Genomic DNA, 576716 nt, shown 5'->3' on the forward strand with positions numbered 1-576716 from the left:
CAGGGCCAGGAGAGCCTTGGGGTTCAGTGGCTTTAGGGCCCTGCGGGAGGCCACGTTTGTTCCGGGCATCACAGCACCTTTCACCTGAGGGACTGAGAATAAAAGGTGGCACTCGAACTGCATAAGCTTCTTCAAAGTAGGAAGTGTCTGGTTTTTGGTTTTGCTTTTTTTAAATCCTCCCCAGAAGACATGTTTATTGATTTTAGAGAAGGAGGAAGAGGGAGAGAGAGAAACATTGATCAGTTGTCTCCTCTTTGCGCCTTGACTGGGGATCAAGCCTGCAGCCTTCTGGTGTACTGGCAATGCTCCAAACACCTGAGCCACCTGGCCAGAGCTTGCTTTTGTATTGAAGTGTCTGCACCACAGTGCTCAGAGCTGTTCCTCCCACACAGTGGTATCCAATACATCTGATGAATGCATGAATGGGTCAATAAATGAGTGAACAAATGAATGAATGAGTGAGTGGAGAAGGCTGGGCAGCTGCCTAACGATATAAATTAGACCCCTCCTCCCATTCCCACCCAGGCCCCAAACATCTCCTCTCTGTGCCCCAAGTTCTACCATGAGATGATTTCTTTGCAGCAGTCTTCAGAGAATAGATTTTCAAAAACGAGCCTCCCTGGGAGGGCTACGCATTTCCTTTAACAGCTATTGCAAATAAGGCTTAGATTTTAGGAAAGAGTTTTCCTCCAGTTTGCCATAGTCAATAATATTCTAGGTAAATGAGCTTTGTGACCTGAGTTCTCTGTTCTTTTGAATATTCATAAATCATGTCCCCATCAAGGGTGCTGTCTCCTAGGAGCAAGGAGACATTGCCTGCAAAAGCTCAAGAAATAGAGAGCAGAGAGGTCAATGGATTCTTCCCCAAAAAGGTCATTGGGGGTGACGTCATTTCACCTGGCAAGGAGGGAATGAGAAAGAGTGTGGCTCCCACAACTTGGAGACTTCTGTTGGAAGGGCAAGTGAAAAGCAGAATCAGGCAGGGCAGAGAGTACACCTGAACAGAAAGGTAGCTCAACCCCGGCCAGGTAGCTCAGTTGGTTAGAGCATCAGTCTTATATATCCTGGGGTCACAGGTCCAATTCCCAGTCAGGGCACATGCAAGAATCAACCAATGAATGCATAAATTAGTGGAACAATAAACTGATGTTTTTTCCTCTCCTTCTTCCTCTCTCTCTTTCTAAAATTAATAAATAAATTTTTTAAAAAAAGACGGTTCCGTAAATTTTTGCTCCAGGTCCTGTCTTCACAGAGAAATCTTTTCTCATTTAGCTCTTCAGTTGACAACTGAGAGGAAGAAGAGAAGAGTCCAACACTTCTCATGACCTTCAGTTCCCTTCCCAGTCCAAATGTCATTACCTCTCACCTGGATTCCTGCAGCAGCCTTCTTCCGAACTAGCCTCTCTTCTTCTACCTGTGGCCTCCTACTGTTCTGTATCCACGAAGCTTAAGTCAGATCAGGTCACTTCTCTGCTGAAAACCCTCCACAGGCCTTCCAGCTCTGCACAAAATCTAAATGCAAATCTGTAAGGTCCTATGAGAACTGCCATTCCCTGCCACCTTCCTGATTTTATCTCTTGATACTTTTCCCTGTGCTCCCTCTACCTCAACCGCTCTGACGTCCTAGCTGTTTTCTTAAAAAAGACTTCTGCCTCAGGGCCTTTGCTGCCCTCGCTAATCCCTCTGCCTCCACCCTACCCTGCCCCCACTCACATCTGGCTGCCTGTCTCACTCCCTCACTTCCTTCAGGTCTCTGCTTCATTGTCACCTTGGCCAATAGTCACACCCTCCTCTGTCCCCACCCCCAAAACCCTCCTGCCCCCACTCTACATTCTAACCCTGCCTTTTTCTTCACAGCATCTCTCACCACATGGTATTCTACACCCTTGTTTCTTTCCTTCCCGACTAGAATAACAGCTCCATGCGAACAAGCATGCTTGTTTAGGTTCATTCAAGTTCCTGGAATGCTGCCTGGCGCCTGATTTATTTTTGACAAAGTGAATATTGAATGAATCTTAATAACAATGGTATAATTTATTTTGATTTTTTTTTACAGTTCTATTACCATTCTTCCAATACACTATCCCTCTCTATTATTATTAATTTTTTTTACAGGGCTTTTCATTTCAAAGGAAAATCCAAACCCGGAATGACTAGGCAATGGTAAATAGATTCTGAAGTGTAATAAAACACGTAATGATTTTTTCATTTGCTCCACAAACAAGGCTAGGTAATAGCTGGGATCTGATTCTGCCTCATGCCCCTGAGTTTCCTGCTTTATTTCAAGTAGGGTGAAATATCTTAAATGTGTGTGTACGAGAGAACACTTGGTAGTGTTCTTTCAGGTTGAGCCCCTGGACTTTGGGGCAGCTTACAAAGACCTAAAGGTTAAATGCTAGGGTTTCAAACATTCAGGGATTTGAAAAATGATTTTCCTTGACTTAAAAAAAATACTTGAAACTCTATAATTTCATGTAAAACTCAACATTTTCCAGGTTAGCTTACTTTGGCTTACTTAAAAAAACAACAACAGTGTAACTTCAATAACAAAGCCACAATTTCCTTATACAGTATGTGATTTAATGTAATGAATGACATCTGTCACGCTACATGGCCAAGAAAGAAGGAGGGCTTTTCACGAGCAGCATGAAGGCTCATGGTCCAGCCTCTGAAATGACCCTTCACCTCCTCAGTCAAGCTCCGTGTGAATACTTCTCAAACTTGACTGTGCAGAAGAATCACCTGGGGAAACTGGTTAAAAGTGTAAACGCCTGGGCCCCACCTGCAAGGATCCTGATTCACTGCAGTTGGGAAGGGTCCAAGAGCTGCCCTGGCAGGGCAGCGCCCTGGGACTGTTCCCGTGATGCAGCCACCTGGAGAAACACTGGGAGAGCAAAAGCCACCTGCAGGCAAGAACCACACCCACCCTGAACCACAAACACCACCTTGAGGCGGCTCTGCACCGGGAGATGGCTCCTGAAGGACTTGGGTTTTGAGGCAGTTCTTTCTCCTGGAATGTTCACTAAGAAAGGAATCTCCCCAGGAAGGAGGACAGATGAGGAGAAGCAGACACCCAAAGATACTGCACTCTGGTAGAGACTGACTTGGAAGCACCCGACATTTCACAAGTTTTCCTTTTTTGATTATCAGCTTTGAAGATAATTCTTTTTTATCTTGTTGAGATAAGTTTTATTTTATTTTTTAAATTAATTAATTTATTTTTAGAGAGAGGGGAAGGGAGGGAGAAAGAGAGAAAGAGAAACATCAATGTGTGGTTGCCTCTCACATGGCCCCACTGGTGACCAGGCTCAAAACCCAGGCATGTGCCCTGACTGGGAATCAAACTGGCAACCCTTTGGTTCACAGCCCGTGCTCAATCCAGTGAGCTATGCCAGCCAGAGTTCAAGATAAGTTTTAGAATCATAGATTCATGATGACACCTCCTCTTCAAGTCTGAGACCCTCTGGGACTGCCCCATCAATTAAAATGGCCCCTCTGGATCCACTGTGGGTTCTTTCTGCTCTTTTCTGATATCACAATAGTCAGTAGGAAAATGAGCACTGCCCCACCGTCAGAGAGGTCCAGTGGCTGATTTGACCAGATCTGGGGGATCCCTGGATGCTAACCCATATACCCTGAGACCTGTTATAGTCTGTGAGTTGTGATGGGTTGGTATAATGTTTACTTTGGCTTCCTCGCCCTGCCCCCATTCTCCATGTTCACTGTTTCAAAAATGCATAAATCATGCATACACACTGTGGATGAAAAACATCCTCTGTAATAAATTTGACAAGTTCAAGTGACAGAAAGTAACCTCACAAGGTGATCTGATCATAAATTCCTAACTGGGCAAGTCATGGAGGGGAGTCGTGGCCCAGGCCTATACCTTTTTTAGTAAAAAGGTTTATCTCTCTTTGCCTTAAGCAACCTTTGTCCATTGTCTTGTGCTAGGTTTACATACCTTTAAAATGCCAAAGTAACTTTTTTCAGGTCCCTTAGAGGTATAACCACCCTCAAGGGAACACATAATCTTGTTAACTGTCCTGCAATCTAATTGCAGAGATTTCCCTGCCCTGCTTTCTTCCTCCTTCTCCAGATCTTCCTTACATTCTTTTCTCAATTCCAAATGTACAAAAGGAACTGTGAAACTGTCATTCTCAGGAGCATTTGAGATCTTGCTTCCTGGCCAGTCATCAGTGTGGCTCAAATAAACTCTCATAAAAATGCTCTACAGGCTTGGACATTCTTATGTCAACAATACTCATTGTTAAAAAACAAACAAACAGACCAAACAGAAGTATGCCAGTCAAGGAGAAAATCTCCTTCAATCCCTTCTCAACACTAGTTTCACACCCAAAGTAGCTATGGTTGCCAGGTTGGTGTGTATCATTCCAGACCATGGTCTGCATTTACAAAAATAAAAGGCAAGATCCAAGATGGTGACAGAGTTGGTGGGAGTTACTCTCACCTCCTCCCAGGACCAAACTGGACTTACAACTGAAATGTAAAACAACCAACCTGAATAACCAACTGATGAGTAGCTGGACAGGAGTCTTATAAACAAGGATTTACAGGAAAAGCCCCATGGAGACAGAGCAACAACCAAAAAAAGTCCATTAGGGCCAAGAGGAAGGACAGCTCAGTTTAGGCTCACAGACGCGGGGAGCAGCTCTTCACGCATCCCAAGCACAGACCTCCCGCCCAGTCCTTTCCATCAGAACAGCCAATGTGCACTGAGTTTCTGAATATACTAGCCACTTGACTGGCCCCCTTAGAGGTCATCCATGACCTCTAAGTTGTGCACCCACACTAATAGGAGGTGTTATTTCATCTCGTTAATCCCCTTATGGTAACATTGAGGCTGGGTGACTTTGAGTGGCCTGCCGAAAGTCATGGAAGTCAGAAATGGCAAAACCAGGACTGAAGCAGAAGGCTATTCAATAATAAAACCACCGTTCATTGCTGATCCCTTTGACAAGTTACCTGACTGCTCAGCCTCAGTGCCCCATTCATAAAATAGGAACAGTAATAGTTCTTATCTCACAGGGAGGATGGAGTGAAGACATGTCAGACCTATGCTGCCCACGCTGACAGCCGCTATCCACATGTCCACTTGGAAGGTGGCTGTCCGAATGGAGAAATGCTCTCAGTTAAAATACACTCCAGGTTTCATAGACTTCATATGAAAAAAAGATCATGAACTATCTCCTTAACTTTTGATGGTGATTACACATTGGGATGATAACATTCAGTTAAAAAAACATGCTATTAAAGTGACTCTTACCTGTTTGTTTTTACTTTAAAAAATTATTTTAGATGGAGGAAGGGAGAGAAGAAGAAGGAGAGAGAGAGAGAGAGATTTGTTCCTCCACTTATCTATGCATTCATTGGTGGATTCTTGCATGTGCCCCAACTAGGCATTGAACCCACAACCTTGGCTTTTCAGGACAACACTCTAACCAACTGAGCTTACCTGGACGAGGCAGTTTTTACTTTCTTAATATGCCTGCTAGAAATTTTATCACATATGTGGTTTGCATAATATTTCTTTTGGGCAGTTCTGAGTTAGACCCTTATTTAAATGCTTTCTGTGTGACCATGAAGAAGATGCCATTATTATTACCAAGACAGCTCAGCTTAGCATGTTCCATATCAGGACTTTGCAATTCTACCATTTCTTTTACTTCTTGGGTTGGCTGCTTCTTCTATATGCCTGTTACAGGGTGCAGCCAAGAAGGGGGACCCCAAATAGGCATTTGAAATGGGGTCCAGAACTCAAGGTGTCCAGGAGATTTTAAGGTGTCTTTACCCCTTCTCCCACAGGTGTGAGTTGGGGGAAGGGGCACACAGAGCAAGAACATGCAGGGCAGCTTTGCAGCTAATCCATGCCGTGGTCATTTAACATACCTATAGCCTTTGGCTGGTCACTTAGATATGCTAAATAGCTATGGCCATGCTCAAGGCCAGGGGGATAGAAAGGGATCTCCCCCCAAGATGTAACTGGGGGACAGGTCCCCTGAGTTACAGTGCCTCCGTGGGAGCTGGGAGAAGATTGGCTCCATGACATGGGGTGACACCTGCCCAGACTCATGATGGCAGTCCAGTAAAGCTGGAAGGGTATGAGTTCTGGGATGTGAAGCTGAGTGTAGGAGGAGAGCCATGCGCAGCCCTGAGAAGGAGAGCCATGCGCAGCCCAGAGAGAGAGAGAACCATGAGGCTGTGGAAGTGCAGAGAGGATCACAGCCCTGAGAGAGAGAACCACACAGCTTTAGCAGAGTGAAGACTCCCGCAGCCCTGAGAGAGGGAGAACCATGCAGCCTGGACAGAGTGGGGATTCCCGTGGCCCTGGGAGAGAGGACCACGTGCCTTTGCCAGAGTGGGGACCCCCGCAGCTTTAGAAGGTGGAACCACCACCTGGTTTTAGCAGAGATCCCGGCGACTCAGCTGAGGGTGCCAGGAACCCAGGGAGGTCTCCCAGTCGAGATGGAGTTCTAACTGGGAAGAACCAGAGGACTGCCTGAGCCATGGACTTCTATTTCCTTTCCTGAGATAAGGTACTCTGGACTGGGCAAAGGGGGAAGGAAGGAAGGACCGTGTCTGTTTGTGGGTGTTTTAGGGACTTTAGGATTTTTGATAAAGACATTAGGTCACTACTTGAAGTTTGTATAGCATTAAATAAACATTTCCTTTCCTTTTCACAAATCCCTGGCATTGAGAGACGTCTTTCCTAGGGCGGCGGACATAACGGACCCCGGGCCTTCTTTCAATAATAATATATCGTCCCAGGCCCCCCTTGTTTGTTCTGTAACATGCCCTCATTTAATCCTCACAATAGCCATTCTGCAATTTAATGATTTTTTAAAGAATTTATTTATTTTTAGTGAGAAGGGAAGAGAGGGAGAAAGAGAGAGAGAGAGAGAAACATTGATGTGCAAAAGAAATATCCATCAGTTGCCTCTTGCATGCCTCCCAGCTGGGTACCTGGCCCATAACCCAGGCATCTGCCCTGACCTGGAATTGAACTGGCTACCTTTCAGTTTGTGGGGTGATAGGCAACCCACTAAGCCATAAGTCAGGGCTTATGAGGGTTAAAAAAACAACAATAAAACCATTTTCCCTGTATTTGTTGATTTGCTTCCTTCCAGTCAGTCTCCCTGAGATTAGTGGTGAAAACATTCTCTGAAAAGGGCTGCTGGTGCAGAATTCTACAAAGACAATGAGGAAAGGGAAGCTGGGACGACAGCGCTAGGCTTGGGAGGCGGGAGTGTCCAGGGCGGGAAAGGACTGCTGGAGGGCAGGAAGAGAAGAAAGGAAAGTGTTTAGTTGCTGGAGCCTGGGGACAAGGTAAAGGAGAAATGGTCTCTTCCCAAGAGGAAGGCCTGGGTACCCTTCAGCTAAAGGTGATTCTGCAGAGGGTTGGTCTTGGAACCGCCCTGGTGGCCTGCTGCCCTACACAGACCCGGCTCCTTCCAGCAAATCCAGGTGAGGCCCCGTGAAAACCAGACGAAGCCACCTCTTGCTCACTTGAGACTCACAACAAATGTCAGGTAATGACCCGTGGGTTCAGGAGAAGGGCTAAAGTAGATTTTAATGTGAAGTAGAGATTCTGGGTCTTCTCACCATCAGTAATGTACAGAACACTCTGAGCAACCTACTTCGTGAACCTTACAGAACTTTTTTTTATGTGATAATAAGGGCTGCTGCTCCTGTTTATACGTTCAAGAGAGCGATTCTAACTCCCCATCACGAGGAGAACAAAGCGGACTCTTCTGGAATGAATCATGCCTCGCAGAGAGGAATCACATGCTTTCCTCGGGAAGTTTGCAGCCTCACACTCGGTCTCAGAGGGACAAAGGATAATGATTTCATGTTGTTCGGCTCCGTACTCCCTAGCGGTTCCGAAGCATGGGTTTTCCTTTGAAAGGAAAGACGCCTCGTCCTTTCTAAAGGATATCACACAGCTCTCTGTGGCACAGTTCAGCCCTGGCATGCTCCACAAAGACATTTGTGTGTCCTTTGGGGCTTTGTGCCAGGCATGCAGACTGCCCAAACTCTCTGCCCATCTGCCACACGCAGGGCAAAGCCCCAGCTTCTGCCAGGCCAGGGCAATAGGAACGTGGGTCGGGAACAAAGACAGCCATTGCTCCTGTCCCAAGCAGCGGGCACACTGCCTAGGTATGAGCCTCAGGCCACCACACGCTCTCTGGCTGCCCGGCTCCAGGACTCCGAGAATTTATGTGCAGGGAAGCGGGGTTAGAAAGGCCATTACCAGCAGCTTTGTTAGACACACAAAAGACAATGTGTGGTCTGATAGGTGTGTGACATGGGCTGATGAGGAATGTCTCCTTTGTTGGGAACGTCTCTTTGTTGGGAAGGTGGTGGTGAGTTTTGTGGGCTGGACGGTGGGGCCTCTCTAACAGCACCCGAGAAAGCTACCTCGTGTCCCCCACCTAGCTAGCCCAAAGCACAGGGCCCCCCAGGGGGTCCCTGCGTTGATGAAGCAATGCATCTCAGAAGTTATGAGAACTGGCTCTGGATGACCTCCCAGTCCCAATCTCGGCTCCGTTATTGCCTCCCTGCACACCATCTGGCAAGTCGCTTGACGTTTCTTTCAGCTACGTCCCCCCCAGGAGCCTAACCTGAGACAGGGAATCGGGATGGTTAGCTGTCTGGGCAGCGCAGAGATGGGTCAGGGAAAGGGGAGGGAAGGTTGCTCTGGGAGTCCGTCTGGGCTGCTATGACCCAGCACCACTTACTGGGTGGCGTGAACAGAGACTCATTTCTCACAGTTCTGGAGGCTGAGAAGCCCATGACCCAGTAGCCCATGGAGTCAGTGTCTGGTGAGAGCCTGCTCCTGGCCCTCAGTTGGTCGGCGGTCTTCTCCCTGGGTCCTCACACAGCCCGAGGGCTGAGGGGGGTCTCTGCGGTCTCTCTCTCTCTCTCTCTCTCTCTCTCTCCTTAATTGAGATATAATCAACATATAACATATATTGTGAAATGACTACCACAATAAGTTTAGTTAACATCCACCACCACACATAGTAACAATTTTCAGTAATAATTCCTTATTCAGAGTAATAATGTTTTTCTTTGTGATGAGAACTTTTAAGATCCACTCCATCAGCACCTCTCAACTACACAGGCAATGCCATTAACTACAGTATATGACATGCTGTACAGTATATTCCCGTGACTTATTTATCTTATAACTGGAAGTTTGTATCTAGGGTCTCTCTCTCTTGTTTAAATGTCCTATACCATTTTATTTATTGATTTTAGACACAGAGAAAGAAACATTGACTTGTTGTTCCACTTCTCCATGCATTCATTGGTTAACTCTTGTATGTACCCGGACCAGGGATCGAACCTGTAATGCTGGTGTATCAGGAGGATGCTCCAACCAGCTGAGCTACCCAGCCATCACTCTAGGGTCTTTTTTATAAGGGCACTAATCCCACTCAATGAGGGCTCTACCCTCATGACCCAGTCACCTCCAAATGTCCCACCACCAAATATCATCGCATTGGGCATGAGGTTTCAACACATAAATACTGGGGGCGGGGGGCGGGGGCAGAGACAGTCAGTCTATGGCAGCAGTCAGTAAGGGAGCACTGTTAAGCCACCTACCACAGTGAGCCACTGAAGCTTCCACCTGCAGGGAAACCCCAGAACACACAGCTCGCAATTATCCCAGCCAAGAGGTGAGGGAGCTGGGGTGTTTGTACCCCACACATGTCAGGCACATGTTAAGGGCCTCCTAGAGGACAGTTAACTCCCAGGCACTTCTGGCCAGTCACATTCACTGGAAAAGTGGGTTTTCACAGCCCTGGGGCAGCTCTGACAAAGCTGCAGGGCTAGCTACTGGGAGCCAGGCTGCAGGGTGGGGGTGGGGACAGCTATACGGGAAGGGGATGTGGGAGCAACAGTAGCATCTGCTACACCCTCCAAGCCTCATGTTCTGTTTTGAAAAATGAGAGCCATCATAGCTTTTATCCATTTCTGAAGACTTCATTTATTTATTTTTAGAGAGAGGGGAAGAGAGGGAGAAAGAAGGGGAGAGAAACATCGGTGGTTGCCTCTTGTCCACACTCCCAACTGGAATAGAACCCACGACCCTGACTGGGAATCAAACCAGCGACCTTTGCTTTCTGGGAGGACACCCAACCAACTGAGCCACGCTGCTCAGGGTCATAGCTTTTATCTTGTAGGACGGAGGAAATAAAATGTTAGGTCCTTAGCATAACAAGCAGCCTGTAGAAGTGCTTGTTAAATGTTGGTCATTTCTCCTGGGATCACAAAGCTTAGTGGTTTTTGCCCAGGATTTTGTTTGCAGTTCCATCATTTCTCTGATTTCCTCGAAACTCCTGAGCCTTTGTGCCTCAGCGTGACTGGACCGGTCTAAAGAGAGGGACTGGTGCCTCGTGTTTTTAGTCCTCCAAATTTGGAAGGTACCACTATCACCTTGCTGAGTTGAGAGGCAGCAAGTCAAATGATGCAGGGTAGCCACCAGCAAGTGGTGGCCTCTGCCTGGCACCCTTAACGCCCGCCCCGTGGTTGGTCTGGGGGAGGGAGCAGCTAATGGGCCAGTGGCCGCAGCTCCTTATGTATACACTGGAAAAATCACAGGGTAGAAAAGACTTGGTCACTGGCTGGGCCTCGGAGAACCCTGTGACCAGGGGACAGATGGAAAGTTGGGTAGAGGTGGGCTTTACTTTTGCTGAGGGTATTGCCAGTTTCTTCACAGCACAGTTACAAAGCCATGGCTTAAATATCAAGTGTGTGTGTGTGTTACATATATATTTATAGATAAATATATTTCACCATATGAAAGGGAACACAAAATGCCCTAAGTCTTTCATACATCCAATTATTTATATATAACTATTCCTCAGTGAGAATTATGAGTAATAGATCTTCGCTGTGCTGTATCCTGCCTTCTCTACGGTGAGCATGCATGACTTAAGTAGTACAAAATAATAGCTGTTTTTCAGACTACATCACAGCCGACAGATTGCCAAATGTAACCAGACCTAAGAGAAGATAAGTGGAGAGCAAACAAGCATTTAAGAAAAAAAATTAACAAGCAATGACCTAAAACACCCATTGACCACGGTGCTTGGACTGTTCACTGATGTTTTTGTTAGGGACACGGCTGCCCTGATGCAGGTCCTTTCTAGGAAAAGGCGCTGGAAACGTGACCGGACCAACGCATTTATTCCAAGCTGCTGCGAAATGGTTAGGAACCGATCCTACATTCTGTTAGGTTAAAAAAACTTCTTTTGCAGCAAAATTGGTCATTTTAATAGCAAAATCAATCTGAAATCATGCAAATCAAACAAATAGTAGAATGAGCACTATCTTTTCAAATATCTGAGCCACATAAACATTGTGCTTTAATTTTACATTTTATTTTTATCATTTTTCTGGCACTCAAAATTCATAAAGTGACACAGTAGGATGGATACTTGGGAGAGGCACAAGAAATAGATTTCAGTCAGCAGACTTTTCTACCTCCTTTTGATAACTCACACTGGGGACAACAAGATTAATCACACAGGGAAAAGGAGTGAGTGAGACCCAGCACATCTGCAGACACGGACCAGAGGTTTAAGCATGCCTCCAGGTTGGATAGTTACTTACCATTATTCTCTTGGTTTCTTTTCAGCTGAGTTTTAGTCCAACAGTTCAAAGAATCCGTCCATTAGAAATATTAAGCTCAAAGAAAAAGCAATTACTGTTTTTAAAGCATAAAATATTGGAACAGTTTTTACAACTAAAATCTGTGCCTTAACCTGTATATTATTTCAGTGCTTTGTTTGACCTAGTTGAATATTTCAGACTCACTAGTTCTGCTGTTTGTAAGAGAGTTTAATAAGGGCCTGGTTTTCATGGCCAAAATGGTTATATTCTGTCCTGCTTCTCTTGTGTTCAACTTACAAAACTGAAAAAGAAGTGACTAGTACTTAATAAAAAAAACTCAGTAGTCCTGAATTTGGGGACTTTGGAAACTGTCACCCCAACAAAGCAATGAGTGCTGGGAGGGCAAGGGCTATTGTAAGCTTTTTTTTTTTTTTTAATTTTGAGAGCACATTTGTTGAAGCTGGCTGAGGCTAGAAGAAGCAATAGGAGAGAGCCTAGTTTGGGCTGCTTTGGCTCACTGAGAAGTCAGAGAAAAGGAAGCCTGGAAACACCTTCAGGGGGTGAGCCCGGGACGAGCTGCTGCTGCCCTTTGCTCCCCTCGTTGCAAGTCTCGTGGGGATCATCAGAGCTTAGGAGATGCACGTCAAAGAGGGAAGAAAGGGGTGGACCTGACCCTGAGAGGGAAAGCTCCTTGAACTTCATGTATATAGAGCTTTATAGCCTCCCTGGACTAAGTAGAAATTGAATGAATGAGTGGCAAACGTAGGAGGTGGCACCAAGAAATAACTTTATAAATTAGTTTTGTTAGATCTTAAAAACACCATACTCGCCCTGGCTGGTGTGGCTCAGTGGATTGCGTGCCGGCCTGCAAGCCAGGGGGTTGCTGGTTTGATTCCCAGTTGGGTCGCATGCCTGGGTTGTGGGCTGGGTCCTTGGCGATGCGCATGAGGTGGGGTAGCCACACATTGATGTTTATTTCCCTCTCTTTCTCTCTCCCTTCCCCTCTAAAAATAAAGAAATAAAATCTTAAAAAAAGAAACCAAAACCAAAACAAACAGAACCCCACCATACTCCATTATTAAATACAAAGAGAAAAATGGAAGCTGTGCAGTGGAGAAACGTAGCAGACAGTGCCTGAACCAAGTGGTCAACTCGGACGTCATCCGTAACAGGACGCCTCGGTGCCATGTGTGGAGAAGGACAGCAGCACTTCTGGGATCGTCCCGCCGAAGGTGCACACCCGAACTGGGTCGTGAGGACAGAATTAGACAGCCCCAGACGGCGAGACAGCCTACTGAACAATGGGCCTATACCCTCCAAAAATGGCAGTGTCAGGAAAGATTTAAAAAAAAGAAAGAAAAAACAATTTTAAAGACGGATACAGGATTCCAGATTAAAGGAGAGGAAACAGACATGATAATGAAGGGCATTGCATAATTCTGGATCCTGAATTGGGAGGAAAATCCCTATGAATGGCATCGGCGGAAATTAGCAACATTTGAATGTGGACTACAGCTCGGATAATACGTTACATTAATGTTAAAGTTCCTGAATTCAATGATTATACTGGAGTCATAAGGGCATACATGTTCTTAGGGAATATATGCTAAAATATTTGGTTGGCATACATGGTTCAGAAAAAGAAAAAAAATATTTGTGTATACATAGAGTCTCCTAAGTCTTAGTGCAGCTTTTAGAAATGAAGGTATAATTCACACAACACAATGAATCATTTAAAAGTGTACAATTCAGTGGCATTCACTACATTCACAATGTTGTGCGACCACCTCCTCTGTCCAGTTCCAAAACATTTGCATTCTCCGAAAAGAAAAGCTCATATGCACGAAGCAATCGCTTCCCGTTTCCATTCTTCCCCAAGGCTGTGGCAACCACCAATTTACTTTACTAATCTATGGATTTACCTACTCTGGGTATTTCATGTAAATGGAATCCTATCACAGGTGGCCTTTATGTCTGCTTTCTTTTACTTAACACAGTATTTTTGAGCTTCATCCCCATTGCAGCCACTATTAGGACTTCGTTTCTTTCCACGGCTGAATAATACTGCATTGTATGTACACACTGCATTTTGTTCATCCTTCATTCATTCGTGGGTGTTTGAGTTGTTTCCAAAAGATGTGCTTTCAATTCTTTGGGGTATATACCCAGGAGTGGAACTGCCAGATCGTATGGTAAATTTATGTTTCACCTTTTAAGAAAACGCCAAATTGTTTTTCAAAGTGGCTGCATCATTTTCCTATTTCTACTGTTACCACAACTCTTTTCAAAGTTTGAAATTCTTTCAAAGCGAACAGTTAAACAATTGGTGTGTGCACCCAGACAGACGGGAAAGGAAGCTAAGGTCACAGCAGCGGGGAAGACCAGCCTGTGAACTGAGGTGGCTGGGGTGACAGGCAGGCACGGCTTCAGGGGAGATTCCAGAGTGGAAATTTCTGCGAGGGATGACACAATTTGAAAGTGCTACGCAAGCACTTCCATGACCAGAAACCCAGCCCCAAGCAGGTGGAGAGAACCGTGGGGCAACCAGACTTTCTTTTCTCCTTATGGGGGGTGCCCGTACCCGCTCTGTGGGTGCACAGTCTCTGTGTTGACTGAATGTGGGTGCACAAGCGAGCATGTGCTGGGAATGTGCCTTTTATAAAGGGGTGCCCACGGGAAACTGCAGCTTCCCTTACAGAAATCAGCCCGACGGCCATGTTGCTGGGACCTCCTATGGAAAAAGGGGGTGGTGTCCACCTCTTGAGGTTGTTCTGCTGGTTAGAGAGCACAAGTGTGAACAGCCTTGCAGTGATTGTGAAGCACCAATAGACCTTGAGGGTTATAGCCAAGGCCTTTAAATTTGGTTCGCACCATGCTTGTTAGTTCTCCTGCTGCTCAGAGTTGGCTCTCAGAAAGCCACACGGGGGTCCCCTGGGAACCTGTGGAAAAATGCAGACACTCAGGCCCACCCAGCTGGCTGAACCGGAATCTCAACAAGATCCCTAGGTATTTGGTATGACCATTACAGTTTAATATTTCTAAACTCTTCTAAATTTAATAGCCATCTGCGACTGCTTATTAAAGAATTTGGGTTCCCTCACAGTCGAGATGAATTCATCCTAGGGTGAGGTCCTGGAAAGTAAATTTTTAACAAGACTTCTTGAGCCTTCTGGTCAAACAATTTTGGTAAGCAATACTTTAAATGCATAGTTTTTTCTTAAATTTTATTTTATTATTTTTTTAGAGGGGGGAAGGGAGGGAGAAAGAGGGAAGATCTGGTTAGATAATTTTGGTAAGTGATACTTTAAATGCATAGTCGTTTTTGTTTTTTTTTTTTAAGAGTGTGGGGAAGGGAAGAAAAAAGAGAGGGAGAGAAACATCGATGGGTTGCCAACCAGCAACTCAGCCATGAGCCCTGACCAGGGCTCGAACCTGTGACCTTTGCTTTGTGGGAAGACACCTAACCAACTGAGCCACACCATTCAGGGCTACATGCATAATTTTAAAGACAAAGGTGGAAATAGACCTCTTGGAGACAGAGATTGTCAACACCTTTCAGGATGGGTAGGTATTAGCTCAAGGACTTTTGAAACTGCCTTGAGGTTTCAGGTTGGTCTGCTAGCCTCAAGGCCTGGGAGTTTCTCCCATGTCACGCAAAGCTCTGCTGAGCTTTTGTTCCCTGCTGAACACAATGTTCTACTTTAATCCTAACACTAATCCTGTTTCTTGGGAGAGGAAACTGAAGCTCAGAGAGGTCAAGTAGTGGCCCCGGGTCCCTCAGCCAGTAAGCAGTGTCAGGACCAGGGTTCAGAATGACTTCTTTCTGCCTGCCATGATGCCGAGCAACCTGGACCTGTCACACATACCTGAGCTGATGCGGCAGCGTGGGCCTGCGAGACCTTTCCACTGGCTCCATCCACCCTTTGTCTCCTCTTCTGCCTCTGCCACTGGGGATGTGGAAGCAGAGAGCGTTCCCATTCTTCTGGGCTGAACGGCTTGGTCTGGCTCCCAGCCCTGGTTTATCCCACTTCTCTGAGCCTCAGTCTTCTTAGCTGTAAAATGGGATGACTTAGGGTAGGATCAAAGAAAAGGATTTTCTGTGAATTAAAGAAAAAGAAAAACTGAGCCCTTGCTGGTGTGGCTCAGTGGACAGAGTGCTGACCCGTGAACCAAAAGGTCACTGGTCCGATTCCCAGTCAGAGCACCTTCCTGGGTTGTGGCCCAGGTCCCTGGTTGGGGGCGAGTGAGAGGCAAGCACACATTGATGTTTCTCTCCCTCTCTTTCTCCCTCCCTTCCCCTTCCTCTAAAACTAAATAAATAAAATCGTTCAAAAAAACAAACTCTGAGGACTGAGTATATTATGTGCCACTTCCTGGCACATAATACATGCTCCCTTAAAGGTCATTCTTTACTATTTCATCGTAGCTGCAGCAGTAAACAAAATTTAGAGATGAAAACTGAGGAGATGCTAGCCTGTGGTATGTGCCCCCTCGTTCAGAGGAGGCATAATGCCTTTGACATGTCTCTTGGAGTCCGGCAACTTTGGTTTGCAACATACATGAGTTTCCCGTGGCTTCTGTTGCACATTGCCACACACTCAGAGGCTTGAAACAACAGAAGTCTATTCACTCACAGTTCTAGAGGCCAGAAAGCCAAAATCAAAGGGAGTGTTGGCAGGTCTGCACTCTCTCCAGGGGATGGAGGGGAGCATCCTTCTGGGCCTCCTCCTTGGTTTGGGGCAGTGTAATTCCAATTCCTGCCTCTCCTCTCGCACGCCTCTCTCCCTGTATTTCTTTGTATCTTTTCCTTTTCTGTCTCTCATGAGGATATTTGTCATTGGATTTAGGGTTCACCCAGATAATCCAGGAGGATGTCAGATGAGATCCTTCACATGATCGCATCTGCAGAGACCCTCTCCCCGAGGAAGGTTGCATTCACCAGTTCCCGGGTTCGGATGTGGGTGTGTCTTTTTTTGGAGCCGCAGTTCAGCCCACCCCACAAGGCATGGAGTGTGTCTCACTTCTCCCACCCCAGGAGAAAGGCGGTTTGTGGTCAGCAGACATGTAGACAGGAAATGGAACTGGAGAACAGGTCAGCTGCACTGTTCTCCCCCGAGCTGTCTCTGTACACCGTTTCCCCTTTCTCCCAACATCGTGACCCCCAGGTTGGGATCCCACTGCTATGGCTTAGGTCCTTCTGGGTTTCCCAATTCAATTCCCAAGTAGTGGAAGGTTGCTGGCAAACCTGGGGACAGTTTGATCCTGTCAAGTGTCTTTCCCCGGCCCAGTCACTTGGGGTCTCGAGGAGGTAGGTGGCGGGGGATGTGGTCAGCAGGGCCACATGATTCAGAACATTAGAGTCATGTGGCTCTGCTTCTTCAGGCCTCTCTAGAGGGGGCTGGTGGGGCAACAGTCTCACTCAGAAAGAGTATATGTGAGCAGATATGTCTTGCACAGGCCCTTGGAGGAGAATGTGCTGCAATCCTGGGTCCACATCATACCTGAGACTGTGTTCCATTTATCCAGGAGCCACATTCCTTTTTATTAGGCAGTCACACTTGGGGAAACACATCATATCAGTCCTGGGGTCACCTTATAAGGGAGGCTCTGTTTGGCAATGATCCAATCATAGTAGCAATCCCATTTGTTGCATACCACATTCATTTCTCTTTGAATCTGCGTAACAATGCTGCAAAGGAATCTTTGGCTGTGCCCCATCCCATGGGGGAGGGAATCAAGGCTCATAGCAGCTACAGGACTGGCCCAAGGTCATCTGGCTCCTAAGAACAGAACCTGAAAGAGTCCACAGCTTTCTCCCCTGCCATTTCTCTGTCATGGCTGTTCTCATTAACATCACATATTAATCACTCTCTGGAGATCCAGTTGGGATTAACGTAAAGCCAGGGGCACCACATTAGCACAGAGAGGCCCGAATGTTGTGGAACTCTGACTTGGAATGGCGATGCGCAGGTGGATGGAGAGAGGGGTTTGTGGGAATCACTGCTGGGGAATGTTGCCCACTCCAGCAAAAGCATCAAAAATCTCATATTCTTACACATGCTTTTCTCTCCTCTGGCATTCACCCTGAGGGATTGTTGCCTATAAAATAGGTGAGAAAAATTAATTAAAATTATTTATCTCCCTGAATCAGGGGTGAACTGCCCGAGGGGGGTGCCCTGCAGAGACTATAAAGGACCCCCATGGGGCTATGAGATCTCTGTAATTATTCAGAGATGTAACTACATAGCTTCTGACCCCGGGGATGGGGAGCAGTTTTCTGCGTCAGGGGAGCAGGGAACTAGCAACCTCCCCTTCCCCAGCAGATGCAAAAGTGGCTTCGCTGGCTACCGGGAACTGGGGCTGAAAGAGCCCCTTTGAGGTTTGATGCAGGAGCCTGCTTTGCATTTCTTCCCACTTTCCAGGCATGCTCAACACCCCGATGCACGGTTACCGGGGGTGGGGGGAGTGGGGGGGGACCCGCAGGAACCAGCCGCTCCGGGAGCCTTCTTTTCCCAATCCGCCAGACACCCTCTGGATTTTCAGGCAAAAAATTAATTTTGAAAATAACAAGGTAATCTTTAAATATATTGTCTTTCTAGCTGGCAGTCCGGGCTTCATAGAGACACAGCCAGGCCTCTAAATCATCACCGTTTTGGGGGCTGCAGCTTTTTTCCTGTTCGTTTTGCTTTGCAAGCTTCAGCTGCACCTTCGCCCAAGGGGATGTGAACTCCACCCCCCAACTCAGGGCGTCACTAGGGCCTCCAGGCCTGCTGGGCTCTGTTGGCTGGGTGTGCTAAAAATAACTGGAGAGGTAAAAAAAAAAAAATGTTGAAGCCGGTTTAGGGGCTCTTGTGGAAAATGAAACACAGAAGCTGGGCCCTGGGTGGTTCTATTTAAAGATGATCATCATCTCATCCCTTCCTGTGGATTTCCATGTGAAAACTTTTTATTCCCCAAGCCAGCTGAGGGAAGGAGGGCCAGGCTGCATCAGGACTTGCTGCTCCCACAGCCCTCTGCAGAGCGGCAGCTGTCCCGAGAGAAGGGAGCACGCCCTGTCTGACCAGCACCTCAGTGCTTCAGTTCCACAATCGTCCCTTTGAATGAAGGAAAGTGAAAATAAAGTTTTCAAGGCCAATTTCACAATTTTATCTTCTGTGAAAAGCAAAATCAACAAGGTTATAAAAACTTACAAGCAGTTAAAACACTTTCATGTCATCTTCCCCTGAGAGAGGGAGTTGGGGGCAGGGGTAGGGAGGAGAAGGAAAAAGTGTGTGTGTGTGTGTGTGTGTGTGTGTGTGTGAGAGAGAGAGAGAGAGAGAGAGAGAGAGAGAGAGAGAAAGAGAGGGAGAGAGAAAGAGAGAGGAAATCACATTGCTTTGTTCAAAGCAATGGCCAACACGAGCCTTTTTTTTTCTTTCTTTTCCTTTAAAAAAACCACACATCTGGTCTCAATCTTTATACACCAGTGGACAAAAGCAATTAGACAGCCCTGCTCTCTGTGTCATAATAATGAAAATCATATATTTTCCATGGCTGTCTCATTTGGTTACCCAGCTCTGCTGAAGGCTTAAATGCAATTTAAAAGGCAGGTCTTTGCTTGACAGTACTGTTAGTGGCCTGAGGGATCAGTGTTCAGTGCTCTCCAGGACTGGGAGAAGAGCGAGAGTGGGGGGTAGCACAGGTGTGCCCCCCACAACCCGGAGTTTCATCTGTGCCCTGGGGGATGAGCATGCGTGAGTAGAATTGATTCCTGTCTGGAAAGATCTCTGGGGAAACCTGGTAGAGGAGCTTTTAGATCAGGGGAAACTTGAACTTTCCCTCTTCAGTGGTCAGGACTCCTTTGGTTGCAAGGGACAGAACTCAACACAACCCAGGCTAAGCAAAAAAGTGAATTCGTTCAGGTCACTGGTTAGTGTAAGGGGTGAATCTGATCAGACAGCTGATTTCAAGGTTTCAAACAATGCCATCTTCTTTTCCTCTTCTTCTTCCTCTCCCAGGATGAGCGGCTCCAGGGCAAAGGTCGCCTAGGGACCAATAGTTCCAGTGATAATTCTGGAGTGAATGCTCATTGAGTCAGGTGCCCATCCTTTTTTTAAAGAATTAAAGAATTAATTAATTAATTAATTAATTAATTTTCAGAGAGCGGGAAAGGGAGAGAGAAAGAGAGATAAAAAGAGGGGGAGAGAGGGAATCAATTGGTTGCCTCTTGCACAGCCCCTAACTGAGGACCCGGCCCACAACCCAGGCATGTGCCCTGACAGGGAGTCAAACCAGCAACCTTTTGCTTTGCAGGCTGTTGCTCAACCCATTGAGCCACAACACCAGGGATGGGTGCCCGTCCTTAAACCAATTACCAGTTGAGTCCCTGGTCCATTGCTGGAGATGGGAGTGGGGCCAGCTCCATGACACCATAGGACTGAGATTGGGTTGGGGTTGGTTCCCCCAAACAAAATTGTGTTTTGGCTTCAGAAGACACAGGAATGGGTGCAGGATGCCGTACGTAGCTAGCCCATGTGGAACCTTGTGAGTTAGAAGACACAGGCACTCCCTCCAGGCTGAAGCAGCCTTGTACTCTCACCATTTGGTGTGTGCATGGGGGGTGGCACCCACCTTCCTCTGGGCAGGAGCAGCCCCACACCCAGGACACATGGTTGAGTGGGCAAAGCTAAAGCTGGATATTAACCCACTCGCCTCTTCAGCGGACACTCTTGTGCAGCGTGACACCTGAACAGCTGTGAGTGGTCGGTCGCACCGGTGGGCAGGCAAAGGCAGCAGATGTCCCCCACACCCACCCCACACCATCTTAAAAGAGACCCCTCATCTCAAGTGTTCTTGTCTGACATGTTTAAGCTATGATCTCTGCAAACGAGCAGATACATTAGCCTTTTCAGAACTTAGTGTTTGTTCATGCTCGGGTGTGTGATGTTAGCCCATAGAGGGAGTGCTGGAGTGGAAGTTCCAGACCTGGTTTGATTGGCGGCTCCGTCCCTTGCCATCTGGACATACTTGCTCTAATTCTGACATTTCTTTGGGTCTCAACTTCCTCATGTGTAAGACAAGTTCCCTTCTCTCCAACCAAAGGTCTTGATCGGGAAGAGAAGTCTAATGCGTGGGTCTGTCTTTGCAAGTGTCAATATATATGATTCTCCCTTCTGCCCCCTCTGCCCCTGTCTAACTCCCGAGATAATGAGAAATCAGTGGTTTTACTGCCTTAGTCAGATCCAATGCCTCCAGGGTAATTTCCCTCCCCTGGGGCACTGCTGGACACACAACCTCCACCTTACCGTCCCCCCAACCCCATTTCATGCCTGTTAGGCAAATTAGCACCCACTTACCAACCTGGGCTCCTGCAGAAGGAGGGGAGAGTGCTGGGAATTCAGTGTCCCTGTAGTGTGAAACTGAAAATGAAAAGCAGGGCAATGGGATTCCTGTCCAAAGGAGTCATGTACTCCAGCTTCAGCAGAGGAAGGACCACTGTACAGGGGTATCTGCAGGGGAAGAAGGGTTTACCTCGAACTGTAAGCCCTCCTTTTCATGCTGCCCCAGATAGCCCTGGGGTTCTGAGACCAGACTGCATTGTCGCTGGCTTCTTACTCGTCCTACAGGTGGGCATTTAACAGGCCTGTTTGCATTTTCCAACAGCAAATGCTAGGGCCCAGCCCCGAGGCTCACACATATCTCGACTCCTCTGTTATCTAACAGAAGCCAAACTTCCTCTTAGGCGCTTGTGCCTGGTCCCACCCACGAAGGCCTGGGAAAGCTAGAGCAGAGTGACCAAGGTTAGCCCCTGCCAGAGCTTCTAGGGGAGGGCTAGGGGACCGAGTGAAATGTCCTTTGGGGTGAATTGGTCTGGTTCTATTCTACCACTCATCACCAAATTGGTTTTCCAAGACCTATAGTTCAGGGTCATTGGTCTGAGTAGGGTTAGGCGATGCCTACGGGTGCCACAGAGTGCCAGTAGTGAAGTATCCTGGGGTCCAGCAACATATCACACACACAAAGAGTGAGTTCTAGGCATGTCTCCAGTATCATCTCATGTCTTCTGAGTTGAGCGCACACGTGGGGGAGTGTTCTAATGGTGATGCCTGCAATCAGACCAGTCTAGCAATTAGGAGCTCGAATTACTGGACTCAGATCTTCACTCCTGAAGTGCCTGAGGAAAGTTCAGTGACTTACGTAACTTCCTGGAGCCTCAGTTTGCTTCTCTGGAAAATGCAAGACAACAGTGGCTTCCACCTTTACCAGTTTGGGACAGTTTGCTGCAATAATCCATGTTAAGCTCTTATAGCGCCCGGTCAGACATAGAATAAAATTCAGGATGTGTTGGCAAAGGCTACTATTGTCCGCCAGCTCCTTCGACTACAGGAACAAGCGTTTGTGAAGCCAGTTGGGCTGGAGAATTTCTTCTTGTGATAAATGAAGAACGTGAGTTTAGAAAGTATTGTAACATAGAAGCATGGGCAGGGGAAGTATGGGGGAGAAGAAGGGATGCTGGGACTGGGAGAGGGGTGACACATGCAAGGGGCATCTCAGGGGACAGAGGCTCGCTCCTGCCACGGCAGCTCAGGGTTCCTGCTGACTGTGCATCATGACCTACTGATACCGGACACGCGACAAGGCCATTTAGAGGGGACCCACTTACAGAAGGGACTGGAACTTTACAATGACTAGAAAAGAAAATGTTTGATTGGCATTTTACCTTGAAAAAGACTCCAAAATTATGAAAATAACTTCAATCCTTAACACATGTGTTAATCCTTTTTTATTTTTAATCCCCACCTGAGGATATGTTTATTGATTTTAGAGAGAGAGAAAGGGAATGAGAGAGAAACATTGATTGGTTGCCTCCCACATGTGCCCTGACCAGGGACCAAACCTACAACCTAGGTATGCATCCTGACTAGGAATCGAACCTGCAACCTGTTGCTGTATGGGAAGACTCTCCAACCAACTAAGCCACCCAACCAGGGTCATGTGCTAATTCTTTTTTAAAAAATTTTATTTATTTATTTATTTATTTTAAAAGATTTTATTTACTTTATTTTTTAGAGGGGGGAAGGGAGAGGGAAAGAGAGGGAGAGAAACATCATTGTGTGATTGCCTCTTACACGCCCCCAACTGGAGACCCTGCTGGCAACCCAGGCATGTGCCCTAGACTGGGAATCAAACTGGCAACCCTTTGATTTGCAGGCTGGCATGCAACCAACCACTGAACCACACCAGCCAGGGCTATTTATTTTTGGAGAGGAAGGGAGGGGGAGGAAGAAAGGGAGAGAACATCAATGTGTGGTTGCCTTTCTTGTGCCCCTTACTGGAGACCTGGCCTGCAACTCAGGCATGTGCCCTGACTGAGAATCAAACCGGTGACCCTTTGGTTGGCAGGCCAGCGCTGGATCCACTGAGCCACACCAGCCAGGGCCATGTGCTAATTCTGAGGAAAAAAAAAAATCGAAACTTTTTTTCTGAAATCGCATGTTACTCCTTCATTTTGACTTTCATATCACATCCTTAAAAAGGGTTGTTTTTAAAAATTCCACAAAAATGTGTGATGGCCTTACTGATTTTTTAAGGCCCTTCCCGAATCCTCATCCTTGACGTCATCGCAGCCCCCTTGCCCGTTTTCTCTCTGGTAGTTGTTCTGCGTCCTCACTCAAGGCTCTGAGCAGACCTGCTAAGTGACTTTCACGGACTTCGTGAAACCCTGCGACTTTGCAAGATTTGCAATTTTACTTTATGAACCGATTTCCATTGAATTTGAATTGTAATTTTGGGTGTTGCTACAAACCACAAAAGTGTCCATGTAATGGGTGAAAATGGCTGCCAGTGTGAAACAGAGAGAAACTGTATGTGAGTGTAGACTGTGTTATGGTCCATGAGCCCATAGTTTCATATTCTGACAACTTTTGCTTCATAAGCAAATCATAACGGTATGCACTTAGGTAACAAAAGCTCAGATAACAACTCTCTCCTGCAGAGGAATGAAGCACATGGTTTTGATAAGCACAGGGTTCCATGGCCAGAAAGTGGCTGAACCCCTCTTTATATAGGCAAATGTCATTGGAGGAGAGAAGGCAAGAAATGATAGCAACAGATTATATTTAACACATTGGATAAAATAGGAAACCGCCAGTCCATTCTGATATAAATAAGTAAGTGACTCAGTTGAAAGGCTGATGAGGAATGAAATATTTACATGGTTTCAATGGTTTCCACAAAACAGTTATGAAAGGGAACAGAGTCACTGCTGAAGAGGAACCTAGGAGACACTACGCTGCTCAAAGGATCCAAGCGAGTTATCCCCGGGACTGGGGCGAGCTGAAGCCGTGCACCACACAACAGGATGCGACGAGAACACAGCATCACTTCCGCAGTATTCCCGACAAAGATGCACTACTCCTCCCTGAATCTAATCAAGAGGAAACATTAGGTCTAGCCCAAACCGAGGGGCAATTGTACACTGAGGAGAGGATGAGGAGTTGCTCCAGACTGAAGATGCCCACAGAGACATGATGCCTGGTGCGTGTGAGATTCTGAACTGGGTCCTACCACTTATGAAATAGTGTTATGGGGGCCAGTTGGCAAAATCTGGATGGAGCTTGAGGATCGGATGGCAGCAATGCATCAATGTAAGCTTTTAAAAGGGTCGTACTGTGTACATAGGAGGATGTCCTCCCTTGGCTGTGGGAAATGCATACTAAAGTGCTCAGGACATCAGGGCTACAGTTTACTCTCAAGTGGCCCAGGAGCAAAAGTGCTGTTTGTACGGAATGTGAAAGTTTTCTGTAAGTTTGAGAAAAAAACCCTTTTTTTTAAGAGCATAGAAGGAGGTCATTTTCACTGAGCAGCTGGCAGATTCACCCAGGACACTGGGGTGGAGTTGAGGGCATGCCAGGGAGCAGAACACGCTGATCTGGGTTTTGGGAAGACACGCGCCAGGTGAGTGTGTGTGTGTGGGGGGGCACTAGGGAGGAAGGTGGAGGAAGGGCTGCAGAGCCTGGAGGCAGATGACGAGGGCTTGAGTCCTGACAGTGACAACATGCAAAGCAGGAGACAGATGTGAGACCTGTTGAGGAGGGAAGGAGATGATGACAAAGGTTTCAGGCCTCACAGAGAGGGTGGTGTGGCATCAGCAATGAGCTGGGGCCCGGGGGGGAGTGGCTTGGGCAGGGAGATGCTGGGTGCGGTTTGGGCATGTTGAATATGACAGAAGTCTGGCCATGACATTGGGGCCCCTACTCATCACCAAGGTATCCATCAAGCAACGTGGTCGTCTTCCCAGAGTGGAGTTGAGATCCGGGTGTAACATTTACACTGAGACACCGGGAAGAAATGAAATACGCTCTGGAACCAGGAAGAAAGATCACAGCAGGCAACACAAATTTGGGGCTTATTTGGTTGGAAGCCAAGAGAACAACTGAGATGAGTGGGGGAGAGCGTGGGGCAGGGGCCGGAGGCTTTGGAGAAGGCTGCGGGGGAGGAGCCTGTGAAGGAGGCAGAGAAAGTGTGACTGGGGAGGTAGGACGGACACCGGTCTTTCTGACTACTTAGTCACGTGGACATGGACCCCAATGTTTCTTCTGCCCTACTGAGAAAAAATCCACCAGATCACATGGGCTTCCTACTTACTTTCTGACATTCTAACTTCTGCTGTTATTATTTTTTTCTTATATATAAACTAACCCCTGCCCTGGCTGGTGTGGCTCAGTGGACTGAGCGCCATCCTGTGAACCAAAAGGCCACTGATTTAATTCCCAGTCAGGGCGCGTGCCTGGGTTGCGGGCCAGGTGCCCAGTAGGGAGCATGTGAGAGGCAACCAGTCCACATTTCTCTCACACATCAATGCTTCTCTCTCTTTCTCACCTCAGCTCCCTGCAATCTATCAAAACCGTGCTTCTCAGACTACAACGTGCACACATGTGACCTGAAGATCTGGTTGATGTGCAGGTTCTGCTACACCATGGGTGAATTTTGAGGACATTGTGCTTAGTGAAATCGGCCAATCACATAAGCACAAATGTATACGAGGGACCCAGAGTATTCAAATTTGGAGAGTCAGAAATAGAATGCGGGTTGCCAGGGGTTGAGGAGAAAGGGGATGGGAGTTATTGTCTAGTGGGTACAGAGTTTCAGTTTTGTAAGATGAAGAGTTCTGTGGTGATGGTGCACAACCAGTAAAAGTAACCCATGTCACTGATTCAGAGGTTCAGGAGTGGGGGCTGAGATTCTGCAGGTCCGTAAAACTCCCAGGTGAAGCTGATGCAATTTGGATCACACTTAGAGTTTCAAGCTACTACTAAGCACAGCCAGCTTCCTTTAGTTCCTTTGTAACAAGCCCAGCACCTGCTTTGCATTAAAGCTGTGGTAACTATTCAAATGAAATGGAAATGGAATTGGACTCTAAACCCTTTGAGAACTCCGACCTCCTCATTCGGCTCTCAGAGAAGCTGCCAAGAAAGCCTCCGTCACAAAAGATGCAATCACAGCAAAATACTTCTATAGTCAGAATTATTTTCTGGTCCTCTGAGGCTGGCCTCACACTAGAAAAGTATCTCCAGCCTGATAGCTCATCTGGTCAGTTACTATGGGGCTCTTAAACCAGGTTTCGCTTGCAGCTTTTTGGGGGTTAGCCCTCTGTGATGGTCCCTGCTGATCTCCAGTTCCTAGTACAGTAATGGATGCACAGTAGGTGCTCAATTAATACTTGTTGAATGAAAATAACTAACACATAGACCTACCTGGCTGGCGTGGATTAGTGGATTGAGCATCCACTTGCCAGCCAAAAGGTCGCTAGTTCAATCTCCAGGCAGGGCATGTGCCTGGGTTGCCGGCCAGGTCCCCCGTTGGGGGCGCTTGAGAGGCAAGTGATTGTTTCTCTCACACATCAATGCTTCTCTCCTTCTCTCTCCCTTCCCTTCTTTCTAAAAATAAATAAATAAAATCTAAAAAAAAGAGAAAATAGCTAACACATACACAGTGCTAATAAAGCGATGTTTTGAGAATTTTATATGTGTTTGTTTTATATTTTCCAAAAAAGGCCATAAAGTACCTCCCTCCTACATGGTCTTCTAATGTGACTTTGATAGTCCTCCCATCGAGGAGTGGAGTGATGTCCCCTGCGCTGACCTGGGTGGACTCAGTATGGATCCAATGGGCACCTGCAGAGAACAGTAAGGGACTATCACACCAGTTTGTGTAAGCTTTATGATTGGAGGAAAGATCTCTCTAGAAGTGGAGTGTACCTGCTTCCTGTATCAGTCAGTGATTGCTACAAAACGGCTCTATGACAAACCCCACCGAGTGGATGTGCAGTACCGCATTCCCCTGGCTCTGTGGGCTCACTGGGGGTTGGCTGAACCAGCCTGTGCTCTGCTGGGGTGGTTTGGTTTGGTGGCACGGGTCTCATCCTTCCCCAGAACCAGTGGGCCAGCCTTAGTATATTCTCACAGCTCTGGCAAAGCCTCAGGCTATGGAGCCAAATCACACAAATGCTTTTCAATCCTCCCCTAGTATCGCAACTGCTTATATCCCAGTGATCAAAATAAACCTCACGGCTGAACCCGGAGTCAGAGGCTGGGGAAGAGAGTGAATATTTTTCACAATAGTTATACCCTTTTTAAAACGTTAACATCAACGCTGGCCAGTGTGGCTCAGTTGGTTGGAGTGTCATCCAGTAACCAAAAGGTTGTGGGTTTGATTCTTGGTCAGGGCCCATACCTAGGTTGCAGGCTCACTTCTCAGTCCCGAGAGTATGGGGCCTGGGTGAGTACAGCAGGCTACCAGTTGATATTTCTCTCTCTGTCTCTCTCTCATCACTGTTTTTCTCTCCCCTTCCTCTCTCTCTACAAAAAAATGTCCTCAGGCAAAGATTTAAAAAAAGTTAACAATACGTCTAGAGGTATTTAGAGATCTTACATATTTGTGGTAACCATCTCCTCATTCTGTTCAATACCCTGCACACACTCTTCAAAGGCTCCGTGGTACCATACCATGTAAACCTGCCATCGCTCCCCAGTGGCTGGACATTAAGGTTGCTTCCTATCATTGCCTCTATAATTAATATATTACGATAGACATCTCTGCACACAAGCCTTGGTGGACATTTCCTACTTATTTCCTTAGGATAAGTTTCTAGAAGTGGAATTTCTGATCAAAGGTACTCAAAATTTTAAGGCTGTGGGCAGGGCGTTAATGGCAGAGGAGGTTGGTTGAACTCCCTCCTGGCAAGATCACACACGGACTGGTCTGTAGAAGCAGGAACTCCTATGCTGAGTAAACTCTCATTGCAAAACATCAAAGTGGCTTTTAGCCTCCAGGGAGCTAGAGTAGCCTAAGCCTCTTGTGCTCAGGATGGATCACCCAGGAAAATGGAAACTGTGTTTTCCTGGGGAGAGAAATGCCACGCGGAGGCCTGTAGCCAGGCTCCACACACATGTACCTTGGAGGAGACTATGCAGGAGCATGGAAGCATGCAGCATGCTCTCTGCTCTGCAGAGCTACTTATTTTTTGTAACAGAATTTGATGACTAACCCACACTTGGGAGTAAGCTATATGGCATTTATTTTTAAAAATTAAATTGAAGTTCTGGGTCTTCACTGTCAAGGCTGGTGAGAAGTCCAAATCAGTCAGTTTGAGAGATCTCACCACACACACACTGTCCGCAGCCAAGACCACCGTGTCCATGGTGCTCAGGCTGCGCACTGAGCAACTGCAGGGGGAGTTATACCACAGCCCAGCAGACGAATAGTTCCTTCTGGAGATGCCCTAATGCAGTGCAGTGCCCTCCGCCCCACCCCACTTAGGTTGTACAAGAACTGTGGGGCTTATGCCAGGCAGGAAACTGGAGGTGTGCTGGGTCTTCGGTTCACGGGGTCCCTGATGCTCTTGCTCCTTGCCCATGCCCATTGAAGGCGGGTACCTCTGTGGGCAGTGGTGAGGGCAGCCTCAGTTCCTCTGGGCCCAGCTCAGCCGTGGGGATTTTCCCTGATTCTCTCAAGGTGAAAACACTCAGAGCCTCATCCTCACGGGCATCCGTTCACCCAGTCATCTCCATCCCTGGTCCCGCTCCCTCAGGAAGGCATGTGAGGACAGGCCCATGTTCTAAGGACCTATGGAGGTCGCTCTCTTTAACTCTTAAAGCTCATGGCCACCATCTCCTGTCCCTCAAGTGCTTCAGGTTAACCCCCTTGGTGAATCTAAGGAGGCAACTAAGGAGGGTTGAGAACTCAACCCCCTCATATGCTTAGATGCTTCCAAGAACAGGCAGGTCCGTAAATGAGTGATGCAAGTGGTGTAAGACCTTGGTGAGACTGGGAAGCACATGACATGTTGAAAAGGGACAGTGTGACTCAGAAAATAGAGGCCCAGAGATGCCAGTCTTTGAGTTTTTCGAGAGAATCCAGAAAGTTAGATTTTTCATGGGAAATCTCCCACTTTTTAAACATCACAACTAACATTTAGAATTTATATAAAATACTTCCAGGTCCAATAAAATATATCCTCAGCTACCAGGTTATTGTGGCCTGTGTCTCAGAAAACAAAGGGGGAGGCCATCCCACCAGGCAGCTTCCCTTTTTTCCCCCACAGAAAACACACAAAAAGGCTGTTAACTCTCTCTGGGGTGAAAGGAAGTCAGACTTCCAGGACACAAAGGCCACCTTCTCTCCGGGGAGGGAGACAGGAGGGGGTGGGGGAAATGCTTTTCATTCTTTCTGGAGGAGCCAAGGAGAAACAACTCCTTTCTCAGCCGATGTGGTTAATAGAGTGCATTACAGTCTGGATCATTTGCATGGCTATTAGCTGGAGAGTCAGACATAAATAACTACGTGTAATAATTACAGGGTAGCGTTCAGCAGACCCAGAGCACGAGCCAGCCAGTCTAGGGCACAGAGCACACAGACACCCTGAAGTGGGGATGCCAGCTGTGCCGGAGGGTCCTGGAGGCAGCTGGGTGGGAGGCTGGGGCCAGAATGAGCACGGCGGGAGTGGACCTCAGTGTCAGGTGGAGACCCATTTGGTTCTCATTCTTTAGGGGTGAAGGGCCAGCCGAGGCCTTGTCTATCAGGGGTGTGGCATGGCCGAGGCTACAGTTCTGAGAGTCCTCATGCGGACCAGCGCTTGTGTCAGGGTGGCTTCGGAGGGAGAGAAGGGATGGAAGTGGGAAGACCGGTTCAGAAGCTGTGGAAGCTGTCCAGGTATGAGCTCAGGCCTGACGTGGGTGTGGGTGGGGAGAAAGGAAGGGGCAGTCACAGGCACTGTTACAAAAGAAGGATTGGCAGGAAGTGAGACACCAGGGAGGGGAAGCAATCGAGATCAAAATCTGGGCGGCTTTGGGCTCCCTTCCTCCCCCAACTCCCTCAGGAGGGTGAAGGGGAGAAAGTGGCCATTCCAGACGGAGAGGTTTCTGAAGTTTAATGCTCACTGGCAGCAAAACACACAGAGTGGAACTAGCCGTCCCCCTCCCAAACTGACTGCATCGTAGACCGTGCGGTCCTGACGTGTACAGTTGTTCACATTTGAATATCTTCTGAATCAGGGCACATCCACCAACTCGCGGTGCGCTGGAGTTTCAATGGTGGGTCTTTTGTTCCCACAAAATCCAGATATTGGGGCCCTAACCCCAAGCACCTGAGAATGTGTCTGTCCTTGGGGACAGGGTCTTTAACGAGGTAATTAAGTTAAAGGAGGTCTTCAGGGTGGGCTTCATTCAGTATGATTAGTGCCCTTATTAGAAGAGGCGATTAGGACACAGACACCCAGGGAGGGAAGAGCTTATGATAGAGACACAGGGAGCACACACAACCATCCCCAAGCCAAGGAGAGGGGCCTCCAGAAGAAACCAATGCAGCTGGCACCTTGATCTTGAATGTCTAGCCTCAGGACCGTAAGACAACAAATCTTTGTTGTTTAAACCACTCAGGCTGTGGTATTTCTCGATGGCAGGCCTAGTAAATGGTGGGGCTTTTTCCTTTCTTAATGGTATGTGATATGGTGATGTATCTAAAAATTGATACAATCTAAGCATCGGAGAGTCTAGGGATTAAAGTACTTCATCCTTTTCCTTGTTGTGACTTATTGTCCTTGTTCCCATAAACTCTGCTCTGATTAAGGTACCTATATCATTTATCACCTACACTGGGATAATTTTAAGAGTGAAAAGGGAAGAGTTGCTATTAATAATTACCCAGCGACAGCAGGGGGCAGGTGGCACTGTCCTGGCTGTGTGGACGTCCTGTGACCCTCTCTGACCCACTTGAGAATGTTCAGAGACCAGCACGCCCCTCATCTCATCTCATCAGAGGTCACCTCATGCCCAGGTTTCTCTCTGAGTGCCATGCCCGGGCCACCATCTGCCCTAATGACAGCACAAAGGATATCACCCCCCAGAAACAGAGAGGCCAGGAGTTCTTTGGTGACAAACATAGGTTTGGATGCAGAATGGGCCTTATCTAAACACCAGAAAAAATATCTTGGCATAATTGGACAAACTCCCTGAAGGCTGTGATGTCTCAAGTGCTCCTTCCCCAAGTAATCTGCCACAATGTGGGGAATTCCCACGGGGCTTCCTCTTTTGAGTTAATGCATCAGGAAGTCTTATAAAAATGTGAAATCAAGAAATTACCCATGAAAAGTGACAATACGTCAAGCTATTACACCTTAACTTGCATGGGCTAATCAGGGAAAACCAGTGACTGAGCACTAACCATGTGTTTTCTACAGTGAGTACCTTGTCTCACTTAATTCTCCCAGCAAACCCAGGAGGGTAAATGTTACCATTGTGTTTTTCACAGGAGGAAACTAGGACTCAGAGAGATTAAGTGACCTGTTGCAAGACCGCGCAGCTACTGAAAGGTGCAGCTAGGATTCTCCTGCTGGTTTGCTGACGCTGAAGCTGAGTCTTTTCTGTCCTGCTGTCCCATGTCCTTCCATTCTTTCTGTTCCTTCCTTTCTTCCTTAGCTAATTTCTGTATGTTTACCCAGCTTGCAAACATTTGCTGTATTTATCAGGTTTAGTGCTTCATAATAAATAAGGGGTGGGAGAAAAAGTATCGAACCAAATGGAATGAGCTGAAAATGAGACAGGAAGGAACACATTTCCTGGTTCTTCCTAACGCTGGCCCTGTGCTTGTAGGGTTGCATTTCCCAGAACCTAGTTCCAATGATATTATTTGGGACTCAACTGAAGAAGACAGGCAAACACTCCCCACATTCTCCTTTCCTTTCAGAAGGCAATTATCTTTTTTATTTTAAAGATTTTATTTATTTTTATATTTAGAGAGGGGGAAGGGAGGGAGAAAGAGAGGGAGAGAAACATCAATGCGTGGTTGCCTCTCAAGCGCCCCCTACTGGGCCCCTGGGCTGCAACCCAGGCACGTGCCCTGAATGGCAATCAAACCTGTGACCCTTTCGTTTGCAGGCCTGCACTCAATCCACTGAGCCACACCATCCAGGGCCAGAAGGCAATTATCTTATAGTGGATGGTTTAAATGTTATCAGGGTTATAGGAAACTCAGAAAAAGAGTACCAATCCATCACTTTAATACGACTTCAGCTTATAAAACTGGACAGAATTACTTACTTTTTCCCTATACCTACGTTCTCATGAAGCAATGCTTTTATTCTATTTCAGAGTTACAGATGCTGATAATAAAATGCTAAGGTGGAAATCAAAATAGATATTTGGAAATGCAACATAAGGGTTTTTCTACAGCGAGGGAAATCTCCCACGTTAACTCTGGAGCAGAACTGTCAAATGCCTCTCATATCATATGTGTTACATAGTACTGCACTTGCGAACTCACTCAGGCTTAAGAACACCCCAACTTTCGTCACTGGCAGAAATCTACACTTAATGTTCTCTCTCTTGCTCCTTGAGCTCATTGCAAAAAACAGTTCCACTTGCTCATTCTTCAGTGACTATATTGAAAGAAATAAGGTCATGCTTCCAGATGAAAACAATATAGGCATTGTGGTTGTTTAAATATATATATTAAAATATATTAATATATATATATCAATGATAGTTACCAACAAAGACAAATTATGCTATTTTTGAATTGCCTTTTCCTTCTGGAATTTATCTGGAACCCAGAGTCCTGTTACTTGGAGGCAACTGGGTGGAAACATTGGTAGCTCCACATCGACTTTCAGGCCCCTGGAATCCTAAGGTAAAACCGATGGTGTGATGGGCGCTCTCGAAATGCTCCCCAATGCTGCTGGAGAGGAAGGAAGGAAGGAAAGCGGGAAGCAAGGAAGGGAAATATTTCCTGGAGGAACCTAATTTTCATTTGTATTGGCTAATAAAACCTGAAGAAGTAAAACCCAAGCCAAATTTGGTTGAAAGTCCAGGCAAATGCGAGTCACCAGGGCTTGATCTCCAGCTCATGGGGTGTGCATGCCTCACTCCTACATCCCCTCATTTCTTCCTTACCATGGGCTCCTCACTGCGCATTAGCACCTAAGCAACTGGCAGGTCCTGAGAAGGGAAACTCACCTTGGGAATTTATCTTTTTTGGTGTTGCAGCAGCTCTTGAAGCTCCCAGTGACGGAGGAGGCTAAGATGAATGGCTAGAGTTTGTTATTTGGATTACCTCAGGTGTCCACATACACATTTTTGTTTAGCTGGGTGTCTATTGAGAGGTGGATCTTACGAAGATAGGTTCCCTATTTTAAGTGACTTGAGAATCGGGACCTGGGTAAAAGGTAAGAGAAGGCTGCGCAGGAGTGGCCGAGACAGAAAAGGACGGATGTCAGGAACTTCACTCAACCCCCACTACAGGAGATGGGCCAGTTTGACAATTCATGGCAGATTTGCACCAAAGCTATCAAATTTTACCCCATTTTTCTTCACGTCTTGTTTTGTTAACGATTGGTGGACCTCACAAGAGGTGGGTGGTGAGGATAATGACCTAGGCAAAATCTTAAATTTAAGACCTTTGGGCTTTAAAGCATTCTTTCCAAAGCACACAGCAGTCTACCAAAATATTTCTGTGGCGTACAGGGTTGCCCCACTAACTGGAAGGAAAGTATTCCCGTGAAATCTTCTGTAAGTTGAAATGGCGTAAAGGAAAGAAGCAATTACCATTTAAATTAATGGAAACATTTTTTTACGTGTTCACAGACCCAGAAAATAACCTATGAAATTATACCAACATGTTTAATTACGTCCAGTTTTACGCTAAGCACAACACCCTCATGAGTTCTCTTAGAATTTCTCATAGCTTACAACACGTCCTGCCAGGGGATGCACAAAGTAAATGGAGATAAAGCACAGCCACTCACTCTAGACACAGTTCAAAGCCAGGGCAGCTTAGTGCTGAGAAGCGCTGCGAGTGGTTCCTGGGGAAGGAGCCTGGTGGGGAGGCCCCTCTCCCAGCCTCAGGTGCCCGCCGCCTCTCTCACTGCAAACAAGGAGCCCTGTTTTCCCTCTTCACCTTTTCCCATCAAAGTGAAAGTCTTCTTCCGATTTCACGAGGTTAGCGAACACAGATACAAATGTAGATCTTTCACGAAAGGGAAGTGTTAACGTGACCTTCAGGAGAGCGGAGGATCCCTGTACTGGATTTTGGTGAAACTATAGTTTGAATTCTGAGGTGCAAGTTTCCATTTTTGTGAAGAGGTGAGCTTGGCCTCTGTTTCATGCTGACATTTTATCAGGGTGTCTGTGCATAACTTTTATTACCTTTGCAAGGTAAGAGGGGGGGACCATGCATTCAAAGACGGGACGAATTAAACCTTTCTTCTCACCCTCAGTTTGGTGCCACAGAAAACTTGAAAAAAAGAAAACTAGGAATCTGGCTAAGTAGAAAAAGGCAGAAACCTTTCCTATTTGCGTGTCTTTCTTTACCTTCAATTACACTCACATCCGAACAGCTGGACCCAGGCTCAGGGACGCAGCCCTCCCCTTCTGGTTCCTCATGGTCGTGGCAGATGGTCTTTGGAATGAAGTCCTTGGCCTCAGGCTGCCCTGCCTTTATCGTAAGCCCCGGTTTACATTCATACTGACCATTTGAGAGGCAGGCTACTGGCTTCTAGAGAAGGAAGCACTTGACTTCTCAGAGGGCAAAGGCTCTTACCAGTTTGGGAAGATCGGTGAGGAGGCGGTGGGGGCCGGTGGTGAGAAGCGAGTGGGGAAGGGGACTCTGGACCAGGGGGCCCTTGCTGTGGGGGCTAGGCCACCTCCCCCTCGTCTCCAGCATGAGTTGTAGACAGAAATCTCAGCCCCTCACTTTGATAAAACACAAACACCACTTACTTTTAAAAACAATTCACTAATATCTTATTTTAACTTTTCATCCTTCCTAGACTGGTGGGAGCACAATCTTAATCGAGTTTTCGCCTTTCCTGGTGCAGCTTATGGAGGGTCGAGGCACTGAGGGGCTTCACTGGGCCCTGGCTCACTACTTGGGCCACTGAACACCAGACTGTCCCACTGGGTCCTGGGCCCGGTGGAGGCCTCACGCTGCTAGTTCTGCGCCTTGTCGTGGGGTAGACATTTCTGAGACACCAGGGCTGTTCAGCCTGGATGCACCAGAGCCGGTTCTTCTGTGGGGTCTTGCAAACTAAGAGGGTGTCAAGTGGGAACAGAGCCTGGGTGCCCCTAGCCCTCAGGTTTCACAAACCTCTCCAGCCCTGGAATAAATCTTCCCGCAAACATCTCTCTCTGTTTTGCTTAGGCAAACAGTAGTCTGTTCCTGGAGCTCCAGCAGGGAAGATGCCTTTGTTCCTGCCCTGCCCAGGCACATCCCTTCCCTGGGGGCGATGAGCTAACAAGCCTGGATTGGTGGTGAGGGGTGGGATGCAGAAAAGCAGGGACTGAGGGTTGGGGGTGCGGGTAAAGATTGTTATCTCAGCACTATTAACCCACCCTGATAGCACAGGAATCCACTTGGCTGATTCCTCTTTTCTCCAAGGGCAGGGCACCAGGGTCTTTATCTTGGTAACTATCCTTAGTGAATCCCACGGCAAAATAAACCAGAACGATTAGGGTCTGGCTCCTAGTAAAGGAAACCCTGCACTCCAAAGGGCTCATAACTTTACCCCATTGCCTTAGGGAAGATGGGGGGAGGTCCCTCAGCTCTGGGGAGTTGCTAAGCCAACTGCCACTCTCGCAGGCGCAAGCTGAAAGGTACGGATGGAGCCTGCGGGTGCAGAGTACCCCCCGCCCGCGTCCCCCACTCGCTGCGAGGCTACAAGGAAGCGGTGGGGGTGGGGCCGCAAGCATCAGGGATCTGCATTTAATAAGCGCTCCCTACCAATTTTTTATGACCTTGGTGACAGGTTTATTACACCGAGGATAGGAAATTTCAGTTGGGACAAGGAGATCTCCGGAGGAAAGGACCCACAGTTGTCCACTGAATGCGGAGTGCGAGAATGAATTAAAATGTGCTTAAATTCCATTCCCTAAAGCCGCTGTCAGCAGCAGCTGCTGGCAAGCACTCACTTGTGTTCGTTAGGGATTTTGTTAAACACCATCACAGAAGCTCTGTCCGTTTACTGCAGTGTAAACGACAGCAAGACAAAATAAACAAGAAGTTTTAAACTGAAGGAATGGCTATAACTCAGATAAATGTTTCAGATTTTGGCTGGGAAAGACAGCCCAGCGATACTCGTTTTGGATTAATTTTTTAAAAGGGAAAACAAATTAGTGACAGTCAGTATCATTTGCTAGACAAGATCTCTGAAAACGTGGGAGAAAAATGATCAAGGGTGGTTATTAGTAATTCAGGGGAAGTCTTTTATCTAAAAGTTGGCTACTTTGGCACAAGGAGCAAGTATTTGCCTTTTTATGTTGGCTTTAAAAGTATTGATATATTTGAATAAAAATGAGGCTGACAATTAATCAGTGCTAACACCCAAGGTTTGCTTGAAGCTGGAATTAACTGAAGTCGCTGAACTACGATGCAGAATCCAACCAGAGCCTTACCAGCACTTCTAGGGGGGTTAGAGGCTGCGGTATCCGTAGGTCTTCCTGGCACTGGGTTTCTTAGCCTCTGAGCCAGCTGAGGGGTTGGCACTGCTCAGTTACCCCACTGTTGGATTTTACATATTGGGTTTCTGACTCATTTAAGGAGAGCAAATTTCCTGACTGAGACTGTCTCCCTGAATTCACCTGAAATACCCCTTCAAAGTTTGCTTCCAGAGTACCAATGTGGGCCAGGCACATTTTTATATAAAGAGCCTTTTCTCCTGGACCCACCAAGGGAAGGGTGGTCACCAGGGATGTGAGGAAGAGACAGCTAGAGGGCTCTTGTATCTTCCAGCTGGAAGGGTCCTTAGCCTTCATCTGACCCAGTCACCTCAGTTTACATATCAGGGTGAGCTGCATGCAGGGGCCCATTACCGCTGGCCAGGCTTCAGATCCACCTCTCCTGACTTAAATCCAAGGCCCTGTCTATTCCATCGTGGTTTCCTAAACCAAGGCCCTCCCAAGGTCTGTTCTGCATGCTATTAACAGATGCCTCCCACCCCTCAAAAACTTTCTGTGGTTAAAGGCTGCTGGAAACAAATTTAAACAGGCTGCCTTTTTTTTTTAAAAATCTCCTACAAGTGTTCTCAGAACCTTTAAAATACTAGTCTGCATTGAAAATTGCTGAGGAAAAATGACAACCTCCAACATGTTAGAACATTTTATGATTTTATACACATAGCATGTGTTTTCCCTTTAACTGGTTTATAGAAGAGCTGGTAAGAACCAGCTCATCATGGTAAATGCAATTTGTTTCACAAGCTGAGGGGATCTTTCTGTCGGTCCCAGGGATACAATTTCCCTGAAATACTTGCAAATAGCTGGTGGTGCGGGAAATCAGAGGGAAGGGGGCCTTTTCTTTCAGGTAATCTTGCACTGTTGCTTGCTCTTTTCAGCAGATTTCGGACTGGAAAAGCTGGATTGTGAATGAATCAGGGCTAGGGTAGGTGAGTGAGGCGCTAGGCACACAATTTAAGGAGGCACTCACTTTCTGAGTTGTGAAGTGCTGACCCTGCACTTACCTGAATCTAAGAGCAAGTGCTTCCTTAAGTCATGCACCCAAGGCTCTGCCCACACCCTAGTCTTAGGCCGTGTGGTACTTGTGGTGGGGCACTGAGTGTGGTCACTAGAAAAATGAGTTCACTGGACTAGGTAGCTCAGGATGTGTTGGGTCAATCACATTCTGTTGAACACAGAAAAATGAGGCTGTTAGGCCAATGCTGTGGTGCTGTTATTTTAAGAAGTGTCCTGCTTGTGGCTCAGAGAACCCATCAGCGGAGAGGGGCTGGGAGAGTAAGTACCTGAGGCGTCAGGGAAGGGGCGGGGCTGAAAGGAAAGAAGGACTGCACAGGTGGGAGAGAGCGTGGACGAAGACAGGCTTCCTCACGCACAGAAATTGCTCACAGAAGAGACACGGGGTCTTATAAGGCTACTTCTATGGGTTCAATAGGGGCAGACTCCACTGCCTGAATGACTCACAAGTGGGCACTGTGTATAGATTTTATTAGATAACCTCCGAGGTTTATTTCTGCAAACTAGGATTTAGCACTTTGCATTTGCAAAGCAATTAATAGTGTGTGTGTTAGTTAATATCCCATTTTGGGTTTCCAGAGCAATATTTTGTTACTTAAAAATTAATAGCAATATCACAAAGGGCTTATAAACAGAGATATATTGCCCCAATAGGCAATTCTGTACAAAGCTGAGTTTTTATTTGCCATTCCTTTAATTACTTGGATATTATTTTATATGTTTTCATTATTTTAAAGTGCCTTGGGAGTGGGAAATATGTCTTACAGATAATGTATTCTGTTTTAGCTAGAACAGCCTATCCATAAGTAGCTGTAGATTAATGCATTTATCACTTAAAATTTCTTTTTAATGTTCTGTAAGCAAGTGGAATTGATGTCTCAGAGAAGACAGATGCCTCCCATACCATGGAAGTCCTCCCCAGCATGTATCTCTTTATCGGATTACGAACATTCCTGGAAAGGAGAAGAATGAAGCTAGCAATCCTAGAGCGAACGGCAGCAGGGCAGACATTAGTTACGAGACAGCGCTGAGAAAATAATGCACATCCTTTGGATCTGGGGTATCTCTTAAATTCAACGGGGTCTTACAATTCCATGTGCACAGATTCTTCTTCATTTCTTCCCCGGGCGGGTTGGTGTCACCGTCCTGCGGAGGTGGCAGTGTTTCAGGGGGCGATGACAATCGGAGCCGTGTGGTTTTCCCCCAGCAGGCACACTCCGGAGATAGAAGTGACTCACGGTCATGATCCCTGGATGAGGGTTTTTAAAAATAACCTATAGCCTCTATTTTTAGCCGACCTGCCAAGCTGCAGTGCTGCGGGCTCCCTCTTTCACAGAAAGTAATTAACATCCTCTAATCCCCAGGGAGACGCTACCACTGAAGATCCCGATAGGGAAACAAACAGGCGTTCTCTTAAAGGGTGGGCACACTCCCGAAACAAAGGCAGCTACGATCAGGCTCTCCACGAGGCAGCTAACTCCAAAAGGATCAAATCACTTGAGAAAAGCAACCAGCTTAAAAGTTCTAAAAGTTATAAATAAAGGGGGCCTGAAGCAAAAAATACAACAACAAAAGACCCCCCCAGAAAAGAGAAAAAGAAAACGGTTTTAAAAGCAGCTGGGGCCTTTCTTTTCAAATAACTTTCCCCAGTGACTTGAGTTCATTTGTTATTCAATTCAACTTTCCAGTCAATGCTAACGGTTTGAAACATTTTGGCAGGTTTGGGTGGAATAATTTGTGCTGTACTAGAAAGACCAGAGGGCAAATGGATTTGACAAATCCATTGTCAGTTAAGTAAGGTTTTATGAAATTAGGGAAACTGTGGTTTGAGAAGAGAGGATACAGACCAGTGGGAGTGTGTCATTCAGGATGTCCCTTCAATGGACTAAGACTGTTGGTCCAGTTTACAGACACCCACGTGTGTGTCCCTGCCCAGACCCCAGTTTCACCCGTCCACACAAACAGAGCATGGTGTCATGACTGTGGTGGACCTGTCTCTGCATTTACCAATTTTCAGTGAAGTTCAAGTTCCTTAAGATGTTACAGGGGCTGCCCTGACAGGTACGGCTTGGTTGGCTGAGAGTCATCCTGCAAAGTGAAAGGTGGCCAGTGGGTGGGATTCCCACTCAGGGTACATGCCTGGTAGGTACCCACCTTGCTGGGGTGCTTGAGAGACGAGACGCAGCCAATAGATGTTTCTCTCACACTTCAATGTTTCTCTCCTCTTTCTCCCTCCCTTCCCCTCTCTCTAAACATTAACAAATAAAATCTTTTCCAGAAAGATGGTACAGACGCTGCATTTGGAAATGTTTGTTGGTTTAAAACTTTCTTTGAAGATGACCTTAAGCAAGGTTACTATTTGTTGCACAAGTTATGTGTTTTATAAATGGGAATCCTTGTTTTTCTTAACATGATACCTCTTTTTTTTTTCATTAGTTTCTGATTGCTACACTAGCCTGCTGCTTTTCTTAAATCGATCAATTTTTATTGTTTGGTAGAGAGCAGTCTTGGGCAATCCTTTCCAACAGGGTCTGTGAATGGTACATTTTCTGAGTTCTTGCTTGTCTGAAATGCCCGTATTTGTTTTCCTTGAGAACATCTTCACTTCAAATCCATGTTTAGCTCTTCCCATCAGAAGTTTAAAGATCTAGCTTCGCTCTCTTCTCCCATCAAATGTTATTGATGAGAAATACGAGGTCAGTGTGTTCTGGCTCCCCAACCCCACTGGCACCCATGTATAATTTGCTTTTCTCTTGGGAGGATTTAGGACTTTCTTTTTGTCCTTGGTCTTCCAAAATTCCACTGCGATGTCACCACTACACATGCAGCATTTTTTGTATTTTCTGCTTGAGTTTTGGGGGCACTTTTGTTCTGAGGACTCTTGTATTTCACTAACTGTAGAAAGTCTTTTTCTATGATCTTTTAGAGTATTTTCTCCCATTTATCCCCTTTGTCCTCTCACTCAGAAAATGTTACTGAGTGGATGTGAAAACTTATGAAATTATTTTACATGTTTCATAGTTTTTATGTCTTTTTGGGAGCTTCCTCAGTTTAATCTTCTAGCTCACTAATTTGCTCTCCAGCTGTTCCCACTCTGTTATTTTACCCATCTACTTTTTTGTTAATTGCTGTGATCAAAAACAAATTTCAAGACCTCCATTTGATTCTGCAGGTGCAATACCTGCTTCTGTGTTAATGGCTATACTGGTAAACTTCCTCTACAGTCCTCTTCTCTCTTTTTCAATGAACTCTGCTTTCTCAGATATTTGTTCTTTCATTTGTTAAATGTTGTCATGGTGGTTGCTACTGTTGTGAGCCCGAGGCAGGAGCTGGCAGAGCTCCGTCCACATGCCCTCACATCCCTTTACTTCGTCCATCTCAATGGGCTCCCAGGGCATTTACTCCCCACAGCCAGCATCTGCGTCTCCGCCTGAGACCAGGCCTCAGCTCCCCGGAATGCCCTTTGCACACCAAGACCCAGCAGTGCCTGGCAGTTAATGTCCCTGGGTACTGATGGGTGCCAGGAATTCAGTGACAGGTCCCTCACCCTTTGATAGGGACACCTCTGAGGTGTGACCTGTACTGTCTCCAAAGCTCCCCACGATAGGCCAGAGTTACCCTCTGAAGGCCTCTGTTTGTTATTATACTCTTGGTTGATGGTCCCCTCCCTTCCCCATCCCACTTCCCTACTCTCTTAACCATACTTCCTTGGAATATTCTCTAATAAATCAACTTCCCACAAATCTTTATGTCAGAGGCTGTTTATAAGAACCGACACTGTGCTGCTCTCCAAGCCCAGGCCCCTCAGGTCCTTGGTGAATGCTGTATTTGTTTGTCACAGCCTGGATCCCGGGAGTAGGGAAGGGCGAATGGGGTGCTTGTACACATGTACAAATGGATATATAACATAAGACATAGAAATTCATTCACAATCCAGCTTTCCAGTCCTGGGTTCACTGAAAATAGCAAGCAACAGGCAGAGAAGGGAACTGACGTGAAAGATTACCAACCTGAAAGTAGGTGCAAGGCCCTCTTTTCCTCAATTGCCTATACCACTAGCTATTCGCAAGTATTTCATGAGAATTGTATTTCTGGAACCAACAGAACAAACACCTCAGGCTGTGAACAAATGCCGTATTTTGCCGTGTATAATGCGCATGTTTTTGCTTACATTTTTGAGAGAAAAATAAGGATGTGTATTATACATGAGTATAATGATTACATACCATGGGTATAATAATGGGTATGATAATCCCGTGTATAATGCGCATAAAACATGGGTGTGCATGATACACGGCAAAATACGGTAGTATTTGTATTTAACATGATCTTTTCAGTCTTCTCTCGAGATTTGAAGCAGGACCCTGAACTGTACTCAACTTGCCTTCTTGGCCCAATCTCCATAAACATCTATTCAGCCTTTGATTTTTGTTTTTGTTTGCTTTTTAAATCAAAAGCCAAAGCTACAAAAGCAGAGTGATGCAGAAAGTATTCGTGCCTGATGAGGCAATTTTCTGTCCTTTGGAGCAGAGCAACAAATTCAGCTGCAAACCTTGGGCTGCAAAACGTCAGCCTGGAAGGCAGTCAAGTCATTCTGTTACTGAGTCTCACTGTGTGTGTGTCTGGCGCGGGACACACAATGGAGAGCAAAGCTGCCCCCACTCACCGCTACTCCCAGGGAAGGATGGCTTGCTTTTGGCCTGCGCGTGTTCTTATACACGTGTGCACACAGGGGCAAACACGGCCTGCACTCCCTACCACTGTCCCCTTTCCTATCCCTTCTCTGGATAGGAGAAGGGATAAGGAAAACAGTTTGGCCACTTGTATCAAAAGCTCTAATGTATGTATGCCCTTTGAAACAGGAACCTCTTGCTTTAGGAAATTTATCTTAGGGGATTATCTAAAAGAAGAAAAAGAGAAATATGTACATGTAAAAATGTTTATGCTCATAAACATGAAATGTATTGAGCAACCTAGAGGTGTAACAGGGAGAAGGATAAATATTGGATGAGCAATAATGCAGAAATTGAAAATTATAATGGTCAAGATGGACTCGCCTGCTCAGACTCACTCCCTCTGAGCTCCAGCACCTGGGTAGCAGCCGGAAAGGCCCCAGTGGCATACTGGGAGAGGCTGAAGTGTCTGGCATCGGGGTGAGCAGAGGCCATTGTCCCTTTTCTGAACCCTCACCCCACAGAGCCACAGAACCAGCAAGCTGGTGCCATATCTGAGACTCCATCAACCTGGCTAACACTGTTTGCCCTGCCCTGGAGATCCCCAGAGACTCTTACCTACCCAACTTACAGGCCCACCCAAGTTGCTTTTCCAACCTGCTTTTCCATGGTCTTGGATATGCTTCACAACTTCCTAAATGCTATCAAATAAGCAACAGCTTAAGTGAGCCCAATGCCTAGCACTAGCAGCAACCAGCCAAGATTCACAGCTTGACTTTGCCTGGGAATCTCCAGGCCCAGCACAGGTAGCAGCCATCTCAGATTGCTTTATAACTCAGGCAGGGGAGCCCTGGGAAAAACACAGGTGGGGACTGACCATGCCTTGGACCACCTGGGAAATCCCAGAGCCTTCGCACCCAGTGGGCAGCTACAGGCCACATCAGAGCACTAACGCCCTGCCTTGGTATAGCAGATCCTCCATGGTGGGCAAGGGTGGCAGTCAGTGGTCACAGCCAGTCCTTGCAGCTGACTGGCCTGGGTAAATCCCTCCCATTGACCTGCCAACAGTAATCAAAGCTCAACTACAAGAGGAGGGTGTACTCAGTCCACTCAAAGGGTGCACCACAAGGACCCAGCTTAGGTGATAGGGGAGGCTGTGCCACTGGACCCTATAGGACACCTAATACATTGGGCCATGCTACCAAGACACAGAGCCAAAGCAACTCTACCTAACACATAGAAACAAACATGGGGAGGCTGCCAAAATGAGGAGACAAAGAAACATGCCCAGATTAAAGAACAGATCAAAACTCCATAAAAACAACTAAACAAAATGGAGATAAGCAATCTATCAGATGCAGAGTTCAAAACACTGGTTATAAGGGTGCTCAAGGAACTGAGTAAGGACCTAAATGGCATAAAAAAGATCCAGTTAGAGATGAAGGATACACTAACTGAAATAAAGAACAATTTATAGGGAAACAACAGTAGAGTGGATGAAGCCTAGAATCAAATCAACGATTTGGAATGTAAGGAACCAAACAACAACCAATCAGAACAAGAAGAAGAAAGAACCCCCAAAAATGAGGATAGAAAAGCAGATTCTGGAACAACTTCAAGCAGTCCAACATTCACATAAGGGGTACCACAAGGAGAAGAGAAAGAGCAAAAAATTGGAAATATAGTTGAAAAAATAATGAAAGAGAATTTCCCTAATTTGGTGAAGGAAATGGACATGCAAGTACAGGAAGCACAGAGTCCTAAACAGATGGATGCAAAGAGGCCCACGCCAAGACACACTGAAATTAAAATGCCAAAGGTTAAAGACATAGAGAAATCTTAAAAAGCATCAAGAGAAAAGAAGTTACTGTATTTTGCCATGTATAATCACTCCCATGCATAATGTACAGTACACCCACTTTTTGGCCCAAACTTTCAGGAAAAAAATCTTTTGTTTTAATTTTTTAATTCAATTTTTTATTTATTCATATTTAGAAACAAAACCAATTAACTTATTTTGCATATGGATATTGTTATTGCTTTCTAGAGTTACACTTTTAATACATAAGCATACATAAAGGAATTAAAAATATTTATATAGCTATTGAATTAGTACCACCCATATAATGCATATCCTTATTTTTCCCTCAAATATTTGGGCAAAAAAGTGTGCAGTATATACAGCAAAATACAGTAGTTACCTACTGAGGAGTACCCATAAGACTATCAGCTGATTTCTCAAAAGAAACTTTGCAGGCTAGAAGGGACTGACAAGAAATATTCAAAGTCATAAAAAGCAGGGACCTACAGCCAAGATTACTGTACCCAGAAAAGCTATCATTTAAAATTGAAGGGCAGATAAAGAGCTTCCCAGATGGGAAAAAACTAAAGGAGTTCATCATCACCAAACTATTTTTAAATGAAATGTTAAAGGGACTTATTTAAGAAAAAGAAGATCAAAACTGTGAACAATAAAATGGCAATAAATACATATATATCAACAACTGAATCTAAAAAACAAACTAAGCAAACAAGAAGAACAGAAACAGAATTATGGATACAGAGTGCTTTTTGATGGATGCTGGATGGGAGGTTTGTGGGGGGGGGATGGGTAAAGAGGTGAGAGGATTAAGAAGTACAAATAGATGTCACAAGCCCTGGCTGGCATAGCTCAGTGGTTTGAGTGCGGGCTGCGAACCAAAGTGTAGCAGGTTTGATTCCCAGGCAGGCCACATACCTGGGTTGCAGGCCACAGCCCCCAGCAACCGCGCATTGATGTTTCTCTCTTTCTCTCTTTCTCCCCCACTTCCCTCTCTAAAAATAAATAAATAAAACCTTAAAAAATAGATGTCACAGAATAGCCATGGGGGTGTAAAGTACAGTATAGGAAATGGAGCAAAGAGCTTATACACGTGACCAATGGACATGAACAATGGTGTGGGGATTGTCTGAGGGAGTGGGGGTGCTGGGTGGAGAGGGGCAAAGGGTGATAAATTGAGATAACTGTAATTGGATAATCGATAAAATATAATTTAAAAAAGACTATAATTTTTTTACTAGTTTATAACATTATATATTTCTTTTTCTTTTTTTTAATCATTGTTCAAGTACAGTTTTCTCCCTTTTACTCCCAATAAGACTTTATAATTTAAAAAAGATTTCATGGTTATCACAAAAATGCTTATCGTGTTAAGTGAAAAGAGTTGACTACTGAATTGTATATACAGTTGATTGTGATCAATTATGTAAAATACATGTACCTGTCGGTCATGATTGAGGGGAATGCATTCTGACTAAAAATAAAAGTGGTGTTAATATCATAAGGTTACAGGTGATATTTCTCTCTTCTGTTCTGAAATGCTCTTTAGTTGTTTTCCTATCTAGATGGTTTAAAAGTTTGGCTATAAGAAGTGTTACCAAATGATTCTTAGAGTCACGAACCTGGAATGCTGTTCTTCTGCGTCTAGGTCATTATATGGAGACTCCTTCTTGACATTCGGGTCCTGGGTCCAAATCCCACTTCCCCAGGGCGGCTACCTAATTGCCCCCACTCTCGATTCCCAGTCATCCTCCCCACATTCTGCTTTCCTTTTCTTCAAGGCTGAAGAATTCTGTCTAGAATTCTATCTTATCTTATTCACGCATTTGTTTACTTGGTTACCATTTGTCTCATTTCAGTAGACTGTAAACCTGGGTGGCCTGTTTGGCCAGTGTCTTTAGTGCCAAACCCTGCAGGCTATTCATCCACTCATTCACCCCATTGTCTCCATAACCCTTCGCATTGTGTGCTAGAATCCCTTGCGTGACCTGACCCTGGCTTCCCACTCCCTTCACTTCCTGGCACTTGTGGCCTCAGGTTTTAAGCTCTTAGTGATGCGGATTGCTGCAGTTTCCCTCCATCCTCCATGCTGTGCCCAGAGCCACATTTTCTCCCCCCTCACCTTGCTGGCGCCTCTGCCCAGGGCGCTCCTTCCATCTCACGTCACCTGGCCAACTCCCCTCACCCACAGTTCAGCTCAGCTGTCTTCTCCTCCCCAGCTGCCCAGCTGGGGCCAGGTGTGCCCTGAGGCCCAGGATGTCTGGCACTTGCCTCCAGCACCACACTGGACAAAGCAGATGTCTGGTGCTTGCCTCCATCACCACACTGGACAAAACACTTTGTGTTGTGTCCCTGTGTGGTGTCAGGGCCTCAGGCTGGGAGACCCCCAAGAGTAAGGGCAGTCTTATTCATCCTTACAATGACCTGCTTCCCAGCCTGTCTCTGGCATACAGCAGGTGCTCAAAAGATGTCAAACTGAAGTGAATTGCATTATAGGGGGCGGGGGTGTCTAAGGTGCTGGACGGGGTGGAATATTAACAAGAGTAACTAGAAATAAATAGATTACATGAGGATAACTACTGCCAATCCCCCCTGGAGCAGCGATCACCAACTGACTAATCTCTAAACATTAAGCAATTTTGCCTAAAAATTTATATGTCTGCCTTTTCCTGAAAAATGAATAGCTCTGGCAACAGGACAACAACTAATTGGAACTAAACAAAAGTGCTTTCCTGGTGACGTGGACATATACAACTGAGTCTTCACAGCCCCCACCCCTCCCCATACGGGGCCCTTTATGAGGTCTGCAGTTACGGCCTTAAGAAAAATTTAGAAATAATACAACAATATATCATTTCAATGTCGTTTACGAACATTCTCTATCAGGCCCTGTCGGGAATTATTTAATTCTCTTGGTTAGGACAATAGTGTAGCCACCAGCCACCTGTGACTCTGTGTAACTCAAACTTTAATTATAATTAAACAAAATGGAAAATTCAGTTTCTCAGCCATAGTAACCAGATTTCAAATGCTCATTAGCCACAGGTGGCTAGTGGCTACTGGATTGGACAGCACAGATGCAGAATATTCCATCGCTGTAGGAAGTTCTATTGGAGAAGGCCAGTCTGAGATGTCTTTAGTTTTCCACTGGCTGTTGATTAGAGTGAATCTGTGAAGTCACGTGCTCCCTTCAAGATGTTGTGCAAACAGATTTCTGTCTTCGGGGAAAGATAACCCCGAAGGTCACAGTTTTATTGCCCTGGGGGACATTACCCATTTTATTTGCCTCTAACTGAGCAACATTATTTCAGCCTGCCTTCCCTGCCAGACTAGATAGACCTCTGTGTCTCGAGTTTTCCTTGGAATTAACCTCACTGTCCTGCTGGTTCCCTGGTTTGTGAGTGGAGTGGGTTGAACCCCAAAAGGTATGCCAGGTCCCAGTCCTTGGGACTGTGAATGTCTCCTCATTGGGAAAGGGGTCTTGGCAGGTGTAATTAAACTAAGAATCGTGAGAAGAGATCACCCCCAACGAGTCCTGTGGGAATGAAGTCCCGCAACTGGTGTTTTCTAGGAGACAGAGAAGACACAGAGGGGGAGGGGATATGACAATGGTGGCAGACACATGTGTCTACAAGCCAAGGAGGCCAGGAAAAGCTGACATGCAGTGGACGCTGGGAGGCAAGGAAGGATTCTCCCTTAGAGCCTTTGGAGGGAGTGCAGCCCTGCTGACCCCATGATCTTGGGCTCTTGGTGCCCCAAAGCGCAAGAGAATGAATTTCTATTGGTTTAAGCCATCTGGTCTGTGGGCATCTGTTCCAGGAGCCCCAGGAAACAAATACCATCAGCTAAACAAACATTTCACATTTGCTCATTTTATACTTCTCTGCCAGTCATGTTTTTGACTTAAAAAATTTTTGCTATGAGATTTGCCATCTATGTTTCAGTTCATGCTAGTCTTCCCTCTCATAGCCTTACACTCCTTTTTTCTTTTTCAGACTTTCCGGGCCGTGACCATGGCTGAGGCTCAGACGTAGTCCTTGACCTCACGCCCCAGCCCTGGCGGAAGAAACATTCCAGGCGTGTACGAAGCACCAAGGGGAGGGTGAGTGCGGTGCCTGAGAGCACAGATCCTGGAACCAGCCTCCTGGGTCACATCCTGGCTTGGCCATAACACGTGCCACTTTGGGCAATTCACTTGTCCTCTCTCATCCTTGGTTGTCTCATCTGTGAAATGGGATAGTAACGTTAACTACCCCACAGGGCTTTTTTTCTCCATATGATGTATATAAGGATGTGCACTGAGGGCTGAAGGAGTTCACTGGTGCCCTAGCCAGTGAATTAACATTTAAAAATTTATTTTATAATTCTCCTGTAAAAGCATGACTATAATGCAGTGTATTTTTACGTGTTCAAAGTGTTCACTTCTATGTCTACACGCTCTGTCCCAGGTTGGGCTCCTTGGGAAGTGGACTCTGAGACAGAGTTTTGCAGCAGGGTGCTTATCAGGGAGCACCCTTGGGACCAAACACATGGCAGGAGCAAAGGGCAGTGAGGGGGGGCCCTGAGAGGCGGCCTAGGCCTTTCAGCACTGTCCTGAGGAGAGCTGCTGTGGCCAGGCCCCTATACCCTGCCTCCCTCTGTCACTGGGTGTGGGGACTACCCTGGGTGACGTGACTGTGCAGCTGAGACAGTCTCTGGAGGGGCTGCTGGCTGACGCCCCTCTCCAAGATGCCTTCACTCTTCAACAGCCAGGGACTCTTGAAAAAGGACAGTCTCTGCCCCAGGGCGGGCTGACTGTGGCATCGCCCTTGCTCTCCCTGGCTGTAAGTGACATCTCAGTATTCCCTTCTCCCGGCCACCCCTGACCCTCCCCCCCCCCCCCCCCACAGCATCCTCCAGCCTCTCCCTCTCCATTTTCCATTTCCAGGTTGCCCTCGGTGCTGACTGGTATAAACTGGGGCGGAGCTGGGGGAAAGGAGAGGCCCTACCGGAGCCCAGACCCAGAGCTGCATTCCCTGGGACAGCCTGAGCTCGCTCCCTCCCCCTTCAGCGGGGCGTGTGCCCCCGTGCAGCAGCCTGGGTCAGCCCCAGACATCCCAGGCTCTGCTCTGCGGGAGGAGGGCTGCCTTTCCAGTAACCCAAGGAACGACTCTTTAAAAGCCTAAATTCCAAAGGGATTATTCCTGTCAAGGGAAAGGAATAAAAGGAATCCACTTTTGTAAACACGAAACAAAGATCAGAATAGGGTTTAAAGGTAATGCTTAACTAAGCCCCAGAAAGGCCTGGAAGATTGAACGTGTTCTGGGGTGGGTTTCGTTTGTGATCTGAAGGCGAGAGAAATGGTTGAGTGAGTGGCTTAAAGGTAAGGTTTCAGCGGGTTGGAGAGGGCAGCGGTTGGAGTTGGAACAAGTCAAGCAACCTGGCTGGCTTTGTCTAGAGGAGCAGAGGGCTGAGAAGGGATCTGTGCATTTCTTTTCGTGACAGCACACCCATGCTGTCCCCTGGGTGCAAGGATGCAGCCAGAGTGAGGCTGGTATTGCCAAGGTCAGGGCTGAGGTGGCCCCTTCTTTGGCATCGATAGAGGCTGGGTTCTATTCCTCATCCTGCCGTATAGTAAGTAGCCTGTGTGACCCCAGAGGAGTCACCAAACCTGGGCCTTGGTTTTCTCATCTGTACAACGGGGACAATATCCAGTGTATAAATGATGGTCTCATTTGCAAGTATAGAAACCGAGTCTGCCTAAATGAAACAAGGAGGGAAGGCATTAGAAATCATGATATCCCAGAGGTGGGGGAAATGGGCGGGAAGCTACGATGCTCAGAAGACCAGGTGGTGCTACAGGCAGAGGCCACACAGGGAGAGTATCTTTTTTTTTTTTTTTTTTTAAGATTTTATTTATTTATTTTTAGAGAGGGAAGGGAGGGAGAAAGAGAGAGAGAGAAACATCAATGTGCAGTTGCTGGGGGCCATGGCCTGCAACCCAGGCATGTGCCCTGACTGGGAATCGAACCTGCGATGCTTTGGTTCACAGCCCACGCTCAATCCACTGAGCTACACCAGCCAGGGTGGAGAGTATCTTTTGCATGTTGCAGGTCCCCAGGCTGGATCCTTATATTGCTCACCCAGGCCAAGGCCAGTCACCCGCCTCCTCGGGGCTGCAGCTTCATTAAGAAGAAGCTTCTGATTTCCTGTCCAACCTCCTCCCACGACCACACAGGAAGACGGACAGACCCAGGTGCTAGTAAGAGCAGGGCTGATGCTGGACAGTAAAAGACAGGATCACAGGTAAAAATCCCCCACAAATGGCCAGCACGCCTACTCTTCTCTGGCTGTTATGAGACCTGGTCTGGGGTGTGCTTAGCGTAGAGTTTGGCAATAGTGAACGCTCGATAAATAGAAGTTGCTATTCATGGATTAATAAATTGGGATGTATTCATGCAATGAAATTCAGCATGTAAAAGGAATCAACTATTTGGGGGGTGGAGTGGTGGGGGGAAAATGGAGACAACTGTACTTGAATAACAATAAAAAATAAAGTTACATAGAAAATAAATAACTAAATAACTAGATTTTTTGAAAAAAGTAATCAACTACTAATAAGACAACAGGAATGGCCCTGGCTGGTGTGGGTCAGTGGATTGAGTACTGGCTTGTGAACCGAAGAGTTGCTGGTTCGATTCCCAGTCAGGGCATGTGCCTGGGTTGCGGGCCAGGTCCCCAGTTGGGGGCGCTTGAGAGGCAACCACACATTGATGTTTTTCTCCTTTTCTTTCTCCCTCCATTCCCCTCTCTAAAAATAAAAATAAATAAAATCTAATTAAAAAAAAAAACAGGAATGATTCTCCAGACATCAGGTTGAACAAAAGAAACCAGAACCAAAACAGTACATACACACGGTATGACGTGACTTACGTGATGTTCTAGAGGTTCTAGAGAAGTCCTAGAAGTTCTAGAAAAATATCTGAGCTGTAGAACAAAGAACATTGATTGCCTCTGGAGCAGGGACACGGGGTTCAGGATCATCATCAGGAAAGTAACATGAGGGAACTTTCTGGGGTGATTGAAGTATCCCGTATCTCGATTAAGGAGATAGTTATTCAAATGTAGGCATTTGTTAAAACTCATCAAAATATACATTTGAAAGCTATACATTTTAGTATGTGTAAACTATAACTCAGTTAAATATTTTAAAATAGTGATATAGTTCTTATCATTACCCAATGCACAACACCCTCCCAGTCAAATGTCTTTGCCACCAATATCGTTACAATAAAAACATATCTGTAAAACAAATGATTTCACACTCCATCTAATACCCACATGTTTCTTTCTCTTTAAAAAAGATTTTATATCTTTTTAGAGAGAGGAGAAGGGAGGGAGAAGGAGAGGGAGAGAAACATCAGTGTGTGGTTGCCTCTTATAGCTCCCCAACCAGGGTCCTAGCCTGCAACCCAGACATGTGCCCTAACTGGGAATCGAACCACCACCCTTGAGGTTCACAGGCCAGCACTCAATCCACTGAGCCACACCAGCCAGGGCTGATACCCACAAGTGTCAAACATCATTTGAAATATCAATGAAGCATTAGAAAATTTTAAGGAGTTTGTCTTCATGGGTTAGGCTACATTAGCAGGATGATGTCTTCCCTGACCCTTGAAACTGGGAACAAGCATGGGGAACAGCAAGTTGACCTGGCTGTGACAGCCACATGTCTGAAGAGAGGGCTGGTCTCCTAGAACAGGAAGTAGACCGGGTTGTGTTTTGCTGAACTTCCGTAATCAGCACAGCAGGGAGCATGCCAGTCTGCTATGGACTGGGGGAAAAGCAGCTGCAGAAGCTCTGCTCTACCCTGCCTCCCCAGCTGTTCACAAGCCATCAGGGAAGGGCATGCCACCACCTGGCCCCCACCTGGGTTATGGCTGCACCACTGTGGCCACACAGACCATGCTCAGAGAATCTCTGTGCTTTTGTATTGATTTTAGGCCTGGGGACTCTAGACAAATAAATTCACTTGCCGGGACTAGGCGACTCTAGCCCTTCGGACTGTTCCCTGGCCCAGGAAGTCTACACGGAGCAGGAATTCCAGAGGAAGCAGCTATTCTCCTGACAGCCTAGAACCACTTCAGCCCAGACGCTGTTCGAAGGCCGGTCACGACCCTCAGGTCTTGCCTAATGCAGAGATGGCTAGTTGCCACCGGCAATATTTCTTTTCTATTTACTCCTTACTTCCCCTTTATTTGCCCCTGTTTTTTTACTCTCCTGAAAATTGAACAAACCTGAATAAACATTAGTTACATTATCCCATAGGCTGCACTTATAGATTTGTGAGATCTATTTTTATTCCACTGTACGAACTGGACAATATCCGCTCTGTACGTACAACGTGACTGTCAGGCAGGTCCCAGAGATCAGGTAGTCCAGCTCCGCCTGTACAGGGGAGCGTGTCTCCTGACCAACCTCTTCCTGGTTCCTCTTATGTCAAGAAAATAAAATATTTTTTAATTTTCTTTTTCGATTTTACTTTATATTCAATATATATTTTTTACATTGTATACCTTAAATGTACATAATATTTATTTGTCAATTACATCACACTTTATATTATTTTGTATTGGTTTCAGGTGTGCAGCATAGTGGTTAGACAATCATGTACTTGACAAAGGGTTTCCCCCTGATATTTCCAGTCCCCACCTGGCACCATACATAGTTATTACAATATTATTGACTGTCTTTCCTATGTTGTACTTTATGTCCCTGTGACTGCTTTGTAGCTGCCAGTTTGTGCTTCTGCATTCCTTCACCTTGTTCACCCAGTCTTCCAACCCCCCTCCCCTCTGAACTTGCCCCTAATTTTAGCTGGACACCTTGTGAGCAAGAATGAAAATATGATTTCCCTGCCACCCTTGCTGCTAGATGTCACTTGCTTCCTGCCAGTGAGCCAAAATCTGTGGGGCTTCCAGGAAGGGGGGCTGTCTAAAGGGAGCTGACTCAGCAGGGTGGAGCCTCTTTGGGTCTTCTTTGCTGGCTTGCAAGTTCAGCAGCCCATCTCTGGCCATGAGGCAACCTTGACGTATGGACCCCAGAAATATCAGTGGAGTCTAGAGCCCAGCTCTGTTGCTGGACTTTCTTTATAGAAGGAAGGACTAGGCTTCTATCACATTTAAGCCATTCCTACCTTTGATGTTTCTGTTTCACGCACCTCATCCTCATCTTAATGGATACATAAATCCAAGTTACCCTTTTCTCCTTTTACTGACAACAATCTGTGAAGCAGCACATCTGCCCTTCACCCTGGAAGTCGGTGAGGAAAGCAAGCTGATTGGACAGCCATCTGATGATACATCCTCTCAGGCACATTTGCGCTTATAAGAGGACACCAGGAAAAACAATGCTTCACTCACAAGAAGCATTATGGCACGAAGATGAAAAAAGAAATTGGAATCGTGTAACTTTTCTGTGTAGATCTAGATACATGTAGGGATTCTGTGAAATGCATGGAGTAATCCTCCGGCCTTTGGCAGCCACATGTAGGCACTTGGCCACAGTTATGAGAGGAGACATAAAAGCCATCTAGTTACTTTTAAGACCCGGGCAAACATGTGTTTGGAAAGGCTATAAATAATGGCTGGGTGGAAAGACACGTTATGCTAGTTGATTTTCCATAGGCTTTGGAAAGCATTTGCGAAGGGAAAGTATATTCTCTAACTATAAGCAGGCTTACAAAATAACTCTTTCTCATATCAAACTTAAAAAGAACAAACAAACACGTTAGTCTTCTCCAGAATAATTGCATATAAGTGTGAACTGTTCTCTTAAAGCAATCGAATATTTTACAGAATTGGTACAACATTACTTTGGAAAGTTCTAAGACTTACAAATGTTTAGACAAATTCATTCATTGAGAAGTAGCAGACTACTACCAAAAAAGCCATCATTCCTTCAAATATTGTAATTAGTATGTAACGTGAGCCTAGGGACTGATTTACAAAACTTTTCTGTTCTCCACGAACCATGAGTTTATTTCAAACAGGTCTCCGTAGTAAACTAACATTTCCCAGAAAGACACACACATGTGTACACACAGTCACTCACTCTTTCTTTTACAGAGTCAGTCTATAGCTGGGTTAAAAAGGCTTTAGAGTATTCTAGACTATTCTAACTTAAACAATTAATTATCAGGAAGTACTGTGTAATTCACTGTACTTCTCACCCCCTCTCAGTCAGACAACAGAAATTTTATCACAGCTCTTTATATGTGTATGCAAACATACATGCCCATGCCCTTGCCCTTTGCCCCACTTATCTCTACAAAGCTATCCTTTCACATTTGCTTTATTTTTGAAATCAAGTTATAAAATCAAGTTTCTCAGTGGTTGACATGCAGAAACTAGTTTTGAATACCTTGACAAAAGCAGACGAACACATTAGCCACGGGAAAATAGTGCGGCAGACTTCTCCAGCATCTCGCTCTCTGAGGCCTCACTGAGCCCTTCCTTCCAAGTGGACTCCTTCTCTCTGAAGAATGAGTTATGAGAAAGGGACACAGGAGGGAACTGACGGAATGCTGGGTAGAACTACTTGCAGCAACATTAGATTATTTTTACTCAACTCTCCAAATCCATTTACTAGACATTTTTTGGTCGATATGGTTTTCTCTTGGACATGAGATTTCTTCTAATCCATCTCCATTAGGAAAGGAGTGTTGTAACAAGTTAAATAACCCAAAGAAGTGTGATATGTTCAGTGAGAGTTGCATAAGAGAACACTGGAAATGTGATTACATCTGTGATGTCTTTTTTTTTCCCATTCGTTCCATGAGCTGGCATATTTAGTGCCCAGCTAAAAACACAAGGCAAATATGATATAAGCCTTCAATTGCTTAATCAATAAACAAGCCCAGAGCCTGAACATAAACTTCATTCCTTTTACTATAATTATAGTTGAACAGGCTTGGCTGGATTTCAGTCATCCATCACCAGCAATGTGTGCTCGCCATTGGGAGGGGTTCATAGACGTACCATCCTCTTGCCAGTCCAGGCCCATCTGCTGGTACTTCCCCTCCACCGACTGTTCAGCGTGGTGGGTCCAAGACCTCAGGTTGCCATGGCTGCCATACTGGACTGGCAAGCCTGGTGGAGTGAGTGGAGGAGCCCTCAGTAGTGATTGTAAGGTGTTCCCCACCTGGGCCCTGGCCCATTTTAGTTTTTTTTTAAAAATTATTCATTGTTTTTGTTTGGTTGCATTGTTATTTTGCAGAAATACATGCAATGTATGAATATACTCTTACTGTAAAAATTCAAAGCATCCGAACTCAACAGTACCATGAATTAACAGTATATAATTGATATCTATAGATGACTCATCCATCAACAGCAGAATGCACATCCTTCTCAACCTCAGGTGGGACCTACCCCCAAATAGACCACACTCTGGGCTGTAAGACACACCTCAACAAATTAAAAAAATGGAAATCATACAATATATGATTTCAGACCACAGTGGAACTAAACTAGGAATCAATAACAGCAAGATAGCTGGAAAATCCCCAAATACTTTGAGATTAAACAACACGTGAGCTAAAGAAGAAAACTCAAAAGAAATTTAAAAATATTTTGAACTAAATGAAATTGATAACTCAGCTTATCAAAATTTGTGGGATCCAGCAAAGCAATGCTTGGAGGGAAATTTATAGCATTGAATGTGTATATTAGAATAGAAGAGAGATCTAAAATTAATTATCTAAGCTTCTATGTTAGGAAACTAGAAAAAAAGCAAATGAAATCAGAAGTAAGCAGAGGAAAAGAAATAATAAAAGTTAGAGCAGAAATAAATTAACTTAAACCCAGGAAATCAATAGAGAAAACCAATAAAGCCAAAAACTGGTTCTTTGAAAAGATTACTTAAATCGATAAGCTTCTAGTTGGACTAATAAGAAAAAAAAAGAGAGATGCAACCCAAATTACTAATCTCAGAAATGAAAGAAGGGACATCCCTACAGATCTCATGGATATTACAAGGAAATCAAAGAAGAGTGTGATAAGCTCTATGCCCACAAATTTAATAACACATATGAAATGGATCAATTCCTTGAGAGACACAATCTACCAAAACTCACACAGGAAGAAATAAACATTCTAAAGGGGCCTATACTTGTTAAAAAATTGAATCAACAATTAATCACATTCCAAAACTGAAAGCATTAGGCCCAGATAAGTTCACTGGTAAATTCTACTCAACATTTAGAGAAGAAATTACACCATTCTCTACAATCTCTTCCAGAAGGTAGAAGCAATGTTAATACTTCCAAACTCATTCTAGGATGCTAATGTTACCATGAAGGCAAAACCAGAAAAAAAAAACATTATAAGAAAACTATAGACCAATTAATTATCTTTCATGAACACGGATGTAAAAATCCTCAACAAAATGTTAGCATAGTAGTCATGGCCGGTGTGGTCAGTTGGTTGGGCATTGTCCCATGTACACTGAGAGACCTCAGATTTGGTTCCTGGTCGGTGCACATACCTGGTGTGGGTTCAGTCCCGGGTCAGGGTGGTCGGGGTGCATATAAGAAGCAACTGATCAATGTTTCTCTCTCACATCAATGTTTCTCTCCCTCTCTCTCTCCCTATCCTATCTCCTACAGGAGTCTCCTCTCTCTAAAATCAATAAGCATGTTCTTGGGTGCAGATAAAAAAATTAGCAAGTCATATCCAACCATGTAGAACAAGCATTATACACCATGATCAGGTGGGATTTGTCTCAGGTAAGCAAGTCTGTTTCAACATTAGAAAATCAATTAGTGTAATTCATCACATCAACAGGCTGAGGAGGAAAAACCTCATGATCATATCAACCAATACAGGAAAAGCATTTGGCAAAATCCAATACTCATTCATGATAAAAAATCTCAGCCAACTAGAAATAGAGGGGAACTTCCTCAAATTGATAAAGAATATCTACAAAACCTACAGCCAACACCATACTTAATGGTGAGAAACCAGAAGCTTTCCCGTTGAAATCAAGCACAAAGCAACAGTATTTCCTCTCATCACTCCTTGTCAATATTGTGCTCTGAAAATGTGTTCCATATAGTTGATTTTTCCTCCTCCTCTTCTGTAGAAGTAAAGGATGCTGCTGTTTGAAGTCTTGGGTCTGTCTTTAACAACAGGTAACCTAAAAATGGAATTGATGTGAATTTTATCACATGCACATTCTCATTCCCCATTGCCTTCCTATATTTCAAGTTCGAACCCATTTCTGATCACATGGTCTTTGTTCTTAGCAACTGCCCAGGCCTCTCCTTTCAGCCTTATTACCTGGCTTCTTCTCAAAGGCTGGGATAGACCTCTTCCTCCTCTCCCTTCCCCAAGCCACCACCTGTACCGCAGCATCAGGGTACCCAAGGTACCTGGAGTCCGCTGGGTCCTTCAAGCCTTGGTTCAACTCCGTTTGCCCACACACCATCAAGCTTCTAAAAATGGAGTGGCCGTTCCTGCAGTCTCCAGCAGCCAAGGATGTTTTCCTAACTGTAGAAAATCACCTCTGACTTGTCACTGTGGCAGATTGTACACACACACATAAGCTCTTCTCTCTCCTCACATCCTGCTAAGGGACAGTACGTTAAAACCAATGATACAAACCCACACAGATAAAGAGAACAAGAGAGGAGTCGGCAGCACATGGGCAACCTCAACAGAACTTTAGAAAAGTGAAAGCAGATGGAAAGATAACTGACTTTGCAGAACAAAGAAACTGAAACCTACTTCCTACGATTTGGGGGCATTTTTGCTTGGCAGAACTCTAGAAAGTCTCAGATTGTGGAGGAACAAGAACCTCTAAATACTGGGGTGTAGGGTGGGGCTAAACCCAGGACTGATTGGGCAGTTCAATTGATGAGCAGTTAGACATCCAGATTTCCTCTTCCAGCTCCACCAGCCTGCTCACCTTCCTGAATTGGTTGTCTAATGCTGCAGTGTTCAATTAACCCGTGACTTAGTGACCTAAAACAAAAGTAAACGTTCATTGCCTCCTAGTCTTTGTAGGTCAAGCCTTCTGGAATGGGGTAGCTGGCTGGTTCTGGCTTGGTGCTGCAGTCACGCGGGTGCAGCCCAGCAGCTGGCTGGAGCTGCCGCCCTCTGAAGGCTGGAGCGTCCACTTCTGAAATGGCTCACTCCCATGCCGGGCAAGTTGGTGCTGGCTGGCAAGAGGCCCCAGTTCTTCTCACGAGGACTTGCCTGTAGTGCTGCTTGAGGGTTTTCACAACATGGCAGCTGGCTTCACCCACAGCCAGTGGTCCTGGAAGCTTCAATGTCTTCTGTAATCTGGCCTTGGAAGTCCCATTCCATCATTTCCCTAGCGTTATATTGATGACACGGGCTGCCCAGTCAGTATAGGAAGGAACTCCACAGGAGGTGCGAATACCAGGAGGTAAGAATGACTGGTGCCACCTTGAAGGCTGCCTACTAAACTTCCCTCATCTCTCTCTCTTTTTTTAAAACCTCACCTGAGGATATGTTTTTATTTAAATTGATTTAGAGAGAGAGGAAGGGGGAGAAGAATGGGGTAGAGAGAGAGAGAGAGAGACATTGATTGGTTCTTTCCTGTACATTCTCCAACAGGGGATCAAACCCACAACCTAGGTATGTGTCCTGACTGGGGATTGAACCTGCAAACTTTTGGTGCACAGGACGATGCTCCAACCAATTGAGCTACCCAGCCAGGGCACCCCCATCTCTTAATGTGTTACTCTTCAGCATGAACAAAGAGACAAAGATCACCAGGAAAGCACTAACATAAAACAGAGACCAAAACAGAGAGAAACAAAGGAATTCGGAAAAAACAGAATAGACAAGAAGCAGGAAGAAACTTAAAAAAAAAAAAAAAAAGGAAACTAAGTCTTCATAGAGCAAAGCTAGGATATCACATTTATAAAACAAGACCAGGATGTAACAATGATAACAAAAATTGCAAAACCTATGCAACGTCTCCCCACCGCAGAACACTGACGGAGCCCACACGATGTGATAGGCCTTGTTCTAAACAGGACTGTCCATGCATTAACTCATTTAATCTTCAAAGCAACCCTGCCAGAAGGTAGGTTCTGTTACCACATTTATTTCATAGAAACGTTAAGTAACGTTCCCAGCCACGTCTGGTTAAGTAGAAAAGTCTACAGTTGAACCAAAAGCCGGAATGCTTAGAAAAGAAGGCTTCGGTCCCTCTAAGCAATCCCTTTCTAGAGGAGGGAAGAACACTGACTTCCGAGGCAGGCTGAGCTGAGGAAGCTCCGTGGGGCCTTTGCAGCAGATGCAGCCCGCACCTTGGCCTGAGCCGGTCTGTAGTGCCTGCTGTCACAGGGAGGTGACACAGGGCTCAGAGGCAGAGACAACCCCCATGGAACGGGGCACAGTGCCTTGCCCACTGTGCGTCCACGTCCCCTGGTTCCTCAGTGCAGCCTGTTGCCTGCAGTCTTTATGGAAACTCTAGAGCAGGTCAGAAGTTTAGGGATCTGGGGCTGGACACTGGATGCCATGGCCTCTCCAAATTAAATCTGTCCTTGACCTTAATGGTTGCTACCGTTTAGTGATTACTCAATCAAATCACTCTGAGCTTTGCCACAGCCTCATCTTATCGATTAGGAAACAGCAGTTCAGAGAGACTTTTCCAAGGTCTCATAGCTGGTAGGGAGCGAATGCTGACCCTAGGCTTACCTGGCTTTCGACTGTGCCTTTTCTCAGCGTAAGAGATTGTTCTAATTCCTCACCCCTCCTTCCAACCACACCCTTTCCAGTTCCATGACCTGACATTGCATTTGACCGTGGCTGCTTTGGCTCATGGGATGTTAGTGTGTGGGATATGGCCAAAGGCTTCCAGGATGTGTGTGTGCTGGGTCTTTCTCTCCACACCTTTGCCTTCGCCATGGCAAGGGCCTGCCTCGGTCAGCGTCCAGGTGTCCAGAAGAGGACACGTGGAGCAAGGACTCCCTGGTCCAGTCAGCCTGGATCAGCTGACTCCTAGCAAATTCACAAGAATACAAGATTATTTTAAGCCACTGACTTTTGAGGTTTTGATTACGCAGCATTTTTGTGGCATGAGCTAACCGATCTACTAGCACGCCATAAAAGCACCTGCCATTGAGACAAATAAATAAATGACTAATGGTTGGGAGTAATAAAAACAAGTCTGCTGGCTAGGGTTAGCAAATAAAAGTAGAAGATGCAGATAAATTTACATTTCAGGTAAACATCAGATAATTTTTTTCAGTATAAATATGTCCCATGTGAAACTTGGGAAATATGTATACTAAACATTCATTGGTTATTTAAATTACCCATTTAACTGGGCATCCGTATTATATGTGGCAACCCTATTCTGGCAGATTCACGAGAGTCACACTATGCAGAAAGACCTTGCTTGTAAAAGCGGGCCTGAACCAGAGAGAAACAGAGATGAAAACAAGAAGTCACTTCCTCCACCCTCCTTCAGGCAATAAGTGCACTTACAGGGCAAGCATTTAAGTCTCTGAAGTGGTCTGTCTTAGAGGGACTGAGTCAGAGAAAAAGCTGCCTGCAAAGCTAAGGAAGGGCAGGCTTGCCCGTGGTTGGGGAAAGTCTCTTTTGACTTTACTTTTCAAATACTCTAAAATCCAGGAGGCCCTGGCTTTCTGGGCTGCAGCAGCCTGTGGTACCACAGAGAGCATCTCTCCTAACCATCTGAAACCTGCATCGCTTTTGCTGGATCCAGGCAGCATTTTCTGGGTTACTGCACCATCTGTCTCTGAGGAAAGAAAAGTGGCAAAGGAAAGGTGCCATGGGGGCGGGGAGAGAGGGCCTGCAGCCCAGCCCAGGAAGGGACTGACCAAGGGCGGTTTGTCAAGAGGTCAAGCCACCTAGCAAGCAACTGGTGAAGCCAGAAGGCTGGACAAAATCCCAGAGAAGAAATGGAACACTGCAGAGGTGAGCGCGCAGAATAGCCAAGACCAGGGACCTCGGTCCACCTTCCTTCCACCTTCGTCTCTCTCTGTAGCAGGTTCAACCCAGCCACTGTTTTTGGCTCTGCACAGTCTCACTGAGTATTTTCGTGAATAATCGTCAACTCAATCCAGGAAGAAATTCCGTGCTGTCAGCCAGCAGCACAGATTGTTGTAGGAAAAATGACACAACTCCATCCTTTGGGCAAACTTGCAAATTATTACAAATTTCCCCCATCTCTTTTCCGCTCACACAGCTGGCTGGAGAAGGGTGTCAGTTTTTCCATGGAGACAGACTTTTCCTCCGTGTGATTTTTCACGATCAAACAAATCCCTCTGGCTCTTTGTTTACTTTCGTTGCTGGTTCTCTTTCTCGTGACAGTGAGAGAGAACCTGTGAGACCCTCTCAGGACGCAGGCACCCAGCTCTCCCATGCGTGGCCTGGCGCGAAGAAGAACTCCCGGAAGAAACATCGGCCAGCTGAAATTCTGCACCTCCAGATAAACGCCACCATGAAAACCAAATGTGCATAATGCAGTCATCAGTGCGGAACAGTTCTGATGTAAAACCACAGACTGCTCATCTGGAGACTAAAGTTGACCTAACCAGCAATAACCCTGCCCCTCACTGCTGACAGCGCCAGTGCCCAGCTTTCTCCAGACCCAGAGTCCTGCTCCTACGGTTCTTGTAGATTGCACAGACTCAGTACAGGGATGAATTCTCGAGCCCCTATAGCATCACACGGTGCTAGGCTCTAGGGCAATACAATAATTAGTAGTACACAGGGCCCAGCTTCAGGAAGTGTGCCGTTTCAAAAGAAAGGAGACCTACAAATTGCTGTAAGGGGAGAAGAGATGCAAACAGGACCTGCCGGGTCACAGGGACTCCCAGAGAAGAGCTGTGGAGGGATGCCCCTCAGCAGGAGAGGCCTCGTGGAGGGGGTCTCGTGGAGGAGGCAGTGTGTGCGCTGGGTCCTACCGGGCCTCAGGAATGGCCTTGGGGAGGTCAGGGAAGTCTAGGCACCAGGATGAGCGCAGGCGTAGAGAAAGGGACCCCGAACACACAGGGTTACTGGGGAGAGGAGAGAGAAGTCAGGTTCTGGCACTAGACAAGGGGTCGGAGCGTCAGAAGCACGTCCTCAGAGGAGGACCCAGACTTCCCCAGCTGGACCCGAGAGGCTGGTGGGGTCTCAAACCCCCAGTACACTGTCTAATGCCCACCCCAGCCCCTCGTATTTAGAGGGCTAGACTCTAGAATAGTTTACCCCGCTAGCTTAAAGGGTGAATGTTAAGTATACCAAAGTTAAGCCATAATCATGGTTCCTTAGGCTGTTTCTTTAGAAGACGTCAAGCAGTTCTGAACTCCAGCTGTCTCTGTTGATAAAGAGAAAGTAAATTCTCCCTGTTGCAAAAACTTTTGGAGCAGCAGGAAACCAACCTGTCAAGTGAAATGGATTTATTCACTCAACTGGAGTGACCCGACCCATCGAACGCGTCCCCTGAGAGGGAGCGGTTTGTTCCATTCAGCTCATAGGATCAGGCCGATTACCACACAGTAACGTAACATCTTCATGAGGAAGTCAGGGCAGAGAGAACCATTCCCGCTTAATAAACGGAGAAAATGAAGTACAAATTTCACAGTCACCCAAGAGAGACACTCACTTCTAGTCTATTAATGTGTTCACCAGATCACCCTAATGTAGGATCGTTCCAAGATAATTTCCTTAGCTATGGGGTGAGTCAGGCTTCCTCTGTATTATCTCTCTGTATGTATGTTCCTTACCCAGAAAGCCAAATACTAGGGCTTCCTAATTATCACGGGGAAAGTGAAATCTAGTCTTATAATCCCACTCCGCCCCGCCACATTCCTAAAATATCAGGTTGCCTCTATTTTCTTCCCTTCATGACAGCTCCTTCCAACCTCTCTTGCTCTTGTTTAGAATAATTCGCTGCAAGTCCTTTCTGTGTCTGCGGTTTGCAGGCCGAGGGAGAGCTCAGAACCCTGACAAGCTAAGTTTGATTCTGTGCCACGCTCGCTCCAGGCAGTCAGTCCACGAGAAAATGACATGTGCAATCATGTCAGCTTCCAAAACTTCCACCTGGCCTTGATCACCCGGGGTCTCCAGACACTTGTGTGTGTTGATCTTGGGATGCTAAACAGCTGCTGGCCTCTGAGGCATCTCGGTCACTATGGAGACAGGAACATAAACATCAGGGAGGATGTCAGGAAACAGGTGGCAGGTCTTCAGAGGCAAACCTGGGCAGCACCGCCTTGCTGTTGTTGGCATGTGTTGCAAATGATGAAAGCAGGAGTCCCAGGCCTCTCTTTCATCGAGTGGGATGATGGTAGCTTCACAGTGATGCTCCCCTGCTCTGCCTCCTTTTCAACCATTTGCTTAGTTATCCATTCACTTACTCCACAAATAGGGACCGAGGGGCTGCTATGGCAAGGCCCTGGGTGGGCACCGGGGATGGAGGTTGAAGAGGCTCATACAGCTTCCCAGTACACGGTGAACAAGGACACAAATAAGTCCAATAAGTTCAAATGGTGATAAATGCAACACAGGAAATAACACGGGGTGATATGGTGCTAGGGGACTGGAGGCAGGTTGAGGGCACAGGGAAAAAGCTGGGAAGCTTGATATAAGAAAGGAAAGAGCCCTAGCTTGTGTGGCTCAGTCGGTTGGAGCGTAGTCCATAGACCGAAAGGTTGCGGGTTTGATTCTCAGTCATGGCACGTATGGAGGCAACTGGTCCATGTTTCTCTCCTCCTCTCTCTCTGTCTCTGTCTCTTTCTGTAAAAGCAATTAAAAAAAAAATCTAAGCGAAATAAGCCAGGCGGTGAAAGACAAATACCACATGATCTCACCTTTAACAGGAACCTAAACAACAAAACAAACAAACAAGCAAAATATAGCCAAAGACACTGAAATAGAGAACAGGCTGACAGTGACCAGAAGGGAGAGGGGAGGTAATTTCAGGGGAGAATGGGAAGGGTTTACAGGAACAAATATAAAGGACACATGGACAAAAACTAGGAGGGGTGGAAACAGGAGGGAGGTGGGGGGGGGGATGGGTGCGTGAGCTGGGATGGGAGTAAAGGACAGAAAACTGTACTTGAACAATGATTAAAATAAAATTTTAAAAAATCCTCAGGTGAGGATAAAAAATATAAATAAGTAAAATAAAGAAGGAAGGAAGGAAGGACTTCCGGGCACCAGGATGAATGGATGAAGGAATGGGGTGAGAAGGGACGTAAAGTCAGGGAGGCCACAGTTAAGGAGCTGGGATTCTCTGATGATGTCACTCCAGCACACTCGCATTTATGATGGCCCAGGTGCTCTTTTAGGGGCTTGCTACACATTAACTCATTTTATCCTCACAGCAAAGGTGGGTCCACATCACTACCCTCCCTCACTGCAGATGAAGCAGCAGAGGCATGAGGAAGCACGAGAGCTCACCCATGTTCGCAGCCATTGGTGGCAGAAGGTCAGGCTCCAAGCCCAGGTGGTCTGGCTCCAGAGCCGGCCCTTTACCCACTTCCACACACTGCCTGGGGTTTTAAGCCAGGGGGCACCAGGATCTGACTTATCGTGGGGCCACACTTTGCCAGTGGCTTCCCTGTGTGATCCCGCACTCCAGACCTATCAGATCCCAGCGCATCGCGGACTGTGTTCAAGTCACATATTAGCAGTGGGCTGTGCCGCTGTAATATTTTTATAATGGGCTTTTCAAATGGAAGAAACCAGGGAGGTAAAAATATTATGGCATATTGCCTCTTTAACTTCCACTTTGCTTCTTTATAACCATGTTCACTATGTCATTCGTGCCCCTTGATGAATATAGAAAACAGCATAACCATCCAGCTGCAAAGGCTGCTCTCTCAGCAACCCAATGGACTTCATCGGGTATGGTTAACAATGGCTCTCCTTCCCTCCGCCACTTCGGCTAAAATGTTTGCACAGCACTACGTGGGGAAATGGAGAGCTACAGCAGTAAGAAGCGAACCGGGATAATTTGTGCGTTGGCATTTCCACAATAGCATGTCAAATATTTCATACCCCAGTGGTATCGAGCCTTTCTACACGTGCTGCTACTTTCTTTGAAAACGTGCTTTATGTTCATTTTATTGTTAGTCTTCAGCTGTACGTATATGTTATGTGCACTCTTTTTGCATGTTTCTCAAACAACACTTTATAGTCTGTAATAACAGTATGTCTTGAGTATTGACAGTGATACCGTGCCAGGGGTACCAGCAGGGAGAGGCTGCTGACAGTGTGCGGTGCCTAAAGATCCCCGGCCCACATTTCACGGAATGTCCATCCTTCCCAGAATTTCTTGCAATGATCACTTTTACAAAGGGAGTTGGTCGTGTTTGTGGAATATAATGATCAATCAATGTGGACTCATCTCTCTCATTATTCTCACCGTTCTTCATACAGAAGCTTTCCAGGTGGTAGGTAAGAATACTAAGATCCCAAACTGAACTAGGACTCATCACATTTTAAGAGTGCTTACAAGTTACATATTGTAAAATGAGTTAAAAAGTAATCTATATGCATTAGTTGAATTTTAGGGCTTTTGGGTTCTTACAAAATAGCTTTTAAATTAAATCACAATGGATATTTTAGATAGAAAAGTATCAAATGAAATTTTAAAGGCAGGAGAGGTCCTGGCTGGCGTGACTCAGTTGGTTGAACTGTTGTCCCGTAACCAAAAGGTAATTGGTTTGATTCCTGATCATTGCACATACTCGGTTTGCAGGCTCCGTCCCCTAATGGGGCAAAGGAGGCAGTGATGTTGCTGGTTTTTTTTTCTCTCTCTCTCTTAAAATATACCTTAAAAAAAAAAAGGCAGGACAGACCTGTAGCTACCTCTGCTTTTGCATTTCAAAAGAAATCTCAAAAGCCAAAGGGTCCCAGCCCCTGGGGTGTATAGAAACCTGGTGAAGACCTAGCATGGTCCATGTAGACATTTGCTCTCCAGGTTCAACTGTAGTCTGCAGGAGCTGTGATGGAGGTTCATGAAACTCCTGGAGCGGGAGAGTCTGGGAACCTGAAGTGACTTGTTTTCAGAAATGCTAACAACATTGGGGGGTTGCAGAATGTGAGTACAGACATCACATTTGATACCAAACAAGAAAAACTTGTGTCAGAGAGAAGAGCAAATCACCTTCAGCATCCCAGAGTAAGCAATGGGTAAAAATGTCACAGCCACCTGCCACCTGACAATTGGATCCTTGGTACCCAGGTCATGGGAATGGGGAACAGTGACAATTGGTTTAATTAGTTGAGAATCGGTCTCCCAAAGATGTGTCCATGTGCGAATCCTCAGAACCTGTGACTATTACCTTATAGGGAAGAAAGTGAATATTATGTTATATGGCAAGAGATGTGCTTAAATTAAGGGTCTTGAGAGGTGCAATTTACCCTGGGTTATCCAGTGGGGTCTAAATGCAATCACATGCGTCTTTATAACAGAAAGGCAAGAGGAGTTTTGACTCAGACCCACACGGAGAAGTGAAGTGATACGAAGACAGGAACAGAGATCGGAGGGAGGCAGCCACAAGCCAGGGAATGCCTGCGGCCAGTAGACAAGGCACGGAAGGTCCCTGGAGCCTCTGTGGGGAGTGGGGTCCTTTGGCACCTCAATTTCAGGCTTCTGGCCTCTGGAGGTCTGAGAAAGTGAATTTCTGTGGTTTGAAGCCATCGAGTTTGTGGTCATCTGTTACAATAGCTGTGGGAAACTAATATAACAGGTCATACCTGTGGGGAGAGATAAGGAGGAAGGAAAATGATTTTTTGACTGCATATTCAAGGGGGCTGGCACCTTCCGGTGCAGTGCTGTGCAGCACTCTGGGAGCTGGTACGGCATCCTGCGGCCGGCAGCCTTCTAAGGTAACCTTGCCAGACCTCCGTCACCTGGTGTTTCTCCTCTAGTTAAATTAGTTTACAAGGCCCAGGGGCTCTGCAGAGGTAATTAAGGTTATTAATCAGTAGATTTTAAGATAGAGAGATTATCCCCATGGCCCTAACCTAATCACACAAACCTTTTAAACGCAGAGAGTATTCTCCAGCTGGTCATAGAAGAGAAGTTCAGTGAGAGCACTCTTGCGGGTGGATGGAAGCAAACATCTATTCTGGGAACTGTGCATGAAGAGGGGACCTTAGTCCGATAGCTGTAAAGAAATGGATTCTGCCAACAACCAGTGAGCTCCCAAGAGGACTGTGAGGCCTGGATGAGAACCACAGCCTCAGCCAATACCTTGATTTTACACTGTGATGCCCTGAGCAAGAACCCAGCTACCTGATGCACAACTTCTGACCTATAGATCTGTGAGCTAATCAGTGGATGTTGTTTTAAGCTGCTAAATGTGTGGTAATTCATTAGGCAGCAACAGATAAGTAATAAACATCCACAGTTACTGAACTGGCCTGGAATGGGCAGGGACACTGCAGGTATGACAGAGTTCTCTTCAGTGTCATGCATCTACTCAGTCCCCACGTCCCTCCACCACCCAACCACACACACACACACACACACACACACAGGCACATACACCACTGTGTGCCTGGTTTTAAAGCATCTGCCAAAGCCAAGGACACACTTCTATGATCTGATCTGTCCAAGTTCATCCTGAAGAAATCAGGGTTTTAGTCTAGCAGAAGTTCCTGTAGGCAGGCATTAAATCATGTGATACAGATAATAACCTTGTCCATTTCCAGATGGGTCCATATCATTGTGTAACACACACACACACACACACACACACACAATGGTACAGCTAAATGTTAAGATGCACTTTGACCATTTCCAAGAGAAAAAGCACTGCAGACTCCCACTGCTCTAAGGGAATAACTCAGAGGACACCCCCCCCCCCTTCTCCACTTGTGCCGGCCCCACTAGTTTCCTCCAAGTCTCTGGAGTGTGCTGAGCTCTCTCTGCTCTGGGACATTTTCACATGCTTTCCCTCTGCCTGAAACGTTCTTTTTTGTACTCTTCAAGTGGCTGACTCCTCATCTTTAAGATTTCAACTTAAATATACTTGCCCCAAAGACTCTGTTCCCTGATCACCTAATCTGAAATTTGTCTCCATCATTTGTCTCTCCAAGTGCCCGTTCTCTTCCGTCATGGTTACTTTATCACATTTTGTAATAATATATTGGTTCCTTTGCCTACTTGCTTGACCACTAGAGCACAGCTTTATATATGATTCAATACCTTCTTGGTTGCAAGCAACAGAAATTCTCTCCAGCTTGTTTAAACTACAAAAGAGGGGGTGCTTGTATGATTCACAATAAATAAATAAATAAATAGTTGCACACCAGGGTTTCAGCCAGGGCACAAATGATGAAGACTGTGAGACTTTTCAGTCCTTCTCTCATCGTCCCAGCTGCTTCAAAAGTTCGGGTGCCTCCACTCACAGTTCAGATCGATGCTGGCAAACTTTGGCAGCATCCCCGGGACACCTCCCCTGCAGAGGGCTGGGGCTATGGGGTTTGGCTGCCTCCACCCAGATTTCAAAGGGATGCCCAGGCACAGAGCTGGAGAGGGGCCCTGGGCCAAGCCATCAGGGAAGGGCCTCCTCAGGCCTGGGGGCCCACCACCTGCCTGGGATAGGAAGGTGTGGAGGCAGGACCTGCACCCCAGTGGGTCCAGAAGGCAGGATTTCTGCCCCAGGGGCCTGGAAGCCGGAGCATCAAGTCAGAGAGCACTACTCTTGAGCCCTCAGGCGTACTGCTATTTGCCCCATTGGATTTGAACTTGTTGGGGACTCTCACGCCTTTCTCCTTTACCCCGCCTCCCTTCTGCTTCTGGAAAGGGAGTGTGTGAACTATGCCTGCCCCACCACCATTGCATTTTGGAAGCACATATCTTGTTTGATTTCACAGGTTCACACCTGGAGAGGAACTTAACCTCAGGATAAGGTGTACCTTAAGACTCGCCATATCTAATTTAGATGATATTTAAATGAGACTTCAGTCTTTTGCATTGATGCTGGAACAGTTAAGACTTTTAGGGCTGTTGGAATGGAATGAAAGTATTTCACAGGCCCAGAGAACATGAATTTGGGTGTCTGGGGCAGAATGCTCTGGAGTATTTCTGAATACACTCTGTAGTATTTGGTTAGATACTAAGACATTAAGTGGACAAAGATACTACATGAACCAGATACCACAGGTGAACCCAGCCTGCTGTGTTCCACAGAGCTGGGGGGGGGAGGGGTTCAAATGTACCCTGGACAAGACAATCTGAGCAGAAAATGTAGTGAGAAAAACTAGGTCTCCCGAGAGAATCTTGAGTTTGCATGCAGCCTCACCACTGTGACTTTGGCCACATCAGCCTATCTGAGCCTCGATTTCTTCATCTATAAAAGGGGTACAATTATTTTAGTGAGGACATTGCTTTAAAGGGCTGATAAAGCCTTTCACGGGTTCCTTTGCACCCTATCACCTTGTTTTCTGCATGCCACCTATCCCGTCAGAAATTATTTTATATATATACATCTATTTATACATTTGTTTGTCTGTCTCCCCATCAAAATGGAAGTTCTAGGAGGGCAGGTACTTACCTGACTTGTTCAAGGCGATGGTTTCAGTGCCTGGCACATCCTAGCTGCTTCATAAATACTTGTTGAAAAAATATAAGCACACATGAATGACTAAATTGGACCCAAGAGGCAAAAAGAAGCGTTCAACATGTTCTGGGGTCTTGACAGTGGATGGAAATGACGTAAAAGCTCCATCAAACAGACCCTGTCCTAAAGCCATTTTTCCTGAGTTTGTATTATTCTGTTTCTTTTTCCTTTTGTCACCCAGTGACCTCGGTCACTCTCGTTTAAACATCCCAGTCGTGCTTCAGCAGGACCACAGGGTGATAAGGGAAAGGTTGGGGACCCGGAGAAGATGCCAGGACACTGGGGACAACAGCTGACAAGTCAGGAATCCTGACGGACACGCCCCTTCTGTCCAGAACCCACCTGGGAGCCACAGTCTCCCATTGAACCCCTCCTTTCATGTGTGAAGATTAAATGACAAAGTGTATATAAAGCACCTGACATATAGTATGTCCTACATCACTGTTCTAGAAATTAGGGTAGAACCCCATAATCTGTGCCCAAGATATGTTTTTCTTTCAGAAATTACTAAACACTCACGGATAACCTGTTCTTTCTCAGAATTGCTACCCACTTTGGCCACTGGCATTGCCTCTTTTTCAAGGGAAAAAAAAGGTCCCTTCTCTCTCAACAGCAGGGGAACTCAGCTCAAGCAGAAGAAATGTGAATTGCTCAGGGAGCAGCCAATCTGCGTGTAATCTGGTGGTTCTCCTGTAAGGAAGTTAAACAAACAATGGAGAGCCTGACCCCTGATCCTGAAGTTTTTCCACCTGCTTTGTAATTAAACACCGGTTTACAGCCTCAGGGAAAGGACCGGGGAGCTGCTCCTCCAGGCGGTAAGAATTCCAAGCAAACTTCCTTTGTGGGCCTGGCAAGAAGATGTCCCTGAAAAGTCAAGACACACCCGGCCCCCCTTGCTCCAGGGGGCTCTAGGGAGACCCAGCCTGACTAGCCCCGCAGGCCCCGGAGGCTGCTGCAGAGTCCCCTGGGGACCCGGAGCGCCAAGTCTCCTGAGCAAACAGGACTTAGATCGCGCGAGGTCCCCTTTCAGCCAGGGGTTTTAAAAGGTAAAAACATCTTGAGTTTTTACCTCTTAAAATACTTTAGCCTGTTTTATCTTGAGAAAGAAACTCCTGTGGGACCCATTGGAGAGTCTCAAATTTCATGAGTTTTGAAACCCAAGGAGGTGGGGGAGGGGCTGGTGAGGTTCAGCCGGTTTCACTGGCCAAACCTCAGGCTGAGACTATGGGAAGCTACTTAGCCCCTCTGTCACTGGGAGCAATACTACCACACATCATCTGCTGAATAATGGGGATTCAGTGACTTAGTGCCGGGCACACGGTTTCTTCCTTTTTTTAAAAAAGATTTTATTTATTTATTTTTAGAGAAGGGAAGGGAGGAAGAAAGAGAGGGAGAGAAATATCAGTGTGCGGTTGCCCCTCTTGCGCCCCCTACTGGGGACCTGGCCTGCAACCCAGGCACGTGCCCTGACTGGGAATCGAACTGCTGACCCTTTGGTTCACAGGCAGGCACTCAATCCACTCAGCCACACCAGCCAGGGCTTTTCATTTTTTAAAATTTTTTAAGATTTTATTTTTTAAAGATTTTATTTTTGCCGTATTGTTCAATAAGTTTTTCTTTTTCCCTTTTCCCTTGCTTTGTTTTGCTAAATGCTGTCTTCATTGGTTGAGTAGGAAATACATGAACATGATTTCTAAAACTCAAGCTCACACATGGAGTACAGTGGGAGCTCTCCTTCTATTCCTAACCCTACTGCCTTTTGGACTGTTACCGTTTTCTTGTGTGTTCCTCCAGATGGGCAAGAGAGGCACATTTGTATTCATACACGTGACCTTTTAAGAAGACAAACGGTGGCGCACCATGCACTACTATGCCTTCTGGAAAAGTATGTAACAACTTTACTAAGAAATAGTTCGCATACCATCCAATTCGCGCACCCGAAGTGGGCCGTGCTTTTTATTCTCATGTATCTCAGGTCCCTGCCCGGCGTCACGCCAGCCATCCAGTTCTTCTCTACGGCTGCATCTCGTTCCACAGCAGGCCCTACCGGAGCTTCTTTATTGGGTTCTGTATTGCGGGACCTTTCTATTGCTCCCCGTACTTCAATGATAATGAATAGCCTTGGGCACAGGTCCTTACATATTGCTCTGAAGTTTCTCCTTCTGTCCCTGTCCCTTGCCTGGGAGTAGGAGCTGCCCCTGGGTCCTTGTCAATAACAACAGGTACACGATGCTCACAAAGTACACCTCCACCTTATTCTGATGCTGTCTTTGGCTAATGGCTTTCACATAGACTGGGTAACATACATTATCATGATTAATTATGGCTACAACTATCATTAACGAGACTGAGCATATGACAGGGGCTTGGCAGGAAAGCACCAGGGAAGAATTGGGGGATATTTTATGGTTTAATTCTGACAGAACGCTAGTTACTGATCGCCCAGGCTGGGTTTGGCAAGAGAGAATCATGGAGACATCATGCGGGTCGTAAAGCCAATTTCTCTCCACTTCCCTCCCTGCCTGCACTTAGAAATGAATTTACACGGGCTCGCATAGAGCTCATTCTTAGTTACTGGAACAGCGCTCAACAACCCGAGGCTAAAGTCAAGACTCCTGGGAACTTGTCTGACAAGAGACCAGAGGCATTCTTCAGCTCGTCTCGTAATAATAGCAGGAAATACTGACAAGGGCTTTTACCGTGCACCAGGCACAGGAAGCATTTTACATGTATTAACTCGGCTGCTCCTTATGACAACCCTAGACGCTGTTGTTATTACGCCACCACCCCATTTCACACAGGAGGAAACTGAGGCACACAGGGCCCTGGATCTTGCTGAAGGGCCTCCAGCTAGTGAATACTGCGGCAGAGGCCGCAGGAGCGGATTTGTTTTGTGCCCAAGCAACATTGAGTGAGAGAATCCAGGCCCCAGCACAACTCTGGGCACACAGAAGGACGTGGTACATTCTCACTGTTATTCTTATATTATTGCACATACTCGCATTCTCCCACTTCTTGCTCAGTTCTTCTGTCTAAGATGTCTTCTCTTGAGTCTTGAAGGCTTTGGGGAATCTCTTCAGAGTCATAACCTACCTGGGGAAAAGGGAAGCTTCTTTTGTAGTTCAGTGAAAGGCAACTGAACTTTCAGCTCTGGGACCTGTTGGCTATGAGGCTGGTCTTGGGCGATTCTCCTCATCTTCACTCAGCCTCGGTTTTCTCACCTGAGGGGGCTGTTGGCGCCTCGCTGAGCTGCTGTGAACACTAAAGAAAGAACTTGAAGTGCTCAGCACAGGGCCTGCAGCAGGGAGGCTGGGGAGGGCTGTGGTTAACACAAAAACCGTGGGGTCTGAATGCTTGGTTTCAAAACCTGCCTCTAAATGTGTCTCTAAGCCTCAGTGCCTCATCTTTAAAATGGAGCTTTTGAGGGGACCCACAGGATGGCGTTATTACCACAGTTAAATGAGATATACTTGCAAATCCCTGACAGGGAGTATTGGATAAGGGTTAGGTACAGCTATCTTTATTGTCTGGGTCTTGTTGTTTTTAATCCCACCCCAGGATATGTTTACTGATTTTAGAGAGAGAGGAAGGGAATGAGAGAGAAAGAGAAACATTGATGTCACAGAGAAACATCGATCAGTTGTTTTCTATATGCACCCTGACTGGGATCAAACCCACAACCTTTTGGTGTTACAGGATGATCTAACCAGCTGAGCCAGCCAGCCAGGACTGGATCACATTTTTAATGGTTGTGTTGGTCAAAATTCTCCAGAGAAGCACTTTATTGCCCTTTGTATTCGTGTGCTAGGGCTGCTGTAACAGAATACCACCGACCGGGTGACTTAAATACCTAATCTATTTCTCACAGCCTGGAGGCTGGAAGTGCAAGATGAAGGTGTCGGCAGGATTGGTTTCTTCCGAGGCCTCGCTCCTGGGCTTGCAGATGGTGGCCTTTTCCTCGAGTGGCCTTTCCTCTGTGTGCACAAACCCCTGGTGTCTCTGTGTGTGTCTAGATCTCTTCTTCTTATAAGGACACCAGTCATGTTCCACTAGGACCCAACCCAATGTCCTCACTTTAACTGATCACGCCTTTAAAGGGCCTGTCTGCAAATACAGTCACATCCTGAGGTGCCGGGGATTCGGGTTCCCACATGTGCACTCGTGGGGACTCGATTCCGCCCGTGCAATGGTGTAACGCCAGCTTGAACAATGAAAGGTTTTGAAGATTAAAGAAACAAGGCACATGGCAGGTTTGTGATAATGTCTGTCCATAGCAGGCGTCAATAAATGTGTCCTTTCCCGCATCTCGAAACCCTTTGGAGATGTAACAAGGCATGATGAGCTTCATCCTCAGCTGGAGGGACCACTAGGAGGGAGTTTGGAGGACTGACTTGCACCATGGACAGCTAAAGAGAGGAAGGAGAAATCTGACTTCTAAGGGCTCGCTAAGTACAACCTTGAATGTGCACCTGAATCCCCTGAAGGGCTCGTGAATACCCCAATTGCTGAGTCACTAGGTCTTTGACCCCAGGACGGGCATTTCCAAAAGGCTCCCAGGAGGGGCTGCTGGCCCAGGGACCATACTTTGAGAACCACAGGCCTAGTGTATTCTTGGCTCATCACAGGCTAGGAATTAATATGAATGGGGAGGGGGAAAGGAAGGACTCCAGGAAATAATGGCTTCGACAGGGGTGCTGGGCTGTGTTTCTGGAGTGTCCAGCATAATGCCCCCGTTTGCTTTTGCCTTATGTTTCCGCTGTCCCCCAAGACAGGGGCGAGAAAGATTTTCCAAGCAATTTTCAGGGAGTTAACCCTGCTCCACTCCTGCGCCCCGCCTGTGCTCCCTCCCTCTCCTCCTCCATCTGGTCGGAGCTGGCTGAAGCCTCATCGTCAGTGGGCTGTGCTCCCCAGGCTGTGACAGCGCTGAACGGGATGGTGGGTTCTCGGGGAGTGAGCTGGCCCCTTCACAAAGCAACAGCTCCTGCGGGAGGGAACAAAGCAGGAGCCGCTAGAAATGTCAGCTTTTCCACAGAGTCAAGTGGATGATGGGAGAAGGGAAGGATTTTTCCCTTCTCATTTAAGTCGTTTTCATGTGTCTAGAGATGTTTTATGGAAACAGAAATTGTACCTGATAAAGTGCCAGCATTAATCCATTTGATGTGTTTAAGGGGAGCATTTCACAGCAACATATCATGTTAATGTAATGCTGATGGATAAGAAACGGCAGAGGATGATTTCAAAAGATCTTTTTTCCACCCGATGGAAAAAAAAAAAGAGTGACTTTCCTTTTTATTTTTTCCCTGTGAGTAAGTGTGTCTTTAATCCTAATAGTATTTGCTGAAATAGAGTTTTGGCTGAAATCCAAAGGGAGTTTTCAGAGTGGGGACAATTTCATTTCACATCTGCTATACTGGCTGAGCCATCAGACAAGCATTTCAGTTCAATAAGCACTTATTGAGCTCCTACTGTGTGCTAAGTACTCTATTGCCATCGAAGGAGCTCACAGGTGAGACAGGAGCCCAACAGATGACAATGAGGCGTAACAGCTGGGCAGATTCCCGTTTACTCTCCAATCATGAGTTGTTTTAGGGAATAAATTGTCACCGGGCACCCTGTTGTACACTGTGCTCTGCAATAAGGAAGCAGACCTCTACTCAACTCGTACTAAAATCCTGACCAATTTTGTGTTTTTAAAGGCATGCCTGTGTCCAGCAAGTCCCCAGACATCGTCTTCACCCAAGGAAGCACAGCATTAGAGTACCTTTTCAAATGTACATTTTTGCACATGTTGTATGCACGTTAAAGTTTTAAGAAGCTTCTGGTTTTGAATATATGGGTGTGTGTTTCATTCACGTTTAAGGAAAGTAGCAGGTAGTTTATTACTAGTGACAGTTAAAACGTGGTCGTTGTCAAATGATTGCCTTTGTGTTTTATGTGTTTGAAGGGGTTCACTTGCCTTGCACTGTGCTCACTGGGAAGTGCCCCCGGCCCTGGGAACCCTCATCCTTCATGGGCCTTTTTGGCTGAAAGACAGGCCAAGGGCAACTGACTTAGAAAGGACAAGGGTGTGTTCCAGGTGGAGGTTGTCAAAGCTGGACTTGTGGTCAAGTGCACAAGCAGGGCCAGGACTCCAATTCACTCACGTCAGACCAAGGAACATTGAAAGGCAGCCAGCGGAAGGGACAGGGAGGGAGCATATATGGGACAGAAAAGGGAGAGTGGACAGGAGGAGGGCAGAGAGGAAGGTCACAGTGGAAACAGTGTTCGATCATCTTCCTTTGGGATTCAACTCCAAACTGGCCAGAAGGCTGCCTTCTCAGGTTGGGGTTCAATAGTCCTGCCATCACAGTGGGGTACATGCATTTTCATTTCTAGTGAAAAGTATTTTTAATCTTTTTTAAAGATTTTATTTATTTATTTATTTAGAGAGGGAAGGGAGGGAGAAAGAGAGAGAGAGAAACATCAATGTGCGGTTGCTGGGGGCCATGGCCTGCAACCCAGGCATGTACCCTGACTGGGAATCGAACCTGCGACACTTTGGTTCACAGCCCGCGCTCAATCCACTGAGCTATGCCGGTCAGGGCCTAGTATTTTCAATCTTTACTTGATGAAGCTGACTCATTATTTTTCATTAGAACGGAGGCCGTCTGAGAGTTACCAGACAGAAAGGATGTGCTTGGTTAAGAAAGTTTGTTGGATCACCCTTTCATTTTCTAGTGACTCTTCAAGAATACCTGGAGCCTAGACCCGAGCCACTGTCTGCAGTAGGATGCTTTGCAAAGAGAGAATTGCCATCCTGAAGACAGAATGAAAAGACCCTATAAAGCATTGACCCTCCACCCTAAGGTATCTATAGGGTGCGCAGCTCACTGCTCTTTCCACCTTTTCCTTTAGTAATCCCCCACTACCCAGTTTCCTTCCTTCCTTCCTCCCTTCCTTCCTTCCCAAGCAGTTTGTGAGTAGTTCCAGTACCAGGTGCCGTGGGTGCAATGAGACAGGTGAGTGGAAGACACAGACCTGCCACCGAGGGTGTTGTGCTCACTGCAACCCTGTGGTGGGCGTGGTGGTGTGCGGCCAGCTGCCTGAGTCCTGCAGGAGGAGCTGGCCTTCCAGGAGAGGGAGGAGCGGGGGTGTAGGCCGGGGCGCTGGGCTCAGGCTGGGACTGCGGGAAGGCTGTGGCTGAGATGCGGCAGGTATTGTAACAGGGGTGGAGGGCTGCAGAGGACAGAGACGGGCCCCGCCGCCCTCGAGGAAACAGTGGGAAGGTAGGAGGGTGGAAGCTCCGGTATAATTTGATTTTTCATTTTAAAAGGAGCCTCTTGGTTATTGCCTTTCGGAGATCAGATGGGAGGGAGATCATCCCCAAGGACGAAGGCCAGGAGAGGTTGTTAGAGATTTGTTAGAGATTTAATGTGCTACCAATCTCAGGAAAGTTTTATTTGTAAAAGGACCCCAAGGAGAGAGTGATGCTCAACAGAAGAGATGAATCATTAAGGGCGGAATCTTCTGAGACTGGAGAGAGATGATAGCGAGGCTGGCGGGACCCCAGAAACAGCAGTGAGGAAAGTGGGGTGGGGAGGACTTGGCTTAGGAGGCAGAGGCTCAGGGGTGGGTAGAGAAGGGTGAAGGGAGACCCTGGGGGCGTCCAGAGCCGAGGTGCACAACCGCAGTGGCACTTGGGACTTACTGGGGCATGCTCCTGAGGCCAAGGTCTCCGCCTACACCGACGGAATAAATCTTTCTAGGCCGGGGGTCCAGGCATCCGCATTTGTCAAGTGTCCACAAGGATCCTGATGTGCAGCTGAGGGTGAGAAGCACTGCCCTAAGATGCTGACCCTCAGAGTGTGGTCTGTGGGCCAGCAGCATTGGTACCACCTGGGTGCCTGTGAGGAATGCAGGTTCTCAGGCTCACCCAGACCTGCTGAGCCAGAGCCTGCGTTTTACCAGACTCCTTTCATGACTTTTTGCTAGCATGTTGACTGCACATTGGAATCACTGGGGAGCTTTCAAAACAAACCAACCAACCCCACCTGGGTACCTGGGTCCCACCTCCAGGAATTCTGATGCAATGGCTTTGGGGTGTGGCCTAGGTAACTAGACTTTTTAACTCCCCAGGTGACTCTCAGGGGTAGCCTCGGTGCAGAAGTGGTTGAAAGTCCAGACATTCCTCAGTCTTTTCATGGCCCTGCAGCCTCGAAAAGGCGAGGATGGCCTAGGCCTACACAAACCTGGATTCTTACAACTCAGTGTGCAGCTAATTTGGAAAAGTGAAGGGTCTAAAATACTTGAATGAAAACCTGTGTCCTCTTGAGCAAATCATTCCTGGAACTGAGATTCCCGAGGAGGCAAAGCAGCCAGGGCAATCCCTTTGAAATTTGCTCCAGTAGCCATCCACCTGTCTAACCCCATCTAAGGCTCTCAGCCACATGTGCCTCAGTGGCCACATCTGTGCAATGGGCACAGCAACGCTTGGTGGAGAGGATCAACAAAGCAGGCTGTGGTGCAGGCAGCCTCGAACGTGGGTCCCAGGGGTCTTGCTCCTGCTGTTCAGGCCCTTGTTTCCTCCCCTTCCTGTTGGCTGGACCTGGTGAGGGGTTTCTGACAAACAGAACCCTGGCAAGGCTGATGGGATGTCACTTCTGAGATCAGGTTACAAAACGACTGTCACCCCTCCTCCTTGCCCGACCCCTGCCCCCACCCTTTTTCTGGGAGCCCTTGTTGTGAGGCAAACAAACTTCGGGTTGTGGGCAGTCCTGTGGAGAGGCCCTCGGAGCGAGGAGCTGAGCTGCCGTCTTTGGCCAACAGCAAGACCCTGAGTCATGCGAGGAGTCTGGACGTGGATCCTCCCCTCTGAAGCCTGGAGATGATGGACTGCAGCCTCATGGGAGAGCCTGAGTCCTGTGTGTGACCCGAACTCAAAAGCCACCCAGCATTCCTCCCCTGGGGTTCTACTGCAGGGCACAGCCACGGGGAGGGGACAACAGACACCACTTCTCAGTGGGAGAAGTTCAGTCATACTTGTCTGTGTATAAATATATATATATATATATCCCTGCATGGCTCATAAACCCCCACAAGGAGCTCCTCAGATTAAAATCTGGGGGTATGTGTGTGAGATGAAACAGCCCTGTGTTGTGTTTAGTTAGCCATCTTTGCAAAATACAATCAGTTGCAAAGTCACTAGTGATAATGGTATCACTAGCACCATTAGTGAAAACAGTGCCTCCTCTTTGTGAGCCTGGGGAGGAGTGAGGACCAGCACACCAGGTGTAGGGCTTTGGAGCAGGCCCAATCTGGGATGGAATCTCAGGACCACCTCTTAGACTCGTTCAACCTTAGAAACAGGATTGAATCTTTTCAGAGTCTGTTTCCTCATTTGTAAAAGTGGGGATTGTAAGACTCACCAGGAAAGGTGGTTGTATATACGCAGGGAAGGACGAGGCATCTAGCTCCTGGCCAGAGTGAGACAGCGGCAGGGTCAGTAACCAAATGCCCTTTCTTGGGCCAAGCTGGGGAGGGGAGGGCTTGGGTAGAAAAGTCCAGGCTAACCTAAAGGCTGCGGGGAAATACCTGAAGCCACTTGAGTCCCCGGCTGAGTGTGAGCCTAAAGGGTTAAGAAGGTCTGGATTCAGAAGCAAAGGACAGAGGGGCAGGGAGAGGGAGGTGGGCCTAGCGGGCACTATTAGCATGCAGCTGGTGCACTGCCCCCTGATCCAGGCTCCAGGCTCAGCTGTTCCTCCTCCCAGAGCCAAAGGAGAAGGAGGGAAAACAGCAGGCAGAGCCGTCGGTGGAAGGGGTCTCTCAGTGGGAGCTGTTCCATCTCCAGCACAGCCCAGATTTAAATCCGAGGAGGAGCCCCGGAGGGGGTTTGTGAGCCATGCAATGCTAATTAGCTCCATTGTTATATTCTGTTTTCCACATTAGAGTCCCTGTAGGACGGGAGCACATCTCTCTCTTGCAGGAATTTTAAATCACACCCCAGTGCAGTAACCATCCCTGGCAACGTCTTGGGCTCTTGGGCAGAGGGGCCCGATCTTCGGACCTGCAGGGTTTTCTGAGTGAGGGTTCAGGTGGAGGGACGGGTTTCAGTCAAGTGAGAAGCTGACAACACGCCCTGACCAGAATCTTCAATTTTTCATTCTACTGACACCACTCTCAAGCTTCCTGAGATATATTTTAACAGGTATGTTAAAAAAAAAAACCCCAAAGGGGCAGGGGGAGCAACAAGCCAATGAAATAAACCTTGAAAGAATGGAAGCCGTGTGAAGGGGCTGATTAGCTTACGCCAAACGCCCTGTAAAAGCAATTCCAGAAAATCCAGGCTCCCCCTGCCAAGTGCCTGGACTGTCTGGGAGCCACGAAGGAAAGGGGAGGGGGGCATGTGAGAAATCTTGGCAGGGAGCCCTGGTTGGTTGGGCAGAACCAATTTCCCCAACTTGATCGGATCTCAGAGAGGATGGGGTGAATCCAAAACTAGTCAAAAAGACAGTTGTTCCAGGGCCTCTGGGTGACTCGTAAGTCATGCCCTGACTCACTAAGCTGGACTTACTCCAGGCAGAGGGCGAATGAGAAGCTCCGGGTGAACCCACAGAACTGGCTGCCTGGCCAGTGGCAAACTGAGATCCTAATCTAAATGACAGGGACTGTGGAGTCTGGATTTCGGTCCATGGAGCAAGCGATGTCTGCAGCTGATGAGGCTGGTGATTAACCCCTGTACCTTAAGGCAGAGTTGAGAGGACCCAGGCATTCCCACAACTGACTGGAATCCTAAAGGGGGTGTAGAGCCTGGTTGCCCCTGAAGGGGACGATGGGGAGTTTACTGTGGGTAGGAAATATTATAAGAGCAGCCTGGCTACTTGGGTGACGAAGGGTGGCAGTGAAAGATGCGTAAGACCTGTGCTACTCAGGGCGGTAGCCGCCAGCTATAAGCACTACTGAGCTGTTCAATGAGGCTCGTACAAATGGAGATGTACAAGATGCTTACCAGATTCCAAAGACTCAGTACGAAAAAAACCGTGTAAACTATTTCATAATTATTTATCTGATACATGTTGGAATGATACATTTTTTGCATATACCAGGTTAAATAAGATAGCTATTAAAATATTTTCTTTCCTTTAAAAAGTTTTTTCTAAAGCTGTATTTATTTATATTTAGAAAGAGAGAGGGGAAGGGAGGGAGAGAGAGAGAGAGGGAGAGAAACACTGATGTGTGAGGGAGACATTGGTCGGTTGCGGCTCTCACATCCCTAACGGGGGACTTGGCCCGCCACCCAGGCATGGGCCCTGAATGGGAATCGAACCAGTGACTTCTCCCCGTTTGCAGGTCAGCGCTCAATCCATTCAGCCACACCAGCCAGGGCTTTTGCTTTCCTTTTTTAAATGTGGCTGGCTACTAGAGAAATTAAAGTTCCATGTGACTCACATTTCTGTGCCCCACTCTTGGCTGTATTGGACCTCACTGCTGAGTCTCATCTCTCCGGAGGCACAGTGATTAAGAACAAGGGCTCTGCATCCTGACGGCGCAGGTGGAAATCCTGGATCTGCCATTATCTGCCTGTGAGATTTGGTCCGGTTACTTCAGCTCTTCATATTTCAGTTTCCCCGTGTCTGGACTGAGGCTAATACTGTAACATAAGTAGACGAAGCTTAAATGAAATATATCCAAATTCACTTACATAGACCAGTGTTTGGCCCACAGCAAGCACTTAATACATAGTTGCCTTCAATATTATCTATTCTTAAAAGTTTCTCATAAAAATGGGAGGTAGCCGGGGTGGGGTGGGGTGAGGAGTGGGGACTGTGGAGGCATGAGATTGTTGCTCCTGGTACCTGCCTTCAATCCACTGGCCGCTCCACAGGAACTAGTTGGGAGAAGCTCCCTCTCAAATGAATCTCATTTGCAAATTTGGAGACTGAAGGTCAGAGAGGTTCCTTGTCTTTCTTAAGCAGAATATGTCACCCAGCTCGGAAACAGACACTTGTGGTTCTGCTTTGAAATGGGAAGCCACAGGTACAGGGAGACAAATACCTGACCTGGTATCAGGAGTCCCGGGTCTAAATCCTGTTGTTTGACTCTAATGACTTTTCTTAACCTCTATGGACCTCAGATTCCTCACCTGTCCACAGAGCTTCCCGGAACCCTTCCAGTTCTTTGTATCAGTTAGAGTCTATGAGATTTTCATGAGCACGTACTATGTATCTGGCACTGTGGGAGCACTGGAGATACCATAAGAAGCTTCCAGTCCAACAGGGTAGACATGCAGTGATTGATTACATAGATTCATTTAAAAAAACATTTTATAGCCCTGGCCCATGTGCCTCAGTTGGTTGGAGCATTGCCCCATAACAGAAAGGTTGTGGGTTCGATTCCTGGTCAGGGCACATGCCTGGGTTTTGGGTTTCACCTCGGTCTGGATGTGTGTGATACTTGGTCCCTGCATGGATCCCCAGTCTGGAAACCTACCAGAGGCAAACAACTGATGCTTCTCTCTCCCATAGACGTTTCTCCCTTCCTCTCCCCCTTTCCCTCTATCTAAAAAAGCAATGAAATAAATTGTCTGTGGGTGAGGTTACTCAAAACATCACTTGAGACGCTTGCCTCGGCAATGTCTAACAGGTTAAATCTGCCTAAATCGCTGTTATTGATGCCTGTTTTAGCTGGACTTCATGTTGATGAATATTAGAACAAAGCCTGAGCAAACTGTCCTCTCGTTTGGAATCATCAGCATTGTAAGTGATGTGAGGCAGCCCCTCCAGGCCTGGGACTGGTCACTAGCTCAAGGACTTGTTCAACGTGACCCCCAGGCCTTGGGTTGCAACTAGCTACACAGTTGAGAACCGGTCAAAGTTTCCTTCCCTCTGAGAGCCCGGAAGGAGAGTTTGGCCTGTATGTTCCTGATGGGTACACACTCCGGTACTCCGCCTCCCCAGCTCTCCCGCATGGCTTCCAGGCCGTCTACCCAAGCAGCAGATTTTCAGTATATTTTTACTTCATTTTCACACTAGGGAGGGAAATAAAGTTTTTTTTCAAAACTTATTACCAGGTTTATTTGTTGTTGACATGTATTAACCTAAATACATACATTATGTCATTTAATCCCCGCAACAGCTCTGTGCTGTGGGTTATCAGTATTAGTGCCATTTCGCAGAATGGGACTTGAGATGTACAGAAGTCATTTGTGGCAAATCACTCAGCCATCGAGTGGTGGGACCAGAACGTGACCACAGGCCTACACGGCTCTATTCCTCACCCAACCATTCGACTCCACTGCCTGTTCCGCTATCACCAGGTCTCACCTGCTGGCTCATGGGCCAAACCCATCCAGGAGAGAAATCTTGGGCAGTGGATTATTTTTTTGACTATTTTTGGGCAAGTTTTTACTTCCTAGTTCCTTCGAATTCCTACTTTCTTCTACTGTGCTGCTTCACACATTTGTGAGTGGCTGGGCGGGGGGGAGGGGGGTGTACATTAGAATTTTCCTCTATCTATTCCTGCATTCTAATGCAAGAGTTTAACATATTTTCCTGTTTTTCTCCCACTTGTTTAGCTATTTCAGGACTTTGCTGAATGTGAAGCACTACATGTTTCCACTTGAATTTTAGCATTTGTGACAGCTACCATCACTATAGTTACAATCACTCCGTCTGATGTGTAGGTATGTTCACTAATTGGTAGGCATGTTCATTTTCTCATAGACTCATTGTGTGTTTTTGTTTTTGCTCGGTTAAACTGTCTCAGAACAATCTAAATATCTGCCTATATTTTAAACAGACATGACAGGAATTTGGGGAGTGCCCGACCACCCCCTAATTTTAGATGAGGGGGCTAAAGTCACATACAAGTGGGAATTGCACACACAAAAACATATAACCCTGTACTACAATAATCTTCCAAATATAGCTTGGGGATATTGGGGAACCGGCGTGAAACTACTTGTCGAGTTCACAGAGCACCCACGTGAACTAAGCTTAGATCTTCAGTCTGTCTCCCCCACCTTCCCCTAAAGGAGAACAAAAAAGTGTGATTCGGTGCAGTTTATAAACAAACAACCCACATCAAAGATGCCTTGGTTCTGGAAGGCCAGATGTCCTTTACCAAGCAGACCATGTCTGTGTATTATATAACATGGAAGGCTACACTGGCTCTCTATAGGTTTGATGTGGGCTAATTATTGTTACTGGCTTAAATCATGTGTAGAGGGGCATCAGAAAAGCCTCAGTTCTAAGTGCTTCCCAGAATAATAAGAACCTGCCTTTGAAGGCTATGGCAGCCCCACGTGGAAAAGAAAACGTTCAGCACCTAAACGAGGAGTGAGAGTCTCCCTCCAAGCGCCAGGCGAGGGCATTTGACAAACTCCACCCAGAAGAGAAGTTACGCTTCACAGCTGCTGTGAATTTCCCCGCCAGTGGGCACAGGTCTTCCTGTCCTTCACGAGTCCAGTCATGTTTCCCAGGGCTCTTCATGCGAGTCACTTCCCACATGTAAGCCCTGTACTTTTCTGTGCCAATTACATTCAAAACCAAACCAAAGACTAATCACTTTCTTCCCGCAACAAAACACGTTTGATATCTCATTAGCTTTGGAAAGTTTCATGGCAAATTGGTGTAAATGAACACCCTAGAAAGAGCGTTACTGTCTTCTGGTCTAAATAGCTCTGACACTCTTTGCTGGTTTTCTTTTTCTGACAATGCCCTCTCGTAGCGGCTCTGGGAGAAGTGGGCCCACTGTGGTCCTAGTTCACCTGCCTCTCCCAGCTCAGGGCTGAGATCAACCAACAGGCTGCCTTTCCCTTTCTGCTCTCCCTGCAAGCCACACTGTGGGAAATGAACTTGAAATATTTATCAAGACCCTTTTGGCTCCTTTTAATTCCAGGTAAAGGAGCTATGCCTCATTGTGCTTATTCGTTCCAAACACCTGGCGCCATTCCACAGCTGCTAGCTGAACAGCAATTGCTTAGCAATAGCGCGTGCACGCCTAGCCACCCCCAAGCTAAACCAGCGTGAGGAGATCTCAGCCTCAGAGATTCCTTCAAATCCAGCAATCAATCTCTACCTAACAGAGACTCACCACTACACTTTCAGACACGTGCCTTAAAAATCAGGCTCTTCTCCAAAGAGGAGCAAAATGAAAAAAGTAAGGAATTCCCAGGTAGAGCAGGAATGGAGAGATGCCTGCTGGGGTCACAGTGGATAAGGTTTTTCTCTCCATTTTGGCCGGTAGACGAGAATCGTCACAGACTTGGGAACCACTGGGAGAAACCCATCGCCAAGTAGAGTGGTGTCTGTACCATCCTCGTTCAATTCAATGCACAGTATTTATCAGGGGCGAACGTGTCCAGATCACCACACCTGTTCTAAAATTCCTCATAGAAAGACACACTGATGCCAGTCACACATTTCAGCAAATCATAACTCTTAGAAAGAAGAGGTGGTCAGTGAGGGGCAGCTTCTACGAGAGGCAAAGGTAAGAAACTTCTACATGAGGCACATTGCTACAGTTGTAAAGCTTGTTTAGGGCACTGTTTTTTAATGCTATTCAATGCCTATCAGTTCAAAGTGCACAAGAAAAATGTCTACTGAAATCTGGAGCCAGAAAAAGTTCTCTCCAAGTACTCTTGGATGCTTTCTTTTCAAGTATAAAAGAAATTGTATTTGAAACATAAAGCTAAATTCAATTTAGACATGTAATAAATCACTCCTGTTATCTATCTGGTAATACCATTTTTTCTGTGCATTTTACTTAATTCATTTTCTGATTTTTCAAAGATGTCCTATCTCCTTGCAGTTTAATGACAGCAGCCATCTCATTTTGGGCACACAGAGTGGCCCACATTTGAAAAAATTGCTCCAATGAAAACAATGAGTGACCACTACACATCTCCTGGAGTGGCTAAAGTCCCCCCAAAACTCAAACACACATTGCTGGAGGGGACGTGGAACCCCAGAAACTCTCATTCCTTGCCGGTGGGACTGGCACCTGGTGCAGCCACTTTGGAAGACTGTGGCAGTTTCTTACACAGGTAAACAGAGACTTGCCAGGTGACCTAGCAGTCAGACTTCTAGATATTTACTCAGCAGATCTGAAAATTAATGTCCATGTACAAACCTGCACGTGAATGTTTCTAGACATCATATTCATAAATGCCAAGGACTGGAAACAACCAAGATGTCCTTCAACAGGTAAATGGATGAACAAATTGTGGTACATCCATACAACAGAATGTTATTCAGTAAGTAAAAAAAAAAAAAAAAAGAAGAAGAATAAATGAGCTGTCAAGCCACAAAAAAGCATGGATGAATCTTAAACACGTGTTGCAAAGGGAAAGAAGCCAGTCTGAAAAGGTTACATAGTGTCCGATTCCAATTATATGACATTCTGGAAAAGGCAAACACAGAGACAGTGTAAAGGTCAGTGGTTGTTGGGGGGAGGGGAGGGGGGTTGAATGGGTGGGGCACAGGGGATTTTTTTTTAGGGTAGTGAAACCATTCCGTATGATACTACAGTGGAGAATACATGATGCTATGAATTTGTCAAAACCCACAGAACTTTTTATAGCACAAAGAATGAAACTTAATGTGTTCCACAAGCTCAAAAAATTTTCTTTCAGAGGTTGGGAAATCCTCCTAAATGCAGACTATGCTAAAACAAACCATATTACACATATATGAAAAACCTCACAGAAGGGGTGGGGAAAAAGTGCTGATTGCGTCGAGTCTGTGAGACTAAAAGCAAAAGAAACTGCACGTAAGCACTGTCCTAAAGGTACCGCAGTTGTTTCTGTGCGGGCCTGGGCTGGCCGTTCTGACATCGCTATGCTCGTGTACACTACAGCTGAGCTGCTAAGTAAGTGGTGGGTGGAGAGAGCTACCGTGGGAGTGGGAGGTTAGCATATTCCACGTGGTAATGCATTATTAGAGTTGGAAATATCAGCGTGAACTCATGTTTAATCTCATACACATAGAGACTTACATATTTACAGATATGTTATATACACAGGTTTACACACATTTCTTTGCTCTCCCAGCTGAGCGGTCCTGGAAGCAGACATGCCGGTTGCAAAATGCACACCTCATGTCCAAATCTTGGCTTCTGACGCCATTCTCCAGTGAAAGGAACCAGACCTCCTCGGAGAAATGGCCCATTTTAGGACTGGCGCAGGACATGTGCAAGAGGAGCTTGGAGCATCTGGAATGCCAGAAAGCAAGGAAGTGCTAAAACAAAAACCAAAAACAAGCCCACGGTGATGATGGAGGTGTGTCAAAGGGACACAGGCACCAACTGAGAGAGTTGTCTTTAGCGGAAGATGGAGTAACCTGAGCAACAAAATAAAGTAAGTATTGGATTATGACCCCAAATGTAAAATAAATACCCATGAATCTATGTTGGTATACATAAGTAAATTGGGGAGAATAGGCAGATCTCTCGTGAGGAAGAATTCCATATCTTTTATGCAAATACTCTGCCCTCCTGGTGTTCAGCTTAACTCTCTACTCCTTAAGTGTGGGCCACTCCCAGTGACTTCCTTCTGAAAAGCACACCGTGGAGAGGGGAGGAAGGTAACTCTCCAGGGGAAAACCCTGACAAAGACTACCTCAAGCCAGGAACAATGACAATGACAATACTGTCCCTTGATATGATGTGACAGAAAGAGCACTTTGCTTCTCTGGCATTCATCCCCAAGATACTTAATAACTCTGGGCCAGTCCTGAGAAAAACGTCAGGTGCATCCTAATTGAGGGACACGCTACAGAACACCTGGGTGGCAGGCCCCAAAACTGTCAAGGTCATCAAAGGCAAAGGAAGTCTGAGAAACAGGCACCGCCGAGAAGAGCCTAAGGAAACAGGATGATTAAGGGTAATGTGGTATTCTGGATGGGAGCCTGAAAAGACAGAAAAAGGACATCGGGTAAAAATGAAGGGAATCCGAATCAAGTACAGACTTTGGTTAATAAAGCTGTATCAATATTGGATCATTAACTGTTAACAAATGCATCTTACTCAGGTAAAATGTTGAGAGAAGATTCTGGTGCCAGATATAATTCTTTGTACAGTCGTCATAATGATTCTGTATACCTAAGACTCATTTTAAAATAAAAAGTTTATTGAGCACGCAGGGCGTGCATGCGCACACCCCTCTGTGACCACCCCTGCACCCCTGCACCCCGCACCCCCCACCTGCCTACAGAGTGGTGCCCGAGTTTCAGAGGGCATCTTCCAGGCACATCAAGCACTTGGAGCTGCAGGGATTCTGAGGAGTCTCTCTGCAGGAGAATTCAGACCACCTCAGGGCAGTGCAGAGAAGCAGCTCTTAACTGCCAGAAGTGCCAAACCGTGACTTCTTGCTCTTTTCCAAGGAGAAAAGTCCACAAAGCAGGAGATTCATGGCATGCAGTCTGAGTGCTTGTGAGCAACCCCGTTGGGGAAAGGGACTCCGGTGAATTCACTCGGAACCAGGGGTAGTCCCCATCATGCAGTTCTCTTCTCCCAGTTCCTGGGGGAAACGCGGCAGCATCCGGGCCAGGCTGGCTGACCTTGCACAGGTTTTTGTCCCTGACCTGAGCCTCTGCAGCGGTAATGAGACCCCAGGGCAGGCACCTGTGGCTCAGACCTCAGCGAGGTGACTCCAGACCCAGGGTGGGGCAGTGAAGGGGGGCCTGTGGGGAGGCCCACAGGCCCTTGTAGGGGTTCGGCTTGGGACCAGGAGGTGGAGGGGTTTGCAGGCCTTCCAATTTTTCATGAAAAGCCAGACATTCCAAATGTCATGTGCAATTGCACAGCTTTTAAATGCAGGCAACTCAGTCGACTTCTTTTTAAGAAAACACCGTGCTGGCTGAACAAAATGTACCTGACAGTCTCACTCCGCTGGTGGCCCCCAGACTGTGACCTCTGCGAGAGAGGACCTGTCCCTGCAGCAATTCTACGTTTCAAAATTATTAATTTAAAAGCCGGAAAATGGGCAATGAGGGGGCAGAAGTTTGACAGAAAGCTGTGTGCTGTCTACTGTGTTAACCACTAGCCAGGTAGGGTGTGTGTGTGTGTGTGTGTGGCTATTTAAAAGAAAATTCATTTAAAGTAAATAAAATTAAAAATTGACTTCCTCAGTCACAACTTAAGTGCTCACCATCCTTTCTGTCATTTTAGAAAGTTCCATTGGATGGTAGATTGAGACAATTGGCAAAATCTGAGTATAAAGTGTGTATTTGATAATACTGTGTATCCGTGTTACATTTCCTAATTCTGACAGTTGTAACATAATCATGTAAAATGTTCTCAGAATGTACCTGCGGAAGTATTCAGGGGTAAAGGGAACATGATGCCTGCACTTTACTCTCGAATAATTCAGAAAAAAATATGTACATACGTAGAATGATAGCACAAATGTGGCCAAATACTTACAACGGGGGAATCTAGGTGCTCCCCTTGCAACTTTTCTGTAAATTTGAAGTTATTTCAAAAATAAGAGTGAAAAGAAAAAAGTGAAGAAACAATGAAAATCTCCAGGGCAGCCCAGAGAGTTACAAAGTTGACCTGGAAGAAACGCTAAGAATCCCAAGGGGTGGCCCCCCACTGTTACTGCCCCCCCCCCCCCCCCCCCGCATGCACGCTCCCAAGGGTCTGCGTGCACCCGCAGATCTCCCGCTGTTCCCAGCAGAGCTGCGCTCTTCCCTCCAGGGGCCTTCTGACCTAATCACCGGGAAAAGTGCCACCAATTCCAGTTCACTCCGGTCTCTGTGTCCAGGTTGACAAGTAAGGTGTCTGGCTCTGGACCCTGTCCCGTGACCCTCACTGCTCAATGTCCCCCCGGAAGAGTGTCGTCATAACAGTACCTGTCCTCAGCTGTAGCCTGGACTGTGTTGGAAACTGGGCCTGGGGAGGGTCTTGGCACGGGGGTGTCACCTTCCCACGTAAGATCACTGCTTTACAAACTTTCAAACATTGGCTTGTGTTTATCCCCTTAGGTATAATTTTACAAACACGCTGGAATACATGATTTCACTTCAGTGCGATTGCTTTCTTTTTACCTTTTTTGTTTGCCCTCCCACGATCCTTTTCACTCTTCTGTTGGCTTCTGCCGGGGGCGGGGGTGGGGGCAGCGAGTCCTGCTTCCCTCGCCTTTCCTCAGACCACAGCCTGCAGCGTCAGCTGCGTACAGCTGTCCAGCCACATTCCCGGGAGCGGAGGGGACGGGGGTCTGTGCAGCCAGAAGCCCCTCAGCTGATTTTCTACGTAAGCCTTTCATTGTAACAGCACCTGATGGTTATTGACCTTCGTTAAGCATCAGGGCACCGGGTGTCGCAGTGGTCATAGATCCTGCATGATATTTTAATTAAATAGAGCCAGTGTTTCTTGAGAGCCTACGTTGGGTCCAGGCACGCTGCCAGGTGCTGCTGACACAAACATCATCAGGAAGACCTTGCCCTTGAGGAGTTTCCAGGCAGCAAAAAGCAAAAATGTGGTAAGTGCTGTTTTTACCAGCAGCGCCAGGGGCGCCCTGGGTCTGCTGCTGGCAGCATGATCTCATCTGGGGGAGGGCGCCCGCCTCTCCCACGCCGACTTTCTGCACCTTTAAGGCGGGGCCTCGGGGTGCACCCTCCTCCTGCAATTTTTATCTCACGTGCGACTAGTGACTATCACACGGTCACTAGTGCTGTTTCTCCTAATGAAAAGGCAGTTTCAGGTTCGACCAATTCAAGTGCAAAATAAAGTATCAGAGACAAAAATGTATCTGTCCCCAAAAGCTCCCTGTCATGAGATCTGCTTTTCAAAGCAGTCCCCATCCTTTTCCGTTTTAAAATAGCCCCCTCCAGCCCCTGGGGCTTTGGCGTCCCGGGTTACCCGGCACTTCCTCCGGCAGCCCTTTCCGTGTGTACGTGAGGCACCCACGCAGACATCAGATAAAATATCCCTGAGGCTGCCTGGGTGCAGGTTCCACGCAGCTCAGCAGCAACAGCTAACAAGACGAGGAGTGACTGTGACTACATAAATACACCCCAGGTTAAACCCAATTAAATGTGTCCCAAGCTCAACATCGGGACACAACAGTGATGCCCCACTGAGCAGAAATTCCAAAAGTGCCCCTGGACATTCCAACACCCGCCACTTGACAGGAGGGGCATCAGAGAGAGGAGAGATAGACCCCTGACCCTATTGCAGTTAACACACACAAAAAAACAAAAACATACTTTTGTAAAAAAAAAAAAATAGGCCAAGGGATTAAGAAGTACAAATTGGCAGTAACAGAATAATCACAGAGATGTCAAGTACAGCACAGGGAATACAGTCAATAATACTGTAACAGCTATGTGTGGTGTCAAGTGGGTACTTGAAACGTGGGAGGGCACTCCGTAAAGCACATAACTGTGTCCTCACTGTGCTGTACATCTGAAATGGATACAGAATAACGCTGAAGGTGAACTACAGCTGAAAAAAGCCTAAACTCGGGTCCCTTTAACAGAGAAGCCCAACTTCCAGTTCTGTATCAGCATAGTTAAATACATTTGTTTCCAATCTTTTAAGTTTTTAAAAGTTTTATATTTTTTTCCATATTATGTAATATTTTTATATTATGTCCTTTTTAAAAAAACATTTTATTTATTTATTTTTAGACATGGGAGAAGGGAGAAAGAGAGGGAGAGAAACATCAACGCGTGGTTGCCTCTCCAGTGCCTTACCCCACTACCCCCAAACTGGGGACCTGCCCTGCAACCCAGGCATGTGCCCTGACTGGGAATTGAACCAGTGACCCTTTGGTTTGCAGGCTGGCCCTCAATTCACTGAGCCACACCAGCCAGGGCATTAGTTCCAATCTTAAAAACAAACAAACAATAATCAAAAAAACGTGGTCCTGTGAATATTCATTGGGCTCCTCCCAGGACAAAGGAGGATCTCAGAAGCTCCAGCTTCAGTAGCTTCCTAGCAAATCCACCTCTGCTCACATCAAAATGTTTTGACTGACTCATTCTGTAAAATCACTGAGCATTTCCCCTGGGGAGTCTTTGGTTCAGAAGGCTGCCTCTGGGGAGGGCATTCCTGGGATCCTTTGCTTCCCCAGGACATATTAATGAATTCTCAGTTACTTGAAACTAAGTGGAACACCAGAAGCCTTCTGAGTCCGCAGAGGGCGGACTGGGTTGATGGACAGTCTGATTTTGGCTCTGGAAGTCCCATGTCCAGAAACACCCTCAGTCTCCGGAAAGCCAGGCTGCTTGGTGACTGGTGGGGCTCTAGGGGGAGGAGTGGAGTAGTGTGGGGGCAGGGGCAGGCGGGCCCAGCCACAGACATCCCTGCCTGCCTTACCAGTACAACCTCGAACATCTTGACCTTGAAAGGAGTAAAAACCAGCTCTAAAGGATTTAGACAGAAAAGAAATTGTTTTGAAAGGATATTTGCCTCTCTCTCTGCTTCTTTGTCTTCCACCTTGAGATTCAAAGCCTTGAGTGGGCCCCAGCCTATATGTATGGCTCAGTTGGCTGGAGTGTTGTCCCGTAACTAAGAGGTCACCAATCTGATTCCTGGTCAGGGCATGTGCCCGAGTTGCTGGCTCTATCCCCGGTTGGGGCGCATGCAGGAAGTAGCTAATCAGTGTTTCTCTCTCTCTCCCCTTTCCCCTCTCTCTCCAGTGAAAATAAAATAAATCTTAAAAGAAAAAAGGCTTGAGTGAGGGCATTTTTTTTTTGGCAAACCAAGCCACACATCAACAAACTCACAGTTGGGGCAGGAATGTAACAAATACAGCTAAAATCTGCCCTTTTTTGGCTATGATGGAGGATAGGCTCTACTAACCCCCGGAAATATAGAGTGGGGAATTCCCCCGAAATTGGGATGGGGTTCAAATGGCTGCCACCCAAGGACACTGCAAAGTCAAAGATTAAGAGTTCATGTTGCCTAGAGTCAAGCATTAACAATGGTGGGGGCAGAGTGGGAGGCAAGCTCTGTGGATCAAGGTTGGCCAGAGCAGCTTTATAGAGAGCCAACCCTTCGTATAATTCAGGAGGGGCCCAAAAGGGAACTGTGGTGTGGATTGCGCCCTCAGGATCAGTGAGAGAGAGAGAGAGAGAGAGAGAGAGAGAGAGAGAGCGAGCGGACAGCCAGCGTGGGAGGCTGGTGGCAGACAGGATCAGGGACAAGGTGGCACATTCTAAATCGAAGGCACTCAAAGGCAGGCACATTGATATTCAGAGGATTTAGGGGAACATAAAACAAAGACACTTGGCTTTAATTCAGGGGCCTGCCAAATTGCTCCGGCACACTAGGATTTTGGATGTGGTGTATAGTGACTGTAATGGGAGATAAGAGACGAGAACTTATATTATTCTTTCCAAGAAAAGTAGGTGGTCGGTATTTTTGCTCCTTTGAGTTTGTCAGTTTCTCCTCCACGCTACCGCTCAGCATTAGCTGAAGTCAGGCTTCACTATTTTCGAAACCCATCTGGCTCTACTTAGTCAATCTATTTTCACATCCAAATGTCCTTTGTTTGCAAAGCCCCAGTGCATAACTGCCTGGGTGTAGTTCTATCTTTAGCTATTTAGTTGCACAGATTAAGTCACTACAAGTTTCCAGAAAACTGCACTTGAAGACAAAACCTCCTAGGCTTTCAGGGCGCCTTAAGCTCGAGTTTCACACCTGCCGTCTTAGCCCTGTGCTGCTTCTGGTTGCTGCCTGCCTCCATCCCTCACAGGGAACCCCTTTTAACACTGCACCCCAACAGAAACAGGGGCAAGCCAGGGGGTGGAAGTGGCTGTCTTGGAGACCCTATGTGTGACCAGCTCTGTGCTGGCCCCACAGCCGATCTGTGTCGGCGTTGTTGGTGCCATCACCTCCACTTTACCGATGACCATGTGAAGGTTTGCAAAGGCCTCAACCCCCCCAGCTAGTGAGAAGAGGAACTTGTATCAGGATTTAGGTTTATTGAATTCTCAAGGCCAAAGGCAGGTCCACCATCAGGAGAGGAGACCCTTGGGAGAGGAGGTCAGGCCCACAAAGCACAGGAGCTTTCACAGGGTGTCCAGTCTGGAGAAGAGCTCAGGACAGACCCATGAGCCCATCTCACACGCCTGGAGGCCCAGGCGTGGTCAGACGGGTTCTGGCTAGCTCTGGTCTAAGGGTTAGAAGTAGAGTCAGCAAGAAGGAGCTCTAAGGATACTATTTCCACTGAGACAGAGGAAGAACTTCTGTAAGTCGGAGCGCCTAGCCTTGGAAGGCACTGGGCCAGGTGCTGGAGAAGACCGAGCACAGGCTTTGGACACTTGGCCGAGTCTTGAAACGCTGCGACACCGTGTGGTGGCTTGGGAACACTCTTCTGTGCAGGGGCTGCATCAGGATCACCTGGGTGTCACTCCAAACGCACAGGTCCACCCCAGGCCGACTGAATCAGAACCTCCCGGGAGGGGTGGGCGGGGGGGAGGCCAAATGCTTTTTATTCTGAACCAGCGCCTTCAGCTCTCCCACTTTGCAGCCAGGTTTCCGAGCCGCTGGTGTGTAGAGGACATCCGAGAGTCTGTTGGATGGTTGGATTGTAAGACCTTCCAAATCTCTCCCAATGTTGGAATTCTATTATTCCATGTCAGGTAACGCTTGCCAACAAAATTATGGCAGGAGAACTTGGCCAGATAAATCATTTTCTTATTAGGCCTGTTTACTATTTAATGGGAGGATTTTTTTTTTTTTGCCAAAACAGTAAAACTGCATTGTTGCCCATATTAATCAAGATGAATTCGTTTCTCCTTTTTCACCTTTGGTGAGTCAAGGGTTCAGGGGAAGGGTCAAGGTAAAAGAAGAAATATGTTCTCATCTCTTCTGGCTAAGAGCAATGGCAAATTGTAGCACTCCTTGCGGGGAACCAATTCCAGGTCCTTTTCCTAAAAGCCAGCTTGGAACTTCGGGTTGCTTTATGACAGACGAGACGAGTGCAGGGACGCGAGGCCATGCCTGGGGAATGAGACCATGTTAATTTCCAAGGAAGCGATCTTCACAATCTTGATTCATAACACACCAGTGACTAAAAGAAGCAAGTGCCAAGTCCTATCAAGTCGAGGCATTGTTTGAGCACAGCTGGGACACAGACCGAGTGGAAAAGGCAACCAGAGGAAAGCCAGCAGCAGCAAGCGGAGAACCAGAAAAGGGGGCGTTTGTTCCTGAGCAAGACGTGCCAGTTGCACTCGGTCCAAACAGCAGGGGGTCCCTGAGGACTGAGCTGGTGTCCCAGAGCATCTGAATCCCCAGACCCCGGGGCAGCATGCTTTCCTCTTGGCCATAGTGGGGATTACAGAAAAAGTAGAAGCAGGCCCCCTCTCCAAAAGCAAATCAGGTCCTTGCTTCTACGCCCAGAAGGGTAAAGCAATATTTGTCATTGTGCCCCCCTTTTTCACTGATGGATTGCCCGAAGGGCAGGTACTGAGCTACAGAAATTAGCTAAGGAGGCTGACACGAGGAGGCCAGGTAAAAAGCAAACATGGGAACGGAAGTCTTAACTCGGTCATAAACGTAGAGTAGGCAGTTACTGGTTTCAGCTTCTCTATTTCTCCCTGAAGGGCATTATTTTGTTCTTTGCTTCATCCAGCTATTAAACATGGTCTTTTGAGAACGATATCTGGATTTAGGACACGTGGAATCCATTTTTTCCCTAGAATTTCAATAAGGTCTTTTGTCTCCACTCCTTGTATGGTAGCATACCATATTTCCAGCACAGTTATAACAACTGTTTTATCGTTCCTTCCAGGATAATTTGAATCTGGTTCTCATAGCCCTTTCTGAGGCCTACATTTGGGTTCTTTCTCTCCAGGTTTGCAAGGGGGCTGCTGTCATTTTAGACTTATGTCCGCTCTGTGTGGGCCTAGTCAAGCTCCTGTCCTGTGGGCCGTTCTCAGAGTGGCCCACATCTAGAAGGACTGGGGAATTCCTCGGGTATGCAGTCGGGAACAAATGCTCCTGAATATTCCCGAACTAGGATTTCTGTTGGGAATTTGGAGAAACCTAACTTAGTCCAACTTTTGTTTAAGACTGTTGTTCTCAAAGTGAGGTTTCTCTCTGGTGGCTGTGAGCTAATCCCAAGATGCCACCCTTTCACAGACTTGTATTTTTCTATAACTGTAGACCCACTTATCAATAATTTATAATCATAAATTTAGCATCCTACTCACTTATGCAGAGAATTCCATTTTGTTCTCTCCTGAGAAGTCTGGCTATGACTGTATCTGGCATCCCTACTTGGACTTATTTTTTTTTTCTTAATGAGTAGGTTTTATGACTTAGTGTGCATGGTGGTTCAAATAGGAATTAACCACAGCCACAGCTGAATAAAACACCTAAACAACTCCGTGCTGTTACCCAGTTGCTGCTCTGCTGGGTGATTGAAATGGGTGGGTCCTTGGGGTCTTTTATTTCAACCAAATGGTCTGGAACCAGAAGAGTTTGAGAGATACTCACCTAAACCAATGGGACGTTTTAGAGAAACAGAAGTAGCGTTTGAGTCTGGCGGGCTTAAGGGCAAGCCCCATCAGGACTTCCATGTTCCAATCTACACGCAGGCTGTGGTTAGACTGGCGGAGGGGCTCTGGGGGCTGGGAACCCACCTGCACTCATTCCGCCAAGTCCCACACAGCCGGCTGCAGCCGCGCAAGGGGGTGGGGGAAAGGGTAGGAGCCCACTTTTCAGCGGACTGTTACGTGAAGGCATATAGGCCACCCACTGCCCTGCTGCTACATCCTAGTAGCAGAGTGACTTCAGGAAACTGCTCACCCACAATTCTATTAATAGAATAATTCCTACTTTGCAGGATTGGTGCACGGTGTGAAAATTTGAACAGAAACCTCACTGAAAATGGAGTCAGGAGCCAGGAGGGGGAACGCTCAGGAACCGTGTGCTGCTCACCGCGCACTACTGACCCCAGGAGGAAAACGGGAACCTTGCATCTCCAGCTTGAGGGGATCCTGTATTACCACTCAGCGGGAGAAAGAAAAGATCCTGGTAGTAACAGCTCAGCCAATGGGAGCTCGCCATACTCAGCCAACGAGAAGCCACTGTTCTTCAAACTTTCAGTTTCCTCCAATAGACTCTTTGTTTACAACAGCCCATCCCAAGTCCATTAAAGAGCATTCCTCTCCTTTTGTTCTCGGGACTTGGTTCACCCTTAGACCACGTGCGTGTTCCAGGTTCCGGGTTCCCAGTTGCATTTCTTTGTAGTTCCCAAATAAACCCATTTTGCTGGAGAAATACTTGCTAAAGGTTAATGAGATCATGTAAGTCACCTGGTACAGAGTAACAGATGCTCAGCAAAAGGAACGATCTAGTTCGAACCCTGAGCTCCAACTGTTGTGTGCGTGGCGGTGAAGTGACTTCTCCGGGTGGAGATGGCCTGGTCCCGCCGCACATTCTTTAATATTTGTGGCTGAGGAGAGAGGTCAAGGTCTTTCGAGACAGGCTAAAGGGTCGGTCCCAAATCTGCTGCTCATGTACTCTGTGACTTGGAGCAAGTTATAGAACTGCTCTGAGTCTCCTCTTTCCTCATTTGTAAAAGGAGTTTGAAATAAAGCTTCTTTCAAAGTGCTGTTGAGAAGATGAACTGAGTTAATAAGCGAAGCCCGGAACTACTTGGTGTTTTAGATGCTCAGCAACTTGAGGTCTTCTCCTCACAAACCCCTCCTAATGTAATTCTTTATTTAACATTTATCAAACTCTATCCAAAAAAAATGTGCAGCGAGTGCTCTTTCCTTAAGCACCCCCGCAAAAAAAAAAAAAATTCCTTGTGCCTTTCCATGTAAATTTTTATTAAGTCAAATAACCACTTCCTAGACTTACCTAGATTAATTGGGTAGAAAACGTAGGAAGAAGACCCAAAAATTAGTTCTGAAGGAAGAGGCCAGAAACCACCCGAGATATACTGGGGGCTGGAGTGTGAAAGCAATGGCTCTACAAATCGAGGAGAGAGGGACAGCTGGCTATCCCAATGGGGGAAAAAAAAGAAATGTAAAAAAATAAAATCTAAATAGATCTTCACCTCATGCATCCTGATGGAATGGACCACCTCTATGCAAAAAACAAAACTTTCAAATATTTTTATGACCTTAGGGACAGGCAAGGATTTCTTAGACATGACACAAAGAAGCAGAACCCAGAAAGGAGATGCGTCCGAGTCCATCGAAATGGAAAACATCTGCACCATAGTGACACCGTAAGGGCAGCACAGGACTGATGGCAGGAGGAAATATTTGCAACAACTAAAACATGAACGGTTATGTTCAGAATATGCAAAGAACTATAAGTTAATAGAAAAAGAAGCAACCTGATGGAAAAATGTCAAAGGACAGGGACAAACAGCGCATGTTGGAGGGCCGCTGGGCGGCCGCACCCTATTGCGCATGCGCTGAGCCTTTCTAATTATCTGGGAAATGAAAGTTAACCCCCCAAGAGCTCCCTGATCAGCAGAAATCAAAAAGTCTGACAAAACCAAGGGAGAGGATGTGGAACAAGTAGACGTGCTCACGCGCTGCTAGTGGGAGTGTGAGTCTGTGCAGCCACTTTGCAGAGCAGTTTGGCAATACCTAGAAAAGCCGAACCCACGTGGACTCTCTGAATGTCAACAATTTGAGAACAGGCTAGGAATAAATACACAGAGGAATGAGTGTTCACATGGTGAAACACTTCGGGGCAGTTCCAGGAATGAAGGAAGTTTTAGCTCACATGGCTGGAGCTCCGTGCTGAGTGAAAACAGAAACCGAACAGAAGAATGTACGTTCGTGTAGGATGACAACACAGCGATACCGCTCACTGTTCACGAGGCAGATCCTTGCAGTCAAAGCATCAAACCAGAACTGGAAGAATGCAAAGTTCCTGATCACGCATGCCTGGGGAGGGAGGGGTAGGAGGCTTGCATTTTTTTCTGTAGTGTTTCTTCTGTTGCTTTTTTTTTTTTTAATGAAAAAATATTAACATTTGTTTGTTCAGCCTAGGTGGCAGGCATGCTAGTGTTTTTTACTGTTCTAAAATTTTTTCAATAGAAAGTATGACGTAGTGCTATGAAACTTTGAAAATGAACAATAAAGTTTGAGGCTCACCTGGTGGAATTCATTTGGAGTAGATATTGGATTTTATATTATTAAAAAATTGTTTCAAAGAAAGAGGAGGGGAGAGCAGGGGTAGGGATGAGGAGATCAGAAGCAGTATGATGTGGCCAGTGGGAGGGACAGCCCCATCACCAGGGCCCAGGGGCCCAGGGCCCACTGCTCCTCTTCTATTCCAAGCGCACATGTGATCAGCCACACGTTCACGTGCTTAACTAATGTTGATTTGTAGCAGGTGACCCTGAGCTCTGCCTCCTGCAGCCTGTTGTCAGCTCAAGGGGTCACCTAGTTTCTCCCTTCTTCCCCACGTAGTGACTGAGTCTCGGCTTAAATGTGCTTGTCCTTACTACCCCTTGGAGTTTGTGACCAGGACTTTCCTAACAGCGCATATAAAATTATGCTGTTATTTATTTTACTTCCATGTTTCTTAAAATGTCATCAATGTACACTGAACATCCTATCATGCTGACCTGCAGCAAGGTTGGGCGAACCCAGGCATCGCCCATCATCAATGCCAGGGTCCCTCAAAGCCCTCTGGCGACCAGGGCTGCGTGTGTACATGTAAAACACACCAGCAGGCCAACTGATACTCTTTTGTTGCTTTATCTCTGTTTATACAAAGCACCTTTCCTTGAAAGGACCCAGGGATCTAATTACATGCTGATAGCTAAGGACCTAAGTATATAATAGATACATTAATGTGTTATGAAGTATGTGCGTGGGATAACTACTCCCACAACTTAGATGCGCCACGGAGAATGGAGTTAAAGGCAGTGAAAATGAACCTATCAAGACCCAGGCATCTTCCGAAACCACCCTTGAATAACCCCAGCCTAAGTAAAGTGTTTTATGCTTCAGTGCATTTATTACTGACTGATGACTGTTTCTATTGGGTATAATGCCTAGTAATGCAATCCAAAGAACAGGTAGGACCTTTATCACATAATTAAATATCTTTAGTTCTACTCTATAGGTAGTTCAGAGTGCAGTTTGTTTTGGGGGGAGGAGGTGATGCTTAATTTTAGTTTCTTACAATTTTTTTTCAGATTACTTACTATAAACAACCTAACAGTTTTCTTTTTATATCTTCTCTCCCTGAGATAGGATAAGTTCTGTGGTTGTAATCCTTTTCCTACTCCCAGCTCTTAGCAGAGTTTAAGATATCTGATATGCAAAAGAGTCTCATTTTATTTATTGTTTAAGAGAATGAAATTTTACTTAAAGTGTGTATTTTTATTGCATCTATCTTTTTGCTCATATGCGATGCTTTTAAAAACCAGGGAAGAACACGGAAAGAAATATTAAGTTACAAAGAGACCGCTCTCCTTCCTGGAATGTGTCAATAGATAAAATATAGTAGGTTGAACTGTTTTAACCTACTAAGGTAGCAATTTCATACATTTAATATTATATAATATGGCTGTGACTCAATGCCTAAACACACAAGATATTTAATTGCTAATTGTAGTATATTTAGCTCAGCTCCTCTGCCATGGGTTGGGGACTTTTTACGGCTGACAAAAGGTGGCTCCCTCCCGTCCCTAAGGGTGCCTCTTCTGCGGAAGTGGGCAGACCCTCCTGGGCTGTGAGGGCCTTCAGTACCTGGCCCAAAGATCACTCCTGTCTTCTCTGAGAAGTCTGATCAGGAGGTAAAAGCTCTTCAGAGGACAACAGTTAGAAGGAAGTGGCTCTCAGCCTCAGAGAGTGTGATCCTGTAGATGTCACACACTAATAATGGATGGAGACTGAGGTCTGCACAAGGCGTCCTTAAATGGGGACCAAACAGAGAGCCGGGTCTCCTTCCGTAGCAGCATTGGGCCCAAACGGCTTTTTGAGGGGCACCCAGAGCCATCTCATGCCTATCTTACCCACACCTCAGGGCTTGCATGGTTGTGCCTTAAATGTCACCTGGGGGTGTGTCAAGAGAGCCTGGGACAAGCCCTCACTTCCATGGCACATCAGGGGTTTCCATCTGCTTTTGTAGACCATCCCTGATTTATATGTAGGGAACCAAGGCTTGTAATGGGTTGAGTTTGCCTTATGCCACAGAACTCCTGGAACAAAGGTAGGTCTCAGGCCCAGAACTCTGCCACCAGGCCCCGCTCTGTCTGCCACCTGCCCTTCACCTGGCTGTTTCCGCTTGGCCTGAACTGGGTGGGCTTTAGCCACGTGCCAAGGCCAGCAGTCCATCGCTGGGGCCGTTCACCTGCTGTCTGCGGCTGAGCACCTACCCTTTACCAGTTAGTAACCGGCTTGAGCATGTAGCAAGCCAGCGGGGGTGGGGGAGGGGGCTGGGTAGGCGGTGTGTTTCTCACATCTGTCTGCATTCCCCAACCTGATGGGACAAGCCGTTAGGCAGCTGGGACTTAGGCTGACCTAGATTTTAATTCCTAAACTGCTACTTACCAGCTGTGTATCCTTGGGAACCTCTGTGTTTCTGTTTTTTTCTTTGTAAAAATGAGACTATAAATATCTCCTTAGAGTTGTAACAATTAAATAAGTTAATGTAAGATAGTTGCCAGTATGTGACAAAGAGTAATAAATGTTTCTACCCTTTTCTCACTTTTACTGCCTCCTCCTATGCTCGTCCTCTGCATACTTCCATTTCTTTCTCCTGCACTGAAGGAAGAGTTGGTCTAATACCAGCACGATATTAGTTGACTTCTTAGACGATTCCGAACAGTAAAAATCTCACTCATTTGGACTCTGTACAGCCTGGGTAGAAACTCAGCCAAGGCCACCTCCCTTTTGTATCTATAAAGAGTAGATGGCACTTTAAAGCATGTAGCTAGACTTTCGTTAAAGTGTGTTAGTCAGGAAAGGCTAAGCTTATGCTGCAGTAACAAATACGCCCAAATCACACAAGACGTTATTTCTCACGGATATGAAGTCTACTGTAGGTCAAGTGTCTCGCCAAGGCGGCTTCTTCCACCTGGTGACTCAGCAGCCCCACCTGTTTCTATCCGGTAGTTCTACCAGCTCATCAAGGCCTCCGCTCTCCCTGCCAAACGGGAAGAGCACCTGGAGAACTGCACAGAGGCTTCTTGCCGCCTGCACTGGGAACTAAGGCTCATCTTTGCTCATATTGCATTGGCCACAACTAGCCACAGGGTCCCACCCAAGTGCAAAGGAACAGAGAAGCATCTTTTCTGTGTTTCTGGGGAGAACAATACAAAGCAGAGTCAGCCGAGCGCATCATTGCCTCTGCCATATCAGGGTAACCGGGAGTTCAGGAAGAACACATAATTTTAAAGCAGGATTGAGTATGTAAAAATCTACTATTTATGAATGTAAAATATTAAGATGCTGAAAACGATCATCAGCAGGTGAAGGGATAAATAGATTGCCATATATCCATACGGTGGAATAGTTTTCTGCAGTAAAATGGAACAGGTGAACTGTTGGTACACACAACAGCATGGATACATCTGAGAACAACATGCTGAGTGAAAAGAAGCCGAACAAAAGGGAATCCCACTCCAGGAATCCTACTCCAGGACCCGTTTTACATGAAATACTAGAAAATGCAAACAAATCCACAGGGACAGAAAGCAGATCAGTGGCCGCCTGGAGATGGGGGTGGGTGGGGTGCACAGGGAAACTTCGGGGGATGATTTCTCAGGTGCGTCCATATGCCAAAACTGACGGAACTGTGTAACTGAGTACGTACAGTTTATGGCCTTCAACGATACTGCAGTAAAGTTGAAAAACTAAGATATTGCTTTAAAATGATTTTATGTATTATTTACTGCTGAAGCACTTATGTGTCTCTCTGTTTTTTTTTTTTTTTTCTATATTTAAAAGCCATCAAATGCCATTTTAGGACAGGTAGTGAGTACTGTATTTACCACCTCCGCTCTCTCTGTTTCATCCCCGACTCCCTGCAGAAAGAGGCCTTTGCCCAGGGCTTTGCCATGAAGAGAAAAATCACGGTCAAACCCCAGCTCACCACTGGCTAGCTGCTTGGCTCTGGGCAACTTCCTGAACTTCTCTGAGACACTGACATGTCACTGCACACACCCGGCATGCCAGGTGTGTCGAGCCCTCCGGGAGCCTGCCCGAGCCAGAGCTCCAGCCCTAGGCACCTGCCCCAGGTGTCCCACTCAGCCCTCCTGCCACTCACTCCCTTTGAAACTTCACACGAGGCTCTTTCCTCTCACTTTGAAAATGGCTCATGCTTCACTGGTCTCCAGGTCCCACATTCAATGTCAACACAATTGAAAAGGTTGCCCCAAAACTCAGGAGTCCAAATTAATTAATGGTTTTAAAAATCCAAATTAATATAAAAAATCCACGATGAACAAGATAGCGAAAATTTAAGGAAAGACAGCCTCAGTCCCATTTCAAGTCCTTTTCAAGCCCCTCCCCCAATTCTGACAATTCTAATGACTCTAATTCCTTCACACCCGAGGTGTTAAATGTGCACCCCCTTTGAATAAATGAGTTCTATCTTAAGATTTTCTATTTTTTTCAGTGCAAGGCATGAAGGAATCGGAATCAGTAAGAATGGCCAGAATTGGGGAAAGGGCTTGAAAAGGCATTGGGGACAGGATGGAGCCTGTCTTTATTTGAGTTTTCAGTATCTTTGAGCACTGTGGATTTTTGTGTTAATTTTGATCTTTAAAAATATCGCATAGCTGTTATTTATTTCACTGACTGTTTTGGAGACCCCTTCGTTTTTGTGCCTGAGGTGAGTACACCCTAGTCTGGGCCCACCAGACAGACAGGCAGACTGTTCATTGCAGTGTGGCTGGGGGAGGCAGGGCCACAAAGCGGGGTGGGGGTGTAACAGGCAGGATCGCAAGTAGGCAAGTTTTAGCTCCTCTTTCTGCGCCCTTGTGTGAGCTTCTGTGAGATGGGCTGTGGGTCCCTGTTTCCCCAGCTGTAAAATGGGCAGGATGACCATGCCCTGGGGGTGGATGTAGTCCTATTCCCTCTTGAGGACAGAACAGTGCAGTGGTTAGGGACATAAACCCTGGGACTTTGCCTTGGGTTCAAACTCCAGCTCAGCCACTTACAGCCGAGTGACCTCAGCTTTCTTATCTGATCGTGTAAGAGGGGATAACTCTTACTTCAGAGGATGAGCTGTGTGAAGCAGATAAATTAACGGGAGTAAGGCTGGCAGTACAGGACCCAACACAGAGTCAGTACTCAGCAGACGCTGGCTACTATTCTTGCCACCACGCCATTGCTTTAGAGATCAAAATTTTCGATATTCGTAAGAGCTCTTCTCCAAAATGATTACCACATGGTGCAAAACTGCATCTAAAATCAAGTCTTTCGCCACCGCTGCCACTAGCGGAGTTTTGGGCGAGCCTGATTAATTGCAAAGGGCAAACTCCGCACCTGACAGAGGTCGTGACTACAGGGAGGCACAGTAATCACTAATGAGGACGAGAGGAAAGTCAGTTTGCTCGAGAATCTGCCCCGATGGTGCAAATGGCTTTTTCACATCCATTTCTGGCTTTCCCCTCCTTTGAAGACAGCACTTGTAACCGACCTCCTTTGCATAACTGAATTTTCACAAGTTTTGCAGGCCCGAAAAAGCAAGCAGTTAAAAGGGAACTGTCCAAACGAAGGTGGTCAGAAGAGTAGCTGGGAGAGTTTCTCTTCCCACGTGAGAGCTGGAGGACTCAGTTGATTAGAGACTCAAGTTGAACATTTGAAACTGTGAAGGGACACTCAGGTGCTGGGGCTTTTTTGTTTGTTTTTTTTTTTTTTAAGGTAATTTGAACGTTTCCACTAATAGAAAAAAAATGGAAAAAAAAAAAAAAAAGAGGCAGTGAGGTTTCCTGGGCCCTGTTTATCTCTATAGGAAAACCCTCGGAACAGAATATACAATCACATTCCTATAGCTTTATATTTCTCTGTCAAGGGACTGAGAACTAAAAACTCAGTAACAATCCGGAGGATTTCTTAGGGCAGAAATAAAAATGATAGACGAGTAGACTATATCTCATTATACAAACACATATGGGGAAATTTAAGAATCGGGAACTGAAAGAGAGGTTGTACTGTATTTGGTAGAAATTTGAGAAACTTCTTTGAGTTTTATTTGTTTTAATCCTCTGGCAGGATATGTTTATTGATTGAGAGCGAGAGCGAGAGAGAGAGCGAGAGAGAGAGAGAGAGAGAGAGAGAGAGAGAGAGGCGGGAAGGGGGGAAGGGGCAGAGGAAGGGAGAGGAACAGGGAGAGAAAGGGAGACACGTGAGGGAGAAACATGGGAAACATCCACTGGTTGCCTCCCTCCCATACATGCCCCAACCAAGGATCGAACCTGCAGCCTGACGGGGAAATCAAGCCCACAACCTTTTGGCAGACCGGGTGACACTTCAACAAATGGAGTCACCCAGCCAGGGCACTTCTTTGGCACAGTAGCAACATTGTTATTGTAAAACAAAATCAGCTCGACTATTTTTCTGAGTGGGGACAGACGTTGGCCTCCCGGGTCACGAGAGTTCCAGGGACCAGCTGGACTCAGCGCTGGGACTCGGCCGCACCAGCGGAGGAGGGGCGGACAAGGCACCCCCACCGTGGCGAGGTGACGGGACGGCCCCTCTCAGAAAGCGCTCTGGACACAACTGGTGACGTGGGGCCTCTCCTATTGCCTCGACCCCCATGCTCACCCTACCATACCGGTTCATAACAAACACGAGGTGGTGTGTGAATCACCCAAGGCCTACCCATAACTGGGGAGAACCGCCTTCAAGGAGAGAAGCCTTTAAACAGGATGCTTCATGTGAACGTTTGCAGAGTCCAAGGGAAAAGAAAAACAAAATCATACTCTTCAGAAAAGCTCCCACGTGAGTGCAAGCTAATTTACGGCTCTGTTCTACTGCCTTCTTCCCATCTCTGGACCTGGCCCCTGTACAAAACCTCCTCACTCCCCTCCTCCTCAGGAAGGAAAACCTCACCTGCTCCCTCAGGGGCTGGTCTGGCCTCAGCCTGTGCAGACAGAGGACCCACGGCCCCCAGCAGTGCTGTCCGCACAGTCTGAGTCATGCGGTCTGGAACATTCTGGAAAGCGCCTTGGCACCTCCAGGGTGCACTCCAGTTCTCTCCGTGACTGAGGTCAGGTTATGCCTCTTTCTTCCTTTAGGATTTCTTTTAGGGCTCCGCTGTGAACAAGCTTTACATCATCATAAAAATGTAAATACTAAACGTTGACTCAACCCAAGCTTCTGACATAACACCACTGGGGAGGTGGAAGAGGGAGGGGGAGGGTGTGTGTGTGTGTGTGTGTGTGTGTGTGTAACTCGGGGTGGGGCGGGACTGGCACCGGGAGGGGCGGGAAGGTCTGACGGTGCTCCATCCTCTTTTCTGCAACAGAAAAGCACTACCTACCTAAAACTGAAGAAAAATCAAGAAATCACAATATTACCACATTATTAGAAATGTAACTATAAACATCAGAAGAAATAGCCAGTCGGTTTGAAAGCGTTTGCCTCTGGAGAGCAATCTGTAAAGACAGGGAGGGTATGGCAGGAGACCGCTGTGTCTCACAGTTAGTTTAGTAATAGTGTTTAACCCCAAACTAAACAAACATGTGGTTTTGAAACAAAAATAAATTTAAAACAAAGCCATCCTTCCCTCTTGAAGGTCATCTTTAAACATTTTTTTAATTTATTGATTTTAGAGAGGAAAGGAGAAACATCAAATTATTGTTCCACTTAGTTATGCATTCATTGGTTGATTCTTTTTTTGTTTTTTTCTTCTTTGTTCATTTGTTGCTTTCAGTTTTTTTTTATATCCCACATATGAGTGAAGTCATATGGTTCTTGACTTTTTTTTAAGATTTTATTTATTTTTAGAGAGGGAAGGGAAGGGAAGGGAAGGAGAGAGAGAGAGAGAGAGAGAGAGAGAGAGAGAGAGGGAGATCAATGTGTGCTTGCTGGGAGCTGTGCAACCCAGGCACGTGCCCTGACTGGGAATCGAACCTGCAATACTTTGGTTTGCAGCCCGCGCTCAGTCCACATTAGCTGATTCTTGTATGTGACCGGGGATCGAACCTGCAACCTTGCTGTACTGGGACAATGCTCTAACCAACTGAGCTACCCAACCAGGGCCTTCAAGTTCACCTTTTAGCTACACAAAACCTTGAGGCTATCCCCCGTCCTTCTCTCGGGCTACATCAAATTCATAGACAGGATATGCGCTCTGTTTTACCCAAAGTCAGGGCAAAAAGGAATAAGCAGGTTTGGCCACCCTGTTGGGTTACCTGTCTATTACTTTTGGGGAGTAGAACACAGAGACAAAGATAATGTGTTACCTTTTGTCTTTTAACAAGCTGCTATCCATTATGACCTGAAGAACAGTGACTTTGTTTGTAACCACATGTCAGCGTGAAGTCAGTGCAAAGTCAGGAACTTCCTGGCGAGGAGAATGGAGAAGAGTACCTTCCCTGCCTAGAGATTTCACGGCAAAGCCCATTTCCACGGGCATCGTGGAGGGCATTCCTGCTTGCTGAGGGCGGGAGACTAGACCAGCTGCCCTTCCGATTCCCTCCAATTCTAAGATTTTAAGTTGCTCTACAAAAGGCCTCAGGCTTTTGTGGGTTATATTGCTGTATTCACAATCCTTTTATCCACAGTGTGAAGATCCACTGAGGATTCTGTGCCCATGTCCCTCCCACACCCTACCCACAGATACAGGACACTTGTCAACTGTGATAAGGAAAAGTGGGAAGCCACTACCCAGTATGCATTTGTTTTATACTCTTGTCATCATTACCACCTATTTTAAAAAACAAAAGAAAAGGACTGATGTAACGCTGAAAACTGGTAATAAACCTGCCTGGTTTGGCACTGCTGTGATTGGCCAAAGTCTTTTGATGTCCTGGAGATCCCTGCTGTGCAGGAAATGGCCCAGCTCTGAACTCATTGAGGGAGCATGAAAAGTCAAAGGCAAGTTCTTGAGTTAAGTGCAGCGTGTCTGAGCTGTTCTCATAACCTTTGAAATACATGAATCAGCTCTCCCAGTGAAAAGCCAAGATTAATTGCAGGGTGCGGAGCCAAGAGTCAGATCTTGGTTCCAAGCCCAGCTCTGCCACACTAGCTCTACAACCGCGGGCAAGTTACTTAATCCCTCTGACCGTATCTGGATATTGATTTCTGCATCTCTAAAGTGGGTACAATCACCAGAGCAGGTAGGATGCTTTCAGTGCAACAGAAAATCCAGCCACGCTGGCTTCAACAATAAGGAAATTCATAGGTGCATTATTGGCCTGTGGGTCTTATAGATCATGAGATTTTCAAACCACGGTTTCTGGTCCAGCCTTGGGATGTGCTCAAGGACCCAGACTCTTTCTGACTCTACACTGCTGTCTGTAGACTTGGCTTTATTCTAGTGGGGTTCCCCTCAGGGTCACAGGATGACAGCCAGGAGCGATCGGGGTTTCTAGCCACAACCAGTTCTGGTTTCCTTCTTTCCATCTAGCTGAGCGTAGGAACTAGGTCTGCCTGTGGCTTTCTCTGTAGCTCAAGGTTGGGGGCAGGGTGGGAGATCCAGAAGCCCCAGTCACCTTCCCCTGAGCCAGATTAGTTATAAGCTCATCTCAGAACCCAGCACTGCCCAGGGAGTGAAATGAGTCTGATTGGCTGAGATTAATCAGGACTGCCCAGTGGATCTGGCATTCACTTCTCAAACCCTGTGGCTGCCTAGACAGAGGGGAGTGGACTAGCCCCAGTAACTTGTACCTTGCACACAAGGTCACTGGAAGGAGTAGAGAAGAGGACACACGGGAAAGCACCTGGGATGGTGGGCAAACGACAGAAGTCATTTCTCTTCCAATGATAGGCTCAGCCCTCCAAAAAAACTTACTTTTCTGGGAGGCAGAACATGAACAATGCCATCTGTATGTCTCATCAGGCTGAGCTACTGGGGAGCATCCCAGCCACCTCAGTGGACACGCTAAGACTTGACTGCCCAGCGTGCTGGGAAGCTGCTGTTGGAGGCGGAGTGAGGCCCAGGCTGGACTGCCCGACACAGAGTCTGCGTGGAACTGAGGTGCCGGCAGTAGGGACTTCCCCTGAGGCTCAGCATTAGGCGTCTGTGGTAGGCGCACGGCAGCAGTGGCTGACCCAACTCCTTTCTCTCTAAGCCACTTGCAGAGGTGGCTGCATGCCCCAGGACTGATCAGTGAGTCATAAAGAGGCTACTGTGAGGTTTTCATAAGGTTTTTTGCTTTCTTCTTCTCCTTTATTATGTTGACTGATTTTAGAGAGAAAGGAAAGGAAAGAGAAACATCGGTGGGAGAGAGAAACATCAATTGGTTGCTTCCCATATGCACCTTAACCAGCAAGGGAACCCACCACCTAGGTATGTGCCCTGACCAGGAATCAAACCCCCAACCTTTCAATGTACAGGAGGACGCCCCAACCAACTGAGCAACGCCAGCAAGTGCGGTTTTTGATTTCCTGGTAGAGATACTGCCACTCCTGCTGACTGCAGGTGCGATGGCCACAGAGGCTGCGGTTATCCCTCAGTCCAGAGGGCATACCCAGGGTACAGCAGGGACACCAGCCCTGAAGCCAACAGCTTCCCACCTCATTCAAACCCTGATTGGCTAAGCCGTAGGGATAGCCAGGAGATCGCTCCACTCAGATCTCCTGCTGCAGGGAGCTTAATGGGAGCTCCCGGCTCCTCTAGGATCCACCACCACATTCATGTGGGGCCACGCCCCCCACGGGCTGTTCTTGGCCAGTGACTGAGCAAGGCCAGAGAGCCAGTGCAGGTTCATTCCTGGGCAGAGCTGGACCCCAAACTGCGATGAACCTACCAAACCGTTTTCACCTGCCCTGGCATCTGACCCTTTCTACTCATCTTCCTTCCTCCCCCGTCTTCTTCATAGGTTCGGACTTGCATCATGCCCTCTCCAGCCTGCATTTTGTCCTCCACAGCACTGCTCCCCTAATCCTCCACACGTTGCTGCTCACCTGACCTCTGCCTCTCCTAACACCCAAATGAACGCAGCCACCAGTGTTTTCCAGTTACTTGCTACCACAAACTTTCCTTACTGATGCTGGGAAAACCCCTGTTTTAATAATGGAATTCTTTGTGAGACAGTAAATCATTAATGTCATTTTAAAGTATCAAAAAAAAAAAAGCACACTCTTTTCATCCAGATTCTGAAGCATGTGAGAAACAGATCTGGAAGTCAGTCTGGGATCAAAACGTTCACTTTATTATTGCAAGACTAGCTGGACCCACCCTGGCTAGTGTGGCTCAGAGGATTGAGTGCTGGCCTGTGAGCCAAAGGGTCACCGATTTGATTCCCAGCCAGGCAAATGCCTGGGTTGCATGCTAGGTCCCCAGTAGGGGGCGTGCAAGAGGCAACCACACATGGATGTTTTTCTCTCTCCCTCTCTTCCCCTTTCTCTAAGAATAAGTAAGTAAAATCTTTTAAAAAAAGAATAGCTGGACCTGAAGTCAAAACTGCTGTCCCAGGACTTTCCACTGAATCGATATTACTCCTTTAAGCGCACTCAGAACAGCTGGAGGACCTCAGGCTACACCCCAGACTCCCTCTCCCCGCCATGTTACCCTCCAGGACTAGGACCCACCCCACAGGGAGGAGAGCCTTGCCGTCAGTCACCGTGAACAGAAACCACCCGCAGAGGACAAGACAATGCACCCGGAGCAGTGAGCCTTAAAGTCTTGACCCCACCCTGCAAAGCAACTGGCCAGTGGGGTGCCTCTTACTACCTCTGCCACCTCCTTGGTCAGCTAAACCGCTCTTCTTCCCAGGGAGGATCCAGCCAGAGGTGCACAGGAGACACTTCTCTCAGACTCAGCGGGGAGAGAGGAGGGGAGAGGATGCACCTTCCTTCATAACTGTATTCACGTCAGCAGTATTTGTTAGATGTAAAATGTGGGAGAGACAGAAGTCGCACTCTGCCCTGAAGCAGCCAGCAGCTCAGTGGTGCAGATAGGACGAGCCTGCAGAGGGCTCTGATGACAGACAAGTCCTGCCTTCATGGGCGCTGCAGACTCAGTGCCTGCGGCTGTGATACTGGTTCTTCCCCGCCTGCGTTTCCTCGTCCTGATTTACCGCCCCGGTTGATTTTTTTTTTTTTTAAATGTAAATGTGATCTTTTTTTTTATTTTATTTACTTATTTTTAGAGAGGGAAGGGAGGGAGACAGAGAGAGAGAGAGAGAGAGAGAGAGAGAAACATCAATGTGCGGTTGCTGGGGGTTATGGCCTGCAACCCAGGCATGTGCCCTGGCTGGGAATCGAACCTGGGACACTTTGGTTCCCAGCCCGCGCTCAATCCACTGAGCTACGCCAGCCAGGGCCCCGGTTGATTTTAAATCGTGTCTTTATGTATTTCAAATCCTTTCTGGAAGACAGTGTGGGTTGTACAACGAAATATATAAGCTGTTTGTTTAAATACGTGTATGGTTAGGCTACCTGGGTTCAACACTCAGCTTTGCGCCTTCCCGCTGTGTGACCTTGCACCAGTCTGTGTCTCGTTTCTGCATCTGTGACACGGATGTAACAAAAACACTGCCCCAGTGTGCACAGGAGGGTTCAGACAGCTAGCCTGTGCTACGCCTTTAGCACAGGGTGCCCTCTGCAAATGCTGGTGACAGTCTTTGTTGGAGAGGCACGCCTTGAGTCTGTCTCCGCCCCACAGATTCCTGCCTGCGGGCCACAGGGAGTCAGGCAGGACCTCCACAAGGTGGCACAGGGACAACAATTACTGATGGATCAGTGAAAGGTCTGATGGACCTTGGACTAGACTGGCCAGAGGAGAAAAGCCAGTCTTGAGAAAGCGACTGCAGGCATTCAGGGGTGAATGGATAAAGGGCATTTTTCCAGAAGGGTAGGGGAGCGCTCCTTTGTGAGCAGCTGAAGAGCAGTAGCATGGGGTTGGATGTGTTTACGGAGGTGGTGTGAGTGCAAGGGGAGGGGGGGTGCAAAGGGAGGTCATTAAGAGAGGATTTGGGGGTGAGAGGGGCCAAAGACACTGGGATATTCTCCCAGGAATCCCAGTCGGGGGGCTCTGCCTTTTGTGCACTAACGAGGTTCAGGCGTGAAGAGCCAGGCATCCCATCCCTTTTCTGGAGCCGGCTGCCCCGAGTGGAGATGAAGTACCCAGGGCCCAGGAGAGAGAGACTGGCGGCCTCTCCGAATGCCTAATTTCACCCAGGAACAGGGAGAATCCTCTTTAAAATATGCAAAGTGCCTTGGAAGAAAGAAAAGCAACCCAGATCTCAGCGGTAATTCTGTTGCTAATTCTGTCTCAGGTATTATGTGGAAAGAACACGAACAACTGGGGTTTCTCCAAAGACTCGAAATTCAATCGAAGCTCCCCAGCTCCAGTACCGGCCCCTCTTGTTTGATGTGCACATTATAATGAGATTTTTCATTACAGCCAAGTAGGAATTTATAAGCTGCCAGTGTGTGCATCTGAGAGTGTGGAGTGAGGAGCAATTGGAACACACACGCACACTTAAGGCTATTCCCCATGTCTTCCCGAAATAGAAACGCCTATAAAAACTCAGCTTAAGATCACAAAAACCCTTTAAAAGCCCTGTCTGGGATACTGGAGGCTTCCACCTTTTCTGGACACGGTCAATTACATAACTTCCTCCACCATACATCACAATGAACAGAGTTGAGCAGGCGAATCACACTCTTAACAGTAATGACAAGACATAAATTACCACAGAGACATTCAGTCCCCGAATTTCAGAGGGCTGCAATTTGATAGAACACGCCTGTTCCTTTTCCCACCTGTTATGCACAAAACGCTGCTCTAGAAACACGTGCTTCCCACTGCGGGGGTTCGAATGAATAGACCGAGTCTGTACCATGGGCGCCTGCGGGGCTGGGGCAGCTAGGTCTGCCAATTTTTCAAGTGAAGCTGAAAATGCTATTTTTTTAAGGAGTAGAATGTGATTTTTAAATGGTGTCAACTAACTACAATGTCCATAAAAAGACAGTAGGCTCAACAAGACATACCTGGGGCTGAGTGTCGAGTGTGTGACTTCTGGAGGTTCTTGCGTACTTTTGCCTTCCTGTCCCCAGGCCTCCGGGGACATATCACCACATCCGAACCCCACTCAGGTGCCTCAGGCTCAGTGAGCGTCCGAGGGCTCCTCCTCGGCGTTCGGGGCCTTCACTTTCCTCCTGCAGGTTTCGGTTTCACGGGGCCTGCCGGTCTCAGGTTTCCCCGCTTATGGTAATTTGCACGGGCTGCCAGTACAGAGCACCCCACACCTGGTGGTTTGAACAGCAGAAATGCCTTGGGTTGGCCAGAAAGTCCGTGTGGTTTTTTTTCTTGTAAAATAGAAGGCACGTTTTCATTTTCACCAATAATTTCATTGATTTGGGTATTTTGAGTATGGCAGCTATCTCTGGCATGGTATAGCATTGATTGTTCTCCATTAATGTCTCGATTTGATTACTGGCAACTTTGAGTGAGTGGTCTACCTGACCATGGGGCATCGTCCAGGGAGAAATCGCCAGCATGAAACTTCCACTTTTAGAAGTTTCAAAAAGTGGTTTTCCAACAAACCACTTTTGACACATTTGATCAGTCACGTTGCACAAATCTTTTTTTGCATTTTGGTTATGTTTTTACCTTTCTTGAAATAATAAAGCATAATATGCCAAAATGTGTATTGTTTTTCATGTTCAATATTAAAATGGCTACACAAAAATTCAGCAATTTCGATGTTTCTTTTAAATTCACACTGATAGGACAGCTGTCACAATACAATCTAAAAAAATTGTTTCTAATGAAGTCAAAGACAACTACACGACTATTAGAGCCATCTTACGGAAAAAACTAAATGAACTTTTTGGCCAACCCAGCATTTTCCTGCAGTTCTGGAGGCTGGAATTCCAAGATCAAGGTGTCCACAGGCTTGGTTTCTCGTTGGCGTGCAGATTCCTCTTGCTGCCTCTTCACGTGGCCATCCCTTTGTGTCCGGTCCCCCAGAGGTCCCTCTGTGTGTCCTCGTCTCCTCTTATAAGGATACCAGTCAGATTGGATTAGGGCCCATCCTAAAGGCCTCATTTTAACTTAATCACCTCTTTACAAATTCTATCCCCAAACACAGTTATCTTCTAAGCTACTGGGGGTTAGGACTTCAATTCACGAATTGTGGGGCGGGGCACAATTCAGTCTCCAGCACCCTCTACCTCCACTAGTCCTGCCCCAGTGCTCAATTTCTCCCCAAAGGTGAGGGATTGGGAAGAGGAGCATGCCTCACCTGCTGAATTTCCAGGGAAGAAGGCTTTCAGAAGGTGTAAAACCGGATCTTTCGGAAGATCTAAAACCCCTCCCTCACTAACCTTGGAGCACTTCAGAACAGTCTCAGACCTCTGACTACCCCACACAGCGTCTCCCACCTCACTCGCTTCCTCTGCAGGCCTGCAATTTCCAAAGAGAAGTCATATGGCACCTATTTCATAACATCCTCTGTGGTTGTTTCCTCCGAAGACACCAGCAATCCCTTCCAGTCCTGAGGAGCACATCACTTCCTCCATCAAGGGGTGTAGCCTACTAGCCCACCTCTTGCATCTGAGTTGACTCTTGTCACATTTTCACCAACAGAATGCAGTGGGAGTGATGGCCATCTTCACAGCTCCTGCAATGCCTTGGTGATCAGTGTGTGTTAAGTCCCATGGACGTGCTCTGTGGTTCAAATGTGAATTTGGATTTTGGATGGAGAGACCTGGATCCCTGCCCTGTTTCTCCTACTGCCTGGCTGTGTGATGCTGGTCAAACTAGTAAATGAAGCCTCAATTTCTTTGTCTTCAAAATGAGACTATTAATACTCTTGCTATGACACACTACAACCACCTCCTCCACCTCCTCCTAGTTACTCCTACTTTCTACTTCAAAGGATTGTGTTCAAATAAAATTTAGAAAAGGAATGTAAAACCCTATAAACTGAAAAGTCCAAAAATGACATTATTATTCTTTTTTAAAAAAGATTTTATGTATTTTATTTTTAGAGAGAGGGAAAGGGAGGGAGAAAGAGACAGAGAGAAACATCAATGTGTGGTTGCCTCTTGCATGCCCCCTACTGGGGACCTGGCCCACAACCCACGCATGTGCCCTGACTGGGAATTGAACCAGTGACCCTTTGGTTCACAGGCCAGCACTCAATCCACTGAGCCACACCAGCCAGGCCGTGGCATTATTATTCTTAAATGTCCTTTTGCCTATCTTGGCCTCTCCTTATCATTTCAGGATATAATCATGTTCTTAACACAGGGAAAGAAGCATCCACAGGCAGTTGAGAGACTTGGGTTTTAGTTTATTTCTACTAGTTATTGACTCTGTTTCTTGGAAAAATCACTTAATTTTCCTGTATTTCAGTTTCTCCAGAGGTTACAATTTTTAGCATTCTATGATTTTCCTACAACACTATTACTTCTAAATATTTTATGGAATAGCTGTTAGGCATTAGGAACAGCTGCCCCATCACCTGTGGCCGTGGAAATTAGACAAAATTATTAAAATTATCCTCAAGAAACTATTATCATATCTACGGAACACAATCTTATATAGGTAAAACAATAATGGAAGCCCAGTTAGGGGAAATTTACTAAAGCACACCATTAGAGTTATATCGACATTTTAAATAATTAATTCACAACTTATCAGACTCAAGTACTACTATCCCAGTGGAACAAGTATGTCATAGATTATTAAAAATTGTGGTTTTGTTTTCTCCAAAGAAATACCCTTATTTTCTAATATACAACTAATATGATTAGCTTTTAAAAACAGATCTGACATAACTGTTTATATACAGAATTATCTATTTTAAAATGTTACATTTGGGTGCCTTTAGACTTCAAATTGTATTTGTCCTCAGACTGAAACTTCAAAACTGTCGCTGATGCGAGGGCATGTCTTAATTCGACTCTTTGTCTGTCGGGCCTGCATCTGGGGGAAGAAAATGCGTTCTTCTGAATATAAAGCTTGCTGTGACCCTGCTGAGTTGTGAATAATTTGTGCTAGCCAGAAACAGCACTCAATTTGAAAATGCCATTTTAAAGATATCACTTGTTGTTTGACTACCATTTCCTATTTCGTACAAAAATTGGAAAACTAGAATAGCAATTCTGTTCTCTTGGGACTTCAGTCCTCATTTGTTTGATGTCCTCTTCCAACCTGAAAACACTGCATGTCATGGGCTCGTGGTGTAAAATGAGAGTCAGCTGCCAGCTCGCTGTTCTGATTACTTCTGTGGGGGGAGGAGACACATGACATCATTTGAAATTTTAAGTGTTGCCCAGAGTTCGCATTAAGCGATTGCTGTTTTCAGGTATCATCCACAAGTCATTATTTCCTACCCTCTCAGTCCTAGATGACTTCCTCATCTCTCACTCCTCCCTAATGGAGTGGTTGAGGGCTCAACTATCCAATTAAGCATAGAGGTAAAAAGGAAAAGTCAGAATAGGGCAGGACTTCTAGAATAGTGCATAAGGAGCTCAGCAGACACTGTCTCCAGCAAAACAGCAGTTTAACTGTGAAAATTATTTAAAAACCCAATAACTTAAGAGTCTCTGGAAATCGTTGGAAGTACATATAGCAAATGGGGAAAGAAGCTATTCAAGATAAGCTGTTGAACCTTAGAAAGAACGTCAAGAATCTGTGGCATCTGAGACCCGTCCTGATTTCTTACCCACTGCATCCCTAGCTCTAAATTCCGGACCTGCTGCTCGGGGCAGATGTGGCCAAGAAAATGGGGGCTCCCTCTTGCCCCACCCCCCAGACTGAGGCTACCGTTTCACCGTCGCAGCGGGCAGACTTCGGTCCCCAGCCCTGCGCTGCGGAGGCTCTCTTCCGGAAAGCACAGCCAAGAGCACCCGCCTCCCTTTCCCCACCCTGCCCCGCTTGCTTGTAGGGAATTACCCCAGGGGAGACTATGGGGGTCCCTGTCACCCCAACCTGAACCCAATGCGCTGGCCGATAGGGTGGAGGCTCCAGGCCACCAGTGATAAGCGGAGAACCCAGGGGCTGCTGCGGCTCCCGTCTCCGGTGCACACCGTAGGGAGGGGTGTTCACCGCTCCGGGAAAAGTGGGTGCCTGGCCCCCAGCGTCGTGCGGTTGCGCAGCGGTTCTGCCCCGGGAGAGGCAGGCGGTTCGGACCCACAGCTCAGCACCTCTGCCGAGGGCACTCTTTGGAACAGGATAGAAAGTCAAAGACAATGGAGGCCCTGGTGGAAATTAAGAATCTGGTAACTCTGATTCAAGAAAAACAGCGGAGCCGCCAGGAGTTAAATGGAAAGAAGCAGGAAGAGATCCGCAAGATGAGCCCTTCTGAGATCAACTGGGGGGGAGGGGAGGGGGGAGCGGGGGCGGGGCGGGAAGTCTGGCTGACACCGCGGCGCCCCACCCCATTCCCAGGGGCAATCAGGGCAGTATGTGGAGCCCACTTGAAAGCGTCCCCCAAGTCTCAGACCCAGCTAGGCAGGGAGGCTCACTGACTCAAGGGCTTCAACACCAACCCTGGAAACCCAATCACCCTGATACAGCGGTAACTCCGAGGGAGCCAGGCCTAAAAATAACACCCCAGGCATCCCTGGCAGTCTGGGAGGCTGTGAGTGCCTGAGCTGTACACCTGCCTCACCCCTCCCACAGGAAGGGATCGGACAGGAGCAGTCAGGGGACTCTTAGGATATTAGAATATGCGACTGTAAAGTAAAGCCCTGAACTGTGACAGCAACCCCCAAGCCACACACATATATCATCATAACCAAACCTACCTGGTTAAGGGCTCTTCCGAGCAACTGGTAAGTGCTTACACCACCGGAGGGGATTCCGGGGTGACCACCACCAAAGAGAACAACAAGGGGAGAGAAATCTGAGCAGGGACCTCAGGGGCTGCACATGGCAGGGGACTAAACTCTGAGGGGTTGTTTCAGTCCCATCACCGAACACAAAACCAAGGAACCCAGAGAGCCACAGCAATAACGATGACCAGCCCCGATCCCCGGGTGTCGTGGCAGTGTCCGCAGTTGCTACAAGATATTACCTAAAATGTGTGGTTTTCCACACAAAAAAATCACAAGACATGCAAAGAAACAGGAACATGACCCATACACCAGAAAAAGGGAAACAGAGTGTCTTTGAAGGGGTCCTGCTGGTGCACCCAATTTATTTACCTTTTTTATTGTATTGTATTTCCCCCTTATCATTTAGCAAAGACTTTAAAACAGCTATTGTAAACATGTTCAAAGAATCAAAGAAAAACATACTTAAAAGCATACGAAAGGAAGGTATGAAGACAATATGTCATCAAAAGAAAAGAACAACAAAGAGACAGGAACTATTTAAAAGAGCCAAATAGAAATCCTGGAGTAAAAGTACAAATGAAAAGGAAAAGTTCAGAGGGGCTCAACAGCAAATTTGAGACTGGCAGAGAAATAAGAAAGCAAATCAAGATAAATGAAAGTGAAGACACAGCATGTCCGAACTTACGGATGCAGCCCAGGCACTGCTTAGGGGGGGATTTTATAGCGGCAAATGCCTGTAAGATTAAGAAAAAAGAAAAATCTCAAGTCAATAACCTAAACTTCTACCTTAAGACACTGGAAAAAGAAGAGTAAACTAAACTTAAAGCTCACAGAAGAAAGAAAATGATAAAGACTAGAGTGAGAGTTTATAAAACATAGACTAGAAAAACAACAGAGAAAATCAATGAAATCAAAAGCTGGTTATTTGAAAAGATTAACAAAATTGACAAGTTCAGCTAAATGAGCAAGAAAGAAAGAGAGAAGACTTGAATTACTAGAATAAGGAATAAAAGAGAAAATGTAACTGATCTTATAAAGAAAGATGAGCCCTGACTGGTGTGGCTCAGTGGACTGAGTGCTGGCCTCTGAACGGAAAGGTCACCAGGTCGAATCCCAGTCAGGGTACATGCCTGGGTTGTGGGCCAGGTCCCCAGTTGGGGGCGCACAAGAGGCAACCAATTGATGTCTTTCTCCCTCTCTATCTCTCTCCCTTTCCCTCTCTCTAAAAATAAATGAATAAAATCTTTAAAAAACAGAAAAAAAGAAATATGAGAGAATACTATAAAATATGCTATGGCAAAAATTAGATAACATAGATGAAATGGACAAGTTCCTGAGACAACACAAACTACTGAAACTGGTTAAAGGGGTAGAAACTCTAAACAAACACATATCAAGTGCAGAGATCAAATTGTAATTTTAAAACTTCACATAAAGGAAAACCCAAGTCTAACTGGCTTCATTAATAACTTCTACTGAAAATTCAAAGAGGAGATAACACCAGTTCACAGACTCTGTCCAAAAGATTGAAAAGGTGGGAAGTCTTTCCAACTCATTCCCTGGGGCCAGCATTACCCTTATACCCAAACCAGACAAAGAGAACACAAGAAAAGAAAATTCCAGACCAATATCCCTTATGAGGATAGACACAGCAAAATAGAAAGGGGATTACATGCCATGAGTAAGTGAGATTTACACCGGAGATATACGGTTAGTTTATATTGATCAGTGTCATACACGCTACTAATAGAAGAAAACAACCATATTAGAAAGGGAGAATTAAAACTACCTGTATTTGCAAGGACATGATCTTGTATATAGAAATCTTAAAGAAGTCACTTAAAAAACTACTAGAAGTAATAAACAAGCTCAGTAAGGTGGTAGATACAAGACAATTATACAAAAGTCAATGTTATTTCTACACACTAACAATGAACATTCCAAAACTTAAATTAAGAGAACAATTCTGTTTATAATAAAGTACCTAGGTGCAAATTTAACAAAAGAAATGCACAACTTTCACACTGAAAACTATGAAATGTTGTTGAAATAAATGAAAGAAGAGCAAAATTAATGTGCCAGAATGATATAAATCATCAATTGGGAGATTTGATATTATTAAGATGGCAATATTCTACAAATTGATTTATAGATTCAACGCAATCCATATAAAAATCCTAGTTATTTTTACACAGAAGTTGATAAACTGATCCTAAAATTCACATGTAAATGGAAGCGACCCAGAATAGACAAAATCTTGGAAAAGAAGGTCAAGTTGGAGGACTCCCATTTCTAGATTTAAAAATGTGCCACGAAGCTAGTGTAACCCATACAGTGTGGTACTAATATAAGGATAGTCACTTAGATCAGTGGAATAGAACTGAGAATTCGTACATAAATGCTTACGTTCATTGACAGTTGATTTTCAACAATGGTGCCGGTATAATTTAATGGGGAAGGAAGAGTCTTTTCAGTAAAAGGTGCTGAGACAAAGAACAAATTTTGACCACTTACCTCATACCATCCATAAAAGTTAACTCAGAATAGGTCAGAGAATTAAGTGTTAGAGGTAAAACAATCAAACTCTTAGAAGAAAATCTAGAGGCAACTTGTGTGACCTTGGGTTAGATCATGGCTTCTTAGATATGACACTGAAGCACAAGCAACAAAAGACAAAAATAGATAAACTGGACTCCCGTCAACTTGAACACTTTTGTGCTCGGAATAGCATTGGCACGAAAGCAAAAAGACCACCTCCTGGACGGGAGAAAATGTGCGCAAATCATATATCTGGTCAGGGAGTTGTTTTCAGAATGTATAAGGACTTCCTGCAACTCGATCATTAAAAAACAAATAACTTAATTAAAAAGTATTTGAACAAAGTATCTGAGTAAAATTTTTCCAAGGAAGATACATGAATGGACCAAAACCCTGTAAAAAGCTGACCAATATCATTAGCCGTTAGGGAAACACAAACCAAAACCACAATAAGATAGCCCTCCACGTCCAGTAGGATGATGGCAGTCAAATCACTCAGACCATACCAAACGTTAGCGAGTACATGGATGGACTGGAACCCCCATATGTTGCTGGTGGAAGTGTAAAATGGTGCAGCCACGGTGGAAAACAGTTTGGCAGTTTCTCAAAATGTTACATACAGAGTAACCACATGACCCAGGAATTCAACCCCTAAGTACCTAGTGAAGAGAACTGAAAACCTGTGTCCGCACAAAACCTTGCACATGAATACCCACAGCAGCACGGCTCATGATAACTAAAAAGTAGAAACAACACAGACATCTGTCAATTGATGAGTGGATTGGTACAAAGGGAGATACCTAGACCAAGGAATATTATTTGGCAATAGAAAGAAATGAAGTATTGGTATGTGCTAGAACTTGGATGAACCTGGAAAACTTACACTAAGTAAAAGAAACCAGTCACAAAAAAACTACAGTTGCCTGAGGTCCCTTTATAGGAAAGGTTCAGAAAACGCAATCCGCAGAGACAGAAAGTAGATTAATGCGTCCCCAGGACGGGGGTTTGGGGGTACGGAAGGGGAGTTAACTGCTAAAGGCTGCTGGTGTTTTGTTTTGTTTTACTTTGTCTTTTGAGGAACAAACGTGTTCTAAAAGTAGATTGTGATAAAGGATGAACAGCCTTGTAAATATACGAAAAATATTTCATGGTATACATTAAATGAGTGAATTGCATGGTATGTTAATTATATCTCAAACAACTATTTTAAAAAATTGATGTATATTTTTCTTGATGAATAAAGAGCTAATTATCAATCTTGTAAGTAATTTAAAAATCTTATCATCTAGTCAAAAAACAGTCATGCTAATGTAAAAACAGTAGTTACCGTTCCACAATGACCCTCATCAGGGAAGGGTGACGAGCTGTTTTTCCACATACATAAGACTGAACACCACGGGAACAGGTGGCCTGAATTTAGTCCCTTTAATGCTACCTCGCAGACTGCAAGAAAGGATTTCTGGAAAACAATAAATTAGAAGAAAATACCTTATTTGTCTTAAAAATAACACAATTACCAGGAGGCCGTGGGTTTATATTTGGAGGGATCATTTTACATTACCCGCTCTTGCCGTGAAATAAAATCTCTTTCAACTAAAAATCCTGGCAGATTTTTTTTCCTCATGGGGATTTCAAAATTTTATTCACATGCTTTTTAAAAAGAACGAAACTTCTTTGTAAACACGATCCGTTTCTCATACTTTCCAGTGGCTGATTATATCCACATTTTTAAGCAGATGGTGGTTGAGGATAGTAACAAAAAGAAAACACATTTTAATTTCCTTTATTAAATCAGTGTAGGAAGATAATCTGGGGATGATTAAATTAGAGAATTGAACTCATTGCTTAGAAAAAATATGGCCAAAATCGCAAAGCTATTTATGTATGTAGTGACAATGGAAGCTGAGTGGTCACAGGACAGGGGTGGGGCGGGGCGGCGGCGGTGGTGGTGGGGGGAGTCTGATTTTCTTCCATAACCAAGAAAAAAACCGTGATGAGCTCTGCACACCACAGCTCCCTTCTCACTCTTGGAAGTTCCAGATATGGCCGAAATTGCGAAATTGCTGAGAGCCTCGCCTCCGTGTTTTGTATGCACACGGGAGCCAAAAAACCTTCGCGGGAGGTGGTCTTCAACTCAGCACTCTTAGCACTTCCTCAGGTTGCAGCTGAAGAAAACATGCAGGGTTTGCTCCATTGACCAGCCCTCCCAGAAGATCGCGGTATGTGTGTGATGGGGCCATGAAAAGTGACCCACTATTCTCTTTCACAGCAAAGATACCGTCACCTCTTCTTTGAGAGGCTTTTCCACCTTATTACATTTTCTTGCTCGGTTCTGGAAGTAGATATTTTCTATTAGGACAAGGAGAACGGGTCTTTTGAACTGTCAAACGGTGTTGCCTTTTCTTCCCCTCGAGGAACGAATTACGTCTGCTTCATCCCAGGACACTGGACCAGGCAGCCAGGAGCTCCTGCCACGTGGACGCAAGGCTGACGCAGCACCCCCTGACCGCATCCAGTCTTCCTCAGTAAGCAAGAGTTCACTGAGGAACAGTGGATGAGCATTTATTTATTAATTCTTCCAACAAATATCTGTTGGGTAATCATTATATTCTAACCATAAGAATAAATCAAATGTGATCCAAAAACTGCATCCCGTTTAGTCTTCCTGGGTTCAAGTTTTGCCCTTATATTTATAAACAAGCTACCAAGCATCTCTGCTCCTCATCTGCAATTAGGGGCCGTGTTAATATCTACGTCACAGATTTTTTTACACTTGATCTTAGCCAAGAGGTTGAGAAGTGCTATGTCACAGATTTTCCAAAATGAAGTTTAAAGGGGAAAAACACATATGAAGTATTTAGAACAGGGCCTGGCACATAGCAGTATGCAAGTGGTAGTATTCTAAAATCATAGGTAATAACTCATTTCTTAAAATAAGACTCAATGCAAGTGTTAAAGACTCAAAAAGTGTTAACATTGGTTAAATCCCTGTGAGGTTTTTTTCATGGTACTTTCCTATACTTGATACTTTACCCTTGATACTTTCCTATATTTTAAGTCATTTACAATAAAATTAAATTACACATAAAAAGATTTTATGTTTTCGGTTCTAGAGCAGTTAGGGAGCAATTTATTTAAACCTCTCCTAGAGAACAACAGGGGGGGGCGGGGGGGAGGGTTGTGTACACAGGCACACCCAATGAGCTGAAATCATTACCTTACCACCTGGCTCCGGAATTCCTTTCAGGGACAGAGTAGTTTTTTGTTTTGGGAAAACAACTTGATGATACATTTCAGCTCCAGGTTGAAGGTTGGACCTTGAGGCCTGTGTGCTGGCCCTAGTTCAAGTATAAGTGATGGGACTAAGCTGCTTTGCATGAGAAAAGGAAGGGAGGGAAGGGGAGAAAAGAGACTAGAGAAAGAGAAAAAAAAGGAGGGAAGAAGGGAGCCCTTGAAGGCAGGAGGCAGGACTTTAACTGGGAGGAAGGATGCATCTCTTAGGAATACATTCAGCAGCAAATTAGAAAAAAAAATGGGACATAGACATAGAGTTTATTTTCCTCTGATAGCAAGTATTGCAGAGGAAGTTAATTCTTGGCAATGGTTCAACAGTGCTAATGTTGGTATTGAGACCATGGGAATATGCAGCATAGACCTCCAGCAAAAGGGGACATAATTGACCAAGGGCTTCAGCTCTGTACTTTAAAATCTATCACAGTGTTTGTGCCAAAGCCATACCTTCCAAGGGCAGCTGCCAACCAATGACAGTAGTACAGCAGGGCTACCAACACCGACCAGCTCCTGGGAGACGCAGGGCGCCTCTGACAGCCGGCTTTGGTCTGAAGACCCCAGTGGATTTGCTGAACTTTCTTTGAACTGCAGAACTTTTCCCCCTCTCTTCTGCACTTGGGGTCAGACTTGGTCATAATCTGATAGCTCTCCCAGTCATCAGATTCCTTCAGCTTCCTCCTTATTTTCCTTCCCCTAATAAAATCCTTGCACATTTCATCACATTTAGGCATCTGCTTCTTGAAGGACCTAGACTAACACAAGTGGTAACTCTGAGATTTCTCTGGGCTTTCTCTCATGGTTACAAAAAGGTGTCCAGAGCTCCTGCCATCTCAGGTACGTCCAAGACTAAAAGAAGGGGTGAAGGAAGAAGGGCTATTACATCCAACCCTTCTATTAACAGTGCAGAAGTTTTTTTGAGTCTCCACCTTTATCCTGACACCCAGTGAAGTCAACTGGAGTAGCTTTCCTTGGACATCTTAACTATAACATGAGGCACTCAAGAAAACAGTCAATGTGTGTGAGAGTTCTGAGAGCATTTTATAGGTAAAAGAAACTTTCTCCAAAAGATGATTGTTAATTGTACCCCAACACCACTCGTGTTCATTTATTCATTAGTAAGTACCAGCAGTGTGCAAGCACTCTGTTAGATTTTGTGTAATTTGGGGGACTACTTAGCATGCTGTTAAAAACAATGCAATGTTTTTATGAACACTCAAATCCCACAAGAGTGCCCTAATGCTAATGACCCTAATAATGCTTTTCCCATATAGCTCAGAGGGCCAAAGAATTGTACAAGCAACTGTGTATTTCAATGGGTCCTGAAAAGCTGCATTTAATTGTGCAGCTTTTAAAGCTTCATTAGGGCATTTATCATTAAGTATAAAGGGCCCAGAAAACCCTCAAAAAGCTAACTGAACTGTATATGATGCTTTCTGGAATAAGTCTTCAAAGATACTAAGATCATAGGAAATTATAAAGATCTACATTTTTCAAGGAAGTTGTAGCTGGTAGAATTTGTCCTACCATAGTGCCTCTAGATTGCAAGGTCACACCTGTTACTGCTCTTAGTTTCTGAGGGTCAGAAATCTGGGAGTGACTCGGCTGGGTGATCTGCTGCAGAGCCTCAGCAGGTTGCAGGTGAGATGAGAGTGAGCGAAACAGTCATTTGAAGGCTTGGCTGGTGCTGGAGGCTTTTACTTATTTATTTATTCATTTATTTAAAAAAGATTTTATTTATTTATTTCTAGAGAGATGGGAAGGGAGGAAGAAAGGGAGGGAGAGAAACATTAGTGTGTGAGAGATACATCAACCAGTTACTTCTTGCACACCCTACTGGGGACCTGGCCTGTAACCCAGGAATATGCCCTGACAGGGATTCGAACCGGCGACTCTTTAGTTCACAGGCTGGTGCTCAATCCACGGAGCCACAGGGGCTGGAGGCTTTTATCCTAAGATGGCCCTCTCATGTGGCTGTTGGCTAGGGGCCTCAGTTCCTTACCACATGGGTCCATCAGAGGGCTGATCAGGCTATGCCAGCTGGCTTCCCCAGAGCAAGTGACTCATGAAAGTGAGAGGAAGTCACAGTGCCTTTTGTGACCCAGTTTCCGAAGTCTCAACGCTGTCACTTTTGCTTCTTTCCATAGTCCAGCAGTGAGTCACTCAAGGGGAGGACACTAAATCTCCATGTTTTGAAGGGAAGAATATCATACAATGTAGGGATGTGTAGTAGTTTTGAATCCAAGTTCCCTTGTAAAACATACTTAAATTAAAAGTCAGTCGGTTAAAAAACTAACAGTACAGGTGATATACAGAATCAAGAGCATAATACACAAATTACTGAAGTTCAGAGACACGATTTTAGGTCATGACTTATTTACTGCTTTTAGTTCTCAGGAAGCCTTATTAATATTAAAAATGTGTGTTTATAAAAGAATATTGTGAGGCAAGGGTTAGAGTAAGCAGAAAGCACTTCCAATTAGGACTTAAAACTCTCGAGGCCTCCCCTTGCCTCATACATTAAGAACAATCTCTTTAGTCCTGGCTGGTGTGGCTCAGTGAATTGAGTGCCAGCCTGTGAACCAGGGGTTGCCAGTTCGATTCCCAGTCAGGGCACATGCCTGGGTTGCAGGCCAGGTTCCCATTAGGAGGCACGTGAGAGGCAACCACACACTGATGTTTCTCTCCATCCCTCCCTCCCCCTCTCTAAAAATAAAGAAATAAAATCTTAAAAAAAAAAAGGACAATCTCTTCAGCTTGTTACACAAGAACCACATGATATTGGCCAAACTAGCTTTCCAGTCCTGTCTTCGTATGTGCATCTTACGGTCTGAGGCAGCATTTCTCAAAAGGGGGTCCGTGTAATTTCAGTGAGTGTTACTTCAGAGAACAAGATCTGAAGCCAGGAGAGCTTAGGAAACTTTGGGTTAAATAAAGTGAAACTGGTTTATTTCCCAAGGGACTTGTCAGAGGCTTTGCTATGCTGATGCACGTGGGAAAACTCCAAAGGGAGACTCTAGCACACAGCATTTCCCTACATTTTAAAAAATCACAGAACCCCTTGTTTTGCGTGTGGAGTGTGTTGTTTCTTTGCAGCACTCCTGTGGGGCTGTCTTCAGACAGGGACAGGGCTGCTAGTTCTTTCTTGAACATGACCAACGCTTCCCATAAACTCTGCAATGGGCTCGTTGTTGCCTTGGCCTGAAGGCCCTTTCATGGCAGATTGAACTACTGGCCCCATCTCCTCACCTCTCTGTGCTTTGCCACATGACTTTGCAATTTCCCCACTAGGGGATGGGTCTATTTCCCCATCCCTGATGGAAGCCTTGGCCACGTGACTTGCTTTGGGAAACAGATGCTGGCAGAGGTCGGAGATGTGCTTGCACAGTTGTGGATCACCTCGTGCCTCTGCAGCACCACGAGGAGACCCGCCCCAGAATGAACAAATGTAGAACAGACTGAACCCCAGGCAGGGGCAGCCAAGCCCAGCAGAGCCTCAGCGGGAAGCAGAGCTGCCCAGCCCAGCCAGCCTTGATCAGCCAACCTCAGGCCAACCTGCCGACCCATGGCTGAGTCAGGGGCTGTGCAGTGCAGCGTCACTGTGACACTAGCTAACTAACCAGCCTGCCTTTAAAGCCCGTCTCCCAGGCTTTTTCTGTTTTCTCCCCCACACCCTCACATGCACTTGTTTGTGATTCCTCCTTTCTGCAACCCCCTCAGCACCATGCACCCCCCCTTAGAGCTCTTTCCAAAACACTCTAGTGTCTCTCCCATGCCCCATATTTGGCTTACCCCACCTGAGGACAGGAGGTCTGACTTGGTTATCTCTGTGTCCCGTGGTGCCTACTGCCTTGCATGCAATACATCTTTGTTGGACTGAAGCTAAATTTAGTTTACTTCACAATGCTGCCTTTGCAGGCTCTGATAAGAAATCAATGCTCAATGCCGCTGGTGTAAAGACAAAGAACAGAAAGTAGCCACAAAAGAGCACTGTTGGTTTAGCAGAATTTGTGTTTCCTCCGGTCAAACGCCCCCTCTGTTTATCACCTTTAACAGAAGAGGCTGACAACACGGTGGGAGTGCTCTAGTGGAGGGCGGTGGCCCGTTCGCTGTGGCTCCACTGCCATCACAACTTGTACCTTCATGTGAATACCTCCTGAGGGCTTCCTGCCAACCTCCAAGACTGAGCTGTCAATTCTGAAAGAGCTTTAAAGGAAATAGAACAGTGAAAACGGAGACACCAAGAATGCCCGGCCTGAGGAGCTGCCGCTGTGATGGTCCGAGTTTCCCCTTGCAGCACACAGGACAGATGTCTGCTCCCTGAGGGCACGCTGTGTGTGGTCCCGGGCCAGTGTCGCCGTGGGGGGCAGTTCAGCAATGGCAAGCATTGTCGGGTCCCTCTGGTGCACCAAAGGAAGTGTCCCTTGCTGTCGTCTCTAGCATTGCCTTCATCCCGCTCTCCTGACTCCTAGTAACTTCTGCACGCCTGGCCACAGACCCCTGGAGGAGTGGGTGGCTGTGCGGCTAATGTCCACGGCTTCCAAAGCCCTGGCTGTCATAAAAGCTTTGAAACTGAGAGAGACAGAGGGAGAGAACGGATGGGAAGGAAGCTCTGGCCAATGAAGGGGCAATCAGCAGCATCCTCCTTCCAGCCTGATATTTTACTTCATTTTTGAGTGAGGGACCACGGGCCCTCGTGGGGACAGTACTGAGCAAACAACAGCCATCTGGGGAAGTGTCATGGTTTGACCACATCCAAGTAAACACTAGGGCCTGGGTCAGACATGTGTGCAGTGACGGTCTGCTCACACAGCTGCCTGGAGGTGACTGCAGGGCTCTGCTTGGAGATTTAAGGGGCTGTGTATAGGAGTCCGAGAGACCCAGGAGGCCAGCCTGGGGCCTCTCGGCTGACCCTCCAGCCCACCCCACCCTCCCTTCATGCCACTGACAGGCAGGGGTGAGCCCGGTCAACCACAGGCATGTTTGGCAAAGTACATTGAAAATGTACGCTCCGTGCTGATTACACCACACGACAAGTGAATGTTTAGAGTAGTGGCTGGCCACTTTTCCCTATAAAGGCCGGAGTGTAATATACTTTAGGCTTTACAGACTGGGGGTTTCTGTCACAAGTAGTCAATTCTGCCACTGTCCCCTGAAAGCAGAGGTGGCAAGAAAGCCAATGGGCGCAGCTGTGTTCCAATGAAACATTATTTACAGGACAGGGGGTGGGTCCTCATTGTTGACCTGTTTGGAGAGCCACACCGGGGCAGGCACCTGCGTGGAGCACAGAGCGCTGTGAGATTTCCTCTCCCGGTGCAGCGTGAGGAGCCCTTCCACGGCAATCCCAGAGCACAGTCCTCCCCAGGTTTTGGCTTCCAAACAATTGTATTTATTTTTATAAATCTCCAGTGTTCTGTGCTTTTCCTTCTCTGATCTCTTCAAACTCTCCTGACACCATTCACACAAACGTCTCCTACGAACATCTTGGGACAGTGTGGGAGGGGCCCCAGGACACCCACATCAATCTCCCTGTTTCCAGGGAGGCCCAGGTCACCACGCCAGTTGGTGGCAAAGCAGGGACAATGGACATTTGGCCTTCCATTGTGGGTCACCACTTCGCATGCATTGTTAATACTGTTTTTATTGGCAACCATACAATGAAAGGGGTGTGTGTGTGTGTGTGTGTGTGTGTTGAATTTCCCATTACATTATGAATTTCACAAGGGAGGGACCATATCTTATGAAGTTCTTAAACTGAAATAAAATTTGACAAAAATTGTGCATGCTTGTAAAAACTAATGAAGCAATTAAGAAGCACACAGAAGAAAATAAGGTCCCCTTTCTTCTACCCATATCTCCCCCTTGGCTTCTGTAGATGTAACTACATTTTCCCCCTCAACATGTTATGAAAAACTTAAAATAAACAGAAATCACAACTTTGCAGTGAGCACCTGCATAGCCAGCTTAGACTCTATGATGAGCACCCACCATGCTTGTGCTATCACTTATCTGTCCATCCATTTATCCATGCCTCTATTCACCCATCCGTCCGTGTTATTTATTTATTTTTTTGGTATGGATTTCAGAATAAATTGTGGACACAAGAAATTTCAGTACTTCCCCCCAACACTTCAGGCTGCAAATCAGTAGTTAGAGTTTAATGTGTATTTATGCTTTTTGCCTTTTTTACATCTAAGGATGTGTTTTATTGATTTTGGAGAGAGAAGAAAGGGGGTGGGGAGACAGAGAGAGAAACAGCCATGAGAGAGAGAAATATTGGTCAGTTGTCCCCAGGACACCTCCGAAACCAGGGATCAAACTCGTAATCAAGGTATGTGCCCCGATGGGGAATTGAACCCGCCAGCTTTTGGTGTGCTGGATGAAGTTCCAACAAGCTGAGCTGCTCTGCCGGGGCTACATTTGTTTTTTGTCCTTTGATGTAAAATCTACATCCAATGAAATGCACAAATCTTAAGTGGATATTGCTGGTTCCAACAAATGCACGACACAGAACACAAAAATTGCCCAGAAAGAAGGGCCTACCTCCCCTTCCCAGGTGACCGCTATTTTGATATCTCCCCACTATACAGCATTTTTCTAGAGCTTCATGGAAATGAACTTTCACACACATACACACACCTACGTCCTCTTTTGTATCAGAAAGCGCTCCTTGGTTATCTCCTCCCGCCCACACACAGGAACAATCGGTTTGTGAGTTTTCTTGTTACCTGGGGCCGCACTCTGCACGCCGTTCTCAGACTTGCTGCGTTGCCAGGGACTGAGTCCAGAATGCAGTGTCGGGTTGGAAGCCCTCCTGACACTCAGCAATTTTAGGCAAGTGACTTACGGTAAATTCTTGGTGCCTGTTTCTTCTTTCATAAAATGGCGATGATGTCACCAGTCCCAATGTCATGCGTCACTGTGTGGCTTTCATGGCCAATGCCTGAAGTGTCTGGAACAGGGCTGGCCCAGGTGGGGACCACAGCAACCCTGCTGGTGCTCTGCCCAGGCCCCTTGCCTCCCTGTAACTGGCTATGCGCCTGTGTCCAGGTTCTGTGCACTCTGCTGCTCACCTGGGACATCTGCGACCTTCTTCAGGGAACTGCAGGAGGCCGTTGCACCCCTTCACCAAATACACAGAAAGCCAAAGGGACCTCTTTTCTCTTCATATCATGGTGCGCAGCACAGCAGAGGAAATGGGTAAACTCAGGGACACCTTCAGGGGCGTATTTCCTGGGCATTCATGTCCCCTGGGTAGCCTGTCCCCAGAAGCTGATGGGTGTGGGAGTGTGAGGGCTGGGTCCCTTGTCCTGCGGTGGGGTAAACTCAGGGTGACTCACACTCACAGCTCCCCGGGGAGCAGCAGAGGCTGTGACATCAGCGGATGTGGTCCCCTTGCATGGTTTCTGTCTTGCTGTCCTGCCCCCCACCCCCATTCCTTCCAGGCATCTTCTGGGAGCCCTTGTGCAGTGAATCCCTTGTGCATGGTCCTGGTCTCACAGATTCTGGGGACCCACCAAAGGTGGGGCTCAGTACACTTCTGTCTAATCACCACACTCAGCCATACCTGCAGGCAGGGGCCTGGCAGGTGGCATCTGCTGTTTCATCTTCCTGGGCCTTCTTTTCCTCTTGATAAGATGAGACACAGTAACTGGATTATCTGAAAGGTCTCGTAAAAGGGCCCTGTGAGTCAGGCCGGGCTTCGACAGAGCTGCCTCTAGTGAGTGTAGTCAGTTACTGCAAATACAAACTCAGGATGGGTAAGGGCTGCTTGCAGATAACCTGCAGGGAGTGAGTGGTGGGTGGTGGGTGTCAGAGATAGTGACACACCGGAAGGCGATGAGTTAGAAAGATGAAAGGGAGTGTCTCTGAACTAGTAAAAAAAAAAAAAAAAAAAAGAAGGAAGGAAAAAAGTAGAGGCTCTGAATGCACCCAAGGGAGAAGTGGACAGTTGAGCTGGGTGTGTGTAGGACCCAGAGGGCAAGACTGGGGGTGAGGGGGAGCCCCAGGCAGAGGAGGGGCAGGCAGGGTTCACTAACATTGGCCGTTACAGCTCAGCTGCCTGGACACCGAGAACTTTTCTAGGACTGAGCAGCAGTTTTAACTCTAAAAATAGATACCTGAGTGTTTTCGTTTGAAGGAAAATGGCAACGGGCCCTGACTTAAAAAAGTCAGGGACAGGTTTCCATTCCACAATAATTCTCTGATTCACATGAATAATGAGCGCTTTTCTAGTTCTCACCTGGGGAGGGCTCCAAAGGTAGAAAGCGCCCCAGAGCGGGGCTCCCACGCGTGCAGAGGCTGGTGTGGGGGGTGCTGGTTGCAATGCGGGCCTCAGGGATGCCCAGCTCCTGTGAGAGCTTCTCAGCAGGAGACAGTGGCTCCTCCCCGAATACGTGGCACCTGCAGAGCTGACCTCCTGGCCCCGGGAGTGGCTGTTCTAAGGAAGCCACCTCCACCCCGGTCTCTTGAGGCACAAGCAGGGATGGAGAGGAAGGCTTTAGCAGAGGGAGGGATGACCCAATGAGCTCCTGGGGAAATGCTGCCGGCAATAGTATCTTACTCACCCCATCTCAGCCCAGAAGAAGGAGCCAGTTCAGGGAGGAGCTGCAAGGAGTCTGTTTAGCTGGGGAGGGGATGGAAGGACAGTGGAAGCGGCCAGTCTGGGATAGAGCTGGAGAGACTGGGAAATGGATCATGTTTTAGAGGAATCCATAAGTGACACCTGTTCCCTCGCAGGGTCCCCAGGAAGAGGTTCCAGGGTACAGCCAGGAAGACTGGATCCAAGGCACTGGGACCTCTCAGTCTCAGCAAAGGCCCCCCATGTCTGAGCTTGGCCTGGGAGTGACAGATGCCTGCTATAATCAAGGACCATCTTGACTCTGACAACGAGTGTGGAAGCCATCGTCAGCCCCTCAGTTCACTAGGGCCACTATGGCAAGGCACTGCAGCCCGGGCAGCTCAAACACATATTTTTTCTCACAGGTCTGGAGGCTGGAAGTCAGATCAAGGCACCAACAGACTCACTGTCTGGTGGGAAGCCACTTCCTCATTACAGACAGCAGGTTTCTCGCTGTGTCCTCCTGAGGTGGGAAGATGACCGAGACAGGGCTCTCTGGGATCTCCTTTACAAGGGCCCTAGTCCCATTCACGAAGGCTCTGCCTTCCTGACTGGATAGCCCCACAGCGGTGCCATCCCCTAAAACCGTCACAGTGGGGGCTCGGGTTTCCACAGGGAAGGGGGAGGGTACAAACACTCAGTGCATATCAGTAAGGGCTTTGATGAGTGCTCTAGACTGTAGAAGATTCTCAGCACCTTTATAGGCCCCTGGGGCGGGGCTAGGTGAGACCGTTTCCTCTGAAACTGAGGTTGAATTTCGGTACTCTCCAGTTAAGTGGGGCTGGGATTCAGAGCTGAGTGCATTTAACTTAGTGAGACAAATGACTGTGATGCGTGTTGCACAACACGGCGTGAGGTGTGTTACACAACACGGTGCAGAGTGTGTGCTCAAGAGCCCACAGCCTGAACCAAAAGGAGCAGAGACAAATATTAAAAACTTCAGTCAACACGGTATGAATTAAATAATGGTACAAGGGAAGATGCCAAGCTGCCCCTGAGCACTTGCAGAGTGAGAGGCAGGCTGGAGGTGGAGGATGGGCCCCAGCGGCCGGTCCTTGGCACGCATGCACGGGTCTGGGGCTGTGTCTTCTGCCTGGAAGTTACCCTGTCTGTTCAAACCCGTCCTGCGGGGCTCAGTTGACATGCTTGACTTTCTCCCCAGTTCCCAGACCCCTGACTGGGTTGGCTCCCTTTACTCTCTTCTTAGCCCACTGCTCAGGTGCAGCTTCGTTCTAATGAAGGGGTGACCCCAGCTCGGGGATCGGGGAGGCTGTTTGCCTCATTCACTGTGGGGCTTGAACCCGCAGCAGGGTTTTCAGAGTCTGCTCTTCCCTCCAACACGGCGGCGCAGGGTGGCTTCATAGCACGATGACGTTTTCAGTGACCACCAATGGGTTTTCTCTCCCAGCTCCAGCTCCGGCTCCTGCTCCCTCTCTCTGGGCCCCCTGCTGACCTTCACCATGAACACAGGAAGGAGGCACCCATCAAAACCAGAAGCAAAACCCTGACAGAACACAAAACATTTTGTGGTGATGGGGTATGTTTATTATCTTAATTGTGGTATGTTTGTTGTCTCTATGGTGGCGAGGGTTTCCTGGGTGTACATATAAGTCAAACTTATCAAACGTACACTTTACATCTGTGTAGCTGACTGTCATCAATTGTCGTTCGGTCAGGCTGTCAAAAAGTAAAATGTGGCTTTTGAGATAGCCCTCAGGTGAACCTTGGAATGGTTACAGCAGAGGCGCATTTTGAAAGCCTAGTGCTTAAGAAAGGAAACAGCCTTGGAATCCCAGACTTGGTTTCAAGTATCGGGAGCTGGATGTGGTGGGCGCAGGACCCTGAAACCAGAGGGGTGCTCATACTCTGGCTGGGAGCACCTGGGGCTGGTTGACTGCCGATTCCTGGGCCCCACGGCCCAAGTCCTGGGTCTCTGCCTCAGCAGATGCAGGCAGAGCCCAGGGACTGCCTGCCGGGCCCTCAGGCAGCGCTGCTGCTGCTGGCCCAGAGGGCTCACTTGGAGAACCACTGGCCTAGAGTATGGGAGGAGTGAGGATGAAGACACAAGCTTCCCGCCTAGAGAGACAGGAGCTCAGTAGAGGGGAAACGAGGGCGATCTGCAGTCATCGGCAGGACCAGAGCTTAGAGGCAGGGGTCCCTGAGAAATGCTCAGTAGCTTGTGATTCTGCCTCAAAGTCCAAGGGACAGGCAGAGGTTGTGGGGGCGAGGGTGGATACTTCAAATAGGTCAGGGGATTTGACACTAAGCCTCAGGGTGTAAGCTGGGATCCTAACCCTCCCAGAGAATCTTGAATGGTGGGGCTAGGCAGTGTCAGGGATTGGGCTTGGGTGGGACCTGGGGCCTGGGGCTATGGGTGTGGTCCTTCCTGGGAAAGCAGGGTGCAGAACCCCCACTCTCCATGGGCCAGCCTGTAGTGGGGACGAGAACAGGGGGGCGTGGGCCTGACCACTGCAAGGACGTCGAGCGGAAGCGGAGGCAAAGTTTTGCACGGCCTTCCAGCACTGAGATCACCTGAGGCATGGTTACCGGAAAGAACATGATTTTTAAATGAAGCGGCCAGTTGTTCTGAATTGGCAGAATTACATTTTCCACCTTCAGCAGAAACGATGGCTCAGGACCTCGGTTAATTTTAGCAGGGGACAAAGATAGTTCCATCTCTGTTCGCTTGAGTTGCTGACTTTGGGGTTATTCAACTTTAAACCGGTTGGACGTGAGTGAAGATGGCAGTGCCGTGGGCTAAGGAGGACCAGTGCGTCTTCAGGAGTGAGCTGCAGTCTTGGAGGTTCAGTAGGATGTTGGGGCACCAGAAAGGGAACCAGAATACGAAGAAGCCAGAGCTAAGAAAGCACCATCCTAACCTAGATGTGGGTGAGAGAGCCACAGGGGATTTGAGTTCTGCCTCTGTCTCCCCAAGTCCCCAGCAGATGCAGGGGGCTCCCAGGCAGGTTCAGCTTGATGCTGAGTGGCGTCGGAGGCCTAGGCAGTGCTGATGCTGGCCCTCAGCAGCTAGGTAGAGGTGCTGGGGTACCCCGTGACAGCCACCTCGTGGGGCTGTGGTAGACAAGAATGATTACTCGTGAGTTCAGGTAAGCATCATTCAGCCATTATTTATACTGTCACACACAGAAGACACATCTTGCTCTGCTAAAGTGAAAGGTTTAGAAATACTGGTAAGTGACAGGCTGTGCAATAACTAAGTAGGAGATGTTCGATCTTCTGGGAGAAACAGTTACGTCCTGTTTGCAAACCTTTATTGATGATCTAAGTGGGCACCCTCCTTACACAATGAGATACCCGTTTACACTCAGCAGGATGACTAAAATAAAAATAACTGGTGTTGGTAAGGATGTGGAGAAATTGTACCCTTACATATTGCTGATGGAAATGTCAGATGGTGCACCCACTCTGGAAAACAGTCTGAAAGTTCCTCAAAACAGTTCCATAGAGTTGCCATGTGATCCAGCAATTCCATTCCTAGGTTTGTCCCCAAGGGAACTGAAAACAAACGTCTACACAAAAAACTTGTGCGCGAATTTCACAGCATTATTCATAACAGCCCCTAAGTGGAAACAGCCCAAGTGTCTGTCAGCTGATGAGTGGATAAACAAAACGTGTGTTTCTATACCATGAACCGTCACTCAGCATAAAGGGGAATGAAGTACCGATCCACGCTGCAACGTGGGCGTGCTCAGTGAAAGAAGCCAGACATATAAGGCCACGTATTGTATGATCTGCTTACATGAAATGTCCGTAATAGGCAAATCCACAGAGACAGAAAAGACATGAGTGGTTGCCAGCGTCTGCGGGAAGGTGGCTGGGGAGTAACTGCTAATGGGTACGGGTTCTTTGGGGGTGATGAAATGGTCTGGAATTGGTGGTAATAGTTGCACAACTTCATACTAAAAAACACTGACTTGCACTTTAAGGAGGAGAATGTCATGGTGTGTGAATTATCTCTCAGATTAATGAAAACTCCCTCTTTAGAAATGCACCTGCACGCAAACTGACACAGCCTGTGGTCTTTAAGATTGCGGTGGGAAGGCCCGAGAGAGGGAAAGGGCTGCCCCTTCCTAAATGGCGCACTAGCGTAACTCGAAAGGTGTGTAACACATCCTTTCTTATAATGAAAAGGCGAGCGGGTTCTTTTAGCTTTTCGAGCACCTGCTGACAAGAGGGACTGTCACCAGGTCACCTGCCTATCTTAAAGGAGAGTTTAAACAGTTCTTGTAACCTTTTAAATATTCCAAACGATTATTTTCAAAACCGGTATTTAAATGGAGAAAGGAGGATTTCAGAAGTTGCGGCTTCAAAGCTGGAATTCATAAAGCCATATAGGAGTAATAAAGCGTATCACATAATGAAATTAAAGTGTTTTTAACAGTTATCAGGGGATTCTTTTGTGATTGAAAGAATTTCTAGTGAGCTCAAACACATCCGGATGGACTGAAGAGAAAAGCCAAAACATTTGACATGCAGATTTTCTTTTATAGGAATGATAGTGCCTGCTAGATCTCACTTCAGAGGGATTTTTGGAAATTAAGAAAATATATCCGAATGTGCTTTGCTCCCTCTAAAGAAATGTGACATAAAAATTCAAAACACTATGATCTTCATTCAATAAAAGTTTATGGAAATGATTTAAAATCCCCTGGTGAATTCTAGTTTGTGCTCGAATTACCTACACAAAACATTTTTCACTCACTCCATAAAAGAGTTATAGCCCTGTTTCTTTTCATTTGTGAGAGCTTGAAATGAAACGGACTCACTTCCCAGCGAGGAGGCGATGAGCTGTCAAGTCTTAGGAGGAGGGCTGTCTGTTGGAGCAACGAAAGGCAACACCAATAGTTACACCAGGTGCGCACATTGGATGTCGCTCCCTCACCTCTCCACACCACACTCTGCAGCAAGCAGTTTTTTTTTTTTAATTCAAAATCTCTGCTTGAGAAGTTTATCTGCAAAATTTTAAACAAGCTAAGTGTGAGCTTGTTTCCATGAGCTATGGCCAGGCTTCTCTCTCTCTCTCTCTCTCAGAACCTGATTATTGGAAACATGACTTTCTTAAGACACTTTAGAACAGAAAGACCGGGTCTTCCTTGGTGTTCCCTCTGGCTCTGGGATCCAGCCAGGTCTGGGTTTAGGGCCCTGGCATTTTCTCTGAGCAATAGCCAGCTTGGGGAGGCCTCCACTGACAGGCTCTTCTGGGGCTGGGATGTCAGAAATAAGCCCCAAGAGATGATGTCTCCCAGGGACACAGGAGGCTCCCCTGACCAGGTGAGGGGTGGCCCTTTGCCAGGGTCCTTCCCCCTGCTCCACGCAGACTCCCCGCCCCGCTGCCCCGCAGGCCTCGGGCTCTGCAGTCACTTGGCACCAGCTGCAAAGCATTACTGTCCACAGAGGTTTTGCACCCCACCTCGGATGTGAGGAGAGGTCCGTTTTTCTTTCCTGGTGCAGCTGTACCTTCTCCCCATTCTCCCCACCCCCACCTCGTTTGTTCTGCGTTTCCTCCTGTGAGGTACAGGCAGCAGATTCTGACTCTTTTAACACGTTACAAAATGGCAGCATGTGACAAACCTGCTGACATTGGCACCACCTCGCCTTCCCCTTCGCCTCGGCAGGAAGTCCTACACTCACTTGCCTGGCCTTGAAACAAACTCTTCCTCTCACAAACGCAAGGCCACCTGCTCACTCCGGAATTCCTTAACGGGACTTACCAGGCCTCCCTTGGGCAGCCCCCCAAAGGAAAAGCACCTAATTTGGCTGATCCATGTATTGCAGACTGTCCATCAACAGCTTAAAAAACACCCCCTTCGGGGGCTGTTCCCGGGCTCAGGCACAACAGTGAGTTGCTGGCTTCAGAAGAGCTTTATCTGAAAGCCATTTCTCTTTCTAGCTGAGAGGAGTAGGGAGGCGGCTGGCCAGGCTCAGCTGGAGAGCAATTTCTTAAAGGCCTGTGAGCTCGGGCTTCTTTGCGAGATGCCGGGTCTGGTTTTATTTTGGCCTTGTCAAATTCTGGCTAGAGTTTGTACTAGCATTGCCAGCTCATTTGTTATGCCCATAAAGTAATAATGCTAGTAATAATAACAATGAATAATAATAACAACAGTAGATCTCATTTACTCAGCGCTTAACATATGCCCAATGGTCTGGCTAAGCATTTAACCTATATTTTCTCATTGAATCCTCATAAACTCATAGAGGTTAAATAACCTCCCTAAATTCATGCCAGCTAGGAAGCTTTGTCTGAATCCAAAACCCACTGCGGACTCTCACTTCTGTATGGTTTGAGGCCTTGAAAAAAAAAGGTTGCATTTTCAAATCCCCACAGGACTGAGCTAATGAAGGCTGTGACTCCCCAGGCTCTGCAGGCCTTGAGGTCACTGAAGGGCTGTCATTATTAGTGAGGTCTTGTGCACGGAGAGACAGCAAAGCCATGAGTCCACCTCTTTAAGTCAGAGGTTCAGGGAAATGCCACTCTTGCTCAAGTATTAGAAAGAAAATCATGCAATTTGTCTATTGATATGAGGAATGCAAACTCTGCCATTCCCACTTAAAATTATTCTCTGAACATGAACCCCTCTTGCTAGGACTCCTTCCTTTGTGCCTAGTGGACACTTTTTTTTTTTTTTAAGATTTTATTTAGAGAGAAGGGAAGGGAAGGAGAAAGAGAGGGAGAGAAACATCAATGTGTGGTTGCCCCTCACGTGTCCCCAGCTGGGAACCTGGCCCGCAACCCAGGCATGTGCCCTGACTGGGAACTGAACCAGCAACCCCTTGGTTAGCAGGCCCTCGCACAGTCCACTGAGCTGCAGCACCAGGGCCTTAGTGGACACTTTTGATGTCTCCTTATGGGAGGTGGGTCCCAAACCTGCTCATAGTTCCTTTTACTGTCAGTCTTGAGTTCTTGGGCAGGAGAGTCTCAGGCCCCTGTGAAATGTAGGTGGGAAAACCATTTCTCCCTTCATTTCTTTTTCCCTATCATCTTAGTATTTTAAACACGCCTCAGAGCCTGAATGATTCAGGTGTTTGTGAGTGTGTCCTCGTTGTAACCCTGACCAACATGAGCAGTAAGTTATTTTCCCAGGGCTGCGGCATTCATGGAAGTTTCAGAACCTGAACATTTCCCAAGAAAATCTGCAAATTAATATTAGAAGAGTCCTGAAATTTTGTTTCAGAATAGATAATGAATAAATCCTAAATATATAAATAGTAGAAACCAAAACAGGACAACTTCCCCTGCCCCATCAGAGTTTCAAGCAGAATCCAGATATAAGATTTCCACTTGGAAGATTTCAAAAACCGACCCTGACTTCTGGGCTCTGCCATCATTTCTCAGTCAAGGAGCAAAATTAGGCCCCTTTCTTCTCCTCACTGCCCCTCTTCCAAATCTCTCCGTGCCACAAACCCTTTGTAGTTGTACCTAATTTTCCTCCAGACCTTGTAAATCTTTCTCTTTTATTTCCTTGACTACACCTGTTTTGCTCGGTGAGGCCAGCGGGCACAGGCAATAACGTGGACCATCCGGACTAGGCTGCTGTGCGGATGCACCGGCCGCACACCCATCCCTGCTCAGCTGCTTCTGTGGCTCCAGACCTCTCCCTGCACTTGGGGTGCTCACGGCAGGACCCCAGCTGTAACTGCAAGGAGCTCTTTAGAGCCTGGGTTCCTGCCCCCTTCACCTCTGGCCCTGCCAGTGGGCACTGCCCTCCAGAGTGTCTCCAGGCCTCTTCTGAGCTCTCCCCTTTTCCTAAAAGCCCTTTCTTCCTTCTCCTTCCTCCCTCTCTTCCCGAGGCCAGGGGGTCAGAATCCTAATGGGCTTTCAAGGCAGGAGGTACTGTCTCCCTCAGGGCCTTCCCCGCTCACTTCTCCCAGGCACACTGAGAAACCACTTCCGCTTCTAGAATTCCATTCCCTCCCACCCTCCCTTTTTCCTGTCTTTCTTTAACATTTTATTATGGGAAACCTCCAATATATTCAAAAGTAGACAATATAGTGTGCCAAACTCTTGTGTTCTAATCACCCAGGTTCCATAGCATGAACACGTGGGTGGGAGGGAGGTGGGGTTTCACCTCCCCCGGCGCTCCCCTCCGACAGATGGGGAGGAAGCAAACCGCAGACACTAACTACATTTCATCCACGTGTTTCAGGATACATCCCAAAGGGTTCTTTTAAAAAGACACAGTCACAATATTGCAATATTACCATGCCAGAGAAACAATTAACCCTTTACGGTCATCATGTTTCCCTTATTGTCTAAAAAATTTCATTCTTTAGATCGTTTAAAATGAGAACTCAAGTAAGGTCCACATGCTGCAAATGGTGGATTTGTTTTCTAAGCTGCTTTCAATGTATAGCATCTCCCTCCAACCCTCTACCCTGTGACTTCCCCCGCTTTCTCTGTTGAAAAACTTGCCGGCTTGTCCAGTCCCGCTCCCGGAGCCTCGGGTGCGTGGGCGGCTCAGGGTGTCCACGTGGACTGGGGGCAGAGAAAGGGCCTGGCTGGCTCATCCTAAATGCCCTCTGAAAGGCGTCCGGGGGCTTGCCCTGGAGGCAGTGTCCACAGGGTGAGGTCCGTCCCTCCTGGGTCCTTGAAGAAAGTCCTCTGAGGTCCGTGGCCTCTGTGATGGAGGACCCTGAATCTTCAGGGCCCAGCAGTGGCCCCGTCTGGGGCAGCGCCTCAGCTCCCATGAACTGGGGCAGCCATCCCCTCAGGTCATGGCAGGCCCCACGGGCTCTGGCTATGGTGTCGGAGGGTGACTCTGGAAGCTAACTGCTGGGGCACCCCCGCCCTGGCCCCCAACTCTGGCCTTGCCTGGTTCTGTGCTATGTGGCCAAAGACCAGATGTCACTATCCCATTTCTGAGCTAAAGCCTCAGAAGGGAAATGGCCATTTTTGCACATCTCAGTTTGTCCCCCTCCCCCTCTCCCTCCCACTCCTGAGCCAGTCATGGGGGCCCCGTTCATGCAAACATGGAGCGCAGTTCAAATCTGTTCCGTATGATAGATACTCTTTGACAAGACACTGTTGCGTTGGCTCAATTGTTGAAAGACTTTGTGCCTGCCTGGATGTCAAAATATCACTGCTTTTAACATAGTTATTTATAGTTCTTTTGCATAAAAGGTTATTGTACTGGGAAAAAAAAAGCCATCGTCCAAAATGCGGTTTATGACCCACTATGTTGAAAAGTTAATTCAACAGTCATTGCACGAAGACTGTCTCTTATTACCTTAGCCATCTTCTCTGGGTTTTTCTTCTGCAGTGGACGCTAATGTCCTCTCAGGCAATGTCCTTCGTATGGACTAGAGTGAAAGGTAGGTTCTCAGAAGGCCGAGAGAGAACAGCCCATTGATCCTGTTCAAAAGTATTACCAACGTAGTGCGTGCCTGCTTCTCAGGGGAGCAGAGTTAAATGGTGCTTTGAATTATTGATACATGCAATAACATGGATGAATCCCCAAAACATGCTGAGTGAAAGGAGCCAGACACAACAGAACACACACTCCATTTATATGGAATTTAGAACAGGCAGACCAATCACAGAGACAGAAATCAGAATGCGCTCCCTGGGGGTTGGGGAGAGTAAGTGACGGGAAGACACTGGAGGCATTTTCTGGGATGAATGAAATGTTCTCTGTCTTGTTTTGGGGGTGGTTACACATGCAGGCAATTGCCAAATTCATCAAACTCAACCCAGATCTGTGCATTTTCTTATCTGTTTAAAAAGTTTGAAATAAATGGAAAAAAAAAGAATTTAAAAGCCTCTTACATTAAATTGCTATTAAATGTGTCTTTAAGCTTTATAAGGCTCTGGGGTTGGAAGGCCCTGGTTTGATTCCAGGCCCGCAAGCCCCAGCCGTAGGGTACTGGGCAAGTTCATTCACCTTTCCTACCCTCAGTTTTCTCATCTGTAAACCAGTGATGCCGACAGTCCTCAGCTCGTAGGGTTTGCGAACATTAAAGGGCTAATGCCCACAAAGCTCTTAGTAACTGATGAATGAGTATTACGTTCCTCTTCTTCCCTGAGTAATTTTAAGGGCACTCATCCACTTCAGGCTGTCACTGTTCTACATTTTCCGGTGACCTCGCCGCCAGCCTGTCCCATCATCCTCAGCTCTGCTGGCTGGAACAGAGGCTGCCCCAATCCTCCTGCATCTCTCTGCGATGTGGAGTTCAGGCCCCACTCTTTCCTGCCTGAACATCTTGGGTGGTTTCCCAGAAGGCCACACTGCCTGCAGGTTACGTTGCCTCCAGTGCAACTGCTTCCAAATCTGTTGGGAATAGAACTCCCCTGTCAGTGCCCAGGCTTCTGCCCAGTGTGCTTGCTGCCCTGCTCACGCTCACCTGGGATCCTGTGGTTCCAGCTCACGCCTGGCCTTACCCAGCCTTCCATCTTTGCCCGCAGTGGTCTCTTGATGGGAAATAGACTTTTCCCATTCCTTCCAGGTCTCAAGGCCCAGGCAGCCCCCACTGGCCCTCTAGCCTGCAGTGACTCCTCCCTTGTCTGAATGCTCTAGTGTATTTAACTCAACTTTACTTTGTTCAAATATATGCATCTTTGTTGGCTGGTTGTTTTGACAAGTGTTATCTTCATGCAGTGAAGGAAAGGGTCCCCTCATGTCATTCATCAAGGAAGTCGATGACATGACATGAGGGGACCATGTCATGTTTGGTGACATGTTCATCACATGTTTGGTGACTGTCTCTTACTGGTTTTTGGTATTTCAAAGCCCTTTCATCGGGACAATCTCCACAGATCCTGACAGCGACAATTTGAGGCACTAGAGGTACCTCAGCCACTGCTGACAGAGGGGGAAACCGAGGATTGTGCAAAGGCACAGTCACACAAAGGCCCCCTGGCTTTCCAACCTTGTGCGTCCTTGCCATCGTCCGGGCACCAGGGTGTGAGGACACTGCCTGTGTCCAATGGCACTGAGGCTGACAGCGTCTAAAAATCACCACGGTGAAAAAGAGCATGGACATGAACTTCGCCTCCATGGATGCTCATAGCTTATTAAAATTTTTTTAAATGGTTAATGATTCTTGATGTGAGGTCCTGGAAAAATTAGGGAGGAGGCAAAAAAAGAAAAGATTCAAAAGAACCCCCAGTCATGCCTCCTATACCAGTCACTGGGAGGAGACCTGAGAAAATGTCTTTAGGTCAGCTGTGAGTCTGCCCAGGGTTCACGGTCCCGAGGGCAAAGTGCCCAGGGGAGGGGCACCCTAGTGTAGGACCCTGAGTCAGCTGCTCCCTGCAGTCCTGTAAACACCTGCCTGGGGCTGTGGGTGCCAAAGGCTGATGGAACCTTTGGAGTTTGGGTTTGTCCCCAAGCCCTAGCTGCCTCCCCATTTCCTTCAGTTATTTCTACCAGCGTCTCTCTTTGTTCCACGTCCCCAGGCAGCAGTACAGCGCTCTGCACTCCTGTGTTCGTTCCCTAGAGCTGCCACCCACAACACGGCACCACAAACCGGGCAGCTCAAACAACAAAAATCCATAGTCTCACAGTTCTGGGGGCTGGAAGTCTGAGAGCAAGGTGTCGGCAGGGCTGTGCACCCTCCGAAGGCACCAGGGAGGGAGCGTTCCAGGCCCGTCTCCTGGCTGCCTGGAGTGGGGGGGGGGGGGTTCCTGGCCTTGTGGCAGCGTCACTCCAGCCTTCACAGGACATTCTCTCTGTGTGTGCACATGTCTGTATCCAAATTCTCTTTTCATGTAAGGATTTCAGTCGCACGGGAGCAGAAGCCCACCCTACTCCAGTGTGATCTCATTTTAGCAAATTACGTCCGAAGCAGCCCTGTTCCAACAGGATCCCATCCCGGGGTACAGGGGTTAGGACTGCAACATAAATTGGGGGGGAACACAATTCAACTCATAACAGTTGTAACCGCCTTTGAGGCTGTGCTCACGAATGCACCACTGACACCACGTTTATTTGCTATCAGCTGTTATTCATTCATTTTTCCCAAAGGCTGTAACACTCTGCACCGTGAACAGAACCTGTGTCACACGGCACAATGAAGTTAGTGGTAAATACAACACATGAAATGCATAAACATAAATACCATAATGTAACAAGTGTTTGTCCATGTACTACCCCAAATCAATTTCCTACCACCTGTGGCTGAAAACGCCCTTTGGAGAACATGTACGAGGTCTCTCCTGAAGAAGATACAAGATACAAAAAACACCGTACCTAGGACAGGGATGCCCCAGTCCCCTTCAAATTAGGCACCTTGGGACCTCACACAGTTCTCCCAATTGCCATCAGCTGTCCTGTCGTGTTTTCCTGAATCTCATGGGTGGTCTGAAATCTCTTCCCTTTCAAAGGTGATTTTAGTTTTGAGAAAAGCCAGAAGTCACAGGGTGCCAAATCTGGGCTGTAGGGGGTGCTGAGTCACCTGGGTGGTTTGATGTTTCACCAAAAAACTGCATGAGACGTAATGCATGAGTGGGCACATTGTCATGATGAAGCTGCCAATCGCCAGTTGCCCATAGCTGTGGCATCACCTGAATAATTTCCATGGAGGAACATTCAAGCTTAACACAAAATGTGATGCAGATTTGTCTCTCTACTCGTTCAGTCATTTTGAATGTGACAGCCACAGAGTACACGTGCTCACTCAATGGCGTCTACCGTCCCCACTGACTAGTATAGTGAAGTTGACATAGTTCACACATGTGCATTGCAGCCCACTCCCCTTGGCTGCCAGGTTACATCAGTGTTGCACAAACCATTCTCATTATGTTAACAATGGCTGGACTTTTTCTATACAGACCTCGCATAGCTAATCTGGATGGGGGCTGGGAGGCCTTTCTAGAAATAACACCGAAAAGCACTCTCTGCGGGCACTTTAACAGGGTGGCACAGAGATGGGCTGTGGTCCACAGGGGCTGGGAGGGGACTGGGAGGCCTTCGTACTCTGTGCTGACACAGTATCAGAGATTGGAGGACCAGAGCGACCTTACAAATCACATTTTATTGAAGAGAAAAATGAGATGCAGAGCAGTTAAGGCAAGTCAGTGCCAGGGCCAAGGCTGGAAGTGGATCCTCGGACTTCAGTTTAGTTACCTCCTGGTACTCTGGAGCCCCCAGCGCCCGGGCTAGAGGTTCACACTGTAAGTGGCTTCCTTCCATCCTGTGGGTGACAAAGACACACCAGCCACTTTCACACTCTTGGCCATCACGCATCTCTATGAGCTAAATCTTGGTTTATCATCATCAATAGAGAGAGGTGTGCTTTAGGAAGGAGAGAGTTCTTTTAATTGCCTTTAAATTGCTGGAGAGAATTCTGTGCCGATTTGTTGGTAGCTTTTTTATTTTATGAAAATATAGTAGTTGTGCGTGGTTAAAATTCATGCAATGCTATGGTATGCAATAAAGTTGTCTTATTTTTATTTTTTTAAGGTTTTATTTATTTTTAGAGAGAGGGGGAGGGAGAGAGGGAGAAAAACATCAGTGTGTGGTTGCCTCTCACACAGCCCCCACTGGGGACCTGGCCTGCGACCCAGGCCTGTGACCTGACTGGGAACCAAACCGGTGACCCCTAGGTTCATAGCCCTCACTCAACCCACTGAGCTACTCCAGCCAGGGTTGCCTTTTTCTTTTTAACTTGATATACCCAAAGCCCCTCCCTACAGACAACCATTGTTACTGTTTCTTGTGTGTCTTTCTAGAGAATTAATAATTTTGGGAAAAACCCCTCAATCTCCACTGATCCAGTGTTTCTTCCCTGCCCCCTACTTAACTCCCATTCTTTTTTTTCTTTCCTTTTTAACTTAGATTCCAACCTTTGATATTTCTCATTAAGACTACAGCATAGGAACAAGGCGGGAAGCCTCAGCCACTACCATTGGCTGATGGAGGTTTGGCTGGCACATACGAGGTGATGAATACATTCTGGCACAATAATTTGGGAAGGGAAAGAAGGTGGAGAATAACATTTATTCAGCACCACTGTTTGACAGGCACTTTAAAATATAACCCGTAAGGCGGATGCTTTTATTTCCAGTTTGTAGACAGGCAGACGTGGGGAGGGAGCTTACGTCACTGGCCCAGGTCCCGGCTCTGTTGCATCCTTCCGGAGTGCGGACCTGTGGCGGGTCAGTCCTACAATGACTTCGTTTGGGGGAACACAGGGTATTGGGCTGATCTGGTTCCTTGCAGGATGAACTGTATCCTCACCGCTGCGGTTCTTCAGCACCTGTACACGGCCCGGGGACGCAACCAGTGCACACTGAGTGGGTGTGTTCGACTTAAGCACAGAGTGTGCCACGTCTGTGGGATCTCCAGGGACCCACTTTCGGTGGGAAGCTGTAAATTTAGAGCTGACATTTGTGAGAGAAGCCAGGTGAGTGATTTAGACACTGTCAGAAAATGGAAGATCATCTAACAAGAGAGGAGGTGAGAGGCCAGGATAGAAAATCAGGGATGAGGACCATTCGGGGGCTGCGAAGGGCTGCTTTTGGGACCTGTGGGGTTTAAACCCGACCAGCAGAGAAGAGTTCAGGACGGGGGTTACAGCACGAGAAGCCTGAGGACAAGCTTCCAGATGCTGTTGGCTTCGGTGATGAGTGATATTTGAGTGGTGGATTCTGTCAAGTGGCAGAAAGGAAGCCAGATTGTGTGTGTGTGTGTGTGTGTGTGTGTGTGGTGGGGTGGGGTGGGAGAGACAGATGGGGGGAGAGAAGGAGCTGGGGAGAGAGAGAGAGATCCATTTAATGTTCATGTTCGCCTCTTGTCTTCTTTTTGGGCTCCTGCAACTTTATGAGGTTGGCTTTGTAAGACCTTTATTCTGAAGCCTGGCATTTCTCCCAAGAGCACGAGTTCTGCCTAATGAGGGCAATTCAAGTGAATCCACAGGAAAGAAAAAGGAAAGTGATATTTTAATTTTATCCAGCCTGAAACACAACCGTAGGCGAGGAATGTGCCTGCAATTCTGAATCATAAACGTATCAAAGCGTTATTTTATGGAATAGAGACGTTCTGCCCAAATTGGCTGTGAAGTGAATAAACATTATTTTCCTACTGAATTCAGCTATAAAATGACTAGGAATCTTCCCGTGTGGATTGCAGGGCGTGGGGAGAGAAAAGCAGAAATCTCTGTCAGGGGAGGGAGGAACTGGCCCCCCCGCCCCAGCTGGGGAGGGTTCAGGCTTCTGGTTTTCAAAGCTGGCTCCTGAAGGGCGGAGGTGGCTCCGGCTCTCTGGGGCTGATTTGGTTGCTTTCTTCCCGACACCCCAGGCTGCCAGGGTCACTCTGATTTCCTCCTGCTTTGTTCTCCTTATTTCGCGTTTGAGGGGCTATTAAACCCAGTGTAGCTACATGCACTATTTTGCTTTACCTGCGGTCCATTTAACACAAGGTTGAAGGGCTTTAGTTGTACAAACCCAGGAACTTCCCATTTCATCAATTGGTAAATTCACAATTACCTTGTGGTGCTTTGCGCACGGGCTCTGATCTGGTTCTAAGACCCAGCCAGCTCTGCCACTTAGCAGTTACATGAAGGCGGGGGGTGTCTATTAAAATCTCTGGGTCTCAGTTTTCATGTGTATATGATGAGATCATATGCATCTTAGGGGATTATAGAAAGTACTAAATAAGATTTTATACATCCATACACAGTTATTTATAGTGTTTTCCATGCCCTATGCTGCATGTTTACATAGTAACTACTTAGAAGGGGTAGTAATTGTGGTGCTAACGATGATGATTATGATGATAATACAGAATCTTGTCTCAGTATATTACCCTTTTTATTCATTGAACACAAAATGAAAATGAGTGAACAAAGGGAATGAACAAGCCCCAAATGTTCTGCCACAGAAACCTTTCGTTGCTCACAGGCAATCTTCACAGCCTTCTAGAGTCTCACACCTTTGACATTTGTACTTCTGAAAGAATCGTATCCCCAATCGGAAGGCCAAAATGTAAAAAACAATCTGCGGATAAAAAATGCTACCATATGCTTGAGAACCCCACCTTGAGCAAGTCCCTTGGCCGCCCACGAGTGTACTTTGTTAGTTAAACAGAATGTGGCCAGAACTGTGGCATGTGTGTGCTGGCCGGAGCGCACCTGTTTGCACACGTGATCACCAGCAATTGCGTATTCTCACGGGGAGCGACAGGAAGGTGTAGGGGGAAGGGTTCGGAATCCCCAGGCTCTGAATCCTGACAAGGTCACTGCTTAGCTGGACAACCTTTCTGTGTCCCTTTCCTCACCAGAAAATGGAAGGCAAGGCAAGGTTCCGGGGGGTGGCGGGTGGGGTCAATTATGCCTCTTTTACAAGGTGCACCCACACAGAGGTAAGAACCTGACACGGAGCCTGTGCACTGGGGATTCTTCTTTCTTCCTTCTCAGGGCACCCGGTGCTGCCTTCACTAGCCATACACAGTCAATATATGAAATGTAAGCTTATCAAAATATATCACACAGAAACTAAATGCTTATCCCACCTTGGGCCCTGGCTGGGGATAGCTCAGTTGGTTAGAGCATCATCACGATACGCCAAGGTCGTGGGTTCGAACCCCAGTCAGGGCACATACAGGAATCAACCAATGCATGCATAAATGAGTGGAGCGACAAGCCAATGTTTCTTTCTCTCTCCCCCGCCAATTTCCCCTCCCCTCTCTTTAAAATCAGTCAATAAATAAAATTTACGTTCGTATCCCTTCTTATGTCAGACTTGCTTACAGTGTTTTCTTACATTAATTTTTTTTATATTGGAAAAATATGTATAGAAAAGTACAGATGATGTTATAACAAACATTCCATATTTTTAACCACCCCAAGCCAATGACATTTGCCATAGTTACTGGCTTTAGATCTCTGTAAAAAAGCAAGGATGGTAGAAGTAAAACTGAGCCCTTATGTGAGCAGCGCCCTCTTATTGCTCCCGCCCCTCCCCACAGGCGGCCTTCGCCGTGAGCTCATTTGCGCGCACCCCTGTCGGGCTCAGATCAGTCTCAATTCATCGGAACCTGGACGTGGCAGTGGCTTCAGGAAGCTTAAAGATAGAGTTCTCTGCACAGGAAAGACTGCAGGTGCTCCCGTGCTCTATCAGGGACCTCGGTCCCTATCATCTTGTAGCAACGGCGTCCCCTGGGCCACGGCTGCAGCTTCAGCTTCTGGATTTCAGCAGCAGGAAGCAGGTTTAACTTCAGAATGTCTCCTTCCCTGTAGAGTTTTTCCTCGTGTGCATTCTGCTTTGTCCATACTTCTGCTTGTGGTCCCTCAGCGATTCCAGCTGCCCTTTCTTCCCATAATTCCTCAGAGTACTCCATCTACCAATTTTTAAACAAATGTGTTAAAATGTCACCTCTGGGCACCTGGGGCAGGGTAGGGGGGCGGGCCATGTGGTGCCCCCCAAGGCTTAGTTCTGGCCCCTCTCTGCTCACTTTACCCTCACTGCCTTTCCCTAGTCACCTTCTTTTCCATATCCGAACGATGCCCAACTTCACAGCTCTAATCCTGGACCCCAGCTTTCCTGCACGTGAGTCTAGCGTATCCAGTGGCTAGGCATTTCTGCTTGGAGGTGCCCAAGGCACTTGGGTCCTGTCTGGGGTGCCGCCCTTGCCGACATGGGCACGGCTGGCTCAGCAGTGTGGTGTCCACATCCCACACCATGGAAAGTATGACGAGGGAGTGGAAGGTTTCCTTTCACAGGGCAGGGTCTGGAGTTTGCTCCCAGGGCTCTGTTCACTTTCTTTGGTTGGAATTTAGTTACATGGCGATGCCCAGCTGTAAGGAATGGTATTAGTTATTGCTGTGTAACAAAGCACACTTCAACTGAGGGGCTTCGATTGATACCATTTATTACTGTTCACCAATGTCCGGTCGGGTGGACAGGTTATCTGGTCTTGGTTGGGCTGATGCATGCACTGGGCAGATGGCTCTGCAGATCCTGGCTGGGCTATCCCGGAGACATCGGGTGATGGTTTGTCTAGGATCATCTCAGTTCTTCTCACGAGGTCGCTCGTCTCCCCGCAGGCTAGCTTGGGGTTTACTCTCGAGGCACAGAAGGGTTCCAAGGGAGCTGGGAAGTGCACAAAGCCTCTGGAGGACTGGCTCGAAACCAGCACAAGATCCCTCCTACCATAGTCTACTGGCTGAAGCGAGTCACAAGGCCAGCCCTGATTCAAGGGGTGGGGAAGACAGGGCTCCCGCTTTTCATGGAAGAAGCTGCAAAGGATGTGGATATTTGAAGGACTGAGAATTGGGGCCATTTTTTTCTATCAAGCTACCACAGAGAGACTGGGGGAATTTAGTTTCTAGCTAAGTGGCCACATGCCCGGCTGACACTCCAATAGCTTTATTTAAAGAAGGAAGAAAGGGAGAATGGCTATTGGGGATAATTTATAGATTCTGCCTCAGAAGGAATTATAGTTCCCTATTCATCTTCCCTAAACAAAAGTGACACTCTGAATCTCTTGCTATAAATAACACCATCCTGCCAAAATTTCTGTCCTTCTTAACCAGTGTGCACTTTCGGTTTCCCTTGGCTGTGCGGCCCCAAAGGCTCACTCCGTGACCTCTTAATCCATAGAACAAATCAAGGCAAATTGCTTACAAACATTTCAGGAATTTAATACATATAATCTTTGTATTATTTTGCAATGCCCAGGAAAGTTGATTATGTAAAACTATTTTTTAAATATATACTCATTTTAAATGACTTTTGCTTTTACCATAAAAACATTTTTTTACATAAACCTCTTTTTCTTTCTTATTCAACTATTTAAAAAAACCCCAACAATTACTAAACATTACCATTCCTCCAAGAGCCCAAATCCGAACTGACAAGTACATCCTGGTATTTTATTACACACCACCGAGAACACATGAGAATTTGGGGATTCTTTAGTTTGGACAGATGTTTTCCATTTAAATAAAAATGGACAGTCATGCTTGAATTTAAAGATAATTTCCTCATTAATGCTTAAAGTGAATGGGGTCCCTTGGGGGTTAATAATAACTTCTGGAATTTCTCATCACAGGCTTTGAATGAGAGTCCATAAACTACTTTGATTTTTAAAGCGTGGAACCCGGAAGTTGTCTGGTGGTGAGCATAACACCAGCTGCTGGTCTCAAGGATGGAGACTACACCCGTCAAAGCTCAGGGTGGTGGCCACGGTCACTGATGCGTTTGTCAGGAGTTTCAAGCTGGAGACTGAACAGACAGTGAAGACTGTGGCAGCTCCAGGCAGCCCCGGCAGAGGCAGGCCGTGCCAGGCGAGTGTGACCTCTCTCTGCCCCTTTGCACTGTTGTTGCACTACGGGTGATGAAGAAGAATCTAGGCTGAGGTTTTACTAGGCAACTCATGGCCTGGCACACAGTACATTTTGAATAAGCATTTCCTTTCTTCCTAATTCCCAAACCATTAATCTAGTATGAACTTCCAGGATTCCTCTCTAATATTGGAAAAAGAAGAAAAGAGGGACTACTTTTGCATTTGTTATCTTCAATGGATTCCTGTAGAAAAACAGATAAAGAATGTTCTATTTATTTGCTGTTTTGTGACAAATTAAGGCTATCACTTCCTGAATTATTTAAGATCAATATCATCTCAAGGTGGCTCTGTAGCGCAATGGATAGCACATTGGACTTCTAAGATCAATATCATCTCAAACTACTTTCTCAATGACCAATGGCTCTGCCTCAGTTAATAATCTGCCAACATCTTATTTAACAAAGCCACAAAGTACAAAAATTAGCAGTAATTGGTTTGAAAAGTAATATTTGGTTATAAAATTGTTCCTGAATTTTAGAAATGTTATCCTCATAATTAGTAGCAAAGCTATTTAGTTTTCCTGAGTGCTAAACTCTCCCAAGCCTTTTTTACAAACGTTTTTGAGAACTTACTGGAATTGTATTGCTTGCCATGATTATACATTTCAAGTAAAATTACTATGTTAAGTTGAGACTTAAGAAGCTCAACTAAGGGTAAGCTGGTCTCTCTGGAGGTTCACTACCTTTTACATTTTGATGGGAGGGTACCTCTGTTTGTCATTAAGCATCTGTATAGTTCATAAACATGGGGAGAGAAGTTTTTATAGAGTCTTCATATCAAATTGGCATAAAACCTAAAAAATGGATCACGAAGCCCTGGCTGGCGTAGCTCAGTGGATTGAGGTCGGGCTGCAAACCAAAGCATCGCAGGTTCGATTCCCAGTCAGGGCACGTGCCTGGGTTGCAGGCCACGGCCCCCAGCAACTGCACATTAATGTTTCTCTTTCTCCCTCCCTTCCCTCTCTAAAAATAAATAAATAAAATCTTAACAAAATAAATAAAAATTAAAAAAATGGATCACAAGAAAGCAAACACAGGTTTGTGACTGATTTCCTACAAGAGTTGTTATAATCTTTGGACTCCTAAATAACATACATTTTTATATGATCTGAAGCATAACTAATAAAGAGGTATAGGTATAATATATTGGATATATCATTTAAAGTGTGTGTCCAATGGTGTTGATGTTTTACAACTGAGTTCAAACACTGTCTATAAAAATCAGTATTAATATCGGGAGTCTGCTTTAATCAATCAAAAGTAAAAAACAATAGCCAGTTTAATAAAATTGTACATTATAATGGTTCTATGCTTTCAGGGTTGAATTGTTAAATCTAAAGTATTAAAGAAGTATTAACAATCTTTGTGGTGAAAAAGTCAGTAGGCAATAAAACATTTTGGGTAATTTTCTAAAAATTGGTCTTGTTTTATAGTAATTACATTTATTTTATTTCAAAGAAAGAGACGTTCACCTTAGTAGTTACTGACTGCTCCCCCCTAGTTTATGGGGTCCACGTCAGGGAGTCCACGTCAGGGAGAGGCACACTACCGCTCACAGGCCCGAGCTGACCACTGACTGTTTCGGTAAGTAGAGTTTTATTGGAACACGGCCATGCCAATTCAGATCCATTGTCTGTGGCTCCTTTTGTTACAAGGGCAGAGTTGAGTAGTTTCAATAGAGACCATAAGGTGTGCTGGTATGCCGGAAAATGTTTCCGAGGAAATTAATGGTGATACTGCTGCTAAAAAGAAAAAAGATTATCCCTAGGCACTCTGGTTTAAAAGTTAGATTTTCAAAATAAAAACTTTTTTTTATCCACTCAAAAAGCAACAAAAACGGCATCTTTTGAATCAGGTATTTAACATTGGAACCAGAGATGTTTAAAGTGAATGACTTGATTTGTAAACCTGACTATTCAGCAGGGACACCGAGCCGAGGGGGCTTGGTGCTGTAAGCAGCGGAAGCCGGCGTTCCCGCCGGGCCCTGCAGCACGGAGCACGCACAGCCACCGGCCAGCACGTCAGTGTGTTTCTCAAACCACACGCCCACACCACACAGGTTTCCTCTGCCTCCTGCTGCTGTCTCCCTAAAATAGCCTGAAGGTCAAAGCCAGACTGAATGTGCTGACCGTGACTGATACAGTTGAGTTTACTTCTTTCACTAGAATTATGGAGAAAAAACAAAACCGAAACTGAAAGACCACCGCTATAAAAATCTTAGGAGAAAAAGGAAGAGAGAGACGTTAAGTTCAAAAGTGGTCAAACACAATGATCAGCTCGGGCTTCGCTTTCTCCAGGAGGCTATTTCTGGAGTCACCTCTCCTAACTGTCGTGTGAAGAGGGTTGTAACAGAAAGGATGTCCCCGAGAAAGGAACGCCCAGCCATTATGTAACATGACGGTGACCTGAAACAACCATAAAATCATCAGGCTACTGACAGACGGCTGGAGAAATTCCACATGCTAAGTGACGCAGTTACAAAGAAACTAGGGGTCTGGGTGAGAAATGCACTTGAATGTGTAATTGAGTTAGCTGAGCCTTGCTGCAGGTAGGGCCACGCTGGTCACCGGGATACAGAGCGAACGCCAGGTTACCACGAGTGCGTTTATCAGCCACAGTGATTTATTGAGTGCTTTAATAGTACAAGTGTACATCAACTGATCCACAGTCAAAAGTGGCAGGTCCCTAAGAAATTTACAAGCACTTTAAGTAAATCAAAATACTTATTATTTTGTTCAATCCAACCGTCTTCTGTGTGAGGGACAGAAGGCTAGTGATAAACGGAGTCTCAGTAATGCACAGTGATTCTGATTGAAGCTTTTGTACAAAAACTTGTTCCCAGTAGCATGCACCCACCAATAAAGACTTCAGTACAAAAAATTAACCCTAAGCACTACATTTAAGTAGAAACGAGATATAATTCTGAATTTGTGTTTCCCCAAAGATCACATAAAAGAAAAGAAATCCAAATAAAACAGCAACAAAAAAACCACACAGGAACACAAAGCTTTGTAAGAAAGCTCTTACTATTACAGATCCAACATTGTTTGCACTGAAAACAAAGCTCCCATCCACAATGCGGTGGGAAAGCAGAACCCAGGTCTTTCAAGTTAATAGAAATTAAAAAGGAAATAAACGGGGCGGGGGGACGTGAGGGAGGGAGAGGAAAGGAAAAGAAAGAGGAGGAGAGAGGAAGAAGGGGGAGAGAGGGGTGACATACCATCACAAAACGGTTCACAACGTAATAAAAATAAGAAAATAAGAACCGAGGTCCGGAGGGCTGGGTCGGTCTATCGATGCACTTGGTGAATGTGCTTGCACAGGTCCGGCGGGCGGCAGGCGCGGGCGCGGGCCCCTATGTGGCGTACCGCTTGGTCCACTGTCGGGCCATGCGGTCGTGCTCCGCTCTGTTGGTCATGTACTGTGTGGCGATGCTGCCCACCAGAGGGTCAGCTGGAAAGGAAGCAGAGTCAGGGGTCAGTAAATACCAGCACCTCTTCCGTTTTCCAAGTCAGGGAAGAGAAGGAGTGTGTGGAAGGCTGGGTGGGCTGGGGGTAGGACATGGGGGGTGGCAGTAGGCAAGGGGCAGGTAAGAAGCTGCTTTTCTAACCTGTAACGATGTTACTTTAGCAATGACCTGCAAATGACCTGTCATTGTCAGAGCACATTTCACACCAGGGGCTGCAAGAATCATCTACCTGTGCTTTTACCGATGCCTCGTGTCACGTTTCTGGTCAAGTCTAATTCTCTCCCGGTCCCTTCCACATACCGCCCACCCACCTGCCTTTGATTTCAAGTGGGCATTTCACTGAGAAGATACAGGTGGGCCGTGGAAGGGGAACTCCAGGGCCCTTGATGAGATCTCTTGGGAGGGGGGAGGGTCGGATAACCTGGTAACTCCTTCACCCGGGGTTACACCCCCAGCGGTGGCAGCCCTCACACCTGGCTGTCCGCACTGAAGGAGCCCCAGTTCCACCCAATCAAGCCGCAGCCCTTAATGAGCCCCAAGGATGTGGGGGTGGTAGGGTGGGGTGGGGTAGGGTGGGGAGAGAGTCTATTCCCAAATATGGAAACATCAAAATCCACACAGCTCCTCACTACAAAAATACTGACAGATGTTAAACATAGCTACCACTCACTGATTTACCATGTCCTAACACTCCCACAGAGTAACTCCGCACGTCTGAGGGAGCTGACACGTACGGAAGCTGAACACAAAGAGGGTGAGTCACTTGCCCAAGGCTGCGCAAGGGGTGGAGCAGGGCTCTTACCCAGACAGGATCAACATTTAATTATTAAAAAAAAATAGTCAAAGAAAAAAAAAGTAACTTAGGGTTTCTGGAGACCCCAGAATCCACTCCTTTCCCTACATTGTCTAATTTTACTTTTCCCCTAATTTTTAGTTGCTGTAAAAATTAGGGGAAAAGTATTTGGTGTTGAGAATTTGGGTGTGTTAGAGCAAGTGGATACGAAGGAACCAAAGGGGAAAAGAAAAAAAAATTAGCAAAAGTTAACATTGAATAGGAAAGAAAAAGGAAAAGATGGACATGTGCCTGTGGTCTAATGCCACCCGCAACTTGGGAAGATTCTGAGATTCTAGTGAGATAGTCATGGCCCCACCTTCTCAGTATTGAAGGTACAATGGAAACAGCACCTTTCATCGACCTTCTGAGGCTGATGATAACCGAGCCTTTGAAAGGCCTCCCGACAAGACTTTGCTTCAGTTTTAACAAACCTCGCTTCGGTTTTCTTGGGCTTGTGCTGAGCTTGTTATAATTATTCTAGGAAGGGCTCAGTTTCTTACACGACTTCTATTACACACAATGAAGAGATTACTCAGTATTGGGTTTGTTTAGAACTTTTGCCTGTCTGCCTATTCTTTATAATTTTTTTCTTTCACTTGTCCAAATGCTGAGACTGAAACTCTGTCCCTTAAAGCAGCCCAGCCGGAGTTCAAGAAGATGAAAATCAGTAGTACCAAATGTGGACACCAAATACCTGCAAATTGTCCCAAGATACTTTAAAATATGTTGTTCCTTCAGTTCAGACTAAGTAATGAACTCAGACTCTAAAAAAGGCCACAGAGAGGTCTGAGTCACATTTCTTCACCCTTGGAAAGAACCATCCTGTTCCAATGACTGCCGGTCTAGAATGCAAAGCCTTAGGATGACATTTGGGCTCAGAAGTTTTTCAGTCCACATCACTAAAGACAGGTGTTTAACTAAGAAGACTCTAGAGTAAGGAGACGTCCTAACCCCCATCTGCACTCCCTAAGGAGCGGACTGAGGTGCAGAGCGAGCTAACTGCTGGAAGAACCGCCAGTGCCAGTGTGCTCTCTCCCCCTGGACCCTCGCACACTCGGGCGTCCAGGAACGAGAGGGCTCTGTGTTTCAGCTCAGAGGAGGCAGGAGGAGACAGATGAAGGATAGGGAACAGCAAGCTGCGAGGTGGGGAAAGGTGTTACGTCAGGTGTCAATACTATTTCAGTAGGGCCAGAGGGGGGAATATCTCAAAAACCGGCAGAGTGCTAATAAAAATAACGTGCATAATGGGAAAATTTTTTGTATGTGTAAATAGCAGTGAATTTCTACGATAGTTCCTTTTATCTTTTCAAGTTTGATTTTAAGAAGAGAAATATTTTCCATCTGTAAAGGTATGCATGCTAACTATAAAAACAACAATTGTTAATAGTTTTAAAAACCACCTGCGACAATGCACAAGAGAGCAAGGGTAAGCGAAGCATATCTGTAAATTCACTCACAGAAAAGTACTGTTAACACTGACAACTCTCTAGACTTCTCTAGACACACAATTAAAAAAGATTAACTCATAGCTGGCTTTTTGTAATCTTTTGATTTTTAAAAAAATATGTTGAATAATTTTTTATACCAATAATTACCTAGTTCATCACTTTTAATATTCATCTGAATTAATAATGATTTTCTATTTAGAGACATTTGGGTTCTTTCCATTTTTCTTTGTGCTTTATAAACCATGCTGTAAAGAATGTTACTGTGTGTGAATCTCTGCAAATTTATGCAACTCTTAAATCTGTTAAAGAATAAATGAAGAAATAAAAATACAAAACGAAGGAATTTTAAAATCATGTGTTATGAATCAAACAGATCTTAATGCTAAAATTTTTTACTGAATAGAAGAAAGTTGAGACCGCCAAGTAACAGCTGAAACTATGCCATAGATGTGCAGCCAGCGACTCTTGCAGAGTAAATTTAATGAAGACACATTTCTGTGTGGTGTATTTATAATTTTGCCCCAGAGTAAGGTGTAATCTTGTTGCGAGCTTTCAAATTTCATGGCTACAAACGTATTATATGAAATAATGGTCTTTAAACATAGATTGGTCAACCTTATTTCTGTCACAATTTCTTTCTGGAAAAGAAGGAAAAATTTCCCATCATTTTGGGTTTCTAGATTATGACTACTTTCCCAAGTCTTCATCCATCTTTGAGATTATCAGCAATCAGTCTTCTTCCTCTTTACCAAAGAAAAACTACAAAGTGCACCGCTGGAAATTGGTCTTTAAGTCTCCTGCAATTTCTGCCAAGCCATGAGGCACGTGCCAAGGCTATCAAGGACCTGGTAAAGCCCAAGGAGGCCAAGCCCAAGATCCCAAAGGGCAGCAGGTGCGAGCTCAACCAACTAGCCTGCCTCACTCACCCCAAGCTTGGGAAACACGCTTATGCCCACATTGCCAAGGGTCTCAGGCTCCGCTGGCCAAAGTCCATGGCCGAGGCCCAAACCGAGGCTCAGGCGGCGGCTGCGGCTTCCACAGGTGCCCAGGCCCCCATGGCTGGTCCGTCCACTGCAGACACTAACACTGATAAAAAAGCATGCACACAGCGTCAGCTGGTGGAGTGCTTCGAGGACACTGTACCAACACCACCAGCCCAATCTTTGAGGCCACGGTCGAGGAAGTCAGTCTTTACCTTTGATACCAGCAGAGAAGAAGGAAAGCTTATTGATCTGATAGCAAAATTTCCATCGACAGCAACCCACGCTGGCACAGAGAGAAAACTGCTCCACAAAACTCATGCTTTTCCTCAGGTGAAAACATCTACTTAAGTATCGCAAAGGAGTCATCTAGCATCTGGCAGTGCCAGGATGTCATCCTGCCATATCTAAATGACAAACTTTAAAAGCATGACATTTCTAATAGTTAAGTCATACTCCTTAAATTCTCAGAATAACTTTCATATTTACTCTTGTATCTCAGAAGATCATTTCATTAGGGGAACAATCATCCTTGTCTTAGGCTGTCCATTGGTTTTAAGCCTGGCTCTTCAGTTTTCAGCCAAAATACACTCGGTGCCCCTCCCATGTCAGTGCTACTCACCTACCTTGTGCGGAGGAGGGGCTTTCTCACAGTCTGTCACTTGTCCTTTAACCTGGTTTGTGGTGTCCTTGCCATGTATATGTCTAAAATTTTTAACTAGTTAAACAATTCAATTTCCTTAGTATTTTCCCGTTTGATGTCATGCTTATTTATGAAGGCAGTCTCCACTCACTCCGGCATTTCAGAAATATTCCCTGTATTTACACAGAGTAACTGTTGTGTGCAGTGCCAGCCTTACCACACACGAGCTTCCTATCCATATCTGGACCCGGTTCTCCGCTTGAAGTTCTCTGAATAGGTTAGTTTGTCTTTTGCCTTATTTGTTTTTCTCACAGTATAGTTTTTTAAAAATTTTTGCTTATTTATTTTCTTAGAGAGAGGAAGGGGGAGAGAGGATGGGAGAGGGGAGAGAAGGAAGGAGGTGGGGGGAGAGGGAAGGAGGGGGGGAGAGAGAGAGAGAGAGAGAGAGAGAGAGAGGAGAGAGAGAGAGAGAGAGGGATCAGTTAGTTGTTCTACTTAGTTACGCATTCATTGGTTGATTCTTGTATGTGTCCTGACCGGGAATTGAACCTGAGAACTTGGCATATGGGGACAACACTCTAACCAATGTAGTTACCCAGCCAGGGCCTCGCTGTAGTTTTATAGTATGTTTTGATATTTGGTAGAACCCTAATACTGATGAGGTTGAGACTTGGAGCAATTAAAGCTATTTCACCCCAAGGTTACAGAAACCTCATGTCTTTTTGAAGAACATCATCAAGATACAGGAAATCTAAATTCCTCTGGGTAGGACAAAGTGCAGGTTTTTGCATTTTGGAATGTGGGGAAACCTGACTACTAATTATAGGTCCAACCCAAACCAGAAAGATGGGTAAGTACCCTGAAAAGACACACACACACGTAGTGCATATATATGTAAAATATAATATATATGTATATATAAAATGATTTAGGGAGAAAATCATCATGTCCATAATTTAAAACAAATAATGGACATTATGAAACTAGATTTAAATTGGAGAATCCTAAATAAAACTGCATACAAATCTAGTAAAATATGCTGTTCACCCAGAATAACTGGTGATACTAAAAGAGGTACTGAGTACCCCAAACACTAAAAAAGACAGCAATACCTTTCTCAAGACTTATTAAGAGAAGAAAAGCGGACCCTGACAGTCCCAGAAGGCTGTCATGAAACAGGGAAAAGGAGAGAAAGCTCTGTGGGAATACGGAGTTACTGCCCTGGGAGCGTGGGGTGTGTGGGACTGGGGCTTCCCTGCCTCCCCTCCTCCCACCAACTCACAGACGGGAGGGACGACTTCTCCTCTCCCAGCTGTGCGAGGAGGGAACCAACAGGCTCTCTAGCGAACACGGGGGGTGGGGGGGGTGTCTTCCCCAGCTGGAGATTTAAACCAGACATGAGCTGCGTAGCGGCTGACCTGTCGATTCACCCCTGGCACTGAGTACAGAGAGCACCGAAGAAGCATCTGCACGGCTACCTCCTCTGTGGCCCATGGAGAAGGCAGCTTCCCAGGGAGGGCACCCCGGCAGCTACGAGGCTCGCAGGAGAATGCGGTGAGAGAGAGGCACTGGTATTTTTGAGCCAGCAGGTCAGCCAATTTTTAAATTTTTAGGAATTTCAACACAGTCATTAAAACTTAATCATATAAAGTTACAATGGAATAATTTATAAAGGTAATAAATACTTAAGATTCATTTCTTAATTATTTTACTGCTATTATTTATCCTCACAGTTTTAAACATGTGTATTTTATCTGTATTGTAGAAAAAACTCAGTGTGCTACTGGGCATCTTGTCCCAATTACGCATTCAGGAAGGCCATGTATGTAGCCTGAAACTGGCAAATGCTACAAATTGGGATTTAATTTGTTTTGTTGCCTGCATTAAGAAAGTGATAGAAAAATGCTAATAAAACAGATTAAACTTACAAAAATATATTATATCTAGAGTCCTTACATTTTGAATAGCAGAAAAATTGAAGGATATATTCTTCCAGTATTTAAACTATTCTTTATTCAGCAAAGAAGTTTTGCTCATGACATTGACTAACAAGTCAAGTTCCAATATCCTTCATCTTTCACTTTTGTCTCAGTTAATTCAAGTGAAAATATCACCCAACATTCATGTTAAAACCACACTCATTTGTCGGCTGCAGCCGTAAGATGGAAGTGCGTAAGTTTTTGGCAAAAACCATTGAAAGTTGTTTGGGAGATTTAACTGGCCTTGTGGAATTTGCACCGAGGAGCACCGCACAGTTCATGTGTGTGCTGCACATGCCCCCGCCCCGCACCTGCCCCCCCCACAGTCACTAGACATTACCAGGCACCGCGGGGGGAGGAGGAGCACCACAGAGGTGCAGCCCAGGCCGGGTCTCCCACATCAGGGAACTGGAAAGTGAGCTCTCCAAATTACCCGAATGTGAAGCAGCATTTTGTCACCTGTCACTCAGAAGGCACAGATGGCAAGACACTGCTTGCCAAAGAAATGGAGAAGATGAATGGGAAATCAGGTAAAGGGACACTGTTCTGTTCCGTGATCTAGTCTCTACTGCTCAGAAGTTAGGCCTTGAAGAGGGAGGGAGAGGAGGTCCCAGAACCAGACCGTGTCTCATCTACCCTGATGGAGTGGGAGGAGGAAATTAAATTCCAATCAGGTATAAGACGGGAGTTTAAAAACAGACTGTGCTGATCTGCTAATAAACTGAAAGTGACCTGAGTGCTATGAGATCTGTTAAATATTGTTAAGGGTTAGAAAAGCAAGATTCAACAAAACCTGGCCCGAGGCAGGGAGACTGGAGAAAATGAAAACCATTCCATGTTAATGCCTCCTGAGTCGAGACTGCTCAATAAGCAATGCATTGGCTATAACCTAAGTATATGTTGACCCAATGTTTTTTAAACTTTAACACCCATCCAATGAGCCTACACAGCAGTGCTATGTACATTAAATCAATGCATATCTTGAAATATAAAGTGATCTGTTAGAATGAACTCATCTAAAGAACAGCACAGATGGTGCTATTGGATTGAGGTTGCAGCCAGGCTTAGGTAAGCAATAATTCCTAATGAACTCAGGAGCTAACCTTACATTAGAGGACTTAGGATACCACAGAGTCACACATTACTTTCCCCAAAATACCACTGCAAAAAGCTGTGGCTGCAGCAAGTTGAAGAGAGCAAGAGATGCCGAGATATTAAAGCTAGATTTTTTAAAAAACAGCAGCTTTATTAAGCTATAATTCGCATACCGCACAATTTACCTGTTTAATATGTGCACTCAGCAGTTTTCGGTACATCCACAGAGCTATGCGCCCGACCCTCTGATCCATTTTAGAATATTTCCATCATCCCCCAAAGAAACCCTGTACCCATCAGCTCATCACCCCAAATCCTCTAGCCCTAGACACCCAGGAACACACTGTCTGTTTGTATTATATGCCTTTGCCAATTCTGGACATTTCACATAAATGGAATCACACAACATGTGGTGTTTTTGACTGGCTGCCTTCACTGAGCATAATGTTTTCAAGGTTTGCCCACGTCGCAGCACGCATCGGTCCTTCATCCCTTCTTAGTCTTCTTATTGCCAAATAATATCCTAGTGTACACGTGTATGTTAACATGTTCATCTGTTCATGGACATGCGGGTTGTCTTCACTTTTTGGCTATCATGCACAATGCAGCTATGAACATCTGTGTGCAAGTTTTGCATGGACGTGTTTTCATTTTTCTCGGGTACACACCCAGGGGAGGAGCTGCTCGATCACACGGTAACTTCACGCTTACCCATCAGAGGAACGGCCAAGTGCCGTCCGAAGAGGCCGCACCTATTTATATCCCCGCTTGCAATGTGTGGGGGTTCCGACTCTCCATGCCCTCACTGACACGTGTCAGTAAATGATGCCAAATTTTAAGGGGAGAATAGTTGACAGCCAGTTGGCCTATACTGACCAGGTATCTAGTTTACAACACACTACCACACACACACACACACACACACACACGGGCAAAAGTAGGTTTACAGTGGTTTGTATGGAAAATAGAAATAATATGAGAATAAAGAATATAAGAATAAACTGTTTTGTGTGCTCACAACTGCAAACCTACTTTTGCCTACCTCTGCATTCTCCACAAACATTTGTTTGTGTTAACCATGAAAAATAATTCTTATTGGAGTATCTTCCTCACGGTCTCTGGCTACGAGTGACCAAAAATTATCCTGATCCTCTCCCTGCTACTTGCAGCCCTGACTGAAGTGAAAAATGACAACAATAATCTAATGACGCTTGTTTGTAATGCACACCTTTTCTTCAAAATTAAAAAAAAATTATTTTTATCCCATGCTTCTCAAATGTTGTCCATCCACTACAAACTACACTAATACACCATTTTCTGTCTCAGACAGTCTTTACTGCTCACAGCCCTAGTCAGGAGCTCGGAGCGGGGCAGGAGGTGGGTGAGGAGGTGTGAACACAGCAGTCACGCCTCAGACACCACATGTGGCCGCAGTCTCCACTACGCCTGGGAATCTGCACCCAAGTCCAGAGATATAAATAACCTGCTCGGAGCCAGAGCTGGACTGTATCTCAGTGGTTTCAGTTTACTAGGTCATTCTGCCCGTCCGAGTGCTGAAAATCTGTGGCTGAGGCAGCCCGGGGAGTCCCAGGAACGCTGTCCATGCTGAGGAGTGACTTTCCACCGAAGGGGTGGCCTTTGACTTGGGCTGAGGTCTTGCTCTTAACCTCTCTTCCAAAAGGGATGTTGTTGAGTCCTCTGCTGAACCAGCCGTTACCAAGGAGGCACTCAGCACTCTGCTTGCTGACTCTCACCTCTCCTTGAGGGCAGGCAGTGTCTCCTTTTCAGTCTTGTATCAAAAACCAGAGAGCGCCGGTGACACTGTAGGTGACCTTCGTGAAGTGTTTAATAATGGATCAATGAGTAATCAGACCCCCTGGTCAGGATGGAATTTAATTTGTAGGTGGTTATCAGGTTCCTGGCTGGACGTCCTTTCTCCTTCTGACGCTTGGGTCTCCATGACATTCACACCCATAGCATCAGCGGCTCCCCAGTCACTGACTCGAGATGGTAAGCATCTGAACATCCGCAGAGTCATTATTTTTGTGGTTTTGTACTTAGCTATATCTGCTTTAAGTCTAAAGAAGATTGTATGATCTACTTCCTAAAAGTGACTTCTTGCTTCGTCTTCAAGCTTCCCTGCTAGCTGCTTCTTTTAGTCTTTGAAGGTTTCAATCCTTACAACTCGTAAAGATGATTACATTTAGTATATATTCGGGAGTTTCTTGTTTTAGTTCAGACATCTTGCCTGAACTTGAACCTACTGTTGTTTTAAGTCCTTGAGCACCATGTTCTACCACCAGACCGAACTTTCTCCATACATCCTGCTTCCTCCCTACTTCTGCTTCAGCCAAGTGGGCAGGTCTATTGCTAGGATTCAGACTCTTCCTGTACCCTTCTGATACAGGTAAAGACCCATGTCCAAATAAATTCTAATATATCCCAGATGGTAAACTGGGAGCCCTGTGTCCCCTTTTCCTGCTAGCAGAACACCCTGCTTAGTGGGGTGCCCCACCGGATACCATGACCTGACTAAACAACACTCGCTGGTCTTGAAATGCATCCTTCTTGTTCACCAAGTCTGCCCTGGAAATTTGTAGAAAGCCGGGTGCAGTCAAGTTCACACAGTCACTAGTGATGCTGTCACAGTGGTTAGGAAACCAAGTCCAGGGGATTCGTGGCCCTTCCCCTCTTCTTCCTCTGCACGGTCTTTGTCTTCTCTTTGCTGGACCATACAAACACCTTCCTGAACGTCTCCCTGCCTTCATTCTCTCTATTCTCAGATGAATGAAGCTTTTTAGTCTTTAAAGACACAAATCTGGTCATGTGAGGCCCAAGGTCCCTGTTTCAAAACCTTCTATCCCCCCCCCCCCCCACTCACTCACCTTCCCCCACCCAGAGCCCCAGTGGCAAAGGCCAACTCTGCACAAAAATGCATTTTTGCCAATAACCTGTCTGATGTTTCAGATGCTTTTTTACCCATTAAAGTATTTTTTCAATCCTCCAATCATCCTTTATCTGCAGCAGGCGCCGTTCTAAAGTTCTGCCCTCCTCTCTGGTTCTCACTGTTAGTGGAGGAGACAGAACTTTCCAAAGGAAGCAAACAAGTTTCTGTGAGAGAACATTATAACATAGAACAGCGTGAAATCGCTGTTCAAAAACAAAAATTCTTGGTGAAGAACTTCATGCTCACTTAGTGTAAAGTGCTGGCATTAAAATGATGCATTAGTATGAACTGGGTTTCCATTTCAATAGCCTCATGAGCAACAAATAACTCCTGACAAGTTTGGTCAGCCTGCATTGACATTCTAGTCTTCCCTAGGGAGGTCAGTCTCTAAGGAAGAAACTGGAAGCCACTGATCTCATGAGGAGGGCTCTTGAAACACAGAAAGGAGGAAAGAAAAGAAGTGGCAGAAGCACTTGCCAAAGTAATCTGCGAGTACATTGTTAACTCCTTTCAAATGATGCTGAGCTACTGGGGCAGAATCACTCCCTCCTACACGTGAGAGAGGGAACAAGATCACACTGCTCGTTGTGGGGGTTTTCCAATCGGTGTTTTAAACCGGATTTTAAACCTTTGCAGAGTTAAGGCAACTTCTCCCTGGCCAGACGCCCCGTAACCTCCCTCGGGTGGAAACCCCGGTCCTTTATTTCCTGCTGCTTCCCTAAGTAGGTCTTTGATTACTCCTAACAAGCCCTGCTGCACTTGCTGCTATAACCTGCCGACCTTTCTTACCTTGACACTTCTCAGCCCAGCTTTAGGTCTTGGTCTCTCTCTCTCTCTCTCTCTCTCTCATACACACACACACACACACACACACTCACACTCCAGGCCTACTTTGGGACAAGGACAAATATCAACACTCTTCAACTTTCTCACTCATCACCGATGTAGTCATTCAGAGTTGGGCTTCTCTCTGATTACACAGCGACTTTGTTTACAAAGGCAGGGGAAATCCAGCTTGTATCGGGTTGACTCCCTCCCCATTTGGCTAATTCCCCCCGGGGTATTTGACACAGATCTTTCTCTCCACAGGAAATGTTCATATACCTGATTGCAGTGTGACTGTCACCTGATGTGCCATCTTTTCCAGAGATGTGTACATTTTCAAAGGGAGCTACAGAGACCATACTTAGTACAAAGAAATTAAACTATCAGAATAATTGGAACAAAAGAATATGTGTATAATTTAGTTGCTTTGCGAGCAGGAGAGATTCTGGGCTCTTCCATCGCAGAGCTGAAAGCCACCGTCCCTCTGCCACACGTGCCCAGCGGTGTCTGACACACGCTGTATCTGTTCCATCCCCTGCGCAAAAGCCCGGTTTTCTCTGCTATTTCCCATGTAGCTAGCAGTGTAGTCATTCTTCAAGGAAGTCTGACCCTCACTGATGCTTCAGCTTTTCAAACACTGTAACACTCACATTGCACTACCTTATTTCTTTCCCCGAGATTCATCATTAAAAGTGGGAAAATAAACTGCAGAAAGCTGGCTTCTTGGCCACGACCACACACACCAGTAAGGGGTAGGAGGGACGATGCTTTCCATCCGGGGACAGGAGCTCACCTGCAGGGCGTGGACCTGCCCCTGTAGTTATTCGAGACTGGTCAGACCATGGGATTCTCTTTGGACACTGAGAGGCCACTGCTGATTGGTCACAAAGTGGTACATGCTGGGGCCCTAAGTGTTAAATGCTTGTGTGGTGGGCAGGCACAGTTACAGGTCCCCAGATACAGTGCTTCATTGGGAGTATTTTTTGGAAGCTAAATTTTGGTGTTCAAATTGAATCTGGTAACAAATACTAAATTACACAACCATATTGAACTTCTAAAATAGTTATTTTTATAGTAGGCTTATGAAGTTTAATTTACCCTCTTGCCCTGAGAGATTTAAGGAATGCTTAAAACAGCTCCACCTATTTTTCTGCAATTGGTTACATTTGTTTCTAGTGTAAATATGCTGACTAGATTTGCATAGTGATTATGTGTCTAGAGGTGTTTTTGGGGGAGGCGAATAAAAGAGGCAAGGAAGAGACTGCCCCTAAATGAGAATGTACTCAAATCTGCATGAGCAATTTATTTTCACTTGCAAATTAGGTTCCTTTTGTATCTATAATGTTTTCCTTGTTTAAAGAACCATTTCTCATACACACACACTGCGGCGATTGTTCTTAGGAATCATGAGTTTAGAAAAATACATTTTTTTGGGTAAGGTTAAATCAACCATCTAGGCCTGTCAAGCTTTGCTCCATTTTGTCAGAGATCACAAAAGCAAATTTCTGATGATGCTGTCCTGTCTGACTCAGGTCTGGGAAAACACCAGGCAAAAAGTGCAGCCCTATGGGAAATACACACCTCAATGACTATTAGTGGCAAACGGTGTTAATAGAATGACTCTCTCTTTTAATTTGATCTGTTTGCCAACATTTTACTGATAGAATACTTTTAGTGAGGATTCTTGCTTACAGTTATCACTTTGAAATTTACTGAATTATATGAAAAAATTTTAAAGTTCTTTCAGACAAAACACAAAGTTCAAAGGTTCAAGAGCAAACCATTAGAGAAAATACTACCTGCTCAGCACACCAGGCTGGATTTCCAACTCTGTATTAATAAACAGGTAGAGAAGCAGGGGTATCTCAAGATCAAACTAGCCTCTTAGCCTCTGAATGAGACTACACTCACTATTTGCATAAGCAATGACTATATTTTCACTTGCAAATTAGGCCCAACCAGTACCTAGAGATCTGTACACATTTAAATTACTCAGTCTAGGATAATCATATAAAATTAGTAACAGATCAAAATAATGCTAGAAAACTATTCCTATAAAGATAATAAAAAATTATGCATCAGCGTTTAACTTCATTAGAGGTTATTCCTAATGTGCGCGCTGCCAAGCCACAGTGGTGTCAACTCATGTTAAGTATCTCATCCAGACCTTGAGAATTCTTATTAGAGTGACAAGCAGATATTGTGTCCTTAATTCAACATTGCACCAAAAAAAAAAAGGAAGGATGTATAAATTTCTTATGGCAGGACAGACGGGGCCTGCTAGTATTAAACACGACTGTCTCTTATTTCTGGAAGCAAGTAATTAAATTTTGTTTAAAATCGGAAATGAAAATTAGCTTAGTAATTTAAATCTAATTCTCATTTGTACTACAGTTGAGTCTCTAGTCTAGTCATACATGGTATTTGACACTGAAAGCCCCCCCGACCCCCCAGCCAGGTAATCTAGTGTGGGGGTGACAGGTCATAGTTAAGGCTGATTACAAGGCAGTAAAAACAAGTTTTTAATGCCTTCCATACCAAGGGGCTCTCTGGGACTACCTGCCCCTGGGGGTGATGTTAAATGCTCACTAATCAGATGCACTTGGATTCCTTAAAAGGTACACGGATGTACTGACAAGCCAACCCTCAATTTATAATCAAGTTATAAACCAAAATAAAAATGAATTAATTGTTTCTCTAGGGACAACATAAAGATAAAGCTTCAGTGCTTAATTTCTTTAGCTGGTTATTTTTAATCTGTCAAAACTAAAGTCCGTGGAGTTCAATATGTTCGGCCCCTACTTACAGCAAATCATTACATTATGCTCTGTTGAGACTTCAGTTTTCTGATGATTTATTTGACTGATTTATTTGACTGATCTCATTAGGACATGGTACTTAATAACCTATCACGGGAATAAAGGCTGTCTATAAAAATTTAGTTTCAGCAGTTGAACTGGTCAACAGATAACATCAGATGAGCAGATTTCAGCGAACACAAGGGCTGCAACAGGCAATGGCCAGCAGGCAGACGCCAGGAAACTAACCATGTTATATTCAAAAAGCTGGTCCACATCTTCCTTCCCATCCACCTGTAATGCAGGTGACAAACACAAGGCCCGCGGGCCGAATCCGCCCTCCACCTCGTTTTATCTGGCCTGGCACCTTGTTTCTACGCCGGCACCTTGTTTCTACCCCGCAGCGGCGCCGAGCTCACTAAACTATTAAGGAGCAGTTACATTTATACAGTCCTAAGATCACATTCAGTCCTTTGAAGGCAACCGTGAGGATGATGTGGCCCCTGGTGAAAATGAGTTTGACACCCCTGACCTATAATATACTACAAGTTAGACTAAAGACGAGATTCTATAAATTAACCACAGGTGAGCCCACTCTAGGGACAATCTGCTGATGAGCCGTTACTCTGAACCACCTTTTCTTAGAGACTGATTTCAGGATGGTCCAGATAGCATCTGGATTCATTTACCAGACTTGCTTTTAAATAAGTCTGAGACTCAAGCTTCAAACCGAAAACAGTGTGTGCATACTTATAGCTACACGCATATGTATGTATCTGCTCAGGTGCACCGAAGTGCAGAGGAGCAATAGTAAAGTGACACACTGTTTGCACACTTGCATTTATCCGGGCTTTCACCCTGTGCTTACAGAATAAAAGGCATTAAGCCATGTACTTTTGAGGTCTGAGAACGAATGTGCAGATTGGACATGGGAAGTCTGAGACTAGCCCAAAGTCATGGTGAAGTATTTTGGCAACCAGGTTTTGTTAGGGCATCAAGCTGCTAGTGGCTTTGGAGGACATATCTGATTAGGTGGAACCAACCCTCGCCCAGCTACTATTGTTGACATTCCTTTGATAAAACGATCTATAATATGACCTTCAAGGGATATCACCCCAGAGAATAACAATGAGAAATGCAGTCAGACAACCATTTTGACATGCTCCCCTCAGACAGAGGCTGACCCAGTGTGTTGATGCCAAGAGAAACAAAAAGCTAAATTGACTTTCTAATGGAATTTGTCAGATCGCTATGAACTCCACGGAAGGCTACTTAAGCCTTGTTTGCGGACAAGAGGGTAGAGAAATACAGTGACAGAGTAACCCGTTAATAAAGAACTGAGAACATGCCTTTGAGAAACTTATGGATGAGGTCTGCTATGCTCTTTATCTTTGGAAAGGCAAGTGAATGATGAGGAAGCTGAATCTCATCAATCACATCAAGTACATGACTGATAGGTAAAGAAAAGAATAATTTTACATAGTATACCAATTCTACATGAACTATTTTGGAAACACAGCATGTTAACATTTGTTTTAAAATTAAATTCTGTAGGACTTTTATGAATAAATTTAAAGTATAAATTCTGATTATATAGAAGAAATGCTGGATTCCTGAGATAAACATGCTTAAGCCATGTGAGTGGCGTAAAGGATACAATTCTAAACCGTAAGTTTGTGTGACTTTTTTTATAAGGGTGAATCTTTAATGTCATATAAACCTAAGTAATGCCCATAATACTTGGCATTACTTGGCTTTGTCTCAAACCTAGGATCAGTTGGTTATTTAATACTAAAACAATATCCACAATTCTAACCTGCTTTCTCTTCACACTTACTTTTGGGCACAGCTTTGGAGGAAGCTGCTTTATGTCTAAAAACATCTAAAGAATGATTGCCAATGACCGGGGAAAAACAGGAACAGAACAGGGGCATTTAGAAAACCAAACCCTCTCCTTCAGAAACGAATGCTCCACTTTACATGGTTAGTGTACAATCCACGTACAAGTGTGTCAGTTCGTTCACGTACATGGGAGATTCAAAGCCACTGACATCAGCAAAGGTCCCACGCTTTCGGCTGCCAGCACGTTAAAGCACTTTGGTAAAGCGCTGAAAAAACTCGGACACTCATCTGTGTTGACAGACTGCTTCACTCCACGCCCACGAGTCATGTGTCTTTGTGCTTCTCCCCCAGCCCCCTAAAAAGTTATAAAGTTTATAACATCATTGCTTCTTGATCTAGTAGAATTTTAATTAAAGTATGATCAGACGTTTCCATTATTCCATAAAAAGGCAATTTAGAGCAGTTGGGGCTATATGAACAACGGAAACAGCTCAATTTACTGATTCCTCTTACTTACAGAACACAGGCCGACTTTATGACTGAGGCACAAGAGAACACTCCTGAAATCGTCTTCGACTGTCATTTGTGCGGCCCTAGGGTGGTTACGATCAAGGTGACTACGAATCAGCAAGAACATATTTGTTAAAATTGAGAAAATAAAGAACTTTTTTCTTTACATTTGAAACTTTTATATGGAAAATACTCTTAACACATTTTGAAAAAGTCATTTTGCTATAGAATGACTGACTCTTATGGCAACACCTACATATTTTGGAGGTTGAAAGACAGGCTGAAAACAGCAGGGAATGGAGGAACACAGGCTTGTAGGGTTTTAGTCAACTAGAGCTCAACGTTATTTTGCATGATTCCCAGCCACAGCCTTGGATGGTAGTTGAAGAACATTTCAGACTGTGCTTGAATTCATGTGGTAAAAATTGATGGGGGAGATGAGGTCAGCTAACAGAAATGCCACAAAACCTTACATTCTTCTTCTTTTTTTTAATGCTTAATGTTAAGAGATGAGGGTTTTTTTTTTTGTCTTAAAGAGTTTATTTATTTATTTTTAGAAACAGGGGAAGGGAAAGAGAAAGAGAGGGAGAGGGAGAGAAACATCAGTGTGTGGTTGCCTCTCAAGTATCCCCTACTCGGGACCTGGTCTGCAACCCAGGCGTGTGCCCTGACTGGGAATCAAACCAGCAACCCTTTGGTTCACAGGCCTGCGCTCAATCCACTGAGCTATGCCCGCCAGGGCAACATTCTTAAAAGTTCAACAGTTCAATTTGTAAAAACGTCATTGTGAAATAAATAGTGATCCGGATTCTGTTCACAGTGAAGGGCGCTGGGGCTGCGGACTGTGCAGACACTGAGCTGCAGAGTGGGGGGCGTGTGCGCGCACCCACTCTCTCTCTCACACACACACACACACACACACACACACACAGAAGCATCTTCGATACCCCCCGACTCCTCAGTTCTTGGAGCTGTGGGCATGCCCAAACTCAAAGCCCTCTCTTTGGTTGCTCTCCTTCAGTAGGCTTTCTTCACCTAGTGCCTCAACAATAGGGACTCTTAACTCAGTTAAAGACATGTTTACCCTGAGCCTTTTATAAAGCTGGCTGGACATTTTACTGGCAGTGAGCAAGAGGAGGAGGAAGATCAATTCTTGCCTTGTCAAAAACTTGGGATAAAACAAAACACCAAACCATCTTTTGAAGCCAGTGGATAGTGCTGTGTTGTAAATAAATTTAATGAGGCAATTTATTTAGAATAGGTCTGAACAGGTCTAGTCAACACCTGGAGTCCTTAGGAACTCGTATATGAATGCAGAATATTTTTACCAACATTCCAATGGAAACTTTGTATACACTCTGTATCAATCTGCCTGGGTATCATAACATAATACCACACACTGGGCAGCTTAAACAGAAGAAATTTATTTCTTAGAGTTCTGGAGGCTGGGAAGACCAAGGCCAAGGTGGGGGCCAGTTTGGTTTCCAGTGAGGGCTCTCCTTCTGGCTTGTGGACAGCTACCTTCTCCATGTCCTCAGGTGGCAGGGAGCGAGGGAGCACTCCTTGGTCTCTCTTTTTAAAAAAAAGTTATCACCTGAGGGTATGTTTAGTGATTTGAGAGAGAGAGGGATGGAAAGAGCAAGATAGAGAAGGAGAGAACACTGATGTGAGAGAAACATCGATAGGCTGCCTCCTGTGAACACTCCCATGGAGGACGGAACCTGCACCTTGGGTGTGTGCCTTGACTGGGAATGGATCCTGCAAACTTTTTTTCTCTGGTGTACTGGATGACGCTCCAGTTGGCCAGGGCATCTCTGGTTTCTTCTTATGTAGACACTAATCCTATTGGATCGGGGATCTACCCTTACGACCTCATTTAACCTTAATTACCTCCTTATAGGTCCTATCTCCAAATAAAGTCACATTGGCGGTTAGGCCTCCCATACAGAATTCTGGGGGACCCAGTTCAAGGCATAGCACACCCTTAGGGGCTGCTCTTCCTATGCCTTGGGGCCATTCACAGCAAGCCACGTTTCACATCCTATCACCCTTGCCCAGCATGCCGGCCCTCTCGTCACTCATCCTTCTCACATTCTCATCCTGACAGTTCTCTGTCCTGTACTCCTTCAAGGTAACCCTCTCCCAGCTGCCCACCCTTTCTAACCGCACCCCCTCCAAGCCCCAGTGAGATAGCATACTCCTTCTGCACTCCCCTTACATCTGACCTACCTTTCATAGACTGCACCTGGCTAGGAGGGCATTTCCAGTCGTGGCAGCAACAACAGTGGCGGTGGAGACGGTAGAACCCCCGGTTGCAGTGCCTAACACAGACCCTTCCAACATTCGGCACTAAGAATAAGTATGTTGAGCTAAGTGCCTGAGCATTCTCTAAATTTACAGTAATGAATAATAACTGCGATGGCTCTTTAGGAATAGGCCAATTGAAAGTGACTGCTTTAATAGTGAACAGGAAAATTTCTTGCATTCAGAAGTCTGTGAGAACAGTTTGTGTGGTAGAGTATATACATGGAATACTGTCAAAGTCGGACTGGGGCAGATGAAGGACGACTTGAAAAGACCGCTAACCCCCGGACATGGCTCACAGCTGCAGACTTGCTGAGTGCCGTTACCATGCTAACAGCAAGGTGGGCTGTAGCGAGAGGGACCTTGGAAACGTTACCGGAACCTTGGAACCACCAGATGTCAACACTGACAGATGGCAGAATACACAGGAAGAAATGGATGCTACATGGCATGAATGCAGGGAGCATCTACACATCACTCCTGTCTTACCTGCAGAAAGGTTCTGAGGTGCTTCAGAACTACGAAGGTAGCTTGCCTCACCTCACCCCAAGCTGGCCAACCCTGAGCACACGACTAAAATTCTGTTCCTGCAGCTTCTGAGTGTGATGGGCACATTTTATAATGTGCATGTGAGTGAGCTGTGATGGACTTTTGTGATGAATAAATCACTCAGTAACAATGCCATGTTTGAGGGTGATCTGCCCTAAACCCTCACAGATCTTGCCCACAGAGCTCCGCTTTCTCTTTAGGCTTGCTTTGTACAGACCAGGAGGCCCTCTGATTGGGGGCGGGGCTGCTCTAGGAGACAAAGCACTTTTGTTTGGGGCAGATTGAAGGGTGGTGGCGCATGTTGTGGAAATTTCACCTCTTGGGTCTCCTGCGTTTGGCTATTACAAACCCACCCTGGTGAGGGAGTCTGATGACTGAGAAAGACCCGAGTTACTGCTATGTCCTGACCCCATCCCCTAGGCTCTCCGTGAATTACCATGCTTTGCTGTGAGTAATGCCCACTTTTGCCCAAGTTTTTGAGGGAGAAAGAAGGATGCACATTATACATGAATAGTACTAATTCCGTAAAACACTAGAAGTGTTTCTAAATTTTTATTTATGCTTATACATTAAAAGTGTAACTCTAGAAAGCAGTAATGATACCCATATGCAAAATAATACCCTGGAATATTATGATAATCAGTTTTGTTTCTGAATATAAATAAATAAAAAATTGATTTAAAAAATTAAGATGAAAGTTTTTTTCTCCTGAAAGTCTGGGCCCAAAACACTGGTGTGCACACTATACACGGAAGTGCATTATACACAGCAAAATACAGTAACTGCTGTGAGCCTCCTACCAGGCCAAATGGACGGACACAGACGAACACTCCAGAAATGCTAATAAAAGCATTCTGGGCTCCCCCATAGGGAGCACCTGTGTCCCAGCCCCAGGACGGTACAGGTGGGGAGCGGTTCCCAACTGCAGCACATCCTGGCAGGGCAGGCATCCTGAGGCAGAGGGCTTCCATCACGGGTCACGGCAGCCCTCAGGGTGAGCGCAAGCTCTGGTTTTAAGTGATGGCATACTTACAATCAAAATCTTGTACTTTAACCTCCAGAGCCTCTACTCTGACCTAAAATTACGTTAACTACTCCCTCCTTCCTGCCCTGGCCTTGGGCCTGAAGCAGAGCTTGGTCAATGTCTGCCGAACAACCAAGTCACCAAGCTTAAGGCCTCAGTGTGGTGTTGGTGCCCTGAAGCAACCCCTCAGCGGTGTCACACAGAGGCCGCGGTTGGGCAAGTGTGACCCAGATGTCAGGAGCTCACGCTCTAGAGTCAAACTCCTTTAATCGAAATCCCAGTTCTGACCCTTATCTGGACAAGTTACCTTAAACTCTCGGAACCTGACTTCCTCATCTGCAAAACGTGAGTATTAAAAACATCCGTGCCAGCCCACAGGGTGGTTCAGAGGATTCAGTGAGAAAACTAACGAGAGGCATGGAATAGTGTCTGCTATTCAGTAGGTTCAAAATCGGGCAGCTGTTGCTGCTGCTGTTATTAGCGTATTCATGATCAGGACCATCACCAAACCAGGCGATACAAGAAAGCCCACAGCCGCCACTTACCCTCACTGCAAGCATGTTAACATTTCCATTTCAGGGGCCTGCAGCAAGCAGCAGGGCTTGCTTCTCAACATTCCTTTCCTGTCCTCCCCTTTCTGGATCAAACTGTTGCTCTACAGGTTAACCCTCAGGATACGCTGTTTGGTGTTTCTAGGGAGCTGCTTTTATTTTATTTTTATTGAATTTATTGGGGTGGCACTGTTAACGAAACCATGTAGGATTCAGGTGTACAACTCTATACCACATCATCCTTATGCTGTGTGTTCATCGCCCCAAGTCAAGTCTCTTTCCATCAAAATTTATCCCCTCTTTACCCTCTTCTACCACCCTCCCCCCCCACTCCCCTTGCCCTCTGGTAATCTAAGGAAAAGACTGTAAAAAGTGGATGGTGATTCTTTACAAATTTTATTCACTGTTGAGCGTGGGCCTGCGAAGCAAAGGGTCGCTGGTTCGATTCCTAGTCAGGGCTCATGCCTGGGTTACAGGCCAGGTTCCCAGTGGGGAGTGCACAAGAGACAACTACACATTGATATTTCTCTCTCCCTCTTTCTGCTTCCCTTCCCCTCTCTCTAAAAAATAAAATCTTAAAAAAATAAAAATTTTATTCATTGTGGTAAAATGCACATAGCATAAAATTTAGCATTTTACCCATTTCTGAGTATATATAATTCAGTGGCATTAAATACATTCAGATTGCTGTTGGATGGTGGTTTCCTGAAGGGTGATGCTTTCGGCTTCCCCAGGAACAACCTGCGGGACACCCTTCCCCCTGGAGCCCAGTGGTGACCCTGGGAGTGACCGGGCCTCCTGGGCGATACCTCAGGATCTGCTCTGGTTCAGGTACCCTACACCACATGCACCTTTCACACCCAGGTACTAACTGAGATTTACCAAGATCTTGGTCTAAGTCTCTTCACATCATAAAAACATTTATTTTCATGGACAATGAAATCAAATGTTGGCTGGTGAGAACCGAACTGTGGCCATGTGGATGCGGAATTACAACTTGAAGTCAGCCCTAATGTTCACCTCCCGGGAGCCACAAACAGCAAATCCACACTGTAAGTAGATTTTCCAGGGGGTGGGATGCCAGCACGGAGAAAATAACGCTATCACTAGTCTGACTACTTGAACCGCACGAACTCCCACTGCCTCTGTAACTTTTAAAGAGCATCAGACTAGAGAACATTTACGAAGGAAAAGTCACAGCCACGTAAGAATTTCCTTCTTAGTGTTTAAAACAATTCTGTTTTCATCCTATCTTCTGGTTTATTACTACAGTGGCGATGTCTGTCACTGGGAGGACACATATATTAAAATAAATATATACTGTACACTTTTAAAGTAAACATTAAAACTCCCCCCAAAGCGTTCTAGTTATCAAGGAGGGAGACCTAGAAAGAAACAGAGGGTATCATTTCCCCCTGGTGCTCAGATGGGGCGTGATGCCTGTTCCCACACTTCCCTGTTCTCCAAAGCACACCGCCAGGAGCCCCCTCGCTCACGGCACGGGAGTTGCTGAGGCAACGCTTCCTTACTAAAGCCCTTTGAAAGAAGTGAAATTCAATTCTCAATTCTGAAAAGTGTTATTATTCTTATTTACTAATGACTTTCTAATTCTCTGTAAATTTAACACAGTCCAAAGTAAGCAATAAACACACATTACTAATTACTCATAAAAAGAAGTCATTCCTCAAGAAAAAGAGAGAAACTTCATAATTTCAGGAAGGACTAGAGTAAATGGAAACGGATGCTTCAGTACTATGAAGGGCAAGGAGAAAGCTTACACAGTAGGGCCCCGGAACCACCACCTGCTGCACGCTGGGGCAGGGCAGCCTTCTGCCCATCTCCACTGCAACTGACTTAAGCTTCTGTCCAGTTCAACACGGGAGATTTTCATTTTAATTAAACAGAAGACATGCTAGTTGATTCTTAAGCATTTACATTTCATAAAGAGCTGAATAAATGTAAAAGTATTTTTTTGAATAGCATTTTCGGTTTTTAAATTGTTGTCCAAGTAGTTTTCTGTTTTACTCCCATCCCAGCCCATCCCCCCAGTCCTCCCCACCTCCTTCCCATTTCCGCCTGAATAAATGTGAAAATATTAAAAACAACTTAAAAATGTCAAAATCTAACTTAAAAACTTGCCCCTTTGCCAAGTAAAATTTAACTTTAGGCTTTCTTATTGTAACTTACTGGTATTTACTTTTTAAAACTTCAGTTATATAAAATTTTAAATTATTTACTCTTAAAAATTCAAACAATAAAATGTAAAAGTAAACCATGAAAATCCTTCTTTCCTACTTTATCCCTTCAAATTCTAACTCCCCAGAGGGTAACTGCTCTTTGGCAGTTTGGTATGCATATTTCCATGCTTTTTCTATGCATTTATAGTCAAACACACACGTGTGAGGGTGTTTATGGCCAGTTTTGTTTTTAACAGATCAAATTACACAATACTGTAGATTTTCCTTTTTCTCTTTCTCACAGCTGCATGTATTTAATATTCTATTTAACGATTCCCTAGTGATGCACATTAAGAACTTGTCCAGTTCTTTGCTATTACAGATAATGCTGTGGAGTACTCCTTGTACGTACATCCATCAGCGCTGTGGGTGATTTGCACAGGACGGATCCCTAGAAGTGAGGCCATTGGTCAGAAGTTATGTGCATTTTACATTTTGACAGTACCTCCCAAGTGTCCTGGAAAAATGTGCCAATCCGTATTCTCACAAATAAGCATGCCTTCATGCCTTCCCCTACACCTTCCCCACATAGAACGTTAACTTTTTAATTTTTGTCCATCCAGTGATTTAAAAGAAATGTTACTTGGTATTTATTAGAGTTTTAATGTGTTTCCTGGTCATATTTAGCTGTTCCAATGAATTGCTTGCTTAGCTCATCCGCCCCCCTTTTAACTGAGTTGTTTGTTTACTGGTTGACTTCTAGTGCTTCTGTATCAGGGATGCGGACTCTCTGCCCATTCTATATCTTGTAAGACTGCTGTATGTTAACAACTTACGGTGTTTTCAACATGGAAAAGTTTTTATGTAGTCAAATCTGTTAATATTTTTTCCTTTGTGCCCCTTGTGTTTTTATCTTGCTTATAAAGGCTTTTCTCCAACACCAAATTTTACTTTAGAATGTTTATGAGTTTTGGTATGTTTTATTGAAAACATTTTTTGAAGTTTTGTTTTTGTTGTTTATGCTGTTAATAGTTGTTCCTGCTTTTCCTCCGTTTCCCCACCTCTACCCAGCTCCACCCTCTCCCCACCCCAAGTCAATCCCCATATTGTTGTCCATGTCCATGGGCTGTGCATCAATGTTCTTTGGTTAATTCCTTCACCATCTTTCATCCCCACCCCCTCCCTGGCAGCTGTTCCACTGGATATCGAATTCTAGGCTGACGGTTTTCTTTTAGTACTGTAATGATGTAGTTCCACTGTCCTCTCATTTGCATAGCTCCTGACTAGATGTTCGCCGTCATCACTGTTTGTTTCTCTGTATTGACATGACCATTTCCTCCACTGCCTCCATGGATGCTTTCAAGAATTTCTTTTTACCACTTTTCAGCAATTTGATATGATGTGCCTAGGTGTGATTTTCTTCAATTTTTTTTTTGTTTGAGGTTCACCAAACTTCTTGGATATGTGTTTAAAGTTCTCATCAAATTTGGGAAAATGCCAACCATTATGTAGTCTCCTCCTAACATCTATACTAGTTCTTGGTCAGTTCTGAGTGAGCAGTCATGCTCCTTATCATGTGTCACGTCTTCTTGCTTCTTTGCATGCTGCTGACCTCCGACTGGGTGCCACACAGTGTGGGTTTCACCTTGCTAGGTGCTGGATGTTTCTGTGGTACAAGGCCGAAAATGAAAATCCAATATTAGGTGCCGCCTTGACCTCCTGGGAAAACTGGGAAGGCCTCAAATGGTCCAACCACACATTCCCCTTCCAATTGTGTTCCTGTGGATAAGGGCCCCTGATCAAATAACCCTCCTTATTATGGACACAGGGAACAGTTCCTGCTTACCACTGTGTAGTGGACTTCAGTTTCTTGCCAGCCTGTGGAATTACTCAAACAAACCCATGGCATTCTCCCGTAGGAACCAGGGAGTGGTCTGGAGACTACAAAAGCCTGCCTCCCGCAGCCCTTGCCTGTTCCATCTGTTCCCGAGTTCAATCCTCACACAACCCTGCACAGCATGTGACGACTTTCCCCAGGCTAATACGTGACTAATAAACTGTTACCAATTTCATCTGTCCAGTGTTGGGTGTTGTAATGTTTGGCCACTCCCCATAACCATAGGGTGGGAATCCATCCCTTACCAACGTGGCAAAAAGGAGGTAAAAAACAAGAACAATAAAACCCCCAGCTGTTTCCCCAGACCTGAGTAGTTCCGTCATATGTATATGCTGATCACTTCTCTGCTGAATACGGAAGGGGTACCCTCTGCAGGTCTCTGGGGTTCCCCTTCCCTGTGCAGTCCTCTCCTCCGTACTCTGTCTTGTGAACTCCAGCTCCCTCAGTTTCCCGGACTCAGTTCTGTTTGCTCAGCACTTCGTGAGTCTGCTCGGCCCCACCTGGGCTTCCCCTCTGGCACCGTGGCCTGAGAGTCTCCCCGGCAGTGATCTAGGAATCACTTCATGTGCTTCTCACGTGTCAGGGACAACTGCCCTTCACCGCCCGAGTCCTGAAGACCATCGCTGAATACATTCTGTCCGCCTTGGTTGCTTCAGGTGGAAGGGCAAATGCCATCTCTGCTGCTGGAAGTGCAAGTTCTTCCCATTACTTCTTGAAATAGTCTTTCTTTCCCGACTCCCTTTTCTGGGGCTCCAATGACAAATATGTTAGATAGTCTGACGTTAATGCACAGCTCACGGAAGCTCTGTTCATTTTATTATTTTTTTGTGAGGCTTTTATATCTTTTGCTTTATTATGGACAGTTTGGATTACTATGTTCAACCTCACAGGCCCTTTCTTCCAGTGCATCTAATCTGCTGTTACTCCCATCCAATTTACTTGTTTAAAGGCATGTTTTGACATGTTAATCGTTTTGAGAGAGAGAGAGAGAGAGAGAGAGAGAGAGAGAGAAAAAGAGATTAATGTAAAAGAGAAACATCGAGTAGTTGCCTCCCATACATGTGCTGACCAGGGATCAAACCTGCAACCTAGGCATGTGCCCTGACCAGGAATCGAACTCCCAGCCTTTTGGTGTATGGCATGATGCTCTAACAACTAAGCCACACTGGCCAAGGCCCAATATATTTTTTTATGCCTGATATTGTATTATTTATATCGCTAGAAGTTTCATTTGCATATTTTTATTATTTTCTGTTTTTCTCCTCATGTTTCTGTTCTTTACGTTCTTAAGCATATGAATTTATTTATAGCAGCTGTTTCAGTATTCTTCTCTACTAATTCCAACACCTCTGTCCTTTCTGGGTCAGGTTCTGTGGATTAATTTTTCTGCTGGTTATGGATGGTAGTTTCCTGCTCTTAAAATACCAAGTAATACTTTACTGGGTGTACAACGCTGTGAATTTTACATTGTTGGGTGCTGGAACTGGTTGTACTATAGTTTCTTAAAGAATGCTGTACTTTATTCCAGCATGTACTTAGGAGAAATTTTATCCTTTCACAGGCTTGCCTTTAAACTTTGTTAGGACAGGAGCACAGTGACCTTCAGTCCAGAGCTAGTTCACCCCCACTATTAAGGCAGCATCTTTTGAGGACTATATGATTTCCTGTTTACTCTGTGACCTTCCCACTCACGCGGAGCCTGGTGTGAGCTCCGGGAATGCAGCCTGCTGCTCTGTGGAGGTTCTTTTCCTGGCCCCTTCTTCTTGCAAGCACAGATCCAATCTTAGGCAATGACTCAAGGAGATCCCTTTTCAGATCTCTGGAACTTTCTATGTAGTCCTCCTTCTCCAGGTCTCCACCCCACAAACACAAGCCACCTTGCTCTTCCCAAACTCCTATCTCTGTCTCCTCAACTGGGTGAGACTGCTGGGCTCTGCCTCTGGTTTCTTCCTCGCTGCCCTGCAGCCTAGACACCGCCTCTAGGCAGTCAGCTGGGCAGTCACAGAGTTCACTTCATTTGTTCCTCTCTTCTCGGGGGTCACAGTCCTGGGCTGCCTGTGCTCCAGTGTCTGCTATTCTAGTTGTTAAAGGAAGGAGTGTAAATATGGTTCCTACTACTTCTTCACGGCCAGAAGTGGAAGTCCCTTCTATTGTATTAAAAAAACATTAAAAACAATCCAGATAACAAAGTATATCTAGTTTAGTAATTAAATTTACTTGAAGCTCGCTACAAATAGGGTTCACTTCTACCTTAACTAGACACAGTTTCTGATCTTCATGAGTCTGTCATCCAATAAAACATCCTGACACACTTTAAGTTGTCTTTAGGCGTGAGACTCGTATCTCATATGAGGTAAGAGCAAAGGGACACTGGGGATGGGTGTAAACATTAAAAAAGGCTTGGGCTTAAAATAAAGAGAAGTTTCCTGGGGAGTTCTCTGGCCAAAATTGGTTGCAGGAAGGCATTCAGTTTGTGCATTATGGGTGGTGGGAATAAAGAAGACTTATACTTCATTTCACAGACAGATGATAATGCTAAATAGTTAAATTATCTAGATTATAAAGAGAAGCCTGAAGCAAACTGGAACCACTAAGTTTGACTTTTAATTCATTCTTCCTATTAGTTCCCTTTTTAGAAAGTAAATTCTGTCGCATGTGAAGTTCCAAAGTCACAAAACTTTGAAGCAGCCCTGGAAAGATTTTATTCAATAAATTAAATTGTTTTTTTTATACACCTCAAATGCCAACTCATCACACCTTGAAGAGATAATACGGGCCTTCAGTTCAACACATCCCGTATAATGATACTCATAGCCTTCAAGGTGTTTACAGGGGTCTACACACACTTCATCTTTACAATAATGCTGCAAGACAGGGTCAGAAGTTCACAAATGAGAACACTGAGTTATCTGCTGAATGAGAGAGCTGGGCAACATTCTAGTTTTTCTGACAGCTTCAAAACTCAGTGTACTTTGGCTCCTTTGACTCAGTATTTTTTTAGATGTGGCAAGGTATACCCTTCACTGTGTGCCTGCTCTATCTATCTGACACTGGCGAGTCCAGCGATGGAGGCCACCGGGGTTGCCGAAAAGATGCACACAAAGGTACGGCACCACGACTCAGACAAGGCAGGCGGAAGGGCAGAGAAGACCAGGACAACCGCTTAGAGCTAAACAGTGTAGCCCTGTTCCACCAGGACCTAACTTGGTGTTTTCATTCAAAACACTGCCACCCATACTCAGGGCAAGGAAGTTCAGAACAGGAAAATGAGATGATGATGCTATGCTTGTGAAACCGCTTCACTAACATTACTTACAGGGTACAGCACTTTATATTTAATATATTTTCCAAACTAGACTAAAAAAAGGAACTGTTTAGCTGGAGAAAGAGGCCACGGCATTGAGAATGGCAACAGCTCCAACAGCACTCACAGCCGCGGCTACCTTTTCAGTGCTGACACCGCACCCCTTCTGAGAGCTGATGGGGTTGACTCCGTCCAGCATCAGAAGAACAAGAGTTACCACCTGGCACATGCAGTGAAACGGAATATTCCAGGGTTGTACTAGCTCGACCGCTAATTCATATGGTTATGGAGATGACAAAATGCTTTTAAAATAAAAATAAAAAAACTTGAATTTCCTCTTTTAAAAAACATTTCCCTGGGTGAAAGAAACATTAAAAGGAGTTAAGAGTTAAGAGGGAGAGCAGCAGGTGACCAAAAAGGATTAAAAAAAAAAAAAGGAGAAAAAGAGAACCAGCAGCAGAAAAAGCAAGAGGCTGAAATACAGGTTAAACAGAAGAGACCAGTTAGTAGGAAAGGGAAAAAGGAGAAGGAATAGCCAAGGATACACACACCACAAAGCACTGCCCTAAAGACAGAAGTACGGCAGGTGCACTTCGCTTTGCCATAGGCTCCAGCAGCTCAGTGACTCTTACGAGGACAGGGCTACACTTCAGCCTTCAGCTCTTGTCCAAGCAGAGCCTGGGGCGGGGGGAGGGGGGTTGGGAAAGTGGAGTTGTGCATATGAACTCTAAAAAGACATACAACATGTCAATTACTTTTAAATTATTAGAAACTACAGGAAATAAAGGCCAGCAGAGTCCCCAGGCTAACTGGGACAGGTCAAAGATGACTAGGAGGGCAACTTAGGGTCACAAAAGGCTGAAAATCATAGCTTTATATTCATACCTATCTTTTTGGAAAGATGATGTGGGTTACACAACCTTTTGGATAACCTCTGATGTGGTTAAATCTTTTTCTTAATTGCTTTTTCTAGCAGGATTCCTGAAAGAGGCTGTCTTTAGAAGGCAGCAATGAACAAGCAGCAAATGTGAGACTGTGAGCAAAGACGCGGTGGTTCACACTATGCCTGCCATTTTTATTTGCAGGCAGGAGAGTGGCTAATGCTCCACCTTAAGAGTATCACTCCGCTCTTTAGTTTTCACACCTGTCCCTGAGGACATCAGACAACTAACAAAGCACAGAACAGCTTCATTAAGAAATCTGCTGGGCATAAACCTCTTTGACAGTGTGATCACAGAGGGGCCTTCCCATGTGGTGTGGGTGCTGTCAGCGGTACTCCCCGAAAGGTTACCTGAGTGGGAGATGCGACAGCCACAGGGAGAACTGCACTGAGACAGAAAAGAGACCAGGGCACCAGGGTCTCTGGGGCAGGCGGGTTCCTGCTAAGTGCAGGGTAAGCAGGCAACGTCCTGGAGGGGTGTTTTATGCTGTTACCAGCTTTTTAAAATACATTCACTTTTTAAACCTACATAAAGTAAAATCCTGAGATGTCATTTATAGACCAGGTACAGGTGTTTCTGACAATAAATATCAGTAGAACAATTCCGTTTACCAACAACAAGCCTACAGGGTTCACAAACGACCACCTTACAAGAGATGGACTGCGTGGGAACAGACACTCAGATTGCAAAATAAATTAGCCAACAAAGAAACAGCACTTAAGAGTTTCAAAAGTGGCCCTGGCTGGTGTAGTTCAGTGGATTGAGCGCGGGCTGCGAACCAAAGTGTTGCAGGTTCGATTCCCAGCCAGGGTACATGCCTGGGTTGCAGGCCATGGCCCCCAGCAACCGCACATTGATGTTTCTCTCTCTCTCTCTCTCTCTCTCCCTTCCTTCCCTCTCTAAAAAGAAATAAATAAAAAATCTTAAAAAAAAAGTTTCAAAAGTGGCGTATGGGGAAGATCTGAGAGAATTACACAGACCATAGTCAGCAGGCTAACAATCTCATCATTTCTGCATATTTTAAATGGTAGGAAAGATACCTGCGGCAGATCCCCACCCAGGAATAAGGCCTCAGACCTATCTGTTTGTGTGGAGACCAAGACGCTACAGAACAGCTGGACAAGAGGCACAGGAGAAAGAAGTCTCATTGTTGGAATAAATCTGCTGAGCAGAGCCTGACACGAGCAGTAAACACACTGGGCAGCTATGAAATGTGTTCCCTGAACCTACCTCAAGCAAAAAAATTAATCTCTTATTTATTATACGTGCCTCTTTGCCAAACAAGAGTTAGATGACTTGCAATAACATGCAGATACTCTATAAAATAATGACACAGAGACAGAATAAGCCATAATAAAAAGCATGAGTAGAAGTATAGGAAAGAAGCAGGTATAGCATGCATACTAACTAAGGGTTAAGACAGTTATTGTGACTGAGCATTAAGTTAGTACTGTGCTACCTGATGGCAAAATAAAAACAAACAAAAAAACCTGTAGAAGGAGAGAGGACTACTTTCAAAGAGTGACAAACTTATGAATGGTCCTTAACTGTAAAGAAAAAAAAAATCACCAGGAGACGTTGCCTAGGGAGACGGGGAAGACCTTTGACTTCACACACACAACTCTGCCTCGTCCTCTTCCTGGAACGGTGCCGCCAGCCACTCACGCCGTCCGGCGTCTGACAGCGTGGGAGGCCGCCCTGCAGTCCAGCCCCTAACAAAACTCGGCTGCCCGAGCCCCTGGCTTTAGGATTGTTGACCTTCACACCAAAAGGTCGGGAAAACACCAAATCTGCATGTGGCGTGTGCCCAGGCCGACTGCCCAGACTCCGTGCGGGGGGACCTGACGTTCTAACGAGGTTGTCTAAAGGGATACACGGGTCAGCAGGGCCTGTGCTGGATCCACGCGTGCTCAACGTGTCCGTGACAGTGGCAAGCATGCTCTCCTTACTGAGGGGCAGACAACCGCTGTGAAAGTGCTGGAAGCACAAGCACACAGTCCGCAAGCTAAAAAAAATGAAGCCTTTTTGAGTCATAAAAATAATGAAAAGGCTAAGAAATGCGCACAATTCTTACATACTTCTTTCCCTATCATGAAAAAAGACTTTTTATTCTAGAATGATAATTAATCAGAGTCCTTTTTTACCACTGTAATCTTTATGTTTTAATTATCTTCGTTTAAGAAGTAATAAAGAAAAAGTTAATTAAAATCAAGACTAAATGTTCATGACTCTTCAGAAATTCCTCAAGTAAAAGGAAAAGATAGTCTTTTAATCATTCCTTGGGTAAATAGTTCTGAGTAAAAGACATTCCCCTCTGAGTAAAGAATGATGTTTATTTAAATTGAGGGTGTGCTTCATTTTTTCATTTCTCATTTGTGTTTAGATCAAGAAAAATGCCTCAAATACAATTTAGTAAATTCTAACACTAGCAGAGACATTCATTAATTGATTTTAGTGGAGGAAGGCTTCATTTTTGGGAAAGTAAAGAAATTGTTAAGTACTGATCTAGACATACCTTTTCCTTTTTAGTGTTCCTCTTAACCAAAAATAAATCATTGGTCATTTCGAAAACAGAAAACACTACAATGACATTTTTCTAAAAAGTAAATTGAAGAAAATTTGTGTCCTAAGTAAATGTATATAGCAGTTTTTTAATGAGATCAACTACCAAACCAATAAATTAGAGGTTGATGTCACAGGGACAGCAACAGATTCATAACAGAAAAATTGTTGCAACAGCTATCTATGTCTAGATTTATATTAATGAAGGGGCAATGAAGTATGCATAGGCAAATGCTAAGCAGAAGTCACTCAAAACCAGGGCTGAAAGTTGAGGTTACTGTGTCTAAATTTACACTAAGGTCATAATGAGACAAATGTAACTGACAAACACGCTTTGCCTAGTTCCATCCACGTTGAGTTTGCAAAGCAAAGAGCCTCAAATGAAAATTAAATACTGCTGTTTAAAGGATAATTAGTTTAGGAAAAATCTAATAAGCATGTATTATTTTTATGAGAAAATTAATAAAGATAATTCCACTTTGAAAAAAAGAAACATTCAATACAGATACATTATCAAAGGAGTATATTCAGAGCTCCCCTTTTTTTTCCACCTAAGCTATCATCCCTCCACCACGAAAACTGTGAATACTGTTTTCCCAATATTTTGGGGAATTTCAAATTCCCCATATGCAATTTCCAAAAATAAACAAAGGCTTCTTTGTTATAATAACTGCAACTTCAAACCTTCTTTGACTCAAAGAGAAACCCTTTTTACTTGTGACATCAGAAGCAACCTGATGTCAATCTATCCCCACGTAGTGTCGCCACAGAAATCTTTTCTGCATTCCTGTTAAGACGGCCTGTTTTGAAAACAGGTGGGCTTATCATTCGTCCAGCTTTTCAGTTAAAGAAACTGCTCCTCGCCAGCCCTGGAGGAACGGGGAAGGGGGTCCGTACAGGCGAGATCCCTGCTGCAGCCGGCAGCCGCAGAATCCTCTTAAGTTCCATTTCCGTCCCTTTCATCAGTCAGTCTAACAGCTCACCAACAGTGTAAACAGTCCACAGAAATGTACCTGTGTTGAAATAATTAATCCTATTTTATGTTCCCCAGCCCCTAGTAATCGCTGTCAATGACAACATTTTAATATTTAGCAACATAATTTACGATTTAAACATAATTGGTGTGAAGCCAACCAATTCATAACGACCCAAGTTAAGGACAACTTACAGATAAGAATTGTCCTAATTGTTTAAAAACGCCGCCGCAGAGCTGAGACAAAGGGCTGTGGAGCCGGAGAAGGAGGAAGGGGCCGTTCTCTGACCTTTTCTATGGCACTGCTGAAGAGTCACTGGGAGCAAATTCCTCCTCCCAGTTGCTCAGTGCCTTTGCGAAGAATAAATCTCCTACCAACGAAGCTGCAGCTGTGCCCACCCCGGGGTTAATCACTATGTAAGGCTGAGGGTTAATTAGCTGCCATTCTTAGCTCTATCTGTTGTTCTAATACAGATATGCATAAATCAAGACTGGGGGTAACCGACACTTGATATTTATCTGGAAGGTGACAGGGAGGGAGGGAGGCTCGTCCATCCTGAGTGCTGGTGTTCGGTAGGCATGTGGGGAGCGTGTTCATGGACACACCCACACAGTTCCGCCTGTGTGAAGAGTGGAGGACAGGGCCTTCGTGGTGGTTTGTGAAGGCAGAACCCTGCCACCCCAGGCTCCGTTACAAGGTAGCTATGTTCTACAGGCAGATGACAGGGGAATGAGATACACCAGGTGAAGGTCAGAGGCCAAAGAATTCCTTCACAAGGCCAAAAGAGACAAATCACACACCTTTTTATAGATTACACTGCTGGTGTGCCTAATCTTTGGCAATTAAAAAAAAAACCTTTATTATAAAAAAATTTCTAACATATTCAAAAGTACACGGAATAGTATAATGAAGCCCCATGTACTCATGACTAAGATTCAGCAATTATAATGATCAACCTGCCATCTTCCATATCCCTACCCACTTCCAAGCTTCTTGGATTACTTTGAAGCAAATGCCAGATGTCAAGAATTTTATTTGCAAATAGGTCAGTATGTGTCTCTACAAGGTAAGGACATGTAAAAAAAAAAAAATCACAAACACAATTCCACTTTATTATACTTAAAAATTTCTGGCACTAAATCTTCTATCAAATGTTTGGTTTTCACATTTCCAATTACCTCATATGAATCATATGTTTTGGGGACAGTTTTTTAGCGATACAGGATCAGAATTATATTTAGAATGAAACAAGCCTGTAACACTTTAGAAAAGCAACAGTGGTAGAGTAGGAAAGCAGAACTTAAGATTAGTAAAATAATGCCAGGAGATTTGCAGATTTACACACTTTTCAAAAAAAAAAAAAAGGGAGAAGAAGAAGGTGAGAAGTATTTCTCAACATTACTGTGTTAAAGCACCTGGGGTACAGGACAAGTGCTGGCTTTGTTTTATCTCATAGCTGTCAGTGTTCTTAGGACAGTTCACTTTGCATGAGGGAAAATATCCATCATTTATAGGTATGAAGACCACAATACAGGCATATTTTAAATAAATAGATTTCATAAAATTATAAAATATTCAAGAGCTTAAAAATACCCACACAACAGCAAAAAAAAAAAAAACCCTTTATAATATCAAATAGAACAGAGCTTAAATTTTCTACATACCTGAGAAAAGAAAGTAGTTACAAATAAGAGCATTCCATGAAGAATGGAAATTTGATTAGTATTCCAAACTTCAGCCATTCATGGATTAGACCCTGTTTACCAAGCAAGACTAAATTTAGAGAGAGTCTGGGAGGCTGGTGCTAAAGAACCTTTTGAGCTTATCATCTTCCATTCCTCTCCGCTGCCACTCTGTTCCCCCCGCAGTGTGTCACAGATGCACTCTGGCAGCTGGGTAATGTCTGACCAGTAAGGAAGCGACGTCAGGCTGAATACACATCCCAGGGAAGTGTGAGTCGCCCTATTAAGGCCAGCATAAGACCCACCTTGACCGCTGCATTGGGAACAGAATGGTGCACCCATCAAATGACTGGGTGGTAAATGCTGGGCATTTCCCTCCTTGGAGAGAATCCTTCCCGAGAAATAACACAAAAGGCACTATGAATTCAGGATTAGGCTTTTTTCAGGTTATTAAATCCAAGCGTATCTGTGCCAACAAATTACTCACTACTATCCACTCTCCATTAAATTCAACTGAGTAGGTATTTATAAAACATCTAATATATGCCCATTCACAGTCCTAAACACTCTGGGAAATAACATCAGTAAGAATCTATCTCATTTTAAACTCACAGGAATTCTGTGACTTAGGTGGGGTTGATGATAATCTTCATTTCATATAAGAAACTAAGGCTGAAGAAAGTTAAAGCATCAGTACAAGGTCACACAACTAACAGACAGTGGAGCCAGTTTAAAGTCTACATCTGCTGACGGTAAATATCATACAATAGGAATGTACAGACCCACGATGAAGCACATAATTTTTGTTTCTGAGTGGGCCAAAATTTTTTTTTTCAAAATTTCTTGAAAGAGACAAATATACATTATGAGAAAACTATGAAAAATATTCTTAAAAATCAGTTTATGTAAGAATAAGAGAAAGCACTTTTAAAGTTGATAAATTTATATTCTTATGAGAAGCCTATTTTGAGCTAAAGCATTTTTGATGTTAAAATAGCTCTATAGATTCTGTATAGGAAAATCTTATTTGTTCAGATTCTATCAAACTTAGATTTGTGATGATGTGAAGATAGGTTAGACTGAAGTTTAATTTAAATCGAATAATCTACAGAGATTGGAAATATAGCAGAAAACAGTATGAAATAAAGCCATTACATAAAAGAACAAACATTTGACTTCCTTAACATAAATATTTTAAAACTCTAAAAGTATGAACATACATATAAATGATGTGCCAATTAGGAAATGTCTTTTTATGTGTTTCAAAGTATGAACATCTGGTTTGTTAGCATAGATTCCACAAATGATGTTCTCTATTCTTACATCAGATGGGCTATCACTAGTTGGTGAAATCTAGGGAATGCTATTGTCTTTAGTATTCCTTTAGCACATGTAACTTTCCAAGACACAGCAAAAGGAAACTCTAACGCAGTGAACAGGAATCTTTCTGATTGCCGCGAGAAGGCTTTGGTGGAATGCATCTATGCCTTTAAGCAGGGACCCCTGCACCAGAACAGACTCTCACCTACGAGATGATTCTGGGGGACAGGCCCAGGTCAGCTGGCTGGAAGACCAAGCCAGCTGGTTACCGACGGGGTAAGGGCTGCCTCTCAGCACCGAGCTTTCTCTCTTAAAGGTACCCTTCATTCCATGTATAAGAAATGAGGCCTTCTTATTCATCCAGTGCTCAGAAGTGCCTCAAAGTTTCTCCTTTTACCCAGCTTTACTGAGATATAACTGACATACAAAACTGATATAAGTTTAAGGTGTACGGCATGACTTCACATCAAAGGTTTCTTAAATAAGTTACTTATCTGTCAAAATAAATTTTTCTCTTAAAAAAATTAAAAGAACCCTTTCCCCCAAATTTCAGCAAGCCCCAGAAGTACTTTTTGGGGGTGGGGCAGCAGATGCAGTCCCACATTGCACCATTTCCCGGAGGGTCACAGTTAAATACTCAAAGAATTTCTCATTGAGAACATCAGTAAAAACTCGACAGCTACCTTTGGGTTTTTGTATCTTCCACAATAAACCCACATATGTAAGAAACGGGCAGGTGTGCGGTCATTTAGTTAAAAGCAGCTGGTCAAAGACACAGCACCGCACATCTGGGAGCACACAGGAAGTCAGCACTTTCAGCACTGAGGGCACCAGCACCCCGTGAAAGACCGGCCATGCACGCTCTTCAGTTTTCCTGGGAAGCTGTATTCAATCTGTCTCTCCTTGTGTACTTTCTTGGGTATTTCCTAGTTCAGGACCATTCCCTCCACCCCTTTTTCGGTTCTAACAGCTTACAAAGATGCACGGTTATTAAGATGCTAGAAAAGGTCACATCTGTGCGGTGTTGCCTGATTGTTATCAAATTTAAATAGCCCGTATTTCGCAAATTAACATCTTCTGGTAGGCATCTAGTTAAAGGTTAAACTATTTAATTAAAAATTTTATTATTATTTGGCAATGGGATGTAATGCGTTCTTTGAATGAACTTTTTAATCTAAAATGATTTTTCATTAATTATTATCACACTATGCTTTTTCCTTCTTGGTGAAGAACAGTCTAAAAGGACTAATGACAAGACCCAATTTAAAAAGAGAAGAAAGCAGTTGCATATTATGGAAACTGAAATTCAAAATAATAGTCAGAGTAGCAGTGCAGATGGTAGCAGCAGAGCAGACCCAGTTCCAGACTGGACCAAAAGTCTCTCACCGGGGTTGCAGTCCGTGAGGAGGGAGCAGATGGAGAGGAGGACTTTAGAAATGGTCAGGGCCGGACTCCAGTTGTCCTTCAGGATGTCCAGACAGATCACGCCTTGGCTGTTAATGTTACAGTGATAGATTCTTGTTCGGAAGGTAACCTGGAAGAAAATGTAAAATTGTTATAAACAGACATACCTTTTATTAGACAAAATAATCTAAGGGTCACTGGTTCAACCATATATTTAATTTTTCCTTAAGCACATGAGAAGAATCGATAATCAAAATCACTATGATTTCAGAACTGGTCATTCTGGGCACAGAGAACTAAACTCCAATAACAAATTCATGACATTCAGCTTTTGATGAAGAGACCTATCATCACTTAACTGATGTTCTGGGGACTGAATTTACTCTTGGTGCAACTGTAGGAATGTTCGTAGGAGGGAAACTGACTATGACTCCTAAAAAAATTTCAAAGAAAAAAAAGTTTTCCAAAATAAAAATTTCAAAGGCATCGTGTGTTGGATTCCTATTGTTTTAAGGTTTTGTACATTTATAAAATTCAAAAAAGCACAGGAATACTCTAAAAAGGAAATAAATAGTATTCTATGTCATGATTTAAAGATATAAATTGGGGCGCTGTATATAAATAATATATCGAGTTCATTGAAAGACTATGTTAAGTATAACTTACAAACCCACATTCTCTGTTTTGAATGTAGTATTAGTATAGCTCACTTCTTCCCTATAATACCTAGGTCACCACTGTACTTTCCTGAGGTGTAAGTTTGAAACGTGTGTATAACATTTAAAAAAACTTTGATTGAAAAGTTAAGTTCAAATCAGTTTTACAACTATTTTTACAAAAGTCTTATGTAAGCAACAAGTTTTTAACGTTATTCATTAATATCATGTTTACACACGTTCTCAAACTGAGAAGCTGAAATGTCAAAGAATCCTGGTGTTCTGAAGACCAGTTTTCTGGTGCCCTAACCTGAAATGGCTCTGCATCCAGAAATACACACATGGCAGATCTTCGCAGGAGTTGCTGTTTCGTTGGGGCATCCAGCATCCATGCGAACATCAGGATTTACTTAATTCATCTGCTATTAAGTCTCAGAAAATACAGATCCAGTGTTCTACAACCGCCAAGCAACATGGTACCACTCTCAGGCTAGCTTAGTACTCCTATGAAGAGCTGCCCCTCCCTGCCAGATTAGGTAATTAACCTCAATATCCCTCCCTACACACGCACATTCCAAACACCTAGAACTGCTGAAGAAAATATAACCGACATTCTTTAAAATGCATAGGTGCATTTGCAAGGGCATCCCCCAGAGGCTGGAACTGAAAACTAGAAATTACAGTAAGCACATGAGCTGACAGGCAGCTGCCAAGGGCGAGGTGAGGAAGAGGGAGGGAATCAAGGGTAGAAGTTGGCCTTAAAAATGGAGGCTTGGGTTTTGATGTCCTCGTGGAAAGTGAAGATGAAACCTTAGGTCTGTATGTGGCAAGGGGTTGAAATAGAGAGCCCTTACATAAATTTGGACACTGGAGCAGCTTTCAGTAAATGGCTGGATTTGAAAAGATAATGCCTTATGTAGAAATAGTAACTACACCTGCCAGAAATATCCTGGGGTCTGGCCTGGGAAAGAACACATGTCCCTTAAGAATTCTAAATCCTGGGCACATACACTATGCAAACACTAAATAAAAATAGCTTAAATGACTGCATTAATATCAGATTAAATATATGTTTAAGGTAAGAAGCATTTAAAGCAAAAATCAGTAAAGAGGATCACTGCATTATGATGAAATGAGCAATGCATCAGGGAAATATAACAATTCTGAATCGGTTACAGCTAACAATATAGCCAAAAATATAAGAAGTAAAAATGGGCAGAATTATAAGGAGAAAATGACACATCAACAATCAAAGAGGAACATTTTCACTGCACTAATTAATAGATCAATCAGATCAAAATATAGTACAGATATTGAAAATATGAACAACTGAATTAACAAACTCAAGGTACTAAATGAATGCAAAAAGTCCACACTTTACAATTAAAGAACACATATTCTTTTCTAAGCATAAGAAACATAAAAATCAATCACATGGGAAGGCACAAAGGAAATTTAACATTTTTCAAATAATTATTAAGACCATAAAGATCACTCATATATTTAGAAGCTGGCAAACACATTTTCAAATAACTTGGACTAAATAGAAATAAACAGCTGTAGTTCTAACTGAACAACAATGAAAATGTTGGGTTGCCATCACAAAAATCTGTGTTTTGATTAAAACAGTTGTAAAAGAAAATGCTACAGTTTCAAAACCATGTATCAGTAAGGAAGGCATTTAATGAGCTAAGTGTCCAACCAAGGAAGGAAAAAGAAAGAAGAGGGATTTTCAACCGGTGTGCCACAAGAATTTTTAAAACATGCAGTATCTGACTCTTTAGTCAGGGGCACTGACCTCTTTCCCCTTGGATTGTCAAATAAAAAATGTAACATTCCCTGGCTGGCGTAGCTCAGTGGATTGAGTGTGGGCCTGTGACCAAAGGGCTGCCGGTTCACTTCCCAGTCAGGGCCCATGCCTGGGTTGCAGGCCAGGTCCCCGGTTGTGGGGCGAATGAGAAGCAACCACACACTGATGTTTCACTTCTTCTCTTTCTCCTTCCCTTCCCCTCTTTCTAAAGATAAATAAATAAAATATTAAAAAATATAACACCCAACACAACAATAGCCATCTGGTATGAATGAACCAAAATTATACGTTTTTTTTTAGACCAGCAAAAAGTATATTTTTTGGAGTGCTACAGAATTTTAGTAATTAGTTTGTGTGCTATGAGATGAAGAAGGCTGAAAATCACTGGAACAGAGTAAATCCTGCGAAAGTAGAAAGAAACAAAGACATGAGCAGAAGTTAATAAAAGAGAGCACCTAGCAATGTTAAGCTTCTGCAGAGAAGTCAAGAGTACCTATCCCTTTAAGGGCTAGATAAAAAGACAAAATATTTTTATGATCCAATGTAAACAGTAAATAACAATCGTTAAAAACCTATCAGATATTAGACAGTACACTCTGAGCCAGTTCATCCTCAAGATAGCTCAAGGAGGGAAGTGGTAGTATTGTACCTACTTTAAAAATAAAAAAATACTGTACCTATGTGAGGTGATGGATGTTAACTAAACTTATTGTGCAATTCATTTCACCACATATTTATATATCAAACATTATGTTGCACACCTGAAACTAATACAATGTTCTATCACAATAAAACTGGAAAAAAACCCCCCACTGGCTCATGGTCCCATAGCAGGTAAGTGGGACCATGAGCAGGTAAGTGGAGCTAGAATTTGAACACACTTTTGTTGATCCTAAAACCTATGCTCTTACTCAGCCTCAATGCCTGTTTTCCTTTTAATTTTTAATTTTGAGATAATTTTAGATCTGCATGAAGTTGTAAGAAATAACACAGATCACATACACTCTTCACCCAGTTTCCCGCAATGGTAACACCTTGCATAGCCATGGTATTTTATCAAAGGAAACGGACACCGATACAGTCCACTGCCCTTGTCCATCTATCTGGTTTTACATGCACTCGCGGAATGTAGACTGGAGATCACTGCCACAGTCAAGATACAGAACAGTTCCATTACAAGAATCCTTTGTGTTACCCTTTCACAGCCAGTCACTTGCCCCGCCCCCCCGCCTGCTTAATTCTTGACAATCGCTACTCTGTTCCTCATCTCTATAATTTTGTCATCTTAAGAATGCCACGCTATCAAACAGGATGTTACTTTTTGAAATTGGCTCTTTCCACTCTGCACGGTGCCCCTGAGATCCACCTGAGCTGTGGCAGGTATCAATAGGCCTTGGCCCTTCTTACTGCTGATGCAAGTTCCGAGGTATAGACACACCAGTTTGTTTAATCATTGACACATACCCTGAAGGACAACTGGAATGTTTCCAGTTCTTATTTATTACGAATAAAGCTGCTACGAACACTAGTTTTTGTGTGAATGTAAGTTTTTACTTCTCTGTGATAAATGCCCAGTAGTGTAACTGTTGGGTTGTAAGGTAAAATCATTTTTTGTTTTGTAAGAAACGGCAATCCGTTTTTTTCTAGAGTGGCTGTGCCATTGTCCATTCCCGGCAGCAGGGCGATCCAGCTTCTCCCCATCCTTGTGGACGTTTCGTGCTGTTGCTATGCTTTGTTTAGTCATTCTAGCGGGGTGCAGTGATCCCTCCCTGTGGTTTTAATTTGCATTTCCCTCATTGCTAATGATGTTGAACACTTTTTCATGTGCTTATTTGCTCTCTGGATACCCTCTTCAACAAGAATGTTCCTATCTTTTGCCCATTTTCTAATTAGATTGTTTTTTTTTACTGTTGACTTCCTGGTGTTTTAAAGTAAAGACATTTCATTAAAAGTATAGTTAGATAACAAATAAAGCATGAGTTTGCAAAGAATCTTGTGAATTTTTTTTGGACAGAGAATGTTTTACACTTTGATGTTTTATAATGCTGATGAGAAGTATCTACTTGGGTCATGTCTGTCAACCTCTTTGCTGACAAGTGGTCATGAAGAAACCACACTGAATTAAGCAGGCAGGCTGATTGTTCTACATGTTCTAATGCTGCGGACCCCCACAGGTGCCTTCTAAAGCTGGAGAAGATTCATGAACTCAGAGTTTTAAGAAGTGTCATATGCTTACCAAAGGCAATGGAAGCCATAGCTTCTTTGGGGTTCCCTCATCATATTCCTACTTCTGATACCACACCCGCCACAGGACCTCCTCACCAAGTCATGAGTTTCTCATGAAAATATTTTCTTTCACAGGATGTCTGATGCGGTGCTTGGCACACAGAAAGAGGACACTGTTCACTGAACAAATGCTCATGCATCACAGGCTACTACTGTTCAGCCAGGGAAGTCTCTCTCTAAGGAGTTGTAACATATTGTTCTTCAGGGAAAGGAACAGTTTAGAGCCATAACTTACAGTGCACTGAAAGCTGAAAAATTGCAGAAAATATCCTGAGGAAGCTGAAGATATTTTTACTATCTTTCTATGCTATGTTACTTTACTAAAGTATATAGATATACTTTATAAAGATATGAAGTATATATCAGAAGTGAGTTTATACAGGTTAAACCAATAATAAAAAATATTCAGTACGCATTCAACCTGTGTTGAACCCAACATAAATTTATTATTGCTATTGCCTGATTAAATGTTAAAAAGAACATAAAAATGTGTGGCCTGGTCACGTGAGCAAATGTGTTTCCCAATCAAGGCAAAAACTTGCTAATAAAGCCCTTGAAACACCCAGCATTCTCTCCTAGATGCTGTCGACACACACGGAGGAAATGAGGAAGAAGGATCCATGCAAACTGGCGAGATACTGTCTGTAGTTTTTGGACATCAGTGACGCAGCAACAGAAAATATCAGCGGATCTGCTACTGTTTGGAGATCTTAGAGGCCAGGAAAACACCCTCCTCCCACCCTCAGCCTACAGAAGACAAATTTGACTCTGACTCAATTTTCAAGAAAGCCCATCACATTATATCTTATTCTGGGTCTGGGCTGTGGAACATTCTTCACTTCACCTTTGTGACAAATGAACACATAATGAAAAAATGACTGTAAAGGAAATTCTGGTTCCACTGCAGGGATTAACACTCACTGAGTTCTGTGTCTGTTGCAACATAGTCTTGTATTTGAGTTTATCACTGTTTTGAAGCACAGCTTAACACCGACGTTTACGGCGATAGCTATCATTCCTCAAGGAGAGGTGACAGTACATTGAGAACAGTGTTTTCAAAGGCAGGGAAGACAGCACACTTCAGAAGAGTTTTCATTCACTAAGAAAATTTTAAAGAATGATTTGGACACAGTGAAACAGAACACTTATCTACCCAGAATGGTTAATTCTTTCAAAAATGTGTATATCGAATATGGTCAATTTGCTTTTTTTTCAAAGGTTTGTTTTATTAGCGACTTTTTCATTATGTTTTCTATTCCCTCTTTGTCTCTGCAAGCGATTATCTTGTCTCCTTTGACCTGTTCGACTGCCCCAAATTCCGGAAATGGGCTCTACCTGGTTATCCCTCCAGGTGGGCCCGTGTCAGAGTGCGGCTGTCATCACTGAATGTGAGCTCACCCTCAGTGCACATTACTGATTTTTCTGTAGCATTCCCTACGCCAGTCTGAGACTGGACTGGATCGTATATGCCGATATGTAAGGCAATAAGAACAATCCATTAGGAAGAGTAGGCTTACATTAAATCTTCATAAAAATCCCTTATATCTCAGTTTCTTTATTTTGAACAAGATACTATCTGGTACAGGCACAGTAGCCTGGAACCAGCTCAATCAGTACTTGCTGGGCAAGTGCATGTAGGTCTCCTTCCTCGAACAGTTAAAAACTAACAGAGGAAAATACTGAAATTTAACAGAGCTCTGGAAGTAGGACATTCCTAAGAGTACAGCTTTACCATTTGAAGGTGTAGATTTAACGGCTGCTTTAAAAGTAATTTTAAAAAGCAATGCAGCGCTTTAAAATAACTTAGAAATTTAAAAAAAGGCTGGCTGTATGAGTTTTTTTTATTTTTATTTTTAAGATTTTATTCATTTATTTTTAGAGAGGGAAGAGAGGGAGAAAAAGAGAGAAACGACAATGTGCGGTTGCTGGGGGCCGTGGCCTGCAACCCAGGCATGTACCCTGACTGGGAATCGAACCTGCGACACTTTGGTTCGCAGCCCGTGCTCAATCCACTGAGCTACGCCAGCCAGGGCTGAGTTTTTATTTTTATAAATAGGTTTTGATGGTTAAAAAATTTTCCAGTAACAATCATACACAGATTCAAAACTGCTGAGTCCTGGGGAGCAAATGAAGATGGTCTGGTATCTAAACTGGAACATGTACACAGACTATCACTCAAACATCGCCACTGTCTTAATCCACTGAGCACACACACAACAGGCGTCCACCAACGCCTGGGAGTCCGTCAGAGTCAGAACCCAGAGCTCTTGGAGTTTAACATTCCCACCACGGGCGTCACCTCCCCCGCCGCCCTGCCTCCCCAGGACCAGATATTAGAACAGATGCTCTTGAACTCTAACCTTAAAACCATCAGGCGGGGCTATGCTGATCCAACAACTCTTATTTATTAATTAGTGCTGTATAGAAAAGAGAGAGTTTAACCAATGTCCAATGAACCTACATTCCGAAGGAAGATGATTCACTTCTGATTTACGGCTGCAGAAATGTCTCATACATAACAACAATTAATTACAAAACACAACAGCGGAGGTACTTAAAGAATTTCATGTAAAGTGTATAATAAATAACTGACCCATGACATTTGCTCTGAAATTAAAACAGTGACATAAACATAAAGGAGAATGCTCTAATTATTTTGTTTATATTTTTTATAGTTCTCACACTCCTCAAGGCAATTCCATAAGTTGTAGCATAGTTACACATTTCCTAAATGTAAAATGGAAATAATATACAGGCTTCTTATGCTTGGGAAAGAAGTAATACATTTTATGTTTGTGAGCATATGAAATGGCCATTAAATTTTAAGAGATTGATAATTCAATATACATACAACACAATTCAAAGTATTCATTATGACTAGCTAGAAATGACAGTTTGCTTTGTCACATGGCCCACAACAGTGCAGAAGTAAACTATATTTTAAGAGTCTAAAGTGAAACAATATCTAATTGTTAATGATACAGTAAATTAACAGCAATTATACATTTGGCTGAATGCCCACTTTCTCAGTGAGTGCTACATAAAATACAAAAGACATTCTTTGAAAGTGGCAGTGTTTATAAATACCATAAAAGTTTCTGAACTTTGCATGTATTGTAGGGATGGTGATGGTGGTGGTTCTTTATATTTTACATCTTGAAATTAAAAAATCAGGCATGCATATCCCAGAAACTTGTAACCAAAAAGAAAAGAAATAAAGTAAATCTGAAATGGGTAACAACTATGCAATGCTTATGTGCCAGGCACTGTTCTATGTGATGCATTTATTACCTAATTTAATATTTAATCTTCACAATCACCCTGCGAGGCGGGTGCTGTTATTATGTTCATTTTATGGATAAAGTGACTGAGACATAGGTTTAAAGGAATTCAAATGCCTTAACTGAGGCAATTCCCATAGTAAGCAAAGAAGTTACAAAGGAAGAAGGAACTAGGAAATAAATGAAAACAGATACACACCAAACCTCTGCATCACAAGAGTTTTTTTTTGAAAGTGATAAAAAAAGAAACCCAGGAAGAGAATAATAAAATTTATGTGAACTCTAGATCACAACAGTTTGACTTCAGAGAGAAAAGCTAATGATATAAGGATTCAATAGGTTTTCAGACCAAGCTCTGCTAAATAAGAACTCAGGTCAAAGAGAGAAAATGTTCAGGGATGCTCATTACTATTATTACTGCTCTGATTACCTCAAGTGACCTGCGGTCTCTGAGATGACTGAAAGCAATAAAACCAAGTCAGGGAAGAAACAGCAACAACCCAAACAATGTCTTAACTTGACTTGAACACTGCTACTTAAGAGTTACCTCTCCTTTGAGCAACTTCAATCTCAGCATCTAGAGCATCCTAGTGAACAGTTTCTAAACACTTGTGCAGAGTGGCTGTCAGGAACTCACCCGATACTCATAATGTTGTATACTAAAACTAATAGCTGGCTGGGTAGCTTATTTGAAAAGCAAAATATGATTGACGTCTGATTGGAAGAACAAAAAAAAATGGGCGCTGAGTGATAAAATGAGGAGCAGTCTCTTCTTAATTCTGTAGTTTTTGATCAGCGTGCCATGATGACAAGAGTATATTAGAAATTTGTGAGAGGGATGTTACATACTGTTCCACCTTAAACTGGTCCCTCATGAAATGAACCCTTTGTAGAGGACACTACCTAACTTATTCTTAAGTTCACGACACAGCCTTTATGTGATCCACACCATGGGAGCTTTTCTGGTATAGTGTCTGGACGGCTGAGCACACAGAAAAAAGAAGGGGGAAACACAGACACGAGGAGCAACTCGAGCTGCGATCCCAAACAGGCAGGCAGGGAAGGGGGCCCAGGCTCCGCAGGCGAAGAACCGCCAGCAGAGGCTGACAGACCATTTCTGATCGTGGCCTTCATCCCCTCCGGAACCCACCTGCTGAAGAGATGAGAGAGAGGAGAAGGAACTCTCTAGACTGTCAACAGAACGACCCTTGAATGATTCCTTGGGCCCAGGCATCTGGAAGGAAGGGTGTGAGCTCCCCCCCCCCCCGCCCCCTACCCAAGAAAAAGAGGCACACAGGCTTTCAGCTGATGACAGGAAGTGATGACTACCCACATATCTCTTTCTGTCCTCCTGGTAAGTACTCCAGAATTAGTTGTTTACTGAAGGAATATTTAGTATTATGAAGGATCCCTTAAATCTTATTTTTGTCTAATGATAACTATATGTGTTTGTTTTCTTTTTAAATTTTCACACCTATTATTTTTATACCAGCAAATCTCTTTCCGTCTCTTCTGTCCCTCTTCTATTCTTTATATGTTCTCATTTTAATCTCTGTTTCCATTCTGTGATATCCGACGTTGTCTCTCTAGCCTCTGTTTCCATCTTCTAGGTCATCTCGCTTCACACACGTCTCCGGGCTTCTGAAGCCCGCCGTTTCGGCATCATCCTTTCCCCTCCAGTGTTCTCTGTGAGACTACGAAAACCCAAACCAAAACCCGACAGGCTAATTTTCCCTAAGGCTGTGTGGAAATGTATGTTTCTAAAAAAGGAGTCAAATAGCAATGATTCAGAATTGTGTGGAAAAAATATACTCCCACTTTATAATGTCCTATTCCTGCTGTCTGAATCCCAATCCCTAACCCCCGCTGAAGTCGTATCTTAACTCCAAGCGGCTTTTTTCTTTCCCTGTGATTTGCAGCATCAACTTTGCAGTGACAGAACTGGCTGCTGTGGCATAACAACAAATATTATCTTTTAAAAGCAAACAACTGTACCACACGTGGCTTTAAATAATGCCAACTTCAGTTTACAAAATGCATAGCTGTATGCAGACCTAAATAAAGATTTAAAGAATGAATTTTTGTAACAGGCCAACAATGGATGTTATCCATAAAGGGAACAAATTTATGTAAGATCCTCAAGAGCAAGTATTTTAAGATACTGATTTTTATCCCCTGCAGGGGATAGTAGGGTGTTAACATGTATTTGCTCAATAAACAAGTGAAAAGCATAGAACATTTACACTTGAAAAGTGACCACACAGACTTATGACTAGAAGGACAACTGATCGAGAACTTCTGATGTTCCAACAACATACTGCCTTTTATTAAAGCGGAGGGTAATCAACTGACAGGTATAAAATTTATAGAGGAAATGTATTGTTAGTTATTCAAATTTTTGTTAGGGCCCCTTTCCAAGTTTTGTGATTAACATTTTCATCAGTGGCAATTATAACAGTCTTAAACATTAGTTTTAAATTTCAATTTGAGTCATGTACTTCTGACATTATTAAAAGAATGTACTTTTCTTTAAAAGTTTGCATAGGTCCGTTTTTCATTATTTTTCTCCTTTCCCAGTCAGAATTACTTAGTGATATATACCGATGAAAGAACAAAGGAGTAAAACTCCCGTCTGTGGTCAAGTCCCGCACACCATCCCAGGATGGCGGTTACGTTCACCATCACACTGACACACGCTCAGGTTTGCAAAGACACACTGCATGTCTTCAGGGGTCCCGCAACTCTAATGGACGGACGGTTACGTCTTCTTAGATGTGGTAAAACTCTAAATTACTAAGAGTCATTTATCAGGTATGTGCTTAGAATCTGCATCATTACTTTATAGTCACACGATAGAATATTTCTGGCCTGGCAAGGAATAAACTGTATTCTTCACTGACCATAAAAAGCAAATCACAAAGAGGTCAAGAATAGAGGGTAAAAGAATACATCTCATTTCATGAAATTCTCTAATTATTACATTTTCATTATCAAACATTTTAAGCCAAATCTTGAGTTTGATATTAGAGTGTATAAAGAGTACTTTCTCAAACACCGTTGACCAATGTAACACACATTTTTCTCACTTTATATCTAGCTTAGTGAAGGAACAAGAAGATACTGTCTGTAGATACTGCTGGTACAAGATACTGCTGCCACAGAATTAGGCTTTTTTCCATCTCTAACAGTAATGGAGACAGGTGGAAACATATCCCCCCTTCACCATTTTACCTTACAGATTTGGTTTATGGGGATGATGCATTATCACTGGAGCAACCCCACAAACTGAAGTTTTATGTGCTGCATTAAGAAGACGGTTTTGCATATTTTTGTGAGTAAACTTAATACTATTGCCTGATTTAAAAAATACATATATATATATTCTTTCTATTATTTTTGTCTGTATTTGTTACTTCACATAATCTTATTTTTTGTATTTTAAAAACGGCTTGATGGAGATGTAATTGAGATACGATAAACTAGACATACCAAAAATGTACAATTAGCAAAGTTTTGACATCTTTGCATTTCCACACAATCTCTTAAGGAAAATAAACAAAGTTGCTCTTAAACCTTTGACCTGGAAATGTGGCAAGGGGGCGCTGTGACTGGCATTTACGGTAACACAGTTGACCGTCTCTGCCAGTGCTTTGGCTTCCGAAGCATGCATTGAGCTTTGGTATCTTTTTTTTGTTTTGACTAGAATAATATAGAGAAGTATACTTTTTAGGAAATTAATCTGGTTACTTCATTTTAGTGTATATTTTTATTTTTAATTAATAACATTAATTTAACTGTCCCTCTTTCTCTCATTAAAATTTTTTTTTTTACAGTGAGTTTATGGTATTGGCAATACATATGTACTAAATGAATTCCCTGCAAGAGATGGTGTCCATTTCTGGTGAGGAGGGAAAGCTTGTACTTTCCATACTTCAAAATATTGTCATTCTGCACCTCGATAAACGTATATTCTCTTCTTTCCTCCGTCATGGACTAGCTAAATCCCATTTGCATTAGGAATTCTCCCCCTGCTACTCTCAGTTGGTCTGATAACAGTGGTCCAAAATGTGGGGCTGTACATGTGTGTATGCACTTAATGAGAAAATACTTCCTACCTTATTTTGCTTTATATTTTATTCTTTTTATTAAAAAATTAAAATCTATGATGAACAGACCTACCAATTGTTAACAGATTATTTTTCTATTTTCGAAGTTTCAAATGATGTCCAAATATATTGCTTTGGATGTGATGTCCCTTTAAATTCAAATTCCATATATGCAATAGATTAGCATGCTTGGGACAGGGTTGGGAGAAGAAGCTTGCTTTTCCCCACTTCAAACTTCTGCCACCCTGCATCCTGAGAACTCAGTATCTTCTTGTATCTATGGAAAAGCTATCCATCTTTTATGGAGCATTCCCCTGCCATTGCCAGTCATAGTGCCCAATTCCTTTTCTGAACTTTTATTACATTTACACTTAACCTTTTGTGTGCATGTATGGTTCTTTTTTCCTACCTAGATTGAAGGTTACCAGAATGTGGGGCACAGAGGAGATTTTTTTTTGCAGTATCCCTGGCATCACACACTGCCACACATTGAACAGGGCAAGGATATATATTTACTGAGTGAATAAATGGTGATTCTCTGTAAGAAGCCTTTGACTATCAAATGGTTGTGTTCCTCCTCAACCCCCAACTAGGCGTCAAAGTAGGAGTGGAAGGGGAAAAAGTTTTATCTGAATATATTTACTGATTTTCTATTTGATTTGTATTTAAATTTTACTTTTATTGAGGTATTTTAGGATGCTTAACCTCAGGAGTATGCTTGATATGCCCAGACAGTGGTTTTGATACTGGTTTAGAGTTACCTAGTGTGGACAGTGACCAATCCCTTTATAGGCCCCAAATACTTGCTCAAACACAGCTCAACTTAATCAATAGCATTTATATAAGAAAATATAAACCAGAAGGTGATACTCCTTTTCTGAGATGATGCTGCAGTGAATATGTCATAAATTTTGTTCCTTTCCTCTTTGTACTTACACTGCTAAGAATTTCAAAATAATCAATTAGCCTGTAAACAAACCAAGAAGGTATTTATTGATGCCTACAGTCTAAATAGGTAGGTATTAAGAACCAGGGAAGATATAAAAGTATAAAATGATTTCTGGCTCTGAGGAATGTTTGCTGTCAATTATAAAGATAAAAGCCTTCAATTTAGATAGAACAAAGGAACATTAGAGATACATTTTCATTTATTCAACAAATATCCGCTGACTCTCTTCCAACTTCAGAGCACTGCATGGAAATAAGGAGCTTGGGGATGGTGGGTGGGAGAAAGAAGCCAGGATGCTCATGTGGACTCCTGAACCTGAGATGCCTCACCATGTAGCAGAGAGATAAGAGAATCACACAGACAATGACCCTGAAATGTTACGTGAGAGGAACTCAGGGCTCTGGAGTTCAGATCGGCATCGATGACATCTGGCTGGGGAGAATCCCAGAAGGCATTATAAAAGAGGCAGGTACAAACCAAATTTTAAAGGATTGGCATAAGGAGGGTTTGTGGGTTATCTCTTCACCCCTTTTCTAAATTGCTCACCAAGAAGATGACCAATGTCAAAGGTGTCTATGAGAAAACTGCTCACTGTGTCATCATCACGACCTGCAGTTACTGGCTTGGTACATTCTCTGCTGCAGAGCAATGGCTGTGCCCAAAAGCTTAGATCATCAGAAACAATACAAAGGAATACTAATGCATCCTGCAAGAAACAGGGGTGTTAACATGAGAGACAGTTATGGAGCAGATACCACCCCGATCAGTTCCTCTATCTCCCCCTTCCTTCTCCTTGCCACTACACTAGTTCAGGCATGCGTAAGCACTGCATGAGATTATTCCAACTGCCTCCCTTCAGGGCACTATTCTTCTTTGGTTTCTCCTTTCCCTCACAATGCAGCATTTGCCTCAAGGGTGATCTTTACCTCCACATGCTTATTGCTTACAGGGTGAACTCTACATTTCCAGAGGGGGCACACTGGCCCAATGAGGCAAGTTCCTGGTTCCATGGAACACTTTACCCTGAATAAATCCACACTTGCAGTCCTCTGTGCATGCTGCTCTTTTTGTCAGAAATACTGCTTCTTTTCTCCAAGGGGAGCAGAGCTGCTCCCATCTTTCGGGTGCTCTTTCTCTGGTGTTCCCACTGCACCACTATCCTTGCTAGTCACTGACAGGTCTGTTCCCCGCTGGTCACAGCTTCCATGAGGGCCAGGGCGGATCTCTTTTATTCCAGGGCAGGTACCAGTTCCTACTTTTACCTTTTAATTGTCTTAAAAGCCTGCCATTGAAGTAACCTCATGGGTTTAGAACCAGCCAGCAGGAAGAACAAAAACCCAATTAAAAACAAAACCAAAAAATATAAAGAAAGTAAGTTTCCTCTAAGCAAGAATGTGGCAAGTTAAAAAAGAGAACCACTCCTTAAAGTAGGTAACAGGGAAATGTTAACAAATGGCAGAGAGAAGGCACAGGTTTTGAACGGTATTTGATTACACTCAAGTTTACTCCTTTTGTTAACAAAAGTATCCCTTTTAACAAACTTCCGGAAAGGATGATTAAGCAGGCAGTTTGCTGGTGCTTGGACTGTGAGGTGGTGATCGACGGGGACCGAGGATGGCCACGCTCAACACAGACACGCTGAACACCGTGCCGTGGGCCACGCCTTTTCCCCTTTCGATATGGTTATTAAAATTTCGGGTTGGGGAATAAAGCAGACATTGAACATGTGAACTCCACCTTGGTTTCAGTGTGAGGTCTTCCAATACATCTTTCAAAGAATCTGCTAGGTCAAGTGATAGACCGAGGGCCATAAGCAGATTCACCCTGAATGTTGGTATTGTGCCAACCGGTTACACCTGAGTTGATCGTACAATTCTTTGGTTACACCCCTTCACAACTTCTTCCCATTTCAGTAGGTATACACACAAGTAAATGTCTCAGATGCTTTCCTCCTTCACTAGTGTCAATGGCACTGACATAGTGCCAAAATGCACACAGCAGCCTGGCAGTCCTAAATTTGACTTTTATGCCTTAGGGAGGTATTATATATGTGATTGCAAACAGTGGGGTCCAAAAGCAAATTGGGCTGTTGCAAACCACATTGTGAGTGTATACTTGTGGACAAGAAAGAGAATTCCAGCCTAGACGATAACCCAGTTTGGTACATGTGGGACAGGCTCAGGAAGCCAAGTTTAGCAGATCCCCTGACTGACCAAACAACCTGGGGGCACAAAGAAGCTCTCTAGTGGAATGATGTGTAATTACCCCTGCCTTTTCCAACATCTCCCCAATAACTAAAATAAAGACATAAGACACACACTTATCAAAGCTATGGATAACATACCAGTCAGAAGAGAAGCAGCAAAAGATCTAAACATGTCAAACTATAGGTTAAAACAAACAATAAAAATTCAACAGGAAAAAAATACATTTAGGTTCAAAGCAATATTTTTTTACAAGATGGAGGAGATCTGGATTAAATGTAAGAATATAGGGCTTTTTAAATGGAAACTATTGGAAAAATATAACACATATAAAGTACATAAGCCATCAGCGCACAGCTTGATAAATTTTTACAAAGTGAACACACTTGAGTAACTGCAACCTAGAACAAAATGTAGAATTGTTAGCACCCCCAAAATCTCACTTGTTTCTTCCCATCCCAAATGTAACACCACTATTCTGACTCCTACCTCTCTATACAGTAGTTTTTCCATGTTTTTGAACTAATATAAATGAAATCACACAGTACATATTCTTTAGTATCATCTTTCTTTCAATATCATGTTTGTGAAGTTCATATGTATTGCTCATTGTTGTGTTTTTAACTGTTGTGCTCATCGCACTGTTATATAATATTCCACTGTACAAATATACCATAATTTATTTATCCTTTCTACTACACTTGCATTTCCACCCCAGGAATTTTCTGTTTCAATAAACCTGAAGTGACAGTTGTGTAATGGGGCAAGGCAGCAGCAAAGACAAAGTTTCTGTGTTTTCTTTGCTGAAGCCTGGCTTTGAAAACAGCCACACACAGTGATTTGGCTTTTACGTGACATCTAAAGCTGTAAAAACGGCACAGAAAAGGATATATTCATACTATATTACTGAAAGTAGACAGCTACAGTTAAAGGTACTTGATTATTGGATTCTAGTATTTTTTTCCTTTGCAAAATTTGGCCCATATGCTGAGCATTATTTGAAGCCTATATTTAAAAACATAAATTATTTGCTTGCAATTTGTGTCAACAGATGGGCTGCATAAAATATAACCCAGATACTTATAAAACCAAGAACATTTCAAGCAAGATAGAAAAAAACCTCAAGATTTTTCTTTAACATCAATTAATTTCTTGCCAATAAGTTTCAGGCCAATATCTGTATCACTTTATTTTAAGCATTTTAAGGTAAATTATATTACTTTTTACTATTTTAAAATAAAGTGCATTGCTTTCTACTGGGTCTGCTCGGGTGCCCTCAGGACAAACACCTTCACGGAGAAGGCAGACCCTGCCCTCCGGGTGTACCCAACTCCGTGGGAAAGAATGCGAAGGTGCACGCATGCACATGCACACACTCACACACACACACTCACACATACACACACTCACAATGAGCATTTCAATACCACAAACCAACAGAGCACAGATTTCTTATGTGTTAAAGACACAACAAAGCAAAATGAGTATTTTCTTTTTCAAAAATACTATTTGCCAGGTACTACAAGACAACAAAAAGTCTTTGTCCTCAGCTCAGTCTAATATGAGTAGGCAGAAAATAAAACCAGCCAACAAATTAAGTTCAAATGTCAGACTGTGAAATGTTTCGTGAGAGAAGTTATCTGGCTATGATAACAGACAACAACCAGCGTGGGGCTGTTTCAATAAGATGGCCAGGAAGTGCACCTCTCGTCAGATGACCTGAAGATGAGGCCTGCAGAACGCCAAGGAGCTGCTCACAGGAGGGCCTGGATCGGAGGCGTCCCAGGAAAGGGAGCGGCAACCCTCGGGTCCCGGAGAGCAGGAAGGAGGCCAGGGGGCTGCAGTGCGGTGAGGCGGGTGGAGAGGTCACGACCACACTGCAGGCCAGTGTAAGAAGTTTCCATTTTAGTCCAGGGCAGTGGAAAGCCACAAAGAGCTTTAAGCAGGGCAGTGACCAATCACTGACAGAGATTAAAGGACTCTTCGAGATTATTCAACTTTCTCTTTCACAGAGCAAAATTCCACGTTCCAGAGTTTAGTGTCATCAAAAGTTACGTGGTTGGAAGCTGTCAAGCGCGTAGGTTACTATAATCTTTCTTTTCAATAAGAGAAGGGCCAGCCTTCAGACACATGAAAAGGTATTCTTACTCATAAGAGACACGGAATTATAATTAACATTCTTTCCTATCTATTCTATTGGTAAAGGTCAAATGTTTGGGGGTGCCACATAGCACTGGTGAGGGTGCAGGGAAGAGGCAGGTGCATCTGAGCTGGAGTGTTGACTGGGTACGACTTCTGCAGAGCAGCCTGGCGGTACCTACTGACATGGAACACTGCATACAGTCTTCACTGTAACAATTCCAACTCTAGGAACTTATCCTGCAAACATATTTACACAAGTCCGCAAAGACATTATGTGCAAAGATACTAAGTGAAACATTATTTGTGATGGCAAAATACTGGAAATAATCTGTGTACTCACTGCAGGGAACCTGGTGAATAGATTATGGTACATTCATTCAAAGAAATACAGCACGGGGCAAAAGCAGGGTTACAGTTGTGACTACCTGAAACAGAGTTTATTTCTGTATTGTTATTTATTAATTATTGAATTATTTTCCTCATGAAAAACTGTAACCCTATTTTTCCCCCATCCTGTAAAATGGAGCTGATCTATATATATGAATATGGGATAATCTTGAAGATGGTAAGTGAAGAAAGCAAATGCAGAAAAATAAGTCTTTGGAAGGGGAATGAAATGACCAGGCAACAGGCAGGAAGACTTAAGTTTACCATACATCTTTTGTGCTGTTAGAACATTTTACTGCATGTATGTGTGTGTGCATATATATATCACCTATTAAAGTTTTAATTTAAAAATTTTTATTGATTTTAGAGAGAAGAAGGGGGAGGGAGAGGGAGGAGAGAGGAGGAAGGAAGGAAAGGAGGGAGAGAGAGAAACACTGAATTGTTGTTCCACTTACTTATGCATTCATTGGTTGTTTCTTGTATGTGCCCTGACCAGGGATCGAACTTGCAACCTTGGTGTATTGGAACAATGCTCTAACCAAATGAGCTACCCAGCCAGGGCGAGAAACTATGTTTTAAAATAAAATAATCTGGTTTAAAAGCAAACCACCAAAGAATAAGTGATTTTTTACATTTTTAATTGATTTTTAGAAAGGAGGAGGAGGGGGAGAGAGGGAGAAATACTGATCTGTTGCTCCACTTATTTATGCATTCATTGGTTGATTCTCATGTGTCCTGACTGGGGATTGAACCTGCAACCTTGGCATATCAGGACGACACTCTAACCAACTGACCTACCCAGCCAGGGTGAATAGGTGATGTTTTCAAGTGAGAAGGGGAACACGATAAGAAAAAAAAAAGGAGAAGAAGAAAATAACTGGAAGTAACTTGAAATAAACATATATATTATGCTTCATATAATTTCCTTGTTGTATAAACTATTGTTTTGTATAATCTACAGGGATAAAAATTAAAGTAAGTTAGTAGACAAGGGGAAACATATATGCAATAGATAGGTTTATGATTTGGCAAATGCCCAAACAAAAAACCTTATTTAACCTAATTCTCCACAAAAAGAGTGAAAAAGATGTTTTGCAGTAACTACAGTAAATAACACAAGGTAATTTAATAAAGTATGGCTGTTGGCAATAAACTGGATTACTGTGCTTTTTGCAGGATCACTGCACAGCTCAGCTACTTCAGGCGTGAAGAACGGGGGTTGCTGGACCCGAGAGCAGGAGGCCAGGGGTTCTAATCCTGGCCCTGGTGTTGACTGCCATGTGATCCCAATCACATTACTTAATCTAAGTTTTAGCTTCTTGTGATAATGAAATTCGCCTCTCAGTGAGAGAATCAAGTAAGATAATGAGTGTAAAGTACAGTATAATGTTGGTATAAAATATCAGGCATTAAAAATACAGTGTAACATGGAGCACACAATTCACCATAACCACCATAATGTCAGTGGAATTAGGCACGGAAACGAAGGCCCAAGGGGAGCTTAAAGAAGGTCATTTGGTCCATTCCCCTGCAGAAGTGCCCTTCCACCACAGGTAATTGTTTTGATTTATTTCAGTCCTTATTTAGGCCCTTGTGGGAAGATTCATTTATCTGACTGCTTTAATTGTTCATGCTTTTATGATTTATTAACTAATGAGTCTTTTAATGAGAATATGATATTTTGTGAGGCATTATTCTATACTCTATGTGGAAGATAACTTGCCAATTCCGAAACACTGAGAACATAATGAAAAAGAGAAAATGTGAGTTTTGTTAATCTTTTCAAACATCAGTTTTTGGGAAATCCATTCTGGAAATTTATAGCTCCAAAAACCCAGTTTGGGTGGGATACTGCCCATTTTTCTAGGTGAGGCTGTTTATTCTAGAATTCTGACCCCCCCCCGCCATCTGTGTCTCTAGCTCACATCACTCACGCGAACTCTATATCTGTAAAGCTGCCTAATGAACACTTTTCCTCCCGGACATCCTACCGGTTCTTTGCAGGAAACGTTTCCACTTGGTCATTCAAATGAGCAACCGCAGAGTTCTCACAGATGTCTCAAATGAGACAGCACTGGATACAAACGATACTTCTGAAATAGTGCTCCAGGGGACATTTAGCAGTAACTGGAGACATTTTTTGTTACAAATTGTGTATGTGGGGGAGAGACTGCTATTGGCGCCAGTGGGTAAAGCCAGGGATGCATCCCATAATGGAAAGAATAGCCCTCCCTGACAAACGCCTATCTAGTCCAAGGTGTCAATCACGCTGAAGTTGAAAAATCCTGCTCTATCATATTTGGAATGTGAACTCTCTGCAAGATGAGAGACCTCTGTATGTTCAGTATCTGGACTGGTATATGGCACACACATATTTACTGAATAAACAAATGAAAAAAAAAAACCCTCATATAAGGAGGACTCCCAAAACATCAGAATTATCTTCTGGAGGGTAGGCCCATTATAGTACAGGCTCCCCCCACTAGGTGTGTGTTCTAGGAACTCATCTGTATCAGTGCAGCAGCTGGTATTGTTGTGAGAGGCTGCGTTTGGCTTCAGTGATTTTGTTTTGAAAACTCTTTCAACGTGCTTGCCCATTTCACGACGGGTGATTTACGAGTGCACCTGCCCACACCACATTGAGTGTTCAGAAGTTTTTGACAAAAAACTGCACAACCCCTGAGCCCCACCCTCCTTGTTCACCAGATCTTGCCCTGAACAACTTGTTTTGTGTTTTCCTGATTAAAAAAAAGTCCTCAAAGGGAAATGTTTTACTGATGTGGAAGAGGTGAAACAAAAACAACAGAAGCACCTAAAAGGCATCAAAATCGATGAGTTCAAAAACTGTGGAAAAAATCATCTTGATAAGTGTGTTGCATCAAATGGAGAGGACTTTGAAGGTGACTTAAGTTTAAACGTGTAAGAATAAATACACAATTTTTTATAAATAAATTTTGTTTGTTTTTGGTTCTTCCCTTGTATGCTGTTACCCTGTCTTCATCCTCCAAAATTTAACCTCCATATTTTTCAGCCCGGACTACTGTATCAGCTCCCAACTATTATTCTCCTTGTCTCCATGCTCCCTGGAACTGTGTCTCATTCATCTTTATATATAGGAGACCTTGAAAGTGGTAAGGGCTCAATAAATCTCTGCTTTATAGGTTAGTCTTAAAATGCATTTAAAAAAGCAACCAACTTACAAGAATTTTTGGTAGGTTTCTGTTAACATATTGACACCATACAAAAATGTACCTGATTGCATAGAATAGCTACCCACACCTGTATGAATCAGTGTAGCTATCCGATCCTCAATCTGTTTATTTCCAACCTTTAACTTCTGTCTGACTTTGTTTCTCTTTATTTTCCACAGGGAAAGACCAGTTTATCATATTTTCCCCCAAGTCATGACTACATATGGACTCTGATCTTGGCCAGCTGGGAAGTGAGAACAATCCTTTCTCTAATTTTCCTTGGATCTGCTTAAACAGATCTCTAACAGGAGATCTCTAACAGGGGATCTGTTTAAGCAACTTATCAAGAGCTCCAGCTCCACTCTAAGGAAAAAAAAAAAAAACCTCAAGGAAAATTGATCATTGCCATACAGGGGTTAATATTCGACTGGTAGGGTAGTCTTAAAAATTAACTCAGACCTCCCTATTGTATCCAAGCTTGAACAAAAGAACACTACACGTAACTATTCAAACAAGTAACACATCTAAATAAAGTAGAGAATACAATTTTTTTTAATGTGTAGAATACCATCTCCCCATCCCAATTCTCAAGTGCATGATAAAATTTGTTTTTAAGTTTACAGACCCTTGCCCTGGCTGGGTAGCTCAGCTGACTGGAGTGTCATCCCATAAGTCAAAGTTGCAGGTTCGATCCCTGGTCAGGGCACATACAAGAATCAACCAATGGATGCATACATGATTGGAACCTCAGATCAATGTTTTTCTCTCTCCCTACCCACTTTCTTTCTCTCAAAAATCAGTGTAAAAAAATCCCTGTCTTATTTAAAACAATTAGACACTCAATGAACACAGGGTGTCTGTTCTGTGTTTCGATCTGGTTCTACCAGGGGCTCTTTCCTACGAGGTTAGTAAAATGCCAGATTTGAAGCTTTTTCCAGCCCAGATGTGCAGAACATTTTTTCCTTTACAAGACTATTCCCTCCACATCACCTTACTGCCCTTGAACTTTCTGTGAGACTTGCAGTGTTTCCGAGTTCCCAGTGTTCTGTTTTCTGGGACTAGTGGGTCCCTACTCTTTGATGTCTGGGATCCTGAAGACTTCGTCTTGAAGGTGCCCCACCCTCTTCTCTTCAGAAAACCTTTGTGAGGGGAGTGTCAAATCTGTGGACCTTTCTTTGGAAAGGTCACCTCTCCCTGATGAGTGAGCTGCCATCTTTCCCTGAGTCGGCTGACAGCAACGGAGTTCCTCATTTCCCAAACACCTGACTGCCTCACTCCCATGCTTTGTTCACTCCACCTCACTGTAAAACAACATCCTTTGTGAAGGAATTTAGGCCTGTCCACTCCTCCCAGTTACGCCGACAGTAATATCAACAAACACCAATTCCCATTTGGGGTGAGGTCACGTTCCATAGAGAAAGGAACTCCAGAGATGGAGCGACCTGGCGAGATACTTGTCTGAAACCCCCACCTCTATGGCAAGGCTGACAGGGGAGTGTGAGTAGGTATCAGAGGGGCCCATCACACACCTACTCCGTCAGAGCCTGGGCAGAGGTGCAGGCGGCTGAGTTGATTCAACCTGAATAGATTATGCTGGCTTGGGCAAAAAGCATTTCAGAGGAGACAAGGGTAAACGAAAGGCCTTTCTTCCAAATTTGGAACTGAATTAGACTATACCAAGCAAGGGAGAGAGGGATCCTCCCCAAATATGACTGAGTAGAACTTCCTTTCAGCCTCCTTTTCTATTAGCTTATAGCCACAGTCAATTCCATTTAGAACAAATAAAGTTGGTATCCCTTTACTTAAAAACAAACAAACAAAATTCAGCCCTACTTCTTAATACTTCCCAAACTGGTGGCAGCTGGAGGTGGCAGTTGGACACACAGATGGGTCCACTCTGAGCTATTTTAAAAGCGGGAAGACAGTGACCACTGTTTTGATCCACTTTGATTCATCACATCCATTTAAAGATTTCACACAACATTGGAGTGTAGCATGGCACACTTTAAAAAGGTTCATCAAAGAGGAGAGTGCACTAGAAAGAGAAACAGCGGACTCTCTCATGAAATGTAAGCAATAGCCCAGTTAGGACATTGGGAATGCAGGCTGTTTTTGACACCAGTTAAGTGTGAAAATGTGAAAATGACCTGCACAATGTGAAATTACTTCTCCTTTAGCTGAGGGCTAGCAAAATCCAGAAATCTGTACTCACTGTTCGATTCTGAAGTCCTGAACACTTCAGTGTCTGTGAACTAGGAACACACTGGAGGAAACTTGGGGTGCCCTCGGAACGAGGACCCTGGGCCAACGTGAAAGACAAGCGCTCGGAATCTCTTCCCAACGTTCTTCCCTCCTTGTATCACCCCTCTCGTCTCCCTCCCAACACACCTGGTCTAGAGATCGACCTATTATAATTAACTTACACCACAGCGTAAAACCTAAGAACGAGTCCTTCTTCCAGAGATTCAGGCAATTTAAATTTTCTCTGTGATTGCGGAACGAAAGATTCAGTTTAGAACTGGGTTTGAGTTCCAGTTCTGCTACCTATTTCTCATGTGACCTGCGTGTCACTCAGCCACTGCTGGGCCTCAGCTTTCTGATCCACGGGGTGGGGCGGGAGACATTGGATAGTGCCTTTACGGCAAAGTTGCAAGGATTAAATGAACTCAACACATTTCTACTGAATGCCTACTGAATCACCAGGCATTGCTCTAGGTGCTGGGAATACAGGAGAAAGACAGCAAAAGTGATGAACTCCCTGTGACCTTGGAGTTGGCGTGCTAACTGGAGAAAGGGAAACATAATAAATTCATAAACAAAGAAATGTATAATGCAGGAGGGCAAGGTGCTGTGGGGGAAAATCCAGTGTGGTTAGTGGTGGCGGGGAAGCTCAGAGGGAGCACAGGTGGTTGGGAGTTGTCGCACAAGAGTTTCTCTGAAAAGGTGACATTTGAGCAGACAGGAGAGGAAAAGTGGAGTGAGCCACGGCCGTTCGTGGGGGCAGACCATGCAGGCAGACAGGAGGGGAGATGCGAAGGCTCTGTGGAAGGAGCATGCTCAGTGTGTGAGTCAAGAGTGAACTGGAGATTGTGAAAAATATATTGTGAACAAAGAGAGTTCCGAAGGGTCTTAAGCAAAGAACTGACACCACTGACTTACATGACAAGAGGAGTATTCAGTGTAGGGGTGTACCCTGCGGGAGGAGTAAGGTGGGAGCAGGGAGACCAGACTTCCTGTGAAAACTGGGGGCGGGGAGCAGTTCTGAACTCCGTGGCTCAGGCCAGAGTGTTACTATGGAGAAGTGATGAGAAATGGTTAGAGCCTGGATTTGTTTTGAATGTTCATTTTGAGCCAGGAAGACGGGGTCTAGCTAGGCTGTGTGAGAGGAGTCAAGGGTGACGGCAAGGTGCTTAGCTTTACCGAGTGGAAAACCTGAGTTTTCATTCATTGAGACGAGGAAGACTGGAGGAGCTGCTTTGGCAGGAGCGGGGTAAGGTTGTGTAATGCGCTGTTTATTTTGGAACAGTTAAGTTTGAGGCGACTGTTGGAAGTTCAACCAGAGCTGTCAAATAGGCAATTCGGTGTGTGTGAAAGCACTTGATTCATGGCCAAGGCTTTGTGTGAATATATGAACTCAGGTTAAAAACAAGTTAATTCATGTTACTCCATGACAAGTGTGTTCTTTCCTCAAGGCCGGAGCAAATGAGTAGACAGTCGGGTTCACAGATGGAAACCATTGCTCCTTCCGACAATCCTGGGGGACACCGTCAACTTTTTTATTCTGAGCAGTAGCAGGAGCAACAAAAACAAGCCAATGATAACAACCTAGTGAGAAAAGCATTGTGGAATTCCTTGCTGTACTTCAGATATAAGCCTATCTCTGGCTTTTAAATGGACATCATTGCTTCTCGCTGTAACTAGCTATTTTATTCACTATTAGCCTTGACTTGTCAATCGAAGCTTAAAATCTAATGAGGATAACCAAATGAAGATTTTGAAAATTTGATGGACCTAAAGTATCTATTTTATTGTCTGAAACCATGTAAAGCCTTTCCTACTAGCTGACATCTCATTAGTAAGCAGTTCATCATTCAATTTTATAAAAACATACCCCAAGCCCCCATTAAACATGTAATATTCTCTGACAGATTTATCTTAAATTATATTTGATAAAATTTGTAATGAAAGAACAAACTATATTAAAAAGGTTTTAGATGTTAATATGCATGTGGTTTAGTTTTTATTGTTAGTTTTTAAACATCTTAGGTACAAGTTTTACCATCATTCCATTTTGGAAAATGTCTACTGGCATTACCGAAGAAAACAATTCTCCCAGTAATAGATCTAAACATTAAGACAGCACGTCTGAGTAGTGCAGAGGTTGTCCGAGACACTAAAAATAAGTAACAAACAAGCTTGATCCTCTTACTGATCTACTTTTAAATGTGCTCAGAATGCCCACTTTTTTTTTTAAATAAAATATCCAGACCCACAGGATTACAGAAAAAGCCAAACTACGAATTGGCTACCTCTACGTATTTCTACTGTAAAAACAAAGATCCAACCCTGGCTGGTGTGGCTCAGTGGACTGAGTGTTGGCCTGAGAACTAAAGGTCTCCAGTTCGATTCCCAGTCATGGCACATGCCTGGGTTGTGGGCCAGGTCTCCAAATGGGGGTGTGCATGTGGGAGGCAACCAATAGATGTATCTCTCCCTCTTTCTCCCTCCCGTCCCCTCTCTCTAAAAATAAATGAATAAAACCGTAAAAAGATAACAACAAAACAAAAATCCAGCCTGTAATCTAACATGACCCCTTAGTTAGGATGTTATGTCACTAGAAGCTTGGTAAAACATGAGACATTGTCTCACAATATTTCCAAAGTGTTTTTAGTTGAAAAAAATAACACAGGATAAAAACATTTTATGATTTTGCTTCTGAATTTTCCAAGTACACTTGTTAATTTTATTAGGTGTGAGACTTAAAAAAACTTGCACATTATTCACAAAAGCAGAAATAACTGAACAAAAGAAAGTGTGAAAATGATCCTACATCTCATTGGTAGTAAAATAAATGAAAATTAAAGCAAGTGCAAGGTATCACTTTCTATTTATTAGACCGGCAGAGATTAAAAAAGATGAGGAATTCCGGGAGTGGAGGAGTGTTCCAGACCATCATGTTTGGGTGACAGTGACGGAAGCCAACACAATTTTTCTGGCGGGCAACTGGCCCACCTTGATCAAAATTCAACTACAAGTGTGTGAACCCATCTACCCAAGAGTCCATGTCAACAAAACTGCCTCAGGAAATAACACTGCAAGTATATAAAAATATGTGATCATAAAGATGTTCGTCACATCACCATTATAACAGAATTCTGACAAGAACTTAAATGTCCATTCATAGAAAATAAATTCTATTTGATATATTTATGTAATTGAACACTTCAGAGCCTCTGTAATTGTTATGTAGTTACGTGTTTTTTGGAGAGATATATATAGTGTCGGGTGAATATACAATGTTAGGTAAAAAATTTATTCTTAAATCATGAGGAATATGTCCCAATATTTATGTGCATACAAATCTGTGTGTAGGCACAAAGACATAGTTGTATGTATACATATGTGGGCAGAGAACAAAAATGTCAAAAGAAAAAAACGGTGTAAATAATTACGTTCTGGATTGAGATTATAGGTAATTTAAAAAGTTTCCTTTTACTTATCTGTAATTACTTTTTATTCTATTAAAATGTGTAGACATTTGTAAAGTTGAAATATTAAAATATGCATGAGACTTTTAAAATAAAAAAGTGTAGGTTTTGAGCACAGGAGTAATTACCCATAAAATAAATAAGAAAATGTAATCCCTGGTACAATATAAAGCAATTTCTCCTTTAAAAAGAGATATCGGAAACAGATTCAGAGATAGAGCGCTGGCTAACAGCTGTGGGGTGGGGGCTGATTGGGGATGATGGAGGAACAGACAAAACAGAAAAAGGAAAAAACTCCTGGACAGGGACAACATTCGGTGCCTCTGGGGGAGGGGAGAGGAGAGAGGGGAAGGAGGTACGGGGGCACAAACGGTGAAGGAAGGAGACGTGACCGGGGTTGGTGAGCACACAACACAGTGCACAGACGGTGTGTTGTGGAATCGGGAACCTGAAACCCGTGTAATTTTGTTGACCAGGGTTCCCCCCCCACAACCAAAATTCAAGAAAAAGAAATAAGAATAAATAGATATCTGAATTATAACATTAAAATGTATGTTTACACTGAAAAAGAAATACAGTATTAAAAAACTTGGGAACATACCAGCAATTCATTATGCTTTTTTTTTGGGGCCGCAGTCCATGGTTATTTCTAGAGTTCCATTAAACACATATTTCCCCAGAGAAATAATATTACTAGTGATTAACAATTCCACTCATAACTTGGTATTAGATACTTAAGATACAATTAATACTGTTATACAAACAAAGATGGTGTAGATTTAGTAAAAGATGCACAAACATATTGATCACATGTATAAAAAAATTAAGGTACAACAACTGTACTGAGACACAGCATTTGAAAGTGCAACAAATACTCAACCTATTTCAATGTAGTATACTAAGGATAATGAGCCCTGCATACTCATGAACATTGTTCTGCTTGCCTTATTAGAATTTAGGCGAATTGAAATAGTTCATCTCTGATTTTGAAAAATCAGGCGCTGAAGTGTGGGATGTTCAAACTGGTGAAGCCCTACTCCCAAAAAGGTCCCGCGGCAAGGAGAGTCATCCAAATCACTCCCCTGACCTTGAAGCAATATACTTGAGTACTATAGTATATAAAAATCCTCACTAAGGCTTCCAAGTATGAGAGTTTGGGTAAAGTTCATCTCATGAATCCAATCATTCTGCAGACTAATTTTATGGTATGGATATCTGATAACCATTGGATAGCCAATCGGACTTATTTGTGAGCGTCTGCTCTTACCGACAATTCTCCCCGACACCCACTGCTACCTTGGGTTCAGTCTTCAGAGCGCTGGAAAATGCTGGCTGAATCAAAACGTGTGCTTAAGGTTGTTGGAGAAGAGCATTGGATGAGGCCAACAGAAGAAAAAAAAACAAAACTTAACCCCAAGCATGGATTATGTAGATTAACAGAAGACTAGAAAATGCATGGGCTCAGTACTTGAAAACTCTTAATAAAAGTCTTTGTTTTAGTTAACAGCTGTTAAGACACTCATACACTTTCCTCCCTTAGAGTAATGCATATCTGTCTACAAAATTCAATTTCTAAAGCTGATAAATTAGGTAGTGACAATATGCTCTGAAAAACTCCCCATAGGTTTCTAGTAAATGTGCATTTAAATTGTGATGCGAATGACCAAAGTTTGGTTTTTCTTTGTCCTGAGACATTGCCTTATCAAATTCACTCAGTAGAGGGATTTCATTTTTCTGGTAATATTCTTGAGAGGTATTAATTCGTTTTGTTTTTTTTTTTTTTTTTGCCACTCCCAGTAAAGGGAAACCAAGTAGCTATTCAAAAGCAGACTGGCTGGCTATGGGTCAGATATTCCTCATGTAGAACTGAAATCTACTTTCCTGTAACTGATGCCCTCCCACTTCTATTTCGGTCCCATCCAGCCATCCAGGGTAGAGCCTAACCCCAGCCCACACCACAGAGTTCCTGAAACATCTGAGCACAGATACAGCGTTCCTCCCACGCGCTATTTTTACAATACTCGTAAACCTCCTACAGGGTGGCTGTGTATAACTCAGTGGAAAGTACGCGGTCCCTGGAGTCAGAGGTTCGGTAGATTCTTGGTTGTGCATTACTGGAAAACCTCTTTAAACTTCATCATCTGTGAAAGGGAGCATCCTAGCCTTACTTGGGTGTTCGGGAGGAGAAATAAGCTGCACAGCTTACGCCCACTACGGTGCTTGACCCAGTGAAGAAACTCGAGACTGCTAAAAGCTCTCTTTCCCTTCCCAGATTATTGGTTTGTCCTTAAACTAAGGAGCTTAGAAGTGAGTGAGGCACCTGAGACACTGTGATTGGTTCAAAGTCCTGGAGATTGTACTTCTTCTTTTTTTTTTTAATATTTTATTTATTTATTTTTAGAGAGGGAAGGGAGGGAGATAGAGAAACATCAATGTGCGGTTGCTGGGGGCTATGGCCTGCAACCCAGGAATGTACCCTTGCTGGGAATCGAACTTGGGACACTTTGGTTCCCAGCCTGCGCTCAATCCACTGAGCTACGCCAGCCAGGGCTAGATTGTACTTCTAAAAATTTCTCCTTCAACCTCAAAATCCCATAGTATTTTAGTCAGCCAGGAGCCCACAAATTTTACTTACATGAAAATAAAGCAGGTCTCTCTCTCTTCTATCTTGCATCATGATTTCTTTCTGATTCTCAGTGAAATACTACACATTTGGCCAGGTTAAATTCCATCTTGTTAGTTCTGCCCTATGCTTGCAGTCCATCGAGGCCTTTTCGGAAATGGAGTTATTTTAGCTAACTTACTAGCTTTCCCTTCTACCTCTGTTTAATCTACACATTTCTGTCATGTAGAACTTGGACGAGCCCACACATTTTCGGACACACTCGCAGAACCACAGCAGACCCAGAGGCAGCACGACCGCCTGGCCTGAGTGTGCGCCCCCTCTCCTGCCCTGGACTTCCGTCCCTGAGGAGGCTGCCTGGAAGGGGTCCTCCTGCCTGCACTGGCGCTGCAACAGGCACTCCCGGTGATTCAGAGGGTGGTCCAAGTAGAATGGAAGGACATACGGGTTCTCATTCAGTAGAAGGAGAAAATATCAGTATTAGATGTACTATGGCTCTGTCACCGAAAACCTACCAAACGCAGCTCTGGGTGGTCACCAGTGCCACCAACTCTGTCAGCTTGGATACAACATATTGTGTAAAGTAGTAAGAAACATGGGCTTTGGAGCCAGACTTTCTGGGTTCAAGTCCTGGTAGCACTATTTGCTTGCTGCATAATAATGAACAAGTTATTTAGTTTCTCTACACCTTGATTTCTCCTTTGGTAAAGGAGAATTAATAGTTATTGCTTTTTTAAGAAAGATTTTATTTATTTATTTTTAGAGAGGGGGTGGGGAGGGAGAAAGGGAGGGAAACATCAATGTGTGGGTGCCTCTCCTGTGCCCCCTACTAGGGACCTGGCCTGCAACCCAGGCATGCGTCCTGACTGGGAATTGAACCTGCAACCCTTCAGTTCACAGGCCAGCACTCAAGCCACTGAGCCATACCAGCCAGAGCTTTTTTGTTTTGAATTCAAAACAATATACAAGCATCAATGGAATAGAAAAAAGAAAGGAAGAGAGGGGAAAAGCAGGAAAAAGGGAGGAGAATTACAGAAAGTCAGGGTGAAGGTCTTATTCTTGCTTTTCTTTTTCTTTTTTTAGTCCTCCCCTGAGGATATATTTATTAATTTTAGAGTGATAGGAAGTGGAGATGGAGAGAGAGAGACTGACTGAGAAACATCCATGTGAGAGAGAAACATCTGGTTGCCTCTCATAGGTGCCGTGGCTTAGGTATGTGCTCTGACTAGGAATAGAACCTGCAACCTTTTGGTGCACAGGACAATGCTGCAACCAGCTGAGTGAACAACCCAGCCTTGGCTGCTATTGCCTTTTAAAATTGTTCACTACAACCTGCAAATCAAATAAGTTTTATTTCCTTCTGCACTGAGAGGTAAGTCATGTCGAATGAGAATTCTTTCTTGGTACTCAATGCATGGAGTCAGTGTCCTCAGGGTCTTTTCCTTTCCAAAGTGGAGAGCAAATTTACACTTGTCAAATGACTGACTTATAGGCAATAGAAAGGAATGTAGAGAATTCTTAAAGTACATAATCTCAATTTAAATAAGTGCTCATTCTCCCGTGTTCTCATTACATTGTACTCTTGCACTTTCTCTAGTCATTTATTATGCGTTTCAATTAATCAATCATTTGTACTAATGGACTATTAAAACACCTCTTTACTGAATTTTCTTGGCATGATTTTTAAAGTCTTGTGGGTCACACTTTCCGTTCCAGGGCACATGTCTCCTTTGGGAGAGCAGCTGAACAGTGGAGCCCTAACCTCAAAGCTCCACAGCTGGTGCCATGAGCCTGGCCTTGGGGGGCTCCCTCCCCCTTTGCTCTGGCTCGGGGGCTTGGCTCTGGCTTCAAGCTCCAGGGCTGGCAGCAGCCCAGTGTGACTCCCCTACGTTCAGCCCTAACATGCTGTCTAATGTTACACTTAAACATACACCACAGAAAGGGGACCCTGAGAAAGGACGAGAAAAAGTGATGAGATGTGAATTAAGGCCTGGGGGGTGTGGGGGAGGAATAGCCTGTAATTTTGCACATTCTGCCTCTTTTTACACACACTCAGCCCTGGGATGTTGTCTATGCTAACAGAATAGACATTGATTCCTGCACTGGTATATTTAAGAATATGTATGTATATACACATATATAACAACATATATTGCTAAAAATGAATGAATACTTCATACTGACCTTAGGGGGTTTAAATGGATAGTCTGGTGAAAAGGTAATGTCCAGGAAGAACACCCCTCCTTCATAGACAGACCCCGGGGGTCCCAATATAGTTGACCTCCATTCGTAAATGTTGTCTCCTTTGGGTCCGGCACTGAAATAAGACATACAAAGGAAATGTGCTTTGAGATTATCTAAAGCTTGTAATTTGAAAAAAAATCTATTTATGGTAACAACAAATTGAGTATTTTCATAAAAACACAACAAAGTTAATAGGTTCATTATGATATCCTCACTATTCTATATATGAAATATGTTGGTATTAATAAAAGAGAACAAAGAAGACTCTGTCATTCACAACCTTAAACCTATGATTCAAGGGCCACAGACCACAGGTGGAAGCACAAATATTTAATAAAGCATGAAATTACTTGTGACATTCTGAAAAGGGTACTATGGTCACAGGGCCAAAGAGACAAATTTTCAAAGCCAAAAGAGCAGCTAGAGAGAAAAAAGGAGTCTACTATTCATTTTGTTAACAACTGAGAACACAAATGAGGTTCATGGAGATCAGAAAATCCTCATTATCCATAAAATTCAGCTCAATATCATATCTCATCGATTCTCCATTTCTCTGTCTCCACCCAGCGACTCCCTACCCATTCTCCTCTGGCCCGCCCCCTTCCACCCCATCACCACTGGTGTGGTCTGCAGGAGATAGGACATTTTAGTTCACTTCATAACTGTGTTTTATAACTGTTTACTTTTTCTGTCCCTCCCTAGAATAGAAGTTCCTTGAGAAATAGGCCTAACAGATTTTGCCTTGTCCTTAGTGTCTAGTACATAAATGTTTGTTGGATGCTGATGGACCACGAGCAAAGCCAGCAAAGCTCCGTGGCTACTAAAAGCAAACACATGTCTCCGGGTCTCAGAGAAACTCGCTGAGGAAGGAAAGGCCCACACGAGCCAACAGAATTGTGCTACTTCTCTCAGGTGAACAGAAGGGCAAAAACAATCGAGCTTCCGGTGTTCTTTGCGCTCTATCAAGCTAACATCTACACCCAAAGCCAGAGATTGTCCTCATGCCCTGCGGCAAAGTGGGCGACCCTGTGAAGTTGTGTGGGAAAGATTTTACTGTCAACAGAGATTTGGCTTCTCCCATTCTGAAATTAGTTTGTGTCTACAACCCCCCACCCCCAACCCCGGCACTGTTGAACAGTGTATAAAAAAAGCATGCATCTAAAACCAAGTTGGGATTATTCTGGGAATTCGAAGATGGCTTAATAGCAGAAAAACGTTAATGAATCTACCTCATTAAAAGATTAAGTGGAAAAAAGAGCGATAATTCAATAGATGCAGAAAAAGTACCCAATAGGCTTTAATAATAATAGCCATTCATGATAAAAAGTGTTAGCAAGACCGGAATAGAAAGAAACTTCTTTGACCTAACCTGATAAAGGGCATCTATAAAAACCTCACAGCAGCTAATATATTCAATGGTAAAATATCAAAACCACATCCTTTTAAAATTGAGGAACAAGAAAAGGATGTCCATTATACCCATTTCAAACTATTACTGTACTAGACGCCACGTTCATCAAGGCATGGTGGTCACAAGGGAAAGAGAGGCACATGCATTAAGATGGAAGAAATAAAACTGCTAACATCTGCAGTGTTTATGAACACAGAAAATACTTCCCAAATCTCTACACAATTTATTAAATTTAATAAAAGAGTACTTGTATAGCAAAGTGGTTGAATATAATAAGATCAATATGTAAAAATCAAGTGTATTTTAATACAACTTAGAAAATATATTTAAAACACCTTTTACAGTAGTATTAAAAGTATAAGGAACCCATGGATAAATTTCATAAAAGTACAATATTACTATGAAGAGAATTATCAAACTTATTGAAATACATGCAACAGAATTCAATGAAGAGAGACACCAACTTTATGGGTAGGAAGACCCAATATACTACAAATGTCAGTTTCCTCTACACCGATCCAGCGAAAATCTAATACAAATCCAACAGTTTTTAAAAAAACAAAACTTGACAAGTTGATTCTAAAATGTGTCTGGTAGCTCAAAAGAACTTAAACCTTTCCATGCGCACATAGAAATCTGATGTATGTTAGAGCTGGTGGGGCTGGGAAAACAGGTTTTGTATTTGGAAAAGAGAGAAACTGGTTTGCTTCCTAAAAAAAAAAAAAAAAAAAAAGATGGACCTCAGTCACAGATGTGTTAAGCACTTAAATGCAAAAGTCCAAAGTTTTGGAGTTTGACTAAAGGGACTGCTGACAAGGTGAGCCGCGCAGCTAGACGAGATATTTGGAGCATATAAAATCGACCGAATTCTAATGTCCAGAATACACAAATTCCTATGAATCAGTAAGAGAAAGACTAATAATACATTAAAAAAGACATAGATAGGCATTTTCAAAGACAGGAAACATGAATTACCAATAATCATATAAACACGTTCACTCTCATTAAAATCAGAAAAATGAAAACAAAATTACAATTTGATGTCATTAAAAAAAAAACATAGAGGCAAAACCAAAGCCCGACAGAGCCGAGTGCTGTGGAAGAGCAAGGGCTCCGGTGCACGCTGCTGAGCACGTCCAATCACCTCGGACAAGAATGTGGACTCACCTACTTAAGTTTTTTTACATATACATATACACATACATATACACACACACGCACTCCTATATTACAACACAGTAATTGCATTCCCAGGTACACAGCCCAGAGAAATTTTTATATATGTGTACCAGAGGGCATGTATGAGAATGTTCACAGCAGCACTATTTATAAATACCAGCACTGGGGACAACACAAATGTCCCCTGATAGAAAAGGGATACATTTACCCAAAGAAATATTACACAAGCAGTGAAAATACATAAACTAAATGAATGGATCTTAAAAATATACTGGATTAAAAAGCACATCTAAAAGGAATATATATGATATGATACTATTTCTACAAAGTTTACAAACAAGCAAACAAGAAAATATCCTGCCGAGGGACACGTATACATATGTATTAAGGCGAAAAAAAAAAAAAAAAGAACGAGAGAACAAAATTCAAGGGAGTAGTTTCCTGGATGGAATCAGAGGGTGTGGAGTAGCACACTGGAGCTTCAATGGTTCCAGTCATGTCCTGCTCCTCAGTACCCACGGCACTCAGGAGTTTCCTGTTCTATGACTAGATTCCATAACTTACATGTTAGACAGGTTCGTATACAGTATCAAATTTTCATACTAGGAAAAAGTATGCTAAAAACGTCCACCAAAAGGTTATATGGGAACAGCAAGCAGCAGCATGTCTGCAGAGTGTGATCCTGCTGGATAAACTAGAAACATAATTATTTTATACTGTACGTGGATACATATCTATGCCAAAATACTTTAGGACGAAAACCGGAGAGAGACATGCATGACAGTGGCTGTGTTAGGAACAGGAGGGAGACTGGAGTGGGTGATGGAACAAACAGGTCTGGGGGTGGGGAACAAAGGAGAGTTCATTTTTATCTCTGTGTTTGATCTCTCTTATTTAAAAAAGATGAAGAAAAAAGTAAAATCACAGCCAAGGTTATCGCAGAGGGTTGAAACATGTTGAGAAGCAGTGGTGCAAGGGACCAAACGACAGCCTTCCTGCCCCGTCCTCCCTTCTACCTGCCTCTCCGGAAGCTGCCAAGGAGGTGCACGCAGAACACACTCGGGCCAGATGACAATTAAGCTTTGGCAACAACAGCTCCTTGTTGCCAGACAAGCTCACTCATTCAGATGAATACAAACATGGTTACACCCTGAGCTATAATTAGACCCCACATGAATAGGTAAGTTTATCAGAAGGAAGGGCTTAAAAGCAGAGCAAATTATAGGTTTGTAGTTACATTACTTCAAGGTAGATGAAGAAATTTAGTTTGAAACGTACACACAGGAGAATACAGAGCTGTGAAACAATGGGCACAGACTCATTTCCCCAACACAAAGGTGTAATTTCTGTGGGTCACCACACACACACACACACACACACACACACACAGAGTTATATGATTTAGGCTAACTGAGGAGTCACCAAATAGTGCCACCAAAGAAGAGACTCAGAGGAAGGCAGAGGAGACACCCCACAGGAGGGAGTGATGTCTGTGGATAACTGGCACTCGGGCGCTCAGTCAGAACTCCAAATTTTATTGGTTCTTTGAAGCCAGTCAGCTCGTCTATGCAGTTAACAGTGAGTTAAATAACAGGGCTAACATTATCACTCTGGGTTGGTTTACGAGGCCTCAGATGTACCTTTTAAAGAACACGCTTTCTGGCCTCCTCTATCACCTTTTCTAAGTGGCGTGTCCACAGCACCTGGAGTCCCAAAGCGTACGGCAGTGGTTCTGGGCAATGCAGCCCTACGTCCCACCCCTCTGTCGGTGCGGCCCACCTGGGGACCCTGGTGTGGACATCCGGAAGTGTTGTGCACAATACAGTGGCCATGCCGGCGTCGAACATGTGAAATGTGGCTAGTTCAAATGGAGATGTGCTGTAAGTGTAACATATATACCGAGTTTTGATGACAATGCAAAAAAAAGTAAAATGCATCATTACTTTTTGTTAAGCATATGTTGAAAAACGATAATATCCGGGATGTACTGGGTCAAAATAAATTAAAAGTAACTTTACCTGTTCCTTTTTACTTTTTAAATGTGGCTGTTAGAAAATTTAAAACTACACACATGTGGCTCACACAGTGCATTTCTATTTGATGGTACGGTCCAATATAATTTCCTGTGATAATGGAAATGTTCTGGCCCTTATCCTTATCCAGTATGGTGATCAACAGCCACACATGCCATTAGGTACTTGAAATGACATTGGTGGGCATGAGGAAGTGCATTTTCTGTTTAATCTGACTTTAATGAACTTAAATCTAAGCAGCTTCCTGAGGCCAGTGGTCACATACATTGGGCAGTGCGGACCCAGATACACTCGCATAGCCCAAACTGACCGAAATGGTTTTTAATATGTCAGAATTATTTGGATCCATACAAAACAGAAGAGTGAGCTTTTATATACTTTGATTGGACCAAAGAAGGGAGACACAGATGCTGCAAACTCTTTTATACTTATATGCGGATCAAGTAAAAGTTGGTGCTGGAGGACCGCTGTGGTTCAGAGGGGTGCTGAAGAACCGGGCGCGAGCTGTCTGTCTGAGTCCTAGCCCTGCCACTGGAAATCTGTGTGACCCTCGGTAAACGTGCTATTGCTCTCCGTCTGAGTTTCCTCATTGGCAAAGTGACGCAATGACAGGCACTGGCCTTGTGTAGCAACTGTGAAGTTTCAGCAGCACTGTGCTCACAGAGCTTGACAATGGGTTCTGTAATGGGCCCAATTCCTAAGCCTCCAAATATCTGCTGCTTTGTGTTTGTTGTTATGCCTTGTGGATGATACATAAGTTCACCAACACTCAAAAGGTAATCACCCGGTGATTGTATGAGAAGGGTGTGAGGTCCCTAGGACTAGAAAACAGGTCACCGAGACCGCAGATAAATCATCACCATCACCCTCACCACCATCGTCACCCTGCATCCTAACCTTGAAGTGGACGTAGGTAGACGCGGCAGAACTTTGGGGCCTGTAAGAATTCGTAGCTACTACTCCCAGGAAATCCAATCTTTCATGGACTAGCATGTTTATTTAATATCAGGATTTTTAGGTGTGATGTTAATTAGCAGTGATTTCCCATCTGCAGTATTCTTAATAATCAATACCCTTACTTTTTTAATTTTCAGATTTTACTTTTTAAAGAAAAACAAACACAGCTAATAGTTACACTTCAAAATAAAATGCAATCAGATAAATCTATTAAAATGCAAATACCAGTTAGCAATTACAGATTGGTTAAATGCCCAAGCTGCTGTCTGGAGAAATTCAGTTAGAGAATCAACATTACAAATTGTGTCCAGCTCTCCATGCTACCGCCTGCAGGGGATGAGCCTTTAGATATACATAAAAAATTGGTATAATTATAATAAAATTGCTTAAAAGGACGAAGCAGTCACTGTCTTTATTTAAGATCATAAGATGCTTTAAATACATCTGAATACTTTTATTGTGCTGTGCCCCAGATGTGACTCTGAGGCCAAGAGTGTTTTGGCTGTGTTGGCTGCCTTCTCATTTCACGCTGCCTGAGACAGGTCAAGGGAAGGACGCGGGGGCAATGCTGGGATCCTGGCTTCACAGGACAAGGAGCTTGCCTTTGAAGAGAATCTCTGATGTGCCACACTGACCTGAAATCCACAGGGGCAGGGTGGGTGAGGAGGAGATTCCAAGGGATTTCTCAGGAGCTCTAGCAATCCCTGCTTGTACGCTGGGCTTCATGCAGCTGAATTCATCTCTTCCAGGGGGAGGCACGTGGTACACACACACACACACACACACACACACACGATACGCTGTGCCTGGTCCAAAGTCCCTCTGGATGCAAACAGCTGCAGGAACACTGAGCTTCTGGACTACAACACAATGATACATGGATTTCTCTAGTGTCAGACTGGAAGCAAAGGGTAGTTTCCATCCCTTAAAAGAAAATGTGAAGGTAAGGCCCAGATAAGTTACAGGTAAGGACCAGAGGAGAGGCAACTGAAGAGGGGAAATGGCACAAAACTGAATAAAAGAGAAAAAACAAACCACGTGGGGGTGGGGGAGGTTCAAGGAGAACATCTTCCTTCCTCTCAAAGGCCTAGACTCCTCTTTAAAGGTGACGACATTCCATGCAAACACATGAATCATGAAAGCAGTTGTTTATGGGTCTTTTCACGTTGAAAAAAGAAGACAGTTAAGTAACGGCGCAGTTTGGATCACAGGAAAAAACACCCATTCTGATAGTGGAAAGGCATCTATGACTGAGAAGGCACTGAGAAAGGGGCCAGGATTATAGCTCTTGAAAGGACAAATGGAGAACGGCATTTCATAAATTCCTGAGGTTCCCTGTGTTTCTATTCAATAATTTTTTAAAGACTAATACCCCCAGAATCCACTCTCACATCTTAGGAGGTTAGGATACAACAGTGCTGACAGATGAAATCTATTCCACACACTAAGCTTCAAGCAGAACTGGACTGTTAATATTTCCTCCTTCAGACAGTTTCTTTCTGGTCCTGAAGTATCTGGTCCTTATTCTTGAAGTAGTCCAAGAAAAATAATGACTTGATACATTTTGTCAGTGAGTGCCTCATAGCTGGGAGGACCTTCATCCTCAATCCCTCTTTCTAGAGCTGAGATGTAAAGATAAAAAGTGATTTCAGTTGACTATAGTTACCTTTTACCAAATCTTAAAGTTAGTACTGTTATCTACTTTGTATCTTTTGTTAACAGTGTTAATAACGTAGGAGAAAGAGAGAGAGAGAGAGAGAGAGAGAGAGAGAGAGAGAGAGAGAGAGAGAGAGAAAGGACAGGAAAAGAGGACTTTAAACAAAAAATAATTACTGCTTAATAACCTTGGTACTTCCTTTTCCCAGAGAAGGCAGTAGCTAGCAAGACAGTATGCTTAGTGATTAAACTAGCCCTCTGTAAGTTACTGAGGACGGAGGACTCTTAATAAGTTCACGACACCTCAGACTTCCTTATTCCTTTCTATATTTTACGTAAGGATGTTTCTGTATGTGTGTAGTTTATTTTCCCAATGTGCTATATTGCAATGAGTGCATAACTTTGCAAAAAAAATTTTAAGAGACACACCTGTATGAAGTAGTGAGCAGGGAGAAGTAGAGACCCTGGGGAGCAGAGAGGAAGATTGCGTGAAAAAAAAAAAGTATATTCTTCCTATCCCTTCTAGGCCACATTTTTATAAGACACACTCACTTGTAAGCACAAAGATAAGTCACTGGAGTAAAAAAGAAACAGATTATTTTATACATGTGGGTTGTTAGAAATAAGGTTACAATTATAAAAAGTTTGGGAATCATCTAGTTCAACTTTTTTGTATCACAGAAGCAAGGATTAGAACTGAACTCCATTGAGCTCTTAGACATCAGGCATACAACCAATCAGAATTACTTAAAATACCGAATTATAGAATTTTTAATCTTTTAGTTAGCTGAAAGGACTCTAGACGTAAGCTGAGTTATTCTTCCTCCTTTTCGACATATCCTCTCCTTGCAGGAAAAATGACTCACTTGAGCAGTATGGGGAGTGGGGTAGGGACAAGGGGAATAATTTGAAAAAATGAAAAAGCTCCCCCCACCCCCCACTGAGCATCACTTCCATCCAAAGCCTTCATTTCCAAAGTGATAAAATGAAGGGTCCGCAAAGTGAAATGCTTTGCCTAGGACCTCACCTGCAGGAGAAAACCTGAGCCCTCTGATCCTAAGGGAATGCTCTTACCATGTCACAGGTGCTGCCCATTTGGAGGCCTCAGCAGGAAAAACCCAAGGTGACCTTGACGAGAACCTGCCCGACTTAAGATAGGAGGCCAAAGACCAAGACCAACATCTGGATTTTCTTTTACCTTTTAATCCTGGGCATGTTTCAAGGACTAGTTTCAGAGGTGGCGAATTGTTATTTTTATTTTGGCTATCAAATTCCGTTTTATAGTTTTTCAAACTAGAGATGGTGATCTTGGACTACTTTCTTCAGCAGCCCCAACACTTCCCACAACCACACGTCTGTCGTCCACCTCCCACCCTACTCTTCTCCTAGTTCCCTGTTCTGTGCGAGAAATGGGAGGTCTCAGGCGCTCAGGGCTTCCAGCATCAGCCTCTCTTAGCGGTGCTGTGAGGACCATTTCAGCATGTGAGCTAGCCAGGGAGCTGGGAGTGTTTCTTCATTATTTAAAACTTCCCGCACACATGTATTAGGCAAAGTGTTAACGTGTCTACTGATGTTATCTGCAGGTTAAACACGCTTCTGACAGGACTGCAAGCCACTGCTGTCGGTATACAGTGCTCAGGATGCAAAATCCTTCTTGAAATTTTTCAGTTTTTGAAAATATTACTGCTCACTGAGGACAGACTGTAAGTGCTCTGGTAGCATTCCAAATGCAGCTTTATCACTTTCTGTCAAAGTAAACTATATCAAAGTACACATTCCGTTTCAAAGTTGAGATGGGCAGATCTTAGGGACATTTAACTATTCTTAGGATACTTAAGATTTATTTATTTGTATACTGGGTTAAAAAGCGGTTGCTTCCCAAGGAGATTAAATACCTTCAATACACTCAGTACGCATTCCGTTGGCTAAGAACATCCTCTGTTGTTGGGTGGGAATATGGTCAACAATGATTTCTTCATACAACTGCCTAATTTATTCCAAAAAGGTTGGCAGTGATACACCACAACCCACATGCGTTTTCTCTGTTTCCCAGGCACTGCTCTCCGGCTCCAAGACCCATCACCACTGTTCTCTTCCACCGGGCTGCCTGGAGGCCGAGGTCAGCGTGGAGCAGGATGAGGAAACAAGTGAACCAGAAGGCTAATGGCAAAAGCAAACTATACACATAAATACTAAGGAAAGATTTACTGAAGAATAATAAAGAAGTGTCTTTAATAAAACACTAGTCTGCTGGTATAGCACAGTGGTAAAGAAAGTGGACTACAGATCCAGAGAGCCAGGGTTCGAATCCTGGCTCTGCCTTTTACTATGTGACTCAAATCAAGTTTAACTCCTTGCTGTCTGGGTTCCTTCATCTTTGGAAGAGTGGTTACCTCAAAGAGTTGATATGGCCATTAAATGAGTTAATAATATAAAGAGTTTAAAACAGTGCCTGGCCCATTTATTATTATTATCATCAGGTGAGCTAAAGCTCGCCTTGCCTTTTAGCCCTGGACTTCAAACAGGAAAACAGGAAGAGTTTCTCTTCAAGGGCTCTAATTCTCCCTTTCTGTACTTGCTGTATGACACCTTGCATGCTAACGTCTCTTTCTATCCCCCGTAATTCTCCCCATTAAATACTGAGCTTAGGAAAAAAACTGACAAATGACTGATAAGTCCACCTTTCTTGGTTTACGATTCAGTATAGAATAGCTTCAGTTTTGCATTTTCCACCCCGTAATAACATCGGAGACGACGCCAGGCCAAGACTCCCCTATACTCTTTAACAGTAGCTTTAAAAGGTGCCCTCACACCTCCACCATATACACACAATACCACTTCGGCAAAAACAAATAACTAAATATAGAGACGCTAGTTTTTCCAAGTTTAGGAGAAGAAAAGCTGACTATCGGCCCTGTTGGGCAGGAAAGGTGTTACGTGGCTAAAACAGGCTGTAAGTAATAACTCAGCAATAACTAAAGGACGCTGACTGTCAGTAAGAGTTGGTGGCCAGTGGGCTTAATTCAAAACTTGTCTATGATAAATTCGGGAGACCAAGACCTCCACAAGATCAAAACACTGGCTAATAGCATGCTAAGTCTCATTTTCCATAGTTTCCCCACCTTTCCCTCAGAGCCTGTAATGTGTAGGGCACTATACTGTGATCTCAACAAAACAAAACAAAAACAAAAACAAAAGAAACAAAAAAAAAAACCCCCAAAGGGGCTTCCCATCTCGGCAGCAGCAGAAAAGGCAGGACGTATATCCGCCATGGGATTCATAAGCAAAATGCTGTGAGAGCTCTGTGAAAAGGATGATTTAATATTGTACAAAGTTTATTAGTCATGGTCTCTCCATCAATTTTCTACAGAGACTATTATTACCTTTCAGGTTTCAGCCCCTGTCTTCTCCCTTTGTAAGCAAAACAAACACAGATTTCACCGAAGATCTGCCATTTAGGAGCAACCAGTCTGTAGTATCCCTTAATAATCCCTGTCAATGCAGGCTACCTTTGAGGGATTGGGTGGGTTTTGCTCCTGGCAGTGCTGCAATAGTGGAAATGACTTACGACGCCCGGCCTCATCCTACAGTGTCTGCTAATAGGCAGGGTTGTTGGCTGCCAAGCAGATTTAATTTACCCACTTCTCCGTTTGCATTAACCTTTGAATAATAAAGCACAGCTGAGGCTGCTGTAAGAAACAAACCGAGGAATGAATAATTAAAAACACCTTCTCAGCCTCGCAAAGACCAATCCCTAACCATTCGGGGAGCTTTAATTGTGACTGAACTAAGTATTAAAAAGGCTAATTGTATTCTTTATAAACCGAAACAAATGCTAAGGACACAGTATGACTGCAATATATGTAATACGTGAAAAGTAAAGCTCTGAAAGCACTTAGTAATTAGTTCAAATGAAAAAAAGTAAGAGTAGTCTGATTCTAAAGAAAAAAATACTTGTAGAGATGGGCACTCATTGTCTACAAAAGAAAAAATTGTTACTACTTAGAAAAAGCTATTATTCACTTGGTGCAGGTGGACCGGCTGGAGTAGCATTTGAAGGGAGAGATACGTTGAAGCTAAAACAAAAGGCTGAGAACAGCATATATCATCACTGGAAGACCCTGTTGTCTTCGAGTCTGCCAAGTGCTGGGCCAGCACAGCTGGGCGCTTCTTTGCTCTTGATGAATTTAATTTTCCTTCTGGAACCCCAAACCAACCAAATGCAACTGACGTTTGTATGTGGTAAGATCACAAAACAGTCATTGCTACTTTATATGCTTGCTAAATGTAGTTAGCATCCAATATCGTATTCAAATCAGAGAGCACCCTGTTTATCTGAATAGTTGGAAACAATCTTCTCTATTTCTAGATCTGAAACAAAGGGCAGGACATCCCCTTTCAATCAAAGAGGGCAGTTCCTCCCGTCACTGACTTTAAATTATTTATGTTGAATTTCACTTTAGCTAGGAAGTTTTTTTAAAAACTATGCTTTACTTATTTATTTTCTAAATGTAAGGCCTTTTCCTTTACTTGAAAAAACCCCCCATATTTTCAGTGCCCTTCTGATAACCTTTCAGTTACTGGAACATTAGGGAGGTGGAAATCATTTTTCTGTATTATGTAATTCTATGGTTTTTTTAAATGGCCTTTTATTTTCCGTTTTTATGCTTTTCTTGTATATCTAACTTAAGGATGATTCTCTGCACACACTTGGTAAAAGGACGACCAAATGAGAACAAGAACTGGATTTGCTATTTTAGTAAAGACCAGCTTCTTATCTAAGAGAGAACAGAAATACTACTTTTTTTGTTCTTGCAGGTCATGCTCTTAATATTTTCTTGTCTTACATCAGTTTTTAACATAATAAAACTAACTACGGGCTTGCACTGAACTTGTCTCCTGCTGGGACCAGAAACCTTTCAATTCCACTTGCAATTAGTCACCATCGGACAGTTGGTCTCATTACTTTATTTCTTTCGAACAACACTACACCTTTGCTATCACCCTCTAACTCAGATTTCTTAAAAAATTTACCGTGATGTTCAGTCCTTGCCTTTTTCTAACACTTGGTTTGTAACACTGGGTTTCACTTTAAGCTGAGAAAAAGGAAGGATTCCTACCCCTGGGTTCCCATGGGCCAGGACTTCTTTGCCACAGCGCCCACTCTGGGTTATGCTGTCTCCAGCTCTAGCTGACTCCAGTCCCTGGGAGCGGGCACTGGGTCTCACTCATCTTTGCACCCTAGGCAGCTGCAGTGGGGTCTGGAAACACAAAAGATACTCAAAGGTTTTGATTCGATGTGCAAATTCACAAAGAACGGATGCTTATAAAACTGACCAGAGAAAGTGCTGAGGGCAGAGTAGATACTGCATGAATGTATGATGAACTTTTGGGGTGGTGGTGGTGGTGATATTTTTTAAAATAAACTTATTTCAGAAGTTGCAGATTTATAGAAACAGTGCTGAGGTGGTACAGAGTTCTTTCTCATACATCCGACAGCCAGTTTTCCCTCTTATTAACACCTTCTACTAGTATGGTACACTTGTCATAATTAATCAGCCAACATTGATACATCCTCATCATCCTCATCATTATTATTAACTAAAGTCTGTCTCTTACTGAGATTTCCTTAGTTTTTGCTCTAGGATTCCATCCTGGTTATCATATTATTTAGTTATGCCTCCAGAGGCCCCATTCTTTTTTAAAAATAAAAATTTAAGTTGAGAAATTGGGTTAAGTTATATATGGAAACACTGTACTATCTTTGCACCTTTCTTGTAAATATAAAGTTATTCCAAAATAAAAAGTTAATTTAAAAATATTGAGAATAAAGACAGTGCTTTTCTTGGGTTGCCTTTAAAAAAATTCCCGCATGTACACGTTTAGCTTGCACAAAATGTTTAAATTTTATTTTTAAAAATTTTTAATAAAAATTTTTATTTGTTTATTTTTAGACAGAGGAGAAGGGAGACAGAAAGAGAGGGAGAGAAACATCAGTCTGTGGTTGCCTCTTGCACGTCCCACAATGGGGGCCTGGCCTACAATCCAGGCATGTGCTGTGACTGGGAATCGAACCAGTGACCCTTTGGTTTATAGGCCGGTGCTCCATCCACTGAGCCGCACCGGCCAGGGCAAAATGTTTAAATTGTAAATTAAAGTATATAATTACTCATCTCTCTACACAGAGGTTTCCTCCCAAATACTGTCAAACACTTTACATTAGCTACACCCTACCTAGTTCTGCTAATGATACTCTAACACGATAGTGCTCAACACTATTAGTAAAACACCAAAATTTAAAACGACTTGTATTTTGTAGAGGAGAGGTACAGAAAGAGGTGAGGGCAGGGATATCTCAAATGAATCTGGTTTGACACACATAATCTCAAAGGGTCTAAATCCAGTTTCTTTGGTCCTTTGTTCCCCAGATCCTCAACTGCTCCATGGGATACAAGTTACTTATAATTTTACAAAGCTCAGTGAAAACAGATATTAAGTAAACAAAAAGTTAGCTGGATACCAATGGTTACTTTCCATCAGATCATGATATTTTAGGAACTCAAAATATTTTCCCAAAGCTATCTCCCCTTTATCTAAATATTACAGAGAGCTGTGTCATTCAAGATTTTGTTTAAAGCCAATATGGCAATTGAATACTTAAGAGAAATGATCTAACAATCCTAGAAACAGTTAAAATTTGGTCAGTGGTCACTTGTCAATTCTGTAGGTTATGTCCAAACTGTCCAGACGTCTGTTTCTGTAACTTACGTAAGTAAGCAGCAGAGAATGCATCACCATCACCACCACAGCCCCACTACAACTGACAGTCAATAAAACCACTTTTTATCAACAGGTACAATGTATTATATAATATATATAAAAGGAGAGTAGCAACCATCTGAAGAAGTCAGGTAGGACTGTAGGGTGGAGGCAGGAAAAATAATTAAAAATTAGCCAGTTGTAGGATTCTTACTTTACTAATTGGATGGACCCCAAAGCAGAGAACACCAGCTTCACATTTCTCAGAGTTAATGCATAAAAGCAGCAAACTGCTAGCTCAATAAGAGAACACTTGTTGTGCTATTTCTGCAGACAAGCTCGACTTCCTCAAAATGCCTTCCACCAAAGGGTCCAAAAGCTTCTGTCTCAAGTGCATCGGTCACTCGCTCCTGCTTCATGCTCAATGGTGAGGATGCCGTGCCGTGTCCAACTGCACTGACTAGACAAGCATGATGCCTACAATGTCTGTACATTGGATGACTCGTCACAGGGTGGTGTCTTCATGAATTTAAAAGAATCAAGTATACTGTAAAGCATTTGCCCTTTTATTTTTTTCCAAAAAGACTGTGGCAGATCAGAATATAGACTCTACAAACTGTTATTTACAATCTCGATTTCAAAAACATGGAGTTACTAAAACATCCCCATCAGATTTGATTTAAATTTCACTGCTTTAATGTACTATGATTTCTTCTTAAAAAGGCATTTTACTTTATAATAACACAAATGCTAAAAATGTGTTAAATAAAAAAGAAAAATAATGTAAAATCAAAATTAATTTGGTCGTTCATTTACTTAATATATTCAACAAATACATTTCAAGCTCCTCCTTAGCAATGAACAAATTCAGAGTCCTTAATTTCACGTGATTTATATCCTAGTAAGGGGAAGATAGCAGTAACCCAATGAACAAGTAAATATATAGTTTGTTTGATGGCAAGAAGTAACGGTGAACAATAAAACACGGTTGGTGGAGGCAGTGATACCAAATTATTTTAAAAAGTGAGACAAAACCTAAAACACATATGTAAAACACTCAGCTATTACTTTGTGAAATTTATCTACTTTTACAAGTTGCACTTCCCCATTCCAAAAACAGTCATACAAAAGCTCCTAAAATATATTCGCACACTATAAATTGCTTTCTCTGTGAACTATAGTATTACTTAGTTGTATGTTCACAAGTGGCTGAGGATTTGCAAAATATTAAAAGGAACTGTCCTAATTTATATAACATTTCTTTCTACTTTAGGCTAACAATTTATTAAGTGCAACTACAATGATATGGTTTATGGCCGGAGCATGCTAAATATTCACACTGTAATTTTTAAAGTTGTAATCTTGATAATGACTGTATCTCTTTTAGTTCAGCAGGATAATGTTATAGAGAATGTTTTTAGTAAATGAAACAAGGAATAAAATTCAAATGTCCAGAGTTAAAGCAATATTAAGATTAAAAATACTAATTTCTGGGACTCATCAGTTTGTCAAAACACTCCAATTTGATTATTCCTGTAACTCTCTATACAATGTAGGTAGCAGCAACTCATATGACAGCTTTTATAATACACAGAGTAAGTAATAGTTCACTGAACACTGAACACAGTGGAACAGAAAATGAAACCATTTAAATTTGTTAAATTTATTAAATTTAGATTGTGGACTAGTATCTTTTAGTGGTGTTCTATTGCCAATTTCAAAAACCTTACAGTATCTAGAAAAGTAACTATATTCCATGTCTAAGCTCACAGAAGCACTATCAGTGTTAAAAAAAATACCTGAGGTGTCAAAACACCTCCACTATTTTTTGTTTCAAAAACAATGTCAACAACAAAAACCTCAGAGACAGGTGGTAATCCCACTGGTTAGCATACAGAAAGGCAAAACACTGGTAAAAGCATGTTGGATAAAGGAAAAAAAAATCGACTTTACAAAGCAAATTTGTTTGCTGGGTCATTTAGGCAGCGAGGAAAACAACATGGAAAGGTTTCCCCTTCTGTCTAAAAATGAATAAATAAAACCTTAAAAAAATAAACTCTTGGAAAGCTCAAATTCATATTGATTTATCAACTGGAATTAAGAAATGCAATTTATTCAACCTAACTATACTGCATACTTAAAAAGTTATACATACATAAACACCAAAAGAAATACACCAGAGATGAACTAAAAAGAGAATGAGATACTCTCCCTAAGGATGTTGCTTCAATTTTTGTAATTGAAGTTCCTAAGGAACTTCAGAGACAAAAACTCGGAGGGATGACTTCCAGAGAGTACGAAGGGTGAGACTAGAAGCACACCAAGAAAAAAGTGGATCAGATCCTGTTATAATGCTTTGGTCTTTTTGATGCTCTAGTAGCAGTCTTAAGAGGGCTTGAAAAGCAACTGTTCTCTGAACAAAGCAGTGATGAGCAGGCTAAAAACATGCCCACCCCTGATGATAATGCAAAGGCAAGGAAACACAGATACTTACTGCAGGGTTACTCCTAAGAAGAAACCTTATGGGAAGGAGAGACCAGAGGCTGCTCTGGACCAGAAAGGGGCCAGAGAGAGGAAACGACACTGAGCAGGGTACCCAGCTCAGCCCACAAACCGGCTGGTCACCCAGGAGGGGAAGGAGAATACCCAAAGAATGCACACACACAGGGTAACGTCAGGGAGGGTTTAAGTGTACTGCTACTCTTCTCGCAAATAAACTGTTGTCAGCACTCACGAACATAAAAATTCTATGTTCCTCTATATGTAAGTAACAAAAGTAGATTTAAAAACGACCTGTATCAGTGGTATTAATAGAATAATTAGCCATGTTAATTGGAATTTTAGGCATTATATCCAGAAACAAACAAAAATAATGTTTTGCATTCACAATTTGCCCACCAGATAAATTTGTGGGTCTTCTGAGGTTTAACCACCTGTTCTTAGGCAACACTTAAGCACACATGTATTTGTATAATAAAGGTCCTTTGATTTTTTTGTTTCTCATTTGTTCATTCTAATTAATTCAAAGTCACTGCGACCACATGCATGAGATAAAGAAAAGAAATACATGCACAGCTTTAAGAAAGAAGGAAAAGAAAATCATTTCCAGGCTCTACAGGAAAAAAGTTAGAACTCGGAAAACATCCCTAGGAATTTTCATAGAATTACGAAAGGTAAGATTCTCTTCAAACATTAAAACCTTTGGAAATCTGTGTTTCCTTATTACAACTCGGTACACTGGAAAATGACTAATCTATTCACCTCATAGGTCCAAGAGAGCTTATATAGTTATTCAGTGTTTTAGAGGGCTCAAACCACGCCAATAAAGTAGGGATGTGGTGTGGATTCCAAGAGCCTTGTTGTGTGCCACCTTTAGATCCACCGCAGTGAAGAAAATACAATGTCTGCTGTACTCAAACCCAACAGGGTACCTTCGCTCAGCCCTTAAAAGAAAATGAAGATGCTAGATCCCGGGAACATAATGTGAAGACAAGCTGCTCCTCTCGAGTTTGCCACCTACTGAGGGGAGTGAGACAGTCACAGGGCCCGAGCGGGGCAGAGTGCCCTCTGTCACAGTGCTGGGTGCTGCTGAAAGCAGAGAGGGAAGGCTCCTCAACGCGGCCGTGAGAGATGAAGTCTGAAAGATTCAGAGACATTATCCAAGAGTCGGGGAAAGTCAGAGACGGGGAGGAAAGAGAAGAAGGGACGGCAGGGGAAGTGTGCAGGCCCAGCCAGGGAGACCACAGAGAAAAGAAAGGGTGAGAAAACCAAGCACTGTGCGATGCTGTGGCAAAGAGTGAGGCTGAAAAGGAAAAGTTTCGCGGGTAGATCAGGAAAGTATCTTCTATGCAGCATGACGGTAGACTTAGGAGGGCAATGGGACTGACAAGTTTAAGAGAGAGAAGTGAACATGTACACACTTTTATTTTAGAAAGACCACTCTGACGGCTGTGAGGCAGGGTCTCAGGCTGGGGACAGGAGACCAGTAATCAAGGTATAAGATGACGACGGTAATGCCGGTTGGTGCCTTGGAAAGAAGTCAACGAATTTCAGAGCCAAAACCCAAAAGGAGCTTGTGGAATTTGAAGAGCCTGTAGAATGTACGAGCACAGATGCCCAGCTGGGCATGAAAGCAGGGGACAGAGCTGTGCTGGGGAGTGGACCGTGAGACGGAAGTACACAGTGAGTCGTTAGAGCTCCAGGAGTGGTCCAGGGCTGCAGAAAACCAACAGTGCAAAAAGAGAGATTAGGAGAGAGTTCTCGTGGGAAACACTCCCTGACATTTAGAAGGATGGGCACCAGAGGAGACAGAGAGAGCAGCCCGAGGACAGGAAATTAAGGAGGGTATGCTGTAACAGAAGGTAAGAGAAGAGCACTTCAAGGAGAAGAGGTCAACAGTGTAACACACTGCAGAGGGGTGAAGAAAAAGAACATTGAGAACAGGCCATCAGTTTCAGCAAAAATCAGTGTCAGTGACTTTGAGAAAAGGAGCTTAAGTGAAATGCACGGTATAGGTTGTGGGTTAAGGAATGCAAAATAAAGGGATTAAAGGAAAGACTGTCTCTCTTCCTGGAGGTCTGGATGTGAAGGGTCAGAGAGCAATGCGGCTTGAGGAGGAGGCAGGAGGTGATGGGATACAAGCACTCAGGATGGAGGGAGGTTTAAGGAGAGGAACGCATGGTCACACCTACCATTGAAAGGAATGGAGGAGGACAGAAGAGGAAGGTGGAAGCGCGTGGGTGGTCTAATACAATGTCAGTCTCACATACTGGAAACAGCATGGTTCAAGCCTAAACTGCCACCCTGATTGTGTGATCACGGGTAAATCAGACTATGGGAAATTGAAACTTTTATGGACAGTGGATTAGATACCCTGTAAAGTCCCCTTCAGCAATAAAGTCCATTATTATAATTACGTTAAAATCTCACGAGGTATTTTTGTGACAGAAGATTGTCAAAAATGTACGAAAACGTGCAGGAATGTACTTATGTCTGGTACAGCACAGTCCCCTTGTGAAGAGCACTCTGAACCAAGCTTGCATTTTAAAGTGAGAACCAGAATCGCTGTGTGGCTCAGGCATGTAACAGAAATGTTCACTCCGGCCCAGTCTGCTCAGCCATAAAATGTGAACACAGGCTGGCCCTTCTGTTGACCCCTGGGGACAGTATTACTGAAAATGGATTCTGAATAATAGAAAGCTACTAAAGCATTTAGAAAAAGTAGTGTTCCTTCTACAAAAGCACTTGAATAGAACCAAGAACTTCCCTCCATACTTTTTCCTTTCCTTTTTATCATTTTCATTTAAACACAGTGACGTTTTATTTCCTGATCATCACTAATACTGAAATATAGTTATCAAAGTATTAAAACTTGTGTTACAGATGAGGTTTCTTATTAAATGACAAATTTTAACCTAATCTGATAAGTCCAATAATTATTGTAATTTTGAAGCAGTGAGGCGTAAATATTGTTTTGCAATATCTGGAATAACAGTAATGTGATTTCTACTGGTGTCAAAGAGTACTGTCTTGGACCCTTTGAACCTGGCTGGCCAATAAATGAAGAGAGTATAGAGAATAGTAACAGGAAGTAACCAGTATTTCTGTCACACAATGTCAGGGACAAGAACTCAGTCACATGGACCACTACACCTAAGTGCTAGAAAAAAGAATTTCATCAGCCCTTACTCTGAGGTCTCTCCAGTTTATTTGTGCTTTTTTAGCAGGGGAGGGGGGATGGGGAGAGTGGTGGTAGTTGAAGCTCATTCTCTAGCAGATTCCTTAGCAAGAGCGCATGAAAACAATATTTCGATTCTTGAATTGTTCATAACTATTCATCTATGGTAGTTATAATTGAAGGTAAATTTGTCTGGATAGAAAGTCTGTAGCTCATGTTTTCCTTCCTTGAGTATTTTAAATATACCACTCCATAAGTTTCTCTACAATCACCTAATTTTTGAGGTTTTTCTAATTGTGATTTGTTTTCTTTCCTATCCCGTGTCATTTAAAAGCAATTTTTGTATCTTGTTTTGAAATAACAGTTTACAGTTTTCATATACTTCGTAGACTTTTTGGGCATGTTTTCATTGTAAGGACATTATTTTTGCTCCTTTTTTTCCTTATAAAAACAATTTTACTTTGCTTTTAAAAATTTTAATGAAACATATTTTCCTGTACTTTGAAAGGGATAGGTCAGGACAGTTTTTCCAACTTCATGATTCCAAAATTCTCTCTTCTGTTTTCATAAAGCAATTTTTTAAAAACAGCCTACTTTGTCAGGCAGGCTCTGTTGTCATCGCTCGCTTTTTATCTGGATGTTTTCCTTCTTCTTCCATATTGTCCTCTCTTGCTCAAGTTGGCTGCAAGAGTGTATAAGGTCCAGATTGCACTGACATCATCAAACTAAGTCGCTTCCCAGCCATGAATTAGATCTTCCAAAAATACCCACGCGGCCTCAGTGGCTGCTCTGTGATTGGCTTGTTCTGCTTTTCAGTGAGGGCTTTCTGGCAATTTGAGGAATTTCCTCTTTGCAGAGGAATATCTGCTACTGTCTTTCCTTCCTTTGCTTTGGTCCACAGTTACTGAATCTGCATGAATCATGTAGTTGCTGGTAGTTTGTCTGGGGGTTTGTGGGGATACCTGGTTTTGACATAGCTGTTATCTGTAGATTTTTTATTTTGATATCCTAGTTGCTCTGCTTTATATACAGAGAGTAAAGAATGGCGTCAGCGTTCAGGAATCTTCTTCCTTAAGTTTGTATTTTTTAAAAATATTTTATTTATTTAGTTATTCATTGAGAGAGGGGGAGGGAGGGAGAGAAATATCAATGTGTGGTTGCCTCTTAAGCGCCCCCTACTGGGGACCAGGCCTGCAGCCCAGATATGTGCCTTGACTGGGAACTGAACCAGTGACCTTTTGGTTTTCAGGCCCGCACTCAATCCACTAAACCACACCAGCTAGGGCCTGAAGTTTGTATTTTAAAATTTAAACTAATTATTGCTCAAGATCTATTTTAGAACACTATAAATTCGTGGTCTTGGTTATTCTAACAGAAAAGGTAATAAAGTACCAGTGATTGTCAAGTAGTAGTTCTTGGAACAATGGAAAAATCTATGTACATGTGGTATGGTAAGCATGTCTCTGTGTGTACATGCACTTGTTTTCCTTTCTGCACCCCACTTTAATTTATTGCTTTGAGAAAGAGAGAACATCAATTTATTTGACTTATTTATGCATTCATTGGTTGATTCTTGTATGCGCCTTGACCAGGAACTGAACCCATAACCTTGGTGTATTGGGATGATGCTCTAACCTACTGATCTACCTGGCCAGGGCTCTTCAGCCCACTTTCAACAGAGGGCATCCACTATAGATAATTGTACCTCTGTTAAATATTTTGTTTCAAGAAGTGATTATGTAGTTAAAATGGTCTGATCACCACTGTTCAGGGTTTTTTTAAAAATCAGTATTTAAAATCAAAGTGAAGTGAACTGATTTTCATAAAACAGATTTAGTATTCAGAAAGATCATTTGAGCCAGGAATGATACCTGGAGTTCAGGCAAAAAACATGTTTTTACACAAATGATCTCTCATTTTTCAAAGGCTTAAAGGAGCAACTGAATCTGCAGCCATGTACTTACTACCCAACAACGTTTCAGTCAGCAGAGCACTGCGTGTTCAGGGGAAGCCCCACAGATTGTAACGGAGCTGAAAAACTCCCATTGTCTGGTGACACTGTAGTTGTCGTGATGCCACAGCGCAACACGTTCCTCACGTGTTGTTGCTGGTGTAAACACACTTACCGTGCTGCCAGTCACGAGAGACTACAGCACAGTTATGCACAGTACATAATACTGGTAATGATAATGGATGACTGCTACTGGTTTATGTATTTACTGTTCTGTACTTTTTATCATTATTTTAAAGTATACTCTTTTCGTTTACTAAAAAAGGCTGCTGTAAAACAGTATGCTGTGTTCACCCTGTGTCTCGATTGCACCATTTGCTCTCATGTTGTTTGGTCCATTCATCTGCTGAACAGGCTTGTAGCCTGGGAGTACCAGGCTGTATCATACACGCTACCTCCTATCGCCTGGGTGTGTTGGAGGCCACACCGCCTAGGTGTGTGTCAGTGCACTCTGTGATGTTCACACAATGATGGAATTGTCTAGGGACATATTTCTTGGAATGCATCCCAGTTGTTAAGTGGTATATTACCGTATTATATTCCTTTACACTTCTATTAACAGGTTTAAAAAGATTTTATTTATTTATTTTCAGAAAGGAGAAGGGAGGGAGAGAGGGTAATAAATGTCAACGTGTGGTTGCCTCTTGTGCGCCCCCTACTGGGGACGTGGCCTGCAACCCAGGCATGTGGGTCACTTCCCTGACTGAGAATTGAACCAGCGACCCTTTGGTTTACAGGCCGGCACTCAATCCACTGAGCCACACCAGCCAGGGCCTATTAACAATTTTTAACTAGTTTTGTTTTTCTCCCATTTACTATCTGCTGTCAAAACATCAATTACAATATCTAAAGTAGTTCTTAAGTTTTCCAACTATTTACCTAGAACACATGTGAAAATTTAAACTAAAGTTACACACGCCTAAGTATCTCAGAAATGACCAACCAAATTAGATTTTCTACTTTGTCTTATCTGTTTAGACTTTCAGTTTCCCTTAGAGATGTTATAAATGAGATATTTAAAGAATAACTTTAGAAAAAAAAAACAAAAGCAAACCCCTAAATAGCAGTGTTTGTGGAGGACGACATGACTCCTGTTCCTCCAGGGTGCACCATAGTGTTCCACACACCCACGAAGTCAGACCTCACGGACCCGCCTGTCCGCCTGTGCATCAGGGAGACCAGCGCCTGCAAGCTCTGTGCAAGCAGGGAGACTTTCATTTCCCCAGACGGGGAGCTCCGCAGGAAGCACGGAGGGCAGACCTTGCTGGAATGCCGGTGAACCACAAAAGGAAAGGGTGGGGCACAGCAGCAGTAACTCTTTTAAAGACGTACAAGGCCCAATTTTAAGGTATATTGGTGAATTCTAATCTGTTAGTTAGGATCTCCATATTAGATCACTGGCAAACATGGCTTTCCCAGGAAACCACTTATTACTGTAAATGCCCTTAAGTTTTCAGACCAGCTTCTTTTACCTAAAGGTTCAGATTAGTACTAACCAGTGTTGTGACCTTTGCTACATGGCTGTGTGTCAGGCAAATAAGGCACTGTAACCCTTTATTCAGAAACTTGCCAGAAGAGACAATATTCAAGATTTGTGTACAGAAGAGTCATGAAAATGAAAAAAAAGAAAATTGATTTTGTGTTTATTTCAGCAATGAAAGGACTTCAATTAAAAAAACAAACACACATTGGCAACAAATTACATTTTTCTTTTCAACAGGCAGAATCCTTCGCTGAAAAATGGAGTGAATCAATATTACATTCTCTTGGAAATTGTTTAATCATGTATAATATTAAGGAGAAGTCAAACTTGACATATGTATTATAAAATATAGCTCTTCTTCTGCCAGTGAATTGCCTGTCAACTTGACAGGTTCGACTCTGCTTTTAAGTTATTACTGAGGCACTCGATCATCCTGAGAGAGCAGAGGTGCTCTTACTGGGCAGAATGGAACGGCGACATCGAAGGGGAAGATGCCACCGATGCCCACTGGTATGACAATAAAGGAAAAGCCATAATGTGAGTAAGAAAGTATATTTTACTACTGCTTTATGCAATATCAATGTATCCATTTTTTTTTCTTTTTGTAAGCTGTAATTTCAGATAGATTGGGAATCCCCAATGATCTTAAAAATAAAAATACCCATCCATTGCTTACTATCTTTTCTGTGAGGTAACTAACATAGAAGGTTCGAGTTCAGTGATTTTGGTGATTGTCTAATGCAAGTCCCCCATTTTACCAGGGAAGCACTTAATGCAGGTGCATAAGGGTTTATTTAAAGACAAACACCACATTTAGTGTGTGCCCACAATATTCCAGGCATCAACACACATGTTCTAACAGCCCTGTGAGATGGACTTCATCGTGATCAATTCAGAGATGAGGAAATCAAGAGATGTGTGACTCGATCAACGGCACATATGCGGCTAGTCCCAGGGACAAGATTTAAATCTTGAGAGTCCAACTCGGCTTTAAGTTTTTGTTAGTTATTTGGTTTGACTCCGCATTCCCTCCCACCCCCCAATTTCACACCTGATGTTAACTGATTTGCCCACAACCATTCAACTACAGTAATCAAGTGTGAATCCAGGTCTTCTGACATGGGAGATTTTGTGTTTCTCCTCCTCTGCATTCCATTTCCATTACTGGGCAGCGAGGTACCTCCCTCACTTAAGCAGGCTTTGACGACTCTCTCCTAGTGGCTGCTATGAGTGAAGCACTGTGGCAGGTGCTTGGTGCAGCGTGATCATTCCTAAGCTCAATGTATCAGTGTGTCATGCTCTGATTTTATTCACCATCACCACTTTCCCAGTTTCTCAATGGGTCTGATCCAACAGCTTTTTCTATGTTTTGGTATTAAGCCAGACTATTATGGGTAACATGGGAAAAGTATAGGAAACAGTCTTCTTTGTCCTTGAGTACTTATAATTGGAGTACTTTGCTCTGAGTACTTACTGGTTGGAGAAGATAAACCAAAGGAAAAAGCAAGTACTCTCAACTGGAACTCAAGAGAAAACAGTAGCAAAGCCTGAAATGAAAGGGACGAATGCCATTCATGACTGACAGGAGGGACTGGGCAAGGCAGAACACATGGCTTGAAAACAGTTGGTGAGTAGCAAAATCCAGAATGCTTCCGAGAGCGAGGAGACTGAAGGAGAAGATGGAGGAGAGACGGCCGCCTGGATGGAGAGTGAGGCTTTCAACATCAGAGCCACAAGACCACAGTTGTCTAGAGAGTCACCGTGGACTGCTGAAAACAAAACTGAGAGCCACAACATCTGTTTACTCCACCCCTGTACCACGCTAAACCCTTCACGGCATTCCACATTTACTGCGACAGTGACTCCACGGAGTAAGGATTATTAAGTCTACTTTCAGCCGGTGTGACAGGCTCAGTCGGGCAGCCTGCTGAAGTAACAAGGCAAGTGGAGGCTCAGGATTCTAAACCACATTCACTGAATTCCAAAAACCACACCATTTCTGGCAGCTGCTTCTCAATTAAAGCCAACAGATAAAATGACAAAAAAAAAAACTTTAACAAAGCACAAATCTTAGGCCTTCAACTTAAATTTTCAAACATAACCACCCCCCATACAAACACATACAACAGTTTAAAAGCCAAAAAAAAAGAAAAAAAAAAAAAAGAAAACTTTTAAGCCTGAGGTTTCTCTTGTAGCCCAATTAAAAACATTTAAACACACGTAATAAAGTATTTATATGAGCAATATTTACTTGGAAATCCCAACGGAGCATACATTTCGTATTTAAAAGAGCACTTACATATTCCTTGTGGCCAACTTTACTTACTGAATAAATGTTCCAGGAAAAACTGCTTTGAAATTTTATCTCAGACTTTTCTATAGAATAACCTCCAAAGTCATTTTCAAAGAATGACCTCCAAAGTTTTCATTATAGAGTGTCACACAGGCAGGGATTATCAAGGCTTTGCTATACGGGGCACTAAATTACAGAAAATGAGCTGTGAGGTAATTGCATAGATTAGAGGCCAATGTTTCCCCATAGTGTTTATACGTGTATGTGCTTACTCAGCTACTGGAAGTAGTACCCTTCATTTAATATTTTAACATTTTCAAAAAGCAAAATACCTATACTTTAGCCCTTTAAAAAACATCTATTTCAGCCACAATTAAAAATCATGGCTTTACTAAATGGTATGGAAAAAGTATAATAAAGATGATATATTTAGCCCTGGCTGGTATGGCTCAGTGGATTGAGCAATGGCCTGCAAACCAAAGGGTCACGGGTTTGATTCCCAGTCATGGCACATGCCTGCATTGAGGGCCAGGTCCTCAGTGAGGGGCACACCGGAGGCCACCACACATTGATGTTTCTCTCCCTCTCTTTTTTCCTCCCTCCCCCCCCTCTAAAAGTAAAAAATTAAAATATTTAACAGAATAAATACTATATTTCTTTAAAAATTATATATTAAAAATAATAAAACAGAGAAAAATCATGGCCTTGATGTACTAGTTAAGCAATTTTCCCCAATATAAATGAAAATCAATATGCAGGGGGAGGGTTGGGTGGATGGGCTGGAACGGGAGTAGGGGGGAGAAAACTGTACTTGAACAATGATTGAAATAAAAAAAATAAAAAAAAAAGAAAATCAATATGCATAATTATAAATGTGTTTCTATACTACCAGTAATCATTCTGCAGACTTCTGGTGGTAAAGCATCATTCTGCATACTTTGGGAACACCTTTATCGGTGTTCTCCTAACACAACAGTTAAAGAGTGTCCGTTCCTCTTCAACCGTGTAAACTGTTATGAGAACTTACCTAACTTTAAAGAACGTGTGCCTATATTCATAAATGCACACTACTGCTCTGAGACCAGAAACTCCGTCAAACCAGAAATGTTACAGAAAGTGAGGCATACTACATGAGTATTGGTTACAGTTGAATGAACACATTTTTCTTTTGACAGCTACTGTTCAGGAGGGTTTTTGGAGGTGTTCAATTTAAATGGCCCAAGTAGTTCTTTAACTGTGTGCTGACACTTGTCATTAGTTAAGGGGAGAAGTCAGCTGCGTTTGAGCTGGGATGCTGAGGGTGAGTGGGATTTGAAAACGAAAAAGGACGGAAAGAGTTCTACAGGCCTAGCCTGGGGAGCAGCAGAAGTACAGGGAGGAACTGGTAAATTCCTCCTGCTGGCACTTGGGGTTCTGGCCAGAGGGTTTCCAGTCTGGTTCCTGCATAACCACTGGCGGTCTCTGAGAAGCCGGAGCTATCCGCTTGCATCGTAGAGTCGGGTAATTAATGAATTTGTCGGGTACCATTCATTAGTAAAAGCTAATGGGCCCTTTTGTGGAAAAGCTAGTTTCACCAGTTCTAAAATTATTTTGTGACAACCAGTTTTCCGGAAGTGTAAGACTTGTGGGAGGTTTCAGCAGGTGATTTAGAGACCTAAATACTATACCTAGTCAAACTGCCTATTGCAGTTTGAGTCGAGTCCAGGTAGTAGAGCTACCTGGACTCTAATTTAGCTTTGCCATTCATTAGCTACGTAACTGGGAAGTTTTTAAGCAGTTCTGTTTCAGTTTCTTCAGTGGGGGATACCATTATTTACATCCTAGGATTGTTGTGAGGATTAAATTATATGGCACATAGCATTAGTTGAATACTGTAAAACTGTTTACTACAGTTGAATAGTAAAAAATGACATGTAGAAATAATAGCATGAAGTCAACAAATGTTAGCTATCCGTTAAGTGAAGCACAGCATCCCTTAGAGAAAAATCAAGATGAAACTCGCCCTCTTAATGAAAGCTCAGGTTACCTGCTTTCTGTGCTTGCTCTTCAGAGGATGGAAGTGATCACCTAAGATACCGATATGTAGCTGCAGCCTTAGAGTCTATGTTGCTAATTGCACAATTTGTATTTTAGACTTCACTTACATTTGAAAAACACCTGGTAATTAACAAAGCATCTTCTCATGTATTATCTCATTTGATTCTCACCGCAAACCCTAAGATGTAAGCAGTACAAGTATTACTCACATTTTGTAGATGAGGAAACTGAAGTTCAAAAAGGTTATTTAATTTTCCCACAATTAGAGTAATTAGAGAAGTACTTTCTCAAGAAATCAACTTTGCCTCTCATATTTTTTGTTCCACATTTTAAGATAAATGGAATTATAACAATTAAATTTTGATTTAAGGTTATCATTAATTTGTTTTGCTTTGAATTTTAGTATTTAGAGAGTATTTTTCAGCATAATAAAAGTTCTAAATGAATTCTTTGAACATAGCTATATTTCTACCTATATCTGTGTATCTCCATCATTATTAGTTCTAGCATAGTATCTTATGTTTGGGAAGCCATAAATAAATGTAAAATTTTATATCAGAAGTTAATATTCAGATGCAAAACTGATGTCCCTTTCTAGACTGGCTAACTACTCTATAGCAGAATTATTCAGTACAGTTACACAATAGTGTAATTTAGGTGTTTTCACTAAAGGTAAGATATGGGCTTTATTTTGTCTTCTTGAGATAAATTGTAAGCACTTACAGATTAAACAGCTAATCTACCATAAATGATAAGAAATACTTGACAAAACTGTTGGCTCTTCAGGGAAGGTGCTGGCACGCCCTTCAGAAGCTGTCCGTATCACCATCACAGAGGATTGTTCACTCGTGCTGTTGCCGGGTGAGGCTCCTCACCAGGGCTGTCAATTTCCCAGCAAACTCAAGCAGGGGGTGTGGGGGGGTGGTTTATGATGTGGGGGGTGTGAAAGCGCCACAGCAGAGACACCCAACGTGCTGTGTTCAAGTGAAGCCTGACGTCACAGGTTGTGTATTCTGTAGATTTGCATTGGTCAAGAACAGTATGATCTATAACATATTAATGAAAACTGGCTCCATGAGAATTTCTAACATTAATCCCTCTGATTCTCTTCCTTGAGAGGAGAGGACCGAGCTATGTTACAGTAAGTGACGGTCACTACACGTGAAGGAGTTTATATAACTATGGCGGAATAAGCCTAAAATGGGTTAAATCTGACACATAATGATACAGCCAATGGTTGCTATATTGTGCTGGGTGTTAATTAAGGAGAAATAACAGGCAGTTTTGCTATTTTTGAAAAGCCAGCCTAAAGTTTTAGAAAAACAATGGGGGGTGGGCTGGGAAGACAAACTTACCAAAATCAAGAAGCTACTCTGGGGCCCTCTCTGCAGACACCGGGCATCTAGAGGCCCAGGGGGTCAGTCCACCTCGAGTCACCATGGCCTACATGTTCCTGAGACCGGGGTGAGGTCACGACTACTCCTAGTTACTAGGAATCCACACACGGTATAAACTGAGCCCAGCATACCTCATGGCTCGCGCTATGGCAGTGCCTTCTCTGGTGTGAGAAGGTCAACTGATCTGAGCATCCACATTATAGGCTCAGATTTCCCCTTCTGGTTCTGTTGTCCAGAATTCTGCCAATTATTATGATTTTAATAGAAGACCTTCGTAGGGCCATCAGCCCTTCCTGCCATGGTGTGGTTTAGTCTAGCTGTTTATCGTCTTTTATCTCTTAGTGTCCTTATGAAGGTGTTCACTGAAAGAATGAAAGTTTTAAGGGGGTAAAAGACAAGTAATTTTGAGGAGAAGCACTTTAAGAAAAGGCAGATCTTTTAGTAATGGAACATTCAGTAAATGCAAAATTTTACTGATTCCCTTCTGTGTGTGTATGTCATTCCCGCCCCCCCCCCCCCATAGCTGTAGTCATCTAAATTACAATAAGACCATTTTATTATAATATCACTACTAGTAACATTTTTATGTGTCTATTCTATGGTAGAAACTATACAGGCACTGTACATCCCAACTGGGATTAAACACCATTCCAATTTTACAAACAAGAAAAGTTAGGCACAGAGAAGTTAAGTACCTTGCTCAAGGTCACACTGCTAAATTGCTCCAGAGTCCCCGATTGTAACAGTTACCCTGTGCTGTAAAAGAACTCACCTATTAGATGTGGAGAGATAAGCAGGAGTATAAGAGATAGTGAGGGATGTAAAAGATGAGGCGGGAAGGCATCAAAAGCAACTTTTCTATGTTGACATTTGGCCAAGAACCAGTCTGGTCCTTTCCTTAACCTACAAGTATCCAGGTATCACTTACCTCTTGTCCTGTCCCTAATCATACTCACTATCCCCCGCCCCCACCTCCCCAGACTGGTGTGCTCCTAGCAAACAGGAGTTGGGAGAGACCAGAATGTTTCCTGAGCTGGGTGGAGAAACCTGGAGTGAACCCTGGTCGGTCATGCACAGCAAACACAATTTGTGAGAAGCTGTATTTTTTTAAATCACACATTATCATACACCTATGTAGACAGGTAACTATCAATAGAGATTAAGGAGAAAATGTGTTGGTCTTTCAAAGTAAATTAAAAAACCTCTGGAATGTTTTACTGCATAATGAGAATTACCATTTTAAGCTTGTGTTTTACTTAAGACTGGCAGCTTGAATGTACTACTTCATTTCTGAAATGGTAACAGATGTTCCTGATACTAGCTATACATTGGAAACAAAAGCATATGTTTACATGAAATTCTTAGTAATATTAAGAATAAGCAGCAAAAAAAGCAGAGAAAGTGTTATATAATGAAGACATCCAGTTAAAAAAATCAATACAATACAGTGACAGCATCAGGGAATCATTTCTGAATTATGCTGTATAATGATATAAAATTTCATAATGAATGATGCTAATCTTGTATTATTAAAAGTGAAAAATATGCTACAATGTATTCCAAATAAATCCCACAGTGGTATATTTATGACAAATCCTTTCAGTTCACTCGCAAGTTTACAACACAACCAGAACTGGATGGAATTACAGTTTGTTATAATTTCAGAAAACCTTATACAGTAGATGAAAATCACATTTAATATAAATGTCACTTCATACAGTCATATTACTCTTGAAGTAACAGTTTTATTGGAGTAGTGTGGGTTTGCGGCATATGCAATGTAATCAAGACACTTCGAGCAGAAATATGTGAGCCGCGTATTAAAAATGCACAAACATGCAACAGAGCAGTCCCGGGGGGCAGGCTGTGTTCAGTCGATGTCAGAAGTATCTGTCTTGGAGATCCGACTGAAAAAGCAAGGCTTTGTGGCTTATTGCATCGACTAAAACAAATAATAAAGCAAGTAATGGTATGTTATCTACAATGAAAGTCCTTTACTAAAATAAATAATAAAGCAAGTTAATGGTATTTTATCTACATTGAAAATCCTTTAAAAAGGAAATCAGACTAATGGTTAGTAGAAAATCGCTCAGAGTGCTATGATAGACGACTATTTTAGTTTTTTGACTTATAAATTTACAATTTCCTAAGAGAAACATATAAAAATTCTTATTTCTTATTTTCCAAATATCTCTGAGTCAAGAGTCAAGAACAGGATTCTCTCATCAAAGCTACCTAGCAAACTCCTGCTAACTGTGGCAAAACGAAACGAAGATCACACACACTGTTACTAAGAACATGTGCGTTGTGGCTGCTTTCTGGCTCTCTCACTGGCAAGTTGTGGGTTTGGGGTTACTAACATTCAGAGTAGTCGTGCTGGGTTTACATGGAGGATCTGAACAGTTTCTCCAGCCCTTCTGAACACGGCACTTTAAGAAAGCAACATTGGGCCAATATGTGGCTGATTGGCTTGAAAGTGTTTCTACTGTAATTCTAATTGTAAGGCTAAAAGAGGCAATGTATGTGCATTGCTGTGAAATGCATGAAATTTAGTGCTTATAAACTAGTTCTTCCCTTCTATCAATCACTGCTGAGAGAGCCTTGGTTTCCTTACCTATAACATGGGAATAACAAAACCTATCTTATTGGTTTCCTATGGAAATTAAGAGTATTTTATGAGTTACACAATATTGTTAAAATTTTCCAGTACCTAAAACAATAGGCTATACTCACAGAGACATAGGTACAAGGCCAAATGATGAATGAAACTTACTGGTTCCTTGAAATCAATATAGTAACTGAGTAATAAAACACTGAATTTTGTTCATGCTTTTGCTGCTCCTTGGAATGCCCTTCCCACTTTCAATTCCTCCAGCCTTGGCATGCCCAAATCTTAAATATCCTTCAAAGTCAAGCTCAAAAACCACCTCTTTAAAGAACACTCCCACGACAACCCAGGTGTAAATAATCTCTGTAATACCAAAGAACTTCAGATTGTGCTCATCTACCTTATGCTGCAGGTTTTTATTTACATATTTCACCTCCTGCTCACAGACGATTCAGTTTATAGCGTGCTGTCAGGCACATCTGACGGACTGTAAGAGTAAGTAGGAGCAATGGCAGCACTGCCTGCTGGTGCCGTTCTCCGCTACAGTGGGCTTATCACACACCAACAATCAGCGTCAGTGTCCATGCTGATGCACGGTTTCACTTCCTGTGGTTTTGGTTATCTATGGCCAACGGCCGTCTGAAACTACTGAATTTCCCCAACCATCGACATCATCTGCTTCTGACATCCAACCACTGACATCATTAATTGCTCGCTGATCCAGGATTGCCCGAAGCAGACGGTCTTCCCTGTGACGTACTGTCAGAAGGGCAACGGGGCCACATCGCAATGCCTACGTCATTCTCACTCACCACACGGGCACTTCATCCTCATCTCACATCACCACGAGGAGGCTCAGTACCGTGAAATTAAGATGTTTCGAGAGAGACCACACTCATGAAACTTTTATTACCATAAATTATTATAATTATTCTATTAGTAGTTGTTAACCTCTTACTCTGCCTGATTTATAAATTAAACTTCATCCCAGGTATGCAGGTATAGAAAAAAACAGTGGTATTATAGGATTTGGTACTATCCACGGTTTCAGGCACCCATGGTGGTCTTGGAACATATTTCCCGTGGATAAAAGGGGACGAATGTAGATTTTTGAGAGGGTTGATGAAGCAGGAAACTGAGACAGTAGAGCCAGGATTTGAGCCGAACATTAAGCTAAGCCACCTCTGCAACAGCATTCTGTATGGCAGGCCAGAAAGGAAGGATTTCTGCAAGGTCACTGAGGTACAGGAATGTGCTGCCTAACGGCAAGAATACATTCTGAGAAATTAGTCATTAAGCAATTTAGTCACTGTGCAAACAGTACAGAGTACACTTAACACAGACCGAAATGGTAGAGCCCACTACTGTAATTGTATGTGCCATACTTTTCTACAACTAGCATAGTAGGTTGTTTATACCAGCATCATTACAAACACACGGGTCATGTGTTGCACTACGATGACACTACGATGGCTGTAACTTAACTTGGTGACGGGAAATTTCCAGCTCCATTAGCATCTTACGGGACCAGCACATGGTATACGTGGGCCATCGTTGACCAAAGCATCGCTGTACGGTGCATGGCTGCAGTTGCGAATTAGTTGTGGGTTAGCAGAGACCTGCACTCAGGTCTTCGGAATTCAGCTTTATGTTGTGTAGCTGGCCTTTACACTAACTTCAACTGTGTGTCAAAGGACTTCTAAGAGGCAGCTCAATGGCTCAGAGTGCCAACCAGTCACATCTGGTCCAAATCATAAAAATAACTAAAAAAGTGTCATCCACTGAGTTGCTGCTGCCTAGCACCACCATGTACCGTGACAGCCAGCTTAGTCATTTAGCCTCCTGGCCAGGGGGTCTTCGTTCGGAAAGTGCAAAACAGCACTCGACCCCTACCCACACTCACAAAATTTGACATTAAAGGGAAATGAAAACTTTCAGTTATTCAGGATAAAACTGTTTATCATAAATTAAATATTGTGTCTTTTCTTTTTTCCTTTTCAACTTTTAAAACTAACACAAATTCTTACATTCATTATTGAGAAAGTATGCTGACAAAAGGGGACTTCATTCTGGTGTGTGTTTTTTACAGACCACAAAAGTTCTAAAGAATATGCAATTAAAACCAGCAAAACAGCTCTCTACACCAGCTGGTGGACCTTCTCCAGAAACTTCCCATACAACTTAAAATGGCCCGAGGCACGGATAATTTGCCCACATGCTGAGTTTGTATAGTAGACCTCAGAGCAATACAATGGTTATTGCAGAGTTCCTGGGGGTGTTTATATAGCTCTCCTACCGTAAAAATAGCAATAGCTTTTTTTCCTCCTCATATTTTGGTTAGTTTAAATGTTGTTTCACATGTTTCAAATGTGTTTGCATTTGTGAAAGTGTTATGATTCTTTTACCACTAACTTACTTATGGTTAGAACTTGGAGGACCAAAATGTATCAATTAAGCAGTCTTTCATGCCCCTTGAAATAATTTCAGGTATAATTCAACCATGTGTCACTTACAAGTTTTGCTCTTAGTATTTCTCATCTTTCTTAGTTACATCTGCCTTGTTGATGCTAATGATCAGAATACTATGAAAGAAAAAAATTATTTTGCTCTATTAGCTATAAAATAAATGAAAACAGAAAACAAAATTTCAAGAACAATACTCTCAAGAGTCAAGGTAGGCCCTTTCCCATGGTAGACTTGCTTATTTCAAAAACAGAAAAAGGATATGGCAGGTTTTGAAACATAATAGAAATCAGTAATTGGTAAGCACAGATATGTGTTCAGTGTAAAGATTTTATTTATTTTTAGAGAGAGGGGAATGTCTCCCTTACTGACATTTACTTTACTCTGCTGGTAGACACAAAGGGCATTTCCTTTTGGCAGTTAGGTAGGTACAGACAGGTACTGATCGTTAAGTTGGGTAGTTGAAAAGCTTAATTATAGCTTGGTTGACAGTTCCACTCCATTACTGTGCATGCTGGGAAGCCTTTAGAAACCTAACTTTCTGGTCTTCTCCCAGAGAGAGGAGAAAGCAAAACCTGTATTAAGCTGCACTTGGCAGGGACAGGCCTTAGTATGGCAGAAAGACAGGACCATCTTAGTGAGTTCTGCTTCTTTAGGATCAAGTCTCCATACCTGGCCTCTGAGTTCTGAGAATCTGACACAGCCATAAAAGAACAAGGCATTCTGTAAAAAATGTAAGCCAAACAGACAAAAAAAGAGTTTCTAGTATCTTCTGTGCAATGTTCAGAGCCTGAGTTGAACTGTAGTTAAATTAGTAAGTATACTGCACAACAAATGAAAGGCAGGTTGTGTTTTATTTTAGTGTTTGCATTTGTGTGCAGTTTAAAAAGTTTGGTGTCTGAAAGACTTTCACAGAGTTCAAACACAGCTTTGAAAGTGCTGCTATCTTAGGTGTATTTACACCGCATTATTTCTCATGCAAACACGCCCACACATCACCCGCACATGAAAGGGAGCTGCCAGATTATCATCTGAGCGGGCTGAGGCGCAGCCTGTTTTCTAGTTCAGGAGGTGACAGTTCGTACTGTACTGTGTGCAGACGCAGTCACTACGAGAACCGCTCATTCCCACTACAGCTGCCTGCTCACTTCCTCTAGCCTACAGCTCTGTTGTCTTAGGTCTCCCGGCATTTACTCCAGGATTTGTCTTGAAGTTCTTTATGAGACTAAAGAAGACACAAGGTGGAACATGAGAGTTAACTCAGACTTCAGAGGGCAGATGAGAAGCACTCAGACAGGGGCTGCCCCTAAAGGTTTAACTCAGCTCTCCGCTGTTTAAATAGGGATTCCCTTTGTGGGGAGCACCATTTAAAATAAACTATTCTTTTTCAAAGCTTTTTGTTCTAAAATTAATAAGCTCTTTCTAACATAAATTCTGCCATAAGTTAATAACATAATAAACATATAAGTTATTCTATTTACGTATTGTGAAAATTATAGAAATCGGTTTAGAAAGTATTTAAATCATTCAAATTTAAGAGCTCCTGGTGAGCATCTACAAAATTCATTTGCTTATAAAAAACCCAAGCAGAACACAAAACTTAGGAAAGTAAAACATGTCTCTCTCTCCTCCCCTTTAAGTTCCAGTAGCCTGTAATTCTAACAAGTCCTGGGATTTAGCATTATAATTGTACATAAGTTGCAAATACGTTAGAAATGCTGCTTCTCTGCTGTGAATCTAAAGAGACAGAAAACCGTACTTGAGGTTATTTTATAGCAGACATCTCACCTATTTACTCCCAGATGTCTATCTCTAAGAGATAACCAGCAGCTCTGTAATAAGCTCAAGAGGGGACCCGTCCGTACCGAAGGTATTAACGACATCTTTAACATGTGAGAGATGCTTCCTGGGCCAATGTGCAAATAAACCCTGAAACGAAAGCTCTAACATTTTGCCCTAAAAGAAACCTCTGTGGGTTGCAGAGGACTAGGAGTATCTATAATGAAAAGTTTATTGTTTGCTTTATAACGTGGTTTATATGTAATATCTTGATTTATACTTTATTAGGATCTTCAGTGATTCCCCTTCCAGACTCAGAAAAGCATAGAACGGGATTTTTTTAAAATTCCCCAACTGTAGTAAGTTTAATGTACATCACTCAGTTCAGATCTTCTAATATTTGTACCATTTTTTTCTTTTTTTCTTTACTTGTACCATTTTTAAATGAGAGTGAATACGTAGAAAGAGAAACTATACCAAAACTTTGTCTTAGTTTTTCTTTCTTTTTTTTAAAGATTTTATTTATTTATTTTTAGAGAGGGAAGGGAGGGAGAAAGAGAGAGAGAGAAACATCAATGTGCGGTTGCTGGGGGCAGTGGTCTGCAACCCAGGCATGTGCCCTGACTGGGAATTGAATCTGCGACATGTTGGTTCACAGCCTGCGCTTGATCCACTGAGCTACGCCAGCCAGGTAGTTTTTCTTTTGTGAATACTTGGGACATTCTCTTTAACTTTTTAAAAACATGTTCATACTAACTCTCTTTAAAAAAACAGGCTAAAGATATATTTTCTCTTTTGCTCATCATGAAAAACAGGAACAAACTCAGAGCTTAAGAATATTCTATTTCTGAAAGAAATGGGTGAATTAAAAAAACAGTCTGCTCATTTTAACCAAAAAATTCATTATTTTAACTGACACATTTAAAATGTGCTTACATTAAACTGGGACACTCTATCAAAGGTGGCACTTAATAGTTATAGAAAGGCAGATTCAAACTTAGATATATGTATCTCATATATACTTGTTACTTTGCCAATGCAAAATGTTCCAAAATACCTATTATTTTGCACAGCAATCATTTTTCTAAATACGCTATTAAAAAAAAATGGGACATATGGTCTAATTGGTATGAGTGAACTCATGGAAAAATAGGATGGAATATCAGCAAGTTGGCTTGTTGTATCTAGGACACAGTGTTGCTACCTGAGCAAAGGAGTGCGCTATGTGCTGTGAAGCAGAGAACTCAGGGGCATTGAAAGAACTTGCCCATCTTAGGGATATCTGCAAGACCACATGCGTTTTGTGATAAATTATGGTTGTTCAAGTTTTCTTCCTTCAAACTGCCCTCACCAGGTCTCTTGCCATATACTGGCCTTACAAAAATGATGAGAATTAAATGTCATTTTCCATCAGAGCTAAAGCCTCATTTCTCTTCTGTCCAACACAGTTATGAAGCAGTAAACCAAGTCAACCACCTTTGGTAACGTGAAGCACCTGACCTCGTAATGACTGTAACTAGATTAGGTTATAACTAAGTATAATCTAAACCTAAATTTTAACTGGTCAGTGTGTACTAAAATATAAAATTCCCTTATTTTGGAAACATGACCTTTGCCCTGAACGTCCTATAGCCTCAAAAATATTGTAATAAAGATTTAACAATACACATTCTTAGCAAGAAAGCACCATCCTCCAAATTCAAGTAAAGTTCAAGAGTCCACAGAGAACCGTCAGCTGGTTTGCAAGTACACACCACTTCCTTTTCTGCTGTTGGTTCACGACAAAGAAGGAATGATTCTGTCAGAAGGGCCCCTATTTTTAATTCAGGTTCCCTCAAAGCATTTAGCATTATGTCTCCAGCTACATGTAAATGCATGATGTTAAACCCATGCAGCAGCTAGATACATTATGTTGTTGAATGTTTTCATACACCAACGGGCATATATTATTCATTAAAAGAATAGATGAAGCAATATACCACATTCCATCTGCAATGATTTTTTGAACTATGCAACAGACCCCATATTTTTTCTTCCCTATTTTCAGGGAAAAAAACCCATTTCAATCCCCACGAAAACATCTCAAAGAAATGTTGAAAATTCACCATCAACCTTCCTCATATTTAAATTTTAACAATCAAATTCTGTAACTTAATATCTAGGAACAACAACAGTAATAGACACATGGTAAAACAAAACACTGTAATAGGCATGTGGTAAAACAATATTGTAAAACTTTAATAAAATAATATGCCACATATTTAAGTTCCTTGAAGGCTCATAGAAACGTTGTCTTTATGAGATAACTGACCACATTAACGCACCCTACCCTTATTCATTCTTTGTTACTGTGTTAATGAAGCCATTCATTTTGGGAAAACCCACTGGTGCAGACAAGTCTTATCAAGAGAATACAAACATATTCCTCACTCATATAAATAATTAACCACTGTGTAAGAATAAAGTCTGAGTTACTATAACAGAAATAGATCATAATTCCGTATTTTTCAAGTTGTCAAAGTGATTTAGCACCAGGGTATTACTTTATTTCCAACTTCTTACAGTGTACAGTTAGTTTGCCACACGGTCAGGAGATAGGCCAGACCTTACCTGGTAGGAGAGACTCCTGAAGAGGTGATACAGTGGAGCCGTTCATAGTGCTAACTTGCTAGATTCAAATCCTGGTTCTGCCACTGACTAGCTAAGTAACTCTGGCCAAATTACTCTTTATTCCATGCCTCAGCTTCCTCATCTGTACAGTTAGGATAATAGTAGTATCTCTCAGAGGTATTTTGAAGATGCCATATAGTGAGGCATAGGTAAGTACTACCCATTACTGATCAAATAATTTTTATTTTGGATGTACACAGGGCTAAATTAAAAAACATAAATAAACAGCATGACAGAATTTGAGGCAAGTAATTAAAAAATATAAATTTTAGAATAGTTTTAGAAATTACAAAAAATTGTAAAGATAGCACAGAATTCCTATATATCCCCCCACACTATTTTCCTTATTAACATCCTATGATGTAAGCAATTTCTAATGACAGACCAATAGTGGAAGGACATTTATTCTCAGCAGTTAAAACTATAAATTTAATTAATCTGTAATTTCAATAACCCACCTACCAGAACCAAACTCGGAAACTTATAAGCACTTTATTATAAGGAGTAAATACAAAACACAACACCAAACAACTCAAAAAATGAGCAAAGAACCTGAATAGACACTTATCCAAAGAGGACATACTATGGTAAACAGACATATGAAAAGATGCTCAATCATCAGAGAAATGCAAATTAAAACCACAATGAGATACCATCTCACAGCTATCAGAATGGCTATCATCAGTAAATCAACAAACAAGTGCTGGCAAGGATGTGGAGAAAGTGAAACACTTTTGCATTGTTGGTGGGAATGCAGATTGGTGCAGCCACTGTGGAAAGCAGTGTGGAGACACCTCAAAAATTAAAAATGGATCTGCCTTTTGACCCCTCGACCCCACTTCTATCCCCCTTCTGGGAATATATCTGAAGGAAACAAAACACTAATTTGAAAGAGTACATGCGCCCCTATGTTCATTGCAGCATTACTTACAATTGCCAAGAATAAGGAAGCAGCCCAAGTGTCCATCAGTAGATGAGTGGATGAAACAACTATGGGACATTTACACAATGGGACACTACTCGGCCATAAAAAAGAAGAAAGTTTTACTGTTTGTAACAGTATGGGTAGACCTGGAGAACATTATGGTAAGTGAAGTAAGGCAGTCAAAGAAAGACAAACACCACATGATTTCACTCATATGTCGAATTTAATGAGCAAACTGAACTAACAAGGAAAATGGGGTCAGACTCATAGACAGCAGGATGACGGCTAAGAAGGGTGGGGTAGGGGGTGGAGGGATCAAGCAAAAAGGAAAAAGGACTCATGGACATGGACAACAGTGTGGTGATTGCAGGGGGCGGGGAGGGGGCATAAGGGGACTAAATGGTATGGGAAAAAAATACAATAAAGATTAAATTAAAAAAGGAGTAAATGCTAAATTTAATGTTTGGTAATAGCACTGCACACACTGTACTAGTGTAGAATATTTTATAGTCTCATTAAAAAGGAATAATAAAATGGAAAAGTTATTTTAATGTGTATAATTACTTCTAAATATATATTATAGTTGCAAATTAAAGCACATAAAGAGAAAATAAAGCTGGGACATTTAAATAGATATTACCTCATAATTTTAAGATTGCATAAATTTTCTTAATATCATAAAGTAATTAAAACTACATAAGGGCAATATAGGTGAATAAATTTTAAAGTGAAGATTTTTAACTTTAGTATTTCCTTACTTTTAGAGAATCATATTTATAATATAATACAAAGAAAGTTTTTCCTAGTTATTAAAGAAACAGAGGTAAAGAGGTACATGTGTAGAAATGGTCATAGAGGTTGGATGTCTCAGGCATGGAGCATCAAATGGAGGCATTCATTGTCCAATTTAGTAGGTACTAGCCATATGGAGAATTAAGTTTAAATTAATGAAAATTAAATAAAATTAAAAAGGAAATTCCTTAGTTGCACTGCATTTCAAGTACCCAGCAGTGACACGTGGTTAGTAATCAGTGTGCCGGAAAGCACAGACACAGAACCTTCCAGCACCGTGGAAAGTTCTGCTGAGCAGCGCTGCTCCACACAGTAACCGACTGTTTCACTGCACACTCTCAACTGAGTCTTAATCAAGAGTCCTAACCTCTTATCCAGATTCTTTTCATTAAACTTACAAGAAAGCAGCAAAGGAGGACTCTCTCTCCTTTTCTGAAATGTTTAAGGGGGTGAAAAGGGAGAGGGGGTCTCATTATCACTTCAGACAGATGGCCACCAAAAAAATGAAAAAACTGCTGAGGTCCTCAAAGCCATGGATGTACTCACGTGGCAGAGTGACAGTGGACCCAATGGCCAGGAGAACTCCTCTTCAGGGATACATTTCCTCCCTAGGGAAGGGGTCCCCATGTGGGGCCTTCGCACTGGTGGGAACTTCCCCATTAGGGGCTGGGGTTCCTGCCAGTGAAAAACGGGAAATTTCATTGTTAGCCAGCTTTGTATCTTTCCCTGTTTGAGATATTTAAAACACTGCTTACTGGATTATTCAGCTAATTCAAAACAGGGCTCTATGACATAAACTTTTAGTAATGATTAACCATGATGTGTGACTGATTCTACTTGCCCCTCCTAGTCTCCTAGGAAAAAGAAGATGCAGCATTATTGGAACTGTTAGAATCTCAGATCTAGTCACGTATTGAAAAAATTGGATTGAGCCAGGTAATGGTTGTTCCAATCAAGAAAACAAAAAAAAGGATAACTGTCTTTTAATTATCAGTAGTGGAAAGTGGTTGAAGAGCAAATACAATCAGATGTTTAAAAACCTCACGAAGTTCTACAGCTCCTCATTCTCATCCCATTCACGCTTTTAAATTAAGAGCTGAGGACGAGAAGCAAATGTCTGAACTCCATCCACTTACATCTCCTGACCATTTTGTGATTTGGCACTAATTAATGGTGATGAAGTGATCAAAAGAGACAACAATCTGTTGGCTTTTTTTCAAATTTTAAGAAATCCATGTAAGCAGTTTGTTGATATCTAAAAATGTGGCTAACAATAAAAATCCCCAATGAACCCCTTCATTCACGAAATGTTTCCTACTTGTGCGTTGTTTTAGCTGCAATGTACATAATTACAAGGGAACATTTCTAACATTTTGGAACTCTTGACAGTTACCATAGCCCCTCCAGTTTAAACTCTTTCTTGCTTGTGTATTTTTATAATGGCATGCATTTAGGCAGTAAGGATGATGAATAACACATCACACTGCTAAGGAAAGATCAGAAAATTTAATTCTGTGGTGAACTCTGAGAAGCTGCAGGAAGAAGTAAACAGAAGGAGGTGTGCCCTGAAAGATATTACCTTTCCCACCAGGTACCGAGATCCTCGTTCTGCCTGACTTCCTCTCCTAATCTCTTGAGTTGCAGCTTTCCCCTCTAATCTCTTATAATTACCTATGCTCCCAGACAGCAATTTAGAGATCAGGTTACTACAAACTGCACCTCTGTCTATACTACAATGAGAATGGGGATGGAGAAAAGAATCATATACAGTAAGATATTTCGTACACAATTAGATACATTTGAATACAAATTAGAAACCAAAATATAAATTATAAGCCATGCAATTCATAATAAAAATGCATTTTGGTTCATTAGAAGGTATCTAGAAGTCCAAGTACTTAATGTTGCTATAAGTTTGAATGTTTTCTACAACAGGAATTAATATAGTTCCTGATTAGTTTCTTATCAGAATCCTTTTGGTAGGTCATGCATAAAATGTATTAATTTAGTAGACTACTCCTAATTGCATTCATAATCTTAATTACAGTGGGTAAATTAGGTTTAGCTCCTGCTGGACAAAGTAAGGTTGCAAAAATTAAAACTTTAACACAATTAGGGTGAAAAGTAGTTTCAGAGTATGTGGTCAAACAAAAACATTGCCAAAGACATAAATAAAAAGATCTACATTAACCATCAAAGGCAGGCATTCCTTCCAGGAATTGACCAAAGTTCCCAGCAGTGGGATTGGAATGCTTCACGGCCAGAACTTCATTCTGAAAAGATTATGAGGTCACTGACCCGTACAGACTCGATCAAAATTAAATTCTGCTAGACTTACTGTCTACCCGGAAACACCCTGATACGCAAGATAAAAACTTCTTCTCAATACACTTGTCCATTAGAAAAAACTGCTTAAAAGAGAATGATTTTTAAGAATAGAAACTTACTCTTCTGAATACTGATTTGATGTTCACTTTGCTATACAAAGTTTACCTATAACCTTTCTTTACACCATACCATTCAAAAATGGAACAACGATGTCTAAAACTATACATAATGCTCTGTTAAAAATATTAAAGTTAATCACTATTAAAGTTACATTATCATAAGAATAGCTGAAGCCACCCCACATGGTAGTGCTGGTCTCCTCTACCGAAAGGCACCTTGTGGAGAGGGGTTGACATCCAGCCTGCGCTCTCCTCACCACACCTCACATCCAGGTGCAAGGCTGCTTTGGCCTAAAGAAAGAAATGACTCTAATCCACTCAAAATGCCATGTATGTTAATGGTGGCCATGAAGACAACTGTATGATACTGTATTTTATTGATTATAAAATGATGATGTGCTACTTTTTAAATCACTAAGAAAAAAAACTTGCCAAATTAAACTATAACTAAGTGATTCCTTACCACAAAAATGTTATACTTATTGAATCATTCTCATGATATGTATAAGAGTGATATAGTAAAATCACTTTTGACCACAAGTAAAAGATTATGTAAACAAACAATTTATTGTTACCAAAGTTTCTTCACATTTTGAGTCCAATTCTTCTGCACCCCTTTTTAGCTCAAAGATGACTGTTTTTCTACAAAATGTAGCCCTTTGTGTCATCAAGAGCACTGCTGATGCAGTGTACCTTGAAATGTTGCTCTATCACTGACCCTGAAATTTTCTTCCAAGCTACTGGCACTTTTTTTGCAAATTTCTTGGTGCATGCACAGGCAAAAGCAACTAACTCCCAAGAGCTAGATGACCAAAAGCAATTGATATTAGAAATGTTAATATATTAAAAAAAGGCTTCTTAGAACTGATGAGCTCGAGCAACAGGGCTCTTGATGTCAGGGCAAAATGCTTATCCTCTTCCACTTTCTTTCACTCATGTAAAAATTCATTCCCCAAGTAGTTAACAATCTCCTAACATGTGATGCCGGCACTAAGCTGGGGACAGAACAGTGTACAAAGTAGAGAATGATACTACCCTCAAGCATCTTATGAAAAGACTGGCATGGACAGAAGAGCACAAAAGGGCATGAACAGAACCTGTGGGGTAAAGGGGTCTATTTATACTTGACATCTTTTATGTACCACTTTACATCCTCTCAACCTCACTTGTGTTTTATGTCAGCTTTTTCACCAGGGCTAACTTCACACAGGTATAATCTGGCAGCACCTTGCCTCATGCCTGAGGGGCAGCTCTTCCTTCTCACTCAGCATCTGTGTTGACACGGCTTTGGATCCCCACTGGCACACCACCCCATTAACTACCTGGGGGTACCGGAGGAGGAAATATGTTGTAGGGAAAATCTCTGACCAACAGGAGACAGGAATGAGTGAAAACATTCTTCCTCCTTTCCTCTCACAACATAGTCTTAAGACACAGTTCATATAATTTCTCAGGGTATCATTCTATAGGATTGGCAGTAGCAGACAACTCAATAGCTGATCTTTGTTTTGGCTCATCCTCCTTGTCCCTCTCGCTTCTTCCTGGGATTATACTTCCCAATAAGGTAACACACACGGTCCTCTGCTTCAGGCTCTTCTTCTTGGGGAACCTGAGCTAAGAGACCCCATAGGATGTGTTTTAATGATAGCCAAGAGGTCATTCCTCTGGTGCTCAGAGCGGGTAGTGAAACCCCAGGCAGTGATGAGATCACTCAGAGAGAGAGAGAAAGAGAGAGAGAGAGAGAGAGAGAGAGAGAGAGAGAGAGAGAGAGAGAGAGAGAGAGAGAGAGAGAGAGAGGGAGAGAGAGAGAGAGACAGTGAGGAGAGGACCTTCCACTTGGTCCATTAATGGCCACGAGGAGGACAATGGCTAGGAAAGAAGACCGCAGACTGGCCAGACAGGCCAGTAGAAACCTGGAAAATACTGTTGTTACTGTAAGGCGCACAGATAACATCAGCAGGTCCTTGAATAACGAACACCATTTCATTCAATGTCATTTTGTTTTAACATAGATAAAATCCCACAGAAGCTTAACTCTTGCGTATACCAGTTAGCCTATGGCAAATTGGTTTTCACATTTGTTAGGATGGTAAGGGAGGACTTGCTGTATATGTAAGGAATTGTACCTTAATTACTACATTTGGTTATATTCTGACTGATATGAATATCTGATATGATGCATTATCAAAAAATTGAATAATATGCAAATAAGCATGGTGGAGGATGTTTTTTCAATACACCTCTGAGGAGAACCCCCAGCAAACAGCGCCGGAGTGGAGGGATCAGTAACCAGTAACCAGGGGCCTCTGAGGCAGGCAAAATGGTGGCAGATGCAGGCTGGAGGGAGGGTGATCTGTCAGTCCAGTTACCAGTGTATAAAATCCTACCTTTTAAAGATTGTTTTTGGATTAGGAAAACCTTAGGTGTCAAAAAGAAAAGAAAAAAAGGCTCATGAAAGAAGCTTTTACTAGACGTTACAGAAAAAAATACACAAGCTCAGGATCCTGAGTAAGTAACATTAGTTTCCCTAAAACTGTATTTCACAGCAAGGTTTTCTTCCTTACACACAGGAGGCATAAGAGTTCATAAAAATGCTTTATATGTCTTTATGAACACTCAGGATAAGAAAACAAATCTTCCTTAGTGCTTAGAATTTATCACAAGGCTAAAAGGTATAAAATGTCATCCTGTGTTATAAGAAATTACATAACACAAGTTTTTAAGATTAATTCCATATATCTATCAGCTTCAGAATTGAATTCTTATAAATTTAGAAATGTTTTAGTATTCTTCAGTTCATTAAAACTTCTCTTTGTTAATTCATTGAGAAAAAAATCAGTTCTGCCTGGGTTTTACTCTAATTTCCTGCTCCAGTCAATATTTCTAGTTCTATTGTTATTAGTATTTTAACAATACTCCAGGTATTTATTAAAATACACATATTGTTTTTTATCTCCCAGACAGGTTTTATTTTCACAGCATGTATTGCAACAGGCCACATTTAAGTCTAACGTAGTTAACAATACACAAATCAGGGAACTAAATTTTTAACAACGCAAACACCAAGGAACTTCAACTTAAACCACAAAGCAATGCTCTGTAGTAACATTCTTAAAATTCATAAATAAATATGAAATGCCCTTGAACATAAGTGTCACAGCAATGGTAAATGTAAGTGTTTCAAAGGACCCCCATGGAGAGGTTTATTTTTAAATATGACATATTTAAAATATTTAGCTCGTAATATTGCCTCGTGTTGTACAATTAACAACTGCCTTTCAAAATTAATAGTATAAAGCTATACTGAGTTCCCCATAACGGAAAAATAAGAATCAATAACGTCCCTCAGCAATGTGAGGGGCGGGCCCTGGCCACAGGAGCGTTAGAACCCACTCAATGGGCTCCTCTAATGAAGTCTGTGCTTCTTTGCAATAACACATCCATTTGTCTTCCTATTCAGAGATGGTGGCATATCCTCCACACATCAAGCTTTCTTTCCCCAATTTTCTGATTCATGCTCAAGTAGATGGATGGTATTCCAACAATTCTAATTCACTGATAGGCACAACAGCTGCCTGCCAACACCAGAGAGGATTTAGTTTTCATTTGATGCTTTACAATACCCAACGCGATTTCAAATGACTTTAGAGGCTTCAAAGTTGTCCTACAAACCCCGGCATTTTTATGCTCGAGTTCAGTATCCAAACAGACACACTCTCTCTTTAGAATTCTAACTAAAATGTCAGCGGCAAGGGGTTTTAAAAACAGCCTCTAGGTGTTTCAAATTTCCTGTGCTTGTTTCAGTAGGCTACTGACCTGCTTAACAATAAGCAAGTCTCTCAGGATTTAAATATCCAGCTACAGTGCTGGAGTCAACACCAGCCAGTTCTAGGAAGAGCAGGAAAGGAACTGGGGAGGGCAAAATGGTAGGAAATGCCACGTAGTAACTTAACTCTGAATAGTTATTTAAAATCTGAGAACGATTCCCCCAAAAGCAAAATTTATAAGTAGTACAGAAGTCAACTTGGCTGAAACGTTGAGGCTGAACTTGTTTTGTCCTTTATCTTAGCATCTCACCTAATGACTGCATTTCAAAGCTCTGACAGATTGTTTGGCTGGGATGATCTGTAACCACTTCCTTTCCATAGAAAGGAAGAGAAACACAGTTTTCTCTTTTGATCTAAAATATTTCTGTTCACACAGCAAGGACCTTGATGTGTTTAGACTTTGAGGTAGCAATGTTAATATGGAGGTAATGAATGTCATTATTTTAACATCTTACTAGGTATTCATTTTTTTAAAAAGAGGAATGTCTAGAATTAGTAAATACAGCTTTTCTGGCTCCACTGATGGCTTGCTTGGATAAACTTGTGCGATCAGGGAGATTTCGAGGCAATGGAGGGGCAGACTGTACTGGTTAAACACAAACTGGGCTCATCACTGACAGTGCTGTGATGCTGTAAGTTATAGGTCTGGATTGGGGGATGGGGTGGGCACAACACATTTTGGCTGAAAGTGTAAATTACTAAAACATTAAATTAAAAGCATATCTTTCCTTCCAAAAAGCTGCTGTCATAGGATGGGGGTTCCAAACTGCTTCAGGGGAGGGGTAGCAGTACCCGCTACGGAAAGGCTGCAGAACATTTATTGTGAAAATAAGTATAATTTATTTCATATCTCAGGAGATTCCCTCTCATAATCTCTGGGGCCTTAGAGGCTTTGGACAACTATCCAGCACTAAGGCTCACTTAAAATTCTAATTCCATTTCCCAGATCCACCTTAATCCAGGCATTTATCCATGAGAATCCCTGGTACAATTCCAGGGTTTAGACCTGGAGGGGAGGGGCTCCTCCGAGTTTGGCGACATCTCCTGGCACAGGTGGTAGGACATACACTCTGTATCCGTTTAGTCCTCGGATTCCTGGCATCTTTCAAGTAACAATATACGATAGCCAGTTAGTGAGGAATTCAGTCACACGACTACCTTCTGCCACACACAGGAGGGGACAGAAGTACCAGGTTGGTTTTTTTTTTTTTTAAATCACAATAAAAAGCAAAACATCACAAACTCAAAGTCAAGAAACAAAATATTTCTTTTGATCAAATTATTTATAAGTGTTACTGAGTTTCTATTCCAAATCTTGTACTCAGATTTCCTTGTTGATAGAAATAATCTGATACTCAATTATTTGGGGACAAATGTAACAATATCCATGGCTTCCTTAATATGCAGACAATAGTTGACCATTATGTGGTATGGTGAGTATTCGAACATGCTTGCAAAGAAGCTACAAGACTTATAAGAATACTGATATGGCTGTTAGAAAATTTGGAGCTAAGGTGATAATAGCAGTATTTCAGCTATATTTATTAATATCTGACAATCATAAACCTATAGTCATTCTGATTCTCTTATGGTTTCAATCTGAGTACAGTTGAAACTAAGTATTTCAATGTATGAATTATGTTACGTTTCTATTTTCCATTTACATGTGGGATGGGTCACGTGTAGCAATATTTAATTTCATAAATATTTCAAGAATATACCAAGTTCATGATGCCCAAAATATAATAAAAAGAAAAATGTTAATACTTTAAACATTACTCAAGAGAAGAGGTGCATGACTAAGAGCTCAATGGCTGCCTGGCAACAATGGCCTCACTTGCTGTAAAATTTACTTCGTACCAACTCATAAAAGCTCAATATTGTACAACTACTAAAAGTGTCTGACACATAAGTTGAGAACATTTATCCCTTTTAATTCAAACCTTTCAAAACTTAGATTCAGGGAATCTGTCAGACCTAAGAAAAGACAGAAATATATTATCTAATTGTGTTACTGCTCCTGCCATTCCTTCATTCAAACCTTCCATGGGCTCCTAAGTGTCTGCAGAACGAGGCCTGAAATAAAGGTCTCGTTCTGGTACCCTCAGTCCTCTGTGCCTTGAAGCCCCTCACTTCAAACTTGATTCTCTTGCTCTGGAACAAGATTTTTTTTTTCCTGGGCAATCTGAATTCCTGGACCTTCCCAACTCCACCTCTATTTGTCCTCTTTCTGAAGCCTGGCTGAACATCTTTCTTGATTTTCTCTGCTCAGGTTCCCAGTGCAAGGGGGACAAGCAGGAGAGCAGAAGATGCCGCCGCACGGGTGGGAGCCCCACGTGACTGATGCACCTCCGCACAGTGCAGCCCTCATTGCTCATTCTCCCCAGGTAGAGTCTCAGTGGCAGAAGCCACATCTCATGTTTTAAATCTCTCTCCCAGCATCCAGCCCACGATATTATGCCAGGTGCCCTGTGAAGAATTCCCCGAGATAAAGAAGAGGGAGGGCGTCACTGTGTGCAGCAGTGGCTGACAAGGTCCAACATAACGGAGGAGATGCAGTTGCAGAAAGGGGATGGGGCACTCCAGGCTTGCGGCATGCTGGTTGCATGGCCAGGCAGGGAAAGCAAACAGGTTTTAGCAACAATGTGGAATATGGAGAAACAAGATCTTGTTTTGGGAAGGGAGGGTAGAATTCTTGAAAGAAATTTTTTTTTTCTGTGAGGAAGAAAACTCCAAATCAAGACACAATTAGGATTTATACTCAGATTTCCTTTATCATGAAACAAGTTCTCAAATTCTTTCCCAAATGAGAGTGCTTTAGGTTTTATTTTCAAATGAGAATAGGATAGATACTAGAGTGTGTGAATTCATAAGAAAACAAGACCAAGAACGCCCAGAGAAAGGACCCAGTCCCTCAGGAAGTGTGAACATGCGATGCTGGCAAGGGGAGGCAGCACGGGCACTGGAGTCGGACGGTCCGTAATGAGAATCCCAGGTCGGCCACTGTGGTATGAGACCTAAAATTAAGGTTCACTGTTATGTGATGCCTTGACATCAGGCCAAACCAGGAAAGCTCTGAAAAGCCTACCCCTAAGTGGCCTTCCCCACCCTGGTCCTGTGGATGAGGGCCCCTGACACACCTACCGAAGGGCTCAGCTGCAGCAGTTCCTGCTCATCCCTGAGCAGCAGGTTTCAGTTCCCTGGCAGCCCAAAGAATGACTCAAATGAGCCAATCACATCCTTCTGTGGGAACCAGGGGATAGCGTCCTCTCTTAATACTACAAAGCCTGCCTTCCGCGGGCTCTGACTGGTCCCTCTATTCCCAAGTGCAACTCCTACGTGACCCTGCATGGCCGGGAGTCTTCCTCCCCAGAGCTGCGTGTACACGACTAATAAACGGCTGTCCATCTCATCTGACGGTGTTGTGTGCTCAGCCATCCCCGCAACCCCAGGCAGGAGTTCCTCATCAAAGCAAGGGAGGTGGCATCAAAACAACCACTTAGTGGATTGTGGATGTGTGACGCAGTCCTCAGGCCAAGTCAGTTAACTTTCATCTCCAAGCTTTTTAATCTGTAAAACAGGATTAAAGTGTTTACCTTGCAGGTTGCTGTGAGCGCTGGGCTGTGCAGGTATTGCTGCGAACACTGTGTCTGCCGGAGCAGTGCTAGACTCCTGGCTGGTTCCGACCCCAACCCCACCCTGTCACCTCCTCTACTGATTTAGCCCCTTAAAACCAAGGTTAATAATAACTGAGTTTGAAAGGATAGGTGGAGGTATACATGACAGAGTACCTGGATTTGGTTTAAAAGCAATTTGGCTTATTAGAAATAATAACATTTCAATTCCAGCTACCACAGAAAGAACTACAAAGGAGAATTCACAAGCGCTTTAAGCAAATAATGAAAGTACACATGAAACCAAGACTGCTTCTAAGACAATGATTACTGGGCTCAACTGTACTTTGTATAAATCTTGATATGCAAATAATGGAGTAATAATTCATAGTGATAAAAAGCCTCTTAATAAGTTAACATTTTATGTGCAAATGCTCTATTTTTAAACAAACGAAAAAAAACTCCAAATAAGAGACAAGGGTAAAATGGAATTAATAAAGCTTTACTCTGGCAGAATTTCCTTTCCTTTAGGTTTTTCTTGTCACATCTCAGCTCGTTTAAACACACAACCCAATGCACCCAATGTTTCATGAATTCAGTTGTACACCCGTATGCCTTTCAATTTTTATATAATGACATAATTTTATATGTTTGAGGATTTATGTATTTAGAGAAGACAGAAATTAGGAAATATGTATCTTATGCATACTCATATCAAAATACAGTTTTCGAACTATAAAAAAGAGGGAGGATGAGATACATAGTGGAGGCCCTTTTGGACGAACATGGGGTAATCACTTCAGAGTATCATTTTTGTAGTAAGAATCTTTTGACTTTAGATTTCAGCTAGTTTGGTTGAGCTATTGCATAACTGTCTCATTTTGGTGATGACAAATCATAATCCAGGTTATGTTCCCCAGTTAAGCAACTAAATGCCATATTGTGATACTTTTAATGTACCTTTTATACATGGCTCCTTGGCTACCACATTCAATAAATATTTAAGCATGAGCTTAAAGTGGATTACTGTTACAATATAAGACAACTGCAGTGAAAAAGCTTGTAATAAATAAAAAAGCAGAACACCCCACTATTCACCCACTATTGTTAAGTGTATTATATTAGCTGGACTCGAAAGCATGAACTTTTTACTCAAAGAGCAGCAATATTCTGTCCAGGCTATTGGCCTCCAGCAGTGCTTATTAGCTACAGACTACTGGCCATCTTTATGTTTGTATGCTCCAAGAAAACAGTTTTCACTACATTATAAATAGTTACGTATACCATGACCATTATCTTAAATGTAAATGGGGAAAAAAATCTGTCTTTTATCTTTACAAGGCAGCTTAAAAATTTACCATTCCCCATTTCTATGTATTCGCATATTTTACATGGAGGGGAGCAAGAAGTGATGTGCTTCTCTAATTAACTTTTTTCAGGAACATAAATTTATGAAAGGACACCACTGATGAGCCACATTTTTCATTTACTCTTATTTGGTTAAGTTTACCTCCCCTTCAGCTGAACAGTCTGGGAGTATATAAAAACATAACTCGGAGTATTTTCAACATTCAGATAGCACGTACTCTAGTTAATTATAGCCAACAGGATGTAAGATCTAGTTTTGTAAGCCTGTATCAATTTGTTACAAAAAATTTTTTAAAACAATGTACGGTGTCAAGCATGCTAAAAAATCATATACACTTACTGTTGACATCAGTTCAGAACTTTCATCTGCATTATAAAACTTTGAACACCCTATTACCATTTATCTAAAACCACACACTAAACAGGACTCCAGCTTCACAGTATGATCGAATCAGCTGACTTCCACAGTGCTTTTCTTTTTTTTAAGGTATAAATTCTTGACGTTTTTGTTTACTGCCATAAAGCTAGTCTAGCTCTTTAGAGGAAAGTACACCAATAGTATAGCAATTTAGTCAAGGGGAAAGATACATACTAAGGAGAACGAGATTTTGTTTGGTACACGATAGTATGGTAGGTGACTAGAATAGTGCCTGGCATACAGGGTACAAGTTTTCTACCAAAAAGTCACATTTATTTATTTTTCTTCTATTAACATCTTATCACACATCTACATAGAGTACCTATTAAAGCCATCGAAAGCTGGAAACACAGTGTTCAATATTTTCTGTTGCAGCGTAATCAAGCAATCATGTTATGAATATCTACTCCTATGAGACCGCACATAAAGCTTATTCATTTCATTATGAACTGCAAGAAAAGAAACAGCAGAAAAGATGACTGTGTGTTACTGTTATTCGGATATGAATCTACATGTAAATATGTATCGATAGGGTTTGGAAGGGGGAGGACTTTTAAAAGGGTTTAAATCAGTTTTAATTGAATGTAAAATATTTAAAACTGAGAAAACTACTACTAAATTAGAACAGAATAATAGTAAGTATTATTCTCAAGTACTATGCTTGTTGGGAAAAGTAAAGAAAAATATATTGGAGTTGTGGAGAGATTTATAGTAGTAATTTATTAAAAATTGGTATAACTGATGTGTTGATATACGCAGTTATATGATAAAAAACTTCTAAATATTAAAAAAGACCCTAAAAATCATTTCACCAGTTGTTTAAAAAAACCTTTTTAAAGTCTAATACAATAATCATTTCCAGAAATTTGCTTTTGAATGCTGGTGCTATTTGTTACCATTTTGGCTTTCCTTTTTTTCCCCCCGCCTAACTCCTAAATCATGAAAATTGTTCAATCACATAAATAGTATTAGCACTTTATGTTTCCTTTCAGCCCACAGTCTTAAAGTATTAATTAATTAATTAATTAAGAGTTATTTATACTAAATTAGAATACTCAGACTTAAGCAAAGAGTTTTTTTCCTCTACACATACTATTTTAGAATTTGAAACTGCTTGTGATATAATTATTGTATTTGATAAAACATAGGGAATACTTTGCAGAAATTGCTGAAAAGCTGATTACTGGGTACAGTTGCAGAAAATGTATCCAAATCTTCTAGAATGAAAGTTGTACATTACTATGTGATCATGATAAATTGGGTTTACCTACATGCTTTCGGTTAAGTTACAAACTCTTTGCAAGAGCTTCACTATGTCATAATCTCTGATTACTATTTATCAGCTTGCACTGAAGTATAGAGCTCAGCTTGGCCACCGTCTTATTGGAAATCTTCTGAATTTAAATCCCTAAATACTGAGGTTTTATTTTCACTAAGTATCACATAATTGCATTTCTGTAATATTGTCATTTATGATAAGAAAATAACCAAACTAAGGCCTTTAACCTCCAACTTGCAAGGCTTAGTAATTCAAATAGATATTCCTGAGAATAGAAAGGTTTTTTGAATATACAGTGATTAATGCAAATAAAGTGTTTTTCAGAGACTTAAAATCTGTTTATACTATTTTATTCTTACCACAAAGCTCTATTTTGTATTAAAGAGGAGATCCAAAGATATATCAGAAGTGATAAATCTGTAAACTCCATTATGCAACTGATAAGATAGCTCCATTAAATACATTACCTAGGAAAAGGACAAGAAAAGCAACAGCTGATATATATCACAGCTCAAGAGAAATCAGAGCCTTTTTAATGACTAGAATCTGTCCATAGTAAGTATATTATACTGTACTCATGCCATTTTCCAAGAGTAACAACAGGGGCCATTTCAACAGGAAAATAATATAAAAAGTAAAATAATAGTCTGGTTATTCAAATTTTTTAGTCTATAAAGTCATGCTATTTAATACCTTGCATATATTGAGTTCACAAACAAAATTTGCTAATCTCTTCTTACACTGTAAAAAAATCCATCTTCCTCCACGCTGGATTCAACTTAATACACTACAGCGAAGCATGAATCTTCAGGACAGAGCAATGATTTTCAAAGGGTGACCCTGTAAATTATTTAAAAGACACCCCCTTATCCCCTACCCATAACTCGGAGAAGGACAGGGATAAACGAGTGAGGAGGATTCAGCTTTACATTCCTTCTCCAAACACAGCAGCCCAGCTTTTACATTTTTCTGGAACTTTGGTTCAAATTTTGTTAAATACAGATTCCATAGTTAAAAAAGAAAAAAAAAAAAACCAACCCGGAAAACATTGCGAACAATTTCAAACAGATTACTTTCTTCTGTTTTTCCCTGACCTATTGCTTCTAGCATTATAGACGTTTCCTACCCTGCAGATACTCAACAACAACACCGAGTAAATGAAAGGCTGGGCTTGGGCTGCGAGGAGGGTTGAGGAAAGAAAAGAGACAGCATTGCTGTGGAAATCGAGTTAAATGGTATCCTGCCCAAGTTGCGTATGCTTGAGCCCATTAAGAGTTATGACTCCCTACTAAGAAAATTTGTTTTCAAGAGTTATATGCAAATGTCAGTGCTCTGACCCTACTTGCAGGGCTTCACAAATGCGTATGTGTATACTTTGTCTCTGCTTATCAACAGAGTGGCAACGAGGATGCTAGAATTTCTAGACAGCCAGACAGAGGATTATCATGATCTTTGTTCATACCCGGTTTTGCTGATGGGAGTAAGAAAAGAAATTCATGTCTTTGTTGATTATTTTCTTTCAAAAAATGTTAAAGAAAACCCAATTCATTTAATGTGAAAAAAAAAGGACATGGTGTTCTCAAATTGCTTTGTCACTGATACAGAATTTCCTGGAAATATATTAATACTCTCTATTAGCATGTAAAACTCTTCAATTAATTCAGAAAGCTCTATTAAACATCCTTCCGACAGTGTTTAGACAATACATTTAATTCTTATAATACAAAAAATAGGTTGGCTAATAGAGTAAAACATCTTTTGACTACTTGGAACTCAGCTAGAAATTTTCCGGATGATTCATAAACTCTAAATTCAGGGATTATTCTTTCCATCTCCAGAGAAATGAGATTCTTTTTAGGACATAAAGGTAATTTTTTTTTTTTTAGTTTTAATAACCAGATTTCCTTCTCGAATCTTACGCAAAGAAAAGGCTGATTCTTAACATAACTTATTTGTCAGGACAGAGACAAGGGGAGGAGAAATAGTAGCAATAATTGATAGAAAAAAAAGTACATAATTCTGGCCCTGGCTGGCGTAGCTCAGTGGATTGAGCGCGGGCTGTGAACCAAAGTGTCACAGGTTCGATTCCCAGTCAGGGCATATGCCTGGGTTGCAGGCCACGGCCCCCAGCAACCGCACATTGATGTTTCTCTCTCTCTCTCTCTTTCTCCCTCCCTTCCCTCTCTAAAAATAAATAAAATCTAAAAAAATAAATAAAAATAAAAATAGCATATTTTTTAAAAGGTACATAATTCATTACAAGAAAACAGATTTAACATCTCATGTGAGAATTTGATATATGAATGTGAAAGTTTAAATATTCAAATGATAACTCTGTTTATTAAGTGATAGAACAGGCACCTCAGGATCTTTGCTGCTCATCGATAACGCCCACCTACTATATACAACACGAAGAAAGCAGAGTGATGGCATCTTAGTGGAGAGTCCCTTCACGGATTTCCAAGAACGTTAATTGTAGTTAGACAAGTCTGTGTTAGTTACATGATTGAATATTCTAGCGGAAACCCAGTAGGAGCAAGGGCTTCCAGGACAGAGCTCAGTTTGAATTCTAGTTCAGCCATGACTTCAGGTGAGCAATCTAACCTCTCTGAGCCTTATTTCCATTTTCTCACATAACAGAAAATGTGCTTACTAGCAAGGCTGTTGTGAGAATTATAAATAATGAGTGTAGAGCATCCACTGTAGCAACTGAAAGTCTTTAGTTAAGTGATTCTTCAATACAAAATAAGAGAAAAACAAGAGACTTGCAAAGCATGGGAAAGTTATTTCAACTTCAGTAAACAGACACAAATAAAAAAGCCAACACACTGATACAGACTTTCAAACAATGCAACCCCAACGGCACTGTCAAAGAAACTGTAAATGGAGGATGTTTGATGCGTATCAATTTAGCTGAGAAACCGGAAGGCTGGCTGGTGGTGACCGTTCTCTTAGGCAGCCGGCTGCTTCTCTGGCTCTACCCTACAGAGAAAACTTAAGGTCAGCGTCTTCTAACGGCCTGCCAGGCAAGGCCCTGAGTGGACCTCTGTTGCATCAAACGAAAGAAATCTTCAGCACACTGACTCACCTTTCCGACTTTTCTCATCTTTTCAGTGGTACCTCTTCTTTGAGTCACATCGGCTCAAAATGTCAAAGTGGTTTTTGATACCAACACCTGTCAAAATTTCATTTGTCTTATCTCAGGCAACCACCTCAAAGCCTCGTTTCTCTTCTACAACCTCCAATTTTCCATCAAGATACCAAACAGATTAATTTGCCTAACACTCCCCTGGTCCCATCTCACTCGATGCTGTCCGGTTCCCACTGACTCTCATTATCTCCTGCAGTTTCTCCACGTGAAGTGTGCGAGCTGCCTGCACAGCATCACCCACACAGTTAAGATGTATTGGCCCAATCCATACGCAGTGGAGTGCTCTGGCAATGGGATCCAGCTCTCACAACCTTCCTATGTGGTTCTTACTTGCACAGAGCCTGGGAACTACCAACTATAAAATAAATAAACATCACCACCGTTATGAAGAAAAATCAATACATTAAATGCTCAAATGGGGGCCAAGCATGTTGTAAGAGTTTTATATGGATGAATTTATTTAGTTCTCTTGACAACCCTATGAGGTAGGTATTATCACTATCAACACTTTATACGTGAGGAACAGGGCAGAGAAAGGCTAGGTAACTTGCCCTGGGTCACACAGCAGAAAGAAAGTGGTAGAAATACCAGGGCTTGGGCAGTTTGCACACAGATTGTATGTCCTTAGGCACTGCAGAGACGGCTTCATTCTGTCATTCAAGGGCCCTGAGTCTCAAAACCTAACCTTTCCAGAATGAAATCCTGCCACCCTCCAATGTAAATGTGCTCCTTCATCTACATACATTCTCAGTGTTTCACTGAAGTCATCAGAACCTCTAGCTGAAACTGAGGTGAGTACAGAGAACATTCATTATGTTACTCATCATAAATCCAAGAGAGCAAACTACCGAGTGCAGAACACAATGGCTCGGGACTCATGGCTCTTGTTCCCTTCATTCTTGTGATGGGTTTCATTTTCCAACTGGAACCAAGACAGTTCCAGGAGCTCCAATCCCCATATCTATACAGGACCATGCCTGGATGAGGAAAAGATAGACAGAATCACTTCCTGTGCTCTCTTTCACAGAAGTGAAGAAAACATCTCTAGACCCCACTCAGCCAACTTCCCCTCATGTCTCCTTGCTCCGGTCAATCCAAATAACGGAAATAATTAATATAAACAGCTTCAAATGAATTACTGGAGTGGAATAGTTGCCAGGGTCAACTATTATGACCACTATACTCACTTTTCTACATTTGTTCATATACTTTCCTATTTAGAATATTTCCCCTTCCCTATTTCTTCCACAGTCTCTATTCCTCCAAACTTAGTTCTTTCCAACCCTCATTGCTTGCCTCACGCCTGTTCTTCCTCCCTCCTGCCCTCCACCCATCAGTTAGTTATGTTTGGAGTGTCGAGTATGAACCAGCTGCTCTACCAGAGACCTGGGGATATGATGACAAGGTAGACTGACACAGTCCCTGCCCTCCTGGAGCTTACATTCTAGCATGGTAGGAGACAGAAGTCACAAAAGCAGACCAAGCAAGAATAGCACTTACAAGCTATACTAAGAGTTAAAAACAGGGTCTGGTGAGGGAGCTATCTAGTGATTAAAAAAAAGCCTCACTTTACAGTGATATTTAAGCTGAGACCTACAGAATGAGAAGGAACCATGCAAAGGGTAGGAGGTAGAGAAGAAGGGCATTAGAATGTACAAGATCCCTAAGATGGGAAAGAACTCATTCTGAGGACCTGAAAGAGGTCCTTTGAATCGAGTAAGAAGAGGAGGAGGATGAAGGCTGAGAAGCGAAGTCATGTAGGATCTTTGAGGGCATGGTAAGGTAGTTACAGTTAAATTTAATTTCAAGCATTATGAGAAATCGATGAAGAGAGAAAATCCCACTTATATGGAGATCACTTAGACTACTTGGCAGAGCCTGGACTGGGGCGGGGGGAAGAATGCAAGCAAGCAGAACAAGATGCTGTGAGAGGAGACACACAGACACACTGATGCTTTATTATGTAGGCTCAAGGGACAGGACTCAATGGGAGATAGCACTGGGGATGAATGAAAGGTAAAATTCGATTCTAGCATTCTGATTCGAGCTACTTACTGGGTGAATGATGTGCTCTGGTAAAACAGTGTCTTTTAAGGACAGCCCTTGTTATGAAGAACAGAATGGTTTGGAGTATTTAAAAGTAGTTCCTTTGGTTCCTTTACCCTCGCCCCTGCCAGAGCATAAGGGGTTCACTGTGAGAACCTAGCAGAGCTCTTACAGGTAAAACTACACAGGTGTGGGCTGCCCCCCAATGGCTGAGCTCCCATGAAGTTTTAAATTCTCACTCTGAACTTCCAGGAATTCATCAGTTACAGTTCAGACTTTCCTGCACCAGTAATGGTTCCTACAGAAGTTTCCACTCTGGTAAGTTGTGATTCTTTGTATTCGCCTGTCGGTCTCTCCAATTTTAGGGACAGTGGTTTGCCCTGTGACCTTTACTTCTTTGACAGATCTAAGTAGAGTTGTTGATTTTTCAGTTTCTTCAGCTTTTCACTTGCTAGAACTGTAAGTTCCTTACATGCTGGACCAGGAACTGGAAGTTTCCTCATTTTTGAGACAGGTGTAATTTTAGAGACCATCTAGGCTGAATCTCCTCTTTTGAAAACCAAGAAAGCATGGACAGAAGGAAAGTTCAATGGCTTGTTCAAGTACCTAGACCTACTTCCAGCCATCAGAACTTGTTTAGACCCCGGTGTTCCCTGCTTCCAATCTGCAACTAAAAAATAGTTGTTTCAACAGCTTTATAATTAGGGTTAAAGTTGAAAAAAAAAAAAAAAGGAGTCCTCACACTGAAACACTGACAAGAAAATGATGTGATGCCTAGGATTTCCTTTATAATCGGAGGCGAGAAGGGTGTTGGAAGGGATGCAGCTAAAACATGATCAGCCATGTACTGAGAAATATGATAGGAAAATGGGCTTCATTATACTAATCTATTTTGCATAGGACTGAAATTTTCCATAGTCAAATGGTAAAAACATGGTAGAGTGAAAAGAATGAAACGAGTGTTTATTTTGACTTTAACTATCCATTCATACTATTGAAGGAACTGATGCTATTATTAGAAGGCTCATACGTAAACAGGCATTGAAAGTTGATACGGACTTAAAAATTACTTGGCTTAGGACACGCACCAAATCACAGAGGTAAAATAAACTCTACCAATTATAAATCAAATCGCTTTGTTTATTTAAAGTTCACAGTCATACTTCTCTAAACTTCTCCATTATTTTAACATCTCATAGCGATCGGAATATTTTAGTTCCAGCTGAGAGCAATCTGACACCACTTTATATACTTGACTATGCGTCTCTCACACAATATATTAACTCAATTTGCTTTTCCATTCTCAAATGAAATATTCTGCCTGCGGCTGGGGAACTTTCATTAATAGCACAATTTGCACATTATTATAAAAAATGGTCATTAATTCAAACAATAGGATTAAATTTTCTTTATTTTACCCTTATAAACTAGAAGAAAAAGCCATCGAATTCAGTATTAATTAAAGCAAACACAGGGAAATCAAAGGTATTCAAATCAGTTACTATTTCCTCTACACCAAGGAAGGCTACCCAATATCCTATCTCAGCTGACTGCTTATTCAGTTCCTGATTGTACATAAATGAATTCAGTTAGGAAATCATTTGTGCCTTAACATGATAACTGCAACCCTTTGCTATATTTTCATAAAAACTGTAGTACAAATTATGCAGTCTTTGCCTTATGTCTTAGCCTTATCTGGTTGAATATAGAAAAGAAGCTTATTTAATTCGATATTTTCTGTAGAGCTTGACACAGTAAATAACTACTGAATTAAATACAATTATCGAACAGTACTTATCTTTCAAAATTAGTCAAGGAAGAAAAGCTTTGAAGGGGAACTCTTAAATACCCACTTACTCTTGGCACTCTCAACATTCTCAGTGGTACCCCCTCCCACTCAAGAGGTCAACGAGGCTCGGTAACTGACTCAGGCAAAATGAGTCTCCGTGAGCATCGTGATTTGAAGAAGTGGGCAGGGATTGTTTTCAGCATCCCACTGGTAAGGCATGGCCTTCTCTCTCCTCACAGACAGGCAGCACGAGGTCCTATGTACTAATGATCTTAAGATTCAAGAAGGGATATAGGATTTATGGCCACAGTCTCCGTGAAAATAATCATGAGCATCCTATTAAGATTTCATACATTTTGCAAAAATGTAATTGTCCATATCCCAGTTTAAGATACGTGTTTTCAGCACCTGGTCCCTATTACAACAACTGATTTAGAAATGAGTTAAGTATGATGGTCATGCAAGCATTATACAGATTAGAGCTTTAGTCTGTGCTAAAGTAATTAAAAGCAGTTATAAGTAAAAAGAAGACCAAGAACTCTTATCTAGGCTGACACTATATTAACTGTCATCCTGATAAGAGACAAACAATTGTTAACCATTAAAACAAGTTATGACAGAAATAGAGATACATTCCCATATTAAATTTTGAGAAAAGGTTATGTATATTAAGGAAAAAAGTGAAATAGCAGGGCTCTATTTTCATATCCTTACTATTAAGTAATGAAAATGGGAGACAATTCCAGTTAAGGATTTAAAAAAAAATTATCTTTAGTTTACTTCACCTTTCATTGTTAGTATCTTTTATCTCCAAGATATCTGTAGTATTAGATCTGGAATAAACTGGCTTTAGTTAAAACACTAGCTGTGAAATTGCTCTCTAGGTCATTAGGAGAATAAAACAATTGCAGCTTCCGAGACTCTAAAGTTTTGACTGAATGCTGTGATTCCTTGACACACAAGGGACCTTCTACACAAAACTGCAAACCACACATTGTAAGCAGACACAAAGATGAAAACCATGCCTTTAGGAATAATGCACTGCTGTGCCCAACACGGGAGGGTGTTCTCTTATTTGTGAACATAAAGGTGAGCACTTGCACATCAGTTACACAGGGACCTGGAACCTGGTGATTCAAGAATCGCAGGATCAGAAGGAACCTGAAGTGTCATCTTGTCCAAAATCTTCATTGGACTTTCCTGATAACTCGCTACACACTACTTGCTTGCACACCACCTTCTAGAAAGAAGGGATTTTCCAACCAAACAGCTTATACAACTTCTAGTCTGCTCTAATTGTTAGTGCTTCCTCACACTGAATAAAACTTGCCTTCTCACCGCTCTCACTCGCTAGTCCCTATTCTGCTTTCTGGTAACAGACAGAAAGTCTGTTCTCTTATTTGATTAGACAAAAGTTTAATCTCTTATTTGATAATCCACAAGTATTGGAAGGAGCTCCCTGTCCCTTCTCTAGGCTGAACAATCCTAATTTCTTGGAAGACTTTCTTTTTCTTTGTTCCTACAAAGAACAGAAGTCCTAGTAGACAACATTATAGGGGCCACACAAACTGATAATCAAAGAATATCTAGTCATCAGACATGCTTACCCACTCAATAGTTTTAAAACTTCATAAAAGATACCTGAAATATTGGCTTCTCTTGAAAAACAGCTGATCTGGCCACAGTGCACCGGAGAGTGAACTGCAGCTGAGTAGTGGCAGAGGAAACGGCACACTCGCACACTTGGCTCCAGTAAACCACCGTGCACGTGACCTTTCTCAGTGCAGCTTAGCCGTGGCGGAGGGGACGGCACACTCTGCTCCAGTAAACCACTGTGCACGTGACCCTTCTCAGAGAGAATCTACCCGCCCTTGCTATCTAGAATAGCCAGTCTATCCCCTTTTCCTTGTCAGTGTTTTCTGTCAGTGTTCACATGAAGTATCTAGAAATTTTATCTTAAGGAAAAAAGTATCTCTTAAAGAACCTACTATTCTGGTGTGATTGGATCAACGTCAAGCACAAACTTTACTTAACACCTTTGATTTGGAATATATATAGGTAACTATAATGTAATATATAAAACATTATATATAATGTTAAAATTGTTTATTCATTCATTAAATATCACATAACATCTAATTATTCTAGTTTGTTTTAAATATATTTTATTGATTATGCTATTACAGTTGTCTCATTTGTTTCTCTCCTTTATTCCCCTCCACCCTGTGCCCCCTTCCACCATCATTACCTCCCCTTAGTTCATGCCCATGGGTTGTACATATAAGTGCTTTGGCTTCTCCATTTCCCATAGTATTCTTAACCTCCTCCCATCTATTTTGTATCTACCATTTATGCTTCTTATTCTCTGTACCTTTTCCTCCATTCTCCCTGCTCCCCATCCCCGCTGATAACCCTCCATGTGATCTCTATTTCTGTGCTGTGAATCTGTTCCTGTTCTAGTTGTTTGCTTAGCTTGTTTTTTAGGTTCAGTTATTGATAGTTGTGAGTTTGTTGTCATTTTACTGTTTGTATTTTTGATCTTCTTAGATAAGTCTCTTTAACACTTCATATAATAAGGGCTTGGTGATGATGAACTCCTTTAACTTGATCTTATCTGGGAAGTACTTTATCTACCCTTCCATTCTAAATGAAAGCTTTGCTGGACAGAGTAACATTGGATATAGGTTCTTGCCTTTCATGACTTCGAATACTTCTTTCCAGCCCCTTCTTGCCTACGAGGTTCCTTTTGAGAAATCAGCTGACAGTCTTTAGGAACTCCTTTGTAGGTAACTATCTACTTTTTTCTTACTGCTGTTATGATTCTCTCCTCATCTTTAGTCTTTGGGTAATATAATTATGATGTGTCTTACTGTGTGCTTCCTTGGGTCCAACTTCTTTGGGACTCTCTGAGCTTCCTGGACTTTCTGGAAGTCTATTTCTCTTGCCAGATTGGGGAAGTTCTCCTTCATTATTTTTTCAAATAAGTTTTAAATTTCTTGTTGTTCTTCTTCTCCTTCTGATACCCCTATAATTTGGATGTTGGAATGTTTAAAGTTGTCCTGGAGGTTCCTAAGCCTCATACATTTATACAGTAGAATATAGTCATTCAAAACTATTATATATTTGAATATTTTAATGATACATGGAAATGCCTAGTAAAAAGTGAAATACAAATTTAATTTTATGTAACTTTTATTAAAATTACACACTCAAAGAGAGTGAAAACCTTTAAGATATCAGCATGCTGTTGTCTATACATGGTGAGATTACCCGTGGTTTTCATTGTCTTTTTGTACCTTTTTTTATATCCAACTTTGATATTAGGAGACTGATTCTCAATCAAAGGAAAATGTCACTGGCACTCTTGTTACAGTCATATCTCAATAACAGGTAAATAAAATATCAAGTTAATGAATGATAAAAATGTGAAATAGTTCATGCCCTCAAAAAAGACTACACTTTGCAGACAACTGAACCCAAAATACATAACAGTAACTCAGGTAGAAAAATCGTAAGTTCTATAGTATATGAGGGCCATTTTTTCTAATATTTCATCACGGATTCCCTCCTAAGTATCTGCCACCTTGTAAATGCCTAATAAGTATTTTTTCATTTTTTCTTATGTTTACATGCTGACACATAGCTGCTGACCAGCAGGCATGCATTTTGTCAGCATCCATGCAAGTCTGACTATGGTTCTGAAATCTCTTAATTGTGGAGAGAAATCCTCAGGATTCTGCACCCCTAAGCAAGAGGGAAGGGACTGACAGTTCCCCCCCTGCATGCGGTACCACTCAATTCAAATCAGCAGAGCAGGTGCCTCGAGAGAAGCAAATGCCAATGAAGCCAACGATTCTCTTGTTCATTGAACAAATATTCATTTATTCAGTACCTAATATCTGTCAGACACTATACCAGGCACAAAGGCCACAATGTTAAGGAAAAGAGGCATGTCTCTACTACCACAGAGCACTTAGTTTAGTTTAGGATTCTTTCTCAAGATTGCACAGCAGGTGAGTGGGAATCATCTCTGCAAACCCACTTTAAGTCAAAACACAAATTCTCAGGCGACACCCACAACTTCCCAGGTGATTCTGATGAGGCACTTCCCTATGTTATTTCAGGTCTTACGTGGCTTTCATCCTAGGCATTATCACTTTGGACCTGGGGGAGATCTGGTAAGAGAAAGCGTGTCACATGTTGACATCCCATCACTGTGCAGGTAGAAAAACAGAAAGCACATTCTGAAGGTGCTTCTACATTGGAAGCATCTGCATAGCCAGAGATAGTAAAGCTCGAGGGTTATGACAGGCTTGCTTAAAAAGGAACATTTGTGAAAGCGAAAATCAGGAAGACGAGAACAGGTGCTCAGGCCTTTAATCTAACATCCTTACTGCCAAGGGAATTTTAACCATATTAAAGTATCATTTGCAAAGTAACAGCGTGACTTAAATACTGCTAAATCTGGCACTTAGAGTCATTAGTGCTGTAATCATCACATCACATCTTCTTCCTTTACTGTTGTTCTGAAGATTCAGGGAGTCTATCTCCACGCTAACATGAAAATCCAGCGTAACAGTTATTTTTAACACCTCCACAAAACAGTTGTTGACAGAAAGTCTAGCTCAAGATCTGCTTATCAACAAATAACACTTTTTTCTTTTTCATTTACTATCTTAACTGACAATTCTGTATAAGAATAATGTAACCTCAGAAATACAGAAAAGGCTCAGATTTTTACTTACAGGCATGCCTTGTTTTATTATGCTTCATTCTTTTTGCACTTCACAGGTGCTGTGCTTTTTATGAGCTGGAGGTAAGGCCGTCCACCGGCAAAAAGATTACAGCTCACTTTACTGTGACTTTTGTTTTATTGTGGTCACCGGGAACCAGACCTGCAGTATCTCCAAGGTATGCCTATAGTAACTAAAATGGCCTTCAAGATACCAGTAAATTCTATTACATTATAAATTTAGGAATAACTAAATTTATGGTTGTATCTCATCTGTAACTTTCTTTAAATGACTAACTGCTGATTCCAAACATTTTTTTGTCTGTGACTCACATTTTACATCATCACCCAATGATATATACATATTGAGAGGAAAGGCTCACAAACAAACTTATTATATGCAATGTATTTCTATCTCATCCCATCCTAAACTATGGTAAGCAAAAGATGCTGGTCCTGTTGATATGATTTCACACACCACTAATTGATGAAACTTGAAACCTAAAAAAAAAATCAGTACAGACTGTATGAAGTACCTCTATGTCCAAATTAGCATTTGAAGGAACTAACTGGGTTTTATCACTCAAGAGTGGGTTGGTTCGCTTGTGAAAAATTCTTATGCAGGATTTTAATTCCAAAGGCAGCTTGATCCAAAGTCTTTACCTGTGTCCAATATATTTACCCACATCTCCAACAGAGGGGTCATCTATGGGCATAAGAGATGTTAGCAATACCATCTACTGCTAGATGTTATTCTAGCATATAACACTTTTATTTCCCCAATTTTATTGGGGAAATAGTGTTTAAAATATGTGATTAGCTAGAAATATCACAGAAGCTCCTTCACACTTACAGAAGTGGAGTAGGATTCTTTGGCAAGTCGGGCAGCCTAACACTGTTTGAGTTGCGTCCAAGGTCATGAAAGTCTTCAAGTCTTGTTCCTCTACTGAATACCCTTCCCCATGCTAGAAGATTCTGATGCCTAATCAGACTAGAAAGTTAGCTGATCCTCTTTTCTCTGCTTAGTGCTTGGCCCAGGTATGTTTAAAGGAACAAAGCAAGCAATTTGCTGGCCTGTGAAATAGAGTTCTATGATGATTTTGCATCTGCTTGCAATGTAAGTTTGTAGGTGGGTCTGAGATTGAGCTCACTTGAAGCAAGGCTGTGCCAGATACCAAAAGAATCTGAAAAAAACATGAATAAACAAGTTGGCTTGGATAATTTTCAACAGGAAGGTCTTCTACTTTATTTGTTGCCAATATTACTCTCATATAGTATACAAATCAGCATTTTATTAAATACAACTTCTCTGAAAAATGTTTTAAGTTATAGAAAGAAATAGAAAGCAAACACTTCTTCAGGTCCTGAAATAATTACCATCTTAGCTTCTTTTCAATTAATGATTTTACTATATTCTAATACAATTTTGTACAAATTTTGTTTTTCAAACTACAGAGGTCAGATGCTGTATTTAAGATATGACATACAGAAGAGAGAATGGAAGGAAATAGCCTATATTGAAAAGGTCAAGAGAAGCTTTATTCTATCAGGAAAAAAAAAGACACTAATCTCAGTGGGAAATGTAATAAATTTGAGTCCTAAATAGCTTCCAATTTGTTAAGTCAGACTTTAATATGTGGTTTATAACGTGAAACAGATGCATTCATTATAGCATTAAAATGTGGATTACAATGAAATATTACTTTAAAAACCTGTTTCTTTTCTCACGTAAAAAGAGAACAACTTTATTTCCTTACAGACACTGTGAGACTGATAACTTGATCTTGAAGACACAAATGTAAATCATTAGCTTTAAATGGTCCTTTTCCAAAAGTGTGTAAAATATTTATTTAGAGTCTGTTTCTAAATAGCCCTGTTTCACTAAATACAGAATTGTAAGCATAATTAGCTTAATTTTATGCTACAAGAACACGATCGTGATAGTGTACTTTCATAGATTCTTTATCAAATTTATACTATCTCCTATATACAATACCTTCGATTTATATAGGCACCGGAATCGTGCGAAAGCCCTACGTACTCTGTACCCAGGCTCAGACTGGGCTGGGGAGCTGGGGAGCTCTTTGAGAATGTTAATAAATATCACTCATTCTTCCCACCAAAAAAAGCAAGCATACATACAAATATTTGCATTAATCTCAGAACATCCCCATACGCACCCCATGTTCTAAAAACTTCAAATTAAGAACTGCGGAGGTGGGATTATTATAGAATCAGACATCTATGGAAAGCAGAATTTTAGAATGTTCCCGTATTATTGGTAATTATTTCCAAGAGGGGTGAAGGCGAGGCATAGGTAAAAGACGGATTTTTTTGAGTCTTGTGTGAGATGTATAATGAAGCTTAGCAGTGAAATGACATGAAGACTGGGATTTTCTTCAAAATACTTCATATCAAAACCCAAAAAACTGTGAAAGGTGGAAGCAGGAGTGCAGAAGAGATGAAATAATACGGCAAATGTCGATGGCAGTGAAGCTGTTGGCACACACGAAGATCTGCTCCCTACTTCTGCATATGTTCAGACAGTTTCACAATGAAAGTTCACATTTTTTCATAAAGAACCTTGCAGCTGATCTGTTATAGATGATTGCAAGATGTCTTGTGGACACCAGGTCCTGGCTACGGTCGCAGAACCAGAGAACACACACGTAGCGGCTACAACCAGGGCTGTTTCCATTATGCCAGGTTGTCTCACATCTCGCCTGGGTCTGCAACTTCTTTCCAAAAGCAAAACAGAAAAGATGTGACAGGTCAGTTTTGGGTAAGAGCTTTGGGAGGGAGGGAGAGTATGAAGCTTGATAACCCCTTGCACAGTGGGTCTCTTCTTCAGGTCACTGAGAAAGTCAGGGTTCTCCACAGAAAACAGAAAGTATACCACCTTAATGACAACCTTTGGGGAATATTTTTAGCATGTGAAGCTGAAGAAAAAAAAATGTCTTCAAAACAGAGAATTGGAAGAAAATAGCCCACAAATTTAAAATATCACTAAGTATGATGGCTTTAAGATTTGTAATGGGTTTTCCTCCTGACCTTTTCCCCCGAGAGGGCACTGACTTTATAAGGAAGTTATGGCAGGAGAGATAAGTGAATTAAATTGAATACTGTGCAGCGCAGTTTAGCAGGCAATTCATCACCGGAGAAGTCCAAGTACCGCTGGCTGAATTTTAAAGCACTTTCCCCAATAAGGCTGGACATGCGTGCCTCTGGGCATACAGATTTCCTTTAAGTTGGCGGAAGAATTGTTTCCTCATTCCATCTTTCTTACAGTCAACTCAGTTATCACAGTCACAGAAGACAGGGTTAGCAGGGATAACACTAAGAAAAAGTCTTAGAAAACTCACTTTAACTGTTAGTATCAAACTCCTCTTTGACTCAAAACTTTAAACCTAGCAACCCGTAAATCATCAAATTTATTTCTCTGAGCTTGATTATGCCTTTTTACTCTGTAGTTTTAACTGGATGCATCATTATCACCATCATCATCATAATGTTAAAAACTTCTAATGATTACATGAGTTCTTTAAATCTTTTTTTTCCATCATTTTTCCCAATAACCTTATAAATTAGCTGTCATTGTCACCATTTGAGAAATAGGGACATGGAGGCTTGTTCAGAGAGTTAAATGAGGCAGTCCGAGGTCACACAAGTTGTAGCCGACAGAGCCAGGGTCTGAACTGAGGCCTGTCCCGCCCCTTCTAGTGGGCTGCCTCATTTCCACAAAGAAGAAAGAAAGAAAAAAAAAACCTAAAAAGGGAATCAAGAAAGGAAGGCAGAAAAGAAAAGGCAGAAGAAGGAAGCTGAAATACATGTTAGCAAATCTTGGTGAACTGGATGGATGACCTTGGAACACTATCTTTTACTTTTTGTTAGGCTTCCCAGGCGGTCAATATAAAACCAGGATGTAAGGGATCTAGTTTTATATGCAAGTTGTCTTTGTTCATTTTTTCAAAAGAAACATTTGGATTCTGACTAAGATGATTTTCATGAAGAAATGCGTCATTAAAAGAGGCTGAGATTTTTAACTTGGCCCCAGTTACAAAAAACTCACTGGAGAAGTCAGCTCTTTGAGTGACTGACATCAGAGACAGCACTGACCTACTAGACTCATAGGAAGTAAAAGGGTGTCTCCAGATGGCGAATTACACACATTTATAAATGCCCTAAAATCAGTAATTTAAAGACTCTAAAAGTCCCTATGTCAGGGTTAAAACCAAACAAAATGTTAAAGATCTGGTATATAAACTCACCTAAGTCTCACTCAGACCTGCTTTCCCTCCATTTCAGCAGATGGTCCCCTTATCAGCAGCCTGGACATCTCGCAACTCCTCCACTTTCTTTTCAGCTAATTCTTAACCCTTTAGAATTTTTGAAGAAAGTCCTTAACAGAATTTTATGGCAGAAAAAATAACTGCATAAGCACTGGCCAGCACCCAGACTCCCTGCTAACCAGTAAAAACGGACAATGCACTGTGGTGACCATCACTTCTCTGTGTCAAAAGACCTGATTTTTGATCCCTACTCTACCACTAATAAGCTCTGCGACTTCCGAAACAAAGAAAGGCACTAGACACTGTGTTAGGTGCTTTATACAACTTCATTTCGTTCTCACAAGTCAATGAGGCAGATGTATTATTTGCGTTTTTAAAAAAGGACACACAGGCCCAAAGGGTTAAGATGCCTGGTCCATGGTTACAAAGCAAAGGGAGAGATTTGGAATTCAAACCTAAATCTGCCTGCCACATTATGTTTTTCCATGTGACTCCCCAGCTATAAAACATTGTATAAAAATAACCAAGGGTATTATTTAGGAAATTGTTGCTGTAAAACATGTCTCAAAACTACACCGTTTATAGTAGCATCAACTGTCAATTAAGTGCCAGCTCTGTCCCACACTTATTTTAGTATCAGAAAGGCACCGAAACACCTGAGTCACGGTGTATAAGCCAGACTTCATAATGCTAACAAAGTGGCTGAACTACATAAATATAGCAAGAAGTATATTGTGGCAAACTACTCGTATCTCAGATTTTTCTGTTTTCAATATATCTACAACTGCATAGTATAATTAAACAGTGCAGAAAAGTGATGGAAATTTATAGGCAAATTCTTTCTACTTGCTACCATAGACAGGAGTATTGAGCAAACAGACACATTAGACTTGGCAAATACCTGAATGCTAAGACTGGCAATTATAGTCATGTGCAGCATAACGAGGTTTTGGCCAACGATGAACTGCGTACATGATGGTGGTCCCATTAGAAGAATCCCCAAGACAATTCACAGTAAAGGGCTTAGCAGAAGTTTTTGCAGACCCAGCAAGCTCCTTTAAAAATGTGAAGCCAGGGACCCCCTACACACCAGAAGGTTTTCATTAGTAGAAAATAATGTTCACAGTGCATTATCTGCTTACAAGCAAACCACCATGGACATATTTCTGGAAAGAGTGGCACCGCCTCAAGCAGGGCCTCAGGCAGGAGTTCCAGAAGAAGGCATTATCATAGGTGGCAGCACCCTGTGTGCTGTTGACCCTGAAGGCCTTCCAGCAGGACGAGATGTGGGGGTGGAAGATAGTGCTGTTGATGACCCTGACCCTGTGTCGGCCTAGGCTAATGTGTGTGTCTTAGTTTTTAACAACAAACACATTTAATAGAGAAAAGCTTACTGAATAATGATAGAAAAAATAACTATTTTTTGTAAGGCTGTATGATGTGTTTGTATTTTAAGCTAAGTGTTATTACAAATGAGTAAAAAAGTTAACAATTTTATAAAGTAAAAACATTTTATAGTAGGCCGTTTATTATTGAAGAAAAATACTTTTAAAATAAATTTAGTGTGGCCTAACTGTACAGTGTTTATAAATTCTACAGTAAGTGTACAGTAATGTCCTAGGTCTTCTTCACACTCACTCACTTGCTCACTTGCTTGCTCACCCAGAGTGATGTCCAGCCTTACGAGCTCCATTCAAAGTTAAGTGCCCTGTACAAGTGTACCATTTTAAAAATCTTTTATACGTGATTTTTATTGTACCTTTCTATGTTTAGATACACAAATACTTATAATTGTGTTACAGCTGCCTACAGTACTCAGTACAATAAGCTGTACAGGTTTGTAGCCGAGGGGCATCAGACTGGAGCATACAGCAGGGGTGTCAAACTCGTTTGCACTGGGGGCCACGTCAGCCTCATGGTTGCCTTCAAAGGGCTGAATGTAATTTCAACTCCTTAACAGTTAAGGAGTAGTTACATTTACACAGTCCCAAAATTATTTTGGCCCTTTCAAGGCAACCTCGAGGCTGATGCAACCCCCAGTGCAAATGAGTTTGACACCCCTGGCCCAGAGCCTAGGTACATAGTAGGCTACACCATCCGGGTTTGTCTAAGTGTGCCCTATGACATTTACAAGACAAAATCACCTCATGAGGCATTTCTCAGATCACATATCCCCATCATTTAGTATAAATATGCTTTCTAAATAGCAAAAACTGCCGATTTCAACAAAATTTATGCAAAAGGAAGTATTTGGGGCTGCTATAAACAAACTCATTAAACAATGAAAACTGAAACCCCACAGAAAGTCTTAACCCATTATTGTTCAATTCCAAATGCTGCGATTGTAAGTTTTCCTAGTGATCTGATCTATTCATCAAATAGTAAGAAAAATGGACTCCTAGCTCAGTCTCCACTAATGCTGGAACAATTAGGTCACCTGATAAAGAATGATGATAAGCATCTGTGGGTTATGGGTAATAAGTCTAAGGTAATTACTACCTGTTACAGAAACACTTCACTTATATGGGCATTTATTTTTGATGAATAGATGTCAAGTTGCAGAGCTAAGTGGGGAGGGAAGGGCAGGAGGAATAATTCAAAATGCTGGCATCACATCTCACTGCAGTCGTATAAAAGAGCCAATATTTGATAAATACCAATATAGCTATTCCTCATTATATGCTATTCCAACATGCAAAATTTCATTACTATTGAGTTTATAAATAAATTTGTGTGTGTGTGTGTGAGAGAGAGAGAGAGAGAGATGGAGAGAGAGAGAGAGATCCAATACCATTCTCTTAGGAAGCAATGTCAAAGGAGCGCTATCAAGAGAATAAAGGCAGGGAGTTCTGTTTCTTGAGTACAGTCATTAGCACTTGCATCCAGTTCCTGGCTCAAGGGTACAGAGCAAATGGGATGGCAGTAAGAGAAGGCAGGAAGAAATAGATGCACAGTGAAACAGTAACGGTAGATGGAGCAATGGTCCACTTTTTTGTTATTGACACGGTTGATTCTTCCTCTTAGCTGGAAGAAGAAAGTGGTTTTCGTTTGTTCTCTTTATTTTTAAAGTCATTACTATCCTACTATGGCGTTTATCACATATAATCACTCTGATGATTTTATGAACGCTTACACAAAACACAAGGTTGGATTTAAAGCTAAGGCTTTGGCCATTAATGGCTCAGGACTCATTTTACTAGATCCCAGAAAAGTGCAACTGAAGATGTTCGAAAGATGTGGATTTTCATCTGATTCTGACACTCACTGCAACATAACGAACTCCAGGCTGCGGCTATTTCCTTGAATGCTGAGCTCCAGTACCCAAAGTACGAGTTAAGTGGTACCTGTGCAAAAATATTAAGATTTGTTCAAAAAATTAAGTTTAGTTTCATTAACCACTCCTTCTTAGCTATCTCTGGATTAAAAATTTTAGCCTCTACCCCCAGAAGAGCAGAAGCTCCGCTCAGCTCCTTAGCCACTGCGGAGAATCAGGCAAATGTGCAAGGGCGAAGAGTAGTACCAAAGGCTGAGAGCCTCTCTGCGCTTCGAATCTCTGGGATCCTGGTCCCTCAAGTGCTTACTACTACTTTTCCAAAGACTTCGAGCAGATTTTGTTCAGCCCAGTTTCCTAGTTATTTTTTGACAGGAAGGTGTGTGACTCGTCGATGCACAACGAGCTTACTCACTGTTGGTCCACTCGCAGTGAACCGAAAGCAACAGTTTCCAGAGTTCAGTATCTTTCCGTGACAGGACTGAATCTTGTCCAAATGAACCATAAAGACATGCTCGTGGTGAACATGCTTGAGGGCCTCGGGAGACCATTTCCACATTTAAGTGAAAATATAGAATAGTTTTACACAGTACATTCAATACCAAGATAGTATCACTGTACAAAATAAACAACATTGAATTATTTTCTAAGAAACTATTGCTCCAGAAGTGATTAAAGGGCCCCAGGGAATTACTACCTCAGGCCAAACTGCAGGCCCCTATACGGCAAGGACCTCAATGTTTGCATTTGTCTTTCCAAGCAAAACTACCATCACCTTTCATTTTCAGCAGCCTTCCGACCTCGCTCCCACATCCACACGACCTGATTCCAAAACACTGTGCAGAATGCAAGCACAGTGCTCTCTGCAAGAAGAAAATCGAACCATATCTCTTCCTTGCTTAAAACCACCCTTCAAGGCTTTTCAAGGCTCTACCAGATTTGGCCCCGACCAACTCTCTGCCTCATTCCCATTTAGCTCTTCTGACCTATAATTTTCCTCAAGCCGCTCTGACCACGCTCCTTCCTGGCCAACACACTTGCCGTTCTCGGACTGGAACTCTCTTACTCCACTCCTCCCCTGCCTCAGTCAGTCAACTCTGCTCACCTTTCACTTCTCAGGCCCCATCACACCCCCAGGGAAGTCATTCTTGAGCGCACCCCCACCCCCCCACCAAGCCAAGATCCCCTTCATGTGCATTTTCCCCTAATCATGTTTCCACATTAAAATAAAAATTGGTAACATTTATTATCTAGGTACTGTTTTAAGTCCTGCATATATTTGTTTATTCAATCTTCAAAAACATCATAAGGTAGATGCTATTAGAATTCCCCCTTTTCTTCCTTCTCCTTTCTTTTATTAACTATGTAAGGGAACCAAGGCATAAAGAGGTTAAATAGTTCACCCAAGTTCAAGCAGCTAGTAAGTGAAAGAGCCAGGATGCAAATCCAAGCCATCTGCTTCCAGACCATACACACTGCCTCTTGAATAGTAGGGAGCTTTACTAGATTTTCATTTTCATGTGGCCAGGCACCATGCAGATAAAGGTTCACACAGGGTCTGGCACATATGAGGTACTCGATCTGTTGAATGAATTGAGTACATTTTTAACAGAATATTACATATTATTTACTAGGCTATGCCATTAACTCTTATTTCAGAAAAAGGCTGCCACTGGCCTTAGCATAACCCCCGACAGACTCTATCTTGAAATAACTGTACTGTTGCTATGTGGATCAAGTTCTCTAATTCTTTTCAGACCCGATACTTGTATCTGCATACGAAACCACTTCACTTATACATAAATGTAAGCCAGCACAAACAGAACATTGAGATATTACCATCAGCTAACAATTATTTTATGGAGGAATAGGTATCCTTGTAGAATACCTTTATACGCAAAGGATACAATGCAATAGAACAATGATGGAGGGGTAACAATGTTGTCTTAAATCACCATTTCATTCCATTTATTATTGTTTTATTATTTTAAGATGTGATACACAAACCCCTCACAACCCCACCTCTCCCTAACTGAAACCACACTATCCAAACTCAGGAAATGAACAGACAAACACTGTGCAATGGAATTGTTTTCCTTTGCTATTCAAGCTACCAACACCATTCACTATCCAACATTTTGGCATCCCTCACTATACAAACTCAATAACCAGACAGAGTCAGATGGTAAGAAGTAAGAATTTATTTTGAGATTTGAAATTAAGGAGAGCATGTCATTTTGTTTGTTCATCTAAGAGAAGCATGAATTATTTAAAAAACAAACAAACATCTAATTAGATGGTAAGCCTCTTGGGACAGTAATCATATTTCTAAATCTTTGCATCATCCCTGTACCTAGCACACAATAGATGTTTGATAAAAATTTTGATGAGTGTTTAATGTGTCAATACACAGGCAATATAGTGTCCGCATTCTTGAACTATGGTTTACAAATACATCCTGAATTTACGTCAAACTTATTATGATGGAACTAGGATTTTAAAATACATAGCTTAAATAACAGTGAATATAACTGGCAACTCAAGATGACTTCTGGGAATTACCTATTCACTAGCTTACGGTTCGGTAGTTAAGAACCCTGCCTATGACATGTGATGAGGCTAATGACTGTCCAGCTGTATGACTTCGGGTAAGTAACTGACCAGGCCAACACTTTAGATTTCCCCTCTGCAAGAAGGGGATAAGGTATCCACCACATTGGTTAGTGTTAGAATTAAAGTGCTTCCAGTATATGTAAAGCGAGTAGCATTCCATAAATAAACAATAAATAAGCATCCAATAAGTATTAGCTGCACCACAACTATAGTTATAAATATAACCTTGTATATCTACATTATTACTTATTAATTTATTAAAATGGGATGATGGCTACTGTGATCTAGATATAAATAAGTACAAACGCCCAAAGCAAACTCATAATGATGCTTTTCGTCAATACGTAACAAATGGAAAACCACAGTAACAGTGAATCTGAGTTCCACACATCCTTTCAACGGATAGTTGCTCAAGAGAGAAAAATATCTAAAAGATAAACTAGAAAGCATTTTTAAAAGACAGATTTTAAAACAAATAATCTTCCCGGGAGTCTGCTAAATCACACACTCCAAAAAACAAAACTATTATGTCAGCTAGAGCAAAATATATCCACATGAACAAAACCTCCATATTCTTAGAAAATACCATCTGTACAAAATAAACAACACTGAGTCATTTTCATAAAAACCATCTCTATGATAATGAACACGAAGGGCACTGGAGACTGCTCCCACAGGAGCTACCGCACAGGGCCTGCACGCGGAGAGGACCAGGAGCTGGTAACACCAAAATGAAAACTGGAAAGGAAGTAATTTAAGTGGCTTCACAAATTTTAAAGAAGAAAAATTCTATGCTTAGAATTGATATGAAATAAATTTAAGTATTTAAAAGGATATATTTTAATGATGCAACTGGAAATCTGAATGCATACCAGGGCAAACACTTCATTAATTGGAGAATTCAGCATTCCATGACCTCACTTCAAAAAGCTGGCACTCTCGGACACCAGGTGTGGAGATCTCAGCCTGCCTCCCAGGTGTGCCAGGATTAAGTTTTTGTGACCCGGACAGCTCCTATTTGCTCAGCCCTCACCCTGTACAGGGTGGGTATTTATGGCTTTAAGGCTGCACAGCCCTGCTACATTGCTCTGGCACACAGCACCTTTGCTCTCATTGGGTAAACTAGGTTTTGGCACTCTGCCAATGGTCTCCTTAGGATTCTATTTACCTTTTTTTTCTGGTTTGGTTTTTATACTGAGAGTACTTAATTACAGGTTTTATTGTGGTAAAATATATGTAACAAATTTTACTATTTTAAAGTAAGCAATTCAGCATCATTAAGTATATTCAAGTACAACCGTGTTGCACAACCATCACTATCTATTTTGAAAAGTTATCATCTCAAAAGAAACTGTACCCATTAAATGGCAACTACCTGTCCATCCCCCGCCCTGCAGCTGTCCAGCTCACCCCAACTCTACTTAAAGGAACAGATAGATAGGTAGGGCCCCTAAATGCCTGTCATTTAAACTAGTGAAACACTTCCACATATTCAATGCCATTTCTACCAAAATTAAAGCAGGTGAACCTTGTACTTGATGTCCTGTTATTCAACTTCCTCTCGTATCTCATGGCAGTTCTGTGATATTCGTACAGCTTCACTGAGTCCTCAAAGCCTCTCAATGCATAAGCAAGCCACCCCTCATCGAACTATCTCTGGCTGCAGAACTATTTCTTTTAGCTGTAACAGACTTTTAGTTCTCAGTTAGTAAGTAGACTTTGGCATGGTAGGTTAGGAAGCATTCTAATTAAAATGGTTCCCACAAGACTAAAAAAATATATATGGGGACCAATGTTTTATTTAAAGAACTTTAGTGGAAAAGAAGGGTGTCAGTAGAAAGAAAATTAAGCAAAATGCTTCAGTTTTCAAAAGAATAGGTTTTGTCTACCCTTAGAAAAGGAGGAAATTACTGGAATCCTCTCCAGTAATTTAAAGAAGTCCTGAAGGAATTCTATGGACATGCTATACCAAGATTTGCAATACATCTGCTAAGCTGTCATATGATATTCAAGCTAGAGAAACATACAGATTCTTAATTAACTGAAGGATCAAACCCAAATAGTACCAATCAATAATTCGAGAGCAACTTGTGACAAGTAAGGTATGGCATGCCTTGAACCTTGTCTAGTTCCCCTTAACACTTAAAAAACCCCATAAAAATGATATTTACATATGTTAAAAAGCCAAGAAGGGCAGCTAATATCAGAATTGATATTTTTTAAAAAGTTTGTAAAAAAGTAAAGATACAATAAAACACAATGAATTCTTTAAACATTTTTCAAGGCCTTATCGTGTCCTGTGCCAGGAACTGGGGATCTGAATAAAAATCTTGGTTTATAAAAACCGTAAAAATCTGGCAGATCTGGCCCACAGGCTGTTGTATTCTGTCTAATCAGTGTGAGGGATTTTTTTAATTGTGTGAGGCCAAAAGTAAAAAATCAGAAGACTTCTCACAAAGATGTGCACATCTAACTTCTCTTAAAGAAACCCCAAAATAACTGGAAAAACTGCACCAGGATTTCCATTTGGCAACAGCTTGCTGACATGCAGTGTGTGCTCTTCAGTCCATCACAATCCCCACTCCTCTCCACTGTTAACACCCACCTGTTCGACTTCACCCGGGAACTAACGGATGCCTGCAGGCATCATGGTGTAGAGTGCGACCACATATGGCCTTTTTGGGACTTCCGCCAACACAGCAGAATAAATGGAAGAACAGAAGTTCTTGGTAAAAGACAAGAAGGATCTCAAGAGCAAACGCCCAGGGATGGCAAACCCACGGTGCTGCGGCCACAGCAGCGGTCCTGATGCACACCCAGACTCTGTGTCCTCCAGACCCCAGGATGTGGGGTGGGGCTGAAACGGAAACTCCTGCTTAGAACTGACCGTCTCCGAAAGCTGCTCTGTCTCTTCAGAGAGCACTTGAAAATGCCACCCACTGGTGTGGGATCTAAAGAGAGAAATTAGCTGTGAGATATAAAAATACCAGATCTATACCATATACAGGTTATGAAATGTGAAAAACAGTGATTTTTCTACTGTATCTCATTATCCACATTTATTAGCTGATATTCTTATGTATTCCCCTTATAAACCTGAAAAGGCAGGGTTAAAACTTAAGTTTTTCCCACTTTACACCATTTTTCAAAATAAGGACTTGGTATAATAGTAATTTTGGAGGTTACTATTGGCAAATATATTTTGGGTCAGCTCTAGCTCAGTATTACAAAGAATTCATGGATTACTTTTTATTTGTCCAATGTTAAATGATTACATTTAATTGTTCCTTTTAATTCCACTGTCATTGTACATGTTGATTCTAAATTACACCAGATTTACACAGTGGGACTCCTGTGTCCTTTTAACACACTGTTAGGTTCGTCATTGAGGACTTCCTTGCTTTTAGGCACAAGTTTATCCCCGGCTAACTTGGTATTTTCCCTCTCTACATCTGGAATCAGCTGTTCCTCCAGGGAATCCTTGTTTCTTTTCATGGGACTGGTAATTAGGAAACGAGACCCGGGTACCAGGTATACTCACTGCCACTCGGATGTCATGCTTCTGACCCTTTCTATGGACAGAACAGGAGATATATATATTTGAAATATTATGAGTTCATATTGATACTATCAATTCAAATTTGACATCATGGAACACCTTTTTCCTTAAATTTCTTTCATTTTATATTTGTAACTTTCTCTTATACTGAGTATCTAGGATTCTAATAACATGCTTATTGTTTCTATATGTAAACATTTGAAACATTCAAAGTCACAATACTAATATTACTAACAGTAAAATTACTGAAGAAAGGTCAAGGTTTCTTTTTTATTTTTTAAAATTTTATGTATTTACTTATTTATTTTAGAGAGGGGAAAGGAGGGAAAAAGGGAGGAAGAGAAATGTCAATGCATGGTTGCCTCCCGCACACCCCCCACCAGGGACCTGGTCTGCAACCCAGACATGTGCCCCAGACTGGGAATTGAACCCACAACCCTCTGATTCACAGGCCATCACTCAGTCTGCTGAGCCACACCAGCCAGGGTGCAAGCTTTCTTTGCAGTTTTTAAAAAATCCTCATCGGAGGACATTTATTCATTGTTTTCTAGAAAGAAAGAGAGGAAGGGAGAGAAACACTGATGCAAGAGAGAAGCATTGACTGGTTGCCTCCAGTACATGTGCAGACCAAGGATTGTATGCTCTGGGACCAGGGACCAGGTACTGAACCAGCAACCTAGGTATTTGCCCTGACTGGGAATCGAACCCACATCTTTTCAGTTACTGGACAATGCTCCAACCAACTGAGCCACACTGGCTAGGGATCTTTGCAGTTCTATGTCCTTAAAATATAACTCACTAAGTATTTCCCACCTTTTTCATATACAAAATTTCCATACACTCTTGGGTATATTCTAAGATTTTAAATTCTGTTCTATTCCCATTCTTTTCTATCTGCCTAGGAATAACCGAATTTTAATAGATATGTGATAAGTCAAATGAATCTCTAGTTAAATGTGGGGAATAGCAGACACACTCTTTGGATAAAAAAGCCTCTAAGAGTTTATCTTTCAGTTGTTCATTCAATCATTTTTCAGTTGATATTCAGGCAAAAAAACATGCCTAGAACTTTGAGTTTTGTTTTCAAGTTGCAAAAGGAAAAAAATCTTAATGTTTTCAGAGGTCTCGAAACTGAAAAGCATAAATTAGGCATCTAATGCAATTACAGGTGGCACTGTTAGAGATTCCATACCAAAATTAAAATTTCATAAACTAAAAACTTGTGTATTTTCTCAATTCAGGTAAGAAATATTTAGGTGCTCCAAAGAAAGAAAATCTGCCTTTTGCTTAACTTGTATCATAGTTTAAAATACAAAGAACTTTGAAAGTCAGCTGACTACAAAGGATATCTGCATAAACAAATAAGACTTTTCTGAGAGAAGTGATTGGTTTTGGGGGGATAAAAATAGCTCTGTTTGGCATTACTAATAAAGAAACTAATAAAATGACTCTGCAAGGGAATGCCACACATTCTTTAAAAAATGTTGTAAGTTTTATGATGAGTCAATTTAAATCTGGGAAATAACACATCCAGACATCAAAACCAATGATGAAAGTAATCTACCACCTCCGATCTTTGCCTTCTTAGTGTATTTTCATTTTCTTTCAAAAATACTACCTTGTTATTTAAATAAACAAAATAGGAGCCAATAATTTCAAGGTACTGTGTTTTCTGATTTATAAAACAAACTGAAATACTTCATTAATAGAGTATTAACGTGTGGCTTTTCAATAAAATGAACAAATACTACCTGCATTTTAAGGTATTACTAAAAACTTTGAAATTCCTCAGACATTTTTCTGTAAGTAAAAAACTCATTTGTAAATAAACACCATAATACTGCCAATAAGGTTTGCACGTGAGGTATCTTTTTTCCTGTAATGTACTGAAATTAACAGGGCTTCCTATGACAAGAAATGTGTGAGAACAATCTTATTTAACATACAGAATACCTCCTAAGTACCAATATTTTAAAATAGACTAACAGTGAGAATTCCACCTGTGAACTATGCTACATACTTTACTGTCAGTAATAAAAAGTAATTGTAATGTAATTGCAGAAGCAAATACTGAGAAATACTGTTTAAACAGTGTGAGTAGTTTTTTTTACTAATAGTTTTTCAGTGTTTACTCCACAAATGATTATGAATCAAGATTGTAAAGAGTGGTAACAAAGCACAGACTTGCAGGACATTAATTTCTTTGAAAAATGTCTGGTAATTTTCCTTAGGTTTCTGAGGATTACCAGGTGGTTTGGAGTAAGTGCACGTAAGGTCACATTCCATTCATTTGAAACTCAGTTTCAGTTTTTTAGGAATTTAATTTAACTATTCATTTCCCCTTTGTTAATGGTTCCTCCCACAAGCAGTTATTCTAAAGGAAATACATGATTATTTTGTCCAAATGTCTATTCTGGTGTTTATCATTTATATCCTGTTACTTCTGAAAAGGAAATGCATACATGACCGTTTTTAAAACTAAGATAAATCATTGCAAAACTGGTTAAAATCCTGTGACCATTACAGTCTAAAAACTATATGCAATAATGCCACTTTATAAAGAAAGAAGAGTGAAGAGGATCTGGGTAAGGAGAGGAGGAACCATCGCCGTACAGAAAACTGGGTCAGGAAACTGTCTGTGCTGGACACAAACCTCAGCTCAGAGCTCCCTGGCAGGCAGTGCTGTGGGGCGGGTCTTTGTTGCTGCTGCTGCTGCTGCTGCTGCTGCTGGGTGTCCCTGTCTGGGAACTCCAACAGGTGATGTTTTCACTTGCAGAAAATAGTAGTATATAGATACCCAGGGGACCACGCTAGGTGCCAACCGAGTGTATTTTGCTAAAGCTTCAAATTACTTTGATAATTTCGGAAAAAACTAACACTTTATAAAGATTCCTTTGGCACCTTTGAAAAGTGATGACAGGTGTACATGCTTGTTAGCTCTGGAAATACAGCTATGCATTTCATTACTCAGGTGACAAAAGCATTTATTCTGAAGCAGAGGTTTGTGAAAAAAAAAAAAAAATTAGGAAAAGTGTGATGCTGGTGATTTATTCCCGTTTCTTCCCTACTCCCACCGGCAGGTCCTACCATTACCTTTGGGTTCAAGTTCTTAAATGCTGAATAGATCATTGTTTCAGCCTTAACCTGAAGTGGGTAACAGCCCTGGAAGACTCTTCGAGATTAGTGGTTTTCAAACCAGATATCACACACAAATATGGTTCCTATCTTTGAAAAGCTGAGATACAGAGAGTTAAAAGGAAACAGATGTCTTTACTAGTGGACTTTTTTAGAAACACTTATGCTAATATCCACTGATAGGGATATGGGATAATGAATATTTTAAAAATTCACTTCACCATGGAATTTTTATGGAATACCTATTAACCTTTCACAGATTAAGAAAATGCTGCCTTTTAAACCAATTTTAAATAGCAATAATGCTATAAAACCCTGATGGACTGTATTTAAAACGTTTGTACATGCCGACCTGCAGGCCAGCTCATTGGTAAACTGGCAGATAGAATGTACCTAAATAGTTTTTTAAAGTTTGATATAAAGTTTACACATATGGCTTAAAGTAAAAAGAAAACACTGTGTGTATATCTGTATTTCATACAATGCTCTGTGAAAAGTAGTGTGTTTATTTAAAATGCATTAATCCATCTGTTCATGACTTGTGATCAATAAAATTAACCATAAGTCAAAAAGGGAAACACCCAGACAGTTTATAGTTTTGTGGTTTAAATGAATTAAATACTTTAAGGAGGGGGGGAAAGTAGAAAATTTTTATGTTTAAAAATCATTAATATAGGAAGTATTTTGTTTTAAACCAGATGAATTTGCTATAATTTTATCCAAAACATTGAATTGCATACAATGGGCTAAAGATAATTTATTCAATAAATGGTGTTGGGAAAACCTGACAGATATGTGCAGAAAGATGAAAATAGACCGCCTTCTTACACCACGCACAAAAATGAATTCAAAATGGATCAAAGACTTCAATGTTAGATCTGAAACCATAAAATTTGTAGAGTAAAACATAGGCAGCAAAATTTCAGGCCTTGCTCATAGTAATACTTTATTGGATATGTTTCCCAAGGCAAGGGAAACCAAAGGAAAAGTAAACAAATGGTATTACATCAAATTGAAGAGTTTTTGCACAGCAAAGGAAATCATCAACAAAATAAAAAGACAACCCACAGAATGGGAGAACTTATTTGCGGATATATCTGATAAGGGGTTAATATCCAAAATTTATAAAGAACTTACAAAACTCAACACCAACAAAACAAACAACTCTGTTTAGAAATGGGCAAAAGACCTGAACAGATACTTCTCCATAGTGGACATGCAATATACACGAAAAGATGCTCAACATCACTAATAATCAGAAAATACAAATTAAAACCAAACTGAGATATCACCTCACACCTGTCAGAATGGCTACTACTGATAAATCAACAAATAACAAGTGCCGGCAAGAATGTGGAGAAAAGGAAACCCTTTTGCACTGTTGGTGGGAATGCGGACTGGTGCAGCCACTGTGGAAGGCTGTATGGAGATACCTCAAAAAACTAAAAGTGGATCTGCCTTTTAATCCAGTGGTCCCACTTCTGGGAATATATCCAAAGGGACCCAAAACATTAATTCAAAGTCATAAGCACCCCTATGTTCGTTGCAGTGTTACTTACAATTGCCAAGATATGGAAGCAGCCCAAGTGTCCATCAGAAGATGAGTAGCTAAAACAGCTATGGGGCATTTACACAATGGAATTCTATTCAGCCATAAAAAAGAAGAAAGTTTTACCCTTTGCCAACAGTATGGATGGACCCAGAAAACATTATGTTAAATGAAATAAGCCAGTCAGGGAACGACAAACACCACGTGATTTCACTGATATGTGGAGTTTAGTTAACACACTGAACTAACATGGAAAATGGGGACAGACTCCTAGATGGGGAGAGGGATGATGGCTACGGAGGGCGAGGTGAGGCAATGGAGGGACAGAGCAAAAAGGAGAAAGGACTCAAGGACACAGACAACAGTGCGGTGATTGCTGGGGGGAGAGGGTACAAGGGGATTAAATGGTAATGGAAAAAATACAATAAAGATTAAATTTAAAAAAAGCAAAACATTGGCTCAGAAGGTAAATTCTCTTAAATGAAGTGAAAATTTGGAATTTTAAAAAATTTAAATGAATACCCAGGTACAGCTGCAATCACATATATTTTTTAAAAAAGCTTCTTCATAAAACACTAAAGCTAAATTTTATTTATGGATCATTTTAGGCTTTTCAATACTTTGTAATTTGGTATTTTATTTTATTAATAAGAGCCAAGCCAGTTTTGTCCTAAGTATTCTATGGCACATGGAAAATCTGATTAGTTTTGAACAAAACTTTCTCAGATGCTCTATAAAGAAAATAATGTCCATTAAAAACTTATCTGATTGTGGAGCTGTATGGTGGTAATCGTTGCGTAACAACGGGAATGTCCTTAATGCTACTGAGCCGTACACTTTAAAATGGTGAAAATGGCAAATGTTATATATATTTTACCATTGAAAGAAACTTTAAAGTATCCTTTATAAAAATAAATTTATGTTAGAGAAGATTACAAGAATAAAAACCTCAAGACGGACAACCATCTTGATTAATCTGGTGTACCTCGTTTCAATTTTCCTTGTTTTACATACATTTAAAATAATCTTTCAAGATTAAAAAAATATGTAGAGTTCTTTAGGCTTGATTTGAACTTATATTTTACACTAATGTTTAGTCATAGTAAATATATTAATAATATCAAGTATAGTAAAACTGTCACTTGAAGGTCATTATTTTTACTTTCTTTTACATTTGGGTGAAATCAAAGTGAAGGTGTAGTTTGCTATTTCTAACCAAGCAAGATATATATTAATGTACTTTTAATTTTATTCAGTGTAGTCACCATTTAGTGATATTAAATTTAATAAATGAATTGTTTTATTCAAAAGTCACATAGTTGTTATGAACAGGATAGACTTATACAGTGTGACTTTGCTGTCTTTTGTTCAAAAATATTGGTGACACAGGAGGCAGGTAAGTCTCCTTGGGCCTTAGGATATCAAAACTGTCTTCACTGTTCTCAGGCATCAGCGATCCAACAAAAATTGGTTCATCCTCTTAGGATACATGCTGTACTCTTGAGCAAGATTGTCTCATTTTCACTTAGTAAAAGTGAGAGAGGAATTTAAAAAAAATTTCTGTAAGAATTAGTAATGTTTGTCTTTTATATTATGGTGTTTACGTCACTAGTTTGCTAACATGTTGGTTTAGGCATTCCAAGGTACAGGTGAATAATAATTGTATTCTCAAGAAGAAAAAAAGAAAGAAGAAAAAAAGGAGGGAGAAAAAAAGCAGTTGTAATAAACCATATAGTCTGTCTTGCATGCCACTTCTTGAGAAATAACATTCTGATTTTATAAGTATCCCCAATAAGTATCTTCCCAAATTCCTATAGACAAATTAAATTATTTTGGTAGTAAAATACAACTTAAAGGTCCATTTATGCTTGGTAATAGTTTTCTTCAATCACAGTAAAACTTCTGTCAGATCTACTGAACTGGAAATACAAATCAGTGACGATGAAACATTTCAAATTTTTCAATCACCATCTCATTTAAACAGATTGGTCTTTGTATTAGTGTTAAGTCAACAAAAACTATCTTGAATGTAAAATTGCGGCAAGTGCACAGCAGGCTAACCTAGATATTGAATATCCTGAGTTGTAGCAGCTAGATTTAAAATAAGGGATGGTTAGCAAAATCTAATAAAGATCTTTGAAGGAGAAAGAGTTGATGAGGACTTTTTATGTGTTTGAATTTTAGGCTTTAAAAAAAAATTTTTATGGCTCTAGACTCATTTTATAATCCAATTTTAACTCCTCTACATTTGCTGGGTATGAACAGGGCTTCTTACTACCTTATAGTGATATTTCCAATATCGTAAAGTAATAGAAGGCAGCAGAAAGGATGCGGAAGTCTTCATATCCATAAAAATTGTATAAAGGTTAGTTTCTATGTATTACTGCTAGTTATTAATCATGATATGGTTTCAGCAGGATGCAGAAGTCTTCACATCCATAAAAACTGTATAAAGGTTAGTTTCTATGTATTACTGCTAGTTATTAATCATGATATGGTTTCAGCAGCTGCCTAACATTTTTGACAATACTTTCTGGTTCATTTATTCATTTATTTAGGATTTAGGCATTCATTATTAATTGAGCTCTGTTTTTGAGCCGTATACTGTTTCGGGCACTGGGAATAAAATACTGTGCAATGCAGACCAAATCCCTTCCTTTAAGAAGTTTATAATCTAGCTGAGAAGGTCAACTTTGAAGATGTAATTACAAATGTATTAGTATAAACTGTCATTGAGAAGAGCTAAGTGCTTTGGGATGATTTGACAGGGGATTGTAACCGAGACTGGGAGTTCAGGGGCAACTTTACCGAGGAAATGATATTTAAGTTGAGGCTTGAATGACATTTGGAAGTTAGCAGAACTAAGGACAATGCAGGGAGAAGGGGCACAGTTAGGGTAGTGGGACCTGCATGTGTAAGACTTGGAGTACAAAAGAGCAACTCAAAGACAGTTCAAACAGATGCAGCACAGAGAATGGGGGAGGGAATGTTGCATGCCTTGAAGCTAGAAAGATTGGTGAAACATCATCAGCATGTTTCAGGATACACTGAGGATTTTAGACATTATTTGAAATACAGAGCGAGCCAACAAGAGAATGAGAGTTAAATAATCAGATTTTCCTATTTAAAGGATCACTAACTGAATCTCTGGGTTGAAGAAGAGCAAAAGTGGCTGTGGGAGACCTTCCAGAAGGCCACACCAGTGGTTGAGCTGACACACTGGAGCACACTGGAGAGAGGAGAAGCATGCATCTGAAGAGTGGCTGGGAGATACAATGATAAGAACTGGGTAACTGAGAAAAGATGACTGCAGATTTCTTCCCAGTGGTGCCATTTATTACCAAGATAGATAAGAATGTAAATAATGTTTCTGGTATATTTCAAACAGTTGAGTGTGTATGTGAGCATGTCATTTTACATTTTAAAATCAAAATACTCAGTCTAACTAGGCTCATCAAAAACTCAGCAATGTCAAGTGTGATTCAGCAATTCTGCAATTAATTTATGTGTATTTAAAATTGAGCAAGTATATATATTGTAGGTATTGAGAATCAATTTTCTTATGTCAGAGAAAGGAGCTACAAATAATTTTTTATTTATAGAAGGAAGCTCTGATTAACCTTGTGGTTTTGGATTGGAATCACATTATCGTTATGAACAAATGGCTTTAGATATATATAGAAAATAAAGACTGTACGTATGTGTATACATCATGTATTTCCTAGCCCTGTTCATAAAAGGGCCTAGAAGCAATGATATCTTGCCATAAATGAATACACCTAGTGCCTAAATCTTCGTATCTTAGTCCCTAGCACCAGTAAAAGAAACCAGGAGCCCCTTGGAGAAAGAGCTGAGTTCAGTACAGGATGAACCTGGAAGCTCTTGTGCCAGAAAAGTAAGGAAATGTTTTTAAAAAACAATGAGAGCATGTCAAAAACAAAGGAGGCAACTTAAGGAGCTCTGGGTGACCAGACTGGGAACAATTTGAGCAATGACAGTAATGTATTATAATCCACAGAATAAAAACTAATATCCAGATATAACTAAGTAAATAAATACAGAAGGGAAAGCTCTTCCTTGCCATATAGAACTCCAACTATACATTAGAAGGAATGATGAAAACAGGAAACCACCATTTGAGAAACAGCACAGTAATAACTTTCTGGCAAGAATCACCAGCTGGTGGCAGATACAGTATGATTATAAACAGGATATTTACACCGTCACAAAGTACCTCACTACAAGATACTGATTGCAAAGGGCAACAGAGTAACTTCACAGAGGCAAAGGGACATCTCCTCAGCCAAGTGGTCAAAGTGGACATCATCAATAAGACCGATGGATACTATGTCCTTCCGGACATGAGGTACTGAGATGGACACAACAGCAGTTTTGTGGTATTCTTGCCCAAAATGCATAACCTGAATTTAATCATAGGAAAAAAGTCAGACAACCCCCATTTGAGGGCCATGGTACAAATGTACTGATCAGTGTTCTTCAAAAGTATTGAGATTATGAAAATGACGAGAGCACTGTGTCAGATCAAAGGGAGCCAAATGCAATGGGAAATCCTGGATTGGCCCCTAGACCAGAAGGATGTTAGCAGGATAATTAACAAAATCTGATTACAGATTTGTAGATTGGCTAACAGAGTAATATCAATGTTAACTTTCTGATTTTGAGACTTGTGTTGTAGTTATATAAAATGTTAACATTTGAGGAAGCTAAGTGAAGAACACTCAGGAATACTTTGTACTGTTTTTGCAACATTTTAAAAGTCTGAAACTGTTTTCACAATTAAAAAGAAAATTAAGTAAAAGACACACAGCTCCTAATTTAATTTAATGATTGAGAGAAGTAATATAGTAGGGTTGGGTTTGTTCAATTTAACTTCGTAATATGTTCTATATTTCAGTTACCATAATCATAAAACACCGATCAAAGCATTAGGTAATTCTGGAAGTATGTAGTGAAAAGTTCTCTGTGCTAGTGTCAAATTCTCTACACTTCTGACATGTACTTGTTTTTCTTGGCTCTGTCACTGAATATTTACCTCATTTGATGATTATTTCAGTCTTCTCATGCTTCTATAACATTGTACTGGAAACAGGTATATTTTTTATCATTTTAACACCATGTATCTTTTCTTTAATTTACCTTTTCAAGATTTTATTTATTTATTTTTACAGAGAGGGGAAGGGAGGGAGAAAAAAATCAATGTGTGAGAGAAACATCAATCAATTGGCTCTCGCATGCCCCCAACTGGGGACCTGGCCAGCCATCCAGGCATGTGCCCTGACTGGGAATCCAATTGGCAACCTTTCAATTCACAGGCTTGCGCTCAATCCACTGAGCCTCACCAGCCAGGGCTAACACCAGGCATCTTTAAAATACATTCTTAGAATACAGTAAGTGTGCTTCCTAAAATGACTTAATTTTAACCTGACTGAAAATAATCATGGAAGTCAAAGTGATCTATTTATTTTTAATTATTGGAAATAACTGAAAATATTGAAGTTCTTAGGGAAGTTAGAATTAAAAGAGGAAACATTCAAAATCTTTAAATCTTTGGATAAAACAGTGAATTTCCAGGCATTTAACCTCCATTTAACAAGTGGAGGGGGCTGAAGCTTACAAGCTTCACTGTTTGCCAGGGTCATACAGTTAATTCTGTATCGGAGATGATATTTGACCCTAGGTCTGTTAGGCTCCAAATTTTCCTACAATACTATAATGAATAAAGGAATTTCTGAAGAGCCATTACTCTTTGTAAAAAATCTCTTTTGTTTACTTGGTAATCAGGTTTTCATAATTCAAAACTGTCAATATTTATTTGTATCAAGTTTTTAGCTGAAATACAGAACATTTATAAACTGGTTTTGGATGGTGAAGAAAAATAATTTGCATCTATTATGTTCCATATTCTTTTTTTCTTGTGAAGAAACTACAATTTCCTGTCATGCTCTTGAAAAATAACTATGAAATCTGAACAGCTGATGGTTATAAAAATAATTATAGGTTGCCATTATAAAGCACACAATCACATCAAATCATCCTTATAACAAATATACTTAACTGCACTAATGTGCATGTTTTAAAAAATGTTAAAGGAAGAAAAAAAGGCACAGAAAACATTGTTCTCTGGGGAAAGATGCTAGATCGGTACATGGTGGGAATTAAAAAAAAATTAAATCACTAGTCCTGTAAACGCTTCTTGCCCCGTATCGACAATCAATTTCCTCACGAAGTCCAAAAGTCAGTCAAAACAGAGAAAAGGGAATGCTAGGAGTAGTGGGTGTGTTTGTTAACCCTGTTAATAACTGAGACCGGAACTGGAGAAAAGGATGATCGGTCAGTGGGATCTTTAGGATACTTATATAAACCATTTGTTTGCCTTCTGTCCAGGCAATGCACTTTTCCCTCCCAGTCTACTTCCTCATTTCCTGCAAGTTTTCGTGTATGAGTTTTTCTTTCACTGAAGCTTCCTTCTCCCCCCATGAGAAAAGTGCGGCATCAGTCTTGGGGGAAAGAGTTTTATTTAGCTTCTTCGGAAATGCTTCTGACTATACCAATGAATAGGTCAAATTACCTTTATACATAAAATTGATGAGTGTTTCTTTTGAAATACATACAATAGCTCCAAGAAGAGTATGATCACAGACTATGAGGCCTTACATTGTCCATGTGGGTAGGAGTCTTGCTGACAGCCTAAAAATTCATTTTCCATGTGAGTGCATCATTAATTAATGGAGACAGGACTACAGATATAGAGACCAGACTGGGAAGCCACAAATTATCTTACTGGTAGTCATTTTAATTGTATTAATAATTGTGAATTTTATACAGCACTTCCTGTATGCTAGTATTATTTTAAGTGATTGACATGAATTAACTCACTTAACCTTTATAATCTTAGGTACTAACCTCAACCCCACTTTATGTATGAGGATACTGAGATAGATATAATTACCGTATTTTGCTGTATATAATGAGCTCCGATGTATAATGCACACCCATGTTTTTGACCCAAATTTTCAGAAAAAATCTTTTGTTTTAGTTTTTATTGTTTTTATCTATTTATATTTAGAAACAAAACGAATGATCATATTCCAGGGTATTACTTTGCATACGGATATCGTTATTGCTTTTTAGAGTTAACACTTTTAACGCATAAGCATAAAGAATTTAAAAAAACATACAGATATGGAATTAGTACTACCCATGTATAATGAGCATCCTTATTTTTTCCTCAAATTTTGGGCAAAAAAGTATGCATTATACATGGCAAAATCAGTACTCCAAACCACTCTGCTAAGATTCTACTGGCTGGGCATTGTGGGTCTCATTCTGGACAGATGAACCCTGCTGTTTGTTTAGACTGCATATATTGTTCTAATGATACCTTTCAACTTAAATCTCAAAGACCACAAGCTAAATGTTTAGCTTGGGTAGAAGTCTACATTTTCGCATCTAAACCAGCTGACGGCTGTGAAGAGAAATGAAAGATAGTATTTTAAAACCTTGCTTTCTACATCTACGCTTATCTGCATAAAGTGTATTCTAATTATCCTTTTCCCTCTCTTTCCTTTCACTTCCTCCTTCCCTTGACCTCTTTTCTTTTCTAAAAATAGCTCAATAATTTTAGTAGTGTAGTCATTGATCAATCTATTTATTTGCAAATACATATGGTCAATTCTTTCTTATGAAAAGTAAACAACACTCAGCTGTCTATCATTATATCTTAATTCTCAAAAGGAATCAATGAGATGATGTAGAAATTATGAAGAAACCAAGGCTCTAAAGACTAAATATGTGTGTATAGCTCCATAAAACAAACCTAGTAACAGATAGTAAGGGAAGTGAAAGAAAATAAACATTTGTTGACTTCCTGCCTAAGGCTTATGAGATAAATGTTCATATAGTTTTGTGTACAATGGAGACTTTGAATATGAAATGCCAGGTTTGGTTAGTAGTAGAAAAGGATGGTATTGGTGGAAACACGACTTCTCTTTAGATTGAAGAGGGGCATTCAGGCATCATGGAGTACTTGCTTCAGCTGATTTATTAGTGTCTTTAGCACAGGAGGAATAGTGTTCCTCATTATTTTGATCTCTGTGAGATTTTGTCAACTATCATGATCACAGACTAGAGTTTATCATTATTAAATAAACTCTGCCTCTAGTTATGGAACACAGTGCATTCTGTAGGGTACCACTGCATTTATTTATAGTTGACTTTATTATTTATTCATGATTGTATTTTAAATATAAAATATTCTTTGACTTCCCTTACTATCCGTTACTAGGTGTGTTTTACGAAACTATATACACTTGTTTCTGAAACAAAAATACACATTCATGTCTTTTTCATTGGGAATATTATGAAATGTACATTAATATTCAGCACCAGCCTGAGCTGAAGTGAATTTGCTATTAATAGGGAAACTTCCTTTAATAAACTTTAAGACCAAGAATCAATTTTTCTATTATTTTCTTGACTTTATAACTGCAGGACACTATAACAGAGAAGGACTCACTGTTAAACATGGACATTTCAGGACGAATTAATTATGAAGAGATGCGTTTCCCTTGGAGAACCTTCCCTCATCATTGCTGTTATTGAGCTGGAGTAACAGGGCTTGTGCTTCTGGTAGCATAAGCCAAGTGGTCTAGTATGAAAAAAGTACTTAAAAAGCTAATCCATCTTGGGTTTTTAACAGTGGCTTTATGTTATAACCCTACGTGTAAGCATGTATGTGTGTGAATGGATACATATACAATGAATATTGCCTTATTCCAAAATATCTTAATCAAGACAGTGAAGGTACTAACATTCCTGTCCATGAAACACATTAAACACGGACATGGAATATGAGTGTGACTTAGTGTTAAATGGAAAAAGAAATCCGAGACTGAATATGTAATACCTTCCATTTAAAAAGAAATCTTCTGAAGTGAACATATATATTACTTTTTGAGTAAACTTTTGTGAAGCACGACACCACACAGAAACGTTCACAATCATAAGTACACTTTGAAGAATTTACCTACAGTCAACACATCTATTAGCCACACTGACCAGATTAGAAAAAGAAACTTCCCCCTTTCACGCTCCCTTTCAGTCACTGCCTCCCTGCCTCCTCCAAACAGCCACTATGTGGGGCTTCCTCCACCACCACGGATGAATCGCGACTTTCTGGACTGTAAGTAAGTGGAATTATACGATGTGTCTGCTCTTATGTCTCACTTTTGCTCAATATTGTTTGTGAGATGCAGCCACGTTTGTGCAGTTGTGGTTTATCAGTCCTACTGCTGTGAGGTATTCCATCGTGAATACATCATAATTTGCCCATTCTACTGTATGGGCACTTGAGCAGTTTTCAGCCTGGGCTTCTAATATTGATTACTTACATACTTTAACAATGAATTTAAAAACCAGAAATACCAACCAAATCCAGTCTTCAAATGAAGACTCGTTAAATTTGCAAATGTTTTACTATGCTAATTATTCTACAAGATTTCTACTTTATGTATTTTTCTGTTCTGATTTATCAGGAATCTGCAGATTTGGGTATGTGTAAACAGTTACTATGATCAGCTCATCTTCTTCAAACATAAGCGTTTTGATTTAACTGGTTCAGAGCTTTCCATTACCTCTTTTTAATGGTTATGTCACTTCACAATAGAGGCAGGCCACTCGCGCTCCTCTTCCCAACCTCGCAGATACTTAGAAAGTGTGGAGAAACATTCTGAAAAACTTTTCCAGAGGTCATGTATTGGGCAACCCCTGCTGTCTGTGGTACAGAAACTTAAAGCTCACGTAAAAAGCCTCAGTCACAAAACTCCTTGCACCTTAGTAATTAATGTAACTTTGGGCAGATTTTATGAAGCAAGCTAATGCCTTAAAACTGTTCCTGTCTTAAAATAAATGAGTATAATCACCTTCACTGCTATCATCACCTCCCACTTTCTTTCTTGCTTTCAGGCAGGATTCCGCTGCACGAGATGAGTGCATGGGTGAAGAATCGAGAATTAAAGTGTGGATGCTAATGAGATAGCATGGGGTGAGTTTAAGTGAGATAAAGTGCGAAGAAATGCAAAGTGCGGGGTGTGTGTAACCCTTTATCGGAGACAGTCTTCACAGCAGGATCCTGAGCAAAGTATTAAATAGTGACTTAAGAATATTAAAAAAGAAACTTCTCAAAGATATGTTTAAAGAAAAAAACCTAAGTCTCTTTTGTCTTTATTCCACAGTTTTGTAAACTAATCACATTGTTCTGCAATAGTTTGTTGACATCTTTTCCTCTGGACTGAGTTCCTTGGGGGGTGAGTATTGTAATATTAAATTTTGTATACCCAGCACTTAAATGATCAATAAATGTTTGAAGAATGAAAAAATAATTAAACAAGAAAATAATTTTTGAAAAAGAACAAAGTTTAAAAACACTGCATATGTAAGATGCTATTGTTCTGAATTCAACTGCAGCCCCTCCCCTCAGCCTGAATCTTGAATGGTGGAAACATCCTCGGGAGATCCCGGAAGAGAAGTGGGAAAGTTCTGCCCTTCAACAGGCATTTGTCAGGACAGCTGCCCGCGCTTGCACAGGTCTGGTTCTACCTCTGAGTAGAGAGTAATCGACTGTGATTAATTTGAATTTGAAGACTACCTGCCTACAAGTGCAACTATCCTTTGTAAATTGCGTATACACTATGGTTGTAGCAAACAGAAAACTGAATGTCAGAGCTACACACGGGAAGGGTCAGGTCAGCACACGCTTGCTGACTGTGAGTCATTCACCCTCGGGGCAGCCTGGAGTAAACCCCTAGTGGCCATTAAAGTTTAGGACAGGTTAACAAAGACAATATTTTATGGAGTTCAGCAGCTCTTAGCATATAAATTAAACACGTTTTTGCCCTTATCAGTTGGTTACCTATCATTTACTACAAGTGGCTTAAAAAATAACACAGTAAAACATTCTTTAGAATTAAATTGTAATAGCTATCACAAAACCTACACATTGTTATTATGTCAACCGAAAATGAACTTGAATTCCACCTTAGTAACACTGACTACTCACAAAATTAATAGTCAGAAGAAAATGGGCATAGGAAGAAAAAGTCACTGAAACTTAAAAAAAAATTATAATTGCAGACACCAAAAATTAGACACCATTAAATTGATAAATTGTTTTATTTGTTGCCATGTTAAGCATTAAATTACCTTGATAAAACATCCTTCGAATTCCATTCTTGAGCAACCACTGCTGTATATTTGATGAATATATCAACAAGATACAGATATTACCATTTTGATTACTAAAATAATTTCTTTCATTCTATTCAATTCTGTATTTAAGGCTGGCAGGGCCGCAGGCATTGTTTGGGTAGGAAAGTGATAAACTGACATTAGAATGCCATGAAGGAAGAAAAATATCTCACCAAAGGCACCCAGAAGCAACTGCTCGGGTCTCAGAGGCGGCTGCTGCTCTAATTGATCACAGCTCTGTCACAGAAAGGGGTTCTGTGTGATCATATGTTGTTCCACTGGACCATGCCCTTGTAATTTTTAAGCCTAACTCTGGGCTTCCCTTTGCTTAAAAGGCAGTTTCTAACAATGTGGTTCTTTTAAAGCTAATAATTAATATTGAGAAAAAACTGGCAGTCTGCTGAGTTTCAACAAAAGTTAAGTCTTTTGTTAGACACAGAAAAATACTCTTTTTTGATTAAAACACTCAGTTAAGTGTGCTACAATTGCTAAATGCCTTGACTTAAGGTCCTAGAATAGTAAAAGATTAGTACTTTTCACTTATAAATACCCTACTTGTTCCAGATTTCCCTTTCAGATATTATCATCAATTACAGGTTGAAAATGACATTTTCCCAACTATCAAGCCACAACCTTCAGAGAAATGTATTTAGCTGTCAAAGAATCTGCAAGCTGTCCATGAGATGAGAAATATGTTATTCTGACTGATTACTAGTGAAGATTTAGCTATACAAGTATACATCCTCATAAAGGCATCCACTATCTCACTAGACTGTAATACATTCTATATTAATTAATAAGATGTTCTCTTGTATGCTATCCCTAAAATTGTATTTAGTGGTGTTTCCTTTTAGCATCAATAACATTTTATTCACAACACTAAGAAATATGGATCCTTTTCATGTTTTCAGCATGTTTTTTATTTGTCATAGAGTCATGAACAATGATGGAGAAAACACTACTATTCCTCATTATATTTTGGAAAACTGGGTTCATTCCTGAAAACTTTGCTCCAGCCTACTCTCTGAAGCAGAAAAGTAACTGACACACGAGCCCACTGCTGGGCCCTGCGGGTGCTAAAGACCTGCCATCAGAGAGAGACCCCTCTCCCTTGAAGCGGTACCATTCTCTGGTGGTCATTTAGTGCTCAGGATGATAAGGTAGCTTCTTAAACGTCATCCCGTGGCCTTTTCTTTTTAAAGCATGCTACTCTTCTCTCTTTACTCCACCACTCCCTTCATCCCCCTCCTGCCAGCGGGGCTATCTTAATTTAGGAATGAGGCTGAAACTTACTGCCAGGGATACCACCTATTACGGGGAAGCTTAACTTCAAGTTTGAAAGTAGATTGTTTTAAAGTCAAAGCTTGTAACTGGACTTTCAAGTGGTCAAAAGGTTTTCTGAGAACTTCCAAAGCTGAGTTTTTACATAAGGAAAAAATTAATTTAGGAATATTAACTATATTACAGTGAGAATAATAATAATTCTAGACACCTTGCAAAGAAAGTTCCATTTCTTTGAGGTTGTAAGAGAGACGATTCAGAGTGGATGGGCCAAGGATGGGGAGGTTGCCTGGGTCCCGAGGAGAGATCCAGTTCCCCTCAGTCTCCCTGGCTTTCACACTAGAGGTGAAATAAGACAGAACCCTCAGAAAAGCTAAAGGGTAGTCCCTAAACTTTCAGGCTAGTGCTTGGCATCTCTGGGGGAACAGCCTGCGAAACGAACAAGACTTTCAGAAACTCCTGTTGGGCACAAAGCGCCGTGTCCATCGTGGCACAGTAGCGTTTGCTGGAAAGATGAACGAAGAGGGCGGTTTCCCGAGCTAATGGGCCAGAAGGCAGTTTTCACAGGGCTCCACGCAGTTCAGGGTAGTGCAGGGGAAGCAACCAAGACTTTTTAAAGGTGCCCCTGGAGAGTCTGGAAGTACTGAGGCGATTGCAGGGCTGAAACTAACTCGGTTTCAACAATGAGGAGAAGGCAGCTGAGTGCGGACTTCTGGAGAACAGAGAGAACTGCTCACTTCTACAACTCCTGGCAAAGATTTCCTACTGACCGAGTGGAGGTGGGGAGGAGAAGTCCTGGGCCCAAAAGGCCCCTGAGCACCCCACTGAAGGACAGCAACAGGAGCGATGCATCCCCCTGCACTTAGGTGCCGACTTGATTAAGGAAAGAAGGGAGAGCCCTATAGAAGAGCAGAAATGTTTCTATACTGAATAATGGTCAAAAGAAAGTCTTTTAAATGAGAGGATACTGAGACACCTTTTTAAAAAGTAAGGCTGAATATCTTATACTATGATTTGAAATAGCAGCCTGTAACTAGAACCAGGCCAGTTTAGAAAATATATATATTTTTGCACACCCTCGATCGGGACTGGCCAATTAAAACTCTTATGGCTAGAAAAATGCTGAGTTATAATACTGTCACAATCTCCTGATTTACAAAACCTGTATTGCATGAATAAAACTGTGAGCCCTCCTTTTTCTACAGCATTACCCTCAAAGAATAAGAATGGCCATGCTATCATTCATGACAGTTTACTGACCATATACAGCGGTACATGTGTGCAGTGTATACAATCCTCCTGTAATCACGTTAGGGAGAAGTTAGCTTTTATGTAAATGATGTAGGATTTTCTGAATCTTATTGTCAGAAATTCTGCTGCCTCTTACAGCTTTTGTTTTACATACAAAGCTGTCAGTTCTGAGTAGCAGAGGTAGTCTCTGGACTGTCCTCAGGACCAGGAGCAAGCAGTGATTTAGGAACTAGGAAGAGGGCCAGGAAACAGGATGGTATATGGTGTATAGACCCCCAGTGTAACCAGATCAGCAAGAGTTTAACCCAGACAGGCACGCACAAAGCAAGAAGGAGTCACTGGTAACAAGTAAATCTCGGTTGGGAAGTAGGCAAACATTTTGTGCTTGCTCGAAAACAAACGCCAGCGTTGCAGAGGCGAACCCTGCAGTGGGCACTGTCAGGCAGCTGAAAGAGGGACATGGGGTTAGGGATAAGGCTGCACCCTGGTGTCAGCGCATTCTGACGCTAACTGCAGACAAGTCCTCACTTTCGTGTGTTCCCTGGGAACTCTTCTTCAGAGTTTACCTTTGTTGATTATTTCATGTTTTCTTATATGACTTCACCTCACCTTTGTTTAAAAAGTTTTTCTGTACTCCCCATCAGTACACTTTACTCCGTAAAATTTTTTCCCAAAATTATTCTTCTTTCAGAAAACCGTATATGAACTTCAAATGCCTTTGTGAACTAGCCTTTCGGGGGGGGGGGGGGGAAACAAACATTAAATCTCTATTATCACTCAGGAGAGGCTAAGTGAAGCTATGTAACAAACAACATCGACACAACACAAGTTTATTTCTCACCACATAAACACACTGTGTACCCGGGTGATTGTCCTGGTCCACCCACTTGCATGGTGGTGGTTTAGTAATCCAGGCTGATTTGATCTTACTTCGGTGTCATGATTGCCACAGCAGAGAAGGAGAAGTGGAGGGTCTCGAATTGGCAATTAAATGCACTGGCTAAAACCCCATTGGCCAGAAACTGTCTATTGGTCTTGTTCAACTGCAAGGAGGAGAGAAGTATAATCCTTTGATAGGCCAGTAGAAATAGAGAACCAGGTGGATAAATACCAATCATCAGCACACCTTGCTTGGGCAAGGAAAAGTTTATGTGCCAGTTACTGACTTGTGAAATGCAAGAAACTATAATGATGTTTGTTACCCTGTTTTTCTCTTACCTGTTGTCTGATTGCTTACTTAAGTCCTTCTTCTAAAGGGCCAGTTATCATTTACTAAACCCAGGGAGTTCCAGTCCCTGGAGAAGTGTGTGTGTACACATACACATGAATGAGATTTCACATGTATCTACAGAAAACAGTCGTATTTTCTATACCAATTCTCGACAGCACCCAGTACAACAGGAATATTTAGCAATTCTCAAAAGTCTCTTAATTGTACATGCGGAATTACATTACCGAGAGGATCTGAGGAGTGTGGGAGCACAGCCTTTCCGTGAAAGACATTAACTGTACACGAGAGCTCTCAATCAGCAAGTACTCTTTTCAGAGAATAAATATATTGAATAGAGAGACAACTAAAAACAACCAGAGAAACCATAGGTATCTTGGGGGGATTAGATTTTAGTGACACTATTATTTGTAATGATTCCTAAACATGTATCATCCACATTTAGAGGTAGAAATCCCTCATCTGAGATGGCTTCGTCTTCAAAGGTAGACGTAAATGTATTTTAAAAAGAGGAAGAAAACTGATGGCAGGACCACTTCAAAGAATACATATATACTCCAGATAGCCTTTTGCTGTTCTGGTAGGGTTTTGAAGAAGCTACTAATATATATCAAGTAAGTACCTTTGCAAAAACTTGATCTAATAGTGGAGAGTTTTATCTTAGGATTTTTTAAAAAGAATTGGATTCTGTCAGAATCAAATTGATATACTTGTTCTACAACTATAAATTACCAAGTAATTTATTAAATTATATGGTTAAAGACAATCGTGCTTTCTATTTTGCTTATATCTCTTTTATATAAAAAGTAGCTGTCAGAATATCTCAAGGGAACTGAAAATAGGTCTTTAAATACCTAAATATTTGTTTCTAAGAAAAGCAAAAAAGCACATCATATGCTTCAAATTAGAGTGTCACAAATGAACAAGGACTGAGTGTGTGCTTGCATGGTAACCTATTTATGATGCCCTCTATTTCATTCAGTCCTATTGCAATCCTGTGAAAATTGAGTCTCAGATATATTCAAAAATTGGCTGAGGGCACTTTGATGCAGAATTTGAACCCTCACATACACTCTTTTCACTACACACTGCTACTTCTGAGGTTCAGGGTTGCGGTGGGAGGGTCTAGGACAGGTGGGTTGATCATGAAGAAGCTGTGATCTGTCCCACTCTACATTCAGCCCTCTTTTTAACAAATCGGCATCATGAGCCTTCCATTTCTCTCAGAGTTTTTTCTGTGCTGCTTCTCCCAGAATGGATAAATGACCACTTCTGTGTTTTTGCTCATGTTTCTTACACTCTCTCAGGATCACAGTGTGAAGGGTAGAGGCAGGGTCTTGACGCTGTTGGCACTTGGTGTAGCATCTGCTTCATTTAATCTCTTTTAAATATTCCTATCATTATGTATGGGACTCACTTTATAAAATTTATAATCCTAATGTAGAAACCAGCTAGATTATAAGGTGATAAAGATGACGGTGATGGCTGCCATTTGCGAAGATCCTACTCTGTACAAGTTGTTGTAAGAGGCAGTTCATATGGTAATCCTTCCGACAACATAACAAGGTTAGTGTTAATCGTCCTGACTTCATGGATGAAAAAACTGAGGAAATTGGTACAGGTGTAAGTGTCTTAGGAGTTAAAGACAAGCCTTTCTAATTCTCAAGTTTGTGCTCTTTATACTACACTATGTCTTTCTTTGATGAAGAGACACATTCACTGAGAGTTTTCTCTTATACATACAGATCAATGGAACAAAAGAGAGAGCCCCCAATACAACCATGCCATCATGATCAATATTTGACAAAGGAGGCAAGAACATACAATGGGGTAAAGACAGTCTATTCAATAAACGGTGTTGGGAAACTTGAACAGATACACATAAAAAATAAAACTAGACTGCCTTATACCATTTATAAGAATAAACTTACAATGGACTTGAGATTTAAATGTAAGACTTGAAACCGTAATACTCCTAAGAAGAGCCCTGCCTGGTGTGGCTCAGTGGATTGAGCACAGGCCTGCAAACCAAAGGGTCGCTGGTTCAATTCTCAGTCTAGGGCACATGCCTGGGTTGCAGGCCAGGTCCCCAGTAGGGGGCAAGTGAGAGGCAACCACACATTGAAGTTTTTCTCCCTGTTTCTCCCTCCCTTCCTCTCTCTAAAACTAAAGAAATAAAATCTTTATTAAAAATTCCTAGAAGAAAACACAGGCACTAAAATCTCTGACATTTCCTGTAGCAATGTTTTTAATGATATATATCCTCAGGCAAGGGAAACAAGAGAAAAAATAAACAAGTGGGACTACATCAAAGCAAAATGTTTTTGCACAGCAAAGAAAACCATCAAGAAAAAGAAAAGACAATCTATTGAATGGAAGAAGATATTTGCCAATGACACATCCTATAAGGAGTTAATATCCAAAATTTATAAAGAATTCGTACAACTCAACTCAATACACACACACACACACACACACACACAATATCCAGTTAAAAAATGGGCAAAGGACCTGAATAGATACTTCTCCAAAGAGGACACAGAGATGGCCAACAGACATATAAAAAGATGGTCAAGGTCACTAGTCATCAGAGACATGTAAATCGAAACCACAAGGAGATTATCACCTCCACCTACTAGAAAGGCTATCATCAATAAACAGCAAGTACTGGTGAGGATGTGGAGGAAAGGGAACACCTGTGCACTGTTGCTGAGAATGCAGACTGGTGCAGCCGCTATGGAAAAGAGGATGAAAAGTCCTCAAAATTTTTTTAAAAAATGGAACTGCCTTATGACCCAATGATTCCATTTCTGGGTATCTATATCTCAAGAAACTCACAACACTAATAAGAAAGAATACATGCACCCTTATGTTCACTGCTGCATTATTTACAACAGCCAAGATATAAAAGCAACCCAAGTGCCCATCAATAGACAAGTGGATAAAAAACTGTAACACACACACACACACACACACACACAGTGGAAAATTAATTGGCCATAAAAAATAAAATCTTACCACTTGTGACAGCATGGATGGATCCAGAGGGTATTATGCTAACAGTAAGTCAGGTGGAGAAAGACAATTATCATATGATTTCACTATATGTGGAATCTAAAGAAAAAATAAACGAATAAAGAAAACTGAAACAGACACAGATGCATAGATAGCAGGAGGAAGCTTGGGGGACTGGATTAAAAAGGTGAAGGGATTAAGAAGCACAAATTGGTAGTTACAAAACGGCAATGGGGATGTACAGTACAGCACAGAAAATACAGTCAATAATACTGTAATAACTATTATGTACGGTGCCAGGTGGGTACTGGAAATAATCTGGGGGAACACTTTATAAAGTATATGATCATCTAACCATTATGCTGTACATCTGAAACTAATAAAAAACCAACACTGAATGTAAACTGTAATTGAAAAATAAAATTTAAAAAAGCCTTCTTTTAAAAATTAAATATGGGTTTTTGTGAAATTTTTTTGTTTTGCCTACAGCTGTAGAAATACATTTCTAGATGTCTATACACTGCCTATTAAAAATCCTGTGAAAGTTATGTTCCTTGCTCTCATTTGCTATTGAGAGATATTCCACAAAATACGTACATATCTCTGCTTCAGCAGATTCAAAAGTCAAAATGGAATGGAAGATGTGGAATCAATAAAATGAGGTTTTTCAAAACAAACCTCATAAAATATAGTAATGTTTAAAAAAAAAAACAGACATCATGAAGTACATCCGAATCTAATAGCTTATTATTATTTCCAAAGAGAATGGCATACACCATTTCCAAATGTCTATTTAATGGAAAACTGTGATTGCCAATAAAATTGTAGCTATTTTACAATGTGTGTTTTTCTATAACCCATTGCTCTAGAATACCAGGATCCAACTTTGATACATACATAAGCTGAATGCAGGAAATACAGACATTTTACAGTCTTTTATAACTGCAATATCTGGAATTTCAGATATTGGTCTTGATTCACCCTGGGGTGAATTTGCAGTTGTTTTAAAGTTTTATTTTTTCATTTGAGGAGCAGCTTTGATCATGGCCTTTGGTCAAAGATGCTGTTTGTATTGTTGAAAAGAAAAAAAAAAAGAACACTCGTCAACATCAAACAGCGTCTGAGGAAGGAGTCTAAAATTAGCCCATTAGTCAGGCATACAGAACTCTGTGGTCCCAAGAATGATAGGCTTCCTGGGAAAAAATGTCTTTTACGGTGAGTAAAACTTTGAAAGTTATGCTTCATTGACTTTTTTTTTTTACTGTTGTTCTCTAGCATGTACAATTTAACAATAGATTTCTAATGTATATCCATAAGGTGTCACTGAGCTGTCTCACAGGTTTAGGTCTTTTGATTTTTTTTATATTCCCTCCTTAGAAAAGTCATGAAATAACATTCTTTAAAGCTGCCAGTTTCTTGCAAGTTATTGTTTCACACACGCATCATCATATTTTTGGCACATTTTGTGCGGTGACTTGCTCCATTGTTATTTCTCACTCAGCATGTCTCAGAACTACCCAACCCGCTAAGGCAGTAGGCAGATGTCTTGGACGGGCGCTTAGGAATCTGGAAATTAAAGGCAGCTATCCTGTCATCGTGTCTGGGTTTCTGCTTTGCACACAGTTCTGCCTCACATCAGAGGCAGGCATCAGGGTCCCCTGAGCTGCTTACTTGAGCAGTAACGAACAGAAGGGAAAAATTTCATTTTGACTGCATTCAATAATCTTTTTATGCCTCAAAGCATGAGGACTTGTGTTTTATAATTCCACCTTAAGCGTAATCGCAGGCATATTCATAATTACAGAGGTTCCTAATTCCTAAGCCAAGCTTCTGTACTGGGAATGTTCAACAAATTTTGGGTTAATTTTACATACTCTTTTATATTTTAATCCTCTCACTTCTTTGCAACAGGTTCACTGCCAGAACCCACTGTCATGAAAACCTCCACTAAGTCTAAGCCAAAATGGGAAAGGAAAAGACCCATATCAGCACACCTTAACTGGACACACAGATTTGGGCAAGTCTACCACGACCGGCCGTCTGGTCTGTGAACGACGGGGGATTAACCAAAGAACCACAGGCAAATCTGAGGAGGCTGCTGAAATACGATAGGGCTGCTCCACATATGCCTGCATCTTGGGTAAACTGATATGTCTCTGTGTAAGTTCAAGACTTGCAAGTATTATGAAGTTATTATTGTTATAGAACCTATCAAAAACATGATGGTGGGTTCATCTTGGGCTGACTGCTGTCCAGGATCCTCGTGGCTGGTGTTGCTGAATCCGAAGCAGGGATCTCCGAGACTGGGAAGACCCATGAGTATGCCTTCTGGCTGACGCACTGGGCATGAAACGACTAATGGTTAGTGTTAACAAAACACGAGCCATCCTACGGCTAGAAGACATACAAAGAAATAGTTAATGACATCAACATCTACATTAAGAAAGCTGGCTATCACCCTGACACAGTTGCATCTGTGCCAATTTCTGGAACGGCGACAATGTACTGGAAGCCAAGTACTAACGTGCCTTAATTTGAGGAGTGAAAAGTCACCCGTAAGGAGGGCAATGCCAGTGAAAGCACGCTGCTTATAGCTCTGGGCTGCTTTCTACCACCGGCTCATCCAACTGACAAGCCCCTGTGTTTGTCCCTCCAGGATGTCTACAAAATTGGTGGTACTGACACTGGCCCTGTAGGGACTAATGTTCTCAATCCTGGCACGGTAGTCTCCTTTGGTCCAGTCAATGTTACAACTGAAATAAAGCCTGTTGAAATGCACCGTGAAGCTTTGAGTGAAGCTTTTCCTGGGAGCCATGTTGGCTTCAATGTCAAGAACGTGTCTGTCCAAATTGTTTTCATGGGCATCTGGTTGACAACAGCAAAAATGACCCACCGATGGAAGCAGCTGGTTTCGTAGCTTGGGTGATTATCCTGAGCTGTCCCGGCCAAATCAGTGCTTGGCTATGCACCTGTGCTGGGCTGACAGGCAGCTCACATGGCTTATAGATTTCCTGAGCTGAAGAACATTGATCACTGGTCTGGCAAGAACATGGAAGATGGCTCCAAATTCTTGCAATCTGGTGATGGTGCCATGTGACACACGGTTTCTGGCAAGCTCATGTGTGTCGAGAGCTTCTCTAAGTATCCTAGTCTGGGTCATTGCTGTTGTGACATGTGACAGACAGATGCTGTGAGTGCCATCAGAACAGTGGACAAGAAGGCAGCTGAAGCTGGCAAAGCTGCAAATCTGCCCAGAAGGCTCAGATGGCTAGATGAACATTATCCCAAATACTTACCAGCCCAGTCTTAATCAGTAGAAAAACAGGTGCAGAATCGTCTCAATCAACCATTTAAGTTTAACAGTAAAGGACCGGTCAATGACAATAGTACATCGTAAAAGCTTCAGAAAGAAGAGAATGTTTTGTGGACCACTGTGAGTGTGTGTGTATGTGTGTGTGTGTGTAGCTTCGAGTTATTAGTCTTTTAAATTAGTCCTTTTTAATGGAAACACCTTGACTAAAAATCTGTCAGAGAATTTTGAGACCTGTTAAAGTTTCATGAAAAATAAAATCCTCTCAAATCTCTCAGATATTCTGTATCTGTTGCCTCTTTAGACACTAACATCCTCGTGTGGGAAGTGGGAAACACAAGCTCTTTCCCACTGTTACTCACTGTGGTGGGGCTGCGAAAGTTTCTCTGCAGTTAGATCGGCCCACGTAGTCGCCAGAGCACATTTCTGCTCTATTTCATGTTTTGTTTCCCCATCTTTTTTTTTTTGTTACCCAGGGCAGGATATTAAAATTCTGTTTTGTGTGGTCTTAATGACCCTACTTCCTTTTTTTCTCTTAACCTGTCTACATTCTTTGTAAAACTTTGTCTTTTCTCAGTTCTGCATTATTTCTGCCAGATTTCCTCTTATGCCTTTGTCTTACATTTGTCCTTGTTTTGATTCACTACCTGAACTTTTCTGGTGGCCCTCGAGTGAGGCACTGTTCACCAAGAGTTCGACAGGCCCCCATCCCTGCTACCTACCAGCTGAGAGCCAAAGCCAAATGTTGAAATGCATGAGATATAGATAATAATGGTAATTTTGATAATTAAAGAAACACTAACTTTAAAATAAAGTAAACCCCATTACAGTAATGGAAATCTAGGCAGGGAACGCCCTGGTATTATGTATACATGACCTTTCCAAATAAAGTATTCTAAGAAAGAAGATGGAATCAAGTTCATGATTGCTAAAAGCTCTCTAAATGAACTTTACTATATTTCCATAGGAATGAAGGAAAAAGAAGAATGGCTAGGTGTGTTCTGTGAAATGGTGAGAAAACAGGGAATTGTGGACATGGCTTTTGAATAATGAACGATGTGGGTTGTAGCTGGAGGGAATCAAAAGCTCCACCATGGGTGAAAAAACAAAAACAACTACCAGATTCATTTGAATATACAGCACGAGTATGTCTGCGTTCTGGAAATGGGAAGAAAAGGGGACAAAGACGATCAAAGAATACCTCAGGGGAAGATACCGAGAGGAAGGTGAACAGCGAATGAAAACTGTTCTTGAGGATGGCTTCCTTTTAAAAAGGAAGGAATGGAAGTGAACACAGGAAGGAAAAATAAATGAGGCTGTTGCTTATAAAATTTTTAAAGATTTTTTAAAGATGGACTAGTGATTAGAGTATGAATGACCAGCATTTTTTAATAAGTAATGGAATCTGTAACCAGTTGTGACCATAGTTTTCACGGGCCTTTTGAGCTGTTAAATACCTATACCCTATGAACAGCATTATGAATATTTTACATTTTTCATCAATGTCACTGATTAGTTGCTGGTGTTTTCTTAATTACATATATTCTCAAAGTAGCAAGTTTTCTGTCAAGGCAACTGTGCCACTATTATTTATTTGCTTACCCATAAAATAAGAGCTGCCTGCCATTCACTAGGACATGAGGGATGAGGACGAGAGCAGAAGAGAACTGTTCTCGGAAGTGCACTGGGAAGAAAAGGCCAGGGGGGGCAATCGCCAGGACTGTAATCTGAAGCAGATATGGCAGTTTACACAGAGCTGGAGGTGAGCTGGGAATATCTAGAGCACCAGAACTCCTGCAAATGAACAGACATGGCTTTGAGGAACACGAAGGAACTTTCTGGGGTGGTGATAATGTTCAGTACTTGGAGCAGACTGCTGACTACGTGGGTTTATCCCTGTATTAAAAGTCATTGGGCTGTGTACCGTATCAATAAAACTTAACGTTTACATGTTTTGCCGTATGTAAAACATATCTTAATTTTTAAATACAAGGAAAACTCACTTGACTTCTAATGGGTGCTTCAGACTAACATACTGTTCTGATTTTTATTATTTCTAGTTGATATACACTTAGTATTATCTTTGATGTTAATTTTAAAATGTTCTTTAAAGTAATACCCTAGGAAGAAAAACTAGCCAATATATTTCATTTGTAACCCTCATGAGCTGAAATTCCCCAACACTAACCTCTGTTTCAGATTCCTGCTGTTGCTTCTGCACTGTTAGTTGGTGTCAGCAGGGGGTTAACAGCACTCAATTTAACCTTGCTATTTGTACTCTGTTTTGAATTTTTTTTTCATCATTTAACTTCCTTACATGGATTCCCCATTTTAAAGATCGTGCATGCACCATGGGGTCTGTACTCTGAAAGACTGCAGTGCAGATAAGCACACAATAAAAGCACATTTAAAGATAATGTGAAGCTTCAAGGACCTTTCTTTTTTCCAGGAGCACAGAAGCATCGCTGTGAAAATCATTGGAACAAGAGAAAAACTGAGGAAGCCTACCCATGCTGTTATTTTTCTGAGATTACAGACCTGTTTAAAACATGTAAGAGTTATGTGGGTACAGACTGATCATAACCTGTACGTTATCTCTGTGCCTGTAGTACCTTCAGCTAGCCACGGGCAGAGGCATCTCACCGAAAGTGCTTCCTTGCTCTCTCCCAGATTAAAATGACAAAATCTGTGGCCTGGGATCAAGTCTACTACTACTCCTCTCCTAACCCTCACCCCCTTCTTGGTCCTATTATCTTGTAAATGCTGAGCCCTCCTATTTCAAAACAGCAGGACAGGGAAGAGGGGGTGGACTGAAGGCGGATGCCTAAACCTCAGCTCTCCCCCCTCCCCTTCCCCAGAACCCCACGGAATCCTGGTAACCTGAAAGAATCACTACTGGTACCTGAGTAAAGCACTAGATTGGTGGAAACAGAAAGGAAGGATGGCAAACCTGTAAGAACAGGAACGGTGAGACATGCTCTTGCAGAGTTTCAACAGCAAAAAGAGCCCAGCTTCCCTGTTCCTCAGCTCCATTCTGACCATTCTGGTCTACACAATTCCAGTGCGCTCTTCTCCTAATCTGGAGCCCAAGATTCCACTAGTTTCATCATGTGCTGGGTTCCCTGCTGGGGGAAGACTTCAAGTAAAAACAATAGCAAAAACACCTCCAGAGACTTGGAGTTGAGGGAGACCCAGATCCACTAGAGATGGCAGGGAAGGGACATGCATTCTTGTTATCCAAGAAGGGACTCTGAAAGCATTTCTCCAGAGATGCATTGCTTTGGTGATTAGGGAGGATAATAACCCAGGTACTGTACTATCATATTACGGTAGTCTACTATTATGCCAGGGTGATATACATCCTGGTTTACACCTGTTTTCCTAGAATATTTATTTTAGTAACAGCATCCTTTTTCACTCCCCAAATGTCTGGATGCTAAATTATGTGGTCACTCCAGTCATAACAAAAATGGACTTGTCTGGGGGGAGGTAGAGATTGTTTAACAAAAGCTCAAAATGTAAGCATAAAACATTTAAAATAATAAGTATTCCAAAGTTAATGCAGTAGCAATGGTGTTTAAAAATACTATAAGGGCAAATGTTTATGAAATGTTCTTCAATACAAAACAAAAATTCCCTGGGGAGAGAGCTATTGTGACTATGACGTTACTTCTACACACTGCCCACAGCATCACTCACACAACTAGTGAGAAATAACCACCTTGTATGTAAAACACGACGTCAAACATGACGGCATGAAATTTTTGTAACAGAATACTTGGACATTTCAACCAGGGATTTTTAAGTTTTAATTATAAAATTAGCCCTGGCTGGTATAGCTCAGTGGATTGAGCCCGAGCTGTGAACCAAAGGGTTGCCAGTTCAATTCCCAGACAGGGCGCATGCCTGGGTTTTGGGCCAGGTCCCCAGTAGGGGTCACACGAGAGGCAACCACACATTGATGTTTCTCTCCCTCTCTTTCTCCTTCCCTTCCCCCCTCTCTCTAAAAATAAATAAATACATAAAATCTTTAGGAAAAAAGTAATTATAAGATTAAAGGTTGAAATGTTATTTGTTCCCAAGTTCTTTATAATTACACCAATATTAAAACCAACCATCAAAGGCTTTAATTTCAATATTTGTTTTTAACCCATTTAAAATGTGAAAAATAATATTTTTAAACAGTGGTTGATTTAGGATTTAATGTTTTACATTTAGCTTTTTATTTATATTCATATATTTTAATTTATTTTATATCATATTTATATCCATATAGATTATTCTGCACACTTAAATGTATAGGGTATGAAGTTGAATTAGTAAAACATGATTTAGTAAGAAAACAGTTTATTTTCTGATTTAATACTAGTCAACCATTACTAATGTGCTATAAAATCCTACTTAAGAGAAATACTGACTCCAATTATTCAAGTTAATGGTCTCCAGTTGCCTCACCTTGTCTAGGTCTAGGACATTAAGCATGCAGAAGCCATAATTTAATTATCACCTGTTAATACTGGCTCCAAGTTCATGTCTTTCCTTTCAGGGAAGAAACTTCAGTGATGAGCTAATTACAAACCATTATCTTCCATGGAGGCATAGGTAGACACACTTTACCTCCTTGTACAACCATAAGAAGGTTCATAACTAAACTCAAATCAAAAGACAGCCAGAAGTGCCAGAAAATTGAACTGTGTGGCAGTCTAATAATATTTAAAGAAGAAATATTCATTCAGCTGGATAGGAGGGGCAGACATGGGGAGCTGGGGTGGAGAGGACTCAGTGTGGCGACGGTGAGCTGGTGGTGGTGAGGTGGTGGCAGCAGGGGCCGACAGAATGGGCGGTCCCACACCCACATGTGGGGAATAAAAACCAGAAGCCACACCTGGGGAGCAAGCCATCCCAGCCTCAGGATCACCAGATTGTGCAGCCCAGGGTTCCAGCGCTGGGAAAATAAAGCCTCATAACTTCTGGCTGTAAAAACCAGTGGGGGTTGGAGGGGCAAAAGAAATTGCTGGTCTCTCAGGAAAGTCTGTTTCAAGGACCTGCAAGGCCCTAAAACATACACAAAACCACCCACTCTGGGACTCAGCACCAAGGCAGCAGCCAGAAGGGTACCAGTCACAAACAGGAAGTGGGGGAAGTGACTGGAAATGGGGCGAGAGAGCCAGCAAGTGGCACTGTTCCCTCTCTACCCCCCTACAGCACCACAAAACAGTAGAAGCAAATGCCCTGCCCTGATGAGTACCTAAGGCTCCGCCCCTTACAACACAACAGATGTGCCAAGACAGGGAGTCAAAGTAGCTCTACCCTAACACACAGAAACAAACACAGGGAGGATGCCAAACTGAGGAGATAAAGAAATACACCCCAAATGAAAGAACAGATCAAAACTCCAGGGAAAAAACTAAGTAAAACAGAGATAGCCAGCCTATCAGATGCAGAGTTCAAAACACTGCTAACCAGGATGCTCTAAGAACTCACTGAGTATCACAACAACATAAAGGAAGAAATGAAGGTTACACTAAGTGAAATAACGAAGAATCTACAGGGAATCAACAGTGAAGAGAAGGAAGCCGGGATTCAAATCAATGATTTGGAACATATGGAAGAAATAAAAAATCAACCAGAACAGCAAGAAGAAAAACAAATTAAAAAAAATCAAGGACAGCATAAGAAGACTCTGGGACACCTCCAAACGTGCCAACATCCAAATCATAGGGATGTCAGAGGGAGAATAAGGACAAGAAACTGAAAACTTATTTGAAAAAATAAGAAAACTTCCCCAATTTGGTGAAGGAAATAGATTACAAGTCCAGGAAGCAGAGAGAGTCCCAAACAAGTTGTACCCAAAGAGGTCCACACCAAGGCACATCATGATTAAAATGCCAAAGGTTAAGGATAAAGAGAGAATCTCAAAAGCATCGAGAAAAGAAGAGAATTACCTAAAAACTTATCTTCCTACTCAAAACACCAGCCTGCTAACTATACCCACAGTTGATCACCAAACTGCTGGGAGTTTCAAGACAAAACTTGCTGCCTCATGCCTTCAGAGAATGGTGAAGAAAATTACAATTTTGTCCATTTATCATTCAATTTTTTAAAATCTCCAGCAGGCTGACAGCTCCAGGGGTAGGGTGGCGTGGAGGGATCAAGAAATAAAGAGAAAGAACTCGCAGACAGGGATAACAGTGTGGTGACTCCAGGGAGTGGGTGGAGATGGAAAACGTTATAGAGGGGATGAATGGTAATGGGAAAAATACAATTAAACAACAACAACAAAAATAAACAGGAAGAAAATAAAAGTAAAGACAGTGGCTTCTTGGATATTTGTTAAAAAAAACCCCTCTATATTATATATGCTTTAATATATGTATTTATTTACCTTAAAAACCATTCCAGAGGTAGAGAGCTGTGTAATTCTAAGATTTTTTTTAAAAAGGCAAAAATAAAAAGAAAACTAGCCCTGGCCAATATGGCTAGGTTGGTTTAAGTGTTGTCCCATAAAATGAAAGAATGTGGGTTCAATTTCTGGTCAGGGCACATACCGAGGCTGTGGGTTTGATCCCCAGTTGGGGCGCGTATAGGAAGCAACCAGATATGAGACGCTTCTTTCTCACATCTGTCTTCCCCTCCTTCTTCCCTCCCTCCTTCTCCCTTGTTTCTCTCTAAACGTATGAAAAAATGTCCTTGGGTGAGGAGAGAAGAAGGAGAAAAGAGGAGGAGGAAGGCTGAGGAAGAAGGAGAAGAAGAAATCTGCACCCATTCCTATCTGGACATAAGATATATTTTAAACAATTGCAGAATGTGGTGCAATTACAGAATTGGCTTATTATAAAATCCCACTGATATGCCTTGGAGAAATGTGCAGTTCATTTACAGAAACTTACTAGAAACTCCCCATACCCTCCTCATATAGGTACCATTCTATTGAAATGTAATTTTTTTTAGTTCCCATAGGAATCAAACTCTGGGAAATTAATTTGTGTAATTTGTGCTAACCAAAATCACAATATATTGATTTATAAACTAGTAAAATCCCTTTTTTAATTTACCATGGAACACTAACCTGATCCAAGAACCAGAAAAATTCATCCGACATTTCTGAGTTTCTTTAACTCTCAGTGCAAGTGCTACAAAGCATCCAGAGGTGGAAACACTTAGCTCCCATCCTCAGTGAGTTCATAATCTTGTGAGAGGGCTTGGACAACAATACATAAAACACGAGTCAGAAGCAATAAATATATTAGTGATATGTAGTGGACAGATGTATAGAGAAGGTCCCTGTCTGCTAGATAGGTTGTTCCGGTTAGAAAACAAATTATGCTTTGGATGAATTTTTAGTAGATGTATTTTAAAGTATAGTTCTCTTCAGCCATTCTCGGTTAATAAATTATCTTTCCCTTTTCTCTGTATGTTTCTGTATGAAGAACCAGGAGTAGTTTTCTATAATTACGACAGCTTTGCTGTTGGAAACATTCTAGATGCTCTACGGAACTTTGAAAACTACATGTCCAGACCCAAGAAAAGTTCATTCTTACTGCAGTTTTTATTACAAACACCAGTCCCTTTATTTCCATCCTCTAGAGTCACAACCAACTTGTACAATGATTCTAAAGTTAAATGCAAAAGGCAAAAATTATATAATACAAAGTGCCCTTAAAAATTCCACAAACAGCCTATACGTTAGAGTGCATACAGGTTTTGTAAAACAGCACTCAGCAATATAAATATTTAGTTTTGTAGAACTTGATAATGACAATATATTAACCCAAACACAATTTCAGAATATTTTTATTACAGTATTTTAGAGTATTTATATAAATAAACTTATACAAATTAAATATATGTATCATGTAAGTCCTCTGGCCAACACCCATATGTATAGATTTCTCCCACTGAGTAGATTTTAAGTAGGCTACTACCTGATGATATGTATTGAGATGTTGTCTTTTATTTTTTTAAATTTATTTTATTAATTTTTTTTTTGAGACACAGTAAGGGAAAGAGAAAGAGAGGGAGAGAAACATCAATGTGTGGTTGCCTCTTACGTGCCACCAGAGGGGACCTGGCCTGCAACCCAGGCATGTGTCCTGACTGGGAATCGAACCAGTGATGCTTTGCTTCACAGGCCTGTGCTCAGTCCACTGAGCTACACCAGCCAGGGCGAGATGTTGTCTTTTAAATTGTAAGACAGACTGTGTTGTTTTCAAGGAGCTTTCCTATAGCCAGCTTACTTCAGACATTTTATGTGGTGTCTTATTAACTTAAATTAAATCTAGGCATCTCTCTTAGATTCAACGTTAGTCGTCCTTTTCTCTAACTGCTGTATTGCCCCAAACACTCTGTGCAGCTGGCTGACACTAAACCCATGTTCGGTCTCCGACCATGGATAGCAACTGGGCGGCCAGGAAAACATATCCCTAACCTCGATGTTATTTGCACCCTGCTCCATCAGCTAAGCCTCAGTACTCGTACACCCGGAATGATAAAATACTTCATTTCGCAAGCACAGTGGAGCAGGAACGGCTGTGCATGTGTTCCAACCTGCATCTGCAGTGTGTGACTCTGTGACCCGGCCCCTGGTGACAGTTACTTTAAATAATCATTAGTAATAATGTGGATGGTCCTAATTGTTGTATGCTTATTTTCATAATGAAATCAACATTATTTCTACCTTTAGGAGATCAGAGTTTGAAGGATTTGCTAAAGCCTTGATTTGAAAGCAAGTGGCAGAGCCAGGACAATGGTCTCCTTCATCTACTAGATAAGCCAGTGGACCCTTTATCTATTAGAGTGCAGCCATCATGCAGAATATTGGGGGGGGGGGGGGCTTGGTAGAACATGGTTCTTTGAATACGGCACTGAAAGTGCGTAGAGCTCAGGCTCTGGAATCCAGCAATTACGTGTGAACTTCACCATTTCCACTTACTGCCTGGGTGACCTGCAGCAAATTATTTTGAACTTTTCAAGCCTCAGTTCTTTATCTGCCTTAGGGCTGTTGAGACAATTAAATGAAATAACAGATAAAATGTTTAGCACAGGACCTGATATAGGATTACAGCTTCAGAAATATTTGCTTCTTTTTAATCTTAATATTGATATGTGGAATTTCCAGTTTTCAACGGCCTCCACACATCTTATTTGTACACCTGTGTAAGATGAAGACCTGTAGCTAATTTGATTTTTCTCCCTGGAAACGACTATGTATATAACTGCGCATGTGCTAAGGAGGACATACATAGTCATCACCACTCTTGACACCTATTTCTGGTGTCCTGGAGTTAATTATTCCTCCCATATTTTCTTACTCTGCTACAATGTGAGATGCGAGATTACAGATGAGAGGTTATTAAAAGCAAACAGGAAACCACAAGTTTCTTAAAATAAGAATACAAAGGAAGCTCAGATAGATGATGTTCATATACCTATCTAAAAAGGAAATACAGTCAATAAGCAGAATATACTCAAAGCTAACCACAAATGAGTAAAAAAAATACCTGCTTACTTTAAAATTACATACATCTCACTCCCATTAGTGTACGTAGGAATTTCATTGTAAATTATTTTTTTTATTTCAAAGTTATGTATCCCCTGCCTGAGTTCTACTATGGGGTTGATTATACTCTAAAACATGCATGTGGTGCTAAAGCTGTATACGAGGTGCTGCTCTGTCCCTCCAAACCTTCACAGCATGCATACTACGCAACCAAACGCTACCCACTGCAAGGACTAACGAGTCAGACTTGTGTTTGTCAGAGCTTGGCCCGTGAGCCATTGGTAGCAAAATATCTGTAGACAACTCTCGATTTTTTTTAATTAATGTGTAACAAATTGCATGATCTATTAATTGCAAGTGAACTGTCTTTTGTTTTTGAATTGATAAAGTTTCTCTTTGAAGTGCATTTAAGTTTTTAAAAAAGTGTGTTGATTTAAAAAATCAGTAAGGAAATTAGCATGGGGATAGAGCAAAAAGTACAAAAGTTACACTCGACTGATTGAAATTGTAAAGACGGAACTAAACAGGGGTAGATAACTGTTGACATTTTAATTTAAAATATTATTTGACAGACTTAAATTTTACTTGAGACAATAACCTTAATACCAATCTTGTTCGACAAATCTCTTACTCCCTTTCAATATTATGTTTTTAGTAGCGATGATTTACTAGTATTTGTGCAAACAATGTTATAGTCCATATACATCTCAGACACTGAAGTGCTTTCTTTAAAATTTGCACTGCTATATTTTCATGCATCTGTCTTTGGAAGAGGGGATCCCTTTCAAAAGGATCAGGAAAGCACTGGAAATTTTAAATACATAATTACAAAGTAGCCACTCGCACCTGAAGAAATGTTCCACAGAGATTTGATTCCCCCATGTTCCTTCAAGACTGTAAATTTATTGAGTTTTGCTAATTATATCTCGGACATGGTCCTAAGTTCTGAGCAGTCAACAAAACAGACATGGTTCCTGCCCTCCTGAACCAGCCAGCTAATGAGAGAGGCAGACATTAACCAACCAAATACACCTCTCTGAGGAGGTGACATTTAAGACCAAAATCTGAAAGGGTGGGGAAGGTAAGGTCCAAACAGAAGTAAAATATGCAAAGATGTGGGGGCAGAAAGGAGTTTGGTGTATTAGACAAACTCAAAGCAAGCTTGTGCATCAGGAGCTTACCGACTGGGGGGAACGGTAGTGACGGACAAGCTTGGAAAGGCGGGCAGGAGTCACCGTGGCAGTCTTTATCCCAGGTATGGGCATTTCATAATAAATTAAGCGACTGAAACCACAACAGAATTGAAGGTGCTACTTACCTTCAGTATACAGGGAGAAATACTAAGAGAATTTGAGAAACCATGGGAAAAAAAATCCATAAAATTGCTAAAATTCTCTACTGGGAATAAAAAAATACCACCACAAGACCTTTTTGTTGACATTTCTGTGAAGAGGGTCTCTGCTCCCCTCTCCTAGGCTGCCACAGGCAAAGGGCCACTTGGGAAGTGCCGCAGGAGCAAGCTCCCTCCCTGGTATTCCACACTGCCCTTACCTCTCTCCTTCCCTGTTTGCTAGCTGCCACCTAAAGCCACAGAGCCACGCCTACCACATTCCCCCTTGAATCTAGAAGGAAAAATACAGACCTGGGCCTGTACTAACAGGACCCGTGATGGCAACGGCATAAAGAGGGAGGATTTCCTAACAGGGCTCCCTGCCTTATGCTTTTACTTCATGTTTAAGGCACAGGCACTGGGATCAGATGAAGTCTTCCTGATAACCGGCCTCCCTGACCTTTATCCTCTGCTGTGCCATTTTCACATTTCTTGTTTCCTGCTCAGCTCCGTCCCGGAGTGCCTGTGCACCTGCTACCAACGACTGTGACGTGGGAGGTTCTCGGTCCGGAGAAGCGGTGCAGACATCATTCTACCACTGCACCTTTGAGTGTGCCTTCCCTCGAGTCAGACCTGGATTAGCTAATATTCTGGATTTCAGGTACATTGTGGCTTACGTTAATTTTTTTATGACCGATCGTGGCATTTAATGTAAATATTTATTGTTTACACTATTACAGTTGTCCCAATTTCCCCCCCGTTGCCCTCCTCCACCCAGCCCACCCCCACGCCCACAGTCCATCCCACACTGCTGGCCATGTCCATGGGTCATTCACACGTGTTCTCTGACTAATCCCTTCACATCCTTTCAACAATCATGGAATTTTAAGAATTAAAGAAAAATTAACTGGGAAGGTGAATTCCAGGGTTAAAGCACTAAGACAGATCAGGTTTTGAAATATAACTAGTTGAGAAGTTGGGCACTGCTTGAATGCAACTGTATTTTCAACAATCTTGCCCTGTGACTCATTTTGAGAACCCCCAGGGTCGTCACTGATGCCCTGCTGCTGACGGTGAATACAGCTTTCGTGTTTCCTGTCCTCCAGGCAAGAAAGAGCATTTTAATTCTTCCTTTCTAATGAAGACTTTTAGATAATGTCCCTATAAATCTGCCTATCGATCTCTTTTGTTTTCCCACATTAAAAACAATCTGAAGATTGTATATTCAGCATATTTTTAAAGTTCAGCATAAGGTAAGGTGTAGATCACTGGATTCAAATCAGATGGTCAGATATGAAATGATTTCTTTCTAGCTAAATGTAAAAAGAAATGTGTAAAAATATATCCTTAGTAAAAGGAGATCCAATATCCCAATACATTTATAAACCTCCTTGTCAATGAACAACATGTCAAATGATTGTGTCATTAGTTTATGCAAATATTCCAGGAAAAGAGAGAGTACGGGTATTTTTCCAAGTACAGAGAAACAGACTTGTTTAGGAGAATACCTCTAAGGTGCTCTGCGTGTGCTGGTCATTCTTTCAGAGCCCTGAATTTCTCCACAGGACCCTGCCTGGCTGGCTGAAATTCTGATAGAGTGCCTCTGGCCCTCCTGAATTATACCAGCATCAGTCACAAAGGGACAAATTACTTATTAAAAGAAACCATATAATTTCTTCTAAGTATCAATGAGAAACACCTGCTAACACTTTTTTCAATCAATGAGAATTAAGTTCACAGTCAATTTATTCTCATTAGGAACATAATTCCACAGTCTTTTTCCATCTATGTAATTTACTTTTAGATGGAAAAAAAGGAGTTTTCATTGGTATGCTGCTGGTCATGTTCACATTTTTTTTAGATGCCAGTTTCCCAGAGTTTTAGTCTGCTACAGTCTGGAAGGTAAAGGAAGATGCAGACTGAAAAGGTGGGGGGCAGGGCAGCTGCTGAACACAGGGATCTCATACGGTAAGGTGGCTGGTCTCCACGGTCTAAGATCCTTCTTCCCATGGCTTTCCCATCCTGAAGATAAATTACTCTAACATTTTTAAAAACAGCTGCTGAAACTTGAGAGATTGCTAATTTTACTTATTATTGGTACAATAATTAACCAGGATTAGCAATTTTGTCTAGTTTACAAAATGTAAGCAAAACAAGATCATTTTTAATTAAGATTTTACTTATTTTATTTTTAGAGAGAGGGAAAGGGAAGGAGAAAGAAAGGAAGAGAAACATCAAAGTGTGGTTGCTTCTCACATGCCCCCTACTGGGGACCTGGCCCACAATCCAGGCATGTGCCCTGACTGGGAATCAAACCAGTAATCCTTTGGCCCGCACTCAACCCACTGAGCCACAGCCGGGGCAAAATAAGATAATTTAAATTACACTATTCATAAGTACTAATACTTTAAAATCTTAACCACTAATTTTACTGTGAGAGCATATCAGTGGCATATGTGGGACAGAAGTTGATACTCATATTTTAAAATGACTTCAAATTTTTATTGGATAACTAGTATTCACTACACATAATTCATTATTTTACATTTACTACTTACCAAATTAAGCATCTTAAAAGTATTTTTAAATGTAGCATTACTTGTGGGCTTCATTAATGTAGATAATTAAAATCCATAGTTTGAATAGCATTTAGGCTTATGAAAATAAGGAACTGTTACCCCTTAAACAAGTAACTGTTATAGAGTTTATTGCGTATTTTTCCTACAGTTTCATTATACATTTAAAAGCATGTGCAAAGGACCAGAGATGAGAAGAAGTGGCATGTTTTTCACTGGACTGCTAGACGGTCAGCCCTTCATCATGCCGGGAGGTAAGAGGCAAGTGGGTAAAAGGGTATAAATCATGAAGGTATAATTCAAAAAGAGATACTTTATCCAAAAATGAAGAAGAGCAGTTGAAGAGAGTTTTTACAACTTTTTTTATTGTTGAACTATTACAGATGTCCCCACAAGTAAATTATTCAGGTTGGAGTTTTAGGAGGTATGGGCAGAATTTGAAGAATGGACTTTAAGCAGAAAGAACAGTTAAAATGTTATTGCATGAATATGGGTGGGGACTGGTTAAAATATAGGTTTAAAGGGGAGGGGTTAAAGATTCAGAGTTTTTGACTTATGACATGAGTGAAGAGTGCACACATTCCCTCCCTCCCTCCCTCCCCCCTCCCTCTTTCTTTTCAGGGAGATACAGTAATAAATGCAGCTCTGAACATACTGAGTTTAAGCTTTGTTGGAATATCCAAGTGGAAATGCTCAGCAGGCAGCTGAACATCCACATTAGCAAACTTAAGAAGGAAGACCTGGATTAGGAACATGGATTGGGAAGCCTAGCGAATAGATAATTAAATATAGGGAAGTAGATGAAATCACCAACAAATATATAGAATGAGAAAAAAGTCAACTGGCTTTTAAGAGATAAGTAAAGGAAAAAGTAAGGGCTTCTAACTTTCCCTTATCAGTAAAAAGAAAGGCAATTCTGTTATAAGAGTTTATTGTGTATTTTTCCTACAGTTTCATTATACATTTAAAAGCATGTGCAAAGGACCAGAGATGAGAAGAAGTGGCATGTTTTTCACTGGACTGCTAGACGGTCAGCCCTTCATCATGCCAGGAGGTAAGAGGCAAATGGGTAAAAGGGTATAAATCATGAAGGTATAATTCATGATTCATGAAAAAAGAAAGGCACTAATCACAACTTCTAAATACCAGCCATGTTCAATGCAGATTTCAAAACAGACTCAGAAAGTTTTCAACCGACACCTCTTCTGCTCCAATTAGTTTTTCTAAGCTTTTCCTTGCTGTTTATATCAGATTATCCTTTAATTCCAGTTGCAGCCATTATTTGTACCCTTTGTCTCTATTTGTAAGCTACTGTTTTAGAACCAACTTCTTTCTGATGACTTCACCACAAAAAGATCAATATCTATTTTATCACTTCATTTCCATTATTTTTTCCACGCTGTTTCATCACTGGTATGTATTTGCAGTGGTTAGTGTCCTTTTTCAATGCCCACGTGTAACATTTTAGTGCACTGTATTAACAGGCATCTGTGGGCCAGTGTATGTAACTGCTGTTTATTGTTTCTTTGAGAAAGTGCATTCTGAGTTTGTAACTGACTGTGAAGGAATTTGGGGACATAACTTGCTTTTTAAACTAGGAGTTTGGCTATATCTAAAACTTCTTCCTCTGGATCCTAGTTTGGCCCAGTTTTTCCTCGTTTCCTAAAGTTGGACCACATGCTCTTCTGTTATAGGACTTTTAAATTATTCTATATTCTTGTCCCAATATGATTTACTCATAGACAAATGAACTGGAAAACAGTCTATGTCCCCCAAATAAAAATGCATTATTTCTAATAAAGACAATTTCACTTTCATGTCATAGAAAAACTATTAATAAATTAACTCCACAATTTATCTATGCACTTAACATGTTCAAAATGATGCCTCATACTAGAGCAGAGAAGAACATTTCTACACTGGAAAATTCACTCTTTGGGCATTTTTATTTTAAAACCAAACTAACATAATTTAAACTTCTGTCTTAGATAAGTGGCTAAGGCTACTGACATCTTAATAATGGGAGACATTTTTAATGATGTGAAAACTGCCTTAAAGAAAGGACCTAATTAATCCTTTTCATGACGTTTGCATTACATTTGTCCTTTGATTTGAGTTGCAACTATTATTTGTAATGTTCTGCCCCGGTCTCAAGCCCATGTTTTAGAATGATGTTACCTTCATCGGCTTTGCTGTAAAGGAATCACTTCATTTCCGATTACTGCATTTGCAGCAACAGTTGTTTCCTGGCTGCCCCGAGTGGTGCTGTACCACACCACTCGCTGATGCTGCGCTCCGGTGTGCCTTTGAAGCATTTCTTCTGCTGGCCTGGTTTGTGGCCTCCCTATTTTAGATCACCAGGTAGCAGCTGCTTGGCCAGCCTTCTGTCATCTATTTTCAATGGTGCTATACAGCATCCCACAGGGCTTCGAGGATGATAAACTGGCTGGACTCAGGGTTTGCACTGTAATACTGTCTTGTCATTTAATGTTAAGTGTACCGCACAGGTGACACTGATGAAACTGCTTAGGAAATCAGGTACGATCTTTGGCAGAGCCAAATCTCACTTTTATATGCAGGGTACGGTTCTGTTTCAACCAACTTAGGACAAGTACGAACACTTTCAAAAAGCTGCACCATTTTTTAATGTCTAATATAGTATCTTTTCCATTCATCAGTCCATTCTCTCATACTTTTTGATTCCTGAGATACATTTACTAGTGTGCATTTGGGGTGGTATCTGTAACTTCAAATCAAAATGAATTTAACTGGTATATGCTACAATTTAACCCACACCCTGCTCTATCAGCATATATTGTTATTATATATCAAAATGTATAGATCTGACCTTTCAAAGTTAAAAAAAAAAATCTTCCAAACATTGTAGTCTGTCTGTCTGTCAGTGACGCTGGTTTCTGCATGGTATCCTAACCTGTACTGACAGGCACGGGAACTTAAAATTCTCTGCCTTAAGACTTGCTTATGAAACTGGAACAGAGATCTAAAACTGCTAAAAAGAAAGCAATATGGTCTATCAATATGTTACTTCAATTTACAAACTATAACACAAGTAAGATGCCACAAATCATAGTTTTAATGGTCTTAGAATTGTGGCTTGATTTTGGTTACTATTTAGGCAATACTTATCCATTACATTTTGAATAGCATTATAAATAATTGAACAAAAAATGGCCTTGCCTTTTATTTTATTTAGTGAAATCTGTAAAACTTTTTGTAAGTGCTCCCAACCTGAAGCAAACTTGTCCAGTCTGAATTTTGTTACATCTTACCCGTACTTCACTGGGGCAGAATGAACGATTACGCAGCACACGCTGTCAGCAAAGAGGATAAAAAGACGACCAGGGCAGTGACAGCTGCCTGCCCTGCATGTTTGAGAGTTGATCTATCCTTAACCGATGGCCTCGTTTAGGTCAACATCAACGTTATTGCCAAATTGACCTATTTGGTTACCACGTCTTTCTCATTAGTAAATTTCCAATAGATAAGAGCCATTCATTAAGAGATGCTGCCACAATCATTTATTTTACTTTCAGAATCTGGGCTAAGAATCATAACCCAAAATTGTTACTCAATTGGTTACTTCAGGAAAAACAAAGCAAAATAAACTTCTATCTTCCCAGACATGAAGTGGTCTATTATTCTTTAATAAACAGATGACTCAATCTTCCCAAATCATTTAGGTTTCATGAGGAATGCATTTTCACACACAAAAGCATGTATATCATCGATAATAAATCAAAGTCACAAAACAAACTTTGTGGAGGAAGACATGCCTTGAGCGGTGAACCAAACAACTTTAAAAGGAGATTATCTTTGGGGCCAAAAGGAAGCGAAGAGAGCAAGCACATCTTTTTGCAGTGTAGGTGTCCACCTGGCAGTTTGACTTCAGCCTTCCTTAAATGGGGGTACTTGAGACTAGGAGTCAGGATGGCCCACCTTCAATCTTGAATCTTTTTATCTCCTTGCCTAACACTGTCACTGTGGTGAACACCGCCTGTATCGAGAACCCATTATGTGCCATTTAACCTTTCTGCACTTTAGATACCACATCTGCAAAATGGATCTCTGGCTGTGAAAGGATGATTTCTTAAAGTGTCTTGAGAGCTCTTGTTGGATTCAGAGGAGTGTTATTTTGGTCATCATGACCTTCAAAACAATGGAGTGACTGGGGCTCATAGGAAAGCTCACTACTTAAAAAGTCACATAAAATTCTTACAGTTACACTGAAAAACCCTGATTGATCTGTATCAGGAAATGTACTGCTGTGCGTTATGAGCACTTAAAGATATTCTGTTGTTTCTTCAAGGTTAGCCTCAACTTTGTGTCTGGTGAACTAAGCCTTTATTTGGAAATTACCGATGAAGTGCTAAGATTAAGAATGAGAAGGAGGAAGATCATTAGGGAATTTTTTAAATAAATAAAAGTACGAAGAATTCTAATTAACATTAATAGCAAAATTGGGAAAGTCAGTAGCTGACTTTTAAGTGTATATATTTTTGAAAGCTGTGATGAGTGAAGGCATGGGAAAGAGAACATGGTTTTGACCCATATGGAGCTTATTTTTAGGGGAAAATACTATATCCAGAAAACAGCCAGAGTACTTCGTAAGTCCTACATCATGAAATGCTAGGTTGTGGGGTAGACAGAAGTGATCATGGCGATTCTGGTCACTCAATTTGCAAAAATTCTAAAACTATCATCAAATCCCATGATTTTGATACTTGGATCAGAAAATACAATTACTCTTACTAATAGTCCTGCTGCCTGACCTTCTGATAAGTTACAATTTACCAAAATTGTTGAATTAGAAAGCATTTGTAGAGTCCTAGCTATTTGAAAAGCATCAATAGATGATTATGAAAAAGTTATCTATTTGAGGTTAATACCTACAAAGAAAGACTGTTCAATTTAGGGTCAGAAGTGAGTGGGGTTCATAGCAAAGCCATGTGCAAGTCATGTACATTCAGATGTCCCTAGGAGAACTTTTTAAAAAAGGTTTATTTATTTTTAGGGAGAGGGGAAGGGAGGCAGAAAGAGAGGGAGAGAAACACTGATGTGTGAGAGATACACGGATCAGTTGCCTCTTGCATGCCGCCCCCCACCCGACCAGGGACCTAGCACACAACCCAGGCATGTGCCCTGACCAGGAATTGAACCAGCGACCTTTCCGTTTGCAGGAAGACGCCCAACCCACTGTCCCACACCAGTCAAGACCCTAGAGAACTTTTAATTCTGAGGAGATTTAAATGTAGTATTCATGAAGGTTTAAGTACTGTAGATTGTGGTTATAGATTACTCTGGTACAGGCTGTGAGATCATCTTTACATAAAGCACAAGGTACTGTTTTGTTCTTTGAATGCAATGTATTCTTAATATTTTCAACAGGTAAGTTGTATTTTAATTATACTTCAGATAAGTCTACTTTCGACCTCCGCAAAATTTACATTTTTATACTGTCTGTAAAAAAACCAATCTGTGCATTTCCCATATCCTTTAAGTAGTGTGATTAGTATCTTTATATAAAAGAGGATTTTCTCATGTTTGTCTTTTCCTCATCTTCTCTAAATTTGTTTAAGTGAAGTGACCTATCAAAAGAAATATGACAAGGCCCTATCAATTTGAAAACTGTGTAAAGTTAGTTTTTGTTACCAATGCCTAGTGTTTCTTCTGTCTTTACCATTCCTAATTATTTGTGTCTGCTTTTGCTGCTAGGTATGTTGTTTTAAGCGCTCAGCTGTTGTAGTGGGTATGAAGTGCTTGACAGTCCATTAAAAATAAACCAAGATAAATTACAGTTGTGACAGAGGTTCCAGTCTGTGTTATTCTTGATATGGTACCATCTGGGCCTCTAATGAATTCCTCTAGACCTTTCAAATGATCTGTCAAACAGCTCAGTAGAAATTAGACTCTCCCCCCACCCCCCCGCCAATGCCACTACTACTAGTAGAGTCACATCTAGAATTATTCCACAACACTCCTCGTACTTTTAAATTAAAAAAAAAAATACTTTACATCCATTAAAAGTAAAGAAATGAAAGGATATTAGAAGAGAAAAAACCTTTCAAATTATTTAGTCCACCTTCCTCTTTAAAAGAAATTAAAAAATCAAATGCATTTAATTCCTATCTTTTTACTGTCTTTTATTAAATAGACCAGACAAGTACACACAAATTATCAAATGCTCTTTTTGAAATGAGAGCTAACTCATGTCACCACTCTGCTGAAAACTCTCCAGTGACGTCCAGGCTCACATAAGCTGAGGTCCCTGCAGTGGCCTTCGGGGTCCGGCACAACTCAGGCCCCTGCTTCCTCTCAGACCTCACCCCCCCCCCCCACCACTCTCCTCTCGGGTCAGTCTGCTCCGGCCATGCTGGTCTCCCGCTGGTTGCTCTCACATGCTGCCCATGCCCTCTTCTCCTGAGATGCTTTTCTGCCGGAAAAATTGAAGTAGCAGAGCTTGTTCCCTCATCCTCTTCAAGTCTTTGCTCAAATGTCAACTGATCAGGTCTTTCTGATTACCCTATCCGAGCTCAAAACCTCGCGACCACTACTGTCCATTGGTAGTACTCATCTCTGGCCCCTTCCCAGCTTGACTGCGCTCTCAAGCATTTGTTACCTTCTGGCGTAGAATATGGTTTATTTGTTCACTTTCACCTTCTCCCACTAGAATGTGTTTTTGTTTTGTTTTCCTTCTGTTTTGTTCATTACTGTGTCTAGCACCTAAGCAACTCCTGGCACTCTGAAGTATTCGCAAACGTTCGTTTGATGACACAAAGACTGACTTAATGAATAAGCTCTCTCTCTATTCAGCTTTGTACCAATATTACCAATATTCCACTTTCTAGCTTATACCATTTACCCACATAGGCACCCTGACCTTAACTGAAAGAATTCAAAAGAACATCAGATCATTTAAAACCTAAACTTGGCTTCACCTTACTTTTAAAATCCAATGTAATACATAAGTGGGCTGAAAGTGAAAAGATGGAGAAAGACATACCATGCAAACATTATTTTTTTAAAAGCAAGAATAGCTATATTAATATCAGATACAGTAGACTTCAGAGCAACAAAGTTACTAGAGACAAACAGGGGCACTATACAGTGATGAAAGGATGACTCCCTCAGGAAGACATAATCCTAAATCTGAACATACCAAACAAAAGAGACTTTTAAAATCAAGTAAAAGCTGACAGCACTGAGAGGAGAAACAGACAAACTCGCAACGCCAGCTGGTAACTTCAATACCGCACCGTCAGCAGTCGATGGAATGACCAGACAGAGAATCGGGAAGGGCGGGGAGAATGGAACAGACACTCCAGCGTCAGGATACACCCGACAGACACAGGACACTCCACCCAACAACCGCGTGTTCTTCTCAGGAGCCCATGGAACCGTCACCATATTCTGGCTGTAAAATAAACTCTGAAAATTTTAAGAATTGAAATGATACAAAGTATATTTTCCACTATACAGGAATCAAACTAGAAATCAACAACACAGACAACATAAAAATCTTCAACATTTGGAAATCAAAGAAAACACTTATACATAATCCATGTGCCAAAGAAGAATATCAAGGGAATTGTGCTGAGTTAAAAAAAAAAAAAAGCCAACCTCAAAAGGTGACATGCTGTATAATTTAATCTACATAACATTCGTGACATGATGAACAATGGCCATGTCTTACAAGAAGGTATCATGAGGGATTCTTATGATAATGGCATGGTTCTGTATCTTAACTGGGGTGATAGTTACTGAATTTACAGATGTGATAAAACATCACAGAGCTAAATACACACACAAATGAGTGCATGTTGAGCTTATAAATTCTAAATAGGGTTGGTAACTTCTTCAATGCCACAGCTGTGATAACTGCACTGTCGTTATGCATGCAAGATGTTGCCACTGGGGAAAATGAGTGAAAGGTTCGAGGAATTTCAGTTTTTTCCTCGTGGCTGCATTTGAATCTACAGGTATCGGAAACTAAAGAGTTCAATTTAAAAAGCCAATATAATGACATGGAAAGGTACATATTTAAAGGGATGTTAACTTCTTTCATAATAAAATCAGTGTTGAGGATTCAGTGAGAGTTTAGTACCATGACTGACATAAAATAATGAATGTTACCAAGTCCTATCATTATTATTTGGAAAGAAAAAGCTAAAGGGACGATACTTTTCCCTTAAACAGACAACACTGAAACATGTTTTGGAAGGAGTTCAAAATTGCACCGATTTTTTTTTAAAAAAATGAAACCATTATGATGTTATTGTTGTATGTGATACCCAAGTATCAAAGGATAAAACTGGATTTGAAAATTCTAAAAAGAATTACTGATTGTCTAACTATATTTGCTAAACATTTACTTAAATTAACACATTCTACTGCGAAAATCACAAGTACGTACTAACTGCATTACATGGGGGCCAACTAACATCAATTATATGAATAAACTGCCTAGGTGTTACAGAATTGTAAGAGGATAATTACAAATAATTAAGTGGTATAACAATGTTGTTCTAACCTTTTTTAGTGACAGCAAATCCTGAGGGAGAATAAATAAGCTCTTTGGAGAAAACTATGTAATTTCAACTGTTTTCCAAGCCCAGGATACTCATGTCGTCTGATCCTACAATCGACTATGTATACAAATACTGCTGAATAGTTGAGAGCATTTTAGAATGATAAATCATTCACCCCAGAACTCATCTAGATCCAATCCTGATGCATAAAACTTCTAGACAATGGAGGAGCTATCTGGATGCTTTCCTTACACCTCCAGTGAAGGCATCTACCTTATCCAAATTCAAATGGCCTGATTAGGAGACACTGCAAAGCCCGATTATTCTAATTTGTGCACTATTCAATATATAATATACATACTACAGGACTGTATCTAAATAACCTCTCTTGTACTTATGTGTCAAAGTTTTAAAGACAGCTATCACCTAACCAAATAAGACAGATGTATTCTAGCCAGCAATGTAGGTTTACTTTTAAGATTCCTTATTTTCAAAGTTTACAATAAGTGAAGGAAGAGCTCTTTCAAAGTCCCACTGCTAAAAGCCTGGAAGTGCACTAACAGAGACTAATGAGCTCGTGTAATTGAATGGATTATATTTAGAGCTGTGAAAAGAGGGTACTATGTTCATCTCTGAAGTACACATTTAGAGACCAAATTTGTTTATAAATACTTCTGTTTTAAAATAATTTCTGTCTTCTGAATACTTTAGTAGCATTCTCCAATCTGGTGAGCTGGGGAAAGGCTGGCTTCTACAAGTGTTTCTTCCCATGACCCCTGGATTAGAATTTATGAGGTAGTACCACAGGAATCTACATTTTTAAAGGATTCCTGGGTGTTTTTATGCACAATTAAGATTAATATCAGCTACTCTGTTTGTAAGCTAACACTTAATTCAGAAGTAGGGTGCTTTGCAATAACTTTTATTCTTGCCCAGTAGGGGATATCTCTTCATTTTTCTACAGTGGTAGAGCTTTGAGATTACTAAAAACACATTAACAAGGGTGAGTACAAACTGCATCAATGCCACAGATGGTGAAAGTACTCGGGATCTCCTGGAACACTCCTTGTTACCAATGGCCCATTTACGGCAAGGCTCTCAAAGAGAGAGCCAGGCGGGATCTGCAGGCATGATTACAGCTAAGCCTTGATGGAAGTCTTTCTGGCCAGCAATAAAGCCAACTGTGCCACCCTCCGGAATTTGTGCCAATGGCAGCAAGCTGTCTGAGCCCCTGGCTCCAATTGCTTGTTGTTGCCTAATTAACTTGCATACCAAAAGAAACAACAACACTGGTGAAACTGAACAATTTCTCCTCAAAGCCTGATATTTAAATTCCTTGCGTCAATTCATTTAGAGCCATTTGTAGAGAATCTGCCCTTTTGCCGCCTACATATCAATTTTCTGCCTACTATTCTGTCTTGTACGTTGGCAAAATACAAGCAGTTTATTTGCTTTTAACTGTTTTTAGCAAATTCAAGGCAAATTACAAAAAGAAAATACGCAATTTCACCTCCCCCAAAGCACCTGGTACAGTGCATTCACTGTGCATCAGTGGTTATTTCTCGATGTCCACTTGGAGAGTGAAGCCATGCTCTCTGTTAGATGCACCAAAACATATTTGTCTATTCGGTCTGATTTTTCAATATAATACTGAAAATTTCACTTTTAGCAACATCTGCAACTTTCTATTATCAAACATAAAAATTCATGTCTATAAATTCCTCTTAATTTTCATATCATTAAACACCAAAATGTTCATCAAAAATTATTATTGTTCTATATTTCCAAAGAAACTAACATCTCCTATAGCAAATAAAATCCTGGGGGAAGACAAAATCCTGGAGGACCAAAGCGTAAGTATAAATGTGTCATTCAGTTTAAGTAGCGTCTGTGCTAAAAGACTGCTGAGACCACAGTATTTTAGCTAACTGGCAGGAGTCTTCCCACAGACGCAAAGATCCAGAGACAAAAGGTACTTTTAGAGATTATATAATCTGGTCTTTGCTTTTGCAAATGAGGAAGTCTGTCAAGATTACTTTATTTTGATTTAATTTTTCTTCTTTATTTGGCCAAATTATTCTGAAATATTGCACACTAGATCACACAAAAACAAAAGCATTTGATCACCTAACTATGCTATGACAACTATTTTATGTTTATGGTAATAAATATCAATGATTACATACAGTAATCACTGTTAAATTAGTCAGCATATTCCTATCATTCTACAACTAAGATTACAAGAAATATGGAATGACATGTCACGAAATCAGAACCTGAAATACCTCATCTTCACAAGCTCCGAGGCCACAACAACTTCCAATTTGCACAAAGAAGTTTTACCTGAACCATACGATGCTTTTTTCAGACCTGCTTAAGGTTTCACTAATCTGTAAAATTTTGTTCATCCTTCCCAGGGTTGCTAAGATGAAGCAAGGCTAGAGTTTTGCCTTTTTTCTTCAGAATACATCCCCTAATTTTAGATCATCACTGGTTTTTCATGGCTTCACCGTGACTGAGTCTACCGCTCCCCTGCTTCCGACTCATCTTCCTGCCTGACGCCTACCCAGCAATTCTAGACAATGCTGCCTGTGAAGCTTTCAGTATGGATTGTTCTTCGGGTTTGTATGACCAAGAAGAAAGAATAAGCGTTTTATTAGGCATTTGTATTTGCCTTTCCAATGCACAAAAAAGAGAATGAAGTCATATGTACCTGTATTATCTGGAAGAACAGAAAGAGCAATTCCAGAATAACTTTTAACTTACAGTCTCTACCATTAATCACAGCCACACACAGACTTGCTATAAAAACAATAGGCAATCTTATCTGCAATCTTATCTTACACAAACATTTCTCCCAGTTGTGAAGCTACTTAGAGTTTCTCATTAGTGAAATGAAGGGGCCAACAGTGGGAGAAAGGAGTATGTGACCAGACTCTGCAATGCAGTTGAATTTGATGTGCCATTACATGATTTCCAGAAACTTTCTGAAACCAAAACTATATACAACCTCAGACTTTTAAAAAGATATGTGACATTAATTATAACCTTTCTCTCACTTATCAATATTCCTAGTAAGGTTAAATAATTAGAAAAATTGAGGAACTGAAATCTCTTAAATGTTTCTCATAGTGGCACATTATCTTGCATAATGAAGCACTTAGGTCTTACTAGCTGAAAAATAAATGAACAAATAAAACCAGGAGGACTTTTGCAGCTGCTTAGGGAATCATAAAAGAGTATAACATTCTGACTCCCTTGGACAACGACTAAATTTATAACTCTTCTGGACTTCAAAACCCAGAAATGAAGAAGAATGAAAATTAATTAGCCTATTTCATTAAATACATTTTCGTGTTCTCTGTAAAATACTAAAGGAACTACATGTGTTAAAATTCTAACGGTAACATCTTAGTGTCACAGTTACCACCGTAGGAGAACTCCTTTTCTGCAGCTGCGGTTTCAGTTACCCACAGTCAAGCGTGGTTCAAAAACATTAGATAAAAGATTCCAGACAAAACAACTCAATAAATAATCAGTGTTAAATTCAAACTTATTAAAGTACACCTTTCTGAGTAGTGTGATGAAATTTCTCACTGTCCTGCCCAGGGCTGTTCATCAATCATCCTTTGTTCGGCACATCCATGCTAGAGACACAACCCTCACTTGGTCACTTAGCAGTCATCTGGGTTATCAGATCAGCTGTCACAGTACTGCAGGGCTTGTGTTCAGGGAACTCTTAATTTACCCAACGTGCCGTGGCCCCAAAGCGCACGAGCAGTAATACCGGCAATGCCAATGTGCCAGAGAGAAGATGGGAAGTGCATCCTTTCAGTGGAAAGGTGAAGAAAGTTTTCAAGTTAATAAGGAAAGAAAAAAGCCGTATCTTGAGCTGACTAAGATCTATGTTAAGAACAAATCTATCCATGAAATTGGGAAGAAGGAAAGGAAACTCACACTAGTTTTGCTGTCGTACTGCAAACTAGAAAAGTCACGGCTACGGTGTGTGACAAGGTCTTAGGATAGAAAAGGCATTAAATTTGTGGGGAACAGACATGAACAGAAAACGTGTTCCAACTCACAGCAATACCTCGCACCAGGAAATGTTGAGTCTATACAAAGGTTTTATAGCAAAGGATTCCCTGAAATGAGTAACCACAGTCACATAACTTTTATTACAGTACATTGTTATGATTGTTATATTGTTGGTTACTGTTGTTAATCTCTTACTATGCCTAATTTATAAATTAAACTTTTTCCATAGGTATGTATCATAGTAAAAAACAGTACATGGTGGGGGGGGCAAAAGTAGGTTTACAGTTGTGAGTACGCAAAACGAGTTTATTCTCGTACTCTTATTTATTTATTAATTATTGTGTTATTTCTTATTATTAACCTACTTTGCCCACCCCTGTACAGGGTTTGGTACTATTCTCAATTTCAGACATCCACTGGGGGGTCCTGGAACATACTCCCCGAGGATAAGAGGGACTACAAACACATATTCAAGAAAAAGCTTCTGAAAGTATGGTCTACTCCTGGCAGCCAAATAACCTGGAGCATTTATGTCCTGCTTGCAGCCCAGTTATCAGACTTGTATAAAAACCATGGGACGAGTACACACACTGAGTGTTTTTATTTGCTTTTCCATGTATTATTGTTTCATGTTTCATTTCATATTATTACTACCCGTAAAACATTTTATTATTAAATGTAAATCCTTGTCCCAAAGAAAAGAAACTAAAGGATAGCTCTATTGTGGCTTCTTCAATCCTTAATAGTAAGTAAAAATACTCTAATTTTGTATTCTTTGTGAACGAAATAAATGCATTCCTAGAAGACTCAGAACTGCTCAAGTTTGCTACTAAATAAGGACCTACCCTGCCCTGCTTCCCATTAACTTTCTATCAGCAGATCTAGTTTTCATTAGGGGACTAGTCCTAGTTGGTGGCAGAAGCAATTGGTGTTGTTTAAATATTTATAGTTTCATTTCAGTTCCCCCTTGGTTAGCTGAACAGACGTAAAACCAACCTCTTTATCATATGTGCCGCTTCCTGTAATTCACAACTGAGCCTAACTGCGCTATTCATTATATCACACACAATTTAACAAAACAAAATACCATAGATAAAGAAAATAATCAGAAATCCATTTAGGTCTTTTTTTTTCTTTTTAATTCTTTTCCAAAAACAAGGTGTGAAAGAAATCCTGAGGAAACATTCCTTAACTACTTTTTTTACTTTCCTGCTTTAGTTGATGGTAGGTAAGTCAGGACTGTATGTGATAATAGGAGGCAGAAAATAATAGGGATAAGGCACAAAAACCTGTTTTCATTCATCTTTACACCTAATTGAAGAAATCTGCTAACAAGCAGCACAAATGAAGGGTGTGAACTTCATTTCCTAGTCCGCTTTCCCGGACTGCAGCTAACAGAGAGCGGAGTGGTCAGACTGCAGCGGCCAGAGGGAGCAGAGAAAGGCACGGAAAACACAGGAACTCCTTCGTCAGCCCCCCACCACAGTTGTCTGGGTACATCCAATTTTAACCTCGCTTTACAATTTATAAGGCAGTTTGACCTTTCTTAAATTTACTTATGGGACAGTCAAAAGTTTAGCTAAGATTTTTATTGTTAAACAAACTTAAGACAAATGTGACAGATATCAAGCAACAGTTTCATTGGTGTAAGAAATTAAATGTCCTGAGCAATACTTTTACTAATGAAGTCACAGATTCAGCTACTGCATGCAACATTACAATGAGACTTGTTTCAACCAAGTCCCAAATAACTGTGAGTGATGAAGCAAGAATAAACTGGCCCAACACCAACTGAAGACTCCAGAGTATTTATGCAGCAAAACCCAACGAAACATCATGTAGTAAGTAACCAAACATTTAACACTGCACAGTTATTCCACACGCAGAAAACAGCATGTGAAGACACAGACACACGAGGGCCAGGTGCAGCAGGTGGAGGTGGAGGCCAAGGCTGGAGTGGGGCATCGGCTCACCAAGGAATGTCAGGAATTGCTGGCAAACAGCAGAAGCCACAAGAGGCAAGGAAGGGTCCTCCCCCACAGGTTCGGCGGGAACATGGCCCTGCTGACACCTTGATTTTGGACTTCTATCCTCCAGAACTATGAGACAATACACACCCATTGTTTGAAGGCACCGGTTTGTGGTGATTTGTGAAAGCAGCTATAGGATACTAACACAGCCAGCACTAGTGGTGACCGACAATAGAGGGTGACACTGATGACACACACTAGTCAGAAGCACAGGTGATGGGGCACTCCATTAAGTAAACACAAACAATATATCTCAAACAAATGAATTACAGGAAATTTAAGGAAAATAGATTTATTTCTTTATAATGTGTTCAGCTTTACTAATGTTAGACCACAACTATATTTTTTAGTATCATAATGACATGATGGATGTAAGGAGATATACTTATATTACATAGACATATGCTTATAAGAAGATATACCTAAATATGGATAGATAGGTATACCTAACAGATAAGTGGATATAAATAGATATAGCTAAAATAAATATAAAATTCTTCAAAAACTCCTCCTTTAGACATAAATAGAACTTTTTCATTAAAGTTTTAATTTTAACCTTTATCACATAAGTATACAAGAGGGACCTAAAAAAAACCCCGAAATTATCTTCTGGAGGGTGGGCCCCTGTAGTACAGGCTTCCAGCACAAGGTGTGTTCTAGGAACCCATGTGCATCAGTGTACCAGCTGGTGTTGTTGTGAGAGGCTGTGTTTGGCTTCAGTGATTTCTTTTTTGAAGACTTTTTCAACATGTTTGCCCATCTCATGCTGGGTGACTTATGAGCACACCTACCTGCACTGAATGTGCAGCAGTTTGACACAAAGAAATGGCATAACCCTAGTGTCCCACCCTCCCCATTCACCCGATCTTGCCCCAAGTGACTCCCCCAACCCGTGAGAAAAGTCCTCCAAGGGAAACATTTTGCCATGTGGAAGAGGTAAAACAAAAAACGGCAGAAGCACTAAAAGTCATCAAAATTGACGAGCTCAAAAACTGTTTTGAGTAGTAGAAAAAAATGTGTCTATAAGTGCATTGCATCAAATGGAGAGTACTTTGAAAGTGAAGTTTAAATGTGTCAGAATAAATACACAATTTTTATAAAGAAATTTAGGGTTATTTTTGGGTCCTCCCTCGTATATGCATTCTATACAATATATCACCCATAAAACTAATGTTTCTGAGTTAAAGTGTACGGAGTATGTCTGGAAGATAAAATACATCTTTGCATTTAAACTCTACTAACAGTCAATCACAGTAATCCCCGCTCAGTGAGCGGACTCACGGTGACTGATTCCTCAGTATCTGGGTCGGGCAAGCTATTTACCCAAGCCACAGTCAGTTAGAATGGGACTCCACACCCTACTCAAAGGCAGCCCACGAAAGGCTGAGCACAGCAGAAACTGGGGGTCTCACTGACAGCTGGTGTGAATACTCTGCCCTCTGGTCATCTGAGATCGGAAGGTGACTGACCGACCCACCTGACCTTCTATGGGAATGCTGAATGTGAAACAAGAGGGAAAATAACGTTGAGAGGATAAAGGAGAATGAGTAAAAATAGAAAAGGAGGGTAGGGAGCAGGTACAGAGAAGCTGGGCCTCCAGTATTCATTCCTTTACTCAACACGTGTTTACTGAACCAAAGCAGTAGGCTGCACACTGGGCAGCGTAGTAGGACAATTACGGCAAGTGCCACCAAAAGAAGACACCGCTCAGACAACTGGGTCATCAGGGCTGTTAGGTCAATGGGCTTTCCAAATAAACATTAACCTCAACCCTTGTCGACTGCCAGGGACAGATGGGGAAAAAGTGCATGATGTTCAGGATCAAAGAGATTGTATGACTGTATCTAGTCCCATTCATAATCCGTGGAAACTTCCCAGTTAAAAGGGGCACCAGTGTTTGCCTGATCCATATCCACTCTTCACTGTAGGGGGAAGGGGGCTATGGTGTAGGTATAGCAGTTACATTTCCCAAATATTAGAACTACCAAAATTTTTACCATTAGCAAATAATACTGGGTGCAAACTGGAAGGCTAATAAACACCCTTCCCAAAACTGTTTTAAGGGGATTAATTGACCACAGGGATTGTCCTTGACAAAACTTTAAAACAGGGTGTGACAGGTTCTTTATGCTTGGAAGCCACTGTCGAAGCCCCATCTCATTCTCATGCCACTGTGTTCTCTTCCCTATTCAAAGCCTCCTAAGGAAAGAAGGTGGTGTCAGTGATTTGATTCTTAACATGGTAATAAGTCAAACACGTTTTCTCTCCCAGGTTCATTTGCACTTATAGCCTTCTAATAAGTGAATAAAAGGCATTGTTGACTACTAATGGATTATAAGCATCAGTGAGTTAATGGTAATAGAGGTGCTGAAGAAAGAAGGGTAAGAATTTCCTGAACTAACACCTTAACTACTGAATGGAATCTGTCAATTTATTACCAGAAAATGAAAGAATGGTACAATTACTAAAAATGACAGTAAAAACTTACACAATGACTCGAGTGTATGATCAGTAAAGCATATGTAAATTCTAATTTACATTAAATTCTAATAACATTACGAAGTGATAATTCATTATACTGAATGAGTTATCACCACACGATGCCCCTAAACATCACAAAACGAACATGGTAACGTCTGTTAAAATAAACCATCAAGAAATCATAAATCGTGAGTGATACTGCCATGTCTGCTTCTGTACTGCTAGGGTTTTGTCATTTAGGTTTTCACAGTATAATTATGCAAAATTTACTGCAGAATTCTACCACGAATCAATTCTTTTTATTTCTAAATTAGTTTCAGATTTTCTAAGTTAATATTGATCATTTGATGACTGTTTATAATTTAGTGTAGTTAAACAATTGCTCAACATCTTTAGAAAGCTGCATCTAGGAAGCATACAGCTAATTCCTTTCAGCAAATGCTTCTGTGTACCTACAACATGTCCTAGACATATAATGCACTAAAATGAAGTTACAGTGACAGCTACATAGACATGTTAATTATAAGCGTCTTTTTACTGGCACTAAAACTCCTCAAAATAACTCCTCTTGGATATGGAATATTTTTACTCATTCTCATCTGCAAGATTATATATGGTTAAGTATTAGTAGTTATCTAATTTCATATTTTAAGGGACTTATCAAACCTTTAATATTTTTATTACCTTACAATAAAGGGGCTACTGTATTTCTTAAAAAGATTTTATTTATTTATTTTTAGGGAGAGGGGAAGGGAGGGAGAAAAAAAGGGAAAGAAACATCAGTTGGTTGCCTCTTGTGTGCCCACAACTGGGGACGTGGCCCACATCCCAGGCACGTGCCCTGACTGGGAATTGAACCCATGACCTTTCGCTTTGTGGGATGACACTCAACCAAATGAGCCACACCAAAAGGGGCGGGGCTACTGTTATTTTAAAAGGACAAAAAATTACTTCTTTTTCCTAAATTAAATATATTTAATTTTCTAGATTCAAACTAGTCATGACACTGTACCCATTAAATGAGAAATATTAAGCAACATGAGAAATTTAATGTGTATTATTTTTCACATATGCATATAACATGATTATGTGTTAATATACAAGGCATCTAAGAATGCTTCAATGCATGTTTATTTGGAAAATTGCTCTCTGAAATGCAGTTATTCTTTTCCAGAAGGTGAAAATTGCTTCATATAATTTGCACACCTTTCCACTCATTTATCAGCTATTTTCTTAGTTCCAAATTATAACATCTGACTGGATACTATTTGAATATTCACTTAAAGTTTTATTAGTTCAACAACTTTAGATCACTGACTAAAAGCTGAGGGTCACACTCAGTGGAACTGAAAATTCTGTGCATATACTTTATACAACACAATTTAGAAATTCAGACTGTTTTTGTCATGCTTGTTTTTCAATAGTCAAAAATTAGTCCTCAAAGCTTAATTAATGCCTGTTATCCTAAACAGGGGTTCTCAGCACAGCAACACAGTTCTTTGACTGCAGCCAAGATCTGTGCCATTTTGGTCAAAACCACAGAGCCCCCTCAGTGGCCCAAACACACTAAATACCCAGTAATATTGATCTAGTTAATCTCTAGGGCCCACGCTATAGTTAATAACAGAATCAGAAGTAAGCCAAACCCCCTAATTTAGAGACCAAGGCTAAGATCTTTGATACCCTCCTATTACCCATTACTAGGTATGGATGGGAAAGTTGGACAGTGAAGAAACCCGATGGGAAAAAGTCAATTCTTCTGAAATACATGTTGGGCAAGCATTCCATGGGTACCGTAAACTGCCAGACACGTGAACAAGTGGATCCTAGAGCAAAATGAGCCTGAAACACAGCTGGAGGCAAAAGTAACAAACCTGAAGCTGTCCTACCTCAGGCGCGCAAGAGAAGGTAGGGTTCTCTGGAAAAACAATAAATAATGCTGGGGAAACGACAGGCAGCAGGAAGAGGAAGACCAAGTAGGAGATGGACTGACTGACGCCATGAAGGTCACCATAGGAGCTGAGCAAGGCTGTTGAGGACAGGTCACCACGGACACTTATCAGGAGTCAGAGTCCATTCAAGGGTGTGCTAACACACACACACATTTTTAAAAAGCAAGGAGGAAAACAATGACTTTTACAATGACTAATTTCTTAGAGAAATATTTACGTTGATCTTAGGAACAGCAAGCAGAGGTTTTGGTTCTAGTTCTTAGATGGGATGGCTAGTCTAATGAGGTTTACATAGTAAACACAATGTATAGATACAAATGTTGATCTTTGAAGCTTACAGCCAATTATGACTGCCTGAAACCCACACCATTAATTATCAAGTGAAAATCTTATTATCACAACATCTGGCTTCTGGCTATAGCCAGTCTCTGAAAACAGGAGTCAGCATGGATTTGAGAAGGTTACTGTGTGAATACAATAATTTTACATGTTGCTGTGAACTAATAAACACTTTCAATTTATTTTTTAGTTTGGTATTTAATAACATCTTATTATAAAACTAATTTTATCTCCCTACCATATCACTACTATTTTTCTAGTGTACAGCCACCAACCACAGTTAAATATGATTAGGCCCCACGCTGAATTAATCAATCTGATAATGGCAGACATTATTAAGAAAGCATACCTGATATGGTCACAATGCCTACTATCAAAAGCATGCACACCAAAACCTTTGCTTTTCCAGAACTCTGCCACTGCTTAAATTGGCTGAGTTTTATTTTGTTTTGGTTTAAAGAATAAAAGAAAAAAAACACCTTTTTATCTCTTCCTTAGGCAGACATTATAGAATAAAATAAAAATAAAGTAAAAATTAGGTAGGAGGTAGGTAACTTACTGAAGGAGGTGACTAAAAATATAGTAATTGAGAATTGCAGCACCTCTTTAGTAACCAAGTGATGCACATGTCAGGTAGCTGTCTTACTTTCACTGGCATCGCGAGGCAGAATGAAACAGAAATTACAGAACAAAATAAAATAAAAATTAGTTTCCCTCGACTTCTCTCCCTCACACTGTGTCTGACCAATCTACACAGCCCTCAACTTCTTTCAAGTAAGGCCCTCGAGTGGCTTCCGCTCTGATGTGGTCTGTGGGGGGTCTGATGGGATGAAGGCGAACATCAGCAGCAACAAATAGCAGCTCAAATTCAGGTTCCCAATGAATCTGGATCTGCTGGGCACCACATCCTGATCTGAATACAGGCGTACCTCGCTTGTGCTTTGCGTTCCTGTGCTTCACAGATACTGCATTTTCTACAAATGGAAGGTTGTGGCCACCCTGCATCAAGCAAGCCTGTCAGCACTACTTTTCCAACAGCATTTACTCACTTCATGTCTCTGTGCCACACTTTGGTCATTCTCACAGTATTTCAAAGGTTTTCCTTATTATTGTATTCGTTATGGTGACTCATGATCTGTCGGTTATCTTTGATGTTGTTATGGTAATTGTTTTGGGCACCATGCATCATGCTGCTGTAAGACTGCAACCCTCCTCAACAACACTGCGTGTGTTCCAGCAACTCCAACAACTTGCCATTCCTCATCTCTCTTCCTCTCTCTGGGCCTTCCTACCACCCGAGACACAATATCGAAATAAGGCCAAATAAGAATCCTACAATGGCCTCATAACAAACTGCACACAGATGTTTTTAACAGCTTTACTCCAAAACATGGAAGTAACCAAAATGCCCTTCGGTAGGTGAATGGCTACACCGTGGGACATCCAGACAATGGGATATCCCCAGTGCTAAAAAGAAATGAGCTATCGAGCCATGAAAAGAAGGGAGCAACTTTAAATGTGAATTTACTAAGTGAAAGAGGCCAGTCTGAGAAGGCTGCACATACTGTATGATTCCAACTATACAACAGTCTGAAGGCCTACGGAGACAGTAAAAATATCAGGCATGAGGGAGGAAGAGATGAACACTCAAAGCGTGAAGGACTTGTAGGGTACTAAAGCTATTCCTTATAATATTATAATGGTGGCTAAATGTCATACGTTTGTCCAAACCCAAAGAATGTGCAATACCAAGAGTAACACTAATGTAAATTATGGACTCTGAATAACACTGACGTGTTAACATGAGTTCACCAACTGCAACAAAAGTGCCACTCTGCTGGACTATGTTGTTAGTTGAGGAGACTGTGCATTTGGAGGGAGGGGTGTGAGGGAAACCTGTACCTTCTGCTCAATTTTTCCTGGAACTCAAAATGCTCTAAAAAATAAGGTGCATTTTTTAAAAAGTTACAGACACAAAAAAGTAAAAAGCATATTTCACTTGTATAAATATGGTCACCTTACAGAAATAAACTGTCAAGGATTTTCTGTGTTTCACAGCCTTTTATTTCATATAAATCAAAACATTATGACAAATGCCTTCTTTCCTGAGGTGGTGATGTTTAGAAGATCACTACCAAAAGAAACATGTTTGCAATAGACATTATAATGATTTGACTTTTGGTAGCTTGTTTTACTGTTATTTTTACAAATAAACTGATATAGAAAGGCAAAAACTGATACAGAAAGGCAAACTACTTACAAGCACCCCATGCAAAAGCAGTACATGAAGGTGACATTTTTCAACAGGCTATAAATCAGTTGATAGAAACTGGTTGAAGTTGTTATTCTACTTTTAACTGTAACTGCTAACCCCACTTACACCAAAATCATTTCCGAGGCCATGGCCACCTCTCGTATTCTACTCTAAACAGTTGGTGACACCTCCCATTTTGTCCCACTACACACATCTACTAGTTCCCACCTTGGCTCCCCTCTTCAGGCATCTGTTTTGCTTCCCACCTTTCTCATCAAATGTACATTCTTGGTCTTATCTTCAGTCTGCTCAATTACACGTTCTAATCTCGCACGTGCAGTTGCCATCCCATCCTGCTGGCATTCCAATCTCACCCCACTGCTCGGCTTATTATCAGAATAATTAATTCATACCTTACAAAGCAATCGCATGGTTATATATGTACTGTCATCTCTTCTCATTAACCTTTTCTTTTAAAATCCATTCCTAACACTCATTCTCTTAGAAAGAGATTTTTTTTTTAAATGGCAGTAGCTGAACAGATCAAAGAGGCAGATCTAAGTGAAGGAAAGCAAAAACACAGAACATAAGGAATTATACAAGAAGAGATTTCTTTCTGATTATTGATCTTATAATCCCGGGGGATGAAGAAAGGTAAATCAAATGCTACCCAGTATACAGTAAATTTCTTCACAAAATACTGGTATTTTTCCAAATTAACAAAAAAAAAAGATAAAACTGATGCTGACATGTATAGGATTAAATATTGGGTATTTTATTTTTTGCTTCAAATGTACCATGAAAAAGTTAAAAAGCCAGAAGAAAGGCCTAATATATTAAACATGCCTTCCCTTAAGCAAAATAAAGCAGTGCAGCCCAGGAGAGCTACTCTGTTGCAGATCTTCACTCATGAGACTGGCCCTCAGACAACATACAAGAACACAAGTTGAATAAGCTCATGGTGTGACATGACAGGCTTGGAGGCATGGGGCCAGTGAAGGGCTAGTCCTGCTTTGATCGAGAACAGCTGGGTGGGAGATGATCCCCAAGACCGACCTTAGCCTGAGCCGCGTGCTGTGGGTATCATTACATTCGCCCCATTTACATCACAATCTGAGACCACGCTAGTTCTGGCTTGGCCTCCCCTCAAAGATGAAGACCCACACAGAGGGGCCCTGCGCCTGGAGTTGTTAACACAGCTTCTCGCACAAGCCATATCCACCATCTGCAGCAGTGATTTTCGACCTTCTCATCTCATGGCACAAACAAACTAATTACTATATTTTCTACCGATCTGACAAAAAGAATAGGTATAATTTTGATTCACTCACACTGGATGGCTATTGTTGTGTTGACTATTGTCACTTTTTATTTGACAATCTAAGGGAAAAGAGGTTAGTTCCCCTGACTAAATAGTCAGGTACTGCATATTTTAAAAACTGTCATTGCACACCAGCTGAAAACCAATGATCTAGACCACAAGTGGCAAACACAAGGCCCACAGGCCAAATCTGGCCCTCCACCTCGTTTTATCTGGCCAAGCACCTTGTTTCTACCCAGAGGCAGCGCTGAGCCCTCGCTTAACTGTTAAGGAGTAGTTACATTTCTACAATCCTAAAATCACATTTGGCCCTTTGAAAGCAACCACGAGGCTGATGTGGCCCCCGGTGGAAGTGAGTTTGACACTCCTGACGTAGAGGCAAGAAATACATGGTCCATAAAAACACCACACTCGCAACACCTGAGGTGGGACAATGGAGAAATAACTAAGTTGGTGCCACTTCCTTCTTGGTTCACAACCCAAATGGATTTCTATTCCTTTTGGAGTGCCTGATATTCTGTTAAACACACAGGTAGGTCAGAAAGAGCTGAAACAAATTGCATATTACTCAAGCTAGATCAGATGCCACCCTAATAACTCCTGGGGGAATAAAACTAACATGGACAGTAATAAGGAGAAAGCGATTTTGTGCATGTGTGTGTGTGAATGTGTATGTATTATACACACATGTGGGCCTTGGAACTAAGCAGATAAAGCTTCTAGGTAAACAAACAAATATCAAAGCAACATCTAAAGCACTGCATTAAAATGTAGAAAGAACTCAGCAAAAAATGCAGCCAAGCTACTGACCTAATTTAGTATTATTATGAAGAATTTACATATCCTCATAATTTCAAAAGGACTTTAATTTTTTAAGAAATGTGTAACCTCAACAAATCACATTTTAAAATTTATAACTCAGAATTAAAAAGTCCTTGATGAAATAACATACCCTTTAAGAATAGAGTCTGAACTACTAACTTGTTTTTTTTGACAAAGATTAAAACACAAGTTTCTTTATTTTATATTACTAACAAAACCACTCACATGTATTGTTGCGGAATATCATCAGTAACCTAAATTCCCAAACATTAAATATGACAAGTCAGCATCAATATTTTTCTTAGAAATCATTTTAATTAGAAATATAAGATCACAAATACAATCTTATTAAAGTCAATAAAGGCTTCCCCATTCACACTGGAAGCATGGGTACCCTGAAAAGAACTTTGCATCAGAACTTTGTGAGAACAGAAAAACTAGCACAAACAGAACACGTGCCACAGCTGCCTCACAGGCTTACGAAAGACACTACCCCTGGCTCTTGTAACACAGTGCTGTTTCCTGAGTTAACTTCAAAGGCTGGTGTGGGAAAGCACGTTTACTAATAAATACTCTCAGAAGCTGCTCTGCTAGAGTATTTCATCCCTAGCTACTGGGAAATTTATCCAACAGTAAAATAGTTTCAAGACGCTAAATCCGCTGAAAATCAAGACAAACACACTACATGTGATAATGAGCAAAATGTTCAGAAGTTCATACCTTGTGAAACAGCAGGAAAGAGTTTATCCTTTTCATTACCAAATTTCTTTTAAACATGTGCTCAGTAAACATATGACTTAAGAGGCAGAAGAAAATCTGCCTTAAAGAAACTAACGCAGTTCCTAAATCCCTTGAAGACTGTGTAAATTACCTTGAGAACAGTCTTTGTAAAACATCCTGCCTATCCAAGTTGCTCTCCTCCTCACTCCCACTCTCTCTTCTAATTTCTACTTCTCCTTGCCCTTGCCAGGTGGCTCAGTGGGTTGGAGTGTCCCATACACCAAAAGGCAGCCGGTTCAATTCCCAGTCAGGGCACATACCTAGGTTGTGGGTTCAATCCTCCATCGGGGGCTGTACAGGAAAAAACCAATAGATGTTTCTCTCTCTCTCCCTCCCCGCCCACCTCCTTCTCTCTCTCTCTCTCAAATCAGTAAACATATCCTTGGGTGAGGATTTCAAATTTTAATGTTTACTTATCCTTCAAAATTCAGCTCATTTAAGGATTCCTATAGCAATTCTTCCTTGGTCACTCCTTCCCACCTCCTTCCCAGCCATGATCAAACACCATCCCCAAGCCCCATGTAGGCCCATAACATCTTACGGTGTTCTTTAAAACAACACAGTTTCTTGAATCAGAATTCTGCAAACAGGAATTTTAATAAAGCTAAATTAACCTTAATGTAAATGTAAGCCAAACTACTGAAATCTAGTTTAATATTGGCTCCCACAGAGCACAACATGTTCCTCAAGGACAGAGGCTTTCCGGTCACTTGCACACACTAGCACGGGCCAGCTTCCAGCTCCTCATCGATGGCTGCTGACCTACCAGCACTCCCACCAAACACCTCCTCACTCACACCTCCAGAAACACAGGGCCTCCCTAAGACCCGGATTAACATCTCCATGACTTTGCTCATGCTGTTCTCTACGTCTGGAATCTTGTTTCATCTTCCTTTTATTTCCTTTATAATCTCCTGCTGCCTTCAAAGCCCATTTTTAAAAAAATACTGCTTGTTTCACTACCCTTCATAATCATTCGAGGCTCAGAAACCTGCTACAATCTCTATAAAGCCTTCCCAGAACCCCTCAGTCAAAATTACTTCCCTTCCTCAGTTTCAAGTCATTCTTGATGTAAACATCAGCTCAAGTATTTAGTAAAGTATGAATGGTTTCAAGGTCTAATCGCATCCCAAGATTAGTCTCCTCAACTAAAGCCAAGCACCCTTAGAGCGAAGATCAAGTTACTCTTGTTCATTGATCCCCCTCCCGTCCAGATACATGCCTGGAATATTTTATTAGCTCTCCATAAATTTATTTAAATAACTAGCTGACTACTCTGTAGCATAATAGTATGGAATGTAAACTAATTAATGATTCTACCATCAAAATGTGAATAAAAGGAACAGTATCATTGACATTTTTAGGTCATACACATTTTTCATTGTCTTTAAAAATCTACTTTATTAAGAGACATTAACTTTTAAGGTTCATTGGACTCGACAGGAAGCTAGTATGTAGAAAACATAACTTCAAAAATCTTTCCAGATCATTTATTTATGTCTCTCTCATGTCAACAGTGTATTTCTTTTTACTGTAGTTCTACCCAACTAAATGCAATTCCTTGAGAACAAGAACTGGATCTTCTTTAAGACATAAATCTAGATTTAAATTTTAAAATTAATATAACACTATTTCAGAGAGGCCAAAAGATAACCTATGACCTTATTACTCTCATGCAGATTATAGATTTTTTGTTTTCCTTTCAAATTTTTTTATATTTGTATTTTATAAACTTACAACAATATATTACATATGACACAACCTACTCCTTTTTTTTTAATCTTAAAATCCTTTTTTTTAAAAGATTTTATTTATGTATTTTTAGAGAGGGAAGGGTGGGGGGGGGAGAGAGAGAGAGAGAAAGATTCAGTGTGCGGTTGCTGGGGGTTCTGGCCTGCAACCCAGGAATGTACCCTGGCTGGGAATCGAACCTGGGACACTTTGGTTCCCAGCCCGCGCTCAATCCACTGAGCTACACCAGCCAGGGCACAACCTACTCCTTTTTAACGCATCCTTTCATAATACTATATAGTCTGTCCATTTATGGGATCTATAACCATCCAATGAAAGGATTAACCATAATTCAGTTATTTCTCGTTTACTTCCACATTTTTACGATTACACATAATAGTCTTTGTTTTTATTTTCCACATACTACAGCTTCTCATGTTAAATTATTGGCTTAAAGGTTACAAACAACATTTCTATTATTACTGAAGTACAGAACTAATGTGCTTTCAATCAGGTGTACCTTCACAGTTCTCTAAAAATAATGGTTTCGGCAGCAATGTGGATAATCTCTTCTTGTTTAAAATCACACTTCCTAGATTCCAGCAAGGTTAAACATTTCCCATCGGCCTGTCTGCTGACTGCATTTCCTCCGTGAACCTTGCTCCTGGATGGTGCCCGTAACCTGCTGCAGTCCGTCACGGCTGTCTCCGTGCGTCTCCATGCTCTGTCCTCTTCCTGTCCCCTTGACTGCGGCTACTTTTCTCTGGTTTCTTATTTGCCCCTTCTTGGAGTATTTTTTCTCCCTCTCCACCAACACACACTTTTTTTTTTTAAGCACTGTAACTTGCAATTTTATCTAGTCAAATTGGTGGTTGTTTTTTCTTTATAGTTTCTTCTATCACTTCTAGAACTTATCCCCCAAATCTGTTTTCTCCTACTTTTCTTTTTCTTGTATATTCAACCTTCTCACCCATGAGTGAGGCATATCGTCTCTGCATGCTCCAACAGAACCTATTTCAGTATCTTTCACAGGCTAAGCATTTAACGATGCTTCTTAAATGTTGTTTATTAAGAAATAAAGTGCAGAAAATACTACCCATTATTGTCATCTTACTAGCCTCTTTGCAGACTATTCAACCAACACATATTTGTAAAAAGTAAAACCTACTCCACAATGAAGGACAAGACAGTGCTGCAGATCGGGTTTGCTTCCTTCTCTTGTGGGACTATAAATCATATTGTGTAAGAAAATCTGTTTTTGTTGGCAAACCAAATTTTAATCACTGTGGTTAAGTCATACAAACTCTTTTTTCACATTCATAGCCCGCAGAGTAGCAAGCTGGATAATAATGTGTTATTCATTTTCCTGAGGCACATAGTCAGCGGATGTCTGTTACAAGGTTCTGTAACTACAGAGTGAAGAACTACTGAGTTATTACAATCACATCATAACTTATGTTGTTATATGATAATTCACAGACACAACCACTTTTATTATAGTGGTAGGTTTTTTTTTGTCAGTCATCAACCCTTCAACAGGAAAATATGTATGTATATATAATTTACACATTTAAACAACCAAGATGCCACTTAGTAAAAAAGGAAGCATCTTTATTCCTCTTTTGTAACTTGAGTAATTGTAATTTTATTTTGTTGCAAAGAGACAGTCAATTAGGTCAAGAAGCCTACTACAATAAAAAACATCACACATGTGCCCCCTTGGATTATAGCACTTTTATGTAGAGTGCCTGTTAATATAATTTGCATTAGAAAACCTATAAAAATTGTTAAAATGACAGTTGTGGAAATTAATCTGAGTACTGAGGATGGCAACATGGGCTTTATTTTCCTCTAATGGTTATAGCTTTTACCTACAAATGCATGGGTAAGGCAACTAATTCCTAGTAACCTTGTCCATGTATTTTGGAAGAGCTATATCTTCTAACACATAAATAGTCCAGAAAGATGATTTGGACTACATAATCTTTTTTGTTTACCTACCAAAAAAAAAAGAGACTAAAGATGTAGCAATACTGTTTTCATATATGGGTTTCATGGTCTGAATATATTAACTGAAGTACAAGTTAATAATCACTTTACAAATAATTTAGTATTGCCTATTTAAGACAATAAATTTATGAGAAAGAAGCTCCTTTAATAGAATATAAAGGTAGTAATAAATACATGGTTTGCATGAAGGCATCAACTTTTATTTATTTTTTCCAAGACTGTGTGCTTTTAAAATTATAGAGGCTGATTTTTAACTTTCTGACAAAGCCGAGAACTAGGATAATGATTTAAATATAAAGGAATGATATGTAGCCCAACTACTGCCAAAAAGGGTATCAGCAGTTCATAATAAGAGACTTTTTACAATTAGACTATAAAAAAATAAAATGAACAGCAAACCCAGAGAACAATGGTTTCTTTGTTGGGAGGGGGGATGATGGAGGTCACTAAAAATTTGATAAAAAACAAGCACACTCCCCTAGACTCCCATGTGCACACATTTTTACCTGTCATTCAAAGGGGTTCATAAATTCCCTGAAGCTGATACATGGAGAATGGATTAAGAACTCCTGACACAGATAACAAAAGAAGAAATTATCTATATCAAAAACCTAGACTAATAAAGGCATTGTAATTAAAATGAAATATAACTCCAAGCCTCCTTGCAGCCTAAGCCAATGCTTTTCAACTGGTGTGCTGCAAGAATTTTTAAAATATGCAATATCTGATTACTTGGTTAGGGGCAACTGACTGCCCCTAGATTGTAAAAAAAAAAAGACAACAGCCAATACAATAGCTATCTGGTGTGAATGATTCAAAATGATACCTATTTTTGTTAGATAGGCAAAAAATATAATTTTTGGTGTGCCACAGAATTTTAGTAGTTAGTTTTTGTGTACAATGAGATGAAAAAGGTTGAAAATTGCTAGCCTAAGCAAACAGAAAACACGGTAGTTCTCAATAGCTGATAGAAGTGTACCAGATTATAAGGAAATTTCTCTCTGAAATGAAATCCTTGAAGTATTTGTCATGTGAATTCTTATAAACAGAACACTGAACATCATAAGAGACAACATATACAGTTACAGGATACGCAGCTGCATTTTTCATGCAACTGCATCTTACAAAGATTGAAAAGACATGAGGGACTGATCCTAAAATACAGGACTAACTTAGTTACTGATCTAGTCTGACAGAAGGTTATGTCACCACCATCTCATGCTCATTAACCGCCTCTGGTACAAAAATGATCAAATTTATGCTGAGTACATACCTAGTCTCAGAATCCTCAAAAGAGTCCCCCTAAACTGAAGTAAACATTTAAAACCTTCATATGTGACACAGTAATGTAACAGAGAATCAAGAATCTGTCAAGAATCTGCATAGAAGACAGGTTAAGAAAGTAATGAAACGGAGCCAGTCTGAATCTGAATTCTGGCTCATCTGCTTAATAACTGTGTGACCTTTTAACTGTGCCTACAATAGTCTCCCTTACCTGCAGGGGATATATTCTAAGACCTCCAGAACCAACCCCTATATCTGTTATATTTCATCCTGTTTGTACATAACCTGCGATAAAGTTTAAAACATAAATCAGGCACTGTAAGAAATCAGCATCAATGACTAATAATAAAATGGGAAAATTTTAACAATATTCTGGGCCATTGTTAAGTAAAATAAGGGTTATCTGAATGCAAGCACTGTGCCAGCCAACCTGATAACTGAGCTTGCTCCTGAGTGGTTACCAGGCCGGTGGACTGTAGTGTGGAGATGCTGGACAACGGGGCGATTAGCATACTGGACGGGATAAGCTGTGATGGCACAAAATTTCAACATGCTGATTAGAATAGCTTGCAACTTAAAACTTGTGAATTGTTTATTTCTGGAATTTCCATTTAATACTTTCAGACAATGGTTGACTGCAGCTTACTGAAGCCACAGACACCGAAACCACAGATAAGGGAGGACTGCCTCGACCTGCAGTCTCTCATCGGCAAGGCTGTGATTAACAACAGTACTTATTCTCAACAGAGCTGTTGGGAAATGAATGAGTTTCTCGTCATTATAAAGCTCCCAGGACAGTGTCTACTGACACAACCTAAAGTTGTAAAGACTGAATGAACTTAGGCAGGGTGTGACATATGTAACAGCACTATTATGAAATTCGAGAATGTACAGTCTTTTTATTTTAACTATCAGATTTAATTAAAATGACCAGATTTTTACTTAATGTAGACATTTATTATCAAGGTCTATAGAATCTGTAATCTAAGCTAATTTAACCGTGTCTATCTTAAATCAATCCTTTGCTTCCCACTTGCTCTCTGTGGCCCGTATTTCAGGAAGATGGAAAATACACTTAGTGGCCTTTAAAGAAAATTGATTGATTAAAGAGTTATTTCTCTATGCATATCTTACTGAATGTCCAGTATTTTACAAAGCCATTTGTTCTCAAACGCTTCCATCTGGCTTCAGCTATATTGATCTAGTTTAATCTTTAATTCATGAAAAATTACAGCAAAGTCACATCTTACTCCAGAATTAGGCTCTAAAGTCCTTGTAAAAGGTAAAAACTGTACACAGTCCACATTACCCTTGAATGTCTCTTAAATCAGCCTCAAACGTTATCCCTCAGTGAGGCCGGAGCAGCCGGCTTGCCTCCAGCACCGTCCAGGCGACTGTCCATCCAGTGGAATCATAGATGAAGCACTGGATTGGCCAAAGGTTTTCCAAATGATGGCTCTAGCAGTGCTTAGTTTCTTTAACTTCATTTGAAAGAGTTTTGTTAAATTGTATTGGGACAGCTGTCATACCAGTGTGCACTTAAAAAACTTACCAAAATTGGTGAATTTTTGTGCCATCATTTTAATATTATAGAAGAACATAATACGCAATATTTTGGTGTATTATGCTTTATTATTTCAAGAAAGGTAAAAATGCAACTGAAACGCACAAAAAAGATTTGTGCAGTGTATGGAGAAGATGCCGTAACTGTATGAACATGTCAAAAATGGTTTGCAAAGTTTCTTGATGCTATTGACATTTTGGCCAAATAATTCTTTGCTGTGGGGCTGTCTTATGCGTTGGAAGATGTTTAGCAGCCCCCTGGCCTCTGCCCATTAGAAGTCAATAGCAGGAGACAGCTGACATACTCAAAATATCCAAATCAATAAAGTTATTGCTGAAAATAGAAAACGTGTGTTTTATTTTACGGAAGAAAACTGAACGGACTTTTTGGCCAACCCAATGGCTAACCTGTTGGGAGGGACTGTTCAGTCTGAGAAACACAATCAAGAACTGAAAGAACATCTTCCTGCTCTCACTGAGGGACACAAAATCACTCATTAGGAAGACAGGAATTGTTGAATGATTCTCCTCTGAACTTCTGAAACTAAATTTCTACCAAGCACACTCCTTCCTTTCTGTAAGGGAGATTTAAGTATACATAGCTGAATTTATGGAAGTTAAATAAGGTGCAATACATGTAAGATAATATTTATACTAAAAATTTTAAAAGTCAGTTTGGTACCCTACAACTTTAATGTTTACATATTTTATATTAATTTTATAATGTGACACATTCTTTCTTGAGGTTTCCATATGCAAACTGGCCAGGAGATGTTTTAATGCTGAATGTTATAAACTTTCAATATTCCACTTAGCTGGCAGAACTCAGATTCTGTGGAACAATTTCAGATTTTACCTGACCCCCTTATGCCTCCTTCAATTAGGGGTAATAGTGGGGAATTAAGTTGCAGTCTTCAGGAAATTCCAGAAAAATTCTTTTCCTATCTATAAAACAGAGAAGAATACCAGTGAGGATATGGGATATTTCATATTTCAGATCATGCTGCCTGTTGACAAGGCCCACATGCAAAAAAGGAATCAGATGTCTACCACTAAGGCAGTCACCTGACGGGATCATCTACAGAAATGTGCGGAGCGGGAGGGCATCAGGCCAGTCAATCACTGCTTTTTTGATGGAAGAAAAATGTATTCAAATACAAAAAATGGGCAACACGATCTACACTTCTGCATTAAAGAGAAATGAGGACAAGTTTTATTAGAACTGGAAACTGCAGACAAAAAATACACTTACTTGCCATATGCCATGGACACTTTTAAAGCTAATCAATTTTTTTTACATCCTTCCCTTAAATACAACACTAAGATTTCAAGTCTTTAGAGTTGCTATTTGGGTACAAGATGGAAAATCACAAATAAGTAAGTTTGCAAGTGACTTTCTGTAAGTCAGTGTTTCTCTTTAGTAAAAGGGGAAGAAGAAAGAGTAAATGTCAGAATTATCAGATAAACTAATTTCGGGGGTGAGGTATAGTGGGAAGTGACTTTGGAAGCCTCTAAATTCAGCCTGCTGAAAAAGAAATACCTTTTTTCAATATTCTGCAGAAGAATTCTTCTTTAGCTCCAATATCGCTGCTTAACAAATTACATCCTCATAGAAATAATATAACCGAGTTACTTTCTGATTTAAATATCACACAATAATGAATAAGATTCCACTGTACCAGAACAATACTATAAACAACTCTAGTTTTATAATATTTCAGCCATTAATAAATTATCTTACTTCCTGTATTTTGGGGGGAACTGGCTTCTTCAAAAAGGAAAAAATTAAATGAAGTCTAGACAGTCTCCACTATTGTTATTTACTCACTGAACTAGGACTGAGTGCCCACTAAGTCCCAGGCTGCGACCCAGGGGCTTTGTCACGCACTGTCATACAGTCCTTGGGGAAGACACATAGATAGCTATGGTTTTAAAAAGTAGATAAAATATTTTAATTTTAATGGATTGCAATCAGACAGTTTATGCTTAAAATACATTTCAGTCCTTACTCTCAACAACCTGTGTGTAGATAATCACCTGAAGCTTCTCCTTCCTTGTTCTGAAACCTGTCCTTCTATTAACCCGCTTGACCCTCCGTTTCTGCACAACGGACCAACACTGGGTGTAACAGCAGGGGAGGGAGGTGCAAGACCCATGCGTGTAAACGTGAAAAGACAGTTCCTGAACTTAAAGAGGCACGGGTTTTCCCCATTTTAGAAAGGTTAAGAGGGAACAAAATCAATTATTTGGTAGATCTAATAAAAGATTTAAGGTGCTCAGATAACAGACATGAAACTAACCTTTAAAACTATACAGTGCTATTCTAATGTAATATATTATTACTAAATATAATTACTTGATTGCTCTGATTACTTCAATTAAAATATCCAATAACCTATGCCAATTCAGTGAACTTTGAAGAAATGATATCCTTTGAGGGCTTCTAAGTCACTTAATTATGATTTGGTAAAAGGAAAATGGGATTTAAAGTTGGAATCTGAGTTCTAGTATTGAGTGACCTTCGACAATGTTAAGCTCTGTAAGAAGATTCAGTCCCCCCAACTGTGCCACGAGGGTGATTATGCTTATCTGAAACAGATGTTGGGAAGATTCACTAAATGAGAGTACGAACAACAATATTCAGCATGTCTATCACATATAAAAATCCTATTTCCTTTTTATCTTGTGTCAAACAACGTACAGCCTATTTTTCAATTACATATCTTCTTCACCAGATGATAAATCCTGGGTGGGGTTTGTTTGTTTTTTTTTTTTTCATTTAAGACCCTCCATTTTTATGTGAATGAAGTATAATTTCTGTATCTTTTGCCATCGCATCTTTTTTATGTATCCCCACAGTGCCTAAAAGTTTGGCTAAGCACATTTACTAAAGACCATAATAAATAGGCCCAAAGGGTATTGTCATTTGTTGATATATTTACATTAAAAGAAAACAAGGAGTATCTGAGACGTCCCAGGAAATGGGGGATTAATAAAGCTCTGGATTCTCTGTACACTATTGATCCTATTGCTAATTTTTAAAAAGATTTTATTTATTTAATTTTAGATAGAGGGAAGGGAGGGAGAAATAGAGGGAGAGAAACACTGACGTGAGAGGGAGGCATCCATCAGTTCCCCCTCCTATGCACCCAGACCAGGACCCGAACTTGCAACCCGGGCATGTGCCCTGACCAGGAATCAAACTAGCAACCTTTCACTTTGCAGAACAACACCCAGCCACCTGAGCCACACTGGCCAGGGCCTTTTGCAAATGTTTAATTCTCTTAAATTAATTTTTGGGATGTATCACTTTTTTTTTTTTAGTTCTAAAGCAGAAAAATAATCAAAAACCCAAAAATGTACCTGAGAGTGAATTTTTGTTACCTTTCTAACATTATCCATTTGGAGAACACTTGAGATCTTGCTTCCCAGCAATTGTCAGTTTTGACTAAAAAAAACTTTCATAAAAATTTTAAAAACCCTATCCATTTGTATACAAAAAGCTCAAAATCTTTCAGAAGCAGAGTATACGTAACATTTCTACAAGCAAACTTTCCATTTTCTTGTAACATTGCAATTGAAATGCCATTAAAATTAGACTTTTTAGCTCTTACTATCTAGAAAATGTTAAGCATGTGTTTACAAATTCAAGAATCACCCAATGAATGCAATATTACAATTACACAGCCTCGCATACTGCTGTTATTTACTAATCTTCTGTGTGTGTTTTCCTCTTTGAAGCATTGTTCTGGTATTCAGCTATAATAAACAAACCTTGTATAGTTAATTATGCTGCCGCACTAACAATAAAAAGTTGGCCCTCTTCCACTATGACTGTAAAAATCTTCATTAAGGAGGCTAATGAACACTAATACTAAAAAGTCAACTGCACAAAGAGACATGTAACTTGTTAAAAGAAAATAAATGTGTAGTAGGAAATAAAATTCCCACAAAGCTAGACACTAATCTATCTTTGCATACAAATAATGTATGCGAACATGAATCCATCAACATGTGAGAATGTAATTCCTAAAGATCATTTAGTCTTTCTTCGTTAGAATTTCTGCACAAGGCATATTCTAAGTATGCATTACAAAAAGAGAAGCATAAACCTAACCATGTTTAAAATGTTCCCCATTTAACAATTTACTTTTTTCCCCATATATAAATTGAGGTGTGTGTTTTTTCTGTCTATAAAATCACCCTAAATGGATATAATAATGAGTTTAAAAGCTTTACAAATTTTAAAACAAAAAAACAAACAAAACAGCCCGTCCACTGTTGGACGAGGGAAACATCATTAAGGCTGTGCTCCTGACATGTAGTGGCAGGTACCGTAGAATATCAAGTAAAAATGAATACATATGCAAGCTGAAGGAAAATCCTGAAGCATTGTGATTTTCATATAAAAGGCTGCAGTATTTTCTAAATTGGCATTAGGTGGAACAAAGTCTGCTCCATCTTACTATATTTAAGTATTTAGAAGAGTACTATTTGGTTTTAAAAAAAGATTCATCCTTGAAGCCCTAAAGGTAAGAAAAAGAAATACTACCTGTAGACCATTGATTTTAAATTTTTAAATACTATAAAGGTATTCACAATTTCAACTGGTCTAACCAATGCTAGAAAAAAGTCTGTAAATTGCCAAACTGAGTACACCTGAACTAATGGTAGATATTTAAAAATGAGTATAGGATGCTCTTTAGAGAAAATACAGAACATCAAATACAAAATTAAAAATCAGCATGAGACCTGATATATACTAAGCTCTTAACATAGGATGTTATTGACATTGTCCATATTACTAGCAAATAAATTTTTTCATCAAAAAGCAAACTAGGATAGTGTTCTTTGAAGGTTTTCTTTGCAACTCCCTGTGTTTAAACTTCAACAGTTACTTGATTTTTATATTTTATTCAGTGTTAACTATTTTTAAGCAAAGCAGTTACGGCAAATTATATGAAATTGGGAGTTGTAATTGCTTTTATTAACCAGTGTATTAATCTAATACCAATTTAACAGTAATAATTCAGTTTTTCTCAACAGAATGACTTGGAGTTAGACTGTCCTACTTCACTTTTCAATATGATAACTAACTTTGATATTCACCTGCCAAGTGCTCTATAGAATAAAATGATCATCATCTAAATCATGAAGACACTAGTAAAATGGTAAAGGCTGCCATCACTGCGACCTTTGTATTTGTAAGAAGCAAAGAGAATTGTAGAAACAGTTTAAAACATGTTTCCATAAACTCAACAAATGGTCTTTCTGGTCCAGTGTACACCCGGGCTTTGCGGAGAGGTCACGACTGCACTGGAAAAGACAAGGTAAATAAAAGGGTACCGCTGCCTAACCTTGCCTGAAGAAGAGGCTCCATGTACAGACTACTACTCCGCAATGTACTTTTATTTGTATGAGAATGATGTCCAACCACGTTAAAAACAACTTTAAAAACCATCCAACTCAGGGAGATTAACAAAAGGTAAAATGAGGGAAGCTTCCAGGGTGCTGGTTGTGTCATTGCCGATAACGTGCAATTTACTGAACACTTAAATGGTCACTGCCTTTAGCATTCTAACACTCTAATGGAAGAGAATAGATAATACACATAATCTTAAGTAAATAGTAGAAGTAAGCAGCAAGTGTTTAGACCCGTGGAAAGCAGTAAAAAAGACTGGCCTTTCCGAGTGAGGTAGGGTGGTGAGGGCAGGCTCACTGAGGTGACATTTGAGGGAAAGACCAAAAGTCAGGCAGTAAGTCAGGCCTCCATTCAAAAGTAGAGCGATCCAAGCAGAGGAAACTGCCAGTGTAAAGGCTCTGAGGTGGAAGCACGTCTGGCATGTTTAAAGAACAGGACACGGGCCAATGCAGGGGGAGCAGAGTACAGGCATACCTTGGAGGTGAGTGGGTTCAGTTCCAGACCACTGTAATAAAATGAGTATTGCAATAAAGTTAGTCTTAATCTTTCTGCTGGTGGAGGGTCTTGTCTTCAATTTGTTTAAAACACACACACACACACACACACACCACCTGTGATGTGCAATAAAGCAAAGCACAATAAAAAGAGGTACGCCTATAATTAAGACAATAGAAAGTGAGGTCAAGGAGGTGAAGAAGGACTTGATCACTAACCATTTCATAGGTCATTGTAATAGGAATCCAAAGAGTAATACGATCTGACTTTCACTGGAAAAGGATCACCCTGTCAGAGGGAAGGAAGGATAGAAGCAGGGAGACCTGCTGGGAAGGCAGCACTATTTAATTCAAGCAAGAAATGGAGATGGCCTAGATCAGAATACTTGCAATGGAGGAAGTGAGAAAGCGTTCGACTCTAGCTGTATTTTGAAGGTAGGTAAAAGGATTTGCTGACAGATGGATATAAAATAAGAGAGAAAGACAGGAATCAAGGACGACTCCAAGATTTTTTGCCTAACTGGAAAGATGGATTCGCTATTAAACGAGATGAAAAAGACTGCATGAAGCAGATTTGGGAAGGGAAACAAGAGTTCAGTTTTGGACTTGTTACTTTTGTCACTTTTGAGGTGTCTATTAAATATTCAAATAGAGTGTTGAGTAGGAAGCCAGACAAAAAGGTTAGATTTTAAATGATGGGTTTATTTTACAGACAGCTGAACAAAAATAAAATTCAAATAATAAAATTAAACCTTAATTGTTGATATCTATTTGACTAGCTAATCAATATAAATTTTCACTATTAATTTTTATTTAGTACATCTATTATGACAAGTCACAAAACTCCAAAAAAAACCCTCACTGTGTACTAAGGTATCCTAATAGAATTATAATTTCATCCAATAGTCAGTTAAAAGTGAAAATGGGCCCTGGTCAGGTAGCTCAGTTAGTTAGAGTGTCATTCCTGATGCACCAAGGTTTCAGGTTCGATCCCCAGTGGGGACACATACAAGAATCAACCAGTGAATGTACAGGTGGGTGGAACAACAAATTGGTATCTCTCTCTCTCTCTAAAAATCAATAGATAAAAATTCTTTTAAAAAGTGAATAAGGACAAATAGAGAAAATACTTAGGCTTAAATAATCACAGCTCCATAATACAAAGGACTTAATTCACCCCTATAGTAAGTGTATAATGCTTGGAGGTGAAAATGCTAAAATATGCTGTCAGATTTCATCTGTGGCTTTCACTGCAGACACAGTAAGCCTCAGAGATTCATGATGGCATCACAATAGTGCTGTTGTGCACTGCAGAAACAAAACTACTTAATGGCAGGTTTTCTCCCTAAACGAAATAACTGGATCATTATCATTTATTAAGGATAACATGGTAAAACCGGAACAGTAGATAGTTAATGTAACAAGCACACTGCTATGCAGGTATATACTGCCGTACATCAAGTATTACCCAAGTGAGCTGTTTACTTAATAACTTTAAAATATTTTAATTGGCTAGTGTATTAGCATAGCTTTAAAACAAAACACAAATTAATTATGCCCTCTAAGAGCTGCTGATCTGAAGAATTAAAACTTTGATAAACAACTGAAATGAGAGGAATGCAAGACTGTCAGTGGAATAAATAAAAAATAGGAATTACTAGTTAAGAAAATGTGAATGTTTACCCAATTAGTCTAACCTGAAATATTAAGCAATAAGGGATGTAGGGAAATTACTGAGATGCCTACTTTCCTAAGTGAACATTTCCAAACTTCATTTGCACGCACTATGATAAATCAAAACTATGACCAAAGACAAGGCTGGCACCATGGAGCAAGAACCATAGATAGGGAAACGGAGAAGAAATGGGAATTATACTTTAAAAGAGTATTAAATGTGAGATCATTGTACGTCAAAAGTTGATTATAAGTAATAATACTCTTTCCAACTCCTTTTCAATGAGCTCATTTTGCAATTCTATCCATTAAGAGGAAACAAATTTTCTTTCTACTCAAAATCCAATTATCAACCAAAGGATGAAACATCAGCATACCTTCTAGAACCTCTTCTGCTTTACCACCCAATAACTTAGCAGAGTGCCAGGCTCTTAGGTATTCAATGTTTGCTAAATCTGAATTTCTTCTTAGCTCATCCCCCTCCCTCTTATTCTTATTTCACCCTCCTTCTTTCATAGAATCTCTTAAACCTTGTCACCCCCACTCAATGTATTTGACTATTATTTTTACAATTAAAATTATAAGACTGAATGTTCTCCTTATGCTAAGTGAAAGAACCCAGACACAGAAGGCCACACCTTGTATAATTCCGTTTATGTGGAATGTCCAGAATAGGCAAATCTACAGAGACACGAAGTCACTCTGTGCTTGCCAAGGGCTGGCAGTAGTGGAGGAATGGGAAATGACTGCTAATAGGTATAGGGTTTGTTTTCAGAGTCATGAAATGTTCTGGAAGTAACAGTGGTGATAGTTTGCACAACTTTTGAATACCCTAAACCAACTAAATTATACATTTTTAAAGGGTGAATTTTATGGTGTTTGAATTATATCTCAATTTAAAAAGATAGCACCCTGAGGTCCTTTACAGGGCACGAGGTAGAAGCCCTACACACCTCAGCAGTTCCATGATCAATCACCATATGATCACGGTATCACAGCTACAGTTCAGAATGAGGTCCTAAATGAGTAAGAAAATGCTAAACTCAGGATACTCTATTTCAGAGGTGAGGGAAATGCAAAACTCACTTTACAAAAACATTTTATCTTTAATGACAAAATATAAAAATCCGGGGACTTGAAGGGATACATTTCAGTTGTTCAACAAATTCACTCATGCAGAACATTTCACCTTCCAAAAACACACAACTGGACAATTTTTCCATCTTACTGAAAAATGTCTTATTTCTCCAACCACCTGATTAATCCTATATATTGGCTTTTACAATGAGAAGGTGTGAGTGGGTTTTTGGTGAATACATGGACAAGGCTGCTAGACGAATTATCTTACCACTTACAACACACTTCCTTTGTATATCACCTGATGTATTTTTCTACTTATTTCAGGTGGATCAGCCTTATTTCAAGGATTAAGACTGTAAGTTCCTAAAGAGGCCATGTTTTACATTTATGCCATCTTCCACAGCAGTAATAACATCTAGATGAATTGATTAAAATGCAAAACCACCCATGACCACTGAATATATTCGTGATTATTGAGATGCATCATCAGAAAAGACAAACTAAACAGAAAAACACTTAATTTTTTTACTCTTCCTTTTTTCCCCTTTCCAGAACTTGTATGAGAGCTTAAGGTCAATGTTATAAAGAAATAACAAATGCATTAAGATTCTGTTTATACTTGTAGTATACAGAATACTTTTTAGCTTAAGCAGCTTATACCTTTCAAAAACTATTATTTTCCTATTGATGGTGGCAGGCTCTGCTACAAGACATAAGACCTCTAAGACAACTGACATACCTGTGAGACTACAACAAATACCTCATAGTAAATCTAGTTAATATAAAAAACTAGAGATTACAATGTAAGGAAAAAAGATATTTTAGCTGACAATAACAGAACCCCAATTAATGAGTTCTGTAAACATGAAAAACTAATGAGTTAATCTAGTGACAAAATAGTCAATGCCACCTCCTAATAAATTTTCTAATCACCTTCCTTTTACTGACGTGCGCAGCTGACGAGACTTATGAATATGAATGAAAACGGAAAACCCTTATCAAGAGGTACTGACAACCAAGCAAACTAGGGTCACACGCAAGATACTTATTGGTATGCTTAGCTTCTTAGAGAAAAAGAAAACATTCAGAAGTTCTCTGCATAAAAAATGTTTGAGTTCCTATTCTATGCACTGCTATATTGAGAAGGTAATGAATTATGTCATATGCCTTCACCATCTTCAAAGCAAATGAAGAAAGTAAGTGCAAGCAACCCTTATGTGCCAGGCACTACTCTTGGTGCTTTGCACATATTAATGCATACAATCTTCACACAAACCCGTGGAATTTTACAGATGAGGTGACTTGAGCACAGAGAAACTACTGTGTAAAACTGCCTCTCTAATCAAAGTGACGGTACTGTGGGTGCACTGAGAGCAGACGGAATCACAAAACAGAGGTGATATTTGAGAGGGCCTTAAGTCCAAATGCGAGAACTGGAGAAAAGACTATATTTAATGCACATCTGCAGGGAGAGGCTTTCCAATTCTGAGACTTCTCTACGGCCTTGGCACAACGTAGGACACAGGCAGGACTGATGACAGGGACAGGCAGTCCACATGCAGAGGAAGTGCTTGAGAGCGTGCATACGCCAACTCTGGCTTAAGTCCATCATTAGCTGAATAGATAAAACAACTACGGGACATTACACAGTGGAATGCTACTCAGCTGTAAAAAAAGGAAAAAGAAAATTTTACCCTTTGCAACAGCATGGATGGACCTGGAGAACTTTATGATAAGTGAAATAAGGCAGTCAGAGAAACACAAACACCATATGATTTCACTTATATGTGGAATCTAATGAACAAACTGAACTAACAAGCAAAACAGAGACAGACTAATAGAGACCAGGATGACAGCCATGGCGGGTGGAGCGACTTAGGGGTTGGAGGGATTGAGCAAAAAGGAAAAAGGACTCATGGACATGGACAGCAGTGTGGTGATTGTAGGGGGGAGTGGCATATAAGGTTAAATGGTAATGGAGAAAATACAATAAATATTTTTTTTAAAAAGAGTAGCCTTTGTTGTTCTTCAGGTATAACATTCTTGACAGTCTTTTCTCAGTGGCAAAAATGAAGACAAGTGTATGTTGACCACACTTCGTTGTGTGTTCCAAGAGACGAGAGCTAGATGTTTATAAATGGACATGCCACCAGCATCAACTTCTCCAGCAAGAAATACACTAGGTTAACAGAGAGACAATACATAAACACAAGCACAACCAGCTGTGTTCAGTCTATAGTCATAGACCAGTTGTGCATTCTCAAAAATATTCGTAATTAAGTTGGCCCCTGAGCCCAATGACACAACATTCAGATGGGCAGAACCCCGCTTCCCAAGGGGAAAGCCTTCCCTCTTGAGCCCAATTATGGAGTCTAGTTAAATAGGTAACATGGATAATTTTGGAAAATTATAAAAAAAAAAACTCTTGAAATCTTGATGCAACTTTGATGTTCTTTATGCACATTTCCTTTCCTGATGAAGACAGTAAGTAATTCCAATCTTATTCCACTTTTTTATTCACTTGAAAATTTCATTTGTGATCAATTTTAGACCCATTCAACTAAGGACTAAGTACTCTCCTCTCTCAATTTCATAAAAACCTCACTCCTGGTTTTCCTCCTACTCCGGGACGGCAAACTCCTCTGTCTCCTTTACTGACTCCTCTCCCCACCTCTAAATGCCACGGTTTCACAGCGCTTGGCCTTGGGGGTCTCTTCTTTTTCTATTTCCTTCCCACACATAAATTCACCAAATCCTGTGTATTCAAAAATCTGTATGACGACTACCTCAGATTGATGTTTCTAGCTCTCCACTCAGGTTCAACTGCCTGTCTGACATCTCCGACATCTCCACGTGGACGTCTCACAGACGTTTTAAACAAAACTCTTGATCCTGCTGATCAAACCACTTCCCCCCACAAATCCTTCCTGTCTCGTAAAAGGCAGCAGTTTTCGCCAACAGACTCCAACCCAACCGAGGTCCTCCCTTTTCTCTAACGTTTCCCCTAATTCTGCCATCTACCCATCAGCAGCCATCAGCAGCCCTATCCGTTTCCCTTCGAAAGATGTGCCTCTAATTTCCTTCTTTTCCATCTCATCCCCACTGCTGCCACCCCAATCCAGAATACCATCCCCTCTCACCTGGGTGACCAGCAAGCCTATAATCTTATAGCACCCCCCTACCCCCCACTCCATCAGTCGAGCAGCCAGAGCAATCTTCATAAAGGCTAAGCTCTGCCAGATTTGGATCTAGTCTCACTTTGCAATCTTATCCTGTCCCTGCCCACTCCCACTCCCCTTCCTCCAGTCACACCAGACTGCTCCCAGCATGTATCTGCTTTGGAGTCACAGTAAGTGCAGCCTGTTACACTGAGTCCCCCACATCTTAGAGAGCTAGCATGTTTTCTTCATTTAGTTCTCAGTTTAGATGTCGCCTCCTCAGGAAAGCCTTTCAAACCCAAAGGAAAAGTAGGTCCCTACTCTAAAACTCTCCCCTAGTTTGTTTTCTTTATAGCAATTATTATGCCTGTTTACTTTCCTGTCCCGGTAAGGCAGTTTGAGGTGTTTTGTTTTTTTTTTTAAATACAAGTCCCAGTCTGTCTTCACAGCTGAAACATAAGCTCCACAAAGGTTGCAGACCCCTTTTGTCTTGTTTAATAACTGCACCCCCAGTATCCAGCACAGTACTGATCACAAAATAGGCCCTTAGAAAACATCTGTTTAATGCTTAGTAAATATTACCATATTTTTCAGACCATAAGATGCACCTTGGTTTTAGAGGAGGAAATAGGGGAAAAAATTTTGAAGCAAAAAATGTGGTAAAATACTTAATAACATAAATAATAGTTCACCAATGTAAATGTAAACAAAACTCAACAGCAGCATTAACCACTATTATTCCTCCCAAATTTGCTGGGGGGGGGGGCAGGTAGTGGGTCTTATAGTTCCAAAAATACGGTAATTTCAAAACACACTTTACTCAGTTTATTTTATTGTTCACTTAATTTATTACTAGTTATTTTCTGAACACACCAGCACCTTACACATTCTTATTCAAGAAAATGTAATTTTATTTTGCTGTTTCCCAGGCCCCACTATCATTTTGAGCCTATTTGTTGGCTTCCCTATTAATCTCTGTCCAACTGCTTTGTCAAACATGCAAACAAATTCTTAGCTCTCAACAATGTGGCAAATGCGCATCTGCTGTATCCTACCCTAATTTTAATAAGCACTTAGAAAGACTCCTAGCCTAAGCCATTACGGGTCAGTATGTGAGCAGCCGCCTCACTTCTCAAGCCTCCGGCAGAATGTGGGGCATCAATCCCAACAGTCCTTGACTATGTCTAACTTGTCAAGTTAATATAGTAAAGTTAGTAAAGTCTAACTTGTAAATGTAATGAGGAAACAAATATCAACTGAAGCCTGCTTAATCTCTTAGCTAGAAAAGTGTGCTACCTCAAATACAGTCTCTACCTTGTAAATTAGTCAAAACTCCCCAGCTGGAGCCCCACATGATGGACCTGACCGTGGAGGAGCTGAAGGTCACTGGGTGCATTGACACATATGTGTCCACCTGAATGTCCATCTCCGACTACCTTCACATGAAAGACTGAAAATCTGCTGAACCAGAAGTTACCATTTCCCAAATCCACAGTGAGGAGTCCCCAAGTGGCTGATTACAAAACTATACTCAGTTTGGTCATGCCCCAGTCCAAACCCTTAACCCTTGAAAGGAAACGTGCAGGGGAATGAAAAAATATTTCAAGGATGGACAATGACAATATCAGACACCATGTACAACTCTTATTTTCCTTCAAGAAAATTCTATCAGCAACCAACCCAACCAACACCTCTAGTGAGCTGAAAAATCAGAAAAACTATTTATCAACTTTTTCCTGCTTAAAATTGGACACATCTGGTCCATCCATAATGAGGAGATAATCAATATTAGATAACTACCACATGATAATTTTTATGATTATTAAATGTCCTATAATACCTACATTTACATATTTGAGGAGGCTACCCTGAATTTAGTACTTAGAACACTTTATTATAAAATATACAGAATACTATCTATGCTTCCTATTCCATGCTTTTTAAATACTACATATTTTTACCTTCTACTACATTGTGAATTATTCATTTCCCATTAATACAGATAATTAAAAATGAGTAAGTCTGCTACATAAATATTGGAGGCTACTTCTAATGTTGTCTTTGGGGTCTATTTTAACCTTTTAGGCAAAGCTAACTTATGATGAGGTTCTTTTGGTAATGCAGTAACGAATGCCACTTGGACACAGCCCAAGACATTTGGATAGTGCCAGAAGTGCTACATACCCACTCAAATTTGCAGCATAATGACATAACAAGGATTTGTCTTAATGCGTTAAGAAGTCATCTGAGACAAATTTTTATTATATAAACTATAAAAATTTCTAAAGGATTTGACACCCATGCAACAGGATGGTAAATTTAATTCCTTTGCCCCTCTGAAAACCTGTCTGTCCCCTTCCCACAGCTCATATCCCAGTTGTTCACAAAAATAAGGTCACAACAGTGTTAAATGTCATCTATAAACCAAGCTGTTGCAAGGCATTTATTGAAGTGTTACACAATGCGTGGCTAAGAAGGCAAACCTTTTATCTTACACTGCAGAATGTGACTGCTAGACAGAACTGAGGAAGACTACTCTTCTCCAACACTGTCCTGTCTTAGTCAGGGGGCCGCCTGATTCCCCAATCTCCACAGTGCCACTTTCTTAGATTTTCAGCCACCTCACCCTGCCCTGGCAGACTCGGGCTAGTGCCGGGCCCCCTCCTGCAGACACCCTGCCTCACTACCAGGCCCCCTGGAATCCAGAGACTGCACAGTTTGGGCTCCACTTGCCTGCTAATGTGGGCCTAAAACCAAAATGTCAATTGCTTAAAGCAACAAGCAGTTTTGCCACTCTTCAGAAACTTTGCCCTGGCATCAGGCAAAGATTTTCCTCCCGCGCTGGCAGTTGAATGTCACCTTCCCGCTCATCATTTGCATACGGGTCTCAGATCACTGGGCTCTGATGTACTAGGCCACAGAATGTTGGCCTAGCCTACAGACATGACAGCTACGTTTTAATAATGTTGGAGAGAAGTTCTAAAATAAATGTCTCTTAATCAGCAAAATCATAAATGAAACAAGCAGTCCACATGTATATGCAAAGAGCAATGGTAACTTCCTTAAAACTTTGAATTTTCTTTTAATCCTATGATTTCTTGTCTCAAGGGTCATTTATGTCAGAAGAGGCACATTCCAAATAAACATAAGGATGCAAACAATATTTTCTTCCAGAACCAAAGGGCAGAGGAGAAAATAGTGAGGATTCCAGCTGGTCACAGAGTTTTATAGATTTGAAGGTATGCCTGCTGTCCAAATGAACATTCGGAAAACTTGCATTGGCCCTGGCTGGTGTGGATGAGTGGACTGAGCACCGGCCTGTGAACCAAAAGGTTGCTGGTTTGTTTCTCATTCAGGTCAGGGCACACGCCTGAGTTGTGGGCCAGGTCCCCAGCTGGGGGCGTGTGAGAGGCAGCTGATCCATATTTCTCTCCCTCCCTTCCCTTGTCTCTAAAAGTACATAAATAAATAAAACCTTTAAAAAAAAGATTTGCATTAGATGATTAACTTAATTATGCTAGTATTTGATTAACAGTAATATTTCTATTTCTTGACTAAGTCAGATAAGTGGAGGTTATAAAAGGATACTTAATAAAAGAATATTTAATAACCTGGACCTATCAGATTGATGGCCATTAATTTATGTGCCTAAATCCCACACCAGGCTCTTACTTCCTCATGTTATTCATATGTCATCCTTTCCTTATAAATTTAAAAGTTATGAGTACAGGAGGAAATAAAAGCCTCACTTATTAATTCAGATATGGAACTGATAACAAACAGGCCGCTTTACATTGCCAGGCCAATAAACTACATAAATTACGCACCACAGGCTCCAAAAGGGCAAAGAAGAGAGGAAAGATGAATCATAATCCATGGGTAAAGAGGACAAAAGCTGATAAAAATATACATCACTTGTCTAGGGTTCAGCGGCGTGAAAACACCATTCCGGTACTACCTTGCATCTGGTGTCTGAAATCCTCTGAAACAAGCAAGCAGGTTCATTTTTAATTCCTCCAAACAAGGGGCACATCTTACCTCCTGACGCTGCCCATTATTTCTCTGGACAGCTCTGACTGAAGATGAAGCCTTTATATCAAGAAGGAAATGATTTCCTTCTAATTTAACACAGCAGTGCTTGTTCTACTCCCTGAAATCACACTGAATAAAATTAATCTCTCTTCCATTTTATGGCTCTGAAAACAGTTAAACACAGCTATTATGGCCCCCTCATTTTTCCAGACAAAATAACTCCAATTCCTTTTAAATGTACTTCATGATCACCAGTAACAATTCCCAATTTTCCTACATTAATTGTACCTAAATTTCCTAAGTGTATAAAATGTATCCATTGTACCCATGAAATAAGCAACACACTGAAAATTACTTTCGATTGGTTAAAAAGTTAAAAATAAGTATTTAACCAATAATTTCATAATATTAATATTTTAAAAGGACCTCTTATGCTTTAAAAAATAATAGTATTTAAGAGCCCAAGACTCTTAGACTGTAATGCTGGTTGGTGGGATGGGAGGAGGGAGACAAATCTTTGTCCACTATTCAACAATGTTATGACCCTACTTTGCAAACAACTGAGATTTGTACTTCTATAGTATAATTACATGACCTCAAGCACCATTGTAAATGGCCAAAGTTACCTGGCCATTTACTCTTACCCAACACTGAAATTAAGAATAACTTTAAGTTTGAGAAGTTACTGTTTTTCTATATATGGACTGTGCTATAAGGTATGGTAGTTACTAGTCACACATAGCTATCTAGATTAAAATTATACAATTTGAAATGCATTAACTCACTTGGATCAGCCTCCTTTCGAGCACAAAATAACCACATACGGCTAGTGGCTGTGATGGACAACCAAGACACAGAACCCTTCCACCTACAGTAGAACTACGGAACACTTGTACTGGGGCGGTGTTGTTCTAGATTGATTTACCTGTATTTTGCAAATGGAAGAAAGCATAGCAAAGTCTCTAAACACTTGGGAAAGTCTGAAACACCAAAGGTGAAATCCTAGCTTTGCTGCCTACTTGCTGTGTGACCTTGGACGAGATACTTAATCTCTCTAACACTGTCTTCCCACCTATAAACTACTATACTGTCAAAAACTAGTGTCTACCTCAGTGATAGTCATGAAGATAAAATGAAATAATGCTGCTGAAGCATTCAGTACACTGCCTCAAACACTGGAAGCTTTAAATGACCATTAGCTCCCTAGTATGAGTAACTGTATTTATTTATAGGTGCATTGAACATTGCTGAATACTGAGATTTGATATAGAGATTAAAGAAAGACCCCTCCCCCACTGGGTACAATACGTAGAATGGTTATAACGTGAAGCAGCAGGAGAACTGACAACAGTGGTATGCAGCAGGATAGGAGGGGCACTGGATTCTAGATGGAGGGAACAGCAGGCGCCAAGGCAGAAATCTTGGCTCTGGTATGAGGGCTCTGGCTCTCCTTTTGGTCGTTTTAAAATTATTACCAGGCTTCATCTTTCCTATAAGTGAGAGTGGGGAGAGGGAGTCTACCTGCTACATAATGGAACAGAAAATCAATTTTAGCTTATGGCTTTGCCTGATTCTATTATACATTTGAGGATAGCAGGCTGTTTCTACACAAATATGGATTTAGATATATCTTTTTTTTTAATTTTTAGAGAGAGGGGAAAGGGAGGGATTAAGGGAGAGCAACATGGATGTGTGAGAGAAATATGGATCAGTTGCTTCTGGCACACACCCCAAACAGGGACCTGCCCACAACCCAGGCTTGTGTCCTGACCAGAACCGGCTACCCTTCACTTTGCAAGATGACAGTCAACCAACCGCGCCATGATATGAGTCCCAGTCAGGGACTCCTTTAAGGGAGTCCAGTAAGTCTCTAAAGTATGCAGATGTTCTATAGTTCGAAATGAACATCTACAAAACACAGAGTCAAAAAGCAACTCACACAACATAAATTTTAAAAAAATCAAATTTGCATTGTTTTCAAAATAAAATATAACAAAATAGTTTTGCTTGTTATTTGCAATAATGCCTAGTTGATAAAAGATATTTAAGTCAATAAACATAATAATCACTATAAAAATGCTTTGAGTGTGCTAAAAATACAGTTTTCAGGACATCTTAAAAGATAAAACAGCTATGGGAATTAAAATAGTACATGTTAGAGAGTAATATGACACTATCTAAAGTACTTAGGCAATAAATCTGAAATAATAACCAGCTATAAAACTGGGCAAACTAAAACAAGTCATAAAATGTTCTGTTGCTATTATAAAATATAATCCCAATATGATCATTTAATGTATGTTTTTTTCAAACACATTCTCGTACTGCTCTTAAAGCAACAACAGAAAAATATCTATCAAAAACCACAAGTAATGGGAACTTAACTCATTTTATCACACTCAACATTTTCTTTTATTATGAAATAAACACTTTAAAACCTATGGTTAGAGGCGGGTGTAAAAAAAAATAACATTTTGAAACAAGAAAGTGAGAAATTGAAATAGCACGTCTTCCCCAAGCACAGCTCTGAAGGAAGGTGCGTGGCAGCAAGCAGTGGCACCAAAGCCCATCTCGAGTGCAGCTCCTAAGGCTCTGTGTTGGTCATGCCCCCGGAGAGCAGTCAGCCCCGAGGTAAAGGCAAAGAGAAAACTATAGATACAGGGTGGGAAATGTAGGTTTCTAGTTTTAATAAATAAAACAAGAACAATCTGTTTGGCACACTCACCACTGTAAACCTACTTTTGCCAACCCCGTGTACTCTTGGCAGTAACAGAGGACGACACCATACACATCACAAAAGAAGGTAGGAAAAGGAGAACATAAGCTTGAAACTCTAAACGCCAACAGAACATAAGGTAAGAGCATGCTTTCTCATTTCCTCTGACGCTGCACGCATACTTCAAAACTCTTCAGCTATCCAACTTGCAGGTGACAGGCCAAACAATTTCTAGCTGTTCTAGCTACTTAGTGCACACCAAATGTTGTCTTTATAAGGTCCATGCAAAACCACTCAGACTGCAGCAGTGGAGTCGGTATTTTTACTAAATAAAAATATTTCTCAATTATCTATACTAAAAAAGAGATGGACACAAATTCAGTATCCTGAATAACACAGACTCTCGATGTATAAATTTTATCCTGTTAATGACTCCTCATTAGGAGGCATTCTAACATCCTTCTAACGTATTTACTTCACCTTTCAGTTATTCACACTGTTAATTTACTAATAACCTGACTTGCTCCAAAAAGACTCCGAGGCAGCCTAACATTTTTACGTAATGTAAAAGTACAAAGTGAAGATACGGATATAAAAGAGGGGAAAGCAAGAAAATAAAACACCACCAGGGTTAAGGCTTCTACACAAAGTGCAGTTAATCACTAAGAAGGCCATCAGCTTCTGGACTGCTAATGTAAAATGGAGCATTTAAGATGTGCAGGGTCCACAGACCCTGGCAGTTTCTACCAGCACGCAGTGCCATCACTCTCCTAGTCTTGGTTCTCTAAGGGTCTGTATGTTTTACATCTCAATTAGTCGTAACCGGATCTTTAAGGATCAGGAGCTACACCTGGATGTCTTCATCTGGCTAGCCTACACTTGACCTAGCACAAATCTAATATTAAGCCCTTAATAAATACTAAAGGGAACTGCAGGGGAGCATGACCTACAACTAGATAAAGTAATAGGGTCAATTTGGCATGAAAAAGGCAGACATCTATAAACACCAAGTTAAGAACTGTGAAATGTAAAGAAATCCTTTACCTGGACAAATGCCAGTAAAAGTAACACTAACAAATATATGCATACAAGCACACAAACAGAAGAGTGTGGCAGAGATCACGGTACTCAAAAATTACTTTTCAAAGGTTCCAGCTAAATACCGTCTCACGGAACTCAGAAATACAAGACAAAGTACAAATAATATTTGGACTGCCTTGTGTGTTAATTTTTTCCTTATTTTTTCTTAACTGAATCACAAATAGTTAAGACAACAGTGTAATTCTGAGTTTATTTCTCTACCTACTCATATATGTGGAAAAATAAAGGCTGAAAGATCAGAAAACCCGAGTTTAAATCCAAATCGGTCACTTCTGGCTGTGCAACCCTGAGCAAGTTGCCTCACCGCAGGTGTCCAGAGCGGTTAAAAAGACTAAACAACCACAGTGATGGAGGGAGACTTGACTTGGGATGGTGACCACACATTCCAATATGCAGTGTAAACTGCACACCTGAAACCTATATGACTTTAGTAATCAGTGTCACCCCAATAAACTCAACAGAAAAGACTAAATGATATCACATATGAAAATCCTTGAAAACATACAAAATGCTATGTAAGTATTGCTACAATGACTAAAAAAAGGAAAACAATCAGTGATAGTAATTAGATTTTTGCACTGGTGGCTCCTTCTAGAGATCCCACCTATGTAGACACCATCCTCGATTTCTATCCCAGTGCCTTCCTGTTCTGTGATACAATTTTGAAAAGTGTTAATCCACAAACATGTTTTCCCTACCTACTGTTTCCATTACTGTAACCTGTAAAATACAGTTCCCTCTATTAAACGGTGCTTATCAACAGTAAGGTGAGACAACGGTTGGGTATATGCCCAGTCATGGCCTCTTCCATGCTGGGAATACCTGAACTAATTTGTTAGGACAACGAAAAGTGCATCAGAGGATGTGCAGGTGCTGATTTAGAACTTACCACGAAGCTGCAGTAATGAAGACTATGTGGTACTGGCATAGTGATAGGCATATAGAGCAATGAAACAAAAACTGAAAGTTCAAAAATAAACCTTCACATTTATGATCCATTCATTTTTCAACAAAGGATGTCAAGAAAATTCAATGGAGAAAATGGACTTTTCAGCAAATGGTGCTGAGATATTGGGTATCCGCACAGCAATGAATGCAGCTGAACCTCGCTCTCACGCCACATACAAAATGGATCAAAGACCAAAACATAAAACTCTCACAAGAAAAATATAGGTGTAAATCTTCAGTCTTAGATTAGGCAATGGTTACTTAGAAATGACACCCAACATACAAGCAAAAAATAAATAAATAAATAAACTGGACTTATCAAAATGTAAAACTTCCATACTTACACAATTGCTACCAAGAAAGTGAAAAAACTATCCAAAGAATAAGAAAAAATATTTGCAAATCATATATCTGATACAGGACTTGTATCGAAATAAAGAACAATTACAAGTCTATAATAAAAAGACAACTCAATTTAAAGTGGACAAATGATGTGAATAGACATGTCTCCAAAGAAGATATAAAAATGGTCAATGAGCATATGAAAAGAAGGCAGTCATCATTAACCATCATGGTGGATTTGATTTTAATGCAAATCCAAACCATACTGACATGCTGCTTCCCACCTACTAGGAGGACTGTCATTGAAAACAGAGACAATAACAATTGCCAAGGCTGTGGAGAAAGAAGTCTCACACACCTTGATGGCTAGAAGGTAAAATGGTGGGGCCACTTTGGGATACAATTTGGCAGTTCCCCAAAAGGTTAAATGAAGTTACTATAAAACCCATCAACTCCACTACTATAGAAATAAAAACAAATGCCCACACAAAAAAACTATACACAATTGTTTATAGCATTACTTACAACAGCAAAAAAGTGAAAACAATCTAACTGTCCATTCACTGATGAATGGATAAGTGAAATGTTGTATATCCATGAAATAGACTATAGAGATAAAAGAAATGAAACACTGATGCACGTTACAACATGAATGAACCTTAAAAACACTGTGCTTCATAAAAGAAGCCAGTCACAAAAGACTAGGTACCCTAAGATTCCATTTATACAATATGTCCAGAAGAGTCAAATCCACGGAGACAGAAAGTAGACAATGCTTGCCTACAGCTGGGCGGTGGAAGAGCAGGGAGGAAATGAAGCAGTAACTGCTAAAAAAGGTATGGTATACCTTCTGGGAGTGATAATTATGTTGTAAAATTGATGATGATGGTTACACAACTCTGTAAATATACTAAAAGTCACTGAATTTTACACTTTACTCTCAATAAAACAGTTACAATTTTTTTAAAGTAAAGCAGAGCCTGTGTTCAATGTATGCAGACCATTGAAACATAGCAATAAAAAGTGAAAAACGCTAGTATAACTGAACTACATCCTCTTTTTTAGTATTTCCTCATTTTACTTGCTCAATTACTAAATAAAAAATCAAACCCCAAAGGAATCATTTTACCAGTAGTCTCTACTTTCAAAAAGTAGCAAGAATGTCTGTTCCATTTCCATGCTCACAAGGCTAATACAAAATTGGACAGTAACAGATCATATCAGAATTTGAATTTAGCTTCTCTGTAATACAGAGGAACAAGTTATCCTTGGGTGGCAAAAGTTTTTAAATTTTCATTGGGTAATTTTCCTAGCAAACTGTCAGTTTTGCACTAGCACCAAGGACACATAAATGAACACACTAACTAGTGCATCTACAGATTTAAGATCTGTGCTTTTAACAGTCTGGAAAGAATCCTGAAAGTCACAATATAGTCATTTACAAGGGGCAGCGATGCTAACTGTTAGAGCTCTGTAGAGGTACTGCATGAATTTTACCCACTCAATCCAGCTAAGCTGGTATGCAAGCGCTGAAGCAGCGAGCAATGCCAGCCAACAGCCCAGCATCTCCATCTCAGCTGGTGGCATGAAAACATCTATGAATCTGCAGAGACCTCAAAAGAGAGCCCTTGAAAATCTTATGGGTCAATTATGTTATCCATGATAAGAGCAGAGGCCAAGCAAATATATTCTACTATTTATAGGAAATATTCAAGTATACAACCAAATTTCACTCAAATTATACATAATTTTCTATGCATATGGCTCTACAAACCCTATGATTTCATGGAACAGAAACTGTTTTCTCAGCTGTATCATAAAGTCTGGTTTTAAAACATTAACTCATAATTTTTTTAAAAAAATCATAAGTTAACTCAGGTTTTTTTAAAAAAAGCTATATAAAGGCATGTGTTTCCTATAAGAAATAATCCAACCTATTATCAAAGTATTTTGTGAATACTCTTTTAAAATAGTATTTAGGTTCATTCAAAACCTGAGAAAAAATTAATTGATACTACATTAGAGTAACTTCCTCTATGCCTTCCTAAAAATGCCTTCTAAAGACTTATCTATTTACACTGGGTGATGTAATTCAGCGAGACTTGATGCTCACAAGTGCAAATACAGACTTGCAGAATACTTAAACATATGCAAGTTAGTTCCTTCAATATGATTCTAAGAATTGCTTAACTGGACATCAATCATATAAGAGATGTACCAAAATTAGAAGTCCCTTCTCTAACCTGACATACACACAGAACTGGGCTGTACTAGTTTGTTAAGGTTCCAGAAAATAACAACAAACCACACTCTAAGTGGAATGAATGCAACACCCACACCCTCCCACCAAGACAGCAGATGGAAACCCTTCTCCTCTCCAACTGCCTGAACAGGTACACCCACAGATGTTCCCTCACACACAGTCTTTACCTGTGTTAGCAAGCTCACAACCACCCAAGCCAACCCAAAGGAAGGGTTTTGAGAGGCAAGTGCTACTGGGAAAGTTAATACACAACGGGAGTACTATGGGAATGGGATTTCGATTCCTTCAATTAGGCAGATAGCTTTAATTTACTAGACTGCTAGAAATTAATTCATTAGACATTAGGACAGAGGTGCTCTCAGCAAACAACTTAAAAAAAAATCAAGAAAGCACTGTTAAACTTTGTGCCAAAAATAAGTTGAACTGAAATTATTCTCTAATTTCTTTTTCTGAAGATAGCAACCACATTCTCACTGAAACAGAGATAGGCAGATTTACTATAAACCACAATCAAATATTTGCCACCAAACAATCCAAAACCACAGTAATCCACTTAACAAACACAGTGAACACATCTATATTAAGAAGCACAAGCACGTCGAGAATGCAGAACTAATCACCACTTTTCCAATCAGCAACAGCAGAGAGGAAGCTTTGCTCGCCAAGGTGGGAAGCCCATATATGAAGGTGGTGGAGATGATCTCTATCTCTGCCTGATCCAGTACGATCAACTACTCTGGATCAATATAAGGAGCCAAACCCACTGCACCGCAGGCCTCAACCTGGCTTCTAAAGCAAACTTACTGGCTTTGCAATCTTCATACCATTAAGTGGATTTCCTTGCAAAATCCCATAAGCAAACAAATTAATCAAAGCAGGTACAGGCACACCTCGCTTTATAGTGCTTCACTTTTCTGGGCCTCACAGATGCTGTGGCTTTCACAAATTGAAGGCACGACTCTCCCCCAGCAAAAAGATGACGACTTGTTTTATTGCAACACTGCCTTTATTATGGTGGTCTGGAACCAAACCAGCAATACCTTCATGGTATGCCTTGTACTTTTCTACAATGCTATATGTTAATTACGTGTCAATAAAACTGGGAGAGGGGAAAACACAACAAAATAGGTATGTTTCCTGAAACTGTGTGAAGAGTTTATTGTATGTGGCACCACATTTAAAACTCTTTACTTATGAAGAGCTTGTGTAACCTGTAATGGTATCATTAACTAAGACTTAGTGAAAAAGTAAATCTCTGAATTTCAGATGACACTACAAGCTTTTCTCCTTTACTTTAAATAGAACCATGGATTATTTTATTTAAATAATAACAATTATGTAATCTCTTTCCTCAGACTTAAGTTTCCAGGCATGCTCACAATATGTTGGTTTATCAAGGTTAAATTATCATCTGCAGTAAATCAAGGTTAAATTAGAGCAATGTACTATAAAATAATATACCCAATAGCAAAGCATTCTAACCATCACATGATATTTTGTGTTGCATTTATCAAAAATAAGCCTTAACCAAACTCATTAAAATAAAGTAGTTTATTTTGCCAATAATCTGTTGTCAAAATTTAAGCAAGTATATAAATTAAGTTCACACACTTACCAGTAATCTGTTTGTAAAAAGGTTACAAAAATAATATATGTGCTAAAACACAGTTTATTTAATAAAAGATTCAAACAAAGCAAACACTGTACTAAGAAACAGGGAAGTGTAAGTTTAATTCAAACTGGAGTTCTTCTGCAAATCAATCCATTTCCAGGAACTGGCCACCAAAGCCTAAACAATGATCTATCATCTGAACCAGCTTTGATGTAACAGTCTTAAGGGACGAAAAGTTTCCCTGCTAAACAGTTTTACCTACAAAGAAATGTGTTCTATTTGAGTGAAACGTTCTTTGAACATCATTGCATTTACATCTGTATATGCCTCTCATGTAAAGGGATGTATTAGATTCACCACCAACACAATGTTATTAGAAGTTTTCCTGGACAGGACAGTTGTCAACTAACCAATTATCAATATAGTCATCTACAAAATTTTCACTTTTATTAATATCTATAGGTGCTATCTTTACTTTCCCATAAAAATAAGATCAGTAAAATCAGAAATCAGAAAAAAACAATAAATTCTACCTGCATTCAATACTGCAATCAGTTTCCTGTAATCTACCCTCTCACCTGCAGCCCACAGGACTACCAATTTAACTATAAAAACTCCGTACTGGCCTGGTTCCAACACCGACCTCTAATCAAAACAGAAAGAAATGTCTTAAAATAGCTCAACAGCCATCTTCCAACTACTGCATGAGACTGAAGACACAGTATAAAGCTGAAGGTTATTCTTCTCCTCTTCCTCTATGTACCTGCATATCAATAATCATTTCCAGGCAAATACCTGTACTTCCTATAAGTAAACTCTAACCAGAAAATTGATGAAATGTGGTCATAAAGGAGAGAGTGTTTTAAATTTAATGCCAATGCCTCAAATCACCCATTCTCACTTAGTCACAACCAATGACTGTAAGAAATAGTGTAAACCAGGAAGAACAGTGTAATATTTCCGCATTTTAAAAAATCAATTTCCAACAAGATAGCAACTGAATAGTTATCAAACAGCAAATATTTTAATCACACTATTATTCTATCATTAAAGAAATCATTTAAGGCCCCAACACCTTCTCTATTAAAAGGTAATTATATTTGATACCCCATAACTTCATTATCTTATCATAATTGAATTGCTCTCATTTTGGCAACTCCAGTCTACCAGTACAAACACACTTTCTAAATATTCCATTTACGCACAGAAATAACTACCACCACTGTCTTCCACAATCACTGAAATCCAAACCACGGCAGTATTTTTACTAATAATCGGACCATAACAGTTGCACATCAGACCAACAGCTCAATTTGAACATCTGCAGAAGATGAGGACAGAAAGCCACACGTACTTACCTGCAGTTGGGAGGAGGATCCAACGTAATTTCTGCAAGTTCCTTCTGAATTCTTTAATGTAAAGACAAAGAAAGTTATGTTAAAATGTCTCCACTCTTTTTTTTTCAATTTATTTTTTAAATTTTAATTGTTGTTCAAGTACAGTTTTCTGCCTTTTCCCTGATCCCAGCCCACTCCCCCATCTTCACTCTTTTAACATGTCATTAAAATGTTACACCTTTCCACTAATGTTTCTGACGTAAGCTTTTAATTTGAAATACTAGTACTGTAAAAATCATGAAATACAGTAACAACAAAGTAGGAATCTCCACCACAGTTTTGACAATGCACCTGTAAAAGGTAACAAGATTAGCCACTATCAGCGTGTGCAGCCTGGGGAAGCAGCACTGTGACTTAAATTAAAACTCACTCAACCAGTGAACTGATAACACTAACCAAAATTTTTAGTTCAAATTGGAAACTTTTGCTACATTATTTATGGATCATTCCAGCTTCTAATTTGCACAAGAACATTCCCATTTAGGATGAAAAGATGATCGGATTAAGCTGAATCCAAGCATCCTGACTGATTCAATCAATTAAAGAAGTGATTGGGATCTCACTCCAACACCTAAAACTGCTATGGAAATACACATGGTATTCCCCTCTGAAGCCCTGAGGGAGCAACAGGTTGAGGCTTTCAAGTCTGACACTATTCCTTCTGCTAGAACTACCCTATTAATATGTAAATAATCATTTTAATGTCATTGCATGAATTTCATGCAAAGAAAAAAAGAGAACTTTGTTTAAAAGGCTGCTTTTGCCCTGCATTATTTTCAAGTTTGATTTTTAAATGTACCTAACCCCCTATATACATACACAAAAGCTAAAGTGCTACACGGTTTTGTCAAGACTATACTTAGCAAGCTCTTAACTATCACTCATGCATTATTAATTAAATGTAGGCTTTATTAAACCAAACACAAAAAACAATTCTCAAAAGCATCTCTTCTGCTCTGCCGTGGTTTTTAAGTGAGACACACCACTGCGGGACGCCTACTGCTGGAGATCACTGGGATGATACTCAGATGATGGCTGACCGAAGCGCCTTAAAAGGCAAAACCGGGAGCGAAAACATTTACTCTCGATTTCACTTTGCACCTTTTTCTTTTTCCCCCTTTTTACTGAATTTATTGAGGTGACGCTGGTTAGCATAAGTATACAGGTTTCCGGTGCACAATTCCACAGCACATGCATTGGGTATTCACCCCCCAGGGGCAGTCTCTGTCCATCCCATTCATCTCCCCACGCCCTCCTCCTTCGCCCGCCCCTCTACATCTCTTTCCGGGCTACACACGGAACTACCAACGTAGATGAGATTCCTTCAAAAGGACCAGCACCAACCTCCTAAAGGAACTGCATGCTACTAATAGAATTTTCATTTCTCTCAGGCATGTGATTCAAGGTTGGAAAGGCATTACAAAGTAAAGCAAGACTAAAAAACTCAAAGCCAAAAAAACTTTCCTAGTAATTCTGCCACGCCATTGGGGGTTTGGGGTAAAAAGACTGCTCTACCTGTTCTCTCTCTCAGCCTCAGTTTTCTGTCCTATGAATGAAAAAGTTATAACTAGGACAAATTCCATGAGCTCTTTTATTTTTAAAACATATGATTTCCTTCTAATATGGACTCTATGATGTGCTTACATGCACATAAAGCATATACTGCCCACAATGAAATGAGAAGAGTCTCAAAGATCTGACACAGGAGAACACCCTTTATTGATTTCATGCAAAAGTATAAAACGGGTGTGCCCAGGTTAAAGATAGTAAACCGAGCACATTCATCTCCCACTCCTTCAGGACCCCAACTGGTGCAAGAAAAAATAATCAGTAAAATGAGGGGGAGATCACCAGTGAGTGAGAAATTTCAATGTACAAAGCGGGCGGTGTAATTGAAACAGGTTGAGACGGCCAAGATGGCGGCTGCAGAGTGCCCAGATAATAAAGATATCCTATTCAAAGGGTCGGGGAGAGAAAGACAACCAGAAATCCCAGATTCAGAAAACACCGACCTCTGTAAGGAAAACCACAGATCAAACATGAAGCTTTCTAAAATGTAAAATAATTTTAAGTAACAGATGTTAAGGGGAAAAAACAGAGATTTGATATATTTTCCCTAAATGCTATGATTCATCGGGTAGCCTAGGGATCATGACATTGGACTTGTACGAAATCTAATCCTAACATCCTGTTTGGTCTGGTGGGATGAATATTTAGTTATTGTAAATGTTCAGGCAATTTACTGGTCTTTTACAGTAGATAAAGCACAGAAGATGGTTTGCAGTTGCACTATACACTGTAAATGTAACTAACCTTGGAGAGGTAAAATTAAGTGTAGCTAAAAGAAACCAGCTAAACGTGGATGGAGGATGGGTGTGAGCACATGGAAGGAAGAATAAAAGTATTAATACCCCTATTTTACAAAGTAGGGGGACAAGAAATACTGTGGGATCTGAAGGAGTAAGACAGAGTGTCTTTAGCTGGGGGAGGAATGAGAAAGGAAGAGCGTGTAAATGAGCTACGTCCTCAAGTTTCACAGCAAGGAGTCAAAAGATATTAATGTTAACAATCTGACAGACAGATGTAAGTGTATTATTTAGTGTTCCACACAAAACTAAATGAGGGACTAAACCCAGAGACAGCTAAAGAGTTTGCTTCAAGGTATAAAATTGGGTTAGGGAGGGTGTTTGGACAAAACAGTTGCTTTCCATTAAAGACGTCTCTGTAATGTTTAATCTGTTACCAAAAACATGAATAACTTTTACAAATTGTTTTTAAACTGAGAGGAACAAAAGAACAGGCATTCAAAAGAGCATGTTTAAAATGTCAGAGAGAACTATTTTTAACATAAAAGAACTTCTCTGGGGTTTTTCAAATAACTCATCTTGCTTTATGCTTACATCGTCCCTTCTGGTTTAAAAATTGACATGTCATAATTTTCTGCCATAGATTTCTATTACGGAACTTGAACCCCTCCAGCTTCTATAATTCCAAATCTAATTATCCAATACAAAAAGCAATTTACTGATAAACTTGACAACACTGAGCAATGAGTCAATATATTATACCTAAAAATGGTTGTATTTTTCTTGACAAAAAAAAAAAGATTATACTAAGAAGTGCTATGTAAACGGTTGCAAGATGTCCTGCTGTTTCCAATGACAGCAATTCACTTCTACCTCCAAAGTTGTGCTCATAGTGTGTATTAAGTTTCTCAGTCTTGACATGTGGGGTAAAGAAGGCCGCTATTTCAGGCACTGTCCCTTAGGGTGAGGAAAAACGAAAAAGTATCAATAATTCACACTTACGGTGACTATCAAAAGTAAATGAAATAAATCTCACAGAACTCTCTAAGTATTACTGGTTTATCAGTCCCCATTTAAAAGATAAGGAAACTGACTTCCGGCAAGATGGAGGAATAGGTGGAAGCACCGTACCTCCTCGTACAACCAAGATTAGAAAACCAATAATTTATAACAATAATTTACTATCAGAATAACACCCAGATCTGGCAGAGGATTTATCTGAATGGAAGTTGGGCAGCCAAGAAGTTGAAGTAGACGCGTTCATCCGGACTGGTAGGAGAAGACGAGCCGGGTGGGCACAGGGCTGGCTCAGGTCGGTGGAGCGCGGAGGTCGGGGGAAGGTTTGGCGCGAAATCGGCGCAAAAGCCATCCGGGGGCGCAAGAAGGCAGCGGTGATCCCTGAGTACGCAAGCTGCGGCTGGCAGACCCAGAGGGGCAGCGATTGTGGACCAGGGCAGAACTCGCGGCCCAGAAGCCCAGACAAGGGTCTGAGTCCAGGGGAACAGAACTACCGCCATTGTTTTCTCCCGCCCCCACTCCCGCTCCCGTCCCACCCCCACATATAACGTCACAATCTAGTGACTGGGGTGCCCAGCCCTGGTGAGCACCTAAGGCTCCGCCCCCCACCGTAACAAGAGCAACCAGACTGGAAAAAAAAAAAGGAGAGACGGGGGAAAAAAAAACCATGTTTTCAACAGAGCAGATCAGTCCCCCAGGACTCATCCTTTTGAGTGACCAAGAATTAGCCAATCTATCAGACGCGCAGTTCAAAACACTGGTGATCAGAAAGCTCACGGAATTGGTGGATTTTGGACGAAATTTAGATGAAAGAATGCAGATTACCATAAAACAGATGCAGGAAGACACGCGGAGGAGAGCCAATAGTGAAAGGAAGGAATATGAGTCTCAAAACAATACAGTGGACCAGAAGGAAGATAGAATCAACCAAGCAGGAAAGCATGATGAAATAAGAATTCAAAAAATTGAGGAAAAGATTAAGAGCATCCAAGACACCTTTAAACGTTCCAATATCCGAATTATAGGGGTACCAGAATCGGAAGGGGAAAAGCAACAGATTGAGCACGTATTTGAACAAAAAATAAAGGAGAACTTCCCCAATCTGGCAAAGGGAACAGTCTTCCAAGAAATCCAAGAAGCTCAGAGAGCCCCAAAGAAGTTGGACCCAAGAAGAAACACACCAAGGCACATCATAATTACATTAGCCAAGGTAAAAACGAAGGAGAGAATCCTAGAAGCAGCAAGAGGTAAGGGGACAGTCACCTACAAAGGAGTTCCCATCAGACTGTCAGCTGATTTCTCCAAAGAGACCTTACAGGCAAGAAGGGGCTGGAAAGAAATATTCCAAGTCATGAAAGACAAGGACCTACATCCCAGATTGCTCTATCCAGCAAAGCTCTCATTTAGAATGGAAGGGCAGATAAAGTGCTTCTCAGATAAGGTCAAGTTAAAGGAGTTCCTCATCACCAAGCCCTTATTTTATGAAATGCTAAAGGGACTTATCTAAGAAAAGAAGATAAAGAAAAGACATGTATAGTAAAAGGACAGCAAACTCACAAATATTAACAACCACACCTAAAGCAAAACCAAAAGAAACTAAGTAAACAATTAGAACAGGAACAGAACCACAGAAATGGAGGGCACATGGAGGGTTAGCAGCAGGGGGGTGGGAGGAGGAGAGAGGGGGAAAAGGTATAGAGAATAAGTAGCATAGAAGGTAGGTTGAAAATAGATAGGGGGAGGGCAAGAATAGTACGGGAAATGTAGAAACTAAAGAACTCATAAGTATGACACATGGACATGAACTAAAGGGGGAAATGTGGGTGGGAGGGGGGTAAAGGGTGGAGGGGAGAGAAGGGGGAAAATGGGACAACTGTAATAGCATAATCAATAAAATATATTTAAAAAAAAATAAAAGATAAGGAAACTAAGGCTAGTTATTGTAAGCTGCTAAGGTGGAAGGCAATTTTATCTTGCTAAATCAAAGAAACAGAAAGACCTCTCTCTTACCAGAACTTTGAAGACAAAACTATTTCTCTAGACATAAATCAACTAGACAACTGCCTCAATTTCCAATTTCTGCCTGACAGTGCCACTTCTATGGTTATTATATAGAGAATTTGGGAACTGCACATAAGTTTTTAGAATAAGTCAGAAGCAAAACACCAACTAAATTTCAGTGTCTGAGGCCTCACGTAATACATTAACTGTTCCAGAAATGGCAAGAACACTGCCTGCCACTGTCATTTGCTAAAAAGAAAGGGTGGGGAGGAGGAGCAGATAACAATTGTGATTCACTGAGATGTAACTGAAGAACATGGTAGCAATATTATGCAAAACAGAGATGATTAGGAAGCACCCATTTTATCATCAACATTAGATCACTAGTTCAGAAAAATGAAGCCGTAGATATGTAGTGACATGTTTGAAACACACACACATATTTTAGGTTAAAAAAAAGTCAACTGTCCTGAGCAGTGTGGCTCAGTTGGTTGGGCATTGCTCTGCAAAGTGATGGGTCACAGGTTTGATTCCCGGTCAAGATACATGCCTGGGTTATGGGTTCGGTCCCTGGTTGGGGGGCATAGGAGAGGCAACACATTGGTGTTTCTCTCCCTCTCTTTTCCCCTCCCTTCCCCTCTCTCTAGAAATAAATAAAATCTTAAAACAAAAAGAAAATTCAGTAACTCGCTCAGGCCAAGTAGAACATGAATATATGAACATGGGGATTTAAAAAGGTGTTTTCTTGACAGTTACTTTAAAAACAAACGAAAAAACCCTCCGTCCCACCTAGATGACTTTCTATGCTGTCCTAAGGAATGCATTCCCCAGTTTCTTGAGAATCTCCATTCTAACCAACTGAATCAAATGATCAAAACATCCAAAATGAACTTATTCTCAGGAAGAAAACATCATGCAACTACTTCCTAAAATTTTCTGCATCTCATGGCAGCCTCTGAATTAACCTAGAAAACACAGAGTCTTTGCAAATAATAAGCCTAGAGTTTAATTCTGAATGGTGACCCAGTAAACCTCTCCCCGCCAATTATCCACACACAAGGGATGTGGTACCAGATCCCTCGTGGATGCCTGAAACCTCGGTTCTGAACTTTGTATGTACTAAATTTTTACCTATATATATATCTATATATCTATATATCTATATATCTATATCTATGATAAAGTTTAACTTGTAGATTGGAAAATTTCATGAGTAGAAGATTAGTTCTTAGCACAGATCTTAACCTCAGCACATGATTTTTTTTCTTAAGTTGGAAACTTTCACCTTTCGCCTTTGCACTTAGAGGAACACTTTATAGCTTCTCCTTGGCATATCCAAATTGCCAGCATCACTACTTGTGCACTTTGGGGATGACTTGAGCACAAGCACTGCGATACCATGGACAGTGGACCTGACAGCCTAGATGGCTTAAGTGAGCAATGGGCAGGTAGTGTACACCACTGAACAAAACAGCATATATGCTGAACAAAAGGAGGATTAATGTCCCAAACAGGAGTGAGATTTCACTACACTACTCAGAGCAGTGTGCAATTTAAATTTTTGAATTATTTCTGAAATTATCCGTGTAGTATTTTCGGACTGTGGCCGAGTGCAGGTAACTGCAAGGGCAGAAAGAGAAACCGCATAGAAGAGGGAACTACTGTATATACCACTGACCCCTGAACAACACTGCGGCTGGGGGCACCACCCACCCACCTCACTGTCAAATATCCACGTGTAAGTTTTGACTCTCCCAAAGCTTCACTGCCCTCACTCAAGTACATGCAGGGGATTGGTTCCAGGCCCACCTCTCATATACCAAAGTCCACGCATGCTCAAGTCCCTGTACAAAGGGCACAGATCAATGCACACAGGTGGCCTTCCACATCTGCGGCTCCCAACTGCGGAACAGAAACGGTAAAGTATTTACTGAAAAAAAAAATCCACGTATTAGTAGACTCAGGCAGTTCAAATCCATGCCGTTCATGGGTCAACTGTACTAGGTACCTGTGATTCTACGAGACCACTGATTTTTTACGACACTCTCGATTAAATGATTGCACACATAAACTGTAAGATGCACCCTGATTTCAGAAGCATGAATGAATTTTTAAAGGCACATTTAGAATCAAGAAAATACAGTAATTACAGAAGATTGTCTGAAAGAATACTTCTTTATTCTCACGTGGAAAATAAGCTTAGATCATCCCATATAATAAAAGTTCACACTGGAATACAGTAGAATCCACCTTTCAACCTAACTAAAATTTAAATGGAATCTAAAACCAAATATCATTCCTAGAGCAGTATTATATTGTGTCCAATAAATGCACAATGCCTGCTCTGAAAAAAGTTAATTTGAAATAAATGTGATTTAAAATTCACATTTACAGATGTGTCAACATGTGAAAGAGGCAGTACAATTCAGTGAAGAGCTCCAAGCAGATGTCTTATGGAACTGATTAGTCAGTTTAATATCATCAAAATGTGTCACTGCAGAAACAGTCCAACTACACACTTGCAAATATAACAAGAGTGATATAGGCATGTTTCTACACCACATTACTTTTTTAAAGATTTTATTTATTTATTCTTAGGGAGAGGGGGAGGGAGAAAAAGGAGGGAAAGACACATTGATGTGCAAGAGATACATGATAGGTTGCCTCTCAAATGCCCTCTACTGGGGACCTGGCCTACAACCCAGGCATGTGACCTGACTGGGAATCAAACCAGTGACCCTTTGATTCTCAGGCTGGCACTCAATCCACTGAGCCACACCAGCCAGAGCTCTACACCAAATTATTAATTTTACAATTACAGTACATTTCATGCAATTGAGCACTTCTGTGCAAAGTACTTTAGAGTTATTAGAGAATGTATATAATTATGGCACCTGAGTGTTTCTAGTTTAACAACAGCATTATGTTCTCAGAGGTTAATATACACTTCATTTTCCTAAACTTTATTAAATAGACTTGAAAAATGTTATTAAAGACTTTAATTGGCACAAAACTATATATGACAGTGTCAATGTGGGTAACATCTTGCTATGTGCTACATAAATGCTTTATCACATTCAGCCCTCACAAAAGCCCTGTGAAGATGGTACTATTATTATGTCCATTTTACAGAAGAAGAAACTGAGGCACAGAAATGTCCAATTATGTATCTACCATCAGAAGGGTACTAACTGCCAGAATCCAGACTCAAACTGCGGTCCTACTCTAGAGTCCAACTTCTTGCACTGCTTCTGGTTAACAACCTCCCATAAAATGACACTAACTGGAAAAGACTTATCAACTGATTAAAAATCAATTATCAATAATAAAGTATAAATTAGATTCTTATTTTGAAATGACCTCTCACTTTTAGTCTTCTGAACACATTAGTACCCAGATCCTACTACCTATGGAAGTTCCAATGCCTACAATAAACGCAAAAGTCTAAGGCGGCCAGTAAATACACCTTGTGACCCTACTATATACTACACACTATAAACACAACGGGAATGACAAAAACATAGGGCCCTACCCTCATGAGTCCCAATTTCTTTCTCAGTTCTTAGAACTTAAACAGAGATGGAGAAAAAAACAGTAATAACTTCCCTATCAACTAAATTGGGGGAAGAGACAGGGGGAAAATTAAGCTTTATGTTTTTTACTTAAAAAATTAACAGTGAAACAGCATTTTTATATTTAAAACAAATGGTAAATGACTATGTCACTGTCACTGATAAACCACCCAGGGACCACCTAGAGGAAGGTCATGAATCACAAATTGAAAATCAGATTCATGAGAATGAATTTGCCAATGCAGGGACTCCTTCAGCAAAGAAGCAACTCAAAAAAATACTTCTTTCACTGGTGCGATATCAATTTCTATTATTGACAATGAAGTACACACACACCATCTCAAAATTAGGATTTATCCCCCATCTAAAAGGAGGGGACAAGGTTTTAATATATAACCTATATTTTGTACACACTGTAATGAAGTAAAAGATGACCCATGTAAATACTTGCAAAAATTTGTGTAATCTTCACTTTCACACATTATACAGTTTACTCTCTTTCATAAGCAGATCTTTGATACATAACCCAAGAAATAGGACTCTGAGGTATTTAAGGGCGGTGCTGCCAGCCCAGGGAAAGGCAGGGCCTCGCGAACACAGACAGTCTTGGCTACGGGCAGTCATGGGCGAGCAGCGTGCAGACCGGGCAGAAGCACTCACCAGATCCATGCCCTGCCGTGCCGCACACCGGGCCAGCGCATCCTCTCCCTATTCTGACAAGCTGCAGAGGCCCTGCAAAAACCCTCACTGTCAGCAGATGAGCACTGAATTAGAGTTTCCTCTTTCACATTGGGCCCCAATCTGTACTTGAACATCTTACCCATCCACCCCCGAACTCCTTTCTTTCACCTAAATGTCATATTATCTCCATTACCATCTTTCGAATCCATCCTAATTCTAACCAGCATCCCATTTATCACTAGCAGATCATTCTGTGTTGTGGCCATGTAGCAGAGGGGTAGGGCGAGCCAAATGAAGCTCTCTGAACTTGCGTTGTGATAGCAAAAACAAACTGACTCCTTTCCCCAGCACTAGCAAGAGGTTTAAAGTGCAAGGCTGATTTTCACACAATTCCTTCTACAGAGGTCAAGAACCAGCAACACTCTTCTGGAAAGGGGAAACTGACTACCTTAGTCCCTGGGAATGCACTGCTGACCACGCATGAGCATTCCAACATCTCTCCCTAATGAGTCACGTCCCCCCAGGGGGCTTGAGAAGGCTCTTCCCTATCCTGAGGATTGACTAGGCCGGAAGAAAACAAGGTCTCCTAGATCATAATGGTTTTTGATCTTTGGGAAAGAAGTTCCCCCTACCAGGGGTGTCCAACCTTTTAGCATCTCTGGGTCAAGACATTAAATACAGTAGAAGAAGAAGAGTTGTCTTGGGCCACACATTAAATACACTGTTAACACATAATCACAAAAAAATCTCATAATGTTTTAAGTAAATTTACGACTTTGTGCTGGGCCGCATTCACAGCCATCCTGGGCTGCATGCGGCCCGTGGGCCACAGTTGGGACACCCCTGCTACTCTCCAATAAACTTGAAAGCTATCGTTAAGCATTCAGACAATCCACAATGCCTAAAATTTACAGAATGCTTTTATTTATACTTTCTATTTCTTATAAAAAGGTATTAAAATAAAACAAGAATATTAAATCACAGGATCAGGTCTCTACTAAATTTAATTTTCCTTTAAACTACTTTTCGAGAGATATCCGATAATGTGGCAATATTAAAACAAATTCCCTCTGCTGAGTCCAATAACATGCCAATGATCATAAGCGACTGATGGAGCAATAGAGAATCATTCAAATACCGACCTTCCAGACATATCTATTTTCCAGAGAAAAAGAAAATCTGTGCCAAGACTGACCCACTGCCTAACATAATAAAACCAAGACAAATTTTTTTGTGAACTCTGGCATTTCTTACTTTACTAACAGGGAGAAATAGAAAATATACTAACATTCAGTAACTATTATAATAGATCCCTACTCTCTATTCTGTACTACAGAACAGAATAAAATCTTTATGGTCAAGTAACTACAAATCAAACCATCACACTTTTACATGTGTTTTCCTATTTATGCTCACCTATCTAAACACACACAAGCACACTATGGATATATATTTTATTACTTTGCCATGCTGTTTAACTGACTTTAAATACCAAAAAGTTCACATTGCCTACAATTACAACTATGTAAAAGAATCTTTAAAAAAAAGATTTTATTTATTTATTTTTAGAGAGGGAAAGGGAGGGAAAAAGAGAGGGAGAAAGAGAGGGAGAGAAACACCAATGTGTGGTTGCCTCTTGTGCACCCCTGACCAGGAGTATGGGGACTTGGCCTGCAACCCAGGCATGTGCCCTGATTGGCAATCGAACCTGCGACCCTTTGGTTTGCAGACCCACGCTCAATCCACTGAGCTACACCAGCCAGGGCTAAAAGAAATAATCTTGAAGAAAAATCCATGAACTTCATGGTCCACATCCCCCCCAAAAATGATGAAATGCAACAGAAAGACAGAACTTAAGACAATAAACTGACACTGAAAATAAAAAGATTATTATAACTAAGGTACCTTTTAGCACTAGTTGACAATTTAGCAGCTGTTTTGCTGGATATTTTCCCCTCCTTTTTCTTGGGCTGAACTTGTTCTCTTTCTGGTTCTTGTTGAACACTTTCACGTTGGTCTCCATCAGAACTTCCTCCACTAGTGCTTGGACTGTCATCAACTCTCTGTGCCTCAGTGGACATTTTAGATCCTAGTTCAAAGAAGCAAAAAGCATTCATTCAGTTGTGGGAGGACTGTTAACAGGTTACCTCAAAAATGGACAGGAAATGAGCCTCAAATTAGAGCAAGTAAAGCTAATATAAAGTAAGTCGGTCATTTACAAAACAGCTTTGGAAATTAACAAAACTTTTCTTTCATTCATTCAGATGTACCAAGAAGAGAAAGGAAAACACATAAAATACAGACACAAAATGTTCCCAGTAACATTATTCATAGAGCCAAAAGAGGAAACAACTCCAATGTCTACTAACTGATGAATGAGGAAACCAAATCTGGTATATCCACACAAATAAATACTATTCAGCCACATAAAGGAATAAAGTATAGCAGCTGTATGATACAACATGGACAAACTTTGAAAACATTATGCTAAGCTAAGGAAGCTGGTCACAAAGAACCACGAACCACAGGGTCCCATTTATATGAACAGCCAGAACAGGCAAATCCACGGACACAGGCAAGTCAGGAAGTGATTCCCAGGGGCTGAAAGCAAGGAAGTAATGGGAAGAACTGCTAATAGGTACCAAGTTTCACCAAAATACCTGAAAATGTTTGGAAATTAGATAATGATGATGTTGCACAAATAGACATATTCCATAAACCACTGAGTTATACCTTTTAAAAGGGTGAATTTTACAGTGCGTGAATTACAATCAAGAAAGCTGTTACAAAAAAAAAGAAAAAAAAGAGGGCCTACTCTCTACTAGGCTCCGTGGCAGTCCCCTTGGTCTTACAAGCATGAGAAATTTGGTCTAGCAGGTAAGCTAACTTGCTAAATGATAACAGGACATTCAGTAAAAAACAGACACAGGAAGAGGAAAATGAGGGATACCTTCTCATCCACATATAATACACACATGCTCAGGGCTGGGCTAAGGTCAAAAATCCTCTCAACTAATTGATTGTTTTCAGTAACCTCTGCGACAACACAACAGAGGCCTGCACGGGTCTAAATAAAAACTGAACTGTAGGACAGTGCCGGCACTGATGCAGCAAAATACCAAGCAACTGCGTTTCACAAGAGATGGAGACTGTTGAGACACTGAGGGATTTTTTTCCCCACAGTCTGAATGAAATCTCTCTTAAGGCTTTCAAATTCCCTTTGCTCTGAGTTCATGCTCCCCAAACAGCTGATTACCAACTTGATTTCCTCAATACCTTGATATGTAGGTAGCTGTTATAAACTAGACAGCAGACATAAAAAAAATGCAGTAAGTGAAAAGGAATATCCCCTCTCACCTGTCATTCTATCATAATCAATTTCTGAATTTCATTACTCTGAATACGTCCCTTAACATCCAACCAGCTTGCCCTGGCTGGTGTGGCTCAGTGGACTGAGTGCCAGCCTGCGAACCAAAGGGCTTCAGGTTTGATTCCCAGTCTAGGGCACATGACTGGGTTGCGGGCCAGGTCCCCAGTAGAGGGCGCGTGAGAAGCAACCACACATTAATGTTTCCCTTTCTTTCTTCCTCCTTTCCCCTCTCTCTAAAAGTAAATAAATAAAATCTTAAAAAAAAATCCAACTAGCTTAGAGTGTACCAACAAATATAAAACCAAACTGACAAAGTTCATGTCTGGATTCTAAAGGGACTTGTGCTCACTGCTACTTTAACTAAAAAACCACTCTGAGCACAGTGTAGCTACATTCTCAGGCACCTCTCCTTAAAAAAACTGAACTACCTACCTATAAGAAGTGACATTAACACCATAAAATACATCTTTAAAAACAGCAGACAAATGGAACAAATTCCTTTTGAAAAAGGCACCATATTTCTCTTAATCAAATTAGGACTTGAGCCCCAGCTGGTGTGGCTCAGTGGATTGAGCGCCGGCCTGCAAACCAAAGGGTCACAGGTTTAATTCCCAGTCTAGGGTACATGCCTGGGTTGCCGCCAGGTCCCCAGTAGGGGGTGCGTGAATTTCACTCCCTCTCTAAAAATAAGCAAAACCTTAAAAAACAAAAATTATGACTTGAAATAAACTATATTTGATATGATCAAGAATTATAAAGAAAGATTACTCAAACCACTGTTTTTTATTAGTCCAAAAGTATAGCTAGTGGACTGACAGAAATTCATCATCACCGAAGATTCAACTTGTAGCTTGCTATATCAAAGGGATTTCATATTACAGACATTTAATGAATTGAAACTTTTACAGTACGATCAACCAAAAAGCACTGCAAGAGAATGGAAAATTCAGGAGGCACAGAGAGGTAAGAAACTCAGAAGACAATACTGAATGCTTCGAATGAGATAGCACACAAACACGCCACCAACACCCCTTGAACTCCAACGGCTCCCTTCCCCCAAGCCCTACAAAAACAGGTCTTCCCAAGCAGCTCTGAAACTGTCAGGGAAGTCCCCACTGCTTTTCTACCTATTGCTTTTCTACCTATTCCATAAATGGAGACCATCAGTTTCCACAGCTGTGACATCTTTTATGAGCACTAAACTCACTTAATAGAATATGGAAATCTTATACCAGTATGTTTCACATCTAGCTCTAACATCCCTAACATATTTCTTGTTTTTTTTTCATTTTTATTTCATTTTAATTCTCATTCTTGGACTCAACATTTGTTTTTTCAGTTTACTTCTTTCAGTTAAATCAGGAGTTAAAAAACCTTGTGTGTCCATAAGCGTATGTAGAGAGAGCAGATGTGCATGGGAGTGGGAAAGAGAACAATTCCCAGGGAAAAGCCCGAGGATATAACGAAATGCTGCAGGTAATATTTTGAGAGATGTGACATGAGTGAGAAATCCTATTATATACCTTAAACCAGAAGCAATCCATTACATGGCAAATACACGGAAACCCTGAATGAAATAAAATTATTTCTTACTAAAGTTGGAGCTTCAGCTTAATAAACTATGTCTATAGTTTTAGTTGTATATTTCATTATTTATCAAGCTACACATTCTTCTTAATATTCTCATTTATGGGAATTTACATACTGTCTAACAATGCCCTGAGTATACAATTACTTAAAAAACTATTTGGTGATATGATTAATCTGAGCTATAAACAGAGACCCAAATTTCATAAACTGCTCCACAATAGCTGGGGACTAAAATTAGTCTCACTAGAGAACTATTAAAAATACTAGTTAAAATACCCAAATAGATGTATAATGTCTATGGTTTCACAATAAAGAAAAAAATTACTTCCACTTTTGACCTAAGATATTTTAGTTCAAGCAAATCTTAACACAGGGATGGTATTGGTTTGGCCAAAAAGTCTGTTTAGTTTTTTCCGTAAAATAAAAGATGCAGTTTTCATTTTCATTTTCAGCAATAACTTTATTGATTTAGGTATTTTGAGTATGTCAGCTATCTCCTGCTATTAGCTTCTAGTGGGTAGAGGCCAGGAGTGCTGCTAAACATCTTCCGATGCATAAGACAGCCCCACAGCAAAAAATTATTTGGTCAAAATGTCAACAGTACCGAGAAACTTTGCAAACCACTTTTGACGCATTCGATCTCCATACAATACACAGATCTTTTGTGTGTGTGTGTTTCAGTTGCATTTTCACCTTTTTTGAAATAACAAAGCATTATCCACCAAACATGTTGTGTATCTTCTTCCACCTTCAATATTAAAAAGGCTACACAAAAATTCACCAATTTTGGTAGGTTTTTTTTTAAATGCACGCTGATATGACAACTATCCCAATACATCCTAACAAAATTGTTTTGAATGAAGTTAAATAAAACTAAGCACTACTAGAGCCATCCTACAGAAAACTAAATGAACTTTTTGGCCAACCCAATAAGTTTATCTGAGGACACTAATAACCACTGCAGAAACTTTCTCAAAGTTTTCGTATCTTCTTCAAATATCAAGCGTAAGGCAAATTTCTGCTGGATGACAAAACCAGCAGAAATCTGCCTTACTTTTGGAGTATGGGAAAAAAATTATTGTACCACTCAACTGGCAACTAAGTTTTATAAAGAAAAAATAGTTTATAACGTTGGTGTTTTTCTAAAGTACAAATGAAAGTTCCTGAGTTAACTCTTTAAATGTTACCTTCTAAAGCATCATTTAAAAATGATCTTTAAGATTAATTCCTATATAATTTGATCCAATCATCTAATCTAGGGGGAAGATAAATTTAAATCCCAGCATTATAAACAGAGCTACTCATCAAAGATAGTTCCAAAGATATTAAGATAGTTCAGTTTAAATTTTTACTTTGGCTTCAATGTAAACATTGGTTTCTAAACATAAAATAGTAAGGTAGACCTTCTTCAAACATATGTTAAATTAAGAGTTTAAATATTATTCATTCTTCAAACAAACAAATTACCTAAATTTGAATTAGATATGTACTTGATGCTGGAATTACAATCATGGAAATTAGCAACATATAGTGAATGAAACTCACATGTTCCATAAAAATGAAATAATTTGATTACAAATATTAGTGATAACATAAAAGCAACTATATTCACTCCATAAATCCGGATTTACTGCCCAGATAAGCTTTACAAGTGTATCTCAAAGTATAAAACTGCAAAAACAAGTGTTCATTGGAGCTTTACAGGAAAACGCTTAATTCTGTGATTTGATATCCCTCTATTTGTCTTCCTACTCACGTTTCTAAACTTTTCTAAATAATTTATATTATATGCACAACATCTAGCAATATCCAGCTTTTAACTTAAGTGTAAAAATATTTACATAGGAAATAATTGTGGAGCACCTGATTTTTGAGAAAGGTGCCATGTGCTGGGGAAGACAGACTGGGGTATGACATTGTACGAAAACCCTCCATCACGGGCATCTGCCCATACACCAGGGAGCATCCAAACTGTCTGAGTAAACACAAATATTTAGATTACGAGGTCCAGAGTGAATTAACACATATTCAAAAATACACTTTTTTAAAGAATCAGGGATTTAAAAAAAAAAAACCTAAGAGCTTCAAATGTTTCTAAAGCGCTGGATTATCTGAAGGTAAACCGTAGCCCTTCCTTTTGGACTTTCAGATAAAAAATATTTGAGCAGACTCTCAAGTATACACAATACAAAACGATGAATCTTGAAAACATGCAAATAGGTCTTGCAGCCACCCAGCACAGGATGATGTCTTTCTAAAGCGGCCTTAATTTCCTTAAGAGAAGATGGATTGGACATTTCTGGTTGGTCGTAAGGGGAAAAAAGCCACAAGAAGCTACGCTTTATCTTCATTAGAAATGGTAAAGGGCAAAGGGATCAAAACATTATGAGGGAAGACAGGGGGAGAAGTTGGGGGTGGGGGGCGCAGAGGGAATCCAGTTTCCATCCAGGCCAGTGGGGGCTGCAGAGAAGAGACCGGAGAAAAAATGGGCTTCGGCTCCAAAGTGTGACAAGCGCTAGGCTTCACAAAAGACCAATACAACACACACTCCACCCCAGTGCACACACAAACACACCCCACAAGGTCTTCTCCGGGCGGGCCACAGGGGTGCAGCGGAGGTGGCGGGGGAGGCAGACCCGGCACTCGCCAGGAGAGACACCATGTGTAGCAATTATGCAATTAGGGAAAATAGCAAAAGATCAAGCCGGGCACTTTTCCGCCGTGACATTTATCCTGTACTTTTGCAAAGACTTAGTTCCAGGATGCGGCTGGGAGAGGGAAGGGGCTGGGAGGGTAGCGAGGGATGGGGAACTAAGAACAGAAGGGGGTGGAAGACGGGTGGGGAGGGAAGAGGCAGAGGGGGGTGGATGGAAAGGAGGGGGGAGGGGTGGAAAGGGCGAGAAACCGGGGCAGGAGGCTCGAGGGAGGGGGCACAGGGAATGGGGCACGCGGGGGAGCCGGGAGGGAAGGAACTAGGGCACCAGCGGTGTAAGCAGAGACCTGCGACGTGGAGGGGAGGTGGGGGGGTCGCGGGCGAGAGAGGACGCCCGAGGGCAGGGTGGGGGGCACCGACGCAGCTGGGGAGAATACCTGAGGAAGGGGTATCCCTGCAGGTCACAGGGCTCCCGCCCAAGCGCTGGGAAAGAGGGCTGCGGAGGCGGGGGTGGAAAGAGGAGGACAGGGGAGGCCCCAAGTACTGGGTGTCCCCGCAGACCGTCTAGTCACCGAAAGCCGGACCACGCACCACGCATCGGACCGCCCGGCCACGCCTGTCCCTGCCGTGCTCGCGTGCCGGCCCGGACTCACCCTCGGCGCCGCTGCCGCTGCCCCCAGCCGTTCCAGCTCCGGCTCCCAAGGCTGCTGCCCGCGGCTGCTGTTGTGGACGCCCCTGAGTCCTGGAAAGTGAAGCCACCGCCTCCGTGTGAGCCACTGCCGCCGCCCGGCCGTCCGCGCGCGCCCCCGCGAGTGCGCGTGCCCCCCGCCAGCCCGGGAGAGACCGCGAGAGCGCGAGCCCCACGTCGGCTGTGCCGCGGCGCGCCTCCGCCCCGCCCCTCCTCCTCCCGGCGCGCCGCCGAAAGGGGGCGGGGGCGGGCGCGCGCACGGGCGGGCAGCCCAGCGGGCCAGGCGAGGAGAGGGTGGGGGAGGCGGCGTGGAAAAGTAAAGTGACAGCTGAGTCCCGAGAGCAGGCAGTGGCTGGGGTGGGCGAGGGGCGGGGTAGGTGAGGGGTGTCCCACAGTAAAGGAACGGCAGAGACTGGGAGAAGTGAGGGAAACAGAGGTTGACGGGGCGGCTTGAGGGAGGGGACGCGGGGACCTTGACGGGCACGCGCATTAAAGGGACATGCTGGCTGGGGGTGGGAGTTGCCCTCAGAACTAGCAGGGGCCGGCGTTTTACCCCCATCCACTGCAGCCCTTGGCGTCACACTTGCCTCGGAGCTTTCGCAAAGTGGCTACTGGGACTGAAAATGTTGACACACGAAACAGAACTTGAACGCGTGGTGCCCACATGCACCCAAGATGGGAAAACTTAGCGTTGGCCTGGAAAGTTCACCCAGGCTAAGCCACACTCTCCAGCGTCCACTGCAACACGAAGGTCCTTCTGCCTGTTGGCTCGGCCTGGCCCAAACTGTCCAACAGTAGCCGGGGCTGGGGTCCACTGAGCCTTAGGGTCTTGGGGGAGGGGTGGGAAAGCAGCACCGTCGGAGCGAAAGGATAGCTGTTTTCATGCCCATGTGAAGGGTATGGGAAGACTTAGCAATTCTGCGGGTGACCGTAGGAAACTTAGGTTATCCTGTTATCTTCACTCACGAATAGCCATTAGAAAAATATTGGAAAAACTACGTCTGCATTGCACACTTGGATCCCACAAAAATTTCCCTCCCTCCAGCCCCTCTTACCAACCAACTGACTGCTACTGTTGCTACTAAATCTTTGCTATAAAGAAGGTGCTGTCACTATATGTGAAGACAGTGTACTTCCCAGACAAGGCAGAAGATAGCCCCAGAGTCCACCACAACACAAGGAGCCCAAAGAAATTGGTGCAGGGACACCCTAGGGGACAGAAGCAAGCGAAGATCCATATGTACATCTAGAACTGAAAATCCTTTTATCAAAGGCCTTCTTCAAGGATTTACTATTTACAATATTCCTGAAAATTGCCAAAAACTGTTACTGGCTTCTAGCCTTCATCAATCAACACTGAGCAAAAAGTAGGTGTGTTCTTGTGCATCACTTCTGTGTATCACTCAAGAGTGTGGACAGGACCTATGACCCTTCAACTCTGAAATATATATTGGAGGATTAGAAATTAGTATATACCTCTCACATGGTACAATATATTAATAGTAAAATGTGACATAATGCACCAGGTTTGCATTTTAATATTTCAAGTATGACCAAAATAGAGAATTTCATACACTGCCTAAAATTTGTGCATAATTTACTTTACCTCATGAAATCTTTGTGTATTAATGTTTTCATTTTACTAATTGTGTTTCAGTATGTTTTGCAACTGTTTGGTAAGGATAAATGATAGAATCCCCATTTCCTGGGTCTCTATGCTTTTCTCCACACAAACTGCTCTTTTATATACTCTAATGTGTATATCCGTTGGTTTTTGTTCGTTTACAATGAATATTTTATAAGGAAGTACTCTTCCGTTACAGAAAGTATCAAAGTTGTTTTTTAGTCCCGGTCATTGGCCGCTGGGGGCCAAGGATATAGCAATGCCAACTTCCAATTTTGTGAACGGATTGGAAGGAGTTTCACTGCTTAAATGCTGAATCTCTGGTTGCAACAGTACTTCATTTATCTGTAGATGTTTTAACTGCTATATACCATTTACTGAGTTTAAGAAGTGCACAATACAAATCAGTTCCCCTTTTCACGGATTCAAGGAATATTTATTGAGTACCAGACACTGTCTAGATGGTTGAGATATGGCATTGAATAAAAAAGGAAAATCCCTGTCCTCTTAGAGCTGCCCTATCCTTGCCCCTTCTCTTTGTTTTACACATGATGTACAATTTCTCAGCAATTTCGGTTGACTCTGCCTTCAAAAATATACCCTGAAAGTATCCACTTCCTCCTCCCTCTCTCCCTGCAGCTAATAACCTGGTCTAAGCCACCATCATTTCTCAATGGTTTCCTACCTGGTGTTATTTCTCTCCTTCTCCACTCTCCACCCCCACCGGATACTCTCCATCCACACACAGAACAGTCTGAGTGATCTTATAAAACATAGGTCTCTTTGCAGAACCTCCAGTGGCTTCCCAATTTGGAGCCACAACTGAAGTTCTGGCGATGGCTGCATGGTCCTACATGATCTGCCCACCTCCCCCCCAACCAGGACCCCCCCTCTGACCTCACAGTTGTAACTCACCCCAGCCTCGTCTCCTTCCAGCCACACTAGCCTCCTTGCTGTTAGGGAACACACCAGACATTTCTCAGCCTCAAGACTTCTGACTTACAATTTTCTATCTCTGGAACATTCTTCCCTCCCACCCCTCCCCCAACACTTCCTATCTCCCCCTCCTCTGGTTTAATTTTTCTTCATGATCATCACAATAAATCTGACATACTATATTTCTTATTTATTTGTTTATTTTAATTGTCCCTCCCGCCCCTACTTCTTCTTCTTTCCCTCCTCCATGTGTAAGTACCTTGAGAGAAAGGATTTTTTCAGCTGGGGTGCATTGCTATGTGTATATTTAATTAATAGTGGTCGAGTGAATGAAATTGACCTCTTTCAGTCGATGGCATTATAGACATTGTTCTCATTTCTTCAATATTAGTAGTTAGCATTTATTGTGTTTTTAACTCACACCAGACTAAGTTCTAGCACTTTACATATACTAACTCACAAACACCCCATAAGGTTGGTTTCATTCAACCAACCCTGCTGTACTGATGAGAACCCTGAATTACAGATTAAGTCACTTGTCCACAGGCACACAGCTAGTCAGTTGCAGAGCTGGGATTTGAAAACAGCAGTTTGGCCTGGGAGTCTGTGAACTTCAGGACACATTAGCATGAGACCAATATTACAAACACAGATTTTCCTTGATTTTCTCAGTTCCTCTCCACTGAGACTCAAACTTGATCTCCAAAACAAACAGCTCACCTTCCTCCTGTTTTCCGCTCTGGTCCATCAGTCCATCATCATGAACTTACTCTCCTTTGCTACACTTATTTCTGAGCTTCCTTTTAAAGCCCACACTTTTCCCCCTAAAATTGGCAAATGGGAATTTTTTGTGTGTAAGTGGGGGGCCCTTCTTATAACTTTGCTGCTGCCAACTTCATGAGTGGGTAAAATCATTCAGCTTTTTAAAGTTTGACTGGAAGGGCAATAGAAAAGACTTCTCTGGGGATAGATAACTGGGCTGGATTTCAGCAAAAAACATCATACTGCTTGTTCAGGCAGCTTTTATTCTGGTTAGACACCCAAAGATCAGGGGCTGTTAAATATTTGGATTGTACCCCCTGAAGGAAATATCACATTAGATTAAGTTTACCGAAGATTAGGGCCCTGAGAGAAGAGAATGAAAGACAATACTCGTTTTGCTTACCGCCTGGCTTGAAAAGGGCTGTAGGCACCCTGTGGTTACTCTGAATGTCTTGGAAACTTAAGAAGGACAACAACCATATGGGAAAATTGAAGCTCCATTAGAGCCCAGACCCTAGACTCCCCATTACCTACCAACACGGAGGCATGCACCAGGTGCTTAGCAAATGTTCGTTGCATAAATGAATAAGTGAATTCTTAACAGGGAGTGAAAAAGTGCTGAGGACAAATACCCTGATTTCCAACACTTGGTCAGAGACTGCTACCTGGGTTGCTGTGTACGACTGCATATGTTGCACACTACAAAATAGCAGAGGGCACCATTTGCATAAATTAAGTTGCAGACACAGACTCTGACTACTCCTCTCACCTGTACCCTCTGCCCAGGTATGGTAGTCATTGGTAGTCAGTCTCTAGGATGGTCCCAGTGATCCTTGCCCCCTGGTATTCATACTCCTGTGTAGTCCCCTCCCACTCATACCAATGTTGGTTTAATGCCGAAAAGTGATAGTACGACACTTCTGCAGTTAGTTTATAAAAGACATTAGGGCTTCTATCTTGGTTGTGTTTTCTCTCTGTTTCTCTCATCACTTACTCTGGGGGAAGCTAGTCTTCAAAATGGGAGCAGCCAGCCTTGGGCAGGTTGCTTAGTTGGTTGGGGCATCATCCCCTGCCTCCCACCAAAATCAGAGCACATATAAGAGTCAACCAATGAACGCATCAATAAGTGGAACAACTAATCAATGTTTCACTCTCTCTCTTTCTTTCTCTCTCACTCACTCTCAACTCTCCCTTTCTTTCTCTCTCTCTTTTAAATAATCAAATCAAAAAAATTTTTAATCCTCATCTGAGGACATTTTTTTCACTGCTTTTAGAGAGAGAGGAAGGGAGAGAAATATCCATAGACAGAGAATCATCAGTTGGTTGCCTCCCACACGCACCCAGACCAGGGACTGGGAATCAAACCTGCAATGTAGGTATGTGCCCTGACTGGGAATGGAACTTGCAACCTTTGGTTACAGGACGAAGCTCTACCAACTGAGCCATAGCAGCCAGGGCAATTAAAAATTAAAAAAAAAATAATGTAAGCAGCCATAAGGAAAGGCCTCCAACTAACAATCAAAAGAGTGAACTTGGAAGCAGATCATTCGGCCTTAGCCAAGCTTTCTGATGCTACAACTCCACTCAGCTTCTTCAGTGCAACCTCATGCAAGACCTGGAGCCAGAAACACCCAGCTAAGCCACCGCTGAACCTTGAGATAATAAATGTTTGTTATTTCCAGCCACAAAGTTTGAAGGGTAATTTGTTATGCAGCAATAGATAATTTATACACATGCTCTTTGTTCTCTAATGATGAAGTTCCCTCCTTGAGTCCTCTGCACATCAAGGATGCTACTGTTATGGTAGCTCCTGTGGAGCAAAGAGTCTTACTCACCCCTGAGACAGCCTATTGGATGCAACCTCCCCTCCATCTATCTTCAGCATAACTTTGCCAAAGGCACTCAGCACAAGCTGCTTTTTAACTCATGAGTTGTAGAGTATCAGTAGATACATATGGTGGATGTATAAATATCTTTATGTAGTGCACATACAATTTATTCCTAGTTTGACTCTCAAAACTTATAGTTAGCATTAAGTGAGTAGTAAAAATTGTTTTGCAAATACTATTAACAAACTGCTGGATTTTTCTTCCCCTGATATGTATGCAAAGTCTAGATTTTCATCAGTAAAATCTTAGGGACTATGACCAATCGATCACATTGTTACTGCTAAATTACATGAGAATTTCAGTCACAGTATTTAGTAGTATAAATAGCATACAGAATTTTTTAAATCCACTTACAATTTGTCATTAAACCATACGTATCACTTAGTCTTTTCCCTTCCCCTTCCATCAAACTTTTTTCCCAGCTGCTGTCACTATTTTCCTCATTCCTGAGCTCGCCCCTCAGTCACGGAATCGTACAGGGTGGGGGGAGGCGGAAGAGGGGAAGAAGAAGGGCCACAGCCCAGTCTGACTTGTCTCAGCCTGGGATTCAGAATGTCAGGTATGTGCGAGCTGTGGTGGAGCAAGCTCTTCCAGAGGAGCAGGGATTTTTTTTTTCAGGATCACATTTTTTTTGAAAGTTTTAAAATTTTACTTATTGATTTGAGAGAGAGGGAGGGAGGAAGAGAAGAAAAAACTTGATTTGTTGTGTTATTTATTTATGCATTCATGGGTTGATTCTTGTGTGTGCCCTGACTGGGGGTGAAGCCTACAACTTTGGCATACCCAGATGACCTTGAGCCAAATGAGCTATTGGGCCAGGGATGAGATATTTGAATGAGTGTCCTGAGAAGAACTGACCCTAAGGAGAAAAAAAGAGGTTGGGAGGCTTGGAAGATTTCTTTAAGGACAATGAACACACCACCTCGGAGAAAAGCACTTTTAAGGAGAAAAATTTGTTGGTTTATGATTGTTCCAACTCAGCCCCTATGCACATTCAGTTAAGACCAAGGAGAAGAAAGTCTGTGATTGAGAATTAACAGCTCTTTGCCCATTAAATCTGTCTGACATTATGGGGTCCTGCCTTAACAACACACAGTGTAACTCACCCCCACCTGAAAAAAAGGGAAGGAAGTCAAGGACAGCTGTGATGAGTGAGCTGACAGGTGGTGGCAGTGGGGCAGCCTCAAAAGGGTTTGGCAGTGGTGCAGCTTTCAATGAGGGAGGCGCCGGCACAGAGCGCTTTGGGGCAAGCGGTAGGCAGCCAATCACCTCTGGGATTTCATAAGCTTTGGAGCCTTCAGGAAATGCTGTCACTTGCAAGAGCCAGAAGTAGAAAGAATGGGCTGGATTCTGAGCACAGGTGGGAGCACACCTGGAGACTCCCAGACCTGATAGTCTGGGGACTGAAGGGCATTCGCAGTTCATGAAAATAGTGGAAAGGGCTTTGCAGGGTGTCCAATCCAACCACTTATCGATTTCGAATTTTTCAAAACAATTTGCTGGAACATCTCCTACCACTCCTGAGAGTTGATTCTCTCCTTGGACAGTTTTGATTTCTTCACCCCTAAATTGCCTCCAGTTCCTTTCTCATTGTGCTTTTGGAATATGGAATAATGCTAAAAGCTTTACGGCAAGAAAGCTCTTTCATTTCTTAAAAAACGGCTAACACACCCCGTGAGTGGTCTCCTCCCTGAAGCAAACATCCCTTTTTATTCGTTGCCCCTCATGGGACACAGGTTTGTGTTCCCGCACCTCCCCCACATAATCTCTAATTTGTCTGTTTCCCTTAAAATGTGGTGTCAGTTGCTGAACGCAACATTCCAGGTGGAGTTAGCTCAGCGGAGAGCAGAAGGCGGTTATTTGTCACCTGCTGTCCCCACCCCAGGAATCTTTGATTCCAAACTTCTAAATGTGATTTGAATGCCCATGCCGCATGGGATATTGCTTTTCAACTAAACACTCAATCAGGGTCAAAAAAATTTACAAAAGAATTTCAGGAGACCCATAACCCAAGAAACAATCTTGGCAAATCAGTTGAGACCTTCTCAGTGTTATCCCTCAAATGAGCAAGCATCCACCATCCCTCAGACCTGTGGAAAATGAGGTCGTCAGCATTAAAGGGTAGTCATAAATTTTACCTGTTTCAGAAACTCTTGGTCAGTTCTCTTAGAAATGTGTTTAGGGGGGAAAAAAACAAAGGAGTTGGTGACAGGTCAGAACTACATACTTCTTGTTCAAGAATGTGGGGTTTCATCTCCTATAGAAGAAGAATTTAGATGGGTTATTGTATTTGGCTTTGAAGTGATATCTTGCTCCTATTTGGGCAGTAAAAACTATAAACTGATTCCTTTTGGAAATTGTCAACCAGAGCTTCATCTATGGAGCATGCACAGTAGCAGGTTATCAATGTTTTCTTTCCAATAACAGTTTACTTTTCTCCTGCAAGAAAATTTTTTTTATATAAAAATACATTTACACTGACATCTAGGACATTTTCTGGCAGAGCCACAAATACTAACTAAGCCCAGCATGGCTGATGACCAAGTACAACTTTATTGCATTTACACTAGTGGTGACTGGTTTACTAAGCTTTTTGTCCTCCACATCACAAAATCACTATTTTCCATATTTTCTATACTTTTTATGTTTCAATTTCTAATAGCTTATGTGTGGCATACTTTAAAATACCAGGCTGTTTCACACCTCTTCACCATTAGATATTATTCCTGAAATCCATTGCTGTCTAAAACCACTCTAAAAGTTGGTAGTTTTAAACAACGGCAATCACGTATTTTGCTCATGAATCTGAAATTTGGTCAAGGCTGGGTAGGATTGGCTTATCTCTGCTTCACACCGAGTCACCTGGAGCAGTTTGATTCTAGGCTCTAAGGCCAGCTTTCATGATAGCTCATTCACGTGGCTGGCAGGCTGGTGTTGGCTGTTGGCAAGGGACTCAGTGGGAGTCCTGAGTGGGGACCTCAGTTCCTCATGCCCAGGACTCTCCACGGGCTCCCTGGCTCTCTCAGAGGGTGGTGGCTGGGTTCCAAAATGAGCACCCCAAGAAAACCAGACAAAAACTATGTAGTCTTTTTCTAATCTAGCTTCATAAGTCACATTCTATCACTTCTTCTCACTGTATTCATGGAAGCCATCAGAAATTCACCCAGATGCAAGGAGAAGGGAATTAGGCTTCACCGCTTGATAGGGGAGTGGAAAGTTTCTAGAAGGTTTTATGAGACTATAGATATTGCTACAGCCATCTTTGGAAAATACAGTCAGCCACAGGTCCATCATTTCCTTTGCCTGGATCCCCTTTCTGTCTTTGTTCTCTGTGGAGTCCGGTTCATCCCTCAGTGCTCTGCTCAGACCTTACTCACCTCTGCAGTGTCACCTATGTGCCTCACACATTCATCTCTATTTCCCTCTATACAATGCTTTGTATTTATTTATTTATGTCTAACTTGCCCATTAGACCGTGTGCTCCTCCAAGCCAGTACTGCAAATACCGTTGGCTCATGGCCAGCCATCACGAATGTGCTCCGTTCTGGGTGATGCAGACCTGGCAGTCCTCAAGTAACATTTCACTCCCATGGATGGCACGTCCCTCTTCTAGGGGACTTCTGCCCTTGGAGCCCTCCATGGGGCCCTGGATCTGGGCCACTGCTTTACAGCCTTGCTACTCAAGGGTGGCTCACAGACCAGCAGCAGGGCCTCACCTGGAAGCTTGTGAGTCATCAGACCATCAGGCCTTACCTCCAACCTACTAAACCTGCATTGTAACAAGATCCCCAGGGAGCTGTGTCATACTAAAGTTCGGGAAGCACTGCTTGCGGGGATGCCTTTGGCTGCCTTCTGGGTAGGCAGTGGGGCCAAAGGAATGTGACTCTCCGGAGCCCAGGACTCTGCTTTGAAACCATGCCCCTGGTAGAAAGAACTGTGAAATTCCTTCCCCAAAGGGCTGGCTCTGAGAGAGCATTTTTCTAGCAATCGGTTTGACCACGGTCCTGGGTCTGTCCCCCTGGAAGCAAACTATCCCTAGTCTGAGCCATGTTTCTAGCCTGTACACCTCTAGTCCGAAGCAGTGACCAAGGGGAAGCTACTCATGACTGGGCTCAGGGAGGGAAGGCTGGAGGTTGTACCTAGGGGTGGGCACACACAGGCACACAAACCCCACTGTGAGGCCCCTCATGGTAGAAAACAGAGCTGAGGGGGTTGTGGGGGGTGGGGTGTGGAAGAGCAGAGATCAGGCCGTGGCTGGGACTTCTCTTTGTACCCTTGTTCCTGGGCCCCACAACCGTTAGGGGGAAAGCTAACAGCGATATGCAGTTTTCCAGCTTCTCTGGACGGATGTTGATAGGGATTACATTGAATCTATAGCTCAATATGAGGAAAATAGCCATCTCGACAATATTTAATCTTTTAATCCATGAACATGAAATGTTTCCCCATTTATTTAGACCTTTAATTTTGCTCAATGATGTGCTACAGTTTTTAGTTCACAAGTCTTGTATTTCTTCTGCTAAATTTACTCACAAGTATTTTATTCTGTTTGCTGTTATTGTAAAGGAATTGTTTTTTTAATTTTAATTTCTGATTGTTCATTGCTAGCATATAGAGACACAATTAATTTTTGTATATTGATCTTGTAATCTTGCTAAAATCTCTTATTAGTTCTGGTGAAATTTTTGTGACTTCCTTTGGATTTTCATATAAGACCATGCCATCTGAAAATAAAGGAAGCGATCCTTCTCTTTTTCCCAATCTTATGTCCTTAATTTAAAAAGAAATTTTTTTATCATACTAGCTATGCAGACTCCGGTGCAAGGTTGAATAAAATTGGTAAAAGCAGACAGACATCCTTGCCTTATTGCTGATCTTAGATGAAAAGCACTCAGTCTTTTAGCATTAAGTGTGAGGCTGACTGTGAGTTCTTCATAGATCCCTTTATCGGATTGAGGAAGTTCTATTCCTAGTTTGAGAGTTTTCATTATGAATAAATGTTAGATTTTTTCAAATGTGTTTTCTGTCTATTGAGATGATCTACTGACATAGTTTTTCTTTTTTCTACTAATCTAAACCAACCTTCCTTCCTTCCTTCCTTCCTTCCTTCCTTCCTTCCTTCCTTCCTTCCTTCCTCCTTTTCTTTCTTTTTTCATTTAATATGGGATTTCAGGAATTTTCAGGGCTTCCTGAAGTTCAGAGCCCAAGTTTTTAAAGTTTCACTTTCTTTGTTTTTCTTGGAGGCAACTAGTTTTCTGCGCTGAAATAAAATAACCTGTTACTCCCAGCCTCCTGTTGGGATAAGTCTATGTTCTCTCTCCTCTCTTGAGCTTTAAGTTTTCTCAGGACCTGGTGGAAAAATATTTTTTAAAATTAGACTTCCAAGCCATCAGAGAGATTCAAATTAAAATCACAATGGGATATCATCTCACACCAGTCAGAATGGCTATTATTAATAAATCAACAAACAACAAGTGCTGGTGAGGATGTGGAGAAAAGGGAACTCGAGTGCACTGTTGGTGGGCATGCAACTGGTGCAGCCACTGTGGAAAACAGTATGGAGTTTCCTCAAAAAACTGGAAATGGAACTGCCTTTCAATACAGTGATTCCACTGTTGGGATTTTACCCTAAATATTGTAAAACACCAACTCAAAAGAACCTATGCACCCCTACCCCTGTGTTCATAGTAGTGTTATTTATATAAGACAAGTGCTGGAAACAGCCTAAGTGCCCATCAGTAAATGAGTGGATAAAAAAAACTGTGGTACATTTACCCAGTGGAATAGTACACAACAGAAAGAAATAAGAAATTCCTACCCTTCACACTAGCATGGATGGAACTGGAAAGTATTATGCTGAGTACAATAAGCCAGGCAGTAAAAGATGAATACCATATGATATTACTTATAAGTGGAACCTAATGAACAAAACAAACAAATGAGCAAAATAGAACCATAGGCACGGAAACAAGGAAAGGACTGACAGGGACCAGAAAGGAGGGAGGAGGAGGACAAGGGAGGAAAGAAAGGGAAGGGACTAGTTAAAGAACAAGTATAAATGACTCATGGGCACGGACAACAGGGTGGAGATTAACTGTGGGAGCAGGGTGTGGGCAGGGCAGGGGAGAGCAATGGGGGAAAATTGGGACAACTGTAATAGAACAATAAAAAAAGAAAGAAAATTTGGTTTCTAAGGAACAAATGGGTATAAACTGAATTGATACAAAATTTATACATAATCAGGTAAAAACTTATCTTTACACTACCTCCTTCTCTGTCATTGTTTCCGCAAATCACCTAAAAGCAAGAAGAAAATAAGTCTCCAAATATTGCTTATCTAGAAAATAGTTGTAGACATAGAAGTGAGGACTGGAGGAAAGAGTTGGTATTATATAGATAAGGATTCTGGAAAGAATGTGGTTGGGTGAGCATTTTAGTGAAAAGAACTCAGATGCTTTATCCTGATAACAGCAAACATTTAGAGTGCATACTCTGTCTTTGGACTGTTCAGAGCTTAAATGTAGCAAAAATGCAGATACCTAATCCCCCTCCCTAAGACTCGGCTTCAGTAGGTTTAGGAACTGCATTTTTATCCTATATAGTTTGTATATATTCTTTTTATGAACTTGGAGAAATACTGACCTAGAAGACTATAGGTGAGAGCAAGAAGACATAATTTTGATGATCTTATTCATTCCAGAGAAAGGAAAGACAAAGTGAGCAAAAGAAATATTAGATTCAGAAAAGCATCAGGAGGGACTTCTGGACAAAATGGCAGCATAGGCAGACATGGCTCGCCTCTTTGCACAACCACATCAAAACCATGACTAAAACATAGAACAACTATCACTCAGGAACGTCAGATATTGAGCTGAGTGGAAATCTGGAAACTATAGAATTAAAGAAACCACATCCATCTGGACCGGTAGGAGGGGCACAGAGGTGGAACAGGCTGGTCCCACACCCATGTGGATAAAAATGTGGGAGGGATATCATGGGGCAAGGAGTCCCAGACCCACACCAGGTCCCCCATTCCAGGATTCCAGTGCCAGGAAAATATATCCTCACAACTTCTGGCTGCAAAAACCAGTCAGGATTGAGTCAGTGGAGGAGGCTGCTGGTGTCCCAAGCAGTTCCTTTTAAAGTACCCACACATGGACTCACTTACTCAGTCTCACTCCCTTTGAGCTCCAGTGCCAGGGCAGCAGCTTGAAAGGCACCAATGGCATATAGAGAGAAACTGCAGTGTCTGGCATCCAGGTGAGTAGAGGCCATTGTCCATTTGCTAAATCCCACCCCTCCCCCACAGGGCTGGTAAGCTGGTACCATATCTGAGGCTCCATTCAATCTGGCTAACACTGTTTGACATGCCTTATAGATCCTCAGGCTCTGCCCCACCCAATTTATGGGGCCACACAAGCTGCTTCTCCATAAGAATAGCTGATCTTGGCTCTTAAATCCTATCAAACAAGCAATAGCTGGCTTCGGTTGGCCTTAGTGGCAGCCAGGTTAGAGTCACAGCTTGGCTTCACCTGGGTGTCTCCAAGTCCAGCTCAAGTAGCAGCCATGTGCAGACTGCTTTGTATTTAGGCAGGGTGATCTGGGCAAAACACAGGTGGGAGCAGACCTTGGCCTGCACCACCCAGGAAGCCCTGGGCCAGAGCACCCAGTGGACAGTTACAGACCATGTTGGAGCACCATCACCCTGCCCTCACACAGCTGATCCTCCATGGAGGGAGGAGGTTAGTGGTTGGTGTTCATAGCCAGTCCTTACAGCTGACTGGCCTGGGTAAATCCCTCCCATTCATCTACGAACAGCAACCAAGGCTCAACTATATGAGGAGGGTATACTCAGCTCACATGAAGGGCACACCTTGAGTACTCAGCTTGGGTGGTAGGGGAGGCTGTGCCACTGGACCCTATAGGACACCTATTACATTAGGCCATATTACCAAGACATGGAGTCAAAGAAGCTCTGTCTGATACATAGAAACAAGCACAGGGAGGCTACCAAAATGAGGAGGCAAAGAAACATGACCCAAATGAAAGAATAGATCAAAACTCCAGAAAAAGAGTTAAATGAAATGGAGATAATCAATTTATCAAATGCACAGTTCAAAACACTGTTTATAAGGATGCTCAAGGAACTCAGTGAGGACCTCAGCAGCATAAAAACAACCCAGTGAAATGAAGTGTACACTATTTGAAATAAAGAACAATTTACAGGGAATAGTAAAGTGGTTGAAGCTGAGAATAAAATCAATAATTTGGAAATAAGGAAGCAAAAAATGACCACACAGAGCAACAAGAAGAAAAAAGGATTCCAAAAAATGAGGATAGTCTAAACAGCTTCTGGGAAAACTTCAAGAGGTCCAACATTTGCATCAAAGGGGTACCAGAAAAGAAGAGCAAGAGCAAGAAATTGGAAATCTATCTGAAAATATAGTAAAAGAAAACTTCCTTAATTTGGTAAAGAAAATAGACATTCAAGTATAGGAAGCACAGATAATCCCAATTACAATGGATGCAGAGAAGCCCACTCCAAGACGTGTCATAATTAAAAAGCCCAAGCTTAGAGATAAAGAGAGACTCTTAAAAGCAGCAAGAGAAGAGAAATTGGTTACCAGATGGTTGCAGGATGGGAAGCGGGAGAAAGAGAATAGGTGAAGAGGTGAGTGGATTAACAGGTAAAAATAGGTTGTTACCAAATAGCCATGAGAATGTAAAACACAGTACAGGAAATGGAATAGCTAAAGAACTTACATGCATGACCCACGGACATGAACTATGGTGGGGGGATTACCTGAGGGAGTAGGGGGTGCTGGGTGGAGGGGACAAAGGAGGAAAAATCAGGACAACTGTAATACCATAATCAATAAAATGTAATTTAAAAAAATTTAGCCCTGGCTGGCATAGCTCAGTGGATTGAGCTTGGGCTGTGAACCAGTGTCGCAGGTTCGATTCCCAGTCAGGGTACATGCCTGGGTTGCAGGCTATGATCCTCAGCAACCGCACATTGATGTTTCTCTCTCTCTCTCTTTCTCCCTCCCTTCCCTCTCTAAAAATAAATAAATAAAATCTTTAAAAAATTTTTTTAAAAGAAAGAATGCCTCAAAAAAAAAAGCATCAGTATTTATTTCAGGAAAGCGGGGGAGGGGCGGTGTGTGTGTGTGTGTGTGTGTGTGTGTGTAGTAAGAGAGGTAAGTAAGATATTAGGCAGGAGGTTTGGGGCCTCCCAATGTTGGGAACATATGCCTCACTACTTATCACACTGACCCAGACCTGGTTTTAAGGATTCTTCTCTTTGCTAGCATATGCCGCAAATCCTTTTTTTCCAAAGCCCATCAAATCGGTAGCAAATGTGAAACATTTGTCGGCCTGTCCACCTAATCCATCATAGTACAATATAAAAAGATACGAAGAGACTTGGGTGGATAAAGGAAATCAATACCCGTTTCCTGTTCTTTACCTTGAGATCCTTTGTCTGGTTTCAGTATGTCTTCAACAGAATAAGAAACATAGCTCCAATTCCCAATCAAAATCAGATAAAACACAGGTGATAAGACATTGTGTCTCTCCTCGCTGCAGATAAGAAATTTGAGTTATAAAAGGGCTGGATTGCCTGAGCCCACTGCAGTTTTTTAAGGATGAGAGGTTTTTTTGTGTGTTTGACAGTGATTTAATGATAGGATATTTAGAAACAAAGCAAATATTACAACAACAAAATGTTAAGCAAATTGAGCAAAAAATTTAATTCTCCACAAATGACAATTTATAAATTACAGATTACAAAATTCCAATTTAAGTTATACTATTTTTTTTAAACCCCTGCATTCTATTAAAGAGTTTCACCCGACCAAATACAAATATACAGGGTCCGGCACAAATAACACCCTGTTTTTATTACAAAAAATGAGCGTGTCATTCTGTCACATAACAATGTCACTCTCAAGCACACCATATGAGATTTTAGGCGAAATTAAAACTATAAATTATTGCACCCATATTGTACCCTACCAACCACACTCCGCAGGCCTTAATTCTGCTGGGCCCTCTGTTTGCACTTTACACGCTTTATCTATTTGACAACATAAACTAAAAGCTAGTTCTTTAGTGGTTTCTAACTTGGGGGCCTCACAAAACAGCCTTTACAAAATGTTTTACATACTTTTAATTTAAATGCTCTATGATTTTTTTATAAATCAGTTTTTTTCAATGTACATAGATCTCTCATTTAGACAGAACATTGCAGGCTTATGCATAGATACTACACTTTATCAAGTGAATTATAAGAATGATATTGATTATTAAGTAAAATAGGTACTTTATCAAGTGAATTATCATAAGAATGATATTGATTATTAATTAAAATAATCAACAGAATGTTTCATTTTCAGTATGACATCAAAGTTACCATCAGAACTAAGTCATTTCTTTGAAATTGGCCATGCAGTGACAGAGAATAAGCCCTTTTCCTAGCCTTTGTATAGAAATGCATTTAGTATTATCCTTTCAGAAAAGATCAATAAAGTTACAGGAGACCCTAAGAAAAAATGGAGGAAAAGAAAGCCTGTTTACAGCAGATCTAATAAAGCTTGTGTGCCTGCCTAACAGTCTCTTTCCCCCCTGCACTTGGGCACCAACCCTCCTTTGTGGTTAATGTTGACTCTCTTTCATTTTATCATTATGAAGCAAGAGTCGTGCCCTTAAATTGCCCCCATAAAAGAGGGTGTTGCCTAATACACAAGTCCTTACAGTGTTTCTCTTAATATGGGGCTCTCTCTTGATGTTGGAATTTTGACAACAAAGTACTATTTGGGAAGAAGGTGTTAGCCTGAAATGACCCTCCTTAATATGATTCTTAGATGCTGATAGAAGTCACCTAATGAAATAGGTTAAAAAATGTTTAAAGGAGGCAAAGAAATTTAGCACAGCTATAATTATTGCTAGTGGGAGGGAGAATGACCTCAAACACATGTATTGAATATCATTGTAAAAAGTTCTTTAAAATCCTTTTTAAAAGCAATTCAGAAAGTTATTGCATTGAGGTCACTACTATTATCTTTACAGGATGATAAAAAGAAAGTTTCCTAATATGCAAATAGGCATATCTGATTTAAGATAAATTCTTTAATAACATCAAGCATGGATTTCAAAAGTGCTCTGCTTCAAAGATCTACTTGACAAGACGATGATGTACTCTGAAGAACGGATGGATGAATTCACGACGAGTTCTAGTCATGAAAATGATGCTCTATTTTGTTAATGTACACTGGGATTGCCCTGATCTAAAAATTATTGCTTATCTTTGGGAGAAGTGTAAATATGCATGTCCTTTTGATAGCATTTACTTATAGCAAAATGTGCTGCCATGCTAAAAAAGAAGTGATTGGCAAATCTGATTATGTCCTCTTCTTACTTGGAGGCGTAGACTGTGAGAAGGAACTGGGAGAGTGGGGCTCCGCTCCTGCCTGAGTAATAACACGGTGAATGTATCGAAGACTAATGAGCTCACATTTTGGGTTGTGAGTTCTCTACCCATAGCTTCTCTATCCCCTTTAATACACATGGGCTACCTGTGTGCTTTCATCCCTAGAAAACCAGCCTCTCTGTCTTGGTTGAAGTGTTGCCCCAGGTGGCTGAAATTCAATTTGCCCTATGCTTGGGGAGTTGAGAGTACCTGGGAATTTAAGTTCTCCTAGGGGCAGTACTTTACTAATGCTTGAAGGGTATGAGGGTATAAATATGTCAGCTCCCCTTGTCCCCTGATGGAGACAACTCTGAGGAAGTACCTCTACTGCTCCAAACCTCCCCTATAGAATCGAGCCAAAGCGATTGGTTGTAATACTTGGCTTGATTCCTTTGCTGGTCTCCTTCTTTCCTGGTCTGTTTCTCTGTTGGTTCGTTTTGGGAACATTTCCTGATAAATCACTTTAACATGAATCCTCATCTCAGGGCCTGTTTCTAGGGAACCCCTTCTTAAGCCAGGTAGTTCACTGTTGACCCTTGCTATTGCTTTACTTGGATTGTGGAGGTGAGCCACACACCTGAATAAAATGGAGACTACCTGTGGAGCAGGAAATCCTCTTTATAATGGATCATGCCCCATCTCTCCTTCAGGAGCTAGTCACTCACTTCTCAAGCTCCTGGGAGTCCTAGTAGCTCATATCCTTCTCTGTGCATTGCTGTTATCCAAAGGACAGCCTTTCTGGCATGGCTGTCCAATGTGGGAGTTCAAAGGCCAGGCCCCCTTGTCTCCATGTGAGATACATTTGAAGAGCTACCCCAATTCCAGAGCTCCTGTAGTATTAGCTGAGGGCCCTGTTGCAATTTATGGTAAACCAATTTCTTCTTCTACCCAGTCCTGCTTTTCTACGCCCCACGGGTGCTCTCAAGGACATTTATCCATAAAACTCTTGTTAGTAAATCTCTATCTCAGAGTCTGTTTCCCTAGGAAACTGACCTAAGAGATCCTTCTACTCATAGAAGGAAAGCGGGGAGGCCTGAACTCTGGTCTGGAGACGTCTGCAAACAGTCTCTGAGGAGTGGCTTGCCCAAGGTCACGTGTGTCTGAGGACTGGCAGTCTGACTCAAACCAGCTGGATTTGAATCTGGGTTCCCTTTTTATTTGCACATAAAACAGCCAAAATATGTGTCTAAATTTTATTTTCGAAGGTCAGTAGTGAGTTGTTTTTATTTTTGTTATTTATTTTCGCAGTACATTGAAATACTTTATTTACTTGTTTTTATTTTGTTTTATTAAAAGAAAATAAAAACAAGTACTAACTAGATACTCTTTAGGATGATGAACCATATTCATCTTTTTTTTTTCTACCAAGGACACTTTCCTTTGTTTGTGCTCTCACCAAGATTAAAACAGGAGTATTCCGGTGGTTAATACTCAGAACCTCATCCACAGAAATGCTGTGTGCTCTTAGGATAAGCTTCGGTAAGTTGGAAGAAAGTTTCCATCATGTACTAATGATAACATTTCCCTTGGGAGCAGAGGCCCAACAGAATAGCAGTTTAATAGGAGAACTTTCATTAACTGCCCAGACAAGTTCCTGTGGACTACAATTAATGACAAAAGATATATATGGATCAGAACACTGTGCTTAAACACACACACATGCGCACACACGCACAAGGAATTTTCGCTTCCCTTCGTCGTCTCACGTCAGGCTCTGTCAACCAGTAAGCAAATAGGACTAAATGAAAAATGTTCATTAAGTTATCTGTTGTGCCTGGGCTGTGGCTTGAGAAAATGAATGGGAGTATGCCTGGTGTTCTGCCAGGTATGGCATAGTGCGAATAAAAAAAAAGACAATCTCCTCTGCCGTGAAGCTTTAGGAGAAAATAAATTCTGAAGAAAGTATTCTTAATAACATCGAAGGTTAGCTCTATGGTATTTTATGGATATTTATTAAATACTTTTTATTTGCACTGTCAAGATGGGAGAAGAAGCAGTAAAAGGAAAAATAAAACGTGTTGAATTCAGGCTGGCTGGCAAGAAGGAGAGTGAGGTTGATAAAAGGGGACTGCTATTGATTGGCCTTCCCCAGTTTAATTGGTTTTCTGACCAGCGGTGGCAATTCTTTTCTCTTGAGTTTATATACAGGAAGATAATGATGTTCCACCACTGTCCGATAGAACTTGCCTGTATCTGCCGTGTCCAATATGACAGTGACTAGCCACCCATGCCTACTGCACACTCGAAATAGGCCTGGTGCAACTCAAGAGCAAAATATTACTTTTCACTGATGAAAATGTAAATTTAAATAGCTAAATGTGGCCAGTGGCCTCTGCATTGGACAGTGCAGCCTACAATTATGTCATCAGGGTGGAACTTTTATTTCTTAACAATTATTATCAGAATTCCATTTAGGTATGAAAATGTCTTTTTTTGGGATGACCTGTGCTAGGCCCATTTGGGATATGTATTCTAATTCATATGTTTTAGCTTATTCAAGTCTCAGTATAACTCAGTATAGTTAACCCAACAGTGACTAGTATTGTTCCCATTTTAGAGGCAACAAGTCTGAAGCACAAACAGTTTAAGTAACTTGTCAGGAGTCGCATGGTAAGTACAGATCCAAAGACATGACTGTCACCAGGTGCTAAGGCATCATGGTAGAGGAACAAACTGCTTGGCATGCATTAAGGGAAGGTCTGAAAAGAGTGAGAAAGATGGAGAGCGTCTAGGATTCTCTGGGGCAAATGCCCAAGAGGCTGCAGGCAAGAGAGTAGAGCCGTGCTATAAATACCATAACCAGCAGTCACACGTGGCTATCTAAATTTACATACAATTGGAATAAATCTGAAATTCAATTTTTCAGTCACATGGTCCACATTCAAGCGCTTAAAAGCCACATGTGTCTAGGAACGACGGTGTTAGTGTGGAAGTAGGACATTTCCATCATCACAGTCAGGTTGTACTGGAAGCACTGAGTCACAGGTTAGTTCAAGGATGGCTGTACCTACTGACCACAGCAGACGGTTTTCACTAATGTAAACCTTTCTTTCATCTTTCTCCCAAATCGTCAGCAAAGCCCATTAATTTCATGAATGCTCTGTAGGAATAAGTGTGAGTTGAAGAAAGGGCTGCATTTCTTACCTAGTCAATATATGAGATGGTATATTGAACGTCCTTCAAAGGAAGAAGCTGGAGTTTGAGGAGATCACAGCAAAAACTATTGTCGGACTAGGGGGCAGGCCTGAAAATCCATAAACTATGGAATTAGGAGAGTGATGGTGGTTTGAACCAATTTTTACTAAGGTTTGTGGATATTGTGACCCTCTTTTTTTCAGGCGACAGGATTCATGTGATTGCCCGTGTAATGTGAAAAGGAGAATTATATTCTACCCTGTTCTTGATCTTGGAGTCTTTAAGACATTAGTTGAGTTCACAATTTGTGGGCACTTTTTAATCTATTCACCTTGTTATTGATTTTAATTCACTGCACAGGTGACATTCCTGGATCTGAAAAATACTAGTGGTTAGCGATCTAAGAGCAAGATGCTGTTTTAAGCATTTTATGTGTTAAATTTATTTAATTCTCAGATGGACCCAATGAGATAGTTAAATCTTATTCCATTTTAAAGGTAATGGATCCACGGCACAGGAGATTAGGTAACTTGCCATGAGTCACATAGTGAAAGGCAGGATTTGAATCAATTTGTCCCTAGATGCCAATAAATGTCTTTCTTGTGTTTCAATAGGCAGATAAGCAGAGTGTGTTATAGCTTGTTGGCTTGGCCCTGAATCTCTCCCTTTTGTATTGCCTTCATTGATACTTCATGACAAGAAGAGCTGGCTTTGCCGGTGAATTTAAGACATTATTAATCCAGGTGCCTGTGCTCTCTGGAAGTGTGGCATTGGAGAACTGAAAAACGTCAGGGACATCATGAACTTTATATAACTCTGAAGATACCAACCTTTACCCTTTGTGTGGGAAAGAAGACGATCTGCAACCCACTGTGCAGTTCTCTGAAGGAAGTGGCTGCCAAGCTATCGCGCATGTCTGGATGTCCCCCGAACATTTGGTTGGCATCATTTCACCATGCATGTTAGAGACAGCAGAAACAGGAGCAGTGATATAAGCAAGCTGTAATTAATTGCATGTTGTAAACTTGCAGAATGGTAGTGCTGGGATGGACTAGACATACTCAGTGGCAGGGCTGTAGATCATGTTTCAGAATCATTCAGGAAGATTTTTAATCATGCAGAGGCCAGATCCTACCCTGGAGACTCTGATTCAATAGGTCTCTGGTGGGGTCTGAGTGTTTGTACTCTAAGGAGGTGCTCATTAAAAAGAAATTCATTGGTACCTTTGCAGGATGTTAGAGAAATAATTCATTATTTTAAAATCTTCCAAATAAAGGAGGAAACTATGCATTCATCCTGGTTTTCATTTACCAACACTATCAGGAAAATGGAATTGCTATTTAGGGACAATTTAAAGAAGCATCGCAGTAAAAAACGATGTTAGACTACCCATTTTGTGACACCTAATGAATCAGTGGACCTAGGCAATGGTCATCAATGGCTGCGAACAACACAAAACGGGGCCTTGATGGACACACACGCCACCACGTGACAGATGTTCTCACCAGCAACTTGACCTGGAATCACACCAAGTTTCTGTATCTCACTTGTAATCCACTGCACATGTGGAGGAACGTGCTGAATGACACCGCTAGTTTCATTAATTAAAATCCAGACTTCGAGAATGTCTGTAGGTCAAGTAATCCAGTTTGGTTATCAAACACATTGAATAGGGAAAGAAAGAGGGGAGAATCCGTGAAGTAAAAGAGACTTAAGAGGCAAATTAATAAATTGAAAATGAATGGACTGGGTGGAGGAGCGCAAAGGGGGGGAAAATTGGGACAACTCTGACAGAATAACAATAAAAACATTGAAGAGAAAAAGAACAAATTGAAAATGAATCTTGTTAGGCTCCTGATTGCTCGCACACATTTAAAAGTGCATATATTGGCCCTGGCTGGTGTGGCTCAGTTGGTTGAGCATCATCCCACAAGGCACAAGTTCGCTGATTTGATTCCCAGTTAGGGTACATGCCTGGGTTGCGGGTTCAGTCCTCGGTTGGGCACGAGAGAGAGGCAGCCTATAGCTGTTTCTCTCTTACACTGATGTTTCTCTCCCTTTCTTTCTCCCTTCCTTCCCCTCTTTCAAATAAATAAAATAAGTAAATAAGTAAGTAAATAAATAAATAAATAATTTGTTAGGCGTGATGATTATACTGTGGATATGTTTTTAGAGATATGGAAATATTCATGGATGAAATAAATATGAATATTTTTGAATAAATGAAAAACTTTGCTTGTAAAAATTTCAGAGGAAAGAGGTGGGTAAAGAGTTTGATGAAACAAGATTAGCCCTAAACTGATAACTATTGAAGGCAGGTAATGGGTACTGAGAAGTCATCATACTATGTTTTTCAAATTTGTATGTGATTGAAATTGCCCATTAGAAACAGTTAACAATAAAAAGAAAATTGTGTTAAAAAATACAATGGCTTTGGCTTGTTTTGTAGGTGGCAAACTAGGGCCCTCAGGTTATGTCCAGTCTGCTGCTTGTTTTTGTAAATAAAATGTTGTTAGAACACAATAAACCATACCTATTCATGTATACACTGTCTATGGTTGCTTTCATGTTACAGTGGAAGAGTTGAGTAGCTGCCCCAGTAACTCTGTGGCTTGTGAAACCTTTCCAGCAAATGTTCGCCGCATACCTGTGGCTTAGAAGAAGTTGCAAATTTAAAAAAAAATCAAGTAGTAATTTTTTTCTGTTTAGTTATTGTTATAAATACCATTTCTTTTGTGTTTTCATTTTTAATTTTTTCAGCAGTTTGAATAATGTTAGAAGGAATATCACAATTAGACTATCATCATCCTGTAACTCCTAATGAGTCAAAGGATGTGGATAATGGTTATCAATAACAATAGATGTAGACAATGAGTACATGAAACTTGATATAATGTAAAAGACTATGTATGAATGAATACTTTGAGACAGTGAGTTTCAACCTTTTTCATCTCATGGCACACCTAAACTAATTACTAAAATTATGCTGCACCTCCAAAATATATTTTTTGCCAATCTGACAAAAAAATAGGTATAATTTTGATTTATTCACACAGGATGGTTCTTGTTGTGTTGGCTGTTGTCATTCTTTTATTTGACAATTTAAGGCAAAAGTGGTCAGTGCCCCTGACTAAACAATCAGGTATTGCGTATCTTAAAAATTCTTGCAGCACACCAGTTTAAAATCAGTTCTTAAAGCTATTGTCCCCCCAAAAGATGCCCAGGTGATTTCAATGACTGGTCCAATTTGTGAACATGAATCTCCCTTCCCTTCATTACTCATATGAGAAACAGTTAAGTCATGGAACAGACACCAAAATAATGTACCCACTCAGAGACGCAAACATGTTTTTTTTCTGTGAGGTCTTTCCCTCCTTATGCGGTACTGAAGCGTTTCAAGAACAAATCAAGGGGTGTATGAAACCTAGCAAGATGCGCTTTGCATCAGTTTTCTCTATCTCTATGTTGGTTGTTCCTACAGACCATTTTTTTTAAACTTAAACAAAATGTTGATTTTGAGAGAGAGAGATTAGTTGTTCCACTTATTGATGGTTGACTCCTGCATATGCCCTGACCAGGGATGGGCCCCACAACCATGGTGTATCAGGACAACGCTCCAAGCAACTGAGCTACCCTGCCAGGGCCCCATAAACCATTTCAGCGAAAGATTGTATCTTGCATCATCATTGCCTGCCAAGTGCAATAAAAAGGAAGGTAGTTAATGTAGTTACACCCCAACAGGGATGGTTAGTATATTATGTCTAGTCTTCTTCAGAACTGGGTGCTACAGAGGGTGGCAGATGTTGTAACATTCCAAAGACCAGCTTTTCAGAAAGAGTGTTATATTGCTGATTTAAGTAGTGGAGGAAGTTGAGAAGTGGGAGGGGAATGGCGAGGAAAACCACTTTAAGGAATCTAGGGCTCTCTCATAAGCTTAAGGTAGGTAATGTTGGAGGAGTTGAAAGGCTTGGAGCTGAAAGACTTGGTTCAAGCCCTGGCTTTTCTCTTATTACAAGTTGATTTCAGAAAAGCCACTCAACCTTTCTGAGCTCAGTTTCCTCTGATGTACAGGCTACATTCCCAAGATGGTTTTGAAGATTAAATAGAGCAACATTAAGTGAAAGATTTCTCTATACTCTACAACACTAGCTAAATGTAGGGCATCATTACCTAGACTCATTCATTCTGCCAATGAACTAGATCCGTCCTTGATAGTTGTCAAGTTCAGGAATGTGAAAAGAAGCATTTGGCCTTCTTGCACATAGGCGATTGCCACTGAATCTAGACTGCAGCACCATTTTCATCCCTGGCTACGGAATCCATGATGTCTTCTTAGACCACACAGTGTGCTTTCTATTTATTCTCTTGTCCCTAGGAAAAATGAAAGGAAGAGAGAGCTGGGTGGCGTGTCAGGCAGAGGAAGCATAGAATGAAAGGAAAGCAGAAGTCCAGGCTGCCACACACCTGTTTTAAGAAGCGATATTTCTCTATGATTTTGCAGAGAGGGGGTAAAACAAATAAAAATGTAATGTGTGATATAAAACAGAACCGAGCAGGGAGGAGTGAAGGTAGTCATCCTTCCGGGTAGGCGTGGGCTGGGGACCTCTGTAGCACGATGTCCCAAAAACAAACACAGTTTCTTGGTTTTGTGCATATCTCTGCTGTCCTGCCATCCTGCTTACTCCTCTGGGTTCCACGTGGTACCCAACACAGTGCTATCCACATAGCAAGAACTCGCTAAATAGTTGTGGAATGAATAATTCTTCCATTAAAGCTGAAAATTGAGAGTTGGCTACACATATTTCTTTCCTTCTGTAAAAGGACTTGATAGCTTAGAGGAGGGCTGAGCCATTAAAACAACATTGAGAATTCAGTCAAGGTTTGAAGTGATTAATTATCATCCTGTTTTCTCTGGCTTGGCCAGACACCGTAACTACTTTTAAATGTTCTGTACAGCTTGCATACAGCTAGAAGCTACTGACAGACTGAAGAACAGCTGAGAAAACCACTATTATTGTCAAAAATTTTTTCCAAGATATATTTTTGATCCTCTCTTAGCAGCCAAATTCTTGCTCTTGTATATAATCTAATTGCTACTCAAAGAACAGTATTTTTAAAAGGTGCATCCTTTCTATCTTGCCCGCTTCTAAATCCATGAATAAAAGCTTTTGCTACTTAAAAAAAAAAAGAAGAGGTTTCTCCAGAAGGTCATTGCTGTACTGAGATCCTCTGATGTCTTAGATATTAAATAATACTAAAGATATTAAATAATATATAGCTCTTATACAATTATATAATATGTAAAATACTGAGCAAATCATGGGAATATAATATACAGCATGTTGACTATAGTTAATAATACTGTATTGCACATTTGAAAGTTGTTAAGTGGGAAATCTTAAAAGCTTTCATCACAAGAAAGAAATCTTTTAACTAATGTATGGTGACAGATGTTAACTAGACTTATTGTGGTTTTAATGTTGCATATACAAATATTAAATCATTATGCTGTATATGCGAAACTAATATACTGTTCCATGACAATTAAGCCTCAATTAAAAAAATTGACAGGGCTGTAAACTGAAGGTGAAAAAAACCAGAAGGATAGCATTAGTTTCTGAGGTTTCACGCCGGTGATCCGGTGATGGCTCTTTTTGAGAAATTTCTTGCTTACGACACATCGTAAGTGAGGTTGGTTAGAAGCAGAGCCTGGGATGGGGATTCTTGTCTGAATGCTTTACCGGGGGGCGGGGGTGTTTGCAGAAGAATGGGAGCACAGAAGCAGGACAGGGTAAGGAGAGAAGCTGAGCAAGGATGTGGGCTCTGCTGGAGACCGGTTTCCCCTGATCCCGTGGGGCACCAGCAGCGCACACACTGCAGGGCCCCTTTTAAATCATAATAAAAGGCTGAGGGCTCAGGAGGTTTTGAAGTCATTTTACTTGACACATGAACAATCATGTGAAGGAGAACAGAGTTCTGGACACCCAGGTAAGATAGTGTTTCCTGTCTGAAAGAATTTCTATTCCTCATGCATTTTCTTTGGTTAAAATACTCTCAGAATGATATTTTTAACCTCTTATACTTTAGGTGTTTTTAAGACAAATTTATAAGTGTGGAAGAATGGACTACACTAAAGAATATTGCTTACATTACTATTCTGGGAAGAAATCGTAGAAACTAATAACACTTGTGATGCATGGATAGAACCGGCAACTTGTTTGCATATTCAATTTTTTTTAGTTCATATTAAAAGAAACAAACTTTCAAATTTAAAAATAATCCACGGTTTAGCTGTTACATAAAGGATGACTATTAAGTAGCAGCTCATCAGATGCACCAAGAGAAAACTTTTACCGACATCAGTAGGAAAAATACTGAAAGTGTCCAAGTAGGAAATTCTATCAGCCAGAGTGGACTGAGCATTGCATGAAACTTCTTACTTGAATACCATTGGTGACAATTGTTTTAGTATGTGTGTGGTGGGGAGGGATGTTGGGAAGTGTTAGGGTTGTCGGCGACCCTGGCTGTGAAAGAATTTACAAAGAGAAGAAAGTATGGAGGGTAAAGGGTTTATTTTACTTTCCCAAAGGCGGGAAAGGCCTGGGTGTGGAGATGTGCACCAGCACCTGCACGGAGGGGTCAGGGCTGTGAGTTTTTGTCGGGTGATGGGGCGGTTGTCGAGCAGGATGTTTCAGTTGGGCTGCGACTTGTTTCCTCGATGTTATCATTGGGTGAGGTGTCCAGTTGTCTGGTCATTGTGGCCTGGTATGTGCTGTTTCATGGGTTCCCAGAACCTCTGCGTCTTCAGGATGCTTCCAGCAATTTCCTAGCCCTGGGGATAAAGGCTCATAAAACAACCAGAATCAGTCATGCTGGGGGATCTAGCCAGCTCTGGGAAAGAGGGCCTCAGAAAGTGGCTTTTGTCCTGTTAGGAAGCATGGAATAGGATTGTGAGAGTGATGGGGAAGAATGGGAGATTTTTCTACGGCCAAATAGAGGATGTATATATTCTCTGTATAGTTAAATAGAGATGTACAGCTAAATAAGGAATATGCATATTGTGTATATATACCATTTCTATATTTATTCTCTCTCTGTATATATAGTGAATACACAGTTAAATAGAACATATATATATTCTCTGGGGATATATATATATATATATATATATATATTCCCAGTGTCATTTTATATCCATTTCACTGCTAGCACCAAAATGGAAATAGCATTTGTTACCTAAATTGGGTTAAGGGAGAAATAGATTAGAATTCATACAACATTATGCATGTGATAATGTGATGAAGTTTGCCAAAATTACACTTTATCTCTGTTCTTTTTAATTTGTAAAAATAACTCAATAACTTATGCTATCTCTAAAGATGTTATTTATGATTTTTAACTTTTTGTTCTTCCAATGATTAATTTTTATTATTCCACAATTCCTCTTTCAAATCTGTGTTCAAAAAGGTATGAAAGAGCTATATGAAACAGACAAAAAAAAGCTTAAGTATGTATACCACAATCCAAAATACTGTATATCTGTGAAAACAGATAGGCAGTCATATATCTGGAATAGAAGATGCCAGAATAAAAGATATATTTCCCTATGAGAACTACAAAAATATCCTCAAGGACAGGAGAAGGGAAGAGTTGAGAGTTAGGAAACATTAAAAGCAAGCTGGAGCACATAAAATATTACCAAGGGTCCCAGCATAAAGGTGGCTTAGAGAAGATCAGAAGGATGGGGGTGTTTTAAAGAATGAGTAGAATTGTGTGAGATAACCTCAGGGAATTAGCAAAGCGGGAGGATCAAAGGGAGTGTCAACAGGGAGATGGAAACTCAGGGCATCAAGAAGACTCAGTAGGCAGGAAAGGATTCTGAAACTTTTAAGAGGATGCTGTTTAGGCCAAGTACGGGAGGAAGCCCTTGCTGCTGTGACACAGCCTCTCATAGTTTGCACGCTAACTGGGAGCCTCGTTACTCGCTTAATAAAAAATAGCAAATAAATCATCCTTTCCCCAGAACTGGAGCCTTGACTTGGCTCCATCTCCTGCACCTTCCCCAGGACCAGTCCTTTAAGGACTGCTGCTCCCACGGGTGCCCACTCTCTGGTCTGGACTTCAGAGACAGCTCTCTCTCACTGCCCAGGAAACGTAATCAGAATTTTTTTATGTTGTGGTTAAAATGGGGGGAGACCACCATGCAGAGTGGGCTCCTTGAGAGCATCCAGGGGTTTCTGAAGGCCTAAAGAGAGGCAGTGGGACCTTGTAGGGGCAGAGTGCAGAGAAGAGAAAGCAGCCTGAGTGCTGGCGGACCACCCGAGCCTGGCCCGATGGAGGCAGGGATGGGTCTGCAGCACAGGGTATGGACCACAGAGGCGGTTCCCAGGTATGGGCACTCTCCCAGGGCAGTGTGAGAGATGATGACCCCTTGAGAGGCAGGCAAAAATGTTAGCACTTCCTTTTACTTTTCCTTCTGAAATGAAGCTTTACTACGATGAATACACACATTGACACTAGTGCCTTTAGTGTACACTAGACAGGTACGTGTTACATACAGTCTGTAAAATGTCTTATGGCAAGAGTGCCACTGTGTGCCTGTATTGGGGAGAGGGTTGACCTTGTCACCTCCACTTACATATTTGCCTCCAGAGCACTGCGATGGATGTGTTGTAGGTTACTTGTGCCATGTTAATTGCATTTATGACTTATTATATCTACTTAAACTAACCCTTATAAAATGAACAAGAGGATTAGGCAGTTTCCTACAAAGAAACTGAAGACTCAACTAAAAGCAAGCATGAGTAAACAAAGAAAGCAACAGAGCTGATGCCCCCTCACCTCCTCCTAGACAGTCTCTTCATCAGCCACTTAAGATGTAAAATGATGATCTAACCAGATCTGACAAGGTCAGTCAAAGTAAACTGTCACTATCGAGATGTCTACGTGAAATAGTTATACACCAATTTTCATGAACGATGTTCCTTACCTTATGTGACTATGGGGCACTGGGATGTTAGTGTAGCTGTTTTTAAGAATGGAATGAACTTGGTGGAACAAAGTCAAATAGAACAAGATAACAGGAACTGGCTTTACTTTTCTCTAAACATTGTTCTTAACCGTGACTGTCTTAAGCCTGTTCAGGCTGCTATGACAAAATGCCATACTCGTTGGTTTATAAACAGCAGAAATTTATTTCCTAAAGTTCTGGAGGCTGGAAAGACCAAGATCATGGTTGCCAGCAAGGTCCTGTTCTCTGGCAAAGTCCCTCTTCCTGTTTAAGAGCCGGTGCCTTCTCATTGTGTCCTCACATGTGGTAGGGGCTAGAGAGCCCTGTGGAGTCTCTTTTACAAAAGCATTTATCTTACTCATGAAGGTTCTGCCTTCATGACTTAGTCACCTCCTGAAGGCCAGACCTCCTAGTACCATCACCTAGGGCAGCAGGATTTCAACATATGAATTTAGTGGGGACACCATCTGTCAGACGATAGCAATGATACACCCCTTCCTTCTCCCCTCTCATTGTTGAACAACATCTGATTAGTTACCATTTAGTCACTTTCAGCTATGTTAAAAAAATCTCATCTAGGTAATTATAACTCATTTTTTTAGAAATGAGCTCACCCTGGTGCCAAAATAGCAATCTTACATCCAGGGGACCTACAGTGCCAGGAGGGTCTCTCCCTTTTTCTCAGCCCTTCTCAGTTAGATGAAGAGAAGCCAGAGTCTTTTGTCACTGGTGCTGCTCTTAGGTTCTGTCTTGGTTAACACTCCCTGGCTCTTTTATGGGACATGTATGTGTTCTTTAGAATTCACTCCTATTGAGTGTGACCAGGGTCATCTGTTCTAATATTGTCTCTGGAGTCCAGCCCTCCGCTCTTGCTTTGGCAATCTATCCTACAGTCTCTGACTCCTCAGGTTCCTTCTCTCCATGAGCAGCTTTTTAAGGCAGGTTCCATCAAGATGGCTTAAAGATGCTTGCCTTCTGTTGCATCCATGGGTCCATGGAAAGCACCTGCATCCTTGCCCCCCCAACAAAGTGCAAGGTTGCTCCTGTAGCTACTCTCTCCTTGTCTCCCACAGCAAATGGCTACACCTCGCCTCCTGCTTTTTGGAGTCACCAGCTGGTAAGCAGGTCTTACCATCTGTACTCATTCTTTCCTTCATCCTATACATCCAATTAATTCCAGTTTCTGACTTTACCTCCTAAATATCTCTCAAATATGTCTCTTCCTCCCTTTTTTTTGCCACCATTTTCATCTTTCAAATTCAGTCTTTCATCTGTTTTCCTCTGACTTATTTTGTCTTCTGAAAACCAAACCTCCACACAGTTGCCAGAATGATCAGTCCAAAATAAAAATTGGATTACAATGCTACAATGCGTAAGCATGTTGAAGTTCTTCATGAGCATCGCCTACGGGATAAATTCCAAGTTTCTCAACTTGGCCTAACATTTCTACATGATCCGGTTCCTGCTGGGGCTCTCCAGTCCCCACTTGTACATGCCAAGCTGAAATCCTGGCTGCCTTGATTTCTGCTGTCCTTCCTCTGTTGGAAATGGTTTTCTATACACCGTGCTGCCCTCCTTCCAAGTAAGTTATTCATTAGGACTCAGCTCACTTGAATCTCTGCCAGGAGTTTTTACTGAGACCTCACCCCCACCTGCACTCCTCCTGCCCCTGAGCTGGGTGAGGAGCCCCTCTTCCATTCCTGGTTAGTCACCTCCGTCATCGCTGGCTCTGTCCCTGTTCTCACTGTGTACGCTGTAGGACGTGCATGTCTGCCCTCCTTAGACTGAGCATCGGGGAGAAAGGACAAGGTCTTTTTAATCTTAGACCTGCCTTGTATCTGGCACATGATAGGCGCTAAATAAATAGTTGCTGAAGAAATAAATGAAGAAATGAAAGAAAAGTAAGGCTGCAGGATAACAAAGGTCAGAAGCGATGGTTCCTCCCCTTCTTTCTCCTCAGTTTCCAACCCCCCCACCCCCCGGCCCCCACCGCCCCCGGCTGTTCTGAATCACTACCAAGTAGCTTTTCTCAGCAGCAATGAGGAATGCCATCTGTATTTCCACCACTTGTCGGCAAGTCTTTTTATTTTTTCCTACTTAAGAAAATACAGGGCCAAAGTAGGTCACCGCTTTTACTTGTCGCACTAACATTCCTTGCCCCAGGGGGGTCATGATTGTTCGCCCAATTCTGGGGGCTCTGGGGGACTGTGCTGGCTCTTGGGGTTATTCTTGTTGGATTTCAGGCAGGGTCAGACTTGTGAGGAGTCATAGTGGGCATTTCTGAGATGTTTTTAGATTTCTGAGGTCAGTTCTGGAGGTCTCAATCCTTCCAAAGCATTTTCACCAATTTCACGACTATAGCTGCCAATAGGGAGGAATGAAGTCTCTGGAGGGTAGGGCTGGACAGGGTGACATGGACCCGTGGGAACCTGGGACCTGGACAGGTGGGAGACCTGGAGATGGAGAGTTCAAGATGAGGCCAATTGCTGGGGGCCCAAAACCGGAGGCTTGGGGAGGTGTAGAAAGGCAGAAGCATGGTGGCCCTGCCGGTGTTCACCTAGTGCCCAACACCTAATCTGGGTAACACCAAACATCTGCTAAAGGGGAAGGTGACATAGGACGCAGCATTGTGTAAGATTCTTTAAAAAAACCAAACAAACCTGTCCTCAAGCCTGGGAGTCACTGAAAATAACTCACTCTTGCAAAAATGTGGACTTTCTAAATTAAAAGAAATGGGGTTGGCTTTCACTGTGATATCCCTGAGACCACCGGGGTAGAAGCAGTGAGATTCTCTCCCACGAAGTCCTGAAGAAACACCAATACACTTTTGCAGCCCGTTCAGCACCCTGCTCCCCTTTTCCAATAAGAGAGCCCCAAGTTTTCTTTGAAGGAGTCGTTCTTTTTTGCAGTCAGTCCATGTGGGGTCTGATCCATCTTTTGACTCCAGGAGTGAACACGTGTAGGACCCAAGACTAGGCAAGAAGAGGACTGCATTGCCTGGCCACTGTCATTTTCTTAGGGGAGAGGACACAGGTCAGACCAAAGAAAGACAAGCCTGGAACTTACCTTGGAACGAGGGCCAAAGAGGCTCTTTCTGATGGGGTGGCTGATAGGAGACCATGGGAACAAGAAATACCTGCGGCCTTGCCTTAGGAAACACACCTGGAATTGATGCTAACTAAGTCAGATGGAAGCAGAGCCTGTTGATGGAGAAAATATGATTCCTGATAATAACACTGTCTTTGTGCCTAGGTCAAGCCAGACCCGACACCATTGCTGGGCTTTTATGTTACAAAAGCCAATCATTTTTTCCCTCCCTGTTTAAGGCAGGGCTAGTTGGCCTTTCGATTACTGCCTACCCAAAGAATTCTGACATCCTTGACCCTGGAATTCTAGGTGGATAGAGCCTCTTCTTCTGTTGCTCTTCTGGTTCAAACTGAAATGCAGAGGCCCAAACTGTGGAATGTGACAGGGATTCTTAGGACAGGACCTGGTGCTAACTCTTTTTTGTAGATAGGTATGTGAGGTCAAGGAACATTGACTTGAGGAATGATACATATTTTTACAGTTGCTATGAAACTTTTAACACTTTCAGAAGGGGAAATAAGTTTTTATCTTCCCTTATCTTTGTATTTCTTTTTGAGGATGCTAATCAGAAAAACTCTTCTACTTCAGATCCTGTGTTCTCTCTGTCTGTCCTTCTGTCGGGTCCATGCCCTTCCCCAGGCCTCACCCACCAGGTGCTCCTGATCACCAAGACCTCAACTCTGAAACAGTGAGCTGTCATCATTATTAGAACTCTACTCTCTTCCACTTTCTTTTCTCCATTGAACTCAGTTCTGAACTCAGTCATTCCACCAATATTTACTGAGCACCTACTACGTAATAAGCATTGTTTTAAGTGCTTCAGATACATCAGTGAACAAAATTAAAAGGTTCTTATTCTCATAGAGCTTACATTCTGGGGCAGGGAGGGGAACAGACAATAAATAACAAAGATAACAAACAAGTAAATTATACAGCGTTGTTTTTTTTTGAAGCGTTATGAGAAAAAGAATAGAAAAAAATAGAGTAAAGGGGCTCAGGATTCCTGGGAATAATAGCATTTGCAAGAGTAGTCCTATGCTTAAATGAAATAGACCATATTGAGAAAGTGTAATTCAAGGGAAGACCAGAAGGATGGAGGGAATTAGCCATTAGATCTGGGGGAAGAGGTTGAAAGAAAGGGCCCAGCACAAAGTCCCAGTCCAATGGTGTGCCCTGCAGGGCAGCCTTTATGGAAAGGCAGGGAGGTCCTGGCAGCTGGGGAGAGGAGAGGCGAGGGCAGAGCAGCAGCAGGAGGGGGTTGAGGACGTGGGCAGTACAGGAGTAGTGAGGTCTGTATCATATGACACTTGGGTTTTCGCTTTGAGTACAGTGAGGGATTATTGGGGAGTTTCGAGCAGAGAAGTGATCTGACTCAGACTTAAGAGGGCTCCTCTGGCTGCAGAGTTGAGAATAAGCTCCAGAGGAGCAAGGGTGGGAGCACAGAGAAGGTATTCAATGCCAGAGACACTGGTGGCTGGGACTGGCGTGGTGGCCGGGACTGGCGTGGTGGCCGTGGAGGTGGTGAGAAGTGTCTGAGTTAATCTTGAAGACGGAGCCATGAGGATTTGCTGACAGGCCCGATGTGGGGCATGTGAGAAGGAGCAGAGGAAGGCATTTGTCTCGGGCATTTGTCACAAGCATTTGCAAGAACAGAGTTGCCATCAGCTGAGAAGGAAAACCAAGGCGGGGGAGCACATTTGCTGGGAATGTTAGCAGTTCTGTTAGGAGAAGCTGAGGCGGAAGTTAGCCATATTGGGTAGGCAGCTAGGCACTGTGTTTCAGGACACAGGTCTGGCCTGGAAAGATAAATCTGGAAGTTGTTACCATCTGGAATGATACTTAAATCCCCATCGTAAACTGTAGGTCCTTCTCATCAGGCAAGCCTCCGATTACCTTCTTGACTTTAGTTGATGAGAAAAGGTAAGAGCATGAAACATTGGGAAAAATAAGGGCTTTGCACTGGGAAAGATCTAGATTAGCATACCAGTTTTACTACCTCACTAGCTGTGTGGCTTTGGGCAAAGTCCTTATCTCTCTGAGTTGCAATTTACTTACTGATTGGAAAAACTGGATGATACTTCTCAGGTTGTTGAACGCATGAAATTAAATAATGCCTGTGAAACTCTTGGCACATAGTAGGCACTCTGCAATTAATTTTCTTTCCCTCCTTTTAATCTAGTCTGGATGCTTACCAATGTTTGCAGCTCTGTTCTTAGTGCTTGGATCAGTGCTACTGAGTGAGGTCCTTGAACTCATGGCAGCAGGATCCCTGGGGAGCCTGTCAGAAATGCAGAACCACCAGCCCTGCCATCCCAGGCTTACATCACAAATTCCAGGGTGGGACCCGGCCTTCGGCCATCTGTGCTGGAACAAGCCCTCAGGTGATTCTGAAGTCCCCTGGAATTTGAGAAGCATGGCCTGTGCATTCATAAGCTTTCACCTGACCCCTGAGCACATGCTCACGGTCCTGCAGAGCTGGCTGTTGTCAGAAAAAAGTTATATTAACCAAGTTAAATGGCTTTACTACACATTCATCCTATTGATCCTTTAGCCCTGACCTCTGAGTTGAGTCCAAACTTACACTTCTAATTCTTTCTGCATTAAAAAAGTTTCTAGAAGGTACTTAAACTCAACAGTGTTACAGCAACTCACTCTCCTCTGCCCTTATCCCTTTCGGAAAACCTAAGATTAACTATAGGCCAAAAAACTCTGACTTCCCTCTTTCCTTCTAGGTTCGCTATTTCCATAATAGAGAAATGTATTTGCTGACCACTCACTATATGGGCTACATGACATCGATCTTTTCATTGACTTCTCCCTATGACTCTATAAGGTAGGACTCATGTGAGCTTCTGCTTAACAGACAAGGATACAGAGGATTGAGGAAACTTAAAGAACTCACTCAAGGGCACCGGAAGGAGACTGTGAGGCTAGAGGGAAAGAAAAAACTCCCTCCCTCCTCCTCTGTTTGGAATCATACCCTCTGGTTTATGGCCAGCAAATGGGGCTTTCATGCAAAGAGGGCTTTCTTGTATGTGGGTGTTTCTTCAAGTTCAAAGAACAGACTGAAATGAAGCAATCTCATGGCAGGGAGTTGAGCACTAATCAAGGAACTTTAATTCCTCTTTCCAGGGTCCTGCCACGGACCTCTCCTCACAGGCTCCAGAGGAAAACCGGGCCGCTTTTGTTTCTACAGAGCAATCAATGGTACTTCATAAACAGGTTGTCTGCCACTCTGTGTTATTGTTGGTTTGTTTCTATATAATTGACTGTTGGGGTAGGGAAATGAAGATCTGTTTTCCTCATTACTCGGGAAAATGAGAGTTATTTTTTTGATTCCAACTCTTTAAAGATGTAAAACAAGATTATTTAAGAAACAAGTAGGAGTTTTCATAAGGAGGGTTGTGTGGTAGAATTAATTCAGAGACACATGAGAGAGAATAAGTATAGCCAAAAAAAAAAAAACTCTAGTGAATAATCAGAACATCTGGAGTGTAGACTTTGGTAATTTTTGGTGCTATCATTTGCATTTTAAATGAGCGAGCACTGAAACAGCAACTATTCATACACGCCTCTCTCCAGCCCAACTTACAGTTTTCAAACACCCATTTCTTTGGGTGTTGCCCATTTCTTTGCCTCTAGAGACATAGCAAGTAAAGTGAAGTGGAGGTTGTGTGAGGCCAGTAGCTGTCGAAAAGCAGCCAGGTGACTAGAAAACTCATGTTTAGGCCTTTTCCCCTCCACAGAGTTGAGATCAGTGTTTCCTGCCGCAGTCATCTGGGCTCGTGGACTGACGAGAACAGAACAGACAGGGCATTTAGAAACAGATGGTTCTCCTTCTTAGTTGTCAGATTATATTTTTTCCTTTCCTATGGATGCATTAAAAGCTTTTTCTTTGGAAAGTAGATGTCCCAGGGTAATATGACATAACCCTAATTACTCACAGGAGAGATTGGTTTAAGTAAGAGAATGTTCCCTGAAATAGAAGGGGATTTTCGCTTTGAGGACAAGAAGATTTTTCCTCGTTAACCTTAGTCACAGAGGCCGTGCTGCCCCTGACACATCCTTCCTTCCATGCTGCTTCCTGACTCATTTACAATAACACCAGGAAATCCACTTCATTATTCAAAACATTTTCTCCCTGTGCTTGATTACAGGCTGCTATTTTCTGTTGACAAAAAATTAGAACTGTCGTCGGCTAGTGTAGATGCTGCATATAGAGTGTATCTATGAACAGACCCACACATTTATTTGAAGTGAGGGTGAAATGCCTCTGTTGGCTCTTGCTTGTGGCAAAGGAGCAACCCTGGCGAAAGAGTGTCACAGCTCACCACCACGTCAGAGGGGTTTCCTCACCAGGGTTCCAGTAGCCACCTGCTTTGCCCCCATAGGAAAACGGTGGAATCTTGTCTAGTTACCTACATCGCCAAGACTTTGTTCATTCTCTTACTCTTTCTTATGCACCTGTCAAAGGTACTGAGCTTCCTTTCTCCTCATTCTCACATCAGCTCCATGCCCCCAACTAGCTATGCAAGATTTGGAAGGTCTTTTCACATCCTTGGACTTCAGTTTCTTTAAAAGTGTGTGGTATATTATCTTTTTTTTTTTAGAATTTTATTTGTTTATTTTTTGGAGAGTGAAGGGGGGGAGAAAGAGAGAGAGAGAGAGAGAAACATCAATGCGCGGTTGCTGGGGGTCATGGCCTGCAACCCAGGCATGTACCCTGACTGGGAATCGAACCTGTGACACTTTGGTTCGCAGCCCGTGCTCAATCCACTGAGCTATGCCAGCCAGGGCAGGTACATTATCTTTAAAAACTTCATCAGCTCAGAAATGCTCTAGTTCTGTATCTCTGCTTCTGTGTTTTAATGCATTTGATTATGGTCTCAATTTTTAAGTGAATCTAGGTATTTAGCTCTCATTTGAGAAAAATGTCACATGCAGAGGTGGGAGGAAATAGTATTTTGGTGTCTTAAGTACAGAAATTAGAAGCTCATGAATTACAATGAACCTTAAATTAGTTGGAGATGAACTTAGCTTCGTATCATTTTGCTTCAGATGACTCCTGTTTAAAAGGCAGATAACAACATTATTTGGAGGTCAAAGAAAGGAGACTGGGAGATATAATTATGAATGCTACCCAAATAAATGGTGCAAAGGCAGTGGTAACATTTATGATGGACTATTATGTGAAAACCATTTTTGGAATTTTATTGCCTCTTGTTAAGGGTAAAACATAGTGGGGTGTTTTACTAGAAGTCAGTGTGCGCTCATTCTGGGAATCTTGAAATAAACTCCATCATAATTTTAAAAGCAAGAATCCCATGAAGAATAAACCATTTATTCTATGGGCTTCATCAAACCCAAATATAGTCATCACTTGTTCTCACTGAAAGTCTTAAGTGTCCTAAGAATATTCACATGTCACTCATTGGCAGTGCTGCCTTCAACCCTTCAGTATATTCAAAATAAGGACACATTTCCACTTAAAAATTATATGGATTAATTGTAAGATTTGAGAGGGAAAAGTAATTTTTAGATGAGAGGGAAAATAATCTCTTTGCTTGACTTTTTGCTCTATTACTGCTTTTAATAACCCCATTGATTTCATTGTATAAAGAAAGAATATTAGAGAAGAGTTGATATAATTTGGAAAATTTTATAAACATTAAGACAAGTAAGGACAGTTATTCTGACTAATGTCTATATCTAATCATAAATTAAAACCCTGGGAGGAAATTATATAAACATTAAGACAAATTGAGACAGTTATTTTGAATAATGTCTATACTTAATAATAAATTAAAATACTGAAAGGAAAAATGTTCTTTAATGTGGAACATTATAGGCTGCTCGATGGCCAGAAAACCACAGGTTTATCTGAGAAGTAAACTGCAGTGATTGTTAAGGTCAGCGGTTCATATTTTAAACAACCCGAGAATGTCGTGCGTGTTTACCAAGCTCGTGTTTGAACGCCTTCATAAATATGTATTCCCAGGATATAGCTATTAGAGAAGGTTTTGTCAACTCTCCTACACTTTAATGACAGATTGTTTTTCTTTTTCACACAAAGGGTACATGGCTGATTCAAGCTCAGAACAGTTTAATAGCAGTTATATGATACCACGACAAGTTCTCTCTAAGCTTGTTTAAAATATTCCTCAGGGAAGGCTTCAAAGAGTGGCACACAGTGACACCCGGGAGAACACTGCTTTATTAATAGTTGGTGATTCTTACCGATTCCAGACAAGTTGTGCAGTCTCTGCTCAGCCCGGTCATCTCTTACAGTTAACCCCTGTCTCTAAAACAAACGCTTCCATTTTCTCCAACCATTAGGAAGTACTTTCATGCAAGCTAGGTTTTGGCTTACATAAAATAATTTTTTATATTAAATAAACAGAAGAAATTGCCTTAACCAGAGGCAGTTGCCCTCTCTGATGAAGAATTTACCAACACGTAAATAAGGTGGTTCCTGCTCGGGGTCTTTGCAATCACCCTCCAGGTGGGAGAGAGCCTTTCATGTTTTCCTCGTCCTTCTCTGCCTCACTTGGATTTTCCCTTTCTTCCCTTTTCTTAACATCTGTTCTGTTTTCTTCCCTGTCGACACTGTCTTTCTCCTTCCTCTGTGGTTTCCCTTTTATTCTTTTTCTCCCTCCTTGCACTGTCTTCTTTCCTTCCATTCTTTCAGCCCTTGCACGTGTCTCCCTTGAAGGTTGAAAACACTGTAGGCCAGTAGAGCCAAGTAAATTCTAACGGCAAGGACGTGATCTGATATCTACCATGGAAAATTTATACATGATGACTTTTCCCTTGGTGTATAAGAGCAATTACCAGACATTAAATATTAACTTTTTAAAGTCATGCCTTAATTTGAGGTGTATTTATATAAAACCACCACATGTGAAATGCAGAGTGGAATTAAAAAAATGTATTTCATTTACTAATGGCCATTAATGGCTATTTAGACTTAACCTATTAAGTAAACAAGCCAACAATTAGCTTATTTGATTCAAGTATAAATATCAGATAGTGCACGAATAAGTAAATTATACTTTCTTACTATGGGGTAGTAATAGGAAGCTTTTAAAATAGCAATATCTCAGATCTACAACATATTTGTTTTCTTTAAAACAAACAAACAAAAACAACAACTAAAAAATCCACAAAAAATAAGGCCTGAGGTCATGCTATGCAAACCAACCCCTGAGATCCATCTGGTCCAACAACCCCAGCCTACTGAGAAGAGGTGTAGCTGGCCTGCAAATGCTAGCTGTCTGAATATTGAGTAAGCAATGGGTTTATATTCTGTTTACACTAGTCTTTAGGAAGCAAATATTGAAATAAAAATGTTCTGATGTCAGCTTCTGTATCTCCATCTGAGCTACAGAACAGTCAGTTTTTACATTAAATATTTAATTCTGTATCCTGTTACCTCAGAATCTCAACATTAATATCTAAGTAAAGGTAAGCACTAAAAATGTGAAAATGAAAAGATACTAGCGTTGGGTCTCTCAAGACATCATTTTGAAAGAAGAAGTACCTGTGAAGTCAATAAGGTATGTACTCTCCTTAAACTAATTTGCAGATAAAGAAACCGAAGAGGTTAAGTGTCCAAAGATTAGGTTAATGCAAGTGTCAGAATTGATTCTGGAGTGTATGACCGCTAACCCTGCTCTTCTTAGGACATCTCACCCAGCTTAAAACCCGAAGGGAGACAAATTATACCGCTTTCTATCAATCTGAGACTTTGATGGTTTAAAAAGTGATTCTTCAAAATAGCATAGCAATGCACTCTCCACTTGCCCCCTGGTGGGAGGAAATCTTCCTTTGTTCACTATGGATTAGCAGGTCAGAGGATAGCAGCCACTTCCTCTGTTCCTATGATTTTGTTTCTGTTGCTACTAGCCGTGTCTCATTACCAAAATGTAAGAACTAAACTTGAATAAGTGGATCTCAACCTTTTCTGTACAATGGAATCACCATGAACCTTCAAAAACTATAGGTATTTGGGTCACCCTCCCCCAAAAATGATTATTGAATTGGTCCAGAGGTCTTCAGGATCTTAAAAAACTATTCGTGATGGTAATGTGCACCCAAGGTTGAAAAACTACTGGCCTAGATAATTTTAAGGTCACTTCAATCTTAATAGTTTATGATTCTGAGATCTGTTCTGTAGTAAAGAGTATACACTCTGGGATCAGCAACTTTTTCCTTACAACAGTTGGATTTTAGGTAAATTACTCAATCTCATTAATCCTTAATTTTCTCACCTATGAAACAGGCATATAACTGCATGCAGTAAATGGGTACAGTGACTTCAAAGAGTTTTTGTAAAGAAATAGATGATAATGTCATTAAGATATAACATATAGATTTGCACATAATGCTCAGTGAATGTTAGCTATTATTTTCTCTTTGACTTCCTGGTTTCTCCTTGAAACACTCATTTTGAAGGAAGGAGAGTGAATCCCAAGATAGACGGTAGATCACTTGGCTTTTATCTAGCCTGTGATGCATTAGTACCTGGAGCCAGGCTGCATTGTTTTAACAGAACCTTGAACCTGTAGATAGTAAGCAATTGAAAGTACCGACTGGGAGACCTACAGAGAAGGAGAGCTGAGTAGGGGGCGGCTCTCTGCTGCCATGGGCAACTAGGCCAATGGGAAAAGCAGGGGAAGAAAAATCTAAGAGGAATGACTTTGGGTGTTGTTGTGTGTGTGTGCTCTGGGAGTATAAGAATGCTCATCTAAAGTGAAATTATTTATGTGTTCAGAAACAGAAGATCTTGAGAAGAGGGGATAAAAACAAGGAACTGAGAAAATGAGTACAGAAGAGTGCATGAGAGCAGAAGAGAAATACTTTTTTTTTTTTTGTTTCCCTGCTATCTCCTTTCTTTTACCACCCACAGGTTCTTGGCTCATTTTTGTGTACTCCCACGTGCACATTGTTTCTTGGCTGCTGTTAGAATAATGAGAGAGAAACATGGACTTTTAAAAGTCTGGGGTAGCTTTGAAACCACAGATTTCGTACAACTCAACTCAACTCACCCCTCCCTCCCTCTTTCCCCACCCCTCCCTCCCTCTTCCTCTCTCCCTTCCCCCTTTTCCCTCTCTTCCTTTCCCCTTCCTTCCTTCCTCCCTCCCTCCCTCCCTCCCTTCCTTCCTTCCTTCCTTCCTTCCAAGCCAGACTCGTTTAGTACCAAGTATTTATTGAATTAATGCATTACACTTTGGCTTTACAGGGACATAAAAAATTAAAAGATAGGACTTGGCCTGTCTGGGTAGTTCAGTTGGTTAGAGTGTTGTTCCTGATAGCCAAGGTGGCAAGGTTGCTGGTTCAATCCCTGGTCAGGACACATAAAAACATCAACTAATGAATGCATAAATAGTGGAACAACAAATCCATGTTTCTCTCTGTCTCTCTTTTCATTCCTCCCCTCCCCTCATCTCTAAAATTAATAAACTAAAAAAAGACAGGGCTTGTATCCTTGAGAAGCTCATAATTTCCAAAGTTTGGGATGGGGCCACTCCTTGGGCTGATATTATAATAATAGGCTAATTTTCCTCACTTAAGTCTATTACGGCAATTCTCACACTTTGCTGTGCATCAGAATCACCTGGAGGGCTTTTTAAAACACAGATTTCTGGGTCCACTTCCAATTTTTGATTCAGTAGGTCTGGTGTGGGGCCCAAGAATTTGCATTTCTAGCAAGTTCCAAGGTTCTCATTTTCCCTCCTAATTGTCATTAGATAATTAAGTGACTTCAGGGAATAGTTTTGCTTGGGCGAGGAGAGGGGGGTGGCTGGGGGGTGTGGTGAATGGTGCTGGAGGCACGGCTGGATGAGTTTTGTGTCTGTGAAGCCCCTGACTGAGCTAAGGGGGAAGGTGGCGATGAGTCAGATCTTTCCCTTCTTCAGAACTCTGCTGCTCTCTGGCTCAGCTGGTGCAATGAGGCATGACTGTGTTTTGCATAACAGCACACTGCTGCTGTATTGAATGGAAATGTCTCTGTATGGTGACACATAGTCATCGAATCTAGAGCGGTTGTTAATATATTTTTCTGAGTGGGTCTGTTACCATAGGCACTTAAAAGAAGGCACTTCCTATATTGCAGGGTACTTATGACCTCCCTTTAAAAATGGATTGCCCTAGGAAAATGTTAATTTGATAGTAGTGGAATAGGCAGAAAGTTTTAATAACCAGTCCTTTATTACAGTCAACCACCTATATGCAGATGACTTCAGAGTTGATATCTCATATTCAGATTTCTCTAAGTTCTTGAGATTCCACCCTTGAGTTTTCCAAGTGTATTCAAACGCACTGTAGTCGCCTGGACCCCATCATCTTTCTCCCCAAACTCTCTTCTCTGCATCTGTTTTCTATTTTGGTGATTTTCACCACCACCCAGTTGCCCAAGCCAGAATCTTCCTACATCCTTCAGTTTCTGGGTCATGCAGCATCTTAGAATTGGTTGCTATGCCATCTTCCCTATCTTCCCATTCTCTCAGGCACCGCCCAGCTAGGCTCTCACGTGTCTGAATTATCATGGCTGCCTCCAGACTGGTCTTCCTACTCCTCCCTTGGTCCCCCCTGCCAGCCCATCTCCACAAAGCTGCTGAAGCTCTCTTTTTAAAATGCAGATTCAATGTCATCACTCTACTTCACAAGGCTTTTAGGAGGAAATTAAAATTTCTCAGCTCAGAACAAGACCCTTCCAGAATTTCCCTTTGCCCTCTGAGCTTACCATTTTCCATGTTTTGTCATGAACTCTTATCAGATAAACTGAAGGTCACCAAAGGCATTATTGTATTCTGAACAATAGTACTGAAATTGTTTATTTTGAAATAATTTCAAACTTGGAGAGAAATTGCAAGACTAGTACAAAACAACCCCACATGTTCTTCCCCTGGAGTCACTATTTGCTAACATTTAAATTTACTTTACATTCACTCTCTCTATATCTAGCTACCTACCTTACCTACCAGTCTACACGGTAGTATTTGTCTCCTAAACTATTTGATAGTGAATCAGAGACCTTATGCTCCTTTTATCCACGTGGGTATTTCCTAAGTACAAAGGGATTCACTTATGCAACCATGGGACAGTTATTTAAACTCAAGAAATTTATATCAATAGAGTAGTAGTACCGAATTTACAGACTTCATTCAAATTTTGCCAATTTTTGCAGTGCATTTCTTTGCTTTTCTCTGTGATCACTTTTTGCCTGTAACTACCATGTCCCCGTAGCCCCCTTGAATGTGAAGTTTTTTTATGTCTCTAGGCTTTCTCCAGTCTCTTCTATCTACCTGAAATATTCTTCTCCTGTGTTTCATCCAACTGCCTCTTACCTCTTCAAAACTAGCACATACAAGCCCTTGCCCAGACACGTCTTGCCAGACCTCCCAAACCGATTCCCTGAGAACCTCTCCTGTTACACGACCTGAAAACCTCCCTTCTTGCACTAATCATATTACACTAATCATACCTTTCTTTTTTGATTTGTAAACGACTCAAGGATGAGGATCAGGCTTTATTTAATGTTTTCTCACCAGTTCCCAACGAAGTGCCCAATACAGAAGTTGTGTACTGTATGTGTGTTTTTATTGTTTTCACAGGTGCTCCTCCCACGAATAAGAGTTTTAACGTTTAGCGGTCAGTCCACCTGACAGCCAAAGGGCTCTTCAGAATGATAGGAGTGGGGGGAAGGTTCTGGTAGGAGTGTGAATTGCTATGGCCTATTGAGAAGGCAATCTGGCAGTTCCTCATAAAATAAAAAATTTAAAGACTAAAAAATCCTGTTTTGGGGCTACATCCTGTGATGAAACAAGTACAAGTACATACAAACATGGGCACAAGGAATGTATTGTGACATCATTTATTGTAAGAAGCCACGAGAAAAGGGGGCAAACATTCTGATTTGTTTGTAGGAGATTATGAAACAGGCAAAATCGCATCAATGGTTGATAGGGACCGGGGTGTGTGGAGTGGGTTTTACTAGGAAGACGGCACAATCAAATGTCTGGGATGACAACACTGTTCTGTGTCTTGATCGGGGTGTCAGTTCCATGGGTATAGTCACTGTCACAAGCTAATTAAACTGTGGGTTTAAGATCTGTGTCTCAATAATAATGTTAATTAAAAAAGTGTGCAGAGCCATGGAACTAATTGCTCTGTTTTTCGGGCTGCATCTTATTGTGAAAGAAGCACATGTACATAAGGATATATGGGCAAGGAAGTTTGTCATAATAGCATTTATTACAGTAAAACCAGAAAAACAGCTAAAAACTTGGAAGCATCCTTAATGTTCATTTCTAGAGGAATAGTTCCATCATTTTTTCGTGATAGCTCTATCAAAATGTATGTAAGTACTTAAAAGAATAATTACAATCCAAATGTTCTGATTTGGAGGGACGTGCATAACATATTTTTAAGTGACAAAATGGAATTCGTTGAATTTATATTTTCATAATAATAAAACTACTTTAGAAAAACTTCTGTGTCATCGTAAATGTTTATAGCATATGAAGGTAAGAAAGAATCTATACCAAACATAACACAGAGGACCTAGTCATATTCCTACAATTTGTATTTATTACTTTTATAATTTTTCTGAAAGCCACTAAACTGAATTTAGTCATGAAAATTCACGCAAGGAAACAGAGATGAAGGCATCTGAAATCAAACTCATTGGGAAATTACACTTATTATTGGATTGGAGACGTAGTCCATGTTTGGCTTGCTTCCAGTTGTCATTCCAATTCAGCTGTCATTTGCCTTTTCGTCCTTTGTCCAACTGCCTTTTGTTGACTACCACTGTTGAGTGAACACTCTGAATAAGTGATAGAAAGAGCGCCGGAAAACAGTCAGATGGAGAGCATGACATTGTGGTCCCACTGAAGTTAAGTGTGTGAGGGCATCAGCTGAAGACTGGTGAACCACCAATTTAACAAATTTAACTTTTGGCAAATATGATTCATGTTGTGGGGATGAGGCAGAGATGCTTTCATGTGTCTTGTGTTTGTTTGACCAAGCATTTTCTGAGGGATGCACAATTATGATGTCCACAGAAGGGACAGAACGAAAACAATGCTTCTGTGGTCAGGCTTGTCCTTCTGGCAAAACCAGTCCACAGTCCACAGACCAACACACCCCAGCCTCTCTCTGTTTATATGTTTATATGAGGCCGTGTGCTGCAGGAGAAAGAGAATTAAAAAAAACAACCACCCAAAACCAGAAGTCAGAAAAACAAAACAAAAACACAAACAAACTAAAACTCAGGCTTTAGGGCAGAAGAAGCAGGGATCTGAATATGCCCCACTTAAGAGCATACACACGGGCAAGTGTCTGACTCCTCTGAGCCTCTCTTCTCATCAGAGATGATTGTGAGGTTCACTGTACTTTAAAAAAACAGCTCGGTGCCTGGTGTATGTTAAGCACTCAAATATATTAATGTTCCGGTTGCAGTGGCATATTTATACCGGCCAGACAACATCCTGGTATTTTTCTCTTGGCAATTCTGTTCTCAGGTGTGAAACTAGCTCTGAAACAAAGGGATCTATCTGGCCACACTGAGGTAGCGCTTTGTTTTTCAGCTTCCTTTGACATCTCCACTTCTCTCCGTAGATTCTGCAGCTTCCCATCATGAAGCTGGCTTTTCTCTGCCCTCAGTTCCACCTTTGTGTCTGGAGCTGTACACTTTTAGCAGGATAGGATCTTTAAGTCTTTATTTGTGGTAAAGGAGACAGCAGCTTATCCTAAAGTGGCTTTCTCTCTGTGTGTTGAGTCTGCCTGACTGATAACAGATCAGACACAGCAAGTGGCCTTTGAAATTGAAACACTGACAGTAGTAGGGAAAATGAAAGGATCTTACGTTTTTGATCAAAGGATGATATCTTCCAACTTGGAGAGGGGGGCTATTCTGCCTGCCAAAGCCTCTCATCCTGTGTTACCTACTTACCCCAGGGAAGAAGATTCAATTTCATAACTATTGTATTACTACATAGTTTTAAAAATACACATATAGATATACATTTGTATATCAGTTATTCTGTTTTCCTTTTCCAACTTCTGTCTTCCAATTTGGCCTCCAGGCAAACTGCCCTGTGAGTCTTAATCTAAATGGTATTTAAACAATTCTCTGCATCCTTAATCCTTAATGAACATTCATTACTAAAAAGATGACAAGCTTTAAATAAAGAGATGGCGTTAAATTAAAAAAAGGATGCCATGTTGAGGGGTAGGTATTTAGTGGCATGATTTCTCGTGTCACTCCACAGGTACGTTTTGCATCATTGACAAAACTGGCTGAGGAGGAGGTAGGTGTGGGAAGGGCAAAGGCAGGGCCAGAGAGCCCAGGATTGCTGTGCTTGCCACTGGTGTCCAGAAGGAGGAGAGACACTCAAGAGAATGAGGAGAAAGGGATTGTAGACATCATACTGGAGAGGAGACTACACATCACTGAGAATTGGAAACAGCAGGACTAGACATTAGACGAGAGATGGACAAAGGAGAGAAACCTGGAATTAATTCTCCAAACAAAGGCTATATTTTATTACAGGCAGCCTAAGGCATTTCATGGGGGAGATGTTAAGTTCTTATTGATAAGAAATTATGCCTGCTGCTGGCCTATCAATCATGAATGCTGAATTTGTTTGCACCCAATATGTGAGTGTGTGTGGAAACACATAAACGCATATACACATCTACACTCATGTAGATTTGTGTTGTTTCATTTCTATGTAGACTGGCTTCTGCTTATCAGTCTTAAAATTTGTTATTCATCAACTCCTTCAAAGAGACCCCAAACCACAGGTATCATAGATTCTCCCTCTTCTTAAATATCTAATCTCCATCTATATCTTTAATTCTTTTCTAAAATTTAATTTTTAAAAATATGTTATTTATTTTTAGAGAGAGGGGAATAAAAGGAGAAAGAGGGAGACTCTATTACAGTTGTCCCAATTTTTTTGTATTTGCCCCCCTCCACCCAGTACCCCATAACCCTCTGGCAATCCCCCCTTAGTTCATGTCTGTGGGTCATGCATATAAATTATTTGGCTACTCCATTTCCTATACTGTTCTTAACCTCCCCCCGTCTATTCCATACCTACCAATTTGTACTTCTTAATCCCTGAACCATTTCCCCCATTGTCCCCCTACCCTTCCCAGTTGATAGTCCTCCAAATGATCTCCATGTCTATGATACTGTTTCTGTTCTGTTTGTTTGCTTAGTTTGTTTTTTAGAGTCAGTTGTTGATAGTTGTGAATTTATTGCCATTTTAATGTTCATAGTTTTGGTCTTGTCTTTCCTGAGTAAGTTCCTTTAATATTCCATATATTAAGGGCTTGGTGGTCATGAACTTCCTTGTCTGGGAAGCACTTTATCTGCCCTTCCATTCTAAATGATAGCTTTGCTGGATAGAGTAATCTTGGTTGTAGGTCCTTGCCTTTTGTGATTTTGAATACTTCTTTCAGCCCTTTCTTACCTGCAAAGTTTCTTTTGAGAAATTAGCTGACAGTCCTTTGGGAACTCCTTTGTAGGTAACTCTCTGCTTTTCTCTTGATGCTTTTAAAATTCTTTCTTTGTCTTTAACCTATGGCATTTTAATCATAATGTGTCTTTGTGGGGCCTCTTTGTGTCCATCTTGTTTGGGACTCTCTGTGCTTCTTGGACTTGTATGTGTATTTCTTTAACCAAACTAGGAAATTTTTCTTTCATTATTTTTTCAAATAAGTTTTCAATTTCTTGCTCTTTTGTGGAGGATACCGGCCAGCAGTATCCATCTCGGCTGTGGATGCTCATGGAAACATGCTAAAAAAACATACACAGAGACAACCAGGTCCTGTGGGGGAATAGGAACAAAAGGGCCACTCGTCATGTGGGGAGCCCTTGGCCACCCTCTCTCTGGTGGGAAGAGCGCCATGGCGGGAGCACCTTGGCCACCCTTTCTCTGGTGGGAAGAGCGCCATGGCGGGAGCACCTTGGCCACCCTTTCTCTGGTGGGAAGAGCGCCATGGCCACTCCTCATGTGGGGAGTGCGTCTCATTCCCCCTCCAGAGAGGCTTTTTATTGGTTTCGTCTGAATAAGAATTCAGGTAAAAGCTCATTACTCATTGCTAGGAAGTAAGGATCAAACAATAGATAACAAGGTAGTCTGAGGGCCTATTTTGAGTCAGGGTCAAAGAGCTGTAAAACTTTAAAGAACAAACTTCTTCCTTGGACCCTTATCATTCAATTGAGAGCATTCTAAACAAAGCAGATTTTACATATTCTTTCTTAGGCCTGATCACCCGAGGAATCCGTCCTTTTCAGCACAGAGCTGCACCACCCAGTCATTGTTTCAGGCTTAGGTGGAGCGAGGGAACTAAGGCAACCAAGAGATAAGGAGATTTTCTCCCAGATGATGAGGACTCAGGCTATATCACAGCCGAGGAGCGAGGGTCCATCACCCCCTTTTGCTGTAGCCCCCAAAGTCCTTCCTTGGGGGCCTACCACATGATCGTGCCTGTCTTAGATTGTTCCCCCCATTGGGGAATCTTACCTGTCATTGGCTAACCAACCAAGCTTTGGGGTTCAGTTATGAATGAAGCAGCAGAAGCAGCACTGCTGCCAGGGAGATAAGCTTTTGTCTCCTTGCTGGCTTACAGTCCAAGGCCACTCCCTCAGTCTTAGCCTTGGCAGGGGTTACAGCTCCTGATACCAGGCAGGGCAGTTCCCAACACTCTTTCTCTTCTCCTTCCAGCATCCCTATAATTTGGATGTTGGTACATTTGAAGTTGTCCCAGAGGCTCCTTAGTCAATCCTCATTTTTTTGAATTCTTGTGTCTTCTTTCTGTTCTGATTGAATGTTTTCTTCCTCATGTTCCAAATCATTTATTTGATTCTTGGCTTCATCCACTCCACTGTTGATTCCCTGTACATTTTTCATTATTTTACTTAAGTAATCTTCATTTCTGCCTGGGTCTTTTTTGTGCTATTGAAGTACCCAGTGAATTCCTTGACCATCCTAATAACCAGTTTTTTGAACTCTGCATCTGATAGATTTCTTATCTCCATTTTGTTTAGTTCTTTTTTAGGAGTTTTGTTCTATTCTTTCAATTGGGCCATATTTCTTTGTCTCCTCATTTTGGCAGCCTCCCTGTGTTTATTTATATGTATTAAGTAGAACAGCTTTGACTCCCTGTGTTAGTAGCATGGCTTATTGTAGAAAAGCACACCTGTAAGTTGGATGGGGTGGAACCTTAGTTAATCACCAGGGTGGGGCAACCTGTGTGAACAAGGTTGATAGAGTCTCAGATACGGCGTCACTGCTCTGTGGCTCTGTTTTGGGGAGGGCTCTGAAAAGGTACAGTAGCTACTGCCTGACCTGGATTTTTGCCCAGAAGGAAGCTGTCTTTGGCACTTGCCCTGATGTCAGACACTTCAGTTTCTCCCCATATGCCATTGGTGCTCTTCCAGTTGCTGCCCCATGCTGGAGCCCAGAGGGAGTGAGTCTGTGTAAGTCCTAAGTTCATTTCATGCCCTTTAAGAGGATTCACCTGAGAATCCCACAGTTTCTTCTGCCACCTGAACCTGCACTGGTTTTTACAGCCAGAAGTTATGGGGACTTATCTTCCTGGCACTAGAAATCTAGGTTGGGTGGTCTGGTCTGGGGCTGGGATCCCATGCTCCCAAGGTATCCCTCCCGATTTTTATCCACCACGTGTGGGTGTGGGACTGCCTGTTTCACTTCTCTGCATCTACACCCCTCCTATACATGTGGATGAATGTGACTTCCTTAATTCCTTGGTTGTCAGCCTTCCATACAGCTAGATGTTCTGATGGTTCTGGATTATATTTGTTTTGTAGTTTAGCTGTAATTTTTGCTGTGGTTGTGTGAGGAGGTGAGCTGTGTTCACCTATGCCTCCATCTTGACTGGAGGTCCATGAAACCTATATCCTAAATTCTTTCTCATTCTTCCTATCAAGGGCTTTTTAGACCTGTACTGTCCAACATGGCAGCCACTAGCCACATGTGGCTGCTGAGTAACTGAAATGTGGCTAGTCCAAATTAAGATGTGCTGACAGTTTAAAATACACAATGAATTTCAAAGAATTAGTATGAAAAAAGGAATGTAAATTATCTCAGCAATTTATACTATATTGTTAAAAATAATGTTGTAATATTGATTAGAGTATGGAAATCATAATATTTTGGATAACTGGAGTTTAATTAAAATAATTTCACCTGTTTCTTTTTATTCTTAAATGTGGCTACAAGAAAATTTACCATTAGATATGCAGCTTGCATTTGTAGCTCACATTACATTTCTATTGGACAGCACTTCTTTAGGCTTTCTCACCTCTTCCTTTAAGGAAAAATTGAGACTACCCACAGTGAGTTCCCAGATGGTTTCCCTAGTCTTTATGTTGCTGTCCCATCAATTTATCTCTATCCTTTCTTAGACAGTATCGTGGCATCATTGCAAGCATAGTGCTAGACTCAGACTACGTGCTTGGATTCAAACTCTGACTTTGTAGCTTGCTGCCAGTCTGACTTTGGGCAAGTTGCTGTATCTCTGTGCCTCAGTGTTCTCATATGTTAGTAGTATTTCAACAAAAACTACTTCATAGGGTTAGTATCAGGATTAATTTAGTCAAAGCTAGTGTGTAGAGGCTTGTGTGTGGCTCAAAGAAAATAATTAATGTAAGTTTATTTTATTTTTCCTTAAAATCTAACCTCTTAGGAGATATGAGTGTCATATTTATTTATATCCCCTTTTAGCACTTTCCTTCTCTTTTTCCCTCTCCTCTTCCCTCTATCTTTAAAAAGCTTCACCTATCCTAGCTTAAAAATGCTCTAGAATCTCCTCGACCTTGAGCTGACTTCTCAATTTGGTCATCTTCTTTTGTACTTCCTCTCTTTAAAATGTCTTAAAATCTGTTTTTCTTTAAGAATATATGGCACTTAAAATAAAATAAAAAAATAAAAATAAAAAAATTGAACAATGATTAAAATAAATAAAAAATAAAAAATAAAAAATAGAAAAGTGTACTTGAACAATGATTAAAATAAAATAAAAAGAAAGAAATAAAGAAAAAAGAATATATGCCACATACATTCTGGCTATCTGGTTCAGGATGGGGGCTGGAAGACAGAAAGGATCAAGCTCATTTTCATGGGGTGAGAGCAGGGAAACCAAACCCAAGGTCTGGGACAAACATGACGTCAGAGGGAGGAGGAACAATCATGACATCCAATGAGGAGTCAGCAGAGGGCAGAAAACTCTTCTAGGAGTTGTGACAAGGGACGAGGAAGAGGAGAAAGCTTCTGGCAAAGGCTCATCCCTGAAGCACTGATGTACAGAGCTAGGTATACAGTTCGAGAGTGACTTTGGCTCACCTGTAAGTGTGGAGGAAGTCACAAACATGCCAATCTGTCTATATAGTTAAAAAAGCCTTGGCCTTTTCACATTTAGCTAACATCCTCAAGTTAGACTTCCATGTTATTTCGTGTCTCCTCTTGTCATACAAAGGGTGAAGGAGCCTCTAAGCATTCTGTAACCTCAGCAGTCTAAGTTTCTAAGTTGGCAGAAAACCAGTGGAAGACGAACCTGTCAAGCAGAAGTGAGTTTGTAGGAACCACTTGGGTCTGGAATCTACTGAGGGAAGCTGCCTTGCTCGAATAATCAAGGGTCACAGTGAACATGGGAAACTGAGACCTGCCCTGGCTAGGCACTTGAGGTGGAGCTAGGGATAAATCTGTAGACCAGGCCATGGATTGAGGCTTGAGTGGCACTAGTAGAAAAGACCAACAAGAAGTAACCGGTGTGGAGAAGTAATCAGAGGGAGAATGTCCTCGAGCCAAATGAAGAAAGTATTTTAACGAGGAAAGGGCGATCATCTGGGAGGAAGTATGACAGGGACTCCGGATGGGTAGGTCACTGTGGACCCGGCAAGAGCAGTTTTGGTAGTGATCAGAGTAAAAAAGCTTGGATGGCCCAGGTGTAAGAGAGAATGGAAGGAGAAGAATTGGACACAGTGTGTATGAGGAACTCTTTCAAGGAGTTTTGCTGTAAAGAGAAGGAAAGAAATAGAGCAACACCTAGAAGGATAAGTAGAGGTAAGAGAAGGGTTTTTGAAAATGCGACTGTGCTGGAATGCTAATGGGGAAAATCTGGTGATATCGGATAGGGAGGAGGTGGTTGGAGTGATGAATTTGAATAGACGAGAAGAGATAGGATCTGTTGTGCATATGCCGGGATTACCCTTTACTCTGAGCACCAGGAGCTCCTTGACAGTAATGATGAGGAAGAAAGCAGAACATCTAGGTGCAGATGCAACAAGGTGAGTAGATGTGATGGTGAGGTTTTTCAAGTTCTCTTCTGAGAGAGAAGAGTAGGACATGTATTTTTCTCTTAAATAGGAAGCACAGTAATTGACTAAGAGTGAGGATAAGGGAGGACATGTTGGAGATTTGAAGAGTGGTAATAAAGTATGAAATAGCTGCTTGGGAGAGTGGGAGAGAGAATGGACGGGAGAAATACAATGCAATTTATGGGCAGCGTTAAGAGCCCCATTGATTCCATGGTTTCATGGTGCTTATGTTCAAGGAACCCTTATTTTACTTGATAATGCCCCCAAAGCACAAGAGTAGCAATTAGGATATGCCAAAGACAAGCTGTAAAGTGTTAAATGAGAAGGTGAGTACAATACAATAAAGTATTTTGGGAGAGTGTGTGAGAGAGAAAATATACCTACATAATTTTTATTACTGTATATTATTATAATTCTTTTATTATTAGTTGTTAATCTCTTGCTCTTCTTAATTTATAAATTAAACTTGATCATAGGTATGTCTGTGACATATGATATGTCTATGTCTATGTGTATGTCTATGATAAAGAAATATCATAGGTATTTCTGTACAGAAAAAACACATTTATGAAGGGTTCAGTACTATCTGTGGTTTTAGGCATCTGCTGAAGGTCTTGGAAGTTATGCCCTGTGGATAAGGGGGGACTACTGTGCTCTTCCTTCCTTAGTGAGGACGCTCAGGTGATGGGCAGAAGACAGAGAGCCCGCAAAGCCTCCGCTGCCGGGAGGGCCAGAGCAGTGTGCCTGCGTTCACCTTTCCACCTTCGTCTCGTTACTGTCGTGCCCGCCCCTACTGGTGGCTGCCTCCAGATTGGATTCCTGGTTCCTCTGCTTGACCCTGTATTTCTTCTGTCATCTTCACAGCTTCCAGCTTTCTCTCTCTCTCTCTTTTCCTCTACCTGGTCTCACTCCTCTACCTATACACATGTTCAATTCCCCCATCCTAAACCATGAAATTTCCCGTGAACCTCTCCAGCTATTGCTTTCACTTGCATCTCCTTGCGTCCATTCAGAATTGTTCCACGTGGAAGGCTTACTTTCTTTTCTTTTCTTTTTAAATTTTTTATGAGGATAAAACAAAAAAACAAACAAACAAAACAAAACCCCACTGGCTGTTTTGGTCTAAATACTATTTTGGAGAGAGGCCCAACTCCTCTAGCAGTGAGGGTGCCAGGGGCGGCTTGAAGTCGACAGCTTTAGCCTCTCTAACTCCCATCAGCCTCCCAATCCCACGCCACTGAAACATACAGTCAAGTACAGAGAGTGAGTTTGCTGCACCACAAAGTTGTAAGGAAAACTCACTTGCCCTTACTTATAACCAGATTGTATCCCTAATTCTTTCTAGAGAGAAAATCAGAAGCTGCTAATGACCTGTCTGTGGCTTAGGAATGTCCCCACAGGCCCACATGGTGGCTGAGACTTCAGAGTCTCTAGATCTTGGATGTCCAGCGCACGTCCCAGGGACCAGGACTCGTGGCACAATTGATGGGGACACTGGAAACATCCCACTGATTACTGAATTTTGTACAGTAATTGTTCCTAAGCTTTCCTGATGATAAGAATATTCTGGATCTTATTAAAAAAACAAATAAAAAGCTTTGATACTTCTCTTGTAATTTGGGTTCAGTAAATCTGGGGACAGGGCTCAGGAATCTTGCTTTCAACAAATATCTTAAGTGGAATTTTGAGAATATCCTATAGCATTTTAGACAGTATCTGGTAAAATAAGTATTTGCTGAGTGGAATTTAATTTGCTTATTTCCATTATGTTACTTTGCTTTCCAGTGACGTGTACTTGCTTAGTTTTAGTGAACCTTATTTGTCTGTTTGTTTTAAAGCATGATACCACCATGGCTCTTTTAAGTATGCCAGCCCTGCAAACCGTATCAACTTGAACATTGAATATTGGAATTCAATACTCATTTTTATGTTAGAATTCATCTGTAGGTTTCTAGGTTGGCTATATTCAAAGTCATTACCACCATCTGTGAGATCACTTAACCTTGCTGGGAAAATTTCATTTTATTGATGTAAATGAAATATTTCATTATTTACTGACTATGAACTGTGTTTGAAATTTACCCTGGAAACATATGCTTTATTAAAGTCATAATATTAGATTTAACTGTTTAAGTCATTTTTATGGAGTTAATGTCACATTAATTCCAAAACCTAACAAAGTATGAAAACTCAAACACCACAGGCTAATTTCTTCTATGAGCACAGATGCAGAATTCTTAAATAAAATACTAGCAAATCAAATACAGCCTTATGTTAAAATAACAATATATAATTAGACAGTAACTTCTAGAAATGCAGACATGATGGTATAAGAAAGTATATTAGTGGAATCAATCATATTAATATTTGAAAGGAGAAAAGCAGATGCTGAAGGGAGTTGATAAAAATCAAGATATATTTCTTTTAAAGACTTTTACTAATCTTGGAATAAAAAGCTTCTTCCTTATCAGCATCTTGGGATGCCTATTTCAAATTAACAGCTTACAGCATATTTAATGTCTGTCGCCTGAGGTGTCCAGTCAAAGTCAGAGTCAAAAAGAAGCATCTTCGCTAGCATCTCTCCTATTTAGCATTCATTCTTCTGTAATGTTTAGCCAATGCCATTAGATTTGAAACAGGAACAAGAGGCCAGATTATCCTCTGATGAGGATGTGATTACTGGCCCCTAGGAGTCAACCAAAAAAATTTTTTTATATCATTAAGAGATTCATAAAAAAACAAAAGTTTTCCTGTAAATTGATAACAACCAGATAGAAAATGTATTGTAATGATTTTGACCACAAAAATAAAACAAATATAAAATATTTAATTTTAATTCAATTTAGGAACATAATTTTAATTAAAAACATAAGAAATATATAAAACTCATGTAAACTTTATCAAAGGAAAAAATTAACTTGACAGACAGAAAAGTATATTATGGGTTTTGGTCAAAGGACTCAATATTAGAATGTTTGTTAGCTTCAAATTAATTAACAAATTTGATGTAGGCTTCTTCAAATATTATTTGTAGCTTTGGGGGAGAATAGGACTTTTCATTAAAAAGATCATATGGAAAAATAAGTGGACACAGGTATCCAAGAAAATTTTGAGAAATAATGTGCATGTGTGTGGTTAAGTGTAGATCTGAAAGCATCTTTCAGAGTTATAATACTTAAAGTAACAGGGTGCTGGTGAGGCACAGAGGAACAGGAAACCAGAATAGAATAGGAAGGTTGGGACAGACCCGAGTCAGGTAAATAATACAACATGATCGTGACATTTCAAATCTGTATGTGGGCGGGGCGGGGGGGCAGGAATAAATGACCTGCGAGTGGTTCTCTGAGAGGTCTTGCAGGCTGATGCAGAAATGTCCCCTCCTCTATCCCCTACTTTCCACCTCTGGTTCAACCAACACAGCTCCACTTTTGTTAGCTTCTCATGTAAGGTTTTGTTTGGAGAAAGCTTTTTACTGTTTTAAAAACCACAGAGATAGAAGATATTTGATCAAGTGTTCAGGTATATGAAAGGAGTAAAGTTAAAATTTTATTTTTTTTTAAAGATTTTATTTATTTTTAGAGAGGGAAGGAAGAGAGAGAGAGAGAGAGAGAGAGAGAGAGAGAGAGAGAGACATCAATGTGCGGTTGCTGGGGGTTATGTCCTGCAACCCAGGCATGTACCCTGGCTGGGAATCGAACCTGGGACACTTTGGTTCCCAGCCCGCGCTCCATCCGCTGAGCTACGCCAGCCAGGGCAAAATTTTATAATACTAACAAATTTCAGATGGATTATGGACTCAATTTTTAAAAATGGACTCAACAAATAACTTGAAGAGAATGAAGATAAGTATTATATGATCCTCAGGGTGGGAAAAGACTTCCTAAGTATGCAAAGTAAAAAATCACAAAAGAAAATATTGATAAGTTTTAACTATCTAAAATATGGAAAAATCTGTATGTCAAAAAGCACTAAAAAGATATTTATAACTTGAGTGATAAACTGGATAAAAACATCTATAATAAATTATTTTAGTATATGTGCTGCCATAGTGAGAACTATAACATATTATTTTAAATGGCTTAATAATCTAGTTAGGATATGTTTATAATAAGGAAAAATTGAATAGTCCAGTAGAAAAAGGAACAGGCAATTTACAAAACAAGAAATTCATGTGGCCAATAAAAATAAAGAAATAGCAGGACTTGTGTTTGGAAAAATGGAAATACAAATGGATTACATTTTGTCTTTATCAGTTTGACAATAATAAAGCCTGAGATATCAGAGATGCTGGGAAATAAGCTACGATTTATGTTAAAGGGGAAGGGCAAGTGTAAATTGGTGAAACAGTTCTGGAAAGCAATTTGGCAATGCATAACAAAAGGTTTGAATTTCTGTATCTGTTAATATAACAATGTTACTTTTAAAATGTAACTTATGGAAATAGTCATGTCATGCACAGAGGTTTATGTAAAAAGAAATTTATTAAAGCATTGTGTACAATAAGAAAAAATTGGAAACAAATAATACATTTAGCAATAGGGGTTTAGTGTATAGTATACACTATACTATAGTGTATTGTCTTAATGTAGTATAGTATACTATAGTATATTGTCATAATGAAATACTCTATAATAAATAAAAATAATGCTATAAAAGAATATCCAATGACAAAGAAATTTTCACAACCTGTATTTAAGTAAAAATAGCAGTTTGTAGAAATATTAAGTATACTATTATTCCTCCAATTTAAAAATGCATATATATATACCTAGAAAAAAGACTGGATGAATGGATACTCAGACGTTCTTTTTGTCTAATTTTGAACATTAAGTTTTGGATGTTTCTTTTTTTACTTCTATTTGGTATTTTTCTATGTTTCCCAAAATTTTTATCATAAGCATTTTTCTATAGCTTTAATTATAAAAAAACAAGCGATTTGGAAACTAGTTAGGTTTATCAATTTTTAGCTTTTAATTAATCTCATGGTGATTTTGGATTGAAATTCAGTCTCCAGCCTTAGTTCTTTACTTCACTGCGCTTTATTTTTCCTGTCTACATTTTCTCCATAAAAGGTAGGTGGCATTTTAATTTGCTGAGACAAACGTGGAGCAAACATTTCTGTCTGTTTACAACTTTGCATTGCATTGCGGTATGCTTTTGGGAAAATAAAAAAAAAAGGTTTCCATTTTTGTATTAGCTTCATAATTACTTTCTGTAATATTCTGCCATGATAGCAGAAAACTTGAAAATGTAATTAAAAATTCTCAGGCACAGCAGGAGTTTTCTCGGGAAAAGAGAACATTAAATATGAAACCCAATGATCAAGAGAAACTGGGGCTTGAAGGCTGCTGGTGAACCTTAACATCTGAGGGACAGGGAATAAAACACCAAATTACTTCAAATACATGGTTAAAGCAAAAAATTATCTTTTTTTGAGTCCTCACCTGAGGATATGCTTATTGATTTGAGAGAGGGAGAGAGAGAGAGAGAGAGAGAGAGAGAGAGAGAGAGAGAGAGAGAGAGAGAGGGAGAGATGTGAAAGAGAAACATCCTCTCATATGTGCCCTGACCGGGGATCAAACCCGCAACCTTTTGATGTACAGGATGAAGCTCCAACTAACTGAGCCTCCTGGCCAGGGCAAACATATTTCTCTTTTTATCATCACCTTATTACTTGATATGGCTATTGTATTTGTGATTTCTATATTATTTTCCCCCTTGGGCAGTTAAATTCCCTGTTGCACTATCTCTGGGAATCCAAGAGACAGGATTGAATAATCCTATACAATTGGGGGTTTATTTTCATCAAGGCAGAAACCAGAGTGAGGATCCTGTCCTTACCAGTGGCTGTGTACATTTGAGTAACTATGTAGCTTATCCAACTTTCTCTACTTCAGCCTTGTCTAGCCAATATGAATGTGTTTCTTCCTTAGTTCCTGATAAAAACTTACTAGGATTGAATCTTTCCCTAAATCCTAGCCTGTCACAAATCTACTTTTGCAGAGATGTAAACCCTATTCTTCATGCTCCCTGCTTTTAACTGGAATTGTTTCCCCAACCATGTCGATCACATAGGTTCATGGTATTGCCACCCCTGGACTTCCCGAGTCACTGATAAGTGAGCATGCTGCTGTAGATTCCTTCGGTATCCATGTCAATGCTGAATTCACTGACTCTTCCTCTGAAATCTGTGGTGTGGACTGCTGACCATCAGCTTCAGTGCTCACCCCAGGCGGAAGTGGCTCCCTTGCCCTGACTCAGTGTGACTCAGGGAGCATCACCTTCCCCAACAACCTACGTCAAGAGCTGATTCTGGCTGAAATATGGCCCCATTTTTTTCCAGGATATGGGAATGCAGTTTAAAAAGGAACAGTTGGTAAAGCTGTAGAAAGAATTTTCTATCCTCTTCCTGAAAACAAATCATGAAACACTTTGTGAGGTGTAATAGAGATTAAATAGATCTGAGTAGTCTCACCTGACTTGGGAGTGGGGTCAGACTGACCTCATGGTGTCTGGGATAGATTCACGTCTCACTGTGTTAGTTCCTTTGGAGGGGGCACAGGGGGAAGTACCTCCTTTATGGACAATTTCACTCGGTAAAATAAAAAGTGTGACAGTTAAATAACTGTTGTAGATCAAGTCTGCCTATTTCCATAGACAAATAAATAATATCAGAGACATATTTATTACACAAATTTATCCTCATCTTTTATTTAGTTAGAGGCATTTGTAACCCGAAGAAAGAAATTGCTAGCTTGAAATATTCATAAAATAACAAACAAATACCCTTGGGCAAAGAGTCTACTCACATAAATTGATTTCTAAATAAAGATTCAATTTAGATTTGAAAGTCTTGTCTGTACCCAGAGGTATCTATTACATCTGTAATTTCCATGTGGGGTTCTGGTGTCTGGTTCTGCTGTCATCAGCTTCTTATTAGTTACTTTCACATGGAAGAAGCACAGTTGTCAATTAGCACAGTTTTCAATGAACACGTGTTGGAAATCACTGCCACCACATATGACCTTTTCCACATTGACCCAGTCTTTATCAGCCTTTTTATTTTGACTGTTTGGAATCACCTACTTAGATTTGGGTTATGATACTCCCAAGATAAAATAAAAAATTGGGAAGTCTTTTCTTTTTTTCTATTTATTGGAAAATGTGATAACTGTAGATACTAAAAATTAAAATAAAAAAAAGCACAGGTATTATCGGACATTATTTTTTGTTTTGTAGTTAGCCCTCCATACCGCTGGGAGTGCCAGTGAGGCTGGGAGCATGCTCAGAAGAATTGCCTCAGGAGGAAGGGCTTCAGCTTTTAGGCCCTCCTCTCCCGGTGGGTCCTCTTGTGAAGAGCCACTGAGATTGTGGCTCTTCACAAGAGCATGTATCAGCCTTTTTGTAACAGCAGTGCATTTGTATGGGGCACGGTTTCTTCCTCACCTCTCTGACTTCTTCAGGAATAAGAGTGATAGCCTCACAGACATCTATGTTATTTTCCTTTGACCTGAGCCCTGAAATAGTGGAATTAAATGTTTTTCTGACTTGCAGTCATGTATTTCCAATGCATTGACATACCTCAGAAGTGCAGCTGCTGTCCTTTGCACAAACCTGTGACTCCACCTGGCCTTTTTGCTGACTTCCACAAAAGAACGAATCACACTTAACATGTCCTGTGTTTTGTAATTTTGTGGAAGGTGGGCAGCGTTTCTGGCAGAAGTCATACTGTAGGGCATGCCATTTGGGAGATTCTCATCACCCTGCCTCCTCCTGAGTGTTTCTTCTGCTTGTCACATTGCCACCCAGGCCCTCTTTCTGCCCTTTAGTGCTCAGTCACTGCCTTGTTCCTACCCTGTTCTATTTATGCATTCATCACTCAGTAGACAGTAACGATGAGCTTGAAGGCAGAGATGTTTCCTTTAGATTTGTCTGTCCATCCCCAGAAGAGTAATCAGCAGATTGTAGCAAGCTCCCAATAAATTATTGAAGAACAAATAAATGAACAAGAGCTATGACTAATTATGAAGATTTGCTCATTTGACTTTGTAAGGGAGCATGGAGTTTATTTTTTGGCTTTATTTCCTCGTTTAATCTCTGTTATTACCAGCATATTATGGTAGTAAAGTGAAACGGAAAAATGAAACAATTTAAAAAAATTCAAATAACAAATCTGTTACTTTAATTTGGTGGGAGGGAATTCATTCATTCACCCAATCATTTGGATAGTGAGTTAATTTCTGAGAACCTGTTGTATACCGATAAAAACTCTCTTCTGGACCACACTTTAGTTAGGTTCCTCGGAGCCCTCTTCTCCACTAGGCCTCGACCTTGGTGCCCATTCTGTCTTGGTTTTGCCTAGTGCATTCTCAGCAAAGAATCCTGCTAAGTCAGTCCCCTGCCCACCGCCCCAACCCCCATACCCTTGATACCTGCTCACCCTGGGCTGCTTTCAGCAAGAATCCTGTTGCGTCAGCTGAGCAGGCATCTCCCTACTCTCCATCTATTGTCCCCCACCTCCAACAAGCTCACTGGCTGTAAATCCCTGGCTGTGTTTGCCACATTCAGAGTTGAACTTCATCTCTCATTCCTATTGCAATACTCCTATTTTTGAGTTAGAAGTCCTCCTTACTGTTTTAACAAATGTCAGATTAATTTTTTTCTGTAGTAGTATCAGGCATGGGACTTAAATTTCAACTGGTATAGAGAGAAAATACGCAAAACCAAACCAAGCCTGAAGTTCCCACATAAAACACATTCTTCCTAAATCCCCCACACAACAGAAACACAAACCAAACAATGTAAGAAAATAAATATGTTCAGGCTTCCCTTATGTGGATAGAGGGCTTTTTTTTTTTAGGTTGAGCCATCAGAGAGGGCCACTCCAGGGAGCAGACTTATCAGTAGTGAGAGCAGAAAGGCAAAATCCGTGCAGGTGAGTGAAAGGGCACTGTAGGCAGAGGGCAAGGCTGGTGCAACCGCGGGAGGCTGGGCCCAGTGGAGCGAGTTCTAGGAACACACGGCAACGTAGTGGGCGAGGAGCAGAGCGGCACAAGGGTGAAGCCAAGAAGTGAACAAAGGGCTAGGTTGTGATGTACCTTGTGAGGTGGGTGAAGAGCTGGAGTTTATTTCATGTAGAACTGGTACCCTGGGTTTACCATGTTCTGACGGCTGAGTTTTTCACATTGCACTGCTGTTGTCAACAGATCTGAGAAACTGTCAACTTTCTATTCTTACTCTTATTGAGCCTCCCCTCTGTCTGGATTTATTTTTTTGCGTAAGATGAGTCAAAAGTAGGGAATGATTTTTGTTTGAGGATATTAGTTTTTTTTTCTGTTTTCTTTAATGCTCTGAGGTAGTTTTAAAAATCCTAGAAAATAGCCAGTGTGCAGTTTGTGCTTGGTTGCTCTTAATTACTTCTTCCACCATCACCAGCTCCCTGGGACTCTTTACCTCCTGAAGTCTCTTCATCATATTAAAGAAAAGATGGATGTGCTTAATTGTTTTATTTTTGCTTGGATAGTCCTTGCTGATATGAGAAAATGTTGGCTGTTTTAAATCATCCTCACTAAGTTTCCCAACCTGGTCATTTGAAAAAATTATTAAAAACTTTATTAAGTTGATTTTCTCACATTCTTAATTTTTCCTAATTATTGTTCCCAAAAAACTGTCTGCCTGCTGTGTTCTCTTTCAAAGAACCTGCCTATTTAAGTCTGTGATGCTATATCATTTGATAATATTACTTCCAAAGATTTTTCAGAATCCCTACAACATGCATTTTTTTATACTCCATCACAGTATATTTTTGTGAAACACGGTGATTCTGAATCATAGGATGGGTATGTATTTGTTTAGGAAATTGCCAAACAGCTTTCTGAAGCAGGAACAAAGCATTTTTCATCCATCAGCCATACCTGGAAGTTTTAGAAACTCCATGGTCTCATCTAAGGACAGGTTATAGAGCTGCCTGGGCATCAGGCTTCAGGTAGTGTTTTTTTCTATAGTGCGCCAATGTGTTGATCAGTGAGACTCTAAGTGCTCCTGAACTTTTAAAAAATCATTCCTTTTTTCTACCCTTTTAAATTATACAGTCAGGGAAACTAAGAATGAACTTCCGTCTACTCTTACATAAGGGGCTGGAAGAGGGGCAAGGGAAATGTCATTCTCTGTGGCTCCAGAATATCTTGATGATTCCTTCCAAATTAGAAAGGAAGAATTAAATTCATGTTTGATTTACTGTGATTTTTTTTTCCCCCTCTGGGATTCTGTCGTGCATAGGAATGAGGTTGGAAGAAGGTTCAAAGCAATTATTTTGAGAACTACCATGGATGCCAAACTTCAGTCATCATTGTATTAAGGGCTGCAGGGATTCTGGGAGGTTGATGTAAAAGTCACCTGCACTTACGGAGGAGGGAAACAAAACCCAGAGAAGAAAGTAACTTGTCAAGGTCATTCTTCTGGTTAGTTACACCCACCCAAGGCTAGAACTCAAATCCTGACCTGTCTGTTGGGTGCTAGTTTTGATTTTGCTTAAGAATATCCATGACCAGTTCTCTGAATATGCCTGGATACTTCCTAACACATTTCTTTGTGAAAAATGTGTTTTCGTTCAGAGTTACAGGTGGTGAAATATATAAATTGTTCAAATAGGTTCTTTAAAATTGTTGTAAAATGAAAAGACACTTTAAAATAGTTTCATGAAGTAATTGGGATTGAAAGTTTTTGAGTTTTTTCCCCTCTTCAAACTATATGATGTTATTATGCGGTTGCCATGGGAGAGCACACGTTAGCTGCGGAAAACCTAAAACAGATCTTGGATGTTAAGCAGGTACGATTAAGTCACAGAGTTCAGTTCTTGTAAAACAAAATAGAACATCCATTTGAAGCACCAACTCTGCGCTGGAAAATTGCTGCTTGTGTTCCTTCCATGCATCTGGGAGATTTAAGCATCTTGATTGGTCTATTCAGATGTAAGAGTAGTTTTCCATTGTCCCTATTTGTTGGAGTCTTAAAAGTGGTTCTTCCAAGAAGTCTTAAAAGCAATTCTTTAGGCTAGAACTTTTCAAACACTATTTACTTTCATATCAAGAAAGCCATTTGTGGTATCTGAATAAACAAATGCCATTTGATTTTATCACACTGCCGGCTGTGTGGCTCAAGTGTACTCTAACCACAGAATCGGGAAGTGGATTACAAGTGCTTTTTTTCCAAGAGCTCACGGGCATTGAAATAGAACCAAGAAATACCTTCATGCTCCAAATAGTTTTCAAATCTTATTCAGAGTAGTTCTAGAAGTTAAAGCATGAACCATTATCTTATTGTAGAGTGAAGGCCTGTGTAATCTTACTTATGTTCAACTGTCCACTCAACTTCAGCTTCATTCAACTATCTATCTTGATCTTTGCTGTTTTCAAAACATTTCACAAGGGAAACTAGTTTTTCCCTGCAGAATCTTCTATAGTTCCATCAGGACAGAGTGCCTTTGCTCTGGAGGGACAATGGGTTGGCCTTCATCATGGTATGGACATTCTTCTTCAACGCAAAAGAATAAGCATTTTATACACATTTAATGAATAAATAAGTTAAGCTGAATTTTATCTTGCATGGATAAACATGAATGCCTACATTAATTCGTAAATCTATTAAGACTAGCATAAATCTGGGTCATGTTTTCAACAGGTCAGTCTAGACCAGGAGTGTGTAAGTAAACCTTTTCGGTAAAGGGCTGGAGAGTAAATGATTCTGGCCCTGCTCACCAGATGGTCTCTGTCACAAGTACTCGTCTCCGTTGTTGTCATGTAAAAGCAGCCGTGGACAATATATAAACAATGGATGTGGCCGTGTTCCAACGGAACTTTATTTACAAAAACAGGCAGCACAGACACAGGCTAGCTTGCTGATACGATGTAGCTGCACCAGACTGTGTTGTGTGTGAGAACAGTTATAGATGCAGGACAGAAGCACCAAAAGTCCTTTGGGCTTTTATTTTAGTATTTTTCTTCTTTTGTCCATGGAGTCAAGACCTGTCTACTTTACATTTCTACCTAGAGATAGTGTTGCAAAAGGCTCTTTATTTTTGTATTCTTTAAGGAAAGCATGAAACTTTAGAGGTAATATGCTTCTGTCTATGCTGCATTCTTTAGAGGTTACCATACCACCTAGGATTAATAAATGCTAAATAATAATCATTTTTCATTGCACCGCCATACCCTTCACGGTGCCTCCTCTGGCACCCCAAGAGGTGTTAACCTGTAGCTTTTACAATGTTCCATTACACATTGGCAGCAGCACCTTGCTGATTAAATCACACTCCAGAGAGAGAGTTAACTGTGAGGCTGTAAGTATTCCTGACAGGTTGTTCTTGCACGGGTTTGGTTTCTCTCGTCTTAAAGATTAAAAAGCTTGTCACAGCTGGTAAAAAATGAAGTTACAGGTGAAACCACCAAGCGTCCACCTCTCACAAAAGGCACTTCCCTAAAAGACAGAATTCAGATGAGGGGAGCATATAGGAAGTCAGATACGAGTGAGCAGGGATGATCAGGTCCTTCTCCGTAGTCCTGGGTGGAATAACGGCAAATCCTCCGGTGGGTGTTTGTGCGGGGGGGGCATGTCATCTAATATGGGTAAAGTTTTCTTTTGTGATTAATCAAACAATTTCATGTTTATAACTAGTAGTCCTATTTTTTTTCTATTTGCTCTGAAGATATGCTTTTTTTTTTTAAAACCATGAATCTATTTTTTCTTTCCCATTGTCCTTAGTGCGATGGATCTAAAATTGTCTTTTTGCTCTCCTTTCAGATTCTTTGCTTAAACTGGACCTGTGCCCGAAGCAGTGGGAGATGCTGTCCTATAAAGCCAGAGTATTTTATAAGTACTGGCAGTGAAAGTTTATTACTTCATTCCCAAAACAGCACAGAGAGCCACTGTAGAGGTCTAGGGGGTGGAGGGCCTCCCAAACCGTGCATCTGGGAGAAATGCTGACGGCCGTGGTGCTGAGTCAGTCCGGGGCTGCGGTGCCTTTGCGGCTTCATGTTGTGGGTGATGATGAGCAGAATGGGCAGTGGGGATCTGGTGCAGTAAGTCAGGAGGAGATACACCTGTCAATCAGGCAAGACCTGGGCCAATCAGGAAGACTCTATGGTTTGAATTCAGCTAGGCGATTTCGACATCTTGATAAGCAATAATCAACTGGTATGGCTGGTGGAGCCATTTTATTTTAGTATACGAAAAGGTGTATAGGTCCTGGGGAAAAGCACATGTGGCTGTGTTTCCGCCACCCAAAGGCAGCCATTGTTAAGAGTTTGTTGTATTTGCTTCAAGTCCTTCTGAAAATGAAAGGGAGCTAGCATTTAAGATCAAGTTGAAGGTCTTTATTTCCCTTCCCTCATTCCTTTTCCTGCTCTCACCCCAAAGGTAACCACTATAATTTAGTGGGTGTGCCTGATAGGGTCCTAGTAGGAAATAGGTGTTTCAAGATGCATAATTAGTGGAGTGTGCAATAGAAGGTCATTCACACAGGTGTGGGCAGACTGTAGGGAGATCACAATGAGTACCAGGGTGCCAATACCCCTAGGCCTGAAGGGGAGCAGACAGGAGCAGTTAATAGGGAAGGAGAGAATTGTGGATCAGCGGCCTTGATGGTATACAGCAGGGGTAAGCAAACTTTCTGTAAAGGCCAGATAATAAACCTTTTAGGTTTTGTGAGCCACATACAGTTTCTGTCATATATATATTATATATATAATGTATATATATATATTTAAAATTTTTCAAACTTTAAAAAATGTAAAAACCATTTTAGCTTATGGGATGTATAAAACCAGGTGACTTCCACCATATACTATAAGTTTTATGTGTTTTAAATTTTTTGCATGATTTATATTACACTCTAGATCTTTTCTAATGCTGTATAACAAATTATCACGAACTTAATGGCTTAAGACACCACCCATTTTTGATGACTTAGGCAGGAGCAGTCCTCATCTCAGTTAATGTGTTGTACTGCCTTGGCTTTAATGGTGGACATTGAGCAGAAGTTGTCTTGTCTATGGGAATTTCCAGTGGTCCTCAGATTCTATCCAACGGGTAACAGTTTCCTGACCCCAGCCACAGGCTGCATTTAGCTCTTGTCATGAGTGACTGGGTTGCATCGTATGAGGAAGATATCTCCTAATCAAACGGGTACCACTAACTGACTTAAAACAGTGTAATATGATCCTTGTCCTGGGTGACTTACAGCCAGGCATGTAGCTGTGCTCTGAATGTGACGAAAGTGAGGAATTACAGAGAGGCCGGAAGTGGAATGTGTTCCCTTTGGGGTGGAGGACGGGGTGCCTGTACATCAGTGAGGATGCATGGACTGGATGTATCCACTCAGTGAGCCTGGATTAAACAGAGGACATTTTTGCCCCATAGAGCAGGAAGTTCAGAGGAAGGGTGGCCTCAGGATAGAGTCACTGAACAGCTTGAGCGTGCCCTCAAGGGCCCAGGTACTTTCTTTCCATCCTTATGTTGGTTTTTCCTCAAGTTTCAGCAAAATGCCTGGAGGAGTTCCGGGTATCATGTTCAGACAGAAAAACTTCAGACATAAGGGACTGCTTCCCTTGTGGGAGAAAAGAAACTTTCCCCAGAGCACCCCGCTCCCCAGGAGCAGGCCTTTTATGTCTCACTGGTCAGAACTGAGTTGTATGCCAGTTTCTGAACCAAGGACTGCCAAAGGGAATGATATCACCACTAGACCCATAAGGTTTATTTCTGGAACTGGGGTCAGTTCCCCCCGAGGCACACGGCTGCTCGGGGGAGGGGTGGGTATCCGAACAAAATCAGCCTTGTTAGGAAAAAACAGGGGGTGGGGAGAGTGAGGACTGGAGGCCAATAACCGTTTCCACTGCATCCTGACAGTCTACGCCCTTTCAAATAAGATGAAAAGGTATCGACAGCTCCATTGCACGCAGTTTCTCTAAAACCATGTAAAGCTGAGGTGCAGTCATACAGGTAATGTAACTTTATGTCTTCAAGGCATTTAATTAACCAGTTTTTCACTTCAATTTTGCAGGTTTCTTTTCATATTTGCGAATCAATAAATCTTTCATCACCTCTCAAATATTTCAAAGGCCCTTGTAAAGTTGGTAGACCCTGGGCCCCAGTACTGTGAGGCTACTTTCTAGCTGGAAGCAGGATAAAGCCAGGACTCTTGTCACCTGTAGGTCAAATATGTGGTTGTCTCTCCACCGCACGACTTCTCATCCATGTGGAAGGGCTGTCTTTTTGTCCAGAGGACCAGATCTTTTATTGCCCAGTTCAGGATAAAGCTCCAAATACAAAATTCTTGAGATAACACTTCAAGTTTCACTGAAACTATATCAGCAGCTTTTAAAAGTGGGAAGACAAGAGCAAGGGGTGTAGGTACCACAGAAGCAGGCAAGCAGAGCCGGGGACAGGACACCCAAACCCAAATTCTCTTGGAAAGTTATTCTGTAGTGGTCGGTCTCATGTCAAATATACTATATTCATTACTTCTGTAAATATTGACTAATGTTTGAGAAATATTGGCATGTATTAGAGCACCGCTATGTAGCAGCATACCTGGAAGAACATGGAGATTTTAGAAAAAACATGTAATCGAATGTCCTTTTGTCTAAAGAGACTGTCATTTGGAAGGGAAGGAGGGAAGTGGCAGTGACATTATAGTCATGAATTTAGAATGTCAGGGTGTGGCCCCCTGGCCGGTAGCTAAGCTGGTTAGAGCATTGTCTGGATATGCTGAGGTGCTGGTTCGATCCCTGGTCAGGGCACATACAGGAATCAACCAATGGATGCATAAATAAGTGGAGCGACAAATCGATGTTTCTTTCTCTCTCTCCCTTCTCTCTCTCTAAATCAGTGAATAATATTTATTTATTTTCTTTATTTTATTTTTATGAAATGCTTTTGAATTTTATTGTTCAAGCACAGTTTTCTGCCTTTTCCCTGCACCTCTCCGCACCACCCCAGCCATCCCTGCCTCCCTCTCCTGTTTCCACCTGCCTTGTTTTTGTCTGTGTGTCCTTTATAGCTGTTCCTTCAATGAATAATATTTAAAAAAATAAGGGTACACTTTGAATATTTAATGTCCAAAAGAAATTAAATTAAAGCTTTTCAGTATAAGCCTGTGTCTATAGTTTTTGCTTACTGTTCTTAGAATCTTCCACTTGTGGAGAGCAGGACTAAAAAATGGCATTAGCCCGGTCCAGGTAGCATAAAGTATGTAAAACAAAGTGGAGTCACTGATGTCACCCAGAATGGCTGTCAGTCAGCCATGACAATTGGTTCAAGAGGGAAACTACCTAAGTCATACCAGACGCATCTGGCAAGGGGACACACCCAAGATATTTGCACTCATGATTAGAACAGCCAAGTCTGCAGAGCGGGACCACCCGTACATCGTCTCCTGGGCAAATCCCCCACTTGGCATCGGGGTGCTGAGGCATTTATCGAAAAGATGCAGTAGGGTGGAGTCCACCACTTTCAAGGTATAACTGGGGCAGGCTCTAGACCACTGCTGAGACAGCTGAGCTCCACACACCAGAGTATTTCTCCACATCAGGCTGCTCTCCCTTGGCATCGGCCACTAGAGGCTCTGCCCTGCTGGACTGAGGACTTCACCTGCCCTGCTGCCCACCTGGCTCTGGAGATCCTTCCTTGCAAGACTCCGACAGCCTTCTTGCCCACTGTGCTGCCTCCCAGACCCACAGACTGAAACCCTGGGACTCGGCTTTTTATCTCCCATTGATTGCTGTTTATATGTTATATTTCTCGTAGACTATTAGAAATAGTCTGGATTAGAGTGTGAGTAGGACATTAATGTGTGTGATATTCTACTTTGAGTGAACCTGCATTCAATAAAAGCTGAGTGAACAGCATAATAACTTTGTGTGACTCTCGTTTATTCTTTGGTGCGGGGCCGCCCAGCAGGCAGCTAGCCGAGCAGTTGCCCAGCTGACTTGTAGGAAAGACTACATCGCGAACACATGCTCGTGACTGTATTTCATAAAATAGCTACTTTTAGACACACCTATCTCTCCCTCACTAATCTGTAAACTCTTTGAGGGGAAGCATTGTGCCCTTTTTATCTCTGATTTCCGTGGTGCCTAGAATAGACCCCCGCACAGAGATATCATTAAGACTATGTTAGGTGCATATAAACTGCTCTGACACCTGGCTCCAAACCCAAACCCAAACCAAACAACATAAAGAAACCTACTGCTTTTCATTACTCCCTCTGTACACATTTCTTAGGAATCTGAACTGACATTACAGAGCACTTGGCTTTATTTTTAACTCGCTAGCTGTTATAGTTTGAACACGTTGGTTTTCCTCTCCCAGAGCAGAGCTTTTAAGATCCATAAGGTGAACACTGTTGTTGAGTGTAAAGACAAGGAAGCCTCACAAAGTGAGTTCAAGCGGAAGACCCTCTCCCTGCCCCAAGCTGCGGTGCCAGGCGGTTCTCCCTGCCTTTCTCTGGGCTTTGCATGTAAAAATTGTTACAGCAGTTTGCTTCCATGCTGAGCTAGAATCAATTTAAAGCAGATTTTACATATTTATTTGAAAACGGTCTGTAATGTATTTTAGAGTCAGTATTGATTTCACTTGTCTTTGTGATTATATCTCTGTCTGGTGTTTTCGTTATGTTGCAATTGCACAGTAAAGTAATAGACTCTGAGATTCTATCAGTGCCTACTCTTTTTATGTTGCAATTGCTTGATAATAATGTGATTGTATCTCTGCCTGATGTTTTAATACTCCTGTCTTCCAGATTGCTCTTACTGGGGAGGTATTTACCCCAGTGGTTTGCTGCACCTTAATAAAAATAAACAAAGCAGGAAAACATGTGGTTGCACAGAGTTCTTTGTGCGACACTTGCCTGGGCTGACACAGTGGCTCAGGTAGCACATGTTTCAGTTACCTATTGCCGCATAACAAACCGACCCAAAATTTAGTGGCATAGGACAACAGCTATTTTATTATGCTCATGGATTTTATCGATCAGGGATTTACACAGGGCGGAGTGAGGATTGCTTGTATCTATCTACTCCATGAGGCCTGGCGCCTCTGCTAGGAGGACTCAGACGACTGGGGGTGACATGAGCAGCTGAGTGCTGGATTATCTGGAGGCTTCTTCAATCACGTGTTTGACTCATGACCTGGGATGAACTAAAAACTGGGCTTTGCTGGGTCTGTGTACTGGCATGCTGGCCACGAGGCTACTTGTGGCTTCGGTCTCCTCACAGCACGGCGGCCTTAGGGTAGTTGCACTCATAGGATAGTCACACCTATTTCTATGTAGTCAGATGGACACAGAATGTCAGAGTTGAAAGGAACTTTAGAGATTAGTTATTCCCATTCTTGCAATATGCAGACAGGGAACCGAAGGTCCCAAATGTGAAATCACAATCAGTCTAGGAAGAGAGAAAGAATACTGGTTTTCTTTTAGCCACATCACCTTGAATATGTGAAACATACCTTCTGTGGGTTTCAGTTAAGGCTTAAATTGTGTCTGTCTGATTTATCAGTCAGCTTAGGCTGTTGTGCTTATTTACAAATTACCCCCAAATCTCCATGATTCACAACCCAGGTTTATTTCTTGCTTATACTACAGGTCCATGGTGGGTCAGGTGTGGCTCTCCTTGATGATCTTGGACCAGGCCACAGAGCAGCCCTGATTTGGAACGTTGGTGGCTGGTTGCAGAGGTAAAGACTTCTCGGTGAAGTGAATACCGGCTCTTAAGGCTTCCTTCAGCTTGGAAGTCACAGGCTATGACTGATATCAAAGGAACGAAAAGTATTATCTTTCCTGGGGGAAGGGCTTGCTTGCAGGGAGAGCAGCACGTATTTTGAATGAGAACACAGTTCCTCACAGTGATGGGGTAAAGGCCCTCAGTGAATGCAGAACTCCAGTGAGTGCAGCCTGTTCTTGATCCACTCGTGGTCTATCCAGCCATCAATCAGCAGTGGAACTGAGGCTGCAGTTCAGGTAGCTCAAAACCCAGCCCACTGTTCCTTTTTCTGGAATGATTCATTGACACTTTCCCTTTTTACCACTCAACAAAGCATTCATTTTAAAATTGTCAATCAACACAGTCCCTTTGCCAGATATGAGGACTATTTTTCTAAGGAGGAACTCCCATTTTTTTTAAAGAGTTGATCTGAACAGATATTGCAGCTTTCAGTTTGATGGATAATTTTACACTCCATGCTCCAAAGCCTTGCCACATGTATCTTAAATCAGCTATTTCAACCTTATGTGTTTTATCTGTGAAGAGGGGACTTTCATCCCAGCCATTTTTTTTCTGACAGAATTTGTCCTTAAAAATATGTAAATTCCATTACTAGCTATATAACTTTCCCATAATTTCCGTATTCATCTCTAAATTATGCTTAGAAGAGGCAAGATGGATGATATATGTTTTTCAATGTTTTATGGAAGAGTTAGATGCAGATAGTTTATAAGCCATTCCTCTGAAGCTCTTCTTTCACAATGAATAAGGTCATCAGAACTTAAGGGAACTCACTCTCTGTAGAAGCTGATCTGCAGAATCAATTGGCTTGTTTGCCAGACTAAAAGAACTGGGTTGTTTCTATCCCCAAAGCTTTTTTTTTTTAAGGCTTTATTTATTTATTTTTTGAGGGACAGGAGGGGAGGGAGAAAGGGAGGAAGAGAGGGAGAGAAACATCAATGTGTGATTGCCTTTCATGCAAACCCTACTGGGAGGACACCTGGCCCACCCCCCCCCCCACCCCCCCCAGGCATGGGCCCTGACTGGGAATCAAACCGGCGACCCTTTGGTTCACAGGCTTGTGTTCAATCCACGGAGCTACACCAGCCAGGGTTTTTTTTTGTTTTGTTTTGTTTTGGTTTTGGTAACCTTTCATGTAGTGTCACCAGTTGCTCCCAGATTTAATGTACTTTCAACAGCAGGTTTTTGAAACCATCCTCCATTCTATTCTTACTTTAGCTTCTTTAGTTTTTGTAGTATTGTATGGATGGAAGTGACAAGCTCTTTCAGAGAGAAGGTGAATTAAGATCTGTTTGTCTTTAGCTATGGATTGGACAGGTTGCAACATAGTTGTTATGTCACTAGCCTGGCAGCGACCTTCGTGTAGGGATTTTTGTATGTTTTACAAAGCAAACATAAATCCAATGAGCCTTAGTTGTGGCTGAAAGCCAAACTGAGAAAACCTTTGAAATCTAGATTAAAAAACCATTGCAGCATTCATTTCATATAGGTCAATGATTTATAAAAGGGAGAGGTATTAACTTCAAATAGCCCAGCTCTCTGTCCACCTCAGCCACATGAAAAAGGCAAGTTCTTCAGAAAATGCCATTATCGTCTCAAGGTAAAATGCAAGGGATAAAGTAACAAAATATTTTCTGGTTGAAAAATAATAACAAGGTCCTTATTGACCCATTTGATCGTTAGCTTCTATCTCAGTTCACACTTCGAAATGTTTCCTCAAATGATTATGCATTTGACTGGTGGGAATAAAATGTGAAGCAATAGCCTAAGCTTTTAGAGTAAGCAAAATCTATGGCAGTAGCACATTATCATACAATAACATTAATAAGAGATGTTAGCTGGCTAATTAACAATGCACTGAAATAGTCCAGGGCCAAGTTCTCATGCGCCCAGAAGAAATAAGTCAGCAGGGGCCTAGGAAACCATCACTATAACCATTTTCCTAAATCCTTGCAGGAAAAGGATTTAACACCAAAGTATGCCACTGGTATTATCCAGAGTTCATATTTATAAAAAATATTCTAGGAGGCAAATATAAATGTTTGAATATTATAGGAAATATGAATCTGATTATAAATTAGTGGGCATTTTTACAATCTCACTGGCATGTGTGAGAATGAATTTTAGATATGATCTAAGATCTCCAGGGTTATTTTTCTTCTGTTTTATATGGTCTATAGGAAGAAAAATGGTAACAACTCCAATTCTTCCTTTTGTGTTTGGGAATGACTGGTCTTTGGGCATGGAGACCGTTGTCTTTCTGTTTTGTATATTCTTCAGTCTGTCTGTACTCAGCATATATACCTGAGCCATTAGGTGTAGAATATTAGGTGTAGATGGAGAAACTGGGGTACATAGAAATAGGTGGCTTGCCTAGCATCGTGTAACTCTAGTGAGTGGTGAGCAGAGATTTAAATCCAGGTGGTCTGGCTCCAGAATCAATGTTCTTAATATTCCTTCGCCTTCAGTTACTTTATGGACCGAGTGCAGACACAATCTAATTTACACTATGAAGGGCCATGCTAAATTTTTGGCAGAAAGAAGAGAGGAAGGTGTGGAAATGATGACATCCGTTAGAACAGTGTTTCTCAAAGTGTGATCCCTCGACTGCTACTGTGACTGTTTGTTACCAGTCTACGACAGAGCAAGGACAGAAACTGAGAGGAAGCATTTAGAAACTCATAGCACATTTGACCTTATTTCAAGATCAGATTGCATGTTCATTTTCTGAGTAATTTGTTTTTACTGTATCTTACAAAAATATTGGTTCATAATGAATTGAGAATTAAACACAAAGCAAAACAAAACAAAAAAGAAAACAAATGTCCCTCCATAACAGATGGCTTGAGAAACTCCAGGTAGAAGATTAAGGTAGTCATCCAGGCTTGTGTTTGTTGAGAATGACGAGAACTAGGGTGGTACTTGTGGAAACAGAAAGAAGTCGATAGATTTAGTAGAAAATGTAAGGGCGGGCCAGTCCTACTTAAGACAATCTTGCAGAAATTTAGAGAGGGGAGAGGAAGGAGGATTACTAGGCAAGTTTTTAAAAGTGCTCAAAGATGCTCCTTCTCCTCATTTAGTCAGAGCCTGCATGCTTTTAGCAGTATCAGTTTTGAGGAAAAAAATCACAAAGAAATACAATTCTACTTGAAATGCAGGAAACAGGAGCTTAAAAGAGACGTTTTCATGATGTTCTGGGTCGGTGCAATGTTTGTTTATAATTTTAGAGAGATCAACTCCTCCTGGTTTGCCTGGGACTTTCCCAGTTTTCCCTCTGGAAGTCCCACATCCCAAAAGTCCCTTCAAGTCCCAGTCAAACCAGGATGGCCACCCTCTATGTTACACTGTAAATGTTACACTAGTGGTACTCCTGTCTGTGACATCATTTTCCCCTTTGCCACCAGCCTATCTGGCGAGGTTGGGAGTAATGGCATGTGGGAGTATAATGTAGATTCCCAGAAAAAATAGAGGAGTTGAGATCTCTTGGGAGAGATTTCAAAAGTGATCAAGAAATAATAAATAGAAATAAAATTAGATGCTAATGATTCAGATAGCTCCTGGAATATTTTTCCTGCAACCTGGAATTTTTTTTACAAATTCTTGATTTGGCTGACTTTATTTTTTCATGGGATGAAGGAGCCAATGAAGGAAATGACTGAGGGAACAACTGGTTGGGAGTATGGATGTGTCAAAACTGCAGGAGGATGTGATTGTTTCACCTTAGAGTGCACGAGAGTGAAGAGATAGAACATGAGGGCAGGGTACCAGGGCCTCCCTGCTCCCAACCCAAGAACACAGGTTTCAACTTTTAGAGCAGGGGTGTCAAACTCATTTTCACAGGTGGTCACATTGGCCTTGTGGTTGCCTTCAAATGGCCTAAAATAATTTTAGGATTGTATAAATGAAACTACTCCTTAACTATTAAGGAGTTGAAATTACATGCGGCTCTTTGAAGACAGCCACGAGGCTGATGTTGCCCCGGGTGAAAATGAGTTCGACACCCCTGTTTTGGAGGATCAGTTATGATGATTTCATAAGCAGAAGAATTGAAGGAGAGCCCAGGTCAAGGAAAGCAGTAGATGTTTAAAAAATGAAACTCATCCTTTATCAACAAAGCATGCTTTTAGACAAGAGATGGGGAAAGCACTTGATGCAAACTTAGGAAGCTCATTCTTGAGTTTCCCAGCTTATGGCAGGAAGTGGTTGTGGAGTTCTCATCCCACCGGTGGGTGGTTTCTAGTGCAGACTGTGCAGTGGATGGCTTCTTAGCTAACGTGCTCCCATTTAGGGTGCCGCCTGAATCGTTAGTTCCGCCATGTATTTCCAGTCGCCATGAAAGGGCCCCTGTCTTGGCTTCTCATTGTAACATTTCTACTTCCTTTCAGACCACTTCCTTACTCTTGCCTGAGGGGACTGTCTTCTCTCGGGGAACCAGATATGTCTCCTGAATCCCATACACATACTGAGGGCCTGCTCAAAGGATCATCCTGAGTCATCATCTCATCAGCCTTCTCTCAAGAGTCAAGTGTGAATTTGTGTCTTGAGACTAAGACCGCACCTCTTCTTAGACTTTTGTCACCATTATCTGGGAGTTTCATTCCCTGAGATTAAGACTTTGCCTCCCCTTAGTCAGTTACCCCCATCATCAGGGGTAAAGTGGCTTTGTGCTCCATCCGAATTGGGGTATTCAGCTCCTGAGCACAACCCCAAGACTTAGAGATTTTTGAATATTTACATCAACTCCAATTAACTGACTTTGGGATAAACTTTTAAATATTCAATATTGGTTCACTAGTTACTCCCATTCAAGGGCCAGCCCTGCTGCCAGGCTAGGTCTCCTGTCAGAATTAGTCTCTTCTCTTTCCTGCGGCATCTGCGTTCACAGGGTACCCCATGGATAAGCTCATTCCATGATGATGATGATGATGATGATGATGATGGCTAGGTTATACAAAGTACAAAAAAAAGATCACCTCTGTGACCACCAAACAAAGGAGGAAGAGGACAGCTGCTGGGGCGTATGGTGCCATATTAACAGAAAACAGAGAGAGAGCAGGGCTGTTCAATTCCACGAATACTCCTGGTTTCCCTAGTAAGTAGGGTAATTAATTGTCAAATGTGGTTAAGGGCAAACTGATGCCTGGGGTAGGTGATGAGTAATAAGAGGGCACCTAAGTATGTGAAAGAAAATCGCCATAGGTTCCGGTAAATGACTGCAGGGTACTGACAGACTTTTCATATAGGGTTATTTAGTCTTGATGGATAATCTATGAAGCCTCTGAGAGAGACAAGAGTCAATCATACCAGTTCCAAAAGGAGAAAATACAGATTTTCTGTGAAAAGACACCTTAAGGTCTTTCCACAGAAAAATTTGAGAATCTCTTTCTGACCAGATGGATTTTTGTGCTTAGAAAGGAATGCATTGATACAATCCAAAGGCAATAAATAGCAAGTAAATCATCGGAAACCAAGGCAGCGCTCTCTCTCTCTCTCAAAACAGCTGCTGCTTCCTCTGCTCTTCCTGGGTGAGACATCATAGCTGTTACTACATGGGGGTGTCCTCGGATTCTGAGTCTACATTTCCTCATGTGTCAAGTACCTGTCCCTGTTGCAAATTGTAGAAGCATGAATCTTATGGCCCGTTGAGGAAACACCCACATTTGACCCACAGGAGGGGTCAAAATGGAACACCCATATTCTATTCTCTTTTTGTTCTGTGTTTAGCATATGCCCCACCTTTTGAATTGAGACAGAAGTCACACAATGTAAAATCAACATTTTAAAGTACCCAATTCAGTAGTATTTAGTATGGTCACAACATGTGCAACCATCACCAGTAATTCTAATTTTTTTCTTTTTTAAATATTCATTTTTAAAAGCAGTTTCTGACTCAAAGAAAAAATGAGCAACAAGTGCAAAAATTCCCAAGTACCCACTGCCCCCCGCCCACCGTTTCCCCCATTATTAACGAGCGTGGTACATTTGTTTCAGTCCAGGAACTTACATTAACATGTACATTTGGGTGAATTCTCATGGTGTACATAAAACCCACATTGTACATGGGTTTTAACAAATATACAATGGCACGTATCCATATTACAGTATCATGAGTATCATGAGTATTTTCTCTGTTCTATAAATCCTCTGTGCTCTACTTACGTATCTCTATCTCCCTTCTGTTAAAAGCTACACTCAGGCGTTAAAATTTTTTGAGAGTTTATTTGACACAACATTGATTTGATCTGTCATCAAACTGCAGGTTGCTAGGAGCACTCCTGGGACAGCAGCTGGAAAAATACAGAGAGAAGGTACAAAGCAAAGAAGGGCGATGATTTGATTGGCTATAGCTTAAAGCCTCATTGGCTCTGTGTGACTGGTTGTCCTTAGAGGAGCACCCGTATTCTTATTGGTCTAGAATGAAGTTGTACAGTGAAACCAAGACCCCACCTTCCCTAAACCTTCTATTTCTAACATTTGGAATCAAGAAGGGGCTCGCTCACTGGAGCTAAGACCTTGCCTCCCCACACTTTGTACCCTTCATTGTCGGGAGTGAAAAAGGAGCTCTTGAACCCCACCTTCCTACCCCAGAACACTTCCGGAGTTGCCACCACTCGCTTGCCTGCATGAGGATCAATCTTACTGTGACTTTCACAAGTCATTTCAAGAAGTTTTAGGGATGTAGGGTAACCCCCCACCCCCCAACTCTGATGCCCTGAAGAACCTGACTATCTCTTTTTTTTTTTTAAGATTTTATTTATTTATTTTTAGGGAGGGAAGGGGGGGAGAGAGAGAGAGAGAGAGAGGAGAGAAGAGAAGAGAAACATCAATGTGCGGTTGCTGGGGGTTATGGCCTGCAACCCAGGAATGTACCCTAGCTGGGAATCGAACCTGGGACACTTTGGTTACCAGCCCATGCTCAATCCACTGAGCTACGCCAGCCAGGGCTCTGGCTATCTCTTAATATGTTTTCATTCCTCATGTTTCTTCCTCCTTGAAACTCTTCACAGTGCCCTCTGGATTTCATAGTTTGCCCTCAGTAACATCTCATATCTTTTACTTCTTTATTCTATATATTTTCACCATTTCATTTTAATGGAAACCTGGCTGTCCCCCAAGGATGCTCCTTCTACTGTTGCCTTAAGTAATGGCTGTTTTTCTTCTACTCCCCGCTTGCTTTTGGGCCTGGGGGGATGGATAGGTGTTCTTTTACTGCTTATTGCTGCTTCAGACCATTTTCCTCCTCCTCCCCTTTCTCTTCCACTTTGAGTTTATGACCATCGAACTATATTATCCACTAATGCTCATCCGCTGGATTTAGATGTGATTCCCAAAATTTCTTTATGATTTTAGGCCTAGATCCACATCACCCTCTCTAATCTGGCTCTTATCTTATGTCTTAAAATTTCACTCCTCACTCCTATCTCCTGGCTGGCGTAGCTCAGTGGATTGAGCACGGGCTGCAAACCAAAGCATCGCAGGCTCGATTCCCAGTCAGGGCACATGCCTGGGTTGCAGGCCATGGCCCCCAGCAACTGAGCATCGATGTTTCTCTCTCTCTTTCTCCCTCTCTAAAAATGAATAAATAAATCTTAAAAAAATTTTCACTCCTCAATCCTAATGCCCTTTATCCCATTCTACTTTTCATTTTTCATAACATTTATTATTGTCTATCATTATATATAATTTACTTACATGTTATATTTCATGTATATGTTTCTTCCCTATTATTATGTAAGTTCCTCAAGGGCAGGAATCTTTGTCTGTCTTGATCACTGATATATTACCAGGGCCTAGAACCCTTGTTTGTAGTACATAGTAGATACTCAGTAAGTATTTGTCAAATAAATGAATGAGTCCTAGTTTCTGCTTTGTTAGGTATCCCTCTTATTCTTATCAGTTAAGGTCAGGGGGGTGAAGTTACATGTAAGTTAATAACACTACTCCTTTTAGGTTCTCTAAAAAACAATTTTTCTCTAAGAAAACAGAATGGGGGTAGAAAGGAAATAATAAGCATGTCTGTAAAAGTGGGGTCTTAAAAGTGTTGAATAATCAATAGATTGTAGGACTTCGGGCAAACCTTAGAAGTTAGACTGGATGAGATTAATGATTCCTTTTAAATTTAACATTGTAAAATACTTTTCCCAAGAGTGTTGATGCCTGAATGAAATTTCTAATGTTGTTCAGCAAAATTCTCCTTTCACTTGTTATCCATTTAATAGTTTTATCTTCAGTTTTGGAGAGTTAAGAAGTTAATAAATTTATCTGAAGATATGTGAAACGAGAGGTAATATACAAGATTGCAGAATCAGGGATTTAAGAGCATCTCAGTGAACTCTAATAATAGACCAAAACAAATAAGATAAAACTCAACAAGGATCAAATAAAGTCCAGCATTTGGGAAGTAAAACAAAAATCAATTGTACAAGTGCAGAATGAGGGAAATCGGGCTTGACAGCAAATTATGTGAAAAAGACTTGAAAGTTTTAGTTGATTATAAGATCAATATAAGCCAATAGTGCGATGTTCCCTTTAAAAACAAAACTAAAAAATCTCAGATGCAATCTTGAGCTGTGTTGGTAGAAATCTAGTCCTAGATGTACAGGAAGGAAGTCATAGTCACAAGGTACTTTGCACCATGAAGAAGATGTTGTTTTTATCTCAAGTATTTTATTTAGTTGGGATTTCACACTTTAAGAGGACAAATAGGCAAAATGCTGAGGATACCAGAAACGATTCATTCTTTCAAACTATATTTATTAAATGCTGACAGTGTCCTGCGTGCTGGGGATATATTACTGAACATGCACACCAAAATTCATGCCCTCTGGAGTTATTAAAGAAAGTGGGGTGGTTAAAAATAACTCATATATATATATATATATATATATATATATATATAATTTCATACACTCCTCATTTATTTATTTCCACTATCCAAACAATTATTTTATGATGTTTGGTTGTATACATTTTGAGAAGTACAAGAAGTTGGAAAGAAGTGAAAATGTTCTCAAAATCCCCCCATTTGTGGGTAGCCACAGTGTCTGCACCCTGCTTTGCTCCATGCAGTTTTTCAGGAACCCAGAAAAGCATGCAGGTGTGCACAAGTGGCGTGTGGGCCAGCTCTGGAGTGGGAGTCATCGCTGTCACCCACCGTTCACTGGTCAGAACTCAGTCACATGGCCCACAGTATGGGTAAAGACATCGGGAAAAGTGGCTTAGCTTTGTCTCACAAGAAAAGAAAATGATGTTTTGCACTATAATCATGACCACTGGCTGAGTCCTGGGCCCTCTGGTTGGTTTTGTAATGGTCATGATTCAGTGTGTGTGATCTTAGAAACATTCTTGAAATTATTTTTAGATCAGAACTAATTTAATTTACATTTCTCTTTTTTATAGTTGTCATTTTCTCTTTTTAGCTTTTAAACGAATTCTGTTAGGCTATTTTTTGACTCCTAGGTGCTTAACTTCCTCATTTCCTTCACATGATGGTGTCTTTGATTTTTTTTTAACCTGTATTTCATTAGGTGCAGCCTTGTGAAATGCAGTACTGCCATCTGGGCATTTGAGAATGCCTCGATGTCAGAGAAGCGGGGTGGAAATCTGCCTTCTCTCTAGCCCAAATGTCTTCCTTTCCAATCTCACACATCCTGTTGCTCTGCTTCTTGAATTGTGTTGTATTAGTGTCTTTTTTTCTCATGCACATTTTCAACTCACCCCTTTCGAAGAGCCACGCCTTCATTCTCTTCTACACCTCTATCTGCTCTCCTCATCGATTTTTCCGTGTTCTTATCTCGGATCCTTCTCAGACGGTCTAGTCAGGCTTGTTTAACTCGATCCCTTAGAGCTTCATAAAGGGGGTGACAGGATCTCCCTGCTGAATTTGGTTCCTTTAAAACATCAAGACATTTGAGAATTTTCCAAAGCCTATGAAATAGCATTTCATGGAAGGAAACTGATGCATCCCAACTCAAGGATAGTTTTATTTATTTATTTTTTACTTTTAATTAATTAATTAAATCCACCCTGAGGGCATTTTTTTTTTCATTGCTTTTAGAGAGAGAGAGGAAGGGAGAAAAAGAGAAACATTGATGTGAGAGAGAAGTATTGACGATCACCAACTGTACATGCCCTGACTGGGGATTGGCCACTCCTGGACCCAGACTGGGGATCCAGGATCGAACCTGAGACCTAGGTATGTGCTCTTGTGCTTACGAGATGACGCTTCAGCCAGCGAGATGACACTTCAACCAATTGAGCCACACTGGCCAGGGCACAAGGATAGTTTAAAAAATTTCCTTTCAGTGATAGATCCAAGAGAAATGTCTTGCTTCCAAAATAGTTTGACAGGTTAATAAGTTAATAGATTGATTTTACCTAAGTAGTAATAATTGGGTATTTGGCCTATAATTCTTTAGAAAAAAATTTTAGTATATATCTGTGTGATGTTTATCTGCATTTACTTCTTTGTTTTCATCCATATACCAGAGAGTTTCAGGGTTACACCCCCAGAAGTGCTTAGCCAGCCCAGCATTTAAACAACAGGCCCTACTCCAGACACAGCTGCTCTGAGTGAGTATTTTACCCGTGTCGATTTCTGGTCACTGCTACAGGGTTTGTTAAAGAGGAAATTATAAGTTAGAAATGGACTTTCATTGGTGAACTTAGTGGTGGAGATACAGGGAGTGTCTAGAAGATATTCTCCACCCTTGCGTGAACAGGGCAAGGCTGAAATTCAGCTGGGACACACCGTTATGCCTATACTAGTGGTTTATAGTCAATGGTCATTTTGATTGGGTAGTATGTGCTATTTTTGATGTTAAATATTTTGACTATGGCCTCTTCGTATAACATAGAAGGATGGGCGAGTCCAGCAGTCTGTACCCTTAGGAATAGCAACGGGGCTAATATGTCAGAAGCTGAAGTTTGAAAAAATATTGGCCTAGGTGAGGTTGGTGTCTTTCATTTCTAAACACAGTTCAGAAATGATACACTACATTTTCTTCTGTTTCCATAGCGTTTATCATTGCTGAAGGACCTAACCTTAAGTACTTACTGTGTGCTAACACCATTATGGTACTTTTGTTTTTTCATCTCCTCTACTTTTCTGAACAGTCTTGAGGAGTAGAAAAATCTAAACTTCATGATGGCTGAAATTTTTGGCTTCTTTTTTTTTTTCACACTGCTGTATCCCTGGCACCTAAATGAATGATTGCCCTGGCTGGCATAGCTCAGTGGATCGAGCACGGGCTGCAAACCAAAGTGTTGCAGGTTCGATTCCCAGTCAGGGCACATGCCTAGGTTGCAGGCCATGACCCCCAGCAACCGCACTTTGATGTTTCTCTCTGTCTCTCTTTCTCCCTACTTTCCCTCTCTAAAAAGAAATAAAATCTTAAAAAAAGAGAATGACTGCTATATATTAGGCAACCTACAACTACCTGTTAAATTAATCTTATTATCTCAATTTTCAGATAAAAATACTGAAGCTCAGAGGGATTTTTGACTTGTTCAGTGTCTTGGGGATTTCAGGAGGTGGATCCAGGTATAAAAATCTCTGTCCAATTCCCAAGCCATGGCGTGTGGGAGAAGCGGCAGGCAGACCGCCTGCTAATGGTATTGTGTGCTGAAAAACGATGTGTTGGTTTAACACCCTGTTTTAAAACAAGGTCTGGTTCTGGAGGCTTGGGCTGTATTTTTATATTCTTGATTAATCATTCATGCTGAGGGAGTCAGGACCAGGATCCTGACTATTTTGGTCACACATAATACATTTGGACTAGAAATGTTTCCTCATTGCCACCCAAAACAAACAGAACCAGCCACTCAGCAGACTGCGCTCTGCTGTCAACAAACTGCTGACTTTGCTAGAATTGTGGATGCCATTGGGTAAACACAGTCTGAGTCATCCAAGTACTGAGTCTGTCCACTTGAAGAATGGGAACACCCTCCTGCCTCTTCTACAAATTCTAATCTAATGGCACGAAGCCTCAGAAGAAGGTCATTGTTTATTTTTCATGAAGGCCGTGACTTTCTCTAAATCTGGACCAGAGCTTTCCAAATGAAGTCACTCTGGCCAACAGAAACACTGAGTCAAACGAACAGCATTTTGTTTCTCTCATCTCTCAAAAAACGTTGGCAACAGTTTTTTGCTCAAGTAAAGGTGGCACAGCTGTGGTCTGGGGCGGAGCGTTGCTCTACTGGCTAACAATGGGTGGCCCACCACCCCAGCAACTGGGGAGCCCAGAGCCCATGACATTTAACAACTTATCATGGATCTCTAGCAGGGAGGAGACAAAGCTGCTTAGCAACTCCCCAAACAGAATTGCCTTTAACCGTGTGGAAAGAACTTGATTAATGGACTCAGAGAGTTTAGTGGTAACCATTGACATCCAAGCATAGAGTACATGTATTGGAATGCGAGGCTGGCAAAGTTGTTTCAGGCTGGGCCTGGGGTTCAGCCACAGAGGAGGACCCTCAAATCATAGTGACTGGTGTCTTTCACCTATAGATAAGGATTCCCAGTGACTTCTAATTCAGCTGTGGTCAGACTCAACAAGAGGGCAGTAAATTGTAATGCATGTTGTGGTGTGCAATTTTGGGTATGTAGGTTATTAAAACCAGAATGTTTGTGTTCACTGGTCAGTGTATCTCATTCTTAGTGATAAGATCTGGGGGGAAAGTTAATAATTCAAGTCTGATGAATATAAAATCCATGTAAAAGGAATTGAACCTTCCTAAAGATGTATTTTCATTGAATGGTGTTGGACTATTGAGTCGTCCTTTTCCACTGCAGGGTTGGGCAGTGTCGGAGGTCAGAGGCTACAGCAAAGGTTTATCTCTGGTTTTGTGCCTGGTTTAGGAAAAAGAATGGCCCGAGAGACCCTTAACATTCACATTGACTTAGCTCTTGAGGCCTTCTGTTTTGTCTGTGGTTCCAAGCGCTGCTTCTAGACTTCCTGGACCTTATTATTTTGGGGGGTAAACCTAGACGACTGGGCCACAGTTCAGTTTGATGAGTTGGTTGGCTCTCTCATAGTGTCTACTATTTGCCTTTGTTTTCTCTTTACTCTTTTCTCCCATAAACAACCCCAAGGCTCTCACAGCAACCCTCTTGTTTGATCCTCCATAATTGGGCTTTCAAACATAGGGCCTATGTGGGGGTAGTTTGGGCTTGAAGATGGGTCTCAGAAAAGTTTGCATCCTCTCTCTCTAACAATGCCGCAGGTTTACTAATAGGTAGAGGGAAACTAACATTTCCCGAACATCCACCACGTGTCAGAGTGTGCTGGAGGCTGCACGGCAGTTGACTGAAATAACACATCGGTTAAAAATTAATATTTCCAGTCATAGAAGTTTGTCATACATTGGTGACTTTGTGCATTGTGGTGGTAGTGTTGCTAACTTTAAAGTGACCTTCAATATTTATATGTATTTATCCGAGATATTTCAGGGGCTCTAAACTGTTTTGTATAAACCCTGGGATACTTACAAGAATGTACAATGTTTCTGTTCCTTTCTCACATATTTGGATCTGGTTTGTTTATGTTTGGCCAATTAGGCCTGCTTAACTGGTTTGGAAATCTCTCATGTATTTAAGTTTTGTCTTTAGCTCTGAGTTTTCCAGAAACAAAGTCTTTCAAAATGCGTGTTCCCAATCTTCCAACCACTAGTTCATATACTGATAAATTTTGGGTGTGCTAGTACAGTTTTACAATTCAAAATCACAATTCTAGAGAGCTATTTTTGTTTCTCTGTTATTTTGCTTTTTAAAATCCAAAGTTCATTTTTACCTATTGCTGCCAACTTATTTAAGAAAGTTTTAACCATTTTGATCCTACAGTTCTCTTTTATCTAACAATTTTAATAAAAAAAAAGCTTCACAGAAAAAGCAGTTTTGAAGAAAAAACAAAGTTTGGTTGGATATGCTTGGAAACATTAGGTTTTTAATGTTATTTTAACATCACAATGTGGAAGAAAGTGGTGAGAAATATTTGTCTATGTAAGTATTTCAATACAGATAGGCACCCGGACTGATGTGGCTCAGTGGGCTGAGCATCATCCTGCAAACCAGAAGGTTACATGTTCAATTCCAGGTCAGGGCATATGCCTGAGTTGCAGGTCAGGTCCCTGATTGGGGGCGTATGAAGGGCAACAAATAGATGTTTCTCTCCTCTTTCTCCCTGCCTTTCCCTCTCACCAAAAATAAGTAAATAATATCTTTAAAAATATATACTGATAGGCACTGTATAGCTTTTTATTCTAAGGGTACTATGTTAGTCCATTTGGATTGCTATAATAGCATGCCATAGGGCAGGTGGCTTGTAAATAACAGCAACTTATTTCTTTGTGTTCTGAATGCTAGAAAGTTCAAGATCAAGATGCTGGCAGGTTCAGTGTCTGTTGAAGACTCACTTCCTTGTTCATAGACAGCTATCTTCTTGCTGTGTCCTCACATGGCGGAAGGGACAAGGAACTCGCTGGGGTCTCTTTCACAAGAGCTTCTCACTCATGACCTAATCAGCTCACAAAGCCCCCTAATCAGCATCCAAACCCCATCATCACATTGGGTGTCAGGACTTAACATACAAATTTCGGGGGGACACAGACACTCAGCCTGTGGCCCGCACTAACACTGTCTTTCAAGTGGTGTTACTAATGCCATTTGAGTGATCCTTTGTGTAAGTTGCCATCGCTAAGTTATCATTGCAAGTTTAAACTTTAAAAAATAAGACCTGGTGGTTATCACCATGCTGCTTTATGTACTTTATCTCACAGCACCCACTGTAGAAGGAACTGTTGTGTCCGTTTCACAGGTAAGAAAACTAAGGCTCAGGGAAGCTAAGTAACTTGTCAGAGTCTCTGACGCAAATCGAGTTTTAAAACAAGAGTGAGATGGAGTTCATTTGAATTCAAGCACTGTTTTTCCAGTCTCTTGAAAAGCATGACAGTCTTCTTTATTTCAACAGGTTTTCACACTAATTTCCAATGATTCCATTTCGATAGGCTGTAATTATAGGCTACTTCTGGGGGCCTGTGTGTAGCAGATGCTCTCGGTGTCTCATTCCCATCCCCTTGGCGCTTCCTATGTCTGGGCACACCAGCTAACTTCTCATTACTGGCACATGTATCCTTTTATAGGCACCCGGTGCCAGAAATTTGTGCCCTGCCCCTCCCTCAGCCAATGGCTGACAGGAGTTGGTGGATAAGCACGCCGATTCCCTTGTCCCGGGTCGGATGACTTTGAGATTTGCATTCCACTCTGTCTGCCTGTGTTCCCCTGCGGCATTACAGCTCAGTCCACCACCGAGGTAATTTGCATGGTAACATCTTCTGTATTCAACTCTTTGTGTGCTCCTCCCAACCCCTAATTCACACGTTGAAACCCAATGCCCACTGTGCTGGTATTGGAAGGTGCTTGGGTCATGAGGGTGCAGGCCTCCTCAATGGGATTAGTGCCCTTATAAAAGAGACCCTCCCCCCAGAAAGGACGCCTGGACAAAGCCAAAGGGGGGAACGACTGAGGGTGGGAGGTGGGGGTGGGTTGGGCAGGGGAAAGTAGGGGTGCGAAAATGGACACAACTGTACTTGAACAACAATGAAAAAGAAAGAGAGAGAGACCCCACTGAGGCCCCTCATCCCTTCTGTTGTATGAGCTACAGCTACATAGCACAGCCTGTGCAACGGGAAGTGGGCCCTCACTAGGCCCATTCTGCTGGTGCCTCGATTGTGGGCTTCCGAGCCCCCAGAGCGAAATACATTTTTGCTGTTTATAAGCCATTCAGTTTATCATTTTTTGTTAAAGTAGCCCAAACAGAGTAAGTCACAGGCTTTCCTCTCTTTCCTCCTTTACTTCCCCTCTCCATGAGTGGTGTTTATTTGGATCACCTCCAAATGAACTACTTTTTCTTGAATCCTTATCTGACAGTGTATTTCTGGGGTAATCTAAACAAGACACCACCTCACCTATTGGTTATTGATATTGGAAGTAAGTCATTCACCTGGAACCCCTAGTCCTGGTATTTGTGAAGGTGGCCTCCCATTTGCCTGGCCAGTTGGCTGTTCCTTGCTTTTCAGCCTTATCTCCATTTCACTTAGCTTTACACTAGAATTCCCTGTTCTCTGATTAGACTCCTTTTTTTTATGGCAATGCATTTGGGGCTGACTATCTGGTTAGCCACTTTATCCACCCAGTCTCTTGACATTGCCTGTTGGTTCCACGCGTTAGCTATCCATTGTTGCATGGCGAATTCCCACCACAGCTTCATAGCATATGATGACAAACATTCATTTTCTTACAGTTTCTGTGGGTCAGGAATCTAGGTGCAGCTTAGCTGTGTGCCTCTGGCTCATGGGGACAATACGTCAATGAGGACTGTGGTCTCATTTGGAGGCTGGACTGAGGGGGATCTGCTTCCAAACCTACTCATGTGGTTGTTGAAAAACCTTGCTTCCTGCCATCGGGGCCTCTCCATAAGGACTACCTCATGACACTGAGTGTACAGCTGCTGAGGCTGCCCTAACAAAATACCAGACTGTGTAGCTTAAACCCAAGATATTTATTTTCTTACGTTCTGGAGGCTAGAAGTCCATAATCCAGGTGCTGGCAGATTTGGTTTCTGGTGAGAGCACCCTTCCTGGCTTGTAGACAGTCACCTTCTCCGTGCCCTCGTGTGGCCTCTTCCCTGTGCATGGTGGAGAGAGAGAGAGATTGAGAGAGAGAGATTTCTGGTGTCTCTTCCTCTTCTTAAGAGGACACCAGCCTGTATGACTTCAGTTAACCTTCATTACCTCTCTAGAGGCCTAATCTCCAATACCATTATAGTGGGGATTAGGGCTTTGGCATACAAATTTGGGGAGGGACACAATTCAGTCCTCCACACATGGCCAGGCCCAGGGCAGAGCAGATCAGTGAGTGAGTGACAAAGTACCCATAATGGAAGTCAAACTCCTTTTATAACCTAATCTTGGAAGTGACATCACATTACCTCTGCTGTATTTTAGGTGTTAGAAGTAAGCCAATACATTTAGCCCACATTCAAAGGGAGGCGTGAGTATTAGAAGATGTGAATACAAAGGTGTGAATATTAGAAGGTGAGGCTCATTGAGGGCGTATTAGGAAAAGCTCTCTATGCGTCTTCCTTTACTCAACATGTATAATACTTCTGACACCAGATATATGAGTTATTTCTTCCCCTCACACCAGGCAATTCTCTGTGACATCAGCTGGATATGCTACAATTTAATTCACTTCTGCCACTAACCAGAGCTAGTGCAGACCCTACAGATGAAGGGGTCACCCTACAAGACTGCCCTTGACTTCAAATGCCAATAGCAAATAGTAGGTCCTCAGGTGACCTACAACTTCTGTTTGATTTCACTGTGAATCAGGTTCCCACAATCGTCTCTTTGGATTTAATCATTCTCTGGAACAGCTCATAGAACTCAGGGAATCACATACTTATGTTTGCCAGTTTATTATACAATAAAAGATATGATAAAGGATACAGATGAAGAGCCAGATGAAGAGATACACAGGGCGAGGCCCGGAAGGGTGGCAAGTGCAGGAGCTTCTGTCCCTGTGGAGCTGGGGTGCACCATTCTCCTGAGAGGTAGATGGGTCTACCAGCCCAGAAGCACTCTGAACCCAGTATTTTGGGGATTTTTATGAAGGCTTCCTTCTGTAAGAGTGATCAATTATAAACTCAATTTCTAGCCCCTCTCCCATCTCTGGAAAATGGACAACACAGGTCTACTGGATGTGTAAGTACCCATTTCAGTGGGTTGCTATGTGAATTAAATAAGGTTACACACACACAGAAGAAATTTTATAACCTCCTAGAGCTAGCATTAATGGGAGTTTTATTAGTTACTAACAGGTTTGATTCCCAGAGTGAGGCCATAAATTAGGGAAGACCAGTATCCTGGAGGGTTATGCTGGGTAGATTTTAAAGACTGTATTGGAAGTTTAGACATCATTTAAAATAGGTGGGCCTCTTGACCCAATTTATATTGACTCTTCTTGCCTCAACTTCAACAGCCATTTAGCAAGCCTGGTATCAAATTCAAGAATAAAGCAAATATCAGTGAGTTTATTTAAAGGAGAGAACAAATCAGTTGTATTTACGTGCCTACGGTGAGGAAAGAGAGGAGGCTGTATGCTAACCAAGGGTGTTATAAATCGAGAACTTGGGTGAGAAAGATACCCACAGATTAATCTATAGAAATCTGTCAGCAATGCTGCTTTTAAAATAGCACTTAGAAGCTCTCTGGCAAAACAAAAGTGAAACAACTGGAATTGCTCCAGCCTTAGGCTTGTAAAACCACCAGTAAGTGAATCCAGTAAACAGATGCACATTCCTACCTTGAACCACACCTCCTCCCCCACAGTCGTCCATGAATTCTCCATAGCAGTACTCACAAAAGTATTCAAACTTGGTTTACAAAATCAAGGCCTCAACCCACAGTCACCGCAGCCACAATCCTTCACACCCTTTCCTTTGGTCATTTCCCAGCACACCGAGTCTCCGTCCCAGCTGTGCATGCTACGCTTGTCAGACCAGGACGTATCCTCAGCAGAGTCCTTCATAAAAGATATTGAATGTGATGGGGACTTGTGTCGCAGCATTAGTGACCTTTATCTGTGTCTAGTTTTCTATAGGAATGTAGTTCAACCAGCCACAAATCCCTATGGTGGAGTCCTTTGTTCATTCAGTCCATATTTTGAATTCTATTTTGTGCCAAGCACTGTGCTAGGCACCAAGGGTGCAGCAGGGCACAAGGCCCAGAGACAAACAGGTAAACGAGGGTGCAGGGCATTGTGGAAATACGCAGGCGAGGGAGGGGGGAGGGCACAGTTATGAAAAGCTCTTTGAAGAAGAGTGAATTAGCAAGGTGAAGGTGGAGAAGATACATAAATGTAAAAGGAATTGAGGGCAGTGCATATGCCAAGTCCTGGGGGTACAAGTCCACATTAATGCACCAACAAGGCTATGCTCAGGGATTAAAGAGAGTATACATCCATTGTATCCTGCAGTCTTGACTGGCCAACAAGCTGCCCAAGTTGGAAAGAAGTCCTGCAGTGTTGGTGGGTCGCTGAGACCAGGGTGAGTTCTGTTTTTGCCAGTAGAATATATTTGAAATTTGAAGTTGAATGTCCCTAGGATGTATGCATTTTTTGTAGTTTTCCCCAAGCCCTTCCACTCTTTGGTGTTGCAAAGCAGTGTTCTTTTTGTGGAGATGAGGGTGACAGAGATACGTAAGAGGTCATTTCTACTAGGAAGACCCAATAAGGCAATTCACCTGGCTTCTAGGTAGATCAGTGTTCAGGGAAGCAAAGATTTAGAATCACTACAAGGCAATGGAGGGAAGGGGGCACATAGAACATGCCCAGCTTCAGGCTGATGGACTCTGGCAGACACTGGCCTCCAGCACCATGCAGGGGGAGGAACAGAGAAAAAAAGATAAGAACTAAGTAATAGTGCAGAAACCCAGTCACCAGAACTGGGTCCTTTGGTCAGAGGGGGGTCGAGGCAAGGCTCTCTGGATGGTGAGTTATTGGCCTGGGAGCCGTTAGATTCCTTTTATATAGAATTCAACTTTGAGGGACCCCCAGGGCAATGCTTGCTTTGTAGGAAGGAATTAAGCTACCTCAGAGTGAAGATGAGAAGGACGATGTAGAGATCCAAGCAAGTCCACATAATCTACCCATCTGCGTCTTAAATAGCACAGTCTGAATTTCGTTTGATGTGACTGGGTCTGGGTGCACCAGTGGCCACTCTTACTCATCTCTACATTCCTTTCGTAGTTGCATCAGACATGTCTTATCCACCATCTCACATTCTCTCTACATTCTTGTCCCTGAGGTTCTTGGCCATTTGTTTTCCTCGGCTGCTATGGCAACTACCTTTGCACGGGCGCAACCCAACAGCGCCCTGCTTCTTCCTGCCCCTGCTGTGCATACCTGTGTGCTGTTCTGAGCTTTCTCCACGGCCTCTGAGGTAGGAGATGCTGTGGGAGCTGAACTGGCATCATGCTACACGCACCCTGCAAGTGTGCCGAGTTAATATTCTGTGAAGTGAATTTTGATCAAGGTGAGATGGTAACTAGCGGATAACTTCTCCTTCCGTCTTCTTTCTGAGAGGCAATAGCCCATGTGTCTCAGAAGATGGTTGTATGAGATGGACCAAATAATTGTTCTTGGTTGCAAACAGTGGCCAAGCCAGTGGTCTCCTTCCCTGTCTTACTCCCCCTTGCCTCACTTCTACTTCCTGAGATTGCACCCTTCGTAAAATAGTAGTGCATAAGCCTTATTTTTATATCTTACTTATTGATTTGAGAGAGAGAGAGAAATTGATCAATTTTTTTTTCAATGTATTTATCCATTCATTGGTTGATTCTTGTATGTGCCCTGACCAGGGACTCAACCTACAACCTTGGTGTATAGATAGGTTGGATGCTCTAGCCAACTGAGCTACCCAGCCAGGGCCAATAGTGCATAAGCTTTTGCCTTAGGCATTGCTAAGATACAATTGATTTTAGAATTGTGCTGGTGTCAGTAGCCTCTAGCGTAGTAGCTGAATAGCACAATATTAGCCAAGAGACACATGTGGCTACAGAGCACTCGGATGTGGCTGGTCCTAATTAAAATGTTGTCTAAAGTATCAAATACATATTAGATTTTGAAGGCATAGTGCAAAAAAGATTTAAAATACCTCATTAATAATATTTTATATTTGTTACATGAAGAAATAATAATGTTTTGGATATTTGAATTAAATAAGATATACTATTAAAATTAATTTTACTTGGTTCATTTTAAAGTGTGCCTGTACTATTCCCATTGCATAGCACTTGTCTAGAATTTGTGGAGTCTGCCTCTTAGCCCATTAGAAAGTTTAGAGCTGTATCTGACCCATTTTCTTTTGTTCTTTGGAACTTCTTTTGTTTTCTAGAATTTCTTAAAGGTTGTTAATCAGTGACATCACCAATAAGTGATACTTCTAAGGCAAGAGAGTGTTTTTATGGGGCTCAAAAGCAGCAATAGCTTGCATAATTTGTTTGTGTAAATATTAACATACCATTAATATTTGTTAATACCTAATTTTGCAGGATGTTAAGTCTGTAATTTGAGCTATTCAATGCCTTACTAGGCATACTAGGATAAGTTGAACAGATGTTTAAAAGGCTAACAGTTTTATAGGCGTTAATCTTCTGGTATATTTTATTATATGTATTTTCTATGCTATAATTGAATGCAATGAGTGTAGTGCCTACAGTTTAACTTTTGTGCTTTTTTCTTGTTCGCTGCTATTATCAATTACACATTGTGACTTGGAAGGCTAAATTAAATTTGTTGCAGGATTTGGCTCTGCTCCTTTCTCTGGAATTTCCTTGTGGCTTTCTTGGCCAGGGTGTTTCATCATGCAATTGTCTTATGAAACTCTCATCCACATAATCTGACTCTTGGTGATCTGACATTGGCTATGCACTATACACAGGGCGAGTCAAAGAGCTGTAGATTCCACTCTGTGCTATAAAAAGACAGGGCTTTGGCGTGGAGTCACATTCCTTCTTTTGGAATTTGGTTCTGGCTGGATTGAAATAGTGTTAAAAAATAGTTTGGTGAGAAATCGCTTGAGGGATAAGAATTGAGTGAGTTCATACTTAAAAGAAATGTGACTTGTGGGGGAGGGACAGGGGGCAAGGAGTCAGCTTCAAGCTGAGCAGGGAATAGAGGGAACAGATTTTAAAGATCCAAACAGAACGGTGATTTTAAAACAGCAAATCTAATATTTGCTGTAACAACACCCTATCTAAATATAAGCCTTTTGGTTTTAATTGTAAGTCACCATGATAACAGAGTATGTTATTTTATTTTTTGGTAATCAATTTGTTGTTGAAGTCCAGAAAACAGAGTATCCAGGGATTTTGAAATATTAAGGGAGAACTAATATACTCCAAGATGATTGTAAAAATGACCTGCAGTATTTTCTCAGTAGACACCATGTTTGAGTGGACCCCAATAGCTAGATTCTGAGGTGAATTTCACATGCCACAGATTTATTCATTTTCCTTCATTTCTCACCTCTACATTCTGTTTTCTTTGAAATTTTGTGTCTCTTTTTCTCAAGTAAAAGAAACTAAATGTAGAGAAACGATCCTATCACAAGCTTAATTTTGATAAGAGAAGAATTAATGAAAACTTAATTAAATACATGCTTTTGTCTGAATTGCTACATGAGTATTAACTTTGTTCAAAAGCGCAAACAAACAGAATGCTGGGACGGTCAGAGTGAATCGGGTATTTACAACGGAAGTCCCTGGATTGTTTAGCAGCTTTTCAGGGAGGTTAGAGTGACTGGCAGTGTAGTAATAGAGGGGTAAACCTCTTGTTGCATTTGTGTCCCAGAAGAATCTTATCAATGCCAGGGAGGGTCACTCGCCAAGCTGATAGGAGTTCATTCAACAATTAGCAGCAACTGTGAGAGGATTTTAGGGTTTGTGTTATTCTCCCACTGGATCGAAGCCCACTACCACAGTCACGTCCAGTCTGGTTTTATGTTAAATAAACATCTTTTAAAAATTACTGTTAACAGCTTTCACTGCTCATAAAATTAAGATTATGTTACTCTGTTAACATTTTATGACCCAGAGAAGTAGGTTATCACAGGCAGAAAGTGTGAAAGAAAATGAACCATAGCTGAGATTATTTTTGGAATGGGGGGGTGGGGCAGGCAGACAACCTCAAGTATCATTTTAACAGCAAATGGCATCGTGGTAGTCATTTCTGAAATTATACAAAAACATTCCAGGGATGATATTCATGCTAAACTTGGAATACAGGACTTGGTTGACCTGGGATCGGTAAGTACTGACAAGGCTGGCTGTAGCCTGGGCCAGGAAGGGCTGTATTTTACTCATTGTTGTTCTCCCGCTCCGCCGTGGCCCCATTCCCCAGGCAGAGTACGGAATGCGTAATCCAGGTGTGAGTCGGGAAAGGGAGCAGGTGAATGCTGAGGAGGTAATGGGAGATGGGGACACAGGGAGACTTGCTGAGTTTTTCTGGTGCCTTTTGCACCTTCAGGATTGCCCATGTGCTTTTCCAAGAAGCATGTTGGAGCGGATTCGCAGGAGAGGTGAACCGGATTCAAGCATGTCGGAACCGAGCACATTAAGGAAAACTTTGTCATAACTGTGTCCACGGTAGGCAGAAAACATATTTTTGAAGATGGCAAAAAGGACCCAAGAAGAACTAAATAAGTATAAAGCTACTGAAAACACTGAAAAAAAATGCTAAGTTCATTCATAAGAAAATGTTTTATACTGGTTCTTAACAAAAGGAATGAGAATTAAGGTAATAATTGCATTTGCAGTATTTATCATAATGTTTTCCCTTTTTAAATATAAAATGATACTTGGGCTATGACATCAATATGCTAAATGACGTAATAGAGTGTAAGATGCTAATGACAAAGGTGTGGCGGGGAGGGCCAAAGGGAGAGCTAAGTGAACATCTGTTGTGCCAGGATTTAGGATAAATGCTTTGCAGGTACCACCGCCCTCCCCCCCAATCCTCACAATACATGACTAACAATTGAGCAGCTCACAATGCCTTGTACTTTTTCCTTACAATAATTTTGTGAGTAATACACAAGTACATGCTTATTACAGGTTTCAAACAGCAAAGAAGATAGAATATGACAGGAAATTTTAGCTTCAATCTTTGCCATTTTACATAATCTTATTTTTTTTACATACATAGTTATTATTAACAATTTGACAAATGGCCTTCCAGTTCTTTTTTATTTGCAGGTATGTATATACTGAACTTTTTACAAGTGAAGGTAATTACTGAGGAACAAAACTCACTGGAATATAAATATTTTAAAAAATGAATTCTCCAATTGTGATATTTTCAACTTCTATTTTTGTGCTTTGGTCACTGAGGTTTTGAATGAAATCTCAGCCCCTTGCTATAACTTTCTCTTACCTTCAGTTATTAGAATGGTTTCATTTCAATATTTATGTTATATTTGTTTACAAATTTTCATCTTAAATGCAGTTCCATGTGGGTCTCCTCTCCAGCCCAGGAAAGGTCAGACCTGTGTGTGTGGCTCCGGCTGCTGGGGTCTGCATGGGAGGAGGGGTAGGGAGCTTGCCTTTGGCTTTTTTTTGGTTGTGTGAATCTGCTATTCTAGCCTTTGTGAGATCAGCGAGGGTGGTCAAAGTGCTTGCTTCCATTTAGCACCAGTGGGAGTTGCAGCCCTTTGTCATATTTAGCCAAGGATGGCATCCATTCTCATTCCTCAGTTAGGGTGCACATCTGTGCCCCACAAGAGCTGACTGGAGTGGTTCTAAGAGGAGTTCTTCCAGGCTCCACAACTTGCCAAAACTATCTCAAAGGCTGGCAGACACATATGGGATCCCATCTTCCCTGTTGGTTAGAAATCAGGAACTTGAGAGGATGGGGCCAGTTCTGACTTTCCTTCCCCTCCCCACTTGCTGTCTCTCTCCCGTTCTTTTCTGTAAGGACCACACAGCAGACCATCAGCTCTGCTGGCCAACCAGCCATCCTGGTAGGGAATAAAATGCCTATCTCTTCTTTTTGCAGTCACACCAATCTCTACAAGTACAATCATCCCCCTTGGAGCCTCATTAGAGTCTACCTTTCCTTGGGAAGGGGAAGTGATCTTCTCTTTCTCTTTCCTGCATGGGGAGCAAGAAGATAAGACTCTTCCCATGAAGTGCTATTCTAAGGCTATGGCCTTCTCCTCTCTCCGCTCTCTTTTTAAAGAGACTAGAGGCAGATCATGTGGTGGTCGAACTGGTTCCACATTTTTGCTCCTCTCTGTAAGGCCTGTGGGAAGCAAGATGGCCCCAAAGTTGACTGCTTTGTGTACTTAGTACCAAAGTGCTTAGTACTGTCTAGCTTTAGCCTTTACCCTTAGCTGCAATTTTGCACCATGAGAAAAATTCACCTTGACATCTTGTTTCACATCCTTAAACCCTAGAACTTGCTCTTTGTACTGGTTGTTCTCTATTTGTCCCTCTTCCCAAGAGCTATTCCCCACTTTTCTCTAAATAGGGTCCGGGAAAGGTGATTTCTATGGACTAGCCACCTTGACTCTCCTGTTTTGTTGCTTCTGGTTAGTTGTGGCTAATGGAAGACACTGGTAGGAGGTTGGGTGGTGGGAAAGAAGGAAGTTGGAATATTTATAACCCTGACCCTCCAAACCCATGATCTTTTATGGCTGAAGGACCTATGTTGGGGACCGCCCTGCCTGGTGTCAGGAAGCTGTAACCCCCCGTGACTTAGGCTGAGTGAAAGACCTCCGGACCAGGAGCCACTAAGGAGACAAAACTTATTTCCCTGGCATGATCAGCAGTCAATGATGGGTAACAATTATCCAAGACAGACTCAATAACGTGGGAATGCCCTAAGGGAAGAGACTCGGGGCTGTGGATATGAAGGGGTGATGGACATCAACCTCTGCCCCTTCGGCTTTGTCAAAGCCTGAATCTTTGTTCTTAGATGTGAGAAATCCAAGTCTCCTGGCTGCCTCTGTCTCCTGCCCTTCTCAGGCTGCAGAAATAGCAGGGGCGGTGCAGCCCAGACCAGAAACGGGGGACCCACGGGATAATCAGGCCTGGGACATAGACTATGCAAGATCCTGTGAGATTTGTTTGCTGGAGGATGTTATTAACTTGGAATTTAAAGGCACAAACAGGAAACCTTTGGAACCTGTAGTCCTTTCATATGTTAAAACTCTAATCTCTGCCCAGAATCACAGTGGGGGTTCTGTCTGCACCTTTGTAAGTCACCTACTTCTTTTGATCTTTTATGCCAGACTGTGAATCCACAAACTAAGTCTGTATTCTCAATAAAAAATCTGCTTGGGAATGAAGACGGTGTGCTCCCCACTAGAGAGAGTGGCCCTTCTGTCCCTATTTCCCCACAGAACCTGGCTGTCTCTGTGTATGTCTTTCTCGTGTTTTGACGAGCATCCACAGCCAAAATGGATACTGCTGGACGGTATCACCCACAGACCTACCTGGTGGTCCCTCTTCCTTAGCTCCACCTATAACTGTTTCCTCTTCTTGCTCCTTCTGTTTAAGGCTGGTAAAGCTTCCCACTCTTGCTAACGACAGGGTACATTACCATCCCATGTTGGGTCCTAACCCTTCTCTGTTCCTTTAACCCTGTCTGCATCTCTGTAAAGAGTCCTTTCACTAAAATAATTTCAGTTAAATTCTTTGAGTGGGCCATCTGTTTTCTGCTGTGACCATGACAAATATGCTGTCTTTTGCCATTAGTACAATTGTTATCCTGAGGTCTTCCGTGTCATTACACTTGTATTCCTTAAATAAAAATAGATCACAGTCTAATCAGGAGGAAACCTCAGACATACCCAAATTCAGAGGTATTCTACCAAATAACTGGCCTACACTCTTCAAAAATATCAAGGTCGTGAAAGACAAAGCAAGACCAAGGAATTATTACAGATTTAAAAAAATTTCAGAGACATGACAAGTAAATACAGTCCTGGTCCTGGACCAGAAATAAAATTATGATTTTATAATTTAAATCTTTAAAAATTTATTGGGGGTGATATTTGTTCACCAAATTCTATGTGTTTCAAGAGTACAATTGTATAATAAATCATCTGTACATTGCATTGTGTGTTCACCACCCAAAGCCAAGTCTCCTTCCATCACCACTTATGTGAATCCCTTTATCCTTATCCATCTCCCCTCACCCCCTTTTCCATCTGGTAATCATCATACTTTTATCTGTGTACATGAGTTTTGTTTTTTATTGCCTTGCTTGTTCATCTGTTGTTTTCTGTTTTCTGTCCCACATATGAGTGAAATTGTATGGTTCTTGATGTTTTCTGTCTGACTTCACTTAGCATGATGTTCACAAAATCTACCCTGTTTTTGCAAATAGCAATAGTTTATCTTTTCTTATGGCTGAGTAGTATTCCACTGCATGCATGTACCACATCTTAATCCAATCATCCACTGAAGGACACTTAGGTTGTTTCCATGTCTTAGCTGCTATGAATAATGCTGCAATGAACACAGGGGTAAATATATCTTTATAAATAAATATTTTCAAATATTTTGGGTAGGTACCCAGAAGAGGGATTGCTGGGTCATATGGTACATAAGGAGGAAAGTATGTAATGGAGAAAAATTTGCATTATATGATCAGTATAAATGATTTATACCAAGCTCATAACCAGGACCTATATCTGGTAAATTGGGTACTTCTGTTTTGATAGCTGGAAACTGCATCAAAAGTACAATAATGCTGTATTACAAATATTTTAATATGCAAGCCTTAGAAAATTTTGCCCAAGTGATAATTCTAGCATGGTTTATATGCACAATGTCAAATATTACTATACTTAGAAATTACTAGCATTTTCTAGATAATTTGTCAGGCTGAGAGTCGGATGAATCAGTTTCTAAGTCTCTTCACAGTGGCATAACTCAAACTAAGATGATATCATTTAGCTTTTATAATGGAAATAAATAATTCTTTGAGTGTTTATGCCATAATGAGGAAAGATAATGTATAATTCAAGTATTAGCACTAACACCTCTCACCTATGTCAAATCTTTCACTTTTGCTTTAAGAATGTTATTTTTGTACTCAGTTGGATGTGGGTATTTGCCACATTCTGAAAGCTCAGAAAGTTTCCTAAAGAATTGTCAAGTTTGAAGACCACTAGATCATACCTGTATCTTTTTTATAACTCTGATGGGATAACTTCCTGAGCATATTAGGATCTTAAACATTTACATTGGCATGGGAGAAAATTTTGGAGCAGGGTGGAGCTCACTTGGCCATGGGCCTGATCAGGAGAAAGAATGACCAGTTAAAAAAAGATAGATTCTACCCCAAAGAGCGCTAGGATTGGGCCATGATTTGGATTAATCTGATTACCTAAGGCAGCGGTGTCAAACTCATTTTCACTGGGGGTCACATCAGCCTCTTGGTTGGTTGCCTTCAAAGGCAACCTTACACACCTTCATGTAATTTCAACTCCTCAACAGTTAAGGAGTAGTTACATTTATATAGTCCTAAAATTATTTCGGCTCTTTGAAGGCAACAGCGAGGCTGATGTGGCCCCCGCTGAAAATGAGTTTGACACCCCTGACTTAATGGGATCCATCTGGTTAGTGGGTGGTGGCCACAGGCGTTTGGTGATAATTGGGTGGCTCTGAGTCTTCAGCTAGAGGCTGGGGTCTAAACAGAGTTAGTGATCAATGACTGGACAGAGGGTCAGGCCCCAATGAAGTGGCTCTCAACCTTGACACATTCAGTTTCCTCTATTTAAAATAACATTTTTGTTAGACTCACTTAACATTCATTGATAAAATAATCTACTTTCAAAAATGGATATGCCCTAACTATAAAATAGGAAAGAAGTTTAAACATAGCTAATAATATTTATTTGACATAGAATGCTTGTGCAGAATGGCACGGGAACAGTGCTGCCCAAAGTCGACTGTGCATACGAACTTCCTGGGATCTGGTTAAAAAGCAGAGAGATTCCGGTTCCGGAGGTGGTGGGTGGGCCCTGAGCTTCTGTGTTTCTGACAAGAACATGGGATACAATTTGAGTAGTTTGACCCTAGAAGACATAATGGAGAAATCAGAGGATTGCCCTGAGAAAGAGAAAACAACAAATGTAGCCCGACACAGGTGTGTTGAATTAGAAGTTGAATCGCCAGGTGTTGCCATATTAACGTGATTATTCAGGAAGTTCATGAATAACTCTTGGTAAAGATTGATCAAAACACAGTCCACTTTTTCCTGGATTTGCCCAGGAGTTGCATTCCTGAAGCAATGCTATGTGTTCATGTGTGAAACAAAGTTCAGTTCCCGGATCAGGTAGTTATGGGCAAATGTTCCACCTACAGGAACACCCAGTGAGAAACTTGGAATTTCCATGGAAGGCGGGGCCACTCTGTATGCAGAACTGCTGAAGGATTGCAGGACATTTACTAACCTTGACTCCTGCCCACTAAGAAGCATTAGCACACTTGATCATTGTGACAACACCAAATTGCCCTCCTCTGATGTTCTCAAGTCCTCCGGGGCATAGAGTGGGATTCGCACAGGATCAAGACAGAGTGCTCATCTCAGTCTGCTAATTAGTGAGTGGGCAGAAGCCCATTGTAAGTAAGGGCAAGCAGACAGGTAAGCCTGGGCACACTCTGTTGTGTGGCCCCTTTGTGATAGAAATGCTACTTCGCACTCTGTTGGGGAAGGGGTGAGCTAGAATAGAGCATGCTTATCAAACCTTATTGCATCTATGAATCACCTGGGATTCTTGTTAAAATTAGCAGGTCTGGGGTGAGGCCTGAGATAGGGCATTTCCTACAAGCTCCTGGGGGATGCTGCTGCTGCTGCTGCTACATAGAAGAGACAAGTACCTAACTCGACAGGACTGGGCTGAAGGTTGGAAACATCAGTGCCTAATGCCGAGAGGAGCTGTCACCCATGTTTCTTTTCCTCGGTAAGAATGCCTTTCCCCCACTCCTTTTCATCCTTCAGGTTGATGAAAAACGGCACACTAGTGCAGAGCTCACTCGTTTGTATAGGCTTTCTGGTTCATATCATCTCTAGGGTGGGGAAGCAATAGGAACATTTTGTTTAAAGGTCACTTTAGCTCTAATGGTACAGAAGATATGGCATAGAGATTTTATTTATGTCCTCGAAGGATTTAATTGAGCGTAATTTGACATATTGTTAACAGATACTGCAAAGACAATTTACTTGAGCATAACATCTAATTCATAACATCTGAATTACTCACAGGTAACTGAGAATTTTCCGTAAGAATCTATTAAGGAGAAAATTGTTATTTGGTTCTACATTCAGGAAACAGATATACAACCCGCACATGCTATACATTGCTACTCTTGTGCCCAAGGTGTGGCAAGCAGGTACCTAGGGCTCAAAATTTAAGGAGGTGTTTTCTCTCAGGGTTATGCTAGTGTGTGGTTGGCATGTGAGTGTGAGTGGCCCTTAAATTTTGTATCCTGGGCACCTCCCTTGCCTCACCCTAGTTGTGACTCTGCCAGGACCTGAGACATGCACTGCTAGGAGATGATGCCTATAATGAAAATTTCATGGTGGATGTCGCATTCGCTGGATGAAGACTTTCTCCCATGTATCTCTGGTTGATTACTTGTTGCCTAGAACACTGTTCCTATTTGCAAGTTTTGTGGCTTGCCACAATAAACTCCATATAAAGCCACGCCAGACCTTTCCTTAAAGACGTAGAGGAAAGCATCTCAATAATTCTCTAAAATATATTTCTCATTCTCTGTATCTAACATTGTTTTTGGGTCTTTTTACAAACATCACATGATTTTACCATAGAATTAGATAGCTTGCATATTTCTTATTTGGAAAACTTACCTAAGAGTGAGAAGCTCTAGGTTTAGTGAATGAGATGGGCAAAGCAAACCAAAGCACAGAATATGAAAGTCAAAACCATATACACACTACCATCCCTCCCCCACATGACTTGTAGTCATGATTAAATTATGAACAATTTGTTATTTTTGAAAGAGAATGAGATCCCAAAGGCCAAACCCGACACTTGAAATCTTTCTATTGGAAAAGGCCGTTTAGAAGGCTACAGAGCTAGGTTTCAGTGGTTTTGCTTCAGCCCGCTGCATCACAGTGGCCGAGAGTAAGAAGGGGATGTTTGGACTGTGAAGAGGTGCAGGGGGCATGCTGGGGCGCGGCCCCGGCTGAGAGCTAGAGCCCCAGGACGTATCTGTGTCTGGGGTGCCAGAAGATGCTCACACGGTCAACACAAAGTTTTTTTCTGTCACATGTTAACCTAAATATGTTAGCAATTTAAAAAAATTATTGGATTAATGAAAAACATAGTATTATAATGGCAATAACAAATACAATACAAACAAATCTCATGACCCTTATAAATCACTAACTTGTTTTCATTTGCTCTCTTTGCAGCTTGTCTGTCCCCAGGGTCCATGGGCATGTGACCTTTGTAAGGACAGAGTCCCACACTCAGAAAGGCCCCACAAATTGTGTAACTGGTCATGTATGTATCAATGTATGTAGCTGTGTATAATTTTACATAGCTCTGGGGCCGCTGCTGATTTGAAATTGTGTCTTTTTTCCACCCAAAATTATACCATAAGTATTTTTTCATACTATTTTGTGCTCTTATACCATCTTCATGATGATTAGTTTTAATAGATTACATAGTATCGATAGTTAATTAAGGATATCTATAATTAAGCTAACATTCCCATACCTTAATTTTTCCATATTTGTTTGTTCTCATTTTTCATGAATTCTATAGCAATGCGAATCTTTGTGTGTTTAGCTTTATACTTTGAATAATTTTATTCAGGATACATTCTCATGATGGGGTTCACTGGGCTACGCTGGTCGTATGTCTTGGTTTGCCTAAGACAGAGCTGGTTTATACCCGGTGTATTTGTTAATAGTACCCCCTTTTGATCTCAGAGGTGCCCCCATGTGGGCTATAATTTATGGTTTTCTTGGTATAACTGGGATTATGGTCAAGGAGCACTTTTAGAAGGGAGAACTGATAAAGTCACATGATGAACAACAAGACAATATATACTGAAACACCAGGTTATTGAGAAAAGATTCTCAAACTAGATTTAAATTTTCCAATCACATAATTAATAAAAATGGAATTAATTAAATGAGGAGTAATAATTTTGGGCATTTTTTTTTAAAGCAAATACATGGTTATTAATGCCCCATAGTGGCAGGGATTAAGATATTAACTTTATTTTTAAAATCCACAAATACTTCAGGTATTATATTAAAATTTCCTTAATCCTCATAATATTACCAATTTAAAATCTGTGATACTTCAGAAAGGACTTCAACTAAGCTTTCTCTTTGCTCTATCAAGACAATAAAAAGGACATTGCTAAGTAAGGAACAGTGTAAGAAAGAGTGTAGGAAGGGGTGTTTATTCTTTTTTAATTACTTAAAAACTTCAGTAATTGCACTTACAGCTGCTTAGATTTATTACCTGGTTTGCTAATTCAAATAATTCTTATCTATTCATTAAACACGGGGCTTGTTCCAAGTATGAATGGGGTGTGCTATTTTGGTCAGTGTCTGAACACAACAGGGCAAAGCCTCATTTCCTTGAGAACACGGCACCATCAATACACGGCTTCTCCCCATTCCAGACAGGCTTGCCCCTTGAATTTGTTCCAAATTTGTGGTATTTTGCTTTTCCACTAAAACTAGAGGCCACATTTTCAGGATAAATGCAAAGGCTCACGTGTCTCTGAGACATGCTTGGAGGTGACCTTTGTGAAACAAAAGTGCAGTCCAGGATGGAAAGGGCAGGGTGGTTTTGGCTGAAGTTTCCTCCCTCTCGAACGGGCGTGTGGAGGGGCGTGTGGAGGTCAGGGGTGGAGGCCTGGGCTCTTCGTAGTTGCCTGGATCGTGAGGGCGGGGCTGCTGGGGAGATCGGGGAGCCTGCTCTGGGAAGATTAAAAAATATTGAAGATTTGATGAAGTGTGCAAACTGTCCAGTCTGAGATAGTATCATTTTACTCTTTTCTTCAATACCTATTAGTTCTGTGGCCAGGGACACATTACTTATCCTCTCTGAGAATGTTTCCTTGTTTGTCTATGATGGAGCAAGTTTCTCTGCACAGTTACTGGGCAGTGAGTTGGGACTAGGTTCCCAGAAGTGGAAGAAAAGATGAGGGATGCCTGTGAGGAGAAGCAGCCAGGGGCAAAAAATCAAGAGAGTTGGAGTTAAAAAAAAAAAAAAAAAAGGAAGAAAGAAAGACTCAGACAACAGTATGATCACACACAACAGCGTGGTGATTGTCAGAAGGGGGTGGGGCGAGGTAGAAAAGGGACTTGGGGTGGTGAACACACAATACAATATACAGGTGATGTATTGTAGAATTGCAGACCTGAAATCTATATAATTTTATTAACCAATGCCACCCCAATAAATTAAAAAAAAATAAAATAAAAAAAGTTGCAGTTTGGTGTAGTTTTTCTCAAGTAGAATGGATCCCCAAGTCTGAGAGAAGGAGATAAGGGGCATCTGGGCAGGCTTAGCCATCTTGATTAGCTGGATCCGAATGGCTCACTAGCCATTTATGCCCAAGCCAGGAGGCATCTTTTCAGGTAGTGCAGGCTTCCGAGGGTTTGGTCTAGAGGTGACAAGTGGGAGGCAGAGGCTGGAGAGAGTACATACATGGCGAGGTCCGAAACCAGGGTAGTAGGGCCAGTAGTGCCTTTAAACTACTTCTGAGCTTGGCTATTCATCTCTTAAGCCTTTGTTTTTGATTCATCATTTTTTAAAAACCACCTTTCATTTAGACTCATGCACGATTCTATCCTTCATTCATCGAGTGCTGACCAGGGGCCCAGTAGTGGGAATGAAGATGAGCAAGGTGCAGCCTCTGCCCCCGGAGCTGTCAGAGTTCAGAATGGAGGCATTTGTTACAGTTCAATGAATACATTAAGTTGACCTTGTGATGAAAGTGACATCCCTGCCTTTCTTTTTAGGAAGTAAGGCATATGCATAGTATTTGTCCAGTGCCCAGTGCCAGGCTGGTATTGCATGGCCTAGTCAGCCTGCCATACTGGTCATGTTTCACCCATATTGTCTGGATTCTCTGCCAGTCCTCTGTTGGGAAGCGGGGCTGGCGAGCACCATCTCATTTCCTGGTCCTTCTTGGTCACTGTCCTATGGTGTTGGGAACTGTCCTTCCTGGTATCAGAAGCTGTAACCCCTGCCAAGGCTAAGGCTGAGGGAGTGGCCTTGGACTGTAAGCCAGCAAGGAGACAAAAGATTATCTCCCTGGCAGGAGCACTGCTTCTGCTGCTTCATTCATAACTGAACCCCAATGCTTGGTTGGTTAGCCAATGATGGGTAAGATTCCCCAAGGGGGGAATGATCTAAGACAGACACGATCATGTGGGGGGGCCCCCAAGGAAGGACTTTGGGGGCTACAGCAAAAGGGGGTGATGGACCCTTGCTCCTCAGCTTTGACATAGCCTGAGTCCTCATTGTCTGGGAGAAAATCTCCTTATCCCTTCGCTGCCTTACTTCCCTTGCTCCACCTAAGCCTGAAACAATGACAGGGTGGTGCAGCTCTGTGCTGAAAAGCATGGGTTCCGCGGGTGATCAGGCCTAAGAAAGAATATGCAAAATCCTGTGAAACCTGCTTTGTTTAGAATGCTCTCAGTTGAATGATAAGGGTCCAAGGAAAAAGTAAGTTTGTTCTTTAAAGTTTTGCAGCTCTTTGACCCTGACTCAAAAGAGGCCCTCAGACTTCCTTGTTATCTACTGTTTGATCCTTACTTCCTAGCAATGAGTAATGAGCTTTTACCTGAATTCTTATTCAAATGAACCAATAAAAAGTCTCACCGGAGGGGGAACCAGGCACTCTCCCCACCAGAGAGAGGGTGGCCAAGGTGCTCCCCACGTGAGGAGTGGCCCTTCTGTTCCTATTCCCCCCCAGGACCTGGTTGTCTCTGTGTATGTTTTAAGCATGTTTCGACGAGCATCCGGAGCTGAGATGGATACTGCTGGCCGGTATCATCCACACTATGGAGCCGACTTGGGTTTCCTTTGCTTTGAGGTCAGGCCTCCACCTCAGCAGGTAGATTGGAGGGCCTTGTCCTTCATGCTGGCTGCTGTCAGACCTGCTTCATGGGAAACCAGATCCTACATATCTGACCTTCTGGACTGATCCTCTATGTCTAATTATGTTCTCTTACATATTTTATCTTTATTTCTCTTGTATATTTTATACTACTCTGGGGAATTTCCTCCATTTTATTTTTTAACCCTTCTATTGAATTTTTAATTTTTTAGTCATCTTTGAATTTCAAAGAACTTTACTTGTTTTACATCTTTCTTTTGTTTTAAAATAGATTCACTGTTTTGTGAATTTTCTCTGATTCTATCAATTAAGAGATTTTGAAATTTTCTTTTTTATTTCCAGCAGTTTCTTCTTATTTTTTTATTTTAAAAATGCACTTCTCTTTGCTTATACTAGCCTTTTTTTTTTCTGTGTGGAAGACTTTTTACAAACACCTGGTAATTCCTGATTGTCTCTTTATTTTTTAAAATGAGGTGCTAAAAGTTGATTGGGAGTTCCGTTGTTGGGGTGGGAGCTGGGGCTGGTTGATTGCTATCTTTTTTTTTTAATAGCAAATTTTTTTTAGGATTTTATTTTATTATTTATTTTTTTAGAGAGGGAAGGGAGGGAGAAAGAGAGAGAGAGAAACATTAATGTGTGGTTGCTGGGGGCTGTGGCCTGCAACCCAGGCATGTGCTCTGACTGGGAATCGAACCTGCAACACTCTGGTTCGCAGCCCGCACTCAATCCACTGAGCTACGCCAGCCAGGCGTAGCCAGGGCTGATTGCTATCTTGAAGGATAGAGTGATTGAACAAGGAGCCAGCCTGCCCTGGGACTCTAGGCTACTCCCAAATGTGAGAATGTGAAGGTCCTTTACCTTGTCTAAAGGGGAAGTTTCCAATTTCCTACCAGGGACAGCAGATTCTGGTGTGAAACATTCTATGTGAAGTTGTGGTACCTGACTCATCCATATGTTGGCTGTTCTGGCGGTTATGGATGCATAATGAGTTTCCTCAAACTTTGGTGGCTTAAAACAACAGTCATCATTTGTTACCTCTGGAAGTTTCTGTGACAGTGGGAGGGGCTCTGACTGGTGCTGTGGATTTAGGATTGCTCATAAAGTGAGGCTACAGAAGGTTTGACAGGAGCTGGAAGGCGCACTTCCGAGGTGACTCACTTGCATGCTGAGAATATTCATGCTGCTGGCGCTGTCCTCTCCACATGGTCTCACCAGAGGGCTGCTTGAGTAGCCTCACAGCAAGACAACAGAGTGGAGGCGGCTGCAAGGCCTTTTAAGACCTAACCTTAGAAGTCACATCTTGTCACTTGTGTTTATTCTATTGGTCACGTAAAGCCATCCTTGATTTAGTGTGGGAGGTGACTACACAAGTGTATTCCAGGAGGTAAGGATCACTGGAAGTCCCCTTCGAGGATGGCTGCCACACTGACTTCCGGTTTGTCTTCCTGTTTTCAGCTTTACATTTTCCGCTGGTTTTCTGAATGAATTTCTAATTCTAAGTCCTCCTGGGGTTCTGTCAAGAAGTCAGGCAAACTTGTGTCCTTGTTTCCATATCTGCCTCTATGTGTACATTATACTACACCTTCCTCCTTAGGAGGAATAAGAGAGAAATGCATTTGATTGATTTGTGATTTTTAACTTGAAGTCAGAAATTGCATTTTTTAAAAAATGCAGCCCCCCAGAGTGAGACATTGTTTACGGACTAATTTTCTGATTATTTCTGGGAATGAATCGCCTGCCACTAGTTAACTAAGTGATGAGAGATTAATCTAATCTAATTAGATTAATAACTAAGAACAACTAGTTAATCTAACTGATGAGAGATTTAAGGAAACACCTCAGTTTATCTGTAAAACGTAATACTATGTGCAGTATGCTGCTTGGTACATTTTGTTAGTCTTATTTTGGTATTAATGTAAAATCAGGACTCGATTTATAATGGGTTTCCTGTTATGAAGTTTACACTGTGTTTTAGTGGCAGGAGAAAAAGATGGGTTGGGTGACTGGCGACCCTGTCACTTTTGTGGCTGAAGCAACTCGATAATGTACCGTTTCCTATCATTAAAAACATCTCCTTCCCTCACCACATACAATCCTCTCATAAATATTTACAGCTCTCCATTCCCTAGACTTTTTATTACAGAGGCCTTCATTTACCATGATGTAGAGCTCTATCTAGTTTTTCGGGGAATAAAGGGCGCACATTTTTCTTTTGAAGCCAGTAAGAAACCAAATTGAAAAGAGCCAAAAGATGTCTCATGATATGGTTAGTTTTTACATTCAAGTGTCCCTTTTTCTTTTAAAAAAACTGAAAGCCAAAATCTAACTACTAAATAATTCATGTTCACTGCTTGAAGAATTGGAAAACACATAAAACCAGAAATAAAAATGATAACCAAAATGACCCATAATTTTACCACTTTCTTCTTGGTCTAGATCCCCTTTTGGTTTGTTTTCTGTACATACACGTTCATTATTCTCTATGTGAATTTTGCCACTTAGTGCTTTACGACCATCGTTCCTTAGTAAGAAATATAAACCAGTCATTTGTCGATTATACCTCAATAGGGCCAACGTTCAAAAACTTAAAAAAGAAATACAAGCCTAAGTCATCAAATTTAATGTTAACATACTATTTTATTTTATGAATTCAATAATATATTTAATCAATTCCCTACCAATGATATTGAGGTTTTTATAAAATCTTTGTTATAGTAAATAATACTCCAAGGAATATTCAAATATGTACACATATATAGTTATCTATATATCTATATACAAAGGTACTTTGACTATTTCTGAGGGGTAGATCCTTTGAGATAGAATTTTTAAGTTACAGGATATGCACATTTTACATGGTCAGCTTGATCTCTGGAAGGGTGGAGACATTTATACAGCCACAAATGTGTATTGGAATCTCCAGTTCTCCACACCGTCTACAGCACCAGTATTAATCATTCTTTTACTATTTGCCGATGACAGTATTCCATTTCCACCTTTACATTCACTCTCCACCCTTCTCCACCCTGCTCTTTGTGCTTAGCGGGCTCCTTGCCCTCTGGCTTCCTCATGGGGCAGCCAGTGGAGCCACTGGCAGGAGACAGACAGACAGAAAGAAAGTGAGGTCAGTGCATTTATTCTTCCACTCACTTTCTGACAGGTCAATGCGGGGTGAGCTGCATCCTTCTACCAAAGGCCATGGCTCCTGCCTCCTAGTCTCTACTCCTTCTGTGTTCACTTGTTTTCTGACCTAGGGTGGGAAGGGGCTTACCCCTGGGCTATTGCTGGCCCTGGGCACTTCACCACCTCTGGTTGGTTTCCCTTAGCACTGTCCACTTTTTTAAAGACCCCTCACATTAAACTCTCCCCAATCACCTTGCTTGAGTGTGCCTTGTTTTCTGCCAGGATTCTTACTAATAGATGTGAAAAATAATATCTCATTTCTTGGGTAACATTTTGTCTCAGATGTGACAATCTGCCCCTCCCCTTAATTTGTCATTCAACTTTGTATTCAGTATTTTTGTCATTCAGCATTAAATAGCTTTATGCAATCAGATGTATTGACATTTTCTTTGTTATGCCATGTTTGGAATATTCTTCCCAACTTTGTGCAAATATCCATCTGAATTTCCTTGTTTTCTGTTTACCATCACATTTTTAATCTTTGTATCTTAAGTTCATCTACAGTTTATTCTGATTGAAGGGATAAATTAGGGATAAGATTTTCATTTCTTCTTTTTTATTATATATTATTTTTTAAAAAATCATTTTTAGAGAGAGGAGAAGGGATGGAGAAAGAGAGGGTGAGAAACATCAATGTGTGGTTGTCTGTTGCATGCCCCCTACTGGGGACCTGGCCTGCAGCCTAGGCATGTGCCCTGACTGGGAATTGAGCCCGTGACTCTTTGGTTTGCAGGCTGGCACTCAGTCTACTGAGCCACACCAGCCAGGGCTCATTTCTTCTTTAACCACAGATTTTTCTCCAGTTTTCCCAAGACCACTTACTGAATATTTACCATTTCCTCACTGATTTCAAGCTCTTTCTTTCTATTGTCATTGACCACTTATTTGTTATGTTTCATTGATTTATATGTTTCTTCTGGCTCCCTTCTCAAGCCTTTTTTATTTTTATAACTTTAAAATATACTTTAAAATATGGTAGAATAAGTTTTACCTCATTACTTTTGTTTTTCAGAAAATTTCTGGATATTCACTTTTCATGTTATTCTTCTAAGTAAACTAGGAATTTTTTATGATCTCTTTGTTCTAAAGGTGTGTTAAGATGTCATTGTACTGTATTCACATATTGTTTTAGAGAAAATTGACATTGTTTCAATTTTGAGTCTTCCAATCCAGAAATATGGTTAGTATATGAGTTCTATCCAGAAAAAGTCCCAATACTATTAGTACAATGAGAATGATTTGTGCAACCTTCAAGTAACCTGGAAGCCAAGGAGAGTAGACTGTAATGTGCATATGCATGAACAATGATGACTTCACTGTACTAGTCAGTGGGGGCAGTAGATGCTATTGAGTGAACATGTGTACTGTGTGGCTGTTGCATTCAAAATGAGCGAGTAGAGCAATGAATCTACATCAAATTTTGCATTAAGCTTGAACATTCCTCCATGGAAACTGTTTGGATGATTCAGAAGGCTGCACCTATGGGCAACTGGTGATTGGCAGCTTCATCGCGACAACATGCCCACTTATGCATCACATCGTGTGCAGAGTTTTTGGCGAAACATCAAATCACCCAGGTGACTCAGCCCCTGTACAGCCTAGATTTGGCACCTAGCAACTTCTGGCTTTTCCCAAAACTAAAATTACCTTTAAAAGGAAAGAGATTTCTGACCATCAATGAGATTCAAGAAAATACGAGGGGGCAGCTGATGGTGATTGGGAGAACTGTGTGAGGTCCCAAGGTGCCTACTTTGAAGGGGACAGGTGTCATTTTCCTATGAATAATGTTTTTTGTATCTTGTATCTTGTTCAATAAATATTTCTGTTTTTCATATCACATGGTTGGATACCTTCTGGACAAACTTCCTCCTATATTTACTTTAGTCTTTTAATGTATCAGTATAGTTTCTTCACATGTCTTATATAATTCTTATATTAAAAATAAATTGTCATTGCTATTGTAGAATTTTTATTCTTGTTGTGAAAAGATGTGGTGAGGGAGAGAGAGCATTTTTCCACATGAGTTTTGAAAAATCACTAGCAGATTTAAACTTAAATTTATTATAAGCTACTTTGTAAGCATTTCATTTTCCCTAACATTTGTATTCACAGTAACTGAACTAGCAATTTCACATTAATCTATAATTATGTGTTATATAGCGTAATTGTTCATTCATAAATATATAATGGACTTCCACTTCTAAGACCATACGGTACCTTAATATTTATACTTTAAATCTTACTAAACATTAGTGGCATCCCACAATGACCTTATGAGGAAAGATTCATATTTAAAAATTAATTATCTATAGAAATAAAAGCTCCTCATACATACATTTCAAGAGAGCAGCACCAATGCTAAAAAAAATTGTGTGGAGATTGAATAGCCCTAAATTTTTCAAAGCTCTCCTTAAAGCAAACAACTTTTACTGCAATAAGATGAATACTAATATTAACTCTAGAGAATTTAAGTACAAGATATATAACAAAAGATACCTCTACCCCACTTTCAAAATGAGCTTAGCAGTGTAGAAAATTAACATTACAAAATTTTTATAGATACCCAAACTAAACTTCTAGACATTTGTTTTCTACAGTGCACCTAAATTTTATATGCATTGTTTTGAATTCCTCAATTTAGTTAATGAGCTTTTTTTAAAAATAGACTTTATGTTTTAGAGCAGTGTCAGGTTGACAGAAAAACTGAACAGAACGCATGGAGATTTCCCATATTCCCCCCGCCCCCACTCATGCTTAGTTCCGCCATTATCAACATCCCCCACCAGAGTGGTACCTTTGTTACCAGTAAAGCTACTTCAACACTTCATTATCACCCAAAGTTTACAAGAAGGTTCACTCTTGGTGTTCTACATTTTATGGGTTTGGACGAATGCTTAATGACCTATATTCATTATATTATCATACAGAATAGTTTCACTTCCCCCCAATTCTCAGTGTCCTCCTTATTCATACCTCCTTATCCCAACCCCAGGAAATTGCTACTGTTTTTACCATCTACATAGTTTTGCTTTTTCCAGAATGTCATATAGTTGGAGACATAGTTGATGTTTTTCACTTAGGAACATGCATTAAGTTTCCTCCATGTTTTATCACAGCTTGATAGCTCATTCTTTTTTAGCACTGAATAATATTTCATTGTCTAAATGTACCAGTTCATCTATCCATTCACCTAACTGAAGAACATCTTGGTTGCTTCTAAGCTTTGACAATTATGAATAAAGCTTCTGTAAATATTTGTGCAAAGGATTTTGTGTAGCCATAAGTGTTCATCTCCTTTGAATAAATACCAAGAGGCAAATACCAAGTGTTCGGAAGATCATATAGTAAGAGTATGTTTAGTTTTGTTAGAAACTGACAAACTATCTTCCAAAGTAGCTGTACTATCTTGCACTCCCATCAGCGATAAATGAGAGTCCTATTGTTCCTCATCCTTGTCAGCATTTGGTGTTGTCATTGTTCTATATTCTAGCCATTCTAATAGGTGTGTAATGGTATCTCATTGTTTTAATTTGCATTTCCCTGATGACAAATAACGTGAAACAATTTTTCATATGCTTATTTGCTGTGTGTATATCTTCTTTGGTGAGTTGTCCATTTAAAGGGCTTTTCTTTTTGTTGCTAATGTTTCAATTGAGGATATAGCTGCAGGACAGAACATGCATTAGTGAATTTAACAAACTGGTCAGCTGAGATATGGGAAGGTTAAATGGCTCATATTATTATATGTTCTGTCATGGCCTTAGTTCAGGTTCTTTAGACTTTCAGCCTCTCCAACTGTAGGAGTCCTTTTGCCTATGTCATCTAAATCATTTATTGTGGTCCTTTGTACAGTGACCTCTGTGAAGACATGCCCCTCTTGCTTAAAGGTTTCAAAAAGAAATGAAAACCTTGAAAGCTCCTTAGGCCTATCGTACAAGCTTACCATGTCAAAGGTTGCGTACAGCATCCCCAAGTCCATCCCTTCTGTAACCTGAAGCTTTAATCAGCCTACCTTTTCCTTCTTTTCGTATTCTGTTCACATTGTCCAGTTCTCTCAACCCTTTAAAACCCTACCCAAACTCTCAGGAGAGGTTCAAGCACTAACTCTTTCATTGTGATTTTATTGAATTTTCTCATCTGAAATAAACACTTTATTTTTTCATTGTAATTTTTTTGCTCCTCTCTTATATACTTAATCATTTTTAACATATTTTATTTATTGATTTCTAGAGGGAGAAGAAGAAAAGGAGAAAGGGAGAGAGAGATTAATGTGTGGTTGCCTCTCATGTGCCCCCACTGGGGACCTAGGCCACAACCCAGGCATATGCTCTGACTGGGAATCAAGCTTTAGACCCTTTGGTTTGCAGCCTATGCTTCATCTACTGCGCTACCCCAGCCTGGGCTACTTAATAATTTTTGGTGCACATACTTTAATAATCATTCTGTCTAATAAGCATCTGATGGCAGGTAGAATGTGTTATTTATTCCTGCATGCCTTGTTGTGCCTAGGGAAGTTCAGTTATTACACATAGCAATTTGTAGAACTGAGTGATAGCTCCTAGTGCCAAGACTCACTGTACAATGTTGACATTAGCTATAGTTGGACTATTATATAATAGAATATGTACAAATTAATATGTACTATTAATTTTATCTGGAAGAAGGGCAAAACATTTTTTTACAACTGTTTCATGTGCACTAATACATTCCTCCCTCTCCATGATTCTTTAATTAACCACATTAAGTGTCCTTTGAAAAAATGTAAAATATGAAAAGGAAACTAATCCTGGTTTTTACTTGAGTAGAAGAGAAAACACTATTATATTATAGGCATCATTTTTACTCTGAGTATGGCTGTCATTTAATTTTTAAATAGTTTACTCTTTTAATGTCAGTTTAATGTTGATTTAGGAATAATTTAACTGTTGTAAGTAGATGAGGATATTTTGCAAGTTTAAATATAGTAGAGACATTGATCATGAATATTTCTGTGAAGAGCGTAAAGAGAAGTTGTCAATGGCTTAATTTCTTAAATTGAAATATAATTGACATACAGCATAATGATTCAACATTTTTATACATTGCAAAGTGATCACAACAGTCAGTCCACCACCATCTGTCGTCATGAACAGCTACCAAAAATTCTTTTCTTGTGATGACAACTTCGAAGATTTACTTTATTAGCTACTTTCAAATTTGCAGTACAGGGTAGTGTTGACTGTAGGCGCCGCGCCGTGCATCACCCTCCCACGACTTACTTTATAACTGGGGGTTTGTGCCTTTCGGTCTTCCTCACCCGTTGCAGCTCCTTACCCTCCTCTCTGGCAACTATGAATCTGTTCCCTGTATCTATGAATTTGGTTTGCTTTGCTCTTTTATTGTGATATTTTTAGGTTCCGTGTATATTTGGTCGGAAGTTTATTCTCCCAGCACTTTGACTATGTCATGCCACTCTCTGCTGGCCTGGAAAATTTCTGCTGAGAAACCTGCTGATAGTTTTGTGGGGGTTTGCCCATAATAAGTTGTTTTTCTTTTGCAGATTTTAAGATTAACTTATTTTTAAAATTAAATTTATTGGAGTGACATTGGCTAATTGTCTTTAACTTTTTATATATTTAAAAAAATTTTTTTTAAGATTTTTATTTATTTATTTATTTTAGAGAGGGAAGGGAGGGAGAGAGAGAGAGAGAGAAACATCAATGTGTGGTTGCTGGGAGTCATGGCCTGCAACCCAGGCATGTGCCCTGACTGGGAATCTAACCTGCGATGCTTGGTTCGTGGCCTGAGCTCAATCCACTGAGCTATGCCAGCCAGGGCTAACTTTTTATATTTTAATGATAATATGTCTTGGCACATTTCTTTGAGTTCAACTTGTTTGAAACTCTGAGCTTCTTGGATCTGGATATGTTTCCCTCTCTGGGAAAGAATAACTTTCAGCCATGAAATTTTTTATATCCAGACTTGATCCAACTCTAGTATTTTTAATATTTTTCCCTGTGACCATTTATCCCCCTTATACACTCCTCCACTCTGCAGTCACCATCCTGTTGTCCATGTCCACGAGTCCTTTTCCCTTTCTGTTCTATCCCTCCACCCCCTAACTTTTTCCATAGCTGTCATCCTTTTCTCCATCTATGACTCTGGCTCTATTTTGCTTATCTGCTTGTTTTTTTCCATTTATGTATGTATGTATGTATGTACTCTTCCCCATTACTATTTAGTCCCCTTACGTCCCCTCTCCCTGCAATCACCACACTGCTGTCCATGTCCATGAGTCCTTTTTCCTTTTTGTTCAACTTCTCCACCCCCTAACTTCCCCCTCACCTCGCTAGCTGTCATCTATTCTCCATGTATGAGTCTGTCTCTTTTGCTTGTTAGTTCAGTTTGTTCATTAGATTCCACATATGAATGAAATCATATGGTATTTATCTTTCTCTGATTGGTTTACATCACTTAGCATAATATTCTCCAGGTACATCCACGCTTTTGCAAAGGGTAAGATTTTTCTTTTTTATGGCTGAGTAGTATCCCATTGTGTAAGTGTCCCATAGTTGTTTTATCCACTCACTACTGATGGACACTTGGGCTGCTTTCATATCTTGATGATTGTAAATAATGCTGCAATAAACATAGGGGTGCTTATGTTCTTTTGAATTAATGTTTTGGATTTCTTTGGATATATTTCTAGAACTGGGATGACTGGGTCAAAAGGCAGATCCATATTTAATTTTCTGAGGCATCTCCATACTGCTTTCCACAGTGGCTGCAACAATCTGCATTCCCACCAGCAGTGCAAAAGGGTTTCCTTTTCCCCACACCATCGCCAGGACTTGTTGTTTGTTGATTTACTGATGGTGGCCATTCAGACCACTGTGAAGTGATATCTCATTGTAGTTTTAATTTGCATCTCTCTGATGATTAGTGACACCGAGCATCTTTTCATATGTCTATTGGCCATCTAGTATGTCCTCTTTGGAGAAGTGCTCATAGCAATATTTTATCTGATATATTCTGGCAAGGGAAACAAAAGAAAAACTAAGTGAATGGGGCTTCACCAAACTCAAAAGTTTTTTTGCACATCTCATAAGGGAGTAATATCCAAAATTTATAAAGGATTTCTAACTCAACACCAAAAAAACTCCATAAACAATTAATTAAAAATGGGCAAAAGACCTGAACTCTAGAATTTTAAGGTACTTACCTTTTAAAAATTTTCCAAAATTACTCATATAAGATTTCATATAAACAACTCTCTTTTCACCCTCAGTTTATCAGTTTATAGACTAGTCAATTAAATTAATAAGTATAACAAGTCCTATTGGCATTCATAATTTGGGTGAAAACTTAACCGACTTTTGTTAAAATTTAACTCCATTTGTATAATCCCTGTCATGAAGTGGGGTGTGTGTGTGCCCTGGTCTGGAGGGTCTACATACCATTGGTGTCTACCCGTATAATTTCTGGGAGAGAATCAGGTATTCTGTGTTTTGGTGTGTGAGTGGAAGATAGTTATAAGGACTTCTTCCATACTTTACTTTTCTATATTCATGGTTTGCAGTTTTCTGTCATAGAGGATGGTTTGACCATGAATGATTATTGCATTAAAGAATGGTCACTAAAGTGCTTTTCATCAAATAATAATGTTTTATAGAGCCAGGTATTAATGTTCTTTGCATTAAATAGGAAAATGCATATGAAGTGGTTAGCATGTGTAAGCACATGGTAGATGTCTGACCAATATTAGTTGAATTTTAGTCCACATTCTCCTTTGAAGACTAATGAGGAAGTTAAAGTAGCCTTAGAAGTTGTCTTTGGGAGAGTAATAGGGGTAAAAAGGTTTTTTTTCCCCCCTTAGGAATATTTAAGATCCTTTGGTTATTTAGGGATAAACAAAACTTGCCTTTTTTTCTGAGACAAAGAGACAGAGTTGGGAGCTGTCCAGAAAGCATGTCCACTATACTTATAGTCCTAAATTTTGTCCTAGCTAAAAACTGCTGAGGTTGGAGCAATTCTTTTTGCACCTCAATGAAAGGCCCAAGGAGATCTTTATCCATTGCTGTGGCTTAAAGGGCAAACAGCTACCACCAGGGAGATATTTCTCGACCTAGAAAACATTTAGTTCAATGTGTGAGATATCTGACTTAGCTCCTGCACAATCAGGAAATGACACCATTATGTCTCTCTAGCTGGGGATCCCATGTGGGAGTTCACTGAGTTCCTTTCAGAGGGTCCATAAAACCACAACTGTTTTCATAGTTACACTAAGATGTTATTTGCCTTTTCACTCTCATTTTCTCATGGAGATGCAGTGAAATTTTTCTAGAGATTAAATGATTTGTACTGCTGCAACAGAGTGAATGCAGAAGCAGATAGAATAAAACAATTGACATCTGTTAAGCCAAATATTAACCAGATTCACAAAAATGTAGGATAATGCTATCTCTCATTAATTTGTTTTGTTTTTAAGATACAGTTGTTTTCTTTTTAAAATATATTTTATTGATTATGCTTTTACAGTTGTCCCAATTTTCCCCCTTTGGACCCTCTACCCAGCACCCCCATTCCCTCCAGGAATACTGTCCCTCTTAGTTCGTGTCCATGGGTTGTGCATGCAAGTTTTTTGGCTTCTCCAATTTCCTATACTATTCTTAATATCCCTCTGTCTATTTTGTACCTACCAATTATGCTTCTTAATTCCTACACCTTTCCCCCTATTCATCCCTTTCCATCTCCTAGCTGATAACCTCCAAACGATCTACATATCTGTGATTCTGTTCTTGTTCTGCTTGTTTGCTTAGTTTATTTTTTTAGAGTCAGCTGTTAATAGTTGTGAATTTGTTGCCCTTTTAGATCTTCTTTTTCTTAAATTTAAGTCCTTTTAACATTTCATGTAATAATGGCTTGGTGATGATGAACTCCTTTTGCTTTACCTTGTCTGGGAAACACTTTATCTGCCCTTCCATTCTAAATGATAGGTTTGCTGGATAGAGTAATCTGGGTTGCAGGTCCTTGCTTTTCATCACTTTGAATACTCTTTGCCAGTCGTTCTAGTCAGCAAAGTTTCTTTTGAGAAATCAGCTGACAGTCTTATGGGAACTCCTTTATAAGTAACTCTCTGCTTTTCTCTTGCTGCTCTTAACATTTTCTCCTTGTCTTTAACTTTTGGCATTTTAATTATGATGTGTCTTGGTGCAGGTCTCTTTGGGCCCAACTTTTTTTGAACCCTCTGTGCTTCTTGGACTTGTATATGTATTTCCTTCACCAAATTAGGGAAGTTTTATTTCATTGTTTTTTCAAATAAGTTTTAAATTTCTTGCTCTTCCTCTTTTTCTGGCATCCCTATGACTTAGATGTTGATACACTTGGAGGTGTCCCAGAGGCTTCTTATACTAACCGTGTTTTTTTGAATTCTTTTTTCTTCTTGCTGTTCTCATTGAATGCTTATTTTTTCTTATGTTCCAAATCATTGATTGAATCTTGGCTTCGTCCCCTTCACTATTGGTTCCCTGTAGATTTTTCTTTATTTCACTTACTGTAAACTTCATTTCTTCCTGGGTCTTTTTAATGATGTTTCCATACTCAGTGAGTTCTTTGAGCATCCTGATTATCAATGTTTTGAACTCTGCATCTGATAGGTTGGTTATCTCTGTTTTGTTTAGTTCTCTGCATCTGATAGGTTGGTTATCTCTGTTTTGTTTAGTTCTCTTCCTGTGTTTGTTTCCATGTATTAGGTAGAGCTGCTTTGACTCTGTTTTAGTAGTGTGACCTATTGTAGAAAAAGCAACTTTAAATTTTGTGGGACAGAGCCTTAGGTAATCACCAGGGCAGGGCAACCGGCTTCCCCACTTTGTGGCTTTGTGTGGGAGGATGGCTCAGAGAGGGGACAATGCCATTGCTTAGGTTCTGGAGGTTTGCCTGGCACTCTCCCTGTTTCCAGTCACTTCACTTACTTCCTGTATGTAACTGGTGCCCTTCCAGCTTTTGCCCTGGGGCTGAATCCCAGAGTGGGTGTGTTTGTGGAAGTTCTAAGTGTCTGTGGGCCCTTTAAGTGGAGTCTTCTGAAAATCTGGCAGTTTCTTCTGTTGCTCCAACCCCCACTGGTTTTTATATCCAGAAGTGATGGGGATTTATCTCCCTGGTGCTGGAACTCTTCTGAGCTTTGGGGTCTGGTCTGAAGTTGGGATGCCTTGCTCCTGAAGTATCCCTCCTGACTTTTATCCACCATACATGGATATGGGACCACATGTTCTGCTGCCTCTTGGTGCCAGATTGAGTCTCTGCTTCCCCACCTGTCTCCATGTCTTCACCCCTCCTACCTGTCTGGATGAATGTGGCTTCTTTAAACCCTTGCTTGTTGGACTTGCATATAGCTCGACTTTTCTGTTTTGAGATCTAGTTGTAATTTTTTTCTGTATAGTGCAAGTTTACCTATACCTCTATGTTGCCCAGAAATCCAAAAAGTAGATTTATTTGATAAAAATAAGCTATTAGCCCTGGCTGGCGTAGCTCAGTGGATTGAGCACGGGCTGGGAACCAAAGTGTCCCAGGTTTAATTCCCAGCCAAGGTACATTCCTGGGTTGCAGGCCATAACCCCCAGCAACCGCACATTGATGTCTCTCTCTCTCTCTCTCTCTCTCTCCCTCTCTCTCTCTCTCTCCCCCCCCCCCCTTCCCTCCCTCCCTCCCTAAAAATAAATAAATAAAAAATATTTAAAAAAATAAGCTATTTATGGTAACATGATTTTATCATTATTATTTATAAATAATACATATTTCAATGTATTCTGTTTTAATTTGAAATATGGTAAATATTGTAAAATATCATCCATATGAGCAAAAAGCTTTTTGGGGTCCTTGATAATTTTTAAAGTAGAAAGAGGTCTTGTAATCGAATAGTGGAGAGCTAATGATGTAGAAGGAGTGAGCTGGACTGAACCCTAAGAAATGGTACAGCCAAGAGGTATAGGATTTCTAATAATTAATATTTAATGGATTATATTATTATGGATACTTTATTCTAAACACTTTTAAGTGGAATAAATAAACTCTGAGAGCACTTAAAAGTTTTGCCTTAAACCTTTCAAGCAAAACCAGACATACACAGATTAATGACAGGGACACACACTCTATGGAAATACTGTAGAATTCTAGCAGGAGAGACATTCATGTGAGCTGAATAAATGATCATGCCTGTGTAATAGCCGAGTCTTTTTAAATTTAAAATGTTCTAAAATTAAAGTGTAGTTGGCATGCAACAGTATATTTGTTTCAGGTGTGCAACATACCGATTTGACGTTTATGTACCTTATGATGTGATCACCGCACTAAGTCTAGTAACCATCTGTCACAGTGCCAAGTTATTACAGCGTTATTAACTATGTTCTCTGTGCTGTTCACTAAATCTCTGTGGCTTGCTTATTTTACAACTGGGAATTTGTACCTCTTATTTTTCTTCACCTTTTTCACTCATCCCCCCTTCCCTCTCCCCATCAACAGGACAAACTGATGGCCTCTCTGCTTTCACTGTTATGGCAAAGTCTTTTAAAGATTTTATTTATTTGGAAACATTGATATATGAGAGATACATTGACTGGTTGCCTCTTGCAAGCCCCCACCTGAGGACCTGGCCCACAACCCAGGCATGTGCCCTGACCAGGAATCAAACCTGCGACCTTTTGGTTTGCAGGCTGGGGCTCATTCCACTGAGCCACACCAGCCAGAGTAGTAAAGTCTTTTAAAATGAATGCAAAAAGTCTGAATTTAACTATTAAGCTTTGAAAGTTTCTAAAAAAACCTATTTTATTTTCTATATTAAAGAAGGGACTATTTTCTGACCTTACAAACTCTGTAAATTAATTCATACTTTGTTAATATCCTTTACTAATATTTTTCTTTATTATACGTGATGGCAATTAGCATGCATTGTTTTAAAGATATGAGGAAGATATAGATGCTCAAATACCAAGACAATGTAGTGGTCATCAAAAAAATCATTAGTAATATAGATTCTCTGCCCTGATTCATCTTCATGAATCACAATGAACAACATGACCTATTTGTACATATTTAGTTTTTGAGGATTGGTAATAATAGGTGTTTCATTCCAGTGGTATCATTAAGAATCAGGAGCTGCTAGAAAGGTGTATTTTTGGAATAACGTTTTATTAATTGCCCACATAGTTTTCAACTAGTAACTCACCCCTAATTATTCCAAAATTTCATCCTTGAGTGTGCCTTTCTTAAAATAACACATCGCTTGTTTCATCACTTGCAAAAGGAATATGTATTCATTGTAGAAAATACAGTGAGCATGGAGATGCTAAAGGAATTAAATAAGTATCACAAGCAGGTCCTTCATATTAACATTTTGGTACATGTCCTTCTAGTCCTTGTTGACATGTAAATAAATGCATACATGCTTTTTTGCAAAATGGGACCTTACTGTACACAATTTACTGTTTTGTAAATTGCTTGTTTTCTCCAACAGTATTTTATTAACATTTTTTTTCAAGTATACATTTCATTAGTTCTCACACTATCTCAAGTTCCTCTGATATTTTTATTGCCATTATCTTAAATTATGAGACTGTGTCACATTGTCATGAAAGTTAGATCACACCAGAAACTGACTGCTCACCAGACTCAGGACATGGACAATAAATGCCACCGACAATGAAGCACATTTCTATTTAAATTAGTGCACTCATTAAAAAATGAGGCTTACCTGCGTGACTCTGTAGAATCTACTTCATCCACTTCGATTAGAGCTGCAAGAAAAGGGATATAGGCTGGGTCCAAAATGGTAAAAGATGAACAACTCAGATGCTGATAATAAATGGGAAGGACTCCTGTGGCTTCAGACCAGAGGGGTCATTATTTATGAGGCCAGCAGACTAAAGATCCCTCAGCTTGCTGCACTGTTAGTTAGATGGAAGACAGGCAGGTTTTCATTTCTCACTTATTGCTGTTTATGGAGCACACACGTTTTTGTTATTTATTTGAGAGGTGGGAATGACCACAGTGGGATGGCTGCCTGCGGAGGCTTGTGAAAATTAGCTAGATACCACGGCTTGGCCGCCTCAGTGTAAGATGCTGAGAGTTTGTGGCAATATGGAGGAGCAGAGGAGGTGAATCCAGGCTGTGAAACTAACGCAGAAAATGTTGAACTATTTACTAATTCACTTATAAATAACAACAATAAACTCATTATGTTACCATAAGTTAGAACCCAGTAAATCTTAAAATTTAAGACTGTTCTATATCATAGTGGCACATCGAGCCCTTTCATCCCCCCCTTTACCCCTCCCCTAAGTTGCTAAGTCTGAGACCATGTGTTAGTTTGACTGATAGAACAGCTTGAAACTAGGCCATTTAAAATATAAGATGAATTCTTGGGGGTAGGTGAGAAAATATGCCATTCTGAAAAGCTGTCTTCTACTAAAATCATTGCATAATGGCATTCGGCAGCATTAAAAATGACATGGAGAAGAAATAGTGCTTCGAGAATAGAATTTCTCTGAGCTCTCTTCAGAGCCAGAGTTCTTCCAGAGAAATGTACTCTTGGTTGGCTCAGTGAAATTGGATCTCCAACAACTGTTCTCTCTGGGAGAGGCCGACCTGCATACACACTGGTCTCTTCATGCGACAAAAATATGAGTCTCTGTCCTCTTCCACTCCCTTTCCCCATTCTGCCCCCCAAAGAGAAAAGAGCCCTTAGTGATGCTTAACCCTTAAAATGAGAGCTTGCCCTAGTCTATGAAACTATTTTTTTTTAAAGTTTCATGTTTTCTCAGAAAACAAGGATTTCAAAGAGTTGGCAGTAAGAAGTCAAGAAATGGGCAGTAGGAAAAAGAAAAAAGGGGGAACACATCTATTGAGAACCTACTAGTTCCATTTACTTTGTATGTTTTCTCAGTTAACTCCCCTTCGTGCTCTGTAAGTAGGTGTCAGTGTTTCCATCTTACAGACGGGTTTACTGAAACTCAGGGAGGATAAAAGATTTGCCCGAGACCACATGTGCTAAATAGAAGAAACCAGGTGCAAAGTGAGGTTTCTTCCACTTCAGATCATTTTCACCATAGTACCTGAGGCCAGGGAAAAGAAACAGGTGAAGTGCATGGCAGTGATGGAGGCAGGGGAAGAAGTAAGACTGTTTTATGAGATTTGTAGTTCGTATTTATTGTTGCTGACATCTGTACTTGTAGTCGGTCCTACAAAGTAATGTAAATGCAAGTAACTGCTTATTAACTGAAACTGTTTAAAAACATGGTCATTAACCACTGATTAACATGAGAGGTCTGTCCATGCTCACCCATCCACACTCTTTACATTATCAGAAGCATTTTTGCGATAAAGTATTCTAGTATCTGATAAGTTTTGTAAATGGCCCCATCTATCTATCTATCTATCTATCTATCTATCTATGTATCATTTATCTATCTACCCACCTGTCCATCTACCTGTCATCATTCCTCATGAATGCTATAAGTACATACATACTATACACACACACACACACACACACACACATACAGCTATATATACTTATACTACACATTCAAAAATTTTTTAATTCTTGAAACATCTTTAGGTTTTAAAGTCATTTAAAACAAATATAATAGCATTTTGTGATTAAAAATAATCTATGCTCATGGAAGACAAGTTTAAAGGGATGATGAAAATAAAAATCACTCAAATCTTATGAGTCAGTGGAAACCACTGTTAGCAGTTCATTGCATTTCCCTATATTCTAAAATGTACATGTTCAGAAAAAAGCCTATATGTTTTGGGGTGATTACAGATTTACAAGAAGTTACAAAAAGAGTGCAGCGCCGCCCCGTGTACACGCACACAGTCACAGCCAATGGTTACATCGCACAGAAGTGCAGCACATTGTCAGAGCCCAGGGCCTGACACTCGTGCAGCGTGTATGTATGTAGTTCGGGCATTTGTATTACATGTACATACTATATCTTTTTAACCTTTCTCCACTTGACAATAAGCTGCACTGGGAAAATTGTTCATTACAATTGCTATCGCACCTACATTGATGACACTTTTTATGTTTATCGAGTATTCCACTGCATAGACATACACATTTGTGTGCATTTTGGGTGATTTCTTTGTAGTAAATAGAATTCGGTGGTCTATGGCTATGGATATTTGAAAGGCATTTGCTACATGCTACTGAATCACCTCTTGAAATGCATCAGTTTACACTCATGTGAACCAAAATAGATGATAATGCCCATACACCAGTGACTTGGCCAAGGTGGATTTTAGCATTGAAATAAATCAATACCTATTTGATAGGTGAAAATTATTATTTTATCATGTTGTAATTTATATGTATGTGATTCCTAGTAAGGCTGAATGTTTCTTGTTTATTGAACATTTATAGATCTTTCTTATAAATTCTTTATTCTTATTCCTTAGCCAAATTTTTCTATGTGGGATTTTTTCCTATATACACTTCTAAGGGCCATGTGTGTGTCATAAGTAGGAGATGCAGTACACAAGTGACATTTTTTTTGTGTTCGTTGTTGGGTTTTTACTTTTGTTCATCATGATATTGCTGTGCCAAAGTTAAGAGTTTTTGCATTATTAAACCTACCTTACTGTTTTTTTAGTAATTTCTGCCATTGAAGAGTCCTTTTCTAAGTTGAAGTAATTAAGTTATATTTTCTTATGGTTGTTTAGGATTTCTTTTTTTGTATCAAACTCTTTAAACCATCTGGCATATATTTTAGTATTCGTGTGTCTAGTTTAATTTTTATTCTAAATGGTTAGTTATCCCAGCAACAGCTATTAAAAATAACATTCTTCCTACTAACCTGAAATGTTTCATGTATCATATATTAAAAATATATGTAAACTGCCCAAAGGAGAGAAAGTAGACTTGAGCTCATATTCATTCATTAATTTTCTAATTCATTCATTCATTCACTTACTCATTTTTCCATTCAGACATCCCACTATGTGTTATAATGCAGTGGTTAAAATGAGGCAGAAGATAGACAAGGTACCTGTCCTTATAGGCCTTTCATTCATTTATCAGTAGGTTGGGGAGGGGAAGAAGTTATAGCAGTATAAGAAGAAAAAGGTTATGAACATTTTAGATAGAAGTTCAATGAGAGAGAAAATACAACTGCTTCTCAAGACCTCATTCCCTAGTCCAACCCACCACCATCTCTTGCCTGGGTTATGGCAACGGTTTCCTGACTGGGATCTTTGATCCTATACTTGCTCTCTTTTAGTCTGTTCTCCACACAACAGCCAGAGCAATCCTGAAACACAAGTCAGATCATCAGCTCCTCCGCTCAGAGCCCTTCAATGGCTCTCCTTCTCATCTTACTGGGGAACAAAAAACTACAAATTAGCAGCTTCAAACCACACACAGCTGTATCTCAGTTTCGGTGGGTCAGGAGTCAAGGATGAAAGGGGGGAGCTTTTAGAACCTATCTGCCACAGCCCATGTCACTGAGACCGGAAGGCAGAGCCCTCCTATGGCCTTGGAGTCCTCACACAACCTTCATCCCTCTCTTATCACAGCTCCACCTCTCTGTCCTCACCCCTGCACTGTAACTGTGGCCCCTGGGATGTCCTCAGACAGGCGCTCTGCAGCCTCGGGGCCTCTGCTCTGGCTGTTCTAACTGCATGGAGTGTGCTTCCTGCACACGACCTCTGGCTAACCCTTTCGTCTCCTTCAACTCTTTGCTTATATGTCACCTCTTAGTGTCCCTGACCACAACAACATGATGTAACCACTCCTCCCTATGCTAACTCCTGCACTGCCCATCTCCCTGCCCTGCTGTCTGTGTTCTTTCTTCCACAGTATGTATTACTCTGACACGCTATGTTTGTGATGGTTATTCACCGTCTGTCTCACCCCACTAGAAAGGAAACTCCCCAGGGCAGGGATTTTTGTTTTCTTTGTGGTGTATGCCCAGTACCCAAAATGGTGCCTGGAACAAAGCAAGCATTTAATAAATCTATATTGATGGAAGAAGGATAAGCCCTGGCTGGCGTAGCTCAGTGGATTGAGCTCGAGCTGTGAACCAAAGTGTCGCAAGTTCGATTCCCAGCCAGGGCACATACCTGGGTTGTAGGCCATGACCCCCAGCAACCACACATTGATGTTCCTATCTCTCTCTCTTTCTCCCTCCCTTCCCTCTCTAAAAATAAATAAATAAAATCTTTTTAAAAAAATAAATGTATATTGAATAAATGGGGCTGGAACTACTTAATGGGGGAGAGGAAGATGAGGAATTTGAACTCAGGCCTCCTCTGAAAAGATCTAGGGTAAGACTGTTTCAAGCAGATTCTTTTTAAAAAAAGATTTTATATAAAAGCTCTTCTAAGCACTTTTCAAACATTATTTCATTTAATCCTCTAGCAATCTTATGGTATAGGTTCAGTTATTAGTGTCACTATACAGATGACAAAATGAGGCACAGGGAAATTAAGTAAGTCACTCCAAGTCACAGAGCCAGTATCTATGTACAGACAGAAAACCAGGCAATGTGGGGCAAAACCTGCACATGTAAAACGATGCTTTGCTGCCTTTTAAGGCATGGCCAGTGCAAAGGCCCTGAGGCTGGAACACACTTGGGATTTTTAGAAAGACAGCAAGTTTGTGGCTGGTGGTTATTTAGGGATGAGAAATATATGAACTGAATTCAGAGGTAGGTGAAGAGAGTATGGGAGGCCTACCAGTTGAGGTAAACTGTTCTTAGTGCTGGAGGCTTTAATAGTGCAGTGATGTGAACTAATTTAGGTTTTTAAAAAGATTACTCTGAATTCTAAATGGAGAAGAAACTGTCAGGGTGAAAAAGAAGGTGAATTAAAAAAAAACAAACCCTTATGAACAATTGTGTTTCCCCTGAACCTATTTTTAAAAAATTTGTATTAGTTTATAAATGCCTCCTCAAATCTGTTGGATTCTTTGTTATAGTACTAATGGACTATCTTTACATTTTATTATGTTTTGTTATTTTTTACACAATGAGGTTTCATTTCTGAAAGTGCAAATAATGTAAATGTAAAGGCTTCACATGCACTGATGGCAGGCTGTCACCGATCCATACTATCCCAGCTCATTTCCAAAATTCAACCATATTTTTAAAAACAGCTTTAATTGAGGCATAATATACACACCATAAACCTGACCCAGTTTAAGTGAGTAATTCAATGATTTTTCTTACATTTACAGGGTCATGCAACCATCACCATATTCTCATTTTAGAATATTTCTGTCAAACTTTGTGCTCATTTGCAGTCACTTCCCATTCTCAAGTGCAGCCCAAGACAACCATATATCTACTTTCTGTCTGTATAAACTTGCCTTTTCTGGACAGTTCATAGAAATGGAATTATACAGAATGTGATCTTTCATGTCTGGTTTCTTTCACTTAGCGTAATGTTTTTGAGGTTCATTCACACTTTAGTGTATTCATATCTCTTTGCTTCTTGTTGATGAATTATATTCCATTACATGGATATATACTGCATTTTGTTTATTAATCACCGGTTAATGGACATAATAGCCACTCTAGGCTATTATAAACAAATAACTGTGCTTTAGACATTCTTGTACAAGTCTTTGTATGGACATTTCATTTCTATTGGGTTGAAATTTCTTTTGGGAAGAGAGAAATTACTGGGTCTTTTGGTAAATTTATGTTTAATGTTAACTTTCAAAGTCTTGAAATAAAACCAGAATGGCCTACTTCGTGGCTTGATTTTGATAAATTGTCATTCCCTAATCATTTTGATTATTGTGCTATTAAACATAAATGTGTAAAATTGGCTTTTGTTACATACTTGAAATATTAACTTATTTAATAAGGAATGTCTTTGCATTTTATAGTGTTTCAAATATTGAGAAATAATTTTTCCATGCTCACAGATTTTTTCTTGGTGCTTAATTTGTGATTTGATTAAAAAATGTCCTTGAAATGAAGATGTTCTGTAAATTATTGTTTTAGAATATATAACATACGGAGCTATTTCCGTCTTTAAACTAATCTTCAGTGGAACAGGAGGTTTGAAAATCACACAGTGAATATCTTTCTTCTTTGTTATTTAAGCTGCTGACATTTTAAATTCAATTTAGCCATGGTCTTATATTTTTAAAGTTAATGAAGTGGATTTCAGGTTCAGTTAACAGTAATTTAAGATGACAATTAAATCATTAGTGAAGCTAATTATTAAATGGAAAACTCACCACTACCATACTCAGGCTTGCAGTAAGATCCAGTCGTAGGTCCGTGTGCTGCACAGGCTCTGGGTGAGCTGGTGTGCAGCTCCTTGAACCAGGCAAACTGAGAGCAAGATTGATAGATGACAACCCCGCACGTGGCATCATTTCCAGCATGCTAAAATATCATGTTCAGGCTCGTTTCTAGTCATGATTTTATTTAGCTAAGTCACAGAGGATGTAAAATACTTTGCTTCACATCCTCTGAAGCAGTGTTTCTAAATATAAATGTATCCATTATACTTATCCCACTTACCTCAAACTCCTGTGAGAAATGCAGTAATTGCCATGTTTAGTCACATAAAGATACAATAGCAACAATGCTGCTAGGCAAGCTCTTGTACCTCTATTTTGGTAAGCAACTATATGTATTTATTTTGCGTATATACCTGGAGCAAACAGCTGAAGCATGAAGAGTGCTGTGTTCAACTTGGAATAATAAGGGCAAATCACTTCTCAACGTGGATCAATCTCTGTTAATACTCCCACCCCCAGTGTTTGAGAGTGTCTGTTGCTCTAACTTATTTTAATGGGTAGCACTGGAGACAAACGAGGCCAGTCAGTGACGTGGGTGATTAAATGTGGTATATATAATCCACATTTGTGCATGGTTTACTTTTTATTTCCCTCCACCCCACAACAATAGGTCTTAGAGCTCTCTCCACACTAGAACATTAGAATCCCCTCATTCTTTTTATTTTATTTTATTTATTTATTTTTAGAGAGAGAAGGGACGGAGAAAGAGAGAGAGAGAGAGAGAGAGAGAGAGGGAGAGAGAGAGAGAGAAACATCAATGTGCGGTTGCTGGGGGCTGTGGCCTGCAACCCAGGCATGTGCCCTGACTGGGAATCGAACCTGCGACACTTTGGTTCGCAGCCCGCGCTCAATCCACTGAGCTATGCCAGCCAGGGCTTAGAATCCCCTCATTCTTATAAATTGCTGATTAGTATTCAATAGAATGTGTATGCTATGGATTATTTATCCTTCCTGTTAATGGACATGTAGACTGTTACAATATTTTATGATTATGAAACCACGGCTTACACACATCTCCCTGTGCATACTTACAAGTTTGTCTCTAAAGTAGGTTTTGGGAGGTGGAATCGGCCACAGGGTATGCACATATAAAATTTTTATTAAAACTGTCTAATTCTTCTCTACAGATATTTTTCCAGTTGGCATGCCCACTAAGAACGTATAAAAAATTCATTTCTACCCTGTCATCAACACTTCATATTTTAGATACCAGGGGAAGTGATAAAAATGAATGCTTACTGCTGTCAGGGAATTGACGTGGAACTGATTAAATATATAAGTACTTAATAATATAAGGCAATAAAAATAATGCCTTAAAGGTAGCTGAACTCATAGACGTACTAGCACGTGGTGCTCGGCGGTGGAGAAAGGTGTCACTCTATTTCCAGGAAGCCATAGTGAATTTTTCCCAGCCAAAAGTACAGGCTCGGAGACCCAATCTGTGTGCCCTCTGAGTGGATTCGTTTTTCAGAAACAGATTCACAGTCACCAAACTCATAGAGCCTGAAGCAAAAAGCCAGTTTATTCCTACGCAAGAAGATTGGACGTACCAAAGAGTCCAGACACGCCCTCTAGCTGTTACCTTCTGTCCATGGCTACCCCACCCAGGAAGCCGAATTGCCACTTGAAGTCGGGCTAGCCTTGTTTTTTAGGAAACGCAGCCACCTGGCAGTCCATTTGGCACGTAGTCTCTGGGAAGCCTCTAAGTTGGGAAAACCAGTTTATAATCTTGATCAGTGCGCAAGAAATGAGAGAGAGTAGAGTGAGTGCCAGGAGTCACCTCCTCTGCAACGTGGGGTATACCTGCCCCTGGTCAGACAGATGGCTCCTAGGCAAGGGCGTGGCCTCTTTTGACACAGCCGGGGTGGGTCCAGTCAATATTTGCCTCTAGCATTCTCTTTCCTGGGCTTTAAGGATGGACAGTCCTTCTTCTGACAGGTACATTATATTCCACTGCAATCAAGTGTTACTCTGGGAGCAACCCATGTTATTTAATTCTAATAATACAGTCAATAATTACAGTTAGTAATGTTTAGTTAGGACTTAGGATGTGCCAGGCACAGCACCACCTGCTTTAAATACATGGACTCATTTAATCCTCTTTAAAGTATCTTTCTCTGCCTCCATTTCTGTCCATTGTTTGGCAGCTTATCTATCTGGGAGAGCAAACTCATTTATTTTGTTTGCATATTCTTGGAGTGACCCTCAATGTAGATGCAACATGTGGAAACAAAATTAAAATAGAGCAGCGATTCTCAGTAGAAGAAATTCATTTTCATTGCGTCAATAAGGAAAACTTCTCATGAAGGAAGAGTAAGGGCTTCAAAGCATGAGTAGAATTTTTATTGGTGGGGATGGGAGGAAATTCTATGCTTTAAAAAATAAAGGGCAGTTTTCTTGTTTAAAAGGTTAGGTTTCACTTACCTGGAAATTTGTTGATGTGAAATGCCTAATTTCCTAATAATGCCTGGTGAAGGGGATGTATTTTATAAATAATTTATTATTGAGGGTAGAGGTGGGGAGAGAATATAGATATTTTCCTGTAAAATTTTTATTGTCTGATTAAACTAAATGGACATAAAACAAAACTTCATTGGCGCTGTGAGCCTTTCCTGTCTAATTGTGTTTCTTACACACTTGTACAATTTATATCTTAATGAAAACGAGGCCCAAGAGATGCTCTTAAAATCCAGGAGGGGAAATTAGAGTGCATTGCTCTTGACTGCAGCATTTGTTATTTTACAGGGAAAAAGCATCACTGGTCACTTATAAATTGTGAGTCTGACCTACATTGCAGAGCTAGCAAATTTCCTTAGGAACTGATCAATAACACTGGTAAAAGAGGACCTTGCTAATAGCCTCTCCTTGGAAAAAGCTAAGGTTGACAGTTAAGAAAACAATTTGTTCAGTTTCATCTACTCTTCTGGAATTCCCACCAGGTAAAATTGCTCCTTGTTTCACAGTCATGAAAACATTTTATTTAAAACAACAACTTGATACTCATTTTAAATATAAAAGCCATGCACAGGGAGTACAAGTAATAACGGTAGCAGCTTAGTTATGCCTGGTGTCTGACTCTCCTCCCAACTCCCGTTGCAGTACCTTGAAAAGACACACAGAGAAGTCCCGAATGGCAACAAAGGAGGAAACTAAAGGTAAGACGGCAATTCAAATTTTGCATGAAATTTGTACTATCATTGATGGAGATATATTGAGAATCTTATTCTTGGACTGCATACCACCTGCCCGCATTTTACATCAGAACTGTGTAATCTCAGAGATGACAGGAAGAGACAGTAAGTCGACCCCAAGTGAAAAGCAGCAGTCCTTGAACTCAGGATTTCCCTGCCTTGGTACTATTGATATTTGGGACCCATCATTCTTTGTTGTGGGGGTTGGTGCTGTGTATTGTGGAATATTTAGCAGCATCATGGTCCCTACCCATTAAATATAAGTAGCAGTCTATCCTCATCCTTAGTTGCGACCAGCAAAAATGTCTTCAGGCATTGCCAAATTTCTTGCAGGGTAAAAATGAACTGGCTTGAGAATCATGACCTAAATTATTAGAGTAGCCACAGCCTGGAGCTTCCTCTCTGTCCCATCTCTCTTTCGTCACCATTAGACCCTCTCTTTTCACTTTTTATGACAGGAAATCTGGAGGAACAAGAAGTTGAAGGCATCTCACCCCTAAAAATATTGTTTTTAAAAGTTTATTTGGACCCCAATTCATCTATGGTGTTGGAAGTTAAAGTATTGGTTACATTTGGGGGAGAAGATAATAACGTGGAACAGACACAAAGAAAGCTTCTCTAGTGACAGAAATATTCCACATCTTGATCTACAGGGTAGTTATAAATATGTTAAAATTCATTGAGCCCAACTGTTAAGCTGGGTACACTTACTTATTTTATATCTCACTTAACAATAACAACAAAAGAAACGCTCAGGAAAAAGAAAACCCAACATGGGGTATACAAAAAGGAAAAGGGCAAGGAACCATTTCTTTGAAGACTGGTAGGGAGAATGTGCTTTTAGAATGCATGGGCTTGCATCATAGAGCTCAGCTGGAGAAGGCAAATCGATTCTCACATGGCCCATTCCCGTGGCCTTCCATAATCCCTGTGAAGCAGAGGGGAAATTAGCATAAAAAACTGGGGTTGTAATGTAATTCCACCTCTTGCCATAATCTTGGAGAAATTTCAGCCAACTGCAATGAAAATGGATTGGTTTTAAGAATGCAATGGGAAGCCCATGCAAGCTGTGCCAACAGAAGCAGACTCAACATGTTCATTAGAAAGTCCAGAGGAAGCTCCCTATCAGCCATTCACCTGCCTTCTTGAATGCAAACGTTGTACTAGCCAGGATTCTATGCAGCTTTTCTTCTACTGCATAGGTACTAAGTTTTTAAGGCAGAGAGTTCTTTTCTCCCCAGCCCTCTAGTAATGTCAATTCTTCGGCATCTAAGTCTTGAGCATAATATCCTAGACAATGCTGGGGCAGGAGCAGAGTGCAAGCGGCTAGCAATGGCTCCTTGTTTGGGGGAACACACAGGTGAAGCATTGTACCCAGAGCCATAACAGTGAGCAGCAAGTACGCCTTGAGTCAGGCTTGACAAGTGTGTGGAGCAGTCAGAATTTCAGAGTGGTCAGTGTGTTAGTGGCAGATCTGACACCTCAAATCACATATCATTTTTGTAACAATGGTGTGCACACTACATTTCATGACAGTTCCCTGAGCCCCCACTTCTGGGAGCTTTCCACCTCTGGTGTTTCCCTATATAGAGCTGTGGAGGCTGCTGCCGTGCAAAGCGGCAGCTCACCCACTGCGGTCAGTGCACCTGCCAGTTCACTTTTCTGCTGAACTGTATTTTGAATGTGATCATTCTGTCCAGAGTGGCCAGTGGGCTTGACATGGTGAGTGTGTTGGGTGTAATTAATCTGTCAGGCCTTCAGCGTGTCCACAGGGGTCAATTCGTCTGTGCTAACAGGACCGTGCTGCTTCTTTGCATCTTTCTAGGCCTAGATGAACTCCGCTAGGTTTAGGAGGCAAAGTGACCTGAGGACATACATGGCTGGGCTCTGGGTGTGTGATGGAGTTTTGCTTGCCACTCTGGGACATGAGTTTCCACTGTCCCAGGACTGTTCCCTTGGCTTGGCTGTTCAGGCTCTTAAGCAATGACCTCTTCTCCCAAAGAAGAAGGAACCAGCCCCGACTTGCCCCACCCTAGTTCTAACGGTTCCCCAACAAGTATCCCATAAGATTGACTAGTTGTACCTTGCCCAGCCACATGCCTGGAAGTCAGGGGCTATTTCTCCTCAGCACTCTCCCAGTCTCCCACTCTCACCCAGCGCTGCCAGGGATTAAGGGAACACCCATCAGTGACTTCAATCTATATGTCTTTTATCCCCTGGCTTTGTGTAGTAAGAGCCATTATTCATTGGCTCACTCTTTTTAAAAATTAGGATTCAATCAGCAAACATTTATTTAGCATCTACTGTAATCCCGGAATTACTTTGTGGGTGAGGGTTATAGTAGTAGGTGAGACAGGAAAGATCCTTATTCTCTTGGAGCTAATTTCCTAGTGGAGAAAACTAGACTAAGTGCATAAACAATCAAACAAATGTACACACACACATATACACACACACTAATGATAAGTGAGAAAACATTAATAAAACCAGGATATGTGATATTGACTGAGGTGAGGTGGGGAGCATTGAGAAGGTGTGGTTGTTTGCTCATGTAAATAAGATTGCTAGAGATCTAGGAGATGGCACCCATTTCCATCTTGTTCCATCCTAAACAAACCACTTTGCAGCGTCCATGTGCCTGGGGGAAGGCTGAATGTCCCAGCTGCAATGCTTGGCTCGGATTAGCATCACCTAGTCATGTTAACATCATCATTTTGCCAGTGATTGGTCTAAGGATCTGGGCCTGAGCCAATCAGGACACAGGATTTTCCTGTCAATAGGATTGGTTTAGGAATGTGTGTAAGATCCAGTCTCAGCTCATGAGATGTGTAGGGGAGTTTTCTGGAAATATCCGAGAAGTTTTCTCTTTTAATAGGAAGAGATGGTCTCTCTTAATAGATGTGAACAAGATTACAAGCAGGTGCAGTTGTTCTCGGCAGCTGGCCTAGGACCAGGAAGGAAATACTCCTCACAGGAAATCTGGTGTTCTGGAAAGCCAAGTGTAGGGAAGGAAATTATCTGCTTTTTGAGGATATTGGTGAACCCCCAAGCAAGTCCGTCTTGAAGGCCTGATCTTCAGCACTCGTAGCCTTCCGTGCGGGCCGCGGCTCCTGTTTGTTGTTGCACACAGCAGGCCGGAGATCCTCCGCAAGCATTCCCCAACCAGTGGAGTATGGGAGGTGATGGGTAACTGCCTGAGCTTTCCTGTCCCTTGCTTGGGACAACTCTGACGAGCATCCTGTGTGGCAGAGAGACCCTCTCCAAGTCGGGAACGTTTCCACCGATCTGTGAATGACAACAAGAAGCCGTTTGTGGGAGGAATGGTCACAGCTGAGGCACTGGGTTGGCAGAGTCGCTGAGGGGGGATTTGTTTTGGCGTATTCCAGAATCAGAAAAAAGGAGGGCACTTATTGCCAGGCCCTGGATCGCTGACAGCTGGAGTTCTAGAATCAGGGAACCTGGCAAAGTCCTCTCCTCATCTTGCTTGCAGTTTGGTCTTAAGCAAATTATTTAACCCATCTGAGTCTTTGTTTGAGCATCTTTATATGGGCTTGATAATAGCACCCCACGACACAGTCGTTATGAGACTCCAATGAGCTCATGGATGTGAAACATTTATCACAGTCCTTGGCCCAGAGGAGTTATTCTCTCATCCTGATTAGGTTTGCTTGCCTAATGTTTGATGTGCCATGAATCTGAAGTCTTTTCAGGGTCATTGTCAGCATGAGCAGAATAAAATCATACCCACTTGAACCCTGGGACAATGGAGTGCAAACCAAGGCTGGTACAGCCCAAGGAGCTATAACTAAGCTTTTTTTTTTTTTTTTTTTTTTGAGAGATTATCTGGATCCATTTAGAGCTCTAGCAGCCCCAGAATTTATCTCCTTGCCAGAAAATCTGGAAGCGTGTATTAAAAGCTTGTAAAATGTTAGATAAGTGCATTATCAGAGCAAGAACACGTCGCCCCTCCTGTAGCAGTGTCTGCCAAAAACTATCTAAAAACAATCTGTCAAAATCCATAGATTGTGGTCTACAGTAAATACTTTGGCCAATTTTCCCATCAAATAAAATTAAAAACCCACTACAGACACGCTACCAAGAGAAGCTGGAAGCGCTAATGTGGTTCCAATGGAACACACATAATGAGTTACCCGATGGACTTTGACACGCGTGGGGTGGAGTACTCTGAAAGCCAGACTCTGCACCAGGCTCGCCGACAGATAGTGCTGCTCCTGCAAAGACTCTAAAGCAGCCGTTAGGTAGAGGACCATCAAAAACCTACTGCCTCTCTAGGCCACGTTCAGCTTCCATGGAAGCTACTGCAAGACTGTATATGTTAATTGCTCAGATAATTATGTGCAGTGATTGCAAAGCTTACCTGCAGGAGGGAACATTTCCACCCCGAATGCTTTTAAGCAGTGCACTCTCATGAGCCCAGGGAGAAAGCTGTTGAATTTAATAATGTGTATTCACTTAGAACAACAAAGACCAAGAAATTGTTTCTGCTCACCTGTCAGCAGTGATATTTCCTTTAGTGCTCTCTGTCAGAGAGGTCTAATAAAATAATAGAAACTGCTAAGTAATATTTATCTAGGGCAGGTAATATTTTTGTGACCTCTAGTAAGCTCTTAAAGTAATCAGACCTCTCCATATTTAGTCAAAGGCTATTGAGTGACCATTTCTATCTACCATCATATACTAATTTTCTGTAATTATGTGCTGTTAAAAATGAAATGGATAGAGAGGATTAATCCCTAGCTCTGCCACTTACTCATTCTTTGACCCTATTAATAACAACAGAAATAAGGACAGTTAATATTTATGACCACTCAGCAGGTCCCAAGCACTTTGCTCAGCACTTAACTTACACCCATCTCATTTAGTATTTGCTGAAAAACTTTGGAAGGGAGATGTGTTATCATTATATCCTTTTCATAGTTGAGAAATATGGACTATAAAAGGTTAATACACTTATCCAAGATCACATTCTTAGTATAATAAATGACTCAGTTGCATTTCTAAGTTGGGCTGCCTGGCCTGGAGGATCATGGGTTCACTGTACCTTGAGCCTCCTCTGTGGCTCATTTCCACGTCTGTAGTTTGTCTTCTTCTTTCAGCTAGCCAGGGAGTCCAGGGCTCAGCCCATAGTGAGTTTCCAGACTTGGTGTGGGAGTAAGAGGGGCTGGCCCACAGCTGAGGGAATGGAGCACAGTGTGGCTGAAGCTGGGGTAGCAGGTCATGGGAGGGCAGGGCCAGAAGCAAGGGGTCGTCTGAAATGCCCACTCCCAGTCTAGTGATTCAAAGTGAGAGATCAGGTACAGAGAACCCGCAAGACTGAACACGCAAGTGTGGGAGGCAGGCTGGAAACATTGCCAGAATCTGGAGAGACTTAAGTCATGGGAACTTATTCAAGGGTGTTCAGGGCAAAGGATGTTGGTGGCAAGAGCTGCAAAGGTGCTGAGCACATTGCTGTGATCGGTGAAACAGAGGAAATAACCCCATCTCTCTTATACAGATCTGTGGAGAGTAAGTGAAATAGGCTATGTGGAAGCACTAGGCCAACTCTAAAGTGAGGATTTTTATTACAACGTGTTGTCTGTGTTTGTGCACACAAGATAAAGTGAATCTCTGAGTCAGAGCAGCCTGGGCAATGGATTTCTGACCTGGGACACCTCAGTAGGAGTTAGGACCAGGAAGAAAGTAAGAAGGTTGTTTTGGCAAAGAGAGAGAGGAGATAACTTTCCAGCGTTGTCTTGTGTGCTGAGGGGACAGTACGCAAGTGCTCCAAGAGGAGAGCCAAAGCCATTGCAAGAAATAATGTTCAAAGGCTATGGTTTCTAGGTGACAACATGCAGTGTGATGACAGACTGGATACAGGATTTAAAAAACGTGTGGCGGATTCTGTGTTACAGCTGCATCAGTTAGTGGCAGAGGGAACCTCCAGGGTTTGTGGGTGTCGTCACCATCCTGAGCAGAAGGACAGCATGATGGGGGAGCCGCACGCAGATGCAGTCAAGGACAGACCTTGGGAGAATTTAACACTGATCTGTGGAGCACAGGCTGGAGGTGCACAGGGTAGGTCATGGGGTCACAGAGAACCCACTATTGGGTTTCATTTCCACTCCGGCAGCCCAGGGAGCTGGAATTAGCAGCACTGGGAGGCAGCTGGTTTCACACAGCAGCCTCAGGGAACACATCCAGCAGAGGGGTAAGACTTGTGTCCTGATTTGGCGGGGAGCAGGACCGAGACAGGGGTGGGCAGAGGCACAGCTGTTAGCTGGCATCAGGCCTGGCAAACAGGCCAGAAGCAGAAGGCTGGAAGCTTTGCAGCTTCACCAATGCTGGGGAGAAGCTGTGCAGACATTTCTCTGCTGGGGCTGCCCTCAGCCCCCAACACATACCATTTACTTCAGGCTGAATAGGTAATAGACATCAAGTGGCCCCCTGCATTGTAATCTGACAGGAGGACTCCAAGGAAATTGGGAGAAATAGGTGAAGCCAGCCTTAGTTTGTGGAGGAAACGCTAAGCCAGAGAAAGCTTTACCTTTCTCTAGGATGAATAAGTAGGGAAAAATGAGAGGAGCTAATGGAAAGGAAACAGAGAACATACTTTTAAGGACATAGAGAGAAAAGAAAAGGAGTTCACAATAACGACAAATGGGGAGTGTTGGAGCAGAGGATAGTGACTCAACAGAGACAATGGAGGTTTCTCAAAAGCAGACCAGAGCACAAGGATGAGAGTGACAGGCAAAATATAATAGAAGAAAACTGCCTGAGCTATGGGAAACCTGATTATGCATACAGAACTGGCTAGTGCAGCATCTTTATTAATTAAAAAATGACCTGACACATCCCGGTAACATTTTAATATTTCAAATACTTCCAAAGCACCCAGGGAAAAAAATCAGGTAGCTTACAAAGGGGACAAAATATATTTCTTTTTGATATCTTCTCTAAAATATTAAAGTTCAGAAGAGCATAGATCATAGGGATAGATGGGGCAAAGGTTTGGTACATCAATTGTACAAGAATTTTATTCCAGCAAAAAAAATTATATATATAGAATATATGTATTCTATTTCTGAAAAGGTAAGCCAAGTAGCTGCAAAAGAAAGTTTCCTGAAAAAAAAAAGAGACTTGAGAGTGAACTTGAGCCCTGGCCAGGTGGCGCAGCTGGTTGGAGCATTGTCCGCACAGCAGCGGGTGGTACGTTTGATTCCTGCTTGGAGTTATATACCTAGGTTTCAGGTTTGGTTCCTGGCTGGGGCGTGTGCTGGACGTGACTGGTCAATGTTTCTCTCTCATATTGGTGTTTCTTTCTCCCGTCTCCCCCTCTCTCTCTTCCTTCCTTTCTCTGTAAAATCAATGAACATATCCTCAGTTGAGGATTTAAAAAAAAAAGGTGAACTCTAGTTGACCTAAGGACACAGAACTCAGTAATGGGAAGAAATCATTGTACAGAAGCGTTTGCACTAAGCATAAGATACACATAAATTAAATTAAAAAGTTTATTGTAAATATGGTTCCAAACCAATGGAAAATGTCTAGAACGCAATTTGAAAGAAACACACCTAATAATAAGTTTGGCAGTGTGGATTATACACGTTTGTCCAAAGTACTGGACACATAGTCATCATGCTTTATAAGTATTTCCTTAATGAGTGTAGGACCCTTACCACGTGTGTAAAAATAAGCTGGAGAAATGGGGATGGGCAGCGCTTAGAGGAAGCTGAGTCATTTCCTTCTTCTGCTGGGGAAAGTTGGGTGGATGGTGGAACTTTCAGTTCCCTTTATGCCTATGACAATTTTTTTTTGTTATTTCAAAGTGAAAGTCAAGTTCATCACTTCTGTGTAATTATTGTTATTATAAGCTCAAAGGGGTTGGGTCAGTTTGCTGAGGAAATCATTGAGGTCATGCATTTAGGATGTGATGGGCACTCTGAGGGCCTTTTGCTATGCAATGAAAAGTATCCCCATGTCAATGGGCCTAGAGGGATAATGTGTCTTTCCTGGTTCCTAACTGTTGGCCATGAACTCTAACTCAGTAATACCACATTTCCCCTCACCTCCGTGTTAGTGTGATTCACTCTCTCTTAATTTTTCATTTTATTCTCCCGGATTTACATGATTTATTGAATTCAGCTAGTTTTTATTTATGGGGAATTGATTGCAAGCTGATTTATAACCATAATTGTTTTAAGACGACTACTTAACAATGAACCACAAAGTTGGCTTTTATAGGTGTCGATATCCGATATCTGAAGCTCACTCACTGCTGTTTCCCCACGTAGAAACTGTCCGCTTTGAGAATGTGGGGACTTCACTGCAGAACAGAGGGTGGATTTATGCTCTTAACGGAGTGCTGAGTTAAAGTACCAAGGGCACTTGGCATAATTTTTCCCAGAGGCTCTTAAATGAATGAGATCTCTTCTGAACTAGGGATTAATACCAACACTGACCCAGGATGTTCCAGATAGAGAGGCTTATTCTGGATTGACTGATTCCAGAATCAACTTATCACAAGCCTCAGTAATTGTAGAATATTTACCTTTGGCCTTATTATTAGTCACACAGATTGCCTCATCTTTTGGATACCATGAGGTTGTTCCCTAATTTGAGTGTGAAGTCTGGAGAAAATCTTTATCTTTGTTCTGGGAAATAAATTTCAGGTAGTATTAAGGGTGAATGATTTATCTCCCTCCTGAATTTGACCTTGGCTCAGAATAAAAGTGTCAGTGGGTTGGGGATTTCCTGGGAATCTGTTTGTCCTGCACTAAATGTGTCAAAGACATACAGCTCTGTTCTTTGTCCTCTCTTGTGTGTTGTACCCAGAGAACATTTAATCCTGTCTTTGAAGAAGGCTAAGTGTGGATTATCCACTTTATGAGTTATCGGGGGTAAGTTTAAGACCATTTTTTCCTGAATATAAACACGTGCTAAGAAGTGGAAACTCATTTCAATACTAGTATAATATCAGTATAACTATGAATTGGCTGCAAATATATATACAGGGTTTCAAAGCCAAATAAACATTTTATGTTATCATTTCTTTTTTAATTATTATTTAAGATCTTTACTAACAGGTGCTTGCAGTTTGTTGACTTTTTTGAAAAAATCAAGCTGTAAACTTTTATTACAAATTAAAAATGAGGTCCTTAAAAATCTCAGCTTGACTGGATATGAAACAATTTAAAAACCTTTAATGGTTTTTAAGAAAAAACAGGCTTATTTAAAAACAACAACAACAACACATTTGTCATTATCAAAAAGAGACGTCTTTAGGTGAAAATAATAGAAACCCCATGCTGCATAGATAATGCACCAGATAGTTCCAGTCTTCTGGTCAACGGGGAAAAATCAAGCACTGAAGGTCTTCAGCTTCAATCTTTTGTTCATTTCTTATTGCTGGAATTTCATGTTCATTTCTTGTTGGATGACTAGACTGGGTGATGGTAGAGATGATGGGCCGGCATTTACTCAGCCCCACTCTGCTCAGCCTTGGGAGTGGATGAATTTTCAGGGGGTGGATCGGCTGCTTTTGTCTCTTTGCCATTTTATGGTTTAGGGTTTTCTGGGTATCTGAGTGGGTAATTGAAGTTGCAGCAGTACTCACGTTGAGGTGGCTGCTGCCCTTGGGTCTTATCTCCTTGATTTTCCTTATCTTCTTCATTGCCGCCCTCTCTAGACTGCCTTTGGCAAGGGGGCCCCTGTGAAATCGTGGTCTGTAGCCCTGATACATGTGCTGTCTCACTGGTCTACCTTGTCCTCCCGCACCCTGGTTGTCAGCACCCTCCATCACTTCTGCCTGCAGTATTCCATCCCTACTTTCAGGAGGGTTGGAATGTTGTGGTCAACACCCATAGGGTCTCCTCATGTAGTAAGGTGGGAACCGTGGCCTGCGGTAGGGCCGGCGCTGTTGGGCCTGGCCTTCAGGAGCACTCTCTGATCCCTCATTCCTTTCCCCACTCTCACTATTCTGGTAATTCTGCTGGTAACTGCGTGGAGGACCCCTGCGACGTGGATATCGTCTGTAATGGTGATTGTCTGCTGCATATTTATCACCTCGCACTGGGACTCCACCAGGGCCCGTAACGTTTGCTGCCTCCGCACCCTTTTCTCCTTCAACAACATCGAACTCCGCAGTCTCTCCATCTCCTCCACTGCGAAGGTACTTGTTGAGGTTATTCTTCTTTATGGCAGTATGGTGTGTAAGTACATCTTCCTGGTGCCATTCCTGTTGAGGAAACCATATCCCTTCCTTACATTGAACCATTTTACTATTCCCAAAACCCTCAGTGCGATGACCTTCTTGTCCCCGCCAGCAAGCGCTGCCAATGTGAGGCCGCTGATGTGAGGACACCCGGGCTGCCACTCCCTGCGCCGCTGCTGGTGGTGCTGGGCTTGGTGTTGGCAGCGGTGAGGGTGGGGGCAACAGGGGAGGTGGCTGGCAGCTGCGGGGTCTCAGCCTCAGTGCTCATAGTTGTGTTGATGGTGACTGGGGGCCAGCTGTGGCAGCTAGGGCTCCTCCCAGGGTGTGATGGTAACTAGGCCGGTGGCGCCGTGGGGCTGCTCAGGGCTCTCTGGGGTCCGCTCTCCACTCCTGCTCCCAATCGAACTCTCATTTCTTTATATATAATATATATTAATATGGGATATATATTATGTATAATATACATGTTATATATTATATATCATATATATATGTCATATACCCCACATATATATTTTATATATTATATATTTTATGTATTATATAGTATATATTTTATATATTTCTGTGAATAGCTTTTGACTTTATATTATATTGCTTAATAGATAAAATAACGACAAATGCACGAGACAGAATCATCCTCTAAAAATATTTTAAATGCCAAATTTATATCTGCTAGCATCTGTGTAATTTTTGCAGTAAACTGATTTTTATATTTTTAATGTTACTATGATCCAAGAGTTTGTGGAACATTCTCACCAACAAATATGTACATATGCCATGTACAGAGGGATGGTATGCACATATAGAGATAGAGTATAGATATACGACATGTCTTTGAAATATCACTGGTTTCATTTGTGTATCTCCAGTCCTATTGTCAGCAGAGACTTCATGCGGTTGCAGGGCTACTGAGAAGAAGAACAATAGTTTAGGCCAGTTCGAATTCATTCATTTGTTAATTTGTGTGTTTGTTCATTTACTCAGTAGGAGGGAGAAAGAAGATATATTCAATATATATTATAATTTATATAATAAATTAAAATTATATACATATATACAGACACACACATCTATGTGTGTACACACACCCACACACAATCTTCTGAAAGTTTGAATCTGCCAGCTCACTTGTGGTGCTTCCGACGTACATTAGGGTGCTTGGTGGTGGGTGGGGGTATAGGGGACAGGAGATTTACATTAGAAATAGCAGGGAGAGAATAGTCAGTGTAGGGGTGGGGTGGCTGTGAGGAAGAGTGCATGAGGGAGTGATGTGTTTGAGGAAGAGGAGCTGAGGAGAGGTGAGAAAGCCTTGGGGTCGCTTCCTGGGTCCTGGAGACACTGAGTTTGGAGAAAGCTGTTTAGGAAGTGCTGCCGTGGGTCTGTGTTGGATACCCTTTGACATCCCTACAGATGCTGTTAGGGTTGGAGTTTTTCTTTCCTTCTGGCTGCTGCGCAGTTTCCTGGAATTGGAGCCTGCACAGAGACTGAGTGTGTGTGCTAGGTGCTGGTGATGTGACGGCAGGTACAAAACACAGGCTCTCCGCTCTCAAGAAACTTACATATTAGTAGGGGAGCTGATGTGAATCAAACACCCACCAAAGTATCATTCATTCATTCATTCACTGTTTTTTTAGCACCTGCAATGTGCCAGGCACTTCTGAGGTTCTTGGGATTCAGATTCATCAGTAAAGCACATGCTATTATTCCTGCCCCTGGTGGCTTTATAATATGCCTACCTATCTAAGCTGGAACTACATTTCCCAGGATTTCCTTCTCTAGGAGTTTCTGGTTTAGGGATGGCCACAAGAAAAATTTGCAAAAGATCTGGAAGATAGAAGCAAAACTGCATCGTTAGTCTCTGAAGGTCAGCGTGGGTACCAAGCTCTGCTGCAGCTCGCACACGTTGGCTGGACCTTCCGAATGTGTGGCGAGTGACCTTCAGGTCCTGCTGGGTCTCCTTCTCTTGTACCTCTGGGGCCTGGGCTCAGCAGGGTGCAGCTCCATGGCAAAGCGCCAGCTTCTCCAGCACATTCCTCACAGCACAGAAGCTGGAGTCATCTGCAGCTGTCCTTGTGAGCTCCACTTTGTCCCTGCTCTTGTGCACGGCACAGCCAGGTTTTCTCTCCGATGGCCAGAATCGTTGACTCATCGCAACTTCAGACACCACACCAGATGCAGAGGCAACTGCCCGCATAGCTGCCCCACCTGCTCCAACAACTGCGTGACGGCCCATCCTGGGATCAGTCCCCATTTTCTCTCTCACAGTCCTGCTGCTGCTCTGATTGACCTCCGATGGATACGCCGGCCTTGTGCAGTTTACGTTGCAGACGGGCAGGAAACAGCTTCATAAAGGTGTCTTGGAAAGAAAATTAGAGGAGAAAATTAAACAAGGAAGAAGTAAGAGGGATACAGGGCGCCATGGGGGGAGGGGTAGAGACAGGAGCTCTCTTCAGTAGGGCGGTCACGATGGGCCTCATTGCAAAGGCAGGATTTGAAGGAAGACTTGAAGGAGGTGAGAGACTGGCCAAAGGAAACCCTCCAAGGGCAGAGGAAACATGGAACACAGCCTCTGAGGCAGGAGAATGCCTGGAGCATTCCAGGAGCAGCAAGGGAGCCCGTGCGCGAGAGCCCGGGGGAGGTTACCAGGCTGGAACTGCAACAGGGGTTGGCAAACATTGGCCTGCGGGCCAGTTCCAGCCCCTCTGCCTGTTTCTGTACGCGTCTTCTTGGCGCGCAGCCATGCTTGTTCATTTACATATCGTCTGAGGCTGCTCTGGGGCTACCCCAGCCTAACTGAATACTTGTGACAGACGCCATATGGCCTACGCAGCCTGAAATATTTACCAAAAAAGTTTGCTGACCTCTGAGGTTTTGGCTTGTACTCTGAGTAAAGTGGGAACTACTTGAGGGTTTTGAACAGAGGAAGGCCCGGCTCTGTTTTACCTTATTAGAAGAATTATTCCTGCTGCTGTGCGGGCAGCAGATTGCAGGGGTCAAGGGTAAAAGCAGGGTGACCCATCGGGCAGCTCTCGCAGCAATCCAAGCAGGCAATGATGTGGCTTGGACCAGAGGGGCTGCAGGGGAGGTGGTGAGAGGTGGGTGGATTCCGATTATCTTTTGAAGGTTGAGCCAAACTGACAGACTGGATTTGGGGTGTGGGAAAATAGAGGAGTCGACAAATGTGTAATTACAACCGTCTAAAGAGCTGGTATCAAGGGATTCCTTCGAGGTGCCTCAGGGACCAACAGGGATGGGAGCGATGCCAGTCTCCTCACCCAACTCGAGCCTTTCTGTCTTGTCTGTTTTATGTATTGGACTTTCTGCTAATTTGGCTGCTCTCAACCATGCCTGCCTGTTAGAATCACCTGGGGAGCTTTACAAAGTATAGAGGCCTGGGTTACCCCGCCCCCAATTCTTTTTTAATTGGCTTGGCTTTCGACCTGAGTGCTAGGATTCATAAAAGCTCCCAGGTGATGCTTCCACCCACCAGAGCTGAGAACCACCGCTCTAACATTTTCTAGGAACAAACTCCCTACGCCGCTTGAATAATGGAAAAGGGCTGTTTGAGGTCTAGAACTGTGTGGTGGCCTTTGTCTTTTTTTTTTTCTTAATCTTCCCAGTACTCGGCACCTTCATCATACCTCCTTAATTTCTTCCGAAGGAATTTCTTCTCCTCTTTGTTTACAGCCTTGGTGGCAGCGCCCCTCCCCACACCGTTGAGGTGAACTTGCTGAATCTCCTCTCTCTTTTCCTGGAGCAGTCACGTGGCAGCCGTGTGACTTGAGCCCCACCCCCTGGACACAGGGGTGTCAGAGATGGGTGCAGGTGACTTGTTGTAGCCGTGGCCAGAACGGCAGCCTGTTCCTGCCCAGGATTTTCTGCTGTGAAATGATTGCTGAGTCCTGCTCTCAGCTTCTTGGCCCTCAGCACTCTCTTGGCTCTTCCAATTCATTACCAAGCTTGACAACCTGGCCTCCTGATGATTCTGTCCATCTTCTTCCCCTCACCCTATATTATGTCAATAAATTCCCTACTGCTTAAGTCAGCTTTATCTTGTAACCAAGAACCCTACTGATACAGAATGCCCGGGTGGCATTCTTTGCTCTATTTGTATCATGACATCATTCATTTGGCAACTATGCACTGTGTGATTTCATTGTTGGAAGAGAGCAAACAACAAGAACAACAATCTATTGAACTTCGCTTATTCAGTAGGGAACAGACAGATAAGAGTTGGTGCCAGATATTTGGAGATTATAACAATGATTTATAAAACTGGCATAGCTATCAATGACAACAATTTATTAATCATCTACTTCCTGAAAGGATATAAATTTGATTTAATATTTTTGCAGATGCCTAATCTTTGGTTGAAAATGCAGTATATGCAAAATCTTCTGACTGGTGAGTTCACAGGACCCAATCTCGGGGCACGTGTTGGACATCTGAAGGAAGAGAAATTTGTGCCATGTGGGATCCTGATGGAAGCAGCCACCAAGGCATAATTAGAAGTGTGAGATATTTAGTGTAGGAAATATCTCTGAACGATAAAGGGGGAGGTCAAAGAAGCAGCTGGAGAGACATTTCAGATGCTGCTGCAGGTCTGACGTTTGTTACTGGGAGCAGGGAGGGAGGCGCATCTGCAGGAAGAAATGCAGGTTGCAGTGCAGCTCTGAGAAAGTCTAGAACAGGGCTGAAGGGGAGCTTCAGAGCAAAGGTTGCCAGTTGGTGGAGTCTTGTGTTGGCTGGCAGCCTCTAGCCAAAGCAGCCCCATGTAGCTCTGTCATTGGCTGGGAGGGAACTGGGAAGAGAGTAGCCTTGGCGTGAAGGCTGGAACTGATCTCAGAGATGCAGCAGCTGAAGGTGGTCAGCTAACTAACTACTCTCCTTGCAGCAAGTTCTCTCTTGAAAGCTTTGAGCAGTATCCTTCCACTGAGGTTACAGAAGGGCATGGGAGATGAGGGAGGAGGAGCTCAAAGGCCTTTCAAAAATTCAGGTGAATCTGCCCCCCACTCCATTCTGACCATTATTCAAGACCGCACAGAGCATGAACACTCAATGTATGAGGGGAAACGTTATTGTTTTGTGTGTGTGTGCTTTAGTAGGAAGTCTTTTGATCTGTTGTTTGAGGAGGGTGAGTCATTACAAAAAAATTGAGCATTTCCCACCCCTGAGAGGAGGTGGGTTACTTGGGAGAACAGGCATTCATTCTGGTTCTAAGAAGGGGACCCTTCAGGAAGGGTAAATCAATTTTGGGGTATTCAGATCCCATCTCCTCTTGCCTGCTCAAACTGTGCTCTTTCTGTTTTTTCCTTTCTCAGGTACCATCTCTTGCTCCTTCTCTACTGAATTATTCCTGCCATTATATGAACATATTTTTAAAAAATAAAATTTCCCCTTGTACCAAATTCCTCATCAATCACTCCACAATTATTCTGCAGCCATTCAAGTCCAAGCAAACCTGATTTCTCCTGTCCCTTTACACCCATTCATTCTTCATTTTATCTGACTTCACTCTTACTGCCTCTTAGAAACTGCATTTGTCAAGGACACCAGTGACTCCATGGAGCAAACTCAATGGCCTATTCTGTTATTGTCTCATGTGACCTCAGTGGCCCCCAACACACTGAGGACATCCTTTTTGAAGTACCTTTCTTGGTTTTCCACTCTCCTGTTTTATTAACTAATTAATTTATTATTTTTAAAGAGGGGGAGGGAGGGAGAAAGAGAGGGAGAGAAACTTAACGTTGATGGGAGAGGGAGAAACATTGATCTGTTGCGTCTTCTCATGCCTGGGAAGGAACCCACAACCCAGACATGTGCCCTGACCAGGCATCAAACTGGGGACCTTTTGCTCTGTAAGGTGACACCCAACCAACTGAGCCACGCCGGTCAGGGCATCCACTCTCCTGATTTTCTTTCTTTCTTGTTACTCCTTAATGTCATTAGTTGACTCCTCCTCCGCACCCAAATCTAAACTTTGAACTTACTCTGGTTTTGGTCTGAATGGAGTACTCTTTTCTCTCTCTCTGCCCCAGCATTTCTCGGTCACGGTGCTGTAGACATTTTGGGAAAGGCGGTTCTTTGCTACGTGGGAAGTGCTTCACTTTGAAGGACTTTTAAATCTGCGGCACTGGTCTCCAGGCACTTACATCCCACCTTACCTTCAGACTTCTTATCAGTTCTCCAGAAGGTGACCTTGAAAGGAGGAATTTTTGCAAAGGGTTTATTAAGCAAGAGCTCCCAGGACAAATGGAAAGTGTATGGGGCAGTGGGGCAGGCAAGGACAGGCACCAAAACAGTGTTGTTTCGGGCCGAGGTCCAGCCTCAGGGCCATCCCCAGAGAAGCTCTGAGTGTAGATTACACCTCAGGGTTTGAGACAATGAAGCTGGGCTTTTGTGTTCTTGCCTACATCAGTCACGGGTAAAGCCTGCTGTGTGTGTGTGTGTACCAGGGCGTCGGTTGCCAGTGGGTCAGGTATGAACTCCTGAGCAGTTTCTTGTAATCTTGAGGGTTTTCTTGTAATAGATCCAAGCCCCATCAACTTGAAACCTTAGGGTTATTAATGTTTCTTAGAGGTAACTACACTTGCTAGAATTTTTGGGCTAGAGAACACCTTTGATTTAAAGTTGTTTATTTCTTAAAGAAGGGGTCTTTGCTCCTCAACCTGGTGGTCGTTAAGTATTAATTGCCCATGACCTCACCAATCTGGTTACAGTGAGCTCAGCTTTTAAAAGTATTTCATTAAGTATTTGTAAGCTTTTCCTTCTTATGTAAGTTATATAGGTCAAAATAATTATTGTAGTATTATAATAGAACCAGTCCTCAAACAAAAAAAATGATACATCAGTTTTTCTCTACACTCTTTTGATAGATTGTAAATAGGGAGGAAATGTTCTTATGTTAAAATGTTGATAAATCCTTGAATGAAATGTAATGTTTGTAGGTTTTCAAATAGCCTCATCGGTGAGAATCTGCACAGTGCAATCCCGCCACCTTATTAATTCTGTGTTTTCAAATGCTCATCTATTTCTTTTCATCGTTATTTTGAATTTCTAAAGCTCTTTAACTGCTTTGAAACCACTTCTGCGAGTGGAATCGGAGAGAGTGGCATTGCCTGTTCAACGACAGAAGCCCAAAGCGGGCTGTAATACTGTTCCACTGGCGGCTAATTGGATGTTTGGTGGCATATGCAAGGAATAGCAAGACATATAGCACAGAAAGAATAACACAGCTGAAATGAAAAACAACTTATGATACTTATTAGCATTAACATTTTAATTTACCACTCCTGAAAAACAATGAAGTAATTTGTATTTCCTGAATTAACTCTTATGTAAAGTGGCAATCAGGAAACTTCTGGAGAGGCCTACGGTTTGCATTAAGTTTTCTGTTTTTTAAGTACATAAATGAAATCTTCCAGGTTTGACATCTTACGCTATAGGATTTTCATTATAAATGTGCAAATGAAAAAATAATACTTCATGAAGTTATATGTAGCGTCCATGGAAGCATTAAATGAGCTGGCTGCCTTCTTATTTTTAATAAATATATTTATTTTTATTTTTTAAATTATTTTGTAAAGATTTGATTTATTTATTTTTAGTGAGGGAAGGGAGGGAGATAGAGAGAGAGAGAAGAAACATCAATGTGCAGTTGCTGGGGGCCATGGCCTGCAACCCAGGCAATGTGCCCTGACTGGGAATCAAACCTGCGACACTTTGGTTCGCAGCCCATGCTCAAACCACTGAGCTACGCAGGGTCTATATTTATTTTTAAATATAAATATTTTTATTTCAGTGTATTTTAAATGCATCAAAACTGCATCTCTCTTCTGTAGTTCCGGAAGATGGTGCATAAACAATTTTGTATTTTCGCACTTGATCAAGCCCCCTTCAATTGTCCTAGTAATAAAGCGTACATGAACAAACAAATGCTAGCTTCAGCAAAGATTGGCAATTTTTCCATCCTCTGGTATCATAACAAAATTGGTGTTATTTTACTGCATATTTTTATGTGGATCCAAGACTCACAAAAAACTATAAGAAACTCTCAAACTTGTAATAATTAGGAAAACTGTGATTTTTGCCCTTGCCTGCAGGTCCTCTCAAACCTTGGTTTTAGAAATAAATATGCCTGACCACGTTTTTGTCTGATATCACAGGAGAGCTTATAAGGTAATGTGAAGCAACTGCATTTGGCAGAAACAGTAGTCCTTTTGAATGTGAGGGTAGACAGTCATTCCAATGCAATCCCTTCCCCTAATACATCTTTAACCACCACATCCCATGAGGGTGTTGCTGCCACAAGGTAGTCCAAAGTCAACGTGACGACTACAGTGAGCACTGCTCTATGATGTATAGGAAAGGTGTTAAGAGAGTAAATCCTAAAAGTTCTTATTGGAAGGAATTTTTTTTTGTTTTTGCTTTCACTTTTTTTTTTTTTTGCATCTGTATCAGATGATGGATGCTAACAAAACTTATTGTGGTAATCATTTCACAACAGCTGTATGTCAAAGCAGTATGCCATACCCCATAAATGCACACAGAGACGCATGTGGACTATCTCTTAGTAAAACTGGGGGAAGAAGTCGCTACCACTGTTCATTGGTTAGTACAGGACTCCGTCTGGGTCTTTCCTCACAGAGTTGGCTTTGAACCATCTCTCCTGCCTCTCTCTTGTTGCCTGCACACCTGGACCCTTCCTCCCCGGTTTGTGGCGTAGGCTAGCCAGTTCTGCACACAGCCCTTCCTGACACCTGAGTGACTCATCACTAATACCTGATGCTGGACCTGGACGTCTGGCATCCACCATCCCTCCTGGCTGGGTCCTCAGTGCTCTGGGCCTTCATTTATCCAGACGTGGGAATTGGACATCTGCAGAGACTATTCCTCCTTAAAAACAAAGCAAGTCTGCAAATAACAAAAGTGTCCCCTTTAAACTCACAGGGGCCGTCATGATCAATCCAGTGCAAACCCCTGTGTGTGCTCTCTCTTCCTAGAGTTCTCCATCGATCTGCTTCTTGATCTCCAGTTCCTCCCCAGGACCCACCTCGGTCAATTCCCCTGTGAAATTCTCTTGCATCTTCTGCTCTCAAATTGGGTCCATTCTACTTTATGCCATGGCTGCAAGTTGCATGTGACACAGTTGCTCACTGGCTTATAAGAATGTATCTGCCTATTCCAGTCTTTGAGCTCCTGGAGGGTAGAGCCTTCCTTATCTCCTTTGTGGCCCCTGAGCCTGGGTGCTCACAGAATGTGTGTGAAATGATGCTGAGGAGTAATGAAAAGCCAGAACCAGTCATTGATTTGAGATATTAAGGCATGATATGGCCATCAGACCCCAGGACACAAATTGTTCTTGTCTTCTCTTAAAAATATTAACTCTCATCTGGAAGTTTGGACCCCATATAGCCCTGGTGTAGAAAAGCCCATTTGACAGTGTCTCAGTAATGCTCCCTCGCTCCAGCTGGCTAAAGGAATGCTAAGTCAATGCTTTTCTCTACAAAACCAATACATTTTTATTTGGGCTGTCATTTATCAACCCCTGAATAACCTGTTATGGGGAGAGTGATGGAGGTGAGAGAGGGATTTCTTTGAGACGGGTTGGCTGGCCGCCCAGGCAGGCTCTCTCCCGAGTGCCTCTGTCCTGGCAGGGCTGCCCTACTCTAGGTCTGGTTCCTTGCCTCGAACAACCTTTGATGTTTCATTCAGCACAGAAAGAATCACAGAACCAAACCCACGAGACTGATTTATATTAATCAAGATCCTGATCAATTCACTTATAATGAAAAATGTAACTGGCAAGCAGAGGAGAAATCCATATAAGCTGGATAGGATGTTCTTACTACGTTAGGAAAATATGTATGAGAAACTAATGTTTAAAGCACACGTTGTGCCGTGGATTCAAATGGAGAGAGAGGGGATGCAAGTCAGGAGTCCGATGCTCCTCCACTTCCCCCACTGTCCTGACCTGCTGAGCAGACTGGGTATTTGTATTCAGGGACCCTAGACGGGGGACACACTAAATAGTCTTTGTGTTTTAACTTGCCACTTACAAGCCCGCAGTGCAGTCAATTCCTGTTCCCACCGGGATTTCCTCAGACGAGGCAGAATGCAACTGCCGGGTGGCAGATTTCCATTTTCGCATTATAAAGCAGGAAGACCCCGTTCCCACTCCTCCTCGTGGACACCTGGGTTGGACGTCAGTACTTCCAAGTCCCCGCTGACCTGCATTTTCCTGAATTAATTTCTACACTTAGCTAATCTCATCCATTATGTATTAACTCTTATTAATTTCATTCTTAGAAAATGTTACATTATTTATAGGTTTTAGGGGATCTGGGCTTTGCTTTTCATGTTGATAACACAGTTTGGGGGCAGTTGGTGCACTACCACCCTCCCTGTAAATACTAATTGATAATTATTCATTAAGCAGTGCTTTTTCAGACCACCAGTCCTCATGCATTAGTGTGTAGGAAAATCAAATTAGTGAGACCTGTGGCTTCGAAATGAAATAGAGTAGAAAATGTTAGAGTGCATGGCACATAGTAAGGTAAATATTGTCTTATATGTATTCTGTGTACTAGGTTGTGATGTAAAATTGTTTCCTCACTCTGGGTCAGGATATATATACACACGCACATCCCACTCTTAGAACTCAGAACTTCATCGTGTGCTTTAAAGAACAAAGATGTTCCTTGTGCCTGAAGGTGTTAGAAAATTTATTTGAATAAAGCCTTTGCCAGGAAGAGCCATGTTCTTGAGGGAACAGTATGTACTCTGTGTCAGGGATCTGCAGAAATGTCCCATATTGGGAAGCGTGTGACAGGAGCAATGCTTATAAAACAGGTATAAGACATGCAAAGCCACACGGGAGATGAGAAGTCGGCTGGTGGAGACAGGAGGTTATGGACATCAAGGGGTCGGAGCCGCTCTGCTGCTCCAGCCCTTCCTCTGGTCTGGAGCTCAGGGTCCTGACTGTCAGAGCAGAGCTGCCCCAAAGTCACGATGTCTACATAGACAGGGTTACCGTGGTTTCTGCTCAGGCTCAGCCACTCAGGACAAATGAAAAGATTGTTATACAAAATTCTAATTGTCTTAGGAAATTGCCTTCATAAGCACAAAAATGCAGCATATATATATTTGGGTACTCAAAGATAAGTGTTTGGCCAACTGTTTGAGGCACAAATACATTTTAATTTCTTTTCCCTGGAGTCCAGTTTATTTCATTCAGCTTACGTGTCCATGGACATGTGGTGCTGAATACTTGAAAATGTCAGACTGCATTTTCCTTCCTTCCATCCATCCATCCATCCATTCGTGTGTCCATCTGTCTATCCAACCACCCCTTCTCGAGCACCTACCTATTCTGTGTGAGCAGTTTGCCCTCACATGGTGCTTCCAGTATCAGGAAATATTGGTTGAAAAAGAATTTAAAAGTTATTTGATGTAGTTCACATTAGATGAATGCACCTTCTCTATAGCTCTCACGGCAGGTGTTAATTTGGGTTTCTGCAATCATGGGAATACACCCCTCTGGCTGTGAAATTTCTTCCCTGTGTTAAACTGAAACCTGTTTTCTTCTAACTCCCCTCAGAAGCCTCTTATCTGATCCCCAAACAGCCAAAAGTACTGAAGAGCTGCCTGCCGCCTATTTGCCCACACCAATTCCTGAGCCAATTCCTTAATAGGCAGGTTTCTGGGCTAATGTTCATCTAGCCCGAAGGTACATTAGGATTTGCATTCCCATCAGAAGATGGGATCAAGGCCATGTCTGTCTGATGTCTCTAGTGTGTGCCCCCACTCCAAACTACACCATTTCAGTTCCCGCTCTGAAGTTCAGGCCTGTGTCTTTACTTCTTTCTGGTTTTGGGTGGTTTGGATCCCTCTGGGACTGACTTCCAACCCTGGATCCCATTGTAAATGGTGTCTTGACAACCTTCCAACCTCTTCCTGTCCTACTATCCCCTGCCGTTGGATGGATGGGACATGACCTGAATGGTCCTCCCCCTGGCACTATAATGCCCACATCTGCCAGTGCAGATGGAATCCGTGGAAATGATGCCATCCAAAATTGAGGCTAAGCTAGCCATGCACCTTGGAGCATTCTAATCTAGATTCTTGGCTTGTTTCCTCGAGGCTGGTCTTAATGCCAGATGAGTCCCACGGCGCTGGCACTCTCTTCTAGATGTCTCTGCCTGGTCTTATCTTTGAGGTTCCAGCCTGCCTCTCAGTGACTCTTTCCAAGTCCTGCAAATTGGTTCTAATTCTAGCTTATGGGCTCATGTATGTGATAGCTCTTCATATATTTGAAGGTGCCTACTGTTTCGGTTTTCTGGTGCTGTACAACAAACCACCCCAACACTCAGGCTCAACACAGTAACAATCATATTATTCCTAATGAGCTTGCCATTTGGCAAAGCTCAGTGGGGGAAAGCTCATTTTTGCTCCATGAGGCATTAGCTGGGTAGCTTGATGAGGAAGAATATATTTCCAAGTGGTTCACTTACATGGGCTGGCAGGGAGTCGGGCTGAGCCGTTGGCTGGGTACCTCAATTCTCCTACATACAGGCTTGCCTTTTTAGCTGCTTGAAATTCCTTGTAATAGGATTCTGGGTTCTAGGAGAGAAGAAATGAGAGCTGTCAGTCTTTTTAAAAACTGGGCCTGGAACTGGCATTGTATTACCTATCCTGTATTCTGTTGGTCAGAGTGGTCAGAGGTTTAACCCAGACTCAAGGGTTGGGATATATACCCACACTTGTTGATGAAGGAAACGGATGAAGATCTTGCAGCCACCTGTAATCTACTCCAGTTACTACAGGCACATCTTACCCCATCCTCTTTGTCTTACCTCTCCTGTTACCCCATCAGTCTTCTCTTCTATAGACTAAAAAGCCTTGGTTCTTTGGCATCAATCTGAGTTGTATTAATATCTAAACAGTTACTTTATAAATAATAATTATGGTCATGTCACAAGTTATGATAGTTGCTGGTGATGCTGAGGTGACTAAGCCATGGGCCCTGTTCTTAAGGGAACCATAGACCAGAAACTAAATTTTTTTTCCCTCCTCTGATCTGGTTTTAATCATTTGCACTCCTAAGCATCTCACCACGAACTTAATGCAATATTTTAATGTTAGCCTATTATGGAGAATAGTACAATATTTTCACCTCCTTTGTATGAAAGCTTATATCTTTCTTGATGCAACCCAAGGTCATGCTAACTTCTTTGAGTTACATTTCATTGTTAATTAACACTAAACCTAATGATTATAACCCCAAGGCTACTTTTCTTAATGTCCTAGTGGCGTGGTATGGCACTTCTATATTGGACTTGGGAAGGTGGGTTTTAGACACAATTCAGCTATAGCACACCTGCCCTTGTAAAGATTCACCTTGTTGGATGCAAATAATTGCTCTAGCCTGTCAAGATAATTTAGATCCTCATCTCCTGTCCACCATACCAATGTTTGGTCTACATGAAGCTGATGGCTGTGTGATTTAGGAAAATAATGGGTAAAAATGTTAACAGACTGAATAGAGAAATTTAGGTTGGTGCAGGTATTGTCACTCAATTTTCTGGTTTTCCTTGCACCTAACCCATAAACTTCCTTTGATCCAATAGCAAAGCATGAGAACATCTCTTGCTCTCTTAGAATTTCACATAAATGGAATCATGCAACACATACTGTTTTGTACATAATGTTCTTCCACTAAACACAGTGTTTCAGTGATTCATTCATGATGATTGCATAGATCTGTAGTTCTATCCTTCCTTTTGCTGAGTAGAATTATGGTATAGAAATACACAGAAGAAACTAAGCAAACAACTAGAACAGGAGCAGAACCACAGAAATGGAGATCACATGGAGGGTTAGCAACAGGGGAGTGGGAGGAGGAGAGGGGGAAAAGGTACAGAGAAGAAGTAGCATAGATTGTAGGTTGAAAATAGATGGGGGAGGGTAAGAATAGTACGGGAAATGTAGAAGCTAAAGAACTTATAAGTATGACACGTGGACATGACTAAAGGGGGGATATGGGTGGGAGAGGGTGTACAGGGTGGAGGGGAGTGAAGGGGGGAAAATGGGACAACTGTAATAGTATAATCAATAAAATATATTAAAAAAAGAAATACACTACTGTTAGTTTAGCCTTTATGCTGTTGTTTTGGGTTGTTTCTAGTTCTGGGCCGTTATGGATAGGGCTGCTATGAACATTTTTGTGCGGTCTTGCTGTGTCCATGTGATTCCATTTCTCAGACAAACACCTAGGGGTGTAATGGCTGGATCATTGGGAGGGGATCATAGATGAACATTTTAAGAAACTGCTGAACTGTTTCCAAAGTGTTTATGATTTTTAAACATATTCTAGGATCGTGTGGTTCTGGACTTCTGGTCTGTATAAAGCTTACCGCAAGACTTGATTAAGAAGGCAATATACATGCTAGGCTTACAATGACATTTCCTATGAAAATGTGGACTTTGCGATTACAGATGGCTAGCTTAGGCATCGACACCGTTTCCCCCATAATTATGCTATAAATTAGGGGTGACCCCTGAGCCTCTTAGAGTAAGAATGCAGTATCTGGAAGGTGAACACAAAATTCTCCAAGGTGTTCTTAAGTGGTGCCTAAAGGAAAAACATGCTGTAATGTCACATAAGTTAATAATTTTAAGGAGCCCATAGGCCTGGCAGTGGAATTAAATGCTTAACAATAATTCAAAAATGGCTTATAGAAACTTACAAATGTGAATCATTTAGTGGGGCTGAAATTATGCTCCTGACATATATGTGTGACACTCGAGAGCACTTACCTGGGAATTTATTACCAGCTTCTGAGCAAACAAAGCCTGACCTACATTTGACTAAAGTCAGCTGTCTTTAGTTAATCCTATGGGCTTCTTTTTATTAATATCACAATTGCTAATGTGGTATAACATTGTCATTACTGAACAGCACAGCGGGATCAGCTGCGGCTGTTATTCTCCTTCTGAACCTACTGAGTCATTAAATCTGAGTTTGGGGGAATACAAGTTGTAAAGATTATTCAAATTCTGATTGAGAAATAGGACTACTGGGAAATTGTAGGTACATAGAGTAAAACTTTGAATCAATCAAGTTTCCCGTGTGTGTGTGTGTGAGAGAGAGAGAGAGAAGCTTGAATGTTCAAAATTGTTCCTTATGTTTAATTTGAAATCGACTGCCAAGGAAATAGAGGGTGAACGTAAGAAAATAAAAGAACAATAATAATTACATGCTAAGTCTTTTTTTTTTAATGACAGGAAAGTCATGTGTTGTTATTGGGAAAATATTAGGAAGATTGTTTTCCTCCGAAATATCATAACATTTTGCTTTAAAAATCCTAACATTCACTGAGGAAGGATATGCTTTTGTGCCAACAAGCCAGAGAAGAATTGATTTCTCTGTAATAGCTCAGGGAAGTTTTGTTGTATTGTTTTTAGACATTCCTTGCAAAAGTTTCTGTCTCCTTTCAAAATTCTCTCTTGGCCTTTGGTCATGATTAGGACTTGTAAAGGGTATGACCCTGCAGTTCCCAAACCGAGCCAAGTCACCTTAGGGTGCCTCAGGAAATGCTCAGTTTCTGAGGGAAGTATAGCAATGTTCAACAGTCATTGTATATCACATAAACTACTGGCCCAAGACAGTCAGCATTTCTCTGCAATACAATGGCACTAGTGCCTCTCCCCTGTGTTACGTATATGCGAAGGTGGTTTTTTGACAGTTGCAGTGATAAACAACAATTACCACACGCAGAGCATCATGGGATGGGGGATGAGAGTGGAGGTGCCCAATCTGATTCCTGAGTTTTCAAATTGTGCAGTGCCCCGAAAATAAGTGCACACATCCTATTTCGTAAGTGCTTGTGCTTATTTAAGGATAAAGGAAAAACATGTTTTCTTTCCATTTATGTGTATTATTTTTTTTAAAGGGTGACTAAGTTGTTAGGATAAAAAAAAACCTTACGTTGTTTTGAACTTAGTAAATAGAACAGTTGGTTATTTCTTTTGGGCTAGAATACTGTAAAAATATTACAAAATCAATAAGGATCCCTTGAAAGTGATTTGGGGAATCCCTGGTATAATCTGATGATCTTTTAAAGTGATTTCTGACCTATTGTGTTTATTCAATTACTGTGTTTTTGACGATATTTTCAAATGTTGGGAGCAATGGGATTCAGAGATTGGCATTTCTGAAGCTCATTTCCTCTAGATAATAATTTGGAAATCAGGCTTCCACAAAGACTTCATTGACTCCAAACAAAAATTTGAAGTTGAAAAGCTGTCTTTTGCATCATACCCGAGGGGCATAGAGGCCCCTGGGTGTCTGGCCTGCCTGCCTGCCTGCTCCCACCACTCAGAGTGGGGGCCGTGGACCAGCGGCTCACCAGAAGGGCAGACTTCAGGCCCCACGCTGGACCTGCTGGATCATAATCTGCATTATAACCAGGTCCCCAGGGGGCCCACATGCACTTTAAAGCTTGGGAAGCACCGCTCACCACAGTCTCCCTGGATGGAATCCCCCCTTCTTTTCGCATGTGTCTTTAAAACCTACTTTCTCTGTGTCCTATATGTTTGGGGCTTTACTGTCCCCTAGTTAAACCAGGCCTTCCTAATGAATTAATGCCTGATCGTAGTTGAAATGTCCTAGTATTTCCCAGATGATGTAAGAACTTTGAAGGAAGCTTCATATAAACATTTATATAACTCAGTACTTTAAACATATCTGTGCATTTTGGACCAAATATTTGTGTTCCCCCACCCAAAATCACGTGCTGAAGCCCTAACCCAGCAATGTGATGCTATTTGGAGGTGGGGCCTTTGAAGATAATTTGGGTTAGAGTAGGGCATGCAGGTGGGCCCTCAAGGCGGAATCAATGCTCCTCTAGGTAGAGACACCTGAGAGCCCTGTTCTCTCCAGCCCACCTCGCCTCCCCTTTCTCCCTCCTCCTCTCTCTCCTCCTCTTCCTCTTCTCCTCGGCTTGATAACAAGTAAGAGGCCACATGAGCCCACACTGAGAGGGCAGCTGCCTTCAGTCTAAGAGAAGAGGCCTCAGAATGAAGCCTACCTCACTGCCACCTTGATCTTGCACTTTCCGGCCCTCAGAACGGTGAGAAATAATTTCCTGTTGTTTAATGTCACCGTCTATGGCATTTTGTTTTGACAGAGACAAAACACTGTGCATAGCCGCCACCTGGCACTCTTGGGGGGCCCTGCGTATTCTGACTCAATAGTTGTTTGGTCCAGCAGTTGTTTATGTATAGTCTACCGGGTGAATATCGAGATCCGATATTTTGTTAACCCACTGTTTCCCAAATGTCACTGATTTTTAGAGTCACCTGAGGACTTGAAAACTCCTAGGACTCTCCTCTAGAGTGTCCGATCCAGTGTGCTTGGGATAAGATGCTAAGAATGAGTGTTTTTAATGATCACCCTAGATGGTTCTAATAATTAGGTAGTTTGGGGAAATTTTCCCTAACCCAGGAAATAAAACTGGTGAAAATTTGGATACTTGTAGGCCAGTGGGAAAATATTAGGAAGCCTGCCCATTTAGCAGATCCTCCTACTGAGGTGGCTCCAGGAAAAACTATCAGGTTGGCAATGGTTTAATATTGCTCAGGTCCTTCCAGCCTCCCTTGCAATGTTTCTGTCTTTCTTTCTGGTGACCAGGGCTGTCCTCAGCCTCTTGCAACCAGGTATGCCCTTGGATTCTGGACCACTTGGAAGGCATTTGATAAGAAATTCAACTAAGTTATGCATGACAAGTTGTAACTTAGTGTAATGTTCTTCCCATGTGGACTTGAAATTCAATGTGGGCAATGCTCATCCCTCAGATAAATGCAGGACAGTGTCTGTGCAAATGTGTGTGTGTGGAGTGGTGATGGGGGTTGATAATTTTAATCTGCTCTAACTAAGCATAAATAGGTTGGTTTGCAGTTTTTGCCATTGCTTCTAATCAAGCTGACTCTGAAAAAAAAAAAAAAAAGATCCCAGCAGAAGTACCTAAAACACCTGTCCAAGGATGATTTTCTAAACATAGAGACTTTGAATGCAGAGACTGTTATATTGGATTGTCACTTTTGTCTTATAAAAGTCCTCAACATTTCCCGGGGTAGCCAACTCACCTTACTCTTGTCTTCTAGCTGTATTTCGGAGAGTCAAGCTCACTGTATACTCCAAAATGGGATTTCTTGATGTGGGGCAAAAGGCAGAAATATCAGGTCTGTGGGAAAAACCTTTCTGCACCACCCAAGAGTGGGGCCCACATGTCATTGCTCTGTATTCCCGTCTCATGTAACTTAAAGGGAAACTTTCACAATGTCCAGAGCATCTTGATGTCCTGAAGTGAAGGAAGAGCATGTCCTTTAATTCCCTGCAGCAAGAATGCACCTACGTGGCACCCATGTTGACCTCCATAGCGGTCAGTACATCTGCAAAAGGAAAAGTGATGGCATCTACTTCATAAATCTGACGAGAGCTCGGAAGACGCTTCTGCTGGCAGCGCATGCCGTTGCTGCCCCGGCAAACTGGCCAGCAGGCCCCTATGGCTGGTTGTCGCCCTCCTGGGACCTTGCTTACAGGATCCAGACAGCCTCGTGGGAGCTGCCACTTTCTGTGGCTACTGATTCCAGGGCTGACCTGCCTCCCACCACTCTGTGCAAGTCTGACTCTCCTCTGTGTTATGTGGATATTAACCATTGGTGCAAGAACAGTGGGTTTCACGTGAAGGCTGCTGGCTGGGGAGGTTTCTGTGCACATGTGGCAACATCCCCCCTCTCGTGGGAGGTCGTACCTGCTCTCCACTGCCTCAGAGACCCTGACGAGATTGAAAAGGAAGAGCAGGCCCAACTGAAAAGGCTGTGCCTAAGAAGGCATTTCCAAGTTT

The 576716-nt window shown here is 41.8% G+C and overlaps 1 protein-coding gene, 2 long non-coding RNA genes and 1 pseudogene across 3 annotated transcripts; 1 reads left to right on the top strand and 3 right to left on the bottom strand.

The window, feature by feature from the left end:
* Positions 1-153912: 153912 nt before the first annotated feature.
* Positions 153913-416349, bottom strand: LOC114501818 (ubiquitin-conjugating enzyme E2 E2). Its single transcript, XM_028518570.2, has 6 exons — positions 416162-416349; positions 409801-409984; positions 398280-398330; positions 222900-223032; positions 191355-191502; positions 153913-154765 (listed from the first exon to the last, which is right to left on the bottom strand). Exons 2-6 carry the CDS (start codon positions 409974-409976, stop codon positions 154668-154670), a joined length of 606 nt encoding a protein of 201 aa, XP_028374371.1. The 5' UTR covers positions 409977-409984; positions 416162-416349; the 3' UTR covers positions 153913-154667.
* LOC118501585 lies at positions 341167-344655 on the top strand. The gene is made up of 2 exons (XR_004904208.1): positions 341167-341849; positions 342050-344655. It is a non-coding gene; the product is annotated as an uncharacterized LOC118501585 (long non-coding RNA).
* LOC118501586 lies at positions 365306-369999 on the bottom strand. Its single transcript, XR_004904209.1, has 2 exons — positions 367485-369999; positions 365306-367253 (listed from the first exon to the last, which is right to left on the bottom strand). It is a non-coding gene; the product is annotated as an uncharacterized LOC118501586 (long non-coding RNA).
* A 140719-nt stretch (positions 416350-557068) lies between the features above and the next one.
* LOC114501944 lies at positions 557069-558088 on the bottom strand (annotated as a pseudogene).
* Positions 558089-576716: the final 18628 nt, after the last annotated feature.

Source organism: Phyllostomus discolor, chromosome 7 (assembly GCF_004126475.2).
Source record: "Phyllostomus discolor isolate MPI-MPIP mPhyDis1 chromosome 7, mPhyDis1.pri.v3, whole genome shotgun sequence".
Classification (NCBI taxonomy): domain Eukaryota; kingdom Metazoa; phylum Chordata; class Mammalia; order Chiroptera; family Phyllostomidae; genus Phyllostomus; species Phyllostomus discolor.

Excerpts from the sequence above, each read along its gene's own strand:
- LOC114501818 (XM_028518570.2), bottom strand. The coding sequence starts at position 409,976 with ATGTCCACTGAGGCACAGAGAGTTGATGACAGTCCAAGCACTAGTGGA. Across the intron at positions 398,331-409,800 it reads TTGTCAACTAGTGCTAAAAG|AATTCAGAAGGAACTTGCAG; the intron begins GTACCTTAGTTA and ends TTTACATTAAAG. Across the intron at positions 223,033-398,279 it reads GATCCTCCTCCCAACTGCAG|TGCCGGACCCAAAGGAGACA; the intron begins GTAAGTACGTGT and ends GTCTTATTTCAG.